At 42.3% G+C, this 487,587-nt stretch overlaps 2 protein-coding genes across 7 annotated transcripts; both read right to left on the bottom strand.

Annotated features, from left to right (window-relative positions):
- Positions 1 to 15,074: 15,074 nt before the first annotated feature.
- On the bottom strand, positions 15,075 to 332,001 carry smyd3 (SET and MYND domain containing 3). Of its 2 annotated transcripts, none has more exons than XM_034187931.1 (12): positions 331,789 to 332,001; positions 209,687 to 209,750; positions 209,407 to 209,514; positions 206,368 to 206,425; positions 201,384 to 201,538; positions 85,609 to 85,676; positions 71,543 to 71,645; positions 62,713 to 62,823; positions 54,391 to 54,478; positions 47,424 to 47,598; positions 16,021 to 16,132; positions 15,075 to 15,296 (listed from the first exon to the last, which is right to left on the bottom strand). In XM_034187931.1, exons 1-12 carry the CDS (start codon positions 331,947 to 331,949, stop codon positions 15,180 to 15,182), a joined length of 1,320 nt encoding a protein of 439 aa, XP_034043822.1. In that variant the 5' UTR covers positions 331,950 to 332,001; the 3' UTR covers positions 15,075 to 15,179. The 2 variants fall into 2 exon arrangements, with proteins under 2 accessions (XP_034043822.1, XP_034043830.1); XM_034187939.1 differs by having other exon boundaries at positions 16,021 to 16,129.
- A 69,114-nt stretch (positions 332,002 to 401,115) lies between these two features.
- cnsta (consortin, connexin sorting protein a) lies at positions 401,116 to 486,179 on the bottom strand. 5 transcript variants are annotated; one of them, XM_034187919.1, is made up of 14 exons: positions 484,215 to 484,274; positions 472,724 to 472,794; positions 472,011 to 472,385; positions 461,679 to 461,832; positions 461,177 to 461,636; positions 442,910 to 442,940; positions 426,632 to 426,718; positions 425,801 to 425,879; positions 416,445 to 416,466; positions 416,228 to 416,294; positions 408,524 to 409,014; positions 407,851 to 408,015; positions 405,439 to 405,592; positions 401,116 to 404,659 (listed from the first exon to the last, which is right to left on the bottom strand). In XM_034187919.1, exons 2-14 carry the CDS (start codon positions 472,734 to 472,736, stop codon positions 404,451 to 404,453), a joined length of 2,307 nt encoding a protein of 768 aa, XP_034043810.1. In that variant the 5' UTR covers positions 472,737 to 472,794; positions 484,215 to 484,274; the 3' UTR covers positions 401,116 to 404,450. The 5 variants fall into 5 exon arrangements, with proteins under 5 accessions (XP_034043810.1, XP_034043782.1, XP_034043772.1 ...); XM_034187891.1 differs by lacking the exon at positions 484,215 to 484,274 and adding an exon at positions 486,168 to 486,179 and having other exon boundaries at positions 461,177 to 461,832; positions 472,724 to 472,791; XM_034187881.1 differs by having other exon boundaries at positions 461,177 to 461,832.
- Positions 486,180 to 487,587: the final 1,408 nt, after the last annotated feature.

Below are 487,587 nucleotides of genomic sequence, written 5' to 3'. Positions count from 1 at the left end.
TAGGGGTTTTAAATGTTATTGTTAATGTTGTTATGTTAATGTATGTTATTAATGTTATCCAAGTCTCGGCTGTCGTCTGTTGTGATTGTTTTTTTGTTATGACTGTTTTTCTGTGCTTATGGGATTTTTTCCTCTCCAGTGGTGCTTGCGTGAGTTCAACACAGCACCAATGGAGGTTTTTCTTTTCCCAATTCTTTCCTTGTGTGTGCTTTATATGTGTTCATGTATCGGACCAGCTTATGTGTGTTGTTTGTTTAAGTGTGTCATGAGGCCGGTCAAGGTTTGCTCAGCCCTGCTCGTGACCTAGGGCAGGGATATACATCTGGAGCTGGTTCCCGGGCGCCAAAAAAGGCGACCTCTGCTCCTAACTGGCAATTAGGATGGGTAAAAATGCAGTAAACGCATTTCATTGTGCAGGGAACATGTTCCTATGTGCATATGACAATAAACTCCTTTTGAGTCCTTTGAATCCTATTGTTGTGGTTCATGTTAGTTTAACAGTGTTGTGAGTGTTATTGATTTACATGCTTTTGTAGTTCAGTTGGTTTACTCAGTTTAGTTAAATGTCATGTTGCTGTTACTATGACTGAGCTAAGTGCCATGTTGCTAGTACCATGAGTATGTACTGTGTTTGATTTGTTCTGCCACATCTCTGTTTATGTCTAAAAGTAGAAGCACCTGCTTGCAGCAGTAGAACTCCTCTGTGCGTGTGTGTGTGTATACAACTTCGATCATGGACAAACTGAGGACAGTTGATATCTGCTGTTTGGTATGCTTATGTATTTTGGGTCAAGGATGAATGCTGACAAAACAGAATGTTGATAGGCGTAATATTTTTGGAGAAACTACAGCTTTTAGCTAACATTGCTAATGACATTTTGGACTAACACGCCATTCCAGCAGGGGGTGGTAATTCATGTTTATATTAAAAGTGTGAGTCTGTGTGTGCATGATGTTATTTAGTAAGCTCAGTGTAAGTACATAATATAATTGCAAATACGTTAAAAATACATGGATGACACAAGACTGTAAAAACAATTATTTCCATTGTGGTCAACTTAAAAACTGAACGACAAAACAGAAGTAAAAATAAAATAATAGTGTGTATATATGATAAGAACCTCAATAATTTATACATACATTAAGACAGCAAATTAACATAAAAAATTACATAATTAACAGGAAAAAAAATGATGAGTTGTTCTAAATACATTCTGTACTCACACACCATTCGAACTCATCATGGAAACGTTGCACAATTTGTTACCACTCTTGAAATATGTCAGCTACCTATTTCATAAACACTACCAAATCTAGAGCATGTGGATCCCCACGAGCAACACACTCGTATAAACTTATTTTTACATTTTATTTCTTCTCACAAACATTTAATGGTAACCTTTCTGTCCATCCATTTTCTCTACCCACTTACTCCAATTAAGGGTCATGGGGGTGCTGGAGCCTATCCCAGCACCCCTGTCCCTACAGGATGCCAGTCTATTGTAGGGCCACATACATATAGACAGACAAACTTATGCACACCTGCACACACATTTACAGTCAATTTTAAATTTTCCATTTCTCCTAACCTGCATGTGTGAATGTGGGAGGAAGCCGGAGCACCCAGAGGAAACCCCCCGCAAACACAGGGAGAACATGCAAACTCCACACAGAAAAGCCCCAGGCAGGATGTGATCCCACAACCTTCTTGCTATGAGGCAACAGTGCTGAGATGAAAAACAGTAAACTAAATATCATGACAAAAATATGTTTGAAGTGAAGTTTGACACATCTGAGCCTTTAGCTGCAGATGCAGTGGAGATGATGTTTGGTCCTTTTGTTTTTTATAGTCCGCTGAAACTCTGATTAAAGAGGCACAAGGCAAGGATATGACAGAGAGCCAGGTTGGCTCAGAATTCTGTGAGATTACTCATGAATATATGTTAATGTCAGAAACCTCATGGTCAACTTACCCAAAAAAGTTCTCTCCAGGTGCTCCGGCTTCCTCCCACAGCCAAAGACATGTAGGTTAGCTGAATAGGAACCTTTAAATGGTCTATAGTGTGTGTTCAGGTGTGAATGTGTCTATATGTGGCCCTGCGACAGACTGGCGTCCTGTCCAGGGTGTACCCTGCCTCATGCCCTCTGACTGCTGGGATAGGCTCCAGACCCCCTATGACCCTTAATTTGAGTAAGCAGGTATAGAAAATGGATGGATGGACGGACCAGCTCAAACTATTATTGAACTACCAGTATTAGAGTTTCGAAAGCTTACTGGCAACCCTGTCCTCGTATTTTCAATATACCACCATTAGCTGTTATGAGTTTTCTGTTGTTTTGTGCAGTAGCTCCGAGTTGAAAAAGCAGTCTGTGTCATCTCTCTGTGTCTAACAGCATGATGACAACACAAAAAACAGCAGCACATCCATGGTGAGTTTTACATATTTGCGCTTTGTTTTCTTTTAAACTGTGTGCACATACTCTGGCTGTGTTAGCATGACTAAAACAACAGCTAAAAATAGCAGCACATGCACAGCAAGTTGAAAAAAAAACTGACACTTTGCTTTTATACTCAGTCTCTTTCTGAGGACGACTCAAAATAAAGGCAAGGATAAAACCTGTCCTGTCAATCAGGTCATGCTTTCCGCATAAATGCACGTTTTCCCATGTTCCTGTGTTAACACTGTAGAGGTTCATGGCTCAAGTCGTGGAGCACCAGTGTGGAGCTTTGGACCCAGGCTCCTGGTGACCAGCAGCATGCAGTTGAGCAAGACCTCTACATATCTGTGCCGTGGAAGGCGAGCATGAGAGAAAAACACACTGAGTGAGCTTAGAAGTGAATAGACCTTCTTTATTTTCAGATTTACAGCATAAATACAAGTTGGTAAACAATGAAGCAGGAGCCTTTGTTTCATTGAACAAAGAGACAGTGCGACTCCGGCGACAGTCTTTGATCTCTGCCATTGATCATTTGTATCTGACTGAGAAACAGGCTGTTGCTGCACCCAGTTGTGGGGGGTACATGAAAGAGACCTTTATGTCTGGATCGATATGTATCATCGGTGTGGTGACACCCAGGTTCGGATATGCAAAGGCATTAACATACATAAGCAGGAGTTCTGTCGGCAGACCATTATTTTGCATTGGCAAGGTTGCAAGGCTGAACAAACAATGAAAGCACATAGGATTTTGTGTTTAGTGACTGATAAGTATTATTTATTGTCATGGTTTTCTGGAAGCTGGCACAGCGGAAGGTAGGAGGCAAAATGCAGACTCACAAGCAGGTGGTAGGATATACTTTTTTGAAAATTCTGGCAGTGGGTCTGGCAGAACAAAAAGGGCAGTCAGCGAGGTGTACGATACAGGCAGGTGTAACACAATGGTGTCGTCAAAAAATACAGGCTGAGGTCAAGAGCATGGCAAACAGAGTTTACAAGGGCTGAGAGAAAGGCGAGATCAAGAAAAACAGGCCTACGGTCAGCAACAAGCAACTATGGGTAGGAACTAAGGTACGAGAGCTGGAACGGGAGACAGAACATCAAGGAACAAAAGAAGAACACAAAACTCAAAGGGCTTAAATACGCAGAGGATAATTAGGCAGTGATGTGAAACAGGTGTGGTGATCTGGCAGGAGGAGGGTTGTGGGACAACAAGATGAGAGACACTGTGTGAGGCAAGAGACGCAGTGACAAGTGGGTTGAGGAGATGACAGACAAACTGTGCGTGGCCAACAGAGATGAGGAAGTGCAGGTGCAGGACAAGAGAGTGCAGTGATCAAAGGGAGATGATATACACATGAAACTGGGCATGAATGCATGAGAACAGAGATGAGGAGGGTAGACAAGGGAGTGCAGAGACAACATGGACATGACTAATAACCATAAACTAACAATAATAAAATATCAAGACCGAGAATAACTACATTCAACAAAAATATAAACGCAACACTTTTGGTTTTGCTCCCATTTTGTATGAGATGAACTCTAAGATCTAAAACTTTTTCCACATACACAATATCACCATTTCCCTCAAATATTGTTCACAAACCAGTCTAAATCTGTGTAGTGAGCACTTCTCCTTTGCTGAGATAATCCATACCACCCACGGTGTGCCATATCAAGATGCTGATTAGACACCATGATTACTGCACAGGTGTGCCTTAGACTGCCCACAATAAAGGCCACTCTGAAAGGTGCAGTTTTGTTTTAATTGGGGGGGGGATACCAGTCAGTATCTGGTGTGACAACCATTTGCCTCATGCAGTGCAACACTCTCCTTCGCATAGAGTTGATCAGGTTGTCAATTGTGGCCTGTGGAATGTTGGTCCACTCCTCTTCAATGGCTGGTGCAAAGTTGCTGATATTGGCAGGAACTGGTACACGCTATCGTATACGCCGGTCCAGAGCATCCCAAACATGCTCAATGGGTGACATGTCCGGGAGTATGCCGGCCATTGCAAGAACTGGGGACATTTTCAGCTTCCAAGAATTGTGTACAGATCCTTGCAACATGGGGGCCGTGCATTATCCTGCTGCAACATGAGGTGATGTTTACTTGGATGTATGGCACAACAATGGGCCTCCAGGATCTCATCACGGTATCTCTGTGCATTCAAAATGCCATCAATAAAATGCACCTGTGTTCTTCGTCCATAACAGACGCCTGCCCATACCATACCCCACCCCGCCACCCATGGGCCACTCGATCCACAACATTGACATCAGAAAAACCGCTCACCCACATGACGCCACACACGCTGTCTGCCATCTGCCCTGAACAGTGTGAACCGGATTCATCCGTGAAGAGAACACCTCTCCACGTGCCAAACGGCCAATGAAATGTGAGCATTTGGCCACTCAAAGTTGGTTACGACGACAAACTGGAGTCAGGTCGAGACCCCGATGAGGATGACGAGCATGCAGATGAGCTTCCCTGAGACGGTTTCTGACAGTTTGTGCAGAAATTCTTTGGTTATGCAAACCGATTGTTTCAGCAGCTGTCGATGTGGCTGGTCTCAGACGATCTTGGAGGTGAACATGCTGGACGTGGAGGTCCTGGGCTGGTGTGGTTACACGTGGTCTGCGGTTGTGAGGCTGGTTGGATTACTAGCCAAATTCTCTGAACGACTTTGGAGACGGCTTATGGTAGAGAAATGACATTCAATACACAAGCAACAGCTCTGTTGACATTCCTGCTGTCAGCATGCCAATTGCACGCTCCCTCAAATCTTGCGACATCTGTGGCATTGTGCTGTGTGATAAAACTGCACCTCTCAGAGTGGCCTTTTATTGTGGACAGTCTAAGGCACACCTGTGCACTAATCATGGTGTCTAATCAGCATCTTGATATGGCACACCTGTGAGGTGGGATGGATTATCTCAGCAAAGGAGAAGTGCTCACTATCACAGATTTAGACTAGTTTGTGAACAATATTTGAGGGAAATGGTGATATTGTGTATGTGGAAAAAGTTTTAGATCTTTGAGTTCATCTCATACAAAATGGGAGCAAAACCAAAAGTGTTGCGTTTATATTTTTGTTGAGTGTAAGAAACAAAGAATGCATGGGATCTCAACAGGAAAAGATTAATACTAGAGAATAAAACAGAAAAGACAGAGAAGAACTAATCAAACCACAGGCTGCATGGAATATCAACAAGAACAGATTAATACTTAAACATAAATAGAAAAGAAAGCAACACGAAAATCAAAAGATGAAACTAGAATGGAACTCAACATGTGACAATAGTGAGTGGAGAACAGAAACAAGTTGTGACAAAAGCAAAATAAACAGATGATCAAAAAAGTAGATAAAAAGAAATCAATAAAAACAGCTGACAGAAAAACATAAATCACGGACTGAGCAGGGGCACAGCAAGACATTTATGGTGAATTTGTGTGTTAAGGTGAGGCTTGCCGCTACAACACACAGAAGTGCAGTGTGTATATCCAGGCAAACAAAGGTACCTGCGCGAGGCTATCAACATGCTCATTCATGTCTCTGACGAACGATTACCTGTACTGTTATATGGAAATAATGCTGGAAATACACAAAGCTGTCTCAGTGACACCACTTAAGCCTGGTCCCACTGAATAATGAAGGATGATAATGAACCACGCATGGGCATGTCAGCAATTATTCGAAGAACGACCCACGTTTCATCTATCACGTATCCGCTATGAAGGTGCCTCTATGTGCCTCTCTGTACCCCGCATGTGCCACGTAGCAGCCTCTAGTGAGTCACGACCGACTTGTCATTAGAGCCTCGAATGGCTCACATCAGCCACACTTTTTTTTTTTTTTTTGCCAGCTTGCACTCGGGCCAGAACGACGCAACTTTTCTCTTCTCGATCCCATCCTTATCTTTCCTGCTTCTGTGGCGTGTTTGTCTGTGAGGCTGCAGCTTTGCTCTTCTGGAAAATGACAAAAATGGATCTGTTAAAGTGGTCTCTGAACGCAATTGACACTGTTTTTTCTACAAGACATTCGGGTGCGGAGGACCCGACCTGTCCTGCCGGGACGCATGTGATGGGTTACGTGATGGACTCGTGGAGGAGATGGCAGGTCATGTGCCTTTACATGCTTTCTGTGGAGGACGTCGAAGATGTGTATATATTCGGCTTGGTGGTGACTGGCTTTCTGCTGTGTGGAGCGGGCATGGCGCTGGTTTACTGGAAAATCAAGAAAGTGGAAGCAGCTTTGATTGGGCCTTCCAGGCTGCCCTACATGATTGAATTAGATTGGGAAGGCAATGGTTCTGCGCAGTCGGCGGTGTTAAACCGCACGCTGGAAAACATCTCGGGTAGGATTGCAGCTCTGGAAACCCGCTTTGACCGTCTGTGAAGACCACATTCTACATTCAGATGCATTGAGAGCCACTCTGTTCTCAGAACTGTGGAATCTTTCAGGCGTCTGCTAATCTGGTTATTCATTTGGCCTCCCCAACACAGCTGCACTTCAAGGTCGCTGTGATAAAAAACCGCCTCAGAAGATCAACACTTAAGCCGCGCTCCCGATGGTCACCCCCCCTCCCCTCAGCTTCTCCAGCTCTGACGTTGACTGTGCACAGTGGACTGCTCAGGGCTGAGCCCTCCCCCTCCAGGATTGTCGGACAAGGCCGTTGACGGCGCCAAATAGGCTGCCTCCGGAGTGTTCTGATAAACTGGACCTTCAAATCTCGGTTGTCGTCCTGCGTCTTTGTTTGTCTGTGTGATTATTGTTTTTCTGTGCTGATGGGGAATTTTTTCCTCATTGCTGCTGTGTAACACAGCGGCTATGAGGGTTTTTTTTTTCTCCTTTTCCCTCGTGTTTTGGTTTTCAATATATGTTTATGTACCGGGCTGGACTATGTGTGTTGTGTGTTATGTGTGTGTCGTTTGTTATGGGTCGGTCTTGGTTTGCTCAGCCCTGCTGTTGACCAAGGCAGGGATGTACATCTGGAGCTGGTCCCCGGGCGCCTAATGGCGACTTCTGCTCCTACTGGCAATTAGGATGGGTTAAATGCAGTAGACACGTTTCATTGTGCAGGGAACATGTTCTTCTGTGCATATGACAATAAAATTCTCTCTTTTTTTTTTAAAGCCACGTAGTGCCGTGATAGCGCCATGATAATGCCATGTTGGCGCATGTTTAGACATGGTTTGGTCCAAACCTCCAGCCCTCCCACACCTGGTCCCTTTAAAATATGGGTTTTCAATTCACAGATTCATAGCAGCATTTAAAGATGTCACATTTTTTTTAAATGCAGTCCAAAAATAGATGCTCTAGTACAGTCCCACGATTGTGTGCTGTGCGCCAGGCTGCTGTCCACCTGTAATGCACCAGACCAGCTAGAACCGAACCACGGGTTCCCGGAGAGCCGCCTCTGTGGTCCTCGCTGGCTCCGTGGCTCGCTGGCTTTATTTCTTCTGCGGCTTAAACACACATCATAATCCCACTACAAACTTTGTGTTCGACTATTTATTTCTGCAAAATCGCTCTTTTGCGCGCAAGCCGCTGTTCCATTCCTGGACAGCCGCCTCTGTGCTCAGTCTCACTGACTTAAAATCCATCCATGCCTTGCTGGCTTTATTTTTTCCCTGACTTTAAACACAGTCATTTTTACAGAGTGATCACTTTTAACTTTGTGTTCTTCCGTTTATTTCTGCAAAATCGCTCTTTTGCCCGAGCGCCGCTGTTGTCCATTCCTGGACAGCTGCCTCTGTGCTCAGTCTTACTGGCTTAAAATCCATCCATGGCTTGCTGGCTTTACTTTTTCCCTGGCTTTAAACACAGGCATTTTTAAAGCCGTGATCACTTTAACTTGTGTGTCATCCATTTGTTTTCTGCAAAATCGCTCTTTTGTTGCGCGGTGCCGTTCTGCATACAGAATGAGGTTGGCCGCTTATTAATGGATCACTTTCAAATATATATATAGATTATATATAATATATAGTAGTGTTCAGAATATAGTGCTATGTGACTAAAAAGTTAATCCAGGTTTTGAGTATAGAGGTCCGTGAGAAAAGTATCGGACCTTTTTTATTTTTTTCAAAAACCATATGGATTTGAATCACGTGTGATTGCATCAGCCAGCGTGAACCTTCATGCGCATTCGTGAGTTTTTTCACGGCCTGTCGGTTGCGTCATTCGCCGTGTGGCAGGCTTTGTGTGAGCACTGGTCGACCCCTCTCGTCGTTTTTTTTCATCGTCAAAGAATGTCTGAAGGACTGCCGTTTTGTTGCATTAAAATTTTTTCAGAACACTCTGCCAGACAAACCAGCTGGAAACCATTTGTAAGATTCGTTGGCTTTCGGTGAACGTTTATGGGTTTCAGAGAGATTATGATTGTTACTAGCCGCTTTAAAGGACGGCCCACAGCGCTGCAGGGTGCGCCGCGCCCCGAGCGGGCCATCGACAGGCTGAAAGGAGCTGATCACTTCCAAATTTAAGGCTCTGTTGATGCAGGACATCGTGTAACTAGCAGAGACGTTTCATAAGAGGTTGGGATCAGCACTTTATCGGCACATTCCACTGTTAAAGGAGATTTTGCAATGAAAGACGTGCGGACGGATTCGCGCGTCAGGACGCAGCCGCTCATGGCGCTCGACAAACAACACCTCCGTGTTGGAAGCCTTACAGGACAAGTTGGAACATGCCCAGCTATTAAACAATTTCTCTGATACTCACTCGACTGAAAAGCGATTGAAAGCCGCCTGAATCTTACAAATGGTTTCCAACACAGAGGTGTTTTTTGTCCTGCCTCGCCATGACTGGCTGCGTCCTGACGCGCGAATCCGTCCGCACGTCTTTCATTACAAAATCTCCTTTAACAGTGGAATGTGCCGATCCCGACCTCTTATGAAACTTCTCTGCTAGTTACACGACGTCCTGCATCAACAGAGCTTTAAATTTGGAAGTGATCAGCTCCTTTCAGCAGGAAATGGGACGTTCAAGACATTGTTCAGAAGAACAGCGTAGCTTGATTAAAAAGTTGACTGGAGAGGGGAAACTTATACGCAGGTGCAAAAAATTATAGGCTGTTCATCTACAATGATCTCCAATGCTTTAAAATGGACAAAAAACAAAACAAAACAAAAAACAGAGACGCATGGAAGAAAACGGAAAACAATCATCAAAATGGATAGAAGAATAACCAGAATGGCAAAGGCTCACCCATTGATCAACTCCAGGATGATCAAAGACAGTCTGGAGTTACCTGTAAGTGCTGTGACAGTTAGAAGACGCCTGTGTGAAGCTAATTTATTTGCAAGAATCCCCTGCAAAGTAAATGGTAAATGGACTGCATTTATATAGTGCTTTTCCACAGGGCCGCTGCTAAGGTTTTGGAGGCCCTAAGCATAACTGGTCAGGGAGGCCCCCCCCCCCACACACACACACAAACGTTCTACTCAAACCGTTACTATTTATTAAAATTCATTAAATACACATATAGCAATGAACATTTACAATGTTATAATAAGTAAAGCCAATAACAGTAAAGAACAGCAGCACCATTTATAATGTATAAATAATAAATAACTTTCTTAACAGCAGCATTAGAATTAAATTAAATAAAAAAACACTGTAGATTCCAAACAAACAATGAGCAATGAACAAATATAATTATGCAAATAAATAAAGACGGCTTTACAATAAAAAAAAAAAAATAAAAAAAATCAACTGCAGGTTCCAAACAAACAATGGCCGATGAACAAAAATAATTCTGCTCATAAATAAAGAAGAAGGCTTTACAAAAGTGCACGGCGAGCTTTCCTGGCAGCAAAATCACTGATCAGGTCATCCAAAGACAGGAACAAACTATCAGGAACAAACACCCAATCTGGCAACCCTGCGAGGTTGCCAGATTGGGTGTTTTCCCATCCAATTGGTTTGTTTAGGGTAAAAATATGGCACTGGGCGAGTTTTTTGTTAGAATTGCCACACACATTTTAAAAATCAGTTCAAATTGCGCAGGATTTAGTGCCTCCATGCATTTTTGAGCATTTACTGGACTGGAAATCGTCACATCTGGCAACCCTGGTTAGGCGACACAGCGAACAGAAAAAGACGCAAACAGGGCTGTACCATTTCAGGGAATTGGGGTAGGGGTGGATGGGGGCTTTATATTAGGCAAAAAAACTGTTAATTTGCCCCAATTAAATAATGGGGTAGGGGCCTACACAATGTTTAAAGATAAAAACGATTGCTTCTCTCACCTGCTCGCTAAATTTCACACAACAGTCTTCCTCCTTCAGCTTCCACCATCTGATCCTTTGTTGAGCTCTCACTCTCTTCTTCTTTACCTCTAAATTCATCCTACAAACAACCATCCTATGCTGTCTAACGACACTCTCTCCTGCCACCACCTTACAGTCTCTGATTTCTTTTAGCTTGCACCTCCTATAAAGAATGTAGTCCACCTGTGTGCACCTTCCTCCACTCTTATATGTTACCCTGTGCTCCTCCCTTTTCTTAAAGTAGGTATTCACCACAGCCATTTCCATCCTTTTTGCAAAATCAACTACCATCTGTCCTTCCCCATTCCTATCCTTGATACCATATCTACCCATTACTTCCTCATCACCTCTGTTCCCTTCACCAACATGCCCATTGAAGTCCTCTCCTATCACCACTCTTTCATGCTTGGGCACACTCTCCACCACCTCATCTAACACACTCCAGAAATCTTCTTTCTGCTTCATCTCACAACCTACCTGTGGGGCATATGCACTGATGATATTCATCATCACCCCTTCAATTTCCAACTTCACACTCATCACCCTGTCAGACACTCGCTTAACCTCCAACACACTTTTAACATACTCTTCCTTTAAAATGACCCCTACACCATTTCTCTTCCTGTCCTCACCATGGTACAACTTATACCCACCGCCGATGCTCCTGCTCTTAACTTCCCTTCCACTTGGTCTCTTGCACACACAATATGTCTACCTTTCTCCTCTCCATCATATCAGCCAGCTCTCTCCCTTTACCAGTCATACTACCAAACATTCAAAGTCCTCCTCTCATTTCCACCTTTTCTTCTTTCTCTCCCGCTGTTTGTGGAAACGTTCGCCTCCTCTTCTTCGTCGTCTTCGCCCAGCAGTGGCTCAATGACCACCGCACCCTGTTGGGCAAACAGCACCGGTGGCGGACGTTCTTAACCCGGGCTGCGACCGAATCCTGTATGTAAATTCGATTCTTAGTCTGCATAGTTGGGTTGGCTTGTTTTACGCCGGATGCCCTTCCTGACGCAACCCTCCTCATTTATCCGGACTTGGGACCGGCACTCAGAATGTACTGGCTGCACACCCCATGTGGCTGAGTTATATATATAAGATATATATATATAATATATTATATATATATATATATATATATATAATATATATATATATATATATATATATACACGAGGTCTGGTAGAAAAGTATCTGACCCTTTTATTTTTTTGCAAAAAAAAAACAAAAAAACAAAATAAAAAACCTGATGGATTTGAATCACGTGTGCTTGCATGAGCCAACCTTGAACCTTCGTGCGCATGTGTGAATTTTTTTCACGCCTGTCGATTGCGTCATTTGCTTGTAAGCAGCCTTTGTGTGCAGATGGGTGAAGTCTCTCGTCGGATTTTCTTTGCAAGGAAAATAGCGGAACGACTGCAGCAGCGGGACTGCATCAAATTTTGCCAGAAACTGGACGACAGCCAGTGGAAACCATTCGGATTATTAAGACGGCTTTCGGTGATGATCCACCACGCTCCGGTCAGTCATCAACACGCTGAAATGACCAGATCAATTCCAAAGTGAACGCTGTGGTGATGTGGGGCCGTCGTGTGACTATCTGAGAAATTGCGGAAGAGGTGGACATCAGCACTTTTTTCGGCACATTCCACTGTGACAGAAGACTTGGCCATGAAAAGAGTTGCAGCAAAAATCATGCCGATGGCTTCGGCATGAAGCTGCCGATGGAGCAAAAGCGCCTCCGTGTTGAAGTCTCACAGGACATGCTGGACTGCGAAAAATGATACTTTTCTAACAGACCTCGTGTATATATATATATATATCTTTATTTCTTCTGCAGCTTACAAGTCACCATGATACAACTTTTAACTTTGTGTTATGTCTTTAAAATCGGTCTTTTGTGCGCTTCTCCTTCTGTGTTGTCACACAGCTCCCGCGCTGTTTTTAGCAGCTTATTTCTTCCGCGGCTTTAAACACACATCCACTTCACGCAGTCATCCAAATTTTAACTGTGTGTTCGTCCAATATTGACTGAAAAATCACTCTTTTGTGAGCTGGTGTTCTGCCTAAATGCTCGTTGGATCAGTGCGCAGTGCACACACAGCGGAGCTCATGTGATCCATTAACAAGATATTAAATCAAGCATAGACATACTTTTACAGGTAGGAACTGTTTCATCAAGCTATAAAAACATTAAAAATAGTTACCTTAAGCTGTTTCAAAATACATTCCACATGGAGCAGGAAAGAGAGGAAAAAAAGAGTCCAGATGAAACAGTCCTCTCTGATTAGAGAAGCAATTAAAGGTGTTTTCAGCATCCAATGTTTGGCAGAAAATGATTAATTCGCTACAAAAAATTATTTTATATACAGCATCCAGCGCACAGAGCAGGTGGAATTGTGTGTGCAAGAGGAGAGCCGCTCAAAAAATAGCCTCTCAGGTCCTGCGTAACTGCCAGGCGCACGGATAAGAGGAGAGGAGCCTCCTAACTGAAGATAATGCCTCTAAGAGCCACTCAGAGCCATGAAACTCCCACAACAGTTGAAGAAACCTTCTCGTAGCAAAGAAAACATGCTCATTATTCATCCTTCATTATTCGGTGGGACCCAGGCTTTACTCTAATCTGACCGCTTTTTCCAGTAACGAATAATCTAACTTGTTAATCTTCCAAATCAGTAATCAGATTAAAGTTACTTCTCTGAGTCACTGTGCGTTACTATTATTTTTGTATTGTGGGTCGATCGCAGCTTTAAAACAGGTGTCCTGACGAGATGCAGAAAAGATCAGAACTGCCCACTTTCAGTGAGCTGCTGCACAGAGCCGCATCCACTGTGCAGCTCAGCTCCGACTTGAAGGACAGTTGTCTCTCAAAGTGCGGTGATGCTCAGAGCTATGGTTTTACAAAGACATTTTTATGCTTTTTTTTTCTTTAAAACTCTGCCGCTCTGTGCGTGTCCTTGTTAAAAACAGCTGATCCGCGACAAGCAAATACTAACGCTTTTTTTCCACCAAAATGCAAGGATGACATGACCTAAAACACACTGATAAAACTTGCTTATCTGTCAATCTGGTCGTGTTTTCTGAATAAATAAACGTTATCCATTCTTCCTGCTCAAATAGCAAGTCAGGGGCGAATCCATGTGGGAAAGGAGCGTGGGCGGGGGGAGAGATGCGGCTCCCCACAACAGCTGAAGATTAAAGGTTCACTTTTGAAGACATTTTTTCATACTATTACTAATTCTCCTTAATAATAATAATAATAATAATAATAGTTTCAACAACTTAAATGTTTAGAAAGAATTTAAATGTTAGAAAGAATTTAATGGACTGCATTTATATAGCGCTTTTCCATCTGCATCAGACGCTCACAGCGCTTTACAATTATGCCTCACATTCACCCCGATGTCAAGGTGCTGCCATACAAGGCGCTCACTACACACCGGGAGCAATAGGGGATTAAAGGCCTTGCCCAAGGGCCCTTAGTGATTTTTCAGTCAGGCAGGGAGTTGAACCCATGATCTTCTGGACTCAAGCCCAACACCTTAACCACTAGACCATCACCTCCCCTCCCCAGCTGCTGAAAGTAACTAGTAATCTAACTTAGTTACTTTTAAAAATTGAGTAATTAGTAAAGTAACTAAGTTACTTTTTCAAGGAGTAATCAGTAATTGGATTACTTTTTCAAAGTAACTGTGGCAACACTCGTACTCACAGACATAAGTAAAGTTAGTGATGGACAGTTTTAGTTCAGTTATTGGTGTTGTATATTTTGTAGTGTTGAAGCATTTCAGTGAGATGTCTGGCGGTGCCATGTTTGTTAAGAAACACACGGTTAATGCTAAAGGACAATATGTTGTTGACAAAAAGTGAAGTTACATGTTTGTAAATAAAAACAAAGCTAATAATATTGGTATCAGATGCAGTCAAAAAGTAAGGAACAACTTGATGAATAAAACATTTTCAAAGTCATCATGAAATTGTAATGGTTGCATTAAGTATTCATATTGGTACTCAGTATCGACAAGTACCCAAATGTAAGTACTCGTACTTGTACTCAGTGTGGGGAAAAAGTGGTATTGGTGCATCCCTAATGTATGTGTGTGTGTGTATTATGCTTCTTTAATTTATAATGATGGCCTTGTTTTACCAATTATCCTCCAGTGTACAGTAAAACAAGGTGCCGGTTCATTATAGCAAAGATAAAGATGAGAAAAGCCAAACTTTTAAATTTCTTTACTTTTCTTCACACAACAATACAAGAGGTCACAGATAATAAAATTTTCTTACTGATAAAGAATTTGAAATTAAGTGAATCCAGCCTTTGTGGATGTGAATTTTAATTCAACATTTATAGATTAAATGGAGGGGGCATGCTGTTCATGTTTTAGAAGTCAGCATTTATAAAATCCACCTCTGCATCACATCTAAGTTTCCTGTAGCAGAATTGTTGTTGCTGTAGGTTAGTCATTTCTCATTGTTTGATGATCCATTTCAATTTGGCATTCTTTCATCCTCCTCAGCAGGTCAGAGGTCAGGGGGTGATCATCACCATGGGAGAGGGTTATGATTCGATAGGCCTGGGAAAGGAATAAACAAACATGAGGATGATCTAAGCTGCACTACCGCTACATTCTGAAAACACCTTTGCACAAATACACAGCTGTCATTTTCATGTCCACTTTGTGCAAGTACCAATTGTACTAGTGCTCATCCATGCACCAACTGGCGAGTTGGTCTTAAAATTAAGCGTGTTAGGTGCAATGAAGATGCAATACTGTTGTGGACCACCAAAAAACCTGGTCTAAAGTCAAGCACAGAGTTTTTCTGCTATTTAAATGGCGTGATATTCATAAAACCTACATAAGCAGGTTTGTGACACACGTGCACTCAGCTTGTAGTCACAGGGATGTGCATTAGCACCCCCACCATTCAAAGGTAATGACGGATGACAGACTGATTGGTTTAATTCATGTTCTCAAAACACACCCATGATTAATTCATTCATTCATTCACTGTACCTGCTTACACCAATTAAGGGTCAGAGGGGGGCTGGTGCCTATCCCAGCAGTCATAGGGCGAGAGACGGGGTACACCCTGGACAGGATGCCTGTCTATCTCAGGGCCCCATGATTAAGAGAATAAATACACTTTTCATTGTGTACACTCAGTTTGTGCTCAGATTCCGTGTCTTCTAAATAGCAAAGTGACGTTGGATGCCCCCTAACTGGAATGGATACTCGTGCAATGCCCTTTAGACTGTGCAGTACAGACCACGAAGGCAGAGCCCACACACTCACCTACCTTTTTGAAGGTTTCTAAAGCATCCTTGATGCGGTCCAGATAATGCTGCAACTTTCCAACTCTCATCAGCTGGATCCCATGGACTGGATGGGGATCAGGGTAGTACAGTCTGCTTAAAAAAAGAAAAACGAAAGGGAATCTTGACGAAACATGACTGTAATCCATTCAACCTAAAGTGAGATACACTCATTTATGACACCCAGATCAAAGATGGTGAGCATCCGATAAATTTTGTTCATTACCGTGGGCAGAAGAAAGTGTGCCTGACATACCGATGGACACAAGACTGAGTGTACTTGTATATCCTCCTTCTGACCAGAGAGGATAATAATGGTTATACTGGATTATTTTCAGTGGCACTTCCTATAGCTGTGGGTATCAACTTGGTTAAATTGGAGACGTGACTAGCATCATGAGATCACCCAAAGGAAAAACATAAAACTTTATTTGCATTATCATGTTCAACATCCTCCTCACAGCATTAATAGTCCTTATCTTCCCTCTCTGTGACTTACTCTGCAGAATCATTAATTAATACAAATAGATAAACAACTGACTTCTTCACTGTAAGTGAATGTACGAATAATTGAATTGTACAGATTTGTGCAAATACATACTGCTAATCTTTTGTAAAAAATAAAAAAGTAAACACTAATTTCACAAAATAAGACTGTCGCTCCTTTCACAAAATAAAGATGAGAAATGTAGTTCTCACCAAAAACAAACACCAAAAAAACTATTGAGTTTATCACTCCAAAGGAAAACAGATTATATGTATTGTGTGCGTGTGCATGTGTGTGTGTAAAAGCCACACTTCTCCAGTGTGGTATGTAAGTGACGATAAGCTTCTCAAAGCATCTTGGAGAGTTGAAAAGGTTTGTGCCTGTGTGGTTAACATTTATCCAGTTGGCAGATGTTTTCATCCAAAGCGACACACAAGTTAAAAGCTAAAAGCTTGAAAGAGACGCAGAACGAACATGAGAATTTAAACTGCAGTTTCAGTGAACACAAGTGCAGAAACAGAAGCGGGAAAAACTTTAAAAGTGCTGTCTCTTGAGAAACCGCTTCCTGCAGTAAAACAACATAACTGTGTGACAAAGTAGAAAAAACAGGATATGTGGGATGTTCAGCTGTGATGTGTTGTAGCAGTTTCCCTAATAGTTCAATCAGGGATAGGTCCTAATATTTTTAGCACTAGCCACACAGGTCACCCAACACATAAATTTGGTGGCACAAATGTGAACCTTTTTTAAAAACTATTCCGAAAAGAAAAAAAAAAATACAGACATTCTTTCATTCTTTAGCTGAAATATTTCAATAAATGACAAGATGTCAGCAGTCACTACACAGAACTGTTTGCTAACAGTAACGCTTGTGTATGGGTCACTTTTTGTAGAAGGATCGGGGTGTTTGTGGAATTGGACGTTTGTGTAACTGTTTAGTAAGGTGACATTTGTGAATACTTGCGGCATTGTAGCCGCAGCAGAGCACAAAATTTTTTTTGTGGCACCTTTCAACCCCAGGTACGCAATCTTAAAAATCCAAGAGATCCACTTTTAAGAACAAGGTATCTTAATAATAAAGAACAAGAGCAATCAGAGATTTCTGACTCCAATTTTAAAGCATTTTTGTATCATTTTACTTTGCAGTATAGTAAAAAAAAAAAAAAAAGGTTTAATTTAAAATAACTCAAATAAATAAACATACACACCGGACATTTTAAAGTCCTACAACAACAAATACACAACAGGGACTCCCAGGAAATAGGTTTAGTGTTCATAAACACAACAATTCTCAAAACATTTATTTACGCTGCTTGGCTTGTCTTTTATACTCTCTTCCTTATCCATTCCTCTCTTCTAATCTCTTTTCTTGCTTTTCCTTCCAGTCTATTGTCGTACTTTTAACCCTGCGAGCTGCCGGGATTAAAGCTGCTAACAATGAATCTGTGTCCTTCAATTTTACCATCTCTATTCTAGCCAAATTTTATGGATGACTATGCACAGAAATGGTTTTATTTTATACGAGGTCTATTAGAAAACTAACCGGCAGTTTTATAAAAAAAAAAAAAAAACTATATGGATTTGAAACACGTGCGATTACACCAGACATGCTTGAACCCTTGTGCGCATGCGTGAGTTTTTCACGCGTGTCGGTGATGTCATTCGCCTGTGGGCAGGCTTTGAGTGAGCACTGGTCCAGCTCTCTCGGCTGAAATCCTTTGTCTGAGACGCTGCTGGAGACGGCGCGCGTTGCTTTATCAAAATTTTTTCAGGACCTGTGAGGGAATCTGAGTGGACACTATTCGAGAAATTCAGCTGGTTCTCGGTGAAAAGTTTAACGGCTGATGAGAGATTGTGGAGTTTCTTTCGCTTTAAGGACAGCTCACAAAGCGGATCGGCACGGCGCGGTCGGAGGTGGCGTCCGTCTGGCTGTTTCAAGCTGAAAACTTCCACATTTCAGGCTCTGTTCACCCAGGTTGTCGTCAGAGAACAGAGAAGTTTCAGAAGAAGTCAGCATGAGGAGTTTATGCGGACATTCCACTGTTAAAGATTTTGTAATGAAAGAACGTGCGGGCAAATTCGCAGAGTCGGTTCCGTGACGACGACGCAAATCCGTCTGCGCCGTGACAGGAAAAACACCTCCGTGTTGAAAACCATTTGTAAAATTCAGGCGGCTTTTGATGGCTTTCAACAAGTGAGTATCTGAGAAATTGTTTAACAGCTGGGCATGTTCCAACTTGTCCGTTAAGGTTTCCAATGGAGGTGTTTTTCCTGTCACGACCCTCCGCGGCCGGGTCTGGCCCGACATGCGAATCTGCCCGCACGTTCTTTCATTACAAAATCTCCTTTAACAGTGGAATGTCCGCATAAACTCCTCATGCCGACCTCTTCTGAAACGTCTCTGTTCTCTGACGACGACCTGGGTGAACAGAGCCTGAAATTAGGAAGTTTTCAGCTTGAAACAGCGAGACGACACCGCGTCGGCGCGCAGATCGCCGTCAGGCGCGGTGGGCTGTCCTTAAAGCGACACTTACAGACCAAAATCTCTCATCAGCCGTTAAAATTTTTACCGAAAACCAGCTGAATTTATCGAATGGTGTCCACTCAGTTGTGCCTTACAGTTTTTGAAAAAATTTTGATCAAACAAAGCAGCAGTCTCTGAGCCATTCCTAAACAATGAAAAAAACGATGAGAGGGTGGGCCACTCCTCACTCAAAGACTGCCCACAGGCGAATGACGTAACCGACAGGAGTGAAAAAACTCTTGCATGCCCACGAGGGTTCAAGCATGTCTGATGTAATCACACGTGATTCAAATCCATATGGTTTTTGAAAAAAATAATAAGGTCGGATACTTTTCTAACAGACCTCGTATTAACCACAATAAAAAGGAACTAAAAACTATTCCAAAACACATGAAAAAATGGACTGAGTAAATTAAATTGTTTCAAATTGTGTATTATACTGAAACCAACCATTTTTAATTTCATGAAAGACACTGTAAATAAAATGAGGGCATCTGCTATTAAAAACAAAGATTATATTTGCAGAAAAACTCTGGAATATCTGATTTCTTGATTGTTTAATCAACGCTTGTACTAAATTACAAGCTCACAGGCCTGCTGACTGCAGAGGCGGTCCCTGATACTGTGGTTAAATTTTTATTAAGTACAAAGTTCAAAGGATAAACCCACAACAATAGGCGCCCATGAGCTACAATATTGGCTTAATTACAGAGCCACTGATTCAAGCAGCCACAACAAGCAAATACCAACAAATCACCAAGACGAGACTCCAATTATAACTTATCTTTACATACAGAACCACACAGCAATTAAAAAAAACATCACTAAATTACCCTGTCCTGAATTTTCTCATCTGTCGCTGACCCCCCCCACCCCCGAACCCAGGAGAGTAAATTGAAATGAGTTCTTGTTGTACACAGCTAGTTAGAAAGCCATAGCTCTCGGCTATGAGTATGAGAAACAGAAATTAATAGTGGCGGAAATGTGCGGCATTTTTAAGTAAATGCGGTGGAACTAATGAGGTTCTTGTTTGGAACAAAAGATCCACTGCCTGCCGTTTGGAAGAGGAAAGCTCAGATTATCTCACTACGTAAAAAAGCTAACAAAATGGTGGCGGAAAAGCTTAGCCGAGAGTATTCTGCTTAATTAGATTTTGTTTTTTGTCCAATGCCACAGTAATTTCATTTCAATTTCTCCAAGGCAAAGAACATTTTAATCACCATTTTAAACATTATGCAAACTCTTCTACAGAGAAAAACAGACATACACTCAACAAAAATATAAACGCAACACTTTTGGTTTTGCTCCCATTTGTATGAGATGAACTCAAAGATCTAAAACTTTTTCCACATACACAATATCACCATTTCCCTCAAATATTGTTCACAAACCAGTCTAAATCTGTGATAGTGAGCACTTCTCCTTTGCTGAGATAATCCATACCACCTCACAGGTGTGCCATATCAAGATGCTGATTAGACACCATGATTAGTGCACGTGTGCCTTAGACTGTCCACAATAAAAGGCCACTCTGAAAGGTGCAGTTTTGTTTTATTGGGGGGGGATACCAGTCAGTATCTGGTGTGACCACCATTTGCCTCATGCAGTGCAACACATCTCCTTCGCATAGAGTTGATCAGGTTGTCAATTGTGGCCTGTGGAATGTTGGTCCACTCCTCTTCAATGGCTGTGCGAAGTTGCTGGATATTGGCAGGAATTGGTACACGCTGTCATATACGCCGGTCCAGAGCATCCCAAACATGCTCAATGGGTGACATGTCCGGTGAGTATGCCGGCCATGCAAGAACTGGGACATTTTCAGCTTCCAAGAATTGTGTACAGATCCTTGCAACATGGGGCCGTGCATTATCCTGCTGCAACATGAGGAGATGTTCTTGGATGTATGGCACAACAATGGGCCTCAGGATCACATCACGGTATCAATAAAATGCACCTGTGTTCTTCGTCCATAACAGACGCCTGCCCATACCATAACCCCACCGCCACCATGGGCCACTCGATCCACAACACTGGCATCAGAAAACCGCTCACCCACACGACGCCACACACGCTGTCTGCCATCTGCCCTGAACAGTGTGAACCGGGATTCATCCGTGAAGAGAACACCTCTCCAATGTGCCAAACGCCAGCGAATGTGAGCATTTGCCCACTCAAGTCAGTTACGATGACAAACTGGAGTCAGGTCGAGACCCCGATGAGGACGACGAGCTTGCAGATGAGCTTCCCTGAGACGGTTTCTGACAGTTTGTGCAGAAATTCTTTGGTTATGCAAACCGATTGTTTCAGCAGCTGTCCGAGTGGCTGGTCTCAGACGATCTTGGAGGTGAACATGCTGGATGTGGAGGTCCTGGGCTGGTGTGGTTACACGTGGTCTGTGGTTGTGAGGCTGGTTGGATGTACTGCCAAATTCTCTGAAACGCCTTTGGAGACGGCTTATGGTAGAGAAATGAACATTCAATACACGAGCAACAGCTCTGGTTGACATTCCTGCTGTCAGCATGCCAACTGCATGCTCCCTCAAATCTTGCGACATCTGTGGCATTGTGCTGTGTGATAAAACTGCACCTTTCAGAGTGGCCTTTTATTGTGGGCAGTCTAAGGCACACCTGTGCACTAATCATGGTGTCTAATCAGCATCTTGATATGGCACAACTGTGAGGTGGGATGGATTATCTCAGCAAAGGAGAAGTGCTCACTATCACAGATTTAGACTGGTTTGTGAACAATATTTGAGGGAAATGGTGATATTGTGTACGAGGGCTGTCCGTAAAGTATAGGTCCTTTTTATTTTTTTCAAAAACTATATGGATTTCATTCATATGTTTTTACGTCAGACATGCTTGCACCCTCGTGCGCATGCGTGAGTTTTTCCATGCCTGTCGGTGACGTCATTCGCCTGTGAGCACTCCTTGTGGGAGGAGTCGTCCAGCCCCTCGTCGGAATTCCTTTGTCTGAGAAGTTGCTGAGAGACTGGCGCTTTGTTTGATCAAAATTTTTTCTAAACCTGTGAGACACATCGAAGTGGACATGGTTCGAAAATTAAGCTGGTTTTCAGTGAAAATTTTAACAGCTGATGAGAGATTTTGAGGTGATTCTGTCGCTTTAAGGACTTTTCACGGTGCGAGACGTCGCGCTGCGCTCTCAGGCAGCGTCATCAGCCTGTTTCAAGCTTAAAACCTCCACATTTCAGGCTCTATTGATCCAGGACGTTGTGAGAGAACAGAGAAGTTTCAGAAGAAGTCGGTTTCAGCATTTTATCCGGATATTCCACTGTTAAAGGAGATTTTTTTAATGAAAGACGTGCGGACGGGTCCGCCTGACGCGGCGGCACAGGAAAAACACCTCCGTGTTGATAACCATTTGTAAAATCCAGGCGGCTTTTGATGGCTTTCAGTGGAGTATATGAGAAATTGTTTATCAGCTGGACATGTTCCAACTTGTCCTCAAGGCTTCCAACAGAGGTGTTTTTCCTGTGGCGGAGCGTCGCGGCGGCTGCGAGCCGACGCTGCAATCCGCCTGCACGTCTTTCATTAAAAAAATCTCCTTTAACAGTGGAATATCCGGATAAAATGCTGAAACCGACTTCTTCTGAAACTTCTCTGTTCTCTCACGACGTCCTGGATCAATAAAGCCTGAAATGTGGAGGTTTTAAGCTTGAAACAGGCTGATGACGCTGCCTGAGAGCGCTGAGCGACGTCTCGCACCGTGAAAAGTCCTTAAAGCGACAGAATCACCTCAAAATCTCTCATCAGCTGTTAAAATTTTCACTGAAGACCAGCTTAATTTTTCTAACCATGTCCACTTCGATGTGTCTCACAGGTTTAGAAAAAATTTTGATCAAACAAAGCGCCAGTCTCTCAGCAACTTCTCAGACAAAGGAATTCCGACGAGGGGCTGGACGACTCCTCCCACAAGGAGTGCTCACAGGCGAATGACGTAACCAACAGGCGTGGAAAAACTCACGCATGCGCACGAGGGTTCAAGCATGTCTGACGTAAAAACATATGAATGAAATCCATATAGTTTTAGAAAAAAATAAAAAGGACCTATACTTTACGGACAGCCCTCGTATGTGGAAAAAGTTTTAGATCTTTGAGTTCATCTCATACAAAATGGGAGCAAAACCAAAAGTGTTGCGTTTATATTTTTGTTGAGTGTATTAACTGTAGCAAAATTACAACAGAGTGTGAGATCAACAGACGAATCGGTGCTGCATCTGAGGTCTTGTGGACACTGTACTGGAGCATCGTGGTGAAAAAGGAGCTGAACCCGAAGGCAAGAGTTTCAATTTATAAGTCGATTTACATTCCTGTCCTCAACTATGGTCATGAGCTTTAGGTAATGACCGAAAGAACAAGGTTGCAGATACAAGATGCAGAAATGAGGTTCTGCTGTAGGTTGTCTGGGCTTAAACTCAGGGACAGGGTGAGAAGCTCAACTATCCAGGAGGAAATCAGAGTAGACCTGCTGCTCTTTCGCATCAAATGAAGCCAGCTGACTCAGTTTAGGTATCTGGTGAGGATGCCCCCTGGTCATCTCCCTCAGGAGGTCTTCCACTCATGTCCCACTTGGAGGAGTCCCAGGGAAGACCCAGGACATGCTGGTGGGATTATATTTCCCAGGGGGCTTTGTAACATCTAGGGATTCTCATTGGCTGACCATCTCTCTTTCTCTGTTTGTGTTTCATAGCTAAATTCTTGTAAAGCCCTTTCTGCAGGCATTGTGTGGAGGTACGACTTTAAGTTTTAGAATGTAAATACAGTGAAACAGTTAAGAAGTCATGGCTTTGTGCTGTCCTCTGTATACTTGTTCTATGTACTCTGACAGCCAGTTTAACTCTTTCCTAACATCAAAACTCTGAAGACAGTCTTGTGTCCACAGGTTTATTGATGTTTCAAGGAAAATGTGAAACTGAAACATACGAGGGCTGTCAATAAAGTAACGGTCCTTTTTATTTTTTTCAAAAACTATATGGATTTCATTCATATGTTTTTACGTCAGACATGCTTGAACCCTCGTGCGCATGCGTGAGTTTTTCCACGCCTGTCGGTGACGTCATTCGCCTGTGAGCACTCCTTGTGGGAGGAGTCGTCCAGCCCCTCGTCGGAATTCCTTTGTCTGAGAAGTTGCTGAGAGACTGGCGCGTTGTTTGATCAAAATTTTTTCTAAACCTGTGAGACACATCGAAGTGGACACGGTTCGAAAAATTAAGCTGGTTTTCAGTGAAAATTTTAACAGCTGATGAGAGATTTTGAGGTGATTCTGTCGCTTTAAGGACTTTTCACGGTGTGAGACGTCGCGCAGCGCTCTCAGGCGGCGTCATCAGCCTGTTCAAGCTGAAAACCTCCACATTTCAGGCTCTATTGATCCAGGACGTCATGAGAGAACAGAGAAGTTTCAGAAGAAGTCGGTTTCAGCATTTTATCCGGATATTCCACTGTTAAAGGAGATTTTTTTAATGAAAGACGTGCGGACGGATCCGCGCGTCGGGACGCAGCCGACGCGGTGCGGCGGCACAGGAAAAACACCTCCGTGTTGATAACCATTTGTAAAATCCAGGCGGCTTTTGATGGCTTTCAGTGGAGTGAGTATATGAGAAATTGTTTAACAGGCAGGACATGTTCCAACTTGTCCTTAAGGCTTTCAACAGAGGTGTTTTTCCTGTGGCGGAGCGTCGCGGCGGCTGCGTCCCGACGCGCGGACCCGTCCGCATGTCTTTCATTAAAAAAATCTCCTTTAACAGTGGAATATCCGGATAAAATGCTGAAACCGACTTCTTCTGAAACTTCTCTGTTCTCTCACGACGTCCTGGATCAATAGAGCCTGAAATGTGGAGGTTTTCAGCTTGAACAGGCTGACGATGCCGCCTGAGAGCGCTGCGCGACGTCTCGCACCGTGAAAAGTCCTTAAAGCGACAGAATCACCTCAAAATCTCTCATCAGCCGTTAAAATTTTCACTGAAAACCAGCTTAATTTTTCGAACCGTGTCCACTTCGATGTGTCTCACAGGTTTAGAAAAAATTTTGATCAAACAACGCGCCAGTCTCTCAGCAACTTCTCAGACAAAGGAATTCCGACGAGGGGCTGGACGACTCCTCCCACAAGGAGTGCTCACAGGCGAATGACGTCACCGACAGGCGTGGAAAAACTCACGCATGCGCACGAGGGTTCAAGCATGTCTGACATAAAAACATATGAATGAAATCCATATAGTTTTTGAAAAAAATAAAAAGGACCGTAACTTTATTGACAGCCCTCGTACAAAAAAACAAAAAAACAAAACAAACTAATTAACATGTATTCAACTTAAAACTACTGTCTACTACTACTGGTGATTTTTTACATGTAACCAATTTTACATTTGTTCATTTATGTTTATCTTTTTTTTCATATGACTTTTAAATATCAACAACATTGTACTTATAGCAGAAGCAACTTCAAGCATTTCTTTTTAAAAATAAATAAATCATCACATCACTGATGTCAAAATAATGATGTGAAGCAGTGGATACATACCCACAATGCTATCTTCAGCAAAGATGAAGAAAAATGTAGTTGTTGTTAGCACCGACATGACAAAACTGAACTAACTGAACCAAACTACCACTTTTTAATCTCCCAACTATGGGTCACACAATGTGGTGGTTAACATCTGAGACTCAAAATGACCACATCACGATACAGAACATATTATGATTTTCTTTTGGTGAATAATTAATGAAACACCTAACACTTGATATACTAACTCATTCCTTCGATTCTCCTGTAACTTAAATTCTTAGCTCACTTGCGTATAACAAAACAAGTCTACGTCTATGATTTAGTACATTTCTGTCTGGAAAGGTTTTGCCTGTCTGTCTCTCTGAGAACCACATCTGGTCCAAATCCACCATCAACCCAGCATCTGCAAATGATCCAGTAGGTGGCATATATGTCTATGTGATATTACACAGGCAAAACAAAGTTGCTTATTAGATTGTTCTGGTGCATAAAAGTTCACAAAATGTGAACGCATTTGTTCATTGTATGTCCTTTTAATTTGGCAAGTTACACAATGATAGAATTTATTGTTTGTAAGTCTGTTTTTCTCTCTGAGGTGCGGCTCCATTCACAGATGGGTGTGGTATCTGTTCCAGAAACCGTCTTGTGCACTGGCAACATTTCCTGTATGTTCGTTTTGTGAATAGTTTTGTAATTTTGTGTCTGTAGCATGGCCCAAGCAGAGGGTCACCCCTTTGAGTATGGTCTGCTTGAGGTTTCTTCCTCAGAGGGAGTTTTTCCTTACCACTGTTGCTCTGGGGGTTGGTAAGGTTAGACCTTACTTGTGTGAAACACCTTGAGGCAACCTTGTTATGATTTGGCGCTATACGAGGTCTGTCCATAAAGTATCGTACCTTTTTATTTTATGGATTTAGTCAGACAAGCTTGAACCCTCGTGCGCATGCGTGAGTTTTTCCACGCCTGTCAGTGACGTCATTCGCCTGTGAGTACGCCCTGTGGAAGGAGTGGTCCCGCCCCGTCATCGGATTTTCATTGTCTGGAAATGGCGGAATGATTTGGGGTTTTTTTTCCATCAGAATTTTTTCAGAAGCTGTTAGAGACTGGCACCTGGAAACCATTCGAAAAATCTATCTGGCATTCGGTGAAAATTTTATGGGCTTCACAGAGAATAAGGACTATTACTACAGCTTTAAGGACGGCCCACAATGGCGCTCGGTGTGCCGCGCTCTGAGCCGCGACGACAGGCACGAACCACCGGATTATTTCTAAACGGATGGCTGTGTGGAGCTGGGACCATCGTGTGCACTTTCTCTGGTTATCACAAGAGCTGGACATCAACCATTTTCCGGCAGATTTCACTTTTAACAAGAGATTTTGTTGTGGAAAGCCGTGCGGAGGCTTTGTGCGTCATGACCGATTCGCTGTTCGAGTGAGACAAAGAACGCCTCCGTTTCGGCATGTCAGAGGACAAGTTCGGACATGCCCAGCTCTCCACAATTTCTCTTATAACTCACTCGACTGGTAAGCACTGAAAGCCGAGGTAGGCATGTCGCAACTTGTCCTCTAACACGCCGAAACGGAGGCGTTCTTTGTCTCACTTGAACAGCGAATCGGTCGTGCAGTCCTTATCCTCTGTGAAGAATGTAAAATTTTCAACGAAAGCCAGATAAATTTTTCGAATGGTTTCCAGGTGCCAGTCTCTAACAGCTTCTGAAAAAATTCTGATGGAAAAAACTCCCAAATCATTCCGCCATTTCCAGACAATGAAAATCCGACGACGGGGCGGGACCACTCCTTCCACAAGGTGTGCTCACAGGTGAATGACGTCACCGACAGGCGTGGAAAAACTCACGCATGCGCACGAGGGTTCAAGCTTGTCTGACGTGAAAACACATGAATCAAATCCATATAGTTAAAAAAAAAATAAAAAGGTACGATACTTTATGGACAGACCTCGTATAACATGCAAACTATCCTGCGGGCTATGTTCTCGATTCCTGGAGTTCCTGGCGTGTGGCATGCTTGGCGCCTTTCTCCGTTGAGGACGTCGAGGATTTATTCATTTTTGGTCTTATGGTAGCAGGGCTGGTACTTTTTGGCTTATGTGCTGCCCTGATCTACTGGAAAATTTGGAAGACGGCGGCATCAAGAACCACGGCCCGTCATGATTAACGAGGTTGGCAAGTCAGTGCATTCTCAGACTGCGATGACTCTTGAACTCAGACGCAAATTGGATGAAATCTTGGAGCAGATGCGTGCCTTGCAGTTGAAGCTGAAGATTTCAGACCGGTGAATATTCTTAATTCATAATTGGGAAAATTGTTAATTCATAATTGGGATTTGGTTGTGCAAGTGGAACTGTTAAAAAGTGTTTTTCACTGCTTAAACCATAACATTACAGGCTTATCAAGCCTGAAGGTCAAATTGCCCGACTGTTTTTCCTCCTGAAGGCTTTGTTTCGGCCTGGGGAACGGTGGCTGTTTCATATCTCATCTCACAAAGACAATAAACTGCTTTTCACAGGACTGAAGCATGCTCCATTCCCTCCTCCCACCCCCTCCTTCCCCCATCAACACACCCCCCTTTCCGGCACCTGCTAAATGTCACTCCTTCCCCCTTCGGCGGGGGCGGTGCAGTTTTAGCTGCAGCCCCCGTCACTCCCCCCCAAGCTGATGGCGGCGCATCTCAGGGTTGCTGCGTGGCCTTCACCCACTTGCCTCAATTCGGATAACGGACTTCTTCAAACTTACTGCACATAAACAATGTCAAATGTGTATGTGTTGCCTTTAATTCTGATGTGTGCCATTATTACGGTAAACAAGTAATAACTGTGGACTAATTGCTTTCTGAGGTAACTGGAGTGTAAACATAATTTCTCCACTGTGAGATCAATAAAGTGTATCTAATCTAATCTAATCTAAGTGAAAATAAATTGAAATTGAATTGAAATGAAGTTATCCTGTTAACAAACTGAATAGGACAGACTTGTATCTATTCCTTCACTGCATTTTACAGGATACATGACTCGGCTTTTGAAGCACCTATGTTGTGGGGTCATCTGTTCATGGGGTTTCTGTCATGTTTGTCCTCTGTGGATCTGCTTCCCGAGTCCTGTGTGTTTGTCTGCACCTGCTGTTGTCTATGTACAGTGAGTAAAATAAGTATTTGAACACACTGCGATTTTGCAAGTTCTTTCACTTACAAATCATGGAGGGGTCTGAAATTTTCATCTTAGGTGCACGTCCACTGTGAGAGACATAATCTAAACTAGGACTGCAAGCAGTCATATACGGGCCCTCGTTCCGCACAACCGCCTACCCAGGCTAGTGGGTGCCCTTGTGACCACATGTGTGCATGTGCATGCAGGGGCAACCACTCATCACACAGTTAAAATTTTAAACAAATCACACAATGCATCAAGGAGTTACGATATGATGATTGTTCATCCACTAGGGGGTGCTCAGTGTACAAACAGAGGGGCTGGGTGTGTTCAGGGGCCAACTATCATCATACATGTGAAGTTTCAAGTCAATCAGGCAAAGCATGAAGGAGTTATCATGACTTGATGTTCCATGGTAAAGGGTCAAAATGGCGGCACCATAGCGGCCACACCCTTCAACATAGAGAAAAGGTTTTGATAACTTTTGGTCAGTATCATCTTTGGATGTTGTCAAAGAAATTTGAAGTGCATTGGACAAAATCCCTAAGAGGAGTTCGTTCAAATACAACATGTGGAAATCATTTCAAAATGAGAAGAAAATTCAAAATGGCCAACTTCCTGTTTGGAGTAGACTCATGGTGCAAGAGACTTTTTTGTACGTCTATGCAAGTCACACATGTGTACCAATTTTCATCTCCCTACTCCAAAAAAAACCCCTATGGGGAGGGTTTTTTGAAATTTTCAAGGGGGCGCTATTGAGGCACTTTGACCCGCCCATGGGTGAGGCCCCTATGAATTGTAGGAGGTTGTCATGCTGGACCTGTGTATCAATTTTCATGATGATATGACAAAATTACAGCCGTCAAAAGGAAGAACGTAATTTCATGGCGAATGGTCAATATTCAGCACGCCGCCACACGGACGCCGTTACTCGTAGCTTCACGGCGTTCATCGCCTACATTCAACAACTTGTTCTGCATGTTTTAGAAGTGGAAGGAAGTTGATGGGGTTAACTATGTGACTTCAGTACCTGTTTAAGTATAATGTTCCATGGCGAAGGGTCAAAATGGCACAGCCATAGCGGCCACACCTTTCAACATAAAGAAAAGCTTTCAATAACGTTTGGTCAGTATCATCTCTGGGTGATCTGGAAGAAATTTGAAGTGCATTGGACAAAATCCCTAGGAGGAGTTCGTTCAAATACAACGTGGAAATCACGCCAAAATGACCAGAAAATTCAAAATGGCCGACTTCCTGTTTGGAGTAGACCCATGGTGCAAGAGACTTTTTTGTACGTCTATGCAAGTCACACGTGTACCAATTTTCATGTCCCTACTCCAAAAAAAAAAACCCTATGGGGAGGGGTTTTTGAAAGTGTCAAGGGGGCGCTATTGAGGCATTTTGCCCCGCCCATGGGCGACGCCCCTATGAATTGTAAGAGGTTGTCGTGCTCGACCTGTGTATCAATTTTCATGATGATGTGACAAATGGGCAATATTCGGCACGCCGCCACACGGACGCCGTTACTTGTAACTTCAGGGCGCTCATCGCCTACGTTCACCAATTTGTTCTGCATGTTTTAGAAGTGGAATGAAGTTGATTGGGTTAAGTATGTGACATCAGGACCTCTTAAAGTAAAAATAGAACATTTCCCGCCACCACCGGGGGGCGCTATGGCGGAGGTGGGAACGTAAGATATGCAGACGTTCAGGGCGGAGCCCTCATCATATCCAGCAAGTTTGAAGGATCTACAATGAAGTATGTGGGCGTGACAGCGGTTCGAAGTGAAATGGCATGCTCCGAAAAGCTCACCAAAGTTTGACGACCCCTAGCAGCCACGCCTTTTGACTTAATTAGAATCTTTTGATAACTTTTGATCACCATTGTGTTGTGATGATTTTGACCAAATTTGAAGACGATCGGATGAAATCCCTAGGACGAGTTCGTTCAAATGTAAGTAGTGCTTATTGTGGTGGAGGGTGGACTTTTTTCTGGTTCCGGAGCACAGCGGTGTTCTGCTGTATCTGTTAGCTGTTTGAACTGAGCTGTTTGAGTTCTTTGAATTAACAGTCTTTTTCAAGACTTTTTTACTTTTTTTTACTTTTTCACCGTGCTCCAACGCCTAAAGAAGACCTCTAACGGTCGAAGCATCGCGACGGAGCTCTTTTATCAGCTAACCTTCATCAGCGTTGGCAAGCTAACTAGCTTGCTAACGCTTTCGTTTTTATTTTTATTTTATTTTTTAGCACTGTTGTCGTGCTGCTCCACAGCCTGCCTAGTGGATTTTTATTTTATTTTAGCACTGTTGTCGTGCGTTACCTGTGCTGCTCCACAGCCTGTTCAGTGGATTTTTATTTTATTTTTTGGCGCTGTTGTCGTGTGTTACCTGTGCTGCTCCACAGCCTGTTCAGTGGATTTTTATTTTATTTTTTGGCGCTGTTGTCGTGCGTTGCCTGTGCTGCTCCACAGCCTGTCCAGTGGATTTTTATTTTATTTTTTACCACTGTTGTCGTGTGTTACCTGTGCTGCTCCACAGCCTGTCCAGTGGATTTTTATTTTATTTTTAGCACTGTTGTCGTGTGTTACCTGTGCTGCTCCACAGCCTGTTCAGTGGATTTTTATTTTATTTTTTAGCACTGTTGTCGTGCGTTACCTGTGCTGTTCCACAGCCTGTCCAGTGGATTTTTATTTTATTTTTAGCACTGTTGTCGTGTGTTACCTGTGCTGCTCCACAGCCTGTCCAGTGGATTTTTATTTTATTTTTAGCACTGTTGTCGTGTGTTACCTGTGCTGCTCCACAGCCTGTCCAGTGGATTTTTATTTTATTTTTAGCACTGTTGTCGTGTGTTACCTGTGCTGCTCCACAGCCTGTTCAGTGGATTTTTATTTTATTTTTTAGCACTGTTGTCGTGTGTTACCTGTGCTGTTCCACAGCCTGTCCAGTGGATTTTTATTTTATTTTTTACCACTGTTGTCGTGTGTTACCTGTGCTGCTCCACAGCCTGTTCAGTGGATTTTTGTTTTGTTTTTTGGCACTGTTGTCGTGTGTTACCTGTGCTGCTCCACAGCCTGTCCAGTGGATTTTTATTTTATTTTTTACCACTGTTGTCGTGTGTTACCTGTGCTGCTCCGCAGCCTGTCCAGTGGATTTTTATTTTATTTTATTTTTTTTATTTTTTTTTTTAGCACTGTTGTCGTGCGTTACCTGTGCTGCTCCACAGCCTGTCCAGTGGATTTTTATTTTATTTTTTAGCACTGTTGTCGTGCGTTACCTGTGCTGCTCCACAGCCTGTCCAGTGGATTTTGATTTTTATTTTATTTTTTTGGGCGCTGTTGTCGTGCGTTACCTGTGCTGCTCCACAGCCTGTCCAGTGGATTTTTATTTAGCGCTGTTGTCGTGCGTTACCTGTGCTGCTCCACAGCCTGTCTAGTGGATTTTTATTTTGTTTTAGCACTGTTGTCGTGCGTTGCCTGTGCTGCTCCACAGCCTGTCCAGTGGATTTTTATTTTTATTTTATTTTTTAGCACTGTTGTTGTGCGTTACCTGTGCTGCTCCACAGCCTGTCCAGTGGATTTTTATTTTATTTTAGCACTGTTGTCGTGCGTTGCCTGTGCTGCTCCACAGCCTGTCTAGTGTCGGATTCCCTGTTTGGGAATCCGCTAGCTTAGCGTAGCTACTAGCTCTTAGCCGTTTTAGCATGGCGGCTTCTCCTGTCTCTCCCGTACTTTTCTGCTCTGGGTGTGAAATGTTTAGTTATTCCTCGGCCTCTTTTAGCAGTAACGGTACATGTAATAAGTGCAGCTTATTCGTAGCTTTGGAGGCCAGGCTGGGCGAATTGGAGGCTCGGCTCCGCACCGTGGAAAATTCTACAGCTAGCCAGGCCCCTGTAGTCGGTGTGGACCAAGGTAGCTTAGCCGCCGTTAGTTCCCCCCTGGCAGACCCCGTGCAGTCGGGAAGGCAGGCTGACTGGGTGACTGTGAGGAGGAAGCGTAGCCCTAAACAGAAGCCCCGTGTACACCGTCAACCCGTTCACATCTCTAACCGTTTTTCCCCACTCGACGATACACTCGCCGAGGATCAAACTCTGGTTATTGGCGACTCTGTTTTGAGAAATGTGAAGTTAGCGACACCAGCAACCATTGTCAATTGTCTTCCGGGGGCCAGAGCAGGCGACATCGAAGGACATTTGAAATTGCTGGCTAAGGCTAAGCGTAAATTTGGTAAGATTGTAATTCACGTCGGCAGTAATGACACTCGGTTACGCCAATCGGAGGTCACTAAAATTAACATTGAATCGGTGTGTAACTTTGCAAAAACAATGTCGGACTCTGTTGTTTTCTCTGGGCCCCTCCCCAATCAGACCGGGAGTGACATGTTTAGCCGCATGTTCTCCTTGAATTGCTGGCTGTCTGAGTGGTGTCCAAAAAATGAGGTGGGCTTCATTGATAATTGGCAAAGCTTCTGGGGAAAACCTGGTCTTGTTAGGAGAGACGGCATCCATCCCACTTTAGAGGGAGCAGCTCTCATTTCTAGAAATCTGGCCAATTTTTTGGGATCCTCCAAACTGTGACTGTCTAGCGTTGGGACCAGGAGGCAGAGCTGTGGTCTTATACACCTCTCTGCAGCTTCTCTCCCCCTGCCATCCCCCTATTACCCCATCCCCGTAGAGACGGTGCCTGCTCCCAGACCACCAATAACTAGCAAAAATCTATTTAAGCATAAAAATTCAAAAAGAAAAAATAATATAGCACCTTCAATTGCACCACAGACTAAAACAGTTAAATGTGGTCTATTAAACATTAGGTCTCTTTCTTCTAAGTCCCTGTTGGTAAATGATATAATAATTGATCAACGTATTGATTTATTCTGCCTAACAGAAACTTGGTTACAGCAGGATGAATATGTTAGTTTAAATGAGTCAACACCCCCGAGTCACACTAACTGTCAGAATGCTCGTAGCACGGGCCGGGGCGGAGGATTAGCAGCAATCTTCCATTCCAGCTTATTAATTAATCAAAAACCTAGACAGAGCTTTAATTCATTTGAAAGCTTGTCTCTTAGTCTTGTCCATCCAAATTGGAAGTCCCAAAAACCAGTTTTATTTGTTATTATCTATCGTCCACCTGGTCATTACTGTGAGTTTCTCTGTGAATTTTCAGACCTTTTGTCTGACTTAGTGCTTAGCTCAGATAAGATAATTATAGTGGGCGATTTTAACATCCACACAGATGCTGAGAATGACAGCCTCAACACTGCATTTAATCTATTATTAGACTCTATCGGCTTTGCTCAAAAAGTAAATGAGTCCACCCACCACTTTAATCATATTTTAAATCTTGTTCTGACTTATGGTATGGAAATAGAAGACTTAACAGTATTCCCTGAAAACTCCCTTTTGTCTGATCATTTTTTAATAACATTTACATTTACCCTGATGGACTACCCTGCAGTGGGGAATAAGTTTCATTACACTAGAAGTCTTTCAGAAAGCGCTGTAACTAGGTTTAAGGATATGATTCCTTCTTTATGTTCTCTAATGTCATATACCAACACAGAGCAGAGTAGCTACCTAAACTCTGTAAGGGAGTTAGAGTATCTTGTCAATAGTTTTACATCCTCATTGAAGACAACTTTGGATGCTGTAGCTCCTCTGAAAAAGAGAGCTTTAAATCAGAAGTGTCTGACTCCGTGGTATAACTCACAAACTCGTAGCTTAAAGCAGATAACCCGTAAGTTGGAGAGGAAATGGCGTCTCACTAATTTAGAAGATCTTCACTTAGCCTGGAAAAAGAGTTTGTTGCTCTATAAGAAAGCCCTTCGTGAAGCTAGGACATCTTTCTACTCATCACTAATTGAAGAAAATAAGAACAACCCCAGGTTTCTTTTCAGCACTGTAGCCAGGCTGACAAAGAGTCAGAGCTCTATTGAGCTGAGTATTCCATTAACTTTAACTAGTAATGACTTCATGACTTTCTTTGCTAACAAAATTTTGACTATTAGAGAAAAAATTACTCATAACCATCCCAAAGATGTATCGTTATCTTTGGCTGCTTTCAGTGATGCCGGTATTTGGTTAGACTCTTTCTCTCCGATTGTTCTGTCTGAGTTATTTTCATTAGTTACTTCATCCAAACCATCAACATGCTTATTAGACCCCATTCCTGCCAGGCTGCTCAAGGAAGTCCTACCATTATTTAATGCTTCAATCTTAAATATGATCAATCTATCTTTGTTAGTTGGTTATGTACCACAGGCCTTTAAGGTGGCAGTAATTAAACCATTACTTAAAAAGCCATCACTTGACCCAGCTATCTTAGCTAATTATAGGCCAATCTCCAACCTTCCTTTTCTCTCAAAGATTCTTGAGAGGGTAGTTGTAAAACAGCTAACTGATCACCTGCAGAGGAATGGTCTATTTGAAGAGTTTCAGTCAGGTTTTAGAATTCATCATAGTACAGAAACAGCATTAGTGAAGGTTACAAATGATCTTCTTATGGCTTCGGACAGTGGACTTATCTCTGTGCTTGTTCTGTTGGACCTCAGTGCTGCTTTTGATACTGTTGACCATAAAATTTTATTACAGAGATTAGAGCATGTCATAGGTATTAAAGGCATTGCGCTGCGGTGGTTTGAATCATATTTGTCTAATAGATTACAGTTTGTTCATGTAAATGGGGAATCTTCTTCACAGACTAAAGTTAATTATGGAGTTCCACAAGGTTCTGTGCTAGGACCAATTTTATTCACTTTATACATGCTTCCCTTGGGCAGTATTATTAGACGGTATTGCTTAAATTTTCATTGTTACGCAGATGATACCCAGCTTTATCTATCCATGAAGCCAGAGGATACGCACCAATTAGCTAAACTGCAGGATTGTCTTACAGACATAAAGACATGGATGACCTCTAATTTCCTGCTTTTAAACTCAGATAAAACTGAAGTTATTGTACTTGGCCCCACAAATCTTAGAAGCATGGTGTCTAACCAGATCGTTACTCTGGATGGCATTTCCCTGATCTCTAGTAATACTGTGAGAAATCTTGGAGTTATTTTTGATCAGGATATGTCATTCAAAGCGCATATTAAACAAATATGTAGGACTGCCTTTTTGCATTTACGCAATATCTCTAAAATCAGAAAGGTCTTGTCTCAGAGTGATGCTGAAAAACTAATTCATGCATTTGTTTCCTCTAGGCTGGACTATTGTAATTCATTATTATCAGGTTGTCCTAAAAGTTCCCTAAAAAGCCTTCAGTTGGTTCAGAATGCTGCAGCTAGAGTACTGACGGGGACTAGCAGGAGAGAGCATATCTCACCCGTGTTGGCCTCCCTTCATTGGCTTCCTGTTAATGCTAGAATAGAATTTAAAATTCTTCTTCTTACTTATAAGGTTTTGAATAATCAGGTCCCATCTTATCTTAGGGACCTCATAGTACCATATTACCCCATTAGAGCGCTTCGCTCTCAGACTGCGGGCTTACTTGTAGTTCCTAGGGTTTGTAAGAGTAGAATGGGAGGCAGAGCCTTCAGCTTTCAGGCTCCTCTCCTGTGGAACCAGCTCCCAATTCAGATCAGGGAGACAGATACCCTCTCTACTTTTAAGATTAGGCTTAAAACTTTCCTTTTCGCTAAGGCTTATAGTTAGGGCTGGATCGGGTGACCCTGGACCATCCCTTGGTTATGTTGCTTTAGACGTAGACTGTGTTTCATAATTATTGTATGGCCTTGCCTTGCAATGTGGAGCGCCTTGGGGCAACTGTTTGTTGTGATTTGGCGCTATACAAGAAAAAAGTTGATTGATTGAAGTTGATAGTGGAAATGGCCAAAAATGTCAAAAATTTGCTCAAAATCTAAACTTAAAATCAAAATGGCTGACTTCCTGTCGCTATTTCACCATGACAGTAAGAGACTTTTTCGTGCGTCCTGGCATGGTAAATATGTGTACCGAATTTCGTGAGGCTACGACGAAAAAAGACCAATGCGGAGGGTTTTTTGAAAATTTCTAGGGGGCGCTATTTCGCGGTTTTTCTGCGACCATGTGCAAGGCCCCCACAATATCGAATTTCGGATCCGGCCGGACGACTTTGGAAAGTTTGCTGAGTTTTTGAGCATGGGAAGAGGCCGAAATTTCAATTTCAAGAGTGAGAATAATAATAATAATAATAATAAACTAGGACTGCAAGCAGTCATACATGGGCCCTCGTTCCGCGCGACCGCCTACCCAGGCCAGTGGGTGCCCTTGTGACCACATGTGGGCATGTGCATGCAGGGGTAACCACTCATCACACAGTTAAAATTTTTAACAAATCACACAATGCATCAAGGAGTTATGACATGTTGATTGTTCATCCAGTAGGGGGCGCTCAGTGTACAAACAGAGGGGCTGGGTGTGTTCAGGGACCAGCCGTCATCATACATGTGAAGTTTCAAGTCAATCAGGCAAAGCATGAAGGAGTTATCATGACTTGATGTTCTATGGCAAAGGGTCAAAATGGCGGCACCATAGCGGCCAGACCCTTCAACATAGAGAAAAGCTTTCGATAACTTTTGTTCAGTATCATCTTTAGATGCTGTCAAAGAAATGTGAAGTGCATTGGACAAAATCCCTGGGAGGAGTTCGTTCAAATACAACATGTGGAAATCACGCCAAAATGAGAAGAAAATTCAAAATGGGTGACTTCCTGTTTGGAGTAGACTCATGGTGCAAGAGACATTTTTGTACGACTATGAAAGTCACACATGTGTACCAATTTTCATCTCCCTACTCCAAAAAAACCTCTATGTGGAGGGGTTTTTGAAAGTTTCAAGGGGCGCTATTGAGGCATTTTGCCTCGCCCATGGGCGACGCCCCTATGAATTGTAAGAGGTTGTCATGCTCGACCTGTGTATCAATTTTCATGATGATGTGACAAAATAAAAGCCGTCAAAATGAAGAACGTAATTTCATGGCAAATGGGCAATATTCGGCACGCCGCCACACGGACGCCGTTACTCGTAACTTCACGGCGTTCATCGCCTACATTCACCAATTTGTTCTGCATGTTTAGAAGTGGAATGAAGTTGATTGGGTTAAGTATGTGACATCAGGACCTCTTAAAGTAAAAATAGGATATTTCCCGCCACCACCGGGGGGTGCTATGGCGCAGGTGGGAACGTAAGATATGTAGACGTTCAGGGCGGAGTCCTCATCATGTCCAGCAAGTTTGAAGGATCTACGATGAAGTATGTGGGCGTGACAGCCGTTCGCAGTGAAATGTCGTGCTCCGAAAAGCTCGCCAAAGTTTGACGACCCCTAGCAGCCACGCCTTTTGACTTAATTAGAATCTTTTGATAACTTTGATCACCATTTTGTTGTGATGATTTTGACCAAATATGAAGACGATCGGATAAAATCCCTAGGACGAGTTCGTTCAAATGTAAGTAGTGGAAATGGCCAAAAATGGCAAAAATTTGCTCAAAATCGAAACTTAAAATCAAAATGGCCGACTTCCTGTCGATATATCACCATGACAGTAAGAGATTTTTTCGTCCGTCCTGGCATGGTAAATATGTGTACCGAATTTCGTGAGGCTACGACGAAAAAAGCCCAATGCGGAGGGGTATTTGAAAATTTCTAGGGGGCGCTATGTGCGACGCCCCCAAAATATCGAATTTCGGATCCGGCCGAACGACTTTGGAAAGTTTGGTGAGTTTTTGAGCATGGGAAGAGGCTGAAATTTCGATTTCAAGAGTGAGAATAATAATAAAAAATAATAATAATAATAATAAACAGCGCAATTACAATAGGGTCCTCGTAGGACGTTGCCTACTCAGGCCCCAATAATAATAAACAGCGCAATTACAATAGGGTCCTCGTAGGACGCTGCCTACTCGGGCCCCAATAATAATAAACAGCGCAATTACAATAGGGTCCTCGTACGACGCTGCCTACTCGGGCCCCAATAATAATAAACAGCGCAATTACAATAGGGTCCTCGTAGGACGCTGCCTACTCGGGCCCCAATAATAATAAACAGCGCAATTACAATAGGGTCCTCGTAGGACGTTGCCTACTCGGGCCCTAATAATAATAATAATAATAATAATAATAAACAGCGCAATTTCAATAGGGTCCTCGTAGGACGTTGCCTACTCGGGCCCTAATAATAATAAACAGCGCAATTACAATAGGGTCCTCGTAGGATGTTGCCTACTCGGGCCCTAATAATAATAATAATAATAATAATAATAATAATAATAAACAGCGCAATTACAATAGGGTCCTCGTAGGACGTTGCCTACTCAGGCCCTAATAATAAACAGCGCAATTACAATAGGGTCCTCGTAGGACGTTGCCTACTCGGGCCCTAATAATAATAATAATAATAAATAATAAACAGCGCAATTACAATAGGGTCCTCGTAGGACGTTGCCTACTCGGGCCCTAATAATAATAATAATAAACAGCGCAATTACAATAGGGTCCTCGCAGAACGTTGCCTACTCGGGCCCTAATAATAATAATAAATAAATAAATAAATAATAATAATAATAATAAACAGCGCAATTACAATAGGGTCCTCGTAGGACGTTGCCTACTCGGGCTCTAAAAAAAGAAAAAAAAAACTGGAAATCACAATGTATGACTTTTTAAATAATTTATTTGTATGTTACTGCTGCAAATAAGTATCTGAACACCTGTGAAAATCAATGTTAATATTTGGTACAGTAGCCTTTGTTTGCAATTACAGAGGTCAAATGTTTCCTGTAGTTCTTGGCCAAATTTTCACACACTGCAGCAGGGATTTTGGTCCACTCCTCCATACAGATCTTCTCCAAATCTTTCAGGTTTGGAGTTTCCTCTAAAGATTTTCTATTGAGTTCAGGTCTGGAGACTGGCGAGGCCACTCCAGGACCTTGAAATGCTTTTTACGGAGCCCCTCCTTAGTTGCCCTGGCTGTGTGTTTGGGGTCATTGTCATGTTGGAAGACCCAGCCATGACCCATCTTCAATGCTTTTAGTGAGGGAAGGAGGTTGTTTGCCAAAATCTCGCAATACATGACCCCATCCATCCTCCCTTCAATATGGTGCAGTCGTCCTGTTCCCTTTGCAGAAGAGTACCGCCAGAGTATGATGTTTCCACTCCCATGCTTCACAGTTGGGATGGTTTTCTTGGGGTTGTTCTCATCCTTTAAACATGGTAAGTGGAGTTGATTCCAAAATGCTCTATTCTGCTCTCATCTGACCACATGACCTTCTCCCATGCCTCCTCTGGATCATCCAGATGGTTCTGGTGAACTTCAAACGGGCCTGGACATGTGCTGGCTTGAGCAGGGGGACCTTGCTGCCCTGCAGGATTTTAAACCATGACAGCATCATGTGTTACTAATGTAATCTTTGTGACTGTGGTCCCAGCTCTCTTCAGGTCATTGACCAGGTCGTCCTGTGTAGTTCTGAGCTTTCTCAGAATCATCCATACCCCACAAAGTGAGATCTTGCATGGAATCCCAGACCGAGGGAGATTGACAGTCATCTTACACCTGGGACTGCAGATGTAAATTAGCCTAAGGCTAACTCTGGTGCAATGCATCAAATGGTGACATTTATGTTGTAATTGCACATGGTCCCTTTCAAATAAATTGAAATTGAAATCTTGTGTTTCTTCCACTTTCTAATAAATAATCATAACAGTTGTTGTCTTCTACCAAGCTGCTTGCCTCTTGTCCTGTAGTCCATCCCAGCCATGTGCAGGTCTACCGTTTTGTCCCTGGTGTCCTTAGATAGCTCTTTGATCTTGGCTATGGTGGACAGGTTGGAGTGTGATTGACTGAATGTGTGAACAGGTGCCTTTTATACAGGTGACAAGTTCAAACAGGTGCAATTAATACAGGTAAAGAGTGCAGAATAAGAGGGCTTCTTAAAGAAAAATTAACAGAGAGCCAGAATTCTTGCTGGTTGGTAGGTGTTCAAATACTTATTTGCAGCAGTAACATACAAATAAATTATTTAAAAAAAATCATATATTGTGATTTCCGGATTTTTTTTTTTTTTTTTTTAGATTATGTCTCTCACAGTGGATATGCACCTAAGATGAAAATTTCAGACCCCTCCATGATTTCTAAGTGGGAGAACTTGCAAAATCGCAGGGTGTTCAAATACTTATTTTCCTCACTGTATGTGTGGGTGTGTCCCGTCTGTCAGATGTGTGTATGTGTGATCATGTTTGCCTTTTTGCTTTGTGTCCGTGTCTGGTGTGAGTTCGTGTGTGTGGGCGTGCGCGCTCCTGGCCGTACCGCTCTGTTGTTTGTCATGTGGGTCCTGTCTATGTCTGTGTCACTCGTGTGGGTCTGGGTATGTGTGTGTCCTGTCTGGATCTTATGTCTGTGTTTGGGTTGAGGTCCTTATTCATTGTTTGCATTTGTTCACAGTTTGCCAGTAATTGCAGTTGAGTTAATTAGCTACCATGCTGTCTGTTGCTCCATGTGTTATGTTGCAGTTTTGTGCACTGCATGTTTTGGTTTTATGATTTGGTTTTCACATACCTTGTGTTGTCCATTTTCTCTTTATTCAATTTGTATGTGTTTGTACCCTGCTGTGTTTTTTGTCAGTTGTTTTTGGTTAGTCCCTTGTTTGGTTTCTCACTTAGTTTTTTGTTGTGTTGGAGTTACTGCCACGTTGGATCATCCTGTTCACCATAGTCATGTCATTGTAACACTGAGAGATTAAACACCGTGGATTATTGAATTAAACCCTTTGTGTCCTGGCTGTCCTGCATATTGGTGTCCTATCTTGACTCAGTGAAGCAGTAACCATAACAGCCGAGGCATAGTCATATGCATGACTGGGAATTTTTCTCTTCTATTTTTTCTTTTTTTTTTGGGGGGGGGGGGGGGGGGGGCAACTGCTGTTTACTGCTGCTGCCTTACGTATTGCTACATGGATGTGCATGCTGTCATGATTACATTAATGTGCATGCATTCAACCACACAATGTCTGATGTGCATGTTGTCATGAATACGTTAATGTGTGTGTCTGATGTGCATGTTTGTCTGTGCAAGGAACACAGTATGGACGTTCAGTAAGATCAGTGTGCACAGCCTGCAGCTGATGGGTATTATTTTGTATACAAGCATGGGGGTAAAATCTCTGTAGCACATCATGAAATGAAAAACGGAACTGAGAAAAGACCTGTAGAGAGAAAAGAAGAAAGGAATACAGAATGAGGGAAAGATTGGAGAATGATAAGGCCTCCTGCAGCAATATTTCTTTCCTGCAATCTGAAGAGCCAAGAGGAAGATAGGAGATGAATATAGAATATCACACTCTCTCCCCTGCATCATACTCTTATTTCTCCTCAACACTCGTCTTTCTTGTTCTTTCATTCTTTCTTTTAACATCGCCTCTGCACTTTCCCAAGCTGATGCTCTGCGCATTTATCTCCTCATTTTGTACTGTTCTCTCAATTAACTCTGTTTCCTTCTTTCCTTTGCCTACTTTTTCCTCCATCAGGGAATACTATTCTCCATTTATCCTACACTTCACTCCATCTCTCTGTTCATCTGCCCCCTGCTTTTTTCCTTTGTCCTCACCTAACTCCAAAAAGCACCACCCATTTCCTGCTTCATGTTCTTTGAACATCTAGTTCAGTTTCTTTTAGATGACACCAATTCCTCCATGCCTTCTCCTCATCACAGAGTGTCAGTTTTCAAAAATGTTTTTTTAAGCGGTGCATGCACGCTTGCAGTTAATTTGCAAGTGCTGTACTTACTAGACAGGGCCACCAATATTTGTGAACAGGACCGAGTGTTAAGGGCCTGTCACAGTGGCGTATTCGTAGAGCTGCTCACTGCAGCGTTGTGTTTCATTTAAATATGCCCGAAATACGCGCGTACTCAGCCTTTAACAGTGTTCGTTCATACTTTCAGCTGCATGTGTTCGCGTTTTAATGTGTGCACACGGTTGTGTGTGCCACGCTGCACCAGTTTCAGTGCTATTTTCTGCCTCTGTGGAAGTGTGCTCTGTTCTCTACTGCATGGTGTGGTGCGGCTCAAAAACAGTCATTTAACATTCTTCTTCTTATTTTTTTTTTATGCAGCGAGTGCACATTTATTTAGAGTCACAGCTCTTTTCAGCTTTGATCAGACTGATCGATCAGGGCGTTTGATGAGCGCACCGACATGCAGCAAGTGCGCATTTATTTTAAAGAGTCACAGCTCTGATTAGACACAGAGAGAGAGAGAGCGAGCGAGAGAGAGAGAGAGAGAGAGAGAGAGAGGAGAGAGAGAGAGAGTGAGCGAGAGAGAGAGTGAGAGAGGGAGAGTGCGCGCGCGTGAGAGAGGGCTTTTATTTTATTTTATTTTAAGGAGTCTGATAGAGGAGAGAGAGCGGTTTTATTTTAAGGAGACAGACTCCTCAAAATAAAACCGCTCGCTTTCTCTCTCTCTCTCTGTCACATAGAGAGAGAGAGAGAGAGAGAGAGAGCGCTTTTATGAAACGATGCGACACAGTGAAACAGTCCTCATATAATTAGTCCAGTATGATAAAGTGAAGCAATGATCTTGCAGTATTTATAGCTCCAGAAGAACAACAGGGAGATGTGAAGTGGCGTACAGTACCGTGTTGAAGTGTGGGCGGGCTCACAATAGCGGACAGTAGCATGGCGCTGCATGTACTCGCGTGAAGGCTCCATGCTGTGCTGTACCCCGAAGAAAATTAAACAGGTTTAATTTCTTCCGTCCTACGCGAGTAGCCCTCAACATACTGCTACGTATTGAGAAAAAACTCCACGTGAAGTGGGCGGAGAGCTGCTCATTACAGTGTAGATGCTACGCTGTAATGAGTAGCTCTACGAATATGCCACTGTGACAGGCCCTTTACTTGCAATACTGTGGGAGTTAAAAGATAAACAAAAAACAGAACAGGGAACATAATAACCATAATACTGTCTGTGAATGACATTCTGCTTCATGTGATCTGACTCTGTCAGCTCTCAGAAATGAAGCAGAGAAGGTCTCGATTAGTATTTGGCTGGGAGACTGCTTCGGATGTCCAGGGACTGTGTGTGTGTTTCTCCATGAATAATTATAGTTGTGTTAGGACGAGCATCCGGCATAAAATGTTCGTCAAATCCCAATACGGATCTGTATTGGATCTGCTGAACAAATGAGGGCAGCTGAAAGACAAACAACACATATACAGTATATATTTACTGGAAAATGGGGTTCTGTTGGATCCAATAAGGGGCCAAAAGTGAAAAGATTTCTGTTGCATAAACAGATTAGTACCAAACTGTGAGAGTGCACAGCAAACAGTTGTCACCAATCCTCCCTGAGGTGATGCAACAAGGTGACACCTTATAGTTTACCATAATGGGCCTTGCACACTGCATACTTCAGGCCAATCCGTCATCGCTTTCCAATCCGTCAAGATGCATTTTTAACGCATTCGACGCATGACGTCAGACGCGTCGCTTCGGCAAGCGGCAAGGGGGCAGAGATTGCCACGTCACACGCTGGCAGTTTCCACAATCTGAAAAAAGTTCAGCGATCGCGATCTTGGATTTGGGTCGCCTGAACCACAAAAAAGCTTTAAAAAACAGCAGTAGAACAATTCTCTCATCACCCTGCTGGGAGAAGCTTTTTTTCAGCTACTTTTCGGAGTGACGCCGACCGAGGGAGGACTGACGACTTGGTGGGATATCGATCAAACCGCGACAGCGGGCCGACCCACACGGACAAGCCGGCCTTCAGGCATCATCACTGGGCAGAGCGAGACAGGCAGCCGGTGTGATGGAGCAAACCCACTTAGTCCAAAATCTCCTAGTTTTTGGATATATGCGAAGTCCCAGTTTGCCCAACGGAGTTTAGCTCTGCAGCTTTATTGAGGTGAGAATAATGTAAAAATAAAACGTGACATTTACTGAACTGCTGTGAAGGTTTGATGATCGCTAACGTTAGCATAGCCTTTTAGCACAGTTGAACTGAGTGAACGCTTTAATTTCTAAATGGTTCAGTCTTTTTTATTTTTACCAAATAAAGCTACAGCTTTTTTCAGACACCACAAAAGCTCAACTTTAAATAACTTATTTTTTCGGGTGTTTTTTCCTGTTTTTTTTTTTCCTTTTTTATATATAAACTGTTTAGTGTTTCTTTCTATTTAAAGAAATATTTTTATTTGTCCCAATCAGAAACATTTGCTGTGCAGACAACCAAACTTCCATTGATGAGCTGAACACCACGAAGTCCAGTCGAAAGAAAACATCTCTGCTCTTCAAAATAGGACAAAAGTGTCTTCAGCAACACCACCAGAGTTCAAAGCTGCAGAAGAGACCTTTATCTGGTCCTGAGAATCCAGCATAACATCACTTCTAAATAAAAGGCTCTTTCAACAGCAACTATTTTATTATTTTTAAAAAGGCTGTTTTATTTTATATTTTAACAATAAATGAACAGATCATTAAAACTGTCCACGAAATCAAAGTCAAAAGACATTTGCACAGGTAGAAGCTCTCCACTTATTGCGCTCAAATTCATATTTTAGAAATGACTGTCCTGATAATAACATTAAAGGCAATGACATATTTTAGCGAAATTACAAGTTGAAATGACTATATATAAAAAAAAAAATCATCATGAGGTTTATGTCACAGAAATCCTACTTTACAATCACACTGAAGTCATTGTTAAATTATTTCCTGTTGCATTTATAATAAACATTTGTATTTATTTTCAGTGTCTTTCTGGTTGAAATGAAATATAAATAATCTACCAGACTTAAAAAAAATGTACAAATTTCCATGTTATTTTGTCTAAAAATAAATGTCCTTATGTTAAACAAGAATCTAATCTGAAATAACAGGTGGTTTTAATTTACAGATGAAAGGTTTCTAAAGAACATTTATTGATTTATTTAGCTATTTTAATTACAAGTGTTCTAAAGATAATTTTAACCAGTAATCAGAAATTCTGAGGTAACAAACAACAACAAAAAACATTTCAAAGGATTTTTCTTCAGAAAACTGCTCCATAAATGAGCAGTCCCGTGACACGTATGTTTTGCACAGATCAGTGGTTTCTGCACCAATCCATTTTGTAGAGATCAGTGGTGTCTGTACCAATCCGTTTTGTAGAGATCAGTGGTTTCTACACCGATCCGTTTTGTAGAGATCAGTGGTTTTTGCCACTAGTCTTCCATGTTTTGGCCCGACGCGTCGTTCCTATTGGACAACGCAAAGGTACGTCACAGCTCAAAGCATCAAAAGTTGGATTGGATTGAACTTTGACCACGTCAGCCAGCCAACAAGCGGCAATGCGCGCTCCCGTCAGAAGCGTTGGTTTAGCTCGGCTTTTGACGTGACGCATCTGACGCATCTAAAAAGCAACGCGTCTCATTGAAAATAATGCTTTTTAGACCGATTTTTGAGGCATTTGACGCATCTGACGTATTCAGTGTGAAAGGCCCATAAGCGTTTACATTTATTTAATTTCATGGATGTTTCAAATCATTTCGTTGTGTATTTCATGCATGTCTCCTATCTTTGAGAGAAAGAGAAATTAGTGTTTTGTTCCTCCCCCTACTCCCCCAGTAACCCCCCCACCCCAATTCTCCTACAGTGGCCATAACTACAGATGGAGGTGACTCATGACCACAGAGTTACATATATGAAAGCTAGAGTGAGGACTCAAACCTGGCGGTGTGCCGTACCAAAGAGGGCAAACAGCTGTGTGTGTCTCAGATTTTTATTTCTTTGTTCTTTTTGTTTTCTTTCTGGCCCCCACATTCACTCAACACACTGCTATATTGCACATCCAGATAGTACGTGTCCTTTTTTCCTTTGGTAATGGTGGCCATGCCCCCATGTAGGCATGGCAGTGTTACATTAGCTGTATAGGGAGTCCTCACTCCAGCTTTCATATGTGTAACTCGATGTTCATGACCATGTGTGCAGACAGTTAGAATGTGTTTATTGTGAACCTGCTTGTGTAAGGTGCATCTGTCAGTTGCACTCTTTGTACAGCACTGCACAGTACTGAATATCTGGACTAGCTTTTTGGTACTTTAAGGTGACAAACAAAATCAAAGCACGAGTTCTGTGCCTGACCACACCTCATTTTTAAAGTAACACACCCATGTGAGCATACGTTGTGTCACAATCTAGAGGACGCAATCTCCTCAGTGGCTGTAAAATATCTATTTCACATTTTTGAGCAGATTACTATGACTCACCAAAACCATTCCTCCTCATTACATTCTACAAACTGCACACACTGGATCTTTTTTATAGGTACTCCCCGTGAGATGTCACTTTTCTCTTTTAGATGGTTAAAATCATGGCGTATGGTGTAATGTAACAAAATGGAGTACGGAAACCTCATATTGACTATGAAAGCATCAGATTGTGTAGTCCTTCAAAGCTTTGATGAAACAACTTTCAGGTAGTATTTCTAAGTGATAAATTGAAAAATCTCAGGGAGTTTATCTTTGGCTCCTGGGGTGAGTAAGATGTAGACCGGGGTTGAGCATGAAGGGCCAAGACGGTGCAGGTTTTTCTTGATACCAATCACTTCAACAAGTGACTCACCGATGATTTCACAGACTTTTAGTAGAGAGGAGGAACTTATCAGTAAAATCACTTGCTGTGGCCATCGTCATATCATGTTGTAACAAACTTGTGGTTAAGGGCAAAGCTGGCTAAGAGACAGATTGACTCACTTGTATACTGGCAGTGTTCTTTCCCCATATCGCACAGCTTCCTCCCACTGTTCCAGGTGAATGCAGGCATCTAAAGCCATGTCTGTCGTTTTCAGTTTGTACAGATTTTCATCAGGGACGGCACTGCCGACAGTTGAAAACAGGTCCCTGCAGCTCTCTAAAAGTGACTGCCAATCTGGAAGTGTACTTAAGGAAGAGAAATTTGTATTGCACACCCAGAAAGTTGAAACAGTGGAGCATCATTTTCATACAGGTGAATCATATATTTCTTTTAAAATCTGCCATTATCCTTTTAGATATAGTTTTTTCCCCCAAATCTGTCACTTTTTCTGTGCATCACGGTAATAATGTTTACAATATTGGAAAATCCCCGCGATCCGATCCCGGATAAGCAACTGAAGATGAGTGAGATGTTGGAAATTTGTACTGTCCCTGTCATTAATTCTGCTTATACGAGGTCTATTAGAAAAGTATCCGACCTCATTATTTTTTTCAAAAATCATATGGATTTGAATCATGTGTGATTACATCAGACATGCTTGAACCCTCGTGGGCATGCGAGAGTTTTTTTCACGCCTGTCGGTTACGTCATTCGCCTGTGGGCAGTCTTTGAGTGAGGAGTGGCCCACCCTCTATCGTCGATTTTTTCATTGTTTAGGAATGGCTCAGAGACTGCTGCTTTGTTTGATAAAAATTTTTTCAAAACTGTAAGGCACAACTGAGTGGACACCATTCGATAAATTCAGCTGGTTTTCGGTAAAAATTTTAACGGCTGATGAGAGATTTTGGTCTGGTAGTGTCGCCGTAAGGACAGCCCACGGTGCCTGACGGCGATCTGCGCTTCGAGGCTGCGGCATCTCGCCGTTTCAGGTTGAAAACTTCCACATTTCAGGCTCTGTTGACCCAGAGAACAGAGAATTTTCAGAAGAAGTCGGCATGAGGAGTTTATTCGGACATTCCATTGTTAACAGACATTTTGTAATGAAAGAACGTGCGGGCAGAGTCGCATGTCGGGCCGGACCCGACCGCGGGGGGTCGCGACAGGAAAAACACCTCCGTTGGAAACCTTAACGGGCAAGTTGGAACATGCCCAAGCTATTAAAAAATTTCTCAGTTACTCACTTGTTGAAAGCCATCAAAAGGTGGTGTTTTTCCTGTCGCGGCGCACACAGATTTGCCGAGTCGTCACGGAAACGACTCGGCGAATTTGCGCGCACGTCTTTCATTACAAAATGTCCTTAAACAGTGGAATGTCCGCATAAAGTCCTCATGCCGGCCTCTTCTGAATCTTCTCTGTTCTCTCACGACGTCCTGGGTGAATTAAGCCTTAATTAGGATGTTTTCAGGTCGAAACAGGCCGACGACGGCGCCTGAAAGCGCTGTGCGACGTCCCGCTCCGTGGGAAGTTCTTACACCAACAGAAACACCCCATAATCTCTTATCAGCCGTTAAACTTTTCACCGAAAACCAGCTTAATTTCTTGAATAGTGTCCACTCGGATATTCCTCACAGGTCCAGAAAAAATTTTGATAAAGCAATGCGGGCCATCTGGAGCAGTGTGTGAAACAAAGGAATTCAGCCGAGAGGGCGGGACCACATCTCACTCAAGGCCTGCCCACAGGGAAATGACGTCACCGACATGCGTGAAAAAACTCACGCATGCGCACGAGGGTTCAAGCATGATTGGTGTAATCGCATGTCATTCAAATCCATATAGTTTTTAAAAAAAATAAAAAGGTAGGATACTTTTCTGATAGACCTCGTACTTAGGGCATGATTTACTTCTTCAGGTCTCAATTCTCAAATAGGATCAAATATCTGACCTAGCAGTTAAGTTTTTGGCATTTAACACTAATTTTGGTTAAGTTTCTCATTGCAGCACTACTCTATAGTCAAGTGGATTAGCAGCAATTGCACACTTAACATTACTGAGTGGCTAAAAGTACCATTTCTTGGGTCTATCATGTAATCTGTGCCCTCGAAAATGTTTGTGTAAAATGTGAAATTGCAAGCCTATGAATATCAATAAAATGTGCAATGTAATGAAATCTGTTGCTATATATGCTGTCATTTTGTTTAAAATTTTCTAATATTTTAAACTTGTAATCCATGTTATTTAATTCATGTTAATTCATGTTATTTAATCTTTTACATTTTTTATACTGGACAACACTTTGCAGTTTTTGTCTTCAAACTGCTTTCTAAATAAAAAAAAAATCGTATAGATTACAGAAAGTCTGGGCTTATTTCTCAGGAAGCATGTCTTAAAGTGGATATGACACTTAAAGACAACATAGTGTTATTACCAGTGGTGGGCACACTTCCGATAATCTGATAACAGATAATTATCGAAGATAATGTTTTCATTATCAGATTATCTTTTTAGATGAATTTAAAAACCATCATCGGACTAATTATCTTCCGATGAATTACCGTCCGATAACTTTTAGACCAATAACGTACTAAACTAAGCTGAAGAGTGAAAAACATTTTTAAAACTGTTAAAGCTGTTAAGACCTACCTGTTAAAAGTTTCCTAATAGACATGTTGTTCTACTCTCTGCAAACAGAAACCACTCTATCGTCTGTAAGCAAAGGAGAACTGGTGACCAAAAAAAAAAGTCATTTCCTTTAACACCATACTAATATAATCACAATGTCACCAAGTCATCCAGAGGCATACATGTTTAACTTATGGTTCAAATTTTAACCACTCATTTTAGACAAGTTATTTAAAATTATTGTCATGTCTGAAGTTTATAAAGTGAAAATATCAGATATATGTTTTCGTTTTAAAGTAATGTGCTAATTTTTAAGGTTTTGTGAGCACATGCTGTGCCAGGCAGCAATGCATTATGGGTAGCATAAGGTAATCTCAGACGTTCAGGACAGGACAAATGCATTGCAGACACTCTGTTCAGGGTCCACAGATAACAGCATTAAACTCTAGTGCCTCAAAACTCTTGTGAATATATTCTCTGGGTTTATAGACGTTAGTGTTTTTGCGTTTGTTAAATTCCATGCATCTTAAATGTAGCAGACACGGATTATCTGGAATTTTGTTTGACATTTTTTTCAAGGCCGCTACTGCCATATACTGGCCAGGAGTGTTCATGGCTGTATTAAACGTCTGGGTACATGGCTGCTCTCAAAGTGTTGGTATTGTTCATTGTCCAGGCGCTTTTTGTGTGCATATATTTGTTAACTTTGTATTCTAAAACTACGGTTAGAAGTAATTCCGACTCCTTATCGGTCCACACGAACGAGGTTGGTGCCATGTTTTTAGTTTTTGTGGAAGTGACGACAAGAGAATAAGGCTCCTGATTGGATAGAATTTTAATCAGTACCGCCACCCAAAGGTTTGGCAGACTAATTACAACACATTTATACGGTTCGATGTGGATGGATTTTTTTTTTTAAACGACGTAGTGTGGATGAAGTTTTTTCCCCAAACTGAAAGGGTAAGATATTCGGTTTTACAAATACCCGACAACGTGTGTACATGGCCTTATGTCTGTGAAAGGCACTATATAAATAAATTTACTTACTTACTTACTAATATTGAGTGCACGTTTTACAACATCATAAAAGTTTTAAAACATGCAATTGCGATGACACTTCCAGGGCTCCGTAAAAATGCCTGTTTTTACAAATAAAAATGGAATATTTTACAAAAGCACATTTATCTTTAAACCAACACACGACACATTAACGTGTTGAACGTGTTGGTTTACATAATGGATTACTGAACCGATCACTGTTTAGCACTTTTACCCAGAATGCTTTGCGGTCTGTGTTTGTTACAAAACCTCAGAATTAGTGCCTTATTCAACATTAAAAGATATATGTTATATTTTAACTTTGTACAAATGACAGAATTGACATTAATGGAGTTATTCTATCAGTATTTTTAAAAAACCATAAGTTAGTATGACTTTATTTTTCAAGACCTCCGTCTGACCTGATAGGGAGCTGGCCTTATGGCTGCTCTTGGTGTGCCTCTGTGGTGGGAGCGCTGTTGTAAACAAGAGCTTCCAGCAGGGGCAGAATGTTGAAAGAAAAATGATTATGATTAGTAAAGAGTTGATTTCGTGGGTGCTCTCAGGATTTGTCTGTGCTGTTTCCTCCAGGGGGCAGCATGGTCAAACATTCTTGCTTATTCGTTAGATCTTTTACCGCTTTTGATGCTTTCAAAAGCGATCGTGTTAAAAATCAATTTTAGCTCTTTAGTAACTGCAAATGTCCCATAGACAACACCGGAATTTATCGGTTATCGATTATCTGTAACTTCCGATACATTTTTGGGTGGTTTATCGGTTTATCTTTATCAAAGATAACTTTTCAGTTATCTTATTATCTGTTATCGAAGTTAATTTTTTGGTTATCTGTGCCCACCACTGCTTATTACATGTAACAAAGGTTATATAATTCGGTCAACCTAAGTGTTTTGGGAAAATGGAAGCGGTTCTTCTGTTATATGCAACATTTGAACGTCCCTCCGCTGAAAAATCTGCACACCCCGTCACCAGCTTCCCGCTAAGCACCAAACCTGAAATATGTCACTGTCTGTAGACCATATCGGCTAAGCGCGCTTGGTGGCCGTTGTTTACACTTTTTTTTAGCGGCAGAAACGTTGATTAAACACAGCTCTCAGGGACTTGTTTGTCGATATGCCTGACCAGTGTGTCGCAGCATAATGCACAAACACAAGGGCGAAAGGTTTTAGCCTTTTCAAGTTTCCACAGGACGAAAATCTCCGCGAAAAGTGGGTTCAAAAAGTTTGTTGTACAAGATCAGGTCTGATGAAGGGGATGCTATGGAGGCCGACCACGTATTCTTTGTTGTGCTGTGCACATTTTGAAGATGGGTGTTTTGACGCCATCCCAGATTTGAAGGAGCAGCTTGGGATAAATGTACGTCACAAGAAGGTTTTGTTGCTGGGGGCTGTTCCAAGCATCTTTCCCCGCGGCACATCGACATCCACGGCAAAGCCTATGAAGTGTAGAAAATCTGCTACATTAGAGAAATGGCGGAGACTGGAGGTGGGTTTCTAGAATTTTGTATGTTTTCGGCGATCTTTTTCAAAACTTTCGCTGTTTATTTCCCATTCTTTTTGTTGTGAAAGTGTAGGAACACGGACCCACAACAGGGGGCGCAAATGAACGGACAATGGAGAAAGTCAAATAACAAAGCTTTACTGTTGTGAATACGCACAACAAACACAACAGATTACAATTGTGGTTATAACCAATTCCAATGGTGTCGTGTGGGCAGGCTCGACGATAGGAGACGTCTGTCCGAGTCGAACCGGAACCACCCGATTTCCTCTGCCACCGAACCCCGGGAATACTGGAGCCGCCAAGTCCCGAACTCCCAGGTGGCCACTGCCTCCGCTCGTCGGATCCGGTACTGCTGGCGAGGAACAGAAACAGTCAGATGTGGGTGCGGCTGCACCCAGCAACACGTAGGGTGGAAACACCACCTCCACCTCTAATCAACAACAACACTGTAGTGCAGGAATGCGAGTACTTATCCCAAAATACAGTCACCTGCTGTTCTTCTCTCTTTCTGTGCAAAGGCAAAAGTATTCAATAGTCAGAAGACAATTCGTTGGGCTGGATACGTTACCTCCTTGGTAGAGCGATATCTCGGCAATGAGGTGGAGATGCCGTCCAGCTGATATACCCCTCTGCTGATGGATGTCAGCTGTCTCGGTTGATAGGTGACAGCTGTCACCTTGGCTGCTCCTGTGAGGCGGCAGCGCCCTCTGGTGCCTGGAGCCCGCACTCCAGGCAGGGCGCCCTCTGGTGGTGGTGGGCCAGCAGTACCTCCTCTTCAGCGGCCCACACAACACTTTTGTGAAAATAACGTAACTAAACATGGATGAATGCAATGCCTGGCACTCGAAAACGGCAAAAACTCGAAGGTAATGATGGTGGTCCACAAGTAGTAGCTACACTATCGCGGGTCCAGAAAAATAACAGTAAACAAGGCGGTAAACAGACGCTAGAATCGAAATGGTATAATTATAGTGTTATAAACAGCAGCAACAAAAATAAAAGCCTCCCTTACCATTCTGTATTCTGCAGCCTTTCAAAATCCATCGGAATTGGCACGTCTCTTGCCTCTGCGTTGGCTCCGCCATAAGCACTGTCGGCATTATTTTTGCTGTCAGAATGCTCTTGATTTGAATGTTCGTCCGAAAGATACGGCTCGAATCTGTAGGGTCTAATCATTGCTGCGACATCCTCAGGATTCGAGTCAGTCTCGATTTCCTCACAGAAACAATCCACACTTGAAGAAGAGTCAGAAAAGTTCTCGATCTCGTCACTGTTCATGCTGAGGTTTATCTGTTCCTGTTGTCAATCAAACAGACAAAGATGGGACTCTACAGGCTGTGATGTCATGGCATCACATGACCGTTGATGGAACGCTGCCAGCACGCTTTCCAAGAAACACACTTTTGAGAAGCTGTACAAACTTTATTTCTCAGTGATAATGATTAAATGATTAAAACCACTTTCAACTTACTATACTTTGATATTTATATCAGTTTTACCTAATTGTTTAGGTGTCATATCCACTTTAACTAGTAACTTGATTTTTGGCTGTCAGTCCATCTTATTTTCACCAAAAGTTATCAAATGAATAGCCAATCGAGACCTTGCTGCACATTTCAGCAGTTTTTGTCACCATCTAGCGGGTGATGTGATGTCAGTGCTTCTGCTACATTCCTACTTGAAACAAATGTCAGAAAATCATGATTTTTTTTTTTTTGGTATGCAGACCTTTGACCACCCAGTGTTAATGTATGAAATTTTCAACTTGCATTTTAAGATACCAAAGTTTGCTGGAAGGGTTGTACATAAGGATGGAATTTCTCCTGACAAGCACAACTTACAGTTGTACATAAATTGTGATTAATGGAGTATCCACAGGCTACAGTTGACCTTAGCGCTAAAGGATATTCTGCTCTGCGTTCAGTCCTTCCAGCCTGGGTAATGTTTCCTTCAGCAAGCACCACGAGGCTTCTTCCCCTGACAGCATGATTTTGTCCTACACAGAGAGCAGAGAGAGGACACCTTGAAGATCCGCACTGACTAATATTAACTCAATATACTGTAAATGTCAACATCAACATAAGCAAACAACTGCACGTACAGTACAGTCTCAGCCTTTGGAGTGCACCTATCCCCCCAAAATCTGACAGCATAACGATGACTCTAGGTTATTTATACTCTTCATCTGACTGAGTTCCCCCGTTCATCTTGACAAACACACTGTCACCTTCCTTTCCTACAGTCGGAGGAGGATGAGATAAAGAATATTCCCAGAGTTGAGCATGTTTGAAAGAATTCACCCAGTCATGCTCATTAGAGGACTCCTGCCCTCTGCATTTTACTTTTAGCCACCTGCCCTAAACAGTTCTTTTCGGGCAATGAACTCCAGCTTGACACCTGCTAGTCTCTGGGTAATTAGGTGAGGGTAGTACAGAGGAGATGTTCATTTTAGAACACTGCAATGTTTCCCCTTTTACTTAGATTCAACAATGTTAAACTTTTCATAGAGTATGCTGTTTTATCTCCTTCCAGTAATAAATCCCAAAGCTCTCGCAGGAGGACCTTTACACTGGTTAGCTGTTCATTTTAGAATCATTTTTAAAATTTTGCTAGTAACCTTTAAAACACTGCACAACTTGGCACCCAATTCCAATTACACAGTAGTTAAACTAACACGAACATGGACGCTGTCTGAAATCCTGAGGTAAGCAGGATTCATCGCTCCATGGTCTGTTCTCAGCTTATTTCCTTTTTGTTTCACGTTTTGTTCTTTTCGCCACTGTTTTAGTTTCTCATTTTCACAAATCTTTCTAATGTAGGGACGACTGTTGCATATTAGAGTCAGCTATAAACTCAATGAGACATGCATCAGACAACTGTTTTCAGTTAGTCTATGTAAACTGACTGCATCTGTCCCCATCAAACACACCATAAATAAATACTGTCACATAACCCTTAAAACTAAATGTGGGCACACATTTACAGTCAGAACAGCTCAGCTTCAGAACTTCTTACCAAATAGCATAAATGTAAAACACCAGTAGCTAAAGTTTACTTTAAAAACATATTGATATCTTCTAGGTCTCATGGGCTAGTACTTTTATTTTACCAATTACTTATTTGTAGCTTTATTTATTGTTATTATTATATTATTATTATTATGCTGTTTTATTTGCACTTTTAATCACAGCTCTGTTTTATTATTTGTGATTATCTTTTATTATTTGTGATCATGCTGTAAGGCAAGTTGCAAAATTTGTTTAGAAATATGCCACACAAATAAAATGTATTATTAAAATATAGCAGGTGGGGGGGAGGGGTGTGTGTCATGACCAGGTTAAGGATTCACTGACCATCATCAATTTTATTTAAATTTGTGGTTGGACATTTACATGCACTCATCATGTGTATGAATATAATGGTAATTTTGAACTTTTAATAAGGTCTCTGAACTGTTGTTTTGCCAGGCTGGAATGACTGTATTGCATATATCATGAATGACTTTAATTAAAAGAATTGTGTGCACAAGTTTGAATTTATTTTGGATGATCTCAAATCCACACAGGGTCAAAAGTATACATACAAAATATATACATACATTCACTTGAGTAAATCTTTTAATAAGTGGTGCTGAATGTCACAATTTGGGCCTGATTGGGGCTTTGATTCTATTTTTGCCTCTTTCTTTTCATCGCCATCTGCCCCAGCTGTGATTTATTAGCTGTTTTATTTTCATTATGTGTTTATTCTCTGTTCTGTTTTGCTTTGCCACTTTGGTTCTTTGTTACTTTTCATACTTTAGCCATTGTTCAATTCCATTCTAGTTTTGTTCAGCCGATTTGTGTTTTCATTGCTCATCTCATTTGTGTTATCAGTTATGCAGAAGTATCAGGTTTTGTTTTCTGTTAATTATTAGTCTTTGTTTGTTTTGTCATCTGGTTATCTCTTACTGTATTCTTCAGTTATAAGTCAGTTCCAGCTTAGTTTTGTCTTAGTATTTATTTTCCTATTTTTCTCTGATCAGTTATGTAGTTTATCTTGTACAACCCCAATTCCAATGAAGTTGGGATGTTGTGTAAAATTTAAATAAAAACAGAATACAATGATTTGCAAATCCTCTTCAAACTATATTCAACTGAATACACCACAAAGACAATATATTTAATGTTCAAACTGATAGACTTTTTTGTTTTTGTGCAAATATTTGCTCATTTTGAAATGGATGCCTGCAACACATTTCAAAAAAGTTGGCACAGGGGCAATAAAAGACTGGGAAAGTTGATGAATGCTCAAAGAACACCTAATTGGAAACTGGCGAGTATCATGATTGGGTATAAAAGGAGCATCCCCAAAAGGCTCAGCGGTTAACAAGCAAAGATGACGTGAGGATCACCCCTTTCTGAACAACTGCATGAAAAAAAAGTCCAACAGTGTAAGAACAATGTTTCTCAATGTTCAAATGCAAGGAATTTATGGATTCCATCATCTACAGTCCATAATATAATCAGAAGATTCAGAGAATCTGGAGAACTTTCTACACATAAGCGGCAATGCCCGTGACCTTCTATCCCTCAGGCAGCACTGCATTAAAAACCGACATCATTGTGTAAAGGATCTTACTGCGTGGGCTCAGGAACACTTCAGAAAACCATTGTCAGTTAACACTAGGGATGGGTATTAATAAGATTTTATCGATATCGATGCCATTATCGATTCTGCTTATCGATCCGATTCCTTATCGATTCCCTTATCGATACCTCGTGAATTTTGTACTAAAAGTAGGCTTTACAGGTTTTCTATGTATTTCCTTGAGTCTTAAAGTAAATAAATATGAAATTAGTCACTGTATCCTTGATCTCTGGACATAAATAAAAATAAACAAAACTGTGTTTCGCTTTGAAGTTATTAATTCAGACTGGATTCTATCGTTCTATCTTGACTTGTCAGAGAGCCGCGCAACGTTTGGAGCTGTGTGAACAGAACGGAGGACGATTCTCGTTTCTTTCTCGCAACGAGACAGGAGTCCCAGTTAGTAACTTTAATCCGCATAAAAGTGAATCACAACTCATATTCAGGAATGAAAGTGGTGAAAAACAAAAAAAGCTGAAACCCAAAATTACCCCCAACACCACCTGCACGAAAATTCTAGAAGCTCTGAAATGCAATCTGGGACTATAAACTGGAGTGAGTGCAGCATCCATTTAGGTGAGAAGAAAAAAAAAATACAACTTTCCTTATTCAGATTCATTCCAGTAGTATTCTGCTCTTACAAGGACGCAGCAGTTTTCTAGTTTAGCCGATAGTTCTGGAGGAAATCACTGAAGAAATTAACAAACTGAAAATATGGTTTGACCGAAACAAACTGTCATTAAACTTAAATAAGACAGGGATGAAATGGAGGTGTAAGAGTCACTAGGTTTTCACAGGAAACATATATTTCTGTATGTATTTATTTATGTATTTATTTATGTTCATTGTTAGTTGCTATTATATATTTTCTGTTGTGTTTCTATTCAGGTTCTTTTTGTCTCTTTCTCTAAAACTGTATATAATAATCATTAGATTATTAATATATAAGCAAAAATAAATTTAAGGAATATTACAATTTGAAAACAAATGCACCCGAACGTGATGATGGCTACAATTGCTAAATGCTAACTTTTAACATTGAAAATGCCATAGACATGCTAACGCGTTAGCATCGCTCCCGTTTTTAAGTTATAAAATACATCTATCAACTGTTTCAGAAGACCATAACAGGTCGGTTTAACATAGAAAAGGTAAATAATACTCACAGACGTATGCTCTTTAGGGTTTTAGCGGGGGAAAATTAAGCGAAAGAAAGAAATAAACGAAGCAATCGATCGAAGCATTGCTTCAATCTGCGAATCACTGCTTCGATTGGTTCAAGGTTCAAAGCAAAGCCAGGCTGCAGAAAAGTTGATTAAGGACCTGCTGCAGGGTCTGTAATCAATGTAGAGAAATGACCATTTTCCTGACAAACACCCGCCAAAACAACGGCCACTCTGAAGGACCGATAACAGAATCGTTAAGCACAAAGCTTATTGATTTCGGTGGATCGAATCATTTCTTAACGATACCCGAAAGGAACCGGTTCTCGATACCCATCCCTAGTTAACACAGTTCATCGCTACATCTACAAGTGCAAGTTAAAACTCTACCATGCAAACTGAAAGCCATACATCAACAACATCCAGAAATGCCGCCGCCTTCTCTGAGCTCATTTGAAATGGACAGACGCAAAGTGGAAAAGTGTGCTGTGGTCTGATGAGTCCACATTTCAAATTGTTTTGAAATCATGGATGTTGTGTCCTCCGGATAAAAGAGGAAAAAGACCATCCAGGTTGTTACCAGTGCAAAGTTAAAAAGCCAGCATCTGTGATGGTATGGGTGTGTGTTAGTACCCATGGCATGGGCAACTTACACATCTGTGATGGGACCATAAATGCTGAAAGGTACATCCAGGTTTTGGAGCAACACATACTGCCATCCAAGCAACGTCTTTTTCAGGGACATCCCTGCTTATGTCAGCAAGTGCAATGCTGTGAATATAAGTGCAACGCTGTGAATATTTCTGGATGTACTGTATATATGCTCAGCATCTGGGACAGCACCTCCCACCCCCTGCATGCCACACTGGCATCCTGTCAGAGCACTTTCAGCCAGCTTTCCTACCTGTGGAAATCAGGCTGTATAATTCCTCCCCCCCTCGGCAGAATGAGTACATAATGAACAAAGTTATTCAGTTACTCAGAGTTATGTGCAATACTGTCTAACATCTTGTGCAAATGTCTTAAAAAAATTAACATTTACTGATAACTGTCACTGTGTTGGTACTCTGGCAAAATAGCTTCCTTTGGGATAAATAAAGTTGATCTTGTGCTCGAACATGGTGTTCGTGATGAACAAACTAGCACAGAGGTCCAACAACTGAACACCACTCAGGTTCAGATCGGGAAGGCCGTGCTTCCCGATCACCCCCCTCCAGGTCTCACTGTCGCCGCCCACGTGGGCGTTGAAATCCCCCAGGAGAACAATGGAGTCCCCAGTCGGAGCGCTATCTAGTACTCCTCCCAGGAACTCCAGGAAGGTCGGGTACTCTGCACTGCTGCTCGGCCCGTAGGCCGAGACAATGGTGAGAGACCTGTCCCCAACCCGAAGGCGTAGGGACACGACCCTCTCGTTCACCGGAGTGAACTCCAACACATGGCGACTGAGCTGGGGAGCAATAAGCAATGCGACTCCAGCTCTCCGCCTCTCCCCGTGGGCAACGCCAGAAAAATGAAGCATCCAGCCCCTCTCCAGAAGTTGGGTACCTGCTCCAGTCGTTCTGCCATTTCCTTGCAAAGAAAAAACAACGAGACTACACCCATCCTCACACAAAGGCTGCTTACAAGCAAATGACGCAATTGACAGGCGTGAAAAAATTCACGCATGTGCATGAAGGTTCAAGCTTGGCTCATGCAAGCACACGTGATTCAAATCCATCAGGTTTTTGAAAAAATAAAAAGGTCAGATACTTTTCTAACAGACCTCGTATGTTTATTTTTACATTTAAAACAACAGATTACAATAAAAAAAAAACTTTTCAAGCTTTAGCATCATTGTTTAGTCCTGTGAGGCTTCCCCATGCTTTTCACATGATGCATAGAGGAAAAACCACCCAAAATATCCCTGGATGAAGACCGTCACTTGGGGAAAGTTCCTTAAAGACTGCAAAAGGAAAATGAGTTGTAACAAGTTGCTGCACCATGAGGATGAAATTGTGTTGACCAAGAACTTGCATTTGTGTTCAAAACATTTCAGTTAAATGTGGATGGAACTGCTGCTGGTGAACTAAAATATTTCTTCTGGAATGGATTAGGAGGAGTGAAATGTAAATCAACGCTATTCGCTAGTTCGGAGCACACACCAGAGACACCCGTGCAGGCAAAAGCAGAGCCGGTCCCTGCCAGACCCGTGGAACCAATTCTTGGTCGTAAGGTTCTCATTTTACTACCCATAGTGTTGAGTCCTATTCCTGAAATTGTAGTGCTCCTCCATGATGACAGACTTTGAGCCATCACATGTGAAAGTAACAGTAAACAACACACACACACACACACACACACACACACACACACACACACACACACACACACACACACACACACACACACACACACACACACACAAAACTAAAGCTCATTAGCACAGCTACAGTCGGGAAAATAAGTATTTGACCCCGTCAGTTTTTCAGGTTTTCCCACCTACAAAGAATGGAGAGGTCTGTAATTTGTATCATAGGTACACTTCAACTGTGAGACAGAATCTAAAAAAATCCAGAAAATCACACTGTACGTATGATTTTTAAATGATTTATTTGCATTTTATTGCATGAAATAAGTATTTGACCCCCTAGAAAAACAGAGCTTAACAACTTGTACAGAAACATTTGTCTGCCATTACAGAGGTCAGACGTTTCCTGTAGTTCTTGACCAAGTTTTCACAAACTGCAGCAGGGATTTTGGTCCACTCCTCCATACAGATCTCCTCCAAATCTTTTAGGTTTGGAGTTTCAGCTCCCTCCAAAGATTTTCTCTTGAGTTCAGGTCTGGAGACTGGCCAGGCCACTCCAGGACCTTGAAATGCTTCTTACGGAGCCCCCCCTTAGTTGCCCTGGCTGTGTGTTTGGGGTCATTGTCATGCTGGAAGACCCAGCCATGACCCATCTTCAATGCTCTTAGTGAGGGAAGGAGGTGGTTTGCCAAAATCTCACAATACATGACCCCATCCATCCTCCCTTCAATACGGTGCAGTCGTCCTGTCCCCTTTACAGAAGAGCACCCCCAGAGTATGATGTTTCCACCCCCATGCTTCATTGTTGGGATGGTTTTCTTGGGGTTGTTCTCATCCTCTAAACATGGTAAGTGGAGTTGATTCCAAAAAGCTCTATTTTGGTCTCATCTGACCCCATGACCTTCTCCCATGCCTCCTCTGGATCATCCAGATGGTCACTGGTGAACTTCAAACGGGCCTGGACATGTGCTGGCTTGAGCAGGGAGACCTTGCTGCCCTGCAGGATTTTAAACCATGACAGCATCATGTGTTACTAATGTAATCTTTGTGACTGTGGTCCCAGCTCTCTTCAGGTCATTGACCAGGTCCTCCTGTGTAGTTCTGAGCCTTATCAGAATCATCCTTACCCCACAAAGTGAGATCTTGCATGGAATCCCAGACCGAGGGAGATTGACAGTCATCTTGTGTTTCTTCCACTTTCTAATAAATAATCATAACAGTTGTTGTCTTCTACCAAGCTGTTTGCCTGTTGTCCTGTAGTCCATCCCAGCCTTGTGCAGGTCTACAGTGTTGTCCCTGGTGTCCTTAGACAGCTCTTTGGTCTTGGTGGACAGGTTGGAGTGTGATTGATTGAGTGTGTGGACAGGTGTCTTTTATACAGGTAACAAGTTCAAACAGGTGCAATTAATACAGGAAAAGAGTGCAGAATAAGAGGGCTTCTTAAAGAAAAATTAACAGGTCTGCGAGAGCCAGAATTCTTGCTGGTTGGTAGGGGGTCAAATACTTATTTTATGCAATAAAATGCAAATTAATTATTTAAAAATCATACAATGTGATTTTCTGGAAAAAAAAATTTAAATTCTGTCTCTCACAGTTGATGTGTACCTACGATAAAAATTACAGACCTCTCCATTCTTTGTAGGTGGGAAAACCTGCAAAACTGACAGGGGATCAAATATTTATTTTCCCCACTATAAGTGAAAATTGTCACCGTTGTAATACTACAGGAAGTGCTTTTGTTGGCTAAAAAAAAACCTGGATGTTGACAACATAATGCATATAGAACCAGAATAAAAAAACAGAACAAAACCCTGACCAGGTCTGAAACAGAGTTTCATTAATGCTACAAAAATAACCTGCATGAATATCAGATCATATGAATGCACTCAACCCATAAAAATATGGTTTATTAAAAAAAGAAAATTCAGCAGAAAAACACCATTACTTAGCTTGTTTGGCTCACTTCTTTTTTACCTCTCTCTCTAATACACACACAACCTGGAACATTAATTTTAAACACTGGCCATTATTTGTGCTGTTCACATACAGCAGACGTCTGTAAACATAGCCGGCATTACACATGTCCAAATTATTTTTCAACAAACAAATAAGCAGTAATCACAGGTAATCTAATTTGCGTGGCTTTCTTACTTTGTCTGCAGAGTCACATTGCTGGCAGTGACAGGTAAAATGGTACTGGTCCTCCAGCTGTCTTTGCCGATCTTCAGTCAATGCTGACGTCTCTATGTAACTTATAGTTAGCTGGAAGAAAAGAACAAATTAGTTTGGGCATCATTTTACTGTACATACTAGACCATACCTGTCCTTGTAAAAATTGTATTTAACTTAATTACAATTAAAATTATAAATGTAAATAGTATGAAAAACGGATATGAAAAAGACTTTCTGATCTTTTCTCAGTCTCACAGGGGTCAGTTCATTTTTAACTGCAAGTTATGTTTCCTGATTGATGCACTGCTGCAGGAAAAATGACAAATTCAATCTTTCATTCAGTGTACACACACACACACGCTCGCCAGCCACTTTATTACACTCAACAAAAATATAAACGCAACACTTTTGGTTTTGCTCCCATTTTGTATGAGATGAACTCAAAGATCTAAAACTTTTTCCACATACACAATATCACCATTTCCCTCAAATATTGTACACAAACCAGTCTAAATCTGTGATAGTGAGCACTTCTCCTTTGCTGAGATAATCCATCCCACCTCACAGGTGTGCCATATCAAGATGCTGATTAGACACCATGATTAGTGCACAGGTGTGCCTTAGACTGCCCACAATAAAAGGCCACTCTGAAAGGTGCAGTTTTGTTTTATTGGGGGGGATACCAGTCAGTATCTGGTGTGACCACCATTTCCCAAAATTACCTGAACCCAGTCAGACTGAGAAAAGGCAGGAAAACATTTCAGATTCCGTTACATTCTTTGTAAAACGTTTGCCAATGATGTAATGACGTATGCTATATATATATATATATATATATATATATATATATATATATATATATATATATATATATATATATATATACGAGGTCTCTTAGATAATAAACCGACCCTTTTATTTTTTTTTTTAACTATATGGATTTGAATGACATGCGATTACACCAGTCATGCTTGAACCCTCGTGCGCATGCGTGAGTTTTTTCACGCGTGTCGGTGACGTCATTTCCCTGTGGGCAGGCCTTGAGTGAGATGTGGTCCCGCCCTCTCGGCTGAATTCCTTTGTTTCACACGCTGCTCCAGACGGTGCGCGTTGCTTTATCAAAATTTTTTCTGGACCTGTGAGGAATATCCGAGTGGACACTATTCGAGAAATTAAGATGGTTTTCTGTGAAAAGTTTAACGGCTGATGAGAGATTATGGGGTGTTTCTGTCGGTGTAAGGACTTCCCACGGAGCGGGACGTCCTGCAGCGCTTCCAGGCGCTGTCGTCGGCCTGTTTCGAGCTTAAAACATCCTAATTTAAGGCTTAATTCACCCAGGACATCGTGAGAGAACAGAGAAGATTCAGAAGAGACCGGCATGAGGAATTTATGCGGACATTCCACTGTTTAAGGACATTTTTTTAATGAAAGACGTACGCGCAAATTCGCCGAGTCGTTTCTGTGACGACTCGGCAAATCTGTGTGCGCCGCGACAGGAAAAACACCTCCGTGTTGAAAACCATTTGTAGAATTCAGGCGGCTTTTAATGGCTTTCAACAAGTGAGTAACTGAGAAATTGTTTAACAGCTTGGGCATGTTCCAACTTGCCCGTTAAGATTTCCAACGGAGGTGTTTTTCCTGCCGCGACCCCCCGCGGTCGGGTCCAGCCCGACATGCGACTCTGCCCGCACGTTCTTTCATTACAAAATGACCGTTAACAATGGAATGTCCGAATAAACTCCTCATGCCGACTTCTTCTGAAAGTTCTCTGTTCTCTGACGACTTACTGCGTCAACAGAGCCTGAAATGTGGAAGTTTTCAACTTGAAACGGCGAGACGCTGCCGCCTCGAAGCGCAGATCGCCGTCAGGCGCCGTGGACCGTCCTTAAAGCGACACTACCAGACCAAAATCTCTCATCAGCCGTTAAAATTTTTACCGAAAACCAGCTGAATTTATTGAATGGTGTCCACTCAGTTGTGCCTTACAGTTTTGAAAAAATTTTTATCAAACAAAGCAACAGTCTCTGAGCCATTCCTAAACAATGAAAAAAATCGACGAGCGGGTGGACGACTCCTCACTCAAAGACTGCCCACAGGCGAATGACGTAACCGACAGGCGTGAAAAAACTCTTGCATGCCCACGAGGGTTCAAGCATGTCTGATGTAATCACACGTGATTCAAATCCATATGGTTTTTGAAAAAATAATAAGGTCGGATACTTTTCTAATAGACCTCGTATATATATATATATATATATATACACACACACACACACACACATACATATATAGCCTCAAAATGACACATACACAGAATCCTTTACATGCCATTCAGTGCAAGAGATGAAACATTAAGAATGTAAGTGACTGGTTATGAAGTGAAGCACCTACAATTATGAAACTGTTCGGAAAACAAACTGTTTAAAAACTCATGTTTCAGGCTTGTATTACCCGCTGTGGCTCAAGTAAAACGACACTGGCAGCCATGGTTACATTTGGTCCAGCGTGGTTACACATGGCACTGGTAACCATAGTTACACTAATATAATGTTCAAAAGCATAAATTATTTAGATGTTTTTAGATGACTTTCACCTGACTTCACCAGTTATGTGGCATTCTGAGGAAATGTCCTTACATAGACATGGTAAAGGTTATGACTGGTCTCTAAGGAAACGGTGTAAGTCACAACAATGTCCTCTGAAGGAACAAATGCAAATGTGTTTGCTTCTTTATCCAGATGGCAAGGATGCATCTCATTACATACTTAATAGGAGTGATGGCACAAGGAAAATTACACTGTAAATAACTGCCATTATGCTTGTGTTGCAATAATATTTCATTCTTCTATAAATTTCTTATAGTTAGGTCCATAACTAGGATCCTCTTGCTTGCCTCTACTGGTGGTTGGCTCTCACTGCGGTATTGTATCACTTCCTGTTCCGGAGCACAGCAGTGTTTTTCTGTATCTGTTAGCTGTTTAATCTGCGCAGTTAGATTGATCTAGTTATCTAGATTACGATTTGTTTCCCAGTGTAATCTTTACGTGCCTTAACTAAAGCACTCCTTCTGCTGAATCACCTCTAAATTATTTACACATTATTCACTTTGCGTGTTTTTAGGAATCCGCTAGCTTAGCGTAGCTACTAGCTCTTAGCCGATTTAGCATGGCGGCTTCTCCTGTCTCTCCCGCACTTCTCTGCTCTGGGTGTGAAATGTTTAGTTATTCCTCTGCCTCCTTTAGCAGTAACGGTACTTGTAATAAGTGTAGCTTATTCGTAGCTTTGGAGGCCAGGCTGGGCGAATTGGAGACTCGGCTCCGCACTGTGGAAAATTCTACAGCTAGCCAGGCCCCTGTAGTCGGTGCGGACCAAGGTAGCTTAGCCGCCGTTAGTTCCCCCCTGGCAGATCCCGAGCAGCCGGGAAAGCAGGCCGACTGGGTGACTGTGAGGAGGAAGCGTAGCCCTAAACAGAAGCCCCGTGTACACCGCCAACCCGTTCACATTTCTAACCGTTTTTCCCCACTCGACGACACACCCACTGAGGATCAAACTCTGGTTATTGGCGACTCTGTTTTGAGAAATGTGAAGTTAGCGACACCAGCAACCATAGTCAATTGTCTTCCGGGGGCCAGAGCAGGCGACATTGAAGGAAATTTGAAACTGCTGGCTAAGGCTAAGCGTAAATTTGGTAAGATTGTAATTCACGTCGGCAGTAATGACACCCGGTTACGCCAATCGGAGGTCACTAAAATTAACATTAAATCGGTGTGTAACTTTGCAAAAACAATGTCGGACTCTGTAGTTTTCTCTGGGCCCCTCCCCAATCGGACCGGGAGTGACATGTTTAGCCGCATGTTCTCCTTGAATTGCTGGCTGTCTGAGTGGTGTCCAAAAAATGAGGTGGGCTTCATAGATAATTGGCAAAGCTTCTGGGGAAAACCTGGTCTTGTTAGGAGAGACGGCATCCATCCCACTTTGGATGGAGCAGCTCTCATTTCTAGAAATCTGGCCAATTTTCTTAAATCCTCCAAACCGTGACTATCCAGGGTTGGGACCAGGAAGCAGAGTTGTAGTCTTACACACCTCTCTGCAGCTTCTCTCCCCCTGCCATCCCCTCATTACCCCATCCCCGTAGAGACGGTGCCTGCTCCCAGACCACCAATAACCAGCAAAAATCTATTTAAGCATAAAAATTCTAAAAGAAAAAATAATATAGCACCTTCAACTGCACCACAGACTAAAACAGTTAAATGTGGTCTATTAAACATTAGGTCTCTCTCTTCTAAGTCCCTGTTGGTAAATTATATAATAATTGATCAACATATTGATTTATTCTGCCTAACAGAAACCTGGTTACAGCAGGATGAATATGTTAGTTTAAATGAGTCAACACCCCCGAGTCACACTAACTGTCAGAATGCTCGTAGCACGGGCCGGGTCGGAGGATTAGCAGCAATCTTCCATTCCAGCTTATTAATTAATCAAAAACCCAGACAGAGCTTTAATTCATTTGAAAGCTTGTCTCTTAGTCTTGTCCATCCAAATTGGAAGTCCCAAAAACCAGTTTTATTTGTTATTATCTATCGTCCACCTGGTCGTTACTGTGAGTTTCTCTGTGAATTTTCAGACCTTTTGTCTGACTTAGTGCTTAGCTCAGATAAGATAATTATAGTGGGCGATTTTAACATCCACACAGATGCTGAGAATGACAGCCTCAACACTGCATTTAATCTATTATTAGACTCTATTGGCTTTGCTCAAAAAGTAAATGAGTCCACCCACCACTTTAATCATATCTTAGATCTTGTTCTGACTTATGGTATGGAAATAGAAGACTTAACAGTATTCCCTGAAAACTCCCTTCTGTCTGATCATTTCTTAATAACATTTACATTTACTCTGATGGACTACCCAGCAGTGGGGAATAAGTTTCATTACACTAGAAGTCTTTCAGAAAGCGCTGTAACTAGGTTTAAGGATATGATTCCTTCTTTATGTTCTCTAATGCCATATACCAACACAGTGCAGAGTAGCTACCTAAACTCTGTAAGGGAGATAGAGTATCTCGTCAATAGTTTTACATCCTCATTGAAGACAACTTTGGATGCTGTAGCTCCTCTGAAAAAGAGAGCTTTAAATCAGAAGTGTCTGACTCCGTGGTATAACTCACAAACTCGTAGCTTAAAGCAGATAACCCGTAAGTTGGAGAGGAAATGGCGTCTCACTAATTTAGAAGATCTTCACTTAGCCTGGAAAAAGAGTCTGTTGCTCTATAAAAAAGCCCTCCGTAAAGCTAGGACATCTTTCTACTCATCACTAATTGAAGAAAATAAGAACAACCCCAGGTTTCTTTTCAGCACTGTAGCCAGGCTGACAAAGAGTCAGAGCTCTATTGAGCTGAGTATTCCATTAACTTTAACTAGTAATGACTTCATGACTTTCTTTGCTAACAAAATTTTAACTATTAGAGAAAAAATTACTCATAACCATCCCAAAGACGTATCGTTATCTTTGGCTGCTTTCAGTGATGCCGGTATTTGGTTAGACTCTTTCTCTCCGATTGTTCTGTCTCAGTTATTTTCATTAGTTACTCCATCCAAACCATCATGTTTATTAGACCCCATTCCTACCAGGCTGCTCAAGGAAGCCCTACCATTATTTAATGCTTCGATCTTAAATATGATCAATCTATCTTTGTTAGTTGGCTATGTACCACAGGCTTTTAAGGTGGCAGTAATTAAACCATTACTTAAAAAGCCATCACTTGACCCAGCTATCTTAGCTAATTATAGGCCAATCTCCAACCTTCCTTTTCTCTCAAAAATTCTTGAAAGGGTAGTTGTAAAACAGCTAACTGATCATCTGCAGAGGAATGGTCTATTTGAAGAGTTTCAGTCAGGTTTTAGAATTCATCATAGTACAGAAACAGCATTAGTGAAGGTTACAAATGATCTTCTTATGGCCTCGGACAGTGGACTCATCTCTGTGCTTGTTCTGTTAGACCTCAGTGCTGCTTTTGATACTGCTGACCATAAAATTTTATTACAGAGATTAGAGCATGCCATAGGTATTAAAGGCACTGCGCTGCGGTGGTTTGAATCATATTTGTCTAATAGATTACAATTTGTTCATGTAAATGGGGAATCTTCTTCACAGACTAAAGTTAATTATGGAGTTCCACAAGGTTCTGTGCTAGGACCAATTTTATTCACTTTATACATGCTTCCCTTAGGCAGTATTATTAGACGGTATTGCTTAAATTTTCATTGTTACGCAGATGATACCCAGCTTTATCTATCCATGAAGCCAGAGGACACACACCAATTAGCTAAACTGCAGGATTGTCTTACAGACATAAAGATATGGATGACCTCTAATTTCCTGCTTTTAAACTCAGATAAAACTGAAGTTATTGTACTTGGCCCCACAAATCTTAGAAACATGGTGTCTAACCAGATCCTTACTCTGGATGGCATTACCCTGACCTCTAGTAATACTGTGAGAAATCTTGGAGTCATTTTTGATCAGGATATGTCATTCAAAGCGCATATTAAACAAATATGTAGGACTGCTTTTTTGCATTTACGCAATATCTCTAAAATCAGAAAGGTCTTGTCTCAGAGTGATGCTGAAAAACTAATTCATGCATTTATTTCCTCTAGGCTGGACTATTGTAATTCATTATTATCAGGTTGTCCTAAAAGTTCCCTAAAAAGCCTTCAGTTAATTCAAAATGCTGCAGCTAGAGTACTGACAGGGACTAGAAGGAGAGAGCATATCTCACCCATATTGGCCTCTCTTCATTGGCTTCCTGTTAATTCTAGAATAGAATTTAAAATTCTTCTTCTTACTTATAAGGTTTTGAATAATCAGGTCCCATCTTATCTTAGGGACCTCGTAGTACCATATCACCCCAATAGAGCGCTTCGCTCTCAGACTGCAGGCTTACTTGTAGTTCCTAGGGTTTGTAAGAGTAGAATGGGAGGCAGAGCCTTCAGCTTTCAGGCTCCTCTCCTGTGGAACCAGCTCCCAATTCAGATCAGGGAGACAGACACCCTCTCTACTTTTAAGATTAGGCTTAAAACTTTCCTTTTTGCTAAAGCTTATAGTTAGGGCTGGATCAGGTGACCCTGAACCATCCCTTAGTTATGCTGCTATAGACGTAGACTGCTGGGGGGTTCCCATGATGCAATGTTTCTTTCTCTTTTTGCTCTGTATGCACCACTCTGCATTTAATCATTAGTGATCGATCTCTGCTCCCCTCCACAGCATGTCTTTTTCCTGGTTCTCTCCCTCAGCCCCAACCAGTCCCAGCAGAAGACTGCCCCTCCCTGAGCCTGGTTCTGCTGGAGGTTTCTTCCTGTTAAAAGGGAGTTTTTCCTTCCCACTGTAGCCAAGTGCTTGCTCACAGGGGGTCGTTTTGACCCTTGGGGTTTTACATAATTATTGTATGGCCTTGCCTTACAATATAAAGCGCCTTGGGGCAACTGTTTGTTGTGATTTGGCGCTATATAAAAAAATTGATTGATTGATTGATAAGTAGTTGAACAGTGACAGTTTTTGCATTTGTTTTTTACTCTGTACACCACAATAACGGAATGGAACAAAAGCAAACTAGCCTTGTTGTATAGATTGTCCACTTTAATTCAAGCCATTTAATAAAAATATCACATTAAACATTTAGGAATTACAGACTTTTGTATACAGTCTCTCCATTTTCACAGCCCATAAGTAACTGGACAATCAAAACACAAGGTTTATTTTTAATGCAATCATCACTTTTCTTTAAACAAGTCAGGGGGTGGATACATGAACAATTCAAAGTCATTGAATGGGCCTCATTGACTGTGACTGGAGAAACTGTACATAGTCATCACAGGTAACAGCTTCATGGCGGAGGGGGAACAGAAAAGGATTGCCATAAAGGGAAACAGATCGAATCTAGGCTGGAGTCTCTCATAGGGCTCCTGGAAAACTGTAAGTGAAATGTTACAGTACTTCTTTTAAAATCCATCTCTCTGCCACTGCAGCATGAAGCTGTACAACTGGTGATGTAACAGACAAACATTACACTACATGCACAGTTTCTCCAACCACAACCACAGAAGCCCATATCTCCTTCAGAGTCTTCTGCATGCCTGGGTGGCTTTCTTTGCTAATCATCTTCTTGCACTATCACTGCCTAGTCCAGACAGATTTACCATACACTATCATACAGTCTGGATTTCATAATAACTGATCTAAATTAAGGCCAAGACACAATAATTGGCTTTAAAATGTTCATGTATCCGTCATCTGACTTGTCTGAAGAAAACGAACTGTAAAAGTGATGATTTGTATTTTTGTTATACCCTTCAATTAAAGCTGACAATGTATAATACTGCAAGCACATCTTGATTGTTTCTTTTTTTTTTCACTGCAGTGGTGCACAGAAGCACAACTGCAGAAAATAATTCTGAACCTGACTGCATGTTTAGAAGAACGTTTTTAATAACAGTCACAACCTTCAGCATTTTTCTTTTATAATGAAGTGCAGAGAAAAGTGGGGATGATGTCGCCACTATGTTAATGTGCTGCTCAAATTCAGATTCCTACGTATCAGTAAAAAAACAAAAATAAAAAATGTCTTTGGGTTTTGGTCCTCAGGTGATAACAATAAAGTTAATAGATGGTTTAATCATTACCGTTCACAGAGATGATTGACATAAAAAGGCAATCTGGTGTAGAAAAACTTTCTGCTTTATACTTCATATCATCAAGCTGCTGTGTGGATGTTTTTTTTAGGGGGTGCGGTGGGGGGAGCTTATACCTCCTCTTCTGCAGCGATATCCTGAACAGCCCTCAGCTGGAGTTTTGTTCCCTCAAACACCATCACACAGTTTGGCCTACAGTCATGGTTTAAGAGAGATAAACTGAGAGACAGAGTAAGAGATGATGAGGGAGACGGGCCCAGAGGTGAGAGGGAGAAGTGGGGGAGGAAGAACAGAACCAACAATATCAGGAGAAGAAAACAAAGAATGAATGGCAATGAATGGAGAACTACAGTCACCATGACAGCAACTGAGACACACTTTAACTCGCACTGTTGTGAAATATTGGAAGTAACAAATATTATCAAACTGACAAATGTCCAACAGGGACCAGTATGAGCTGAAATGGCAATTTCATTTGACATCAGGCCCGTTTCCACCACAAAAACCTGTGGGCTATTTTAAGGGTCCAACACCTCTGTGTGTGTCTGTAGATCAGTGACTGGCCCTGAAAGGTTGTTTTGGGGGGGGGGGGGGGGGGGAGAAAATGCATCTCTGCTGCAGGGTATGTACTTCTGACAGACGCTGGTACTTCTGAGAGATGCTGGTGCTTGCTGTCACTGCACACTTAGCTGCATGAAGGGTCTTCACAATGGAGACACAATGACTGAAAAGACCAATTACAGGCCATTCCTGTGAATGTTTGTAACATCTGGTGAGTAGGTTGAGTTTGTGTGGTGAAAATAGGACTATTTCGCCAGGTCAGGTCTAGTCAGGGAACAGGTGCTGGTGACACCACTATATGGAACTGGAAGGAAACAAAAAACATGCTGAATGACACACAATAGGAAGAGTAACATCCTCCTACCATCTGATTTACAATGAACCCCCTATCCTTATCCTGGATGCGGTTTGGAGCTTAAATACCAGTTGGAAATGTGACTTATTCTTATGTCCTGGAAAAGTGATCAGTGCTCTGCTGGGATTCCTGATACTTCTTCCCAACGACCCCCGATGATGTGAGACAGGTCATTTTAACTAAACATTCTACACTATATTAGAATTAAACTGTTTTATTACTACTTTGCACAAAATCACTGCAGAGCTTGAGCATTTGATCTGTTTTCTTGTATGTATTAATACACTACATACACACTATACACTAACTTTTTCTGTGCATGTTGCTTTAAGTAGAAAGCAGCTGTTGACTTCAGCAGGTCCCTCATAGAGCCAGAAAAATACATTTATGTTACATACGCCATACGAGAAGAAGTCTAAAATAAGCTGTCTCAAGCTTTGCTTATTGCAGCAGAATTACAGAATTATTGGACTTTGAGGATGTTATGTGAAAACACAACTATCTGCAACTGTCAAAAATAGCTAACTGATTTTACACAATACAATTTCAATTTATTTTCATTTATATAGCGCCAAATCACAACAAAGTTGCCTCAAGGCGCTTCACACAAGTAAGGTCTAATCTTACCAACCCCTAGAGCAAGCACACAGGTGACAGTGGTAAGGAAAAACTCCCTCTAATGATTTGAGGAATAAACCTCAAGCAGACCAGACTCAAAGGGGTGACCCTCTGCTTGGGCCATGCTACTGACACAAGAGACAATACAGGAAATTATACAGGAAATTTTGCGAGATTTTGGGAGTCCATGCTGGCGCACAAAACGGGAGGCCTGTAAAAGACAAAATCACCCACTCCCATCTCTGGATGGAGCAGCACCTTAACCTTCTGGGGTCTGAGGGCATTTTTTGGACAGTTCACTTGCCTGGCATAAATGTTTTATTATTGCTGTTAACAGCTCTCCCTGCATCCCACAATCAAGTTTTATGTCTTTTTTTTCAGGACAACCTGTGCTTTCAGAATATATATGTTTTTGTTGTGTTTTATAAGTGTAATAAAGGTTTACAAACAAAAATAAGAAAGAAAAAGTAAAGCGGCAAATAACTTTCCACACACATTTATTCAAAACACACAGCAAACTATAATAAACAACTGTTTTGACACTTTATAAAGGTAACTTGAGGTCTTGTGTGAAAGACTGTACAACAAAAAGGTTCAAACAATAAACACAAATGCATATTTTGAACAATATATAAAAAATGGTCTATGCGTTTTTTTTGTCTTCATCTCAAAGCAATTTCTGTCTGCCATTACACAAAGGTTACAACACAAACTTCTACTTCTACTCTGTTTTGGACTGTTCTGTGCTGCTCATAAAGCAGCTTACACGTGAGTTGTCATTAGAGGCTCTCCGTCTGTTTTCACTGATTGCTGTGCATAATGGCGCAGGGCGCACTGAGTATGTACTAATAGTATGTACTCATTGGAGCACTCAGGGGGCTATTCAAATGGGCCAACTAGTAACATATCACTCCTGAAAACGATCTTTGGCTTTTCACATGAGGTAAATCTGCCCTACGACTGGATTTTGTAAAATCATGTGATGGTCAACCACTTCCGATTGGACACTCACATTGCGCACGTCATCACACAGCTTCTATGAGGAGTACAAAGATGGCCGATGGCTGGCTCGAACGTCCGCGGAGTTACCTTTTCAGCAAAAAAAAAGTATGTTTCTATCTCATATCATTAAAAAGTTATTTATAATTTAGTAAAGCTTGGTCTTAGCTGTCATATACGACGGCGTCGGCCCCAGAGGGTTAAACAGAGAAGAAAAAACAGAATAAGGCGGCAGAAAGACAACAAATACAGTGTAATTTAGCAAAAAGAAAAACAGAAGAATTAATAAGGTAATACCATACTATGCCAGTATGCTAGCCAAACCAAAGGGAAAATAAGTGCTTCTTAAGTCTGGACTTGAAAGTCTCCACAGAATCTGACTGTTTTATTGAGGCAGGGAGATCATTCCACAAAGCAGGTGCACGATAAGATAAAGCTCTGTGACCTGCAGACCTTTTATTCACCCTAGGGACACAAAGTAGTCCTGCACCCTGAGAGCGCAGAGCCCGCGCCGGTACGTAGTGTTTACGTAGGTCAGCTAAGCAGGGAGGGGCCAGTCCATGAATAATTTTATAGGTTAGTGACAGAACCTTAAAATCTGATATCACAGGGACAGGAAGCCAGTGAAGAGACACCAAAATGGGTGTAATGTGGTCAAACTTTCTGCTTCCTGTCAAAATTCTGGCAGCAGCATTTTGAACCAATTGAAGATCCTTAATGCTGGACCGCAGTAAACCAGAAAACAGAAGACTGCAGTAGTCCAATCTAGAAGAAGCATTAATCAGGGTCTCAGCATCAGCTATAGACAGATTGGGACGAATCTTCGCTATATTTCGCAGGTGGAAGAAAGCAGTCCTCGTAATATCTCTAATGTGGAGGTCAAAGAACAACGCGTGATACAGTGTGATATATGATACACAAGCCTAGACTAAGCGTTAGCTGGTCAAATTGATGCAGATGTCTCACTGGCCCAAGAACAATCATTTCAGTCTTGTCAGTTTCACTGATGCAAGAAAATCTTCTAAGGATTTTATGTGGATGAGATTACCAGCAGTTATCAGCATGTATAACTGAGTATCATCAGCATAGCAGTGAAAGGTAAACCCAAAATGCCGTAATATGTGCCCAAGGGGTGCTATATAAAGGGAGAAAAGCAGGGGGCCAAAGACAGATCCTTGCGGAACCCCAAATTTCATGCCAATAAGGTTAGAGGTAGTGTTACTGTACAAAACACAGTGAGAATGACTGGTCAGGTATGATGTCAACCATGCAAGGGCATTCCTAGTAATCCCAAAATGATTCTCCAGCCTATCGAGTAGCATATGGTGAACCACAGTATCAAATGCAGCACTAAGATCTAACAGGACCAGAACCATAGTGGTGTCCGAATCAATTGCAAGCAGAAGATCATTCACCACTTTAGTGAGAGCTGTCTCTGTGGAATGATATTTTCTAAAAGCGGACTACAGTGGCTCAAAAAAATTATTCTCAGTAAGGTGGTCCACAGGCTGCAGAATTTTAGAGGAAAATGATAGATTTGATATTGGCCTATAGTTTTTCAATACACAAGGGTCAAGATTAGATTTCTTAAGTAATGGTCCTAATGTTACCCTCCCTGTAGAACTCTATGTTCGCAGACAAGCTGAAGGCCGTGCGGCATCAGTAAGCCATGCCGGCCCCAAAATGAAGGCCAAAATTAAACCTATAAAAATACTAATTCAACTTTTCCAGCACACATTCATATCAACTCCTTTTTTCACTGGCTTTCTTTCACATACAGGCTCTCACATCACACCATTATGGATGTGCAAGCATGTGTGCTAATCACAACAAGAATATCAGTCTCCACAGCCTCATTTTATTATCTTTAATGCAGACTACCATAAACATATGCAGCTTAAAAAAATGTTTGATATGCACTTCAATCGTAAATAAAACTCCTCAGGCACCCCCCCCAAGATGTGAAAATTATGTGCTTCTTTGTCACGTATGTGATCAATAAAGTGAAGCCCTCCCTGACCACCTTGTAATAAATGATTACACGGTGGCTTAGTGGTTGGCACTGTTGCCTCACAAAAAGAAGGTTGTGGGATCGCTTCCTGCCCTTTCTGTGTGGAGTTTGCATGTTCTCCCCGTGTCTGCGTGGTATTCCTCCGGGTGTGTCGGTTTCCTCCCTCTCAAAACATACTTATTTAGGATCTGTTCATTTCTCTGCCCCTAACCAAGGCAGCGCTGCCACATCTGGATTTGGTCCCCGGGCACCAGATTGTGGCTGCCCACTGCTTGCTGGATTGTGTCTAACTGTAATGAAGATGGGTTAAATGCAGAGGACCAATTTCATTGTATGTATGTATATGTACAATGACAATAAAGGATCTATTAGTATTATAAAAGACGGAATCTGTCAGTTTACACTTGACAGGAAAAAATATACTGGAGATTGTGTGTGGGTGTGTGTGTGTCCCTTTGTTCCTGCTGCTCTCATTTGTCAAATTCATAAAGCAAAACAATGGGTGCAGGAGATAAAGAATGAGTGTTTGTAAAATCATCAGTAAGCTTCGGCTTTGTTCTTGAGCTGAGAGGCTGCAGGTTGAATATCAACTAGAAGTCAAGTCCTCAAACACTTCTTTTATCTGATGGTGAGAACAATAATTAGAGGAATTAATGGCTCACATCAACAATATTTCTCACATAAGCTGAAACTAAGTGTTGTGTACGGGACGAAAATATCAGGTGTGCATGTGCATGGGTAGAACAGCACTATATGTATACATACATATCTGTGTGTGTGTGCCTGTGTATATATATATATATATATATATATATATATATATATATATAGGAGTGAATGTGGTGCAGTGCACACTTCCTTGTGCAGAACTGGTTCAGAACTGCGTTGTATTAGACTGCAATTATGAGACATTGAAAATTAAAAAGAGTGTGAGCAGGAGTAAAACAAATACAAATGTAAACTACAAAAAACGCAAATGCTGAAAACAATTTTTAACATTAAAACATGGCATGCACTATGGTGCAATAAATGCAACAGGAAAAAAAAAACACAAAACTGCATAATGCAACATGAACATCAGCTTAGTAGAGAAGCTTGAATCTTCGACTGGACTGGGTTGCTTGATGCGAGGATGTTTCGCTTCAAACCGCAGAAGCTTCCTCAGCTAAAATTCTTGCTCTGGAAGCCTGACTTCTGTTTGACTCTTGTAGAGAAGAATAAAACAGAAGCCAACAAAAGCTGGAGTTTTAAACCTAACCAGACCCCTCCTACTGAGAGGCAGACTGCTATAGGCTAGTGACTAAACAATAGCTCTAATTAGCAACTGTTGTGCTCTAGTTAGCACACCTAATGACAGGACAGCTGTCCCTCTAATGATGGGATGGATGCCTTTCTGATGGCTCCCTTGATGACGTGAATGACTCATTACCATGAACAAAAGACTGAAACTCCTTTGACCTGAGTACCCCATTGTAAACAGGGGATAAAGTGTGTCTCAGACCCCCTCCCCGGTTAAGGCTGGGTTTCAAACGTTTCACAAAGAATGCCTCCTTGACCCCTCTCTCAAACCATTTCTTCTCTCTGGCTAATATTTTAACTTCCTTGTCCTCAAACGTGTGTTTACTGTCTTTAAGGTGGAGATGAACTGCAGACTGGGGTCCACTGGCGCCCTCTCTGCAGTGCTGGTATAGCCTTTTGTGTAAAGGTTGCTTCGTTTCACCTATGTAGTGTTCGTTACAGTTTTCCTGACATCTGATAGAATACACTACATTGCTCTATTTGTAACTAGGGATCATGTCCTTAGGGTGAACTAATTTCTGTCTCAAGGTGTTAACCGGTTTAAAGTAAACTGGGATTTTGTGCTGTCTGAAGATCCTTTGTAGTTTTTCCCCTACTCCTGCTAAATAAGGGAGAGACACTCTTCTTCTTCTCTCCGTCTCCTGTCTATCTGGTCTCTTTGTTCTCTGGGACTTCTGCACTTTGTCCAGGGACCATCGTGGGTACCCACATACTGTGAGGGCTTTCCGGACACGTTGTTGTTCTTTAGCCCTTCCCTCTGCAGTTGTGGGCACCTGTAGGGCTCTGTGTTGAAGCGTCCTGATCACCCCGAGCTTGTGTTCAAGGGGGTGGTTTGAGCCAAAGAGCAGATATTGGTCAGTGTGAGTTGGTTGCTGTCTGGAGCTGCCTGTTCTCTCCAATCGTAACATCACAGTCCAAGAAGGCTAAATGATTGTTTCTGGCATCCTCACGTGTGAACTTGATATTGGCGTCCACCGAGTTGATGTGTTCTGTAAAGTCCTCAACTTGCTGTTGCTTGATTTTAACCCATGTGTCATCAACATATCTGAACCAGTGACTGGGAGAGATGCCCGTGAAAGATGTCAAGACTGTCCACTCGCTCCATGTACAAATTGGCCACAATGGGGGATACCGGAGACCCCATCGCACAACCATGAATCTGTCTGTAGTAATTCCCCCTAAACAGGAAATACGTGGTGTTGAGGCAGATCTCCAAGAGTTGGCACATGTGGTCTGGTGTGAGTTTGGTCCTTTCAAGTAGAGACCCCATAGAGACCCTGAGACACACTTTATCCCATGTTTACAATGGGGTACTCAGGTCAAAGGAGTTTCAGTCTTTTGTTGATGGTAATGAGTCATTCACATCATCAAGGGAGCCATCAGAAAGGCATCCATCCCATCATTAGAGGGACAGCTGTCCTGTCATTAGGTGTGCTAACTAGACCACAATAGTTGCTAATTAGAGCTATTGTTTAGTCACTAGCCTATAGCAGTCTGCATCTCAGTAGGAGGGGTCTGGTTAGGTTTAAAACTCCAGCTTTTGTTGGCTTCTGTTTTATTCTTCTCTACAAGAGTCAGACAGAAGTCAAACTTCCAGAGCAAGAATTTCAACTGAGGAAGCTTCTGCGATTTGAAGCGAAACGTCCTCGCGTCAAGCAACCCAGTCCAGTCGAAGATTCAAGCTTCTCTACTATGGAAACCACCTGGACAACTGAGAGCCTACACAGAAACATGAACATCAGCTGCATTTTTTGATGTGTATGTGAACGTGAGCCATTTCAGATACAGGTCTGTTCAAACGTCGTATGCACCCATCGTTCCTGTAGATGTGGATTTTTTATTATTATTATTATTCAGTAATATATAGTATAAAAACAAAATTGAAATTTACAAATATTCATTTATATAACAACAATTTCAACAATAATGATGTAATTATAATTACATCATTATTGTTGAAATTATTATTACTATTATTCTTATTATTGGTGCAAACCTAATGTTAGAGAATTCTGCCTAATGGATTAAAGGACGCAACACATTTTCTGGGATTAATAAAAACTGTATACTTGGTAGGTGTGTGATTCCACACAGACAACAAATGGGATAATATTGAATAAATAATGAATTGATAAACATGAGATGGGAGTATAAAGGATATCATAGATCACCAAAAAAAATTCACATTCTTACAGAAGCTTTGTTTCATGTCTATTTTTCTTTAGTAAATTCTATTTTATTCAGGTCTGAGATTTAAGTACAGTGTGGAATAGAAAAACAAATGTGACTTATTAACCATTTTCCTTGAATAAATTTCAAAGAATTTTTCCCAGAATTTACAGGTTTAGAAATCATAATTAAGAGGAAAGAAGTTAAATGAGACTGAAGGTCAAAACTGCTAATTGAAACCATTTATAACAAACATTCATGATAGTGACATTAGCATGTATAAATATGCATCCCCTAGTCCCCTAGACACAAAAAACAAATAACCTTTCCAGAGTATTTATTTTATCACCATGAAAAAAAATCATTAAAACAGCTTTTACCGTAGACACATTTTCAAATGACAACGGAGATTAATGAAACAGTTATATCTGAACAGAAAATACTCCTGCTGTATAACACCTTAAATCCCACAAACACTGGGTTTTGTAACATGGTGTCAAATGTTTTGCCCGTTTTCATTCCAGTGCACCTCTGTGAGGATTTAAATGTCCCTGCAGATGGCTTTTAGTTCCTTCCAGTAATGCAGCTGAGGCGGATTACAGCATGTAAACAAAGGTTTATGATAGCCATCCAGAATGAAACCATTTTTCTCCATATACAAGGAGTTATGAGAACAGGAAATACTTGTATCATCCCTCATATTCTCCTGTGAGGTCTCAAAGGCCAATTAGCAGATAAGGAAATGTAGAGAGCGGAAGAGCTTGGCGCTAAGAGAAAATGAGAAAAACTGACAAATCAGTATGTGACATACTGCGGACGTACAGGCATGAACAGAGACGTGACGGGGCGAACGGATGCGTTGGCTCAACAGATAATCCCCCTCTACTCAGCAAACCCACCATGGTTGTTAGGCAACCCCAAAAAAAATGAATAGACAGGGGACCATCCTGTGAACAGACCCATCATTTATGGATGGGTTACGACACAAATTGCACACAGTGACACAGACACACATGGTTTGGCAGAACGTTCGCGTTAAGCCACCATCTGACATCTCGGCACCGGTCAGATGCACCGGCTGTGATACCTGTGGTGAGTGTGAGCGTTAGTGTAGCAACACTAACAATATGTGCAGCAACAGCCAAATTCCACCCCATCCACCTGGGACTCACAGTAATACAGGGATTACAGCGTGCACAGCCTAGGTGCCATACAAGAACCACATATCTCCAAGATTCAAAATTCTTACCTCTCAGGGTTTCCTCAACCCATCCCCAACCAAAAAACAGCATTACAATTTCCAGTCAGCTGTCAAAACTTTAAGGTTCTATCTGACATTGAAAATTCATTTTCTATCTCCTTCAAAGAACTAGTGGGGAAAAATGATGGGGGGAGCACAGAGAGCTCTGAACATGAAAGGAGTGCGAAGCTGGTTGCTCGGGGTGTGGTAAACTGGCAGGTAACTGCAGACCTACTGTTAACCCTCAAACAACAGACGTAGGGGAAACACCACATTCAGATTCTGTCAAATTTGACTCAATTTCTTACAACTACTTGTCAAAGAGACATAAACAACCCTCCACCCGACCCCACCCCCAATGTATAAATACTCTGAAGCCCACTGTCACTCTTATTTTTTTTCTCCAACCTAACAACCAGAGGGTGGTACTAATGACATGGGAAGCAGATGAGTGACAACCTCAAGGAAATCCACCTATATTGCAAATAGGATGACATCCAAAGGTTCCAGCAAGCAGATCCAATCCTGCTTGTGCCTTCTGAACATCCAACCAAAGCCACGCTGGACTCTGATCCCCATTGGTTGCCTAGAAATATCCAAGAGCGGCCCCCCTGCACCTGCTGGCTCAATATCTTTACATGTAACATCAGGCTGGACCAAACTCAACAGCTGGCACAGGACAGTAAAATATGGAAGGTGCTGGTAAACTTGGCTGACTCTGTGCACCAAGCGCAAGAGGATTATAATAACCTTGTAGCACGTTCTACACATACCATTTTTATCTGCGTAAGATGCAATGAAGGTTGTCCACACAAGGACAACTGAGGACAACCCAAATAATAAGGACAACCCAATAATAAATCAATAAAACAACAGCTCACACTGCTTCAAGAAACCCCACATACATAAATGTGGGGAAAAGATACAGATAAAGAACTGCTTGGCAGTAATAACCTTAACAGTTCAAAAGTGCATCCCTCAGGTGCAGAAAGCCTTGCAAGCTTGGATGTCAACAGCAAGCGCACTCTTCCAACGCTTTCCCATGAATGGTACCACCTCAACATGATTCTACTCACTTTTGGTATCAGGTATTTCCTTTGCCACTGCCAATTACAGAACCGCTAACCTGTCACAGTGACATTGCATGAAACTGTAGTGATGTCAACTCCAGCGCAATATGCAAATGAAAATGAACTTGACACACACTTGTCATTGAATACTTTAGTGTTACAGTACAGTAAAGACAGCACTACTTTCGTAATGATATTTTTTTAAATGGTGGGTTTGTACAAGACATCTTTAGTGTCCAGTCTCGCACAGCGATAACGATAATTCTCTGCTGACTGATCAGTAATACTCGCTATTTTCACAAAACCCTTTAGTATCGCATGGAACTGTGATGGAGACAATACTAACAACAGGACCCAGGTAACAGGTTTGGCCAATGGAAAACTGAATAAAAGCAGGTGGAGTCGATTTGAGTCATGCAATGGAAAGGTGCCATTATTTAAATTGTAGAACTGTATGCAATTGTGTTAGCTGACATGTATACAAAAGGTGTAATGTTCAACAGACCTCAAGCCTGACAGCATGAGACTCAAGCCTGACAGCATGAGACTTAATCAAGTTACATGAGGTGGATGAATAAGAATCGGCACCTGCACCTCCCTTGTGTCCACCTTGATAATGATGTCAATCAAACATTTGTGGAGATTTCAGGTGAAATTTTTGGATCTGCATGGAGTTATTACATCTAAAGCAGATGTTTTGTAACCATTTAATTTCAGTTTTTAACAATCATGGTAAAATAAACAACAGAACACCAAGCACAAAAGAAATTTTTCATTTTTGCTATGAGCACCATTATGATTTAATGGACAGATTTTGGGACATAAAGCATTTCTTGTTAGGTGTGTGCGTGTGGGTGAGAGAGAGAGATGAACTGTTGTGGCTGGCGTGCCTGGCTGGCTTTTGTGTGTCTTTTGTTTCTGTCTTTTGGTTTTCCTTCCAGGTGGTGCGCATTTGGGACTGAGTGGCTGTGTAGCTGAGTTTATCAGGACCTCACCCTGATCACCTGAGGCTGATCACCTGCGGCTCGTCAGGACTCACAGCTGTGGTGCATCTACATGGATTGGAACATGGTGGCATTTAAGACTGGAGTACACAGTGTGTATTTGCCAGAGACTCGACCTTGTGACCAGACGGGTGAGATCGTTGTCTCTAGAGCCATCTCCCATCAGTGGATGCAGAGAACGTCCAGGTTTGATGCATGGTCTGTGAAAGAGGAGGGGGTGAGGTCTCACGCTCGTCAGCACACTTCCTGAGGTACGTTTGGTTTTGTGACTAACATTTATACAGTCAGTAAATGTGGTGTCCCTCACACCTTATTATATTGAGCTGTATGTTAGTCGTTTAAATCAGCTTCCACTGCAGTGGAGTTTTGTGAACGGGGTGTTCTATGCCTGCAGGGTGGGAAGCTGATTTGTAATTAAGCCAGGAAGTGTTTGCTGTTTGTACACCTTTGAGTGGTCTCTCTGTGTGTTGAGTGTGGACTCACATAATGATTTCTTCTTTCACAGACTCGGTTTGTCGCGGCCACCTGGGGAGTGTTGGCGGGGTCCTTGGGTCCGAACAGTTTTCTGGCTCCGGACCGTTAGCGCTGCTGGGAGCGCACCGCAATCCACCACGCCAGACCGCGCACTCTTTTGTTGTTTTCGTATCACTTCACTGTTATGTTTATTAAAATCTGTTATCCTTTGTACCGTGTTCTGCTTATTTCATACTGGGTCCTTCAAACGCTGGTCGGTTCTCCGGGCTGCGTCCGACACATAACAGTAGTCTCTGGCCAAACATGGGGTATTTTCTTTTTGTTCCCTCTCTTCTCCTCTGGCTCCAGCCGTGTGAGCCGTAGTGTCGGCGTTGCTGGAGTGGTGCTGGTTGGTTATGCTGGGCGTTTCCCAGGTAACCTCTGCACCTGGAGGGGGGGTTCGGGGTGTTGTTGTTTTTTTTTGTTTGTTGATTCCCTTTTCCACCTCCGGCTTCAGCGCGCCTTTGAGCCGTCTGCCATCGGCGTGGCTGAGGTTTGGGGCAGTGGGATATACCCGCAGCTGGTGGCTGGTTTGGAAGTCGGAGGAGTGGCGCCGTTTTGTGCCGTCTGCCATAACCGCTGTTCCACTCCTCCCGGTTGACTTCTGGGATATAGTCACGGTTGGTGACGCTGGACGTGCTTCCAGTTCCCACTGCGCCAAGGGGGTGGGGTTGGGGTTGTTTTGTTTGTATGTTTTTTTTTTCTTTCCTTTTGTTTTTCCCCCCAGTTTCCGCCCTCAGGGTTTGACTGTGGTGTCCTCTGGGGGGGAAAGGGCTGTGGGTCCATCTAGCCATAGACGGCCGGGGCTGGGTCCGTTGGTCATGAGGGGAGGCGTCTCCTGGGGTTGATGGAATGGTCCTCTGGGAGGCGCTGGGAGTCCCCGTGGGTGACGTTGGATCCCAGAGGGACCTCGGCTGTGGTTATTACTCCTGGAGCTGGCGGGCTGTCCTCTGGGGGGTGTTGGTCCCTACATGTCGTTGGGGGAGGGGGGTGTTTGCATTTTTATTTGCAAGCTTAAGTTTGGGTTTTTTCTTTTCTCCCCTTCCCCGGGGTTTGATGGAACGGTCCTCTGGGAGGGGGGCGTGGTTTGGTTGTTTGTGTTTGTCTTTTTTGTTTTATGACTAATCAGACTGAACATGGTTGGACAAAGGCTGACCGCACAGGTTTAAGAACTCCTGGCCACACCTGTGCTAAGTGACTGACAGAAACAAAGGCAAAGATGCAGCCAGAGGAGAAGACATCAACCGTTCTGTTAAATGAAGATTCTGTTGGAAGACGAATGCAGATACGGTTTCCAGCCATGGTCCCTGGAGGGGGGTGTTTCTCCTGGGCCAGGTTTGTGTGGTCGCCCGGAGGCTTCCCGTGAGGGTGGGGTGCTGTTGTGGCTGGCGTGCCTGGCTGGCTTTTGTGTGTCTTTTGTTTCTGTCTTTTGGTTTTCCTTCCAGGTGGTGCGCATTTGGGACTGAGTGGCTGTGTAGCTGAGTTTATCAGGACCTCACCCTGATCACCTGAGGCTGATCACCTGCGGCTCGTCAGGACTCACAGCTGTGGTGCATCTACATGGATTGGAACATGGTGGCATTTAAGACTGGAGTACACAGTGTGTATTTGCCAGAGACTCGACCTTGTGACCAGACGGGTGAGATCGTCGTCTCTAGAGCCATCTCCCATCAGTGGATGCAGAGAACGTCCAGGTTTGATGCATGGTCTGTGAAAGAGGAGGGGGTGAGGTCTCACACTCGTCAGCACACTTCCTGAGGTACGTTTGGTTTTGTGACTAACATTTATACAGTCAGTAAATGTGGTGTCCCTCACACCTTATTATATTGAGCTGTATGTTAGTCGTTTAAAACAGCTTCCACTGCAGTGGAGTTTTGTGAACGGGGTGTTCTATGCCTGCAGGGTGGGAAGCTGATTTGTAATTAAGCCAGGAAGTGTTTGCTGTTTGTACACCTTTGAGTGGTCTCTCTGTCTGTTGAGTGTGGACTCACATAATGATTTCTTCTTTCACAGACTCGGTTTGTCGCGGCCACCTGGGGGGTGTTGGCGGGGTCCTTGGGTCCGAACAGTTTTCTGGCTCCGGACCGTTAGCGCTGCTGGGAGCGCACCGCAATCCACCACGCCAGACCGCGCACTCTTTTGTTGTTTTCGTATCACTTCACTGTTATGTTTATTAAACTCTGTTATCCTTTGTACCGTGCTCTGCTTATTTCATACTGGGTCCTTCAAACGCTGGTCGGTTCTCCGGGCTGCGTCCGACACATAACATGAACCATGCAAAATGATAAAAGGTTTAACTGAAAATGATGTTAGTTTCTGTATATATGTATCTGTGTGAGTTACCTTGGATACAGTCCAACTCCAATCTCTTGCAGTTCACCGTCACTAATCGTGAAACAATTGCATGTCACCTAAAGGGCCAAAAACAAGAGAGGAGATTGAGAAAAAAGACAGACAGACAGAGGTCCATTTTTAAATAAGTTTACTCACAGTTTCATTATGGCCTGCAGACATTTTTAGAAACATGAATTGCTTTAAAATGCAGGTGCCTTTTATTTATTAATGTACTTATTTGGTATTTTGTGTGTGTGCGTTGGCGCATGCGTGTGTGCCTACATGCACACACGCACAGGGTGCAATTGGCCTTTGATGAATTTAGAGTAAATCATCACTTTTACAGTCAATTTTCTTTCGTCAAGTCAGGGCGTGGCTACATCAACATTTTCAAGTCAATGAATATGTCTTTGACGTCATTTCCATCAATCTTTAAAAATATAAATAATGTGGTACAGTATGGCTGATCAGGGTGCCAATAACTGTGTCCAGCATAGATTTTGTCTGGATTATTAGTTTCACTTTATGAAAGCATTTTGTATTGTTTTTGTTGCCAAATAACTTTAGACATTTTTAAAATGACCATTTAAAATATTTTGATTAAACAAAACTGCTTTGTTTACATTTGTTTCGAACCATATACTAAAGTGCATGCATAAAGTATAGGGATAAATGGTAAATGGACTGCATTTATATAGCACTTTTCCATCTGCATCAGATGCTCAAAGCACTTTACAAATAATGCCTCACATTCACGCCGATGTCAGGGTGCTGCGAGCAACTAGGTGATTAAGAACCTTTCACAAGGGCCCTTAGTGATTTTCCGGTCATGCTGGGATTTGAACTGAGGATCCTCTGGTCACAAACCCAACGCTTTAACCACTACACCATCACCTCCCCAACTGTTGGTACCCACCTGGGGTACCAACAATTTTGTCCAATTGTGTAACTAGTTTTTTGTTGCTCACTGCGTTCAAATGCATAGTCACCGGCATGGGAGGAAGATGCTGGAACCATGAGACTAAAACCAAAGCACCTCTAGTGTGACCCCCACCTGCTGGCCATGTTACACAAATACACATACACAGGCAATTAACATCAAAAATAATGTAGGTTTAGAACAAATTAAACTGAATGAAAAATAAGATAAAATGTAGTTAAAGACAGTTTTAAACAAAGACTTATTGTGGTAAACAACAGTTTAATTCATAGCATTAAGTTTGGTATACTTCTTTCAGCTGCTCCCGCAGGGGTCGCCACAGCAGATCAATTTTTTCCATCTCACCCTGTCTTCTGTATCTTCCTTTATCACACCAACCACCAGCATGTCCTCCCTCAGCACATCCATATACCTCCTCTTTGGCCTCCCTCTTCTCCTGCCTGGTGGCGCCATCCTAAGCATCCTTCTCCCTATATACCCTGGATCCCTCCTCTGCACCTGTCCAAGCCATCTCAATCTCACCTGACTATGTCTCCAAACCGTCCCACCTGAGTTGTCCCTCTGTTTATTCCTAATGCTGTCCATCCTTGTCACTCCCTAAGAGAATCGCAACATCTTCAGTTGTACCTCCTGTCTTTCTGTTAGTGCCACCATCTCTAAGACGTACAACATAGCTGGTCTCACCACTGTCTTGTAGACTTCCCCTTCACTCTTGCTGATATTCTTTGGTCACAAATCACTCCTGCCACCTTTCTCCAGCCAATCCACCCTGCCTGCACTCTCTTCTTCAACTTTCTACCACACTCTCCATTACTTGGTATACAACATTTTAAAATCTCTCAAAACATAAATGATAGCAATTTTACTTTTCAATGGGTAATCAGTTCATTCATGTATAGTTTGGCATTGAATTTTTGGCAATGAAACTTGAATTTCAATAAAGAACTCCGTTGAGCTTGTCTTAGTGGGGGACCTAAGTCTGGCTTCAGACTCAGACAGCCTAAAAATCTATCTGTGACACACTGAATCTAAGTCAGTTGACAGACAGTCCAACTCGGCCTAATATCAAACATCCCTCTCAATCGTCGCTCTTCGATTTAATAATAACAACTGCCCCCCACAAGTATTCTGATGTCTGGGGTTTTTGGGAATTAACTGAGTGACCATTGTGCGATTGCAGTAGTCAGAAATGCCAAACTCCCCAAAACTAAATGACGCATTTTATTTAAAAGAGATTTTAAACATTTTTATGTGCAGAGTTTCTTGTATGATTTGTCTATTTTCAGGTGGAACCGAGTATCTCTCTTTGTTGATGTTGAGGTGGCCTGGCAAGATTTTTATGATGAAATCTTGAGGCTAATTAAGAAATATGCCCCCTTATGTAAATTTAGAATAACGGGGAAGAATAATCCTTGGTTTTCTTTCTGTTGATTGCTCATTTCATTTTAAACCTGTGTGTGTCTCTGAGGTCTGTAGGGCATTGAAGATGTTGGATTCCAAAAAATTAGCTGGTTCTGATGGTTTGGATCCATTTTTTTTTAAGTTGGCTGCTGAGCTGATTGCAGAGCCGCTAACTTGTATTTTTTATTTGAGCCTACGCACAAACAAACTCCCTAAAGTTTGGAAATCTGCTTTTGGACTCCCACTGCTAAAAGAAGGTGAACCTTCAAATGAATAATTATAGACCTACAACCACATTTCCAGTGACGTTGGGACGTTGTGTGAAATGTTAATAAAAACAGAATACAATAATTTACAGATCCTCTTCAACTTATATTCAATTGAATACACCACAAAGACAAGATATTCAATGTTCAAACTGATAAACGTTATTGTTTTTGTGCAAATATTTGCTCATTTTGAAATAGATGCCTGCAACACGTTTCAAAAAAGCTGAGTTAGTGGTATGTTTACCACTTTGTTACATCACCTTTTCCTCTAACAACACTCAATAAGCTTTTGGGAACTGAGGACACTAATTGAGTGTCATGATTGGGTATAAAAGGAGCATCCCCAAATGTCTCAGCTGTTCACAACCAAAGATGGGGTGAGGATCACCATTTTGTGAACAACTGCGTGAAAAAATAGTCCAACAGTTAAAGAACAATGTTTCTCAGTGTTCAATTGCAAGGAATTTAGGGATTCCATCATCTACAGTCCATAATATAATCAGAAGATTCAGAGAATCTGGAAAAGTTTCTACACATAAGCGGCAAAGCTAAAAACCAACATTGAATGCCCGTAACCATCGATCCCTCAGGCGGCACTGCATTAAAAACCGGCATCATTGTGTAAAGGATCTTACCACGTCGGCTCAGGAACACTTTAGAAAACCATTGTCAGTTAACACAGTTCGTTGCTACATCTACAAGTGCAAGTTAAAACTCTACTATGCAAAGCGAAAACCATACAACAACATCCAGAAATGCCGCTGCCTTCTCTGGGCCCAAACTCATTTGAAATGGACAGACACAAAGTGGAAAAGTGTGCTGTGGTCTGATGAGTCCACATTTCAAATTGTTTTTGGAAATCATGGACGCCGTTTCCTCTTGACAAAAGAGGAAAAAGACCATCCAGAGTGTTACCAGCACAAAGTTCAAAAGCCAGCATCTGTGATGGTATGGGGGTGTGTTAGTGCCCATGGCATGGGCAACTTATACATCTCTGATGGCACCATCAATGCTGAAAGGTACATCCAGGTTTTGGAGCAACACATGCTGCCATCCAAGCAACGTCTTTTTCAGGGACGTCCCTGCTTATTTCAGCAATACAATGCCAAGCCACATTCTGCACGTGTTACAACAGCGTAGCTTCGTAGTTAAAGAGTGCGGGTACTAGACTGGCCTGCCTGCAGTCCAAACCTGTTGCCCACTGAAAATGTGTGGCGCATTATGAAGCACAAAATACGACAACGGACACCCCGGACTGTTGAACAACTGAAGTCGTACATCAAGCAAAAATGGGAAAGAATTCCACATACAAAGCTTCAACAATTAGTGTCCTCAGTTCCCAAATGCTTTACTGAGTGTTGTTCAAAGGAAAGGTGATGTAACACAGTGGTAAACATACCACTGTCCCAGCATTTTTGAAACGTGTTGCAGGCATCCATTTCAAAATGAGCAAATATTTGCACAAAAACAATAAAGTTTATCAGTTTGAACATTAAATAACTTGTCTTTGTGGCGTATTCAATTGAATACAGGTTGAAGAGGATTTTCAAATCATTCTATTCTGTTTTTATTTACATTTTACACAACATCCCAACTTCATTGGAATTGGGGTTGTATTTCAAAATTATGCATTTTGGCAAAAGTATTTGAAAAATTGATCTGTGATCAACTGAAGAAATTTTTAGAATCAAACAATATTTTAAACCCTCTTCAGTCTGATTTAAGGAAGCAACATAGCACTGTTACTGCTATTTTAAAAGTTTTAAACATTTGAAAAGTTTGAGACATTGGATTCTAAAAAGTTTTGTGTTGCACTGTTTCTTAATCTTTCAAAGACATTTGATCTGTGGATGACAGTCTCTTGTTAGAAATTCTCTACAAAAATATAGTGTCTCCACAAACGCTGTCTCTTGGTTTGCAGATTACTTGTCAAGTAGGATGCCGTGAATTCAGATGGCTGGTGTTAGTTCTACCTTCTTGAGATCACATAAGGTGTTCCTCAAGGTTCAGTTTTAAGACCTATCCTCCTCACAATTTATATTACTGATCTGTGTGAAATCAAATGCCTATCAAATGCCTTCGATCATCTTTATGCAGATGACACTGTAATCTATTGTTGTTCAAACTCAATTACACAGGCATTTGAATTTTTGCAGTCCGCCTGTGATATCGTGCAGAGCCGCCTGGAGAAATTCAAACTGGTCTTGAATGCTGAAAAATACAAAATATTTTTTTCCAAAGTCACCTGTTTCCTCTGAGAATACACCAATAATTAAAACTGCCTGAGATAAAACTCTTGAGCTACTCATCTTAAACACTTGATCTCCAAATTAAGGGTGAAGCTAGGTTTCTTTTATCAAAACAAGTCATGTCTTTCCCTAGAAGCTCCTGATAAACTGCTACTTTCTTGCCTGTAGTGGATTATGGTGACATTGTGTATATGTGTGCTTTAATCAGTTGTTTACAGTCCTCGACTCCGGTGTACCATTGTGCTCTGAAATTCATCACTGGTTGTAGGTACCTCACCCACCACTGTAATTGTATGCCAATGCTGGCAAGCCTTCTTTGAATGTAAGGCAATATACACACTGGATGGCTCTGGTTTATAAGAATCTTACTGAGTTGGTTCAGACTTATTTATCCAGTTTACTTCAGAGATCTGAAAGCCGTTATGCTTTGTGCTCAAATGACATGTTGTGCTTTCGTGTACCACGTGTTTGCACTGGCACGGGAAAGAAAGCTTTTAGTTTTTCTGCTCCCTCTGCTTGGAATGTCCTCCGATCTAAACGGAAACGGGGTTGATTTCTCTGAAAGGTTTCCGCTCTATTTTAAGAGACCGAGAAGGGAAATCTTTTGAACTGTGCCTGTGTTTTTAATTTTTTTAACATATATTGTTTATATGACCAAAATAACTGTTATATTTGTAAATTGTTTTTTTTTTTTCTATTTTAATGGTTATCTTGATGTTGCTAATTTGTTTCTTATGCTGTGTACTGCTGCCTTTCTTGGCCAGGCCACCCTTGCAAAAGAGGTTTAGATCTCAATGGGTTTTTTTTATTTATCTGGTTAAATAAAGGTTTAAAGAATTACAGTTTATGTGTGTGTCTCATGTTTCGAAGCAGAACCTTGGAATTATAACCTTATTAGGAAAAGACAGCACGAGTTTCTGAGAACAGGATGAAGGGATGACCAGGAGGGTGAGGAAATCGGAACAAACAGCAGTCAGGTATTCGGGGTACAGTATCTGCGTTTCACAAACACACACAATCTTCTCTCTCAGGGGACGAGAATCAATCTAGCAGAACAGCCACATCTGCAGAGCCGGCTGACGGATGCCGTTTGCATCCCAAATAGCAGCGCATACACACGCACACGCATGCAATCTGGCCTCATGAATTTACACATAAAGCTGCACAAAACCCCTTTCAGCCTGCCACGGCTGCTTCTTCTGTCGGCCTGCTTCTCTGCATGCCTCCCTGTTCAAATGAAAGTCAAATATCACAACACTTCCACAAAAGCATAAACTCACCAGCAAACACTGGATACAATCTGTTTCAGACGGTGGTACAGCTACAAAACTTGCTTCATAAATTGTTAACATACAATTAAAAGTGCACTTTAATCTCAATACTGCAGCTCTGGGAGGAAACAAGTGCTCATCCAAACCCTTCCACCAGGATTGTGCAAAACACTGACAGCAGCCACACATTCTATCCATTCTTCATCCAAGCTAAATTCATATAAAAAAGATTAGCAGTGTATTCAGCAAAATATTTTAGCACTTCATAGGTTTTGCGTTATCACAGTGAACTTTTCACTTAGCTGATGAATGGTTACCAAAACTAGCTTTTAGGTTTGCTGTGCCCACCACTGCTAACCATCCAGCAGTTGGCAGATGTGTCTATGGGACATTATACGAGGTCTATTAGAAAAGTATCCGACCTTATTATTTTTTCAAAAACCATATGGATTTGAATCACGTGTGATTACATCAGACATGCTTGAACCCTCGTGGGCATGCGAGAGTTTTTTCACGCCTGTCGGTTACGTCATTCGCCTGTGGGCAGGCTTTGAGTGAGGAGTCGTCCACCCGCTCGTCGATTTTTTTCATTGTTTAGGAATGGCTCAGAGACTGTTGCTTTGTTTGATAAAAATTTTTTCAAAACTGTAAGGCACAACTGAGTGGACACCATTCAATAAATTCAGCTGATTTTCGGTAAAACGTTTAACGGCTGATAAGAGATTTTGGTCTGGTAGTGTCGCTTTAAGGACGGTCCACGGCGCCTGACGGCAATCTGCGCTTCGAGGCGGCAGCGTCTCGCCGTTTCAAGTTGAAAACTTCCACATTTCAGGCTCTGTTGACGCAGTAAGTCGTCAGAGAACAGAGAACTTTCAGAAGAAGTCGGCATGAGGAGTTTATTCGGACATTCCATTGTTAACGGTCATTTTGTAATGAAAGAATGTGCGGGCAGAGTCGCATGTCGGGCTGGACCCGACCGCGGGGGGTCGCGGCAGGAAAAACACCTCCGTTGGAAATCTTAACGGGCAAGTTGGAACATGCCCAAGCTGTTAAACAATTTCTCAGTTACTCAGTTATTGAAAGCCATTAAAAGCCGCCTGAATTCTACAAATGGTTTTCAACACGGAGGTGTTTTTCCTGTCGCGGCGCACACAGATTTGCCGAGTCGTCACGGAAACGACTCGGCGAATTTGCGCGTACGTCTTTCATTAAAAAAATGTCCTTAAACAGTGGAATGTCCGCATAAATTCCTCATGCCGGCCTCTTCTGAATCTTCTCTGTTCTCTCACGATGTCCTGGGTGAATTAAGCCTTAAATTAGGATGTTTTAAGCTTGAAACAGGCCGACGACAGCGCCTGGAAGCGCTGCAGGACGTCCCGCTCCGTGGGAAGTCCTTACACCGACAGAAACACCCCATAATCTCTCATCAGCCGTTAAACTTTTCACAGAAAACCATCTTAATTTCTCGAATAGTGTCCACTCGGATATTCCTCACAGGTCCAGAAAAAATTTTGATAAAGCAACGCGCGCCGTCTCGAGCAGCGTGTGAAACAAAGGAATTCAGCCGAGAGGGCGGGACCACATCTCACTCAAGGCCTGCCCACAGGGAAATGACGTCACCGACACGCGTGAAAAAACTCACGCATGCGCACGAGGGTTCAAGCATGATTGGTGTAATCGCATGTCATTCAAATCCATATAGTTAAAAAAAAAAATAAAAGGGTCGGTTTATTATCTAAGAGACCTCGTATAGGGATGAAAAATTTGTCTGCTTGGGTGGGGGCTAAATTGGACCCAAGGTGGTTATGTAGGGTGTTGATAGGGTGATGCCTGATACCAGTGCATACTCTATCAGTCCTAAATTGAAAAGAATCTACCCTCCCCAAACTGTCATTGCGTTTAATTTTTGAGTTAATATATGCAAAGTTAAAGAAACACACAGGAGCAATTTCACATTCACTGGCTTCCTTGAGAAATAATAAAGAATATCATGAAGATTTTAAGAATCTGACTAAAACTTTCCTATCCAATGCTACTATTAAGGCACGAATATGAAAAAGCTGAGATGGTATCCACATACACCCCCCCCCCCCCCCCCAATCCCCAACCCATTTGGTTATAGTTAAACCCCACCACCACCTCCTCACCCCCCAAATGTCATTCTGTCTGTGCTGACATAAAATATTCATTGATGGGCAAATGCATTAAATGATTTTAGTGCCATTTTGCAAACTCTTCATAGACAGATGCAGGTTTGGAATCATGGGCAAGTGGGAAGTCCTGTCCTCCCATTGGCTCCTTTTCTTTGCCCTGTCAAACGAGTTCAAAAACACTTATGATTGAATGGTTTATCGCTTTAATGTTGTTGGAATCAGTTCAATTACTGTCACTCTGAGAAGAACTACAAAGGCCATCAGGCACAATGAAAGCTCCATCATCTGTGTGTGTGTGCGCACCCATGCGTGCATGTGTGTGCCTCCTCACAATATTAATGCTTAGATAAAGAATTTATGACCCAATCATGCATCTTTCATCGTTCAACAAACAGCGTTACTGAGAAAATTTTGGAGGGGAGGGAACTATACAATGTACAGTGTTCAGTGCGCATGTAGAGTGAACAAAATTTTAAGCTTTAATCATACTTACTACATACCTCATTTTGTTTCATGTACAATATGATTCCTGTGTAAACCTTTTGCCATCATTATTATAAATAAGCACACACACGAACAAGCTGAAAGACAGACAGAAACCTATAAACCTCTGTGGAGTTCCTGTGCTATGTACAGGGTCACAGTACAGTTGTGTCACAAGAAGCAGAAAATTTTGACATTATTTTAAGGCCTCAGGTCTGAGCTGGAACCCAGTGTTGTGTCCAGCTGCACAGTCTGCACAGCTGACAGTGCAGCCTGCCGTATTATTACCTAAGCAATCTGTCTTTCACCTTTGCAAACTGAACATGCTGTAAGCACCAATACTTACCTGTTAAGATTTTGTTTTCCTTGACCTGTCTTTGGTTGCTAATCTATTAAAAAAAGAATTCATAAAATAAAGATTGTGATTAAAAAAATATGTTTTTTTAATGAAATGATCAATTTCCAAAATGTTTCCACAAATAATCAGCAAGTCCTTATGGACAGATGAAATACAGTTGTATGTAAAGGTTTGGGCAGCCCTGATGATTTTCATGATTTTCCTTTATAAATTCCTTTATAAAGACTTAACAGTATTCCCTGAAAACCCCCTTCTGTCTGATCATTTCTTAATAACATTTACATTTACTCTGATGGACTACCCAGCAGTGGGGAATAAGTTTCACTACAGTAGAAGTCTTTCAGAAAGCGCTGTAACTAGGTTTAAGGATATGATTCCTTCTTTATGTTCTCCAATGCCATATACCAACACAGGGCAGAGTAGCTACCTAAACTCTGTGAGTGAGATAGATTATCTCGTCAATAGTTTTATATCCTCTTTGAGGACAACTTTGGATGCTGTAGCTCTTCTGAAAAAGAGAGCCTTAAATCAGAAGTGCCTGACTCCGTGGTATAACTCACAAACTCGCAGCTTAAAGCAGATAACCCGTAAATTGGAGAGGAAATGGTGTTTCACTAATTTAGAAGATCTTCACTTAGCCTGGAAAAAGAGTCTGTTGCTCTATAAAAAAGCCCTCCGTAAAGCTAGAACATCTTACTACTCATCACTAATTGAAGAAAATAAGAACCCCAGGTTTCTTTTCAGCACTGTAGCCAGGCTGACAGAGTCAGAGCTCTATTGAGCCGAGTATTCCTTTAACTTTAACTAGTAATGACTTCATGACTTTCTTTGCTAATAAAATTTTAACTATTAGAGAAAAAATTACTCATAACCATCCCAAAGACATATTGTTCTCTTTGGCTGCTTTCAGTGATGCCGGTATTTGGTTAGACTCTTTCTCTCCGATTAGTAGTTACTTCCTCCAAACCATCAACATGTCTATTAGACCCCATTCCTACCAGGCTGCTCAAGGAAACCCTATCATTAATTAATGCTTCGATCTTAAATATGATCAATCTATCTTTATTAGTTGGCTATGTACCACAGGCTTTTAAGGTGGCAGTAATTAAACCATTACTTAAAAAGCCATCACTTGACCCAGCTATCTTAGCTAATTATAGGCCAATCTCCAACCTTCCTTTTCTCTCAAAAATTCTTGAAAGGGTAGTTGTAAAACAGCTAACTGATCATCTGCAGAGGAATGGTCTATTTGAAGAGTTTCAGTCAGGGTTTAGAATTCATCATAGTACAGAAACAGCATTAGTGAAGGTTACAAATGATCTTCTTATGGCCTCAGACAGTGGACTCATCTCTGTGCTTGTTCTGTTAGACCTCAGTGCTGCTTTTGATACTGTTGACCATAAAATATTATTACAGAGATTAGAGCATGCCATAGGTATTAAAGGCACTGCGCTGCGGTGGTTTGAATCATATTTATCTAATAGATTACAATTTGTTCATGTAAATGGGGAATCTTCTTCACAGACTAAGGTTAATTATGGAGTTCCACAAGGTTCTGTGCTAGGACCAATTTTATTCACTTTATACATGCTTCCCTTAGGCAGTATTATTAGACAGCATTGCTTAAATTTTCATTGTTACGCAGATGATACCCAGCTTTATCTATCCATGAAGCCAAAGGACACACACCAATTAGCTAAACTGCAGGATTGTCTTACAGACATAAAGACATGGATGACCTCTAATTTCCTGCTTTTAAAGTCAGATAAAACTGAAGTTATTGTACTTGGCCCCACAAATCTTAGAAACATGGTGTCTAACCAGATCCTTACTCTGGATGGCATTACCCTGACCTCTAGTAATACTGTGATCAGGATATGTCATTCAATGCGCATATTAAACAAATATGTAGGACTGCTTTTTTGCATTTGCGCAATATCTCTAAAATTAGAAAGGTCTTGTCTCAGAGTGATGCTGAAAAACTAATTCATGCATTTATTTCCTCTAGGCTGGACTATTGTAATTCATTATTATCAGGTTGTCCTAAAAGTTCCCTGAAAACCCTTCAGTTAATTCAAAATGCTGCAGCTAGAGTACTGACAGGGACTAGAAGGAGAGAGCATATTTCACCCATATTGGCTTCTCTTTAATGGCTTCCTGTTAATTCTAGAATAGAATTTAAAATTCTTCTTCTTACTTATAAGGTTTTGAATAATCAGGTCCCATCTTATCTTAGGGACCTCATAGTACCATATCACCCCAATAGAGCGCTTCGCTCTCAGACTGCAGGCTTACTTGTAGTTCCTAGGGTTTGTAAGAGTAGAATGGAAGGCAGAGCCTTCAGCTTTCAGGCTCCTCTCCTCTGGAACCAGCTCCCAATTCGGATCAGGGAGACAGACACCCTCTCTACTTTTAAGATTAGGCTTTCCTTTTTGCTAAAGCTTATAGTTAGGGCTGGATTAGGTGACCCTGAACCATCCCTTAGTTATGCTGCTATAGACTTAGACTGCTGGGGAGTTCCCATGATGCACTGAGTGTTTCTTTCTCTTTTCGCTCTGTATGCACCACTCTGCATTTAATCATTAGTGATTGATCTCTGCTCCCCTCCACAGTATGTCTTTTTCCTGGTTCTGTTGTGTGGGCCGCCAGAAGAGGAGGTACTGCTGGCCCACCACCAGACGGCGCCCTGCCTGAAGTGCGGGCTTCAGGCACGAGGGGGCGCTGCTGCCTTACAGGAACAGCCGAGGTGACAGCTGTCACTCATCAACTATGACAGCTGTCACCGATCATCTGCACTTCACCCTGGATAAAAGCAGGATGAGACCTCCACCACGTCGCCGAGATATCGACTTCTTTGAGAGGTAACTTTCTCTGCCTGCGTTGATTGATTCCAAGAGCTATTGTGTTGCAGCTGTCTACTCAGAGGACCGGCGTGGGTCGCGACTGTTTCGTCCTACTTCCCACCAGATAAGTGGTACTCAGACGCTGCACGAGTGTGTGTTAGAGGTGGAGGTGGAATTCCCACCGTTATTGTTACGGGGTGTATACACACCCACACTTGACTGTCTTTGTTCTCCGCCAGCAGTACCAGATCCGACACGCTGAGACGGTGGCCACCTGGGGACTTCGGGACTTGGCGGCTCCAGTATCCTTCGGGTTCGGTGGCGGTGGAAATCGTGTGGTTCCGGTTCATCTCCAGACGGACGTCTCCTATTGTCGAGCCTACCCACACGACACCTTCATTCATTGACTTGTATCTATTCTATAATCTGCTGTGTGTGGTTGTGACATTCACAACAGTAAAGTGTTCACATTTAACTTCCTCTATTGTCCGTTCATTTACGCCCCCTGTTGTGGGTCCGTGTCACTACACTTTCCCAACAGGTTCTCTCCCTCAGCCCCAACCAGTCCCAGCAGAAGACTGCCACTCCCTGAGCCTGGTTCTGCTGGAGGTTTCTTCCTGTTAAAAGGGAGTTTTTCCTTCCCACTGTCGCCAAGTGCTTGCTCACAGGGGGTCGTTTTGACCGTTGGGGTTTTTCTGTAATTATTGTATGGCTTTGCCTTACAATATAAAGCGCCTTGGGGCAACTGTTTATTGTGATTTGGCACTATATAAATAAAACTGATTTGATTTGATTTAAATCATTGGTTGTTTGGATCAGCAATTTCAGTTAAATATATCATATAGCAGACAAACAGTGATATTTGAGAAGTGAAATGAAGTTTATAGGATTTACAGAAAGTGTGCGATAATTCTTTAAACAAAATTAGGCAGGTGCATAAATTTGGGCACCCCAAATAAAAAATACATCATTATTTTGTAGATCCTCCGTTTGCAGAAATAACAGCCTCTAAATGTTTCCTATAGCTTCCAATAAGAGTCTGGATTCTGGTTGAAGGTATTTTGGACCATTCTTCTTTACAAAACATCTCAGGTTTGTTGGTTTCTGAGCATGAACAGTCCACTTAAAATCACATCACAAATTTTCAATAATATTCAGGTCTGGGGACTGAGATGGCCATTCCAGAATGTTGGACTTGTTCCTCTGCATGAATGCCTTAGTAGATTTTGAGCAGTGATTAGGGTCGTCGTCTTGTTGAAAGATCCAGCCCCAGTGCAACTTAAACATTGTCACTGACTCATGAACATTGTTCTCAAGAATCTGCTGATATTGACTGGAATCCATGTGACCCTCAACTTTAACAATATTCCCAGTACCTGCATTGGCCACACAGCCCCAAAGCATGATGGAACCACCTCTAAATTTTATTGTATGTAGCAAGCGTTTTTCTTGGAATGCTGTGTTCTTTTTCTGCCATGCATACCGCCCTTTGTTATGTCCAAATAACTCAATTTTAGTTTCATCAGCCCAAAGCACCTTATTCCAAAATGAAGCTGGCTTGTCCAAATGTGCTTTAGCGTACCTCAAGAGACTCTGTTTGTGGCATGTACGCAGAAAAGGCTTCCTCTGCATTACAGCATCACACAGCATCTCTTTGTGCAAAGTGTGCTGTATAGTTGAACAATGCACAGAGACACTATCTGCAGCAAGATCATGTTGTAGGTCTTCCAAGCAAGTCTGTGGGCTGACTATGACTGTTCTCACCATCCTTTGCTTCAGCTTATCTGAGATTTTTCTTGGCCTGCCACTTCGGGCCTTAACTAGTACTGTGCCTGCGGTCTTCCATTAACTCACTATGTTCCTCACAGTGGAAACTGACAGCTGAAATCTCTGAGAATTATTTGCCTGTGTAAATGTTTGCATGGTGTTCAACCATAGTGTGACGTTTCATTGAACTCCACCATTTTGGGAGGCGTAACAGTTGCAAGAATCATAGACAGTTATATGGACGGTGTATTTGAGGGGGCCGGGGGTTATAAAAACAGCAGACTTTGATTACATACCCAGTTTCTTTTCAATGTTAACATTGGTCTGGAGTTGATTCTCAGGTTCAGTAACTGTGTTTATTTCTTTGTTTGGTGAACTTTTAACATTCTTTGTGCTCGTCTCATTTGAGTTTAAAATAAAAGTTCACTTTAATAATTGAAAATTAAACGTTTTTATTTTGGTAAAAAAAAAAAAAATCAGATTTAGGTTTTCTGTTCTACACTGATTGTCCATAATTCTTTATATCCACTTTTAAACTGGTTCAATCTTGTGGTATTACTTTTTAAAAGTCAAAAATATAATGCAATGCTAAAATACTCTGACATATGAGCATTAAAAACAGGAAACAGAATGTGACCTTTTGACCTCTTAAAATAGGTCAAGATTAGCCAAAAGCAACAAGATACAGTAAGTTTTAAAATACAGTTTGTCATTTTTATTCAGTCAGTTAAGGGAAGAGAAACTGAACCCATTTTTTTTTTTATTAATGTGAATTTTAGTTCAAATGTTTAGCCTATCTTTTAGTCCATTGTTTTTCTAGTCCTCATTTTGGTGCTAGACTAGTTGTTGTGTGTACATACAGTTGCAATTTACATTATTTTTTAAGATATTATTGTCTTCTTTCTAATTTGCACTTGTTTAATTGGTAACCCAATGCAAACTATATATATATATATATATATATATATATATATATATATATATATATATATATATATATATATATATATATATATATCAATCAATTTTTTTATATAGCGCCAAATCACAACAAACAGTTGCCCCAAGGAGCTTTATATGAATGAATGAATGAATGAAAACTGTTTATTTCGAACATTTGATACAACAACAATTACAAGATAGATCAGTAAAGACAACAACAAAAAAGTTCCTACTGTGTACCCAACATGTCCGAAAAGGGGTAGGGTGAAGCATCAGCTTATTTATCCCTACCCCTTCTTCCCCACAACCAGTAATACCCTTTGCCACATATACACATAGATTCGTACACACCTAAACCGATATCAATATATATATATATACATATATATACACATACACATACATATATACATACACACATCAACATACATACACATATATATACACAAACATAAATATACACCTACACATACCTACTTACATACAAAATACTATATATTTACAAGCCGAAGCAAAAAACAAAAACACCCTAACCCTCATTACCCTTCCTCCTCCCTATACCCAGAAAAAAACATATTTTTGTACCGCTGTTTGAACTGGTTCATGCTTGGACATTGCTTGAGCCCCACTCCCAATCTGTTCCACATCCTCACCCCACAGACAGAAATACAGAAACCTTTTAATGTTGTTCGTGCCCACTGATGCTTTAAATTAAATTTCCCCCTCAGACTGTAATCCCCTGATCTGTTAAAAAACATATTTTTAATATTCGCTGGAAGTAAATTGTTTATTGCTTTATACACAATTTGTACTGTTTGAAAATGAACCAAGTCTGTGAATTTTAAGAATTTGGATTGTAAAAATAGTGGATTTGTATGATCTCTATAGCCAGTATTATGAATAATTCTTATAGCTCTTTTCTGCATTACTGATAGTGATTGTGTTGTACCTTTATAAGTATTACCCCATACCTCTGCACAGTACTGTAAATATGGTAAAACCAGTGAGCAGTAAAGAATGCGGAGTGAGTTGTGGTCCAGAATATGTTTCGCTTTGTTTAGAACTGAAATGCTTCTTGACAGTTTACTTTGTATATGTTTTATATGAGTCTTCCAGTTTATCTTATCATCTATTATCACCCCCAGAAACTTATTTTCATGTACCCTTTCAATATCTACCCCCTCGACTTGTAACTGAACCTGTATGTCTGTATTACAATAGCCAAATAACATGTATTTTGTTTTACTTAAGTTTAATGATAATTTGTTTCTGTCAAACCATATTTTCAATTTTCCCATTTCTATACTGATCCTCCTCAGTAACTCCTGCAAATCCCCCCCTGAACAAAAAATGCTTGTGTCATCTGCAAATAATACTAATTTTAATATTTTGGAAACATTGACAATATCATTTATATAAATTAGAAACAGTTTTGGACCCAATAATACTGACCCCTGTGGGACGCCACAAGCATTGTCCAAGCATGATGATGTATATTCCCCCAACTTCACAAACTGTTTTCTGTTACTTAAGTAGCTTCTCACCCAGTGCAACACCAACCCCCTAATACCATACTGTTCAAGTTTATTGATTAATATGTCATGATTAATTGTATCAAAAGCCTTTTTAAGGTCTATAAATATTCCAACTGAATGTAATTTGTGGTCTATGGCGTTTGTAATCTCCTCAACTGATTCTATTAATGCAAGTGATGTTGAACTATGTGCTCTGAATCCATATTGACTATCAGTAAGTAATTTATGTTTATTTATGAATTTGTCTAATCTATTATTGAATAACTTTTCTAATAATTTGGAAAATTGTGGAAGCAAAGAAACAGGTCTATAATTTGTGAAGTGGTGTCTATCCCCAGTCTTATACAGCGGCACAACCTTAGCTATTTTCATTTGATTGGGAAATTTACCGGTTTGAAATGATAAGTTACAGATGTATGTTAATGGTTCTACAATCCATTCAATGACCTGTTTTACCACCACCATATCAATTTCATTTAAATCGGTAGATGTTTTATATTTACAATTATTCACAATGTCTATAATTTCATTTCCATCCACTGCTGTGAGGAACATTGAACAGGGATTTCTTTCTATGAGATTATTATCCCAATCCTCAGGTTGGGAATCGGGAATTTTTTCTGCCAAGCTTGGTCCAATATTTACAAAAAATTATTAAAACCGTTGACTACCTCATCCTTATTTTCCTTCTTGACATTATTATCAATGAAATACTGAGGGTAACTCTGTTTTTTATTACCATTTTTGATAATGCTATTTAATATATCCCATATTCCTTTAATATTGTTTTTGTTATTATATATGTTACTATAATATTCCTTCCTACATACCCGTATAATATTAGTTAATCTATTTTGTATTTCTTATATCTATTTTCTGCCTCTTTAGTCTTTAGTTTTATGAATTCTCTATACAGTGTATTTTTCTTATTACATGCATTTTGTAACCCTTTCGTCATCCATGGTCGAGCTTGGATTTTTTGTTTTCTGTAGTCTTGTTTAATTGGACAATTTTTTATCATATAATGATGTAAATATTTGTAAAAAAGTTTCATATGCACTATCAACATCACTTTCACTGTATACCTTTTCCCAGTTTTGCTCCTGTAAATCCTTCTTAGTGTGTTCATGTTTTCCTCTGTCCGCACTCGCCTGTATTTTATTTTCTCCTCTGGCTGATTCCGCCGATGGTTTCTATTATAAACGATGAAAACTGGTAGATGATCACTAATGTCATTGATTAATAATCCACTCACAGTGTTATTCTCAATATCATTGCTGAATATATTATCAATTAAGGTAGCACTATGGGATGTAATTCTGCTTGGCCTGGTGATTTTTGGATATAAACTCATACTGTACATTATACTGATAATTCATCTGTTATTTTATGCTTATTTGGATTGAGCAGATCAATATTTAAGTCACCACAAATGAACACAGTTTTTTGATTAGTTTTTGAGAACATTTTTCCCATACAGTCAGTGAATGTTTCAATACTAGATCCTGGTGCTCTATATATACAGCTGACTAATACATTTTTGCTTTTTTCTTCACATATTTCAATAGTTATACATTCTAATAAGGTATCAATCACAGTTGTCATATTGTCTACTATTTTATAATCCATGTTCTTATCCACATACACAGCCACTCCTCCTCCACTCTTATTTTTTCTGTTTACACAATTAAATTCATATCCATCCAGTTCAAAATCCATTCCTTTATCTTCATTGATCCATGTTTCTGATATAGCAATTATGTTAAATATTTTTTTAAACTGACTTAAATATTCTTTAATGTTGTTAAAGTTTGCATATAGACTTCTGCTGTTGAAATGGATTATTGATAATTTGTTATCCGTTTTAATGATCCGATTAAACTGTTCATCTGTATAATAGCAACAACTGTCATTGATATTTGAGAAGAAATTATTGTCCGGGTCTATATCGTGCTCCAAGTCCAGTACATTGTGGTCTGTGTATTTAAATGTCCTCAGTTCTACTTTTCCATGATCAGCAATCCTTTGAGTTATATCCTTCTTGTCTCCAGATGTAGATGAATAGGTAGTAGATGAATAGGTTCCTCTGGTCTGTGTCATGGTGTTGTGATGTGTTTGTGTCCTCATACCTTATTGGTCATATTTGTCCAGATCCTCGCTTTAAGAAACACTATTGTTCATATTTGTCCAGCTCCTCGATGTTCCTTATTGCCATGACTTTTGCTTGTTCTGGTGATCCGTTCAGTTTGATGAATATTTTACAGTTTGAAGTCCATGTGTGCTGGATTTTTCCCTGTTTCTTCAAGAAGCGTGCTTTCCTGGCGATGTCGGCATTCCGTTTGGTGAGATGTTCATTGATGAATACGTTTGTCCCTTTCAGTTTTCTTCCTTGTTTTAACAGTGCTGTTTTGTGTTTTCTGTTGATGAATCTCATGATGACGGTTCGTTTATCACCGTCATTTCTCCGGGGCAGAGGGTGGCACGCTTCAATGTTATTTAAATCCATTTCTATACCTTTAGATAGGAGGAAATCAACAACCTGTTTTTCCACAAAGCTGACCTCCTGTTCACTGGGCTCCCCTCCGCTCTCATCTGTTACCGCCCGTGCGTAGGACCGTGGTTTGATGTGAAGACCTGTGATGATGACGTTGTTAATTCTGGTGTACTGCTCCAATTCAGCCACTCTATTTTCCAGCTGCACCAGATGCCGGTCTTTCTCTGCATTCTGGAGCCGTAATGCCTTCACCTCCTCCACCAGATCCATGATTGATTTCTGTTGCTGCTTCACAACAGAAATCTCCTCTGATAGAAAGTCCAGAGATTTTTTAATATCGTCACCTTCCTCCGCTGTCAGAACCTTCTTAGGCCCCATGGTCGGCTTATGAGCAGCTTGTCGATCGCCGATGTTAACAGCCTGCGTTGTTTGTCACCGGGATGGATCTGCACTGCGCTGGTGCCGCGCGGCCTCGGTGTTTCCGCGCTGATGGATCCGCGGTGGCTGCACGAGGCCTCGGGGAAGTGGCACTCGTGACGCGCGGCTCTAATGACGCAGCGCGCGGCCTCAGTGAATTCACCACGTTGGGCGGGCCTCGGACGTTGTTGCTGTCCAGTCGCGGGGCTAAGTTGCCGGTTGAGGTGGTATTCCCACTGTCCGGGTTGGCAAACACCGGCGTGGCAGATGGCAACTACAAACACCACCTCTGAAAACTCAGGTACAAACTTTTTGCAGCTCGCTCTGACGACGACACGCAGCTCTGACTGACAGACAAAAGACAAAAAAAATATTGTAAGGCAAGGCCATACAATAATTATGTAAAACCCCAACGGTCAAAACGACCCCCTGTGAGCAAGCACTTGGCTACAGTGGGAAGGAAAAACTCCCTTTTAACAGGAAGAAACCTCCAGCAGAACCAGGCTCAGGGAGGGGCAGTCTTCTGCTGGGACTGGTTGGGGCTGAGGGAGAGAACCAGGAAAAAGACATGCTGTGGAGGGGAGCAGAGATCGATCACTAATGATTAAATGCAGAGTGGTGCATACAGAGCAAAAGGAGAAAGAAACAGTGCATCATGGGAACCCCCCAGCAGTCTACGTCTATAGCAGCATAACTAAGGGATGGTTTAGGGTCACCTGATCCAGCCCTAACTATAAGCTTTAGCAAAAAGGAAAGTTTTAAGCCTAATCTTAAAAGTAGAGAGGGTGTCTGTCTCCCTGATCTGAATTGGGAGCTGGTTCCACAGGAGAGGAGCCTGAAAGCTGAAGGCTCTGCCTCCCATTCTACTCTTACAAACCCTAGGAACTACAAGTAAGCCTGCTTGTATGTATATATATATATAAAATTATACATTTATTATTTACATTAATAATTAAGATCCTATTGTCTTATTTACAATTTGTACATGTTCAATCAAGCCCCTCTATTTCGTCACATGATAATTTCACAAGGACAACAATGGAAACGAGCATTTATGCTTTATTCTGTTATCCACGTATCATTGATAGAGTCACCTCGGTATGTTTATGTTGATGTTGCAGAATAAACTCAATCAATCAATCATAAACAATATTTTATTTACCTTGTAGCAGCATCTGCAGGAGGGCATGCGTGTGCACATACATGAGCTATTGAAAAGAACGGAAGTTACCTTTGACCGTGTGTGATGCGCGTGCATGCTGATGTCCGCGAGATGTCTTGTAAATCACTCCAGAGGTCTTATCAGGTTACAAAAACCATGTTTTACATTTTACAAGTGTTTATTTCTCACTAGCTTTTACATAAAATATGAGAAACATGTAAGATTTATATAGAAACGGTGTTTGGTAGAGGATTCCGCCATGTTGAATTAATAGCCAGTTAGAGACCAGCCAGTGACGTCACAGTGCCTCTCTACCCTGATTGGCTGTCACCGTGTCCTTCCCAGAATTCATGCTGTCAGCCACATAAGCATAACAATAGGGAACAGAATGTGACCTTTTGACCTCTTAAAATAGGTCAAGGTTAGCCATCTTTGAACTTGTCCAAGGTCTATGTCCCGAGAATGCTCCCTGTGAATTTGAAGACCCTGGCAGCAACAGGACTGGACTTATGGTGAGCACAGACAGACGGACAGACCAACAGACAGATGGACGGACAGACACAAGGCCTTCACAATACCGATGGCCATATTTGGGCGTCAGGTAAAAACGAAACAGAAATCCGATTTGTAAACCACGTGACTTGACAATGTATAAGTAAGTAGAGAAAATGCAACATTATTCCCTGTGGGCTCGTAACATGGGAACGCGTACAGATTCTGGCCACCATAGTGGAGAAAATGAAGTACCTTGAAACATGTAATGTAATACACCATTTTAAAGGGTACTGTCTGGAATATGAACCTGTGAAGTTTCAGAGCTTAATACCTGTTCAGAGTGGAGACACAGCTGAGTCAACATTCAGATCACCTTGCTGCGGACAAATAAATAAATAAATAAAAATCAATTTTTGAAGATTCTTGGACCATACTTTGATGAGTCTACTTCGTAAAAACTAATACTCTTCCAATGGCATGTCCGTATTTCTGGTCCAATACGAGATACAAAAAAAGGTGTCATACATAAAAATGTGACCTACAGCAACTGAGAGATTTGTTGGAACTGTTAACTACTGCTTGAAGTGTTCAAAACAAGATGTATTGTGAGTACCAAACAACAGTGCACTCTAACTCATGGCATAGCTCCAATTTCAATTTATTTTCATTTATATAGCACGAAATCACAACAAAGTTGCCTCAAGGCACTTCACACAAGTAAGGTCTAACCTTACCAACCACCAGGGAAAGCACACAGGTGACAGTGGTAAGGAAAAACTCCCTCTGATGATTTGAGGAAGAAACCTTAAGCAAACCAGAGTCAAAGGGGTGACCCTCTGCCTGGGCCATGCTATCGACACAATTGACAAAACAATTTACAAAAATATATAAATATATAAAATATATAAAATATACAAATATACAGGAATTTTGGTGGTGCACAGAACGGGAGGATCACAGAAACAGACACCACACCCAAGTCTGGATGGAGCTGCACCTCAAACAAAGAGAAAAAAATAAAACAGAATCAGGCATCAGAAAGACAACAAATACAGCATAATTTGTCAGCATTACGCAACAAGAAAAAAAAGAAATAGTAAGGTGATCGCTGGCCACTAGCCCTAAGCTTTACTAAAAGACCCATACTTTAGATAAAGTTGAGGCCGCGGCCCGCTCTGTTTACTAATAAAATGAATTTAAAAGGGTAAAAAGCATAGTTCCATACTATGTCAGTATGTGAGCCATACGAAAGGGAAAATAAGTGCATCTTAAGTCTGGACATGAAAGTCTCTACAGAATCTGACTTACTGATGCAGGGAGATCATTCCACAGAACAGGTGTACGATAAACGAAAACTCTGTGACCCGCAGACTTTTTATTCACTCTAAGGACACAAAGCAGTCCTGCACCCTGAGAACGCAAGGCCCGGGCCGGTATGTAGGGTTTAATTAGGTCCGCTAAGTAGGGAGGTGCCATTCCGTGAACAATTTTATAGACTAGTAGCAGAACAGGGACGGGAAGCCAGTGAAGAGATGCCAAAATTGATGTTTCAAATTGGTTCTGTTACAACAGGAATGCTATAGAGTGTGACGTACACAGAGCGTAACGTACCACCAGGGGCGTAGCACCAAATTCTGGGCCCTAGGTACTAGCCATATTGAAGACCCCCCCCCCCCCCCCCCCCCCCCTTCCACACACACACACACACACACACACTGTTATATTCTTTTTTTATTAATGCAAACACCAAATTTCTAATGTGTAGTCAAACCAGGTCTAAAACATGTATACCTTAGATCACATCTGGGAGTCAGAACATGTTTTAAAGTTGGGGGAGCAATACTGAGTTGGGGGTCTGGGGGATGAAATTGCACCATTTTCTAGAAAAATGGTGCATTCCTGTGCATTTTAACAGACGGGAATGCACCATTTTTCTAGAAAATGGTGCAAGTTGGTCCCCCAGACCCCCCAACTCAATATAGCTAGCTTTCAAGCTCACCTCTCTTTTCAAAGAATTTGGTTAGCAGCTGCTTTCCCTCATTTAGTTTTCTTTCCCTGTCCTTTTTTCTCTTCTTTTTTGAAATCCGGACTTTGATTTTTTAGGAAAGACATATTAAATTTTAGCCTAAACACTAGGGCTGCAACTAACAATTATTTTAGTAATCAATTCATCGGTTGATTATTTTTTTTAGATTCATTGTTTTGTTTTGTTTTTTACTTACATGTGAGTTTTGCCATTATTTCTTTAAGTGAGTTATTATTAAAAGGCCTTTATCACGCAACATCAAAGTTTGAGCTTGTAACAAAGTTATGTTATATTGTCGTCAAAAACATACCTGGAGTAGTGTTTTGTTTTATTTTGCACATACATACATCACTGACACACCACAAAGAGATTTCTATCAGGTTTCACCCGATTATGAGCATTTTTAGATGCCTACAGCAACTATCTCAACCACTGACAACATATTACAGCAAGAGTCCACAAAAGACCTTTTTTAAAGACCTGACTAAAGTGTTATATGTGATCTTTAAAAACATATTTTCATGAAAAAAGACACTAATATGCAGTTAACTGTATTTTATTTTTTCTTGTGTAAAAACACAGCTTAGATGTGGTTTGACCGACACAAATGGTCATTAAACTTAAATAAAACAGGGGTGAAGTGTTGGGAAAGTTTAGGAACACGGACCCACAACAGGGGGCGCAAATGAACGGACAATGGAATAGGTCAAATAACAACACTTTACTGTTGCGAACGTGCACAACAAAACAACAAATTACAACAATGGACAAAGTTCAATTCACAAAGGTGTCGTGTGGGCAGGCTCGAAGATAGGAGACGCCTCTCCAAAGTAGAACCGGAACCACACGGTTTCCTCCGCCACAGGACCCCGGGAATACTGGAGCCGCCAAGTTCCGAACTCCCAGGTGGCCACTGCCTCCGCGTGTCGGACCTGGTACTGCTGGCGAGGAACAAGAACACAATTAAACGTGGGCGCGTTTGCACCCAGCAACCTGCACGGCAGGGAAGCTACCTCCACCTCTCGTTGGAGAAAAAAAGTCTGCAATCACTCACAAAAATCACAAAGGTTACTGTCAAGCAGTCAGCTGAGATTATTACCTTCCAGGTAGAACGATATCTCGGCGATGAGGTGGAGATGCCGTCCTGCTGATATACCCCAGTGATAATTGCCGTCAGCTGTCTCAGGTGATGGGTGACAGCTGTTACCGAGGCAGCTCCTGTGGGGCGGCGGCGCCCTCTGGTGCCTGGAGCCCGCACTCCAGGCAGGGCGCCCTCTGGTGGTGGTGGGCCAGCAGTACCTCCTCTTCAGCGGCCCACACAACATGGAGGTTTAAGAGTCACTAGGTGTTCACAGGAAACATTTATTTCTATATTTATTTATGTTCATTGTTAGTTGGATTTATCTTTTCTGTTGTATTTAATCAGGTTCTTTTGTTTCTTTCTCTAAAATTATATTGTAGCATTACTGGTTATTATTACTATTATTGTTGTTGCTATTATTGCTAATATAAAAATAAAAAAATAATTAAAAATATTACAATTTGTAATACATTTGACTCTTTTAGCACACAAATGTGCTGACAGCTGCAACAGCTTAATGCTAACTTTAACATTGAAAACGTCATAGACATGCTAATGCGTTAGCATCGGTCACGTTTTTAAATTATAAAATACATCTATCAACTGTTTCAGAAGACCATAACAGGTCAGATTAACATAAAAAGGTAAATATTACTCACAGACATATGCTCTTTAGGTTTTAGTGGGGAAAAATTAAGATAAAGTAGAAAAAAAATGAATTAATCAACAAAGCAGCAGATTGAAGCACTGCTTCGATCTGCGAATCATTGCTTCGACTGGTTCAAGGTTCAAAGCAAAGCCGCGCTGTAGAAATGGTTGATTTATATGGAAGAAACGAAACATTTGCAGTAAAACAAAGTTATTTAACAACTAATCGATGACTAAATTAGTTGACAACTATTTTAATAATCGATTAAATCGATTAGTTGTTTCAGCACTACTAAACACCTCCTCTTTCTGTGAGATATTGTTTGAGATGTGTGTGTGTGTGTGGGGCAGAGTGCCGCCTGTGCGCCTGGACTAAACCATTGTACAACAGTATAGGGGTGGGAATATTATTGTTAGAGCAGAATTATGTTTCGCAACATTTATACATTCATTCTAATTATATTCTTTTACAACATGAATTGTATGAACATTAATGACATGCAACACAAAAATATATTTAATGCCAATTTTTTGTGGGCCCCCCCACGCTCTGGCCCTTTACGTCCCAGTCCGACGCCCCTGCATACCATGTCTGTGTATCATTAATGGACCTGGTATCAAATACATTTGAAGAAATAGTTGACCAAATAATAACTCAATCAATCAATCAATTTTTTTTTATATAGCGCCAAATCACAACAAACAGTTGCCCCAAGGCGCTTTGTATTGTAAGGCAAGGCCATACAATAATTATATAAAACCCCAACGGTAAAACGACCCCCTGTGAGCAAGCACTTGGCTACAGTGGGAAGGAAAAACTCCCTTTTAACAGGAAGAAACCTCCAGCAGAACCAGGCTCAGGGAGGGGCAGTCTTCTGCTGGGACTGGTTGGGGCTGAGGGAGAGAACCAGGAAAAACACATGCTGTGGAGGGGAGCAGAGATCGATCACTAATGATTAATGCAGAGCGGGTGCATACAGAGCCAAAAAGAGAAAGAAACAGTGCATCATGGGAACCCCCCAGCAGTCTACGTCTATAGCAGCATAACTAAGGGATGGTTCAGGGTCACCCGATCCAGCCCTAACTATAAGCTTTAGCAAAAAGGAAAGTTTTAAGCCTAATCTTAAAAGTAGAGAGGGTGTCTGTCTCCCTGATCCGAATTGGGAGCTGGTTCCACAGGAGAGGAGCCTGAAAGCTGAAGGCTCTGCCTCCTAATCTACTCTTACAAACCCTAGGAACTACAAGTAAGCCTGCAGTCTGAGAGCGAAGCGCTCTATTGGGGTGATATGGTACTACGAGGTCCCTAAGATAAGATGGGACCTGATTATTCAAAACCTTATAAGTAAGAAGAAGAATTTTAAATTATATTCTAGAATTAACAGGAAGCCAATGAAGAGAGGCCAATATGGGTGAGATATGCTCTTTCCTTCTAGTCCCCGTCAGTACTCTAGCTGCAGCATTTTGAATTAACTGAAGGCTTTTTAGGGAACTTTTAGGACAACCTGATAATAATGAATTACAATAGTCAGAAGCACACAAAACAAAAATCAGCTCAAGCATTAGCAAAAGATTTGAGAAATGGAGCTCAGAATCCAAAAGGGATTTGGAACTTAATCTTTTTGGAAAACACACAAAAATGTGGAAACAATAGTATATTAACTGACCCGATCCTGTATACTGATGCAAACACAGACACTAAAATCTGTCCACAGTGGATGAGTAGATCTCATATTTTGCTCTTGTTGCTCTCATATCTTCGGGTGTGCTGCATTGAGCACACCCGATTCTGTCAGACCTCAGGAGTGAAGCACAGCAGGTCCTGATTAGTACTTAGCTGGGAGACCTCTGAGGAAATCAAGAGCTCTGCACACTAGGTACAACTGGAGTTACATCAGGAAAGAGATCCATCATAAAAATTTGTGTGCAAAACCCAATGTACAACCCCTGGCAAAAATTATGGAATCACCGGCCTCGGAGGATGTTCATTCAGTTGTTTAATTTTGTAGAAAAAAAGCAGACACAAAACTAAAGTCATTTCAAGTGGCAACTTTCTGGCTTTAAGAAACACTATAAGGAATCAGGAAAAAAAATTGTGGCAGTCAGTAACGGTTACTTTTTTAGACCAAGCAGAGGGAAAAAAATATGGAATCACTCAATTCTGAGGAAAAAATTATGGAATCATGAAAACAAAAGAACGCTCCAACACATCACTAGTATTTTGTTGCACCACCTCTGGCTTTTATAACAGCTTGCAGTCTCTGAGGCATGGACTTAATGAATATTAATATGATATATTAACTGGGTTTTTAGACGTTGTTACTGCGTTTGTTTTATGTAAAAATGTCAGACGCTCAGGTTGTTTCTCCATTGTTTTCAATGGGAGTTGCTGCGAGCTGTGATCGCTTCCTGTTCATGTCGTTCGGGGAGAAAGTGAAGTTTGCACTTTAACGTCCTGTTTATTGTAATAAATAATTTTTTATTAACAAACAGACATGTATATTTTACCTGTGCATAATAAAACATGTAAAGTAAAAGAAAAAAAAGTTTTATTAAGTGTTCTGACCATAGAACCAGAGGAATGCGGTTAACGGAGGTGGAGGAGGAGAAGGGAGGGACGGAGGTTTGCGCACAACATAAACACAAACTAAACTTAAACTGTAAATCCTTAAAAGGATCAAACAGATGAAACTTTAATTGTAAATTGGAGGTCTTTGGACACGGAAACAGATTTATCACGTGATGCGTTATGTCAGAGCGCTTAATAACCGGATTTAGCAATGAATCACAACACTGTGAGTGACATCATGCAAATCTGTGTACAGTGTTTTAAAGTGTGTGCCAAGCCGAAAAATGCTGTGTATGAAACCCGTACATATGAATGTTTATATGGTATGTGTGCTTACCATGAGTGTGTGGAATATGACGATTCATGTTTCAAGAAATTGTGTTAGCACTTGATCAAATGATATGAGTTCTCTTCCCAGTACAGACACAAGCACAGGAATTGGATTTACAGTATTGTTCATGAAAACTCAATTTTTCTCAAAGGAAATATAAACTCCTGTAAATGATTTTGCGCTTAACAAAGAGTAATGAGAATTCTGTGACTAAGCTCACAAACTGATACCCTCAACTCCGCCATAGTCGCCATTTGCATGTATTATGTATTGGTGGCACTCATGAATCTGAATTAATACAGTAGTCAGCCTCTCAACGTGTATGCTGACACATGTACACAATAAGTACGATGCATAAAATAAACAACAAAAATCCAGTCAACTCCATTAAAGATGTCTGTATCACTATGATGTGGTTTCTCCTTTTGTGAGCCTGCACTCTGTCTCATGTATTCGTCACCACACCTTTTTTTTTCCCGTCTGCATATATAGTAATGGTAAATGCCACACTGGCAGAACCATTTATGAACATTAATACCCATATATACAATTTATTCTTGCAAGACAGAAGGTATGTAGTGCGTGAGTGAATGTGGTGTGTGTGTGACCCCCCAATCGCCCTTTCCGATCAGCCTACAACATCCTGCTCAAAGCCAACTGACAACTTCTATCAGGAAGGGCAGACCACCAAAACAACATAAAGACAGACAAGAACGAGAGACAAGTGGTGAAGACAATAACTGTGACGTGAGACATCGAGGAGATGGGACCCCAACCATACGACATACCAGGACAAACAACCATACATGAACAAACAGTGACAGCAACAGTCTGTTGTCTAATTAGTGAGCATCCATATCTTAATCTAGAACACCGTAGTGTTAATCCCATTAAGAGAACCCAAAAACCGAATTGTGGTGACAGCCACAAACACGCATCCATCCACACAGAGAGACCCAGATCACAGCTAAATATCCGATCACAACTGTGGCTGGTGTGTTGGGCCAAGACAAGAGTACAGAACCTTACCATATGACATGGACCACTCCGACACGTCAGAAGCCGCACAGACGGAAGTGGGTCCAGGACGCAGGGCCCCGGGAGAACCAGGAGTAAAGGGGCAGCGGAAGGGCACAGGGGCCAGGAAAGGCAGCCCCCAGCAGCACAGCAAACCAACAGGGGAGCGGCCCGATTGCACCGGAATGCACCCCCGACACCACCCCTCCGCACGGAGACACAGGGAGCAGCCCCATACCCAAGGGAAGCGCACAGGGTGCCGGCATAGGCCCACCAATAGGGGGAGCCCCAGAACCACACCACTAGGGCCATGGCCCCCGAGGGCAGGAGCGAGCAGCGGCAAGGATGGGGGGCAAAGCAGCCACCGCAAACAAATCCAAAGCACAAGGTAGGGACCACCCAGCCACATGAGGGCGGGGCCCGGCCCCCAGACAAGAGGCAAGGCCCAACCCCGGGGCCAGGAAGGGCACAAGGCCCCCCAACAGCAAGGCCCCCCAGCGCAGCCAGCAGGGCCCACCACCCCCCACCCGGATCCCACCCCAAACACCAAAGCCCATGACCAGGAGACCACCCGAGCGAGAGCGGGGCCCATCCTGCGGAGACCACGGCCCCCATCCCCCCAGCAGCCGCCAGCCCCCCAGTGCCAAAACCCGTGCCCAACCGGCACCACCCACCCCCACAACAGGCTGCGGGACCCCAGCCCCCACAGGCCCAGAGCAGGGCCACGGGACCACGGCAGAACCGGCGAGGCAGACCCCCCACCCCAGACATCCACAGCCACCCGGGGCCACCCCACATGCCACACTCATCCTACCTACCAACCCCACCATAGTTGTTACAATTAATCTCCCTTGCTGTGTACGACCCCCTAAGTGTGCAAAGATAAAGTGTTGCATTAAAAGCAGGGCAAGAAACGGCAGGTGGTAGACTGCCGTGGGTGGCCACGGCACACCGCTGTGCCACAGCCTGCCCTGCAAACCCACCACCGCCTAGTGACCCCGACTCTAAATTGGTGAAGGTGTTTACTAAACGTGTAGAAGTAAGGTGTGTGCATTAAAATTGCAAGGCAGGAGTGGTGGATGGAGATTGCAGTGGAAGGCTGCAGCACTGATTTTCCACTGCAGCCTAAGACTGCTTTTCATGAAACCTTCATGACTGAACTTACTCTGTGTCCTGGACATGTCTCAGTTAATGACAAACATTTGGTTACTTAATTCTATTTGAATTTGAGGTCAAGTTGTTGCTGGTTCTCCTGCCACGTCACATCGGTGAAGTGGCCAATCCGAAGGCGAGAATTTTTTATTTCCTTGACTGGCCGCTTGGAGAAAACTTGCTTGGGTTGTATTACTTGTGTATTGAAATCAGCCGGTTTGCTTTTGTCTCTAACTTGCTTCTATCAGCCAGCTGACAACTATCATTGCCGGAACGGTGACATTTATACATCAAGCTGACCTGAAATGAACCGCTGTACATTAAACTGACTTTATTGATGAGTCTGACCGCTGTGAAAAGTGACCAAATTATATGTATTTGTATTGAGTTCAGCAATGATTTCACCGTCAAAACCCGCCCCACAAGGTTAAATGCCCAGATGAGCGACCTTGAGAATTACAAGCGACAACCTAAGTTATTAATTATGTCCGATGTTCTGATTATTCTGTGATTAATGAAACTTCTAAATTATTAAGTATCATTCCTGATTTGGTGACATTTATTATCCTTGGAACTTCTGGTTTCGGCATTCATTCTGTGTTGTGTGAACTTAATTACTAAAATGTTTCAGTGTTCAATATCCTGTAGTTTACATATACCAGAGTTACTGAGTTCATTCTGAATTCTTGTACTGCCAAACCCAGGAAAATACATTGACTATTGATTGGTCCAGTGTCCGATTTTGTCCTCTCAGACATACTGAAATACAGTGCCAAGAAAGACAAGAATTGTAACACTTGATATTTCACACATTTTAATTTGTTTATGCTATTTCAAACACAAATAAATAGAAAAATTCAAAAATAAATACAAAAAATAAATACAAAAATACAAAATTCTAAAAATCAACTTCCTTAAATTCAAACTGAAAGCAAATCTCTACACCTTGATATAAATTAATTAAAAATATAAAAGCCAAGATGTGGTGCATATATAATGGAATAATAATAGGTTTTATTGCCAGTTTTCTTCAGACAAGTGAGGGGATGGATACATGAACATTTCCAAGTCACTGAATATGTCTTGGACTTTATTTACATCAGTTATGAAGAAATACAAACAGTATGGCACTCTATGGTAAATCTGTGTGGAGTAGACAGTTCTCTAAAACTGACTGTGCAAGAATGAGAACAGTGTGGAAAACCACCAAGACAACCCAGAAGAAGTTAAAGGCTTCTGTGGCTGTCACTGGAGAAATTGTGCATAGGGCATGTTTTGCATTTCGTATCCCCAGTTATACAGCTTCATGATAAAGTGCTTTAGAGGAGGATTTTCTGATGAGGAAGACCTGAAAGTTCAGCTACAATTTGTCAGAAGGCCCATCTGAAATGCAAGCCTAGATTTGATGTTTAAATGTATATTAAATTAAGTTGACTAAACATCAAATATCTTTTCTTCATACTGTCTTAAATGAATTAGAAGTCAAAGCAAATGTCAGGATCCCATTTTTTCCATGTATATTTTCCCAACGTTTTCTGATTTGGGGTTGTACTTCACCTCAGGGAGCTGTGGTGGATGACTGCTGTTCCTGTAAATGATCAGCTCCTGGACATTAACACCATGTGCTAAAAAGCTTTCCTTGACAGAAAACCTCTCACTTTCATGTGTAAATAGCAATACACCAGAGGCAGTTGTAACTGTATAGTAAAAAGAATGGCAGATGATTATCATATACTTTGCACGTGGAAAGTATTCACAGGCCTTTACTTTTCTCCATTTTGTTATGTTACAGCCTTATTTCAAAATGGATGAAATTCATCTCCTCCCCACCAACAAAAAAAATTTTTTTTACACATATTAATGACAATGTGAAAAAGGATTTTTTTTTTTTTTTAAAGATTTTGGCAAATTTATTTGCCAAAATATCAGCTACACTTTGCCAGAATGTGTATCTAAGATGAAAGCCTAGATTTGATGTTTTGGTGAAAGAATTAAGTACTTTTATTTTTTATAGACTTTTATGGCCTTATTTTTAAAGACTTAAAGAGAAAAAACACCACTCTATCTGTCTGTCTGTTTCTTTCTCTGTCTCTCCTTCTCAATTTCAGTGGAGCTTTATTGACATGGGAGACATATGTTTACGTTGTCAAAGCAAGTGTTTAGAGTAGAGATGTACTAATATCGGCAGCACAGTGGCTTAGTGGTTAGCACTGTTGCCTCACGGCGAGAAGGTTGTGGGTTCTGCCTTTCTGTGTGGAGTTTGCATGTTCTCCCCGTGTTTGCATGGGTTTCCTCCGGGTGCTCCGGTCTGTTTGTGGCCCTGCGACAGACTGGCGTCCTGTCCTGGGTGTACCCCACCTTGCGCCCTATGACTGCTGGGATAGGCTCCAGCCCCCCGTGACCCTTAATCAGACTAAGCGGTAGAAGATGAATGAATGAATGAATGTACTGATATCACTGTTTTCCAGACTGAGTACAAGTACATACATTTTGGTACTCATCAATACCGAAAACCGATATGAATACTTAACGATACCATTATAGTTTTATGATGACTTTGAAAACATGTTTTATTCATCAGATGTTCCTTACTTTTTGGCTGTAATTGCTACCAATATCATTAGCTTTGTTTTAATTTACAGACATTTCATTTAAATCATGTAACATCACTTTTTGACTACAACAAATTGTCCTTTAACATTAATTGTGTGTTTCTTAACAAACATGACACTGACAGACATCTCACTGAAATGTAACCTGTGGACTTCAGCACTACAAAATATACAACAGGAAAAGAACTGAAACTGTCCATCACTAACTTTATTTATGTCTGTGAGGACTAAAAGCCTTTTTTGAAAATGTGAGGGGCAGTTTTGCTTTGATGAAAAGAAGCTTCTCTGTGATGATGAGCAATGCAGTGAATGGGGTACTGCATGTCTGGACATGTTCAAAGCTGCTGCTGTCAGTCTGGTTGGAGTAAGAATGGCTGCACATCTTCTTCCTCCTTGTTCTTTTTGGTCTGATGAAAGTGAAGGTGAATATTTTGATGATCTACATTTCAAATTTCTTTAAACAGACCAATAAACACTGAATGCAGTTTTTCCACTGGTATTGATCAGTCTTGTCAGAGTCATGTAATGCTTTGGAATAACACTTTTCAATTTCATGATTTCTTGTAGGAAACAAGGGGTCAAGCCCATCACAGACTTAGATGATGCAATAAGAGAACTTCTGCTTTGTAGAACAGGCACATCACACAACATCAGACTCATGCTGCAGGTGGCTATATGCCTAGTAACCGTCGAAACCTTGGGGAATCCCCCTGGCAGATCTATGTGCAAGCATTCTGGGGTGTGCCATGAATCATATGAATGTAGTGTGTGCACACAATTAAAACAAAATTGTCATTTTCAGCACTAGAAATATTCGCGAGTGCACAAATTAGCCATAATTGTATGCTTAAATTAACCCAGGAAGGAGTTTCATAAAGAAGGCCATATTTATAACACATAAAGTTAGGGATGTCCCGATCCGATCACGTGGTTTCAGACTTGATCGAAATCAGACGTTGCATCCCGATCAGGAATCCGATATAGATTTTATCCTCATTATTTTGATCAGCGCTATTTCAAGCTCATTATTGCAGATTAATGGGTCTTTCACGCGTCGGAAGCGTCAGAGGCGTGAGACGCGCTGCTTTTTAGAAGAGTCAGAAGCGTCGCTTGGAGCGAGCATTGCCACTTGTCGGTAGGCTGACGCGGTCAAAGTTCAACCCAATCTTTTTGGGTTTTTTTTAATTGAACAAAAGAAAAAACATAAATTCAACCGGACATTCTTGCACATGCGTGTGGTTGAAACCGATTCCAGAGGAGCAAAGGAAACAAGAGTTGCACAGTGAATTTGGGAAGAAGAGATGGAATTGTAACCTGGACAGAGGTGGGGGGAGTTACGCGCGCAAAGTTTCTTTCGCAGAACTGCTGTTTGTGTGTTTACGCGCTCAGCCTGATGCCTCGATGGAATGACAAGAGGATGACGGACACTTTCCCACAGAATATAATATACACAAATATAAGTTGTTTTTTTTTTTTTTTACTTTTACTTTTCAAGTTGACTTTTGAACTTTCGACGCTCTGGGCTGTGACGTAGCTTCGTGCTGTCCAATAGGAACAATGCGTCGGGCCAAAACACGGAAGACTAATAGCAGAAACCACTGATCTGTACAAATGGTAAATGGACTGCATTTATATAGTGCTTTTCCATCTGCATCAGACGCTCAAAGCACTTTACAATTATGCCTCACATTCACTCCGATGTCAGGGTGCTGCCATACAAGGAGCTCACTACACACCGGGAACAATAGGGGATTAAAGACCTTGCCCAAGGGCCCTTAGTGATTTTCCAGTCAGGTGGGGATTTGAACCACAGATCAGTGCAGAAACCACGTGTCTGAAGAAAAATCCTTGGAAGTGTTTTTGTTGTTGTTGTTGTTTGTTACCTCAAAATTTCTGATTACTATTTTAAAAAGTTTAGAACACTTGTAATTAAAATAGCTAAATCAATAAATGGTTCTTTAGAAACCTTTCATCTATAAAATAAAACCACCTGTTATTTCAGATGAGATAATTTCTTGTTTAAACATAAGGAACCTTGGACATTTACTTTTAGAAAAATAAAATAACATGGAAATTTGTAAAAAAAATTTTAAGTCTGGTAGATTATTACTTGATTGTTCAAGCTACCTCAAGGAGAAGTGCACTGTGTAAGTGATAAATAATAAAATAAGGTGATTAAAATGAAATTATTATACGAGGTCTGTTAGAAAACTATCCGACCTTTTTATTAAAAAAAAAAACTATATGGATTTGAATCATGTGCGCTTGCATCAGCCAAGCTTGAACCTTCGTGCGCATGCGTGAGTTTTTTCACGCCTGTCGGTTGCGTCATTCACCTGTGGGCAGGCTTTGAGTGAGCACTGGTCCACCCCCCTCGTTGGATTTTCATTGTCAGGGAAATGGCTGAGCGATTGGAGCAGTGCTGAATCAAATTTTTCCAGAAACTGTGAGAGACAGCCAGGTGGAAACCATTCGGAAGATTCAGACGGCTTTCAGTGAGGATACTCTGGGCGTCACAGAGATTAAGGACCATTACAACCGGATTAAAGATGGCCGACAGCGGCGGAGGGCGCGCCGCGCTCCGAGAGGCCATCGACAGGCTGAAACGACCAGATCATTTCCAAAGTGAAGGTTGTGTTGATCCGGGACGTCGTCTGACTACCAGAGAAACTGCAGAAGAGGTGTACATCAGCACTTTTGCGGCACATTCCACTGTTACAGGAGATTTTGTAATGAAAGACGTGCGGAGGAATTCGCGCATCGGGACGGAGCCGCAATGGCGCACAACAAAAAGCACGTCTGTGTTGGAAGTCTCACAGGACAAGTTGTGACATGCCCAGCTGTTACACAATTTCTCGGATACTCACCCGACTGAAAAGCCACCGAAAGCCGTCTGAATCTTCCAAATGGTTTCCAACGGCTATCGGCTTCACATACACACATACATACACATGTACGTATATACACATATATACATTCACATACGCAGATATATACACGTACACATACCTACATGTACATACATACATACACACGCACACACGATGACAATACCAAAAAGAAAAAAAAAACGTGCAAACTTAGACAATGAACTCAAATTTACAAAATATAACCAGACAATACTGGCACACAACACACAAACCCGAAAGTAATAACAAGACCTACGTTTTCAACTACAGCATACAATTTTGTTATTCTTGTAATGTCTTTTAAAGCCTACTAACGTACCAAGTACTTTAATGTTGTCGGGACAGTTGTTCCAGATGTTAACACCTTTGACAGATACACAATGACTTTTTGCAGTAGTTCGGATCCTTGATTTTTCAAACAATAAAATTCCTCTCAAATTATAACTGGAGTCCCTCAATTTAAACAGATCCTGGACATGTTGTGGCAGCAGTTTATTTTTAACTTTATACATAATTTGTATTTTAAAGTAATCAATCAATCAATTTACAGGTATTATACCAAATGGGCTCATTGCTTATGCAACCCATCATCTTGGCTTTTATAATTTTAATTCATTTATATCAAGTTGTAGAGATTCACTTTGAGTTTGAGTCTAAGGAAGATAATTTTAGAAATTTTTATATTGACAAACCTGATTTATTTTTTTGTATGTGAAATGCCATAAACAAAATGCGTGAAATACCAAGGAGCTGAATACTTTTGCAAGCCACTGTAATTGTGAATTGTGATGCCCCTGTGTCTAGATCCACTAAACATCTGCAAGTGCATGTATGTGTTACATATAAAAGTCTGTCATTTTGTCTATGTATGTGCATGGCTGATTGCATTATGTCGAGGTACAATGCAAGGTGTTTTTTTGCTTATTGTAATAAAGTAGTGCCTCAGGCGATTGTATGTACGTGCAGCCTGTGTGTGTGTGTGTGTGTGTGTGAGTGCGCAATGCAGTGATAAAGTGCCTGCACAAAGGAAAATTACCCTCATCCATTTCCTATAGCTTACATATGTGTTTCACATCCATACACAGGCAGTGTATGCATACACACGAACACACACTGCAGAACTGGAATATATTGTTTTTCATTTCTACTTGTTTAAAGATAATCACCAAGTAAGCCAGGCCCATAAGTATTTGGACAGTGACCATTTTAGAATGGTGGCCAAGTGGCTAGTGTACTTGGTTTCAGTGCAGAAGGTTCCCGGTTCAAACCCCACCCCTACCACATTTCTCCATGTAATGATGAGTTCAATCAGGACATCCAGCATAAAACTTGTGCCAATTCAAGATGCAGCTCCACCTCAAATTTGCTGTGGTGACCCCGAGTGCAAAACAAGGGAGCAGCCAAAGGGACTTACTTAGAATATATTCAAGGCAGTGATGTGGAAATGGTCTAAAGAAAACTGGCTGTAATAGTGGTGATCTGTGATCTGTTAGTTCAAAATTAGAAGTATTAGACCTCACATAATGCTATCTTAGACTATAAGCATGCACTACTGGCTACAAAGCGGGCCTATTACTCTGATCTGATCAACAAAAACAAGCATAACTCAAAGTTCTTGTTCGACACTTATTCATGGACAACCACCTGTTAGTCACTCTCCTTTTACAGCACAAGATTTCTTGGATTACTTCGAGAAGAAAATAGACAACATTAGGTTAAACATATCCCATCATCCCTTACCCCAGCCACTACACCCTGCTATTGAGGTGGGTGCCATACTGAGGCATTACCTAGATTTACAGAATTTGACAGTATCTCACTGGGCGTGCTGTTGAAACTCATAACATCTACGAAAAGCACAACCTCCTTATTTGATCCTATACCAACAAAACTGTTTAAGGACCTGTGGCCCACTCTTGGGCCGACTGTGCTGGAATTTATTAATCTGTCATTAACTTCTGGATCTGTTACTAAATGTTTGAAATCTGCAGTGATTAAACCATTACTTAAGAAATCTAATTTTGACCCCAGTGTATTGAAAAACTATGGGCCGATATCAAATCTATCACTGTGCTCTAAAATTCTGGAAAAGGTGGTTTCACGGCAGCTTGTGAACCACCTTACTAAGAATAATCTTTTTGAGCCACTGCTGTCTGCTTTTAGACAATATCATTCCACAGAGACAGCTCTCAGTAAAGTGGTGAACGATCTTCTGCTTGCAATGGATTTGGACACCATTACGGTTCTGGTGCTGTTAGCTCTTAGTGCTGCGTTTGATGCCAAATTATAGTGATTTATTGGAAAAAAATAAAACAAACATTAAGGGTACTTGGAAGCTTTTAAATGAAATCATTAATAAGAGAAAAGGTGTTAAAGAATATCCTGCCCTTTTTTACCCAAATACTGGTATATAGCTGTTAAGGAAAACAAAGCTAAAGGCAATTCACTTTAATGATTATTCTGTAAATGTGGGTAAAAATTTAGCAGATTCAACTGTATCTTCTGGAGTGTGCTCTTTGGATAACAGTAAAACAATTAATAGAATTCAGGATTCAATGTTCAGTAAAGAAACTGATGAATACGAAATAACTGACATTGCTCGTGAACTCAAGGGAAAAAAAACTGATAGCCACAATTTTGATATGTTTTTGATTAAAAACACTATTGATTGCAATGTTAAACTTTTCACACACACTTGTAACTTGTCACAAATGACTGGGAAATTTCCTTCAGAATGAGATAAGCTAAAGTGATACCGCTGAAAATCTGGTAACAAACGTCTTTTCAAATTATAGGCCAATCTCACTCCTAACACAATTTTCTAAAATTTTGGAAAAGGTATTTTTAAGGAGGTTAAATGATTTCATAACTAAACATCACATACTTAGCGAACTGCAATATGGTTTCAGAAAAAAAATCGCACTACCTCACTGACTGTAACTCATTTTGTTGAACAGATAAACTGAACAACTGAAAATAAGCAATATATTGTAGGTGCTTTTTTTAATTCACAGAAAGCATTTGATATTATAGACCATACTGTGCTATTGGACAAACTACAGAGGTATGGCATCAGGGGATGTGGGGTGCCCCAGGGTTCATTTCTGGGGCCGTTGTTGTTTCTTCATTATATTAATGACATATGTTTGGTTTCCAAGTTCATTGGGTACATTTTGTTTGCTGATGATACGACGGTGTTGTGTAGTGTAGTCATTTGGGACAGACCTTGGACATGATGGAGAAGGAGATACAGAAGTTTAACCCTCTGGGGCCGACACCATTGTATACGACGGCTGAGGCCACGTTTTACTAAATTATAAATAACTTTTTAATGATATGAGATAGAAACTTACTTTTTTGCTGAAAGGTTAACTCCACGGACTTTCAAGCTAGCTGTCCACCATCTTTGTACTCCTCACAGAAGCTGTGTGATGACGTGCGCAATGTGAGTGTCCAATCGGAATTGGCTCACCGTCACATGGTTTTCCAAAATCCAATAGTAGGGCAGACTGACCTCACGTAATAAACCAAAGATTGTTTTTAGCAATAATGTGTTACTAGTTGGCCCGTCTGAATAACCCCCTGGCTGCTGGTTCCAATGCGCCCTGTGCCATTACGCACAGCGGTCAGTGAAAGTCATCAGAGGGAGCAGACGGAGAGCCTCTCATACAATCTTACATGCTCAAACACAGAGTGTGTGAGAGTTTCAGCGATGCTCCACTAGTCATTGCCTGTGAATGTTATTGAATAAGCCTGTGGCAAACTCCCTCGCTCCAGCGTAAAGCACTGTTTACTATATCAATGGAGCAAGGGGGGAGGGCCGCTCCTCAGAGTGTAAGGAGCCAAAGTGGGCCAAAGTGTGAAAGCTGCTTTCAGAGCAGGACAGAACACTCCAAAACACAGAAGTAGAAGTTTGTGATGTGACCTTTGTGTAATAGCAGACAGAAATTGCTTTGAGATGAAGACAAGCAAAACGCATAGACCATTTTTTATACATTGTTCAAAATGCGCATTTGTGTTTATTGTTAGAAACTTTTTGTTGTACAGTCTTTTACACAAGACTCCAAATTACCTTTATAAAGTGTCAGTGTAAACAGTGAAGTGTAAAATTACCAGGACACCTCAGAAAGAAGGAGAGCCATGGACAGAGTTTAGGTGCAGATTTGAGAATGTGTTTAGGGTCCATAGTGGCATATTGCCAGAAACACCTGTGTATGAACAACAATTGAAAAACGCTCTGATCCAACATTCCAATAAGGATATAAAAGCTTGGATACAGAAACCTTGGATTGGATTGCCTACAGGCACATTGGAAGACACACATACACACTGCTGTCATGCAGAAGAAGTCTTAAAACAGAAAAAGACAAGACACAGCGACAAAGGAGTGTATGTAGCACATGGAGATGATGAAATATATTACCAGCAGGGCAACTTAAGACAGCAGAAGCAGTGCAAACGCCCCAAAAAGCCATGGCAAAATAGACAAGGTGGACAGCCACAACGTCAAGGACCATGGCAACCACAACAGCAGGGAGGGCCACCACGTGGTCCCCTGATTTGTTGGAACTGTGGAAGAGAGGGACATATGTATAGAAATTGTCCAAATCCACCTACTGAGGGAGCAGCAGGGAGAATTCCACAACGGAATAATCCTCCGCAGCCACAGTATCCACAATGACTAGAATCCATAATCCATGATTCCATATCAGATAGGCAGTCTGAATCTGTATGTATGGATCTGTGTGCCTTGCTGGGAAATCCGGTACCAAAACCAGAAGTGACTTTGTTGGTAAATGGACGACCAGTGACATTCCTTTGTGATACAGGAGCATGTAGAACCACATGTAATGACAACATACCTGTCCATCAATTAAGCAACGAACTCTTTAGGGTTCGCTCTGCAAATGGACAAACATCAGACGTCCCTATCACCAAACCCATAACGTTGACAGATCCATTTGGCCTGACGTGTACTATGTCAGTGTTGAGCATGCCACAATGTCCAGTTAACCTCCTAGGACGAGACGGATTGACTGCATTGGGCTTGTCCATAATTGTGGAACAAGGGAAATTAGTTGTTGAACGCACAGGAGGCGTTAACATGGTAAGAGAAGAAAGCGCTGACCCCACATTCCACTATTACTATACATTTGACATCTCAGAAGAAGATGCTGCAGGATGGGGTAAAGATGTCGTCTTGCAAGCGACAGCCCTACTAAAAAATCCTGAACAACAGATGTCACCACCTGACCTGCATGTCACAATGTGGCATAAAGATCCTCCAGGTCCGGATGGTGACTATGAAACTAAATTGAAAAATGTTTCACCTGTGAAACTGACAATGACCGATTTGATTCATGATGGCAACTCAATAGCCGTCATAACAGTAACAGGCGCCACTGAAGATGTATCAAAATTGAAATTCACAGGTATGCCATTACATATGTCACTTTGTAAGCCATATTTGACAGAATGGCAAGAATTGGGACTGACAGTCATAACAGCTTTGTCAGCCTCTGATTGGAGTAGAGTTGGCCCACGAACGGAGTTCAGTCCATCAACCAAGTTGTATAAGTGCCAGTTAATGTCTCATTGGTGCTGACAGCTGGAACACACATTGATGCGTCCACTTCACAATCCTGAGTGTTTCAGTTGAGTCCTGAAGAGGATGCTCTTCTCTCTTCAGTACCGTCAGGATTGTGGACAACAGGTCCTTCAGACGTAGGACTGATTAAAAATGCACAACCTGTAGTTATAAGGCCAAAAACAGAATACAGACCATGTGTAAGACAGTATCCATTGAAACCTGATGCAATTGACGGAATCAGGCCAGTAATAGAGGATTTATTAACAGCAGGAGTAATAGTGCCATGTCCAGATTCACCATGTAACACACCCATATTTCCTGTGAAAAAGGCTCCGCCCTCAGTGGGGTGGAGAATGATTCAAGATCTGCAGGCAGTAAATGCTGCTGTGATTAAAAGAGCACCATGTGTCCCAGATCCACATACCTTGTTAAATTCGCTGAGACCAAATTCTAATAGTTTCTCAGTAATTGACATAAGTAATGCATTTTTCTCTGTGCCAGTGCATCCAGATAGTCAATTCTGGTTTGCTTTTACCTTTAAAGGACAACGATATACATTCACCAGATTACCGCAGGGTTACGCAGAGAGCCCAACTATTTATTCTCAAGTCATGTCAGCATGTTTAGCCAATTTCGTTCCACCGGCAGATAGCCAACTGTTAGTGTATGTTGATGACATTTTGATTGCCTCTGACACACGAGAAAACTGCATAACTGACACAGTAGCATTATTATGTTTCTTATTTGACAATGGCCACAGAGTGAGTAGAAACAAAGTTCAGTTGTGTAGGGATAAAGTAAAATATTTAGGACGTGAGTTATCAGCCACAGGGCGCACGATCCTGTCTGACAGGAAGGAAGCAATTTTGCACGCTCCAAAACCACAAACCAAAAAGCAGATGATGTCATTTCTTGGATTGACAAATTACTGCAGGGCATGGATTCCTTGCTATGCAGAGTTGACTAGTCCACTTTCTGATTTGATGTACAAAGATGATATTTCAATGTCAACCGTGTTGGAATGGAACAAAGATGCTGAGGAAGCCTTTGTAAAAGTAAAACAAACATTAGTGTCATCCACAGTTTTGGCACTACCAGATTATAGTAAACCATTCATTCAAACAGTTGATTGTAAGAATAAGTTCATGACTAGTGTTTTGGTTCAAGTGTATGGCTCAAAATTGAGGCCAGTTGCCTACTACTCATCTAAATTGGATGCAGTAGCAAGTGCTTTACCACCATGCGTACAGGCTGTTGTTGCGGCCTCTATGGCTGTTCAAAGTAGCAGTAATGTTGTTCTATTCCATCAGTTGACATTGAAAGTTCCACATGCAGTCTCTGCACTTTTGTTGCAGACAAACATGAGCCTTTTGTCCCCAGCAAGACATCTTTCGTGCATGTCCTTGCTATTATCACAGCCACACCTTACGATAGAGCGATGTACAACATTGAATCCCTCCACATTGATACCTTTACCTGAGGATGGTGAGCCGCACAATTGTCTTGATGTAGCAACAGTTTGTACAAAAGCACGCCCAGACCTCCGGGACACATCCATCCCAAACAGTACAATCGTGTATGTGGATGGTTCTTCCACCAAAAATGCTTATGGACAAACGCAATCTGGATATGCTGTCGTCACAAATTCAGAAGTATTAGATTCTGCTTCATTGCCATCGTCATTTTCAGCACAAGCAGCTGAATTAGTTGCTTTAACTGCAGCTTGCTATCTGTTTAAAGGTACGGCTGTAACGATTTATACAGACAGCCAGTACGCTTTTAGCACAGTGCATGTGTTTGCAAAACTGTGGGAGGAGCGTGGAATGGTGACATCGTCTGGAAAGCCAGTGACTCATGCCACTCTCCTAACTGCCCTACTGCAAGCTGTGAAGTTGCCTCAACAAATTGCTATATGCAAATGTGCGGCTCACACCAATGGCTCTGACAGTGTTTCAAAAGGAAATGATTTTGCTGACAGAGCAGCAAAAGAGGCAGCAGCAGCTTCTTCTATTTGTGTTGTACAGGAAACTACTCCAGATTTGCATTTAGGTCATACACTGCTTGCTGACATGCAACAGCAGGCAACTGACAGAGAGAAACAAATGTGGATAGCTAAAGGCGCTACGTATGCAAATGACTTGTACGTATGACCACAAAAGAAACCCATATTGCCAAAGAATATGTTTAAATGGGCAGCTATTATGAGCCATGGCGTGACGCATGTCTCATCAGGGGGTATGATATCGCAATTGCAATCTATTTTTTGTCTTTATGGGTTCGAAGCATATGCAAAACAGCATTGTAGAGCATGCATGATATGTGCAAAACACAACTCACAAGGCAATTTGAGACCCCAAAGAGGTAAATTTCCAACACCACAATATCCCTTTCAAGTGATTCATATGGATTATATACAGCTGAGTAAACATGAAGGGAAGGAATTTTGTTTAGTCATAATTGATGCCTTCTCAAAATGGGTAGAATTGTTCCCTACAAAACATGCAGATTCACTTACAGTGGCTAAAGCATTATGCAAAGACATCATCCCACGATTTGGAATACCAGAAACAGTCTATTCAGATAACGGAGCGCATTTTGTTAATGCAATAGTGCAATACGAGGGAGAAGCACTACAGGTTAATCTAAAAAATCATTGTTCTTATCATCCACAAAGTGCCGGATTAGTGGAAAGGATGAATGGAACAGTAAAAAACAGACTTAGAAAGACAATGGAGGAAACAGGCAGACCATGGACGCATTGTGTAGATTTGGTAAAAATGTATATAAACATAACTAGTACCATGGGGTTGACACCGTATGAAACATTGTTTGGCAGAAAATATCGACTGCCATATTATGGACAAATTTGGAATGTACCTGAGGAAGCCAATTTGGCGGATTACATGAGAAAAATGTTAGAAGGACAACGAGGGAGAGTTCCAAACACTGATGATCCCATTTCTCCACAGGAGGACCCTAAAGTGGTACCTGGAGACTGGGTGTTGATAAGAAGCATCAAGAGAAAACACTGGCATTCACCTAAATGGGAAGGGCCCTATCAAGTACTACTCACAACACCCACAGCTTTGAAAATTGGGGAAAGAAGTACATGGATTCATTTAACTCACTGTAAGAAAGTCATTTCTGCAGACACAGACAAACAGTAAGAACAGTAGGACAAGACTAGTAATAGTGTGTGAGCTTGGTGTTAAGATCCAGGTTAGACACGAAAGCTAGCAGAAGACATTAAGAAGCCACTGTTCTGAACATAGGTGTGCTGTAGTGTGCAGAAATGGCGAAAGAAAAAAATAAAAAGAACGGGGGTTTCTGGACCCCACGGACAGTCCTTGTTATGCTACTTTTCTTTTTTGAATTGGGAGTATTATTAAAAGCCATGAGCACGGGACATGATAATAAGGATCACATCCGCAGATTGCAGAGACCAAAAAGAAGTAACAAAGACCCCGGTCCGATAATCAATGCCACAGTACATAGCTGTGATGGGAATAATGCATACCGATTTGGTGTACAGGCCTGCATTCCTAGAAATACTTCTGTGATCATCTCTGTACCATATAGTGCTCTTACCCATGGAATGCCGGATGGTGACAGAGGGACTAATTACGGAAATAGTTTCTCATGGTATATGACCAACGATCAACAAGATAGGAGATGGGAAACGTTGGTAGCCGATGAATGGAGTAGATGGACACCAAGATGGGCACAAACCGAGTGGGCTAAGTACCAGAGTCAAAGTCTCAAAATGTATCAAACAGATGATAAGCTGTCTATAGTGGTGAATACCACAGAAAAAGGAACCATATTCCCACCTGATATAGAGGGAGACTGTTGGTTGTTCCTCCTTTGGGTATACAAACAAGGAAAAGACCCGTATTTCCATTTCTTCCTCTGTGAGACAGATAGAGTACAGCAACCAATATTGACCGAATTAAGTACGTCAAAGGGGGTGTCCATACAAGCAAAGGGGGTGTCTGTACAAGGCACAAAAGACATGAAGGCAGATGACTGGTTCCTAGTAACTACAGGAATTAGTGGACAAAATAACAATTGGCTTTTAATGGCAGAACAAGCAGGACTAGCAGCAAAGGACTGTGTTGTGTGTATGGGACCCAGACCTGTATTACAGGTAATACCAGCAGCATTACCCAAAGACTGTCTACTGACTGCTATGACACAGACATACATTGCGGTAAACAACAAATGTTTTAAGATCAAACCTTTATTCTCAAGCAAAGTTGGGCATGCTAACCATACATGTGTACACTTGACAGGGACAAGTAAGACTTTGGGTAGCTTAAACCACACCGCCTGGTGTAAGAATGTGGTCCATAGTACTCCCACATTCAAACCTGTCGGGAGGAGTGACGTATGGTGGTGGTGTGGGGATAACAGAATCTTTGACAGACTGCCACAAAATGTGTCAGGTTATTGTGCATTAATATCATTATTGTTACCAGTTGAAGCCATACCCATGACCCCTGAAGACGTTACGACATATGCAGCCTCTCTTATTCCTGAAGATTGGCAGAAAGGCGTAGCCAGACATAGAGTGAAAAGAGATTGGAAAGGAGTGGGAAATCCAACATATATTGACGCAATAGGAGTCCCCAGGGGAGTGCCTGACGAGTATAAACTGGTTAATCAAATAGCAGCTGGATTCGAATCTTCCATCTGTTGGTGGTGCTCAATTAATAAAAACGTGGACAGAATAAACTACATCCACTACAATGTACAGAAATTAGGAAATTGGACTGAGGAAGGATTTAAGGCTGTCCATTCACAGTTAGAAGCCACGTCCCCGAAGAGACTGGAGGTGTTTGTGCCATGTTCGGAGAACAATGCTGCACATTCATTCCCAACAACACAGCTGCAGACGGCAGTCTCACTCAAGCCATTGACGGGCTGAGGACATTGAACAGGAAGATGAAAGAGCACAGTGGAGTAAACACCGAAGGCTGGGATTGGTGGCTGGAAGGGATGGGAAAATGGAGGTCTTTGATTTCTTCACTATTAGTGTCTATAGCAGTATTTGCTGCAATTCTAACATTGTGTGGATGTTGTTGTATTCCATGTCTCCGAGGCCTTGTAAATAGAATGATAACCACAGCAATAAGTCCAGGACCAGGAGGGGGTCCAGCATCATATCCACTTCTGGGGACAGATGACGACAAGGAGGACGATGGCTCTCCTGACCTGTACCCAGACCAATGGAAGTATGATGACCCAGACACCGATGATGGTGACAATGATGACATCACCTCTGGGGTGTAAGCCTAGAGAAAACATACCATGATGAACCTCTTAGTGAAAATCTCAAAAAGAAGTGCTAAGCTGAGTGATGCCTACTGTATGTTTTAACAGGCGATAAACAGGAGGGGAATGTTAAAGATTTTGTATATATGTTATCACTGTTAAACGTTTGTACATTTGCCTTCTTTCTCATGAGAACGGTGTTGTGCTGTTTTGCACTTCACCCTGAGAACGTACGTGTTATTCTACCTTGTTTAGCTTTGTCTTCTTTCTCATGAGAACGGTGTTGTGCTGTTTTGCACTTCACCCTGAGAACGTACGTGTTATTCTACCTTTTAGCTTTGTCTTCTTTCTCATGAGAACGGAGATGTGCTGTTTTGCACCTGTCTTAATGCAATCCTGAGAATTCAATTTTTGTTTTGACGTTTGTGATGTGGTGTTTAGTGTGAAGGAGTGTGGAAGACAGGACACTTCAGGCAGATGCAGAACAGCTGATACCTGCAACAGACGAACGAGATGTGCTGACCTGAAGTGTTCTTCCTTACAGCTGCACTTATTGACGTATGCGTTTATGTTATGGGAAGAAACTTGTCTTACGTCATTACCCCCACCCTTAGGACAAGTTTCTTGTTTATGTGATGAGGGCGTCTCTTAATAAAAAGAGTGGAAAAGCAGGCCAGACTTTAGTGTAGCCTTGGTGTACAGCCTGGCCGCACTCCGCGCGTAATATTTGACTTTCTGTCTCACTGGTGTTTCTTGACTCTGTTTGTCTTGTTAAAGGTTTTAAGAATGTTTGGAGGAGAAAATACCCAACAAGTTGTTTATTATAGTTTATAATATTGTATATATCTATATGTGTAGATATGTGTTTATGAAATTGTGTTTATGTGTGCATGCATGTATCTACATGTATATATTTATTTTATAGTATAAGGAGTGGGTATTTATAAGCTTTGCTTCTCCCCTCACCCTTTTGGCCACACGGGATCACTGTAGAGTTGTTTTATTATGAGTTTTTTGTTATTGTTGAACTGTGTGCCAAATAAATTCACTCATTCATCATATTCTACTCAATGGGCTGGAGAATCATTTTGGGATTACCGGGAATGCCCTTACATGGTTGACATCATACTCGACGAGTCGTTCTCACCGTGGTTTGTACAATAACACTACCTCTAACCTTAGTGACATGAAATTTGGGGTTGCACAGGGGTCCATGTTAGGCTCCCTGCTTTCCTACCTTTATATAGCACCCCTTGGGCACATATTGTGGTATTTTGGGATTACCTTTCATTGCTATGCTAACGATACTCAGTTATACAGGCTGATAACTGCTGGTAATCTCATCCACATAAAATCCTTAGAAGATTGCCTTGCATCAGTGAAAAGCTGGATGCTTAGCAATTTCCTACTTTTAAACTCTGATAAGACTGAAATGATGGTTTTTGGTTCAGTGAGTCATCGGTATCAATTTCACCAGCTAATGCTTAGCCTAGACTTGTGTATTATACATCACACTGACAAAGTGAGGAACCTTGGGAGAATTTTTGATCCTACATTCTCCTTTGACCTCCACATTAGAAATATTACGAGGACTGCTTTATTCCATCTGCAAAAAATAGCGACGATTCGTCCCATCCTATCTATGGCTGATGCTGAGACAGTGATTTGTGCGTTTGTCTCTTCTAGATTGGACTACTGCAATGTTCAGTTTTTTGGTTTACTGCAATCTAGCATTAGGGGTCTTGACAAGAGGCAGAACATTTGATCACATCATACCCATTTTGGAATCTCTTCACTGGCTTCCTGTCCCTGTGAGATCAGATTTTAAGGTTCTGTTACTAACCTATAAAATTGTTCACGGACTAGCACCTCCCTACTTAGCTGACCTAATCAAACCTATGTACCAGCCCGGGCTTTGCGTTCTCAGGTTGCAGGACTACTTTGTGTCCCTAGGGGGAATAAAAAGTCTGCAGGTCACAGAGCTTTCTCTTATCATGCCCCTTTTCTGTGGAATGATCTCACTGCATCAATAAAACAGTCAGATTCTGTGAAGACTTTCGAGACCGGAATTAAGACGCACTTATTTTCCCTTTTGTATGGCTAGCATACTGGCATAGTATGTTACTATGCTTTTTACACTTTTAAATTCATTGTATTAGGAAACAGAGCGGGCCACGGCCTCAACTTTATCTAAAGTCTGGGTCTTTTTTAGTGAAGCTTCGGGCTAGTGGCCGGCGATCACCTTAGTATTTCTTCTGTGTTTCTTGTTGCTTAATGCTGACAAATTATACTGCATTTGTTGTCCTTCCGATGCCTGATTCTCCTTTTTCCTCTTTGTTTGAGGTGCGGCTCCATCCAGAGATGGGTGTGGTGTCCGTTTTTGTAACCCTCCCGTCCTGTGTACCGCCAAAATTTCCTGTATATTCGTTTTATAAATTGTTTTGTCAATTGTGTCGGTAGCATGGCCCAGGCAGAGGGTCACCCATTTGAGTCTGGTCTGGTTGAGGTTTCTTCCTCAAATCATCAGAGGGTGTTTTTCCTTACCACTGTCACCTGTGTGCTTGCTCTGGGGGTTGGTAAAATTTGACCTTATAGTGCAACAAATAACTGAACCAATACTTCACATGGTGATACAAGCACCAAATCCAGCACAAATTCTCCTTAGACATTGCTCTTTTGAAAAAAAAAAAACAAAAAACGACGGGCCACTTGAATTTTCAATAGGCAGCCACGTAGGGGTCAATTAAAGAATTACACAGGGGTTAAAATATAAAACTGCTCCAATCATATTGAAAACTATACCACATTATTAGTCTGATCATAAAGATTCCAAAAAGGTATAGTTTGGACTATCTATTACTGAATGTTATGGAGTTATGCGGTAAAAACCTTAAGAATGGTGACAAAGGTCAATTTCTGTTTGTACAGGGGTCAAAAGTTAAAGTTGCTCCAATTTTAGTAAAAAATGGTGCAAATTATTGATTGAGCTACTTGGATTAATAAATGGAATAGTTCTGACTGTGTTGAATGCTTGGTCTCTAAATAAAGGTCAAATAATGTTGACGTCCATTGAATTCTATGACATGTGATATATGGTACCCTGTAACGTGATAACTAAGCATGATACATGGTGCAATCTATTCCTTTTGGAAACCCTATTAACTCAACCAATAATCTGCATCACCTCTGAACAAAATTGGAGCAACTGTAACTTTTGACCCCTGTACAAACTGAAACTGAACTTTGTCACCATTCTTGTTGTTTTGACCCCATAACTCTATAGAATTCAGTCATAGATAGTCTAAACTATACCTTTTTGGAATCTTTACAATCAGACAAATAATGTGGTATAATTTTCAATATGACTGGAGCATTTTTATATTTTGACCCCTATGTAATTCTTCAATTGACCCCTATGTGGCTGCCTATTGAAAACTCAAGTGGCCCGTCATTTTTTTTTTTCAAAAGAGTAATATCTAAGGTGTACTTTTGCCAAATTTGGTGCTTGTATCGCCATTTAAAGGATTCCTCTGTAAATATTCTGTTATCTGCCGCACTATTACTTGTGTGAAGCGTCTTGAGGCAACTTTGTTGTGATTTGGCCCTATATGAATGAAAATAAAGGAAACATTGAAACTGAAATCTGTATTACCAATAATCCTTATATATGGTTTGCCAAGTTACTTATGGCTTTGATGGTCAAACATTCAGGTAAACAAGTAATTTAAATAATTAATTTCAATAATTTCAATTTAGAAAAACAATTATATTTCAGGAAATAATGAAGGGCATCAGAGGGCTGATACCCTGTACACATTACACACCTTAGTATAAATGTACAAGTAAATGTACATATGTTTGTAATGTGTTGTTTGACTATGTATGACTTCATCAAATGACTTCTGTGTGACTACATTCTGAAGTCACTCATACCAATCAATCACAAATATTTTGCTGACCAACATAAGGACAGTTGGATGTTGAGATGTACAAAAAAAGTTGTTTTTCAGGCCATGTTTTCATTGACCTGACCTTCAAGCAAACTACTCCAAAATCTAATAAAATAAGTCCCTTCGGCTTCTCCCTTGTTTTTCACTTGGGGTCGCCACAGCAGATCCAGTGTGGATCTGCACGTTGAATTGGCAGACGTTTTACGCGGGATGCCCTTCCTGACACAACTCCACATTACACTGAGGAACCAGCAAGGGTGGGGTTCGAACCGGCAACCTTCTGCACTGAAACCATGTGCCCTAACCACTTGGTCACCACCCCTGTTCCCACCGAGTTTGAAGAGAAAATATCCACACATTTATTTTGTTTGCATTTTTGCACATTTATCACAGAAACACAACACACACACACACACACACACACACACACACACACACACACACACACACACACACACACACACACACACACACACACACACACACACACACACACACACACACACACACACAGAGCAGTGAAAACAATATCCTGCTTGACACTGCACCAACGTGCATGAAAGCAATACAATTTGGAATTAGGCAGTTGCTTGCTTTATGCTGTACGAGCCAACAGGAGAAACCAGCATCTTGCAAACAAGCTGCAGGAGGAAACACAACCCAGGCTTGCAACCATTTCTTCTTTCATTTACTTGACATTAATAGTATGAATAACAGGAATATTCCTCGTCTTGTCCCTCTTTTTTGTTGTACATATTATCATGTTATTGCTATATGGATTGGTGAGGACCCTAACTACTGAAAAATTCCAGTAGCTGACAAGATATTAGGACACTAAAAAAATTGTACCTGGTGGTGGCATTAAAGAAGTAGTCTGGGGCTCACCAAATCCAGTCAGATTTAGTGCTTGGGGACAATAATAGTCTGTACTAAATGTCATGGCAATCAATCCAATTGATTCATTTGAATAAAAGAAGAAACTTCCACACGTGTTCCTCTCCTGCATGTGCTCCACAAACAAAAATATCAAACCGACACACAAAATACGAGGGCTGTCAATAAAGTATAGATCCTTTTTATTTTTTTCAAAAACTATATGGATTTCAGTCATAAGTTTTTACGTCAGACATGCTTGAACCCTCGTGCGCATGCGTGAGTTTTTCCACGCCTGTCGGTGACGTCATTCGCCTGTGAGCACTCCTTGTGGGAGGAGTCATCCAGCCCCTCGTCGGAATTCCTTTGTCTGAGAAGTTGCTGAGAGACTGGCGCTTTGTTTGATCAAAATTTTTTCTAAACCTGTGAGGCACATCGAAGTGGACACGGTTCGAAAAATTTAGCTGGTTTTCAGTGAAAGTTTTAACGGCTGATGAGATATTTTGAGGTGATACTGTCGCTTTAAGGACTTCCCACGGTGTGAGACGTCGCGCAGCGCTCTCAGGCGCCGTCGTCAGCCTGTTTCAAGCTGAAAACCTCCACATTTCAGGCTCTATTGATCCAGGACATCGTGAGAGAACAGAGAAGTTTCAGAAGAAGTCGGTTTCAGCATTTTATCCGGATATTCCACTGTTAAAGGAGATTTTTTTAATGAAAGACGTGCGGACGGCACAGGAAAAACACCTCCGTGTTGAAAACCATTTGTAAAATTCAGGCGGCTTTTGATGGCTTTCAACAAGTGAGTATCTGAGAAATTGTTTAACAGCTGAGCATGTTCCAACTTGTCCATTAAGGTTTCCAATGGAGGTGTTTTTCCTGTCGCGACCCTCCATGGCCGGGTCCGGCCCGACATGCGAATCTGCCCGCACGTTCTTTCATTACAAAATCTCCTTTAACAGTGGAATGTCCGCATAAACTCCTCATGCTGACCTCTTCTGAAACTTCTCTGTTCTCTGATGGCGACCTGGGTGAACAGAGCCTGAAATGTGGAAGTTTTCAGCTTGAAACAGCGAGACGACGACGCCTCGGAGCGCAGATCACCGTCAGGCACCATGGGCCGTCCTTAAAGTGACACTTACACAGAATAACCGTAAACACTGTTAACCAATAAAAGAAGAAGGGGAAAAAAGGAAAAAGAAGTGTAAAAAAGTGTGTAAATCTACCAGTAAGAAGACAGTTTGGGGCAACCAAAAAAAGAAAAAAAGTAGAGGACAATCTTCACTTGCTCCTCTCCACAGTGCATCTCCACATCAGTCACCTCTGCACATCAAACACCCAGACTCACTGCTTGCACTAAAGAAGTGAGACTAGATGAGAGACTAAATATGTATAAAGGTTTAATTAATATTATTTACATTAAAATGTGTTAGCTACATTAAAGACGTTTAAAAATGTTTATTACAGATATGTTTAAATGTTAAAAAACAATGGTTAAAATATGACAAAAGGTAAAAACATAAGAACAGAAAGTTTTAAAAACGTGTTGTGTGGGCCGCCAGAAGAGGAGGTACTGCTGGCCCACCACCAGAGGGCGCCCTGCCTGAAGTGCAGGCTTCAGGCACGAGAGGGCGCTGCCGCCACGGACACAGCCGGGGGTGACAGCTGTCACTCATTATCTCATGCCAGCTGTCATCCATCTTCACTACATCATTCCACTCCATAAAAACCGGACGTCATCTCCACCTCGTTGCCAAGATATCATCTACCTGTGAAGGTAATATTCTCTGCCATAATCTAAACTGTGTCTTAGTCTGAACTCTTTTTGCAGCCGCTTTTCTGTGGTGTGCCTTATCTGTGAGATTGGCATTTGGTGTAATCAGCGACGGCTTTGCTTCACACCCCAACCAGATAAGTGGTTAGACAGGAGCTGCACGAGTGTGTGTTAGAGGTGGAGGTGGAATCCCCACCATTGTTGTTACTGGGTGTGCACGCACCCACGTCTTACTGTTTTTGCTCCTCGCCAGCAGTACCAGATCCGACATTCGGAGACGGTGGCCACCTGGGGACTCGGGACTTGGCGGCTCCAGTATTCTCCAGGTTCGGTGGCGGAGGAAATCGTGTGGTTCTGGTTCTTCTCAGGACAGACGTCTTCTATCCTCGAGCCTGCCCACACGTCACCTTTGTGGATTGACTGTTTTCATAAATTCTGTAATCCTCTGTGTTTTGGTTGTGCTCTTTCACAACAGTAAAGTGTTCATATTCGACTCTTTCATTGTCCGTTCATTTACGCCCCCTGTTGTGGGTCCGTGTCACTGCACTTTCCCAACATGTTGAACATGTTTGAAAAGGGTGTAAAATGAGTGAACGAATAGAAAGTTCTTTAAAAATGTTTAAAATATTTACAAAGGCTGTAAAATGTGTAAATGCATAGACAGTTCCTTAAAAACACATAAATATATTTAAAATGTGTTTAACGTGTAAAAGAATAAAAAGAAACACACAAAGATGTTGAAATTGTGTGTATGTGTGTCGGGGAGGGGGGCGCAGCTATTCATTTGTTGCTCACTCTCCCACACTTTGAAAACCCCTGCTGTAGCTGTCTCCACATAGAGGGTTTTCATGTAACGTATCGGTCACATCATTTTATGCCCCGTGGCCATTCTGGATTACGACGCGTTGGCGCTGTGATACGCTACGTGCATTTCGCAAACACATGCAGAAGCTTCAACAATGATCAACGTTTGTGTTGTCATCGGTTGTTCATAACAGAGGTGATAAAAATGAAGCAGGTCGCTCATTTTACAGGCTGCCAGCAGTTATTGTGCATCAAGAAGTGGAGTGTTATGAGCTTTCTAAGTGACACAGAGAGACCTGGCAGAGCAGATCTGAAGGAAGCTATAATATGGCCAGAACCAAGCAGACCGCCTGTAAATCCAAAGCCGCCCGGAAGAGCATTCCAGCTACCGTCGGTGTGAAGAAGCCTCACCGTTACAGGCCCAGCACCGTGGCGCTGAGAGAGATCCCCCGCTACCAGAAATCCACCGAGTTGCTGATCCGCAAGTTGCCCTTCCAGCGCCTGATGAGAGAAATCGCTCAGGACTTCAAGACCGACCTCCACTTTCAGAGCTCCGCTCTGCAGGAGGCCAGTGAGGCTTACCTGGTTGGCAGCATGCCGATCAGCAGCTCGGTGGATTTCTGGTAGCAGCAGATCTCTCTCAGCACCACGGTGCCAGGCCTGTAACGGTGAGACTTCTTCACACCGCTGGTAGCTGGAGTGCTCTTCCGGGCAGCTTTAGTAGCGAGCTGCTTTCTCTGAGTTTTTCCTCCGGTGGATTTATGGACGTCTGCTTGGTTCTGGCCATATTAAGCTTACGCTGTGAAACTGCTGGACACTTCATTAAATCGTTATTAAATTCACTATCCGGTACAACATACGGATCCACTGAACCAACTGTTACACATCGATCACATAAACAGCTTTATCCCAAGGCTTTAAAACCTCGTAATAAGCTTTCATTCTCTCTATTTTCTTTCACGCGCCAGCTGCGTAGTAATCCAAGATGGAGACGAGAGCAAATTGGTCACGTGATGGAAAACCCTCTATAGGCTCCATCACTAAAACTGTTACAAAGGGGAAAGGACAAACCAACTGAAAAAAGCTGTGATTTTTTTCTTGTTGTTTTTGTAAGTAATTGCTCATGGACTCACACCAACACACACCTCACAGCAATCACATTTCAGACTCAGAGGGTTAGCGGTAGTAGACAATTAAAGGAGCTTACCATTGTAATTACACTGCGTTAGGTATACCGGCCCACAAGGATTTGGATGTTTTGTTTATCTTGGTTTGGTTTTTTTTTTCTCCTCCTTCACGTCCTTCCTCACCCAAGCTTTTCTGATCTTTTTATCACCACCTGGGGCCATTTCCAGGGAGGGGCTCATTAAACTTGAATCTGTTTTTTGGTCTCTTCAACTGAGGGGTGAAATGCAACTGAATGCTCTATCGCTTGGTTTAAGCGAGGTGGAACATCAAATTAATAAACACAGAACAAAAATGCGAAAACATTTGAGACAACAGATCAACCATAGTGTGCATGTAGTTAGAAACACTAATTACGCCGAAAGAAAGAAGTTCACACTCAAAGCATGTGGCTTGTCTTCATCCATCAGTCATCTTTTGTCTCTTCTTCTTTCTGCTTGCTGTGGGCCAGAAAACTGTTGACATGCTGACACCTGTGCAGTCAGATTAAATCAGTGCAAAGTCGATTTAGCACCCGAAAACACACAGTCACACACATGGACAGTCACTCACAAAACCATCGACCGACATGTAAATACTTATGCTTACACATCAACATAAAACAGCCCATTCTAATTTGAAAACACACATCTCATTTGTCTCAGCCTGTAACCATGGCAACAAACCTTTTGGATAATAGCTGGGTTTTGCTTTTTTTATTCAGATTCACAGAACCCAGCAGGTACCAAGTGCAAAAATATCAAATATGCAATTTAGTAATCACAGCTGCAAAATATTAATTCTTGAGCAGATACTTTTATTTCCCGCCCTTGTTGCACAATAACGAGCAGCAGTACAGAACTACACTTTGGAAATTAAAGAAACTAACAAACAAGCTCATTTCAAGCTACATTTACCAGCAAACTCATACATATGGAGAGAGAGAGAGAGAGAGAGAGAGAAATGTCTGCTTCGGCTATATTCATACAAGATACTTTCCCCAGGGTTGTATGGAGTTATGATCATGATATTTATGTTTTACCACATAATCAGGCATGACACAACCCAAATGGAATGGGTTACCTCTCTCTCACTCTCTCTGTACTTTCTTTTGCAGCTAAATTCATACCAAGTTCCTTCTGCTGCATTATGTGCAGTTATGGCGGCAGGATTTTAGAATGCATCTGCTGTTAACGTAACCATTCACTACTCTGATTTAGAACACTGACAACCACACCTGTTCCTAAATCCATCAATCCAGCATCGACTAACCATTCACCAGGTGGCACACACATCTATTGCATAAGCAAAAGACACTTGCTTTTTTGATTGATGTGGTCCATCAAAGCTCTCTAGATCTGAAGGAGTCTATCCTAGGGGAAGGAGGGGAGGTGATGGTCTAGTGGTTAAGGTGTTGGGCTTGAGTCCAGAAGATCATGGGTTCAAATCCCCGCCTAACTGGAAAATCACTAAGGGCCCTTGGGCAAGGCCTTTAATCCCCTATTGCTCTCGGTGTGTAGTGAGCGCCTTGTATGGCAGCACCCTGACATCGGGGTGAATGTGAGGCATAATTATAAAGCGCTTTGAGCGTCTGATACAGATGGAAAAGCGCTATATAAATGCAGTCCATTTACCATTTATCCTCATAATCAGCATCTTTTAATTTGGCAAGTAAATTCCTTTCCCCCCCCCTCAAAATTCGACTCACAACACCTCATAATGACATGACAATTTTTTTTTTTTTTTTTTTTTTTGCTCAAGCTCCATCAGGTCAGATGGGGAGCATCGGTGCACAGCCATTCTCAGATTTCTCAAGAGATGTTCAACTGGATTCAGGTCTGGGCTCTGGCTGGGCCACTCAAGGATATTCACAGAGTTGTCCTGAAGCCACTCCTTTGACATCTTGGCTGTGTGCTTATGGTGCGTTTGCAGATAGGCAAGACATGTTACGAATGTCATATTTGCATCATTCTTGGCACATTCCTGATATTCTTAACGTGACTTAACACATCTGAATAGGTTTCTTAATAATGTGTGTTGGTGCGTGATATTCGTAGAGCATGTTTTTGGCTGTCAAAAAATCTTCCACGAATGTCACGCACCACCCTCATTTCATCTCATGTCGTGGAGGTCGCAACTGAGCGTGTTGATCCATCTTGATCAGTGGTGATCCTTAACAGAGGGTGACAGGGTTCTTCTTTGATGCGTGCAGAATTAAACCTTGCTGCACCGCATTCAGTTTCATTGCTGCAGTATGCTGAAGGAGGACAGTGATGCCAAGTCGACTAAAAGCCTTGTTCCAGTGCACATCAGCGTGCTCCTGCAGGTTTTCCACCTGAGATGCTGCGCCTGATGTTTGGGAAAACGAGCGAGACGAGAGCCGCATGGAGCCACACATCTGGCTCTCTCAGTCTACTCCTCCTTTCTGCGCCACTCCATGGCATGGAGCCCAACTAAGCATGCAATCACAAAGTTCTTCTGATTCTGCTGCTGAAGGCGCAATGGGGTCTGAACTGTTCAGCAACTGACGGTTGGATGAATATCATCAATTTCATCATCATCAATTTTATTTATATAGCGCCAAATCACAACAAACAGTTGCCCCAAGGCGCTTTATATTGTAAGGCAAGGCCATACAATAATTATGTAAAAACCCCAACGGTCAAAACGACCCCCTGTGAGCAAGCACTTGGCGACAGTGGGAAGGAAAAACTCCCTTTTAACAGGAAGAAACCTCCAGCAGAACCAGGCTCAGGGAGGGGCAGTCTTCTGCTGGGACTGGTTGGGGCTGAGGGAGAGAACCAAGAAAAAGACATGCTGTGGAGGGGAGCAGAGATCAATCACTAATGATTAAATGCAGAGTGGTGCATACAGAGCAAAAAGAGAAAGAAACACTCAGTGCATCATGGGAACCCCCCAGCAGTCTAAGTCTATAGCAGCATAACTAAGGGATGGTTCAGGGTCACCTGATCCAGCCCTAACTATAAGCTTTAGCAAAAAGGAAAGTTTTAAGCCTAATCTTAAAAGTAGAGAGGGTGTCTGTCTCCCTGATCCGAATTGGGAGCTGGTTCCACAGGAGAGGAGCCTGAAAGCTGAAGGCTCTGCCTCCCATTCTACTCTTACAAACCCTAGGAACTACAAGTAAGTCTGCAGTCTGAGAGCGAAGCGCTCTATTGGGGTGATATGGTACTACGAGGTCCCTAAGATAAGATGGGACCTGATTATTCAAAACCTTATAAGTAAGAAGAAGAATTTTAAATTCTATTCTAGAATTAACAGGAAGCCAATGAAGAGAGGCCAATATGGGTGAGATATGCTCTCTCCTTCTAGTCCCCGTTAGTACTCTAGCTGCAGCATTTTGAATTAACTGAAGGCTTTTCAGGGAACTTTTAGGACAACCTGATAATAATGAATTACAATAGTCCAGCCTAGAGGAAATAAATGCATGAATTAGTTTTTCAGCATCACTCTGAGACAAGACCTTTCTAATTTTAGAGATATTGCGTAAATGCAAAAAAGCAGTCCTACATATTTGTTTAATATGCGCTTTGAATGACATATCCTGATCAAAAATGACTCCAAGATTGCTCACAGTATTACTAGAGGTCAGGGTAATGCCATCCAGAGTAAGGATCTGGTTAGACACCATGTTTCTAAGATTTGTGGGGCCAAGTACAATAACTTCAGTTTTATCTGAGTTTAAAAGCAGGAAATTAGAGGTCATCCATGTCTTTGTCTGTAAGACAATCCTGCAGTTTAGCTAATTGGTGTGTGTCCTCTGGCTTCATGGATAGATAAAGCTGGGTATCATCTGCGTAACAATGAAAATTTAAGCAATGCCGTCTAATAATACTGCCTAAGGGAAGCATGTATAAAGTGAATAAAATTGGTCCTAGCACAGAACCTTGTGGAACTCCATAATTAACCTTAGTCTGTGAAGAAGATTCCCCATTTGTTGTGGGCTGGGGTGTTTGACTGGTTTGGTTTTTGTTTTCTGTTTCTCCCACCAGGTGGTATGCATTCAGGACTGAGTGGCTGAGCATCAGGACCTCACCCTGAACACCTGAGGCTTGTTATCATGTGCAGGTCATCAGGACTCACAGCTGTGGTGTATTTTGTCATAATCAGAGATTGCTGCATTTAAACCTTGAATGCACAGTGTGTGATTGCCAGAGACTCGACCTTGTGAGCAGACGTGTGAGATCGACGTCAGGAGAACAATCTCACCATCACGGACGTAGAGACCGCTCCAGGTTTGACGCCACAGTCTGTGAAGGAGGATTGGGTGAGGTCTCACGCTCTTCAGCACACTTCCTGAGGTAATTTGGTTTTGGTGACTTTTATGAAGTAATGACAGTGGATTAGGTGTCCCTCACACCTTGTGTTATTGAGCTGTCACGTTATGCTAATTGTCTAATCAGCTTCTGCTGCAGTGGAGATTTGAACTGAGTTGTTCCGTGCCTGCAGGGTGAGAAGCTGATGTATAGCTTTAAGCCAGGAAGTGTTTGCTGATTGCGTGCACCTTTGAGTTGTGTCTCTCTGTGTGGAGTTGGACTCACCTCATGTTTCCTTTCTTCACAGACTCGGTTTGTCGCGGCCACCTGGGGGGTGTCGGCGGGGTCCCTGGGTCCGAACTGCTGTGGCTCCGGACCGTTTGCGCTGTTAAGAGCGTGCCGTGTTTCCACCTCACCAGACCGCGGACTGTTTAGTTGTTTAGCACTTCTCACTGTTATGTTTATTAAGTTCTGTTATCCTTTGAACCGTGCTCTGCTTATTTTATGCTGGCTCCTTCAAACGCTGGGTCGGTGCTCCGACCGCGTCCGAAACATAACACCATTTACATGAACAAATTGTAATCTATTAGATAAATATGATTCAAACCACCGCAGCGCAGTGCCTTTAATACCTATGGCATGCTCTAATCTCTGTAATAAAATTTTATGGTCAACAGTATCAAAAGCAGCACTGAGGTCTAACAGAACAAGCACAGAGATGAGTCCACTGTCTGAGGCCATAAGAAGATCATTTGTAACCTTCATTAATGCTGTTTCTGTACTATGATGAATTCTAAAACCTGACTGAAACTCTTCAAATAGACCATTCCTCTGCAGATGATCAGTTAGCTGTTTTACAACTACCCTTTCAAGAATTTTTGAGAGAAAAGGAAGGTTGGAGATTGGCCTATAATTAGCTGGGTCAAGTGATGGCTTTTTAAGTAATGGTTTAATTACTGCCACCTTAAAAGCCTGTGGTACATAGCCAACTAATAAAGATAGATTGATCATATTTAAGATCGAAGCATTAAATAATGGTAGGGCTTCCTTGAGCAGCCTGGTAGGAATGGGGTCTAATAGACATGTTGATGGTTTGGATGAAGTAACTAATGAAAATAACTCAGACAGAACAATCTGAGAGAAAGAGTCTAACCAAATACCGGCATCACTGAAAGCAGCCAAAGATAACAATACGTCTTTGGGATGGTTATGAGTAATTTTTTTCTCTAATAGTTAAAATTTTATTAGCAAAGAAAGTCATGAAGTCATTACTAGTTAAAGTTAAAGGAATACTCGGCTCAATAGAGCTCTGACTCTTTGTCAGCCTGGCTACAGTGCTGAAAAGAAACCTGGGGTTGTTCTTATTTTCTTCAATTAGTGATGAGTAGTAAGATGTCCTAGCTTTACGGAGGGCTTTTTTATAGAGCAACAGACTCTTTTTCCAGGCTAAGTGAAGATCTTCTAAATTAGTGAGACGCCATTTCCTCTCCAACTTGCGGGTTATCTGCTTTAAGCTGCGAGTTTGTGAGTTATACCACGGAGTCAGGCACTTCTGATTTAAAGCTCTCTTTTTCAGAGGAGCTACAGCATCCAAAGTTGTCTTCAATGAGGATGTAAAACTATTGACGAGATACTCTATCTCACTTACAGAGTTTAGGTAGCTACTCTGCACTGTGTTGGTATATGGCATTAGAGAACATAAAGAAGGAATCATATCCTTAAACCTAGTTACAGCGCTTTCTGAAAGACTTCTAGTGTAATGAAACTTATTCCCCACTGCTGGGTAGTACATAAGAGTAAATGTAAATGTTATTAAGAAATGATCAGACAGAAGGGAGTTTTCAGAGAATACTGTTAAGTCTTCAATTTCCATACCATAAGTCAGAACAAGATCTAAGATATGATTAAAGTGGTGGGTGGACTCATTTACATTTTGAGCAAAGCCAATTGAGTCTAATAATAGATTAAATGCAGTGTTGCGGCTGTCATTCTCAGCATCTGTGTGGATGTTAAAATCGCCCACTATAATTATCTTATCTGAGCTAAGCACTAAGTCAGACAAAAGGTCTGAAAATTCACAGAGAAACTCACAGTAACGACCAGGAGGACGATAGATAACAACAAATAAAACTGGTTTTTGGGACATCCAATTTGGATGGACAAGGCTAAGAGTCAAGCTTTCAAATGAATTAAAGCTCTGTCTGGGTTTTTGATTAATTAATAAGCTGCAATGGAAGATTGCTGCTAATCCTCCGCCTCGGCCCGTGCTACGAGCATTCTGGCAGTTAGTGTGACTCGGGGATGTTGACTCATTTAAACTAACATATTCATCCTGCTGTAACCAGGTTTCTGTAAGGCAGAATAAATCAATATGTTGATCAATTATTATATCATTTACTAACAGGGACTTAGAAGAGAGAGACCTAATGTTTAATAGACCACATTTAACTGTTTTAGTCTGTGGTGCAGTTGAAGGTGCTATATTATTTTTTCTTTTGAATTTTTATGCTTAAATAGATTTTTGCTGGTTATTGGTGGTCTGGGAGCAGGCACCGTCTCTACGGGGATGGGGTAATGAGGGGATGGCAGGGGGAGAGAAGCTGCAGAGAGGTGTGTAAGACTACAACTCTGCTTCCTGGTCCCAACCCTGGATAGTCACGGTTTGGAGGATTTAAGAAAATTGTCCAGATTTCTAGAAATGAGAGCTGCTCCATCCAAAGTGGGATGGATGCCGTCTCTCCTAACAAGACCAGGTTTTCCCCAGAAGCTTTGCCAATTATCTATGAAGCCCACCTCATTTTTTGGACACCACTCAGACAGCCAGCAATTCAAGGAGAACATGCGGCTAAACATGTCACTCCCGGTCCGATTGGGGAGGGGCCCAGAGAAAACTACAGAGTCCGACATTGTTTTGCAAAGTTACACACCGATTCAATGTTAATTTTAGTGACGTCCGATTGGCGTAACCGGGTGTCATTACTGCCGACGTGAATTACAATCTTACCAAATTTACGCTTAGCCTTAAGCAGCAGTTTCAAATTTCCTTCAATGTCGCCTGCTCTGGCCCCTGGAAGACAATTGACTATGGTTGCTGGTGTCGCTAACTTCACATTTCTCAAAACAGAGTCGCCAATAACCAGAGTTTGATCCTCGGCGGGTGTGTCGCCGAGTGGGGAAAAACGGTTAGAAATGTGAACGGGTTGGCGGTGTACAAGGGGCTTCTGTTTAGGGCTACGCTTCCTCCTCACAGTCACCCAGTCGGCCTGCTTTCCCGGCTGCTCGGGATCTGCCAGAGGGAAACTAACGGCGGCTAAGCTACCTTGGTCCGCACCGACTATGATAATATGGGTGTGTGGAGACAATATGCCTAATTCACAATCTGACAGAACATGATGCGCTGTTCTGCGCACAACAACGTGGAACGTTATTATTGACCATGCGTAATGGTTCCTGATAATTCTCCAGCAACACGTGCCATTAATCGTAATGTGTGGCAACAGGTTGCAGCAGTTCCTGAGGACACTTGACGCCTCTGCCTCAAATCATCACATTCATAATCAGCGGCCAAGAATGTAGTCATGGCATTTGTGACTTGTCATTATGTGTATGTCACAGTGATCTTTTTTAGTTGGGGTTTTTTTCTTTATGGTCTCTCAATTATTTGAGTTTTTTTTTTATTTGGGTGTTGTGTCTGTTTGAACAGGTTTTTTGTATGTACTTGCTTGTAGTGTTTTATTGGGTTGTTATTAGTGGTAGGTGTTTAATTGGATTGGAGTTGGGAAAAACTGGACTAACTGAATGGCTCCTCCCTCACTGAACTTTACTGGCTGATTTCAAAGCTGGAGGCTGGTAAAAGAGGGGCGGAGGGTGCAGGAGGGGGGACCCGGTCAAAGGGAACCAGGAAGCGGCTGTACAGGAGGAAGGTGTGAAGACAGAGATGCGAGGAGACGGCGCAACTGGGGAAATCTCACGCTTGATGAGCTAAGTGAAAAGAGACGTCGTGTAGCAGCGCACAGATTTGGTTGTGTGGTCTAACGTTGTTTGAGTTGGGCCGCTAAAAGCTGTCTCGTTTTGTAGCGTGCGTCTTCGCTGGCTTCCTGGATATCGGGCCGGAGTGTTTTTTTCCACGATTCATCCGCGGTGCAGGCAAGGACATCCACACTTGGAGGCGGGGCCCCGGAGAGCGATCCAGACTCGACGTGGAGAGAGGATTTGACGCTCCATAAACTAAGTAAAAAAGGGACGTTGCCCTGCAAGAGCCAATTGTGTGCGTGTGTGTGGGTGTGGTTAACGTTGGGCCAGGACACAGAACGCCCCCTTCTTTTTTTTTCCTCCCTCTCCCTCTCAGTGTGCTGGAGGTTGAACCCGTGGCGACGTAAGAAGGCTTCCTCCTTTCCTCCCATCTACAAAGAGGACAATGCAACTGGTGTTTTAAGTGCATTGGACACTTTTGGGACTTTGTTAGTTGTTGTTTGGTTTTATCATTAGTCCTTTTTTTTCCCCTCTTTCTTTTCTCCAAGTACAGACTATTTATCTAACTTTATTGTTGGGAGTTATTTTCTTTTATTGGGATTCTTTATAACTGTGTTTTATATCTATTTGTACTTTTTTGATTCTATTAAAATTTGTTTAGTATTTGATATTGTTGACATCAAACATTTGGTATCCATGAACTTGACATGTAAACGCAGCATTAGGGTCACTGCCCTGCTGAAACATGAACCGTCGCCCCAGTCTGAGGTCAAGAGCACTCTGGAGCAGGTTTTCATCCAGGATGTCTCTGCACATTTCTTCATTCATCTCGCCCTTAATCCTGACTAGTCGCAGGGTTCCTGCTGCTGAAAAACATCCTCACAGCATGATGCTGCCACCACCATGCTTCACTGTAGGGATAGTGCCTGGTTTCCTCCAAACATGACACCTGGCATTCACGTCAAAGAGTTCAATCTTTGTCTCATCAGACCAGATTAAGCCCCGTTTACACATAGACGGTAAGAGCTCCCGGAAGCGTCCCGGAAGAGTTTTTGGCCGTCTTAAGGATCACACGCCGTTGTTAATGCCGGCACTAGGGGGCGTGGCTTAGTTCCGGCTTTACTGGGAATCGTTGAAAAAATTATTGAACATGTTGAATAATTCCGGGAGCGCTCCCGGAGAATTTGCGTGACGACGGAGACAATGCGAACAACAGCGTTTGATACTTTTTAATTGCCATTTCATCCTGCCCCTTCCTGTAGTGCTGCAGTTTACACCACCATAATTGGCAGCCGGCGCTGTATCCCTAACCAACGGCGTGTAAAACGGCGATAGAGCCCACATCGGCGTCCTCAAGGGCGTTTTAACCGGCGACAGAGGCAGACAAAACGGCGGCGCTAGCGGACAGTACACCGTTCTAAACGCCACCTCCCGGTTAACAGCGTTCCAAACGGCCGATAGGCGGCGGTCAATATAAAAACGCTAGCGCGCTGCATGCAGGCATCTCACTCGCGGCCAGCTCAAGATATTTTTGCAGAGAAGCTCCAGTATGCCTCCTAAAAAAAAAATTGGCAGCGGCAAGGACTTACCAAGAGGTCTGGTTCAGAAGCAGAGGGTAGCCCTGTGGTGGAGACGAGCAACACGCTGAGGAGGGGAAAAGGAAAGAGAAGAAAAGGCTGAGTATGATCTCCGTCCCTCTGCAGTGACAGGCATGTATTCCTGCTGCTTCAGCCTATTATACTCTGGGGGCGGTGCCTATATGCAAAAGTTCCTGGAGTAACGCAGGATTTTCCTGGATAAATCCAACGGTACACAGGGCATTATTGGCGGCGGCAGAACACTGCCGTTCTCACGCGCGTCTTAACCTGCGATTGTAAAGGACAGAACTGGGTATTAACCCCCGTTGCCTGAAGTGTGCCGGATGCTACGGCATCAAAACGACACTTTATTCGGTGGATTTAGCGGCATTTTATCCGCATATTTGCGGCTAGTACGGTGGTTAAAACGGCGGCGAAATGCTCCGCCCCTTTCCACCGCGAAAACAGCCGGAACTACAGCGAACTTCGGTCTACGTACTACCCGCCGACAAAACAGTCTATGTGTAAACCATGCTTTATGGTCTGAGAGTCCTTCAGGTGCCTTTTGGCAAACTCTAGGTGGGCTGCCATGTGCCTTTTACGAAGGAGTGGCTTCCATCTGGCCACTCTACCATACAGGCCTGATTGGTGGATTGCTGCAGAGATGGTTGTACAAAATAAAATAGAATAGAGTCTTTATTGTCATTGTACATATATACAATGAAATTTGTCCTCTGCATTTAACCCATCCTAATTATAGTTAGGCACAATTCAACCACTAGAATCAGTGAGCAGCCACAGTCCAGTGGCTGGGGACCAACTCTAGACGCAGAGATGTTGCATTGGTCAGGGGCAGAGAAAGGAGCAGACCCTAAATAAGCATTTTTTTTTTTTTTTTTTTTTGATTGTGGGAGGAAAGCCACACAGACACATGGAGAAGATGTAAACTCCACACAGAAAGGGTGGGAAGCGATCTCACGACCTTCTTGCCGCAAGACACCAGTGTAAACCACTAATCGACCGTTGTCCTTCTGGAAGGTTCTCCTCTTTCTTGGTTCTTGGTCACCTCCCTAACTTAGGCCCTTCTCCCCTGATTGCTCAGTATAGATAGGTGGCCAGCTCTAGGGAGAGTCCTGGTGGATCAGAACTACTTCCATTTACAGATGATGGAGCCCACTGTGCTCATTGGGACCAGCAGAAATAAAGCAGCAGAAATATTTCTGTACTCTTCCCCAGATTTGTGCCTCGAGACAATCCTGTCTCAAAGGCCTACAGACAATTCCAGGGTTCTAGCTAGCACAAACTTGCGTTATGGCCCGTTATGCTATAATTTTAGACCGTTACACTTATTTTGGACCGTTACGATTTTCAATACAGCATCTGTAATCAACCGTTTCTGCAGCGCGACTCCAGTCTGAAGCGTGAATCGAAGCAATGCTTCAATTCAATGGCTCGTGGCTCTTTGATTCGCTGCTCTTCAGAAGCAGTAAGTCCGCTTCTTAACCCCTCTGAAAGCCATTAAAATATCATGAGTCACTTTTGTGTGGATTAAAGTCACTAACTGGGACTCATCTTGTTGCAGTCGAGAAACGAGAATCGTCCTCTGTTCCGTTGTCACAGCTTCAAACGTTGCGCGGCTCTCTGCTGAGACAGAGTCCGGTCGGAATTAATACCTTCAAAACGAATCGCCACTTTAAATAAAATGACACCTCTTACAAACGTTGCAATACAGACAATAAACTACAATCGAGTAAAATGTTTTTTCCTCCCAAAATGAGACGCCCTGCATTCTTTATAAACCTGACCTGCAGCGCAGCTGCAAGAGCTCAGCTTATAGGTATGGAAAGACATTCATGCCAATAATAATGTCTGAAAAGAAATGCTTCTGACAAAAACTAACAAATTTTATTTCTCTTTATGTCCAGAGATCAAGGATCCACCATGTAGAGTTTAGTATGTCCAGAGTTTAAGGATCCAGTAACCAATTTCATATTTATTTACTTTAAGACTCGATAAAATGTTGTTAAATTTCAATTTAATCAGCTTATAAAGCACCAAATTACAATACAAGCCGTCTCAAGGTGCCTCACACAGAACAGTTCAACATAAAAAAAAAATCAAATACCTAAAACAGAAGTAAAAGAACATAAAAAAACTACTCATCAGAAAGAGAATAAAAATAGGTTTTAAGTCTTGACTTAAAAATGTCCAAAGACTCCGACTGCCTCACTTAGGGCCATGTACCGGCTAACCCAGAATGAGATTGCCCACTCAACAAACTTCCCCAGCCTTCTGGATATGATGACTTGGACTGTCGTACTTGGCTTTTCCCCTTTGGGTACCCCTAGAATGGCCAATTTTTAGCTTAAATTTTCAAAAGCTTCCCCCCTTCTGCACCATTCCCCCCTCGGTCGCTTCGCTCCCTCGACATTACCACTACACCAAAAATTTATCCTCGCTAGAACCCTGCAATTCCTTTGACTTCATGCTTGGTTTCTGTATTGACATGCACTGTCAACTGTGGGACCTTATATGTAGACAGGTGTGTGCCTTTCCAAATCATGTCTAATCAACTGAATTTACACTAGGAGGACTCCCATGAAGCTGTAGAAACATCTCAAGAATGATCAGTGGAAACAGGAAATACCTGAGCTCAATTTTGAGCTTCCTGGCAAAAACTGCGAATACTTACATGTACATGTGATTTCTTCATACACACACACACACACACACACACACACACACACACACACACACATATATATATAAATTTGCAAAAATCTCACATTGTCATTATGGGATGTTGTGGAAGCGCTGTGTGAATATTTTCTGAATGCACTGTGTGGTTTCTGCACTGAAACATAGAGACAACAACAAGAATTTGTACTTCAGACAGTTTAAAACATGTCACAATCACACCACTAGTGAGCACAAAGTGGTTCATACAAACTCTGCTGTGTATTTCTGCGGATGTTCGCTCGAGCCTGACTGATACAAATTTTTTGGAAGCTGATTCAACAGCAATATTAAGTTCCTTTGGCTTCTCCCTTGTTTTCACTCAGGGTTACCATAGCAAATCCAAGGTGGATCCGCATGTTGATTTGGCACGTTTTTCACCAGTGGCCCTTCCTGAGGCAACTCCACATTACATGGAGAATGGGCAGGGGTGGGGTTTGAACGGGGAAACTTCCGCTCTGAAATAAACAGTGATGCCAGTAACGCGTTACTCTAATCTAACCACTTTTTTTAGTAATGAGTAATCTAACGCGTTAATCTTTCCAAATCAGTAATCAGATTAAAGTTACTTCTCCAAGTCACTGTGAGTTACTATTATTTTTGCATTGTGGGTCGATAGCAGCATTAAACTTGGTCCGTGGGCAGGGGGTCGGGGTTCGACTGAACTGCCCACTTTAAGCGAGCTGTGAGCTTTGCATCCGCGGTTTTCTGCAGCAGCTACGACTCGTCCTCACCTCTTAAAGCGCGGTGACAACAGCACACCTGCACTGAGCTTTACAAAGACATTTTTATGCTTTTTTTCTCCTTTATTTAGAATTCTGAGCTGAGTCGCACCGTATCTGCGCGCTAAAAACAGCTGATCCTCTGCAACGCGTCAACAACTAACACTATTTTCCACTCAAATGCACCTAAACTCTCTTTCTGCGGACCACATAATGTGAAAACGCAATAAAACGTTCTTACCTGTAAATCTGGTCATGTTTTCTGCATAAATAAATGTTATCCATTCTTTGTGCTCAAACGCCAAAGCAGGGGCGAATCCAGATGGAATGGGGGTGTGGGGCAAGGATGTGCACCCCCCCAACAATACCCCTAGCGTAAAGGTCCAGTTTTGAAGCCTTTTCTTACTACAACTACTAATACTACTTATAATAATAATAATTTCGACAAGTAAAATGTTTAGAGAGAATTTAAATGTTACAAAAATGTTAGAAAAAATTTAATAGTTACATTTATAAACAATGTAGGTTAGAAATTGCAAGTTTTACTGTTACAGGGCTGTCAACAGTTAAATATGAGGTCAAGAAAGAGGTCTTTATTTTCCTTTTTAGAAAACAAGTATTTATTTTCACTGAAGTCAAGAAAGGGTGACTATAAAGTGAGTTTTGGCAAAACAAGTACTGTCATATTGAGGTGGCAGAGGGCTGTTGTCGGCAGCTGTGGAAAGTAACTAAAACGTAACTACCGTAGTAATCTAACTTAGTTACTTTTAAAACTGAGTAATCAGCAAAGTCACTAAATTACTTTTTCAAGGAGTAATCAGTAATTGGATTACTTTTTCAAAGTAACTGTGGCAACACTGGAAATAAAATGCACTAACCACTTGGCCACTACCACTTGCCAGTATATATCTGCCAATATGTACATAAAATGGCAATGTTTCCTAACAATTCATTATCAAACTCTTATGGGAAAGAAATGTAATTGAGGCTTGATATTTTACAAATTAACATAAACTTTATTATAATTACCTATAAGAATAAGATCAACTTTATTTATCCCAAAGGAAATTATTTTGCAGAGTACCGAAACAGTGACAGTACACAGTGAAGAATTTTTTTCTTTTCTTTTTATATAAATATAACCAACAAACGTACTTCACACAGCCTTTACTTAGACTGGCAGTCACTATCACATTGCTCATCATTTGCCTAAAATAGACTTTTCATCTATTTTGGCCCTGCCTAGCTGGCATAGCGACTACTTATCGCTTACTATAAAACACCCACTCTGACTGAAAATGAATGGCAGCTGGTCACGTTAACTTTTTCTCTTGTAGCTAATGTGACCAAGCGGTGATGGACTCTCAACCACGCTTGATAGCATTGTTTACAATGCTGTCAGAGCGCCCTCTACAGGACAAACTGCAGAATGACACCATTTTCAACAGACAAGATGTTTTCTGCATTGTTTATTGGGTAAAATAAACATTTTGATAGTAAGTCCCTTCGGCTGCTCCCTTGTTTGCACTTGGGGTCGCCACAGCAAATCCAAGGTGGATCTGCATGTTGAATTGGCACAAGTTTTACGCCGGATGCCCTTCCTGACACAACTCCACATTACATGGAGAAATGTAGCAGGGGTGGGATTTGAACCCGGAACCTTCTGAACTGAAACCAAGCGCATTAACCACTTGGCCAACACCCCTGCTCAAAAAATAAACATTTTGATATGGCCAAAAATAATGCTGACACCATTATGTTTGCGAACCAATACGTAATATCAGCTGGCAATATTATCAAGAGATATATCAGTTGGGCTCTAATTTACACCAACTGAATTCTCTGCTCCTAAATTAAAACGATAATTTGTTTAAAATCCAGTAACATTGTTAAGGGCCCTTTCACACATAGTATGAATGTGGTTGAATTGCACATTAAGTGTGCATGAAGTAGGAATCGTATGCAATATGTAAAACTGTAGCTGCCTCCAAGGCCTCGTACACCTGCTGCTACAACTATTTGTGCACACCAGCAGCTGAAACACAGAGTGTGCCCTGTGAGAGCCCATTCGATCCCTCTCGCAGCAGGTGTCAGCCACATTCCAGGTGACACGCATGCACATCTAACACTGCTCGCTTGGCACTTAGAAAATGTGTGGCCATTTGTGCTATTAGCATGAAAACAGTCTGCAGATGATCAGTGAGCTGGATGTGAAATTTGTCTAAGTGCCCCATGAGTGTGGCTTTGCAAACAGCAACACAGGTGGTCTGCATGTGTATCACACGTGTGTCTCACTGACAGCTCACATAACACAGACACAGTGACACGCTGGTGTGTGCGCTTAACTGACAGTGTGGTTCCACCCACAGGAGCGGTTGTGGAGATCTCTGGTTCTGGACGTCCCAGCTGAAGAACACGTACCGTGTTTGGACAGACATGAACTAACAACAGCCCACTGTGACGCGCGTGTGTCTGCTTGCTGTCCTCATGTTGACATACATAAAAACATATATCGCTGTTGCAATGGGCTGCAGCAAGGGAGCGCACCCCATGCACACTGACAAGCTACCCCAGGTGAAACGCACCATCAGATCATAACACGCAGCGGGTGATCTTAATGTCACACCACCCACATGAGCTCTGTTCCACTTGATGTGGTGTCTGTCCTGCAGCGCCATCCACAAGACACATGTGTTGGGCCAGACATGCGCCCGGAGCCGGCTGGACACGTCGCCAGCAGATGTGGACATGATAAGAGTGCCCTGCTTCATCATTCATGTCATTTCATTACTATACGTCTGTGACCATGAGTCATGTACAGAGGAACAGACAAATCATATTTGTATTGCCCGCTTGAAATGCGGTGTTTTTATATGGTGTGTGGTTTTATTTTTTTCTTAAATACAGCCATGTCCTACTTGGTATCAGGCATTTTCCTGTACCTTTTACAGGACAGTGATGGTAGCTCAGTGGCAAAGTTTCTCGCTGGCAATCAGAGCTTTTTGAAATTGCAGGTTTGAATCTCGTGGGTGGCATGTATTTTTTATTTATTTTTTTATTTTCACAGCTTGCACTGTGTTCCAGCGTGCATGAAACCGTTGCAGCGGCATCGTTCACGCCTACACATCAGCTAAATTTTTTCGTGGTTCACTCATACAAGCTGTTCCGCCATGATTCGCCCTGATTTGTGAAGGGGCCCTAAGCACTGTAGTTGTCACTCACTGCTGATAATACAATTTCTTTTCAGAGTACCATCTTGAGATTGCTCAACTGTGAACAATGTGGTTAAAGTCTAATGTAAATTCAATATGAAAAAGAAGAAAAGATGAAGACAAAGAAGACAAGCTACAATCCCAGTAAATTAAACAGAAGTTGTAGATTATTAGAAATGTATTCATCTGAAGTTCTTGTTCTTATCATACAGCCACAAAGACTTATAACTGTGCAGTTTCATGATGGCAACCAACCAGGCATACAACCAGTCCACTGCCACCTTTCAAAAGTAACCATCTATCTGCTGCAGCCAGATGAAATATGGGCACCTTCTTAACCTTCTCAAGGCACTGTGATCCTTAACCCTGAGGCACACATGTGCTGGATTATCCCCCAAAAAATGCGGCACATGGCCAACATGTCATAGCTGATGTTTCCTCCTGATACAAGGGAAATGCCTCATCTGAATCATGAATAACTATTTGACACAAAGTCATTATAGCAGTGCCCATGGATCTTCCAAAACACACCTGGGCATTTATGGCCCGCAGGCCGCATCCAGCCCTTTGGCTGACTCGGACCAGACCGCAAATACCTGGAAATTAGAGAATAAAATATTTACTATTGTATCAGGTTAGTGTTGCGGGTGACCATCGTCCACCTCCCAAACTGTTTGTGGCTGTGTGTGTGTGTCCTGGGGAGTATAGCAGAGCCTGGCACGGAGCCATCGCCCCACACCACAGAGCCTGGCACTGCGCCATTGTGAAATACATGCCACACGGCGCCATTGCGTAATGCATGCCACACAGCCTGGCATGGCGCATTCGTGTTATCCATGGGAAACTATGAATAAACCTTTATGACTGAACTAAAACTGCATTAGTTTTATTTTGAAGCGTGTTTTTTATTTGTTTATTTATTATTTATTCATTTTTAGCTGTTTTATTTTTTGTTGTTGTTCTTGGAAATGATGAATCCAATCACACGTATCGCTCCTCAAAAATGTCGGCTCATGCCAAAAAGAGAGAGGTGGATGCTGAATGTTGAATTGTAATGAAGTTTAATAAATCCAGGTGCAGGTCCTCTCTCACTGATGATCTGTTGGCTGTGCTTTGCATCTCCACCTGACTTGGATACACTTGTTAAAGATCAACAGAGACTAGATTTCTCTCACTGAACAAGAAAAAAGAACTGAGAAACGGTCAAATGTGGAAAGTGGTGTAAAATACAAATGTAGTCATGCAAAGACATGATAAGAACTAGTGTACTGGGACACTTTTCTCTTTTTTCTGCACAGTTCAGTGACAATGATATTGACTGGGACTTGTCTTTAATATCTGGTTTACAATGACAATTGTGATGTCTTTAGAAAGCTAAGAACCTCCTTGTTCCAACAGTAAGTTTCAGTTTCAACAGTATATTAAACTCAAAAGGCGTTTTTGGGGTCAGCGTGACTGAAAATGATCACAAATGTAATGAGTCAGAAATCTTTCACATTTTGTTCACTATTGTCTTGGAAAATTTGATTGAATAAATTACATTTTTGTAAGGTAACCTCTTTTTTTCATTGCCTAATTAGAAGAACTAACAGTTTGTCAAAACAATGCTATTTACTGCTTTTTATACAGGAATAATATTATTATTGTGCAGACTTGAGTTTAGCCTTTTGACCTTGTGCCGCAGACCGAACAGCCCCCCCTAAAAATCAGTCCACCCTGCCTTCACTGCGCATGCGTCATTAGCCACGGTTCCCAGATTAACACCTTGTTTATGCTTAAAACTGCACTCCAGTCTTCATCTATCTCAGTGACAGATGGTTACTTGAATGTCTGACAGGGTGATGAGTGTGAAGCTAGAAATTGAAGGGGTGATAATGAATATCATCAGTGCATATGCCCCACAGGTAGGTTGAGAGATGAAGGAGAAAGAAGATTTCTGGAGTGAGTTAGATGAGGTAATGGAGAGTGTGCCCAAGTATTAAAGAGTGGTGATAGGAGCAGACGTCAATGGGCATATTGGCAAAGGAAGCAGAGGTGATGAGGAAGTAATAGCTAGATATGGTATCAAGGACAGGAAAGTGGAAGGGCAGATGGTAGTTGATTTTGCACAACGGATGGAAATGGCTGTGGTGAATACCTACTTTTGGAAAAAGGAGGAGCACAGGGTAACATATAAGTGTAGAGGAAGATGCACACAGGTGAACTACATTCTTTGTAGGAGATCCAAGCTGACAGAAGCTGGAGACTGTAAAGTGGTGAGAGGAGAGAGTGTAGCTAGACAGAATATGATGTGGTTTGTAGGATGACTTTATAGGTAAAGAAGAAGAGAGTGAGAGGTCAACAAAGGATCAGATGGTGGAAGTTGAAGGAGGAAAACTGTTGTGTGAAATTCAGTGAGCAGGTGAGAGAGGCAGGAGATGGAGGGGAAGCAGTTTTGGACAACTGGAAAAGTACTACAGATGTGGTGAAGGAGACAGCTAGGAAGGTAGTGGGTGACATCTGGACATAGGAAGGAAGACGAGGAGAAAAGTCCTGGATCAATAGAGCCTGAAATGTGGAGGTTTTCAGCTTGAAACAGGCTGACGACGGCGCCTGGGACCACTGCGCGACGTCTCGCTCCGTGGGAAGTCCTTAAAGCGACAGTATCACCTCAAAATCTCTCATCAGCCGTTAAAATTTTCACCGAAAACCATCTTAATTTTTCGAACCGTGTCCAGTTCGATGTGTCTCACAGGTTTAGAAAAAATTTTGATCAAACAAAGCGCCAGTCTCTCAGCAACTTCTCAGACAAAGGAATTCCTACGACTCCTGGATGACTCCTCCCACAAGGAGTGCTCACAGGTGAATGACGTCACCGACAGGCGTGGAAAAACTCACGCATGCGCACGAGGGTTCAAGCATGTCTGACGTAAAAACATATGAATGAAATCCATATAGTTTTTGAAAAAAATAAAAAGGACCTATACTTTATTGACAGCCCTCGTATATACACACACACACACACACACACACACACACACACACACACACACACACACACACACACACACACACACACACACACACACACACACACACACATATATATATATATGAAATACAAGGGGAAAAAACATGTCTTCCTTGACCCACCGCTGGACTGATAGTATTGCACACCGGGCATCTGCCCGCTGGCCTGATGGCCTACTGGCCTCCGGATTTAGTTTTTTTTTTTTTACGTCCTATTGGTGCATAAACTGGTAGATGGGCCCTTTAGTCATGATTGACTGTGGCCTGGACCAATGAGGTGAGGGGCAGGCCAATTACCCCTCCATCTCGGGCCTCGGTTGGGCTACACAGTGCGCCAGTGCCAGACAGAGTTATAACGAGTGATATGGATGGTGGCCAGAAGAGGAAAGGTGGTGCTGAAAGAGCAAGGGATCAGAAGAGAGTAGCCCTTCAGGCAGATGCTGCAAAATGTCTTAAAATAACAGACGTTTGCTTTGTGTGGACGTGGAGCATCCACATTTGCAGCAGCCTCAGCAAGTGGCGGAGAAGAAGTTCAACAGGTGGACGAGGCGGGTACCACTACGGCCATGACGCTAAGTGAAGGTTAACTTCAGCTATTAATTGATGAACAGCAACCTAACTCAGACATCTGTGTGTGAGAGAGACACTCTGATCTTCTGGTCCGAAGTAAAGTGCTAACAGTTGAACTTCTATTATTATGTGAATCATCCCTTTTTATTTCATACTCTAAATTAAATGGATGAAACAAATCCTATTCTTTCCAAGTCCTGGCATAATTTCACATACCTAACATTTTACTTTAAATTGACAGTCATTCTCTAAGTTGATGAGCAACACAAATTGGTAATAAAAGAAATCCTTGATGTAGCTTGTAGTGAGATAGACAACTGTCTCCATCTTGTGGCCTTTTTGTGTATTGCAGTGTCAAAAGTTCAACCTTTGTATCCAGTCATTGGTCCAGTTATCCAGTCATTTCTTGCTTTATATGATGAATTGTATCACACAAGTAATGATATATTATTTATAGTATAGCCTACAGTATTTATATAACAAATGTTTTTATATAATTTCTATTTCTAAATTTAAGTAACAAGGCTGAATGAAATGACGGCTTATTATGTCTAAAAAGTAATGTGACCTACTGTCAATAGATCGTACTTTTGATAAGCCTATGATAACTGTATTTTGGGAGAACTTTTCATAATGCTTCTTATAGCGTTAAAATGTATGTGTCTCCTGGTGCACACTGATCGGTTAAGGGACCAAAAAAAAAAACCACGCTGTCACAGCAGGCTTAATTTTTTCCCCTTCGATACCTGGTGGTGGCCTGGTCTTTGTTAAAAATGCCCGGCCTGAAAAATTTCCCCAGTCCAGCCCTACCTTGACCTTGATCTTTGACCAAACTACTCCATAATTTAATCACCTCCAGATATCTATCCAAATATTATCTTCCCACCACATTTGATCCATCTAGGTTTCTTGGTTGTTGAGATTTACAAAAAAGGAGTTTTTCAGACCATGTTTTTCCTCGACCATTGTCCAAACTACTCCAAAATCTAACTGCAACTAGATATCTACCCAAGTACTATTCCTAACAACTTTGAAAGAAATTCAGCCACTTTTCAGTTATCTCGTCCACAGAGGAACAGACGCACGCACGCACACACACACACACACATACACACAACCAGTGAAAACAATGGTTAAAACAATACCCTACTGTTTCCACATTGCAAGGTAAAATTTGTATCGATTATATAAGGTTACTCTTACTTCAAACAACTCCAGAATACAGAATGTTCCCTACAGCAGTTTCTGTCAAATCAAGCTGTGAAGGATAATGCATACTGTCAAAAGGAGGGCACTGTGGGGCATTGGCAGTGTTTCTCCCCCACAACAAAAAAAGACATGACTGGATCCCTGGAGATGACAGAGCCCAGGTAGGTGAATCGCTCCACCACTTCCGGGGTGTGATCAGCGATGAAGATGTAGTGATCACTGCTAATGTCCTGGCTCATGACCTAAATGTTCTTTAGGCTTATGGTAAGCCCAAACCCGCTGCAGGCATCCGCAAAGCGAGTGATCAATCTCTGCAGCGCTTTCTCAGTGTGGGTGGTGAAGGCAGCACCGTCTGCTAACAGCATCTCCCTGATGAGCACCTTTCACACATTCGCCTTTGCTTGGATGCGTGCAAGGTTTAAGAGGCCGCTGTCGCTTCTGCTGTAGAGGAAGATGTCATCTTCGGACTGTTGGAAGGTGTAATGCAGCAGCAGGGAGAAGAACACACCGAAGAGGGTTGGGGCGAGGACAGACCCCTGCTTCACACCGCTCCTAATTGGGAAGGCGTCCAAGAACGATCCGTCATAAGGAACAGTGCCACTCATGTTGTTGTAGAAGGATGTGATCTTCCGGGGACATTCAATCGGGTGCAGAAAAGCATAGAGTCCTTCTCAACTGACCAGGTTGAACACTTTGGTCAGGTTGTTGAAGGCCATGAACAGGGGTCTTCTCTGCTCCCGGCACTTTTCCTGCAGCTGCCTCAGGGAGAACACCATGTCGGTGTTCTTCCTGGTGGCTCTGAAGCCGCACTGTAACTCCGGGTACACAGGTTCAGTGAGGAGCTGCAGTCTGTTGAGGATGATGCAGGCGAAAGCTTTGCCGACGATGCTGGGAAGCGAGATGCTGTGATAATTGTTACAGTCACTGCGGCCCCTTTGTTCTTATACAGCGTGATGATCTTGGCATCACACATATGCTGGGGTACTGTCCCTTCCTCCCAGCATTGTAACAGTAGCTCATACAGGTTGTATTTAGGCTGTCCTTGTCCTAAATACAAAACAAATAATTCACCTCTAAAGACTTAAGTGATGCTTCATCTGTGTTTGAGAACAAAACAATGTCTCATTCATTGACAAGTAGTACCTTAATCATGTGTGCATGCCCTGTGTCAGGGAAGTGATGAATGGATTCCAAGAGCAGGAGCTGAAAACAAATAGCACTAACTTATGATAAGCCACAGGTTACTAAGGTAGGGAGGATACCAAACAATTCAAACAAAAATACCAGCATGTGATTATATTCTTCTTGTTACAGAAACAAATCTTAGACTTAGATGAGAAATTCTACAGAGTACCTCCATGTAGGAGAGTCAACAAAGTGGGCCATTGAGAAAAAGTACAGATTTTTCCCTTTTATTTGTGCATCCTTTGGAAATCCCTCTAATGATACAAGAACCAAGGTACCCCTTTAATGCTGGACCTGTGCTGATTCCAGTGATCTAACGCATCAACTGAATGTCTTTGGTACTAAGTCTCTTCAGAAGATCCTTAGACTTGACTGAAATGGCTTTGTCTCAAATGAATAGCTACTGCCACCTCCATGACATGAGGTGAAATGAGGGTGGTGCGTGACATTCGTGGAAGATTTTTCGACAGCCAAAAACATGCTCCACGAAAATCACGAATATCACGCACCAACATGCACTATTAAGAAATCTATTCAGATGCGTTAAGTCACGTTAAGAATGTCAGGAATGTGTCAAGAATGACACAAATATGACATTGGTAACACATCCTGCCTATGTGTAAACACAGAATTAACAGATCAGTCTACCAATAGCTGATAAAAGTGGTAATTCCATTAGCATATAACAATAAATAATACTATGTGAATAATAATGTGAATAATATGTGAATTTCACTCAGCGCAAATATTGCACCAGGGATGTCTTAGATGATCGGTTAGCACATTTCACTACACAACAAGCATATTATTCCAGGTATTTGGAATAAAATGCTTAAAACGAGACTACAGCTAGCAGCTGCTGCCAGTGGTCACTGGTTTGTGGACGTTATTAGAGATGGAGAGGCGCAGACGCTGGACACTATTGTCACTCAGAGTGATGACACTCCTAATCGTGAATAACTACATGGCTTAAAATATCTCAAACTAAAAAGTTAGAAAAAATAAAATTCATTCATATAGTCATATTTAGTTATATATAGTCATATTGTCATGGAAGGGAAGATTATCTATAAAGACCAAAACTGGGTTTTCTATCAGGCTATAAACATTTTTATCCCTAAGGGCCCCTTCATAGTGCGAAGTTTGGACGAAGTGCACACGTAGTGCACACGACACAGGAATCGTGTGCATCCGTGTAATGTTGTCCCCTGCCTCCAACGCCTCGTACACCTGTTGCTATTTGTGCACACAAGCGCCTGAAAGGCAAAGTGTGCTCTGTAGGAAACCATCGCACCCTCCTGCGGCAGGTGCCGGACAAATTCCAGGTGACAAGCACGAACATATAACACCATTCGCATGGCACTGAGAAAATGTGTGGTCAGTCGCACTCTTGGCATGATAACAGACTGCAGACAATCACTTTTGTACTCACAGAGAAATTTGTCTAAGTCCCACATGAGTGTGGATTTGGTGCGTGCTCTGAGATGCCAGGAGGTGTGTCCTCCCACTGAAGCGGCTGTGGAAATCTGTGGATCTGGACATCCCAGCTGGACAACACGTACTGTGTTTGGACGGACACGGACAAACAACTGCCCACTGTAACGTGCGTGTGTCTGTTTGTTGTTATCAAGTGGCCAGAAATAAAAAACATATATTACTGTAGTGACGTTTCTGTGTAGGCTCTCAGTTGTCCAGGTGGTTTCCATAGTAGAGAAGCTTGAATCTTCGACTGGACTGGGTTGCTTGACGTGAGGACGTTTCGCTTCAAATCGCAGAAGCTTCCTCAGCTAAAATTCTTGCTCTGGTAGTCTGACTTCTGTCTTGACTCTTGTAGAAAAGAATAAAACAGAAGCCAACAAAAGCTGGAGTTTTTAACCTAACCAGACCCCTCCTACCGAGAGGCCGACTGCTACAGGCTAGTGACTAAACAATAGCTCTAATTAGCACCCTCCTAATGATGGGATGGAGGAAGACGGCCTGGAAGATGGCTTCCAGGGAGCCATCAGGAGGTAAGTAACAGCTTACAGAGAGACAAGATGGCGCCGTTGTATGTGGCCTGCCATCTCCACTCGCTTCTTTTGCTGTCATTTTTATTGTTTTTGCATTTTGTTGCATGGAATGTGTCACCGCTCCTTGTGTATGATTGCCAGACTCTTATCAGCGTTCGGACTTCGCTGGAGAATTCCTGGCTCGGGCGGATGGCCAGGGACGCGGCTGCCCCCACTGCCTGTCTTAGCGTCCGTACCGGACTTTCTACGCCGGCCGCTTGGCGTGTTGCCTCGGAGTCTGCGCCGCAGATGACACAGGAAGAGAGGAGGAGTCCGTGTTTGGCTCAGAGTGTGCCTGGCTGTTTCCTGCAAACATGCTCCACGACAATTCATAGCCGGATTCTTCACACCATATGACTGCTATGACGTGCGGCATTCCCTGACTTTTCGCTATCGGTGGCTCCGGCCGGTTGTGCGGGGTGCCGGGTCTCCACTTCCGCATCGCCGTCCTGTGAGGAGCTGCAGTCGTGGCTGCATGCAGGAGAACCTGCGCCCGCTCAGTCGTGTCTCCCAGCAGACTGACGTGCGCTCAGTCTGTGTGGCGCTCGTCAACACAAGGTCACTCACAAGTAAGACTTTCATTCTGAATGACTTTTTCACCAGTCATGCTCTGAACTTTCTCCTGTTAATGGAGACCTGGCTGAAACCAGGTGAAAATAGCGCCTTCTCTGAGCTCCTCCCCCCCCGGCTGCTCGTTTTTCAGCTCCCCGCGAGCATCAGGTCGAGGCAGGGGTGTGGCCACGGTTTTTAAAGACAGCTTTAAATGCCGATTTTTATCTTCTAATGTCTACTCTACTTTTGAACTTCAGTTGTTTGTGATGGAGTTTGACTGTCCTGTGCTCTGTGCTGTTTAATAAGGATTTTATTCAGGAGTTTCTGGCAGACTTTATCCCAAAATATGACAAATGTTTGGTCTGTGGTGATTTTAATATTCATATCTGTTGTCCTTCTAATCAGCTGGCTGATGATTTTAAAAGCCTCCTGAACTCTTTTGGTCTAACACTAGTTGTGGATGGACCAACACATAATCTTGGACACACCTTGGACCTGGTCATTTCTTATGGGCTTTCAGTTTCACTTAAGGACATATCTGACATTGCTATTTCAGATCACTTTCCTGTTATTTTTTAATTTACTGCTCCTCCATCCGCTGGTAAGCCACTTGTTCCTGTCTCTCGCTACCGTTTGGTCACCTCCTCGACAGCGGGGGACTTTGCTACTGCCTTCATGGACTCTCAGTTTTATGCCATGAATGGACTGGTTTCTCCATTACTCCCAGATAACATCCTCTCTTCTTTCCACTCCACATGCACAGTAATTTTGGACTCTGTTGCACCGATGCGCTACAAATCCAGGAAATCAAAATCCGACCCCTGGTTAAATGCCACAACCCGTGTCCTCAGGCAACGCTGCAGACGGGCGGAGAGAAAATGGAAAAAGGACAAACTACAGGTGTCTCTGGGTTTTCTGAGGGACAGTCTAACTGACTATCAGAAGGCTGTGAAGGAGGCAAAAGCACAATATTTGTCTCATATTATTTCGAGCAGTTGTCATTGTCCCAGTGTGTTATTTCAGACTATAAACTCAGTTGTAAATCCACACACCTCTGTTTTGATGGACGCTACAGCCACAACCTGTGAGGAGTTTCTTCAGTTTTTTACTGACAAGGTTTCATCAGTCAGACAGAACGCTGATCAGAACTGTAATGTTGAGTTGTCTGCTCCTCGTGCATATTCTGCTGTGCTCAAGCAGTTTGAGCCCATTTCTTTTGCATCTCTTGCTGATGTTATAAAACACAAAATCTACAAGTTGTCCTTCAGATGTTGTTCCAGCTAAGGTGCTGAAGAAGGTTTTTAATACTGTTGCAGCGGGTCTCCTAACTTTTATCAATGCTTGTCTTAGATTACGGTCTGTTCCAGCTGCTTTTAAACATGCTGTGGTTCAACCTCTTCTTAAAAAAACCTCACCTGGACTCATCAGTTTTATCTAATTTTAGACCTGTGTCTCATCTGCCATTTCTGTCTAAGGTTTTAGAAAAGGTTGTCTTTTTACAGTTAAAATCATTTTTAGAAGACAATCTCATCCTTGAAAAATTCCAATCTGGGTTTAGATCACAACACAGCACTGAGTCGGCACTTTTAAAAGTTCATAATGATATTACTCTGTCGGTGGATGCAGGGAATCCCGCTGTGCTGGTTCTGTTGGACCTCACAGCAGCCTTTGATACTGTGGATCACACAGTACTTCTCTCCCGGTTATAACATTTTATTGGCATTCAGGGTGCTGCACTTAAGTGGTTTAGATCATATTTGACTGAAAGGAGCTTTTCTGTCATGATTGGGGACCTCTCCTCATCAACTGCTCATCTGTCTTGTGGAGTGCCGCAGGGTTTTGTCCTTGGGCTGATTCTATTTTCTTTGTACATTCTGCCATTGGGGTCAATTATAACCCAGCACAACCTGTCCTTTCATTGTTATGCAGATGATCTGCAAATCTATCTGCCTGTGATGACTAATGGGAGTGATGCTTTGTCATCATTATTTAATTGTATTTGTGATGTAAAGCAGTGGCTGTCCCAAAACTTCCTTTACCTGAATGATGGTAAAACTGAGATCATGGTGTTTGAGCACTCTGGCATACCAAATGTGGTAACACCAAATTTTGGTGCTTTGGCTAACTATGTAAAACCAGCTGTCAAGAATTTGGGAGTGATATTTGACAGCTGTTTGAGGTTTGATCAACAGATAAACTCTGTTGTCAAAGCTAGTTTTTTCCAACTTCGCCTTTTGGCTAAAATAAAGGACTTTCTCAGTAGACATGATCTTGAGACAGCCATTCATGCTTTCATCAGCTCCAGACTTGATTATTGTAATGCACTTTATTTGGGCATTAATCAGTCGTCTCTTGCACATCTCCAGTTGGTGCAGAATGCTGCTGCTCGTCTTAACACTTTTAGACGTGAGCATATTACGTCCGTCCTGTACTCACTCCACTGGCTTCCAGTTCGTTTTAGAATTGATTTTAAAATTTTAATGTTTGTTTTTAAAGCTATTTATGGCCTTGCACCTCCCTACTTGTCTGAAATTTTAACTTTGCGCACCTACAGTAGGACATTAAGGGCGTCTGGTCAGCTTTACTTAGATGTTCCAAGGTCAAGATATAAACGCTGGGGTGATCATGCTTTCGCGGTAGCTGGCCCAAGACTGCGGAATGAGATACCTCTTGAGTTACGTACTATTCCTGACCTAGCACTTTTTAAATCTAAGTTAAAGACTTATTTATTTAAACTGGCTTTTAACACTTAGTGGGGAGGTGACATGTTCTGTTATTCTTATGTTCTTTTTATGTGTTGTTTTAAAATTTTATTCTATATGTGGTTTATTTTTGTGAATTTGTGTTTTTAATGTTAAGCACTTTGGACACCAGTCGGTGCTGTAAGGTGCTTTATAAATAAATGTTGATTGATTGATTGATCAGGAGAGGCTTCCGTCCCATCATTAGGAAGAACAGCTGCCCTGTCATTAGGAGGGTGCTAACTAGAGCACAATAGGTGCTAATTAGAGCTATTGTTTAGTCAGTAGCCTGTAGCAGTCGGCCTCTCGGTATGAGGGGTCTGGTTAGGTTAAAAACTCCAGCTTTTGTTGGCTTCTGTTTTATTCTTCTCTACAAGAGTCAAGACAGAAGTCAGACTACCAGAGCAAGAATTTTAGCTGAGGAAGCTTCTGCGATTTGAAGCGAAACGTCCTCGCATCAAGCAACCCAGTCCAGTTGAAGATTCAAGCTTCTCTACTACTGTGGTGATGTGCAGTAGCAAGCAAGCGTGTGCACAGCGTGCACATGGACAGGCTGCTCCCAGGTTGAAACGGACCGTCAGATCAGAACACCCAGCAGGCTATCTCACCATCACATCACCCACGTGACCTCTGTTCCACATGACGCAGTGTCCTACGGCGCGTCGCCCACAAGACACGATTGCGCAGCCTGTTGGAGACGCACCAGCAGATGTAGACATGAACGAGACGAGTGAACTGCTTCTCATTCATGTCATTTCATGACTGTGACCATGGGTAATTTACAGAGGAACAGACTGATCATACTTGTATTGCTCGCTTGATAAATGTGGTGTTTTTATATGGTCTGAGATTTTTTTTTGTAATACCTCCATGTCCTTCCTGATATGAGGCAGATTCCCGCAGTTTTCAAAGAACAGCTCCGTAGCTCAGTGGTAAAGCCTCTTGACTGGCAATCAAAGCTTTTGGATGGCGCAGGTTCGCGTCCAATGGGTTGCATGTTTTTTTTCCTCCCTTTTTTCTTCCACATAAGCAGCGTGATGTGGTCCCACAGGTACCGGCTGTTTTATAAATTCATTCCACATAAGAGGTGCAATGTGGTTCCACAGGGACCGTCTGGTTTTCATAATAATAATAATAATAATAATAATAATGATAATAACAATAAAACATTTTATTCATAACGCATAACGCAATCTCAAAGTGCTACAGCATAAAAATGAACAGAAACACATTAAAATGACACATTAAAAGCCTTTCTCAATAAAAATGTTTTTTAGCTGCTTTTTAAAAGATTCCACAGACTGTGGCACTCTCAGATGTTGGGGCAGGGCGTTCCAGAGTCGTGGGGCAGCTGCCTGAAAAGATCTGTCCCCCATGGTGCAGATCTTGGTCCGAGGTTGGCAGAGGCAATTTGAGTCAGTGGTGTCGGGTGGTGGCATCAGGTGGTGGTGTATGGAGTGAGGAGCTCTGTCAGGTAGTCCGGGGCACGGCCACAGAGGCACTGGGAGGTCAGCAGGCAGATCTTGTAATCAATTCTCTGCTGGACCGGGAGTCAATGGAGGGACTGATGTATGGGGGTGATGTGGTCATATTTGTGCCTCCTCATCAGGACCCGGGCAGCGCAGTTCTGGATGTGCTGGAGCTTCTGCATGTTCCTGCCTGAGATCCCGACGAGGAGGGCATTACAATAGTCTAGCCTGGAGGAGACAAAGGTGCGAATCAGCCTTTCAGCATCACTGAAGGAGAGGGAGGGGCAGAGCTTAGAAATGTTTCGAAGGTGGAAGAATGAGATTTTACAGAGGTGGTGGATATGATGGTCAAAGGAGAGGGTGGGGTCAAACCTGACTCCGAGGTTTGTTAAAGAGGAGGAGAAGGGGATGGAGTGGGCTGAAAATGAGAGCGCTGTAATGTGGGAGGAATGGCGCTGATGTGGTGTGCCAACAGGGATGGCTTCTGTTTTGGTGCCATTTAGCTGTAGGAAATTTCCTGTCATCCACACCCTTATCTCCTCCAGGCAGGCTCTTAGTGTAGACAGAACGGTTGTTCGGGATGTGGGGTCAGTTCGCAAGCAGAGTTGAGTATCATCGGCATAGCAGTGGAAGGAAATTCCATGCTTGCTGATGATGTGACTCAGTGGGCGCTTATAGATTGTGAATAAGGTGGGGCCAAGAACGGCTCCCTGAGGAACCCCACAGGTGATAGTGTGGGGCCTCGACCTTGGGTCCCCCAGGGCCACATACTCAGCCCTACATGCGAGAAAGGACTGGAACCACTAAAGGACAGCTCCAGTCAGACCAACTGTGTGCTGCAAGCGGTGGAGGAGGATCTGGTGGTCCACAGTGTCGAAAGCGGCAGTCAGGTCTAACAGCACCAGGACAGATGGAAAGCCCTGGTCAGCCACCACCAGCAGGTCATTAGTGACTCTGACCAGGGCTGTCTCAGTGCTGTGCGCTGCACGAAAGCCAGACTGAAATTTTTGATAAAGTCCACAGTTTTGCAGATGTTGCTCCAGCTGGCTAGCCACAACCTTTTCCAAAACCTTTGAAATAAAAAGCAGGTTAGAAATCAGCCTGTAGTTTGCCAGGGTGTTTGGGTCCAGACCAGGTTTTTTCAGGAGTGGCTTAATGAGGGCTGATTTTAGAGGTAATGGGATGAGACCAGAGTGAAGTGATGAGTTTATTACTGAAATTATAAGAGAACTGGTGGCAGAATGGTTTTGTTTTAACAGAGCAGTGGGGAGAGGTTCCAGTGGGCAAGTGGAGGAACACATCTTGTGGACAGTGCGCTCCACCTGCTCCACCAAGACTTCCTCAAACTCTACAAGATTGTTTACAGGCTTGGGAGTGTCAGCAGGGAGATTTGGGGTGAAATGGGCCAGAGAAGTGCAGATATTATTGACTTTGGTAGCAAAAAATTCACTGAATTTACTGCAGTGTGAGTCTAATGTGCTGGAATGCACATTTGATTTCAGGACGTGGTTTATTGTCAAAAAAGACATTTTGAGTCCCCAGGAGTTTTATTGAGAAGATTTAAGTAGTATTGGGCTCGAGCTGTTTTTAGTGATTTTGCGTAGTTTTTGATGGTCACAGTATGCAATTTTATGAGCAAACAGAGCAGATGCTACAGAGCGCCACTCAAGAGCACAGCCAGCTGTTTTCAGCCTCTGTAGATCCTCCGTGTATCGGGGGTGGACCATGAGAAGGTTCTGGTCTTCACAGGGGCCTGCTTATCCAGAATACCACAAAGTGTAATACTGTAGTATTCTTCACCATCATCTGTAAATCTTCCATCAAGGAAACAGGATCGGTTTTGTTTATATTGCGAAAATTGTTTTTACGTTTTGGTTTAGAGTATGGGACAGAGAATGGTATATCCAGTGCAATGACCTTATGATCTGACACACCCATCTCATATACCTGCAGACTGTGCATGGAAATGGAGTCTGTAATGACTAATGGGCCTTTCACACTGCATACTTTAGGCCAATCCGTCAACGCTTTCCGATCCATCAAGATGCGTTTTTAACGCATCCGACGCATGACGTCAGACGCGTCGCTTCGGAAGCGGCAAGGGGGCGGAGATTGTCACGTCACACTCTGGCTGTTTCCACAATCTGAAAAAAGTTCAGCGATCGCCATCTAGAATTTGGGTCGCCTGAACCACAAAAAAGCTTTTAAAAACAGCAGTAGAGCGATTCTCCCATCACCCTGCTGGGAGAAGCTTTTTTTCAGCTACTTTTCGGAGTGACGCCGACCAAGGGAGGACTAACGACTTGGTGGGATATCGATCGAACCGCGACAGCGGGCCGACCCACACAGAGAAGCCGGCCTTCAGGCATCATCACTGGGCAGAGCGAGGCAGGCAGCCGGGGTGATGGATATATGCGAAGTCCCAGTTTGCCCAACAGAGTTTAGTTCTGCAGCTTTATCGAGGTGAGAATAATGTAAAAATAAAACGTGACGTTTACTGAACTGCTGTGAAGGTTTAATGATTGGCTAACGTTAGCATAGCCTTTTAGCACAGTTGATCTGAGTGAACGCTTTAATTTCTAAATGTTCAGTCTTTTTATTTTTACCAAATAAAGCTACAGCTTTTTTCAGACATCACAAAAGCTCAACTTTAAATAACTTATTTTTTCGGGTGTTTTTTTCCCATCGTTTTTTTCCCGTTTTTTTTCCCTTTTTTTTATATATAAACTGTTTAGTGTTTCTTTATTTTTAAAGAAATACTTTTATTTGTCCTGATCAGGAACATTTGCTGTGCAGACAACCAAACTTCCATTGATGAGCTGAACACCACGAAGTCCAGTCGAAAGAAAACATCTCTGCTCTTCAAAATAGGACAAAAGTGTCTTCAGCAACACCACCAGAGTTCAAAGCTGCAGAAGAGACCTTCATCTGGTCCCGAGAATCCAGCATAACATCACCTGCTTCTAAATAAAAGGCTCTTTCAACAGCAACTATTTTATTATTTTTAAAAAAGCTGTTTCATTTTATATTTTAACAATAAATGAACGGATCATTAAAAATGTCCATGAAATCAAAGTCAAAAGACATCTGCACAGGTAGAAGCTCTCCACTTATTGTGCTCAAATTCATATTTTAGAAATGACTCTGTCCTGATAACAACATTAAAGGCAATAACATATTTTGGAAAAATTACAAGTTGAAATGACCATTAAAAAATTCATCATGAGGTTTATGTCACAGAAATCCTACTTTACAATCACACTGCAGTCATTGTTAAATTATTTCCTGTTGCATTTATAATAAACATTTGTATTTATTTACAGTGTCTGTTTTTCTGGTTGAAATGAGATATAAATAATCTACCAGACTTAAAAAAAAATGTACAGATTTCCATGTTATTTTATTTGTCTAAAAATAAATGTCCGAGGTTCCTTATGTTAAACAAGAAATGATCTAATCTGAAATAACAGGTGGTTTTAATTTACAGATGAAAGGTTTCTAAAGAACCATTTATTGATTTATTTAGCTATTTTAATTACAAGTGTTCTAAACTTTTTTTTAACAGTAATCAGAAATTCTGAGGTAACAAACAACAACAAAAAACATTTTGAAGGATTTTTCTTCAGAAAACTGCTCCATAAATGAGCAGTCCTGTGACACGTATGTTTTGCACAGATCAGTGGTTTCTGTATTGTCCATTTTGTAGAGATCAGTGGTTTCTGCCACCTGTCTTCCATGTTTTGGCCCGACGTGTCGTTCCTATTGGACAACGCAAAGGTACGTCACAGCTCAGAACATGAAAGTTGGATTGGATTGAACTTTGACTCCGTCAGCCCGCTGACAAGCGACAATGCGCGCTCCCGTCAGAAGCGTCGCTTTAGCTCGGCTTTTGACGCGACGCATCTGACCCATCTAAAAAGCAACGCGTCTCATTGAAAATAATGCTTTTTAGACCAATTTTTGACGCATTTGACGCATCTGACGTATTCAGTGTGAAAGGCCCTTAAGACTAATGTGTGTCCCTTTATATGTGTGGGAACTCTGATGTGCTGCTTCAGACCAAGACAGTGTAACATTTGGAGGAATTCAATTCCCAGGGGCGAAGAAGGGGAATCCACATGTATGTTAAAGTCTCCCAAAACAATAACATTTAAAAAAGTCATACAGAGAAACATGAGCATGTCATATATTTCTGTGATGAAACTGGGGTGCGGTTTGGGTGGTCTGTATACAAGGAGAATTGCTGTTACTATTGGATGACCACATCTAAGTGCCAGGCATTCAAAAGTGGACACTGTAGGCACAGGAACAGGAGCCAATTGAAGATTGGTGCGGTGAATGGTAGCCACACACCCCCGCGTCCTGAAGTGCGTGCCTACCATATTTGCATATAACCATATTTGCAGCAGATTGCTGCAATTACTGGTTGTCATCCCAGTATTTTTTAAAATTTATTTCACATAAGCGGCACTTGATAAATGAGGTGTTTTTATACGGTGTGTGATTTAAATTTTTTTGTAATACTTCCATGTCCTTCCTGATATGAGGCAGATTCTCGCAACTTTCAAAGAACAGCTCTGTAGCTCAGTGGTAAAGTTTGTTGACTGGCAATCAAAGCTTTTGGATGGCGTGGGTTCGCGTCCAATGGGTTGTATGTTTTTTTTTTATCCCTTCCACATAAACGGTGTGGTGTGGTCCCACAGGTACCGGCGTTTTTTGTTTTTTTTTTGTATTCCACATAAGCGGCACGATGTGGTCCCACAGGTACCAGCTGGTTTTTTATATTTCCTCCACATAAGCGGCACGATGTGACGCACCTGGCACTGTGCGTTCCTGCCCGAAAGACACTGGCACGTGCACAAACTCTCGCACCAGGTTCGTGCATGCATGACCATCGGTGCGATGTTTTGTGGTGCCCTAATTTCGAACCGTTCATGCTGTTTTGCCATTTTCCAAACGCCATCCAAAATTCACACTATGTGTGAAGGGGCCCTAAAGTAGGACATTGTAATATGGAATTCAATAGAAACTTCTCGCTTTTGGGCTAGCCAATCAAGAAACTGCAACCTTAATTTCTTCTGGATAGGCTTCATCTGAGCCCATCAAAGCTTACACCAAACACGGGTCAGTCCCTGGATATGACTCTGACTCACACACATGCCTATGAAACAACAAAGACGTGCAATTTATGATAAACACTGCAGCAAGAGAAGAGAGAAAGAGCAGAGAATGCAGGAGATGAAAGAGATGTGTTTGTCATAGCTGAGACCAAAAGCACTTCATTAAGGGGGAAACTGCCCCAAATCACACAGCACTAAAACAGATATCAGAAGATCCATACATCACAAACACACACATGCTTATTTTCTACAATGTTTGAGTAATTCTACTCAAATTACTCTGCAGAAGGAAATGACAAGTTTACATTTAAAATGATAGAAAATTTCAGACACTCAATCCCCATCTCAGACACTCCATCCCCATCTCTTCTTAACGCTTCATTTTCACTTTCTATGTTTCATCTCCTTTATTCCTATCTTGACTTTATGTCCAAATCTTTTGAATTACTTCATCTTCCTCTCCTCTCTTCACATTCACTCTCCCACAAGGCCACATGAGTGACCAATCTAGTTGAATTAAACAAATGGGTTTTTTGTGTCTCTTCCTATTCTGCTGTCTGTGACTTAATTTACAATCGCCTTTAAACTCATTACACTAAACCATATGTGTGTCAGCGAGAGAGAGAGATTAGGTAAAGCCTAAGCTAATAAGGTATTGCCCATGGCACCACCAGTTACAATAGAAGAACAGTTTTAAACAGATAAGGCGGAACATATTAACAGCTACATGTGTTTTTATTATGAATTCACATAATGCAGAAAACGCACACACACAAAAATAGAGCCATCTATTTAGGCCAATGGACTGCAAAATTTATACTTTACATTGTCTGATTGTTTGAGTTAATTTATTCAGGCTGGTTAGTATTTAGCCAGTGACAGTTTTAGAAATCTTACCTCTGAACACCATCGCAATGCAGTTAAAATGAAACAAGCAAGATGCCCTTATAGTGCAGACTTCCAGCTGTAATTCAAAGGGTGTCATAAAAGTTTGGAATAAACTGGAAAAATCATTAGTGACAGGAAATGAGGAAATGCTCACTCAAACTCAGTGGTGGGCACAGTTCCGATAATCCGATAAGCGATAATTATCAAAGATAAAGTTTTCATTATCGGATTATCCTTTCAGATAACTTTGAAAACCATTATCAGACTAATTATCTTCCAATAAATTTTTGTCCGATAATTTTTAGACTGTTAATGTGGTAAACAAAGGTGAACAGATGTGTAGTTCTACCCTCTGCAAACAGAGGAGAACTGCTTCTAGAAGAAACCGCTCTATCCTCTGCAGGCAAAGGAGAACTGGACACCCGAAGAAAAGAAAAAAAAAACTAATTTCTTTTAACCCCATACTGACACGCAGCCAATATCACCCAAGTCATCCAAAGGCATACATTTTTAACTTATGGTTCAAATTTTAACCAAACTTATTTCGGACAAGTTATTTCACATCTGAAATTTTATAAAGTGAAAATATCAGATATATGTTTTAGTTTTAAAGTAATGCGCCAATTTTTAAGGTTTTAGTGTGGACATGCTGTGTCCATTATGGGTGATAGGGTAGTCTCAGTATGTTCACAACAGGAGAAATGCATTTTTGAGACACTCTGATCAGGCTCCACAGACAACAGCATTAAACTCTAGTGCCTAAAACTCTTGTGAATATATTCTCTGGGTTTATAGATGTTGTTATTGTGTTTCCAGTTCAAACTGTACCACAGAACCACACGGTGTAAAAGTTCAGAGCGCACGATTTATGTTCTCCACACATTGTGCGTTCAAAAACCACACATCGGACTCGTGTTTCCAGAAGCAAAATGTAAACAGAAGCTGTGTGACTGCAGCAGGAGCTTGGTTCACATTGCCAGTAGTAAGTCAAGCCTGTTTCCAGTACACGTTGGCCTCCGCCAGGGCTGCCCTTCGTCACCGGTTGTGTTCATTACCTTTATGGAAAGAATTTCTAGGCGCAGTGAGGGTGTAGAGGGGTTCCAGGTTGGGAACCACAGAGTCTTGTCTCTGCTGTTTGTGGATGATGTGGTTCTGTTGGCTTCGCCAAATCAGGACCTTCAGCGTGCACTGGAGCGGTTTGCAGCCAAGTGTGAATCATCCGGGATGAAGATCAGCACCTCCAAATCCAAGGCCATGGTTCGCGACCGGAAAAAGGTGCTTTGCCCTCTTCAGGCTGGTGGGGTGTCCTCGCCTCAAGTGGAGGAGTTTAAGTATCTCTGGGTCTTGTTCACGAGAAAGGGGCGGATAGAGTATGAGATCGACAGACGGATCGTGCAGAGTCTGCAGTGATTTGGTCGCTGTATCGGACTGTCGTGGTGAAGAGAGAGCTGAGTAGGGGGGCAAAACTCTCAATTTACTGATCAATCTACGTTCCGACCCTCACCTATGGTCATGAGATTTGGCTCATGACCAAAAGAACAAGATCGCGAGTACAAGCGGCCGAGATGAGTTTTCTCTGCAGGGTGGCTGGGCACTCCCTTAGAGATAGGATGAGGAGCTCGGAGTCAAGCCGCTGCTCCTCCACTTCGAAAGGAGCCAGCTGAGGTGGCTTGGGCATCTTTTCGGATGCCTCCTGGATGCCTCGCTGGAGAGGTGTTCCGGGCACGTCCCATCGGGAGGAGGCCCCGGGGAAGACCCAGGACATGCTGGAGGGACTACGTCTCGCAGCTGGCTTGGGAACGCCTCGGGTTCCCCCGGAGGAGTTGGGGAAGGTGTGTGTGTGTGTGTGTGTATCGGGAGGTCTGGGTAGCTTTGCTTGAGCTGCTGCCCCCGCAACCCAACCTTGGATGAAGCGGAAGAAAATGGATGGATGGATGGAAGGATAGATTGTGAGGGAACATCAGCACCAACATTTTGGCCAAGTGGTACGTTTCTCTGACTGCGCAGGTTCCTCAGCATTGAGGACCCCAGTAGTTGGAGATGGCCAAGGACACGCGTCCTAAGCATAAGGATAAAAATTTTGTCGCAGTCTAACTACATGTGGACTTCACTGTAACCGCTGGAATTATCTTCCTGACTCTTACCCATTTTAGAAAGACGTAATTTGAGGGAAAACATAGCTGCACTTCTGCATATTTTCTCCCACACAACTTTACAGAGTGATAAGAGATATCTAACTGAGTCAGCAAATGCAACTCATTTAGCTGCTCAACAGATGGCCAATAAATACAAAGCAGAATAAATTACACCTACACACAAACAAAGTTACACACTGCCATTAACAACTACAACATGCATATGCAAAACAAATTATTCCTACACACACAGAGATATGCAGGATATATTACAATAATTCCCAACTCACAGAACTGATAACACCCCTCAAAAAAAAAAAAGAAAAGATATTTAATACACAAAACCTTACACCTACACCTTGTGTAATTGAAGTCGGGCTGTGGATGTGCTGGTTTCACACTCACACATCACATCAAGTGTGTGCAGCTCTGTGTGATAAATCATTTCCCTACGTTGCTAATAAGGAACAGAAAATACTTTTCCATAGGGAGGCAAGATTCCAGCGTGGTCAAAAGAAAAGTGAGCGTGCATTTCCCAAGAGTGCCAATTCCAGCCTCATACACACAGAATCATAAATACAGCTAATTCACACTGTTTTATCAAGCACTGAATACTCCCTTCCCATAATACTCCCTTCCCATCCTTTATCCATTTGTCACCTCCTCATTTTCTATCTTTTTCTTGTTCCCCTTCTGACGCTATTCACCAATTTTTATGTTGCCATATTCCTTTCAAGATATTTAATTCTTTACCAAACCATCTTTTCCTTTTTAAACTTTTCCCCACTTTCTGCCCTTCTGCCATCAACCTATCCAGTTTTCTGTAACTTCATTATCTCCATCAGTTCCTCACACAACACTCTGCAACTGTGTGAAGCAATTCTTACTTGGATAACATGCCAAAGTGCCTAGAATACATGAGATTAGGAGTGTGTATCTCCCTTACAAAATGATCCAATACATATTTAGATACATCGGCTACCATACGATTCAGGGACGGTACATGCTTGTGCACATACAGATCCTTTGCTGAGTGCAGCCTTTATGTACAAAAACAGAAAACAGCCAGTGATATACTGAGGACCCATTTATCGCAGCACATAATGTCTTCCTTTAGCGACACAAAGTTTTGAAACATTCTGGTGCAGTGTTTTTAGTTAGCCATCACTAATTTGCAGTGCTGATGAAAAATTCTGGCACCATCTCCAGCCATACATTCTATCCATTCTTTAATTCCACCTTTACTTTTCCATTCTGTTGCACATTTTATCCCATATTTGCCCACATAGTGGGTGCCACATTTTTTCCCCGTGATTACTAGATTGTTAGTTGGGTGGAGAGCAACATGTTTCTCCCTACAGTTGCTGGCTTGTTAGCCAGGAGGAGCACATGTATTTGTCCCTGCAGTTGCTATCTTGTAAGTTGAGTGGGACACATCATGTTTCTCTCTGTGGTTGCTTACCAGGTGGAATGCAGCAAAGAGTATATGATGTGTCCAGTGGTCAGAAGGTATACAAACTCTAAATGTAATTTTGTTGTTACCTTGACAATGACAATAAATTAAATTATTAATTATTATTATTACTATTATTATTAGACTACAGGTGTGTTCAACCACAGCTGTTTGTAATTTACAGCCACTTAGGCGGGATTACCACAGACTACATTTATCTTCCATCTACGGAGTGTTGTGTCTGTGATACATGTACAAAGATGAGAGACACCACTCAAATGGATGCTTATCCTTTTCCATAAACTCTACAGCAGTACGTTTCAGCTGCAGCAAAATGTACCACTATGCAGCAAATAAGAAACTTTAATATGAATGAATATGAACATGAACGACTCATCTCATTTACCCACTGTAGATCTAACAACCAAAAAAATGAAAACGTCACCCTGAGAGTGACTGGTATCTTGCCAAAAGATGAACAACAGAGACTACCGTGAGGAAAGACCAGGATGAAGAGGGACTGACGGGCAAGGGAACATATTACATTCATGCAAAATTTGGAGGCAAAAAAGCACAAATTGCGAGCAGCAAAGTTTTTTGGTGATTTTACTGGTTGACCTTCCTGTGACCTTTACCTTTGACCTTGAGTTTGGTCTTTTTGTGTGCTGAAAGGTATGGTGATAGGACTGCTATATGTGAACTTACAAGAGTCTGCAATAATGATTTACATGCTTAAAAATCTACATTTTGCACCTTTTTTTCATGCTGATGTCATCAAATGCATCATAACCTGTTTGTTTGGGTGACATTTGACCTTAAGCATTAACCCTTAAGGTCAAGGTCAATTGCTTATCCCAGGTAATGGCTTAAGTGCAAGGCCAATCACTGTCTCCATGTCATATTTGGAGGCAAAATTTCAAAAATTGCAACCAGGAAAGTTGTTTTGTTGAATTTAATATTTGACCTTGACCTTTGACCTTGATTCTTTTGTTTGCTGAAAGGTACCTTGCTAGGGCTGCTATATGTGAAGTTGCAAAAGTCTGTGAGGTAAACTGTGCTGCACAGCGAGTTAAATGAAACCCTCAAAAATCAAAATTTTGCATGTATTTTCATGATGATGTCATCAAATGACGTCATCATGAAAATATGATATGGTTTTAAGTTATGATGTCATCAAATTACATCATAACTTAAAACCTTTACTATATTCTGGATCCCCTCATCAAGCTCTTTAATTTGTTGCATGACATGATATGTTTTACTGACAAGTTTTACCATATTTGGGTGACATTTGACCTCAAGCGAAACCCTGAAGGTCAAGGTCAATCATTTATCCCAGGTAATGGCTTATGGGCAAGGCCTATCACTATATCCATGCCAAATTTGGACAGAAAATTTCAAAAACTGTAACCAGGAAAACTGTTTCATTGAATTTAGTGTTTGACCTTGCTGTGACCTTGACCTTTAACCTTCTGCTTGATTCTTCTGTGTGCTGAAATGTATCTTGTTATGGCTGCTATATGTGAAGTTGCAAAAGTCTGCGATGTAAACTGTGTGCTGCACAGCGAGTTAACGAAACCCTCAAAAATCAACATTTTGCATGTTTTTTGCATGATGGCATCATCAAATGACATCATAACGTAAAACATTTGCTATATTCTGGATTCTCTCATCAAGCCCGTTAATTCGGTGTATTACACAACATGTTTTACTATAATCTGAAGTTTGACCTAAATTAGGTGAAATTTTGACCTCAAGCAAAACCCTGAAGGTCAAGGTCAATCGCTTATCCCAGGTAATGGCTTACGGGAAAGCCATTACCTGGGATAATTCCTCCAAAGTTGTCATGGACAACTTTGGAGGAAAATTTTCAAAAAATTGCGACCAAGAAAGTTGTTTCATTGAATTTAGTGTTTGACCTTGCTGTGACCTTTGACCTTGAGCTTGGTCACTTTGTGTTCTGAAAGGTATCTTGCCAGGGCTGCTATATGTGAAGTTGCAAAAGTCTGCGATGTTAACTGTGTGCTGCACCGCGAGTTAAAGGTGAAAAATGCTATGATTACAAACAAACAACCCCCCCCCAAAAAACCTAACAAACATACTAACTTCGTTTTGCAAGATAACAATCATGGAAAAAATAACAGGCACAACACAACGCAAGTTTAAACTAGACATCGAATAGCTGCTTCTTTGATTGATAAAAACCTTTTCTGCTTAATCCTAATCACACTCTTTCTTAAAAAACATCTGTCTCACTCCTCACACACATTCTCTTTTCCCCCCAACAATTCCCCACACACACTGCCACAAACATGTGTAAGATGGACTAAAAACACAACAAAGACATGACCGGTACATGGAGCAATGCCAAATGTAGTATGTGGAAATCAGGCAGATTGCAGACACTTGTATGGGATATTCCATAGGTAAAACAATGTTGCTGTTTTGATCAATGTGTAGGGGTTAATTTTACCAGATGCAATAGGGTTTGCTGTCATTATCTTCTTTTAATGGGGAGAGTTACAACAAAACAGAATTTATTGTTTTTTAGTTATTGTCTACAGCTAACTCATTCATCCTTCCACTCATCTCCATTTTTCCTGTCCAAGGCCTACAAGTGTAGGCAAACAGTGAATCATATATTTTGTAACTTAACAGCCAAAATTTGCTCTCGCTCATGTGAGACAATGACAGACAAAATATTCTGTGCACCCCATCTAGTCCTCAAACACCACAGCAGAAGGAACTTGGCTTGAAAACAAATAAGAGAGAAAAGCACAGTGAAGAAGGCAAGTGATAGGCAGCAGTAAAATGGGTGAATGAAAGTGAAAGGAAAAATAAGAGAGGACGCAAACAGACAGAGGTGTGATTTATGAGGTAACATGTCTGACATGAGAGGCGTGCATGTGAAAAAATAAATACACACGGACACAATATGTAGTATTCATGTCAGGTTAAACGACACCCGTGAAATGTATGAATATAAAGAGGTACACATGAATATATAAGTATACAACTGGACATAAACGTACACACACACACACACACACACACACACACAGAGAAGCTGCTCGGGGGAAGCAATAAAAAGCGCTGGGACCAGATCTCATCTGTCACCGCTTATTGCACTGGTGCAATCTCACCAACACACACACACACACACACACACACACACACCAAAGAAAATCCGCTGTAATTCAAAGCAATGCACAATAGATCAGAACCTGGAGCCAACATGGAGACGAGGATGTGTGCACGCACAACAATCCCACTGCAGCTTCTCTGCAGCACACTGCTGCATGCATGCTGTGCAACAGACACACAGCACATGAAACACAGACACTCCCTCTCTTGTTGCTCCTCTAGGGTGTATTAAGAGCAGTAATGATGCTGTTCCATTACTTCATTTTTTGTGTGTGTGTGTAACACTAATAGTGTGCTGTAGAGGGAACAGCTATTAGTATGAAGAATGGTTTTATAGCACAAAACACTCCCCCTCTGTAAAACACTAGACCCCAAAACACACAAATACACAAACACACAGGCAGTAATGAGCCATTTTGTTAAGCACACTGAGCTTTCAGAGTACACAGTAATAAACTCCTCAATTATACTTGAACCATTAAAGACAGAGAGAGCACGAGCATGGGAAAGAGAGAACAGGGTGACACAGCTGCATGTACAGAGAGAGATAATGAGGAGAGACAGATGGAAAGATACGCAAGGACAGACTGTTTCATAAACAGAATGGGCAGGCGAACATGGACACTGAGAGGACAGGGAATGATTTCGAGAACAGAAGATGAGTGAAACAAAAACAAAGTCTCAAGAGAGAAAAGAAAGAGAAAAAACTATGGACAGTGAATTTAGAAATAAAGGACTTCCAATTGATTCACACTCCCATTACCGACCATGTGATGACAGTGCCCCCTATTGACAAGGTCTAAACAATCACTATGGGCCAGAGCCAGTGCAAAACCTATTTTGGGATTAAAAAAACTATTCCTGTCAGGATTTACTAAAGAGGCACGGTGATGGGTGAGTGCTGTTTTTTGCACCTGGCTTCATTGCACATGTGTTTATCGGAGTTTACCTTTCAGGCTGCAAACGTTGGGGGAGGAGAGTGTTTAAATGAATCATGCAATGTGATTTAATGATTTGACAGTCATTTTATGGCTAACTGTTTCCATATTTACTCTATTGCTGCCCAACATGACTACGATATTTGCCGATAAGAGGCGGAACCACTAGCACAGACAGCATATGGTACATGAGACGAGAGACAATGTTTTCACCCAGGTTAATTTTCAGTCCTGGTCAAAATGACTGGCTTCCTTGTCTGTCAAGTACAGACATCACAATCTCAGAATATCTTCAGAAATAAAAGCAAAAAACAATACAAAAAACTATTTTGTGTAGGGATGTGGCTACAGATGTATCCAAAGTGGTAGTAACTACTAGATATTTCCACATATCCAGCAGTGGGACTGAGTGTATCCAGCAACAACATTCTGACCTGCTAGGACAAAAATCACGTCAGCCAGGTGATGCGTGTGTGACCCATTTGGCTTCTACAGCTGCTGGGGTCCTCATCATGCACAGAGAAACGTACAACATGCATCGTAGCTGATGTTCACTCACTCTGCAAGTGATACTCCTTATCTGAGTCTCGCTAAGTGACCGCTTGTTTGATGCAAAGCCCTACCCGTGGCACCCAAGGAAACTCTTAAAGAGACAGAGTACAAAAGACATCCAGACGGTACCTTAGGTCACTGGCTAGCATCCAAGTGTCAGAACCATACTGTAAGACAGAAAGCACCAGAACCCTAGACGTGAACCTTCATTCTCCTGCAAAGATACAATCATTGGCAAACAACTCTATCTAGGGATCTCCTGACTCCAAAAGCTCTTCCCTGGTGTCTCCCAATGTTAAAGGATGAGGCCTCAGAGACAATAACGCCATTACAGGAATAAGATAATATCTCTACTACAAGTTTGACACTTTTGCATTGGTATCGATAAATTCAAATTTGATTAATTTGTACAGTGCCAACTGACGAAGTGGACGCCTCAAGGTGCTTCACACAACATAAAACAACAACACTTCTAATGACCGAGTACAGCAAATCATTTAAAGCCTGACCATTTGTCTTGATACAGGACAGCAGAGGTGGGATGAAGTCACCATCAAGTCATTCTCAAGACATGAATCTGCAAGTCATCTCAAGTCAAAATGACCACTAATTATTTGCAAGCTGACTTGAGACTTGGCTTGGGACTTGCTGATTCATGACTTGAAAGTGACTTGATGGTGACTTTGTCCCACCTCTGCAGGACAATCACAGCAAATCCATTGATTCCAAAAAGATCACAGCATTGCCCTCAAAGTCAAAGTCAGTAAACTTGTCCTTGCCAGCAAAGGCATATAAAATATATATTTTTTCTTCTGGGTTCTGTCAGAGTTGCTCAGAGTATCGGAGCACCACGTACTCTGCACTACTGCAGTGCATGCACAGAAATGTCTCCTACCTGTAACCATGACAACCACTAGCAATAGGAATTTCATGCCTGTACCCACATCCTTTGTATAATGATTTCATAAATTATCTAAAGTTACTAAACAACAACAAAAACAAATGTTTTCATCCAGTTAGATAACAAAGATCAGCATAAAAAAGGAATGCAGGACACATTAATTGGCATCCGTTTGATGAATTAAAACTGGCTCATAGAATAAAAAGTTCTCAATACTTCACATGACCTGAACCAATGACTGGTTTTACTGCATAAATTCACAATAGTGAAGAGAGGAAAGCCATCTGATGGCATGCAGTTGTGCTTATTTTTATTAATTGCCATTTGGTGCTCTGTATATCAGCTCTGTGCTGCAGAAAAGCAGACAACCAGAGATGGTACAACTCCCTCTGACAACCCAACTGACTTCTTATTTAATACGATATGTCATATTACTTATTGATCTGCCACAAAAATCACAGTGTGCACAGACCCACAGAACATAATCACATAATTCCAGGACCTGCCTTGTGTGTAAACAGTGTGATTATATAGGTTCCACAAAAACATAAATGTGTATATCTGCTTTTACTAGGTTGAAAGATTTTCATAAATATGTACCAAGCTGTGTGAACGAAGGTGTTGAAAATTGTCAAATACCTGGGCTTTCATCAGGTGTTTGTTTGCAACTTTACAAAAAGTTAAGGTGAACTTGGCAGACTGCTCAGATCATTATAAAAATGAACTGCCTGTATCTGCATTCATAAATTGGATAAATTGGTGCACTCTTAGCAGATCTTCAGTAGAACTGCCTGCTCCCATCTGTACCTTGTCTTTTTTTTATTGTGTTCTTACACAAATGTGCCTGAATTTGTACTCATGCAATCCAGATTTTCCTCCCTTTGCACTTTGTTCTTTCAAATATCAAAATCAGAATTTGAAACAAATCTGGATTTAACAAACAGCTTTTCTGTCGTTTTCATTTTAATCCATTGCCAGCTCTGTTGGTTCTGTTTTGCTCTAATTCCTGCCCAGTGAGTGTTGCTGACAGTTGCTGTTCTGACACAGGTGTCCAGACTGAACCTAAAGAGTCAAAGTGGCTCCTCAGAGGAACTCATAAAGTGTCTCATGAATTGTTGATGGAAGCTTCAATGAAAGCAGCATCAGGACCATAACATGAATCCAGTAAAGGCAAAATTCAAATAATCAACCCCCCATTGCTCTGGGCTTCTCAAACTACTGTGTCTAGAATGATTTAAGTAATTTCAAGACTCAACAAAGTTAATTAACATTCATATGAACCAATGAATGCGACTGCATGGAATTTTGGTCTCCCTGATGGAGTGTTTTTATTGGTCACTTGAGGCCATCACACAGGAAGTGGATAAAAAAGTGGTATGTAATGGGAAAACAGCCGCGGCATTTGCTACAGATGGAGGAGGAAGGGAGAGGTAACATATAGGTCAATTCCATGGAAAATGTTACCTCAGGGGTGATTTTCCTTTTTAAGAATTAACAATTATTGCCTACTTAGAACTACTGTAATTTCTGGACTATAGAGCACACCTGAATATTAGCCGCACCCACCAATTTTAAAACGAAAAAGGAAATTGTACATAAATAGGCCACACTTGTCTATAAGCCGTGGGTCTCCACGTTGTAACATGAGATATTTACACAGAAAGATGTTAGAAAGAAAGATTTTTAACTTTTAATTACAACTCCAATTCCAATGAAGTTGGGACATTATGTGAAATGTAAAAAAACAGAATACAATGATTTGTAAATCCCCTTCAACCTATATTAAATTGAATACACCACAAAGACAAGATATTTAATGTTTAAACTGATAGACTTTTTGTTTTAGTGCAAATATTTGCTCATTTTGAAATGTATGCCTGCAACACATTTCAAAAAAGCTGGGGCAGGGGCAACAAAAGACTGGGAACGTTGATGAATGCTCAAAGAACACCTGTTTGGAACATTCCACAGGTGAACAGGTTAATTGGAAACAGGTGAGTGTCATGTTTGGGTATAAAAGAAGCATCCCCAAAAGGCTCAGCCAAGAACAAGCAAAGATGGGGCGAGGATTACCACTTTGTGAACAATTGCATGAAAAAATAGTCCAAGAGTTTAAGAACAATGTTTCTCAATGTTCAGTTGCAAGGAATTTAGGGAGTCCATCATCTACAGTCCATAATATAATCAGATCAAATTCAGAGAATCTGGAGAATTTTCTACATGTAAGCAGCAAGGCCGAAAACCAACACTGAATGCTGGTGACCTTCGATCCCTCAGGGGCACTGCATTAAAAACCAACATCATTGTGTAAAGGATCTGACCGTGTGGGCTCAGGAACACTTCAGAAAAGCACTGTCAGTTAACACAGTTCGGTGCTACATCTACAAGTGCAAGTGAAAGCCATACATCAACAACACCCAGAAACGCCGCCGCCTTCTCTGGGCCCGAGCTCATTTGAAATGGACAGATGCAAAGTGGAAAAATGTGCTGTGGTCTGATGAGTGCACATTTCAAATTGTTTTTGGAAATCATGGACGTCGTGTCCTCCGGACAAAAGAGGAAAAAGACCATCCAGATTGTTGCCAGAGCAAAGTTCAAAAGCCAGCATCTGTGATGGTATGGGGGTGTGTTAGTGCCCATGGCATGGGCAACTTACACATCTGTAATGGAACCATAAATGCTGAAAGGCACATCCAGGTTTTGGAGCAACACATGTGACATCTTTTCAGGAAGTCCCTGCTTATTTCTGCAAGACACTGCCAAGTCACATTCTGCACATGTTACAAGAGTGTGGCTTCAGAGTAAAAGACTGGCCTGCCTGCAGGCCAGACCTGTCGCCCATTGAAAATGTGTGGTGCATTATGAAGCGCAAAATACGACAACGGAGATCCTGGACTGTTGAACAAATGAAGTCGTACATCAAGCAAGAATGGGAAAGAATTCCACCTACAAAGCTTCAACAATTAGTGTCCTCAGTTCCCAAACGCTTATTGAGTGTTGTTAGAAGGAAAGGTGATGTAACACAGTGGTAAACATACCACTGTCCCAGCTTTTTTGAAACGTGCTACAGGCATCCATTTCAAAATGAGGAAATATTTGCACAAAAACAATAAGGTTTATCAGTTTGAATATTAAATATCTTGTATTTGAGGTGTATTCAGTTGAATATAGGTTGAAGAGGATTTGCAAATCATTGTATTCTGTTTTTATTTACATTTTACACAACGTCCCAACTTCATTGGAATTGGGGTTGTAAATATGTACTGTAAATGCTTTTTTCCCCCTGAAGTGTTTCACGTAAATATTGACGCGCATGTCATCCAGCGCGCGCACGGTGTCTCTGCTCCACATGGAGAACTGAGTAATTTTAACGTTTTCTTAAGATTTCATCGCGTGCAGCCAAGGTTGGATGGAGTCTGTGGTTAATGATGCACTGTGAGTTTTTTTGACTTCTTGCGCCAAGACAGATAACCAATTTGGAAGGGTGGGGGGAGAAGGCTCCGCTCTGCTAACTGATCTGAAGATGCAACTTTGAGAGGGACTTTTCTTGACTAAAATGAACAGGTAAGACCTTATATTTACATTGTGTGAATTTACACTGCATGAGGGTTAGGGTTAGCCTGTAAGGGTTAGGGTTGCGTATAAGTTTTCCCCTCTCCAATCAACTTTTTAATCAAACTACGCTGTTCTTCTGAACAATGTCTTGAACATCCCATTTTCCTCAGGCTTTCAAAGAGGAAAGCATGTTCAACAGGTGCTGGCTTCATCCTTACATAGGGGACACCTGATTCACACCTGTTTGTTCCACAAAATCGACGAACTCACAGACCGAATGCCACACTACTATTATTGTGAACACCCCCTTTTCTACTTTTTTTTTACTAATAGTCCAAATTTCATAGCCTTAAGAGTGCACATATCATGAATGCTTGGTCTTGTCGGATTTGTGAGAATCTACTGGTACCTTGTTTCCCATGTAACAATAAGAAATATACTCAAAACCTGGATTAATCTTTTTAGTCACACACTACAATTATTCTGAACACTACTGTATGGGTGATTCTTAGACTACGGGCACTTATTATGTCCTTTGATCATCATAGTTATCTTTACAATGAAAGTGTGTTAAGAAATTTGTTCTAGTAGTCTATGATGACTTTTTCACCTTTTTTCAGCATCATTATATGCAAATATTGCCATTTGTGCTTGTCCCACACCCAGACTTTTGATCTTCAATGATAAAAATGAATGGTAAAAAAACATTTTTTCTAATGTTTTAAAATATCTCTGAATAAGATATCAGTAGATGTCACACAACTGTTGTGATTTTTTTTAAACAAAATGTAGTTGTCCCACACTATTGCTGTAATTTCCACCACAACAATGTAATGTCCCTTTAAACAGTTTGTATGAAAGATTGTTTGGGTAGTTTCTATGGAGATAAACAGTGACATCAGAGCACATGTATATAGCGCCAAATCACAACAAACAGCTGCCCCAAGGCGCTTTATATTGTAAGGCAATGGTGTGATGGAAATTACATTTACAAGGCCAATAGTGCCCGTAGTTAAAGAATCACCCATATATGAAATTGCCTGGAAGTGCCTGGAATAAAATGTGCCTCATGAGTGATCATCCGCAAAAGAATTGGTAATTGGATTTTTGCTTTAACTTCTGAAGTGCCTATACCAAGTGTTGCCACAGTTACTTTGAAAAAATAATCCAGTTACTAATTACTCCTTGAAAAAGTAACTTAGTTACTTTGGGGGAGGTGATGGTCTAGTGCAGGGGTGAGCAATCATGTGCCAAGAAGGGCCGAGACACTGCAGGTTTTCCTTGCTACCAATCACCTCAGCAGGTGATTTCATTGATGATCAGGTGTTTATGTTCAGGGGAGAAGCTCATCAGCTGAGATGATTGGTTGCAAAGAAAACCTGCAGTGTCTCGGCCCTCGTTGCCCACCCCTGGTCTAGTGGTTAAGGCGTTGGGCTTGAGACCAGAAGATCCTCGCTTCAAATCCCTGCCTGACTGGAAAATCACTAAGGGCCCTTGGGCAAGGTCTTTAATCCCCTATTGCTCCGGTGTGTAGTGAGCGCCTTGTATGGCAGCACCCTGACATCAGGGTGAATGTGAGGCATTATTGTAAAGTGCTTTGAGCGTCTGATGCAGATGGAAAAGCACTATATAAATGCAGTCCATTTACAATTTTGCAGTCCATTTAGTTACTTTACTGATTAGACAATTTTAAAAGTAAAAGTTAGATTATGAGTTACTTTATTAGTTACTTTCAGCAGCTGCCGACAACACCCCCTGCCACTTCAACATGAAAATGACAACGCGTTTTGCCAGTACTGACTTCATAGTCACTCTTTCCAGACTTCACATGTAACTGTTGACGGCAATGTAACGGCAAAACTTACAATTTGTAACCTACATTGTTTAGAAATGTAACTATTAAATTCTAACATTTTTCTAACATTTAAATTCTTTCTAATTTTAGTTGTTGAAATTATTATTATTATTATTATTATTATTATTAAGAAGTATTAGCAGTAGTAATAGTATGAAAAATGTCTTCAAAATTGGGGTTTTAATCTAGGGCTGTTGTTGTGCGTTACCCAAACTGAGGATTTAGAAACCACCTGGAATGGAATTTTACTCAAAGCTGAATTAATTGAGTATGATACAAAAATGGATTTACCATGTGAAATTAATTAATGGGGCCTCTGTGCGCAGTCTGGATTGCGTGTATCGTGATATTGTGCTTTGCTATGTCTGCAGAATTTGAAAGTTGGAACAGATCGCCTCCGTGTAAACTTTCAACAATAATATTTCAGAATGTGTGGGTGTCAGGGTAAGTTTAATACTTTCCTTACATAATTTAATTTTACTGGCTCAATATCCAGGCAAGAACGGTATTTTAACACGTATTTTGTAAGCTTTTCCCTGTGTGTTCACTTGCGTATTTACTTCCACTTTGAAAATGCACATGAAAACATTTCACATGCAAGTACTTCGTCAATATTTTGCCCAGTTTGAAAATGGTGGATCGCTCTCCATGCCCAAAATTTTATGTTAAGTAGGCAGCATTGCAACTGCGATCTCTAATTCTTATCTACAGGTCTGTGAGTACAACACACTGTTTTCTGTATTTGGAACTCACTTTTTAACACTGTATTTCTGTGGGGACATGTTCAGTGTTGGGCATGTTACTTTAAAAAAGTAATTAGTTATAGTTACTTCTCTCAAAAAGTAAATGAGTTAATAACTGAGTTACAGCATTATAAAAGTAATTACTTACTAGGAAAAGTAACTATTGCATTACTTTTTTATATGTCCAAGTATCTCAATGAATTTCACCCCCCCCCCCCCCCCCCCCCCCCCCCCCCCCCCCGCGCTTAATGGAATTTTAGATTCAGCTGCCTGTTAATAAAACTGAATATTAGATATGCTTAATGAATAAAAACACTTAATAGAACAAATTATTAACACTATTTTAATGTTGCTGTGGGACAATGTGAGACAAGACACTGTAGATATTATCTGTGTTTATATAGCAGAACAATAAAACATAATAGCTATTTTAGAACCTTTGATATTTAATGAAACTGAACAGCACAACACATCAAATAAATCTAAAATTTAATTATGCTGGTTCACATACACATTCTTGCCTTTTATCTCAATGAGGGAAAAGCAATGTCTCTAGTTCCAGCTGGAAAATGCTAATGCTGCATGTGTGGGGTCTCTGCCATTTGTGTGTGAGTGAGTGTGTTTGTATTTCTGTGTGAGATCCCACCCACCTTTGCCTCTGGTTGGCTTACCATGAAATTTTACTCTTCCTTAGCCAATCACCATCACCTATGTGGTTGCCGCCCCACACCACAGAAAAGAAAGAAAACAAATGTTTGCAGCTCAACTACAGAGCCTGCAGAAGAAAAGGGTTTCAATTAACTTAATTATAGTAATGTGCCGCATGTGCAGTAAGTTAACATAAGTACTTTGAACCCTTAGATCATCATATACAACTGGATAGACTTGAGAACCACTTTGGCATTGCTAGAAATGACCTTGCATGGTTGACATCCTATTTAACCAGTCGTTTTCATTGTTTTCAGTATAACAACATCACTTCAAATCTTGTTCCTATGAAATATGAGGTTCCACAAAGGTCTGTCTTAGGCTCCTTACTTTTCTTCCTCTATATAGCACCCCTTGGCAGATACTGCATTGCTATGGGATTTACTATTCACGGTTACACTGATAATATTGGGGAGGTCATGGTCTAGTGCAGGGCTATTTAACTGGTGGCCCGCGGGCCAGAACCGACCCTTTAATAAGTTTGGACCAGCCTGCGGCTCATTTACCCATAAATATTAATAAACACACAATCAAAAGCCGCTACAAAGCGCATTCGCCAATGTTCGGCAATTTTCGTGCCGTAAAGGATTCAACGTGCCGCAAAGCGCCACGTTGAATCCTTTACAGCACGTCAGCACTGTTTCCAAACAGCCCCACCTCACGTGAAGGCATTGCGGGCACTCGAACAGTTGGTGGCGGTAATGTACCGTATTGGTTTGCAAACCGTCAGTAAACTCGAACGAAGAAGAAGACGACAACCGGGCGCATTCAAAGGAGAAGAGATGTAAAGCTGACAACAAAAATAGAAGATTTAATAATGATTGGCCTGGTAAATATGTGCACGTAGAAAATGCCGAACGCAATCCTATGTGCCTGCTGTGTTATGACTGTTGCTCGGTGAATAAGGAATATAACGTGCGGAGGCACTTCATTACGACTCACTCCCATTTTGACAATGAATATTCACCGGGTTCTGATGCTCGTTAAATAAAAATAAAAGGACTTAATATGAACTACAAGCGAAGCACTGCAATCTTCTCCCATAGCTGCACTCTGCAGCAGAAGACAACGACAGCATCCCTGCATGTTGCGAGTTCTTGCTAAAAAGAAAATGCCGTTCACTGACTCCGAAACGAGCTGGTAGCGCACAAGCTAAAACAGCAGGTAATGTCTTCAATCAAGTCAATCCCTCTGTCAGATACAACAGCTGCAAGACGAGTGGATGTTTTAGCCACAGACGTTTTCAAGACTCTTCTAACTCAGATGAAGAAAAGAAAATTGAATTCATGTCGCTGGCTGTGGATGAGTCAACTGACAGCTCCGATATAGCACAACTTTGTTTGTATCTGCAGTTTTTCAACGGTGACTGTTTCAAGGAGGATCTGTTGGAACTAATTCCACTGGAAGGACAAACAACAGGGGAAATAGTTTTCCAAAAGATTATTACTTTTTAAAGAAAATGGACTGGACCTGGAGCATATTAACCTGCTGGTTACAGATGGAGCTCCCTCAATGGCAGGAAGGGTCAAAGGACTGTCTGCACGACTGTCTGCTGTGGCACCAAAACTACAGTGTCTCCACTGTCTCGTTCACCAGAGTGTCCTCTGCTCTCAGCTTAGTGGTAAGTTGAAAAGTACCGTGGAGTCTGTGACTGCTGCAGTGAAGTTTATCAGAGCAACATCCAGTCTTCAGCACAGGTTGTTTCGCAGACTACTTGCTGATATGTCAGCTGAGCACTCTGACCTACTGTTACACAACAATGTCAGATGGTTAAGCCAGGGCAATGCACTTCAGAGAGTCTGTGAACTGGGGGAGGAAATTATCATCTTTCTATGTGAATGCAAGCACAAGAAGGCTGAAAAATTTCTGACAAAAATGCTGGATGAGAAATATGTCTCGGAAATGTGCTTTTTAAGTGATATCATGCATCATTTGAATGGTCTTAATCTGAGTCTTCAGGGGAGGGATAAACCAGTGGCTGATGTGCTTGAAAAGATGACTGCTTTTATAATAAAAAAAAAAAAAACCTAGACATTTTCACATGTGATCTTAATGACTTAATGACAGCCTGCTGCACTTTCCCACACTCAGTGACTTCATTAGTATAAATGGTAAATGGACTGCATTTATATAGCACTTTTCCATCTGCATCAGACGCTCAAAGCGCTTTACAATAATGCCTCACATTCACCCCGATGTCAGGGTGCTGCCATACAAGGTGCTCACTACACACCAGTATATACTCAGGTCTGACACTGTTAATGTGAGATACGGCGCATCCAGAAAGTATTAACAGCGCTTCACTTTTTCCACATTTTGCTATGGTACAGCCTAATTCCAAAATGGAGTAAATTAATTTTTTCCTTCAAAATTCTATTCACAACGCCCCATAAATTTTGCAAATTTATTACAAATAAAACCCTAAGAAATCACATATGCAAAAGTATTCACAGCCTTTGCTCAATATTTTGTTGATGCACCTTTGGGAGAAATGACAGCCTTAAGTCTTCTTGAATATGATGCTAGAACCTTGGAAGACCTATAATTGGGTAATTTTGCCCATTCCTCTTTGCAGCACCTCTCAAGCTCCATCAGGCTGGATGGAGAGTGTCGGTGCATAGCCATTTTCAGTGGCCACTGGACCACTCAAGGACATTCACAGAGCTGTCCTGAAGCCACTCCTTTGATATCTTGGCTGTGTGCTTAGGGTCAATGTTCTGCTGAAAGATTATCCATCGCCTCAGTCTGAGGTCAAGAGCACTCTGGAGCAGGTTTTATTCCAGGATGTCTCTGTACATTGCTGCATTCATCTTTCCCTCAATCCTGACTAGTCTCCCAGTTCTTACCACTAAAAAACATCCCCACAGCATAATGCTACCACTACCATGCTTCACTGGTTTCACTGGTACACACACTGTGCACCCTTGCGGCTCGGGGGGGGGGGGGGGGGGGGGGGGGGGGGGGGGGGGGGATAAGGGCCTGGGGGAAATGACCAGGGGGAAAATACCCTGATACCGTAACATGGCCATATAAACATACAGTTGGATATCACATGTTGATCTGGAGCAGGAGTGTGTTATTAAAGACTGAGACCTTGCAGGTTTTTCTTGCAATTGATCAAGTTAGCAAGTGATTTTACTGATGTGCTCCTCTCCAAAATTTTAATTCCTAATCATCTGTGAAATCACATGCTGAGGAAAGCAGTAAGAAATAAACCCTGTACCATCCTAGGTCTTTATGCCCATCCAATTCTGGAAGTTGGTACAGAGGCCAATTCAGATTTTTTTTTTTTTAAAACAACCTGGATCAGTTTCATAAAAAAATAAATCCTGCAGGTTCTGCTATAATTTACTTCCAAGCTACAGAAGATGTGTCAGAGTTTATGTGTTTGAGTTTTTTGATTATCTGGTTTTTTCTTCTCTGGTCTGTTTGATATTTTTCTTATTCATTGTTTTTTTTTTTTGTATGTTTATTCTCTTGCTGGGTTTTTCTGCTTGGGCCTGTCTTTCTGTATCTCTCTCGTCTGTCTCTTGGTTCTTGGTTGTGGGTGCTTCCCTCTCTCTGGCCACCCCCTTGTTCTGGTGCTTTCCATGCACACCTGTTCTTGATTTGCTGATCATCACCTGGGGTTATATAAGATCATTCAGTGTGTTAGTCCTTGTTGTGCTTTGTGCCACGTTCCAGCTCTGTACCTGCGTTCCATAGTCCTGCCTGCATCATTGTGTGTTCCTGACCTCCAGCCTTTTGCAACGACCACGCCTTAAGCCTGATGATTTTTGTACTGCTGCTTTTTCTGGACTGCCTACTTATGTACCGACCTCTGCTATCCACCCGAGTAAAGCCTTTTTACAACCAGAGCTGTTTGTTTGAGCTGTGCATTTGTGTCGAACGATTCCTGACCATCCAGCCTGATAGATCCACAGTAGGCAGCTCGCGCAGCAATAAGACCAGCTCACTGCTCTATCTTCCGGGTTTAGCAATCTTGCTAAACACCAGAACATCTTTATGGTGTTTTGGTGAGCGCCCAGATGGGACAATTACTGTCAACACTCAATCTTCAGTCTTCTCCTGTTACAGCCACCGGCAGTACCAGTGCACATCCACTGGGGCCGTCAGGAGCCTCACCGGATTCTGTACCTGAACCTGTCTACTGCAATCAGCTGTCTCGCCCTGAACACTTCCCAGGCGAGTCCGGTGACGTCAGACCATTTATAACTCAGCGTGAGCTGCATTTCGAGCTCATGTCATCAATATTCCTGTGCGATAGGATGAAGACAGCATTTATGATAACTCACCTGACTGGTCGTGTTGCGGCGTGAGCAACAGCAGAATGGGGTGGTCAATCAGCCACCTGTGCCTCTCTTCCAGCATTCACCGCAGCTCTACAAGAGGTGTTTCAATACACGTGAAGCTGTACGTACCCTGATGAGGCTGAAGCAGGGTAGCCGCGGAGTCACAGATGACGCCATCGACTTCCGCATTCTGGCGGCCAAAAGCAAAGGGAATCAAGCAGCGCTCTGTGATGTCTTCTTCCACGGACTGGCTGAAAGTATCCAGGACCAGCTCATAGCCATAGACCTTCCCGAGGACCTTGACAAGCTCATCGCACTCACCATCCACTGCACCCTGGACCTCGTCCCTCCTCCCCCCGCGACTGTAGCACCAACCTACCTCAGCTCACACCTCAGCCCCCCCCACTGTAACTCCAACCGAGGTGAGAGGCCAGCTCCTGCTGCTGAAGCAGAGGAAAGCAGCAGGACCTGATGGGACCCCCCCCGAGGCTGATGAGGATCTGTGCAGATGAGCTCTGTGAGGTCCTCAGCCACATCTTCAACATGAGCCTCAGCCTGGGGGTGGTCCCCACCCTGTGGAAGACCTCCTGTGTGGTCCCGGTTCCCAAAACACCACACGCCAAGGAACCGGCCCACTACAGACCAGTTGCCCTGACCTCCCACCTCATGAAGACCATGGAACAGATCGTCCTGTCTCACCTCCGCACCGTGGTGAGCGACACCATGGACCCACTGCAGTTCGCCTATAGGTCCAACATCAGGGTAGATGATGCTGTTATCTACCTACTGCAGCAAGTGCTCACCCACCTGGAGACCACCGGGAGCGCTGTGAGAGTCATGTTCTTTGATTTCTCCAGCGCTTTCAACACCATCAGACCGGCACTGCTGCGGGGGAAGCTGGAGGATGCAGGTGTGGATGGACACCTCGCCGCCTGGACCATCGACTACCTCACTGACCGCCCACAGTACGTGCGGCTGCGCGGCTGTCAGTCTGAGGCGGTAAGGTGCAGCACCGGGGTCCCCCAGGGCACCGTCCTCTCGCCTTTCCTCTTCACCCTCTACACCTAGAACTTCACCTACAACACAGACAGCTGCCACCTCCAGAAGTTCTCTGATGACTCTGCCATTGTGGGTCGCGTGTCTGAGGGAAACGAGCTGGAGTACCGATCGGTCATCACATTTTTGCATAACAAAAAAGATAAGACGCTGCACCCGTGTATTGATTATTGTGGGCTTAACGGCATTACAGTTAAGAACCGCTATCCCCTGCCACTCATTTTTTTCCGCATTCAAGTTGTTAGAGGGGCCAAAATCTTCACCAAACTCGATCTGCGTAATGCTTACCATCTCATCAGAACAAAGCAAGGTGATGAATGGAAAACCGCTTTTAAAATCCCATCTGGCCACTACAAATATTTAGTCATGTCTTTTGGCCTCACCAATGCTCCCGCTGTTTTCCAGAACTTAGTTGAATAAATTTGTTTTCATGTATTTAAATGATATTCTCATTTTCTCTCTCAACCCAGAAATCCACACCTGTCACGTGCGCACCATATTACAGACTTCGCTGTGCCATAATCTCTTTGTCAAAGCTGAAAAATGTGAATTTCTTAGATCAACTGTTTCATTTCTGGGATTCGTCATAGCAGAGGGAGAGATTAACAACAAAGGCAACAGTGCTAACCACAAAGTCACCGTGCTGCCCCTGAATATATCAATGCTTGCCAAATATGTGTGATTCACAAATCCTCTAATTGTCCTCCTGCAGGACATTTACAGCAGTTCCCTGTGCCTACTCATCCCTGGTTTCACATAACTGTAGAATTTGTAACTGGACTTCCGCCCTCAAAGGGCAATACTGTTGTTATAACTGTTGTAGATAGGTGGTCAAAAATGGCTCATTTTATTTCTCTATTCCTCTTATGCTCTCTCATGTATTCAAACTTCATGGATTTGCCGAGGATATCGTGTCCAACTGGAGTCCCCAGTTTGTGTTCAATTTCTGGATGGAGTTCTGCCGTCTACTCGGGGTCAATGCCAGTCTTACTTCAGGCTACCATCCACAGGCCAATGGACAATTTGAAAGACTCAACCAGGACCTGGAAAAAGGACATTCTCACCTCGCAACACCCAGTCCCATGGTCATCACAACTCCCATGGATTGAACTTGTACACAACCACTTACCGTCTGCTGCCACTGGTTATGCTCACTTTCATGTTGTTTTTGGTCATCGACCCTCTCTGTTTCCTCCCACAGTGTCCACCTCTCCTGTTCCATCAGCACTCAGTCTTATTCTCCGCTACTGACAAACCTGGGAGCAGGCAAGAAGAACTCTGCTGCAATTTTCACTGGCCTACAAATTTGATGTGGACCGTAAACGTACTCCTGCACTGCTGTACACACCTGGTCAGAAGGTTTGGCTCTCGACTCGCCATCTCCCGCAAAAAGGACTGCCCAAGAAACTTGCTCCCAGGTTCGTTGGTCCATTCCTGGTTTCCAAGATTGTTAACCCAGTGTCTGTTCATCTCCGTCTCCCAAGGTCCATGCACATCCATCCACCTTTCCATGTCAGCCATGTGAACCTGTCAGATCCAGCCCGTTGTGCTCTTCGGATGTTGCCCCGCCTTCCGCCCAGTTTGTGGACGGTGGCCCAGTTTTTTCTGTGTGGCAGCTCCTGGACTGACGTTGCCATGGATTTCAGTATCTCGTGGACTGGGAGGGCTATGGCCCTGAGGAGCGGTCGTGGATTCCCTCCCACTTCTGTTTTGGACCCTGCTCTGATTCGTGAGTTTCATGCTTCTCATCCTGATTCGCACTGTCAGGGTTTGAGTTTGTTTGGTTATCTGTTTTTATTTTTCTCTGGTCTGTTTGTTATTTTTCTTATTCATTGGTTTTTTATGTTTATTCTCTTGCTGGGTTTTTCTGCATAGGTCTGTCTTTATCTCTCTTGTCTGTCTCTTGGTTCTCGGTGGTGGGTGTTTCCCTTGTTCTGGTGCTTTCCACGCACACTATGGCCCTGAGGAGCGGTCGTGGATTCCCTCCCACTTCTGTTTTGGACCCTGCTCTGATTCGTGAGTTTCATGCTTCTCATCCTGATTCGCACTGTCAGGGTTTGAGTTTGTTTGGTTATCTGTTTTTATTTTTCTCTGGTCTGTTTGTTATTTTTCTTATTCATTGGTTTTTTATGTTTATTCTCTTGCTGGGTTTTTCTGCATAGGTCTGTCTTTATCTCTCTTGTCTGTCTCTTGGTTCTCGGTGGTGGGTGTTTCCCTTGTTCTGGTGCTTTCCACGCACACCTGTTCTTGAATTGCTGCTCATCACCATCATCATATAAGCTCACTGGGTGTGTTAAGCCTGGGTCCCACCGAATAATGAAGGATGAAGAAGGAGCCACGCATGGGTGTAGAGTGATTATTCAAAGAATGACCCACGTTTTCATCCAACATGTATCCACTACTAAGGTGCCTCTCTATACCCCGCACGTGCCACGTAGAAGCCACAACCGACAGGTCATTAGAGCCTCGAATGGCTCGTATCAGCCATGCTAAGCCATGCTAAGCCACGTATGAGCCACGCAGTGCTGTGTAGCATGATGTTATCAAGCTATAAAAACATTAAAAATAGTTACCTTAAGCTGTTCAAAATATATTCCACATTGAGCAGGAAAGAGGGAAAAAAGCATCCAGATGAAACAGTCCTCTGTGATTCCAGAAGTGATTGGAGGTGTTTTCAGCATCCAAGGTTTGGCAGAAAATGATTACATTATTTATATAGAGCTCAGCGCACAGAGCAGGTGGAATTGTGTGCAAGAGGAGAGCCGCTCCAAAAATAGCCTCTCAGGTCCTGCGTAACTGCCAGGCGCACGGATAATGGGCTTTTAGCAGACTCGTAATCACCACGCAAATGCCTCTAAGCCGTTGCAGTAACTCGAACACAAACTGTGCCACGCTGTTGTTGCTAAATTTTGAACATCTTGAAATTAGCGCCACGCTCAGAGAGGAGCCTCGTTAACTGAAGATAATGCCTCTAAGAGCCACTCTGAGCCACTATACTGCCACGATAGCTCACGAAACAAAAAAAACAGGGTGCGTGGCTCCTTCTTCACTCGGTGGGACCGAGGCTTTAGTCCTTCGCCAGATTGTTGTGCATTGGGCCACTTTCCAGCTCTGCACCTGCATTCCATAGTCCTTCCTACCTCCTTGTGTTCCTGACCTCCAGCCTGTTGCAACGACCACGCCTTAAGTCTGATGATTTTGTACTGCTTCTATTTCTGGACTGCCTACTTGTGTACCTCTGCTATCCACCCGAGTAAAGCCATTTTACAACCAGAGCTGTTTGTTTGAGCCGTGCATTTGTGTCCAACAATTCCTGACCATCCAGCCTGATAATATTTGACAGTCACAAAACATAAGATCATGTCGAGGTAGCTACAGAACAATTTAAACATTATTTTCTACTCTCTGAGTGACAGACATAGTGTTGCTAACATAAGAAGGGCATTATATATAATTTTTGCTCAACTGTCATGTGATATTTTGTATATTCACAGTTCTGGTTCTCTCCAAGTCTTATTTTTTCTCCACATCTGGTTTTATCAGCTACTTTCTCACACCCGCATCTTCTGTTGTTCCTCTCTTCCTCTCCTTTTTCTTTTAATCCACTATGTTTTCATCTCCCTCAGAATGGAGTGGAATTCCCATTGGAATCTTGAACCATATTTAAATCAGCAGCTTTATAGTTTCGCAACTCCACAATCCAATCACACACACACACGAGCACGCATGTAGATACTTTCACAGCCCATCAAGTGCAGATATTGCGCTCATTCCTTCACACCCTCATTAAAATTCCACCTACATAATTCTGAATAAATCATGCAAACTCAGAAATGTATTCAAATGTGCAAAAACAACTGTGAAATTAAATGTACCTTTGCCTAAGAAGTCATGCTTAACACAAAACATATTTTCTATATATTAATATGAGGGAGTTGTTCCTGACAGAATATCAGGCTGGAAAATCCACCAATAAAATCTGATATGTCAAATCCAAATGACACTTTGGATTTTAAAAAGTTAGGAGATGAAAGAAGAAGGTAATTTAGTGCTTCGACTGTGGAACACGGGTTTGTACTCCCCATTTGCAACTTTCAAGTTTGTTTGTTTGTTTGTTTGTTTTTTAATGGAGCTGCTCAGCTCGATCATCTGGCTGCTTCCAAACAGTTCTTACACATACACTCACAGTTATGAGACAAAAACCACACTGACACATTTGTTGAAATCCACCACAGTGCACCACTAAATCTCAGAGAGGACAGAGCTAGAGTGAAATCCAAACATGCACATGTAAAGATTTGCCGCTGAATTCTTGTGAGAGCAGCTGGTGTGTTTTAAGAGAATCCGACCTCCGGTTGTTCTGAGAATATGCGCATATACACACAGTGGGGCCTAATCATGGATGCTGGGAAGATCTTAGACATGTGTCAGGCATGTATCCAAACACAGCAGGGCATATTCATGGAAATAAACAGTTGCTTGTGTCCATCTGTCTGTGGAAGGACGTAAAGGCATCATTTTATTTATCTATGTATTGTCACATGATCATCCCCATGTAAATGTGGGCATCTACTCACTTGTATACAAATTAAAATGTGTGCACACTGTGTGTTAAGCCCACCTTGGCGATAAGGCTGAGGGGTTCTCTGCAGGCAGTTGGAATCCCTGATGTTCTCTCTTGCATGAAGTCAGGCATTTCCTCTTGGAGGTACAACTGTAACATGGTCACCAGCTGAGACAAACCCTCTTTCTTCTGCTCAGACATGGAAGGGAGGTCTTGGGTGGGGCAGGAAGAGGATATGTCACATACTTTTTTTTTTTGCAAACCTGCCAGGCGCTGCATATGGGATATGCATTTGACACTACATTATTTTCTTTTTCACTGTTGCAGGCAGCTGTAAGCAGAATGTTTAAAGACAGTGGTCCCCAACCTTTTAATCACCACAGACCGGTCAACGCTTGACATGGACCGGGGTGGGGGGGGGGGGGGTATGTAGATTGTTTATACTGCGAATATAATAAGCGTGAATCCACTGTGTATTCGTATGCAACATAACATCAAAGTCTCTGTTCACATCCTCAGCCCCCTAAATAAATTATTAAAAATACACGTGGAAAAATAAAGAACAAGAACCAGCTATTCCACATTTCTTCTATTATCTAAATATACCTACACAACATTTTAATTTTTTATTATTAAACACTCCATGAATGTTAATTTTCAACAGCTGAAATAAAGTTGTCAGTTTGAACCGTCTCCTCTCCCCTCTCCCTCACCCCCCTCTGTTGGCGACCACCGCCCTAACACTCTCTGACTCTGGTCACTATGGTAACGTTTAAATAAGATACAGACACAAAAATGAATATAAAGTGCATGAATTTTAACTCACATCAATGGGAGCCCTGAGCTTGTTTCTCTGCAACGACATGGTCCCATCTGGGGGTAATGGGAGACAATGACACCCGAAGTGTGTTGCTTATGTTCAGTCTACTCCGTTTTTTTGTTTTGGTAGCTGTCACTGCAGAAAACCCCGCTTCACACAGATAGGATGTCGGAAATGGCAACAGGGTTTTCAGTGCTGTGGTGGCGATCTCAGGGTATTCTGCCATGACTTTAATCCCGTACACCGACAGAGTTGTTGTTTCGAAAATACTTTTAAAGCCGCCGTCCTTTGCGATCTCCAGTAGCTGAGCTTCTTCTTGCACAGGCATGCTGGATTCACCTGGTTTGTTGATAAATGGGTCGCGGATCCATTCCTTGGCAGTTCGTGGGTCCTTTTTGGTTGGGAAGTAGCGCTCAAACTCTTTTAAAAGCAAAGACAGGTGATCGTGCACCAGCTGGGAGAATGAAGGCTCAGGCTCAGTCACACACAAAATTCCCGCTAATGTTTGAAACATGTCCAATATGCCTCTGTTCACGCGCCGTCCCCACAAATCCAGTTTGGCTTTAAATGCAGCTACTTTATCTGCCAACTTGAAGACTGTTGTCATTTTCCCCTGAAGTGACAGATTGAGTTCATTGAGCAGCGTGAATATGTCGCACAAGTAAGCCAGTTTTGCGACCCATTCCTCGTCACTGAAATGTGCTGCCAGTGGTGACTTGTTTTCTGAGAGAAATCTTTGCAGTGGCTCTCGTAATTCAAACACTCTGGCCAGCGATTTCTCTCGGGATAACCATCTTATTTCTGTGTATAAGAGAAGCCGTCTGTGCTCCACGTCCATCTCCTCACAAAGCTGCTCAAAAAGGCGCGAGTTAAGGGCGTGCGCTTTGATGTGGTTAATAACTTTAACGACATCATTCAATACGCTGTTCAATTCCGGTGGCATTTTTCAGCTTGCCAGCATTTCCCTGTGAATAATACAATGCGTGGATTCACACTCAGGTGCAACCTCCTTAATCCGAGCAGTTAAACCAGACAGCCGTCCGGTCATGGCAGCAGCTCCGTCTGTGCATATGCCAACACAAAAGGACCATTTCAGTTTTCCTAATATATAACCATCCAGCGACTTGAACAGTTCTGTGGCTGTGGTGTTGGTTGGCAAAGATAGTGCACATAACATATCCTCATGTACATCCTCCCGATAAAGATATCGCACATAAACAAGTAGTATTGCCTTGTTGTCAACATCTGTAGATTCATCAACCTGGATTGTGTATCACGGTGATGTATTAATCCTCTCCAACAATTGTTTCTCAATATCTTCGGCTATTTCCTCAATGCCCTGAGTCACGGTGCTAGCCGACAGGCACCTGTGCTATCTTTTTAACAGCAGCCTCTCCTAGAAGTTCACGGCAAATGTCTTTAGTGGAGGGCAATATCAATTCTTCACCAACAGTGAATGGTTTTTTAGCCTTAGCAATATGGTTAGCCACCAAGTATGCACTCAGTGCATTCGCATTTATTGATGTGGTGGCAGCCAGTAATTTTTCTGTCCTTCGTGTTCCTGTTTTTTTTCTTTCAAAATACTCCGGGGGCTTGTCTTTTAATCCAGGGTGCTTGGTCTCCAAGTGGCAAAGCAGTTTTGAAGGCTTCACTGCCTCATTAGCGAGCCGGTCACCGCATATTATGCAGAGCGGGCTTGGTCTGTGGGCATCACCTGTCGTGATAAATCCATATTTCAAGTAGAACTCCTGGTATTGTCTGTTAAAAGCTTTCTTTTTCTTGGAAGTTGTAGGCTCTTGTTCCGTCTCTTCACTGGGCCTTTTCCCCGTCAAAAAAAACTTTCCAAAGACGTCCGGTTTTTACTCATTTTGCTAAGTTGTGGGTTAAATTTTTGGTGCTCAAGTGATAGAGATGTAACCGAGAGAATCCGGTCATTTTTTAAAATAAAAGATTTTTCAAAACAAAAGATTATTCAGACTCAGATAATAAATACGACGGAAATAATAATTTCTTGGGCGGCCGGTGGCCCGGTACTAATCGATCCACAGACCGGTACCGGTCCGCGGCCCGGGGGTTGGGGACCACTGTTTAAAGATACTAGGGGAACGATACACCACGTATGGTGATAATCGTATCGCGGAGCATATACTCAAATTGTATTGCTTTTTCAAAATGAGTATCATGGTACTGCTGAAAGTCACCTACTCCACAGAAGAAAGATACACCTCTTTAAGAAGCATAAATGATTCACAAAATATGCAAATAAGAAACAGAAGACTTAATAATGATTACAACTCCTACTTCAAAATAATGTCTTTATCTAATGCTAAATTTTCAACACTGCTTACATTTCTGCATATTTAGCATGAACTGGGATGAAATTATGTTTTGCGATATGTAAAGAATTGTGATAGGTGTATCGTAATGTATGTCATATTGTGTATCATTCCACCCCGAAATTTGTTTCCCAACAAAAAGCATTTATAACATCAAAGCAGTGCAGACTGCAAAGTAAATACTTTTATTGTGCAAGACTGAAAGGTAGTACTCCATCTTAGATTAGCAGGTGTTCCCTTCAACCAGATACAAAGGAAATATCAAGCATTACTAGCCTTAAGACAGACTAAAGCTCCTTTTCACATTCATGGATACACATCCTAGATGTCCATGGTTGGAAACCTTGTCCTTAACTTGGAAATCGTCAGAGGGTCTGGAAAGATGAACGTGGTGAACCAGGATATTTAATAGTCAATTAATCATTGCAGCTTTGTTTGTGGATGACTGAGATCTTTACACACCACTTTGTCAGTTTTAGACCGCAACCTTCTGGGATGCATATCTGTGAGAACAGGGCATTAAAAATAGATATACTTATATGTTGTCAGTCCTTGTCCATGTACATCTTGTTCCAGTAGCCCATTTCCTATCAGTGCATCCTGGTTGCTCAACAACTGATGCAGATATTGTTAACCCGGTGTCGCAGACCGAACGGCCCCCCCTAAAATTGGTCCGCTTGCCTTCACTGTGCTTGCGTCATTTGGAACTCTACACCCAAAGAGATCAAAGGGATTAATGGGTTTATTAACCATCAGATGACAAAGTAAAACCTCTTAAATCATTCTAAAGTCAGTTTTAAGCAGAAATGAGGCAGTTTTAAGCAGAAAACAATCGGTGAGTCGTTACTGACGCTCTGAAATGACGTAGGCACCGCAGCTGTGGCACTCTGATCGGTCCGCCGTCCTCATTCCAAAATAATGCTGAAGTTATGTGGAAATGGTTGTTGTACAAAAGCTTCAGATATCTGTTGTTGAGACAGATAGTGACTGGAAGTGCAGTTTAAAGCAGAAACAAGGTGATAATCAGTGAATTGCTACTGATGCTCAGAAATGACGCTGCTGAGCCCCAAAATAACGCATGCGCAGTGAAGGCAGGGCAGACCAATTTTTAGGGGGACCATTCGGTTGGCGACACCGGGTGACGTCTGAGCCGATATAGCTTTATTTATTTGTCTCTTGCTATGGAAGAGATAGATGCCACTGATATCAAGACTTGAAAACTCCTGCATGCAGGTTTCCATCCAAATTCCAGTACCGTGAGGCTCTATAAGCAATGTAATGAGGGAGAGTAAGGACTGGGGAGTGTCAGAGCCACAATCCAGGATGAGACAAGGAGCATCCATGAAAACATCGGAAAGATGGCCCTCCTGAGATAAGCTGCTACAAGAACGCCTCAGGTAGCTGAAGACAGATGGTGATAAGGAACAGCAGGAGGAGATATCATGGAAGACCAAGCCCCTCCATAGGATGTGATATCTACAGATAGAGGAAGTCTGCTGACCTATCAGTGGCTAGAAAAGGCCGGCCTAAAGGACGGTACAGATGCTCTGATCAACGTAGCCCTAAGCACCAGGGCCCATATTCACAATGCATCCTTAGGTTAAAAGTAGCTCTTAGTGGTGACTCTAAGAAAAATCTTAGAATTCCTTTGTAAAGCAGGTGAACCAACTACGTTTTCTGTATTTTTGTGCAGGCTTGCAGTCTTCTGTCTAGAATACATTTTGCATATGGTGTCCATTCAGCCATTCACTCACGTACATGAACAAATAACTCTGCAGGCAGTAATGTTTTAGCAAAGACAGCAAGATTTTTTTGTTGAGCACTTGGATCACCTTCACACAAACCACACAGAAAACATACAAACACTGACAAAGGGCAGGCTTACGGGATTCATGCTCCTCTAAGGTGTAGAGTTCCTCACTTGTGTTGTTAGATGGACTCAACTGCAAAAAAAACAAACAAACAAAGAGAGAGACAAGACATTACTTTTACAAAATGACTAAATGATGCAATTATTACAAATTATTATTACAAATTATTGAGTGAAAAACATTAAATATAATGTTAAGTTCCCTTCAACATGAGCATTCTACTGACGTCAGCATGCTTTACATTATATGGCCCTCCCACATATGCAACAAAACTTCTGCATTTGTTTGGGATAAATGGTGTGCTGCAGGAAACTGTCAAGATCACAAATGAATCACAAAACAGGGCAGGGTTATCAAAAAGTTTTGGAAATGGAAAAAAAAGGAAGAAAAAGAAGGAAAATGAAAAAATAAAGTGACAAACAGCAAATGTTCCCATGTTCACTGCCGTGACTAGGTTTGGGTATCGAGAACCGGTTCTTCTCGGGTATCGTTAAGAAATGAGTCGATCCACCGACATCGATAGCCTTTTTGCTTAACGAGCCCCTTATCTGTCCATCGGAACGGCCATTGTTTTTGAGGGTGTTTGTCAGGAAAATGATAATTTCTCATTTCTCTATCGTTTCTGCAGTGCGGCTCTGCTTTGAACTCTGAACCAACGAAGCAGTGCTTTGATCCGCTGCTTCCTTGGTTCATTGCTTTGCTCCTCTTCAGAAGCGGCAACTCCGCTTCTTAACCCCTTTCAAAGCCATTAAAATTTGTCCATCATGGGTCACTTTTGTGCAGATTAAAGTGACTAACTGGGACTCGAGAAACAAATGAGAATCGTCCTCCGTTCCATTGCTCCAAACACTGCGCCGCTCTCTACTGAGTCAAGTTCGAAAGATAGAGTCCGCTCGGAATTATTAACATCAAAGCGAATCGCTGTTTAAAATCAAATGACCTCTTTCCAAACGTTGTGATACAAACAATAAACTGCACTCGATCAAAATGTTTTTTCCTCCCAAAATGAGACGTCCTGGCTGACGTGCAGCAGCCCAAGACTGTCTGGCTGCAGACCTGCAGACTCCAGCAGCTGTCTGAGTTCAGCTCAGATGTATGGAAAGACATTCATGCCATTAATGTCTGAAAGGAAATGCTTTTGACAAAAACTACAGATTTTGTTTATTTCTATTTATGTCCAGAGATCAAGGATCCACCATGTAGAGATTATCTATGTCCAGAGATGTATATCCAGATATACGGGGTCTGTTAGAAAAGTATCTGACCTTTATATTTTTTTCAAAAACTATATGGATTAGAATCATGTGCGCTTGCATCACACAAGATTGAACCTTCGTGCGCATGCGTGAGTTTTTTCACGCCTGTCAGTTGCGTCATTCGCCTGTGGGCAGGCTTTGAGTGAGCACTGGTCCACCACCCTCGTCTGATTTTTATTGTTTAGGAATGGTGGAGCGACTGCCGCTTTGTTCCATGAAAATTTTTTCAGAAACTCTGCCAGACAACCAGATGGAAACCATTTGGAAGATTCAGATGGCTTTCGGTGAAGATTCTATCGGTATCACACGGATTAAGGACCATTAAAACTGGATTAAAAATCTAGCAGGGAAGTTTCAGAAGTTGTCGGGATCAGCACTTTATCGACACATTCCACTGTTAAAGGAGATTCTGTAATGAAACACGTGCGGACGGATTCGCGCGTCAGGACGCGGCCGCTCATGGCGCGGGACAAACAACACCTCCGTGTTGGAAGTCTCACAGGACAAGTTGGAACATGCCCAGCTGTTAAACAATTTCTCGGATACTCACTCGACTGAAAAGCCACCGAAAGCCGCCTGAATCTTACGAATGGTTTCCAACACGGAGGTGTTGTTTGTCCCGCGCCATGAGCGGCTGCGTCCCGACGCGCGAATCTGTCCGCACATCGTTCATTACAAAATCTCCTTTAACAGTGGAATGTGCCGATAAAGTGCTGATCCCGACCTCTTCTGAAACTTATCTGCTAGTCACACAACATCCTGCATCAACAGAGCCTTAAATTTGGAAGTGATCTGCTCGTTCCAGCCTGTCGATGGCCACTTGGGCTACGGTGCGCCCTCCGCCGCTGTGGACCATTTTTAATCCAGTTTTAATGGTCCTTAATTCGTGTGATACCGATAGAATCTTCACCGAAAGCCATCTGAATCTTCCAAATGGTTTCCATCTGGCTGTCTGGCAGAGTTTCTGAAAAAAAATTTTCATGGAACAAAGCGGCAGTCGCTCCGCCATTCCTAAACAATAAAAATCCGACGAGGGGGGTGGACCAGTGCTCACTCAAAGCCTGCCCACAGGCGAATGATGCAACCGACAGGCGTGAAAGAACTCACGCATGCGCATGAAGGTTCAAGCTTGTCTGATGCAAGCACACATGATTCAAATACATATAGTTTTTGAAAAAAATTAAAAGGTCAGATAGTTTTCTCACAGACCTCGTATATCCAGTGACTAATTTCATATTTATTTACTTTAACACTTAATAAAATATTGCTGACATAGAAACCCTGTAAAGCCTACTTGTAGTACACAGAAAATTCACAGGATGTTCTGATAAGGAATCAGATCCATAAGCGCAATTGATAGATAAAATCTTATCAATACCCATCCCTAGCCGTGACTGTCATTAATAGAGGTGGACAAGAAACAGAACAAAATGATGGATACAAGTACTCACAAACTGCTGTATCCTTAACTATGTTTTTTTAAAATACAACCATCACCTCTTTTTATCACATCATGTGAGGGAAGCATTCAAGGTGAATCTTTCAGAAACTGAGGAAAAACAACAGTTTTTTTTCCCAATCTGCTGACAGTTTAAATTAAAGTATCCAGTATTTTTTCTCCAAACAAATTTGGATTTCTCTCAGCCAAACTATGGTTGATCTGTCCTTTAGCAGGAGAGAAAATATGCAAGCTAGGTCTTACAGGTTTGTACACTACAGGGATGTACCAAAACCCAACACTTAGCTATTCTATGTTTCTAGTACAGCCTATGATGACAGAAGAGTGCAGAAAAATACCAAAGCAAAAATGAGTCTTGCAGCCAGGCGCACGGAATCGGTGGGAATTCTTGGCAGGATGCTCTGTAAACATTTACACTCTCTTTTATGACCACACCAAGCTTGTTTCTGTGGAAGAGGAACATTTCAGTGAGTTAAACTCTGCAGTCTCTCTCTCTCACACACACACACATGCACGCACGCACGCACGCACGCACACACACACACACACACACACACACACACACACACACACACACACACACACACACACACACACACACACACACACACACATTACCTGACAAGTGACGTCACAGTAGCGGGCGATCTTACACTGGGAGCACCTCAACAATGTGCTGCGTCTACAAAGGAAGAGAGTTCAAGTAATTCTATACAATTTCTCAAATAAACTTCAACAAATGATGTTGCCTCTTAGCTTGTGCATAAAAATAATAAAAACCATTTATTAATGCTGCATTCTCATTACTCAATGACACTGCGCTCGTGCCTTATCAACGTAACGGTTCAGTGTGTTCCTTAATGGCAGCAGCTGGTGGCGTTGCCAGTTATGACACGTAAAGCCACAGGCTATAACAGCCAACATCTAAAATAAATAAAAATAATAATAATAATTCATTGTGATTTTGTACTATGTGTGTGTGTGTGTGCGCGCGCACGCATGCTCCAGTGTCTGAATTCATGGCCTCCGTTGCCCTCACTCTAGTCATAATGCCCTGAAAAAAAAAATACTGTAACCCTGTGTAACAGTTTTTGTCTCATTTTGTCTGAGTACGTTGCAAATGTCACACAGCTTCACACAATTCGAAGCAAAGACTGTACCACGAAGCACTCTTTGAAATCTTCAATAGACTAAATAAGCTACAATACTACCTAGTTATCAACTGATAATGTCAATATTTTCAAGGTAATGCACTGTGCTTTACATTGTGGTTTTTCCAGAACTGTAGCTTTGATTTGAAGCGACTTTCACTGGCTGAATTCAAAACAAGAAGCTGTCTATGGAGAAATACTAAGCTACAATACCTAATTGCCTCCGCCAACCCGTTTGTTTGTCCATCTGTGAACAGCCTGTAACTCACATTTTTCATATATCCTTATGAATTTTTTGACAGAGGAATCATATCCTGATAGGCAAGAACTGATTCAATTTTCATGGTCATAGGTCAAAGGTCAAACTCAGGAAAAATCTGGGGAAAATGAATAAAAATCCCTATCCTTTAGCATTGAACGAATTTTCTAAAATTCATAACTGACAAAAAAGGATCAAATTTCTTTCATATTTGAGAGTGTTATGTAGGATGGTAATCTTTATCGCCTGACAAAGTTTGATTGGATCTGATCCGTATTACAGATTTTGTGGCCATTTAACATTTAAAACCTCATTTAATGTATATTTTACATTAGATCTTAAACAATTGTGCCCCAACCACTCATACTTGAAAGTGAGGTGCAGATTAGCACTCACTATCACCTGACAAAGTTTGATCTTGATCTGAACAAGATTGTGGACTTTGTGGATATCTGAATTTAGTATCGAAAAGCCCATTTGGTGTACGTTTTGCATTATATCTCAATCAAAAGTGCCTCAATCACTCTCATTTTTCTGTTATGGATTTAACTACACAACCAAAACTGGATGGAGGTTCCAATTTTATGTCTGTCTGTCTTCCAGTTATCAGTTGGAAACCAAGTGCCAAAAAGCAATGACAAATTGTGCATAGCAGAGATAACCAATGTTCTGTGAAAATTATCTGGGAAAAAAAAAAAAAAAGAAATCAGAAACTGAAAAGGTTGGAAAACAAAACTGACAACACCACAAAAAAAGAAAAAAAAAAAACTTTGATTCAAGTGGATGACCTAAATACATACCCCTGACATTTTATCTAATCTAATTTAGCTTATGAAAAGGCACTTTTAACAGGACTTCGACCATAAAAAATTTTTTCAAAGTAAAAACATGTGGGCAAAAATGACAAATTATTATATGGCATGAAATTAAAAAAATGACAAAAAAAAAAATCTAATTTTTATATAGTTTTTTTAAATTGTCTATAATAATCTTGAAGTGAAACTATCTCTATGTACATTAAATAAAAAATAATGCACATGTGTAGACACCCTTCAATACGTGCTCATCCACCTTAATGACAGAGAGAACCATCTATCATCAAAGTGGTCATTTTCAGATCCAGAAATGGGTTCATGGCTGGCTAATCAGCCCAATTTGAGTTTGAAGTGACACTGCATGGTGTTTGATGGTGATGGTGGCCGGCATCTGATCTTAACCATCTTCATACACTGTGACTCAAACATTTGTGTACCCTCAGTTATGGTGTTCTTCACTTGTTTGAGTGAAGTTAAAATTGGGGATTGTTTAGCAAAGTATTATTTAATTTGGATCAAGTTGTAGAGAATAATTATTACTAAATTCTATGTATTAAAATTGATTTTTTTTTTTGACATCATAAAACATTATTTCCTCAACCATTTGAATACAACTCTGTTAGTCCAGCAGATTTACTCATTAATAATTCATACTTTACTATAACAAGATTGTTGTAGCATGCATGTCTGCACAGACTGGTTATATAATTTTACACACTGTTTTTTAGTAGTCAGTGACACTCAATTTCACAACATGAACTGTATTTTAAACACACATTCACATTGAAAGTCTGCAGTTAAAATGCGCAAGTATTCATAAAAATTGATGACCCAGTTTGCTTAGTTGATGGCACACATTTGTGGGCCACAAAAAGGGAATGGCAATAAAACAGGAGAAACAAAGATAAGCCTTGTAGCCAAATGTGTTCTGTTGGGGGCAATTTGGAGTAGGAGGCTGAATTGGTTTGTATTCTCTTTTATGGCCTTAAATGCACAGTTTTCTATGTGCAAATGAGCATTTAAGGATTCCATTCAAAAAGCAGAAGAGCCACTCAGAATGCAACACCTACAGCTTAGTACATGTTTGAAACCAATTCATGCAATTTGATTGTTTGTGATTCAGTGATACCATAATATTCTTTGTGCATTTATCATACCTACCTGTTTTATTACAAGAACAGAGCTGCTATTACCCATCACCCTTTCAGTTCATCATAACTAACCAAGTTTCATTTTATGACACATTTAAATATGTATTTGGTAAGCTGCAAATTAACCCTTTATCTACGGCGATGGCGCCCACGCCATATTTTCCATAAGCGTATTTTTTTTTACCGTAACTCCGCCATAGTCTGTCCAATCCGAATGATTCATGGTGCATTGTTAAGCTAACATCAAGGGCTTTCTAATGATATATGGTGTATTACATTAAACGTAAGCCTGTGACGTCATAATGCAGAGGAAAAACACGGACATTTCACACTAGTGCACCGCTGATTCTCATTACCGTAAGTTCTCATGTAAGCCCTCAATCTGAAAAATTTCAACACTGACAGCAAGCCAAGAACCCGTGCTTTCCAACAGTATGCTATATATTGCATATATTACGGTAAAGTGCGTTCGGTGACTTTTGAAAGGAGGGAAATGTATGAAAAAGCGCAAAAGTGACAGAAAAGTACAGAGACAGACAGCAAACATAAATGTAGTAATTTTTGAGGGAAAGGCAGGGTGTTAGTGTCATTTGTGAAGGTGTGTGTGCGTGTTTGTGTGGGTGTGATGGCTCCATCAGCCACAAGCCATTGCCCGGTGCCAACAAGCAGAAACCCAACTTGCCAGCGATCCACAAAGGGGCAGCGTTCTTGCAAGGTGTGCAAGAGGTCAACCTGCTGGATGTGCAAACTTTGTAAAATTGGCCTCTGTCTTCAGCCAGATAGAAACTGTTACAAACAGTACCACACTGACAATGGACTGATGTAGTTTAGATCTAATTTTGATTCTTGGTTATATATTTGTATATAGTTTGACACTTTATTGTTTTATTCATATTGTATAATTTTGCACAAAATGAGTGATCAAATGAGTGATTTATTACACATTTTAATAATACAGATAATAACTGATATATTTATATATAGTTTTGCACTTTGTTGTTATTCATATTGTTTGGTTCTGCACTTTAAAACTGGTTTCTTTTTGCATATTTTCGCCTTGCAAAATGTTTACTTTTGCATGGTTTCTGTGCTGTTTCTGAGTTCTAGACACACAAAATTAATTATTTTGATTGTAAACACTTACAGCTTCCTGTTAAAAATAAGAAATCCAAACTTCCTTTACATAATCATTTTTCACTAAAAAACTGAAAAAAAAATCAAGTTTGTTTTTGTGTTTTTTCTCATTTTAAATGCTAAAACTTACAAATAATGTGTATAAATAGTTAATCAGGTGTAATATAATTGAAATTCAGGTACTCTTAGAAAAGGGTACCAAAGCACACAAACATACAACATTATTTCTTAATTTTATTGCTATAATAAAAAATTATAACCAATCGTCCACTTATAGCCTCAGTAGGTAAAGGGTTAAGGATCAGTTCTGCAGGTGAAATGCAACTATGTGTCAGAAGCAGGCTTGACTTTGACTTTCATATGATACACTGGATGCCCAATACTCAATACGTTTCACAATATCAATACCTTTATGTGCTTAATACTGCTAATATTAATTTTATTCAAATGCATTCATAAATTATAGTGTATGATGTTGGTGTATAACCCAGCTTTTTAATACTTTAGTTATTTGGGGAGGTGATGGTCTAGAGCAGAGGTCCCAAACTGATTCCAGAAAGGGCCAAGATGGTGCAGGTTTTCTTTCCAACCATCCACTCCACCATCTGATTTCACTGATTAACTGATTCCACCTGCTCAAAGTGATGTTAATCAGTGAAATCACCTGGTGGAGTGGGTGGTTGTAAAGAAAACCTGCACCATCTTGGCCCTCTGGGGGAGGGAACCAGACTGGCACGGGCTCTGCTGTGATCGGTCATTTCTGAATCGCTTCTGGAATCAGAGGATATTTGGAGCTTTTTTCCTCTCTCTGTCTCATGCACTGAGGTGGAGAACATATTTGGAACAACCTAAAAGCTAATTATTTGTAATGTTTATATTGTAACAGCTTGGTAAAACAGTTGCATGTTCATTCCTTCTTTATAAGCAGCTGTAAAAGTATGTTTATGATCGATTTAATATCTTGCTATAATGGATCAGATGAGGTGCGCTCTGTGTGAGCCGACGCAATGACTCGCGCTCAAGATGAGCATTTTACACAGAACGCGAGCTCGTAAAAGAGCCATTTTGCAGACATTAACAGACGAACACAAAGTTAAAAGTTGGATCACTGTGTTAAAATGACTGTAAAGCCTTGGAAGAAATAAAGTCAGCAAGAAGAAGCGCATAGCCGACTGTCCAAGAACCCGTGGTTCGGTTCTAGCTTGTCTGTTGCATTTAATGACTCTGGAACAAAGGTGAACAGCAGCCTGGTGCATGGTGCATACCAGCCTGGACTGTGTGACATCTTGAATGGATGATGTGAATTGATAAACCACACTTTAAAGGAACTAAGTATGGGAGGGCTGGAGGTTTAGACCAAACCCATGCCTAAACATGCACCAACGTCACATTACATGGTGCTACATGGATCATATGCGGTGACACGAGCCATTCGAGGCTGGACGGGGCTCAAATGACAGGTCTGTCGTGGCTCACTAGAGGCTGATGCGTGGCACGTGAGGTACAGACAGGCACATAGAGGCGCCTTAGCAGATTCGTGGTAGCTTAAAATGTGGATCATTCTTCGAATACTCACTGACACACCCATGCATGGCTCATTCCGTAGCCCTAAAGCCCTGGTCCCACCAAATAATGAAGGATGAATAATGAGCCACGTAGCATGTTTTTTTTTCTCTTTTTTTTGCTACGAGAGGATTTATTCAACTATCGTGGGGAAAACAGTGGCTATGAGAGGCTCTTAGAGGCAGTATCTTTGGTTAAGGAGGCTCATCTCTGAGTTTGGCGCTAACTTTAAGATGGTCAAAATTTAGCAAGAACAGCGTGGAGCAGTTTGTGTACGAGTTACTACGGTGACTAATGAGGATTATAGAGGCGTGTGTGGTGCAGACAAGGCATTATCCCAGCGCCTGGCAGCTACGAGGGACCTGAGAGGCTATTTTTGGAGCGGCTGCCCTCTTGCACACACAATTCCTCCTGCTTTGTGCGGCAGACGCTGTATATAAAATAATTATTTTGTAGCGAGTTAATCATTTTCTGGCAAACCTTGGATGTTGAAAATACCTCTAATCATTTCTGGAATCACAGAGGACTGTTTCATCTGGATGCTTTTTTCCACTCTCTCCTGCACAATGAGGAATGTATTTTGGAACAACTTAAAGGTAACTATTTTTAATGTTTTTATAGCTTGTTAAAACAGTTGCATGTTCATTCCGAACTGTAAAAGTATGTCTATGATAGATGTAATATCTTGTTAATGGATCAGATGAACTCCGCTGTGTGTGCGTGCACTGATTGAATGACTGGCACCCAAGATGAGCATTTACGCAAAACGCGAGCTCGCAAAAGAGTGATTTTGGAGTGAATAATGGATGAACACAAAGTTAAAAGTTGGATTATGGTGTAAAAGTGGCTGTGTTTAAAGCCGTGGAAGAAATAACGCCAGCGAAGCCGCGAGAAGGCGCTCCGAGCTGCCCAGGAACACAAAACGAGAGCGTGCAAAAGAGCGATTTTTCAGACATAACACAAAGTTAGAATAGAATAGAATAGAATGCCTTTTATTGTCATTATACGATGTACAACAAGATTAAAAGCCAACTCCAAAATGAGTGCAGGCAAGTAAGAAGAAAAGCAGCGATATCAAATAATATGTATCAGAAAAAATATATGTACAATGCAAACATTAGAAGGTAAGGTGCACGGTCCTGGATGGTATGTACATTGCAGAATAAGTATGTTATTATATACATTATTAAAAATAATAAATATTGCATATTATGGGATGGAATGTTGCACATTATCGTCGATGTATGCCGGAATTCAGGATGGTTACCGCTTTGGGAAAGAAACTGTTTTTGAGTCTGTTTGTTCTGGTCTTAATACACCTGTAGCGCTTCCCTGAGGGCATCAGGTCAAACAGTTCAAAGTCAGGGTGGGAGCTGTCTTTAGTGATGTTTAGGGCTCTGCTAAGGCACCAGGAGATGTAAATGTCCATCAGGGAGGGGAGAGGGCAGCCAATGATCTTTTGAGCTGTCTTTATGACTCTCTGGAGCCTCTCCCTGTCTGCAGCAGTACAGCTGTTGTACCATACTGTGATGCAGTATGTCAGCAGGCTCTGAATGGATGCTCAATAGAAGGTCAGCAGCAGGTTGGAGTCTAGCTTGTGCTTCCTGAGGACTCTCAGGAAGTGTAACCGCTGCTGAGCCTTCTTGCTGACTGCTGTGATGTTCACAGACCAGGAGATATCACTGGAGATGAGGACGCCGAGAAACTTGAATCAATTAAAAGTTGTATCACGGTGACTGTAAGCCATGGAAGAAATAAAGATTTTTTTTTTTTTTTGGTCACAGAGAGCTGGATGAATACACAGAATGGCTGCATTTGACTCTGGAGCAAAGGTGAACTGCAGCTCGGTGTACACCGGCCAGTGTCGTGCCAAAGTAGTTATCCCCGTCAGAATTGGTATCCGGGAGTGCGCACTCACTCAGTGTAGCGTCTTTTTTTGGACTGCATTTAAAAAAATGTGACAACATCTTGAATCGACGCTGTGAATTTAAAAACCCACACTTTAAAGGGACCAGGTGTGGGAGGGCTGGAGGTTTGGACCAAACCCATGCCTAAACGTGCACCAATGTCACGTTATCATGGCACTACATACGAGAGTAGGCTGAAAAGTTCTAAGGCTCACCAAGAAGGAGAAATGCCATTTCAATAAAACTTGGCATGCATTAAGTTCAACTCTTCTGATGACTGTTATTTTCTTCCAGGTTGTGAGGTAGTTTGTGGTTCATAGCCAAGTTTGAAAGTTTGTGGTAGAGGGAAATGGCAAAAATGGACAAAAATTGGCATTGCGTTGTGATTAAGTACCTGCATAAGAAGGGGTTAAAGCCCAAGGACATTCATGCGGGTATGGTTGCTACATTAGGGGATGAAGCTCCCTCCATATCTACAGTGCAGAAGTGGGCAGCTAATTTAAGAGGGGCAGAGAGAGCGTTGTAGACGACCCAAGGTCTGGGCGGCCTGCAACAGCCACAACCCAGAAAAACATTGACCTTGTTCATGAAATGGTGATGGACGACAGACGATCGACAATTAATCAGCTAGCAGATGCTGTGGGAAATCCCGTGAGAGAATTGAACACATTCTGCATGAAGAACTTGGAATGTCAAAGGTGTTAGCTCGGTGGGTGCCACGTCTTCTGACGCCTGATCAGAAACGCACCAGGCTAGTCATGTCGAAGGCAAACTTGGCGCAATTTGAAGAGGATCCAGCCAATCACATGGAACGTTTTCTTACCCAAGATGAGTGTTGGGTTCACCACTTTGAACCAGAGACAAAAAACAATCAATGCAGTGGAAACACCCAAGGTCACCACCTCCAAAGAAGGCGAAGGTTGTTTCGTCTGCGGGGAAGGTCATGGTTTCAGTTTTCTGGGATACCAAGGGCATTGTGTTCGTGGACTATCTTGAAAAGGGACAAACCATAAATGGACAGTACTATTCTAACCTACTGAGACAGTTACGCGAGGCTATCAAAAAGAAGCGACCAGGAAAGCTGACGAAAAGGGTGCTGTTCCATCAAGACAATGCCCCAGCTCACAAGTCAACAGTGGCTATGGCCACTATCCATGAGTGTGGATTCGAACTGGTAGATCACCCACCATACTCCCCTGACTTGGCACCCTTGGACTTTCATCTGTTCCCAAACCTGAAAAAAAACTTGGCTGGGAAGCACTATCGGAGCAATGATGAGGTGATGGCTGCCGTTGAGGACTATTTTGACTCTCAAAATGAAAGCTTCTATGCCAAGGGAATCGAAGCACTCAAGCACCGCTGGAAGACGTGTTTGGAGTTACAGGGAGACTACGTAGAAAAATAACCCTGAATTTGTTCAATTCGAGAACTGCATCATAGTCAGCCTTAGAACTTTTAGCCTACCCTCGCAGATCATATGTGGCTTGACGTGGATCATATGCGGCGACATGAACCACTCCAGACTAGACGGGGCTCAAATGACAGGTCAGGTCATGGCTCACTACAGGCTGATACCTGGCACAGGCGAGGTACAGAGAGGCACATAGAAGCACCTTAGTAGCAGATACGTAACAGCTTAAAACGTGGCTCATTCTTCAAATAATCGCGGAAAAACCCATGCACGGCTCATTATTCGGTGGGACCGAGGCTTAACTGACCTGATTTTAAAGCTAGAATCCCAAACAGACACAGTTATGCCCTCGCTTAGACATTGCTTGGACGAAAAATTAAAAAAAGATGCTTTATATGTCACTTTAGTTATGCAGAAAATTTTAATTAAGAAAACATTTTTTTGATGGGTTTATACCTTATCACTATATTATCGAAGTACCAGTATAACACATTCGGTATGCATCCTGGTAACCTTGCCCCCATATCTATATATTAATAGACAAGTGGCCTCTGTGTGCATGCGTGCATATGACTTCGATCATGGAGAAACTGGGGTGAGCTGACATTTGCCATTTGGCTTGCTTATATATTTTGGGTCAAGGATGAAAGCCACAAAAACAGAAAATAGATAGCACTAATATTTTTGGAGAAATTAGCGATATTAGCTAACAATAGTGAACAATGGACATCGATAATTAAATTCTAGACTCGCACGCCATTCCAGCAAGGACAGTAAATCATCTATAGATTAAAAGTCAAGTGGCCTCTAGGTACATGTATGCGTGCGTGCATGTGTATAACTTCAATCATGGACAAACTGGGCAGAGCTGACATTTTCCATTTGGTAAGCTTATGTATTTTAGGTCAAGAATGAACGTCGCCAAAATAAAACTCTGATAGGACTAATATTTTTGGAGAAACTTTTTGGAGAATGGACGTTGATAATCACATTCTAGACTCACACGCCATTCCAGCAGGGGGCGGTAAATCGTCTATATATTAAAAGTGAAGAGGTGTCTGTGTACGTGTATGTATGCATGTGTGTGTGATTTTATTTCGTAGCTTCAATGTAAGTACATAAAATAACTGTAAATACATTAAAAATACATGGATGACACAAGAAAGTTAAACACTTATTTCCATTGTGGTCCATTAAAAATCAAATGACAAAATAGAAGTAATAATAAAATAAAACAATAATAATAAGAAGAATAGTATGTAACTTTGGTGAGTGTTTCCTGCTTTTTTCCTGCTATTTGTGTTTGTGAAATTCACCAATAGACACATCCACTCATGAACCGGATTAATGCAGTGGCATGTGTGCAAATTGCATTAGCAAGTAGCTAGCAATGTGTGAGAAATAATTTGATCCACCAACATGAATAGCATTTTTTGCTTAATGATTACCTTATCGGTCCTTTTGTTCACATTACATAGGAGCAGCTGTTGTTTTTGAGGGTGTTTATTGCGAAAATGGTCGTTTCTCTACGTTGATTTCAGAGCCGCTGCTTCAAAGTGGTTGAAGCTTGAAGCATTGCTTCGACCCATTGCTTTGTTGCTTCTCCAACTAGCGCTAACAATGTGTGACAAATAGCCCAGCGGCTAAGGGACAAATTTTAGGGGAATCATGCACTTTTATACAAAAGCGCCAAAACTTTATCAGAGGTACTTTATAGTGTCCTGAAGTATATAAGATCGGGAGACATTGAATCCATAAACGTCTACACTCTAAAAACTTGGGTTTAAGAGAATAACCATTTTCAGCCTTCTACAGCATATAATTCAAACTCTTATCCAAATGTCTTTTTAAGTTCATAATATAAACTTGAAGGTTATGAAAAATGTATTAAGGCTAAGTAGGGATGCTTCGAATGTACTTCAGTGTGCTTACACTCTTAGAAAAAGCATTAATCTAGGGAAAGTGACTAAATATTGTCTAACTCATTGTGAATATCAATATACCTATGCAATATAGCTGTTTGCGAGCATAGGGCAAAGGAAAGATGCTATTCATGCACTCTAACATATTTACACTCTAAAATAACAGTGTTTGAATGGAAAGAAATGCTTCTTTATTAATTACAAGAAATCAATTTTGTTTTTATGGCCATAACGATTATTATTATTATTGTTGTTGTTGTTATTATTATTTTATGTTATTGGTATTAAGACGATTATCACCATATTTTTTAACTGAAAACGTTGTAAATACCTGGTTGGCAAACTTCCTAGATATGCACAAATGTTTCATGAATATTTTTAATGACCTACTCTCTACAGCTTTCATGCTAGGAAGTTCACAGTGACCTAATTTTATGTCTCAGAGGTAGAGGCCTGTTAAAGATCTCTACAGGCCTGAAATGAGTCCTGTACCTCTTTCCAATTTGAAACATACCACCCTGCTAATGTATAAGGAGGTATGACGCCGTATGACGCCGCACGACGGACGATACATGATCACATAAGCTCAGTATAGCTTTGCTCTAGTTGCAGCAGCCATTCTCTACAGCTTAACAATGTCCAATCTTGATCACTGAACCCCTGGCTTGTCTTGTTGCGCGCAAGAAACAAGAATTGTCTGTCTGCAAATGCTCTGCAGCTGTCTGCCGAGATTGAAGATAGAGATTGAAAGATAGACTTCAGTCTGAATTAATAACTTCAAAGCAAATCACCGTTTTAAATCAAATGACACCTGTGTCCAAACGCTGTAGTACAAATCACAAACTACAACTGACCAAAGCCTTTTGTTGTTTTTTTTTGTCCCCTCCACCAAAAATAGATGTCTTCTTTTCTTTTTGAATTACATCCTGATGTGCACGCAGCTGGCTGCAAGAGCTCCGTGGCAATGGAGTCATATTTGTGTCATTAAAACCTGAAAGGAAATGTTTTTGACAAAAACTACAGATTTTGTTTATTTCTATTTTTGTCCAGAGATCGAGGATCCATCATGTCGAGATTTTATTTTATTTTATTTTATTTATTTATTTATTTTATGTCCAGAGATCTTGGATCCAGGGACAAATTTCATATTTATTTAAGACTCAATAAAATGTTGTTGACATAGAAAACCTGTAAAGACTACTTTTAGTACACAGAAAATTCACAAGAGGTATTGATAAGGAAATCAATAAAGAATTGGATCGATAAGCGGAATCGATAATGGCATCAATATCAATAAGATCTTATCAGTACCCACCCTTAGTGAGCATACGCAAACCCAAAGCATTGAGTATGATGACTGAAGGCACATTAAACCGTGACAGTGTTAAAGGCCTTTTACACTGCATGCGTTCAGGGTGTTAAACAAGATGCGGATTGCTCTAAAAAAAAACAAACACTCTTTACAATGAAAAGTGTCGCATTTTTGACACGTCATGGAGCGACGGTCGCGTTTCTTGTCATCAAGCAGCAACAGTCAAAATTCAACCCAATCCAACTTTCACCGCTTTGCACTGACGTAGCTTCGTGCTGTCCAATAGAAATGAGGCATCAAGCCAAAACACAGAAGACTTTAAGGCAGAAATGTGTCCCAGAACTGCTAATTTATATACACTTTTCTGAAGAAAATCCTTACAATGTTTTTTTAACCGTAAGATTTTCTGATTACTGTACATTCTGAAGTTAAGAAAAAACAATTCTTACATTATAAAACTTGTAATTAAAATAGTTTTGAGTTAGAATTGTTTTTTGTTTTTTTTGAGAAACGTTTATCTGTAAATTAAAACTAACTTGTTTCAGATAAGATGACTTCTTGATTAACATTACAAGGAACCTTGGATATTTATTTTTAGACAAAATGGCATGAGGAGTTATGTTTTGGTGACAAATGCACATTGTTAAGTTTTTAAAATAATGTGACAAAATTAAAATGCTTCACTTTTTCCCAATTTGTGCCCACATTAACAAAAGCTTCCAGTAAATTGCATTCCAGTAAGTGCCTCATAGGTTTAATTGCATTTGTGTTGCAGATCATGTATCTTGGAGCAGCCTCCAACAACCTTGCATCAACCACCCTGGCATTCTTCCATGAATCTGTTGAGAAGTTTGGCTGTCCTCTCAGGTGAATGATTATTAAACCAGGACTTTATAACTGTAACAGTTCTAGCAGTGGTGAAAAGTAACATTTATTAAATTATTATATCTAAAAGATCCCCATTCAGGGGAAAAAAACGAACATCAACAAAACTTTACTTGGAAAACTAAAAATCTGAATTCCTCTCCCTCTTAAAGCAATACAACTTTTTTTTTCCTTTTGGGGTCTTCCCTCACAGCTGACTCCATGATAAGCAGATAGAAACAATTCTTTCCGCTGTGCATCCAGAAACAGTAATGTGGCCAAAGCTTGCCCACCGCTGTTTAGCTTAGTTCATATACTAGGAGTCAATGGGTATAGCTGGTGGATCATGTCGGTGGATCAAACCATTTGTCACACATTGTTAGCGCTAGCTGGAGAAGCAACAAAGCAATGGGTCGAAGCACTGCTTCAAGCTTCAACCACTTTGAAGCAGCAGCTCTGAAATCAACGTAGACAAACAACCATTTTCGTGATAAACACCCTCAAAAACAACAGCTGCTCCTATGTAATGTGAACAAAAGGACCGATAAGGTAATCATTAAGCAAAAAATACTATTCTTGTTGGTGGATCAAATCATTTCTCACACACTGCTAGCTACTTGCTAATGCAATTTGCACACATGCCACTGCATTAATCCGGTTCATGAGTGGATGTGTCTATTGGTGAATTTCACAAACACAAATAGCAGGAAAAAGTAAACACTTACCAAAGCTCCATCACACCCATTTTGTCTTCCTCCAGTGTCCATCATTCCTTCTCCTTCTCCCTCCGATTTGGTGTCAGTGTCACATGACCAATGGAGCAAAATGTGATTGGCTGAATGTTGGATGCTTGAGTCAGGGATCAATTGCTTCTCTCTGTTTCTCTAATTTTTTTTTTTTTGAGGTTAAATTTTTGAGGTTGAATTTTTTTTTTTAAGTTGAATCTTTTTTTTTTTTAGGTTGAATTTTTGAGGTTGAATTTTTTTTAGGTTGATTTTTTTTTAGGTTGAATTTTTTGAAGCTGAATATTTTGATGCTAAACAAATTCAACCTGACAAAATTCAACTTCAAACTCTGATTTTGATGCTAAAAAAATTCATCCTTAAAAATTTTGATACTAAAAAATTTCAATCTTAAAAATTCAATTTCAAACTCTGATGGCACAGATTTACTTCCATATACAGTAGCTCTGAGTTGAAAAAACATTTTGCGTCATCTCTCTGTGTCTCACAGTGCGGTGACAACACAGTGAGCAAGAACAACATACGCATGGTGAATTTAACAAACATGTTTACACTTTGCTTTCTTTCAAACTCTGTGTGCTTCCTCCTGCTGTGTTAGCATGGCTATAAAGAAGCTAAAAACAGAGCAACACCCATGTCGCAACTTAAAAAAAAACTAACACTTTGCTTTTTTCTGCAAGTACGGCCTCTTGTGAGTCTCTTTTTGAAGATGGCACAACATAAAAGCACTGCTAAAACATTTATACCTGTCAATCAGGTTGCCCTTTCCACATACGAGGTCTGTCCAAAAAGTAACGGACCTTTAAATTTTTTTCAAAAACTATATGGATTTGGGTTCAAGCTTGGCTGATGCAATCACATGTGATTCAAATCCATATAGGTTTTGAAAAAAATAAAAAGGTCCGTTACTTTTTGGACAGACCTCGTATATACACACAAGGTTTTCATTGTTCCTACTCAGAGACTGTGCAAACCATGAGCTTATCAAGACGGAAAGAGGATGCACTCACACACACCCCCCCCCCCCCCCACTACTACTACTACTACAATAATAATAATATTTTTAACAACTAAAAAGTGTCATCTATATTACTCTGTGCCTAAGTTTTACTACAGTTCTGCACTAAGTATGTTACGATAAGCGCAGAGTCAAAAACAAACCCCAGGATGCAGGCAGCAAATAGACAAGAGATTAGTTGCAAAAACAGTTGCAAAAGTTGTTTTAATAATCAAAAGGTAACCAAACAATAAGAACAAAGGAACAAACAGAAGAACAAACTGTAGGGGACTAACCACGTATCGATGTTAAACAACCGGCAAAGGAACAGTGAACATGGTGTGGCTTATAAACAAACTGAACTAATGAACAAACAGGTGGCAGGTGAGAGACAGAGACAGGCACGTGACGAATAAAACAAACTGAAGGTGACTACTGACTTAACAGAGATCCAGGAGTAATAAAGAACAAAACATAACAATAACCAAACATAGCCTAAGAGAGAGGACAATCACCAAACCAAAATACAGATCCAAACACATGAGGCCAAAACAAACATGGAATTCAATGGTGTGCAAGGTGTAAAGACAAGGAGAACTAACATAAGGAACTACGAACAAATAAGGACACAAACAATGATCAACCAACAACCGGAAATGTGAAATAACCAAAAACTAAATCAAAGAACACACACAGAAAATAAGCATGTAACTCAAAATAGAACAGACTGTAACCTGGAGACAAAACATGATAAACCTAAGAAATACAGAAAGAAAATGACAAGCAAAATAAACACAAAGACATGGTGAACTCTGAACAGGGAAAACATGATGACAAGACAGGAGCAAAAACACAAAGAAGCGATGAACTTGAGACCAGGGAACATAAGGATAACACAGACAGCAGACTGATCACATAGCCCAGGGGCGGGCAATCATGTGCCTTGAAGGGCCGAGACACTGCAGGTTTCCCTTTCTAACAATCACCTCAGCAGGTGATTCCATTAATGATCAGGTGTCTCAACAGGTGATTTCATTGACTTCAGGTGTTTATGTTCAGGGGAGAAGCTCATCAGCAACCCACCTGCAGAGGTGATTGTTTGCAAGGAAAACCTGCAGTGTCAGGGCCTTGTTGCCCACCCCTGACATAGACACAGGGGAGTCACAACAATGGAGTACAAACAAACACACACACACAAGGTGCAGACAAGAACCACAGGTCCACCAGTTCACGCACACGCACACACACACACAAGGTGCAGACAAGAACCACAGGTCCACCAGTTCACGCTCACACACACACACACACACACACACACACACACACACACACACACACACACACACACACACAAGGTGCAGACAAGAACCACAGGTCCACCAGTTCACGCTCACACACACACACACACACACACACACACACACACACACACACACACACACACACACACACAAAACAAGGACCCACACAAATGACAGCTGAGGAAGGACACACACAGTGAAAACGAAGAAGGGCAGGGCAAGAGATAACAACACATAAACCATACATACAGAAAAAGTCCGGACTGAACACAAGGGTCATTCCATATGAAATCATCGAAGGTCCCAGTTTTATTGTTTTAGAATTTCCTGGTTTTGATATATTTTGTCACCAGTGTTGAGAGAAGAAGAATGGTCTTGGCAGCAGCTCAATATCTTGTTTCGTTTAGATTCTATGGAGGTTTTAAAAAGGGGGCGTGTCCGTGTTAATCCTCTGTGTTCCGTTTGTGACCATCTTTACTTGGCCATAAATCAAAAACTGGAAAAGATGTTAAATTGATATTTTCAGAATTTGTTTATTCTGTCTTAAAGTTCATGTAAAATGTACAGGTGAAGAAATTAACCCCCTGGGGGGCCACGCCATTAATTACCAAAAAATAGAATTTGGACAAAATGTACCGAAAGTGTGCTGACTTTGATGTGCATTTAACCTTATTTGCCTTGTCATGAGAAAAATGCTCTTTGGCATGTTGGTAGTACTAATCTTAGGCTTCCTTCAGATGCAAAGAACAACACCACAATGTCTTTAGATTTTGCCTCAAATTAACCCTTTTCCGGCTATTTTTACCAAATATGTTCCTTTGGCACCCCCTTTTGGGCATGTAGGCATCTTTTGATTTTTGTTTTGTTGGTCTCAAATGAAAGGTCTTCATTGGAATTTCAAATTAAACCTGGTACCATCTAACGAAGAGGCCTGATGGGAAAACAAGTGCCCTCTTTATTGATAATCTTCAGTTTTCAGATTAATCAAAATATACATGAAAATGTACATAAATGTACAGGAAATATATGACAGTCTATACGATAGCCATTCTGAAATCCATCCAGCATGTATACACATACATTGCTACATTATAAACAATGTCTGTATCAGGTTTTTAAGAATGATCCCTGTCACAAGCAAACTTATACAAGGTAAGTCTGAAGTCAACATTAAGGAAAAATTCCATTCATATGATTAATAACCACCTTTGCATGAACTTAAGGTAGTCCATGCATGGGCATAGGTTATGTACACCTAGCTACACGTTAGTTACTGTGCTTTGTTCATTCAGTGATACAGACATTGTTTAAAAAATAAAGCGGAAAATAATTTTCACACACATTTATTCAAAACACACAGCAAACTATAATAAACAACTAGTTTAACATTTTATAAAGGTTGTTTGGGGTCTTGTTTAAAAAAAAAGTACAAAAAAAAAAGTTTAAAATAAACACAAATGCACAGTTTGAACAATATATACAAAATGGTCTATGCATTTTATCTGTCTTTATGCCACATCTCAAAGCAACTTCTGTCTGCTATTACACAAAGGCTTAAGCCCTCCCCAGTTGCTTCCTGTGGTGTCATGACGACGCAGGAATTTCTGCGTCAGGTGTGCGCAGCAGGGGTCAGAGAGAAGGTGAGAACGCAGCCTGCAGGTTCTCTGCACAGAGAAGTCAGAGTGCACAGTTTGGTTGCAGCAGACTGTGCACTCTGACTTCTCTTCTACTTGTTGTTGTGCCGAGCTGCAGGGCTGCGCTCTGAGTTCTGTTATAGTTTATCTTTCCTCCCTTGACCGCGAGATGCACGTGCGCACGAACCGTCCTTGAGCAAATGTGGAGATGTTTGGAGTTCTACTTGATGTTGACATGTGCTGGACTTATGTCTTTTAACTGTGATGAGAGTCTGAGGAGAGAAAGGAACTAACTGCCTGCAGTCAATTTTTTTTCTTTTCTTTCCTCCTTTGACCGCAAGATACGCGCGCACGAACAAACCGTCAAGCAAATGTGGAGATGTCTGGAGTTCTACTTGATGTTGACATGTCCTGTCTCAGGAGCTATGTCCTTTTTTGTCCTTTTTTTTTTAACTGTGACGTGAGAGTTTGAGCAGAGAACAAGGAACTAATGCCTGCAGCCAGACTCGGCACTGAGTTGCTTCCAAGCGGCGTCAGCATAATGACGCACGGCACAACTGGGAGCAACCGGGAGCACCCCCAGTGTGAAAGGGGCTTTACAACACAAACTTTTTTTATTTCCATGGAGTTTGACTCTGTCTTTTCTAGAATAGAATTCTAGAATAGAATTTAAAATTCTTCTTCTTACTTATAAGGTTTTGAATAATCAGGTCCCATCTTATCTTAGGGACCTCGTAGTACCATATCACCCCAATAGAGCGCTTCGCTCTCAGACTGCAGGCTTACTTGTAGTTCCTAGGGTTTGTAAGAGTAGAATGGGAGGCACAGCCTTCAGCTTTCAGGCTCCTCTCCTGTGGAACCAGCTCCCAATTCAGATCAGGGAGACAGACACCCTCTCTACTTTTAAGATTAGGCTTAAAACTTTCCTTTTTGCTAAAGCTTATAGATAGGGTTGGATCAGGTGACCCTGAACCATCCCTTAGTTATGCTGCTATAGACTTAGACTGCTGGGGGGTTCCCATGATGCACTGTTTCTTTTTATTCACCTCTTTTTGCTCTGTATGCACCACTCTGCATTTAATCATTAGTTATTGATCTCTGCTCCCCTCCACAGCATGTCTTTTTCCTGGTTCTCTCCCTCAGCCCCAACCAGTCCCAGCAGAAGACTGCCCCTCCCTGAGCCTGGTTCTGCTGGAGGTTTCTTCCTGTTAAAAGGGAGTTTTTCCTTCCCACTGTCGCCAAGTGCTTGCTCATAGGGGGTCGTTTTGACCGTTGGGGTTTTTCTGTGATTATTGTATGGCTTTTGCCTTGCAATATGAAGCGCCTTGGGGAAACTGTTTGTTGTGATTTGGCGCTATATAAATTAAATTGATTTGATTTGTCTTGGAATGTGTTCCTGCAGTGTAAACAGCATCTCCTCAGACTCTGAGGTTCTCTTCACACCCCTCCCCCCACATTCAATTCATATGAGTAAACGGCACTTTACGAGTGAGAGCGAAAGAGGCTTATTCAACAATTCCTGGCCAAGTAGTGAGTTATTTCTCCTAGTGGCAATTTTTGGTGGACCACATGAGGTTGTATGAGGCCTTCTTACGCTGATCACCTTCATTCATATGCGCAACTCTGCGCTTTTACGCAGGGAGCCAAACAGCATTCACATGCCAGAGAGTAACACAATCCTTCTACAAACGATCTTTGGGATACCATGTGAGACTGCTCTGCCCTATACAAAGATGTTGGACGGCTGGCTCGAAAGTCCGCGGACTTAACTTTTCAGCAAAAAAAAGTAAGTTTCTATCTCATATCATTAAAAGGTTATTTATAATTTAGTAAAACTTAGTCTCAGCCGTCGCATACGACGGTGATGGCCCCAGAGGGTTAAAAAGCTAGGTTACACACATACCCTATAAATTATGAATGCATTTAAATAAAATTTATATGAGCAGTATTAATCATATGAATGCATCAATATTGTGATACATATCCAGTATTGGACATCCAGTGTTGTGTGGGCCGCTGAAGAGGAGGTACTGCTGGCCCACCACCACCAGAAGGCGCCCTGCTTGGAGTGCGGGCTCCAAGCACGAGAGGGCGCCAGACCCAGAGGAAGTGACAGCTGTCACTCATCACACCAGCTGTCACTCATCTACACCAGTACTTAAGCCGGACTGCAACTCCACCTCCCCTCCGAGAAATCGACTACCGAGAGGTAACTTCTCTGCTGACTCATATCGTTGAGTATTTCTGAACTTCTGTTGCAGCCGGTATCCTGTGGTGTTCGCCCTTATCTGGGGAATTGGCGTGTGGCGTGACGACGACGACTGCGCTACAGATAAGTGGTTACACAAGGAGCTGCACGAGTGTGTGATTCAGAGGTGGAGGTCCTCCTCCTGACTGTGTACAGACTGTAGACCACTGAGTGTAAGGACTTACACTCATTCATCTTGTCTCTGCTTTTTGCCAGCAGTACCAGGTTCGACAGCCGAAGACAGAGGTCACCTGGGGACTCGGGACTTGGCGGCTCCGGTGTTCTTCAGACCGTTGGTGGTGGAGGCCGTGTGGGACGCGGCCTCTCTCTCGTCGGGGTCTTCTATCTTCGAGCCTGCCCACACGTCACCTGGTGTTAATTGACTTTGCAATTTCTGTATATTCAGTTGTGTATTGTCACAACATTAAATTGTTACCTTTTGGCTTACTCATTGTCCGTTCATTTGCGCCCCCTGTTGTGGGTCCGTGCTACGACACCTTCCCAACAGGATTTCTCGGCCAATCGTCATGGATTCCGAGGGGCGTCAGCTCGAGCGTGAACGGCCAATGGAAGAGCCGGGGGTGCAGGCGTCAGCGGGAGGCGTGTTGAGTGAGCTGCAGCAGATCTTAACCGCCTTCACGGCTCGGTTGGATTTAGTGACCGAGCAGAATGTCCTCCTTAATCGGAGAGTGGAGGCTCTCGCCGCCAGGGTGGAAGCGCACGATCAGGGCGCTGCTGCAGCTCCTCCTCTGGCTGGTCCTGGGCCTGAATCAGACGTACCACTGGTCGTTCAACGAACCCCCCCACCATCCCCTGAAGCATACATAAGCCCTCCGGAACCGTACGGGGGCTGTGTCGAGACGTGCGCGGACTTCCTCATGCAGTGTTCGCTCGTCTTTTCACAGCGCCCTGTCATGTACGCATCAGACGCTAGCCGGGTAGCTTATGTTATTAATCTGCTTCGAGGAGAGGCACGCGCATAGGCTACGGCGCTTTGGGAGCAGAACTCACGGCTCCTAACGTCTTATACTGGGTTTGTACGGGAGTTCAAACAAGTGTTTGATCATCCCAACAGAGGCGAGACCGCTTCAAACGTGCTGCTATCGATGAGACAGGGGCGCTGTAGCGCAGCCGAGTATGCAGTCGACTTCCGCATCGCGGCAGCGAGGTCCGGCTGGAATAACGTTGCGCTCCGCACCGCCTTTGTAAATGGACTGTCACCGGTCCTCAAGGAGCACCTACTGGCTAAGGAGGAACCGCGGGATTTTGACGGGCTTGTCGATTTGGTTATACGCTTAGACAACCGTTTGAATGAGCATCGTCGGGAGCAGGCCGGGGGGCGTGACCGGGCACGAGCCGTCCCTCCCCCTTCCGGTTCAGACAAGGTGACGTCGTCCCCACGCTTCACTGCCAGAGAGCCCCGTGTGGCTACAGCTCCCCCTGCTGAGGAGGCTATGGACACGAGCAGGGCCAAAGTAAGATTAAATGTCAGACAAAGGAGACTGGCCCGGGGGGAGTGTTTTGTCTGCGGCTCTTGTGAGCACATGCAGAGGGACTGCCCTGAACGGTCAAACTACAACGCCCGTCCTTAGAAACTGGGCTAAGGGTGGGCCATAACACACACGCGGAAAGACCCCGCAGATCGGCACGAATCCCAGTAACAATCCTTTGTGAGGAGTTAACCCTTCACGCCCCAGCACTGATAGACACGGGGTCAGAAGGGAATCTGCTGGACAGCAGATGGGCAAAGGAAGTAGGGCTCCCTCTGGTGGCTCTGCCGGCACCAGTGCAGGTGCGAGCGCTAGATGGCACCCTGCTTCCATTAATCACACATCAGACACAACCAGTGACCTTGGTTGTGTCTGGGAATCACAGGGAGGAGATAGTGTTCCATGTAACACCATCTACCTCCCGAGTGATCTTGGGTTTTCCATGGATGGTGAAGCACAATCCCCGGGTCGATTGGCCGTCTGGGGTTGTGACGCAGTGGAGCAAAACCTGCCACCGGGAGTGTTTAGGATCCTCGGTTCCCCCCGGCACTACAGCTAATGAGGAGGTCAAAGTCCCCCCCAATCTATCGGCGGTGCCAGAGGAGTACCATGATCTTGCTGACGTTTTCAGCAAAGATCTGGCGCTCACTCTTCCTCCGCACCGACCGTATGATTGTGCCATCAATTTAGTCCCGGGCGTTGAGTACCCGTCCAGTAGGTTGTACAACCTCTCACGTCCGGAACGCGAATCAATGGAGACCTACATCCGGGACTCCTTAGCTGCCGGGCTGATCCGGAACTCCACCTCCCAGATGGGTGCTGGTTTCTTTTTTGTGGGCAAGAAGGACGGCGGACTCCGTCCATGCATTGATTACAGAGGGCTGAACGAGATCACGGTTCGCAACCGATACCCGTTACCTCTGTTGGATTCAGTGTTCACACCCCTGCATGGAGCCCAAATCTTTACGAAATTGGATCTTAGAAATGCGTACCACCTGGTTCGGATCCGGAAGGGAGACGAATGGAAGACGGCATTCAACACCCCGTTAGGTCATTTCGAGTACCTGGTCATGCCGTTCGGCCTCACTAACGCCCCCGCGACATTCCAAGCTTTGGTAAATGACGTCTTGCGGGACTTCCTGCATCGGTTCGTCTTCGTATATCTGGACGATATACTCATCTTTTCCCCGGACCCTGAGACCCATGTCCAGCATGTACGTCAGGTCCTACAGCGGTTGTTGGAGAACCAGCTGTTTGTGAAGGGCGAGAAGTGCGAGTTCCACCGCACTTCTTTGTCCTTCCTGGGGTTCATCATCTCCTCCAACTCCGTCGCCCCTGATCCGGCTAAGGTTGCGGCGGTGAGAGATTGGCCCCAACCAACAAGCCGCAGGAAACTACAGCAGTTCCTCGGCTTTGCAAATTTTTACAGGAGGTTCATCAAAGGTTACAGTCAGGTAGTTAGCCCCCTGACTGCCCAAACCTCCACCAAGGTCCCCTTCACCTGGTCGGATCGGTGCAAAGCCGCGTTCCAGGAGTTGAAACGCCGGTTCTCGACTGCACCAGTTCTGGTGCAGCCTGATCCTGATCGCCAGTACGTAGTAGAAGTGGACGCCTCTGACTCAGGGATAGGAGCCGTGCTGTCCCAGAGCGTGGAGGCTGATAAAGTTCTCCATCCTTGTGCCTTTTATTCCCGCAGGTTGACCCCAGCTGAACGGAACTATGACGTTGGCAACCGGGAACTTCTTGCGGTGAAGGAGGCTCTTGAAGAGTGGAGACACCTGCTGGAGGGGGCGTCGTTGCCCTTCACGGTTTTCACTGACCATCGGAACCTGGAGTACATCCGGACCGCCAAGCAGCTGAACCCCAGGCAAGCCCGCTGGTCTCTGTTCTTCGGGCGCTTTGACTTCCGGATTACATATCGCCCCGGGACCAAGAACCAAAAATCAGATGCATTGTCCCGGGTGCACGAAGAAGAAGCCAAAGCGGGGCTGTCGAACCCCACCGAGACCATCATCCCCGAGTCCACTGTCGTGGCCACCCTTACCTGGGACGTGGAGAAGACCGTCCGGGAGGCCCTGACCAGGAGCCCGGACCCGGGGACTGGCCCCAAGGACAGACTGTACGTCCCACCAGAGGCAAGAGCTGCCGTATTGGACTTCTGTCACGGGTCCAAGCTCTCCTGTCATCCCGGAGTGCGTAGGACCGTGGCAGTAGTCCAGCAGCGCTTCTGGTGGGCGTCCCTGGAAACCGACGTCCGGGACTACATCCAGGCCTGTACCATCTGCGCCAGGGGCAAGGCAGACCATCGGAGGACGACGGGCCTCCTCCAACCCCTGCCAGTGCCTCATCGCCCCTGGTCTCACATCGGCCTGGATTTCATCACGGGCCTCCTGCCGTTCCCCGGCCCCCACGTACCAGCCCGGGCAGGAGGTGTGGCTGTCAACAAAGGATATCCCCCTCTGTGTGGACTCAACCAAGTTGAAGGACAGATACATCAGACCATTCCCTATCCTCAAGATCATCAACCCGGCCGCAGTGAAGCTCCATCTCCTGGCTTCGCTGCGGATCCACCCTGTCTTCCACGTGTCCCGTCTCAAACCGCACCACACCTCGCCCCTCTGTACACCTGGACCCACGCCGCCTCCTGCCCGGCTCATCGACGGGGAGCCTGCTTGGACGGTCTGCAGGCTCCTGGACGTCCGTTGTAAGGGCCGGGGGTTCCAATATCTGGTGGACTGGGAGGGGTATGGACCTGAAGAACGCTCCTGGGTGAAGAGGAGCTTCATCCTGGACCCGGCCCTCCTGGCCGATTTCTACAGATGCCACCCGGCCAGGAGGCGCCCGTTGAGGGGGGGGGTCCTGTTGTGTGGGCCGCTGAAGAGGAGGTACTGCTGGCCCACCACCACCAGAGGGCGCCCTGCTTGGAGTGCGGGCTCCAAGCACGAGAGGGCGCCAGACCCAGAGGAAGTGACAGCTGTCACTCATCACACCAGCTGTCACTCATCTACACCAGTACTTAAGCCGGACTGCAACTCCACCTCCCCGCCGAGAAATCGACTACCGAGAGGTAACTTCTCTGCTGACTCATATCGTTGAGTATTTCTGAACTTCTGTTGCAGCCGGAATCCTGTGGTGTTCGCCCTTATCTGGGGAATTGGCGTGTGGCGTGACGACGACGACTGCGCTACAGATAAGTGGTTACACAAGGAGCTGCACGAGTGTGTGATTCGGAGGTGGAGGTCCTCCTCCTGACTGTGTACAGACTGTAGACCACTGAGTGTAAGGACTTACACTCATTCATCTTGTCTCTGCTTTTTGCCAGCAGTACCAGGTTCGACAGCCGAAGACAGAGGTCACCTGGGGACTCGGGACTTGGCGGCTCCGGTGTTCTTCAGACCGTTGGTGGTGGAGGCCGTGTGGGACGCGGCCTCTCTCTCGTCGGGGTCTTCTATCTTCGAGCCTGCCCACACGTCACCTGGTGTTAATTGACTTTGCAATTTCTGTATATTCAGTTGTGTATTGTCACAACATTAAATTGTTACCTTTTGGCTTACTCATTGTCCGTTCATTTGCGCCCCCTGTTGTGGGTCCGTGCTACGACACCTTCCCAACATCCAGTGTATAATGTCATATCAAGTTTTGAGAAACAATATAGAGCTCTAATATTTTATATGGCTCATCAATTCCTTAGTGCAGAAATGTATTAAAACCTAGGCAAAGCATAATACTGATTGTACACATGAGTTGTTAAAAATATTAATATTATAATATTATTATTATTATTATTATCATTAGTAGTAGCAGTAGTAGTAGTACTAGTAGTATGAAAAGTTTCTTCAAAAGTGGACTTTTACTCTAAGGGTGTTGTGGGTGGCCGTCGATTCATCTTTCCGTCTGAATTAAGCCCTGGCCAGCACAGTCTGAGTAGGCCAGACCTTGCATATGTATACAGTAGTGTTCAGAATAATAGTAATGCTATGTGACTAAAAAGAGTAATCCAAGCTTTGAGTATATTTCTTATTGTTACAAAAAACAAAGTACCAGTAGATTCAGTAGATTCTCACAAATCCAACAAGACCAAGCATTCATGATATGCACACTCTTAAGGCTATGAATTTGGGCTATTAGTAAAAAAAAGTAGAAAAGGGGGTGTTCACAATAATAGTAGTGTGGCATTCAGTCAGTGAGTTTGTCAATTTTGTGGAACAAACAGGTGTGAATCAGGTGTCCCCTATTTAAGGATGAAGCCAGCACCTGTTGAACATGCTTTTCTCTTTGAAAGCCTGAGGAAAATGAGACGTTCAAGACATTGTTCAGAAAAACAGCGTAGTTTGATTAAAGGGGAAAACCTATACGCAGGTGCAAAAAATTACAGGCTGTTCATCTACAATGATCTACAATGCTTTAAAATGGGGAAAAAAAAAAACTAGAGACGCGTGGAAGAAAATGGAAAACAACCATCAAAATGGATAGAAGAATAACCAGAATGGCAAAGGCTCACCCATTGATCAGCTCCAGGATGATCAAAGACAGTCTGGCGTTACCTGTAAGTGCTGTGACAGTTAGAAGACACCTGTGTGAAGCTAATTTATTTGCAAGAATCCCCGCAAAGTCCCTCTGTTAAATAAAAGACGTGCAGAAGAGGTTACAATTTGCCAAAGAACACATCAACTGGCCTAAAGAGAAATGGAGGAATATTTTGTGGACAGATCAGAGTAAAGTTGTTCTTTTTGGGTCCAAGGGCCGCAGACAGTTTGTGAGATGACCCCCAAACTCTGAATTCAAGCCACAGTTCACAGTGAAGATAGTGAAGCATGGTGGTGCAAGCATCAAGATATGGGCATGTTTCTCCTACTATGGTGTTGGGCCTATATATCGCATACCAGGTATCATGGATCATATATGATATATACGATCATATATGATCAGATATGTCAAAATACTTGAAGAGGTCATGTTGCCTTATGCTGAAGAGGACATGCCCTTGAAATGGGTGTTTCAACAAGACAATGACCCCAAGCACACTAGTAAACAAGCAAAATCTTGGTACCAAACCAACAAAATTAATGCCTCGCAAATGTGAAGAAATCATGAAAAACTGTGGTTATACAACTAAATACTAGTTTAGTGATTCACAGGATTGCTAAAAAGCAGTTTGAACATAATAGTTCTGAGTTTGTAGCGTCAACAGCAGATGCTACTATTATTGTGAACATCCCCTTTTCTACTTTTTTTTTTACTAATAGCCCAATTTCATAGCCTTAAGAGTGTGCACATCATGAATGCTTGGACTTGTTGGATTTGTGAGAATCTACTAAATCTACTGGTACCTTGTTTCCCATGTAACAAAAACCTGGATTAATCTTTTTAGTCACATAGCACTGCTATTATTCTGAACACTACTGTATGTCAAGTACTACCTGACTGACAGGTAAGAACGTTTTATCAAATTTTAATACCTGCATTTATCTTGTGCCCTCCTAAGAAACAGACTGCATGTTTGTGGGGAAAAAGCAAAGTGTTTTTTCTTGTTGTTTTTGTTTTTTTTTTCTTAAATTCGCAATGGGTGTGGTGGTGTCCTGCAGTTGTTACTTCTGTTGAAGCAATTCTAACACAGCCAGAGGATGGCCACAGACTTTGAAAACAAAGCAAAGCGAAAAGCATGTTTGTAAAACTCACCACAGATGTGCTGTTCTTGTTTACCAAATCACCACCATGCTGTGAGACACAGCAAGACAACACAAAGTGTTTTTTTTTTTCCTTTTTCAGCTCTGAGCTGCACCACAAACAGCAGTCTAACAGCTCACAACATCAAGCGCTGATACAGCAAAAATATGGGGACGGGATTATCGGTACAATTACTGGTAGCATGATAATACATGATCTAGTATAGACCCCCACTTGTAAATGCTACAGATGACATTTTTTCAGTCTAGTCAACCACAGATGCAGACATCCACAGATGTGCACAGAGAGGGGAGTAACAGAGAGACATTGGACAGTTGGCTTTCCTTCTGAAGCAATTAATTTTTCAGAAATACCATGCTTTATTCCATAAAGATTAAAAAACAATCTTGCACTTCATGTATTCAGAGCGGGTGGCTCTGAATACATGAAGTGCTTTCAGGACGTCACTTACTCATTTACAAAACTCAACACGAAACCACTAAAACATTTTATACAAAACACTAAATTTACTCATGCTTGAAGTCAGTCTGGGTAAAATGACGTTACCTGGCTTATTTTGTATTTCTAATCTGGTGTAAAAAAAAACTTTGCGCTATTTAACAAGGCGCTTTCTCAAATGTTTGATTCAGGTTGCGACGGAGCCGCGGCCTTCCCCCAGTGCACTGGCTGAAATAAATAAACAACGGCTTTGCAAATATCAGCGACAGAACATGCGTCTCACAAACTTATATGAACAGCAGTGAGAGTCAGTCACCTCAGCTCAGAACACCCCTCACCGCCAGAGCAAACTGGTTCACACACACACACACACACACACACACACACACACACACACACACACACACACACACACACACACACACACACACACACACACACACACACACACACAGCTGCTTCACACAGGAGTTTTCCTGGATCGAAAAACTCTGCGGCCGTTATCACAATTAGTTGGTGGAGTCCAAAACTCTACCATCGGCCAAAATGATACCGTGTACCGGATAAACCAGCTAAACCGCGCAGGCCTACAGGAGTTGTTTCCTGTGACTAATTGTGGGCAACCAGACAGATCTGTTGTGTATGGCTGAAAGCCTCTGAAGGCTTACGCAAGGTTAAAAAAAAAAATGCTCCTTTGATCTGCTCTTCAACAACTTATGTACTTTCCCACCATTTTCCCATCTGTCCATCTCACCTCTTTTCCCATTTCCTCCTATGGTTTGGTTGCTTGTTTTGTTTTTTTAGACGACGATCCCTGCCTGGATCCCAGTGGTTATGTTCATAGTCTGTCCCTGCGACAGAGTTCATGGAAGCAAAGGTATTCTTGTCATGTTGAGATCCACCAGAAACAAGGAAGCCCCCCACAGTTAAAGAACAGCATGCCTGCAGAGCGAGGCACAAAGCGATAACCACAGAGAGGACAGCTCAAACCTAAACACAGCCAGGTTCTGCGGAGCTTCAACATACAAAGTGAGACCATAACTCAAGCACTAAAAGTACCGTCACGTCAAAGGCTGCCAGCCACAGGAAGTCCATCCATCTCCCATAAACACTGATAGGAAGCACGGCGCCAAAACCAGCTGTGCGTTATGTGCTTGCTTTTTGATTTTATCGTGAATTGTTAATGTTAATATCTGAAGGGCTGTATGAAGCGTTTATTTACACTGGGGGAAAAAGTCTGATAAAAAAGGGATATACGACTTTTTGAATAAATAAAGTGTTCACATGTGTAAATGAATAGTGTTTCTACGATATGACTGATGTCTGATAATTAGGTATTTGCTTTAATGTGCATTTGGAAAGGTGTGCCACGTTGGAAAGACAAAGCAAAAAATGACAGAAGCAAGAAATGGAAATATCACATCAAAAATTTAATGCTGCGTTTACACATAACAACGACAAGTCACGAATGCCACAAAGTACACATTCTTGGCCGCTGATCACGAATGTGATTATTCAGGGCAGAGGCGTCAGGTGTCTTCAGGAACTGCTGCAACCTGTTACCACGTTATGATTAATGGCACGTGTTGCTGGAGAATTATCAGGAACCATTACGCACAGTCAAGAATAGTGTTTCGCGTTGTTGCGCGCTATTGAGCGTAACAGCGCATCGTTAAGTTCTGTCATGTTGTGAACGAGGTGAATTGTCTCCACACACACACCCATATTTATCCAACCAAATTCATATCGCTCCAGTTTTTCAGAAGAACTTTGTGACTGCATGCGTAGTTGGGCTCTGTGCCATGGAGTGGCGCAGAGAGGAGGAGGACAGAGCCAGATGTGTGGCTTCATGCGGCTCTGGTCTCGTGCATTTTCCCAAACATCAGGCACATGCAGCAGGTGAAACACCTGCAGGAGCGCGCTGAAGACCACTGAAATTAGTCTTTTAGCCGATTTGGTGTCAGCAATCAAACTGAATGCGGTGCAGCAGGGTTTAATTGTGCGCACGCTTCTTCCTCCGCCGGGACTGGAGGAGGTGCAGAGATGTCTGGCTGCACGTGAGTCTCCTCTCGCTCCTCTGGTTGCTCAGACTCCTTCTCCCACTCATCGGTTACAACAGCAGATGGAACACCTGCAGGAGCGTCCTGAGGAGCTTCAGCAGGAACCGTGGAACGACATTTGAAGCCGAGTTTAATTGTGCGCACGTGACAGAAAACTGATTCGTCGTGGGACGCAGTGAAATGTGATGCCGCTTTACAAGTCGTGTCAAAACTTGACAGTTTCCGTGTCACTTCGTAATAACGCATGACAGTTTGGGCTCCAAGAACCATCACAGGAACCACTACAAACGTTGTCACATTCTATTAAGGATCACTACTCATCAAGACAGATCAATATGCTCAGTTGCGACCTCCATGACGTGAGATGAAATCAGGGTGGTGTGTGAAATTCGTGGAAGATTTTTTGACAGGCAAAAACATGCTCCACGAATATCACAAATATCAGGCACCAACACACACCCAGATGCATTAAGTCACATTAAGAATGTCAGGAATGTGTCATGAATGACAGAAAAATGACATTCGTAACACGTCTTGGTTATGTGTAAACGTACCTTAAAGCTAGAGGCAAAATGTTTGAGCAGAGTAACTGTGATTACAACTAGAGGATTTAATGGTCCGATTTCTGTTCACAGTTCCAGTTTTATTTCAATAGTGTTTTTCCTTATCCATTTTTGATTTATTTACTTCCCCTTTAGGACACATCCATTTATTTTCTGTGATTAGTTCTCGTGTTGAAAACTCTCTCTCATCTTTCTATGCCAGTACATCTTACTGTATCGACTTATGTTCAATTTCCCAGTGATCCCTCGTTGCTATCCAGTGGTTTGTCTGTTTCCTCATTGTCATCACCTTCTTCCTTACGGATTTGACTGCTCAGTTTGTGTATTGAGCTCTGCCACCTGACTATCAGTTATTCTGCTGCCTAGTCAGTCATGCTTACCTTCGGCCTGTTGACCTTACCTTCGGCCTGTGTATCGCCAGCTGTACTCATTCTTCATAGAGAGCAACCAGAAAGTGCAGCTCGCGGCCAACACTATCATACTGTAAACATTTTTTATTTCACAATCAGAGTCAAAGCTGTTTATGCCATCCTCATTGAGATTCTTGCACCCCCACGGAAATTGAGGAAAACCTTGAAAAACATCTTACCTTGTACTGTTAAAAAAGTTTAAAAGAAAAACCACAGATCTACACTCCACAGCTATACCAAATTTCATCAACATTGGTTCAGTAGTTTGTGATGAGTCGTGCCAAGAAACAAACAAACTCCAAAAACGTTACCTCCTTGGTGTCGTTGAGAAAAGGTGGATGAATGAGCTTTCACTTTTCCCATCACCAAATAGCCTGCGAATCAAGAGCGCAGAAGGAATGAAAGAGGAACAAAACAAAACCGAAGCTAACGTTGACCTCGATGCTTTAAATGAAACATGCCTGGAGCCACTGCTGGAAAAGTGTGTGTCTGCATCCTGCTCTGTGTTCCAGGACTCTGTAGCACAACAAAAGTCACTTCAAACTGTTAAGTAAAAACACAATATTGATTATGGGGGGTCTGGGGGTGCTCCCTCAGAAATTTTTTAAAAGAGCAAGTCAAATTTTGTATATTCTGGCAAATTTTAATGGGTATGAAGCCCTCTGAAAGAAATGTCACTTCAAACTGTGAAGTAACATAGTATTGATTATGGGGGGGGGTCTGAGGTCTCTCCCCCAGAAATTTTTTAAAAGAGCAAGTCAAATTTTGTGTATTATGGTGATTTTTAATGGGTATGAAGCCCTCTGAAAGAAATGTCACTTCAAACTGTGAAGTAACAACATAGTATTGATTATTGGGGGGGGGCTGAGGTCTCTCCCCCATAAATTTTTTAAAAGAGCAAGTCAAATTTTGTGTATTCTGGTGATATTTAATGGGTATGAAGCCCTCTGAAAGAAATGTCACTTCAAACTGTGAAGTAAAAACATAGTATTGATTATGGGGGGGAGGGGGGTCTGAGGTCTCTCCCCCAGAAATTTTTTAAAAGAGCAAGTCAAATTTTGTATATTCTGGTGAATTGTAATGGTCAAGAAGCCCTCTGAAACAAAGAAAACTCTTTTCAAACTGTGAAGGAAAAACACAGTATTGATTACGGGGGGTCTGGCGGATCTCCCCCACAAATTTTTTTAAAGAGCAAGTCAAATTTTGTATATTCTGGTGCATTTTAATGGGTATGAACTCATTTCAAACTGTGAAGTAAAAACACAGTATTGATTTGAGTTGGGGGGGGGGGGGTTGGGGGGTCTTAGGGCTCTCCCCCAGAATTTTTTTTAAAAGAGCAAGTCAAATTTTGTGTATTCTGGTGAATTTTAATGGGTATGAAGCCCTCTGAAAGAAATGTCACTTCAAACTGTGAAGTAACAACATAGTATTGATTATTGGGGGGGGGGGTCTGAGGTCTCTCCCCCAGAAATTTTTTAAAAGAGCAAGTCAAATTTTGTATATTCTGGTGAATTTTAATGGTCAAGAAGCCCTCTGAAACAAAGAAAACTAATTTCAAACTGTGAAGGAAAAACACAGTATTGATTATGGGGGGTCTGGCGGATCTCCCCCACAAATTTTTTTAAAGAGCAAGTCAAATTTTGTATATTCTTGTGCATTTTAATGGGTATGAACTCACTTCAAACTGTGAAGTAAAAACACAGTATTGATTTGGGTGGGGGTGGGGGGTCTGGGGGGTCTGAGGGCTCTCCCCCAGAAATTTTTTTAAAAGAGCAAGTCAAATTTTGTGTATTCTGGTGAATTTTAATGGGTATGAAGTCCTCTGAAACAAAAGTCACTTCAATCTGTGAAGTAAAAACATAGTATTGATTATGGGGGGTCTGGCGGATCTCCCCCATAAAGTTTTTTAAAGAGCAAGGCAAATTTTGTATATTATTGTGAATTTTAATGGGTATGAAGCCCCCCTGAAACAAAAGTCACTTCAAACTGTGAAGTAAAAACACAAGTATTGATTATGCGGAGTCAAATTTTGCATGCGCACTGAAAAACTCGAAACTGGCTTATTCACATTTAATCAGTAAAATACTTTCACTCATAAAACAAACGTAGCGTACCACAAGTTAAACTTCGTCAGACATTTAAAGATATCAATCGTGACTCACCTTTTTGTGGATTAAAGTCACTAACAAGAACTCTTGGTGCGATCAAGAAATGAGGCTTGCCCACCGTGTCCCACTGGAGTTTTTATTCGTTCCTCATTAACATGGCTTTTACAAGGGGCAGCCAACTCTCAGACCCAGACTGGATCATATCTGCCACTTTGCCAGTTCATCAACTGAAGTTAAAAATAATGTCCTCCGTTATGTGAGACGTGAGTCGTTCCTTCAAATCCACGCGGTGTTACCGGTGTCATGTAGGCTCACCGACAAGCTGAAGTTACGGCCCCTTGTGTAAAAAAGAAAAAAATATATATCCTTCATATATATCTATATATATATATAGAGATATATATACACTCAACAAAAATATAAACGCAACACTTTTGGTTTTGCTCCCATTTTGTATAAGATGAACTCAAAGATCTAAAACTTTTTCCACATACACAATATCACCATTTCCCTCAAATATTGTTCACAAACCAGTCTAAATCTGTAATAGTGAGCACTTCTCCTTTGCTGAGATAATCCATCCCACCTCACAGGTGTGCCATATCAAGATGCTGATTAGACACCATGATTAGTGCACAGGTGTGCCTTAGACTGCCCACAATAAAAGGCCACTCTGAAAGGTGCAGTTTTGTTTTATTGGGGGGGGATACCAGTCAGTATCTGGTGTGACCACCATTTGCCTCATGCAGTGCAACACATCTCCTTCGCATAGAGTTGATCAGGTTGTCAGTTGTGGCCTGTGGAATGTTGGTCCACTCCTCTTCAATGGCTGTGCGAAGTTGCTGGATATTGGCAGGAACTGGTACACGCTGTCGTATACGCCGGTCCAGAGCATTCCAAACATGCTCAATGGGTGAGATGTCCGTTGAGTATGCCGGCCATGCAAGAACTGGGACATTTTCAGCTTCCAAGAATTGTGTACAGATCCTTGCAACATGGGGCCGTGCATTATCCTGCTGCAACATGAGGTGATGTTCTTGGATGTATGGCACAACAATGGGCCTCAGGATCTCGTCACGGCATCTCTGTGCATTCAAAATGCCATCAATAAAATGTACCTGTGTTCTTCGTCCATAACAGACGCCTTCCCATACCATAACCCCACCGCCACCATGGGCCACTCGATCCACAACATTGACATCAGAAAGCCGCTCACCCACACGACGCCACACACGCTGTCTGCCATCTGCCCTGAACAGTGTGAACCGGGATTCATCCATGAAGAGAACACCTCTCCAACGTTCCAAACGCCAGCGAATGTGAGCATTTGCCCACTCAAGTCGGTTACGACGACGAACTGGAGTCAGGTCGAGACCCCGATGAGGACGACGAGCATGCAGATGAGCTTCCCTGAGATGGTTTCTGACAGTTTGTGCAGAAATTCTTTGGTTATGCAAACCGATTGTTTCAGCAGCTGTCCGAGTGGCTGGTCTCAGATGATCTTGGAGGTGAACATGCTGGATGTGGAGGTCCTGGGCTGGTGTGGTTACACGTGGTCTGCGGTTGTGAGGCTGGTTGGATGTACCGCCAAATTCTCTGAAACGCCTTTGGAGACGGCTTATGGTAGAGAAATGAACATTCAATACACGAGCAACAGCTCTGGTTGACATTCCTGCTGTCAGCATGCCAATTGCACGCTCCCTCAAATCTTCGACATCTGTGGCATTGTGCTGTGTGATAAAACTGCACCTTCAGAGTGGCCTTTTATTGTGGGCAGTCTAAGGCACACCTGTGCACTAATCATGGTGTCTAATCAGCATCTTGATATGGCACACCTGTGAGGTGGGATGGATTATCTCAACAAAGGAGAAGTGCTCACTATCACAGATTTAGACTGGTTTGTGAACAATATTTGAGGGAAATGGTGATATTGTGTATGTGGAAAAAGTTCTAGATCTTTGAGTTCATCTCATACAAAATGGGAGCAAAACCAAAAGTGTTGCGTTTATATTTTTGTTGAGTGTATATATATATATATATATATATATATATATATATATATATATATATATAGATAGATATATATATAGATATATATACGAGGTCTCTTAGATAATAAACCGACCCTTTTATTTTTTTTTTTAACTATATGAATTTGAATGACATGCGATTACACCAATCATGCTTGAACCCTCGTGCGCATGCGTGAGTTTTTTCACGCGTGTCGGTGACGTCATTTCCCTGTGGGCAGGCCTTGAGTGAGATGTGGTCCCGCCCTCTCGGCTGAATTCCTTTGTTTCACACGCTGCTCGAGACGGCGCACGTTGCTTTATCAAAAATTTTTCTGGACCTGTGAGGAATATCCGAGTGGACACTATTCGAGAAATTAAGCTGGTTTTCTGTGAAAAGTTTAACGGCTGATGAGAGATTATGGGGTGTTTCTGTCGGTGTAAGGACTTCCCACGGAGCGGGACGTCCTGCAGCGCTTCCAGGCGCCGCGGTCGGGTCCAGCCCGACATGCGACTCTGCCCGCACGTTCTTTCATTACAAAATGACCGTTAACAATGGAATGTCCGAATAAACTCCTCATGCCGACTTCTTCTGAAAGTTCTCTGTTCTCTGACGACTTACTGCGTCAACAGAGCCTGAAATGTGGAAGTTTTCAACTTGAAACGGCGAGACGCTGCCGCCTCGAAGCGCAGATCGCCGTCAGGCGCCGTGGACCGTCCTTAAAGCGACACTACCAGACCAAAATCTCTCATCAGCCGTTAAAATTTTTACCGAAAACCAGCTGAATTTATTGAATGGTGTCCACTCAGTTGTGCCTTACAGTTTTGAAAAAATTTTTATCAAACAAAGCAACAGTCTCTGAGCCATTCCTAAACAATGAAAAAAATCGACGAGCGGGTGGACGACTCCTCACTCAAAGACTGCCCACAGGCGAATGACGTAACCGACAGGCGTGAAAAAACTCTCGCATGCCCACGAGGGTTCAAGCATGTCTGATGTAATCACGTGATTCAAATCCATATGGTTTTTGAAAAAAATAATAAGGTCGGATACTTTTCTAATAGACCTCGTATATATCCTTTTTGTGGAACTTCAATGATTAACCGCTTTTCTTCCAAGTGACTTGTTCTCTGCTGCTGCCACCATCTGTTACCGGCTGGGCGTCGGTCCTCCGGGACGCAGGTCCGACTAATAAAAACCTCTCTCCCCCTCTCCGATGGACTCGTTCCTGCTGCTCTTTTGGCTTGCTTTCCAAATGTCCATGCCATGGCAATTATATAACAATGACATCATGCCAACTTAGTGGATTAGTTTGAATCAGATTCACCATCGCCAAAACACAACAATAAAAAGAGTCACCTGCTCTACTTGGGGAAGGTCTGCCAATGTTACCACAAAGACAGGGAGAAGGACCATGGCTCATGGCAATCAGTAAACAGAGCGGAGAGGAGTGAAAATTCACATGGTCCCATCCTCCTGGGTGCGGCGCCGTCCATGCTGACATTGCTGCTACTTTGATTAGCCCAGAATGAGATGTTGCTTTGACATTGAGATTATCATATTTTGGCCCCAAAACATGCGTGGCACAATGTGTGCGCGCGTATGTGTGGTTAAATTTTCCAAATGACGGAAATCTATCGTGGTGACGGAGAGCTTTAACCCATGAGCTAACCAAAAGGTTAGCTTCGATAACCATTAATCCGCTAACTGAAAAGTTAACTTTTACAAAGCTAAACCGATAAATCCCTAAAAACAAAATTTAACGGAAGTAACAGATAAAAGCTAAACTGATCATTTTCAGTATTGATTTCAGTCCACTGCAGCTACTGACACAACAACGAGTCAGCGCTTCGGCCTCAGATTGGCCTTCTCTCAGCAAAAGAGACCTGGTGATCAGAGAGAGCAGGGAGGAGAGAGGAGGAAAAAAAAAAGATGATTTCTCTTCACACCATACAGACCTGCCGGTCATTTCACTGGAGTCTTGCACAGGCAGACAGTTTTGACTTATGGATATAAGCCAGTGGCAGTAGATGGCAGTGTGAGCAGCCACACATTCCCTAAAATTGATGGACTTAAACAGAATTTTCAGTTTTCAAATTGCCTGACATACAGTGGTCCCTCGTTTATCGCGGGAGTTACGTTCAAAAAATAGCCCGCAAAGGTGAAATCCGCGAAGTAGTCAGCGTTATTTTTTACAATTATTATAGATGTTTTAAGGCTGTAAAACCCCTTACTACACACATTTTCTCACTTTTCTCTCCTGTGTAAAAACTCTCAAAGTTCAAACCTTAGTAGAAAAATAAGACCAGTATTATAGAATGAAACCAAAGATCAAAACCTGTTTTCAGGCCCAAACATTTGTTTGAGAAATAAAAATAGAACGTTTTCCTATAAATAATTATGATGGCTTTTAGAACTAACAAATTTAATTTTAACAATCAACCTACGAGGTTGGACACATAAGAAATTATTAATAGTGAATGACCAGTATTTCAGTTCCTCTGATCGCGCCTCTTCGTCGTGGCGCCGCTGCGCAGCGTGTTTTTCCACTGAGAGACACCTCGCTGCAGGTGTCTTTTTCTGAGTGAAGAACACAGTTATGGGTAGTTGTTGGCGCTCTTTTTTTCTTCTGGGCGAGAAGATTCTTATAAACAGACACACGCAGAACACAATGCGCATGCTCTCCCTTCACTCACTGCCTCCGGTGGTACCGTTGCGGGACGGATGCGGGACCCGCAAAGAATCCAAGTCATTAAAAAGATATAAACCTCTCTCAGTGGCCACAGAGCTCTGCGGCTGCAGTTACCGAGACCATGCAGTGCTGCTGAATTCTATCCTTGTGGGCTGCTGGAGCGCTCTGCATCAAAACAGGGAGCGTAGTCTCTGGACCTGTTGCCAGATTTTGGCTGCGACTCAGCACAGCAGACAGTGGGGCAGTGTGAATGGCCCGCTGCAGCGGTAAGAGCATTGGAGGCAGTGAGCAATCGCGGTGATGCCAACCAGCCCGCCTGATGAGGACGCAGAACACAATGCGCTGTTAAAAAAACAAGAAGCATGCAAAATTGCACTAAAAAAAATCCGCGAAACTGTGAGGCCGCGAAAGGTGAACTGTGATATGGCGAGGGACCACTGTATTTACAAATACAGATTTATTTGCAAAACCCACCACACGTTTCAGTAACTTTGTGGTGGGCACAGATAACCAAAAAATTAACTTCGATAACAGATAACTGAAAAGTTATCTTTGATAAAATTAAAACAATAAACCACCCAAAAATGTATCAGAAGTTGCAGATAACCGATAAATTCCAGTATTGTCTCCAGTACACTTGCAACTACTAACAAGCTGATTATGAGTTTAACACCATGATCACTTCTGGTAGCATCAAAAGCGATGACAGACCCAATCAATCAGTCAGCACTTGTGTCTTTGAGCGTCCTGCTCCCTGCTGGAAGCTCCAGATTACTATAAGGCTTCCAGCACAAACGCAGATGAGAGGAGCCACAAAGCTCAACTCTCCACTCAATCACAATGCTGCCGTCAGGTGGAGGTCTTGGAAAATAAAGCAATGCTGACTTATGGTTTGGTGTAAATAAAATGAATACTGATAGAATAACTCATTTGTGCAAAGTTAAGATATAACATATATCTTTTAATGTTGAACAATGCACTAATTCTGAAGTTTTGTAACAAACACAGACAGATGGCATTCTGGGTAAAATGTGTCTCCAGGGTGAATACTGCCATGAACACTTCTGGCCAGTAGATGACAGTAGAGACCTTGAAAACTTGCCAAAACAAAATTCCAGATAATCTGTGTCTGCTAGTCTACTACGTTTAAGATGCGTGGAATTTAATAAACGCAAACACAACAGCAACGTCTATAAACCCAGAGAATATATTCACGAGAGTTTTAGGCACTAGAGTTTAATGCTGTTGTCCGTGGAGCCTGATCAGAGTGCTCAAATGCATTTCTCATGTCCACAGCATGTCCACACTAAAACCTTAAAAATTAGCGCATTATTTTAAAACTAAAACATATATCTGAACTTCAGACGTGATGTTAATTTAAATAACTTGTCCGAAATTAGTTTGGTTAAAATTTGAACCATAAGTTAAAAATGTATGCCTCTGGATGACTTGGGTGATATTGCCATAGTATCAGTATGGGGTTAAAAGAAATGAGGGTTTTAGTTGTGACCAGTTCTACTTTGGCTGCAGATTATAGAGCGGTTTCTTCCAGAAGCAGCTCTCCTCTGTTTACAGAGGGTAGAACTACACATCTGCTACAAAACATTTAACAGATGCTCAACTAATTTAAAATTTTCTAAGAGTTTTTTTGGTCATGAGCCAAATTTCATGCCCATAGGTGAGGATCGGAATGTAGATCGATCGGTAAATCGAGAGCTTTGCCCCCCTACTCAGCTCTCTCTTCACCGTCGTGGTGAAGAGAGATTTTAATCACCCAGAGACCACCGGGCCTTAGCCCCGCCTGGTGGTCAGGCCTAAGCCCATGGGGCCAGCTGGGCTCAGCCCGAAAGAGCGACGTGGGCCCGCCCTCCTGTGGGTTCACCACCTGCAGAGGGGGCCATGGGGGTTGGGTGCAGAGAGGATTGGGTGACGGTCGAGGGCGGGTGGCCCGGCGGCCTGGTCCGAGCTTACAGCCCCTGGCTGTTGGGACGTGGAATGTCACCTCGCTGGGGGGGAAGGAGCCTGAGCTTGTGCGGGAGGTTGAGAGATACCGACTAGAGATAGTCGGGCTCACCTCCACGCACAGCTTGGGCTCTGGTACCCAACTTCTGGAGAGGGGCTAGACAGTCCACTTTTCTGTTGTTGCCCACGGGGGGAGAGAGAGAGCAGGGGTCGCATTGCTTATTGCTCCACAGCTCAATCGCCATGTGTTGGAGTTCACTCCGGTGAACGAGAGGGTCGCGTCCCTATGCTTTTGGGTCGGGGACAGGTCTCTCACTGTTGTCTCGGCCTATGGGCCGAGCGGCAGTGCAGAGTACCCGACCTTCTTGGAGTCCCTGGGAGGGGTACTAGATAGCGCTCCGACTGGGGACTCCATTGTTCTCCTGGGGGATTTCAACGCCCACGTGGGTGGCAACAGTGAGACCAGGAGGGTGGTGATCGGGAAGCACAGCCTCCCCAATCTGAACCCGAGTGGTGTTCAGTTGTTGGACTTCTGTGCTAGTCACAGTTTGTCCATCACAAACAACATGTTCGAGCACAAGGGTGTCCATAAGTGCACGTGGCACCAGGACACCCTGAGCTGGAGGTCGATGATCGACTTTGTAGTCGTATCATCTGACCTTCGGCCACGTGTCTTGGACACTCGAGTAAAGAGAGGGGCAGAGCTGTCGACCGATCACCACCTAGTGGTGAGTTGGATCCGCTGGGAGGGGATGAAGCCGGTCAGACCTGGCAGGCTCAAACGTATCGTGAGGGTCTGCTGGAAACGACTGGTGGAACCTTCTGTCAGCGAGGCCTTCAACTCCCACCTACGGGAGAGCTTTTCCCAGATCCCGGGGGAGATTGGAGACATGGACCAAGACTCGGACCATGTTCTCCACCTCTATTGTCGATGTGGCCACTCGTAGCTGTGGTCACAAGGTCTCTGTTACCTGTCATGGCGCAATCCCCGAACCCGGTGGTGGACACCGGAAGTAAGGGATGCCGTCAAGCTGAAGAAGGAGTCCTACTTGTCTTTGTTGGTAGGTGGGACCCCGGAGGCAGCTGACAGGTACCGGCAGGCCAAGCGTGCCGCAGCCCGTGCGGTCGCAGAGGCACAAACCCGGGTCTGGGGGGAGTTCGGGGAGGCCACGGAGGAAGACTATCGGTCGGCCTCGAAGAACTTCTGGCAAACCGTCCAACGCCTCAGGAGGCGGAAGCAGCTCTCCACCAGCACTGTCTACGGTGCAGGTGGGGAGCTGCTGACCCTGACTGGGGATGTTGTCGGGTGGTGGAAGGAATACTTCGAGGATCTCCTCAATCCCATCGTCACGTCTTCCGAAGAGGACGCAGAGACTGGGGACTCAGAGGCAGACTCATCCATTATCCAGGCCAAAGTCACCGAGGTGGTTAGAAAGTTCCTCGGTAGCAAGGCTCCTGGGGTGGATGACATTTCTAGGCGCAGCCAGGGTGTAGAGGGGGTCTGGTTTGGGAACCACAGAATCTCGTCTCTGCTGTTTGCGGGCGATGTGGTTCATCAAATCAGGACCTTCAGCGTGCGCTGGGGCGGTTTGCAGCTGAGTGTGAAGTGTCCGAGATGAAAATCAGCACCTCCAAATCTGAGGTCATGGTTCTCGACCGGAAAAAGGTGCTTTGCCCTCATCAGGTCGGTGGAGTGTCCTTGCCTCAAGTGGAGGAGTTTAAGTATCTCGGGGTCTTGTTCACGAGTGAGGGATGGATGGAGTGTGAGATCAACAGACGCATCGGTGCAGCATCTGCAGTGATGCAGTCGCTGTATCAGGCCGTCGTGGTGAAGAGAGAGCTGAGCAGGGGGGCAAAGATCTCGATTTACCGATCGATCTACGTTCTGATCCTCACCTATGATCATGAGATTTAACTCATGACCGAAAGAACGAGATCGCAAGTACAAGCGGCCGAGATGAGTTTCCTCCGCAGAGTAGCTGGGCACTCCCTTAGAGACAGGGTGAGGAGCTCAGTCACTCGGGAGGAGCTTGGAGTCAAGCCGCTGCTCCTCCACGAAAGGAGCCAGTTGAGGTGGCTCGGGCATCTTTTACGGATGCCCCCTGGAGAAGTGTTCTGGGAACGTCCCATCGGAAGGATGCCCCGGGGAAGACCCCGGACACACTAGAGGGACTACTTCTCTCGGCTGGCTTGGGAATGCCTTGGGGTTCCCCCGGAGGAGCTGGGGGAGGTGTGTGTGGATTGGGAGGTCTGGGCGGCTTTGCTTGAGCTGCTGCCTTGTGACCCGACTCCAGATGAAGCGGAAGAAAATGGATGGATGGATGGATATAAGAGTTTGTAGCTGTTCAGCTTTGTTTACCACGTTAACGGTCTAAACATTATCGGCCAAAAATTTATTAGAAGATAATTAGTCCGATAATGGTTTTCAAAGTTATCTGAAAAGATAATCCAATAATGAAAACAATATCTTCAATAATTATCGGTTATCGGATTACCTGAACTGTGCCCACCACTGGTTATACCGACCAGGCAACCACTGACGTCAGGAAACTAAATGTACCCATAATGCAATGTGGCATGTGTGTCTAAATGCTAAAACCTTCAATTAGTGCATTACTTTAAAACTAAAACATATAGCTGATATTTTCACTTTGTAAAACAACAGACGTGATTTTAATTTCAACAACTTATCTGCAATTAGTTTGTTTAAAATTCTAACCATAAGTCAAAACTGCCTGTGCAAGACTCCAGTGAAATGACGGGCAGGTCTGTAGGGTGTGAAGAGAAACTGTTTGTTTCCTTTCCTCCCTCTTACTTTCTCTGTGGTAGTCAGCTCTCCTCTGCCTGCAGAAGATAGATCTCTACCATTCATGGCTGTCTGCTACAAAACATGTAACAGACAGGCACTAAAATCTTTGATTTCACACTTTAGGTTTTTTCTAATGTTTTTAACTGTTAAGCTTTATTCTAAAAGTTATCGGAACTAAATTTATCGGAAGCTAATTGGTCCGCTGATGGTTTTCAAAGTTATCTGGAAAGCTAACCTGCTAACAAAAACGTTCAATAATTAGCGGTTACTGGATTACCAGAACTGTGCCCACCACTGCATATTTGTCATACCGTTGGGATGTCCTGGTCCTGCGACGCACCGCTCACAGCCCTCACGGCCCGACACGCGTGTCCTTTCAGATGAGACATTCAGATCAGCTGCTGCATGTCCACATGAACTGATGGTCCATTTCTCCAGCCAGTCGAAAAAGTGATATATGTTTTTATGTATTTCCACACAAGAACAACACGTGCATGTCTGTTAAAACATGGGACGTGTGCTGCAGCTGTGATTTCCAGAACCGGAGATGTCTCAACGGCTGTGGGCAGCCAGCCACTCCCCCTGTCCTGTCAGTGCACAGACCAAGATGTCACTCTGAGATTAGAGGAGAAATGCCTTGCCTGTGGGGGGCAAGCCACACGTACACTTGTTGGGGAGGAGCTGGGGGAGAGCGAAACACATGCACACGTGTTGTGGTGGGAGCCGACACTCTGGCATGCCACGTGCACTCAGCAACTTCACAGTCGTAGGGCAATTAGATAAATTTTACTGCCAGCTCAACGTTGATTAACTGCTGACTGTTGTCGTGTTAATAGTGCAAATTTCTACACATTTTCTAAGTGCCAAACAAGTGGTGTTACATGTTCGTGTATGTCACCTGGAATTTGGCTGACACCTGTTGCGAGAGGGTTCGATAGGCTCGCACAGCGCACACTCTGTCTTTCAGCTGCTGGTGTGCGCAAATAGCTGTAGCACCAGGTGTACGAGGCAGCTAAGATTTTACATGTTTTGCACAGGATTCCTGCTTCATGAGCACTTTATGCGCAAATCGACCAAATTCGCACTATGTGTGAAGGGGCCCTAAGGTAAATATATTAAGATGTAAATAATAAAAGAAAAGAGTAAACACATTAAAAGAAAACAGAACACAGACTAAATTTCCTTGATTCTGTCTGACCACTTGAACTGTAAGACAGCATTCACACACACACACACACACACACACACATATACGAGGTCTATTAGAAAAGTATCCGACCTTATTATTTTTTTCAAAAACCATATGGATTTGAATCACGTGTGATTGTGTCAGACAAGCTTGAACCCTCGTGCGCATGCGTGAGTTTTCCATGCCTGTCGGTTGTGTCATTTGCCTGTGAGCAAGCTTTGAGTGAAGAGTCCAGCCCCTCATCGGATTTTCATTGTCAGGAAATGGCGGAATGATTTGGGCTTTTTTTCCATCAGAATTTTTTCAGAAACTGTTAGAGACTGGCAGCTGGAAACCATTAGAAAAATGTATCTGGCTTTCGGTGAAAATGTTACGGGCTTGGTAGAGAATAAGGAGTGTTACTGTCGCTTTAAGGACTGCCCCCAGCGGCTGTGGGGCGTGCCGCGCTAAGAAGCCGCCATCGACAGGCTGAACGAACATTTCATTTCTAAACGGATGGCTGTCTGGATCCGTGACCATCGTGCGCCATTTCTCTGGTTATCACAAGAGCTGGACATCAACCATTTTCCAGCAGATTTCACTTTTAACAAGAGATTTTGTCATGGAAAGCCGAGCGGAGGCTTTGTGCGTCACGATGGATTCGCTACTGGAGCTAGACAAAACCACCTCCGTTTTGGTCTCAAAGGACGGCTTTGAGATGGCGTTCAGACAGCTGTCAGTGGTTTTTCCATCGAGTGATTATCCAAGAAATTGTGGATGTGCCTGGACCTGCCAGAACATGTCCCGTGAGGCTTCATCACGGCATTGCTGTGCGCCATGTGGCATCGCCGCGACGCACGGAATTCCTCAGCACGTCTGTCTCAATGTGCTGAAAAAGTGCTGATGTCCACATCTTTTCACAATTCCTGTGCTAGTCAGACGACGTCCCGGATAAAACACAGCGTCCAGTTTGGAAATGAACAGCACATTCCACTGTTACAGGAGTTTTTGTCATGGAAAGAGGAGCGGAGGCTTCGCGCATCGCGGCGGTGCCGCATGGCGCACAGCAACGCTGGACCACTCCTCACTCAAAGCCTGCTCACAGGCAAATGACGCAACCGACAGGCGTGGAAAAACTCACGCATGCGCACGAGGGTTCAAGCTTGTCTGAGGCAATCACACGTGATTCAAATCCATATTGTATATATCCAGATCCATATCCAGAGTTGTAGTCTTACACACCTCTCTGCAGCTTCTGTCCCCCTGCCATCCCGTCATTACCCCATCCCCGTAGAGACGGTGCCTGCTCCCAGACCACCAATAACCAGCAAAAATCTATTTAAGCATAAAAATTAAAAAGAAAAAATAATATAGCACCTTCAACTGCACCACAGACTAAAACAGTTAAATATGGTCTATTAAACATTAGATCTCTCTCTTCTAAGTCCCTGTTAGTAAATGATATAATAATTGATCAACATATTGATTTATTCTGCCTTACAGAAACCTGGTTACAGCAGGATGAATATGTTAGTTTAAATGAGTCAACACCCCCGAGTCACACGAACTGCCAGAACGCTCGTAGCACGGACCGAGGCGGAGGATTAGCAGCAATCTTCCACTCCAGCTTATTAATTAATCAAAAACCCAGACAGAGCTTTAATTCATTTGAAAGCTTGACTCTTAGTCTTGTCCATCCAAACTGGAAGTCCCAAAAACCAGTTTTATTTGTTGTTATCTATCGTCCACCTGGTCGTTAATGTGAGTTTCTCTGTGAATTTTCGGACCTTTTGTCTGACTTAGTGCTTAGCTCAGATAAGATAATTATAGTGGGCGATTTTAACATCCACACAGATGCTGACAATGACAGTCTCAACACTGCATTTAATCTATTGTTAGACTCAATTGGCTTTGCTTAAAATGTAAATGAGTCCACCCACCACTTTAATCATACCTTAGATCTTGTTCTGACTTATGGTATGGAAATTGAAGACTTAGCAGTATTCCCTGAAAACCCCCTTCTGTCTGATCATTTCTTAATAACATTTACATTTACTCTGATGGACTACCCAGCAGTGGGGAATAAGTTTCATTACAGTAGAAGTCGTTCAGAAAGCGCTATAACTAGGTTTAAGGATATGATTCCTTCTTTATGTTCTCCAATGCCATATACCAACATAGGGCAGAGTAGCTATCTAAACTCTGTGAGTGAGATAGATTATCTCGTCGATAGTTTTACATCCTCATTGTGGACAACTTTGGATGCTGTAGCTCCTCTGAAAAAGAGAGCCTTAAATCAGAAGTGCCTGACTCCGTGGTATAACTCACAAACTTGTAGCTTAAAGCAGATAACCCGTAAGTTGGAGAGGAAATGGAGTCTCACTAATTTAGAAGATCTTCACTTAGCCTGGAAAAAGAGTCTGTTGCTCTATAAAAAAGCCCTCCGTAAAGCTTAAGTAAATCTTACTAATCATCACTTATTGAAGAAAATAAGAACAACCCCAGGTTTCTTTTCAGCACTGTAGCCAGGCTGACAGAGTCAGAGCTCTACTGAGCCAAGTATTCCTTTAACTTTAACTAGTAATGACTTCATGACTTTCTTTGCTAATAAAATTTTAACTATTAGAGAAAAAATTACTCATAACCATCCCAAAGACATATCGTTATCTCTGGCTGCTTTCAGTGATGCCGGTATTTGGTTAGACTCTTTCTCTCCGATTGTTCTGTCGGAGTTATTTTCATTAGTTACTTCCTCCAAACCATCAACATGTCTATTAGACCCCATTCCTACCAGGCTGCTCAAGGAAGCCCTACCATTAATTAATGCTTTGATCTTAAATATGATCAATCTATCTTTATTAGTTGGCTATGTGCCACAGGCTTTTAAGGTGGCAGTAATTAACCATTACTTAAAAAGCCATCACTTGACCCAGCTATCTTAGCTAATTATAGGCCAATCTCCAACCTTCCTTTTCTCTCAACAATTCTTGAAAGGGATGCTGCAAAACAGCTAACTGATCATCTGCAGAGGAATGGTCTATTTGAAGAGTTTCAGTCAGGTTTTAGAATCCATCATAGTACAGAAACAGCATTACTGAAGGTTACAAATGATCTTCTTTTGGCCTCAGACAGTGGACCCATCTCTGTGCTTGTCCTGTTAGACCTCAGTGCTGCTTTTGATACTGTTGACCATAAAATTTTATTACAGAGATTAGAGCATGCCATAGGTATTAAAGGCACTGCGCTGCGGCAGTTTGAATCATATTTATCTAATAGATTACAATCTGTTCATGTAAATGGGGAATCTTCTTCACAGACTAAGGTTAATTATGGAGTTCCACAAGGTTCTGTGGTAGGACCAATTTTATTCACTTTATACATGCTTCCCTTAGGCAGTATTATTAGACAGCATTGCTTAAATTTTCATTGTTACGCAGATGATACCCAGCTTTATCTATCCATGAAGCCAGAGGACACACACCAATTAGCTAAACTGCAGGATTGTTTTACAGACATAAAGACATGGATGACCTCTAATTTCCTGCTTTTAAACTCAGATAAAACTGAAGTTATTGTATTTGGTCCCACAAATCTTAGAAACATGATGTCTAACCAGATCCTTACTCTGGATGGCATTACCCTGACCTCTAGTAATACTGTGAGAAATCTTGGAGTCATTTTTGATCAGGATATGTCCTTCAATGCGCATATTAAACAAATATGTAGGACTGCTTTTTTGTATTTTCGCAATATCTCTAAAATTAGAAAGGTCTTGTCTCAGAGTGATGCTGAAAAAGTAATTCATACATTTATTTCCTCTAGGCTGGACTATTGTAATTCATTATTATCAGGTTGTCCTAAAAGTTCCCTGAAAAGTCTTCAGTTAATTCAAAATACTGCAGCTAGAGTACTGACAGGGACTAGAAGGAGAGAGCATATTTCACCCATATTGGCCTCTCTTCATTGGCTTCCTGTTAATTCTAGAATAGAATTTAAAATTCTTCTTCTTACTTATAAGGTTTTGAATAATCAGGTCAGGGGAGGGAGTCATACCTGGCTCTCACCAGAAAGCTGAGCCTAGCCTGCGGGATCTTCCATAGGTCGTCCGCATTAATGGTTTTGCCAACCATACCCTCCAATGTAGTCCATTCCCCCTGGCGTCCCTGAGCAACGGCCTTGATCTTGAGACGCTTGCTCTCCATACTCATCATCTCAGCCACAATCAGCTCCTTCCTCTCTTTCCTAGTTGCCTTTGACCAGAACTTTGAGGCTTCTCCATATCCAAGGCCAGCTCTCCCTACTTGCACTCGGCCAATGATTTCTTTGTGCTGCAGCTTGCTTATTGCCTTGGCAACTTCAGCCTGGGGCATCCCACTTATGGCCGGTGCGGACCCGGACGTTGGCGGCTTTCACTAGATAACTAGGTTTAAGGATATGATTAAAACTTAAATGAGTAAACTTATGAGTAAAACTTTCCTTTTTGCTAAAGCTTATAGTTAGGGCTGGATCAGGTGACCCTGAACCATCCCTTAGTTATGCTGCTATAGACTTAGACTGCTGGGGGGTTCCCATGATGCACTGAGTGTTTCTTTCTCTTTTTGCTCTGTATGTATACACCACTCTGCATTTAATCATTAGTGATTGATCTCTGCTCCCCTCCACAGCATGTCTTTTTCCTGGTTCTCTCCCTCAGCCCCAACCAGTCCCAGCAGAAGACTACCCCTCCCTGAGCCTGGTTCTGCTGGAGGTTTCTTCCTGTTAAAAGGGAGTTTTTCCTTCCCACTGTCGCCAAGTGCTTGCTCACTGGGGGTCGTTGTGACTGTTGGGGTTTTTCCGTAATTATTGTATGGCTTTGCCTTACAATATAAAGCGCCTTGGGGCAACTGTTTGTTGTGATTTGGTGCTATATAAATAAAATTGATTTGATTTGGTTTTTGAAAAAAAAATAATAAGATCGGATACTTTTCTAATAGACCTTGTGTATATATATATATATATATATATATATATATATATATATATATATATATATATAATACATATACATATATACATACATACAACCTCTGGCAAAAATTATGGAATCACTAGCCTCGGAGGATGTTAATACAGTTGTTTAATTTTGTAGAAAAAAAGCAGATCACAGACATGACACAAAACTAAAGTCATTTCAAATGGCAACTTTCTGGCTTTAAGAAACACTATAAGAAATCAGGAAAAAAAAATTGTGGCAGTCAGTAATGGTCACTTTTTTAGACCAAGCAGAGGGAAAAAAAATATGGAATCACTCAATTCTGAGGAAAAAATTATGGAATCATGAAAAACAAAAGAACACTCCAACACATCACTAGTATTTTGTTGCACCACCTCTGGCTTTTATAACAGCTTGCAGTCTCTGAGGCATGGACTTAATGAGTGACAAACAGTACTCTTCTTCAATGTGGCTCCAACTTTCTCTGATTGCTGTTGCCAGATCAGCTTTGCAGGTTGGAGCCTTGTCATGGACCATTTTCTTCAACTTCCACCAAAGATTTTCAACTGGATTAAAATCCGGACTATTTGCAGGCCATGACATTGACCCTATGTCTTTTTGCAAGGAATGTTTTCACAGTTTTTGCTCTATGGCAAGATGCATTATCATCTTGAAAAATGATTTCATCATCCCCAAACATCCTTTCAATTGACGGGATAAGAAAAGTGTCCAAAATATCAACGTAAACTTGTGCATTTATTGATGATGTAATGACAGCCATCTCCCCAGTGACTTTACCTGACATGCAGCCCCATATCATCAATGACTGTGAAAATTTACATGTTCTCTTCAGGCAGTCATCTTTATAAATCTCACTGGAATGGCACCAAACAAAAGTTCCAGCATCATCACCTTGCCCAATGCAGATTCGAGATTCATCACTGAATATGACTTTCATCCAGTCATCCACAGTCCACGATTGCTTTTCCTTAGCCCACTGTAAGCTTGTTATTTTTCTGTTTAGGTGTTAATGATGGCTTTCGTTTAGCTTTTCTGTATGTAAATCCCATTTCCTTTAGGCGGTTTCTTACAGTTCGGTCACAGATGTTGACTCCAATTTCCTCCCATTCGTTCCTCATTTCTTTTGTTGTGCATTTTCGATTTTTGAGATATATTGCTTTAAGTTTTCTGTCTTGACGCTTTGATGTCTTCCTTGGTCTACTAGTATGTTTGCCTTTAACAACCTTCCCATGTTGTTTGTATTTGGTCCAGAGTTTTGACACAGCTGACTGTGAACAACCAACATCTTTTGCAACATTGCGTGATAATTTACCCTCTTTTAAGAGTTTGATAATCCTCTCCTTTGTTTCAATTGACATCTCTCGTGTTGGAGCCATGATTCATGTCAGTCCACTTGGTGCAACAGCTCTCCAAGGTGTGATCACTCCTTTTTAGATGCAGACAAATGAGCAGATCTGATTTGATGCAGGTGTTAGCTTTGGGGATAAAAATTTACAGGGTGATTCCATAATTTATTCCTCAGAATTGAGTGAGTCCATATTTTTTTCCCTCTGCTTGGTCTAAAAAAGTAACCGTTACTGACTGACACAATTTTTTTTCTTGATTTCTTATAGTGTTTCTTAAAGCCAGAAAGTTGCCATTTGAAATGACTTTAGTTTTGTGTCATGTCTGTGATCTGCTTTTTTTCTACAAAATTAAACAACTGAATGAACATCTTCCGAGGCCGGTGATTCCATAATTTTTGCCAGGGGTTGTACACACACAGTGAGGCAAATATTTGATCCACTGTTGATTTTACAAGTTTTCCCACCTACAAAGAATGGAGAGGTCTGTAATTTTTATCGTAGGTACACTTCAAGTGTGAGACTGAATCTTTAAAAAAAAAAAATTCCAGAAATTATTTATGATTTTTAAATAATTCATTTGCATTTCATTGCATGAAATAAGTATTTGATACAATAGAAAAACAGACCTTAATATTTGGTACAGAAACCTTCGCTTGCAATTACAGAGATCAGACGTTTCTGGTAGTTCTTGACCAAGTTTACACACTGCTGAAAGATCCAAGTCATTCAACACCTCAACTGACAGATATAATTTTATTGTAATGTATCAGGATACAAAATTATTTGGACAAAGTCTGAAGCACCGTCACTATCTGGGATTAGTAGTAGAACTATAATGAAAAAAAATTGGTTTTAAGTGGATACTAAAAGGAATGAAATATTTAGTAATTAAAATATGCAGGGAGGTGGAAGAGATGTCACATCTAAACTTTGATCCAATTTTACAAAAGATAAAAATTATTGTGAACAAGTGGAATAAAATAAAACTGACATTGTGGGGAAGAGTGAATGTAATTAAATGGTGGTCTCACCACAGGTGAGACCTTCTTATGGTACTGCTAGTTATAGTGCCCCCTCCATTTTATAATCAATATGACACACCGGTTAAGGAGTTTTTCTGGGAAGGGAAAAGGCCCAAAATGAAGCAAACTAAATTATGTTTACCCATGGACAAGAGAGGGTTGGGCTTACCTGACCAAAGATTGTACTATATCTCCTTTGAGATGGTGAAACTTGCCATATATTGAACTGGACAACACAACTTAGACTGTGCCATTATAGAAAAATCTTTGTCCTTCCCTTTTACACCCATAGAGCTCCTTCCTCAAAATTCAGGCAGAATCTCTAATCCTATTATTGCATTCTAAAGACGTTTGGATGAAGATGCATAAAATGCTTAAATTATCTCATTATATTTGTCCTTGTGGCAAAAGCCTGCAATCTGTGTTGGTAAAATACCAGTCAACTGGAAGAGGTGGAGCAAACATGGAATATGTACACTGGACAATTTGTATGATGCTGAATAGGGGTGCCGGAAAAATCGATTCATGTCCGAATCGCGATTCTTATTTATTAAGATTCTGAATCAATCCAGAATGTCCAAGAATCGATTTTTAAAAAGCATTTTTTTTTAAACATTTTCTTGCTTACTCGCTGTGTGTTTGTCAGGCAACGGCCTCCGTACTACAGCGTCCCCGCGAGGGGAGGGTCCGACGTGCTTCAAACAATCGTGAGCTGCAGCTTAGCATGGCGGACGAAGAGCTAATTCAGCCAGCACCGTCTTTGCTGAAGGCAAATGTTTTGGCGCATTTTGGATTTTATTATTTGCTGCGTAAGAAGGAGCTTATGCAGTGTGCAAAAATCTGCAAAATTAAAGTCAAGTACTTCGGAAACACTTCAAATCCACAAGCCCACATGCTACACTATCACCCGGAGCTAAAAGAAGTGGAGCAGCGTTATCTGCCAACTACTGACCAGTGCTTAGCTAAACTCCCAGCAAACTCTGAATGAGCAAAGCAGATAAGTAAATTTACATCGAGAATCACTTGATTAATCTTGTAAAGCTGCATTTTCTTAAACATGAACATTTTTTAAGTAATATAACTACTTCTCAGAACTCTTTCAATCAAAAATCTATTCTGAATCGAATCGTCACCCCAAGAGTCGGAATCAAATTGAATCGTGAGTTGTTGTATGATTCACATCCCTAATGCTGAAGTCTGAGGACCATTTTTGGAAATATCTTCAGATAAATTACTGTGTTTGAAGGTTTTATGGGAAAATGACTTTGGCGTCATTTCTGGGAAGGAGGAATGGATGAAAATAATTTCACAATGTGGAAAACTTTTAAGGGAATGTAAAGGCAAATTTATACAACATATAAAGCTATGTATGGACCCCCGTGAGACTGAATAGATTAGGCCTTATGAAGAACTCATTGTGTTAGAAATGGCAAAATGATAATGGTACCCTGATACACTGTCTGTGGGAATGTGATATACAAATAATGAATGTTTATGAGTTCAATGGTACAAATATTTCATGAGGTGAAAGCTGGAACTTATCATTCAATGAGGTGAAGCCGAGCTGAATGGTTTGTTCCAGCTTTCACCAAATTAAATATTCATTCCATTGAAAGAATGTAAAAACATTCATTATTTGTTTTATATAATGGCTAAAATAGATCCTTGTCATTTGATATTTTATTAATTTATAAACAACAGAAAAGGGACTTACATTTTGGTGTTCCACTGCAACGTGTAGTCCAGTGATGCTGTGCACTGACTTCGAAATTCCACAAAAAAAAAAAAAACACTGTGTTGTTCCTCAGTCTAGCCAAACATCACGTCAGCGTTTCATGTGAACAGGTCTTCATGCATCCAGACGGCTTACAGCGGAGTGGATTTTGTGAGTGTGTGTGTTTGTGTGTATGTTACAAGAATTAGCAGCGTCAGTTAGCTCAATCAAATCATCATGTCGTTGTCCCCCATGTGCACATGCCACACACACACACACGCAACCGGGTCAGTCACCTGTGTACATCCTCAGTGCAGCAAAAAAAAAAAAAAAATCACGTCAGAAATGAGTCCAGCTTTTCTTTCCAACTTCCTGCCAACAGCCTACAGACAGCAGAGTGGATTTGTTTTGTGTGTGCATGCGTGTGTTATGCGCATGCCCTGCATGTCAAAACTAAAGAGCACTGTATGTTTGTCATGTATCAAGTAAAAACTAAAAAAACAAAAAAACAAACTTGAATTAAAAAAATAAAAAATAAACAAAAAAGGGAAAAAAATATCCCAAATGTTTTGTATCTTTTTTGTTTATTATTCCACTAGGGTTTTAGTTTTTTGGAAAATTGCTCAAATGGAACTGAGTACAAAAATTTCAAAGTCAGTCATGGATGATAGTCCAGTCAAAATGGGCAAAAGGTTGAGAAAAAATTGTAAAAAAAATGAAAATTGGTGTATGCTTTCCAGTCAGTAGCCTTGATAACATACAGAAAGTCCCCATGCATCCTCATTGAGCATTCACCAATATGATATCATAGCTTATATTTCCATGGGAAATGGCCTCACTTTTGCATACAGTCGTATGCAAAAGTTTGTGCACCCCTGATGATGATTTTCCTTTATGAATCATTGGTTGTCTGGATCAGAAATTTCAGTTAAATGTATCACATAGCAGACAAACAAACTGATATTTGAGAAGTGAAATGAACTTTCTAGTATTTACAGAAAGTGTGCAATACTTATTTAAACAAAATTGGGCAGGTGCATAAATTTGGGCACCCTTGTCATTTTATTGATTTGGATACATTCAGCAGTAATTATTGGAACACAAAATTGGTTTGATAAGCTCACTGACCCTTGACCTCCTTACACAGGTGAATCCAATCATGAGAAAGGGTATTTAAGGTGGCCATTTACAAATGTTTCTTCTCTTTGCATCTGTTCTAATGAGTGGCAACATGGGACCCTTTAAACACCACTCAAATGACCTAAAAACAAAGATTGTTCAACATCATGGTTTAGGGGAAGGATACAAAAAGCTATCTCAGAGATTTCAGCTGTCAGTTTCCACTGTGAGGAACATAATGAGGAAATGGAAGACCACAGGAACAGTACTAGTTAAAGGCCAAAGTGGCAGGCCAAGAAAAATCTCAGATAAGCTGAAGCGAAGGATGGTGAGAACAGTCTTAGTCAACCCACAGACCTGCTCCAAAGACCTACAACATGATCTTTCTGCAGATAGTGTCTCTGTGCATCGTTGAACTATACAGTGCATTTTGCACAAGGAGAAGCTGGATGAGAGAATAATGCAGAGAAAGCCGTTTCTGCATACATGCCACAGTCACTTGAGATATGCTAAATCACATTTGGACAAGCCAGCTTCATTTTTGGAATAAGGTGCTGTGGACTGATAAGATAAACTTTATTGGTGAATTCACTGATTCCATCTACTCAAAGTGATATTAATCAGCGAAATCACCTGGTGGAGTCAGTGGCTGCAAAGAAAATCTACAACCTCTTGGCCCTTTCTGGAACAACTTGCCCACCCATGATGTAGAGGAACAAGTACAATGTTCTGGAATGGCCATTTCAGTCCCCAGATCTGAAAATTATTGAAAATTTGTGGTGTGATTTTAAGCGGGCTGTCCTGAGATGTTTTGTAAAGAAGAATGGTCCAAAATACCTTCAACCAGAATCTCTCAATGGAAGCTATAGGAAGCGTTTAGAGGCTGTTATGTCTGCAGAAGGAGGCTCTACTAAATGTATTTTTTTTTCTGTTGGGGTGCCCAAATTTATGCACCTGCCTAATTTTGTAGAATTATTGCACACTTTCTGTAAATCCTATAAACTTCATTTCACTTCTCAAATATCACTGTGTTTGTCTGCTATATATTTAACTGAAATTGCTGATCAACAACCAATGATTTATAAAGAAAAATGATGGAAATCATCAGGGGTGCCAAAACTTTTACACACCACTGTAAATGAACAAAAGAGCATGAGATCATAATGTCATGATCTCATTTATGACCGGTGTGAAAATAAGATTAGATTCTTGCAGGAATTATGCTACTCAACAAAAAAGAAATTTGCTCAGGTGCTTTGCATGCTTGCATCATATTAAAGATATTAAAGACTGCTCTTTTGTGACTTTGAGATTCTTAAATTCTGTGTATAACTTTGAGTGCATGCTCTATGGTGTTAGACACATAACATAATTTATACAAAAACATTTATTTTCAGGTAAAGTGCAAACATCATTTTGTGGAAAATACCATCAGAACAACAACAGAACTTCAACATCATTAAACAATGCAACAATCTGTTCTTGTTATCTGAAAATAACAGAGAAAGGAAAAATGCAGTGCCACCTACTGGTGGCACAGAGTAATGCTAGTGCAGGCTTTTTGATTGCTTCTAGGTTGATGCTGATAGTTTTTATTTGAACATATAAACAATAAGGTTTGTCCAGCACACTAAAATCTACTTCAACATGTAGCGGGTGGCACATTCTGTTGATGATTTTCATGTGTTTGGCAAATTTACATATATTTAGGAGAAATTTGCTTGAAAATTGAAAGGGCTTGGGTTGTGTGCAGGGGTGAAAGTTGCTCTTCTGAGGCATACCTCTGCGTACTGGCTGTAGAGCAGTGGCGGATGCTGGTCTTTCAAGGAGGAGAAGCTCAATTTCAGCCTACATCATAAAATGTGTCGGTTTATTTATACGTAAATTCTACCCTCCGTTCCTTTTCAAGAAAATGATCTGTGACCCTGCCGTACTAACAAAGCGTCTTTTCCAGGGACTTGACTAGTGTCCTCTCAATGGCCAGCAGAGCTAGGCTGCTTAAACGGCCTTCGCCCATGGTGTTGCGGGTGTAAGACTTGAGCCGCTTTAAACAGGAGAAGCTCCTCTCTACACCTGCAGATGTAGCTCCAATTGTTGCCACTAATGACAGTAGTTTGTACACCTGAGGCATTGCACTGTCCAACTCCATGTCTTTCAGAAACAGCAAGAAATCACATAGCTTTCCCCTGGTGCCCTGCAAGTCCTGGTTTGAATATAGGACTTGAAGTTCAGACCTCAGTCTCCCTGAATCAAAGAACTGGCCAAAACTTTTCAGGACACTCTGAAATGCCTCCTCTGGAAACACTTGTCTCATCTCATCAAATTTCCCTGGATTGAGCAATTCCAAGAAGCGCAGACTTTCCAAATTTGCAAAACGCCGAGGTAGCTGCTCTGTGAGATTGTCTAGGATGGCCATGTACAGATTTCTGTAGCGCTCCTTGGGATCCTGTAGTTGTGACAGATGGTGTTTTCTCATGGGCTCAGTTTGTGGGTCTGATGTGAGATCTGCTGCTTTGGCATAAACAGCTTGGAAAGCCCCCTCTGACCTCTTGTCTTTGACAAAAGCAAGAAGAGACTCAATTCTTTTATTGCAGTACAGAACATCCATAGCTCTCTGCTGGACAATGTCAAACACCACATCAGTCTCAGAGAAGATTTGTTCATCTGTGTACAACATGAGCACAAACTCAAAATCCTCCAGTTTCATCCGAAGGCCTTTGGCACAGTCTAATGTGTCATCATCCGTGGACTTATCTGCAATGATCATCTCAAAAGTTTGCAGGGAGGCATCATAATTGTTTGCCACAGTGCTCACTATCCGTGATGTGAAATTCCATCGAGTAGGAGCACTTCTGGGCAACCTTGAGCAGCCTGCAGACTCAAGAAAAGACATCCTCTTTGTGGATTTTGAGAAAAATGTGGCAAACTCAGAGAGTGATGCAAAAAATATTCTGCACTCAGATAAGCATTTAGTGCTGGGGAAAGTGTAGTGACACGGACCCACAACAGGGGGCGCAAATGAACGGTCAACAGATGAGCCAAAAGGTGACAATTTAATGTTGTGAATGTGCACAACGATGATACAGACAATCACAGAATCTGACAGCAGTCAATACACCAAGGTGACGTGTGGGCAGGCTCGAGGATAGAAGACGTCTGTCCTGAGAAGAGCCGGAACCACACAATTTCCACCGCCACAGAACCCGGAGAATACTGGAGCCGCCAAGTCCCGAATTCCCAGGTGATCACCGTCCCCGACTGTCGGATCTGGTACTGCTGGCGAGGAGCACAAACAGTGAGATGTGGGTGTGTGCACACCCAGTAACAAAAACAGTCAGAAGGTGGAAAGTCACCTCCACCTCTAATCGCACACACGTGCAGCTCCTGTCTAACCACTTATCTGGTTGGGGTGTGAAGCGAAGCCGTTGCTGTTCACACCAAACGCCAATCCAGCAGATAAGGCAACACCACAGGAAAGCGGCTGCAAAAAGAGTTCAGACTATGACAGTTTTAGATACAGCAGAGAATATTACCTTCACAGGTAGATGATATCTCGGCAGCGAGGTGGAGATGACGTCCGGCTTTTATGGAGTGATGAAATGAAGATGGGTGACAGCTGTCATGAGTTGATGTGTGACAGCTGTCACTCCCGGTTGTGTCCGTGGCGGCAGCGCCCTCTCGTGCCTGAAGCCCGCACTTCAGGCAGGGCGCCCTCTGGTGGTGGGCCAGCAGTACCTCCTCTTCTGGCAGCCCACACAACATTTAGCCCCCTGAGACAGAACCAGATTCAGTCTGTGTGCATAGCAATGCACAAACATTGCACTGGGAGTTATTGTTTTAACTTTGGCCTGCAAACCATTGAGAGCTGAAGTCATGACAGCAGCCCCATCATAGGTTTGCGCCACAAGTTTCTCCCTGAAATTGTAGCCCTGCATGTTCTCATTCAAGACTTCAAAAACAGACTGAGCATCTCTTCCCCCAGAAACATCAAAAAATCCAATAAAGTGCTCCTGAATTTTACCTGCCCTATCCACACAGCGAACAATGACAGAGAGTTGAGCATGGCAAGCTATATCAGTTGTTTCATCCCCACCTGCCATGCAAAAAAGGGAGCAGCCTGGATTTCATCCTTGATCTCATCAGAAATAGTGGCTGAAAGAGCAGAGATCAAGTCATTTTGGATTGCATGGGACATACCAGAAAACACAGCTGATGACTGGAATTGTGTGGCCAGGACAGAGTCATATTTAGCTAATGTTTCATTAAACTCCCTGTAATTCCCCTTGTTGGATGATTCAACACTCTCATCATGCACCCTAAATGACAGCTCCTGACGGCCAAGCAAGGAAGTCACATCAATAAGGCGGTTTAGGAAAGCTCTGTTTTGTTTAACTGCTTCATTATGTTTTGCCACTTGAATGCGAGCGCCTTCATTGATTGCATGCTCAACCCTGACTCTGCCCAGGCAACTTAACCTTGCACATGCACTCACATGTTCATTGCTTTTTTCATGCCTTTTGTATGCCCTGTCAAAGTTAGACAGATCCCCAAAACCCACTTTTGACCAGACAGCACATCCCTGAGATGGTTTCATCAAGAGGCATGGCCAACAGTACATTTTATTTGTTACAGCACTTCCAGTCAGCCAGCTCACTTTGTCATACCAGGACAGCTAAAAAAAGACCTGTTACTTTTCCCCACCTTTTGCACCAAATTAATCTGAGGAGTTGATCTGCCCTGCTGTTTAACTCTAAGTTTTTCTTCGTAAGGAAGACTATCAAATGGCTTCGCCAAAATCCGGTCCACAACATTCAAATTGTCTGCCATTATGTGCAGCTTGCTACCTAGCTAGCTCGCTAGCTGGGACTGGCGCGAGGCTAGTGTGAAGTGTGTCCGCCTGTGAGTGCTTTGTGACGGTGGAGGAGCTCAGCAGCACCCGCTGCTCGGTAGGGACAGAAACTGTAATAGAAATCAGAAAGAGTGATAGAAGTCAGTCTCCAAACACAAGCAGCTACAAAAAAAACCTCACCAGAAATAGAAGCTCGATTTGTCGCTAGTCATTTTTAACAAAGAAAATGCCGCTAAGAGGATTAGGAAAGTCTCCGGTTCAACTCAGAACAGAATGAAAATTAAAAAATGCTCACACAGATGTTTACACCAAAAGATCGCTGATTCGCTCATTTCGCTGTCAATCAAAAAGGGATTCAGCCTCAGACAGATCATGCAATCATCATGCAGAAGCTGAGCGTCCGGGCCAGCCAAGGCCAGCCCACTGCCCCATAGACCCCCAGAGACGCTGAACGCCCGATGGGCGGGACAAAGCCCAGCATTTATCCAATGACTCTTCTCGTTTCACTGCACTCTTTGCTTCACTATTGAACTCTGTGGACGCTCAGCGTCCACACTGTTTAAAGCACTGTGAAGCTGCGGGAATGAGTGAGAGGAAAGCCGCGTCGTTACCAGTGATAAGAAGCTGATTCTGAACAAAAGTTGAGTGCGTTGTAGCACATATTTAGTCAATGACATGTACACACAACAGTATACATTTGATCACTTATTTTTTGACATTTTAGGGGAAGCTGAGCTTCCCTTGCAGTCTCAGAGCAATCGCCTCTGCTGTAGAGGACTTTACATCTCTTCCCAGCATGGCGTACCACTGTGGTCCGTCTTATTTTCACCCCTGTTTATGATGCCATATTATGATGTCATCATGTTGAATTACTTCATAGTCGGTGATGGGGAATTTTCAAGATACTAATCAATTATTAATGTCTTTGACTATGTCTTTGATCCCCATATATATATATATATATATATATATATATATAGAGAGAGAGAGAGAGAGAGAGAGAGAGAGAGAGAGAGAGAGAGAGAGAGAGAGAGAGAGAGAGAGGGGTATATATATATATAGGTTCAACTCAACTCGGGGCCGGATGCCAATAGACCGGAGAGTCATCAGCCCGTGATGGAGGACCCTGTGACAGACAGCGGTCGCGGCCGGGACCAGATCCCGCAGACCCTTTTCCGGGAGACGGACTCCTCCCTGACGGGTCAGCGCTTACCGGGGTTAAGGCATTCGAATTTCAGCAGCAGAGTTTGATTGCATGTGAGACCTGTTTTTCTTACGTGCACATGTGTGGGGTGTGGCTGGGAGTCACCGTGAGAAAAAACCCCGTAATGTCTTTTAGGTTTGTCTCTTGACTAAAACGTTGCAAGGTGTGAGTTAAAAGTCAGACTGTAAACCCTTCAATTTTCTGAGAGAGAAAGGGAAAAATCAGGTGGCACAGCGGTTAGAGACCATCTGTCACGGAGCCATGCGCTCGCTCCATCCCTGCTGTGTCAGACACCTGATGCGGGCTGTCAGCCCCATGTTGAGCGGTTTACGATTGGGAACAAAAACAAGCAAGAGACAACTAAGACCACTTTTGGGTCCGGTAAAAGTGTGTAAAAACTACAGTGTCAGGTCGGTGAAACCTCTGGTGGGCAGGCCGTAAAATTCTGGGATAAATCATTCCTTTAATATTATCCACGGGAAATACTAAAAATGCGGTTGGCACAGAAATGTGATAACAGCGGAGTTAAAACGTGATAAGAGCTGAAGTGCAGCGGTGTGAATGTGTTTGTGTGAATGTATGTCTGAGAGCGTGCACAACTGAATCGCGAGTTGGCCTGACATCTGTCTAACCAACAGACCTAAACAAAACCATACTGTCTGCGAAGTTGTAAACACTCTATATGCACCACACCTGTTTGCAAGCCTACGAGTCTGGAAAGTCCTTAACCAAGGTCACCCACCTTTCAGAGGTCGAAGTGGTGACACTTTTCAGGCTGATCGGCGACCAAACAGTGAAAAAAATAACAACAACACGTTCGTTAGATCTCCCTATGAGATAACCCCCCGAACGGCTAAAATGGGCAATTGTTGTTGTTCTCACAGCAAACATGACACACAGCCACAATCAAATGATTTTAGGGCACATAGAGACAAAATATCCAGCATCACCTGAACACTTAAAAATGTGGTGAGAAACAGTTAACTTCTCAGGTAAATTACAGTTAAACTCCACAACAAAATCATTTGATACCATAAAAGAGAACATCAGTGATTTTACAAAAAGACAAGAGAGATGTGGAGTGGTAAATTCATCAGATTATGCTTCTGTACCAAACACTGCAGTTTTTAAACCTGCCAGAGCAGTCATAATGATGTGTGAGGAAGAAGTGTATTTTGCAGGAAAGGGCAAAGGTCAGCGCCGCAGAGCGACCAGAGGCAAAGCCAGTGGGCATGAAATAAAGAGGAAATAGACATGTTGTAAGTGTGGGAAAAATGGACATTTTGTGCATGAATGTACACACTCGCAAAGATAAGTTGTTTTCAGCATGAACTTTGTTAGGTTGCAGTTCTTTCTTTTCTAGAAGATTATACCTGTTTTAATCAATTTTTGTTTTAGATAATACTGTTTTAGATAATACAGTTGCTGGCACTCCAAAATTTTAAGGTGTAGAGTTAAGATACTGAGAAATAAATGCACATTAATCAATTTTGTGTGTGTTTATTAGACGGCATTGCTTAAATTTTCATTGTTACGCAGATGATACCCAGCTTTATCTATCCATGAAGCCAGAGGACACACACCAATTAGCTAAACTGCAAGATTGTCTTATAGACATAAGGACATGGATGACCTCTAATTTCCTGCTTTTAAACTCAGATAAAACTGAAGTTATTGTACTTGGCCCCACAAATCTTAGAAACATGGTGTCTAACCAGATCCTTACTCTGGATGGCATTACCCTGACATCGAGTAATACTGTGAGAAATCTTGGAGTCATTTTTGATCAGGATATGTCATTCAAAGCGCATATTAAACAAATATGTAAGACTGCTTTTTTGCATTTACGCAATATCTCTAAAATTAGAAAGGTCTTGTCTCAGAGTGATGCTGAAAAACTAATTCATGCATTTATTTCCTCTAGGCTGGACTATTGTAATTCATTATTATCAGGTTGTCCTAAAAGTTCCCTGAAAAGCCTTCAGTTAATTCAAAATGCTGCAGCTAGAGTACTGACGGGGACTAGAAGGAGAGAGCATATCTCACCCATATTGGCCTCTCTTCATTGGCTTCCTGTTAATTCTAGAATAGAATTTAAAATTCTTCTTCTTACTTATAGGGTTTTGAATAATCAGGTCCCTTCTTATCTTAGGGACCTCATAGTACCATATCACCCCAATAGAGCGCTTCGCTCTCAGACTGCAGGCTTACTTGTAGTTCCTAGGGTTTGTAAGAGTAGAATGGGAGGCAGAGCCTCAGCTTCAGGCTCCTCTCCTGTGGAACCAGCTCCCAATTCGGATCAGGGAGACAGACACCCTCTCTACTTTTAAGATTAGGCTTAAAACTTTCCTTTTTGCTAAAGCTTATAGTTAGGGCTGGATCAGGTGACCCTGAACCATCCCTTAGTTATGCTGTTATAGACTTAGACTGCTGGGGGGTTCCCATAATGCAGTGAGTGTTTCTTTCTCTTTTTGCTCTGTATGCACCACTCTGCATTTAATCATTAGTGACTGATCTCTGCTCCCCTCCACAGCATGTCTTTTTCCTGGTTCTCTCCCTCAGCCCCAACCAGTCCCAGCAGAAGACTGCCCCTCCCTGAGCCTGGTTCTGCTGGAGGTTTCTTCCTGTTAAAAGGGAGTTTTTCCTTCCCACTGTCACCAAGTGCTTGCTCACAGGGGGTCGTTTTGACCATTGGGGTTTTTACATAATTATTGTATGGCCTTGCCTTACAATATAAAGTGCCTTGGGGCAATTGTTTGTTGTGATTTGGCGCTACATAAATAAAATTGATTGAATTGATTGATTGATTGTATATGTGTGTGAGTTAGTGTCCAGGGTATTTTTTCAGCTTCTTAAGATGATAACTCAAAAACAATAAGCACTATCGCCTTCCTACTTTCCATATCGAATGATCCTATAACTGGGATGAAGTGGTTAAAATATGGTTGATTTTTGCATACTGGATAAAGTGTAAAAGTTGGTTAGTTTCGCCTACTTAACAGATTTCAAGCAAAGATAATCAACATTATACACCGTTAGACTAGTTAATGATTGGATTTATTGTTGTGAATATTGTTGTGTGGTGTTAGTTTGAAATTTGTGTGGTTTGGTTCTTTTCTGTCTGGAGAAAAAGGAAGAATTTTCAGATTGACTGCTTCAATTGCTCATTGCAGTATTTGGCCAATCTTGCGTCACTAATCATGAATGAGCTACTGTGGAACTGCCCAATTAGATCAATGAGTTCCAGCGGGTATTCATAAACTCGTTTGGAAACAGGCTCATCTAGGCAATAAAGACTTTGGGTTATAAAACATTTCTATGAGTCAGTTCCCCAGTACACATATCAAATACTGCTAAAAGGTAAAAAAAATTGTTGATTGACTGGTTAACTCATTATTTTTTGATGTGTATACATGTATACGTGTATACATGTGTGTATAATATGTTGAGTGTAATGGGACACCGGTCATTTCTGGACCTGTGGACGTTTTTTTTTTTTTTTTTTTTTGGTTTTATTTGAGAAGAGTTGGTTTATTTTTGCTTGTTTGTTATGCTTGTAGCAGTTGTGGGGTTCTGTTCTTGGTCTTGGGTGCTGGAGGAGAAGCGTGTATACACAAAAATGCTGGGGAAGCTCTAAATGTTCACCTCCTTCCTCCTCCTCCTCCTCTCCCTGCCACTCCACAACCCCACAACTGCTTGAGAAACTGAGAAACACTGCAGCAAAATTTTGTTGTGCTTTAACACATGAAACACAGGGGTTTTACACGTAATTGATACTATTATTTTAAAAGTGTTTGTTACTGTTATATTTAGAGAGATATTGTTTATTTGATGTAATCAATTCCAGCAACAATGTTGTTTTGCATTACGTTACATTACCTTTACCAAGTAAATTCAACATTTATTTTTTGGACCGTGGTTTGTTTTGGAAACAAAGTGTGATTAAAACACTCCAGCTGGAGAGCAAAGCAGAAGGTTGTATGATATGTGGACAGTAAAACAGGGTTGACAATTGTACCATGTTTATAGTGCTCCTGTTGGAAGCATTAATATTGGTGAGGGTGAAATGACAGCAATGTAGAGGCAACAAATAATAATAACTCAATATTTTTGATCCTCCTGTGTTTTGATTGCGACAATAAGAACTTTTATGAGATGCTATTAACCCCTGCTGAACATCAAACAAGCAGCTGCAGGCTTTTGTAAAGAACCAATGAAGCCATCATTAAACATTTGATGTATGCCTTGTTCAATTTTTCATTTATGTCTATTTTATTATTGGTGTTTCAGTGAACAGATCTATTCAGAGCTAAATTACTGAAGAATCGACATTAATCAATTCTTCTCACTCATTCAATCAATCACTTTTTGTGATTCTTGTAAAAACCATCCTGAAGGTACCAACGTTTCAGGCTATGCTGTCGTCTTGGCCGACAACACTTTTTATTGCTCAATCTTTACCAAATTATGTTGGCCCAGACTGCAGAGCTCATTGCCTTGACCGAGGCCTGCACATTGATGAAGGGGAAATGAGTGACTATATACATTGATAGTCTGTGTGCCTTTTCGACGGGCCATGTTTTTGCCCAATATTGGAGAAAAAGAGGGATGAAAGATCTTTTGCTGTCTTTGCTGAAAGCAGTTCAGCTTCCCGCAGCCGTTACAGTTTATAAGTGCGCTGCGCATACTACCAGTCAGGACCCTGTCTCCTGTGGGAATCGTTTTGCTGATGGACCTGCTAAAGCTGTAGCTCAGGGTACACTGACGGTCCTGCTTTCTGCAACTGACAGCATAGATTTACAAATTCTTAAAGATATGCAGAATCATGCCCCGGCGTCTGAAGAAGCTCTTTGGGAGCGTCACAATGTCCACCAAAATGCTGATGGTGTATATGCCTGATCCTCAAATAAACCGATCCTGCCCCGCAGTCTTTTCAGGTGGGCTGCTGTTTTGAGTCATGGGCTGCGCCATGTCTCAACGGTAGGGATGGTTGGACTGTTTAATAATCATTTTTTAACATTTGGGTTTCAGGCATATGCAAAAAAAATACTGCAGAGCATGCTTAATTTGTGCAAAACATAACCCGCAGGGAAATGAGAGGCTAAAACAAGGGAAATTTCCAACACCTCAATACCTGTTTCAAATAATCCACATGGATTTTATTGAATTAAACCAATGTGAAGGGAAAAAATACTAATACAATAACATGCTTTTGGAGGGCGGTATGCATTTTCAGAGGCCGACGTCCTGCCCAGTCGCCCAAAATGACAGCTATTCGCCCAAGTTAGACGAAGGCGAATAGCTGTCATTGCGGGCGACTGCATGGACGATGGGACTCAGAAAAATGCATACCGCATGACAACAGCATGTTATTTGCATTATTATCACTTTACTGAAATACACAACATGTAACGCGTACATAAAAAGTTGGCTCACTTTAACTTTTGTCCTGTCGGCTGGCGCGCGCTGCTCTCCAAATTCGGCAGTGTGTCCTGTTCAAGCTGGCTGCTTTGTCTGCTGGTCATTGTCGTATTATCCATGAGAAAATCATCCGGAATATCCATACTGGGACCAACACACTTCTCGCCTTTTTATCTTTTCCTCTGCGGACAGTTTTTTTTTTCCTCTGTGGACAGTTCTTGGGCTGCGCGCTATGACGTCATTTGTTTACGCACAGCAGGCAGGTATAGCCAGATAGCGTTGACGTAAATCTACGATACCAGCCCAGCAACGCCCCGGTAAAGTGATAATAATGCCTAGCATTGATTGATGCATATAGCAAATGGGTGGAGGTATTCCCTGTTAAACATGCAGATGCTCTTACAGCTGCAAACATTCTTTGTAGAGATATAATCCCAAGACATGGGATACCGGAAACATTGTACAGTGATAATGGCGCACACTTTGTAAATAAACTCATCCAGCACTTAACAGATCACCTGAAATTAAATGCAACAACGCACTGTGCTTACATCCTCAAAGTGCAGGTTTAGTGGAGAGAATGAATGGGACAACTGAAAGTAGGCTCAGGAAATGCATGGAAGAAACAGGGGAGAAATTGGGTTTATTGTTTGGATTTGGTGAAATTGTACATGCATATAACACCCAATTTACAGAAAATAGCTGGGCCTGATAGTGAAGATGAGGGATTAGTTGATTATATGGCACGTGTGCTGTCCCATAAGAATGTTATAAATGCTAACACGATACCAGACTCTCCTGTTTCTGTGCAGGACCCTGAGAATCAGATCCAGATTGGTGAGAGAAAGAACTGGTCATCTCCGAGGTGGGAGGGTCCATTCCAAGTGCTGCTAACCACCCCCACTGCAGTGAAAATTGCAGAGAGGTCATCTTGGGTGCATCTATCTCACTGCAAAGGACAAAGATATCTGAAAGATCCTGACTCGGACAAGGAGAACGACATGTAACTGTCTCGGTTGATGGCCTACGGGTCCAGCAATGGCTAGAGGCGCATCTAACACCAAAGATAAAGACCAAAAGCTGAACCACATATGACACCCAAGCTCATCCAGGGTCCTGAAGCAGATGAGAAACCAGCTACAGTCAAGGAGAATCCTGTCAACACAAACCAGGATTAGAAGCAGACGGACTATAAGCTTGAAACAGAGCACTAAAGGTAGACGTGACCAGACCAGGACAAAGAAACAGACTAATCCAATTCTTTGAGAACAGGCCACGAGAAAAATCCTGTTCTATTCCTGCGTACCTGCGTTAAAGAAACTCAAGAACAGGACGAGCACATGACATATTTTTACTTCCAATTGCAGCATGCTTAACACACATGATAGTACAGATTTATGCATTACAGCTGAAGAAACAACATAAAAGAGTTCCTGATTCCCTCAGTCCCCTTGCTGACTGAGACTTTGAACTGTCACCTTCAGCCCCTAAGCCCAGATCTGTCAAAGTGAACGTTTGAACTGTCACCAAAGAAAGAGACATCTTCAAGACCAAACTGTTGTCTCGCTCCCTAGAATAAAAAAATAAAAAAACACACAAAAGAGAGACAAATCAGCAGGTGTTCGAAGACTGTTTTAGCTATGGAAAGAGTTGCTGCTAGAGCAGGTGCAAAAGTGCGCACTCTGCTGTGATTTTTGGCAATAATTGCCTGTATGTGGAATTTCCTGTGTGTGGTATGAAAAAATATATGAACAGCGTTACAATGCAGACCAGAAGCAAGGTGAAACCACGATCAAGTTTTGAGTGGAGGTTTGATAACGCCACGTAACCCATATCAGATGAACATGTGGTACAGATATGCTCAGTTTTTGGCTAATGAGGGAATGTGAACAATTGTTATGTGTGTTCTTGATGCCTGTTTCTACAACACACCCACGTTAAAACCCTACCGCTCTTAAATGTCCAGTCTTTTGTTTCCACATGCAGTAGCATCGATCCCATGGTGCTTAATCAATCAGTTCACCGACATACAGGTTCTTATACAACCCCCTGGCAAAAATTATGGAATCACCGCCTCGGAGGATGTTCATTCAGTTGTTTAATTTTGTAGAAAAAAAAGCAGATCACAGACATGACACAAAACTAAGTCATTTCAAATGGCAACTTTCTGGCTTTAAGGAAACACTATAGAATCAGGAAAAAAATTGTGGCAGTTAGTAACGGTTACTTTTTAGACCAAGCAGAGGGAAAAAAAAATATGGATCACTCAATTCTGAGGAAAAAAGTATGGAATCATGAAAACAAAAGAACACTCCAACACATCACTAGTATTGTGTTGCACCACCTCTGGTTTTATAACAGCTGGCAGTCTCTGTGGCATGGACTTAATGAGTAACAAACAGTACTCTTCATCAATCTGGCTCCAACTTTCTCTGATTGCTGTTGCCAGATCAGCTTTGCAAGTTGGAGCCTTGTCATGGACCATTTTCTTCAACTTCCACCAAAGATTTTCAATTGGATTAAGATCCGGACTATTTGCAGGCCATGACATTGAACCTATGTGTCTTTTTGCACTGAATGTTTTCACAGTTTTTGCTCTATGGCAAGATGCATTATCATCTTGAAAAATGATTTCATCATCCCCAAACATCCTTTCAATTGATGGGATAAGAAAAGTGTCCAAAATATAAACGTAAACTTGTGCATTTATTGATGATGTAATGACAGCCATCTCCCCAGTGCCTTTACCTGACATGCAGCCCCATATCATCAATGACTGTGGAAATTTACATGTTCTCTTCAGGCAGTCATCTTTATAAATCTCATTGGAACGGCACCAAACAAATGTTCCAGCATCATCACCTTGCCCAATGCAGATTCAAGATTCATCACTGAATATGACTTTCATCCAGTCATCCACAGTCCACGATTGCTTTTCCTTAGCCCCATTGTAACCTTGTTTTTTCTGTTAGGTGTTTAATGATGGCTTTCGTTTAGCTTTTCTGTATGTAAATCCCATTTCCTTTAGGCGGTTTCTTACAGTTCGGTCACAGACGTTGACTCCAGTTTCCTCCCATTCATTCCTCATTTGTTTTGTTGTGCATTTTCAATTTTTGAGACATATTGCTTTAAGTTTTCTGTCTTGACGCTTTGATGGCTTCCTTGGTCTACCAGTATGTTTGCCTTTAACAACCTTCCCATGTTGTTTGTATTTGGTCCAGAGTTTAGACACAGCTGACTGTGAACAACCAACATCTTTCGCAACATTGCGTGATGATTTACCCTCTTAAGAGTTTGATAATCCTCTCCTTTGTTTCAATTGATATCTCTCGTGTTGGAGCCATGATTCATGTCAGTCCACTTGGTGCAACAGCTCTCCAAGGTGTGATCACTCCTTTTTAGATGCAGACTAACTGTTATGTGGGCCGCTGAAGAGGAGGTACTGCTGGCCCACCACCACCAGAGGGCGCCCTGCTTGGAGTGCGGGCTCCAAGCACGAGAGGGCGCCAGACCCAGAAGAAGTGACAGCTGTCATTCATCCTCTGCACCAGCTGTCACTCGTTCATCATCATCATCATCACCATAAAGGCCGGACTGCAACTCCACCTCCTCGCCGAGAAATCGACTACCGAAGAGGTAATTTTCTCTGCTGACTCATACGTTGAGTAATAATCTGAACTTCTGTTGCAGCCGTTTTCCTGGTGCTTTCCTTATCTGTGGGATTGGCGTTTGGTGTGACAGCGACAGCTTCGCCTCACACCCCAAACCAGATAAGTGGATTAAACAGGAGCTGCACGAGTGTGTGATTGGAGGTGGAGGTGCTCCCTCCTAACTGTGTGCAGACTGTGGATTACTGAGTGTGCGGACTCACACTCATTCATCTTGTCTTTGCTTTCTGCCAGCAGTACCAGGGTCGACAGACGAAGACAGAGGCCACCTGGGGACTCGGGACTTGGCGGCTCCGGTGTTCTTCAGACCGTTGGTGGTGGAAGCCGTGTGGGATGCGGCTTCTCTCTCGTCGGGGGTCTTCTATCTTCGAGCCTGCCCACACGTCACCTGGTGTTATTTGACTTTACAAATTTTGTGTATTTAGTTGTGTGTTGTCACAACATTAAATTGTTACTTTTTGGCTTATTCATTGTCCGTTCTTTAGCGCCCCCTGTTGTGGGTCCGTGCTACGACACCTTCCCAACACTAACGAGCAGATCTATTTGATGCAGGTGTTAGTTTTAGGGATGAAAATTTACAGGGTGATTCCATAATTTATTCCTCAGAATTGAGTGAGTCCATATTTTTTTTCCTCTGCTTGGTCTAAAAAAGTAACTGTTATTGACTGCCACAATTTTTTTTCCCGATTTCTTATAGTGTTTCTTAAAGCCAGAAAGTTGCCATTTGAAATGACTTTAGTTTTGTGTCATGTCTGTGATCTGCTTTTTTTCTACAAAATTAAACAACTGAATGAACATCCTCTGAGGCCGGTGATTCCATAATTTTGCCAGGGGTTGATTAACTACTAAGGCACCAAAAAACATATCGTTTAAAAATGTTTTAGCTGCGGAAGGGTCACTTGAAACACCTGTGCACACTAATCTTTTCCTTGATCCCGGAACTCGACTCATCTGTTAGGCAAACAACCAGCCTTTGTTTTCTGGTCCAATTACCAATTTGGGTAAGGTAGCTAAGCCGTTGTGTGAAGTCATTTTGGGGCCGTGTACTCGCCTGTCGGATGGAAGCTTTAATCATACTCAAGCTCCCTATGGGGTAAATGTATACATTACTTCCAAGTGCCGGACCCGATGGGGACTTATGCTCAGGTGAACATGTATTGGCTGTGTGGCCACAACGCCTTCATAGCCCTCCCTGCGGGATAGACAGGTAGATGTGCTCCAATAACCACGGCTCAGCACTCCTATGTCGTAGGAGTTCCTACTTGATGTCCATCACGCTTGCATCGTTCTGCCACGTTTTTTCTACTTCATATACACCAGTTTTCACAGAGAATGCCACGATCGTGTGTTGCAGTTGTCTATACCAACCACGAGTCCACGACAAGTTAAAAGATCGAAACATGAATCAAACGTTTTTAATAGGTTTTAAGCCTGTTCGAGTTCAGTGACGACGTTAATTCACTCATTCATTAAACGGAACAGACATTTTGTGCATGAATGTCAGTAAATGCACAAACTCCCACATTTGAGATTTAACAATAAGTTACCAAAGCAAGTTACTTTGGTATAAAAAGTACTGACATCTAACCCAGTTATTGCTCTCATTAACGAGTCTTCAATTACAGACCAAGTCACTAACGTATAAACAAAACAGAGAAAAGTGTGACTGAAGGCGTGAAAGGTGCTGTAACTAATTAATCTAAATTAACGCTTTATTTTGACAGCCACAATTTTAATACTTAATAGCGACAGCCTGCAGTTATTTACAAGCTACTTAGGAAGCTAACGGTTAGCTTACTGTTATGCTTCGTCTCTTTAGCAGCTTTTATCTTCTCGTCTTCATACTGATGTATGACTTCCCAATCTGTTCTGTACTTTTCAAGCGTGTTTCGTCTCGCCGCCAGCAGCTTTCTCTTAAAACTCACAGAGCAGTCAGAACACGGAGTCCTCCATTGTTTATGTTTGTGTCGCGTATTTGGATTTTCGAGATGTAGCGATCCCTTGCACACAAGGCTCTCCACATACTCATATGCCATTTGGCATGACCAAATCGGCAGGCCTTTGCGGATAAACAGTGGTAAAGACAACTATATCAACAATGATTGTGAATGCGTGTACAGTTTGTTTTCAGCGGCGATCCAAAATGGCGGCCGTAACTAGGAGGAAGTGACGTAGCCCCGACCATACCTATAACAGACTGATACAGCAGGTGGCAGCAGTGCAACAGTAAAGACGCCGCCTGCCATCAAATGCCATAGAAAAAGAGAGGGGTAAGTTTGATGTACCCATAGGGACACCTGTTTTGAGAGGAACACGTTTCGTGTCAAAATAAAGCCAGAAAATATAGATTTTTTTTTTAAGTTAGCAGTTTTATATGATGATATAACTGGAACATGGAAACAAATTTTGACAGAAATCCGTATACAAACGGAGGTTTTGCACACATGTACTCCATAAATAAGACCAGATGGTATTCATGAAGACCAACATTTTCCTCTGGTTACACCATTCACACTATGACATGTATTGGCTGACACTGGCCAGGGATCCAAATTTCCTGTATTCAACACAGGCCGATGTAGCTCAGCGGAGGGAGACGCTGTAAAGCCGCGGTACCACCAAATAATGAAGGATGAAGAAGGAGCCATGCACCCTGTTTTTTTTTTTGTTTCGTGAGCTATCGTGGCAGTATAGTGGCTCAGAGTGGCTCTTAGAGGCATTATCTTCAGTTAACGAGGCTCCTCTCTGAGCGTGGCGCTAATTTCAAGATGTTCAAAATTTAGCAACAACAGCGTGGCGCAGTTTGTGTTCGAGTTACTGCGATGGCTTAGAGGCATTTGCGTGGTGCTTACGAGTCTGCAAAACGTCCATTATCTGTGCGGCTGGCACCTTTGCAGGACCTGAGAGGCTATTTTTGGAACAGCTCTCCTCTTGCGCACACAATTCCACCTGCTCTGTGAGAGGGACTCTATATAAAATAATTATTTTGTAGTGGATTAATCATTTTCTGCCAAACCTTGGATGCTGAAAACACCTCTTCTAGAATCAGAAGACTGTTTCATCTGTACGCTTTTTTTTCCCTCTCTTTCCTGCTCCATGTGGAATGTATTTTGAACAGCTTAAGGTAATTATTTTTAATGTTTTTTATAGCTTGATAGCTTGACAGTTCCTTGCTGTAAAAGTATGTCTGTATGTTGATGTCTGTTGTATGTAAAAGTATGTTGATTTAATATCTTGTTAATGGATCACATGAGCTCCGCTGTGTGTACGCACTGACGCAGTGACTCATCATCACGCTTCAAACAAGCATTTAGGCAGAACGCCAGCTCAAAAAAGAGTGACATTTCAGTCAATATTGGACGAACACAAAGTTCAAATTTGGGTGACTGCATGAAAGTGGATGTGTGTTTAAAGCCATGGAAGATAATAACTCCAGTGGAGCAGCTAAGAGCAGGAGCTGTGCGGCAACACAGGTGGAGAGCGGGCAAAAGACAGATTTTGAGGACATAACACAAAGTTAAAAGTTGTATCATGATAACTTGTAAGCTGCGGAAGAAATAAAAAATATATATTTTTTTTTTTTTGAAAATGATCCACAGGTGTATATAATAAAACGGCCACCTCATTCTGTATGCAGAACGGCACAGCGCGCAAAAGAGCGCTTTTGCAGAAATAAACGGACAAACACAAAGTTAAAACTGGATTCACGTTGTAAAAATGATTGTGTTTAAAGCCAAGGAAAAAATAAAGCCAGCAAGCCACGGATGGAAAGGAAGCCACTTAGAAAGCGCACAGAGGCGGCTGTCCATGAAAGGTCAACAGCAGCGCGCGCGCAAAAGAGTGATTTTGCAGAAATAAACAGACAAAGTTTTGTGTGTTTAAAGCGCATAAGAAAAGCCAGAGAGGTGCGAAGCCAGTGAGGAGCACAGAGGCGGCTCTCCAGGAACCCATGGTTCGGGTCTAGCTGGTCTGGTGCATTACAGGTGGACAGCAGCCTGGCGCACAGCGCACAACTGCGGAACTGTGCTGGAGTGTCTATTTTTGGACTGCGTAAAAAAAAAAAAAAAAAAAGAAAAAAAAAAAGAAGGGACATCTTTAAATGCTGCTTTGAATCTGTGAATTGAAAACCCACACTTTAAAGGGACCAGGTGTGGGAGACCTGGAGGTTTGGACCAAACTCATGCCTAAACGTGCGCCAACATGGCGTTATCATGGCGCTATCATGGCACTACGTGGATTAGTGTGGCTGATGCGAGCCATTCGAGGCTGTAATGACAGGTCGGTCGTGGCTCACTAGAGGCTGCTACGCAGCACATGCGGGGTACAGAGAGGCACATAGTGGCACCTTCATAGTGGATATGTGATAGATCAAAACGTGGATCATTCTTCGAATAATCACCCCACACCCATGCGTGGCTCCTTCTTCATCCTTCATTATTCGGTGGGACCGAGGCTTAATTGTGGAACTCAAATTCTGATGATCCACTAACTCACTACGGGACGTAGTTCAACTTTCGCTGTCGGTAGCACACTCTGCAGAGCAGTAGCATAGCAGAGTTTATAGTCAACTCAACATTTGAGATGTCACGTGACGTAGTCTACAGAAAAACTCACCGTAACTCTGCAAATGCATTACTTGCTACTGGTGCATCATCAAGACAGGTTCTACATTAGGGCTGAAACGATTAGTCCAGTAACTTGAATAATTAATTACAAAAAATGTTCAAGGCAAATTCTGTGCCTCAAAGCTTCGTTTAATGTTGTAGTACATATGCCAGGCCTGTGTGTGGCGCTGTAACATCCCCAGAAAAACAAACAGAAGAAGACTAGAGCATGCATAAGCCATGTAAGCGCTAATCAAATTTGCACAATAGCTACAGCTTTCCAACGTGACACAGAGTGAAAGAAAGTCTTTTAGGAGAAAAACGGTCCACAATGATCATCTGAAATGGCTTACTGCACATTTAAAGCGAAGCAGAGTGTTTGTCTGGGTTTTTTTTTTTTTTTTTAGAAACACTGTCGCGTCCGCTGCCTGCTCTCCGCTCTATGTGTGGAGTGGCTATTCGTGTGGCGGCCGGTGGCTGCATCTCTCTGCCGGGTGTGAGCGGCTCAGCACTGCCCTCACACCGGGCGAGTCACTGCTCCACCCCCTGGCCACAAACAGTCTCTGGCAGAAGTCCACTCTTCCTTCTGTGTTTTGCTCAGACTCGCACTGAGTGTTTCGCTTTTTAATTTTCGCTTTTTTGGGCAACACACAATGCTTCACAAACACGGTAACTCAAATTAAATAATAATAATAATAATAATAATTTAAAAACTGACTGCGAGGCTTGCATGTTCAACCTCCAGCTGAAATACATTGGCTGAATCGCAGAGAAAGAGGAATAAAAAAAATAAATAAAAAAAATCACGCAGGGACCCAGTTCACCAACCTTAAAAAAAAAATAAATAAAAATTTAAACTTGAAATGGTTAAATTTTTACAAGTTGGGGAAAACAAAAAACAGAAAGCCACATCCCATCGTCATTTCAGCAAAATGTCAAGAATTTGGCTGAGCTCCTGACACCAGGAAATAGGGCTGCAGCTATCGATTATTTTTGTAATTATTTTTGTAATCCAGTATTCTATCAATTATTCTGGCGATTAATTGGATAAAAAGTACTTTTGCATTTTTAAACAACATCAATAGTCCAGAGCTCTCCCTAAGCAATGGCACAATGTCCCCGTGCCAAAGTCTTGACATTTTGCTGAAATGGTGATGGGATGTGGCCTTCTGTGCTGTTTTTTCCCCAACTTGTAAAATGTAACCATTTTGAGTTTTTTTTTTTTTTTTAAGGTTGGTAGACTGGATCCCTACATGATTTAAAAAAAAAATTTTTATCCCTGTTTCTCTGCGATTCAGCAGATGCATTTCAGCATTTTTTAAGTTACCGTGTTTGTGAAGCATTGTGTGTTGCCCAGAAAAGGCGAAACACTTAGTGCGAGTCTGAACAGCAGCCGGCTTCGACTGTGGGTAACCGGCCATCGGGTCAATAGTCACTCACCATGTCGAGCAGACCGTGTGTTTTTTAATAATAGACAAACACACTGCTTCGCTTTAAATGCGCAGTAAATCTATTTCAGATGATCAGTGTGGACCCTCTTTCTCTTAAAAGGCTTTATTTTACTCAGTGTCGCATTGGAAAGCGGTAGTTTTATGAGCTAAATAATTAGCTGTTAGACGGCCTGAGTCTTCTTGTTGTTTTTCTGGGGACATTACAGCGCCACACACAGGCCCGGCATATGTACTACAACGTTTAAACGAAGCTTCGAGGCACAGAATATGTCTCGATCATTTTCTGTAATCGAATTATTCGAGTTATTCGAGTAATTGTTTCAGCCCTACCAGGAAAGATCCAAAACTTGTAAAGACGTGAAAAAATAAATAATTACCCAGGAAAACAGTAAAGGATACACTAAATTTGACAATCTCCGTGATGACGCAGCAACATTGTGCCATTGCTTAGGGACAGCCCTGGATTGTTGATGTTGTTAAAAAAAACACAAAAGTACTTTTTATCCAATTACTCGATTAATTGTCAGAATAATTGATAGAATACTCAACTACTAAAATAATTGATAGCTGCAGCCCTATTCTACATAATCCTTTACATTTCTTCAAAGTTTTCCAAAAGGTACCTGAAGGACTCTCAGACAATGAGAAACAAAATTCTCTAGTCTGATGATACAAAGACTCGGACATCTTTCCGGATACCCCATGGACGCCTTGCTGGAGAGGTGTTCTGAGCACATCCCGTCGGGAGGAGGCCCCGGGGACACGCTGGAGGGACTATGTCTCGCAGCTGGCTTGGGAATGCCTCGGGGTTCCCCCGGAGGAGCTGGGGGAGGTGTGTGTGGAGCGGGAGGTCTGGGCGGCTTTGCTTGAGCTGCTGCCCCCGCGACCCGACCTCGGATGAAGCGGAAGAAAATGGATGGATGGAAGGAAAAATTAATGTACTCCATTTTAGAATAAAGCTGTAATATAACAAAATGTGGAAAAAGTGAAGCGCTGTGAATACTTTCTGGATGGACTGTATGCCTGTGGCATTCCTTATCTTACAATTGTAAAGCATTAAACTGCATTTAGTAACAAGCTCCACAACACTGCACGCCTGTATCAGCAACATGTGTTCAAAACACTCCTGCAGTAAACGGTCTTGGTGCTTTTCCTCATTGTTAGGATATCCTTTAACTGCCCAGACTGAAGTTCAGTGATGATTTTGTTTGGCTCAGAGGCAGCAGCAGCAGCAACAACAACAGCAACAGCAGCAGCCAGGCAAGAATTTAATGAATCTGTTCATTATATGACAGGACATTAATCAGCACATATTGCAATTGATTAATAATTTAAGAAAGTCACTTTTCAAGCAAAGATGTCAAAATGGGTAGGGTTATTTTTGTTATTTCATGTGTCACAACAACAAATGTCTTTGGGTTCTGGACAGTTAGATTAAACACGCAACTTGAGTTCATCTTAAATGATAAAATCAGAGAATGAATAAAAAAATGAAGTAAAAAATTTGCTTTTATTCACATAGCAAAGCCAACTTCACCACAAATCTGTTCTTTGCCTGCATTTAATTTGCTACGGCCCTGTATCACAAACTGAATGAGATCAAATGGATTAATTTGGGGTACAGAAAAAAGTGTGCTAGTAACCCCTGAAGGGACAACACTGCCCTCTAGTGACAAACCAGTAAAGGTTACCTACAATTAAACTACTCTGTATGCTGCAAGCATCCAGTCCTGCTTCAGTGAAACACAAAGACTGAACATGCAGACGGATGAGCAGCACATAAACTGCTGTGTGTGTGTGTGTGTGTGTGTGTGTGTGTGTGTGTGTGTGTGTGTGTGTGTGTGTGTGTGTGTGTGTGTGTGTGTGTGTGTGTGTGTGTGTGTGTGTGTGTGTGTGTGTGTGTGTGTGTGTTTTGCCAGCAGCACTGTATCTAGAGCAGTCTTTGAACTCTTGCTGAGTTCTTAATGACTGTTTAGAGGATGATGCACTGACACCCGAGGGAAGCTGTATGGGATGAATCTCTGTGTTTTCATTGTCATGATAACAGGACTATGCACACATGCACAACCACAGGCATGCTCTCTAACCCACACACAAAGTGAGCACAGCAGTGGCACCGTCCAAAACATAATCCAAATAAAACCTTTACCAGAATCAGTGAGGTTGTTTCAAAGGTAATGTTTTTATTTACACAGAAATTGTGCGTAAAACCATAAAATATGAAAATGAACATGGCAAACAGTAACATTCCAACAAAAATAGAATGATATATAAACCTAAGGAATACATAAAAGTAGACAACAGATAAAGAATGATTCCATGAGACTCATGTTCATTACTGCTTTCAATGGTGTTGTTGTGATCTAGCATCATAGAGAATTATGGTTTGTTCATGTTTTTCTTCATGTTGTAGATGTATGACTGCTCAAGAGCCTGGATGTATAGTTCCATCATCTCTGTCTAGCATGTTTGACATTTTTATGTTGTTAAGATTATCTGACCATTTGATTTTTTACCTCCGCCAAGGAGGTTATGTTTTCGGTTGCGTCTGACTGTCTGTCTGTCTGTCTGTCAGCAGGATAACTCATAAAGTTTTGAACGGATTTTGACGAAATTTTGTGGAGTGGTTGGAAATGACAAGCGGAACAAGTGATTAAATTTTTGTGGTGATCCGGATCACGATCCGGATCCCGATGCTAACGCGTTAGCATGTCTATGGCATTGTCAACGTTAAAAGTTAGCATTAAGCAGTTGCAGCTGTCATCACGTTCGGGTACATTTGTTTTCAAATTGTAATATTTCTTAAATTTATTTTTGTTTATATATTAATAATCTAATGATTATTATATACAATTTTAGAGAAAGAGACAAAAAGAAATAGATCACTGTGCCATGGAGGGAATCTCTTTAGGGTCAGTGACCCTATAGCCTTGTTTAGAGAAGTGTTTTATAAATGTTAAAAAATTCATATATTTGCAGTTTAGTTGAATAATAAATTTAATTTTGTCTCTTATTTGTTTTTGTCTATAAGCACATGCAATATCAATATCAGTGCTCAGATGATAGTAGCTTCTGGGAAAGGTGCAAGTTGCAATAAACTGTGATGCCAAGTGCTAAGGATACATGCTATCCAGTCACAGCAGATGAAACTTTTTTTTACTACTGAGCAAACATCATTGTTAGACTTTTTTTAGGTTCAATAATTCCACGGCGTGTAGATGTTATGGCGTCAGTGACCCCATGGCCTTGGCGGAGGTTTGCACTCTCTGAGTGCTTCTAGTTTTTTAATTTGATTTTTTTTTTTTTTTTTTTTGCCAATTTGTAGTATGGCCAGAGCAAACAGTGCCCCCCTGAGTCTCTTCTGCCTGAAGTTTCTTCCTACAATCAAAAAAAAAAAAAGATTAGACGTTGCCCTTGTAAAGTGCCTTGGGGAGACTTGTGTTGTGATTTGGAACAATATAAAAATGAATTTAACTGAATTCAATCATACTGAGGATAAGAAGTGGAGTCCGGGATGATCATAGCAAGTGTCTCTTGGATATGTTTCTGTGTAGGCTCTCAGTTGTCCAGGTGGTTTCCATAGTAGAGAAGCTTGAATCTTCGACTAGACTGGGTTGCTTGACGCGAGGACGTTTCGCTTCAAATCGCAGAAACTTCCTCAACCAAAATTCTTGCTCTGGTAGTCTGACTTCTGTCTCGACTCTTGTAGAGAAGAATAAACAGAAACCAAAAAAGCTGGAGTTTTAAACCTAACCAGAAAGCTCCTACCGAGAAGCAGACTGCTATAGGCTAGTGACTAAACAATAGCTCTAATTAGCACCTATTGTGCTCTAGTTAGCACCCTCCTAATGACAGGGCAGCTGTCCCTCCTAATGATGGGATGAACACCTCTCCTGCCGGCTCCCTTGACGACTCTTGTGATGACGTGAATGACTCATTACCATGAACAAAAGACTGAAACTGCTTTGACCTGAGTACCCCATTGTAAACAGGGGACAAAGCGTGTCTCAGACCCCCTCCCCGGTTAAGGCTGGGTTTCAGCCAGAGAGAAGAAATGGTTTGAGAGAGGGGTCAAGGAGGCATTCTATGTGAAACAGTTGAAACCCAGCCTTAACCGGGGAGGGGGTCTGAGACATGCTTTGTCCCCTGTTTACAATGGAAGAATTTTAGCTGAGGAAGCTTCTGCGATTTGAAGCGGAATGTCCTCACGTCAAGCAACCCAGTCTAGTCGAAGATTCAAGCTTCTCTACTCTCTTGGATATGCTTTTAAAAGTGGCCTCCTAATAAGATCCAGTGATTTGTGAAGCAGTATTTAATGTTACAGACTCAGTTGCTCAAGCTTGCCACAGTGGAACTGATAAATATCAGCACTGAGATTTGCCACAAATTTTACCCTTTCTGATGCAACTTCAACTGTACACAGAAAAACGTGTAGAGATCCTAATTAGTCTCAGCCAAATACTAATTCAGGACCTACCCTGCTTCATTTCTGAGATCTGATGAGATCAGGTTTGCAGAGAAACATGGGTGCTCAGGTCTGGCACTGTTAATGTGACATTCAGCGCATCCAGAAAGCATTCACAACGCTTGAATTTTACAGCCTAATACTAACATGGAGTAAATTAATTTTTTCAACCATTAGCAGCAGAGGGAGTGAAAGTGAGCAGCAGCAGAGCGAGCAGTCGGCATCCGTGCAGACAGCCGTACCGTTTGTTACAGCCCGCTGCCTCGATCAAAGTCCACGGCCTGTCCAAGGGCCCAGCCAGGACCATGGCACGTCGGTGGACGCCAACAGCCCGCAGCTCACCGGAGGCCCCAGCCGGGACCGCAGCTCGAGGGAGGCCCCCATCAGCCCGTGGCTTGCCGGAGGCCCCCATCAGGCCACGGCTCACTGGAGGGCCCCATCAGCCCACGGCTCGCCAGAGGCCCCAGCCAGGATCACAGCTCGAGTGAAGTTGCCATCAGTCCGCGGCTCACTGGAGGACACAGCCGGGATCGTGGCTCGAGGGAGGTCGCCATCAGCCCGCGGCTCGCCAGAGGCCCCAGACAGGATCGCGGATCGTGGGAGGTTGCCATCAGCCCACAGCTCGCCGGAGACCCCAGCCGGGATCACGGCTCGTTGGAGGCCTCAACAGCCCTGCAGCTCATCGGAGGTTGTCACCAGCCCTCAGCTGCCGGAGACACCACCGCAGGGAAGCGGTACATCGCAGTCTAGGCTAAGCAAGCCCGGTTTTGGCTAACAGCTAAACGCTAACAGCTCTTGGGCAATAAACAGCTGTTAAATAAGACCAGTGAGAATCGAGCCAAGGAAAGCACCCGTGAAGGAGGATTTGGAGGACATTAAGAAGGTTCTGGATATTCTCACGAAGGAGGTTTGTGCCGTAAAACCTCAGTACAATGAGATAATGGCACTAGTAAAAGTAGTTAAGGACCTGAGAGGCCTTATCGAGGACAAGGACAAACGTATCCCATCTTTGGAAAGGAGGGTGACTGAGATGGAGCAGTACACGCGAATGAACGATATTGTTGTATCTGGGCTCTACATCAGACCCAGATCATATGCTCAGGCAGCAGCCTCTGGTAACAGGAATGAGGCCGATGAACAAGACGAATGCTCCACGGAGCAACAAGTTGCTGCTTTTTTGCAAACAAAGGGGATTGATCTGGATATTAACACTATTGATGCGTGTCACCCGTTACCCAGGAAGAATTCATCAGACAAACCTACAGTCATCATGACATTTGTCAACAGGAAAGACAAAACAGCTCTGCTCAAACAAGGATATAAATTTAAAGGATCCAATGTTTACTTAAATGAACATCTCATTAAACACAACGCAGATCTAGCAAAGAAAGCAAGATACATGAGAAAACAACAAAAAATTCAAAACACATGGACTACAAACTGTAAAGTATTCATCAAATTGAACGGGTCCGCAGAAGAAGCCAAAGTGTTGCTGATCAGAAGCATGGAGGAATTGGCAAAATATGAATAAAACATAGTAAGTGAAGGCAACCAACTTTTACAATGACTGACAAACATACAGACCATTCATCAGTGCTTCTGAACAGTAATAGTAAAATCTGATGATACATGTTTATGAGAACCTGGAATTACAACCTTTTAAGTATACTGAGGATCATATACAGGATATGGAATATGAGATAGATCCGGACAATCATTTCTTTTCCTTCACAAATAGTAACTGTCAGTATTATACAGAGGAAGAATACAATAACTGCATTACAAGTGATGGGAAATTATCAATAATCCACTTTAATAGTAAGAGTCTGTACAAAAATTTTGGGAGTATCAAAGACTATTTAAAACAATTTTGTCAACCATTCAGTATAACTGCCATAACGGAAACTTGGCTTGCAGAGGGTGATGATGCAAACTATGAGTTGGAGGGTTATAAATTCAATCATCTGAATAGACAAAATAGAGGAAGAGAGGTGGCTTTGTATGTTGACAAAAGGCTTAACTACAAAATTAAAGATCAAATGACTATGGCTGTGGAAAATCTTTTGGAAGCCATCACAATTGAAATAGGTATGGAAAAGGGTAAAAATATAATTGTTAGCTGCATATATAGAGCTCCTGGCTCTAAAATTGAAGAGTTTCAAAATTTGACAGAAATTTTTTCACAGATGTATAATAAGCAAGTATTTGTCTGTATATATATACATACATACACACGAGGTCTGTTAGAAAAGTATCCGACCTATTTATTTTTTTCAAAAACCTGATGGATTTGAATCATGTCCCCTTGCATGAGCCAACCTTGAACCTTCGTGCGCATGCGTGAATTTTTTCATGCCTGTCGATTGCATCATTTCCTGGTAAGCAGCCTTTGTGTGAGGTTTGTGTCGTGCGCTCAGCGTTTTTTCATTCCAAAGAAAAAGACGGCAACAACTGGAGCAGCGCGACTGCATCAATTTTGCCAGAAACTGGGCGACAGCCTGGTGGAAACCATTCGGATTATTCAGACGGCTTTCGGTGACGATCCTATGGGCATCACACAGATTAAGGAGATACCAAATGTAGATACCAAACCAGATACCATGATAGATACCAAAACATTAAGTGGCTTATTAATTAATTATATTAGTGACCATTTACCAATTTTTATAGTATCCATCCATCCATCATCCATTTCTTCCGCTTTATCCGGAGTCGGGTCGCGGGGGGCAGCAGCTCAAGCAAAGCCGCCCAGACCTCCCAATCCACACACACCTCGCCCAGCTCCTCCGGGGGAACCCAAAGGCGTTCCCAAGCCAGCCGAGAGATGTAATCCTTCCAGCGTGTCCTGGGTCTTCCCCGGGGCCTCCTTCCAATGGGACGTGCCCAGAACACCTCTCCAGCGAGGCGTCCAGGGGGCATCCGGAAAAGATGCCCGAGCCACCTCAACTGACGCCTTTCGACGTGGAGGAGCAGCGGCTCGACTCCGAGCTCCTCCCGAGTGACCAAGCTCCTCACCCTATCTCTAAGGGAGCGCCCAGCCACCCTGCGGAGGAAACTCATCTCGGCTGCTTGTACCCGCGATCTCGTTCTTTCGGTCATGAGCCAAATCTCATGACCATAGGTGAGGATCGGTAAATCGAGAGCTTTGCCCCCCTACTCAGCTCTCTCTTCACCACGACGGCCCGATACAGCGACCGCATCACTGCAGACGCTGCACCGATCCGTCTATCGATCTCACGCTCCATCCGTCCCTCACTCGTGAACAAGACCCCGATATACTTAAACTCCTCCACTCGAGGCAAGGACACTCCACTGACTTGAAGAGGGCAAAGCACCTTTTTCCGGGCGAGAACCATGGCCTCGGATTTGGAGGTGCAGATTTTCATCCCGGACGCCTCACACTCGGCTGCAAACCGCCCCAGTGGACGCTGAAGGTCCTGATTTGACGAAGCCAACAGAACCACATTGTCCGCAAACAGCAGAGACGAGATTCTGTGGTTCCCAAACCAGACCCCCTCTACAGCCTGGCTGCGCCTAGAAATTCTGTCCATAAAAATAATGAACAGAACCGGTGACAAAGGGCAGCCCTGGCTGAGGCCAACGTGCACTGGAAACAGGTTTGACTTACTACCGGCAATGCGAACCAAGCTCCTGCTGCGGTCGTACAGGGACCGGATAGCAAAGGACCCCGGACTCCGTACTCCCGGAGCACTCCCCACAGGGTGCCCTGAGGGACACGGTCGAACGCCTTCTCCAGATCCACAAAACACATGTGGTCTGGTTGGCCGAACTCCCATGAACCCTCGAGCACCCAATGGAGCGTGTAGAGCTGGTCCAGTGTGCTGCAACCAGGACGAAAACCACACTGCTCCTCCTGAATCCGAGGTTCGACCATCGGTCGAATTCTCCTCTCCAGTACTCTGGAATAGACATTACCGGGGAGGCTGAGGAGTGTAATCCCCCTATAGTTGGAACACACCCTCCGGTCCCCCTTCTTAAACAGAGGGACCACCACCCCGGTCTGCCAATCCAGAGGCACTGTCCCCGATCGCCACGCGATGTTGCAGAGGCGTGTCAGCCAAGACAGTCCCACAACATCCAGAGACTTAAGGTACTCAGGACAGATTTCATCCACCCCAGGAGCCTTGCCACCGAGGAGCTTTCTAACCACCTCGGTGACTTCTGCCTGGGTAATGGATGAGTCCGTCTCTGGGTCCCATCTCTGCCTCCTCTATGGAAGACGTGATGATGGGATTGAGGAGATCCTCGAAGTACTCCTTCCACCGCCCAACAACATCCCCAGTCAGGGTCAACAGCTCCCCACCCGCACCGTAAACAGTGCCGGTGGAGAGCTGCTTTCGCCTCCTGAGGCGTCAGACGGTTTGCCAGAATCTCTTCGAGGCCGACCGATAGTCCTCCTCCATAGCCTCCCCGAACTCCTCCCAGACCCGAGTTTTTGCCTCTGCGACCGCACGGGCTGTGGCACGCTTGGCCTGCCGGTACCTGTCAGCTGCCTCTGGGGCCCACCTACCAACAAAGATAAGTAGGACTCCTTCTTCAGCTTGACGGCATCCCTTACTTCCCGTGTCCACCACTGGGTTCGGGAATTGCTGCCGCGACAGGCACCAGAGACCTTGCAACCACAGCTACGAGCGGCCGCATCAACAATAGAGGTGGAGAACAAGGTCCACTCGGACTCCATGTCTCCAACCTCCCCCGGGATCTGGGAGAAGCTCTCCCGGAGGTGGGAGTTGAAGACCTCCCTGACAGAGGGTTCCGCCAGTCGTTCCCAGCAGACCCTCATGATACGTTTGGGCCTGCCAGGTCTGACTGGCTTTCTCCCCTCCCAGTGGATCCAACTCACCACCAGGTGGTGATCGGTCAACAGCTCTGCCCCTCTCTTTACTCGAGTGTCCGAGACACGTGGCTGAAGGTCAGATGATACGACTACAAAGTCGATCATCGACCTCCAGCTCAGGGTGTCCTGGTGCCACGTGCACTTATGGATACCCTTGTGCTCGAACACTGTGTTCGTGATGGACAAACTGTGACTAGCACAGAAGTCCAACAACTGAACACCACTCGGGTTCAGATCGGGGAGGCCGTGCTTCCCGATCACCCCCCTCCAGGTCTCACTGTCGCCGCCCACGTGGGTGTTGAAATCCCCCAGGAGAACAATGGAGTCCCCAGTCGGAGCGCTATCTAGTACCCCTCCCAGGGAATCCAGGAAGGTCGGGTACTCTGCACTGCTGCTCAGCCCGTAGGCCGAGACAACGGTGAGAGACCGTCCCCCTCTAGCTGCCACCTTATCGTGGTGGGGGAGTTTGTGTACCCGGATGATCCTAGGAGCTATGTTGTCGGGGGCTTTGTGCTCCATGTAGGGTCTCCCAAGGCAAAGAGGTCCTAGGTGACAGGTCAGACTAAGGGCAGCTCAGAACCTCCATGACCAGTGAAAGATCAAGGACCGAGATGTCGCCCAGTATGGCGGAGCCGGGGTCCCACCCTGGAGCCAGGCCTGGGGTTGGGGCTCGCGCACGAGCGCCTGGTGGTCGGGCCTTAGCCCATGGGGCCCGGCCGGGCTCAGCCCGAAGGAGCAACGTGGGCCCGCCCTCCTGTGGGTTCACCACCTGCAGAGGGGGCCATGGGGGTCGGGTGCAGAGAGGATTGGGTGGCGGTCGAGGGTGGGTGGCCCAGCGGCCCGGTCCATGCTCACAGCCCCTGGCTGTTGGGGCGTGGAATGTCACCTCGCTGGGGGGCAAGAAGCCTGAGCTTGTGCGGGAGGTTGAGAGATACCGACTAGAGATAGTCGGGCTCACCTCCACGCACAGCATGGGCTCTGGTACCCAACTCCTGGAGAGGGGCTGGATGCTTCATTTTTCTGGCGTTGCCCACGGGGAGAGGCGGAGAGCTGGGGTTGCATTGCTTATTGCTCCCCAGCTCAGTCGCCATGTGTTGGAGTTCACTCCGGTGAACGAGAGGGTCGCGTCCCTACGCCTTCGGGTCGGGGATTTTTATAGTAACTGATCTAAATTTCAATAAAAAAATGTACTGAGAAAATACAATATTGCAGGCGCCTGCAATATGAAGAAGCTATCACTGCTTTAAAAAATGATTTACTTTTACAGAATTGGAATCCCATTTATGAGAAGCAAGATGCGAATTTAGCATATTCCGAATTTGAAAACATATTTCTCAATATATACAACAAAAATTGTACAATTATAAAGTATAATAAAAATAATAATAATAACAATAATAACAAAAGGTCTTCAAAAGGCTTGTAAGAAGAAAAATATGCTACACAGAGAATTCATTAAAAGTAAATCAAGAGAGGCGGAGATTAATTATAAGGACTATAAAAATAAACTAACAACTACTATGTAGAACTGTAAAAAAAAAAAAAAAAAATCATACTTTGAAAAATACTAAAAGATAATAAAAAACAACATAAAGGAAACATGGAAAATACTGACTAGTATTATTGCAAATAAACCAAAATCAAATAACTACCCAACATATTTTACTTATTCATTCATTCATTCATCTTCTACCGCTTAGTCCAATTAAGGGTCGCGGGGGGCTGGAGCCTATCCCAGCAGCCATAGAGCGCAAGGCGGGGTACACCCAGGACAGGACGCCAGTCTGTCGTAGGGCCACAAACAGACAAACAAACACAGACACACCCACATACACACCTACGGACAATTATAAAGATTCCAATCCACCTAAACTGCATGTCTTTGGATGTGGGAGGAAACCGGAGCACCCGGAGGAAACCCACGCACACACGGGGAGAACATGCAAACTCCACACAGAAAGGCCACGGGAAGAGAACCCACGACCTTCTCACTGTGAGGCAACAGTGCTAACCACTAAGCCACCATGCTGCCTTACTTATAACAATAAAGATGAATATAACGAGCCAAGTAGTGAATAGTTTCAATAAATTTTTTTACTAATGTTGGGCCAGATCTGGCAGCTGAAATCCCACACAGCCCATGGGAAAATCAGCAATTAATCGTCAGGAATCCGCACACAATGTTTCTTGGACCAGTAGATGAAAGGGAAATTATTAATGTAGTTACCACATGTAAAAGTAAAAAGTCAACCGATCATAATGAGGTACATATGTCCTTAATAAAGCAAATAATTACTGAAATTGCTAAACCATTATCATATATTTTTAATAAATCATTTCAAACTGGAATTGTTCCTAATTGCATAAAAGTGGCAAAAGTGATACCTTTATTTAAATCTGGTAGCAAGCATCTTTCTACTAACTACAGGCCTGCATCTCTATTGTCACAATTTTGAAAAAATATTGGAAAAAATATTGGAAAAACGCTACACAGCAGACTGGATAAATTTGTAGAACGACATAACTTGCTTGATGAAAGTCAATATGGTTTTAGAGCGAAAAGGTCCACTACACTGGCATTGCTTGATTCAATAGAAGAGATCAATAAACATGTGGACCAAACGGAAATAGTATTAGGTTTATTTATTGACCTAAGAAAGGCTTTTGACACAATTGATCACATTATATTATTTCATAAGATGGAACTGTATGGGATCAGAGGGGTGGCTCTGAGTTGGGTTAAAAGTTACTTACAAAACCGGAAGCAGTTTGTTAAATTCGGGGACTACTGTTCTTCATGTCTGGACATCGTTTGTGGGCTTCCACAGAGTTCTGTATTGGGACCAAAATTATTTATTTTATACATTAACGAGTTATGTAAAGTTTCAGATCTGTTTAAAGCAGTTCTCTTTGCAGATGACACAAACCTGTTTTGTTCAGGAGAAAATCTGCAACAATTGTTATCTGATTTAGGAAGTGAAATGATAAAGTTAAAGAGATGGTTTGATATTAACAAATTATCATTAAATTTGTCAAAAACTAAATTAATGTTATTTGGAAATTATAGAAAAGACATACAAATACAGTTAAATATACAAGGGGTAAACATAGAACGTGTCAAAGAAAATAAGTTTTAGGTGTCATTATTGATAAAAAAAATTAATTGGAAAGCTCATATTCAACATGTTCAAAAGAAGGTATCAAAGAGTATTGCAGTATTAAATAAAGCAAAGCATGTTTTTGATTGCAGAGGACTACATACTTTGTATTGTTCATTGGTTGCACCCTACCTGACTTACTGTGCTGACGTCTGGCGCAACAATTTAAAACTACAGTGCAACCATTATTCATTCTTCAAAAAAGAGCTTTAAGAACAATTCATAATGCAGGTTATCGAGACCACACCAACCCATTGTTCATTAAATCTCAAATATTAAAACTACACGATATAATTTTGTTCAAGACTGTTCAATTAATGTACAAAGTGAAAAATTAACAAGTGCCCTTTAGAATTCAAGAATTTTTTACTGAGAGAGAGGGAAAATATAATTTACGGGACTTGTATCATTTTAAAACTGCTGGCGCTCGGACGACCAGGAAAGGTTTCTGTGTTTTCATGTGTGGCCCTAGAACATGGAATAACCTGACGGAGGAACTCAAACGATGTCCAAATATCAATCAGGTTAAAAAGCAATATAAAGATATGATGTTTTCAAGATATGTATCTGCTGAAGGAGGATAGGTTTTGTGTGTTGCCAACTGCAAATGTAAATTTGTAAATGTAACTTTGTAAATGTAAATTTGCTTGATAGCATTTGGATTGTGTCCTTTAAGATGAAGAGTTTGAAGTGGTTTAAAATGAAAGTGGGAATAGATGGGTCCCCCCCCCCCCCCTTCTTTGGACTAGATCATTTTACTTTTGATTAAATGGGTAGGCATTAATAAGCTTTGCTTCTGCCTATACCCTTTCAGGCACATGGATGCAATAATGAGCGTCATACACTAACAATTCTTTTTATCAATGCCACCATGTTTTCTAACAGTTCAGTGTTGCACTCGTGTCATGACATTAGATGTGACATCATGACACCAAACTATGTATCTAGCAGCTAGGAAAACAGCTCTATTGACACTGAAAAACTGCACAGATCTACATTATTCCACAGAAGATTTATCAGGAATCAAAGAATCTTCCCGACAAGTAAAAACGATACTAACATCGACAGACAACATCTCATTAACTTCTGTCCCCACTCAGCAGGATATCGTTTGGACTGCGAGGGAGCATAAGCTATGACATTTTGTCCACATGGTGTGTTTCTCTGGGAATGATCCAGCACACAGATACCTCAGTGACACCCATGTTACACCAGGTCACAGCAGATAAATTGTTACTTCCAAGAGGTTGGGGTGGACTGAATGTGGTCTTGGGTGTTTATCATCCAGGCCCCCAAGCCGATTCCATATTGTGGTGGATGCAGCAACGCATGGCACCAGCGCATGGTCTCAAACCTGACCCTTTTTTTTCCCCCAAAACGTTGACTTCTGGGTTCTGATTTCACATTGGATAAAACAGCTTCATTAAAATACTTGAAACCACTTAACTGGTATGTTTATCTCACACAGTGATCAAAACACACACAAAAAAACAGCATCTCATCCCCTACAATTCTCAAAATTACACTGGCAGGCCTAAATAAATATTATTTTTTTTCACAGGACGATTATTTATCAGATGCCATATATAATTATGGCTTCATGTTGTCACCAGCTCCCTCTAAAATACTTTTCCATCCATCTTAAATGATAATCCTTTCAAGTTGCTCAGATGTCAACACAATTCTGTTCTTTGAAATAATGAAAACCCCTAATAAACTGTTTTAGCTAACTGTCCATCAAAAGTTTCTCACTATGAATAACATGTTTTAGATGTTGTGCTCTGTTTTGGGTCCAGTGGGGCGGCAAGTGAGAGACTGTTGTCAAATATAAAGACGTCTTATGACAGGGAAAATGCTTCCCAGCCCCACTTGCCAAACACGCACAAACATGGAGAGAACACAACAAAGATCTGTCAAAACCAGCCAGAAAACCATCAAAGTGTGTGTGTGTTAGCTGTTATCTATCCAGCAGTGACAGCATGCATCATCTCTTCTACCTCCAGTGTTTCTCTGCAACATCCTCCACAAACTTCCAAGACAAAAATCACTAACTGTACGCAAAAATTGGGACTTCTAAGCGATATTCAGAGAGAAGCAAGTCCCTTCAGCTTCTCCCTTGTTTAACTGGGGTCACCAAAGCAGATATGAAGTTTTATGCCGAATGCCCTTCCTGATGTAACTCCACATTACATGGAGAATGGGCAGAGGTGGTCTTGAACCAGGTGTAGTATGGAATATGGACCCCCTTGAAAATGGACCTAGGGTCTATATTCCACAGCAGAATGTTGAGACAGACGCGCGGAATTCCTCCGCACATCTGTCTCAATGTGCCGAAAAAGTGCTGATGTCCACATCTTTTCACAATTCCTGTGCTAGCCAGATGACATCCCGGATAAAACACAGCGTCTGGTTTGGAAATGAACGGCACATTCCACTGTTACAGGAGTTTTTGTCATGGAAAGAGGAGCAGAGGCTTCGCGCGTCGCGGCGGTGCCGCATGGCACAAAGCAACGCCGTGATGAAGTCTCACAGGACATGTTCTGGCATGTCCAGGCACATCCACAATTTCTCGGATAATCACTCAATGGAAAAACCACCGACAGCTGTCTGAATGCCATCTCAATGCCGTCCTGAGAGACCAAAATGGAGGTAGATTTGTCTCGCTCCAGAAGCGAATCCATCGTGACGCGCGAAGCCCCCGCTCGGCTTTCCATGACAAAATCTCTTGTTAAAAGTGAAATCTGCCGGAAAATGGTTGATGTCCAGCTCTTGTGATAACCAGAGAACACAATGGTCACGGATCCATACAGCCATCCATTTAGAAATGAAATGGTCGCTCAGCCTGTCGATGGCGGCTTCGGAGCGCGGCGCACCACCAGTCGCTCTGGGCTGTCCTTAAAGCGACAGTAACACTCCGTAATCTCTTTGAAGCCCATAAAATTTTCACCAAAAACCATCTGAATTTCTCGAATGGTGTCCACTTTGATGTCCCTCACAGTTTCTGAAAAAATTTTGATCAAGCAAAGCGGCAGTCTCTGAGCCATTCCTAAACAATGAAAAAAACAACGAGAGGGGTGGACCACTCCTCACTCAAAGCCTGCTCATAGGCGAATGACGCAACCGACAGGCGTGAAAAAACTCACGCATGCGCACGAAGGTTCAAGCTTGGCTGACGCAATCACACGTGATTCAAATCCATCTGGTTTTTGAAAAAAATAATAAGGTCGGATAATTTTCTAATAGACCTCGTATATCATATAGCAGACAAACACAGTGATATTTGAGAACTGAAATGAAGTTTACAGGATTTACAGAAAGTGTGCAATAATTCTTTAAACAAAATTAGGGAGGTGCATAAATTTGGGCATCCGAACAGAAAAATACATCAATATTTAGTAGATCCTCCTTTTGCAGAAATAACAACAGCCTCTAAACGAATTCTTATAGCTTCCAATGAGAGTCAGGATTCTGGTTGAAGGTATTCTGGACCATTCTTCTTTCCAAAACATGTCCAGTTCGGACAGGTTTGTTGGTTTCCGAGCACGGACAGCCTGCTTAAAATGCTTAAAATCACACCACACATTTTCAATAATATTCAGGTCTGGGGACTGAGATGGCCATTCCAGAACATCATAGTTGCTCCTCTGCATGAATGCATTAGTAGATTTAGGGTCATTGTCTTGTTGAAAGATCTAGCCCCAGCGCAACTTCAACTTTGTCACTGATTCTTGAACATTGTTGTCAAGAATCTGCTGATATTGACTGGAATCCATGTGACCCTCAACTTTAACAAGATTCCCAGTACCTGCACTGGCCACACAGCCCCACAGCATGATGGAACTACCTCCAAATTTTACTGTAGGTAGCAAGTGTTTTATTGGAATGCTGTGTTCTTTTTCCACCATGCAATGTTATGTCCAAATAACTCAATTTTAGTTTCATCAGTCCACAGCACCTTATTCCTTCGCTTCCATCCTTCACTGCAGCTTATCTGAGATTTTTCTTGGCCTGCCACTCAGTGCCTTAACTAGAACTGTGCCTGTGGTCTTCCATTTCCTCACTATGTTCCTCACAGTGGAAACTGACAGCTGAAATCTCTTAGATAGCTTTTTGTATCCTTCCTCTAAACCATGATGTGTTGAACAATCTTTGTACAGTAACACTACCTCTAACCTTAGTGAGATGAAAGTTGAGGTTCCACAGGGGTCCGTGTTAGGCCCCCTGCTTTCCTCCCTTTATATAGCACCCCTTGGGCACATATTCCAACGCTTTGGGATTACCGTTCACTGCTATGCTAAAGATATTCAGTTACACATGGCGATAACTGCTGGTAATCTCATCCACATAAAATCCTTAGAAGATTGCCTTGCATCAGTGAGAAGTTGGATGTCTAAAAACTTCCTACTTTTAAACTCTGAAAAGACTGAAATGATGGTTCTTGGTCCAGTGAGACATCTGCATCAATTTGACCAGTTAACACTTAGCCGAGGCTTGTGTGTCATACATCACACTGACAAAGTGAGGAACCTTGGGTTAATTTTTCATCCTATATTGTCCTTTGACCTCCATATTAGAAATATTACGAGGATTGCTTTCTTCCACCTGCGAAATATAGCGAAGATTCGTTCCATCCTGTCTATGGCTGATGCTGAGACCCTGATTAATGCATTTGTTTCTTCTAAATTGGACTACTGCAATGTTCTATTTTCTGGTTTACCGCAGGCCAGCATTAGGGCTCTCCAATTGGTTCAAAATGCTGCAGCCATACTTTTGACGCGAAGCAGAAATTTCGACCACATTACATCCATTTTAGCGTCCCTTCACTGGCTTCCTGTCCCAGTGAGATCAGATTTTAAGGTTCTGCTACTAGTCTATAAAATTGTTCATGGACTGGCACCTCCCTACCTAGCTGACCTAATTAAACCTTAGGTACCAGCCTGGGCTTTGCATTCTCAGGGTGCAGGACTACTTTGTGTCCCTAGGGTGAATAAGAAGTCTGTGGATCATAGAGCTTTCTCTTATCGTGCTCCTGTTCTGTGGAATGATCTCCCTGCGTCAATAAAACAGTCAGATTCTGTGGAGACTTTCAAGTCCAGACTTAAGATGCACTTATTTTCCCTTTCATATGGCTAGCATACTGGCATAGTATAGTTCTACGCTTTTTACTCTTTTAATTCATTTTATTAGGAAACGGAGCATGCCGCGGCCTCAGCTTTACCTAAATTCTTGGTCTTTTAGTGAAGCTTAGGGCTAGTGGCTGGCGATCACCTTAGTACTTCCTGTTTTTAATGCTGACAAATTATGCTGTATTTCTTGTCTTTCTGATGCCTGATTCTGTTTTTTTTTTTTTCTCCAGCTCCACCCAAAGACAGGTGTGGTATTTGTGCTGGAGACCCTCCTGTCCTGTGCACCAACAGCATTTCCTGTATATTCGTTTTGTGAATTGTTCTGTAATTTATGTCTGTAGCATGGCCTAAGCAGGGGGTCACCCCTTTGAGTCTGGTCTGCTTGAGGTTTCTTCCTCAGAGGGAGTTTTTCCTTACCACTGCTGCTCTGGTTGCTAGTAAGGTTAGCCCTTACTTATGTAAAGCGCCTAACTCTGTAGTGATTTGGTGCTATATAAATGAAAATAAATTGAAAATTGAATCTTTGTTTTCAGGTCATTTGAGAGTTGTTTCGAGGCTCCCATGTTGCCACTCATTAGAAGAGACGCAAGGAGGAGAAACATTTGCAAATGGCCACCTTAAATACCCTTTCTCATGACTGGATTCACCTGTGTAAGGAGGTCAAGGGTCAATGAGCTTACCAAACCAATTTTGTGTTCCAATTAGTGCCAAATGTATTCAAATCAATAAAATGACAAAGGTGCTGTTGGGAAAGTGTAGTGACAGGGACCCACAACAAGGGGCGTAAATGAACGGACAATGGAAGGAGTCAAATTATAACACTTTACTGTTGTGAATGACACAACCAAACACAGCAGATTACAGAATGTGCACAAGTCAATCAATAAAGGTGTCGTGTGGGCAGGCTCGACGATAGGAGACGCCCGTCTGGAAACGAACCGGAACCACACGATTTCCACTGCCACCGAACCCGAGGAATACTGGAGCCGCCAAGTCCCGAAGTCCCCAGGTGGCCACCGTCACGGCGTGTCGGATCTGGTACTGCTGGCAGAAAGCAAAGACAATCAAGGGTGGGTGTGTGAACACCCAGTAACAATCCTGGTGGGAATTCCACCTCCACCTCTCACTCAATAACTGCAGAGTACTGTAGATTCCTCAGGGGAAAAGAGTGCCTTCAGCGCTCTCACAGCTTTCACCGACGGAGGTACTGGTACTCCTGCAAACACTCACAATATACAAATAATATTGTAACACGAACGGCTGAGGATATTACCTCTTGTAGAAGATGATATCTCGGCAATGTGGTGGAGGTGTCTTCCTGCTTTTATGCCAGATGAGAGTAGATGATTAGTGACAGCTGTCATGGATGATGAGTGACAGCTGTCACCACGGCTTGTTCCTGGAGGCGGCAGCGCCCTCTCGTGCCTGAAGCCCGCACTTCAGGCAGGGCGCCCTCTGGTGGTGGGCCAGCAGTACCTCCTCTTCTGGCGGCCCACACAACAGGTGCCTAAATTTATGCACCCACCCAATTTTGTTTAAATAATTATTGCACACTTTCTGTAAATACTAGACACTTCATTTCACTTCTCAAATATACGTGTGTTCGTCTGCTATATGATATATTTAACTGAAATTTCTGATCAAGACAACCAATGATTTATAAAGGAAAATCATGAAAATTATCAGGGGTGCACAAAATTTAACATACAACTGTACATTTCTATCACAGATTTGATTTAAGAATGCTCAGGCAGTAAGATCAATTCTTTTATTCATCTTGGCCCAGTTGTTGCAAGGTGACTCAAAGCTGAATGTTTCTGCCTTATCTCGGAGGGGGGGGTTTGACCCTCTTCATAGTGGAAAAGCCCCTTTCACAGTCTGAAAATATAAGCCTCATTAACTCGCGCACGGATAAGTTGTGATTTGGCTTTACTTGCAGTTGATTTGTGGACCCCGAAAATTTAGAAGACTGTATAAAAGTCAATTCTGATTTGACCGTTTTTGGGAGGGGTAGGCGCGAGTACAAATTTGCACCTGCCACAGGTACAAGGGGCGGGTGCATGTATAAATTTCGTTCCAATCTGAACCTGTGGGAAGGATCTAAAAAGTAAGGTCACATCCAGATCCATAAACAAAAAACTTTGAATCATCCAGAATTGTCCGCACCAATAAAGGCCTCATTGCTGAAATGTAGCATCCTGAGGAGGAAGAAACAGACTCCGAACCCACTCCAGATGAAGAAATCATCAACATCCAAGAAGGAATCAAGCTTCAAATGGTCAAAACTATTGCAATATGGCAAGGTAAGCTGATTTAAAATTTTTATGATCAACCTTATTAATTCGTGGTCCAATTTTGTGGACCCCGACTTGCACAAGTTAACAGGGCTCACCTGTACTTGAAACCTCAGCCTTAGGCTCAATGTCTCATTACAGTGCATGTGTATGGGGCAGCGCAGTCTCATGTGAACCCCTGAGTGATACTGCGGGATCTGACCCCTTCCAGGGACAGCCTGGCTGAAGCAACACAAACACAGCATCACTTCACACAGAAAGATGGTCTACTGTGTACTGTTTTGTTTTCAGCTGCAATCACTGAAGCAATCGCGAAAATTGCAGTATTTTTCGGTTACCAGTGGAGAATGGGAGAGGTTCTGTCTTTACGTTTTAGCGGGATTTAAGGTGAATAATGATAATGGGGCTGTCCGTGAAAGTACAATTTTTGCATCATATTAGGGGTGCCGGAAAAAACTGATTCACGTCCGAATCGCGATTCTTATTTATTACGATTCTGAATCGATCCAAAATGTCCAAGAATCAATTTTTAAAATGCATTTTTTTAAACATTTTCTTGCCCAGCCCTTGTTTCGTTAACTGCCTTTATTAACCTTTACGGACACAAATTGCGGGACAAGGTGCTTAGCTATTTAGCACAGCAGCTCTTCTTCACTGGCAAGCCTTGTGCATACCATGCTGTTCAGTAACAGTGACGCCCGATGGGTAATGTAATGTCACAAACACATCAAAGATCAATGTTTTTCTCACCGGATTTGAAATGATCGACAGGTGAGTAAATGAATCCCAAAAGTTGGGAAACCGTCGATCCGTGGGTGATTCTCATCCCTTAGAGTTCAAGGATCCAGTGACCAATTTCATATTTATTTAAGACTCAATAAAATGTTGTTGACATAGAAAACCTGTAAAGCCTACTTTTACACACACTCACACGCTCATCTTCAACCGCTTAGTCCAATTAAGGGTCACGGGGGGGGACTGGAGCCTATCCAAGCAATCATAGAGCGCGAAGCGGGGTACACCCAGGACAGGATGCCAGTCTGTCACATGGCCATAAACAGACAAACAAACACAGCCACACCCTAGGGCTGTCACGATTAGGAATTTTTGGAGACGATTAATTGTCAGGCAAATAATTGCGATTTACGATTATATTGTCTATTTTTTTTCTTTTTTTTTCCCTTCTTTATATTCTACTATCATAGAATGATTACATAACTCTGGAAGAACATTTGGCTTCTGTGAGTGGAGAAACTGGGAATAGTGCAACATTTTATTTTTATCTTCATTTTACATATAGTCACAATGTTTTATGATTTGTGGTTGTTTCTGTTGAATTTTTTGTGTTTTAAAACTTTGTGGCGCAAACACCAAACTCTTATAAAGAAGGAAAAACACCTGGACATGTTCAGGAAAACTGATATAAACTTAACAGAACAATGCAGGTTGATTAGACTCTGCATGTTTTTTTTTTTTTTTGTATAAATAAATCAGAATATAATAAGAGGCAACTCACTCTGAAATAATTAAAACATACAGCTACAGCTTAATAACTTTGAAAAACAACAGAAATCAGCATCTTGTATTTTTATTCTGACTCCAGTTCATTTTAGTGTGATGAAGTCATCCTTTTTTTTCTCATCAGTCACGTTTTGTGCTTGAACACTACATTAAGCTCAAGATTGAACAAATACATACCTTTGGAAAATAAACCGCTGTTAAAGTTCAGCTTTTTGTGATCTGTGCCTCTACACAGCTTCTCCACAGCAGGGTTTTTTTTTTTTAAACCCGTGTGTGTAATTTTTACTCAGTTCATTTATATATTCTCATTTTTAAGGATATTTGACCGTTTATTTCATCTCGTGATCTCATAAATTCAGTATACAACGCGGACATGGTGTGAACAGGTCGGGGCCATCAGAACCACACGTGTAGAGAAAGTACAGAGAGTAAAGGCAGCCCCAAGGTTTGTTTTTTTTTTTTTTAACATGTTCACTCGGGTTAAAATCCTCTCTGCTCCGCGCTCGCTGTCTTAAGTGCACTGATGGTTCACAGCAGAACGTAACGTCTCGTGCCTCCATTCAGGAATCTCACTCCCTCACCTGCTCCCTCCCTCGCAGTCTGTAGCGAGTTGACTCTGTGCGCGTGCATACACGCACGCACGCACGCACGCACACACACACACACACACACACACACACACACACACACACAGAGCTCCTTCGGTAAACTACCCATTTTAAACAGCTTTGAATAAGACGGCCACTGTTTTAATCGGCCGTCTCATTCAAAATTTGAACGTCCAAAGACTATGAATTGAAAGGAAAAACAAAGACTTAAATAAAATAAATGACTCGTCAACTACTAAATTAGTTGTTAATGATTTCAATCATCAACGTACTTGTGACTAGTCGACTAGTCGTGGCAGCCCTACTTAAAACCAAAATGCATCCACAGCGGTGCCGTGGTACGTGGCTTTGGAACCAGAACCTCCTCAAGCTCCGTGTTATTATCCGAGCCTCACTAACCATCCGACCAAGACGAGAGGAAACAGAGTGAGTGAGGCAGCGAGGCTGCGTGCGGCTGCTGCTGCTGCACGATGACGTCAGGTTCTGAGTCGTTTTATGCAACTTTGTGGATAAAATAAGTAATTCACGGTAATCGCGATTATGAAAAATATTCGCGAATATAAAAAATAATCGCGATTGGCGAATACTGTAATAATTGTGACTGCCCTACCACACCCACTTGCACCCCTATGGACAATTTAAAGATTCCAATCCACCTAACCCACGTCTTTGGATGTGGAAGGAAACCGGAGCACCCAGAGGAAACCCACGCAAGCATGGGGAGAACATGCAAACTCCACACAGAAAGGCCACAGGCGGGATTGAACCCATGACCTTCTCACGGTGAGGCAACAGCACTAACCACTAAGCCACTGTGATACCTAGCATACTTTTAATACACAGAAAATTCAAAGGAGGTATTGATAAGCGAACTGATAAAGATTCAGATCGATAAGTGTAATCGATAGATAAATCTTATTAAAACCCATCCCTAGTCCCTGATTGACATCTTTAAATAGCTTTGACGAAAGCTGATGAATAAATCGTGGACCCGCTGCATCTTCTTCAGTGAGAATAATTAGACGAATGCCTTGTTTTTGAAGAGGATGTTACTGTGGGAGCAGGTCCACTGACAGCATGAAGATTGCTGAATGACCCCTGCCTATGGTATAACCGTCTGCATGGACTTCTCATCAAATATATATTCTTTTGTTATCATGTCATGTTGTTTTGAATTCCTGTTTTCTGTTTCTTCACCTTTGTAAAGCTTTGTAAAAACCTTCTAACTGTTGAAATGGCCTAAGCAGTGGGGTCACCCCTTTGAGTCTGGTCTGTGTGAGGTTTTTTCCTCAATATCATCAGAGTTTTTTTCTTCACCACTGGCACCTGTGTGCTTGCTCTAGAGGTTGATGAGCTTAGACCTTGCTTGTGTGAAGCGCCTTGAGGCAGCTTTGTCGTGATTTGGTGCTATACAAGGTCTGTGAGAAAACTATCCAACCTTTTTATTTTTTTAAAAAACTATATGGATTTGAATCATGTGCGCTTGCATCAGACAAGCTTGAACCTTCGTGCACATGCGTGCCTGTTGGTTGCATCATTCGCCTGTGGGCAGGCTTTGAGTGAGCACTGGTCCACCCCCCTCGTCGGATTTTTATTGTTTAGGAATGGCGGAGCAACTGCCGCTTTGTTCCATTTGCCGCTTTGTTCCACTCTGCCAGAGAGCCAGATGGAAACCATTTAGAAGATTCAGATGGCTTTCGGTGAAGATTCTATCGGTATCACACGGATTAAGCTTCTGGGGAAAACCTGGTCTTGTTAGGAGAGACGGCATCCATCCCACTTTGGATGGAGCAGCTCTCATTTCTAGAAATCTGGCTAATTTTATTAAACCCTCCAAATCGTGACTATCCAGGGTTGGGACCAGGAAGCAGAGTTGTAGTCTTACACACCTCTCTGCAGCTTCTCTCCCCCTGCCATCCCCCAATACCCCATCCCCGTAGAGACGGTGACGGCTCCCAGACCACCAACAACCAGCAAAAATCTATTTAAGCATAAAAATTCAAAAAGAAAAAATAATATAGCACCTTCAACTGCAGCACAGACTAAAACAGTTAAATGTGGTCTATTAAACATTAGGTCTCTCTCTTCTAAGTCCCTGTTAGTAAATGATATAATAATTGATCAACATATTGATTTATTCTGCCTTACAGAAACCTGGTTACAGCAGGATGAATATGTTAGTTTAAATGAGTCAACACACCCGAGTCACACTAACTGTCAGAATGCTCGTAGCACAGGCCGAGGGGGAGGATTAGCAGCAATCTTCCACTCCAGCTTATTAATTAATCAAAGACCCAGACAGAGCTTTAATTCATTTGAAAGCTTGACTCTTAGTCTTGTCCATCCAAATTGGAAGTCCCAAAAACCAGTTTTATTTGTTGTTATCTATCGTCCACCTGGTCGTTACTGTGAGTTTCTCTGTGAATTTTCAGACCTTTTGTCTGACTTAGTGCTTAGCTCAGATAATTACAGTGGGCGATTTTAACAACCACATAGATGCTGAGAATGACAGCCTCAACACTGCATTTAATCTATTATTAGACTCAATTGGCTTCGCTCAAAATGTAAATGAGTCCACCCACCACTTTAATCGTACTTTAGATCTTGTTTTGACTTATGGTATGGAAATTGAAGACTTAACAGTATTCCCTGAAAACCCCCTTCTATCTGACCATTTCTTAATAACATTTACATTCACTTTAATGGACTACCCAGCAGTGGGGAATAAGTTTCATTACAGTAGAAGTCTTTCGGAAAGTGCTGTAACTAGGTTTAAGGATATGATTCCTTCTTTGTTATGTTGTCCAATATCATATACCAACACAGTGCAGAGTAGCTACCTAAACTCTGTGAGTGAGATAGATTATCTCGTCAATAGTTTTACATCCTCACTGAGCACAACTTTGGATGCTGTAGCTCCTCTGAAAAAGAGAGCCTTAAATCAGAAGTGCCTGACTCCGTGGTATAACTTACAAACTCGCAGCTTAAAGCAGATAACCCGTAGGTTGGAGAGGAAATGGCGTCTCATTAATTTAGAAGATCTTCACTTAGCCTGGAAAAAGAGTCTGTTGCTCTATAAAAAAGCCCTCCGTAAAGCTAGGACATCTTACTACTCATCACTAATTGAAGAAAATAAGAACAACCCCAGGTTTCTTTTCAGCACTGTAGCCAGGCTGACAAAGAGTCAGAGCTCTATTGAGCCGAGTATTCCTTTAAAAGGGATAGAGAATCAAAATCATCTTTTTCATGTTTTTGGTGTTAGTTCAGAGTCTCCCCGCTGTGGGGAATACACACGAAGTGCCAGCAAGTTTCAGAACCTCTGTTTCAAGTATTTTTGAATTGCCCCTAGAAAACAGGCCAATCCGTTTTTGAGAGAAAACTTACGTCACTTTTTCACCAATAGCCCCCCCCCCACACACACACCCACCCCCTTCGAAATTAATTATTCATAAGGTTGTGCCCACCCATTCGTAACACTCGAAGAGAAGCAATGGCAAGCTACAGGTGTGCTTTCCCAGGCTGTTTTAGTGGACTACAATCTTCCCACGGAAAGCAATGTACGCGATCACTGGCTTTTATTCATTTTTAACCGCATCCCCAGTACATACAACCGCCGACTATTTCTTTGCTCTGCACATTTCACGGAGGACTGTTTCACAAACCTTGCACGATTTCAAGCTGGCTTCAGTCAGCATTTAATTCTCAGTAGAGGGTCAGTTCCGACTCTGCGACAAAATCAACCCCAGCAATCAGCACAGCCTGTGAGTAACACATTTTCTTTTGTTTTAAATTTGTGCTGCGCCATATTCCAGTTGTAAGAATTGCACGTTAGAATGGCACGTTAGCTCTGGTTTGTTCCTCTAAAGGGAATGAGCTAACCCCTTAGCAGCTAGGGATGTGTATCGAGAACCAGTTCCTTCTGGGTATCGTTAAGAAATGACTCGATCCACCGACATCAATAAGCTTTGTGCTTAACGATTATGTTATCGGTCCTTCAGAGTGGCCGTTGTTTTGGGGGGTGTTTGTCAGGAAAATGAAAATTTCTGTATTGATTAAAGACCCTGCAGCGGGTCCGTAAACAACTTTTCTGCAGCGCAGCTTTGCTTTGAACCTTGAACCAATCAAAGCAGTGCTTCGCAGATTGAAGCAATGCTTCGATTATTCTTTCTTTCTTTTGCTTAATTTTCTACTGCTAAAACTCTAAAGAGCATACGTCTGTGAGTATTATTTACCTTTTCTATGTTAAACCGACCTGTTATGTTCTTCTGAAACAGTTGATAGATGTATTTTATAACTTAAAAACGGGAGCGATGCTAACGCGTTAGCATGTCTATGGCATTTTCAATGTTAAAAGTTAGCATTGCAGCTGTCATCACGTTCGGGTGCATTTGTTTTCAAATTGTAATATTTCTTAAATTTATTTTTATTTATATATTAATAATCTAATGATTATTATATACAATTTTAGAGAAAGAGGCAAAAAAAAACCTGAATAGAAACACAACAGAAAATATAAAAGCAATGAAAATAAATAATAATGCTTTCTTTTCAGTGAGAGCAAGGGCAGCCAATCAAACAACGGCAACCCATCAGCGCCACCTACTTGCATTTCATAATGAGGTTGCCATATAAGCTCCGAAACAACGCCATTAAAGGCAAACGAGGCATTCTAAACCCAGCATAGTAACATTGCTGTTTCAGAGAGCCTTTTGGGAAGGTTCTGAGCCATTACAGACCCAACCAATTTTTTTTGGGCTACATATCACATCACAGAACAAGGATTAATGCCCCATTCAACCTCTCTCTATCACCTTTAACTTTAACTAGTAATGACTTCATGACTTTCTTTGCTAATAAAATTTTAACTATTAGAGAAAAAATTACTCATAACCATCCCAAAGACATATCTTTATCTTTGGCTGCTTTCAGTAATGCTGGTATTTGGTTAGACTCTTTCTCTCCGATTGTTATTTTCATTAGTTACTTCCTCCAAACCATCAACATGTCTATTAGACCCCATTCCTACCAGGCTGCTCAAGGAAGCCCTACCATTAGTTAATGCTTCGATCTTAAATATGATCAATCTATCATTATTAGTTGGCTATGTACCACAGGCTTTTAAGGTGGCAGTAATTAAACCATTACTTAAAAAGCCATCACTTGACCCAGCTATCTTAGCTAATTATAGGCCAATCTCCAACCTTCCTTTTCTCTAAAAATTCTTGAAAGGGTAGTTGTAAAACAGCTAACTGATCATCTGCAGAGGAATGGTCTATTTGAAGAGTTTCAGTCAGGTTTCAGAATTCATCATAGTACAGAAACAGCATTAGTGAAGGTTACAAATGATCTTCTTATGGCCTCAGACAGTGGACTCATCTCTGTGCTTGTCCTGTTAGACCTCAGTGCTGCTTTTGATACTGTTGACCATAAAATTTTATTACAGAGATTAGAGCATGTCATAGGTATTAAAGGCACTGCGCTGCGGTGGTTTGAATCATATTTATCTAATAGATTACAATTTGTTCATGTAAATGGGGAATCTTCTTCACAGACTAAGGTTAATTATGGAGTTCCACAAGGTTCTGTGCTAGGACCAATTTTATTCACTTTATACATGCTTCCCTTAGGCAGTATTATTAGAAAGCATTGCTTAAATTTTCATTGTTACGCAGATGATACCCAGCTTTATCTATCCATGAAGCCAGAGGACACACACCAATTAGTTAAACTGCAGGAATGTCTTACAGACAAAGACATGGATGACTTCTAATTTCCTGCTTTTAAATTCAGATAAAACTGAAGTTATTGTACTTGGCCCCACAAATGTTGTGAAAGTGTAGGTACACGGACCCACAACAGGGGGCGCAATGAACGGACAATGGAGAAAGGTAAAGAACAAGTTTTACTGTTGTGAGATGAGCACAACTAATACAACAATTAACAATTTGGAGGTGTAAGCCGAAATCTGCTGGTGTCGTGTGGGCAGGCCCGAAGGTAGGAGACGTCCGTCCTAGTCGAACCGGAACCACCCAGATCTCCTCTGCCACCGAAACCCAGAAGTACTGGAACCGCCAAGTCCCGAATTCCCAGGTGGCCACTGCCTTCGCTCGTCGGATCCGGTACTGCTGGCGGAAAAGAGCACAAACACACAGGTAGGGATGCGACCGCACCCAGTAGATGGAGAGGGGCGAAGCCGCCTCCACCTCTTGTTACACTGAAGCAGGAAAGGGGAGTACTTATCCAAACACTTGGTCTCCAATAGTCCGCTGTCCTGAAAGGTTTATCAAGTATTGTCAAAAACACAGAATATGCTGCAGAGGTGATTACCTTAAACTCAAGGCGATATCTCGGCACTGAGGTGGAGACGCTGTCCTGCTGATATACCTCCGTGCTGAGTGCAGTCAGCTGTGTCCAGTAATGGGTGACAGCTGTCACCCTGGCTGCTCTCGTCGGCGGCAGCGCCCTATGGTGCCTGGAGCCCGCACTCCAGGCAGGGCGCCCTCTGGTGGTGGTGGGCCAGCAGTACCTCCTCTTCAGCGGCCCACACAACAACAAATCTTAGAAACATGGTGTCTAACCAGATCCTTATTCTGGATGGCATTACCCTGACCTCTAGTAATACTGTGAGAAATCTTGGAGTCATTTTTGATCAGGATATGTCCTTCAATGCGCATATTAAGCAAATATGTAGGACTGCTTTTTTATATTTGCGCAATATCTCTAAAATTAGAAAGGTCTTGTCTCAGAGTGATGCTGAAAAGCTAATTCATGCATTTATTTCCTCTAGGCTGCACTATTGTAATTCATTATTATCAGGTTGTCCTAAAAGTTCCCTGAAAAGCCTTCCGTTAATTCAAAATGCTGCAGCTAGAGTACTGACGGGGACTAGAAGGAGAGAGCATATTTCACCCATATTGGCCTCTCTTCATTGGCTTCCTGTTAATTCTAGAACAGAATTCAAAATTATTCTTCTTACTTATAAGGTTTTGACTATTCAGGTCCCTTCTTATCTTAGGGACCTCTTAGTACCATATCACCCCAATAGAGCGCTTCGCTCTCAGACTGCAGGCTTACTTGTAGTTCCTAGGGTTTTTAAGAGTAGAATGGGAGGCAGAGCCTTCAGCTTTCAGGCTCCTCTCCTGTGGAACCAGCTCCAATTCGGATCAGGGAGACAGACACCCTCTCTACTTTTAAGATTAGGCTTAAAACTTTCCTTTTTGCTAAAGCTTATAGTTAGGGCTGGATCAGGTGACCCTGAACCATCCCTTAGTTATGCTGCTATAGACTTAGACTGCTGGGGGGGTTCCCATGATGTACTGAGTGTTTCTTTCTCTTTTTGCTCTGTATGGACCACTCTGCATTTAATCATTAGTGATTGATCTCTGCTGTCTTCCACAGCATGTCTTTTTCCTGATTCTCTCCCCTCAGCCCCAACCAGTCCCAGCAGAAGACTGCCCCTCCCTGAGCCTGGTTCTGCTGGAGGTTTCTTCCTGTTAAAAGGGAGTTTTTCCTTCCCACTGTCGCCAAGTGCTTGCTCACAGGGGGTCGTTTTGACCATTGGGGTTTTTCTGTAATTATTATATGGCTTTTGCCTTGCAATATAAAGTGCCTTGGGGCAACTGTTGTTGTGATTTGGCGCTATATAAATAAAATTGATTTGATTTGATTTGATTAAGGACCATTAAAACTGGATTAAAAACGGCCCACGGCGGCGGAGGGTGCACCACACCCTGAGCGGCCATCAATAGGCTGGAATGAGCAGATCACTTCCAAATTTAAGGCTCTGTTGATGCAGGACGTCGTGTGACTAGCAGAGAAGTTTCAGAAGAGGTCGGGATCAGCACTTTATCGGCACATTCCACTGTTAAAGGAGATTTTGTAATGAAAGACGTGTGGACGGATTCGCGCATCGTGACGCAGCCGCTCATGGCGCGGGACAAACAACATCTCCGTGTTGGAAACCATTCGTAAGATTCAGACGGCTTTCGGTGACTTTTCAGTCGAGTGAGTATCCGAGAAATTGTTGAACAGCTGGGCATGTTCCAACTTGTCCTGTGAGACTTCCAACACGGAGGTGTTGTTTGTCCTGCACCATGAGCAGCCACGTCACAACGCGCAAATCCGTCCGCACGTCTTTCATTACAAAATCTCCTTTAACAGTGGAATGTGCCGATAAAGTGCTGATCCCGACCTCTTCTGAAACTTCTCTGCTAGTCACACGACGTCCTGCATCAACAGAGCCTTAAATTTGGAAGTGATCTGCTCGTTCCAGCCTGTCGATGGCCGCTCGGGGCGCGGGGCGCCCTCCGCTGCCATGGGCCGTTTCACTGTTCACCAATCACTGTTCTTTATTTAATGTCCAGATTCAGTAAATCACCAAAGCAAGGTTAAAACTGTCTTTTCTGTTTCAACAGTGAATTATTGCTTTGTAAAGCACCACTCACACAGACAACGGTTTTTTGTGGCATTGATAGGTGTATGCAGAGCTCGCCACATAATGCCACATGGTTGCCAGCACACATCAAGGTGTGGCGAGTGTTTTAGTCATGTTTAACTCTCTGGGGTCCGAGGGCATTTTTTGGACAGTTCACTCGCCTGGCATAAATGTTTTATTATTGCTGTTAACAGCTCTCCCTGCATCCCACAATCAAGTTTTATGTCTCTTTTCTTTTTCAGGACAATCTGTGCTTTCAAAATATATATGCTATAGTTGTGTTTTATAAGTGTAATAAAGATTTACAATCAGAAATAAGAAAGGAAAAAGTAAAGCGGAAATTATTTTCCACACGCATTTATTCAAAACACACAGTAAACTATAATAAACAACTGTTTTGACACTTTATAAAGCTAATTTGAGGTCTTGTGTGAAAGACTGTACAACAAAAAGGTTCAAACAATAAACACAAATGCACATTTTGAACAATATATACAAAATGGTCTATATGTTTTGTCTTCATCTCAAAGCAATTTCTGTCTGCTATTACACAAAGGTTACATTATTCAAACGGGCCGACTAGTAACATATCACTCCTGAAAATGATCTTTGGCTTTTCACGTGAGGTAAATCTGCCCTACGATTGGATTTTGGAAAACCATGTGACGGTGAACCAATTCCGATTGGACACTCACAGTGCGCACGTCATCACACAGCTTCTATGAGGAATACAAAGATGTCCGATGGCTGGCTCGAAAGTCCGCAGAGTTAACTTTTCAGCCAAAAAAGTAAGTTTCTATCCCATATCATTAAAAAGTTATTTATAATTTAGTAAAGCTTGGTCTCAGCCGTCATATACGACGGCGTCAGCCCCAGAGGGTTAAAACACTTGCCACTCAACTTCACACATCATATGGTTAGGTCACCTCTTACACATCACTAACATGCCACACACACACACACACACACACACACACCTCTGTGTGGCAGGATAGAAACCACCAGAGGTAGTTCAGAAGCTCCAAATCCATGACAAAAAGGGAAAAAAACAATTTAAAAATAACACAGACGAAGTTGAGAAACAACTGGCCAGGAAACAGCAGATGATGCCCAGGGCAACTGCTATGTTAAAAACCACACACACACACACACACACACACCGGTACTGGTGGCAAGTATAGCATGACAAGGGTTGCCACTAACACGCCACACAGATGCCTTCTATGTGAGAGGGGCTAAACTCAAAAATCTGGATCCTGAAATGAGGAGGAGAGCAACGAGTGTCAGTTTAGGCTTGTGATGACACAGAAATCTAAAGTCACTACAAAAAAAAAATACCCTGCCAATTTTGTTCTTACTCCTATTATCTCTCTTCAGCCCACTTCTTCCTCTTTCTGACTGTTAGCCTCAAATATTTGTTTGTTGACCTCTGACAATTTGAACCCGACTGGGAAGAGTGCGTGTATCTTCCCTGAGCGCTGATCACTCATTACATACGTACATACAGGCTTCATGGTCTGTAATTAACTTCTGCTTTGATACACCCACCAGCATCATCACCAACATCTCAGACACACACACACACACACACACACCTCCACACTGAGTCCTCTTGTGAGACTAACTGTATTTTAGTTCAAACAGGAAGAAAACACTTCAAATCTCAGCACTCTATCTCTGTTCTGACCTTCAGTCATGTGTGTACAAGCCTTGTGTTCTACAGCTGTTTTTTGTGACAAACACAATATCGTATCTCCTATCATTGCAAATCAATAGTGTGCAACACACAAGGTGACACACTCAGGTTGACATATGCAGCCACACACAATGCAGATGTAGGTATAACACTTATTCAATATCTCAAAAACATGACAGCAGTCTGTGCACACATGCAGAAACACACACAGCATTCAGAGCCCCACATCTGCCCCAAGCACAGAACAAAATAACAGAATTGAATGGAGGCACAAATGCTATTTTATTATTGATTTCTGTTGTTGGAACTCTATCTTCCTGTTTGAGGGAGTGGGTATGTTTTTTAAATACTGAATAAATGCCATATTATCATTACACTGTGAGAGTTTGTTGCCAGTAAGGTTACAACAATAAAAAAGTGTGGCTGAAGCAAATATTCTTATTATCACGATATCTCAAAGAGGAATCTCATGAAGATATGAAACTGTATTAGACAAAGTCATAATTAAAGGCCACAATGGTCATTTTTGATATGTCACCTGCAGACATTTTAAACATAAAAGAAACAATGAAACTCATGGCCAATAATGAATAAATTATGAACGCACTGCTTCTACATCAGAACCAGTGGCTCCACAATCAACATAGAGAGATTATTATTCTCCCATTACACACCCTCAAAAACAACGTAATGGCCCAACTGCAGTGCAATTTTTTTTTTTTTATTATAACAGTTATAATGCTGGTAAGAACCCTGCCATATGAATACAGCTGTAAGCAGCAGTGGGTGAGCGATGCAGCACCCCTAGAGTTTAACACCAAATTCTTTTGTGCATCCTCACAATGGTGCTCCAAACCCACATACCAAGCTTATGTTTGATATGTTGAAGCACTTCTGAGATATGACCTCAAAGCCACCTTCTTGGTTATTGATTTGTTGAGGTTTGGTCTCAAGGTAAAGTGTGCTAATTTTCACAAAAATCAGACAAAATTTGTGGGTGGTGGAAAAATTTATGCTTTTCCATAAAATCTAAAGCGGTGGAAAATCTGTTGTGGTGGAAATTTATGTCATAGGATGTTCTGACCTTGGCTTGTTGCAAGGATTTTAACAGGACTTAATTTTTGACAACTGTGTATATAGTTCAAATGTTACATGTATAAACACACCTCCAAATTTGACCAATTGGTGGTGCAGATATGAAAGTTGGTGAAAAAGAATGACAGGACTGACCCCAGTAAGTGCACCAGGTTTGATAACATTCTACCATGTGGGTATAGAGATGAAATGAAGCATGAAAGAAAGAGGGACAGTGATTCAGTATCTTCCATCCTGGTCAACTGTATAATGGGGATAATTCTAGATAAACAGGCACTTGGGGCTACACGATATTGGAAAAAATTGTCATTGTGATTTTTTTTTATTTTTTTTTGCCCATAGCAATATATTTTTTTCTCAGAAATATCTCTATCCACACAAATCCACTGAAAACGCTGTAGTACATATGCTAAGCTTATATGTGGTGCTGTACCATTTCCACAAAAAATGGAGAAGAAATTGGGAACATGCGCATAACTGGTGTAAGGAGGTAATGTAGCAGCAAAAGGCCAAAACATAAGAAAGCGGCAAACTGAGTAAATAAAGTCTTTTAATCTGATCTATTTCATCCTTTCAGCCAGATTCATCATGACAGACCGCAACAAACTGTTATCCAGAGAAGACACCATTAGGGAATATTTAATTCCTTATCATGGAAACTGCTTTTGAATGAACACCGTTTTTAAAAAAAAATGTCCCTCAGTGTTACAATATGGTGCTCCAGGTGCGTTTCTCAGCCTGAGCTGAAGAAAGACGCCACGTTCTCCTGCAACCAAGAAGAAAAATAACTTAATTTAAAACCTGAAACTTCTTTCTACAATTATTTGCGCTCCATTTATTCACAACAGAATAAAATTAAAAATTAAACAAGAAGTGGAAAAAAAAATATAGGAGAAGAAGAAATTATGGACCCACAGTTGTTTCTGCTGGACATGTTTCCCAATAACATGTACAACCCCAATACCAATGAAGTTGTGGCGTTGTGTAAAATGTAAATAAAACAAAATACAATGATTTTCAAATTCTCTTCAACCTACATTCAATGGAATACACCACAAAGACAAGATATTTAATGTTCAAACTGATAAACTTCATTGTTTTGTGCAAATATTTGCTTATTTTGAAATGGATGCCTGCAACACATTTCAAAAAAGTTGGGACGGGGCAACAAAAGACTTGGAAAGTTGATGAATGCTCAAAGAACACCTGTTTGGAAACAGGTGAGTGTTATGATTGGGTATAAAAGGAGCATCCCCAAAAGGCTCAGCCGTTCACAAGCAAAGACTGGGTGAGGATCACCACTTTGTGAACAACTGCTTGAAAAAAATAGTCCAACAGTTTAAGAACAATGTTTCTCAATGTTCATTTGCAAGGAATTTAGGGATTCCATCATCTACAGTCCATAACATAATCAAAAGATTCAGAGAATCTGGAGAACTTTCTACATGTAAGCGGCAAGGCTGAAAGCCAACATTGAATGCCCATGACCTTCGATCCCTCAGGCAGCACTGCATAAAAACCAACATCATTGTGTAAAGGATCTTACCACGTGGGCTCAGGAACACTTCAGAAAACCATTGTCAGTTAACAAAGTTTGTCGCTACATCTACAGGTGCAAGTTAAAACTCTAACATCAACAACATCCAGAAACGCCACTACCTTCTCTGGGCCCGATGTCATTTGAAATGGACAAACGCAAAGTGGAAAAGTGTGATGTGGTCTGATGAGTCCACATTTCAATTTGTTTTTGGAAATCATGGACGTTGTGTCCTCCGGACAAAAGAGGAAAAAGACATCCAGATTGTCACCAGCACAAAGTTCAAAAGCCAGCATCTGTGATGTTATGGGGGTGTGTTAGTGCCCATGGCATGGGCAACTTACACATATGTGATGGCACCATCAATGCTGAAAGGTACATCCAGGTTTTGGAGCAACACATGCTACCATCCAAGCAACGTCTTTTTCAGGGACGTTCCTGCTTATTTCAGCAAGACAATGCCAAGCCACATTCTGCAGGTGTTACAACAGTGTGACTTTGTAGTAAAAGAGTGCAGGTACTAGACTGGCCTGCCTGCAGTTCAGACCTGTCACCCATTGAAAATGTGTGGCCCATTATGAAGCACAAAATATGACAAGGGAGACCCCAGACTGTTTAACAACTAAAGTCATACATCGAGCAAGAATGGAAAAGAATTCCACCTACAAAGCTTCAACAATTATTGTCCTCAGTTCCCAAATGTTTACTGAGTGTTGTTAGAAGGAAAGGTGATGTAACGCAGTGGTAAACATACCACTGTCCCAGCTTTTTTGAAATGTGTTGCAGGCATCCATTTCAAAATGAGCAAATATTTGCACAAAATCAATAAAGTTTATCAGTTTGAACATTAAATATCTTGTCTGAATATAGGTTGAAGAGGATTTGCAAATCATTGTATTCTGTTTTTATTTACATTTTACACAACGTCCCAACTTCAATGGAATTGGGGTTGTACACCACAGATCAGTGTTACATACTAAGAAAAATAAGAAAAATGATTACTCTTAACTGAATGAAACCAGACCCTCCGACCTTTGACATGTGGCTACAGAAGCTGAAACAAGTTCATTTTCCGTAATTATTGTATGGCTTTGCCTTACAATATAAAGCGCCTTGGGGCAACTGTTTGTTGCGATTTGGCGCTATATAAATAAAATTGATTTGATTTGATATGATGTAATAATACATGACTGCCATGCTGCAATTTAAAATGCATATCTTTAAGAGGCGATGGACATGAGTTACTGAATATCTGGCTAAGGACACCTGTATCCTCACCACCTGAACTTTTAAGATTGTGCTATCTCCTTTTTTTTTTTAACCTATGGAATCTACAAACATCTGAATAACTTACGTACCCTTCTCACCTAAGAATTTGAGTATGATGAACGGAGCCCAATGTGTGCTGTGATGTCAAATGCCTGTTTGTTTCTAAATTGAGGCAATGTAATTATATATATATATATATATATATATATATATATATATATATACACACATACATACACTCAACAAAAATATAAACGCAACACTTTTGGTTTTGCTCCCATTTTGTATGAGATGAACTCAAAGATCTAAAACTTTTTCCACATACACAATATCACCATTTCCCTCAAATATTGTTCACAAACCAGTCTAAATCTGTGATAGTGAGCACTTCTCCTTTGCTGAGATAATCCATCCCACCTCACAGGTGTGCCATATCAAGATGCTGATTAGACACCATGATTACTGCACAGGTGTGCCTTAGACTGCCCACAATAAAAGGCCACTCTGAAAGGTGCAGTTTTGTTTTATTGGGGGGGATACCAGTCAGTATCTGATGTGACCACCATTTGCCTCATGCAGTGCAACACATCTCCTTCACATAGAGTTGATCAGGTTGTCAGTTGTGGCCTGTGGAATGTTGGTCCACTCGTCTTCAATGGCTGTGCGAAGTTGCTGGATATTGGCAGGAACTGGTACACGCTGTCGTATATGCCGGTCCAGTGCATCCCAAACATGCTCAGTGGGTGACATGTCCGGTGAGTATGCCGGCCATGCAAGAACTGGGACATTTTCAGCTTCCAAGAATTGTGTACAGATCCTTGCAACATTGGGCCGTGCATTATCCTGCTGCAACATGAGGTGATGTTCTTGGATGTATGGCACAACAATGGGCCTCAGGATCTCGTCACGGTATCTCTGTGCATTCAAAATGCCATCATTAAAATGCAACTGTGTTCTTCGTCCATAACAGACGCCTGCCCATACCATAACCCCACCGCCACCATGGGCCACTCGATCCACAACACTGACATCAGAAAACCACTCACCCACACGACGCCACACACGCTGTCTGCCATCTGCCCTGAACAGTGTGAACCGGGATTCATCCGTGAAGAGAACACCTCTCCAATGTGCCAAACGCCAGCGAATGTGAGCATTTGCCCACTCAAGTCGGTTATGACGACGAACTGGAGTCAGGTCGAGACCCCGATGAGGACGACGAGCATGCAGATTAGCTTCCCTGAGACGGTTTCTGACAGTTTGTGCAGAAATTCTTTGGTTATGCAAACCGATTGTTTCAGCAGCTGTCCGAGTGGCTGGTCTCAGACGATCTAGGAGGTGAACATGCTGGATGTGGAGGTCCTGGGCTGGTGTGGTTACACGTGGTCTGTGGTTGTGAGGCTGGTTGGATGTACTGCCAAATTCTCTGAAACGCCTTTGGAGACGGCTTATGGTAGAGAAATGAACATTCAATACACGAGCAACAGCTCTGGTTGACATTCCTGCTGTCAGCATGCCAATTGCACGCTCCCTCAAATCTTACGACATCTGTGGCATTGTGCTGTGTGATAAAACTGCACCTTTCAGAGTGGCCTTTTATTGTGGGCAGTCTAAGGCACACCTGTGCACTAATCATGGTGTCTAATCAGCATCTTGATATGGCACACCTGTGAGGTGGGATGGATTATCTCAGCAAAGGAGAAGTGCTCACTATCACAGATTTAGACTGGTTTGTGAACAATATTTGAGGGAAATGGTGATATTGTGTATGTGGAAAAAGTTTTAGATCTTTGAGTTCATCTCATACAAAATGGGAGCAAAACCAAAAGTGTTGCGTTTATATTTTTGTTGAGTGTATATACATACATACATACATACATACACACACACATATATATATATAGACAACCCACAGACCCTCCGAGAGGCGGGGTGAAAGATGGGCCTAATCGGACGGACAACACAGCAACAACAGGAACGGAAAAGGACATCGAGAAGACTCTAAGGATATGTGGGTGTGGTTGGGAGAAGGTTATATCAGTAAAAGGCCTTCGAATCCACCAGGGGAGAACGAAGTGTGGAGGGAACACCCCACAGCAACCTTGCGCTGTGAAAGCATTTCAGACAAGATGGACCAATGGCCAGGAGGCAAACCACAGTGCCGTCGGTCCCATCGTTGCTGGGGAAGGACAGGCAGAGGAAAGCCCAGTGGAAGAGGAAGGTCAGTACTGCAGGCACCAGGAAGACCCATGTAACCCCAGCAAAAAGGCAAAGCCAAGAGGCACAGAGGAAAATGCTCCAGCCAGGACGGATAAGATCAAGTGGCCGAAACCCAATGAGTCAGAAGTATGGCAGATACTGGACATGGACCTCAGCCAGGTGCTACGTTCCCTGCAGGGTAGTGTGGAATCCAGGCTCAACATGTTTGGAGAAATTCTCTACCATGAATGCAGTAAGAAGCCCACCTTACCAAGGCAGAAGGGGAGATGAGAGAGAGAGAGATAGAGCAGCTCAATCAGGAGCGGCGGCAGCTCTGAAAGTGCTGGAGGAAGGCAGACCAGACTGAGAGAGAGAGTCTAAAAGGCCTATGGAGTGACATCAGACAGAGACTAGCCCACCTGCGGAGGGCAGAGCGGATCCGAAGGAGGAGAAAAAGGAAGAAGGAGCGAGCAAACTTCTTCAAGAACCCTTTCAAGTTTGCTAGGCAACCGCTGGAGGAGGCAAAGTCCAGGACATTGGAGGTCTCTAGAGAGGAGCTGGAGAAGTACATCAGGAGTCAGTATAGCAACCCAGAGAGGAATGAGCCCCTAGGCCCACCAGGCTACCTGCCCCACCCAGACCCACCATCATTCAAGTTCAACATCCTCACCCCGAAGCTGAGCGAGGTCCAAGAGGCAGTAAGAAAGGTTAGGTCAGCATCAGGCCCTGGTCCCAATGGGGTACCCTACAAACTGTTTAAGAAATGCCTGACAGTGTTGAAACAGTTATGAAGTCTCATGCGAGCCACATGGAACAAGCTGACCATCCCTGAGACATGGCGGAGAGCCCTTGCAGTCTTCATCCCTAAGGAGAAGGACTCAAGAGACATTGGCCAGTTCCGAAGTATTGCTTTGCTCAATGTCGAAGGAAAGATATTCTTCTCCATCTTAGCACGTCAAATGACCAACTACCTGCTCGAGAATGGATACGTCGACACCAGCTGCCAGAAGGCGGGCATCCCCGGCTACCCAGGGTGCGTGGAGCACTCTTCTGTAATCTGGGAGCAAATCCAACGACCCAAGCGTGAAAGAACTGGCCTGCATGTTGTATGGCTAGATGTAGCAAACGCATATGGCTCAGTTCCCCACCAGCTCACTGACTATGGCACTGAGTTTTTCCACATGCCAGACAGCATAAGGACCATCATTAAAAGCTACTTCAACGATCTGCAGGTGGCCTTCTCCCTCCACATTTTTACAACTGGGTGGCAGCAACTGGAAGTAGGCATCGCAATGGGGTGCTCAGTATCTCCCATCCTCTTCGTGGATGCGTTTGAAGTCTTTCTCACTGGAGCAAGGCAGATGGTAGGAGGATCCAGATTGCCATCAGGTCAGGAACTTCCTCCTCTGAGAGCCTTCATGGATGACATCGCCAGCCTCCTGCCAACAGCACCATGTACATCAAGGCTGCTGAAGAGAGTGGACAAGATGATGTCCAGGGCCAGAATGAAAATCAAACCTGCTAAATCCCGAAGCCTCTCTCTCCAAAAGGGGGTGAGAAACGATCGTACCATCTTTTCCATCAGTGGGGAGAAGAATCCCATGCTTGCTGACCATCCCATATAAAGCCTGGGGAGATACTATACATCAGAGCTCTCGGACAAGACAGCGGGGAAAGCTGTGATGAAGCAGTTGTTAGATGGCCTCCTAAATATTGACCAAAGCCAGCTCCCGGGAAAACTCAAGATCTGGTGTTATCATACCACACTGTACAACAGGATTATGTGGCCACTAAAGCTATGCAAGATCCCACTATCCACAGTAAGCAAGTTGGATGGAAAAGCAAACACATTTATCCGGAAATGGCTGGGGTTGCCGCGTTGCCTGTCAGAGACTGGTCTTTTTGGGAGAAACATCCTCCAGCTGCCATTGAAATCTATCATCCTGGCTATATGCAGAAGACCAGGCTGGTGCTGGAGTTGAAGGAGTCAAATGACCAGGCAGTGAATCAAATCAAATCAAGTCAATTTTATTTATATATCACCAAATCACAACAAACAGTTGCCCCAAGGCGCTTTATATTGTAAGGCAAAAGCCATACAATAATTACAGAGAAACCCCAACGGTCAAAACGACCCCCTGTGAGCAAGCACTTGGGGGTCGGTGGAAAGGAAAAACTCCCTTTTAACAGGAAGAAACCTCCAGCAGAACCAGGCTCAGGGAGGGGCAGTCTTCTGCTGGGACTGGTTGGGGCTGAGGGGAGAGAATCTGGAAAAAGACATGCTGTGGAAGAGAGCAAAGATCAATCACTAATGATTAAATGCAGAATGGTGCATACAGAGCAAAAAGAGAAACACTCAGTGCATCATGGGAACCCCCCAGCATTCTAAGTCTATAGCAGCATAACTAAGGGATGGTTCAGGGTCACCTGATCCAGCCCTAACTATAAGCTTTAGCAAAAAAGGAAAGTTTTACTCATAAGTTTACTCATTTAAGTTTTAATCATATCCTTAAACCTAGTTATCTAGTGAAAGCCGCCAACGTCCGGGTCCACACCGGCCATAAGTGGGATGCCCCAGGCTGAAGTTGCCAAGGCAATAAGCAAGCTGCAGCACAAAGAAATCATTGGCCGAGTGCAAGTAGGGAGAGCTGGCCTTGGATATGGAGAAGCCTCAAAGTTCTGGTCAAAGGCAACTAGGAAAGAGAGGAAGGAGCTGATTGTGGCTGAGATGATGAGTATGGAGAGCAAGCGTCTCAAGATCAAGGCCGTTGCTCAGGGACGCCAGGGGGAATGGACTACATTGGAGGGTATGGTTGGCAAAACCATTAATGCGGACGACCTATGGAAGATCCCGCAGGCTAGGCTCAGCTTTCTGGTGAGAGCCAGGTATGACTCCCTCCCCTGCCCACGGAATCTAGAACTCTGGCTGGGCAAAGAAGAATGCTGCCCTCTCTGTAGCACCAGGAGTGCAAGCCTCAACCACATCCTGTCAGGCTGCAAGACTGGACTCTCCCAAGGATGCTGATCAGGTCCTTAGAAAGCTGGTGGAGGACCTAGAAGGGCAGAAGCAGGAGGCAAGCAAAAGGCACCCTTCACCAAGGGACCGGTACACTGACTTTGTTCATGAAGGGGAGACAGGAGCAAAGACCACTCTGCAAGCTCCTCGGAGGCTTCCTCAGTCATCACCGCTTGCGACCCAGGACTGCAATATGAGAGTCCACCTGGGCAGGAGGCTGCAGTTTCCTGCCGAGATCATTACCACAAGCCTGTGTCCAGATATTGTGCTGTGGTCCAGCAGCACCAACACAGTGCTTCTCATAGAGCTAACTGTCCCGTGGGAAGCAGGCGTGGAGGCGGCATGGGAGCATGGGAGAAAAGTGCAGGAAGGTGGGCTGAAGGACCACTATTTACCCCATGGAGGTTGGCTGCCGTGGCTTCATGGGAACATCAGCCATCCACCTCCTGAGGGAGGTGGGTGTGTGCGGGGCAGGTCTCTGAAAAGCAACGAAAGACCTGGCAGAGGAGCCAAAGAGAAGTAGCTTCTGGCTTTGGCTCAAAAGGAGGGATACATGCTGGGGCACAACCTAGCTCAAGGGCAGGCTGCAGGGGGCGACTGGGAGACATCCCAGTGGCTGCCCCGCGACCAGGAGACGCGGGTTCAAAGGGGCGAAACATCAAGCATTGCTGGTACCCGGCTGATGACCCTGCAGCAGGCCAACCTGTAGGCACCGGAGGAGGTGTGTTAGGGAGCAAATACCATAGCAGGCGAACACCTACCTGTGATCATATATATGAGGTCTGTCACCGAAAAAAGTCACCGAAAGCCGTCTGAATCTTCCGAATGGTTTCCACCTGGCTGTCGCCCAGTTTCTGGCAAAATTTGATGTGGCGCTGCTCCAGTCACTCCGTCTTTTTCCTTGCAATGTAAGGCTGCTTACCAGAAAATGATCCAATCGACAGGTGTGAAAAAGTTCATGCATGCGAACGAAGGTTCAAGGTTTGCTCATGCAAGCACACGTGATTCAAATCCATCAGGTTTTTGCAAAAAATAAAAAGGTCCGATACTTTTCTAACAGACCTCGTGTGTGTGTTAGATATATAGATATATATAGAGAGATATATAGATATAGATATATATATATATATAGATATATATATAGATAGATAGATAGATACACACAGTGAGGAAAGTAAGTATTTGAACACCCTGCAGTTTTGCAAGTTGTCCCACTTAGAAATCATGGAAGGGTCTGAAATTTTAGGTGCATGTCCACTATGAGAGACATAATCTAAAAAAAAAAAAGAAAATCTGGAAATCACACTATGATTTTTTAATAATTTATTTGTATGTTACTGCTGCAAATAAGTATTTCAACCCCTGCCAACCAGCAAGAATTCTGGCTCTCACAGACCTGTTAATTTTTCCTTAAGAAGTCCTCTTATTCTGCACTCTTTACCTGTATTAATTGCACCTGTTTGAACTTGTTACCTGTGTAAAACACACCTGTTCACACACTCAATCAATCACACTCCAACCTGTCCACCATAGCCAAGACCAAAGAGCTGTCTAAGGACACCAGGGACAAAACTGTAGACCTGCACAAGGCTGGGATGGACTACAGGACAACAGGCAAGCAGCTTGGTAGAAGACAACAACTGTTTATTTATTTTTTTAATATTATTTATTAGAAAGTGGAAGAAACACAAAATGACTGTCAATGTCCCTCGGTCTGGGATTCCATGCAAGATCTCACTTTGTGGGGTAAGGATGATTCTGAGAAAGCTCAGAACTACCACAGGAGGACCTGGTCAATGACCTGAAGAGAGCTGGGACCACAGTCACAAAGATTACATTAGTAACACATGATGCTGTCATGGTTTAAAATCCTGCAGGGCAGCAAGGTCCCCCTGCTCAAGCCAGCACATGTCCAAGCCCATTTGAAGTTCACCAGTGACCATCTGGATGAACCAGAGGAGGCATGGGAGAAGGTCATGTGGTCAGATGAGACCAAAATAGAGCTTTTTGGAATCAACTCCACTTACCATGTTTAGAGGGTGAGAACAACCCCAAGAAAACCATCTCAACCATGAGGCATGGGGGTGGAAACATCATACTCTGGGGGTGCTCTTCTGCAAAGGGTACAGGATGACTGCACCGTATTGAAGGGAGGATGGATGGGGTCATGTATTGCGAGATTTTGGCAGACAAACTTCTTCCCTCAGTAAGAGCATTGAAGATGGGTCATGGCTGGGTCTTCCAGCATGACAATGACCCCAAACACACAGCCAGGGCAACTAAGGAGGGGCTCCATAAGAAGCATTTCAAGGTCCTGGAGTGGCCTGGGCAGTCTCCAGACCTGAACTCAATAGAAAATCTTTGGAGGGAGCTGAAACTCCAAACCTGAAAGATCTAGAGAAGATCTGTATGGAGGAGTGAACCAAAATCCCTGCTGCAGCGTGTGCAGACCTGGTGAAAAACTACAGGAACTGTTTGACCTCTGTAACTGCAAACAAAGGCTACTGTACCAAATATTAACATTGATTATTACAGGTGTTCAAATACTTATTTGCAGCAGTAACATACAAATAAATTATTAAAAAGATCATACGTACATTGTGATTTCCGAATTTTTTTTTTAGATTATGTCTCTCACAGTGGACATGCACCCAAGATGAAAATTTCAGACCCCTCCAAGATTTCTAAGTGGGAGAACTTGATGGTCGGTGAGAATTCCGTGTCTAACTGGCGTGCATTATTTTCGTGTATACGCACACGTAGTTCGGCGAGTTAAGTCACTGTTATAATCACTCCGCTCTGGTCGTCACCATAGCAACGCGCAAATCAGTTGGCGCAGATCAGCTGTGTTTTGACAGGTGAATGACAGAAACGCGATAAAACATGGATTTCCAAGTGAATTTTAATATTTTTGGCCAAAATAAAACATTTGAGGAATGGAAAGAGGAGGAGAGCAAACTAGAAGAACAGCAAAAGTAACGGTGTAAAGATTTAACATCGGACGAACTGGACACGATTGAAGACAGGAAAGAAGAAGAGAACGGTTCTATCCTTGCGGGCTGCCGAGCGCTCCACATCAAAACAGCGAGCGTAGTTTCTGGACCTGTTGCCAGAGTTTGCCACAGCTCCACACAGCAGAGAGGGGGGCAGTGTGAGTGGCCCGCTGCGGCACAAGCCCGCAGACACGGTAAGCGCATCGGAGATAAAACATAAAATAGTCCCAAATACTCAGACATTTTTATCAAGTTCTGTTAACTTAAATAAATATTTGTGTGTTAGCTCACTGTGTGGGACCATGATATAAGCGGATTAAACAACCTGAAGCTGTGCATTATACGGTTTGAATGCGAATTCAAGATGTTTAATCCTTACATAAACCTTACCACTGAAAAAACAATGGGCTCGAGGCCTCCCTTTTTTACGAGAATACTATTGTGCTTCCCAGATGAGATCATCAATATGTTTGTGTACTAAAGACAACATCACAGGATGGAAAGATTTGGAGTGGACAACTATTAAAGCAATACCAGTTAAAGCCTTATTAGCTGACATCAAAATGCAGAATAAAATTCACTTAACAGGTGAACCCATATCACATGTAATGATATCTGCCTGGAATTAAGAAATTAAGATGTGTGGTTTGGTGGACACCTCAAAAATCTTTAGATGGTGTGCATATGATTCAGATTTTACCCCTAATCAACATGATGACAGGTTCAAGAGTTGGATTATAAAAGGTCTGACAGATTATTATTAAAATGTCCAAGTGGAGGCACGCCAATGTTTTGAAACCTTGCAAAGAACACATGAATTGGGCTCCGATTTTCGGATCAGTCACTATTTTAATCAGGACTTAAAAGTGAATTTGAACAATCTAGGATTGGTGGAAACATTTAAATCATTAACTGAACCTCAAGCACACAACAAAATCATATCAAGATTATACAACAGAATCCTGTGGTGTAAAAAAGATAACACTCTATGTCAAAGGGAAGTGGGAAAAAGAAGGTAACATGATCATTTTGGTGGAATGTTGGAAACATACCTGTAAGATACAATGGAGATAAAACTGGCTCAAATGTTTGGCATGAATTCTGTTGGAAACTATAAGATTTTTCATTACCCCCGCTCAGAAAATGTATTGGGGCAGGGGTGATACTTGTTAGAGATGTGGGGAGAATGGTGCCAATCACTTTCCTATTTTTTGGGGACTGCTAAGTCATTTGTCAGTATTGACAAATGACTTAGCAGTCATACTGCCTTACTGTGACTATGTATGTGACTATGTACAGTATGCTAAGTCATACTGCCGCAGGGCTCAGTGCTGGGTCCTTTGTTGTTTATAATCTATATAAATGATATAAGTTGGGTGTCGAGGTCACTGAGATGTGTCCTTTTTGCGGATGATACAACTTTGTTCTGTAGCGGTGAAAATCTTGAACAGCTTCTGGACATAGTGGAGAAAGAACTGGAAAAATTTAAGGTTTGGTTTGACGCTAATAAGTTGTCACTCAACCTTGGGAAAATCAAATGTATTATATTTGGAAATAAACAGGCACCCAAATGTAAAAATTTAACTATAAACAATAAGGTAATTGAGTTAGTAAGAGAGAATAAATTTTTAGGTGTTATAATTGATAATAAACTTAGCTGGAAACCATATATAAATTATGTGAAATCAAAATTGTCAAAAACTATAGCCATTTTGTATAAAGCCAAAGACATACTGCCACAAGAAGGGTTACTTACTTTATATCATTCTCTGATGGTACCAAATATGACATATTGTGTTGAGTCATGGGGAAACACTTACAAATCAAACACCAATCCAATATTCCTTTTGCAAAAACGAGCCATACGAATCATCTGCAATAAACATTATCGTGAACCAACTCATTCTCTATTTGTGTCTTTAAATTTATTAAAATTCATAGATTTGGTCGATTACATTACAATTCAAACTTTGTTTCGAGCGAAAAACCAAGCCTTACCGAGACATGTCCAGAGTCTGTTCAGATTGAGGGAATCCAGATATAGTTTAAGAGGTTGTGCAGTTTTTATGAAACCACCAGTAAGAACAAATGTAAAGGGTTTTTGTGTGTCTGTGGTTGGGGTGAGGAAATGGAACGAATGTTCAACAGAAGTTAGAATGAGTGGTACGTTAGTAAGGTTTAAGAAACTACTCAAAAAGAACATCATGTCTAAGTATCATAAAGAAGCAAATATAATTTGATTTATAGGGAATGTTCAATTTATAAGTGGGATTTATTGTATATTTGAATGTGTGGGTATGTATATGCATATGTAGATATATAGATATATAAGTGACCATGTATATGTATGTATATATTTATGTATGTAAAGTATATACGTATGTATATAGGTATATATGGCACAGCCTAAGCAGAGGGTCACCCCCAAGAGCCTGGTCTGCTTGAGGTTTCTTCGTTATACGGAGTTTTTCGTCACCACAGTTGCCTAGTGCTTGCTCTGGGGGATGGCTGGTAAGGTTAGTCCTTACTTGCGTAAAGTGCCTTGATTTGACTTTCTTGTGACCTGGTACTATATAAATATAATTATAAGTGAATAGTATATTGATGTGTATGTCTGTGTGTCAACATGTAGTAGTGAATTTGTATTTATGTAAATATGACTGATTAGAACTGATGGACTTGTACTAGCAGGGGTGGGCGCTAATAAGCTTTGCTTCAGCCCACAGCCTTTCGGACTCACTAGTTTTGTTTATGCGTTTGTGGAATTGTTGATTTCTGAAAATCTGTTAACTGCAAACACATAAGAATGGTTTGTTCATGCAGATCGAAAACATTCCCACCTGTGTATGTGCAAAAGTGTCTCTGCGCATGACAGCAAGCGCCTTAAATTGCCCCAGCTGTGCAGTTTGGCACCTAACACTAGGATTTAAATGTGACTGTAATTACAAGTTGGAAAAAAATCATTCCCAGATACATGAATACTTAAGTAACATTAATGCTGACTTCTAGCAGAAATGCCACAGCAGAGTTTTGACTCTCAAGACTGTTCTGGGCTTCGTTTTAACGCAATACTGCCATCTTGTGGCAATCTGACTAAAACGCATCATTTTATTCACGATTCATTAAACAAATCTGTACAGTTAAAAAAACCCATGACCCACAGCTAAAATCGATTTGTTTACCTATTTATTGACTAATTAGTCGTTACAGGGTGTGTGTGTTTTTGACCGCAGAGTGTGGACACACTCACCGTGAGAAGCACTGATGACAGATTTCTCTCAGCAGTTTTTTGGACACGCAGCACGCCAGCGGCTCTGCAGAATACACCAGTTCTCCTCTATTGATCCCGGCTGTGGCCCGGAGCCCGTTTCCTTTCCCCGGACTCACAAAACGCTCCAGTTTCGCTGCCATTACTGTTTTTTCCCTCCACGTGAAACAAGTGTTTACTTCTACTACTTCTTCTTCTTCTGTAGAGTTTATTGGCGGTTTGCAAACCGACACGGTGCTTTACCGCCACCAACTGTTTGGGTGTGGAGCATTAAGGAGGAAATATGGAGATAAGGGACGGGGAAGGGGGGTGGAGAAAATTACACTGTACTATGTTCTTTTGGATAACCCTGTTTCCTTGAAATATGCCAACACATGCCTCCACGCCGATGGTGTAAGTGTAGAGAAAAGAAAATAATCCCTGTAATAGTGCAGCAGATAACAGAATTTTGACAGAGGAATCATTCAAATGGTAAAGCAAGCACCAAATTCGTCACAAATACTCCATAGACATTACTCTTTTGAGGAAAAAAAAAAAGGACTGGCCAGTTGGATTTTCAATAGGCGGGCAGGTAGGGGTCAGTTGAGGAATTACACAGGGGTCAAAAATTAAAGATGCTCCAATCATATTGAAAACAATAGCCTACAACATTATTTGACTGATCATACAGATTCCAAAAAGGTACAGTTTGGACAATCTACGACTGAATGTTCTGTTGTTATGGGGTAAAAACAGCAAGAATGGTGACAAAGGTTGATTTCAGTTTGTACAGGAGTCAAAAGTTAAAGTTACTCCAATTTTGGTAAAAAGTGGAGCATATTATTGGTTGAGTTAATAGGGTTTCAAAAAGAAATAGTAATTAAGGATGGCACCTTGTGTCATCCTTAATTATCATGTTATGGGGTAACATATGTCACATGTCACAGAATCCAATGGACGTTGTCATTGTTTGAACTTTACTTTGGAGACCAAGCATTGAAGACAGTCAAAATATTCCATTTATTAATCCTATTAGAATTGTAAAGTCTTCATTAAACTGAATGGGTCTCCTGAAGTAGCTAAGGTGCTGGTTATTAAGGACATAAAAGAGCTGCCCGGGATGGTATGCAGGGGCCGGGGAACGCAGGCGGTCTGCATGGGCCTTGGCCCTCGTCCGGGCTTTGAGCAGGGCAGAGCGAGCGGTACGCCACACCAGACGGCACCTCCTCAGATGGGCCTGGACTGAAGGCACCCGACCTCTCCCTCCACTAGCGGGAACAATGGGGGCTGGTACCCCAAACACACCTCAAACGGGGAGAGGCCGGTAGCAGATGATACTTGACTATTGTGAGCGTACTCGATCCAGGCCAGATGGTTGCTCCAGGCCGTCGGGTGCGCGGAGGTCACGCAGCGGAGGGCCTGCTCCAAATCCTGGTTCGCCCACTCTGCCTGTCTGTTCATCTGAGGATGGTACCCGGACGAGAGACTTACGGTGGCCCCCAGTTCCCTGCAGAAACTCCTCCAGACCTGAGAGGAGAACTGAGGACCACAATCCGAGACGATGTCCGATGGAATCCCATGCAGACGCACAACGTGGTGGACCAGGAGGTCTGCAGTCTCCTGGGCCATCGGGAGCTTCGGGAGGGCCACGAAGTGGGCCGCCTTGGAGAACCGGTCCACTATTGTGAGGATGGTGGTCATGCCCTGGGACGGCGGGAGGCCCGTGACGAAGTCCAGGCCGATGTGAGACCAGGGGCGATGAGGCACGGGCAAAGGCTGGAGGAGGTCTGGGGCCTTATGATGGTCTGCTTTACCCATGGCGCAGGTGGTGCAGGCCTGGACGTATTCCCGGACGTCGGCTTCCAGAGACACCCACTAGAAGCGCTGCCGGACCACTGCCACGGTTCTTCGCACCCCTGGATGGCAGAAGAGCTTGGAACCGTGACAGAAGTCCAGGACTGCAGCCCTGGCCTCTGGTGGGACGTACAACTTGTTCTTGTCCATGGTTAACAAAAGGTCTACAAAATGCTTGTAAAAAGAAGAATGTTGGGAGGGTGTAGTGACACGGACCCACAACAGGGGGCGTTAATGAACGGACAATGGATGAGCCAAAAAGTAACAATTTAATGTTGTGAATTGCACAACGGAATACAGACAATGACAATAGAGGAGTACAGTCAATCGTATACAAGGTGACGTGTGGGCAGGCTCGAGGATAGAAGACGTCTTTTCAGAGAAGAGCCGGATCCCACACGGCCTCCACCGGCAGCGGATCTGAAGAACACCGGAGCCGCCAAGTCCCGAGTCCCAGGTGGCCACCGTCTCCAGCTGTCAGACCAGGTACTGCTGGCAGAAACAGAAACAGTCAATGGTGGGTGTGTGAAGACACACCCAGTAATCGCCCCTTGATTAGTTCCTCCGGGAGGGAAAACCTCCACCTCCAGAAACAATTTCACCCGTGCAACTCCTGTTAGTCTCTTTCCTGGATGGAGTGAGAGGCGAAGAACGTCGCCCTCTCAGTGTCCGCCAATCCAGCCTCCGACAGAGCCCACAGGAACACGGCTGCACACAGAACAATATTTTTAGTCAACAATAATCACAGCAGAGAAGATTACCTCGATTGGTAGCTGATTTCTCGGCAGTTGCAGTCCGGCCTTTATTGTGATGGTGATGTGTGATGAGTGACAGCTGGTGCTGATGAAGAGTGACAGCTGTCACTCCCGGTTGCTATGACGCCCTCTCGTGCTTGAAGCCCGCACTTCAAGCAGGGCGCCATCTGGTGGTGGTGGGCCAGCAGTACCTCCTTTTCAGCGGCCCACACATCAAAGAATACGTTATACAGACAATTTGTTAGACTAAGGACAAAAGAATCTGAACATAGATATAAATTATGTAAAAACAAACTAACTAATATAATCAGAGCCAGCAAGAAATTATATTATACCAATCTATTAAATAATAATTAAAATGACACCAAGAGAATCTGGGAAATTCTTAATACTATAATCAAAAATAAGGTAAGAGGTAATTCTTATCCAAATTATTTTATTGATAAGAACAAGGACATCTATAATATGTATAACATAGTTAATGGTTTTAATAACTTCTTTGTTAATGTTGGACCCGACTTGGCAGCAAAAATTCCCGATGGTTGTAACAAGGAGCAGGAATCACTCATAAAAATCAATCCAAACACAATGTTTATCTCCAGTGTTAGTGAAGCCGAAATAATAGATATTGTTAATAAATGTAAAAATAAAAAATCAACTGACTGTTATGACATAGATATGAAGCTAGTAAAAACAATAATCAAAAGCATATCAAAACCCCTGACTCATATACGTAACTTGTCATTTCAAACTGGGACATTCTCGAACAAAATGAAGATGGCAAAAATTATTCCACTATACAAAAATGGAAATAAACATATCTTCACAAACTACAGACCGGTCTCTCTACTTCCACAATTTTCCAACATTTTAGAAAAGCTTTTTAACAACAGGTTAGGATCCTTTATAGAAAAATATAACATAATTAACGAATGTCAATATGGGTTTAGGTCTGGTAGGTCAACTTCACTTGCAATAATTGAAGCAATAGAAGAGATTACAAACACCTTAGATAGTAAAAACTATATAGTTGGAATATTCATTGATTTAAAGAAAGCGTTTGACACACTTAATCACTCAATTCTATGAAGCCCACCTCAAAAATGAGGTGGGCTTCATAGATAATTGGCAAAGCTTCTGGGGAAAACCTGGTCTTGTTAGGAGAGACGGCATCCATCCCACTTTGGATGGAGCAGCTGTCATTTCTAGAAATCTGGCCAATTTTCTTAAATACTCCAAACCGTGACTATCCAGGGTTGGGACCAGGAAGCAGAGTTGTAGTCTTATACACCTCTCTGCAGCTTCTCTCCCCCTGCCATCCCCTCATTACTCCATCCCCGTAGAGACGGTGCCTGCTCCCAGACCACCAATAACCAGCAAAAATCTATTTAAGCATAAAAATTCAAAAAGAAAAAATAATATAGCACCTTCAACTGCACCACAGACTAAAACAGTTAAATGTGGTCTATTAAACATTAGGTCTCTCTCTTCTAAGTCCCTGTTAGTAAATGATATAATAATTGATCAACATATTGATTTATTCTGCCTTACAGAAACCTGGTTACAGCAGGATGAATATGTTAGTTTAAATGAGTCAACACCCCCGAGTCACACTAACTGCCAGAACGCTCGTAGCACGGGCCGAGGCGGAGGATTAGCAGCAATCTTCCATTCCAGCTTATTAATTAATCAAAAACCCAGACAGAGCTTTAATTCATTTGAAAGCTTGACTCTTAGTCTTGTCCATCCAAATTGGAAGTCCCAAAAACCAGTTTTATTTGTTGTTATCTATCGTCCTCCTGGTCGTTACTGTGAGTTTCTCTGTGAATTTTCAGAACTTTTGTCTGACTTAGTGCTTAGCTCAGTTAAGATAATTATAGTGGGTGATTTTAACATCCACACAGATGCTGAGAATGACAGCCTCAACACTGCATTTAATCTATTATTAGACTCAATTGGCTTTGCTCAAAATGTAAATGAGTCCACCCACCACTTTAATCATATCTTAGATCTTGTTCTGACTTATGGTATGGAAATTGAAGATTTAACAGTATTCCCTGAAAACTCCCTTCTGTCTGATCATTTCTTAATAACATTTACATTTACTCTGATGGACTACCCAGCAGTGGGGAATAAGTTTCATTACACTAGAAGTCTTTCAGAAAGCGCTGTAACTAGGTTTAAGGATATGTTTCTTCCTTTATGTTCCCTAATGCCATATACCAACACAGTGCAGAGTAGCTACCTAAACTCTGTAAGTGAGATAGAGTATCTCGTCAATAGTTTTACATCCTCATTGAAGACAACTTTGGATGCTGTAGCTCCTCTGAAAAAGAGAGCTTTAAATCAGAAGTACCTGACTCCGTGGTATAACTCACAAACTTGCAGCTTAAAGCAGATAACCCGTAAGTTGGAGAGGAAATGGCGTCTCACTAATTTAGAAGATCTTCACTTAGCCTGGAAAAAGAGTCTGTTGCTCTATAAAAAAGCCCTCCGTAAAGCTAGGACATCTTACTACTCATCACTAATTGAAGAAAATAAGAACAACCCCAGGTTTCTTTTCAGCACTGTAGCCAGGCTGACAAAGAGTCAGAGCTCTATTGAGCCGAGTATTCCTTTAACTTTAACTAGTAATGACTTCATGACTTTCTTTGCTAATAAAATTTTAACTATTAGAGAAAAAATTACTCATAACCATCCCAAAGACGTATCGTTATCTTTGGCTGCTTTCAGTGATGCCGGTATTTGGTTAGACTCTTTCTCTCCGATTGTTCTGTCTGAGTTATTTTCATTAGTTACTTCATCCAAGCCATCAACATGTCTATTGGACCCCATTCCTACCAGGCTGCTCAAGGAAGCCCTACCATTATTTAATGCTTCGATCTTAAATATGATCAATCTATGTTTATTAGTTGGCTATGTACCACATGTTGTGTGTTGGGGGGGCGTGGCTGGATGTTTTGGTGTTCTTTTCTTTTCTTTGCTCTCCAGGTGGCATGAGGGCTGATTTGTCTGTGAAGAAGGTGCTGGCTGAAGAGTCTTCACCCTCATCAACATCATGGAAAGCACCTGTGATTGGTGCTCACGTGCAACCTGGACGACTTGCAGCTGAAGCACATAATTGGACGGCGTTCTGCATTTAAGTCATGTGTGATTTGAGCAGAACTGCCGGGAACTCGACCTTGTGACGTTCGTTTGTGAGACGCTGAGGACCGCGCCTGGGTTTTGACACATCAAGCCCGTGAAGCAGGGAGGGGTGAGGACACATGCTGTCAGCACACACTAAAGGTAATTAAGTGTTTAAGTAATTGTTGATAGTAACTTGGTGTTTTGTTACACAGTATACTGGAATTGTGAAGAGAATTGTGCAGTTTGCTTCTCACTGCTGTGGCGTGAAGGATAAGTGATCCTCCACTTGTTGTGAGAAGCTGCTCATTTGCATAAAGTAAAAAAAGGACACTGACCTGAGTGTGTTGCTGATAGCGTGTGTTTATTGGAAGATATAGTTGTATCTGTTGACTTACCTCACCATCTCTTTGCTTCACAGAGAATCAGTTTGTCGTGTCCACCTGAGGGGTGTTTGGCGGTGGTAGGAAGTCCAGGAGCGCCGGCTTTAATCCTTGCGGGCGCTGGAGAGCGAGCCACGAATCACTCCACCAGAGGGACATTGTTTTTATGTTTTTACACTTTTAAGCACAGGTGAATAATAAATAGTTTCTGTTTGGAACCGCTTTCTGGTTATTTTTAGCGCTGGGTCCTGTCTGACGCAGGTCCGCTCCTCAACCCGCGTCGACACATAACACCACAGGCTTTTAAGGTGGCAGTAATTAAACCATTACTTAAAAAGCCATCACTTGACCCAGCTATCTTAGCTAATTATAGGCCAATCTCCAACCTTCCTTTTCTCTCAAAAATTCTTGAAAGGGTAGTTGTAAAACAGCTAACTGATCATCTGCAGAGGAATGGTCTATTTGAAGAGTTTCAGTCAGGTTTTAGAATTCATCATAGTACAGAAACAGCATTAGTGAAGGTTACAAATGATCTCCTTATGGCCTCAGACAGTGGACTCATCTCTGTGCTTGTTCTGTTAGACCTCAGTGCTGCTTTTGATACTGTTGACCATAAAATTTTATTACAGAGATTAGAGCATGCCATAGGTATTAAAGGCACTGTGCTGCGGTGGTTTGAATCATATTTATCTAATAGATTACAATTTGTTCATATAAATGGGGAATCTTCTTCACAGACTAAGGTTAATTATGGAGTTCCACAAGGTTCTGTGCTAGGACCAATTTTATTCACTTTATACATGCTTCCCTTAGGCAGTATTATTAGACGGCATTGCTTAAATTTTCATTGTTACGCAGATGATACCCAGCTTTATCTATCCATGAAGCCAGAGGACACACACCAATTAGCTAAACTGCAGGATTGTCTTACAGACATAAGGACATGGATGACCTCTAATTTCCTGCTTTTAAACTCAGATAAAACTGAAGTTATTGTACTTGGCCCCACAAATCTTAGAAACATGGTGTCTAACCAGATCCTTACTCTGGATGGCATTACCCTGACCTCTAGTAATACTGTGAGAAATCTTGGAGTCATTTTTGATCAGGATATGTCATTCAAAGCGCATATTAAACAAATATGTAAGACTGCTTTTTTGCATTTACGCAATATCTCTAAAATTAGAAAGGTCTTGTCTCAAAGTGATGCTGAAAAACTAATTCATGCATTTATTTCCTCTAGGCTGGACTATTGTAATTCATTATTATCAGGTTGTCCTAAAAGTTCCCTGAAAAGCCTTCAGTTAATTCAAAATGCTGCAGCTAGAGTACTGACGGGGACTAGAAGGAGAGAGCATATCTCACCCATATTGGCCTCTCTTCATTGGCTTCCTGTTAATTCTAGAATAGAATTTAAAATTCTTCTTCTTACTTATAAGGTTTTGAATAATCAGGTCCCTTCTTATCTTAGGGACCTCATAGTACCATATCACCCCAATAGAGCGCTTCGCTCTCAGACTGCAGGCTTACTTGTAGTTCCTAGGGTTTGTAAGAGTAGAATGGGAGGCAGAGCCTTCAGCTTTCAGGCTCCTCTCCTGTGGAACCAGCTCCCAATTCGGATCAGGGAGACAGACACCCTCTCTACTTTTAAGATTAGGCTTAAAACTTTCCTTTTTGCTAAAGCTTATAGTTAGGGCTGGATCAGGTGACCCTGAACCATCCCTTAGTTATGCTGCTATAGACTTAGACTGCTGGGGGGTTTCCATAATGCACTGAGTGTTTCTTTCTCTTTTTGCTCTGTATGCACCACTCTGCATTTAATCATTAGTGATTGATCTCTGCTCCCCTCCACAGCATGTCTTTTTCCTGGTTCTCTCCCTCACCCCCAACCAGTCCCAGCAGAAGACTGCCCCTCCCTGAGCCTGGTTCTGCTGGAGGTTTCTTCCTGTTAAAAGGGAGTTTTTCCTTCCCACTGTCGCCAAGTGCTTGCTCACAGGGGGTCGTTTTGACCTTTGGGGTTTTTACATAATTATTGTATGGCCTTGCCTTACAATATAAAGCGCCTTGGGGCAACTGTTTGTTGTGATTTGGCGCTATATAAATAAATTGAATTGAATTGAATTCTACTCAATAAATTGGAAAGATATGGTATCAGGGGAGTGGCTTGGAACTGGATTCAAAGCTATTTAACGGAGAGACATCAGTTTGTGCAGATGGGTGCATTTAAATCTGAGTGTTTGGGCATCCCTTGTGGGGTCCCACAGGGATCCATACTGGGTCCACATTTTTTTAAATCTTTATATAAATGACATATTTAATGTGTCACAATTATTAAAATTATTATTATTTGCAGATTATACCAATATATTCTATTCCAGTGATAACTATAGCAAACTTATTAATCTGGTAAATAGTGAATTAATTAAGCTGAAAACTTGGTTGAATATTAATAAATTATCCCTAAATATAAATAAGACTAAAGTCATGTTTTTTGGAAATCATAATGTCAATTCTAATTTACCAATAAATATAGACGGTGTCGAAATAGATAAAGTGTCAGAAGTCAAAATTTTAGGGATAACCATCGATAGTAAATTAAGCTGGAAATCTCCTATCAGCCACATACATAAAAAAGTTTCCAAGAATGTCTCTATTATGTACAAAGCAAAATATTTTCTGGATCATAATGCATTATATTTATTGTATTGTTCTTTAATCTCTCCTTACTTAACATACTGTATAGAAATCTGGGGTAACAATTACAAAAGTTTGCTACATCCCCTCTGTATAATCCAAAAGCGGGCAATAAGAATCATCTATAAGGTAGGATATCTTGATCACACAAATAGTCTATTTTTGCAATCCAAATTGTTGAAAATGCCAGATCTTGTTAATTTTCACACTGCATAATTATTATATAAAGCCAGTAAAAACTCATTACCCAGTAATATTCTGAGTCTCTTCACCTAGAGAGAAGGAAGCTATAACTTGAGGGGATGTGGTAACTTTAAAGTCAAGGCAGTGAGAACTACCAGGAAAAGTTTCTGTGTGTCCGTGTGTGGCATTAAGCTGTGGAATAGTTTGGCACCTCAGCTCAAGCGATGTCCTAACATCCATCAATTCAAAAAAGATACAAAGAAATGGTTCTGTTGAAATACATGAATGAGGAGAGAGGTGCGTGATCGTCATGTCTTTTTAATTTATTTCTAGTTAATTTACCTTTGCTTTTTTGCCTTGTCAGCAATAGAAGGGGTCTCGCTAGGACACACAAACTTTCATAAAATACCTGGAATTATCCTGTACATCAATTTAATTATATATATCATAGCCATAATTGTAAACTATATTATAAAAAAAAATGATAATAATGATAATAAAATCTTACTATATGTTTGTTAATATAATAGATGTTAACATATTTGCATAATACCTGTTATTGCTGGTGTCGTAACCATGGTCAAAAGTATTATTTTCTACATCATGATCCTGTAGTTGAAATGCTAGTCAAATAGAAGTATGGTGATGATGGTAATAACTTAAAGAGAGGGGGAAACATGTATATGTATGTATGTATATATGTATGCGTATATATATGTGTATGTGTGTGTATGCGTGTGTGTATGTATGTACGTATGTATGTATGTACATATATATATATGTGTATGTGTGTATGTATATATGTGTATGTATAATATGTATGTATATGTGGGTGTGTATGTATGTATATATACATATATGTATATTTATGTTTACATTTATATAAATATGTACATATGTAAGTTTATTGATACATAAAAAGACTTTTCCTTTTCTTTCCTCCTTGTTTCTCCCTCTTACATCACTTACATCATTATCACCAGATCAGGGTTGGCAAGTGGGGGTCTGTTGCTCAAAGGTCTCCCCCTTCTGCCAGCAGACTCCAAAACCTTGTCTTTTAATGCAGAGCCTAGGACATTCAGCAAAGGGTGGACCTGTGTCAGGGGGCGACCCCTCTCTGGCAGCAGGTTTACAAAATACTTTGCATCTTTTAATGCACCACACACATGACAAATGGGGAAGGAGGGGAAGGGGAAAAAAAAAGAAAAAAAAAGAAAAAAAAAAAATAATAATAATAATAATGATGATAATGATAAATTAATAAAAAGTTAAGGTAATTAAATTAATAAAATAATAAAATGAATGTAGCATAATTGTATATATGTATATGTACACTCAACAAAAATATAAACGCAACACTTTTGGTTTTGCTCCCATTTTGTATGAGATGAACTCAGAGATCTAAAACTTTTTCCACATACACAATATCACCATTTCCCTCAAATATTGTTCACAAACCAGTCTAAATCTGTGATAGTGAGCACTTCTCCTTTGCTGAGATAATCCATCCCACCTCACAGGTGTGCCATATCAAGATGCTGATTAGACACCATGATTAGTGCACAGGTGTGCCTTAGACTGCCCACAATAAAAGGCCACTCTGAAAGGTGCAGTTTTGTTTTATTGGGGGGGGGGGGGGGGATACCAGTCAGTATCTGGTGTGACCACCATTTGCCTCATGCAGTGCAACACATCTCCTTCGCATAGAGTTGATCAGGTTGTCAATTGTGGCCTGTGGAATGTTGGTCCACTCCTCTTCAATCAATCAATCAATTTTTTTATATAGCGCCAAATCACAACAAACAGTTGCCCCAAGGCGCTTTATATTGTAAGGCAAGGCCATACAATAAGTATGTAAAACCCCAACGGTCAAAACGACCCCCTGTGAGCAAGCACTTGGCTACAGTGGGAAGGAAAAACTCCCTTTTAATAGGAAGAAACCTCCAGCAGAACCAGGCTCAGGGAGGGGCAGTCTTCTGCTGGGACTGGTTGGGGCTGAGGGAGAGAACCAGGAAAAAGACATGCTGTGGAGGGGAGCAGAGATCGATCACTAATGATTAAATGCAGAGTGGTGCATACAGAGCAAAAAGAGAAAGAAACAGTGCATCATGGGAACCCCCCTGCAGTCTACGTCTATAGCAGCATAACTAAGGGATGGTTCAGGGTCACCTGATCCAGCCCTAACTATAAGCTTTAGCAAAAAGGAAAGTTTTAAGCCTAATCTTAAAAGTAGAGAGGGTGTCTGTCTCCCTGATCCGAATTGGGAGCTGGTTCCACAGGAGAGGAGCCTGAAAGCTGAAGGCTCTGCCTCCCATTCTACTCTTACAAACCCTAGGAACTACAAGTAAGCCTGCAGTCTGAGAGCGAAGCGCTCTATTGGGGTGATATGGTACTACGAGGTCCCTAAGATAAGATGGGACCTGATTATTCAAAACCTTATAAGTAAGAAGAAGAATTTTAAATTCTATTCTAGAATTAACAGGAAGCCAATGAAGAGAGGCCAATATGGGTGAGATATGCTCTCTCCTTCTAGTCCCCGTCAGTACTCTAGCTGCAGCATTTTGAATTAACTGAAGGCTTTTTAGGGAACTTTTAGGACAACCTGATAATAATGAATTACAATAGTCCAGCCTAGAGGAAATAAATGCATGAATTAGTTTTTCAGCATCACTCTGAGACAAGACCTTTCTGATTTTAGAGATATTGCGTAAATGCAAAAAAGCAGTCCTACATATTTGTTTAATATGCGCTTTGAATGACATATCCTGATCAAAAATGACTCCAAGATTTCTCACAGTATTACTAGAGGTCAGGGTAATGCCATCCAGAGTAAGGATCTGGTTAGACACCATGTTTCTAAGATTTGTGGGGCCAAGTACAATAACTTCAGTTTTATCTGAGTTTAAAAGCAGGAAATTAGAGGTCATCCATGTCTTTATGTCTGTAAGACAATCCTGCAGTTTAGCTAATTGGTGTGTGTCCTCTGGCTTCATGGATAGATAAAGCTGGGTATCATCTGCGTAACAATGAAAATTTAAGCAATACCGTCTAATAATACTGCCTAAGGGAAGCATGTATAAAGTGAATAAAATTGGTCCTAGCACAGAACCTTGTGGAACTCCATAATTAACTTTAGTCTGTGAAGAAGATTCCCCATTTACATGAACAAATTGTAATCTATTAGACAAATATGATTCAAACCACCGCAGCGCAGTGCCTTTAATACCTATGGCATGCTCTAATCTCTGTAATAAAATTTTATGGTCAACAGTATCAAAAGCAGCACTGAGGTCTAACAGAACAAGCACAGAGATGAGTCCACTGTCTGAGGCCATAAGAAGATCATTTGTAACCTTCACTAATGCTGTTTCTGTACTATGATGAATTCTAAAACCTGACTGAAACTCTTCAAATAGACCATTCCTCTGCAGATGATCAGTTAGCTGTTTTACAACTACCCTTTCAAGAATTTTTGAGAGAAAAGGAAGGTTGGAGATTGGCCTATAATTAGCTAAGATAGCTGGGTCAAGTGATGGCTTTTTAATGGCTGTGCGAAGTTGCTGGATATTGGCAGGAACTGGTACACGCTGTCGTATACGCCGGTCCAGAGCATCCCAAACATGCTCAATGAGTGACATGTCCGGTGAGTATGCCGGCCATGCAAGAACTGGGACATTTTCAGCTTCCAAGAATTGTGTACAGATCCTTGCAACATGGGGCCGTGCATTATCCTGCTGCAACATGAGGTGATGTTCTTGGATGTATGGCACAACAATGGGCCTCAGGATCTCGTCACGGTATCTCTGTGCATTCAAAATGCCATCAATAAAATGCACCTGTGTTCTTCGTCCATAACAGACGCCTGCCCATACCATAACCCCACCGCCACCATGGGCCACTCGATCCACAACATTGACATCAGAAAACCGCTCACCCACACGACACCACACACGCTGTCTGCCATCTGCCCTGAACAGTGTGAACTGGGATTCATCCGTGAAGAGAACACCTCTCCAACATGCCAAACGCCAGCGAACGTGAGCGTTTGCCCACTCAAGTCGGTTACGACAAGGAACTGGAGTCAGGTCGAGACCCCGATGAGGACGACGAGCATGCAGATGAGCTTCCCTGAGACGGTTTCTGACAGTTTGTGCAGAAATTCTTTGGTTATGCAAACCGATTGTTTCAGCAGCTGTCCGAGTGGCTGGTCTCAGACGATCTTGGAGGTGAACATGCTGGACGTGGAGGTCCTGGGCTGGTGTGGTTACACGTGGTCTGCGGTTGTGAGGCTGGTTGGATGTACTGCCAAATTCTCTGAAACGCCTTTGGAGATGGCTTATGGTAGAGAAATGAACATTCAATACACGAGCAACAGCTCTGGTTGACATTCCTGCTGTCAGCATGCCAATTGCACGCTCCCTCAAATCTTGCGACATCTGTGGCATTGTGCTGTGTGATAAAACTGCACCTTCAGAGTGGCCTTTTATTGTGGGCAGTCTAAGGCACACCTGTGCACTAATCATGGTGTCTAATCAGCATCTTGATATGGCACACCTGCGAGGTGGGATGGATTATCTCAGCAAAGGAGAAGTGCTCACTATCACAGATTTAGACTGGTTTGTGAACAATATTTGAGGGAAATGGTGATATTGTGTATGTGGAAAAAGTTTTAGATCTTTGAGTTCATCTCATACAAAATGGGAGCAAAACCAAAAGTGTTGCGTTTATATTTTTGTTGAGTGTATCATTATTATTATTATAGATACTCATCACTAATATATGATATCAATTACATAGTAATAAAAAAGGAATATTGATCACACTCGGTAGTCGTAATAACGTATGGGTATTTGGGGGTGGGATTAAATAAGTTCGTCTTCATCCCACCCCTTTTCGGGTTAAGTGCGCGGGTATGTATGCATGTATGTTTGTATCTCCTGTTCTTTTCAACCCAATGTGGGTAAATGTAGATGTCAAAGAAATGCTTATTTTGTAAAACTCAAAATAAATGATCAATCAGTCAATATGTATGTATATGTACGTATATATGTGTGTGTATATATGTATATGCATATATGTAGTATGTATGTGTATATATGTATACATGTGTGTGTGTATGTATGTATATGTGTGCGTGTATATATATGTGTATATGTGTAGGGGTATGTATATGTACGAGGTCTGTCAATAAAGTATAGGTCCTTTTTATTTTTTTCAAAAACTATATGGATTTCATTCATATGTTTTTACGTCAGACATGCTTGAACCCTCGTGCGCATGCGTGAGTTTTTCCACGCCTGTCGGTGACGTCATTCGCCTGTGAGCACTCCTTGTGGGAGGAGTCGTCCAGCCCCTCGTCGGAATTCCTTTGTCTGAGAAGTTGCTGAGAGACTGGCGCTTTGTTTGATCAAAATGTTTTCTAAACCTGTGAGACACATCGAAGTGGACACGGTTCGAAAAATTAAGCTGGTTTTCAGTGAAAAAAACGGCTGATGAGAGATTTTGAGGTGATACTGTCGCTTTAAGGACTTCCCACGGAGCGAGACATCGTGCAGCGCTCTCAGGCGCCGTCGTCAGCCTGTTTCAAGCTGAAAACCTCCACATTTCAGGCTCTATTGATCCAGGACGTCGTGAGAGAACAGAGAAGTTTCAGAAGAAGTCGGTTTCAGCATTTTATCCGGATATTCCACTGTTAAAGGAGATTTTTTTTAATGAAAGACGTGCGGACGGATTGCAGCGTCGGCTCGCAGCCGCAGCGACGCTCCGCACAGGAAAAACACCTCTGTTGGAAGCCTTAAGGACAAGTTGGAACATGTCCAGCTGTTAAACAATTTCTCATATACTCACTCCACTGAAAGCCATCAAAAGCCGCCTGGATTTTAACAAATGGTTATCAACACGGAAGTGTTTTTCCTGTGCCGCCGCACCGCGCTGGCTGCGTCCCGACGCGTGGACCCGTCCGCACATCTTTCATTAAAAAAATCTCCTTTAACAGTGGAATATCCGGATAAAATGCTGAAACCGACTTCTTCTGAAACTTCTCTGTTCTCTCACGACATCCTGGATCAATAGAGCCTGAAATGTGGAGGTTTTCAGCTTGAAACAGGCTGACGACGACGCCTGAGAGCGCTGCGCGACGTCTCGCACCGTGGGAAGTCCTTAAAGCGACAGTATCACCTCAAAATCTCTCATCAGCCGTTAAAATTTTCACTGAAAACCAGCTTAATTTTTCGAACCGTGTCCACTTCGATGTGTCTCACAGGTTTAGAAAAAATTTTGATCAAACAAAGCGCCAGTCTCTCAGCAACTTCTCAGACAAAGGAATTCCGACGAGGGGCTGGACGACTCCTCCCACAAGGAGTGCTCACAGGCGAATGACGTCACCGACAGGCGTGGAAAAACTCACGCATGCGCACGAGGGTTCAAGCATGTCTGACGTAAAAACATATGAATGAAATCCATATAGTTTTTGAAAAAAATAAAAAGGACCGTTACTTTATTGACAGCCCTCGTATGTGTAGGTATAAATGTATGTATGTGTATATATATGTATTGTATATTTATTTATGTGTTAGTGGGTATGTATATAGGTATATATGTGAGTGTGTATATGTGTGTGTATAAGTGTATATATGTATATATATATATATAATGTGTGTGCATGTATGTACGTATACAGGTATATATGCACGGCCCAAGCAGAGGGTCACCCCCTACAGCCTGGTCTGCTTGAGGTTTCTTCCTAAGAGGGAGTTTTTCCTCACCACAGTTGCCTAGTGCTTGCTCTGGGGGTCGGCAGGGTTAATATGGAGTGACTTGGGCCAAGTTTGTTGTGATTTGACGCTTTATACATAACATACTTATACATGAATTGAAATGTAATTGAATATTGAAGTGTATGTCTGTGTTGATATGTAGTGTGTTGTGAATTTGTGTATATGTTGTTATGACTGTTATAATTGTTGGACTCATACTAGCAGGGGTGGGCATTGATAAGCTTTGCTTCTGCCCACACCCTTTCGGACTCACAGGCTTGTTTATATAACATTCATATTATTGGTATGTTTCTGTTCTTTCGGATTTGTGTGTGTGCCGAATAAATCCATTCATTCATTCAAATCTCCTTGATACACCCTGTCCCTGAATTTTCTGTAAAAAGTGACCCTTAGATTCTCTGTCCTATTGCTTTTGCCATGCTTTGTTAATTTCTGTCTTGATGATTGTTTTGATTTAGATTTACTAAGTGGAATGTTGATCTGCATGTCTAATTTCACAGCTGTTTTTACCAGCTGATCTGCTGTTTCGTTGGCCTCAATTCCAGAATGAGATGGAACCCACATGAGACATGAGACTGAAATATTCTGTTGTTAGAGCTTAAATAAGCTTTGAAGGATTTCATTGATCAGGTCTGACCTGCAAACAGATTTTCCATTTGAAATGCAGAGTAATGCTGCCACTGAATCTGAACTGATGACTCAGTGACTGAACTTCACCTCCTCTCACATTGCAAGCAGAATTACTAGCTGTTCCACAGAAAAGACAGCTAAATGATACGACAGTCTTTCCACACTTCATCTGTTTGTTAGTGAAGTTCGAATCAATTCGAACATGTGATGGACAAGTTCAAAGCAAGATGTTTAAAACAGCAAACAAAAGAAGAAACGGATGTACACACTTGCAAGAAGGCCTTCTGGACAGGATCTCCCTATCTTTCTCAGAGTCCATCACACTGTCCACAGACTCCTGAGAGTCCTCACTCTCAGCAACAGTTGCCATCTAAACACTTTGTAAAGACTGTCCTGAACTTTATCTGGTGCACTATGGTGTTTACCTCTCGCTTTTAAATAATGTTGGTGTTATTAATTATCATAATGCCTTAGTGATTGCCATCCAGGACAAAAAGCAGATACAGCAACACAAGGCACCAACCAGCACATGCTACCACATCTGATACAGAACAGAATGTTGACACATTCACTCCACACTTTTCTGTGGAAAATTCAGATGTTGTGTTATTGTAAAGAGCAGACTGAAAACAGCCTGACAAGTAATAAATATAGAAATAATAATAAAAAATAGACTTCTAAACAGTCTGACAAGTAATAAATACATAAATAATAATGAGGAGCAGACTGGAAACAGCCTGACAAGTAATTAATAAAATGTAATCATCAAGAACAGACTGCAAACAATCTGACAAGTAATAAATATATAAATAATAATGAAGAACAGACTACAAACAGTCTGACAATAAATACATAAATAATGGAGGAGCAGACTGCAACAGACAAGTAATGAATATATAAATAACAATGAAGAACAGGCTGTAAACAGCCTGACAAGTAATAAATAAAATGTAACAATGAAGAACAGACTGTGCAAACAGCCTGACAAGCAATAAATAAATAATGAAGACCACACTGCAAACAGCATGACAGGTAAGATCTCAAAGTACCTGACATCAACATCACCTAACATTCCAGCCCCCAAGTCGCCTCATCAGGTACAACCATGGCATCTTTCTTTGAGGTTTTTTTTTTTGTTTTTTTTTTTGGCAAAAATAAACATAATACTGAAAATTACATGTGAAAAAATACAGCCTAATGAAGAACAGACCACAAACACTGTGACAAATAAGATTTCAAAGTACTGTGCCTGACACCCGGAGAGGGTGGACCCACAATACAAACTCCCAGACCAGGCTTTGGCGTACAAGTAGTTGTCATGTTTATTTCAGGTTGAGGTTCGGTACACAGGTTGTCAGGCAGCAGAGCAGAGGTACAGACAGGGTAAGGCAGAAATGCAGTCATATCCAGGCAGGGGTTGGAGGCACGAGCAAACACTGACATCAGGGCAGAGGCAAAAGGTGCGGTCGAGAAACACGGAGCAAGACACTGGTACACGGCAGACAAATCAGGACTGAATACAGGAAGGCTGGAATGTGTGCTAAGAGCAACAACAAACTGGCAAATGTGCGGTGGCTGGGAGGAGATTAAATAGGCAGCTGTTAACAAGGTGCACAAGAGAAGGATCTAGAAAGGGGGAGTGGCTGGTGAACAAAGAGTATGGGTGGGGCAAGATGGTGAGGAAGGGAGTATGCAAAGTGGAGTGATGTAATAGACAAAGATATGTGAACAGGTGCCAAGAGTGTGAGTGAATGAAAACACAAAGCAGACAGAAACAAAGAGAAAGACAAAGACATGGGACAGGTGCAGTGAAGTGAACATAATCATATATAAGTGAGGAACGAAGACATGATGGCAGGTGCAGGACGTGGAGTGAACATAATCAGATGGACGTGAGGAAACTGAACAGGGCAAATCAGAAACCAAGGAATAGCAGAATAATGAACAGAGGTAACACAGAATATAATATAACTAGGACAATAACCAGAATCAGGCATGAACATGAGAACAAAAGAAACTACATGAGAACTGACCAGAAACATAGGAAATCAATACTAAAGCAAAACTAAACAGGAAATGACTAATACACAGAAAGCAAAACCCAATATAAAAGTACAACAGAAATGAAAACAATCAAAATAAACATATAAAAGCTAAATGATAAACAATGAAACCATAAACCGGCTGCACAGAACTAGACAATGTCTAACAGGTTTTACCAAATCTGGATGTCATTGTTGCATCTGGGTCATATTCTTTGGTGCGTTGAAGAGCCAGACAGCCGTTAAAGTGGCACAGACAGGACTGGGACTGCTTTCTCTGCACAGTATAAACAAGGCCGAACAGACGCTGGTACCGGCACTTGAGTGGCTCTGATCGTCGAAAACAAAACCGCACACGTCGACAGTTTCACTGCGACACCGCTTAAAGCTTCTTATACCGGAATCGGACAATATTTTTACATTAAATCGCAGCCGATTGTCTCCACCGGACTGCGACGAAGGCTTCCATTGGACTCCCCCTAAGCTCCAGACTTGATTATTGTAATGCACTTTATTCGGGCATTAATCAGTCGTCTCTTGCACATCTCAAGTTGGTGCAGAATGCTGCTGCTCATCTTTTAACAAACACTTTTAGACGTGAGTGTTGTGTGGGCTGCTGAAGAGGAGGTACTGCTGGCCCACCACCACCAGATGGCGCCCTGCTTGAAGTGCGGGCTTCAAGCACGAGAGGGCGTCATAGCAACCGGGAGTGACAGCTGTCACTCGTCATCAGCTAAGGAGGAGGTTTTAGTCCCCCCCCAATCTGGCGGCGGTGCCAGCCGAGTACCATGACCTTGCTGACGTCTTCAGCAAGGATCTGGCACTCACGCTGCCCCCACACCGTCCGTACGATTGTGCCATAGATTTGATACCGGGCGCTGAGTACCCGTCCAGCAGGCTGTACAACCGCTCACGTCCGGAACGCGAATCAATGGAGACCTACATCCGGGACCCGTTAGCTGCCGGGTTGATCTGGAACTCCACCTCCCCGATGGGTGCTGGTTTCTTTTTTGTGGGCAAGAAGGACGGCGGACTCCGTCCATGCATTGATTACAGAGGGCTGAACGAGATCACGGTTCGCAACCGATACCCATTACCTCTGTTGGATTCAGTGTTCACGCCCTTGCATGGAGCCCAAATTTTCACTAAACTGGATCTTAGGAATGCTTATCACCTGGTTCGGATCCGGTAGGGAGACGAGTGGAAGACAGCATTTAACACCCCGTTAGGTCACTTTGAGTACCTGGTCATGCCGTTCGGCCTCACCAATGCGCCCGCGACGTTACAAGCGTTGGTCAATGACGTCTTGCGGGACTTCCTGCATCGGTTTGTCTTCGTATATCTGGACGATATACTCATCTTTTCTCCGGATCCTGAGACCCATGTCAAGCATGTACGTCAGGTCCTGCAGCGGTTGTTGGAGAACCGGCTGTTTGTGAAGGGCGAGAAGTGCGAGTTCCACCGCACTTCTCGCCGCACTTCTTTGTCCTTCCTGGAGTTCATAATCTCCTCCAACTCCGTCGCCCCTGATCCGGCCAAGGTTGCGGCGGTGAGAGATTGGCCCCAACCAACAAACCGTAGGAAACTGCAACAGTTCCTCGGTTTTGCACATTTCTACCGGAGGTTCATCAAGGGCTACAGTCCTCCACTAAAGTCCCCTTCACCTGGTCGGATCGGTGCGAAGCTGCGTTTAGGGAGTTAAATGCCTGTTCTCGACTGCACCAGTTCTGGTGCAGCCCGATCCCAATCGCCAGTTTATAGTTGAAGTGGGCACCTCTGACTCAGGGATAGGAGCCGTGCTATCCCAGAGCGGGGAGTCCAACAAGGTTCTCCATCCATGTGCCTACTTTTCCCGCAGGTTGACCCCGGCTGAACGGAACTATGACGTCGGCAATCGAGAACTTCTAGCGGTGAAAGAGGCTCTGGAGGAGTGGAGACACCTGTTGGAGGGAGCATCGGTACCATTTATGGTTTTCACAGACCATCGGAACCTGGAGTAGATTCAGACCGCCAGGCGTCTGAACCCCAGGCAAGCCCGCTGGTCACCGTTCTTCGGGCGTTTTGACTTTCGGATCACCTACCGCCCCAGGAGGAAGAACCAACGATCTGACGCCCTGTCCCGGGTGCACGAAGAAGAGGTCAAGACCGAGCTGTCAGACCCAACGGAAACCATCATCCCCGAGTCCACTGTCGTGGCCACCCTCACCTGGGACGTGGAGAAGACCGTCCGGGAGGCCCTGACACGGAGCCCGGACCCGGGGACAGGTCCAAAGGACAAGTTGTACGTCCCACCAGAGGCCAGGGCTGCAGTCCTAGACTTCTGTCATGGTTCTAAGCTCTCCTGTCATACAGGCCTGCGAAGGGCCGTGGCAGTGGTCCGGCAGCGCTTCTGGTGGGCGTCTATGGAAGCCGACGTCCGGGAGTATGTCCAGGCCTGCACCACCTGCGCCAGGGGCAAAGGCGACCACCACAAGGCCCAAGGCCTCCTCCAGCCTCTGCCCATGCCTCATCGCCCCTGGTCTCACATCGGCTTGGACTTTGTCACGGGCCTCCCGCCGTCCCAGGGCATGACTACCATCCTCATCATAGTGGACCGGTTCTCCAAGGCGGCCCACTTCGTGGCCCTCCCGAAGCTCCCGATGGTCCACCACGTCGTGCGTCTGCATGGGATTCCATCGGATATCATCTCAGACCATGGTCCTCAGTTCTCCTCTCAGGTCTGGAGGAGTTTCTGCAGGGAACTGGGGGCCACCGTGAGTCTTTCGTCCGGGTACCATCCTCAGATGAACGGACAGGCACAGTGGGCGAACCAGAAATTGGAGCAGGCCCTCCGCTGCATAACCTCCGTGCACCCGACGGCCTGGAGCAACCATTTGGCCTGGATCAAGTACACCCACAACAGCCAAGTATCATCTGCTACCAGCCTCTCCCCGTTTGAGGTGTGTTTGGGGTACCAGCCCCCATTGTTCCCGCTAGTGGAGGGAGAGGTTGGGGTGCCCTCGGTCCAGGCCCATCTGAGGAGGTGCCGTCGGGTGTGGCGTACCGCCCGCTCTGCCCTGCTCAAAGCCCGGACGAGGGCCAAGAATCATGCAGACCACCGGCGTTCTCCGGCCCCTACGTATCAGCCTGGGCAGGAGTTTTAGCTTTCCACAAAAGACATTCCCCTGCAAGTGGAATCCCAGAAGTTGAAGGACAGATACATTGGACCTTTCACCATACTCAAAATCCTCAGTCCAGCCGCAGTGAAGCTGAAGCTGCCAGCTTTGCTGTGGATCCACCCGGTTTTCCATGTGTCACGCATCAAACCTCACCACGTTTCACCCCTCTGTACCCCCGGACCGGCACCACCTCCTGCCCGGATCATTGATGGGGAGCAGGCTTGGACCGTGCGCCGGCTCCTGGACGTCCGTCGAAAGGGCCGGGGGTTCCAGTATTTGGTGGACTGGGAGGGGTATGGACCCGAAGAACGCTCCTGGGTGAAGAGGAGCTTCATCCTGGACCCGGCCCTCCCTGCCGACTTCTACCGGCGGCACCCGGACAAGCCTGGTCGTGTGCCAGGAGGCGCCCGTTGAGGGGGGGGGGGTCCTGTTGTGTGGGCCGCTGAAGAGGAGGTACTGCTGGCCCACCACCACCAGATGGCGCCCTGCTTGAAGTGAGGGCTTCAAGCACGAGAGGGCGTCATAGCAACCGGGAGTGACAGCTGTCACTCGTCATCAGCACCAGCTGTCACTCATCCACATCACATCACCATCACCATAAAGGCCGGACTGCAACTCCACCTCCCCGCCGAGAAATCAGCTACCTTAGAAGTAATTCTCTGCTGTACTGAAAACTGTGTCATAGTCTGAACTCTTTTTGCAGCCGCTTTCCTGTGGTGTGCCTTATCTGCTGGATTGGCGTTTGGTGTGAACAGTGACGGCTTCGCTTCACACCCCAACCAGATAAGTGGTTAGTGTTGTGTGGGCCGCTGAAGAGGAGGTACTGCTGGCCCACCACCACCAGAGGGCACCCTGCCTGGAGTGCGGGCTCCAGGCACCAGAGGGCGCTGCCGCCTCACAGGAGCAGCCAGGGTGACAGCTGACACTCATCACCTATGACAGCTGTCACCACTCATCTGATCAGCATTGGTATATCAGCAAGACGTCATCTCCACCTCTTTGCCGAGATATCGCTTTACCAGGAAGGTAACGTTCTCAGCTGATTGTGAGATTTTTTCGACAGTAACCTTTTGTGTATTGTATAGCAGACTCTTTTTCCAACGAGAGGTGGAGGTGGTTTTCCTGCCTTGTGGATTGCTGGGTGCATACGCGCCCACATTTAATTGTTTTTTTCTTCCTCGCCAGCAGTACCAGGTCCGACACGCGGAGGCAGTGGCCACCTGGGAGTTCGGGACTTGGCGGCTCCAGTATTCCCGGGGTCTGGTGGCGGAGGAAATCGTGTGGTTCCGGTTCTGCTTTGGACAGACGTCTTCTATCTTCGAGCCTGCCCACACGACACCTTTTGTGATTTGACTTTTTGTCTATTGTTGTAATCTGTTGTGTTTGTTGTGCCCTTTCACAACAGTAAAGTGTTGTTATTTGACTTCCTCCATTGTCCGTTCATTTGCGCCCCCTGTTGTGGGTCCGTGTACCTACACTCTACACTTTCCCAACAGGATATCTCGGCCATCGTCATGGATCCCGAGGGGCGTCAACCGGCTGTTGAACGGCCAATGGAAGAACAGGGCGCACAGGCGTCCGCAGGAGGAATGATCGGTGGGTTGCAGCGGATCCTCACCGCTTTCACGGCTCGGTTGGATTTAATGACCGAGCAGAACGTCCTCCTTAACCGCAGGGTGGAGGCTCTCGCCGCGCAGGTGGAAGCGCGCCCTCAGGGCGCCGCTGCAGCTCTCCCTCCTGTCGACCCTGTGCGTAACAGTGACGTTCCACAGGTCGTTCAACGACCCCTCCCACCTTCCCCGGAAGCATACATAAGCCCTCCAGAGCCGTACTGAGGTTGTGTGGAGACGTGCGCGGACTTCCTTATGCAGTGTTCGCTCGTCTTCGCACAACGTCCTGTCATGTACGCGACTGATGCCAGCAAGATAGCTTATGTAATAAACCTGCTTCGCGGTGAGGCACGCGCTTGGGCTACAGCGCTCTGGGAGCAGAATTCACGGCTCCTTCAGACATATAATGGGTTTGTGAGGGAGTTCAGAACAGTGTTCGATCACCCAAATAGAGGAGAGACCGCTTCAGCCGTGCTGCTGTCAATGAGACAGGGGCGCCGGAGCGCAGCTGCCTATGCAGTCGACTTCCGCATCGCGGCTGCGAGGTCCAGCTGGAATAGCACTGCCCTCCGCGCCGCCTTTGTAAACGGACTGTCATTGGTTCTAAAGGAGCACCTGGTGGCTAAGGACGAACCGCGGGATTTAGATGGGCTTATTGATCTCGTAATACGATTAGACAATTGGTTAGAAGAACGCCGTCAGGAACGAGACGAAGGGCGTGGCCGGGCACGCGCCGTCCCTCTCCCTTCCGGTTCCGACCGCGTTCCGCCCTCCCCACGGTCCACGGCCCCTACGCTCCGTGTGGTCACAGCTCCCCCTGCTGACGAAGCTATGGACACGAGCAGGGCCACATTTAGGGCACCAGATAGACAGAGGAGGCTGGCCCGTGAAGCGTGTTTTGTTTGTGGCTCGATAGAGCATCATTTAAGAGACTGCCCCGAGCGGTTAAACACCAACGCCCGCCCCTAGAAACTGGGCTAGGGGTGGGCCGAGACATTCATGTGGGACACACCCACATTGCCACACGACTCCCAGTTACAATCCTTTATGAGGATTTAACCCTGAAGGCCCCAGCACTGGTGGACACGGGCTCTGAAGGGAATCTGTTAGACAGCAGATGGGCCAGGGAGATAGGGCTCCCTCTGGTGGCGCTTACCTCGCCTGTGCAGGTACGGGCACTAGATGGCTCCCTACTCCCTCCAATCACACATAAGACACCACCAGTAACTCTGGTGGTGTCAGGAAATCACCGGGAGGAGATCGAGTTTTTTGTGACTCCTGCTACCTCCCGTGTGATTTTAGGGTTCCCCTGGATGTTAAAACACATTCCCCGGATCGATTGGCCGTCTGGGGTAGTGGTTCAGTGGAGCGAGACCTGCCATCGGGTATGTTTAGGTTCCTCGGTTCCTCCCGGTTCCCAGGCTAAGGAGGAGGTCAGAGTCCCGCCCAATCTAGGGATGGTGCCGGTGGAGTACCACGACCTTGTAGATGTGTTCAGTAAGGATCTGGCGCTCACCCTTCCCCCCCACCGTCCGTACGATTGTGCCATTGATTTGGTTCCAGGCGGTGTGTTCCCGTCCAGCAGGCTGTACAACCTCTCACGACCTGAGCGCGAATCAATGGAGACCTACATCAGAGACTCTTTAGCTGCCGGGTTGATCCGGAATTCCACCTCCCCAATGGGTGCAGGTTTCTTTTTTGTGGGTAAAAAAGACGGCGGACTTCGTCCATGCATTGATTATAGGGGACTGAACGAAATCACGGTTCGTAATCGATACCCGTTGCCCCTGTTGGATTCAGTGTTCACGCCCCTGCATGGAGCCCAAATATTCACTAAGCTAGATCTTAGAAATGCGTATCACCTGGTTCGGATCCGGAAGGGAGACAAGTGGAAGACGGCATTTAACACCCCCTTAGGTCACTTTGAGTACCTGGTCATGCTGTTCGGCCTCACAAACGCCCCCGCGACGTTCCAAGCTTTAGTTAATGATGTCTTGCGGGATTTCCTGCACCGATTCGTCTTCGTATATCTAGACGATATACTCATCTTTTCTCCGGATCCTGAGACTCATGTCCGGCATGTACGTCAGGTCCTGCAGCGGTTGTTGGAGAACCGGCTGTTTGTGAAGGGCGAGAAGTGTGAGTTTCACCGCACATCTTTGTCCTTCCTGGGGTTTATCATCTCCCCCAACTCCGTCGCTCCTGATCCGGCCAAGGTTGCGGCGGTGAGAGACTGGCCCCAACCCACTAGCCGTAGGAAGCTGCAACAGTTCCTCGGCTTTGCAAATTTCTACAGGAGGTTCATTAAGGGCTACAGTCAGGTAGTTAGCCCCCTGACAGCCCTGACCTCACCAAAAGTCCCCTTCACCTGGTCGGATCATTGCGATGCCGCGTTCAAGGAGTTGAAACGGCGCTTCTCGTCTGCACCCGTTCTGGTGCAGCCCGATCCTAGTCGCCAGTTAGTGGTTGAAGTGGACGCCTCGGACTCAGGGATAGGAGCTGTGCTTTCCCAGAGCGGGAAGACCGATAAGGTCCTTCACCCGTGTGCCTATTTTTCCCGCAGGTTGACCCCGGCCGAACGGAACTATGACGTCGGCAATTGAGAACTCCTTGCGGTGAAAGAGGCTCTTGAAGAGTGGAGACATCTGTTGGAGGGAACGTCCGTGCCATTCACGGTTTTCACTGACCACCGGAACCTGGAGTATATCAGGACCGCCAAGCGGCTGAACCCCAGGCAAGCCCGCTGGTCACTGTTCTTCGGCCGTTTTGACTTCCGGATCACCTACCGTCCCGGGACCAAAAACCAGAGATCGGATGCCTTGTCCCGGGTACATGAAGATGAAGTCAAAACGGAGTTGTCGGATCCACCGGAACCCATCATCCCGGAGTCCACTATCGTGGCCACCCTTACCTGGGACGTAGAGAGAACCGTCCGGGAGGCCCTGGCACGAAGCCCGGACCCCGGAACTGGGCCGAAGAACAGACTCTACGTCCCACCAGAAGCTAGGGCTGCAGTTCTGGACTTCTGTCATGGCTCTAAGCTCTCCTGTCATCCAGGGGTGCGAAGAACCGTGGCAGTTGTCCGGCAGCGCTTCTGGTGGGCGTCCCTAGAGGCCGACGTCCGGGATTATATCCAGGCCTGCACCACCTGTGCCAGGGGCAAGGCTGACCATTGCAGGGCTTCGGGACTGCTCCAGCCGCTGCCCGTGCCCCATCGCCCCTGGTCCCACATCGGCCTGGATTTTGTCACGGGCCTCCCGCCGTCCCAGGGCAACACCACCATCCTCACGATAGTGGACCGATTCTCCAAGGCGGCCCACTTCGTGGCCCTCCCGAAGCTCCCGACGGCCCAGGAGACAGCGGACCTACTGGTCCACCACGTCGTCCGGTTGCATGGGATCCCAACAGACATCGTCTCCGATCGCGGTCCCCAGTTCTCCTTGCACGTCTGGAGGAGCTTCTGCCGGGAACTGGGGGCCACGGTGAGTCTCTCATCCGGGTATCATCCCCAGACCAACGGGCAAGCAGAACGGGCCAATCAGGAGATGGAGCAGGCCCTGCGTTGCGTGACAGCCGCGCACCCGGCGGCCTGGAGTACCCATCTGGCCTGGATCGAGTATGCCCATAACAGCCAGGTGTCGTCAGCCACCGGCCTCTCCCCTTTCGAGGTATGTCTGGGGTACCAACCTCCTCTGTTTCCGGTGGTTGAGGGAGAGGTCGGTGTGCCCTCAGTCCAGGCCCACCTACGGAAGTGCCGTCAGGTGTGGCGTGCCGCCCGTTCTGCCTTGCTGAGGGCCCGGATGAGGACGAAGGCCCATGCAGACCGTCGGCGGACCCCGGCCCCTACGTACCGGCCAGGGCAGGCAGTGTGGTTGTCTACTAAGGACATTCCCCTTCAAGTGGACTCCCCTAAGCTGCAGGACCAGTATATCGGTCCGTTTAAAATCATCAAGGTACTCAGTCCAGCCGCAGTGAGGCTTCAGCTTCCGGCCTCACTGCGGATCCATCCCGTTTTCCACGTGTCCCGGATCAAGCCCCATCACACCTCACCCCTCTGTACTCCGGGTCCGGCACCACCTCCTGCCCGGATCATCGATGGCGAGCCGGCTTGGACTGTGCGCCGGCTCTTAGATGTCCGTAGGATGGGCCGGGGCTTCCAGTATTTGGTGGACTGGGAGGGGTACGGACCTGAAGAACGCTCCTGGGTGAAGAGGAGCTTCATCCTGGACCCGGCCCTCCTGGCCGATTTCTACCGCCGCCACCCGGACAAGCCTGGTCGGGCACCAGGAGGTGCCCGTTGAGGGGGGGGTCCTGTTGTGTGGGCCGCTGAAGAGGAGGTACTGCTGGCCCACCACCACCAGAGGGCACCCTGCCTGGAGTGCGGGCTCCAGGCACCAGAGGGCGCTGCCGCCTCACAAGAGCAGCCGGGGTGACAGCTGACACTCATCACCTATGACAGCTGTGACGTCTGGTCTTTATGGAGTGAGAGGACATTGAGTAGATGGGTGACAGCTGTCAAGAGGTAATGAGTGACAGCTGTCACCCCCGGCTGTGTCCATGGCAGCAGCGCCCTCTCGTGCCTGAAGCCCACACTTCAGGCAGGGTGCCCTCTGATGGTGGGCCAGCAGTACCTCCTCTTCTGGCGGCCCACACACAACACTTAAGCCTGCCCACACGTCACTCAACGTATAGTTGACTGTAGTTCCAAACCTGTTATTGTCTGTATTCCGTTGTGCACAATTTACAACATTAAATTGTTACTGTTTGGCTTATCCATTGCCCGTTCATTTGCGCCCCCTGTTGTGGGTCCGTGTTCCTACACTTTCACAACAGTGAGCATATTACACCCGTCCTGTACTCACTCCACTGGCTTCCGGTTCATTTTAGAATTGATTTTAAAATTTTAATGTTTGTTTTTAAAGCTATTTATGGCCTTGCACCTCCCTACTTGTCTGAAATTTTAACTTTGCACACCTACAGTAGGACATTAAGGGCATCTGGCCACCTTTACTTAGATGTTCCAAGGTCAAGATATAAACGCTGGGGTGATCATGCTTTCGCGGTAGCTGGCCCCAGACTGTGGAATGAGCTACCTCTTGAGTTACGTACTATTCCTGACCTAGCACTTTTTAAATCTAAGTTAAAGACTTATTTATTTAAACTGGCTTTTAACACTTAGTGGGGAGGTGACATGTTCTGTTATTTTTATGTTCTTTTTTATGTGTTGTTTTAAAATTTTATTTTATATGTGTTTTGTGTTTTTAATGTTAAGCACTTTGGACACCAGTCGGTGCTGTATAGTGCTTTATAAATAAATGATTGACTGACTGATAACATAAAAAGTAATAAAGAAAAGTGGCAACGAAAAGCACAAGAGAATAAACCATGATGAAAATAAACAATTAATAAATCAAAACTGGGGCAGAAAGAAAACAACAGAAAGGGGGAAAAAGGGGCTCAGCGCCCTGATCAGGCCAAAATCATGAGAGTACATCAAAAAGAACCAACATTCCAACATTCCAGCTCCCCATTTCATCTCATCAGGTACCACCCATCACATCCTTCTTTCATGTTTTTCTTTTTTTTGAAAAATAAACAATGCTGAGAATCCCATGTGAGAAATACAGCCACATCATATGCTAAAAAAATATTTTACTATTCATATGCTGTAATTAAGAACTGAATTAAATACAAACTGATGAAAAGACAGCCCATTTCCCTTGATCATCAGATTTTTACAGGTGACATGTCTCTTGGCATGACAGAATGTACCTGACCAAACCTGACAGGATTCATAAATACAGGGTTCACAGATCAGTCATTAATGATCTGGTAATAATACTGCTTTTTTAATCAACTTACAGAAGCACAGTGACTTAGTGGTAACCACTGTTGCCTCACAGCAAGAAGGTCATGAATGGTAAATGGACTGCATATATCTAAAGCGCTTTTCCATCTACATAAGACACTCAAAGTGTTGGGAAGGTGTCGTAGCACGGACCCACAACAGGGGGCGCAAATGAACGGACAATAAGTAAGCCAAAAGGTAACAATTTAATGTTGTGATATTACACAACGAAACGTGTCTTAATGTTCACAGTCAATAAACACCAGGTGACGTGTGGGCAGGCTCGAAGATAGAAGACGCCCGACGAGAGAGAAGCCGCGTCCCACACGGCCTCCACCACCAACGGCCTGAAGAACACCGGAGCCGCCAAGTCCCGAGTCCCCAGGTGGCCTCTGTCTTCGGCTGTCGACCCTGGTACTGCTGGCAGAAAACAGAAAGATGATGTGTGAGTGTGAGTCCGCACACTCAGTAATTAACAGTCCAGACACCGTTAGGAGGGAGCACCTCCACCTCCAAATCACACACACTCGTGCAGCTCCTGATCAACCACTTATCTGGGACGGGGTGCGAGGTGAAGCCGTCACTGTCACACCAAACGCCAATCCTCCAGACAAGGAAAGCACCAGGAAAACGGCTGCAACAGAAGTTCAGATTACTATTCAACGTATAAGTCAGCAGAGAAAATTACCTTAGTACTGGTAGTCGATTTCTCGGCGGGGAGGTGGAGTTGCAGTCCGGCTTATATGGTGGTGTAGATGAGTGACAGCTGGAGTAATGAGTGACAGCTGTCACCTCCTCTGGGTCTGGCGCCCTCTCGTGCTTGGAGCCCGCACTCCAAGCAGGGCGCCCTCTGGTGGTAGTGGGCCAGCAGTACCTCCTCTTCAGCGGCCCACACAACACAAAGTGGTTTATACATCAATGCCTCACATTCACCCCGATGTGAGGCATTGATTTATAAAGCATTATTATTAGTAGTAGTATAATAAAGTGCTGATGCTCCCTTGAAGCATTTACTCAAAAATAGTCTGAAGGACCTAAATGATATGGTGAGATGCTGAAGAGCTTCGCTCATTCATGTCCGTGACATATACATATTAATATGAGCTGTGTGAAGCTCGCTCTATGGTAGACGAAGGTACAAATCGGAAATGGCGCAAAACAATCAGGAAAAGACACAAAAAATCAACAATCCGGAAATTGTACAAAAAAGTGGAGAAAAAGCCACAAACAAGACTACATTGCCATAAAAAGCTGTAAAAAGCCACAAACTGATGGTAGAGAAAGCCACAAACTGGAAATGGCACAAAAAATCTGCCTACGGTAGACGAAGCCACAAAAAAACCACAAACCCGATGGTAGATTCTGCAACAATTATTCAATTTTAAATTATTGTTTGATAATATACACAGATAGTGAAGAGCTTCGCACATTAATGTATGAAATACCAAGTGTTCCAATACTTTTGGAGGGCACAGTATCCTAACCTTATGAGTGCAAAATGAGTCTGGTATTATTACTGTTTTGTTTAAGAATGATTAATTTTCACTCTTGCTGCACTTTGTGTTAAATCATAGTCATATTGTATATCATATTGATATGACAATATTATATGTGATAATTTGGCCATCTGTACAGCCCTACTGTCAAGCTGAAAGGCAAAAATAAATAAATAAGTAAATAAATAAAAGGAGAGAGGTGGGGGGTGGGGTGGGGTGGTGGAGCTCCCGCAGAAGCTGAAAGGCAAAAATATATATTTAAAAGGTGGGGGAGCTCCCAGAAGCTGAAAGGTTTTAGCCATGCTAATGCTCCCCTGAATCATTTACTCAAAACAAAAATCTGAAGAACCTAAATGACATGGTCAGATGTTGAAGAGCTTCACTCATTCATGTCTGCGATATACATATTAAGCCTTTGATAAATGTGTAAATACCACAAAGCAATATTCTCCAAGTTGATTTCAACCTGTTTTTTTTTTGTTTTGTTTGTTTGCTTATTTAGTTTGTTTTTTAGCTTAAAATAACCACATTGTTTTTCTTCACAAACCAAAAAACTGAGCAGACACCGTTATATTATGAAGATGAATTTAATATACAACCCCTGGCAAAAATTATGGAATCACCGGCCTCAGAGGATGTTCATTCAGTTCTTTAATTTTGTAGAAAAAAAGCAGATCACAGACATGACACAAAACTAAAGTCATTTCAAATGGCAACTTTCTGGCTTTAAGAAACACTATAAGAAATCAGGAAAAATAATTGTGGCAGTCAGTAACGGTTACTTTTTTAGACCAAGCAGAGGGAAAAAAATATGGAATCACTCAATTCTGAGGAAAAAATTATGGAATCATGAAAAACAAAAGAACGCTCCAACACATCACTAGTATTTTGTTGCACCACCTCTGGCTTTTATAACAGCTTGCAGTCTCTGAGGCATGGACTTAATGAGTGACAAACAGTACTCTTCATCAATCTGGCTCCAACTTTCTCTGATTGCTGTTGCCAGATCAGCTTTGCAGGTTGGAGCCTTGTCATGGACCATTTTCTTCAACTTCCATCAAAGATTTTCAATTCTATTAAGATCCGGACTATTTGCAGACCATGACATTGACCCTATTTGTCTTTTTGCAAGGAATGTTTTCTGTTATGTGTCGGACGCGGTCGGAGCACCGACCCAGCGTTTGAAAGGACCCAGCATAAAATAAGCAGAGCACGGTTCAAAAAGTAACAGAATTTAATAAACATAACAGTGAATGAAGTGCTAAACAACTAAAAAGTCTGCGGTCTGGTGAGGTGGAAACACGGCGCGCTCTCAACAGCGCAAACGGTCCGGAGCCACAGCAGTTCGGACCCAGGGACCCCGCCGACACCCCCCATGTGGCCGCGACAAACCAAGTCTGTGAAGAAAGAAAACATGGAGGTGAGTCCAACTCCACACAGAGAGACACAACTCAAAGGTGCACGCAATCAGCAAACACTTCCTGGCTTAAATCTATACATCAGCTTCTCACCCTGCAGGCACGGAACAACTCAGTTCAAATCTCCACTGCAGCAGAAGCTGATTAGACAATTAGCATAACGTGACAGCTCGATACAACAAGGTGTGAGGGACACCCAATCGACTGTCATTACTTCATAAAAGTCACCAAAACCAAATTACCTCAGGATGTGTGCTGAAGAGCGTGAGACCTCACCCAATCCTCCTTCACAGACTGTGGCGTCAAACCTGGAGCGGTCTCTGCGTCCGTGATGGTGAGATTGTTCTCCTGACGTCGATCTCACACGTCTGCTCACAAGGTCGAGTCTCTGGCAATCACACACTGTGCATTCAAGGTTTAAATGCAGCAATCTCTGATAAAGACAGAATACACCACAGCTGTGAGTCCTGATGACCTGCACGTGAAAACAAGCCTCAGGTGTTCAGGGTGAGGTCCTAATGCTCAGCCACTCAGTCCTGAATGCATACCACCTGATGGGAGAAACAGAAAACAAAAAACCAAGCCAGCCAAACACCCCAGCCCACAACAGTTTTAACATTATCATCTTGAAAAATTATTTCATCATCCCCAAACATCCTTTCAATTGATGGGATAAGAAAAGTGTCCAAAATATCAACGTAAACTTGTGCATTTATTGATGATGTAATGACAGCCATCTCCCCAGTGCCTTTACTGACATGCAGCCCCATATCATCAATGACTGTGGAAATTTACATGTTCTCTTCAGGCAGTCATCTTTATAAAACTCATTGGAACGGCACCAAACAAAAGTTCCAGCAATATCACCTTGCCCAATGCAGATTCTAGATTCATCACCAGTGATGCCGGTAACGCGTTACTTAACGCGTTACTCTAATCGGACCACTTTTTTTAGTAACGAGTAATCTAACGAGTTAATCTTTCCAAATCAGTAATCAGATTAAAATTACTTCTCCATGTCACTGTGCGTTACTATTATTTTTCATTGTGGGTCGATAGCAGCATTAAACTTGGTCTGTGGGCAGGGGTTCATCCGCGTTTTTTGCAGCTGCTCGACTCGTCCTCACCTCTTAAAGCGCGGTGATCAGCACACCTGCACTGAGCTTTACAAAGACATTTTTATACTTTTTTTCCTCCTTTATTTAGAGCTGAGCCGCTCCGTATCTGCACGTTAAAAACAGCTGATCCTCCGCGACGTGTCAACAACTAACACTATTTTCCACTCAAATGCACCTAAACTCTCTTTCTGAGGACCACATGATGTGAAAACACAATAAAATTTTCTAACCTGTAAATCTGGTCATGTTTTCTGCATAAATAAATGTACATTCTTTGTGCTCAAACGCCAAAGCAGGGGCGAATCCAGATAGAATGGGGGCGTGGGGCAAGGATGTGCCCCCCTCACAACACCCCTAGATTAAAGGTCCAGTTTTGAAGCCGTTTTTTACTACAACTACTAATATTGCTTAAAATAATAATAATTTCGACAAGTAAAATGTTTAGAGAGAATTTAAATGTTAGAAAAATGTTAGAATTTAAGAGTTACATTTATAAAAAAAATGCAGGTTCGAAATTGCAAGTTTTACTGTTACAGTGCTGTCAACAGTTAAATATGAGGTCAAGAAAGAGGTCTTTATTTTACTTTTTATAAAACAAGTATTTATTTTCATTGAAGTCAAGAAAGGGTGACTATAAAGTGAATTTTGGCAAAACAGGTATCATTGTCATGTTGAGGTGGCAGAGGGTTGTTGTCGACAGCTGGGAAAAGTAACTAAAAAAGTAACTAGTAATCTAACTTAGTTACTTTTACAATTGAGTAATCAGTAAAGTAACTAAGTTACTTTTTCAAGGAGTAATCAGTAATCAGTAATTGGATTACTTTTTCAAAGTAACTGTGGCAACACTGTTCATCACTGAATATGACTTTCATCCAGTCATCCACAGTCCACGATTGCTTTTCCTTAGCCCATTGTAACCTTGTTTTTTTCTGTTTAGGTGTTAATGATGGCTTTCGTTTAGCTTTTCTGTATGTAAATCCCATTTCCTTTAGGCGGTTTCTTACAGTTCGGTCACAGACGTTGACTCCAGTTTCCTCCCATTCGTTCCTCATTTGTTTTGTTGTGCATTTTCGATTTTTGAGACATATTGCTTTAAGTTTTCTGTCTTGACGCTTTGATGTCTTCCTTGGTTTACCAGTATGTTTGCCTTTAACAACCTTCCCATGATGTTTGTATTTGGTCCAGAGTTTAGACACAGCTGACTGTGAACAACCAACATCTTTTGCAACATTGCGTGATGATTTACCCACTTTTAAGAGTTTGATAATCCTCTCCTTTGTTTCAATTGACATCTCTCGTGTTGGAGCCATGATTCATGTCAGTCCACTTGGTGCAACAGCTCTCCAAGGTGTGATCACTCCTTTTTAGATGCAGACTAACGAGCAGATCTGATTTGATGCAGGTGTTAGTTTTGGGGATGAAAATTTACAGGGTGATTCCATAATTTTTTCCTCAGAATTGAGTGATTCCATATTTTTTTTTTTCCCTCTGCTTGGTCTAAAAAAGTAACCGTTACTGACTGCCACAATTTTTTTTTTCTTGATTTCTTATAGTGTTTCTTAAAGCCAGAAAGTTGCCATTTGAAATGACTTTAGTTTTGTGTCATGTCCGTGATCTGCTTTTTCTCTACAAAATTAAACAACTGAATGAACATCCTCCGAGGCCGGTGATTCCATAATTTTTGCCAGGGGTTGTAGGTCCTCATTTGTCAAACATATCTAACCCAAAATAGCCAGTTAGTTATAAGTTTTCGTATGCAATGACCAATTTCACCCAGCAGAGGGCAGAAGCGACGCTGCGGAGAGGGAAAAACTACCACGTCGCTCTCACAAGAGTAAAATAACAGCGAGGGGGTTGACAGATATGTGGGGGAAATCAGCAGCGAACAGCAACAAGAAAGAAGCGTGTTTAATGTCATCGAGTTATATTATGGTTCAACATACGTGATCCATGGTGTCTAAGAGCAAGTTCCCCTGCAAAAGGTGCATTTTCCGGTGAGTTCATGCTGTGTAAATTGGCAATTTGTTCAAGCTAAATCCATTTAGCTTTGATTTGTGACGTGTATTTTTCTAATGTGGTAATATCTTGAGAAAGTATATGTTACTGATGCAACTGGTGTTGCAGCCATCCATTTCAAAATGAGCAAATATTTGCACAAAAACAAAGTTTATCAGTTTGAACATTAAAGATCTTGGCTTTCTGGTGTATTCAATTGAATATAGGTTGAAGAGGATTTGCAAATCGTATTCTGTTTTTATTTACATTTCACACAACATCCCAGCTTCATTGGAAATGGGGTTGTACAGTTTTTCACATTAACGATAATATCACAATAATTTATAATTGCACAAGTTTAAAAGGACTTTAAAATGCTGTAATCACAAGAGTATATGTTATTGGTTAAGAATGCTTACGATGCTCGTATCTTTTATGAGCGAGTACATTTTACACATTACTGTGTTCGGATGAACAATTTATACATTTACTAGCAAAGTACCTGTTCTTTGTACGGCGAAGAAAGAGTGTACTAATGGTGAGCCACTGACCCGGGAAAGTGTGCAGCAGTATACTGAGACAACGTGTTAGCTTCCAAAAGAAAGCTTTCAAAGCATTTTGAAGTAGCAGCTATAACAAACACACTGAGCCCTTATTTAAGAAGGTTGAACTTCGTCTTGGTTTCTTATGCAAACCTGGCATATATAAATTGTCACAAAGCAATATTTCAATACATTGTACAATGCACAATGTAAAGTCAGTAAGTGACAAAATTACAATTGCAAACTTCATACATTAAGGATGAATGGCACCACCTAGTGTACGAGGTCTGTCAATAAAGTAACGGTCCTTTTAACTATATGGATTTCATTCATATGTTTTTACGTGAGACAAGCTCGAACCCTCGTGTGCATGCGTGAGTTTTTCCACGCCTGTCGGTGACGTCATTCGCCTGTGAGCACGCCTTGTGGAAGGAGTGGTCCCGCCCCCTCATCGGATTTTCATTGTCTGGAAATGGCGGAATGATTTGGGTTTTTTTTCCATCAGAATTTTTTCAGAAGCTGTTAGAGACTGGCACCTGGCAACCATTTGAAAAAATGTATCTGGCTTTCGGTGAAAATTTTACGGGCTTCACAGAGAATAAGGACTGTCACTACAGCTTTAAGGACGGCTTTAAGGACGCTCGGCGCGCCGCGCTCCGAGCTGCGACGATGAGGCAGAAAATGCCAGATCATTTCTCAGCTGATGGCTCTGTGGATACGAGACCTGTTGTGTGCACTTTCTCTGGTTATCACAAGAGCTAGACATCAGCCATTTTCCGGCAGATTTCACTTTTAACAAGAGATTTTGTCATGGAAAGCTGCACGGAGGCTTCGTGCGTAATGACCAATTTGCTGTTTGAGCGAGACAAAGAACACCTCCGTTTCGGCGTGTCATGGGACAAGTTGGGACATGCCTATCTCGGCTTTCAATGCTTACCAGTCCAGTAAGTATCAGAGAAATTGTGGAGAGCTGGGCTTGTCCTAACTTGTCCCATGACCAGTGGCGGTCCTAGAGTGATTTACTCCAGGGGTGAAACCCCCTGCATGCCCCCCCCGCGCACACTAACATGGCCACCACCTCCGCCCCACCACCCATGAAAACACTAACTTCGTCCAGAACACCCACAATCCCACAAATTAACTCACAACAGCTATTTTCAAGAACAAATTTCCGGTTTTAATGACTACTGCAATAACAAACACAAAGAAATTGGCACAGTCTAATGTGTCATCATCCGTGGACTTATCTGCAATGATCATCTCAAAGGTTTGCAGGAGGGCATCATAATTGTTTGCCACAGTGCTCACTATCCGTGATGTGAAATCCCATCGAGTAGGAGCATTTCTGGGCAACCTTCAGACTCAAGAAAAGACATCCTCTTTGTGGATTTTGAGAAAAATGTGGCAAACCCAGAGAGTGATGCAAAAAACATTCTGCACTCAGATAAGCATTTAGCCCCCTGAGACAGAACCAGATTCAGTGTGTGTGCATAGCAATGCACAAACATTGCACTGGGGGCTATTGCTTTTAACTTTGGCCTGCAAACCATTGAGAGCTGAAGCCATGACAGCAGCCACGGCTTCTTCGTAAGGAAGACTATCAAATGGCTTCGCCAAAATCCGGTCCACAACATTCAAATTGTCTGCCATTATGTGCAGCTTGCTACCTAGCTAGCTCGCTAGCTGGGACTGGCGCGAGGCTAGTGTGAAGTTTGTCCACCTTTGAGTGCTTTGTGACGGTGGAGAAGCTCAGCACCCGCTGCTCGGTAGGGACAGAAACTGCGATAGAAGTCAGAAAGAGTGATAGAAGTCAGTCTCCAAACACAAGCAGCTACAAAAAAAACAAACACCAGAAATAGAAGCTCGATTTGTCGCTAGTCGTTTTTAAGAACGACAATGCCGCTAAGAGGATTAGGAAAGTCTCCGGTTCAACTCAGAACAGAATGAAAATGCTCCCACGGATGTTTACACCAAAAGATCACTGATTCGCTCATTTCGCTGTCCATCAAAAAGGGATTCAGCCTCAGACAGATCATCCAATCATCATGCAGAAGCTGAGCGTCCGGGCCAGCCGAGGCCAGCCCACTGCTCCGATGGGCGGGACAAAGCCCAGCATTTATCCAATGACTCGTCTCGTTTCGCTGCATGCTTTGTGTCGCTTTTGAACTCTGTGGACCGTTTAAAGCACTGTGAAGCTGCGGGAATGAGTGAGGGGAAAGCCGCGTCGTTACCAGTGATAAGAAGCTGATTCTGAACAGAAGTTGAGCGCGTTGTAACCACGAACCACCCCCCCTCTGGTCGCCTGCCCAGTCGGCCCGCCTCCAGGACCGCCCCTGCCCATGACACGCCGAAATGGAGGTGTTCTTTGTCTCGCTCAAACAGCGAATCGGTCGTTATGCACGAAGCCTCCGCGCGGCTTTCCATGACAAAATCTCTTGTTAAAAGTGAAATCTGCCGGAAAATGGCTGATGTGCAGCTCTTGTGATAACCAGAGAAAGTGCACACGACGGTCTTGTATCCACAGAGCCATCAGCTTAGAAATGATCTGGCGTTTTCTGCCTTGTCTTCGCAGCTCGGAGCGCGGCGCGCCGAGCGTCCTTAAAGCTGTAGTAACACTCCTTATTCTCTGTGAAGCCCGTAAAATTTTCACCGAAAGCCAGATAAATTTGTCAAATGGTTTCCAGGTGCCAGTCTCTAACAGCTTCTGAAAACATTCTGATGGAAAAAAAAGTCCAAATCATTCCGCCATTTCCAGACAATGAAAATCCGACGAGGGGGCGGGACCACTCCTTCCACAAGGCGTGCTCACAGGCGAATGACGTCACCGACAGGCGTGGAAAAACTCACGCATGCGCACGAGGGTTCAAGCTTGTCTGATGTAAAAACATATGAATCAAATCCATATAGTTTAAAAAAAAATTAAAAAGGGCCATTACTTTATTGACAGACCTCATATACTGAAGTATGATGGGAATGACATAATAATAAATTATGAGAATGCACAAAATTCAAGGCAAGACTGGAAAGAAAGTGCAATATAAACATGCTGACATTTGTTTGCAATCATTAAGAAGCAATGGTTTCACAAGAATTTACTGTTTTATGCATTTTTGGGGGGGCCTTCCCGAGCGCTATATTCGGCGTCAAAATGGGGCCCATAGCACCCGAACTATAATAGCTGGTGCAAAAATAATGGCAGATTTGGAATATGTGGTTGTTTTTGCCCTAGAAAACATCTTCAGATAATCTTCAATGACCTACCTTAATGAAATATGGACAAAAAAGTAGTGCTCAGTGAAAATTGCATTGAATGTCAGACATGGAAGCTGGATGGATTCATACTCGCTAAAACACCATCTGGAGGAAATTGGTGGTAATTGGTGGTATATCACAGATCGGTGGCTGTAATTAACCGCAAAATGTGGGCAATTAAGGGGATTTGTGAAAGAGACATGATGTGTGTCCGTAATTACAGACGATATGGGAAGATCAAGAGCATAGAGATGATGTGTGAGGTGAGCAGATCCAGAGAACATTAAGGACAAAAAAATGGGACTTCCACGCTTAGTATATAAATTTGCCCGTCAACATAAGATAACTTGGTCAAGAATCATTCAGTGAATGAAAGTGAAAGTGAAGCACAACAGGGTGCACAACTCCGCGGGGTTAGGTTATCCTGACCCACGGAACTGTCGCTTTATGCAACAAGGCGCACAATTCGACAAGACCGCACATCTCGACAGAACACCGGATCAAACTTTTTCAGGCAGTAGTGAGTGCCAGTCTGCACCTCACTTTCAAATAAGAGAGATTGGGGCACATTTGTTTAAGGTATAATATACGAGGTCTGTCCAAAAAGTAACGGACCTTTTTATTTTTTTCAAAAACTATATGGATTTGAATCACGTGTGATTGCGTCAGCCAAACTTGAACCTTCGTGCGCATGTGTGAGTTTTTTCACGCCTATCGGTTGCGTCATTCGCCTGTGAGCACGCTTTGAGTGAGCAGTGGTCCACCCCCCTTGATGGATTTTTATTGTCAGGGAAATGTCTGAATGATTTGGAACTTTGCTGCATCAAATTTTTCCAGAAACTGTGAGAGACAGCCAGGTGGACACCATTCGCTAAATTCAGATGGCTTTCAGGGACGATTTTTATGGGGATCACACAGATTGAGGAGTGTTACAGCCAGTTTAAAGACCGCCCACAGCGGCTCAGAGTGCGCCGCGTTCCGAGCGGCAATCGACAGGCTCAAACGACCAGATCATTTCCAAACTGAACGCTGTGTTGATCCGGGACGTCGTCTGACTACCACAGAAATGGCAGAAGACGTAGACATCAAGACTTTTTCGGCACATTCCACTGTTACAGGAGTTTTTGTCATGGAAAGAGGAGCGGAGGAATGCGCCACCGTGCCGCGAATGGCGTGGCACAAAACCACCTCCGTGTTGGTCTCACAGGACGGCTTTCAGATGGCTTTCAGACTGCTTTCGGTGGCTTTTCAGTCGTGTGACTATCCGAGAAATTGTGGATTAGCTGGACATGCCAGAACATGTCCTGTGAGGCTTCATCACGCGTTGCTTTGCGCCATGCGGCTCCGTCCCGACATGCGAATTCCTGTGGTTTAGTCCCGCGCCATTCGCAGCACGGTGGCGGATTCCTCCGCTCCTCTTTCCATGACAAAAACTCCTGTAACAGTGGAATGTGCTGAAAAAGTCTTGATGTCTAGGTCTTCTGCCATTTCTGTGGTAGTCAGACGACGTCCCGGATCAACACAGCGTTCAGTTTATCAGTTTGAACATTAAAGATCTTGGCTTTCTGGTGTATTCAATTGAATATAGGTTGAAGAGGATTTGCAAATCATTGTATTCTGTTTCTATTTACATTTCACACAACATCCCAGCTTCATTGGAAATGGGGTTGTACAGTTTTTCACATCAACGATAATATCACAATAATTTATAATTGCACAAGTTTAAAAGGACTTTAAAATGCTGTAATCACAAGAGTATATGTTATTGGTTAAGAATGCTTACGATGCTCGTATCTTTTATGAGCGAGTACATTTTACACATTACTGTGTTCGGATGAACAATTTATACATTTACTAGCAAAGTACCTGTTCTTTGGACGGCGAAGAAAGAGTGTACTAATGGTGAGCCACTGACCCGGGAAAGTGTGCAGCAGTATACTGAGACAACGTGTTAGCTTCCAAAAGAAAGCTTTCAAAGCATTTTGAAGTAGCAGCTATAACAAACACACTGAGCCCTTATTTAAGAAGGTTGAACTTCGTCTTGGTTTCTTATGCAAACCTGGCATATATAAATTGTCACAAAGCAATATTTCAATACATTGTACAATGCACAATGTAAAGTCAGTAAGTGACAAAATTACAATTGCAAACTTCATACATTAAGGATGAATGGCACCACCTAGTGTACGAGGTCTGTCAATAAAGTAACGGTCCTTTTAACTATATGGATTTCATTCATATGTTTTTACGTGAGACAAGCTCGAACCCTCGTGCGCATGCGTGAGTTTTTCCACGCCTGTCGGTGACGTCATTCGCCTGTGAGCACGCCTTGTGGAAGGAGTGGTCCCGCCCCCTCATCGGATTTTCATTGTCTGGAAATGGCGGAATGATTTGGGTTTTTTTTCCATCAGAATTTTTTCAGAAGCTGTTAGAGACTGGCACCTGGCAACCATTTGAAAAAATGTATGTGGCTTTCGGTGAAAATTTTACGGGCTTCACAGAGAATAAGGACTGTTACTACAGCTTTAAGGACGGCTTTAAGGACGCTCGGCGCGCCGCGCTCCGAGCTGCGACGACGAGGCAGAAAATGCCAGATCATTTCTCAGCTGATGGCTCTGTGGATACGAGACCGTTGTGTGCACTTTCTCTGGTTATCACAAGAGCTAGACATCAGCCATTTTCCGGCAGATTTCACTTTTAACAAGAGATTTTGTCATGGAAAGCTGCACGGAGGCTTCGTGCGTAATGACCAATTTGCTGTTTGAGCGAGACAAAGAACACCTCCGTTTCGGCGTGTCATGGGACAAGTTGGGACATGCCTATCTCGGCTTTCAATGCTTACCAGTCCAGTAAGTATCAGAGAAATTGTGGAGAGCTGGGCTTGTCCTAACTTGTCCCATGACCAGTGGCGGTCCTAGAGTGATTTACTCCAGGGGTGAAACCCCCTGCATGCCCCCCCCGCGCACACTAACATGGCCACCACCTCCGCCCCACCACCCATGAAAACACTAACTTCGTCCAGAACACCCACAATCCCACAAATTAACTCACAACAGCTATTTTCAAGAACAAATTTCCGGTTTTAATGACTACTGCAATAACAAACACAAAGAAATTGGCACAGTCTAATGTGTCATCATCCGTGGACTTATCTGCAATGATCATCTCAAAGGTTTGCAGGAGGGCATCATAATTGTTTGCCACAGTGCTCACTATCCGTGATGTGAAATCCCATCGAGTAGGAGCATTTCTGGGCAACCTTCAGACTCAAGAAAAGACATCCTCTTTGTGGATTTTGAGAAAAATGTGGCAAACCCAGAGAGTGATGCAAAAAACATTCTGCACTCAGATAAGCATTTAGCCCCCTGAGACAGAACCAGATTCAGTGTGTGTGCATAGCAATGCACAAACATTGCACTGGGGGCTATTGCTTTTAACTTTGGCCTGCAAACCATTGAGAGCTGAAGCCATGACAGCAGCCACGGCTTCTTCGTAAGGAAGACTATCAAATGGCTTCGCCAAAATCCGGTCCACAACATTCAAATTGTCTGCCATTATGTGCAGCTTGCTACCTAGCTAGCTCGCTAGCTGGGACTGGCGCGAGGCTAGTGTGAAGTTTGTCCACCTTTGAGTGCTTTGTGACGGTGGAGAAGCTCAGCACCCGCTGCTCGGTAGGGACAGAAACTGCGATAGAAGTCAGAAAGAGTGATAGAAGTCAGTCTCCAAACACAAGCAGCTACAAAAAAAACAAACACCAGAAATAGAAGCTCGATTTGTCGCTAGTCGTTTTTAAGAACGACAATGCCGCTAAGAGGATTAGGAAAGTCTCCGGTTCAACTCAGAACAGAATGAAAATGCTCCCACGGATGTTTACACCAAAAGATTACTGATTCGCTCATTTCGCTGTCCATCAAAAAGGGATTCAGTCTCAGACAGATCATCCAATCATCATGCAGAAGCTGAGCGTCCGGGCCAGCCGAGGCCAGCCCACTGCTCCGATGGGCGGGACAAAGCCCAGCATTTATCCAATGACTCGTCTCGTTTCGCTGCATGCTTTGTGTCGCTTTTGAACTCGGTGGACCGTTTAAAGCACTGTGAAGCTGCGGGAATGAGTGAGGGGAAAGCCGCGTCGTTACCAGTGATAAGAAGCTGATTCTGAACAGAAGTTGAGCGCGTTGTAACCACGAACCACCCCCCCTCTGGTCGGCTGCCCGGTCGGCCCGCCTCCAGGACCGCCCCTGCCCATGACACGCCGAAATGGAGGTGTTCTTTGTCTCGCTCAAACAGCGAATCGGTCGTTATGCATGAAGCCTCCGCGCGGCTTTCCATGACAAAATCTCTTGTTAAAAGTGAAATCTGCCGGAAAATGGCTGATGTGCAGCTCTTGTGATAACCAGAGAAAGTGCACACGACGGTCTTGTATCCACAGAGCCATCAGCTTAGAAATGATCTGGCGTTTTCTGCCTTGTCTTCGCAGCTCGGAGCGCGGCGCGCCGAGCGTCCTTAAAGCTGTAGTAACACTCCTTATTCTCTGTGAAGCCCGTAAAATTTTCACCGAAAGCCAGATAAATTTGTCAAATGGTTTCCAGGTGCCAGTCTCTAACAGCTTCTGAAAACATTCTGATGGAAAAAAAAGTCCAAATCATTCCGCCATTTCCAGACAATGAAAATCCGACGAGGGGGCGGGACCACTCCTTCCACAAGGCGTGCTCACAGGCGAATGACGTCACCGACAGGCGTGGAAAAACTCACGCATGCGCACGAGGGTTCAAGCTTGTCTGATGTAAAAACATATGAATCAAATCCATATAGTTTAAAAAAAAATTAAAAAGGGCCATTACTTTATTGACAGACCTCATATACTGAAGTATGATGGGAATGACATAATAATAAATTATGAGAATGCACAAAATTCAAGGCAAGACTGGAAAGAAAGTGCAATATAAACATGCTGACATTTGTTTGCAATCATTAAGAAGCAATGGTTTCACAAGAATTTACTGTTTTATGCATTTTTGGGGGGGCCTTCCCGAGCGCTATATTCGGCGTCAAAATGGGGCCCATAGCACCCGAACTATAATAGCTGGTGCAAAAATAATGGCAGATTTGGAATATGTGGTTGTTTTTGCCCTAGAAAACATCTTCAGATAATCTTCAATGACCTACCTTAATGAAATATGGACAAAAAAGTAGTGCTCAGTGAAAATTGCATTGAATGTCAGACATGGAAGCTGGATGGATTCATACTCGCTAAAACACCATCTGGAGGAAATTGGTGGTAATTGGTGGTATATCACAGATCGGTGGCTGTAATTAACCGCAAAATGTGGGCAATTAAGGGGATTTGTGAAAGAGACATGATGTGTGTCCGTAATTACAGACGATATGGGAAGATCAAGAGCATAGAGATGATGTGTGAGGTGAGCAGATCCAGAGAACATTAAGGACAAAAAAATGGGACTTCCACGCTTAGTATATAAATTTGCCCGTCAACATAAGATAACTTGGTCAAGAATCATTCAGTGAATGAAAGTGAAAGTGAAGCACAACAGGGTGCACAACTCCGCGGGGTTAGGTTATCCTGACCCACGGAACTGTCGCTTTATGCAACAAGGCGCACAATTCGACAAGACCGCACATCTCGACAGAACACCGGATCAAACTTTTTCAGGCAGTAGTGAGTGCCAGTCTGCACCTCACTTTCAAATAAGAGAGATTGGGGCACATTTGTTTAAGGTATAATATACGAGGTCTGTCCAAAAAGTAACGGACCTTTTTATTTTTTTCAAAAACTATATGGATTTGAATCACGTGTGATTGCGTCAGCCAAACTTGAACCTTCGTGCGCATGTGTGAGTTTTTTCACGCCTATCGGTTGCGTCATTCGCCTGTGAGCACGCTTTGAGTGAGCAGTGGTCCACCCCCCTTGATGGATTTTTATTGTCAGGGAAATGTCTGAATGATTTGGAACTTTGCTGCATCAAATTTTTCCAGAAACTGTGAGAGACAGCCAGGTGGACACCATTCGCTAAATTCAGATGGCTTTCAGGGACGATTTTTATGGGGATCACACAGATTGAGGAGTGTTACAGCCAGTTTAAAGACCGCCCACAGCGGCTCAGAGTGCGCCGCGTTCCGAGCGGCAATCGACAGGCTCAAACGACCAGATCATTTCCAAACTGAACGCTGTGTTGATCCGGGACGTCGTCTGACTACCACAGAAATGGCAGAAGACGTAGACATCAAGACTTTTTCGGCACATTCCACTGTTACAGGAGTTTTTGTCATGGAAAGAGGAGCGGAGGAATGCGCCACCGTGCCGCGAATGGCGTGGCACAAAACCACCTCCGTGTTGGTCTCACAGGACGGCTTTCAGACTGCTTTCGGTGGCTTTTCAGTCGTGTGACTATCCGAGAAATTGTGGATTAGCTGGACATGCCAGAACATGTCCTGTGAGGCTTCATCACGCGTTGCTTTGCGCCATGCGGCTCCGTCCCGACATGCGAATTCCTGTGGTTTAGTCCCGCGTCATTCGCAGCACGGTGGCGGATTCCTCCGCTCCTCTTTCCATGACAAAAACTCCTGTAACAGTGGAATGTGCTGAAAAAGTCTTGATGTCTACGTCTTCTGCCATTTCTGTGGTAGTCAGACGACGTCCCGGATCAACACAGCGTTCAGTTTGGAAATGATCTGGTCGTTTGAGCCTGTCGATTGCCGCTCAGAACGCGGCGCGCTCTGAACCGCTGTGGGCGGTCTTTAAACCGGCTGTAACACTCCTCAGTCTGTGTGATCCCCATAAAATCATCCCTGAAAACCATCTGAATTTAGTGAATGGTGTCCACCTGGCTGTCTCTCATAGTTTCTGGAAAAATTTGATGTAGCAAAGCTCCAAATCATTCAGACATTTTCCCCATAATAAAAATCCGACGAGGGGGGTGGACCAGTGCTCACTCAAAGCCTGCCCACAGGCGAATGACGCAACCGACAGGCGTGAAAAAACTCACGCATGTGCACGAAGGTTCAAGCTTGGCTGATGCAATCACACGTGATTCAAATCCATATAGTTTTTGAAAAAAATAAAAAGGTCCGTTACTTTTTGGACAGACCTCGTAACATATACATTAAATGGGGTTTTCAATGTTAAATTTAAATGGCCACAAAATCTGTAATCCGGATCAGATCCGGATAAAACTTTGTCCATCAGTAAAGGATATCATCCTACATAACGCTTCAAATATGAAAGAAATTTGAACTTTTTGGACAGTTATTAATTTTTTTAATGAATTCAATGTTAAAACATAGTGATTTTTCCAAGATTTTTCCTGACTTTGACCTTTGACCTTGAAAATTGAATCCTCTGTAAAAATTCCACAATGATATATCAAAAAATCTGGGCTATAGGGTGAAAACATAACCTCCGCGTGAGGTAAATATACATTAAATGGGGTTTTCAATGTTAAATTTAAATGGCTACAAAATCTGTAATCTGAATCAGATCCAGAACAAACTTTGTCAGTCGATAAAGGATACCTACATGGCATTATTACTATCTGGAAATTTGGTAGACATTATGAATGACTTAACATTTATTTATTATTAGTATTATTTATTTATTGAATCAGTTCTTGCCTATCAGGATATGAATTTTCTGTAAAAATATCATAACAATATATGAAAAATTGTGGGTTACAGACTTCACAAACAGACAGACAAACAAACAAACGGGGTAAAAACAGAACCTTTGTCCAACTTTGTTGGCGAGGTAATGAGACTGTTGTGGTGACATTCATTGGTTGTCTTAACGACACTTTGCGTAGAACCAGCTGTAAGGGACTGTGACATCTGTTGACAACGATGGCCTTATGTCACTTTCACTTCCCGATGCTGGGGCTGTATTACGATTTGGGTAAACAATAGGAAAAGCAGTACATACACTGAACAAAAATATAAATGCAACACTTTTGTGCCTTAGGTTGCCCACAATAAAAGGCCACTCTAAAATGTTCAGAGGTATCACACAGCACAATGCCACAGATGTAAGGTACACTTGTGCAATAATCACGCTGTCTAATCAGCATTTTGATATGCCATACCTGTGAGGTGGGATGGATTATCTTGTCAAAGGAGAAGTGCTCACTTATACAGATTTAGACAGATTTGTGAACAATATTTGAGAGAAATAGGTATTTTGTGTATATAGAAAATGTTTTAGATCTTTGAGTTCAGCTCATGAAAAATGGGAGCAAAAATAAAAGTGTTGCATTTATATTTTTGTTCAGTGTAGTAACAACAGGAGAGATACAGTGGGATTATTATTTTCACAAAAGTGTTTAAGTTTGAGCAGATTATGTTCTACGATTGCAGTGCTAAAGTCCCAGAGGAGAAGGTGGCTTTGAATGGGCTCCAAGGATGTGTGCAACCAAATGGAGATAAATAAGATGGCGTCTGAGGAAAAAGCAGGTATGTCGGTTCCAAAGCCAGACACCTTTTTTATTTATTTATTTGAGTGTTAAAGAAGTTAAAGATAAACTCACAGCAACAGCCAAGTCAAAGTCTGTACAGCTCAGCAGGATGTTCTTGTTAGGAGAACATCCTCAAACAGGAGAAAATGTTTAAAGGGGAATTTTTTCCCACTTATGACAAGTTTTATTTGTCAACAAAATTTGTTGTTTAAAGTATAATTTGACTTACCTGAGATGAAATGTAGAGAGGATAGTGGTGGCAGGTTTATTCCTGCCCTTGTTTACTGCTCTGTTGCGTCTATTAATTAAGCAAAATTACAGGTGAAACTGATATGCCTCCTTCAAGGTTCCTACGCAGTATGGAAAAATATGGAATTTTAGTTTAGTAATTTCCAGGTCTGGATAAGTGTGGAAAAAGGAAATTAGGGTACGGAGAAATATTTGTGTTTTCAGACTTTAACCACTACATTATACAACCCCAATTCCAGTGAAGTTGGGATGTTGTGTAAAATGTAAATAAAAGCAGAATACAATGATTTGCAAATCCTCTTCAACCTATATTCAGCTGAATTTATGGATGTTTTGTATTCTCAAGGTCAGCATCACATCACTTCGGCAAAGTGGCCAATCCGAAGAATATATATATATATATATATATATATATATATATATATATATATATATATATATGGCATATTTGGAGTGTGTATTATTTTGATGGAGTATTTTGGGTGTGTGGTTAGTGTGGTGGTGTTTCTTTTTTGTTTGTTTTGTAAAAATGAGGCGTCTTATGAATGTTGAGGAAGCACTTCAGTTTTTTTTTAATTGGAGCAAGACGGAGCGCACAGCATGTCATCAGAGTCTGAACAAGACAGTGAGGACTTTGATGATGGAGATGATCCCTCTTTTGGTCTGGATGAGCAACCAGAGCAGGTGGATCCACCGACGTGCGCATAGATCTCCACAGTGGGTCGGATCACTCTTTGCAGCTTCTCCAAGACTCAGGCGCTACAGCGCTCCATCACAGCGCTGATTCCTGGAACGCAGAGCAGGATGCAGACCCTCACTCCAGGTGCGTTTTGTTTAAAGCATCGAGATCAACGTTAGCTTCGGTTTCGTTTTGTTCCTCTTTCATTCCTTTTGCACTCTTGATTCGCAGGCTGTTCAGTAATGGGAAAAGTAGAAAGCTCATTTGTCCACTTTTTCTCGACGATTTGTGACTTTTTACTTTTTTCCTTCATTCAGGAAGTGTCGTATGCCGTGTGACTGGGCCATAAGGTTCAATCATTTGCCATTCATGCAATGTGGAAGTTGCCATCCAATATGGCTGCGTAAGCACATATCACGTGATCCATGGCGTCACGTGATATGACTGAAATGTGACTTCATGGACATGTTTAATGACTCATGCTTTTAATGTTAAAATATAAAAGGAAACAGCTTTTTCAAATAATAAAATAGTTGCTCTTTAAAGAGCCATGGTTTTACAGTGAGGAAATAAGTATTTGAACCTTATTTGAACCTTACGTTTACCTTTTTTTTAGTGGCGCATTGTGTTCTGCCTCCTTATCAGGCGGGCTGGTCACGGCACTGGTCAGCATCACCGCGATTGCTCTCACTACCTCCGATGCGCTTTCTGCGGGCTCGGTAAGCGCAGCAGTGGGCCACTCACACCGCCCTCCTGTCTGCTGTGCGGAATTGCACCAAATCTGGCAATAGGTCCAGAGACTACGCTCGCTGTTTTGATGCGGATGTTGACCACAGCCGCAGGGCTCCGTGGCCACCGAGAGAGGACTTGGATTCTTTGCGGGTCCCTCATGTTGGTGTCCGTTCTGATGGTTTTTAATTTGGCCGCCGAGCCATGGTTTCCATTGTTTATCAATTTCATAATTTGGCCGCCAAGCCAACCTCTTTTCATGTTGCGGATATATTTTGAATTTTTACTTTAAAGGACTTTACATGACTAAGCGTTGCGTTGCTGCTTGCATTGTCCATGGGGTGCTTGTGTCTGACACTTTGCGTCTGTGTAACTGTGCACACAGCGTCTGTGCAGTTGGCTGAGATGTGTTCATCATTAAACTTGGAATTCATTTTTGAAACAATGCCTTATTTAAATACCTGTTGACGTTTTGGGTTTAGGCCGAGCCAAGTAGGCTACCAGACTTGCACTGAATGTGTGTGTGTGCGGCGCTGCACTGCAGCTTGCATTATCCATGAAGAGTACTTGTGTCTGACGTGTCGCGTGTGTGTGCTCACTTTGCCAGTGCTGTAGGCTAAATGATAACGTTGCTTGCGATGTCCAAACGAGGCATACTTTTTCAAACGGTGTATTATAATACCTACACCTTACCTACAACCCCAAAGGTTGGGCCCGTCTGATTTTTTTTCTGGGCCCACCGGTTTTATGACTTCTGACTACGCCCCTGAACACCCTGCGATTTTGCAAGTTCTCCCGCTTAGAAATCATGGGGGGGGTCTGAAATTTTCATCTTAGGTGCATGTCCACTGTGAGGGACATAATCCAAAAACAAAAAAAAAAAATCCGGAAATCACAATGTATGATTTTTTTAATAATTTATTTTCATGTTACTGCTGCAAATAAGTATTTCAACACCTGCCAATCAGCAGAAATTCTGGCGCTCAAAGACCTGTTTGTCCACCTCTAAAAAGTCCACCTCCACTCCACTTATTATTCCAAATTAGAAGCACCTATTTGAGGTCGTCAGACTGCACTCTACTGGTGGTTGGCTCTCACTGCGGTATTGTATCACTTTCTGTCTGCACAGCGGTGTTTTGCTGTATCTGTTAGCTGTTTATTCTGCATAGTTAGATTGATCTAGATAACTAGGTAACGATTTATTTCACAGTGCAATCTTCACGTGCCTTAACTAAAGCACCCTCTCTGCTGAATCACCTCTAAATTATTTTCACATTCTTCACTTTGTGTGTTTTTAGGAATCCGCTAGCTTAGCGCAGCTATTAGCTCTTAGCCGGTTTAGCATGGTGGCTTCTCCTGTCTCTCCCGCACTTTTCTGCGCTGGGTGTGAAATGTTTAGTTATTCCTCGGCCTCCTTTAGCAGTAACGGTACTTGTAATAAGTGTAGCTTGTTCGTAGCTTTGGAGGCCAGGCTGGGCGAATTGGAGACTCGGCTCCGCACCTTGGAAAATCCTACAGCTAGCCAGGCCCCTGTAGTTGGTGCGGACCAAGGTAGCTTAGCCGCCGTTAGCTGTCCCCCAGCAGATCCCGAGCAGCCGGGAAAGCAGGCCGGTTGGGTGACTGTGAGGAAGAAGCATAGTTCTAAACCGAAGCCCCCTGTACACCACCAACCCGTTCACATCTCTAACTGTTTTTCCCCACTCGGCGACACACCCGCCAAGGAACAAACTCTGGTTATTGGCGACTCTGTTTTGAGAAATGTGAAGTTAGCGACACCAGCAACCATAGTCAAATGTCTTCCGGGGGCCAGAGCAGGTGACATTGAAGGAAATTTGAAACTGCTGGCTAAGGCTAAGCGTAAATTTGGTAAGATTGTAATTCACGTTGGCAGTAATGACACCCGGCTACGCCAATTGGAGGTCACTAAAATTAATATTGAATCGGTGTGTAACTTTGCAAAAACAATGTCGGACTCTGTAGTTTTCTCTGGGCCCCTCCCCAATCGGACCGGGAGTAACATGTTTAGCCGCATGTTGTCCTTGAATTGCTGGCTGTCTGAGTGGTGTCCAAAAAATGAGGTGGGCTTCAGAGATAATTGGCAAAGCTTCGGGAGAAAACCTGGTCTTGTTAGGAGAGACGGCATCCATCCCACTTTGGATGGAGCAGCTCTCATCTCTAGAAATCTGGCCAATTTTATTAAACCCTCCAAATCGTGACTATCCAGGGTTGGGACCAGGAAGCAGAGTTGTAGTCTTACACACCTCTCTGCAGCTTCTCTCCCCCTGCCATCTCCCCAATACCCCATCCCCGTAGAGACGGTGCCTGCTCCCAGACCACCAATAACCAGCAAAAATCTATTTAAGCATAAAAATTCAAAAAGAAAAAATAATATAGCACCTTCAACTGCACCACAGACTAAAACAGTTAAATGTGGTCTATTAAACATTAGGTCTCTCTCTTCTAAGTCTCTGTTAGTAAATGATATAATAATTGATCAACATATTGATTTATTTTGCCTTATAGAAACCTGGTTACAGCAGGATGAATATGTTAGTTTAAATTAGTCAACACCCCCGAGTCACACTAACTGTCAGAATGCTCAAAGCACGGGTTGAGGAGGAGGAGTAGCAGCAATCTTCCACTCCAGCTTATTAATTAATCAAAGACCCAGACAGAGCTTTAATTCATTTGAAAGCTTGACTCTTAGTCTTGTCCATCCAAATTGGAAGTCTCAAAAACCAGTTTTATTTGTTATTATCTATCGTCCACCTGGTCGTTACTGTGAGTTTCTTTGTGATTTTTCAGACCTTTTGTCTTACTTAGTGCTTAGCTCAGATAAGATAATTATAGTGGGTGATTTTAACATCCACATAGATGCTGAGAATGACAGCCTCAACACTGCAGTTAATCTATTATTAGACTCAGTTGGCTTCGCTCAAAATGTAAATGAGCCCACCCACCACCTTAGCCACACTTTAGATCTTGTTCTGACATATGGCATAGAAATTGAAGACTTAACAGTATTGCCTGAAAACCCTTTTGTCTGATCATTTCTTAATAACATTTACTTTAATGGACTACCCAGCAGTGGGGAATAAGTTTCATTACAGTAGACGTCTTTCTGAAAGCGCTGTAACTAGGTTTAAGGAAATGATTCCTTCTTTGTTATGTTCTTCAATGCCATATACCAACACAGTGCAGAGTTGCTACCTAAACTCTGTGAGTGAGATAGATTATCTCATCAATAGCTTTACATCCTCATTGAGCACAACTCTGGATGCTGTAGCTCCTCTGAAAAAGAGAGCCTTAAATCAGAAGTGCCTGACTCCGTGGTATAACCCACAGACTCGCAGTTTAAAGTGGATAACCCGTAAGCTGGAGAGGAGATGGCGTCTCACTAATTTAGAAGATCTTCATTTAGCCTGGAAAAAGAGTCTGTTGCTCTATAAAAAAGCCCTAAGTAAAGCTAGGACATCTTACTATTCATCACTAATTGAAGAAAATAAGAACAACCCCAGGTTTCTTTTCAGCACTGTAGCCAGGCTGACAAAGAGTCAGAGCTCTATTGAGCCGAGTATTCCTTTAACTTTAACTAGTAATGACTTCATGACTTTCTTTGCAAATAAAATTTTAACTATTAGAGAAAAAAATTATTCATAACCATCCCAAAGACATATCTTTATGTTCGACTGCTTTCAGTAATGCTGGTATTTGGTTAGACTCTTTCTCTCCGATTGTTCTGAGTTACTTTCATTAGTCACTTCCTCCAAACCATCAGCATGTCTATTAGACCCCATTCCTACCAGGCTGCTCAAGGAAGCCCTACCATTAATTAATGCTTCGATCTTAAATATGATCAATCTATCTTTGTTAGTTGGCTATGTACCACAGGCTTTTAAGGTGGCAGTAATTAAACCATTACTTACAAAGCCATCACTTGACCCAGCTATCTTAGCTAATTATAGGCCAATCTCCAACCTTCCTTTTCTCTCAAAAATTCTTGAAAGGGTAGTTGTAAAACAGCTAACTGATCATCTGCAGAGGAATGGTCTATTTGAAGAGTTTCAGTCAGGTTTCAGAATTCATCATAGTACAGAAACAGCATTAGTGAAGGTTACAAATGATCTTCTTATGGCCTCAGACAGTGGACTCATCTCTGTGCTTGTCCTGTTAGACCTCAGTTCTGCTTTTGATACTGTTGACCATAAAATTTTATTACAGAGATTAGAGCATGTCATAGGTATTAAAGGCACTGCGCTGCGGTGGTTTGAATCATATTTATCTAATAGATTACAATTTGTTCATGTAAATGGGGAGTCTTCTTCACAGACTAAGGTTAATTATGGAGTTCCACAAGGTTCTGTGCTAGGACCAATTTTATTCACTTTATACATGCTTCCCTTAGGCAGTATTATTAGAAAGCATTGCTTAAATTTTCATTGTTACGCAGATGATACCCAGCTTTATCTATCCATGAAGCCAGAGGACACACATTTTGTCTTTCAGACATAAAGACATGGATGACCTCTAATTTCCTGCTTTTAAATTCAGATAAAACTGAAGTTATTGTACTTGGCCCCACAAATCTTAGAAACATGGTGTCTAACCAGATCCTTACTCTGGATGGCATTACCCTGACCTCCAGTAATACTGTGAGAAATCTTGGAATCATTTTTGATCAGGATATGTCCTTCAATGCGCATATTAAGCAAATATGTCGGACTGCTTTTTTGCATTTGTGCAGTATCTCTAAAATTAGAAAGGTCTTGTCTCAGAGTGATGCTGAAAAGCTAATTCATGCATTTATTTCTTCTAGGCTAGACTATTGTAATTCATTATTATCAGGTTGTCCTAAAAGTTCCCTGAAAAGCCTTCAGTTAATTCAAAATGCTGCAGCTAGAGTACTGACAGGGACTAGAAGGAGAAAGCATATTTCACCCATATTGGCTTCTCTTCATTGGCTCCCTGTTAATTCCAGAATAGAATTTAAAATTCTTCTTCTTACTTATAAGGTTTTGAATATTCAGGTCCCATCTTATCTTAGAGACCTCATAGTACCATATCACCCCAATAGAGCGCTTTGCTCTCAGACTGCAGGCTTACTTGTAGTTCCTGGGGTTTGTAAGAGTAGAATGGGAGGCAGAGCCTTCAGCTTTCAGGCTCCTCTCCTCTGGAACCAGCTCCCAATTCGGATTAGGGAGAGACACCCTCTCTACTTTTAAGATTAAGCTTAAAACTTTCCTTTTTGAAAAAGCTTATAGTTAGGGCTGGATCAGGTGACCCTGAACCATCCCTTAGTTATGCTGCTATAGACTTAGACTGCTGGGGGGTTTCCCATGATGCACCCAGTGTTTCTTTTTATTCACCTCTTTTTGCTCTGTATGCACCACTCTGCTTTTAATCATTGGTGATTGATCTCTGCTCTCTTCCACAGCATGTCTTTTTCCTGATTCTCTCCCCTCAGCCCCAACCAGTCCCAGCAGAAGACTGCCCTTCCCTGAGCCTGGTTCTGCCGGAGGTTTCTTCCTGTTAAAAGGGAGTTTTCCTTCCCACTGTCGCCAAGTGCTTGCTCATAGGGGGTCGTTTTGACCGTTGGGGTTTTTCTGTAATTATTGTATGGCTTTTGCCTTGCATTATAAAGCGCCTTGGGGCAACTGTTTGTTGTGATTTGGCGCTATATAAATAAAATTGATTTGATTTGATAAAGACACCTGTCTTCCCCACACAATCAATAAGACTCCAACTACTAACATGGCTAAGACCAAAGAGCTGTCCCAAGACACCAGAGACAAAATTGCAGACCTCCACGAGGCTGGAAAGCTAAACATGACTGTCCTGTCATGACTGACCTTGTGGCGTATCAATGATCCTAAGAAAGGTAAAGAATCAGCTCAGAACCACACGGGAGGAGCTGGTCAATGACCTGAAGAGAGCTGGCACCACTGTTTCCAAGGTTACTGTGGGTAATACACTAAGACGTCATGGGTTACAATCATGCATGGCACAGAAGGTTCCCCTGCTTAAATCAGCACACGTCCAGGCCCGTCTTAAGTTTGCCCATGACCATTTGGATGATCCAGAGGAGTCATGGGAGAAAGTTATGTGGTCAGATGAGACCAAAATGGGGCTTTTTCGTCTTAATTCCACTCCCCGTGTTTGGAGGAAGAAGAATGCTGAGTACCATCCCAAAAACACCATCCCTACTGTGAAGCATGGGGGTGGAAGCATCATGCTTTGGGGGTGTTTTTCTGCACATGGGACAGGACGACTGCACTGTATTAAGGAGAGGATGACCGGGGCCATGTATTGCAAAATTTTGGGGAACACCCTCCTTCCCTCAGTTAGAGCATTGAAGATGGGTCGTGGATGGGTCTTCCAACATTACAATGACCCGAAGCACACAGCCAGGATAACCAAGGAGTGGCTCCATAAGAAGCATATCAAGGTTCTGGAGTGGTCAAGCCAGTCTTCAGACCTAAACCCAATAGAAAATCTTTGGAGGGAGCTGAAACTCCGTGTTTCTCAGCGACAGTCCAGTAACCTGGCTGATCTAGAGAAGATCTGTGTGGAGGAATGGGCCAAAATCCTTGCTGCAATGTGTGCAAACCTTGTGAAAAACTACAGGAAACGTTTGACCTCTGTAATTGCAAACAAAGGCTACTGTACCAAATATTAACATTTTCACAGGTGTTCAAATACTTATTTGCAGCAGTAACATACAAATAAATTATTAAAAAATCATACATTGTGATTTCCGGATTTTTTTTTTTCTTTAGATTATGTCTCTCACAGTGGACATGTACCTAAGATGAAAATTTCAGACCCCCTCTATGATTTCTCAGTGGGAGAACTTGCAAAATCACAGGGTGTTCAAATACTTATTTTCCTCATTGTATTTCGAAAAGTAGCAGCAAGTGTTGGGTTTCAGAGACGACAGGTGAGCTGGACGCTCTTAATCCTCAAAACGTGAATCAGCTGCAAATTGTGAATTATCCACAAACCCTTAATTGCAAAACGCGAATACTGAAAAAATATCTCCCAAAACATCATATATATATATATATATATATATATATATATATATATATATATATATATATATATATATATATATATATATATATATATATATATATATATATATGAAGGTCTCCTCTGCAGCGGACCTGCGTCTGACGGAACCCAGCGCTAAAACAACCAGAAAGCGGTTCCAATAACAAAACAATTTATTTTCCCCCTTTGGTGCATAACAAAGTGTACAAACAAAAACTGCGTCGGTCTGGCGGAGTGAAGGACGGCACGCTCTCCAGCGCCCAAAAGGATCGAAGCCCGGCGCCTCTGGACCCACGTTCACCGCCAAACACCCCCAGGTGGACACGACAAACCGACTCTCTGATGTGTGCTGACAGCATGTGTCCCTCACCCTTCCTCCTTCACAGGCACGATGTGTCAAACCCAGGCGCGGTCCTCAGCGTCTCACAAACGAACATCACAAGGTCGAGTTCCCGGCAATTCTGCTTGAATCACACATGACTTAAATGCAGAACGCCATCTCATTATCTGCTTCAGCTGAAAGTCTTTAAGGTTGCACATGAGCACCATCCACAGGTGCTGCACATCATGTTGATGAGGGTGAAGGACTCTTCTGCCAGCACCTTCTCCACAGACAATAAATCAGTTTGCATACCACCTGGAGAGCAAAGAAAAGAAAAGAACACCAAAATGTCCAGCCACACCCCCCAACACACATGTTCTTTTCTATGGCTGAAATGATTAATCAAGTAAGTTGAATAATTGGATGACAAAAAATGTTCTAGGCAAAACCTTGAGGCAAAGAATTTGGCTTCTTTTAACGCTGTAGTACATACATCAGGCCTGTATTTAGCCGTGTAACACTCCAACAAAAAAACAGAACAAGACAATAGAGCATGCGCATCACTCATGTAAGAGCAAATCAATGTAGCAGCCGACGCTACAACTTTATAAAGTTACACGCTGAGTAAAATGAAGCCTTAAAGAGAAAGAGGCTACACGCTGATCATCTGAAATGGTCTTATTGCAGATTTAAAGTGAAACAGTGTGTTTGTATATTTTTTTTAAGACATGGTTTGGTCCACTGGCTGCTCACTATGGAGCTAAATCCAGTCCAAAATTTTTGTAATCTGAAAATAAAAAAGCTTGAAAAAATTAATTTTGAAACTGAAAATTCAATGTTTGTTCTTGAATTTCATAATCATTTAAAAAGTATTATTAAAATAAAAGTAAGGGTAAGATAGTAGTGTTTCTTAAAGCCAGAAAGTTGCCATTTGAAATGACTTTAGTTTTGTGTCATGTCTGTGATCTGCTTTTTTTCTACAAAATTAAACAACTGAATGAACATCCTCCGAGGCCGGTGATTCCATAATTTTTGCCAGAGGTTGTATATTTTTTAGTTTAAATAAATTTTTGATTCAGCTCTGATTCAGCTCCACAAGCTGCAGACTAGGTCAGCCTTACTGGGCTCCTGCAGAGCATCACAGCGGAGCTCTGAAAGCGGAGGTTGGTCTTGAAGTCCTGAGCGATTTCTCTCACCAGGTGCTGGAAGGGCAGCTTGTGGATCAGCAGCTCGGTGGATTTCTGGTAGCGGCGGATCTCTCTCAGCGCCTCAATGCCGGGCCTGTAACGGTGAGGCTTCTTCACACCGCCGGTAGCCGGAGCGCTCTTCCGGCCGGCTTTGGATTTTGATTTACGGGCAGTTTGCTTGGTTCTGGCCATATTAAAGCTTCCTTCAGATCTGCTGAGCCAGGTCTCTCTGTGTGTCACTTAGAAAGCTCGTAACACTCCACTGCAGCCTGTAAAATGAGCGACCTGCCTCATTTTTATGCGGCGATGCTGCGATGCATTCACGGTCTTGTGTGAATTTGGGACACATAGGTCTTTTTTTTAAGTGTAGGTGTTAAACTTTACAATCTTGCATTTTTCCCAGTTTTTAAACATCAAAAATGACCAAGAGTGGTCTAGAATTACTTGTAATTGACATCTTTGTCCTTAGCAACACTTTATTTACAGGTATCAAGACAATACAGTAGAGAGAAAGTGTTAAGTCATTACCTATCAAAGTACCCACGTTTCCTGAAAGCAACATCATGAGAAGACTGATTGCTCTCCTGTCACTCAAAATTCCACGCCCTCCCACGCCAGAACGGGGCCAAAAGTTTGAAACTGAAAAAATAAGATCTGAAAGTGAAAAAAGATCTGAAGGTGAAAAAAGAAATATGAATGAAAATAAATTATTTGATCAAAATAATTACAGAGCTGAATCAAAAATTTATTTAAACTGAAAAATATATATCTTACACTTATTTTTATTTTGATAATACATTTTAAATGATTATAAAGTTTAAGAACAAACATTGAATTTTCAGTTTCAAAATTTATTTTTTCAATCTTTTTTATTTTCAGATTACAAAACCTTTGGCCTGGATTTAGCTCCATACTCTCCACCTCCACAGATGAAGCGAATGGATGCGCACTTTAAGTGAATCATGTTTAACTATTCAAAAAAAAAAAAAAAAAAAAAAAATGCCTTTATTCAGATTGAGTTTTTTTTTATCAACAGGCTGCACAGTTGATTTATCAGTGCAGCTTTTGTTGGAAACGCTGCACTCCACAGCTGTTTTCCACAGGCTGTGTTCACCTTCACATACAACCTGTCCACAGACTGAAGATTTCATAGACTGCCTGCGCTTACGGCCCGGTGTCACAGGCCGAACGTATTTAACCAGGGTTATTTAACCACGGGGTTCTGTATTGCGTCCCCTTTAATTTATTATTTATATCAACCCAGTGATATTCACTAATTATACAGCTGGTTTTTATTTTATTTTTCTCCACATCAGCGGCACGATGTGGTGCAACATGTCCCAGCTGCTTGCACTGTGTTCATGCACGTGCACGATGGTCATGGTTCCCCATTTCGTGTTTGGTTCGCGGATTTTCTTCCGGTTTCTGTGTCTTTCTGTGTTGTTGTGAGGCGGCCCTTAGGGAGACCCCTGTCACTATTGATGTTGTTTAAAAGCGCAAAAGTAGTTTTTATTCGATTACTACATTAATCGATAAAATAATCAATAGGATACTCTATTTCAGTAATATTCAATAGCTGCAGCCCTATTCACTTTTTCCATTTGGACCTTTGGTGTTCAGCAGATGACGCAGATCAAGAGACAAATGTCTGACCAATGACCTGATTATAAAGGGGTATCAAATCAATATACAACCCCAATTCCAATGAAGTTGGGACATTGTGTGAAATAAATAAATAACAGAATACAATAGTAAGTAAGTCCCTTCGGCTGCTCCCTTGTTTGCACTCGGGGTCGCCACAGCAAATCCAAGGTGGATCTGCATGTTGAATTGGCACAAGTTTTACGCCGGATGCCCTTCCTGACGCAACTCCACATTACATGGAGAAATGTGGCAGGGGTGGGATTTGAACCCGGAACCTTCTGAACTGAAACCAAGCGCATTTTGAAAATCCTCTTCAACCTATATTAAATTGAATACACCAAAAAGACAAAATATTTAATGTTCAAATTGATAGATTTTTTTTTTTGTTTTCATGCAAATATCTGCTCATTTTAAAATGGATGCCTGCAACACATTTCAAAAAAGCTGGGACAGGGGCAACAAAAGACTGGGAAAGTTGATGAATGCTCAAAGAACACCTGTTTGGAACATTCCACAGGTGAACAGGTTAATTGGAAACAGGTGAGTGTCATGATTGGGTATAAAAGGAGCATCCCCAAAAGGCTCAGCCATTCACAAGCAAAGATTGGGCGAGGATCAACACTTTGTGAACAACTGCGTGAAAAAATAGTCCAACAGTTTAAGAATGTTTCTCAACGTTCAATTGCAAGGAATTTAGGGATTCCATCTATCTACAGTCCATAATATAATCAGAAGATTATAAAATTCAGAGAATCTGGAGAACTTTCTACACGTAAGCGGCAAGGCCGAAAACCAACATTGAATGCCCGTGACCTTCAATCCCTCATGCAGCACTGCATTAAAAACTGACATCATTGTGTAAAGGATCTTACCGTGTGGGCTCAGGAACACTTCAGAAAACCATTGTCAGTTAACACAGTTCGTCACTACATCTACAAGTGCAAGCTAAAACTCTACCATGCAAAGCGAAAGCATGCTTCAGTCTTTGTCCATGTGTGAGTCTGTCTGTCCTTGTGTACTGGAGTATGAGAGATAAGAAGGCAGCCAATCTTCACAAGGCCATAGAAATTCTTCTGGAGGAGAAACAATGTGCATTTATCCTTGAGAGGCTGATAAGCCTGCCGTGTTTGTGGTTGAGCAGTGAAAAACACTTTTCCAGCTTCACATGAACAAACCCAATCCCAATTATGAAAAATTCCCAGCCTCTGAAATCTTCACCTTCTCCTGCAAGGCACACATTTGCTCCGAGATGTTATCCAATTTGCGTCTGAGTTCAAGGGTTAACGCAGTCTGAGAATGCATTGCCTTGCCCAACTCAAGTGAGGGGTCATGGTTTTGGTGGCAGCCATCTTGCCAATCTTCCGGTAGGTCAGGGCAGCACATAAGCCAATAAGTACCAGCCCTCCTACTATGAATCCAAATATGAATAAATCCTCGACGTCCTCCACAGAGAAAGGCGCAAAGCATGTGACCCGCCAAGTCTCCCAGGCGTCGAGAACATAGCCCGCAGGGTGAGTTCCATCTGGGCACACAGGGTCCCCCGGCCCTGATCTTCTTGTAGAAAAAATGGTGTCAATAGCGTTCAGAGACCAGCTGATCAATTCCATGATTAATCCAATATAGTTTGAAGAATTTACAGCCTCGTGAAATAGGGACTTTGAAGGTTGGAGCAGAGATAGAGGAGAGGGGAGGAGATGCGACCGCCCTCGCCGGAGTCCCAAGCTGAATTGTTTTTGGAAATCAAGGATGTCGTATGCTCCGGACAAAAGAGGAAAAAGATCATCCAGATTTTTACTAGCGCAAAGTTCAAAAGCCAGCATCTGTGATGGTATGGGGGTGTGTTAGTGCCCATGGCATGGACAACTTACACATCTGTGATGGCACCATCAATGCTGAAAAGTACATCCAGGTTTTGGAGCAACACATGCTGCCATCCAAGCAACATTTTTTTTCAGGGACGTCCCTGCTTATTTCAGCAAGACAATGCCAAGCCACATTCTGCACGTGTTACAACAGCATGGCTTCGTAGCAAAAGAGTGCGGGTACTAGACTGGCCTGCCTGCAGTCCAGACCTGTCTCCCATTGAAAATATGTGGTGCATTATGAAGCGTAAAATATGACAACGGAGACCCCGGACTGTTGAACAACTAAAGACATACATCGAGCAAGAATGGGAAAGAATTCCACCTACGGAGCTTCAACAATTAGTGTCCTCAGTTCCCAAATTTTACTGTGTTGTTAGAAGGAAAGGTGATGTAACACAGTGGTAAACATACCACTGTCCCAGCTTTTTTGAAATGTGTTGCAGGCATCCATTTCAAAATGAGCAAATATTTGCACAAAAACAACAGAGTTTATCAGTTTGAACATTAAATATCTTGTCTTTGTGGTGTATTCAATTGAATATAGGTTGAAGGAATTGCAAATCATTGTATTCTGTTTTTATTTACATTTTACACAACGTCCCAACTTCATTGGAATTGGGTTTGTAAGATCCCTCAACCAAATATGTATATAAGATGAAAGAGTTTGCCTCCTTATGTCATTTGATAGTTAAAACTAGCTTGGGGATTTGATGGCGCTGAATGTTACACCACTTGAAAGATGGGAATTGAATGAAGTATCAGTTTTTGCATATTTTTGCTTTGAACTTTGATGACCCTTGGCAAGGTTACTGTTTGGTTTTCGGTCGAGAAATTTTGGGAAAGTTCATTTCTTGGTAGGTTCTATCTCTGAGCCAAGTTTCGTTGAAATACGAGTCGGCTTGACTCACACCCTAATGTCAACCTGCCTGAACTTTAAACATATTGGCTCTTAAAAACCATTGTGTAGATTGATTTGGTAAAAATAAAAGTAGATCAAACAATTTACAAATATAAAACATTCAGTCAGCTTGACTGAGTGATTTGGCACACTGCCATAAAGGCTAAGCTAACGCTGGCTGATAAAACTTCAGTGTTCAGTGGTGCACTAACATCTTTTATTTTCAGATTACTCACGCACCTCAGACAAATTTGCAGAATCTCCGTTGCTCAAACTGGGTGTGCGTTTATGATATGTTAAGATTTTTGAACTGATTGTGTCTGCTCGATCACACGGGCTGCTTAGTCTCTGCCCGGACTCACTGACAAACAGTCACTGAAAAAAGGCTCCTCCCAGCACGGTGATGTCAGTCACTCGTTCTTCTGTTTTTCGCTGCTAATCTTGTGGTTGTGACTCACAGATTGAGTGCTTCGCTTTTTATTTAATTTTTTTTTTTCGGGAACACAAGTCTTCATAAACATGGCGACTTTCATTGTTCAACATGGGCCCACAGAAGCACAGTGATGTAGAGAATTCTGCCCCTATGTGCACCCTGCGCATGCGGACACATTCATGTTTAAATCAGCCCTTGGCATTTTTCCACAGTTTAAACCGCAGATTAATTGCAAAGATTACAAAAATGTGATTTTGCGTCACATTGACTTGATTTTAAAGTCGGCAAAAAATCAGTCTGTTCAGAGGTAACGCTGCAGCTCCACTCAAATGGCCTCTTAAAATAATAATAATAAAGAAATGGTTTAACCTCTTAAAATAGGTCAAGGTTAGCCATCTTTGAAATTGTCCATGGTCTATGTCCCAAGAATGTTCCCTGTGAAATTGAAGACTGGCAGTAACAGGACTTATGCTTAGCACAGACAGACACAAAGTCTTTGCAATACACGATGGCTGTATTTGATAGCCTTGGGTAAAAAACAATCAGGACAATGTGCACCCTATGCTGGAATACAGGCACATTGGCTATTGTTTACCCTCAACCATGGTTGAGAGTGGCTCAGATGTTCAGAAAGTTCCCAGATAAATGTCTTCCTCAATTTATGTTTGGAAATTGAATTCTGTTTCTTTTTCAGGATTTTTTAAAGCATCTGTTTTGAGAAAGAGAGTGTTCTGCATAAATTACTGTTGCACACAGTCCTGAGGAAAACATCTATCAGAGTGACAGAGGACACATCACAGGTGTGAAGAGGAACATCACAGCCGAAAAGAGAAAAAAAAATCTGCTCCACAACTTTTCCTCTTTTCACATCATACAGATAAGCAACCCATCACCTCTTCAAAACACACTACCCAGAAGACAACTTATGGGAACAAAACAAAGACCAAAATTGTTAATAATTGAATGTCTGTGTTTGCACAAAGAAACACCGTGGTTTATATTGTGAGTGTTTAAAAAGAAAAAAATTCACAAAATTCAAAAAGGAAATTAGAAAAAAGATGCTCTGATATTTTAATTATACCTCCCCACCCCCGAAAAGTACCACGATTGTATTTGAGTGCCTAGTGCTCCTTAATGTGTTACAAAGGTGGTTACAGCTAAACTTTGGTGAGCCATCCAGGAAGAGTAGGTGAAAATAAGTAAGAAACGAGAGCATTTATTTCAGATATTGCCCGTTCAATCTGTTAAGTCATTTTTTTTTTAATTTTTTTTGTTTGTTTTTTTTTTTTTGTTTTTTGTGAGCCAGTTAGCCAGCCTTCTGGAACATCTCTTGCAGTAAGATGGTGCAAATGTGGAAAAAAAAAACCTGTATGTTGACACTGGTGAACAGATAGGTAAATGGACTGCATTTATATAGCGCTTTTCCATCTGCACCAGACACTCAAAGCGCTTTACAAATGATGCCTCACATTCACCCCAGTGTGAGGGTGCTGCCATACAAGGTATTCACTACACACTTGGAGCAACAGGGGAATTTAGGACCTTGCCCAAGGGCCCTTAGTGATTTTCCAGTCAGGCTGGGATTTGAACCGAGAATCCTCTGGTCTCAAGCCCAATGCTTTAACCACTCGACCATCATCTCCCTCCTCCTAGATGAATCTGATTACTTTTGCGTCCTGTGAATAAAGTGCTTAGGGTGAAACAGACAGTGCAAAGTAGTCATGTTAAAACTGGGTTTGAAACTGAAGAATGTACTACAGAGCTAGCATCTAGCCTTCCGTAATTACCTAGTATTGGGAATCCCAATACTAAAGACAGCCTAGGAGAGGAGGAGATGGCTCTTCATCTTCCTCCAGAGTTGGCAGAATTGTTTAGAAGTGACACAGAAGATGAAGAATTCAGTGGATTCAGTGATGCAGAGTGAGATTAGGAACTTTTCAAATGTGTCTTATTACCATAAGATATTTATAAGATATTTATTTCTAGGGATGCATGATCCACATTTTTTCACTTCCGATCCTGATACCTAAATTTGGCTATCTGCCAATACCAATACTATTCCGATACCAGAGCTCTGTTTGCTTTACTATTATTATTATTATTATCAACATTATTATATTATCATTATTCTATGAGGATATTTTGTATCCCCTGTTATGCAACTTCATGATGAAGTGGTATAGGGGACGATTTTCTTAAGAAGACCTGAAAGTTCAGCTACAATTTGCCAGAAGGTATATCTAAGATGCAATCCTAGATTTGTTTTTGTGAAAGATTTAAATACTTTTCTCTCTTTTTGGTGGTTTCTTGTGGCATTTTGTAAATGCGGAAATGCACTCCATAAAAACGGTACATGTACTTGCACACAATTTTTTGGCATTGCCCCTGTGAACAAAAATCAATCAAATCTTGATTGATGAGAAATGGCAGGTCTTGAAAAAGATCACGTCCACCTCTTGGCAACGGCTTTGCAAAGCTTGCATATTGCTGCCTTGCTTTTCTGTGTTTTTTGTATTAAATATTTCCAACCAGCGGGCATGTTGAGTTGAAAAGTTTGTCATTTTAATGCTCACCTGTTGTAATGGCTGCATGCTGCGACCCCCCCCCCCCAGCCAGCCACAGCAGCCAGTAAGCTGTTTAAAGCAGAAACACAGACATTGCTCGAGATCAGGTTGTATAGGAAATGTCCGATCTGTGAATTACATTGATATCAGAACCCAATACCGATAGTGGATCAGATTGACCTCATCGCTAATTTAATCTCTGTTCTTCAGGCTAGTGTGTCACTGAATAGTCTTTCTAGGTTGTTAAATAAATGCAACTTATATTCCAGAAACCTCAGATAAGAAGCAAAAGGCTGGACAAACATAATACAGCCAGCAACTCCACACAGGAGGAGCTTCAGATTGTGACATTTTTAAGCCCGTCAGAGGTCCAGAGGATTGTTGAACACATGCTCCTGAACACCACAAACAGGCACCCCAGCAGGGTGTGATTGAATGACTGAATTTGTTGACAAATAAAAAGGGTTAAATCGTAAAACCTTATAAAATACTTTATACTGTAATTGATTTTACTTTCAGAGCACAAAACTCCGAAAAAGTTGACTTATGTTGTGTAGGCTGTGTTTCCGTTCATGAAGAAAAACAGCTCTTTCTTATTAAAAACTTTATTACTAGAGTTGCACTTATTTTTCTGTTGTGATGTTTATTTTTTTTCACATATATATTTTTTTATTTAAATGATAAAACCTGCATTGAAAAATGATGTATATGTTTCATGATATGATAAAAACTGTCAAGTCTTGCAAGTCTTAATAGATTTAAAATAGTGTTGGAATTGTGTAAAAGCAATAGTAAAAACAATAGAAAAGCTGTCCCTTTAACATTGTTGGTCTGGGGTATTTAAGTAAACTATAGGTCAAAGCCTTGCTACAATATAATGGTTGTATTAAAAAGCTGCGATGGTTTGTAGTGGAGTGGTAGGCCTGCTCAAATATACTAATAGTATACTAATAATACTAATACTAATACCTAATACTGCTCAAATATACTCTATATACTTTTTTCTTCAGCTGTTTCCAAATTCTGTTACTTTAAAACCTACAGGAAGTTACCGCAGTGGACCAGAGCTTATGACTCGTTAAGGGGGTTTTGTTTTTGTTTTATGTATTGTTTAACTATAACCCCTGTATCCCTTGCTGTATATTGAAAATGTATTTCCCGATGCATTTTCCTGGACGGACTGCCTCCTTACTGTCTGGTTTGAATGGTGATCTAATTAATACAAGGTTGTGATTGTTTCTTTTATTTTTGTTACCTGTCTAATACTTCTGTTAGCTTTTAATTGCAACTGCTGCGAATTCTAGCTCATTATTTTACCCCTGTATGAATCGTAGGAGTGGTTAGCGTTTTCATTAGCGGTTAGCTTGCGCTAGCTTGGCTGCACGCTTTGATTCATCCTTAAAGAAAAATGCAGACATTGCTATTTTATTGAACAGCCTAATATTACTTTTTCATCACTTTCTGTAACATAATAACAAATTTAATACATTTTTCTTCATGTTTTGATTAGGAATAGAATGTGCAGTGTTCCCAATGCATTTGTGTGTGTGGACATAAAAGGTATTACAAGGATTTTGAGCTTTACTCACTTTTTAAAACACATTATTTTGAACACAACTGTAGTTTTCAAGACATTGTGACATCAGTGTGTGTGTGTGTGAGTCTTCAACTGCAGTCACACTTTCATAATCAGATACATGGTTTAATTTGCTTTATGACAAAGTGAATTCTGTTACTCATTATGCAGTGAGGTCATAATGTCCACAGTGTGGAGTTTTGATCAAAGGTGAAGGTCTGGGTTTAAAGGTCACCTGATACAAAGTCGTGGTATATACAACCCCTGGCAAAAATTATGGAATCACCGGCCTCAGAGGATGTTCATTCAGTTGTTTAATTTTGTAGAAAAAAAGCAGATCACAGACATGACACAAAACTAAAGTCATTTCAAATGGCAACTTTCTGGCTTTAAGAAACACTGTAAGAAATCAAGAAAAAAAGATTGTGGCAGTCAGTAACGGTTACTTTTTTAGACCAAGCAGAGGAAAAAAATGTGGACTCACTCAATTCTGAGGAAAAAATTATGGAATCACCCTGTAAATTTTCATCCCCCAAATTAACACCTGCATCAAATCAGATCTGCTCATTGACATTGACCCTATGTGTCTTTTTGCAAGGAATGTTTTTGCTCTATGGCAAGATGCATTATCATCTTGAAAAATGATTTCATCATCCCCAAACATCCTTTCAATTGTCCAAAATATCAACATAAACTTGTGCATTTATTGATGATGTAATGACAGCCATCTCCCCAGTGCCTTTACCTGACATGCAGCCCCATATCATCATTGACTGTGGAAATTTACATGTTCTCTTCAGGCAGTCATCTTTATAAATCTCATTGGAAAGGCACCAAACACAAGTTCCAGCATCATCACCTTGCCCAATGCAAATTCGAGATTCATCACTGAATATGACTTTCATCCACAGTCCACAATTGCTTTTCCTTAGCCCATTGTAACCTTGTTTTTTTCTGTTTAGGTGTTAATGATGCCTTTCGTTTAGCTTTTCTGTATGTAAATCCCATTTCCTTTAGGCAGTTTCTTACAGTTCGGTCACAGACGTTGACTCCAGTTTCCTCCCATTCGTTCCTCATTTGTTTTGTTGTACATTTTTCGATTTTTGAGACATATTGCTTTAAGTTTTCTGTCTTGACGCTTTGTCTTCCTTGGTCTACCAGTATGTTTGCCTTTAACAACCTTCCCATGTTGTTTGTATTTGGTCCAGAGTTTAGACACAGCTGACTGTGAACAACCAACATCTTTTGCAACAGTGCATGATGATTTACTCTCTTAAGAGTTTGATAATCCTCTCCTTTGTTTCAATTGACATCTCTCGTGTTGGAGCCATGATTCATGTCAGTCCACTTGGTGCAACAGCTCTCCAAGGTGTGTTCACTCCTTTTTAGATGCAGACTAACGAGCAGATCTGATATGATGCAGGTGTTAGTTTTGGGGATGAAAATTTACAGGGTGATTCCATAATTTTTTCCTCAGAATTGAGTGATTCCATATTTTTTTCCTCTGCTTGGTCTAAAAAAGTAACCGTTACTGACTGCCACAATCTTTTTTTCTTGATTTCTTATAGTGTTTCTTAAAGCCAGAAAGTTGCCATTTGAAATGACTTTAGTTTTGTGTCATGTCTGTGATCTGCTTTTTTTCTACAAAATTAAACAACTGAACGAACATCCTCCGAGGCCGGTGATTCCATAATTTTTGCCAGGGGTTGTAGTTACTGACACCAGTACCTGATCAGCATGTAGAACTAAAACCTTCACTGGGATCAATCTCACACGTTAATTCACAATATCTGTAATTTCCCACATTTTGCATATTATTTGAAATTTCTCAACTTTAACAAAATAAAGATTTATTATTAGCACAACAACAAACTGGTGCAAATAGAATATGTGCCGTTTTTAATTTATCAACCACTCAGGATTTTGCATTAAGGGTTCCATTTTCCATTCCTTATGACATTTTACTACTCAGATCATTAACAGGGTCCAGCCATCCTGTTGTGTGGGCCGCTGAAGAGGAGGTACTGCTGGCCCACCACCACCAGAGGGCGCCCTGCTTGGAGTGCGGGCTCCAAGCACGAGAGGGCGCCAGACCCAGAAGAAGTGACAGCTGTCACTCATCCTCTGCACCAGCTGTCACTCGTTATCATCACTACCATAAAAGCCGGACTGCAACTCCACCTCCCCGCCGAGAAATCGACTACCAGAACCAAGGTAATTTCTCTGCTGACTAATACGCTGTCTAACTTTGTTCTGTGTGCAGTCGCATTCCTGTGAAGACCCAGAAGAGGGACAAACAGGAGCTGCACGAGTGTGATTTGGAGGTGGAGGTGCTCCCTCCTAACGGTATCTGGACTATAGATTACTGAGTGTGCAGACTCACACTCACACATCATATTTCTGCTTTCTGCCAGCAGTACCAGGGTCGACAGTCGAAGACAGAGGCCACCTGGGGACTCGGGACTTGGCGGCTCCGGTGTTCTTCAGACCGTTGGTGGTGGAAGCCGTGTGGGACGCGGCTTCTCTCTCGTCGGGCGTCTTCTATCTTCGAGCCTGCCCACACTTCACCTGGTGTTTATTGACTGTGAAATTAAGACACGTTTCGTTGTGTAATATCACAACATTAAATTGTTACCTTTTGGCTTACTCATTGTCCGTTCATTTGCGCCCCCTGTTGTGGGTCCGTGCTACGACACCTTCCCAACACATCCAGTCCTTGAACACCTGATCCTGTATGATCTCAGCAGCAGAGCAGGTCCTGTTTAGTTATAAAGCACTTTGAATTGTAGAGATCAATTACTTTTTTATTATAATTATTATTGCTACAATAATGAAAAACCATAGACTTCCCGTATCAGCACTTTTCACACTGAACCACAGATTAACATTTGTAATTACCAATACTTCTCCCAGAACTCAAGTCAGCATTATAGAACACACACACACACACACACACACACACACAGTGGAAACTCTGGATGCCAGCCACCTTTCAATGGTTTTAACAAAGACATAAAGTGTTCACATCAAAAAAAAAAAAAAAAAAAATTTAAAAACCTCATCTCCGTTAACAAAGAATAAAATAAAATTCAACAAGACATAATTACCCATGACAGAATGAAAACAGTGGTACATGATACAGTCACACACGTAAAACATCATTCAGTTCATTTCTAATGACTGTCATAACAATGGCTTAAAAGCGGTAACATACCATTATAACCTGGATGGTTTTAAACCAAAGATGTGACATTAGTGAAACAAAGTGACCAGTTTTACATCATCTGAAGTAAAACGAATGTCATTAGAAATGAACGTCAACGACCATGATGATGGCGTTCACTGGGGTTAGTCGATAACATAAAGCAACACAATCTTCTTTCAGAGGTGATAATAAGATTCCTGAAACTGATTGCAACAATTATTCTTCAACATCAACAAATAAAAGATGAAAATTAAAGGTGCATTTACTTTTCAACTATGTACACTTGACATTGCTTATATTATAAATAAAATCTACAACAGTAAATACAGCATCTTCTGAGTAGCAGGGATCTGAACCAGTCAGAAGATACTAGGAAATTTAAAACTGTGATTCTTCCCTTCTGTAACACATATATTTCAAAACAAATCTGCAGGTTCTTGTCAGAGGTACACATTAAAAAAAACTGATGATGCTGTTTTATCTTAAACTTAAAAAATGCATAGATAAAACATTAGCGTGTGTCTGATGAGACATTTTACTTTGACAGTTCTGGTCTTTTCATTATGTTGTTTTTTTTGTTTGTTTTTTTCTTATTCTGCCACCACACTTTCTGTGACATCCACTAGTTCACCAAACAAGAGGAAGCCCTAATTATGACTAAGTAGCCAAAATGTGCATTTAAACATTAAGATAATGCAAGTAAAACATCTAAAATTGCTCAAAACCATTTAAAAGTAAGTGATAAATCACTGGCAATTTATTTAAAGTTAGTTTCATGGATAAAGAGCAATTCCGCCTCTTTTCAAAATGAGCTTTTGTTTTTATCTAAATTAAACAAGAGTCAAATTCTGAAAATTCAACACAGATTAAGTGTATTAAATGTGTTGAACAAAAATGGCTGTTATAAAAGGTGACACAATAAGGACAAAGTAAAAAAATAATAATTTTTGATTTGAGCTGACAATCACATAATGAGACAACAGACCCAGCTGGACCGACAGTGCATCAAATGTCTCTACCAACACAGATGGATCTGCTCCTCAAGTACAATGAACAACTGTCTCTAAATTAACTGTACATGATTCATTCATTTACAAGTGAAAGTGTCAGCAGCTACTCGGACTCAGTTCACTTCTAGTGCAACTGATCAGTGCATAACTATTGTATATTTCCTGATAATGTGATTTATGTTTGTTTATATTTCCCTCATTAAATCATATAAAGCTGAATGCCTGATGTTTTGCAAGATCTCAATAAAGAAATACAAAAACAAAACCAACCGTCGTACCAATTTTGTGTGCAACATATTAAACATTCTTTTGATATTTACAGGGACGCACTTTGTTCCTTTAAATGCTTATGTTTCATAACGCAGTGCTAAATGTAAGTCACTGAAGCCCAGAGACAGAGGAGGGCTAACTGTGTGCCACAGAGCACCAACAGTTAGCAGGTCTGCACTCCAATCAGTCACAATGATGAATTCCACCCCTCCGCTTTAAGGAGTGCTAATTAAACCCTTGTGACTGGAATGAAAAGCTGCCCTCTATGACATACGATTAGTCGCTCCTGACACAGACGGGAGCTGTAGCACCCAGTGGTAGCCACCTTAGCTACACAATACAGCCAATTGTTGGCAGTTGTACAGAAAGCACAGCAACAAAACACTTGTGTTATTTGTGAGCAGAGATGAAGAGCTCTTCAGTAATGGCTAGTGTAAAAGTAATATACAAAGTATGCTCACAGTTTCTTTTTTTGGGGAGGGCTGGAAATTTTGGATGTGTCATCGCGTCTCCGCAGTGTCTCAGCCTTTCCATCTCCACGCATCAATTTCCCACAGATGATGACACAAAGCAAATGTAAACATTAAACTCTAAACATTCATTCATTAATAATTAATAAGCTTGAAGACATGATTAAGACATAATTATGACATTCCAAGTAGTACACCATAGATTTGTTTGTTCATTGCAAGATTTCATTTGTCATGAAGAGGAAAAAAAAAGTTGCAGCAGTTTGTAAAAATGCCACTGGGTCACATCCAGGTTGTGCAGTGTTTTGAGAGCAGCTCTGTGCCCTCTGTTTCATGAGCCGTACATCAGTTAGACATTACCGGCAAGTTATGTCTTTGAACCCAGCGTGAGCCACTGATGGATTTCATCCACTTACCACAGAGTAAATCACAACTTTTTGAATTACTGGCTGAGAATGTGTTTGAGGATTTGGCGCTCACCTCAGTCTCTATTTAAGACCAAGTTAAAGTGGATGGAGTTCTCCCTTTAACATCACAGTTATTAAAGGGGAACTCTGGCATTTTTCAACCTGGGATCTATTTTTAGATTATTTGATTTCATCTTTTCACTCGGGGCAATTATTTTAATTGGTGTGGTATTGATTTGGAATCCAAATAGCTATAGAATATAATGGCATGGGGCAAGAAAAAAATAAAATAAACTGAACTGCTTCTTGTCGCTGCTGAAGAGATTTACTGTGAGCGTTTTTAGCTTGCCTCAAACAATTACATGACATAGTTGCTTCCTTTGATGTATTTGTGTTCTAAATCAACACTGCGCTGATTAAAATATTTTTTGTCTGGATTGTAAAGATGAACCCAACAGCACCTAAAAATAGAGCTGAGGTTGAAATATGTTCTAGTTCCCCTTTAAGGATGATCTTGTAAAGCCTGAACTGGACTGTGCCTCAGTCTGAATAAGCTTTGTGATTATGTTCAAAGAGCCTAAAAATATCTCTAAAATGTTTAAGATCTCAAAAGGATCTTAAATAATGCAATAACCAATTAGCAATATTAAAAAAAGATCTCCTACGTGGCTGGAACTGCTTCCTGGTAGGAAAATCATTTCCCAGGGAACTGCTAAAACCATCAATTAAACCCTGAAAGTCTGTTGCACCACAATGTGGAGGCTATGACCAGGGTGTAAACCAGTGTTGGACCTGAGATATCCCGCGCTGTATCTGGTCAAAGTAAAAGTCGGCATTTCTGGAGAAGTCCTGACAGACTGAGGAGTGGGCATCACCCAGAGCGCAGTAAAGGGCAGTGCCTCCCAGACTAATCACTACGGTAACCAGACAAAGCAGGAAGAGGAGCAGGCAGGAGTCACTACCTCCAACATCTACAGACAGACACACAAGGGGAAATTACATCATAGCAGGTTAACAAGACTTAACGTTATGTTTCTAAAATTCACTTAATCCATCACTGTTGTCATGGTGATGGCCTACTGGCCATCATACCACTATGGATTGCGTAATATGAGATGAGGCCGCTTCCAGTTACAAAAGTCATTAATATACAAATAATGAATGTTTATGAGTGCAATGGAACGAATATTTCATGAGGTGAGAGATGGTACGTACCATCTCTCACCTCATGAAATATTCGTTCCATTGAAAGAATGAAAAACATTATTTGTTTTATATAATGGCGAAAATAGATCCTTGTCATTTGATATTTTATTAATTTACAAACAACAGAAAAGAGACTTACATTTTGTTGTTCCACTGGTCCTTAATAGTCCAACACGAACTTTAAATAAGAGTCCTAAATTGTTCTCAGTCAACTTGTGTGTGTGTGTGTGTGTGTGTGTCTGTGTGTCAGAAGAATTAGCACCGTCAATTAGCTCCTTCAATTCATCGTCCACCAGCAAAACAAACTCCGCCATGTTTAGCTAAACACCGACCCCAGTCGTGTGAGCATGCGTGGTGGATTTTATATAGCACCAAAATTGCATGCTAAAAACAACTATTGCACGGGCAATGAAACACACTGGCAAATGGTACAAATAATCCATCAATCAAATGACAAGGATCCACACAGCCATTATATAATAACATCTGTGAGGAGAAATTATCCCTCCATACAGTGGCATTATCTTCAAACTGACAAACGTACCTTGCTCAGAGCCGTCATCAGGGACTTGGAATCGTACACGTCTTTTGGCAGTGGATCTGTCAGCCCTGGACTCTGAACTTGTACGTACATCCACATCTTCCACACACACACTCTGCTTTTTCAGTATGGAGACCAAACCAGAGGCAGGAGACACCTACTCTCCATAATGACATAATGACACAAACAGCAGCATCATGACTGTTTACAAGCTAACAAACACAAAGGTGCACAATGATGTTTACAATATTTACACAGGTTCATGTTGATCAAAGAGTAAATGTTTGATGTGGTTATCTTCACAAATCAGGTTAAACATTATGTTTAACATTATAATGGGCTGAGCTTTGAAATGGCACAAATGTGCACCTGTATTTATCTGGGCAGTTCAAAGTCAAAACCATGTGAATTCAGATATCAGATTTTAAACTAGAGACATTCGTCAAGAAATGCCCCGCGCACAGTACTATTTTCCATGTAAAGTGTAGTAATATGTACATGTGTGGGGTAGGTATTTGGTTGAACCCTCATGCGTTTGATGTAAACTGGCATACACAGTGGAAAAATTGGAGCTTGACATTATATTTATTTAGAGGATGTGGCCAACAGTGACCATAAAAAGTTAGTAGCCTTCGAGCAAATGCAACTATTGGTAATTTTTTAAAAGTAGGTCAAAGTCACCGGCCTTCAAACCCATGCGACGTACTCCTCCAAATATGAAGTTTTTGCAAGCAATAGGTGCCGAGGTACATTGCTGTGAACAAATTTCAGGAGAAGGATTTGACAGTTGTGACCACTGGTGACCTTGAAAAGTAGGTCAAGGCCACCGACCTTCTAACCCATGTGAAGTACTCCTCCAAGGCATGTACCCATCAAATATGAAGTTTCTGTGAGCAACAGGTGCTGAGCTACATTGCGGCAAAGGATTTGGCAGTTGTGACCATTGGTGACCTTGGAAAGTAGGTCAAGGTCACCGGCCTTCAAACCCATGTGAAGTACTCCTCCAAAGCATGTACCCATCAAATATGAAGTTTCTGTGAGCAACAGGTGCTGAGCTACATTGCGGCAAAGGATTTGGCAGTTGTGACCATTGGTGACCTTGGAAAGTAGGTCAAGGTCACCGGCCTTCAAACCCATGTGAAGTACTCCTCCAAAGCATGTACCCACCAAATATGAAGTTTCTGTGAGCAATGGGTGCCGAGCAATGTGGCGAAGAATTTGAAAGTTGTGACCATTGGTGACCTTGAAAAGTAGGTCAAGGTCACTGGCCTTCGAAACCCATGCAAAGTTCTCCTCCAAGGCAAATACCCACAAAATATGAAGTTTCTGTGAGCAAAAGGTGCCGAGCTACGTTGCGGCGAACGAATTGCGGCCGGAGAGACCGACGGACGGACGGACAACCCGGATGTTATTATATACCCCCGCCTCGCAGCGCAAGCGCCGTGCGGGGCATAAAAAGAAATCAAATCAGAAATGAGCATCTAGACCTGTAGGATAAAAGTTGCTCAAGTCTACCTGCTCTGCCCAAAGCTAATACGGCAAGTCTGACATTTCCCAACTCATGATTGGCTGAGCACATGTGACTGAGTAAATCAGATGTGGGTGGAGTACTGAGAGTTAGACAACATCCAGGAGCAGGCTGTTCCTCAGCAAACTGAACGTAATGTACAATAGGTCTGGTACAATCATCTAAAGTTCATTCAAACTGTATTATTACAACCACTACTACTACTACAAACGAACATTTGTTGAGTAGTAAACTGAATCAAACAGCACAAAATCGGTCTGAAAGTTATTTTCTGGAATTACTGCGGTAACTAAAAATAAATTTGTGACTCATGAAGTTTGATGCCATTGCTAACAGGTCAGCTTCACATCTTCACTGAAATGCACCTTCACCTCATCTTTTGCCAGTATACAATTCAGGGAATCTAATTTACAACACAGTTCCAAGTAGCAGTACTTAAAGGGCTCCACGTCTATCCAACATCCTGTGTTTGATAAAAACAGTCCATTTATCTGGGCACCGTTAACCGCTTCCATTTCTGCTCACTGGACAACACGTCTCTCTGGAGCTACAGCTCTTCTTGAGCTCTCTGTGACTGTTGATAAAATTTTCTTTCTCTACATACCTGCTGCAGATTTGAAAAGTAAATCAAGCTAAAATCCACACTGCAGCAATAATAGCAACTCTTGCCAGATGGATGCTGAAATTCTCTGTATGATATTCATTTCCTGTACTCTTATTCCAATCAAGGGTCATGGAAAGCTGGAGCTTATCCTAGCAGTCATAGGGCATGAGGCAGGGTGCACCCTGGACAGGACGCCAGTCTATCGTAGGGCTCTCTGTATGATATAATTGGTGCATAATAGTCACTCACTCTCTCACACCCACAGAACAGATTACACACACACCTCTTCGACTGTGATGAGTTTAGCCAGGTCATCCAGTAAGGCAGCTTCTCTGATGAGGTCAGCTTGCTCTAACTCATAGTAGTCCTCCTCCTCACACACACCACGCAGCTCCATGTAACACTCCTGAGAAAGGTGGACCTCCTGCAGGCCAGTTTCATCACTCTCCTCAAGAATAAACAACACAGGAATCAATATAAATCAAATGAAGCATCACTGTTTATTTATTATTATTATACTTTACTAAATACTTGTAAATGTTGAAACTTAAAAGATTAAAGCCTTCACAAGGTCTGCAAGCAAGACAATTAATAATTCCAGCAATTATAGCAATAATTTATAAAGCTTCAAATGAGGAACTAGGCAGGTCACATGACCATCAATCCTGAGAAAACAAAAAGAAGGCAGCATCGACAGCAACTCCGACTTCATCAAATGAATAAAAACACATTTGAAACCATTGGTGCTCGAAAGGTGTTACATAAATGTATGGTCCTACATAACTGCAGTAAGCATCTTCTGTCAAAGCATACGTATAACCCAGACACTCACAAAGTAGTTTTAAATTGGGTTTTGTTTTACTTTTAGCTGTTGTAATGCTGCGAATGATCACACTCATTTTGTGGTATATAATATCTTCCACTCATCCTGGATCGGCAGCCTGATATTGTAGTACCTGGCTCTTGTGAGAAGTCCGGGTCTCCTCCTGAACCTTCTCCTCAGACAGAACTTCTTGTTGCAGTTGTAGTGAGAACATCTCTGCCCCACTGAGCACAGGCTCCTCTGGGAGAGCTCTGTGAAAAAGACGAGTCTCCCCTTCCTTTTGCTCCTCTTCATCTCCCTCATTCTCCATCCTTGAAGGTTCTGCTGCCTCCTCTACATCTTTCTCCTTGTCTTCCTGTTTTGCCTCCTTTTTCTGTGCCGGGCTTAACGCTTCTCCCTGCTGATCTGCGGGCTTGGACTGAACCATTTCCCCAACTGTAGAGGGGTGTAGTCCCCTCCCTGTGACTGAAATGGTGTCAGTGACCCCTCCTACAACCTCATTCCCCTCTTCATCCATGTCCTCTTTACAGTCTTCTGAATGAAGAGGGGGTGTTGCTAGTCGCCTAATCTGAGAAAGAGAGGAGTCGTCAGCTCTCTCCTCCATCCCTGTTTCCACCTGATGGGCTAGATGAAAAAAACAGAGAAGAAGAGTGGGATTGATTTGGATGTTAAACTCATAACCTGCAGGGTTGAAAATGGTTAAGTTGTTCACTGTTTCAGTATTCTGGCAAAATAATTTCCAGGATAAAGTTGCTCTCATTTTAAAACAAAAAAAAAACTGGAACCCAAAATTACTAGGGGGGAGGGGGGTCTGTGGACATGCCACCTGTTAACCCCCAAGAATTATCCACAAACCGTTAATTGCAAAACGTGAATACTGGAAAAATATCTCCCAAAACGTGAATATCATTCATTTTATGTATATATATATATATGTATATATATATATATATATGTATATATATGTATATATATATACACTCAACAAAAATATAAAAGCAACACTTTTGGTTTTGCTCCCATTTTGTATGAGATGAACTCAAAGATCTAAAACTTTTTCCACATACACATCACCATTTCTCTCAAATATTGTTCACAAACCAGTCTAAATCTGTGATAGTGAGCACTTCTCCTTTGCTGAGATAATCCATCACACCTCACAGGTGTGCCATATCAAGATGCTGATTAGACACCATGATTAGTGCACAGGTGTGCCTTAGACTGCCCACAATAAAAGGCCACTCTGAAAGGTGCAGTTTTATCACACAGCACAATGCCACAGATGTCGCAAGATTTGAGGGAGCATGCAGTTGGCATGCTGACAGCAGGAATGTCAACCAGAGCTGTTGCTCGTGTATTGAATGTTCATGTCTCTACCATAAGCCGTCTCCAAAGTCGTTTCAGAGAATTTGGCAGTACATCCAACCGGCCTCACAACCGCAGACCACGTGTAACCACACCAGCCCAGGACCTCCACATCCAGCATGTTTACCTCCAAGATCGTCTGAGACCAGCCACTCGGACAGCTGCTGAAACAATCGGTTTGCATAACCAAAGAATTTCTGCACAAACTGTCAGAAACCGTCTCAGGGAAGCTCATCTGCATGCTCGTCGTCCTCATCGGGGTCTTGACCTGACTCCAGTTCGTCGTCGTAACCGACTTGAGTGGGCAAATGCTCACATTCGCTGGCGTTTGGCACGTTGGAGAGGTGTTCTCTTCACGGATGATGCGAAGGAGATGTGTTGCACTGCATGAGGCAAATGGTGGTCACACCAGATACTGACTGGTATCCCCCCCAATAAAACAAAACTGCACCTTTCAGAGTGGCCTTTCATTGTGGGCAGTCTAAGGCACACCTGTGCACTAATCATGGTGTCTAATCAGCATCTTGATATGGCACACCTGTGAGGTGGGATGGATTATCTCAGCAAAGGAGAAGTGCTCACTATCACAGATTTAGACTGGTTTGTGAACAATATTTGAGGGAAATGGTGATATTGTGTATGTGGAAAAAGTTTTAGATCTTTGAGTTCATCTCATACAAAATGGGAGCAAAACCAAAAGTGTTGCGTTTATATTTTTGTTGAGTATATATATATATATATATATATATATATATATATATATATATATATATATATATATAATCAGCCATATATATATGGCTGAGTGGATTCTTGTCATTTGATTCATCCCATTTGTATTGCATTACATTCAGAGTGTGGCTTGGTTCCATTTAGAGTGCAAATGTGGTTCCATACGTTTGGTACCATTGCACTGTCATGCGCACATGCAAAGCGCTTTGAGCATCTGAATCAGATGGAAAAGCGTTATATAAATGCAGTCCATTTACCATTTAAGTGTGCACGTCCTCGTGCATGTGCACACATGGGATCGCGCGCGCGCACATCACGCACACATGCTCGTGCACACACACAAAACCAATCCACTGTGCTGCCTGGAGGTTGCTAGAAGGAAGAAGGAACAAAAGCTGGACTCATTTCTGATGTGACTTTTTTTTTTGCTGCACTGAGGACGTATAAAGTCTTATTTTGCTGTTCACACGCACAAGCGCCAACCAGGTTGCATGTGTGCGCGCGCGCGGGGGACACGACTCTCTTGAGACATAATTTGATCTGACACTGCTAATTCTTTGTGTGTGACTGCTAACACACACACACAAAACAAATCCACTGTGCTGTCTGTTAGCAGGAAGAGAAAGAAAACCTGGACTCATTTCTGACGTGATTTTTTTTTTCGCTGCACTGAGGAGGTACACGGCTGGACCCAGCCGGCTGCGCGTGTGCGCGTGGGACAGCGACGTGATGACTTGATTGAAACGCTGATGTGATTTTTTGCTGGACTGAGGAAATACACAGTCTTTTTTTTTTTTTTTTTAAAGTAGTCCAAAGTCAGTGCACAGCATCACCGGACTACACGTCATAGTGGCACAACAAAATGTAAGTCCCTTTTCTGTTGTTTATAAAAATATCAAATGACAATGATCTATTTTAGCCGTTATCTAAAACAAATAATGAATGTTTTTACATTCTTTCAATGATACGAATATTTAATTTGGTGAAAGGTGGAACATACCATTCAACGAGGCGAAGCAAAGTTGAATGGTATGTTCCAGCTTTCACCTCATGAAATATTCATACCATTGAACTCAAACATTCATTATTTGTATAAATAATGAATGTTTATTATATATATATATAAAATGAATGTTATTCAGTTTGTGAGACCTGCATTCACATTTTGGTAGATACTGTTTCAATATTCACGTTTTACAATTAACGGTTTGTGGATAAGTCATGATTTGCAGCTGATTCACGTTTTGGGGGTTAACACCCCTCATGACATTTTTGAATTCTAGAAACTCTGAGATGCAATCTGGGGCTGTTCCAGACAGTAAACTTCTGTGAGCGCAGCACTCATTTTGGTGAAAAAAAAAACAAAAACAATTTTCCTTCTTCAAAACCACTCCTCTAGTAGCATTCTCACAATAATTTACTAATATATGTTTTCAACATAAAGTAACAGAAACTACTCATACCTGTAATGTAATGCACGGCCACTGTCCTTCACCTGTACTACATAAATATACTTCAGTCTACTTACTTCTAAATTTTGCAACCTGTCGTCTACAGATACAATCGGTTTAGCCACCTCTGGTTTTGTCTTTACATCTTTCAAAAGCAGATGGACAGCATACAAAGTTGTCAAGGATTTGCTAGAACCGGGCAGTATGTAGTTCGTCCGTCTGGTCTTTATAACTTTACAATGTTTACTGCTACTGCAATGATTTTCCAATACTTTAATGCCACATGAAGCGTAACTAATGAAATCCTGGCAGAAAATGCACAACACTTTTCCAGACACATCGATCTTGAGAAAACATTCGCCGAGGATACAGTCGACAGTCTCCTTGCTTCCCGCTAACTTGGTTTGCACAACACGATGGAGCCAATCCCACCTGAAACAATTCTTCATTGTAAAGTTGATTTCTCTAACTCGCAAGTCGTCTTTATGGTCCAAAATCCTGTTAGCCATTTTTCTATATTGCTATTTGGCATAAAAACAACAGAGACGAGATATTTACGGCTGGTCGTTAACAGCCCGTGGCGCAGTGGCGCTTGCAACAACACCGTTAATTCGCAGTACAAAAAACAAGTGTGTGATGGACCCCATGGCCGCTGCAGGCTGGACATGGGCTTCAGTCATAGACACTATATCACCTGGGCCAGTCCCTTTCATAAAAATAAAAAAACCCACGAACCAATGCATACACTGCTGACAGAGGAGGAGCTTAAGAACACTTCATTTCCAATAACACAGAGTGGGCTTTATGCATACATTACCCACAAGGCCAACCTCTTAAGGTATCAGGCTAACCCTAATATGGCAAATAATCTGACAGGCTAATATGAGGGTGCTTAAAAAGTTCTTGGCCTGACCCCGAAACTGGAGCCTCAAGATGTGACCTTCTTGTTGCTTGTACAACAGTGGGCCAAGTACACTGAAGTTAAAGTGCATATCTCACTCCAATCAATCATTTTGGGAGAAGAAACACGCTTTAAGAATTTTCTCCTGGCCACACAAAAGGAAAAGATCAAATCTGTGGTTAGATCCATGTTTTGAAGACCATTCTCACTCAGTGCTGGGCTTCACTTCTGCTGTTTGTCTGAGATGCACTATAAAAAACAAAAACCTCTCACTTTCCTCCTCAAAATTTTATCTTTGGAAAATCTGTCCACCTAAGTCCACAAAATAAGAAACACTAGTCATGTGACTACATCCTCACAAAACACACAATGTAACCATTTTAACATATTCACTGTCAAAGTCCACAAAAAACACTGATTTCACACTGAAAAAAAAAATCAATTTTTCCCATTCATCTCAATAGAGGGCCTGGAGGGGGAGTTATCCTATATGATGTCACCAAAGTACACATTCCTCACAACTTGGTGTTTCTGAGTGTTTATCAGCAGCAGGTGAAATCAGGCAAATTGTCCTATGTTTATGACTTAATTTCTCACAACACATGGCACCAAAAATAAAACACAATATATTAATATTTTCATAATTCTTTATTTATTTAGAATAGTCAGCTCATTTGGCATTTTATTTACTAGTGATACGCACTTTAAGCGAGACTGTGTTGAAAAATAATGCAAGAATAATCATTATCGTGTGGCATTTTGCTACGTGAGGCTGAGAACTTTTTGAAGTACCCTCATAGGTCAGACAAATTACTAGGCTACTTCTGATTACCTTTTAAAAGTAATCAAACATATTTAGGTAATTTTAAAAATGTATTACAAAACTGAAAATCCAAGACATTTTTATTTTTATGACCTCTCGATCACTGTCCTAAACAAACTGGACTGACACACAGACCAATGTCATATGGAATAAACCTATTTTCAGTATCAAAGACAATAAACCAGCCACTTGCACACAAGCAGCCCCTTTTATTAAAACCACCATGTCCACAAAAATAAACACCTGAATCAAAGTTAGCCTGTTAGCGATAGTGTTGCTTGTTTAGGAACTTGAGTTTGGGGACCTGTTCAGTCTTCATTTACACGACCCAGGTCACACTGGTCTCGCCTACACTACACCTCTTTGCCTACTTGCCTCTTTGCACTGCCAGCATGGTGACCTACAGAGCCACAATAACTGACCCTCAAAACTGCTCTGCGAGAAAGATATGGATCACATGGAGGGTTTGTCTGGTATACAGACTATGACCAGAGCAGAGCAATTGAGCATAAAGTACTGCAAATGTGAATAATGTGTAGTTGAAGAAATTTGACATTAAATACATTCCAGCTGCATTCCAAATGTATGTGCCAAAAGCTGGACATTGTGATACAGAGTGAAGTAGGTTAAACTAACACCCGCCTTCTTTAAACTCACAAATGTGCACAGGTATTTACCTACTCTGACAATTCCAGTTTAGCTTAATTTCCCTTGTTCATTTGTTGAAAAAACTGACTTTTTAAAACAAATTTTCTTATTGAATGTCAGACTGAGTGAATGCGAAGCACAGACAGAGGCTGTACACAAATGCAGGCTCTCAAACTGGACGTATGAGTAAAAATACTGGTCTTTATTACAGGCAGGGGTTCGGTAACAGGAAGGCAGTCCACGGAGCAAAAGTACCAGGCAAGGGCGAGACAGAGGGCGTGGTCAAAAAACAAGCAGGGTCAGTACACGAGCAAACTGGGTTTTCAGAGCTGAGGCACAAACAGGATCTGGTAAACAGAGCAGTATCAAAACATGGCTAGGGCAAAAACTGGACGAGAGGAAGTGCAGGAAAGCGATGAACATCATCGACAAGCAAGCAGTGAGGGAGTGAACTGACAGTTTAAATAAGGAAGATGGTGACAGGAAAACAAGGTGCACGTGAGGACGAAGGATATGGAAAGGGGGGCGTGGCTGACAGATGAGGAACAGGTGCAAGAGAGTGAGGGAGGAAAACGCAAGGCAGACGAATCAAAAGAACTAAGTGACTGGAAAATTAGCGGAGAAAAACGAGATGTGCTTAAGGCAGACAATAATAAAAGTGAGCAAAACAAAAGGGGAAAAAACTAGGAGATAATGTGACTAATCAAAGTGGAGAACCAGGAGATCAATAATAATAAACACAACTGGAACAGAACTGACACTGAATAAAGTTTAGAAATAAATACAATGACAATACAAAATAACTAAAACTAAGAATACAATAAATCACAAACAGAACCTAATCAGATATGAAACACTGAAGATAAACAATAAGCAAAACCTGAGACTAAAGTATAATGTAAAGAATGTGAAAAGCTAAACCAATACGTACACGACTAATAAACTAAAAGATAACCAAGAATGAAACTAGTGACAGAAAGAAAAGCAACAAATGACTAAACTGAACATTGCAATACATGAGAGAACCAAGACCAGGAACACAGAATAATACATAAACATGAATAATCAGAAACAGACAAGAATGAGAATAATCAAGCAGCAAAAAATAAAAACAAAATCAAGACCGCACTAAACTGAGGGAAAAGTAAAGGGGACAAATAAGACCGGAACCCAAACAGGACAGAAACATGACATTGAAGAGCTATCCCATAGTACATGAAAAATAGAATATGAGAACATTCATTCATTTTCAGCCACTGATCCGGGTCCGGGTTGCAGTGGCAGCAGAGCAAGCAGCTCATCCCATGCTTCCCTATCCTCGGCCAAGTCATGTAACTCTTCTCGGAGGATCTCAAGGCATTCCCAAGCCAGCTGGGAAATATAATCTCTCCATGATTACTTAAAAAATGTATCATTGCTGGAATAAATAATGGCTCTGTGCTTTATTTAATACTGCCAACAACTTCTCAAAGCCTTCTACAAGTTTCATTTTCCATGAAATTAGTGGTTTATATCCATTTTACTGTTTGTTTTAACCCCTTAACGCCTGAATTTATATAGCTGTATATAAAAAAATGTTTTGTGTGTTTTTGCCTTTAAGTAGATGGTAAATAATGTTGAGATTATTAATTTCACTTTTGCACAAAAAATAAATAGTAATTTTGGTATTTTGGTAATAATTTATGTTATAATGTTATAAAAATAATACTGGTATGTTGCAAATATGCGACAACAGGCATACTGGTCAATTTGGTATGTTGCATATTTGAGTCAAATATTGTAGCATATATGCAACAATAGGTGTTAAGGGGTTAATACCAGGCAAAGCAAAGTTCAGTCTGAATTTTAAAAACTTTTTTACTGCATTATAAGGGAATACAACAAAATAAAAATCTCTAGCAGTGCACACAAACTCACCAGAACTACATGAAGAAACTACACCCCCTTCCTCTGAAGTAGGCCTCAAAAAATCCAGAGATGCACACTGCAGACATGCACAAACATATATGAATTCTAATTATACTCCTGGCAACACATGTACCAAAGATCTGTGCTGATGTTTTGAATAAATAATCATAATGTTTACATGCAATACATTCTGATTAGCACACAGTAAAACTGAAAGTTATCTTACCATAGCATTTCCGGCTCTTGGTCTAACACAAAAACAGAGATAAAAGACAGAAACATGAAGAAAAAGAAAGAAGAAAGAGTCAAAGAGATAATCAACAAGATGGTGACGAGTGCTCCTCCTCTACGTTGACAAACTATTATTAGCCCAGACACATTTCCCTGGCTATTACAGTGTGCGTGTGTGTGTGTATGAGAAACCTAATCAGTGTAATGGCTCGAATGTCTAAAAGTGCAGCAGCAGCAATATACCGTGTGTTAAAACGATCACTGTGAAACTCCTGTAGTGCAAACAGTCGCACAAACACACACTTTCATCTATGTGGATACGTTGATTATGTGAAGGTGGCTATGACACAATAGTGTTTACATCTGGCAGGTAGAGTACTCTGAGGACTACTAAATAAATATTGAAAAATGCAACGATGGCTTCAGAGACAGGTCCATAGGTCATTATTACACAGTGACAGATTTTCATTTTTATTTTTAAACTGTCTGTGCAGCAACACAATGTAGCTGGAATGAAACAGTCAATGTAGTGTAGACCTTCAGCTTTAATTAAAGGGGTTTCACAGCAGTATTGTATGATTTGTTTAAAAATACAGCCATTTACACAGTCCCTCCGTGTTGGTCTCACAGGACGGCTTTCAGACGGCTTTCGGTGGCTTTTCAGTCGTGTGACTATCCAAGAAATTGTGCATGAGCTGGACATGCCACAACATGTCCTGTGAGGCTTCATCACGGCGTTGCTTTGCGCCATGCGGCTCCACCGCGACGCGCGGAATTCTTCCGCTCCTCTTTCCATGACAAAAACTCCTGTAACAGTGAAATGTGCCTTTCATTTCCACACTGGACGCTGTGTTGATCCGGGACGTCGTCTGACTTCCACAGGAATTGCAGAAGATGTGGACATCTGCACTTTTTCGGCACATTGAGACAGACGTGCAGAGGAATTCCGCACGTTGCGGTGGAGCCGCATGGCGCAAAGCAACGCCGTGATGAAGCCTCACAGGACATGTTCTGGCATGTCCAGCTCATGCACAATTTCTCGGATAGTCACACGACTGAAAAGCCACCAAAAGCCGTCTGTAAGCCATCTGAAAGCCGTCCTGTGAGACCAACACAGAGGTGCTTTTGTCCCGCGCCATGAGTGGCACAGTGGCTCATCCCTCCACTTCTCTTTCCATGAAAAAACTCCTGTAACAGTGGAATGTGCCGAAAAAGTCTTGATGTCCACGTCTTCTGCCATTTTTGTGGAAGTTAGACGACGTCCCGGATCAACAAAGCCTTCACGTTGGAAATGATCTGGTTGTTTCAGCGGGGTGTCAGCCTGTCGATCGCCGCTCGGAGTGTGCCACGCTCTCAGATGCTGTGGGCGGTCTTTAAACCGGCCGGAGCACTCCTTAATCTGTGTAATCCCCATAAAATCGTCCCTGAAAGCCATGTGAATTTTCCGAATGGTGTCCACCTGGAGGTCTCTCACAGTTTCTGGAAAAATTTGATGCAGCAAAGCTCCAAATCGCTCAGACATTTATTCGCAATAAAAATCCGACGAGAGGGGCGGACCACTGCTCACACAAAGCCTGCTCACAGGTGAATGACGCAACCGACAGGCGTGAAAAAACTCATGCATGCGCACGAAGGTTCAAGCTTGGCTGATGCAATCACACGTGATTCAAATCCATATGGTTTTTGCAAAAAATAAAAAGGTCGGATAGTTTTATAACAGACCACGTATATCCCTGCCCTAGGTCACGAGCAGGGCTGAGCAAACCTTGACTGGCCTCATGACACACTTAACAAACAACAACACACATAAGCCGGTCCGGTACATGAACACATATAAAAGCACACACAAGGAAAGAATTGGGAAAAGAAAAACCTCCATTGCTGCTGCGTTGAACTCCCGCAGCACCACTGGAGAGCAAAAAAACCCATAGCACAGAAAAACAGTCATAACAAAAACAAAAAACAATCACAACAGACGACAGACAACAGGCCGCCCTTGAGGCGCCATCGACAGACCTTATCTGTCCATCCTGGGGAGGGATCCCAGTCCTGAATCAGTCCACCAGAGTCTCAAGGTCCCACAGTCAACATCTCAGGACTGGGAAGGGAGGGAGGGAGGGGAAGACAAAGAGGCGGGGGAGACGAGGAGCGAGGCTATCAGGAGTGTTCTTCGGGGGGAGGATTTTATCCCAGCGGCCTTGAAGGACAGCTGGTGTTTGGAAACCAAATAGATATCCAGATTAACAGACGCTTGGCAAATTCCACAGTCTGAAACTTCAGAGTGGCTCCCAAATACATCTGAATAGAGGAGATGTAGTCTTACTGACGATCAAAGTGGTTTTCCAGTGCAGCCATTCTCCCCAAGATGGATTCCAACGTGCGGTTGACACCCGCCAACTGAGCTGACACTGCCCTTCCAATCGAATCAATCATGTGGGGCAGCCTGGACGGGCCAATTAATGCCACCTCCACCTTCTTAATTTTCCGGTAAACCAGTGCTATGGCCGCTCCACACAGTTGCACTATCCATCACATTTTTTTAAAGTAGCCACTAGAAGAGAACTTTTCTGTTCTGCGTACCAAACACTCGAAGTACAGAACCCACACTGTCTGACGACATGCTGCACGCTCCGTCTTGCTCCAATTTAAAAAAAAAACAAAAAAAACCTCTGGTGTGACGTGGTGACTGCTCTATCACCGTATTACGTTAATAAGCCATATATATTGATTTATAACAGAAACTGTCAAAAGGGGGAATAAATATAAGTGTAAAGATGATTGAATATATCAGAGCAGTAAATTGATCAGTGTGTGTGTGAACGCACATTGACTCACGTGCAGTTATTTCAACCAGCTGCAGCTGATCCACAACATGAATTCTGCCTTCAGAACAGCTCTTTATATAATCATTTTGATTCATCTACCTGTTGCCACATGTACAGATGGACTGGATTATCATTCCTACACTCATATTATTATATTTAATAAAAAATAATAAGCGCACGCAGGAGCTGCTGCTCTCGCTACCGCTGCGTTCTAGTACCGTTGGAAAATAAACTTTTTTGTTGTTTCAAATTTAGCAGTTGCTTGTGGCAAAATAATTAATTGTATCCACACAAAAGATTAATTATTGCTTATATAAGGTGCCTGAGCCCATTGAACCTGAATCCCCACCCAGATAAAAAAAATCCAAGCAAACAGGCTGAGTTTGCCTTGTAATTTCTGACAGTACATGAATGCAGAAGCAGCCTCAGCGCTCACAAACCGGCTTCTGCACTGTATGAAAACATTCAGCTGGTCGAACAAAGTCAAATTAAACAATAACATTACAAAAACTAAACAAATGATTAAAAAAACGTCAAGAACGAGAGCAAAACGAAACACGGATGAATTGATGTTTTCGTTGCCCTTCGTTCAAATTTTTCAATAGTTTAAAAATCCTGACGAAGCGCCAGCTGCAGAAATGAAGCTGTGTGAAGGTTAAACGATGCAAACAAAAGTCAACAAAAGCTCAGATTTCTTGTTTCGTTGGGGCTTCGTTCCCCTTCGTTAAGTGCCGTGTGACTGGGCCATTATTTAAGCCGTGCCCTCCTCACTGTTTGTTTGCCAGTCGATTACACTCAGTTTGTTGCTCCTGTCAAATCTCTGGTATCTTGTGTCTTTATGCTGCTGTATGTTTTGCTTAGTGTTTTGTTTTTTTTTACCCCATGTTAGTCTTTTTTTCACCCAGTCTATTTTGGAGTCGAGTCACTTTGGATTATATGGTCACAACTGTATTCTCTCTGTCACCTTGGAGACATAAAGCACTCATTTTTGTGAACTCAACCCTTTGTGTCCTGGCTTTCTTGTACCTGGGCCCTATCTTGACTGTTTGAAATGCAAACCGTAACATTATTACTGGTTTTGCTTCTTACTATACAAGACCCCTTTAATCTTATTTAAACAAAAGTTTAACCTGGACTATTTTCATTTTCAAATCTGCACCTTCAAAGTTAAAATCTGGATGGAAAAACTTCAGGAATCAAAGATTTTGTTTCACATTTTTATGTTTAAAAAGTCAGTGGCTGTGTTTAATTAACAACCGTTAAGGGTTAAATGAGTCTGCAGCTCAGAACAGGAGGAAAAACTGATTAACGCTCACAGAGCCCACCTCTGTCTCCAGTTCTGCTCATCAGACTCAGTCTCACAGTGTTAATCAGAGGTGCACCGAACTGATCACTGTCTTCCACTTATTGGATATTTGGCATTATTATCACTTTACCAGGGCGTTGCTAGGCCGGTATCGTAGATTTACGTTGACGGTATCTGGCTATACCTGCCCGCTGTGCGTAAACAAATGACGTCATAGCGCGCAGAACTGTCCACAGAGGGGGAAAAAAAAAACTGTCCGCAGAGGAAAAGATTAAAAGGCGAGAAGTGTGTTTTGGTCCCAATATGGATATTCCGGATGATTTTCTCATGGATAGGTCGACAATGAACAGCAGCTAAAGCAGCCAGTTTGATGAGGACGCACTGCTGAATTTCAACAGCAGCGCGCGCGCCAGGCGGCAGAAGTTAAGTGAGCCAACTTTTTATGTACGCGTTACGTGTTGTGTATCTCAGTAAAAACTGATAATAATGCAAATAACATGCTGTTGTCGTGCAGCATGCATTTTCTGCGTCCCTCCGTTCACTGCCAGTCGCCCGCAATGACAGCTATTCACCCGAGTTATAGCTGTCATTTTGGGCGACTGGGCGTGAACGTCGGGCCTCTGAAAATGCATACTGCCCTACAAAAGCATGTTATTGTATTATTATTTTTCATTGACATCAATAAAAAATATTCCAGGCCTGGTGCGGGTTCGGTATTACTATAAGGAAAAACTGATTTAGCACACTGTAGACAGTACTGGGCTATCTATAGCATGGCACACTGTCACACTGGTGATGACTGAGACACTGGTGTACCACCTATACCTACAACAGTCCACTGCAAATTACTTCCTCAGCCAAAGCTGGTACCCATTTACCGCTAGTGGGCCGAGACAATGCAGGTGAATTTTACATCATATTTTCATGAATCATTAAGAAATACAGTGTGTCTCAAAACATTAGAATATCATGAAAAAGCTTAGTAATTTTTGTCAGTTATTTCAGACTTATTAAATGTAAACTAAAGTTTCAAGCATTTTTGTAATTTTATTTTTATTACATTTTGAGATCCTTTTATAAAGCTGTAGGCAATATTTTGATAACTGCCTACAGATAAAAAAAAAAAAGTATCTCAAAATATTACAGCATTTCATTATACAGAATAAATACCATGAATGTCTTAGTGTGGTTCAGCAGACACCAGCGCAATCATGTGGAACACTGCTATTTTGACAGTTGTCCAGAAGACACTCAGACACCCTCCACAATGAGAGTAACGCACAGGTCATTGCTGAAAGGGGTGGCTGTTCACAGAGTGCCACACCAAAGCATATTCATGGAACGCTGACTGGAAGGGAAAAGTGTGGTTGGAAAAGATGCACAAGCAACAGGGATGACCACAGCCTTGAGACAATTGTCAAGCAAAGCCAATTCAAGAACCTGGGGGAGCTTCAGAAGGAGTGGACTGAGGCTGGAGTCAGTGCATCAGGAGCCACCACAAACAGACGTGTTCAGGAAATGGGCTACAAATGTTGCATTTTTAGTGTCAAGCCACTCCTGAACCAGGAACGATGTCAAAAGTATCATACCTGGGTTAAGGAGAAAAAGAACTGAACCGTTGCTCAGTGGTTCAAAGTCCTATTTTTAGATTAAAGTAAATTTTGCATTTCATTTGTAAATCAAGGTCAAAATCACAGCAACCTGGGCTTTCATACCACGTCGACACTGCCAGAGGCTGATTGCCTCTATGTCAGGCCACAATGATGCAGTAATTTTTTACAAAGGTAATGGCACGCAGACTCAGTGGTGAGCACTGGTACCTCACTGCAAGACGGTTGTAGGATCAATTCCCGGCCTTTCTGTGTGAAGTTTGCTTGTTCTCCCCGTGTCTGTGTGGGTTTCCTCCGGCACTCCGGTTTCCTCCCACAATCGAAAAACATGCTTATTTAGGGTCTGCTCCTTATCTGCCCCTGACCAAGGTAGTATCTACATGTGGAGTTGGTCCCCGGGCGCTGGACTGTGGCTGCCCACAGAGGACAAGTTTTGTTGTATGTATATATGTGCAATGACAAAGTTTCTATTCTACGAGTATTTTAAGAACTGAGTGCATAAATGAACATACTTTTCAGAAGTCTGACATTTCTGTTATAAATCCTTTTTTAGATTGATCTGAAGAAATACAGTGAGGAAAATAAGTATTTGAACACCCTGCGATTTTGCAAGTTCTCCCACTTAGAAATCATGGAGGGGTCTGAAATTTTCATCTTAGGTGCATGTTCACTGTGAGAGACATAATCTAAAAAAAAAATATCTGGAAATCACAATGTATGATTTTTTTTAATAATTTATTTGTATGTTACTGCTGCAAATAAGTATTTGAACACCTACCAACGAGCAAGAATTCTGGCTCTCGCAGATCTGTTAATTTTTCTTTAAGAAGCCCTCTTATTCTGCACTCTTTACCTGTATTAATTGCACCTGTTTGAACTTGTTACCTGTATAAAAGACACCTGTTCACACACTCAATCAATCACACTCCAGCCTGTCCACCATTGCCAAGACCAAAGAGCTGTCTAAGGACACCAGGGACAAAACTGTAGACCTGCACAAGGCTCGGATGGGGCCAACACGACAACAGGCAAGCAGCTTGGTAGATGACAACAACTGTTATGATTATTTACTAGAAAGTGGAAGAAAGACAAGATGACTGTCAATCTCTCTCGGTCTGGGATTCCATGCAAGATCTCACCTGGTCAATGACCTGAAGAGAGCTGGGACCACAGTCACAAAGATTACATTAGATTTGGAGAAGATCTGTATGGATGAGTGGACCAAAATCCCTGCTGCAGTGTGTGCAAACCTGGTGAAAAACTACAGGAAATGTTTGACCTCTGTAACTGCAAACAAAGGCTACTGTACCAAATATTAACACTGATTTTCACAGGTGTTCAAATACTTATTTGCAGCAGTAACATACAAATAAATTATTTAAAAAAATCATACATTGTGATTTCCAGATTTTTTTTTTTAGTTTATGTCTCTTACAGTGGACATGCACCTAAGATGAAAATTTCAGACCCCTCCATGATTTCTAAGTGGGAGAACTTGCAAAATTGCAGGGTGTTCAAATCCTTATTTTCCTCACTGTATTCTAATATTTTGAGATATGATTTTTTTTTCTTTTTTTTTTGCGTTTTAAGCCATAATTATGAAAATTTAAATAAAAAAAAAATGCTTAAAACATGTCTGCGTTTATGTTTAAAGGGGCAGTACAGTGTCTTCGTGGTTAGCACTACTGTCTCACAATGAGTAGGTTCTGGGTTCACTTCCGACCTGGTCCTTTCTGTGTGGAGTTTGCATGTTCTCCCCTGTGTTTGTGTGGGTTTCCTCCAAGACCCTTAACTGAACTAAGTTGTTCAGAAAATAGACAGATGGATGAGTCTCAAACATACAAATTTTTCACTTTCTGAAATAAGTGACCAAAAACCAGTGATGTGCGGTCAGGGGAGGAAGGTGAGGCTGTGCCTTATCTGTCATCATGGAAGGAAAAATGTAAAATGAAAACATATACTAAATGGTTATATTTATCCAGTGATTTATACTATAAAGGTCAAATGTATGAACTTAAATTCCATAGCTGGTGTACATAATGTACAATGTTTTTGTCAAGAACTGTATGTGTGTAACATGTTTCGTGTGCTGAGCGAGAATAAAACAGCTGCAAAAAGACACTAGGTGAGGCATGCAGTTTTCCTGCCCCATGGCAGGGGGCACTAGTGATCCCAGGGATTCTTCTTGCAGCAACTCCTCAGCTGCAGAATAAGTGACAGCAAACTGCAAATCAAGAGCCACGGTTATTTATTTTACTTTAAGAATGGAGTGTTACATATCCAAACTAAAACAATTTTCTAAACTGGGCTTTCAATCAAAGCAGAAGGTAATAATTAAAGGAAGACCAATACCAGAGCAAAAAGGTTTGCTTCAGATTGCAGTACAGAAGACCCACTCTTTTCAGACGGAGTGGGGCACGCGTAAAGGCTGGCTGTGTGGATGTCCAGCAAGAAACTGCCTTTTCTGCTTTTACTGCCTTCTTTTTTCAACTTGTGACAGTCACTGGACTCAGGTGGGATATTGTGACCTGAAGAATTTTGTCATCATACACGAGCGGTCGACTACTCACTCAAAGCCAGAAAAGGCTCCAAACATAGTTGGAACAGGACTGATGAAGGACGACTTTCGTCCCTGGCAGTGATCTCCACTGAGACAGAGAGACTTTTAAAACTGAAGGAAGATAAGGAAGACTTCTACAAGCAAGTCATCGATACTTTTGTTCAGAAGGAGCTTCATTTATAAGTAAAGGTAAGACCATAAATAATGTTTTTTTTTTTTTTTATTAAATGTGCTTTTTTGTGTGCTATAGGTTGTATGTGTAAAGAATGCTGATATGAGATTTTAAATATAACCTGTTAACTGCTGCCAATCAAAGCTGAATAAGCTACTCTGTGGGCTTTATATGTTTGTGAATCTGATTGTGATGAAGTCAGTGTCTCACCTGCCATCAACCTCACCACACATCACTGCAAAAAACATTGAACTACTATCCATGCTATTCTAATTTGTTGAGATGCACCTGTGTGGTACTGGATAATAAAAGATTAGGTGGGACTCAAAAACGGAGGTAAATCTGACGAAGTGAGACTTATGTGGCTATGACTGGACAAACTGTACATTATACAACTTGTCTGTTGCATTACAAGTCATAACTTCAGGGTGGAGTGGAACAGAGACATTCTACAGCAAAGAAATCTTGTGTGCCTTTTAGCAACCTGCAGCTGAAATTTAATGTCTTCTATTTTAACAAATCCTTAATTTCTGCAAATATATTACTATAGGCATATTTACCTATTTACTGTTCAAATCACAAGGTGTTTTTTGGTGTAAAATCTATGACCATTCATTCATTTTCTATACTTGCTTATGGGTCACAGGAGCTGGAGCCTATCCAAGTAGACATAGGGCCAGAGGCAAGGTACACCCTGGATAGAACTCCAGTCTACCACATGGCATCTATGGCCAGTAAAACTCAAGTTCATATTCAGTATGTCCTTCCTGTTTCTGAGACAAATTTGGGGTGATGTGAAGCCTTTAAGTACACACTTGACAAAATACTAGTTCCGTCCACAACAAGCAGACAGTAAAAACCTACACATACAGACTGACCGATTATGGGTCCGGCAGATGTGTGTAAGATTGTCCAGATGTTGAGATGTCAGTTCGGAAGACATCCTGCAGTGACTCTCTAACAATGATCAAGATAGAATGACAAAAACACAGATAATCAAGACAATACTACAACTGACAGAACACAAGATGAACTCTCCCATAAACCAAGGCTTTGAACCGGTTCATGGAAGGAAAACAAAAAACAGAAACTTTTGGTATTTTGCTAGGATTATTTTGGTTGTTGTTGGGACAAAATGCTGCCGTCCTGTGTTTTCCCCCTAGGAAACACACCCAGACAAACATCAACGGACTTCTTTAAAAACACACCCTCTTTCTCTTAAAAGGCTTCATTTTAGTCAATGTCTTATTTTGAAAAGTTCTAGCTTCTGCTGCCTGCTCCAGTATGCACTATTGTCTTCTGCATTTTGTGGGGGCTTTACAGTGCCACATACAGATCCAGGAATGATTTTTTTGTCCCCCTAACCAGTTTGGGAACATCAATTTTGGGGTGGAACCCAAAACCGGAAACGTTAAAATACCATTTTTGTTCTGAACAAAGAGTTTGTAAAAAAAATTCCGGTTCAAAGCCCTGCTGTAAACAACACATACAGTATAAATACATTCTAAGACAGTTTTCTTGAAGGTTATTGACAAAACGTACAATCTGATTAATTAAAAACAATTCAATATTGTATTGGGGCCCAATAGTTGCTAAGACACAGTCCTATTGTTGCTTATTTTACAATAATTACTATAACAATGAATTACAGTACTGCTGCTGTATCATCAATGCAAGAGAGAGAAGGAACAAAAATATACAATATTTACCCCACTGTTCTTGTAGTGCATTCAAGTTGTCTAATATTCTCTGGTGGTAGATCCTTTCCAGCTGGATACATAATAATGCTCGCTGGTCTGAACACCAAGTTAAGAAAAACAAGTGCTCACATCTCACATACACAAGACCAGAATCATTTACATGATGATGGGTTTTTGTTCTCCACAAATAGTGTGCCAACAGAGACCGAGAACAAAAAACAGAAATGCCCAAGGATCCAGTCTCATGTTTATGGACATGAACAGCCACAACACAGTCCTCCTTTGACATGGCTCAATGCTTTCTTTCATCAACTAAGCCTGTATATGTATGACACAGCTGAACCAGCTCTTTATCTACCACATTCGTCCTTCTATGCATCTCCCACCACAGGCTGGAAACCCTGTCATGTTCTAGCAAGTGTTGTCCTATCTTCACAAAGGTAATACTGATGAATACGAACCCCAGAAATCTCATGTCTAAAGCTTCAGAGATGAACGCCACAAATCTGAAAAGTTTGTATCTCAAAATCGGCTGAAGAGAATTGCACAAAAATTTGACATGCATAATCTTGGGACAGCTCTTGCGTGATTTCCATGGGTACGGTATGGCCTATTTGCTTTTACAATAGAAAAGTGGCTGTGGCTCACACTCTTCAACTTATAAAAGTGAAATTTTGAGGGATGATACACACCTGCTCGTCACTCATATAACAACAATTATGTATTTGCCTGCAGGTGGAGCTACGAAAATGCTTATTAGCCTAAATTGCCTTAATCTTACATCACTCCACTTTCACCCCAAAGAAAACAAAAATGTAATTTTTCCATCATATCCACGGAATGACAAAAATGTGAACCACTGACTATGGTCCAGGTCAACGAAATATCACCAAAATTTGCATAAACGTTTCTGTTGTAGATTTTACATTAAATATTTCACTCAAATCATTCAAACTGTGAGTTTGAAGGAGTATTATTTTCTATATACATTTCTGTGATGTGTGAAATATACAAGAGAACTGTGGAAATCCATAAATTGGCAATGATTAAGGATAAGGAAGCATCATCTGGATGAAAACGGGAATGTTACTTAAATGACAGAGCTGGCATTGATCACTAACTTGCCATTTGCAGCCCATTTACTCAGTCTGCTCTTCACCATTTTGATGTCCTTTGAGCCATTGGTCATTGCAAGCACTGGAATCTATGGCTTCTTTGGTACCCCATTTCTGTTTCTGCTTGTTGTGCTTTGTATTTTGTCGCTGATAGTATTGCCGCATCAGATGGTCACCCCACTGTGTCTGGTCTGCTTGGGGATTGTTCTAAATCAAATTTCTTTGGGAGTTTTTCCATTGTCGCCAATGTTCTTTCTCAGGAGGTGGGTAAGGTTAGACCTCATTCATGTGAAGGGCCTTGGAGCGACTTATATTGTGATTTGGCATTGTACAAACAAATGGACTTGAACTGAATATTTTCCCAAATATGATAATCTCCTCTGCCTTATGTACCACAAAAAGAATCATTCTGCCAGTACGGTTGACATTTGATTGAACACTTGGTTAAACATATATGAATCTGAATTTTAATATTTTGACAGAGTGCAGATAACCATTTAATATTTCCTCTCTCTCTCTGAGTGGACACGAACAGTGAGGAAATATGACAGCAAAAAACTCAAAATCCAGCATATACAGTAGTGTTCAGAATAATAGTAGTGCTATGTGACTAAAATGATTAATCCAGGTTTTGAGTATGTTTCTTATTGTTACATGGGAAACAAGGTACCAGTAGATTCAGTAGATTCTCACAAATCCAATAAGACCAAGCATTCATGATATGCACACTCTTACGGCTATGAAATTGGGCTATTAGTAAAAAAAAAAAAGAAGTAGAAAAGGGGGTGTTCACAATAATAGTAGTATGGCTGAGGAAAATGGGACGTTCAAGACATTGTTCAGAAGAACAGCGTAGTTTGATTAAAAAGTTGATTGGAGAGGGGAAAACGTATACGCAGGTGCAAAAAATTCTAGGCTGTTCATCTACAATGATCTCCAATGCTTTAATATGGACAAAAAACCAGAGACGCATGGAAGAAAATGGAAAACAACCATCAAAATGGATAGAGGAATAACAAGAATGGCAAAGGCTCACCCATTGATCAGCTCTAGAATGATCAAAGACAGTCTGGAGTTACTTGTAAGTGCTGTGACAGTTAGAAAACACCTGTGTGAAGCTAATTTATTTGCAAGAATCCCCCGCAAAGTCCCTCTGTTAAATAAAAGACGTGCAGAAGAGGTTACAATTTGCCAAAGAACACATCAACTGGCCTAAAGAGAAATGGAGGAATATTTTATGGACTGATGAGAGTAAAACTGTTCTTTTTGGGTCCAAGGGCCGCAGACAGTTTGTGAGACGACCCCCAAATTCTGAATTCAAGCCACAGTTCACAGTGAAGACAGTGAAGCATGGTGGTGCAAGCATCATGATATGGGCATGTTTCTCCTACTATGGTGTTGGGCCTATATATCGCATACCAGGTATCATGGATCAGTTTGGATATGTCACAATACTTGAAGAGGTCATGTTGCCTTATGCTGAAGAGGACATGCCCTTGAAATGGGTGTTTCAACAAGACAATGACCCCAAGCACACTAATAGACGAGCAAAATCTTGGTTCCAAACCAACAAAATTAATGTTTTGGAGTGGCCTGCCCAATCCCCGGACCTAAATCCAATTGAGAACTTGTGGGGTGACATCAAAAAAGCTGTTTCTGAAGCAAAACCAAGAAATGTGAATGAATTGTGGAATGTTGTTAAAGAATCTTAGAGTGGAATAACAGCTGAAAGGTGCCACAAGTTGGTTGACTCCATGCCTCACAGATGTGAAGGAATCACGAAAAACTGTGGTTATACAACTAAATACTAGTTTAGTGATTCACAGGATTGCTAAAAAAGCAGTTTGAACATCATAGTTTTGAGTTTGTAGCGTCAACAGCAGATGCTACTGTTATTGTGAACACGCCCTTTTCTACTATTTCCCAATTTCATAGCCGTAAGAGTGTGCATATCATGAATGCTTGGTTTTGTTGGATTTGTGAGAATCTATTGAATCTACTGGTACCTTGTTTCCCATGTAACAATAAGAAATATACTCAAAACCTGGATTAATCTTTTTAGTCACATAGCACTACTATTATTCTGAACACTACTGTATGTCAAAAAAGAGGTAGATTTCCATGGAAATGTCACGTCACCTGTAGCACATCAACTCCACAAGAGACAACATCGCACAAGGGCTGCTGAAGTGGTTACTCAGAAAGGTGTTTTCGTGGCCCCTCTGTAAATTGGCCATTTTAAGCCATACAATTAGACGCACAACAGGCACCGTCCTGTGTAACAGACCTCTAACCTGTACACGGTGGGTGATGTGCGTGGTGGGAGCAGTTTCTGATTCAGTGGATGTGATGAAAAACTCCAGCAGTTTCAACTAAAATTACTTCTCTTAACACCAAACTTGGTGTTAAGCTCTCACTGTGTGGCCGGGTCACGTCCCTACATGTCACATTGCCCTGAGTTATATCGCCCTGATGGGGTCCAAAGGCAATCTGCGTAGGACTTGGACCCCGTGTATCTGTGCTCGCTGATCTAGTTCATTCTAATGACTGCAAAGCTATAAGATTAAAAAGTCAGAGAGGCGATATTGAGGTGTTTTGGAGAAGTGCAAAGGAAGGACCAGGTTACACAAGGAGGAGGACGCTGAGCATGGAGACACCAAGCAGAAGGAGAAGAGGGAGGCCGAAAAGGAGGTTTATGGATGTGGTAAGGGAGAACATGCGGGTGGTTGGCGTGACAGCACAAGCTGCAGAGGACAGGGTGAGATAGAGACAGATGATCTGTTGTGGTGACTGCTAACAGGAATGGCTGAAAGAGGAAAAAGAAATGGTATATTTATTGGAGACAAAGTCCTTCTCAGAATTTCAAGACAGAACAATGGATTCATTGGTAAACAATGGTCTTATTGGTAAACTGCATGACTCCAAGAAATTATATCTGACTCAGCTGAGTCTTAACAGATGATGCTTCCACTCTTCTAAGGCCACTCTTCTAAGGCCTGATTTAGTGCGTGCAACTCTCTGCTTTCATAATTTTGTTCAACTAGAGTGACTCGACATGAGAAAATGGCACGAGTGTGGTTCTTGATCAGAGGAGTGTTGAGACAAGACAGCACCAATTCTGGTATTTGAGGCATCCACTTCTATAATGAACTGTCAAGCATGGTCTGGCTGCAGACGTGCAGGGGCTGTCGTGAAAAGGCATTTTAGTTCCATGAAAGCCTGGTTGGCCTCCAGATTCCAGGAGAAGGGAATGGAGATGTAGCAGCCCCAAGTGATTTTTGAGCAATCGGCCATATAAAGAAATGGTTGCTGATCGAAAATTCAGGAACACTGGAACATAAAGGCTCTACACCCTCTCAGATTACCACTGTAAGGCTCTGTGAGAGGTGTGGTTCCCAGGATGGAGAAGCTGGTGTCAGAGGAGACGTGTCTATGGTTGGTTGGTAATGGATGATTCTCTGGGGCGGGGCGAGCAAAAATAGTAGAAATATCATACACCTGCCTTCCAAGCCTGACAACATGCTTGGTCAGAGTTCAGAGGGTTCCCATAACCTCTCTAATACCCTGCTCATGTTGGCCCACCAGGGCTCCTTGGCAAGCTAAACCTGTCTGTATGTAGTCAGTGTCTGCGGGGTTTATTATGGCCAAACTATATTGTTGTGAGTAGCCAGAAGACAACAACACACTGACAACAGTTTGAAAGTGAGAAAAGGATTTATTTATTCTCTGTGCTACTGGGTTGAGGGAATGGACAGGCTGGATGCTTCTGTGTAGCAAGGAGAGGGGACTGGGCCTCAACCACAGAGAACTGGTGTTCAGTTGACTACTGTGTGTAGGGATGGATACTGATAAGATTTTATCAATATCAATGCCATTATCGATTCCGCTAATCTATCCGATTCCCTTATCGATAACTCATCGATAACAGGTTTTCTATCAGGTATGGGTGATGGTTCAGGCAGGACGCAAATGCAGGACTCAGACAACTGGCTCTGTATGTAAAAGCAGTTTACTGAAACAGTAAACGGGGTCCGGTGTCACGTACAATTCTTTCCGCCGTACAATTCTTTCCACCTCGCTTAGAAAACAGCGCTTGGAACCTGAGGTGGATGGATGATGAAAGAAGCAAAACACCTTTGCAATTTACGTCGATATTTTGATGAATTTCTTCATTTACAGCTATTGTCAGTTATTTAATCGTGTCCGTCTGGACGACTCTGAAATACTCTGTGGATATTTGTTCGTTCGGAAATATTCCACGAGGGCAGTCATCTGCTCACTAAACACTTGCATTTTCATTGAGTCCATGATTAACCAGTTAACAATTAAAATAGATCGAGTTTACTTCTGCCCTGGTGCCAGTTGACAAGTAGAGATGCAGACAACGAATAAACAGATCTACACATACGTAACATTCCGCGCTGTTTTCTAAGCAAGGCGGAAAGAATTGTACGGTGGAAAGAATTGTACGTGACACCGGTACACAGTAAGGCAGTCCAACAGGAATAACAAAACTAGTAACATCAGGTAAAGGCGTGGTCAAGGATACAGGCAGGTGGTCAAAAAACACATGAAGCAGGCAGAACGAGATAAGATACAGAGCTGGAGAGAAGGCACTAGGCGCATCAATCTGGCAATGGAGTAAAGCAAAATGAGGATCTTAAATACACCCAGGTGATGAGGGGCAGATTGAGAGCAGGTGTACGTCGAATACACCAGAATGAGGTTGTGGCCAGAGAGAGGGAAACACCCACCACCAAGAGCCAGCAGAGACAGACTAGAGAAAAAGTGACAGACAGACCCAAAGAGGAAAAACTCCAACAAGAGAATAAACAAAACAGAAAGTAACTGAAAAAAAGAAAAAAAAAGAAAAACACATCAAAGCCAAGAAATAAAAGCACACAAAACTCAATTGCTGACATTTTCTATGTCAACAACATTTTATTGAGTCTTAAAGTAAATAAATATGAAATTGGTCACTGGATCCTTGATCAGTGGATTTAAATAGAAATAAACAAAATCTGTAGTTTTGTCAAAAGCATTTCCTTTCAGACATTTTGGCATGGATGTCACTCCATACCTCTGAGCTGAGCTCAGCCAGCTGTGAAGCACATCAGCGCAGGACGTCTCATTTTGGGAGGAAAAAAACATTTTGATCAATTGCAGTTTATTGTCTGTATTACAGCGTTTGGGAAGAGGTGTCATTTGAATTAAATGGCAATTCGCTTTGAAGTTATTAATTCCGACCGGACTCTATCTTTCTAAGTTGACTCGGCAAAGAGCCATGCAGTATTTGGAGCTGTGCGAACGGAACAGAGGACGATTTTCATTTCTTTCTTGCAACAAAACAAGAGTCGCGGTTAGTGACTTTAAGCTGCACAAAAGTGACTCACGATTGACATCTTTAAATGGCTTTGAGAGAGGATAAGAAGCGGATTTGCCGCTTCTGAAAAGCAGCGAAGCATAGAACCAACGAAGCAACGGGTCACAGCACTGCTTCATTGCTTCAGAGATGAGATGAGATTTATTGTCAGTCATTATACGAGTGCAACAACAACCAAATTACGTGTAAACTCCAATTACCTCAGACAAGATACAGCAATTAATCCACAATTATTACTTGTTTACCGTAATAATGGCACACATCAGAATTAAAGACAACACATATACATTTGACATTGTTTATGTGCACTAAACTTGAAGCAGTCCGTCCTCCGAATTGAGGTAAAGTGGGTGAAGGCCGCAGCAGGCGGGCCTGTGCCGTTTGCTGAGCAGAGCCGCACTCCAAAAGCAGTTGATTACAGACCCGCTGCAGGGTCTGTAATCAACGTAGAGAAAGTTCCCTACAACCACCCTCAAAAAAAAAAAAAAAAAAAAAAAAGGCTGTTCTGAAGGACCGATAAGGGAAATCGTTAAGCAAAAAGACTATTGATGTCGGTGGGTTGAATCATTTCTTAACGATTCTCAAAAAGAACTGGTTCCCGATACTCAACCCTAACTGTGTGTAGAGGAAGCATAATCCACAGAACTTAATGCAGAGCAGACAATTGACACAGGCCATATGGACAATAAATCCTCTTCGCCAACATGCAAACTGTAATTAGCAAGTTCCCAATAATCATAGATCCCATCACAATCCTCTTCACTGCAGTTGGACCTATTCAGTCTGATCTCAATGTCAAGAAGAACAGGCTCAGAAGTCAAGGGCCGGCAGCAGACAGATCAAAATACACAGACAGGGTTCAAAACCAGGGAAGCAGAAACAAACAAATGCTGGGGAGTACACCACAATGGAATGATAGTCTGGCTCTCACTCTCAGTATCGACCTCCTTAAAAAGCTGTGCACTAATTCTTCCTATTATATATATTGGCACTTGCGTACCATCATGGGGGGGGGGGGGGCACACTATCTTTCTTGCCTAAATTTGTCGAGGTTCACTGACAAGCTTATTTCCAGCTCCTGCTCCTTTGTAGCTGATGAATAAATACGTATCCTGAAACAACCGCATCCCGCTGAGTTTACTTCTATGTTGGCACACAGCAGCAACACAGAATATTTAGAGGGGAATCCTGCAAATGGTGATAAAAGCATCAAATTCAGCATAAATACTCCTCCACTTGAATTTTCAATCGGTGGTCAGGTAGGGGTCAATTGAAGAATTACACAAAGGTCAAAATTAAAAAATGCTCCAATCATATAGAAAAATATTGCACATTATTTGCCTGATCACAAAGATTCCAAAAAGGTATAGTTTGGACTATCTGTGACTGAATTCCATGGAGTTACGGGATAAAAACAGCAAGAATGGTGACAAAGGTCAGTTTCATTTTGTACAGGAGTCAAAAGTTAAAGTTGCTCCAATTTTGGTAAAACGTGATGCAAATTACTAGTTGAGTTAACACGGTTCTAAAAAGGAATAGTTTGGACCGTGTATCATCCTTACTTATCACGTTACGGGGTAACATATGTCACATGCCATAGAATCCAATAGACGTAGACCTTGTTTGACCTTTACTTTGGAGACCAAGCATTCAACACTGTCAAAACTATTCCATTTATTAGACCATGGGCAAGGTCTTTAATCCCCTATTGCTCCCGGTGTGTAGTGAGCGCCTTGTGTGGCAGCACCCTGACATCAGGGTGAATGTGAGGCATTACTGTAAAGCGCTTTGAGCGTCTGATGAAGATGGAAAAGCGCTATATGAATGCAGTCCATTTACCATTTATTAATCCTATTAGCGCAACCAATAATTTGTATCACTTTTTACCAAAATTGGAGCAACTTTAACTTTTGACCCCTGTACAAAATGACACTGACCTTTGTCACCATTCTTGCTGTTTTTATCCTGTAACTCCATAGAATTCAGTCACAGATAGTCCAAACTATACCTTTTTGGAATCTTTATGATCAGGCAAATAATGTGGAATATTTTTCAATATGATTGGAGCATCTTTTAATTTTGACCTCTGTGTAATTCTTCAATTGACCCCTACCTGACCACTGACTGAAAAGTGGCCAATCATTTTTTTCAAAACAGGAATGTCTAAGGAGTATTTCGGCCGAATTTGATGCTTTTATTACCATTTGCATGATTGTTTCACTTATCTGCTGTGCTAATTGTTCTGCTGTCTGGCACTGCTCCAGTTTCACACCGCTTCATATGTAAACAGTCATTGTTCCCTTCAGTGAGGAGGGTCTCTACAGGGAGGAGGTACAGTATCTGACCTCCCACCTGATGAAGGCACAGCAAAGGCTCTTCTTCCTCAGGAAGCCGAAGCGGGCTGGTCTCTCCCCTCAGCTCCTGGTGAACCTCTACAGGAGCACTGTGGAGAGCATTCTCTGTCAGGGCATGACTGTATGATATGCCAGTTGCACAGCAGAAAAGACTTTGCTTGGGTTGTGAGGTCAGGCCAGAAGATTGTTGGAGCTGAGCTTCCTGTCCTGGATGCTGTGTATGCTGGACGTCTGCAAAGGAGAGCCACCAGGATCTCCACTGACCAAACTCACCCCGGATACCATCTGTTTGCCCCGCTCCCATCAGGGAAAAGATTCCGCAACATAACAACCCGGACTAGTAGACTGAGGAACAGCTTTTTCCCCAAAGCTGTAGCCTCCATCACCCCTCCTCTTCCCCGCCCCCCACTCCCATACTCACCAGCTTCAGCTACAGACTGAGGCTGAGCTACAGATTATTGCTCCTCCTTTTTACAACTTAGTTTACACTGTAAATAACATGTCTATTGTTGTCTCTTGCACCTTATAGCACTTAAATTTATTTTTATGGATCTTTTATATTTAATCTTTGCTGCTACTGACTGGTTCACCAACAGTGTTGCCACAGTTACTTTGAAAAAGTAATCCAATTACTGATTACTCCTTGAAAAAGTAACTTAGTTACTTTACTGATTACTCAATTGGAAAAGTAACTAAGTTAGATTACTAGTTACTTTTTTAGTTACTTTTCCCAGCTGCTGACAACAACCCTCTGCCACCTCAACATGACAATGATACCTGTTTTGCCAAAACTCACTTTATAGTCACCCTTTCTTGACTTCAATGAAAATAAATACTTGTTTTATAAAACGTAAAATAAAGACGTCTTTCTTGACCTCATATTTAACTGTTGACAGCACTGTAACAGTAAAACTTGCCATTTCTAACCTACATTGTTTATAAATGTAACTATTGAATTTTTTTCTAACATTTTTCTAACATTTAAATTCTCTCTAAACATTTTACTTGTCCAAATTATTATTATAAGTAGTATTAGTAGTTGTAGTAAACAAAAAAGGCTACAAAACTGGACCTTTAATCTAGGGGTGTTGTGGGGGGGGGGGGGGGGGCACATCCTTGCCCCACACCCCCATTCAATCTGGATTCGCCCCTGCTTTGGCGTCTGAGCACAAAGAATGGATAACATTTATTTATGCAGAAAACATGACCCGATTTACAGGTAAGAAAGTTTTATTGCGTTTTCACATCATGTGGTCCTCAGAAAGAGAGTTTAGGTGCATTTGAGTGGAAAATAGTGTTAGTTGTTGACGTGTCGCAGAGGATCAGCTGTTTTTAGCAGCAGATACGGAGCAGCTCAGCTCAGAATTCTAAATAAAGGAGGAAAAAAAAGTATAAAAATGTCTTTGTAAATCTCAGTGCAGGTGTGCTGTTATCACTGCGCTTTAAGAGGTGAGGACGAGTTGTAGCTGCTGTAGAAAACCGCGGATGAAAAGCTCACAGCTCGTTTAAAGTGTGTAGTTCAGTCGAACCCCGACCTCCTGCCCACAGACCAAGTTTAATGCTGCTATCGACCCACAATGCAAAAATAATAGTAACGCACAGTGACTTGGAGAAGTAACTTTAATCTGATTACTGATTTGGAAAGATTAACGCGTTAGATTACTCGTTACTAAAAAAGTGGTCAGATTAGACTAACGCGTTACTAAGTAACGCGTTACCGGCATCACTGTTCACCAACAAAGTTTTGTTGTTTATTACAATGACAATAAAGTCTCTCACTCTCTCTCTCTTATCCGGCAGGGGTGGTGACCAAGTGGTTAATGCGCTTGGTTTCAGTTCAGAAGGTTCCGGGTTCAAATCCCACCCCTGCCACATTTCTCCATGTAATGTGGAGTTGCGTCAGGAAGGGCATCCGGCGTAAAACTTGTGCCAATTCAACATGCAGATCCATCTTGGATTTGCTGTGGCGACCCCGAGTGCAAACAAGGGAGCAGCTGAAGGGACTTACTTACTCTCTCTCTTATCCCCTCCAGTTCTAAGAGTTCCAAATGACAGTCAGTAAACATCCAATAACCATTGTCACATTTGTGTTGCTTGAATCTTTGATTTGTCCATCCACAGTGAACAGGTAAGCATAAACATTGCTAACTTGAATGACTGGTAGCTATTTCAAGTCCAATGTCCAAGTCGCACCTCTCCAGGTGTGATCACAAACAGAGCAGTCAGCCGTCAGCGCCTGCTGTTGCTTTCTCTCTGACTGTTCGTAGTCACTTTTCACCAAATTGGGATAAACTTGTGCAGCTTTCTCCGTAAGACTCACCAGCTCCCGGTGTAATTTGCCACTACACAGAACACCCCTTACAGCTAGAATTTTTTTTTTCAGCTGTGGGACTGTTATATTTTTGAAATTACACATCACAAAAGACTTGGAGATAATGCATGTGAAAGTAACAGTAAACAAACACTAAAAATAATTACAAAATAAAGCACATTAGCCGGGTGCTGATAATGCCTGGTTCATACGTCAATTTAATTATGACGATTTCTGACCTGATCTTCCCCTTCCGACAATCTTAAGGAAGCCCAGACTATCATGATGGCTCTAAAGATAATCTTATCACATATTCCTGTGTGGTGTGTTGAGTGCTTTAATCTGCCGGGGAGGACACCAGGACCATTCAGACCTCAACTCATGAATATTCAACATCAGTGCTGTGAAATGAAAATTGTGAAATCTGAGGAAAATTTGCAGAAACAGAAACCAAATTAATTTTGTATCTAATGATTTTAATTTTCAGCATCTCCTGGAAGAAAAAAAAATGTCAAATGAAGTGCATATTTAAATGATCCTAGATTCAACCTTTCATTTGACCTGTCAATGATCATGTTGAAATAACAGAATATGACATGGAAGTAGGACCTGGAATGATTTTCCTTTTAATTGTAAACCAAATTATACATTAACTCAGAACAATTAAACTACACGAAATTCATGAAGTCTGAAAAGACTTGTTACAGCATTTCAAAAACCACAGCTGAAGCTTGTAGAATATTTGGAAAATCATGGTAAAATATCAATAACATACCTTATAGTAAAAAAGTCACTTATATTCTTGTGTAAATTCCTGTAAATCCATTCACAGCCACAATGTTTTTTTTCCAATGAAAGAAAGTCTACATTAATAAATAGTCAACTCGTATTCTTGTGTAAATTCATGTAAATCCATTGTTACAACCCTGCTCAAGAGGTCGCAACAAAAGAGGGGAGACCACGGACCAGACCAAACGTTTTAACAATATTAGAAAAAAGGATTAAAAAGATAAGAAGTATGGCATCGGCTGCAGGGCCCGCTGGAACAGCCCTCGTGCTCACGGCAACAACAGAGGAGGAGCGCGGAAGTGGAGATACCGGCGTCCTGGAATCTCCGAGAGACTTTCACTTGCACACCTGTGCACAGCTTTGATAATCACCACCATAATCAATGTCTTAAAAGGGAGCACCTGTGCAAAGAACAAAGAGGAGGAGGAACGGCACAAAAGCCCCCCACATAACCCCCACATGGGTTGGTCCTGTGACACCATTCAAAGCCACAATGTCTTTTTTCCAATGAAAGAAAGTCTATATTAACTAAAAGTCACATAACCTTGTCTGAAATCCTGTTTGAATAGCACAATGTTTATTTTCCAGAGTAAAAAAAAAATTCTTACCATGTTCTTGATGGCAGAAGATGCAGTTCGCTTTTCCTGTTTCTTTTACATCACAGATGTGTTCATGAAGACAAACTTTAAATTCAAGCCAGCGTCAAGTCCATGGATTCTTGTCCCTATTAATCTTTTTCAAATTGTCTTTCTCGACATCTTGCCTCTGTCCGACGTCGCTCCATGACACAGACATGCCATAAGATTTTTTTTTTTTTTAAACTTGATGGCTCTTAATGTATGCAATGTCCACATGCTACGTTTAACTTAAAGAACAGCGTCTTGCATCAGGCATATAGCGTTGCTGTAGCAACCAACCAGTCCCACTTTATGACAACTGTCGTAACAGCCACGCTTTGAGTGAGGTATTTTTCTCCGTGGAACTCCGCGGATCCACGGACACTGATCTGTATCTGTTATAGAGTTCAGTGTCCATGGATTTATGAAACTTGAACGATGTCACAAAAAAATTATGATCTGCGATAGGCATTTTCAGCTGAGACATCAACAGCGATTTGAACCGCCGTCATAAGTCGCAGCATAACAACTGAGAGCATCCCCAATAACCAACAAAACCGGGCGGGCTAACCGGCAGAGTCTCTTTGTCAAGGTCCCTGAAGCAGCTGTGTGACGGACGGAGCATCGGCTGAAAGGAGACGACTCCAGCACCTGACCAACGGAGACCAATCTGCACAGCGCCTCCAAAGTAAGACCGGGCTACGATGTCAGATAAACAGAGTGGCTTTATTTAACTCTATCCAACATCATTAATCTTCTCTCACGTTAATAAATACCAAAGTAAATTCCCTGGTGATTAGGACAAATTTAACTCCTAAAACTCCCGCTACGAAACTAAATTATCTGAACGTCATATAATCATTGCTCATTGAATTTCATCATCATTAAATTGCTTACTGTGATATGTCCTGTTATTGAACTCCTGCCAGAGTTAAATAAATATCTTAAACGTGTGAAGTTGTCTGTGATTTTTGTATGGTTTTACAGAGGTCGTCGGATCTGTTCTGCAGAACTTACTCCTGAAGTTTTGAGATTGATTTTAATATTTCCTATCGACTGACCCTAAAATCAGTGATATTATAACCTTGCTATAATATCAGGCAGTGATAGGTGGTGCCCTTTTTCGAGGTAAAATTATCCACAAGTGATAATTTTAAACATCCTAAAACACATTTTATATTCTTCCTGGTTCTGCTACGGTCAATAGACACATTCAAAGATACTAGGTGCATTGCTGTAGGTTGCCTGTGCGCACACAAACCTTTTGTGATACCCAGATGTAAAAGATGAGACCCAAGCAGTTTTTGGCTATCCAGAGCTCAAAAATCCAGTTCATCGCTACAGGACATTTCTGCCACAGAAATTACAGATTACGCTTAAATCTGATAAATCTTTCGAAATAATTAGATTGTAGACATGCCTGGGTATAACTGTTGGAAAATCGGACACAAGGAAACAAAAAATGATCAACAAGAAAACAGGCCTCCCGAAACACAGATGGCTTCAAGGTGTCACACTTCACCCATTTCCACACAAAACTCATCAAGCTAAATTAAGATCTCAAAGAGTCATAACATGCTGGAACAGATAATGCAAGTACTACAAACAACTCACCATTGTGGACAACAGTTTTATGTCATTGGTATTCCCATTCTTGACCATCGTCTTCTTTCACCGGCAGGCCAAACTTGTCTGCTCTCCGCCAAATCTAACAGCTCCTGCTTTCTGTAATACCCTGGTTGAAGCGTTCCTATCTTTTAAATATTCTCTGATGCTTTTAATCGTTCATTTCTCAGCCATGGCATTACTTCGACTATCTAAACACAGATTCAAAATGCCGTTGCGACTTGTTGTGGACCGGCCAGGTGCATTGCTAGATTGGTGGTAGGGATGGGGCCAATCTGATCCAGTATCAGTATCAGGTTCCGATACCAATGCAATTTACAGAGCTGAAATTTCCAATTCAACCTGGAGAGATTTCTGATGCAGGAGCCACATCTGTGTGTGTGTGTTTTCTGCTGAAACGTCCTGCTGGCTGTTCTTCTAGCTGGCTTTAAAATGCGGAATGGATTTCCTGTGAAGTGCGTCTTAATGAGACGTGGAGTAATGAGACACGCCTCCGTTCAGGAAATCCATTCCACTTTTTAAAGCCAGCTAGCAAGTGAGCATTGAGGAACACTATCGCTGACCAATTTTTCATCACGTTTGCTGTATGGAAATATTTGACACTAGAAACTTAAACATTTGAAAAAGCAACACATTAAAGAGCACAAGGATTTTTTTTTCTTTTCGGGGCAAATAGACGAAAGTAGCCGGCAGGAACCACACCTGGCGTCATCCCAAAAACAAGGTAAACTTCCACCAGACAACGTGAAAGCTAAAGGGATAACTGAGAAGTTGCTCAACTTCATCATACTTGATGACCAACCATCAGAGGTATCAAATCCGGCTTTAGAAAGTAAAAACCCTCCCATGTGTTGTTTCTACCTGTGCACCTAAAACAGGTGATCTCAATAATTAGCTCATCCACCTGCCTGAAGAGCTGAACTAATTACAATCAGCTGGTTTATTGGGAAGATGGAACAAATATGTGGCTGGACTTTTACTTTCTGAAGCTGGATTTGGCACCTCTGTCAAACATGATCAGTCGTAGAAAACGAATGATTCCGCAGCCTGACTGAACACTTGCAGGCAAGATATACAGTGTCCTGCAAAAGTATTGGAACACTTGTTATTTCACACACTTTAGTTTGTTTATGCCATTTCAAATACAAAAAACCCACAAAAAAATTCTAAACTTATCTTCCTTAAACTCAAACTGAAAGCAAACCTCTACAACTTGATATAACTTAATTAAAAATATAAAAGCCAACATGATGGGTTGCATAAGCAATGGAACGCCTTGGTATAATACCCGTAAATAATCAGTTTTATTCCCAGTTTTCTTCAGACAAGTCAGGGGATAGATACATGAATATTTCTAGGTCACTGAATATGTCTTGGATTTTATTTACATGAATTATGAAGAAATACAAACAGTATGACACTCTATGGTAAATCTGCATTGACTAGATAGTTCTCAAAAACTGAGTGACTGCGCAAGAAGAAGAAGAGTGAGGAAAGACACCAAGACACCCAGACAACCCAGAAAAAGTTATAGGCTTCTCTGGCTGTGATTGGAGAAATTTTCCGTTTTGCATCACCAGTTATACAGCTTAATGATGGACTGAGTAGAGGAGGATTTTATTTCACCAAAACATCACATCTAGACATGCATCTCAGATGTACCTTCTGGCAAATTGTAGCTGAACTTTCAGATATTCTTTTTAAGAAAATCCTCCTCTATAGCACTTCATCATGAAGCTGTATAACTGGTGATACAAAATATCCTCATATAAAATCAACAATAATGATATTAATAATATGAAACCAAACAGAGCTCTGGTATAGTATCGGTATCGGCAGATATCCAAATTCAGGGACTGGATTGAAAGTGAAAAAAATGTGGATCGGTGTATCCCTAGTTGCACATAAGCGACCTACCGCAGCACCCCTAGCATCTTAGAATGCGGCTATTTGGGAAGCATGCACTACTGAGTCGTTTTGCTAAATCCATAATACCACAGAATTGTCTTGGGTCCTGGATGGCAAAGAAAAAAAAAAAAAAAAGAAAAAAAAAAAGAAGATTAAACCCACTCCAAAAGGCTGTTAAGGATACAGTCTTCGCGATGAACGAAGGCCTCTGCAATCTGCAAACAGAAAAAAGAAGACAATGAGAGGGAGCTTGAGAGCAAGAGTGAAAAGAGGAGAGCAAAAAATGGATTATACTTTTACAAATATTTTTGTACCTATGCAGAATAAGGGCAATACTGATCAAAACCTACATATCTGAGGCCAATTGTACAAGGTCTTGGCAATTTTGATTTATTGAACCTTCTAATTCATGGAGAAAAAAAATAAAATATATAAAATCAACAATAGACAAACACAAGAATATTAAAATGGTGACAATAAATCATTTACAATTGAGTTCTCAAAGCCGCCAGCGGCAGATAAAAATAAAGCGAACACTGTCAGCGACAGTGCAATGTGCAATCTACAATAAATACCTTCATCTGTTTCTCAGCACATTTTTCTCTATGAAAGAGTACAGTGCCACAGGGTTCAATTTAACACTGTCCCTCTATAGAAAATACAACAATGAATATAAAAACGGCATGCATTTTACATACCTCTAGCATACTGGGATGTGGAATCACTCCCGACATATGTGCGGGTTATCAACAATTCAATTCATTTTACTTATATAGCACCAAATCACAACACAGCTACCCCAAGGCACTTCACATGGGGTAAGGTCTAGCGTTACCAACCCCCTGAGCAACAGCCAACAGTGGTAAGGAAAAACTCCCTCTGGCATTTTTGAGGAAGAAACCTCAAGCAGACCAGACTCAAAGGAGTGACCCACTGCTTAGGCCATTCTAACAGTAACAAAGTTACACGCAGTTACAATAAAGCATGATAGTCAAGCCTGTTCAAGAGTAGTCCCATATCCCTGCAACCAACAGTGGCACTCCTGCCAACAAAGCCAATACACATGCATTGACACAAATATAGACTTTGATCTTCTACAAACAGTGTTTGAAGTTTGCATTTAGTAAGTCCAACTGTGTCATGAAGCAAAACTTCATATCACCTCACCAGCACAATGCAATCTTCAGTGGTACTAAAAATGATAGCTGGAAAGGAAAAAGGACAAAATGTCACATGACGACATTAAGCTCTTTCATTTGTGTCGAAAGTTGGGCTGCCACAAACGATTACTCTGATAATCAACTAGTCACCGATTATTTTTGCGATTAATCGACAAATCTGATCATACGTAAATTGTGTCTTAAAGCACCAGCATGCAGCTGCTGTTATATAACTATCATTAGCTTCAAGGTTGAAGTGTTTAAGGTACATGCCAACTAAAAATAAAGACAATTAAGATGATAGTTCATTCAACGTTTTCTTGGTAACAAAGTTGTCCATTGAAAAGGAACATTTTTTTTAGCACTGTAACATAGCATTATAAAACCTTAGCATTAGCACATTTGCTATTCAAACATGACATCGCTGATATAACATTACAGCAAACACATATGTGTGCTATGGCTAATTAAATTATCATTGTTGTTAACATTCACAGCTAAGTAAGTAGCTCACTATAGATGCTAATGTTAGAGGCTAACTACACAATTGGCTTAACGAGATGGCTCTCGCTTCATCAGAGTCAGCCACAACATGCTTCCTTCTCAGATGCTCCTACATTGTCGTCGTACTGCAGTGGAAGGCAAGTTCTGCCTTGCAGATTTTGCGCTGCACATTTTTCTCCTTAATTTGGTTCAAATGCTCCCAAAATTCTGAGCTTCATTGCCGGCAAGCCATGATACTGTTTGGGCATAACTATTTTCCGGTGACATAACAGCTGACCCAGATTACCGCTACTGTGCATGTGCATCAAGGACAGAAAGACAGCGGAAGAGACAGCAGCAGTTTTGAGAGAAAAACAAAGTTTTAAAAAATAAAATATTACATCAATTATTAAATTAGTTGGTGACTATTTTGATAGTCGACATAATTGTGACTAGTCGACTAATCGTGGCAGCCATAAAGGAAAGCCATTCAGTGGAAGCTTCGATAGTTGTGCTATACTAATGCGTTTGTCTTCTGGTAGCTCCAGGAGCTCATCATCATACTGACATCTACTGGTCAAATAATTTGTAGAACAATCCTATAATATTATGATTAAAACTAATTTCTTTTGGCTTCTCCAGCAAGTAATCATTATTGATTAGATATAGCACAACTCCAAGTCAACTGAGACTTAGTTTAATTAACTGCTGCAGTTTTTTCTCTGTATCTAATGAACGGGGCACTTTACATTTTTAAATAAAATACTTTGTGATGATTTTTCAATTGTTTTCATCTTCCTTAAGTAATCCGTAAAACAATGATGATAAATGTGTATGTACATGTGCCATTATCCAGATGCCTCTCAATGCCCCCTGGTCCTGTGTTGGGCTACCACCTCAGCCTAATTTCAAAGCAGGAAAAACCCTGGGCGATGCAGGTAAAAATTATATGATCTTTTGTTAATTCCAGGATAAGTACAGCTGGGGTTTAGTCACATCTGCATTTCAATATGTTCATTACAAAAACAAATTTATTTCCTGTCCATCACATCAGGAATACTGCATTGCATGGTGACTGCAGAAAATGGTGATACCACTTAAGGGCCTTTCACATTGAACGCTTCATAAGCTTCAGGCAACGCCTACCAACGCTTTAATGGATCCGACATGTGACGTCAGACACTTTGCTTCGGAAGCGGTAAGGGGGGGTGGAGATTGCTACGTCACACTCTGGCTGTTACCACAACCTGAAAAAGTTCAGCAATCGTCATCTTGAATTTGCGTTGCCTGAACCACAAAAAAGCTTTAAAAAACAGCAGTAGAACGATTCTCCCATTACCCTGCTGGGAGAAGCTTTTTTTCAGCTACTTTTTGGAGTGACGCTGACCGAGGGAGGAGTGATGACTTGGTGGGATATCGATCGAACCGTGACAGAGGGCCGACCCGCACAAAGAAGCCGGCCTCAGGCATCATCCCTGGGCAGACCGAGGCAGGCAGCTGGGGGGATGGAGCAAACCCACTCAGTCCGAAATCTCCCACTTTTTGGATATATGCGAAGTCCCAGTTTGCCCAACGGAGTTTAGTTCTGCAGCTTTATCGAGGTGAGAATAATGTAAAAATAAAACGTGACATTTACTGCACTGCTGTGAAAGTTTAATGATCGGCTAACGTTAGCTTAGCCTTTTAGCACAGTTGATCTGAGTGAACGCTTTCATTTGTAAATGGTTCAGTCTTTTTTTTATTTTTGCTAAATAAAGCTACAGCTTTTTTCAGACACCACAAAAGCTCAACTTTTTGGGGGGGGGGGGGGGGGTTTCCCCATCTCAACAAAAATATAAACGCAACACTTTTGGTTTTGCTCCCATTTTGTATGAGATGAACTCAAAGATCTAAAACTTTTTCCACATACACAATATCACCATTTCCCTCAAATATTGTTCACAAACCAGTCTAAATCTGTGATAGTGAGCACTTCTCCTTTGCTGAGATAATCCACCCCACCTCACAGGTGTACCATATCAAGATGCTGATTAGACACCATGATTAGTGCACAGGTGTGCCTTAGACTACCCACAATAAAAGGCCACTCTGAAAGGTGCAGTTTTATCACACAGCACAATGCCACAGATGTCACAAGATTTGAGGGAGCGTGCAATTGGCATGCTGACAGCAGGAATGTCAACCAGAGATGTTGCTCGTGTATTGAATGTTCATTTCTCTACCATAAGCCGTCTCCAAAGGCGTTTCAGAGAATTTGGCAGTACATCCAACCAGCCTCACAACCGCAGACCACGTGTAACCACACCAGCCCAGGACCTCCACATCCAGCATGTTCACCTCCAAGATCGTCTGAGACCAGCCACTCGGACAGCTGCTGAAACAATCGGTTTGCATAACCAAAGAATTTCTGCACAAACTGTCAGAAACCGTCTCAGGGAAGCTCATCTGCATGCTCGTCGTCCTCATCGGGGTCTCGACCTGACTCCAGTTCGTCGTCGCAACTTCACACAGCCATTGAAGAGGAGTGGACCAACATTCCACAGGCCACAATTGACAACCTGATCAACTCTATGCGAAGGAGATGTGTTGCACTGCATGAGGCAAATGGTGGTCACACCAGATACTGACTGGTATCCCCCCCCCCCCCCCCCCCCAATAAAACAAAACTGCACCTTTCAGAGTGGCCTTTTATTGTGGGCAGTCTAAGGCACACCTGTGCACTAATCATGGTGTCCTAATCAGCATCTTGATATGGCACACCTGTGAGGTGGGATGGATTATCTCAGCAAAGGAGAAGTGCTCACTATCACAGATTTAGACTGGTTTGTGAACAATATTTGAGGGAAATGGTGATATTGTGTATGTGGAAAAAGTTTTAGATCTTTGAGTTCATCTCATACAAAATGGGAGCAAAACCAAAAGTGTTGCGTTTATATTTTTGTTGAGTATATATATATATATATATATATATATATATATATATATATATATATATATATATATATAAACTGTTTAGTGTTTCTTTATAATTAAAGAAATATTTTTATTTGTCCCAATCAGGAACATTTGCTGTGCAGACAACCAAATTGATGAGCTGAACACCATGAAGTCCAGTCAAAAGAAAACATCTTTGTTCTTCAAAATAGGACAAAAGTGTCTTCAGCAACACCACCAGAGTTCAAAGTTGCAAAAGAGACCTTCATCTGGTCCCTCATATGCCTGCCATCAGGAACTGCAGTAGCTTTTCACTGGCTATACCGAATAGCAACCACTCTTCTAACAACACAACTTTGCCCTAACTGGCTCAAGGCTTCACTGATAATCATGATGTATGGTTTGTTGTTAGGGATGGAGCCGGTCCGATCCAATATTGGTATTGGGTTGCAATATCAAAGTAATTCACAGATCGGAAATTTACAATACAACCTGCGGAGTTTTCCCAATCCAGAGCCACGTCTGTGTGTTTCTGCTGAAACGTCTTGATGGCTACTGGCTATGGGGGGAAGGGGGTGGAGAAGGAGGAAGAGGTCCCTTCCGCACCTTCCAACCAGTACAATATGCAAGCATTAAGCTGACCAACTTTTCAACACAACATGTCCGCTAGTTGGAAATATTTTATACTAAGAACACTGCAAAGTAAGAAAACGTACAATATTTGCAAAGCTGCTGTACTAAGAGGCGGAAGCAACACACAATACAGCAAACTTAATCAGCACAAGGATTTTTTTTTAACCAGGACCAGAAACACAAAATAAGACAGGAGGAAGGCTATGACGATTTACCAGACTGCCAAAAAATATGAGTAAATTAAGTACGTTTTTTGGGGGGGGTTTTGTTGTGCCATTTTGGAAACGTGGGAATGCACTTTGTCCTAAAAATGGTTCAAAAGGACTCTAATGTACTCGGGACGGGTCTGTCATCTGGTGTTCAAGAGATGAAACTTCAGCCACTGACCCAACAATGACCCCGTTTTACATGTTTACACAAACATGTATAATTTATTTAGTTTTACATTTGCCCATGTTTCAGCATTTTAAAGAGCTAATTTCTTGGAGAGACAGTGAGTCAGACAGAGAGAGGGGGAGAGAGAGAGAGAGAGCGCTGTCTTTTCTTATTAAAGTCTCTGCTTTTTTCAAGACATTCCATTTCTCATCAATCACGATTTCAAATCTCGGCTTGCATCTTAGGTGTACATTCTGGCAAATTGCAGCTGAACTTTCAGATCTTTTTAAGAAAATCTTCCTCTATACCACTTCATCATGAAGCTGTATAACTGGGGATACACAATATCCTCAGAAAATCAACAATAATAATAATAATAATAATATTAACGCAAACAGAGCTCTGGTATCGGATCAGCACATATCCAAATTCAAGTATCAGGATTGGATTGGAAGGGAAAAAATGTGGATCAGTGCATCCCTACTTGGGCTATTTTACAATCAGGGTACATAACACATACATACATTTAGTTTGCCATACATGGATAACAACTACTGGTCTATCACCAGCAAAGGCCATTTGGTTTGATATCCCCATTTATTTACCAGCACAACTCTAATTATACCAGCTTTTACCAAAATATCTGTCATTTCCATGATGTCTAATTTTGATGGGCTGCCAGAACTATTATTTATTTAGTAGGTAACCACTAAATGGATTAATTTCCCTATCAAAGCCTTCTGTATAACAATCTAACTCCCAGGATTATTACTCAGTGGGGAAACAAATTGTAACAGGCATTCAAAAATAAAATGTCTGTCAAAAATGTCCTCTCCGGAAATAAGAGTGCAGTTCACACTCAAACATCAGTTATGTGAATAATTTTTTGTTTGAAAGATTTAAACACTATCTGTGATGCCACAAAAGGGTGTGTACCTAAGTCACTCAAATGTCTTTAATATTAGGGTGTAACTCTAATAGTAACTCGTACACAAACTGCCCCATGCTGTTGTTGCTAAATTTTGAACTTCTTGAAATTAGCGCCACACTCAGAGATGAGCCTTGTTAGCCGAATATTCTACCTCTAAGAGCCTCTCAGAGCCACTATTCTCTCACAATTGTTGAATACCTCCTCTGTACAAAATAAAATAAAATAAAAACATGCCGCGTGGCTCATTATTCATTTTTCATTATTTGGTGGAACCAGGGCTTTTCTGTGGTGAAGGGTGGAGTGAGGAGCCGGACAATCGCATAAGTGATGGTGATTGGCTAAACACAAATACAACCCCTGGCAAAAATTATGGAATCACCGGCCTCGGAGGATGTTCATTCAGTTGTTTAATTTTGTAGAAAAAAAGCAGATCACAGACATGACACAAAACTAAAGTCATTTCAAATGGCAACTTTCTGGCTTTAAGAAACACTATAAGAAATAAAGAAAAAAAATTGTGGCAGTCAGTAACGGTTACTTTTTTAGACCAAGCAGAGGGAAAAAAAAAATATGGACTCACTCATTCTGAGGAATAAATTATGGAATCACCCTGTAAATTTTCATCCCCAAAACTAACACCTGCATCAAATCAGATCTGCTCGTTAGTCTGCATCTAAAAAGGAGTGATCACACCTTGGAGAGCTGTTGCACCAAGTGGACTGACATGAATCATGGCTCCAACACGAGAGATGTCAATTGAAACAAAGGAGAGGATTATCAAACTCTTAAAAGAGGGTAAATCATCACGCAATGTTGCAAAAGATGGTGGTTGTTCACAGTCAGCTGTGTCTAAACTCTGGACCAAATACAAACAACATGGGAAGGTTGTTAAAGGCAAACATACTGGTAGACCAAGGAAGACGTCAAAGTGTCAAGACAGAAAACTTAAAGCATAAAAAAAACGCACAACAAAACAAATGAGGAACGAATGGGAGGAAACTGGAGTCAACGTCTGTGACCGAACTGCAAGAAACCGCCTAAAGGAAATGGGATTTACATACAGAAAAGCTAAACAAAAGCCATCATTAACACCTAAACAGAAAAAAACAAGGTTACAATGGGCTAAGGAAAAGCAATCGTGGACTGTGAATGACTGGCTGAAAGTCATATTCAGTGATGAATCTCGAATCTGCACTGGGCAAGGTGATGATGCTGGAACTTTTGTTTGGTGCCGTTCCAATGAGATTTATAAAGATGACTGCCTGAAGAGAACATGTAAATTTCCACAGTCATTGATGATATAGGGCTGCATGTCAGGTAAAGGCACTGGGGAGATGGCTGTCATTACATCATCAATAAATGCACAAGTTTACATTGATATTTTGGACACTTTTCTTATCCCATCAATTGAAAGGATGTTTAGGGATGATGAAATCATTTTTCAAGATGATAATGCATCTTGCCATAGAGCAAAAACTGTGAAAACATTCCTTGCAAAAAGACACACAGGGTCAATGTCATGGCCTGCAAATAGTCCGGATCTTAATCCAATTGAAAATCTTTGGTGGAAGTTGAAGAAAATGGTCCATGACAAGGCTCCAACCTGCAAAGCTGATCTGGCAACAGCAATCAGAGAAAGTTGGAGCCAGATTGATGAAGAGTACTCTTTGTCACTCATTAAGTCCATGCCTCAGAGACTGCAAGCTGTTATAAAAGCCAGAGATGGTGCAACAAAATACTAGTTATGTGTTGGACCGTTCTTTTGTTTTTCATGATTCCATAATTTTTTCCTCAGAATTGAGTGAGTCCATATTTTTTCCCTCTGCTTGGTCTAAAAAAGTAACCGTTACTGACTGCCACAATTTTTTTTTTCCTGATTTCTTATAGTGTTTCTTAAAGCCATAAAGTTGCCATTTGAAATGACTTTAGTTTTGTGTCATGTCTGTGATCTGCTTTTTTTCTACAAAATTAAACAACTGAATGAACATCCTCCGAGGCCAGTGATTCCATAATTTTTGCCAGGGGTTGTATACACACAGCAGAGACACCAGACACATATGCAGCATTAGCATTTTTCAGCTTGGAACTAGAGACATTACTTTTCCCTCATTGAGATAAACGGCAAGAATGTGTTTGTGAACCGGCATAATTTAATTTTAGATTTATTTGATAGCCACTTGTGGCCTTTTGAGGGTGCAATAAATATCAAAAGTTCTAAAGCATCTATTGTGTTTGATTGTTCTACAAACACAGATAATATCGAGTGTCTTGTCTCACATTGTCCCACAGCAAGAAAATAGTGCAGATTAGTGTCCAACATTTACTCTTCTATTAAGTCTGCATTTCATTCATTAAGCATATTTAATATTCAGTTTTATTATAAATAATTGAACATACAATGGAATTTACAGTTCTATTAAATGGAGGGGGGGGGGGGGGGGGTCGAAATTCAATGACATATTTACAGACGAGACCATAAGAACATCAGGTAACTTAACTTCTGAACGGATCAGACACCTCTGTTACAGTGAAACTCTGGTTGGATTTAATGTTGTATGATAACAGCATTAGCACTTTTAGCTGTCGGTAGCTTCACCCATTAGCTCCACTTCATGTACGATTACTGGAATATATATATATATATATATATATATATATATATAAAATATGCAGCACATAACGTATAATGTCCCAGGGGTCAAAATACATTTTTTTAACCTACTTGCACTGGTGCTAGTAACAAAAAACTACTTGCACCAAAAAAAAGTTACTTGCACAACCAAAAGTCAGTCTTATAACAACCTTAAAACTCCTCTGATGTGTCAGACTCTTCCTCTCTGGGGAGAGTTTGAGGGGAGAGCAGCAGCAGCAGACACTTTTTTTTCACGTGCACGCGCAAACGAATCGTATGTGAAGATTATTTTATCTATTAACTACACAGATATATAATAAAACAAATGGTGACTGGTTTATAACACAATTACGACAGAATCTGAGGTGAGAGAGAGCGAGGAACTACGGAGCCCTGGAAGTGTCATTGCAAAATGTTTTGCATGTAGAGATAATGTGCGCACGTTTTATTATTTTGTGCGCACATTTTATGATATTGTGTGCTCGCAGGGTTCTAGCTAGCGCAAACTTGCGTTACGGCCCGTTACCCTATAATTTTGGACCGTTACGCTTATTTTGGACCGTTACGATTTTCAATACAGCATCTGTAATCAACAGTTTCTGCAGCGCGACTCCAGTTTGAACCGTGAATCGAAGCAATGCTTCGATTCAATGGCTCGTGGCTCTTTCATTCGCTGCTCTTCAGAAGCGGTAAGTCCGCTTCTTAACCCCTCTGAAAGCCATTAAAATATCACGAGTCACTTTTGTGTGGATTAAAGTTACTAACTGGGACTCTTGTCTTGTTGCAGTCGAGAAACGAGAATCGTTGCCATTTTGTCACAGCTTCAAACGCTGCGCGGCTCTGTTGAGACACAGTCTGCTTGGAATTAATAACTTCAAAACGAATCGCCGCTTTAAATAAAATGACACCTCTTACAAACATTGCAATACAGACAATAAACTACAATAGACTAAAACATTTTTTCCTCCCAAAATGAGACGTCCGGCATTCTTTATAAACCTAACCTGCAGCACAGCTGCAAGAGCTCAGCTCATAGGTCTGGAAATACATTCATGCCAATAATAATGTCTGAAAGGAAATGCTTTTGACAAAAACTAACAGATATTATTTCTGTTTATGTCCAGAGTTCAAGGATCCACCATTTAGAGTTTATTTTGTCCAGAGTTTAAGGATCCAGTAACCAATTTCATATTTATTTACTTTAAGACTCAATAAAATGTTGTTCAATTTCAATTTAATCAGCTTATAAAGCGCCAAATTACAATAAAGCAGTCTCAAGGTGCCTCACACAGAACAGTTCAACATAAAAAATTAAAATAAATTAAAAAATTCAAATACCTAATTAAAAACAGAAGCAAAAGAATAAAACGTAACAAAATAAAAACTACTCATAAGAAAAAGCATAAAAATAGGTTTTAAGTCTTGACTTAAAAATGTCCACGGACTCCGACTGCCTCACTGAGGGCCATGTACTGGCTAACCCAGAATGAGACTGCCCACTCAACAAACTTCCCCAGCCTTCTGGACATGATGAAGGGACTTGGGCTGTCATACCTCGCTTTTCCCCTTTGGGTACCAATAGAATGGCCAATTTCTAACCTGAATTTTCAAAAGCTTCCCCCCTTCTGCACCATCCCCCCGGTCACTTCGCTCCCTCGACATTACCACTACGCTAAAATTTTATCCTAGCTAGAACCCTGGTTCGTTTTATTATATTGTGCACTCGTTTTATGATACTGTGTGCACATTTTAAGCATAATTTGAGTAAAACAAGAGCACGATCTACTTAAATGTGGCCACAATTTTTAAAACATGCACTCAATACTGTCTTGACACATAAATGTTGACTATTAGCCAACAAACCAGGAGACAGTGTAATACATTTCCCCATTAGAAATGGATCTGGTCAGGGTAAATCATCATGGTTTGGGCGCACAAGGACATACAGAGAACTCCAGCTGCCCTGCATGGCATCATCTGGAGTTTAAGCACATTAAAAAGGATGCTGAGGGCGAAGCGTCTCCCCGTCGTGAGGATGACAATTTAGGTCATATTATGGAGTTCATTTTGAACGAAAGGAAAATGTGTGCACGTTTTATTAATTCAAGGGCTCAATTAAAGGAAAACGTGCGCACGAATTATCACGTCCAGGAAAACGTGCGCATGGTTTATTAATTTGAGAGCAAGTTTTATTAATTCGTGGGCTCAATTAAAGGAAAACATGCTCACAAATTATCATGGGCAGAAAAAAAAAAATCACTTTAAGTGACCTCTCCCGGGTTCCGCAAAGGAACCACAGCCGCAGCCAGTTTTTTTTTTTCACGTGCGCGCAAGAAGTAATCGTCCGTGAAGATAATTTTATTAACTACACAGATGTATAATAAAACAAATGGTGACTGGTTTATAACACAATGATGACAGAATTTGAGGGCAGAGAGAGAGAGGAACCGCAGCGGCAGCCAGTTTTTTCTCTTTTGTTTGTTTACATGTGCACGCGCGAACACAACAAATAGAGCATAGCAACTCGCTCCATGTGTGAGAGTCATAAAACGCAGGGAAGACAAAGACAACACATTGGAAATTGTTTTTTTTCCTTATTTATTCCTTTATTGGTTCATTCAACTGGTGCTTATAGTTGACAAAACTTGGATAAATTTACTTGCACCAGTGCTAGTGCAGTATAAAATTATGTACACCGCTTGAATAATACATGCACAAACTAGCACATGCATGTACTATTTTGACCCGTGTCCACAAAAAAGTAAACCGTTAGGAGCACCACCATGCAGTCCTCAAAAATATGCTTTAATAAATATCCAAACACGGACTTTCTTGCTTCTTCTTCTTCTTCTTTCAAGTTTATTGGCTGATTGCAACAAAACACGGTGTATTACCACCACCTACTGTGGGAGAGGTGTTTATGAACCAAGACTTGCTTATGCTTATGCATTTTGGGTCAAGGATGAACACTGTGAAAACAGAAAGTTGATAGGACTAATATTTTTGGAGAAATCAGCAATATTAGCTAACAGTGAACAATGGACATTGTGCTGCAATGCACCATGGGAGTTTGGGGTTTAAAATGTTATTGTGGTTCATGACAGTTTAACAGTGTTGTTACTGTTATTGATTTATTGAGTTTTTGTCGTTCAACTGGTTTAGTCACTTTAGTTAAGTGTCATGTTGATGTTACCATGAGCGAAAAGTGCAGTGTGTTTGATGTCTTCCGCCACCGTCTGTTTGTGGGTGTGTAAAAAATAAAAGTTTGGTATGCTTATGTATTTTGGGTCGAGGATGAATGCCACCAACCCTAACCTGGATAAATAACACAATAAAAGAGGATTCCTTTATTAATTTAGTGATTCTACAAGTCAATATCCAACAAGATTTGTTCAAAGTAGGAGCCCATGTTGTATAACTTTGCAAAACACAGAGACTGTCACATTTATTTTGGGAATAAAACTGAAACTAAGACTGTCACAAATCTATTTTGGGACTGCACCTTCTCTAGAAAACGTTGTTTATTATGTACAGAATTTATGGGAAAATGTACTGTTTGTTTCCTTGACCTAAATAATGAGGGTCACCATAAATTTTGTGTACAAAATGACAAATCTTGTGTTTTCCCCCAATATTTCACATCCACAACATTTTAAATAATTAGCCTTTATTTCCTGTTCTGGTCTAGGAATTTGAAAAATAAATTTTCACCATGCTCAAAAATACAAATGAAAAGCAATCAACACTTGTTCATTTTACAATATTTTATTTAATATACCTTACACCATAAATATATCCCCTGGCAAGGTTTTTTCTTCCTTCACTGATAATTGTATATACTTCTTTCAGATAGACAAAACTGTTCATTTGTACACCATTTTTGTATGGTGTTTTTCAACAAAAATTAAAAAATACACAAAGTTTGTGTGTGTCGGGGGGGAGTTCGGGTCTGAGGGATAGTTCACGTGCTCTCCTTCTGGCAGCAAGTTATGGTTCTGATGGCTGCTTAAAAAAGTCAACTAAAGCTGCACCTTAACTTCTTTTTGTAATATCACCTGATATAAAGGCAGTTACCTGAACTTAGTCCATGTCTCACTATCAGTCTTTCCCCATTATTTAAACAACATTCAGTTTGTTTGAAATGGAAAAGTTAAGTTTTGGCAAGTGCCATCGCAGTGCACTGTTGTCATGATCACAGACAGCGGTGGCAGAATTTTCCGACGTCCTCTCACTGAACACAACATCCAGTTTACCATCTGCCACTTACAGCCAACATATGAATGCAGCATAAGGGTTGCAACAACGTTCCTTAATATTAACAGAACCTAATCATGTGTGGACAGAGTAGCGATAGAAAATTTATCAGACACATGAGAGGAACCACTGAACAATAAACTCTGGTTCATAGGAGGTTAATGTACACTGAAATTACTCATTATGGAAAAAAACACATTTGAACAATGGCACGTTTGGTCAAAAACAAGGGACTAGACAAAGTAAAATGAAACAAAACACAAAGGACACCAAAAGGGACAAAAAATAAATCCTCCAAAAGAAGAAGAACAACAAAAACAGCACGCGCACACACACACACACACACACACACACACACACACGCAACAAAATGAGCCAAAATACAAATGGCCACCCCTGCAGTCAATCTAACACCATTAACAATGCCAAACAATAATCTGATCTGAGAAAGCTAATCCAAAATTTACCTGATCAGGTCATTGGGTAAAAGTGAAAAGCAGTGTGTGTGAGGAAGGAGAGTGTGTTTGAGAGGGAGAGAGAGAAAGAGAGATAATGACAGACACTCTACCTCTACAGCAAGTGTCACTTTCATGCTGCTCAGCTGAACACAGAACAAGAGAAGTGTGTGAGAAGAGGATAAGAGGAGGGAGATGAGGAGGAGGAGGAGGAGGAGCACAAAAAGGAGCTCACATTTTTAATGAAGCGGGGCTCTGTGACAAATGACTGCTCAACAACACTTGTGAAACAAACAAGCTGCAGCAACACGGGCAACATCTTCCCGGTTAAGATGGCGGCATTCTGATTTTCAAGTATGCGTCCTCTTCATGTCAAAGTTCTTTCACAGCTGTGGTCAAACATGACCAACACAGAAAGCTCATGACTGACCACCTGACTATCAGGGAGCTGATACTCGTCAAAAGCAGAGAGATGTATGCAACACACAAGCTGTCTGACAACAGCTTGTGTGTTGCATACAGTACTCAACCATTTTGGTATGTTGCATATGGGTTGAATTCCCCTCAGGGAAGCTCTGTAGTCTCCCACCTCCTGTTGCTTAATTGATTTCTGTAATAAAGGTGTCCTCTGAAAAGCTTAATTTCATGCTATTCTATGATTGGCTCTAGAAAACAATGCGACACACTCCTGCACAGAGGATTCCCTGCTAGCAATTTGTACTTTGGCAGTCACTCAGCTCAGTGCTGACTAGATCACTGAGGTAGATAAATTAGGACATAGTCAGTGACGTCTGTCCTTTGTGTTCTGATATTGTAATACCATTTGGGGGAAAAAAAAACCAACCAGCTGTGTTGCTGACCCACACTACCACATTAGGTAAATAGAACATTAGCAGTTCGGCCTTCAAATCCTAAAGCTGGAAAGGTTATAATTTACTGCATGTGGAGCAACTCTTTGTTTTATGGATGACTGAATCGAGCAGTGACATGAAAAAGAGAGCAGATGCTGACAAATAAATCTAGTGCTGTTAGAGGATATAAATAACATTCAAAGTGGGCGGTCCTTAATCCTCTGGGGCCGAGGCCGTCATATACGATGGCTAAGACCAAGCTTTACTAAATTATAAATAACTTTTTAATGATATGAGATAGAAATTTACTTTTTTTTTGCTAAAAAGTTAACTGCGCGGACTTTCGAGCCAGCCATCGGCCATTTTTGTACTCCTCATAGAAACTGTGTGATGACGTGCGCAATGTGAGTGTCCAAAAGGAATTGGTTCACCGTCACATGGTTTTCCAAAATCCAATCGTAGGGCAGATTTACCTCACGTGAAAAACCAAAGATCGTTTTCAGGAGTGATGTGTTACTAGTTGGCCCGTTTGAATAGCCCCTGGGTGCTCCAATGAGTACATACTATTAGTACATACTCAGTGTGCCCTGCTCCATTACGCACACCGATCAGTGAAAGCAGGAGCAGACGGAGAGGCTCTGATGACAGTCTCACGTGCTCAAACAAAGAGTAAACTATCAGGGTTGCTTCACTAGTTTGTATGTGAATCTTACTGGATAACTCTGTTGCTTTCTCTGCATAATGCACTGTTTACCATATCAATGGACAACAAAACGCATAGACCATTTTGTATATATTGTTCAAAATGTGCATTTGTGTTTAATGTTTGAGCCTTTTTGTTGTACAGTCTTTCAAACAAGACCTCAAATTACCTTTATGAAGTGTCAAAACAGTTGTTTATTATACACTCAACAAAAATATAAACGCAACACTTTTGGTTTTGCTCCCATTTTGTATGAGATGAACTCAAAGATCTAAAACTTTTTCCACATACACAATATCACCATTTCCCTCAAATATTGTTCACAAACCAGTCTAAATCTGTGATAGTGAGCACTTCTCCTTTGCTGAGATAATCCATCCCACCTCACAGGTGTGCCATATCAAGATGCTGATTAGAAGCCATGATTAGTGCACAGGTGTGCCTTAGACTGCCCACAATAAAAGGCCACTCTGAAAGGTGCAGTTTTATCACACAGCACAATGCCACAGATGTCGCAAGATTTGAGGGAGCGTGCAATTGGCATGCTGACAGCAGGAATGTCAACCAGAGCTGTTGCTTGTGTATTGAATGTTCATTTCTCTACCATAAGCCGTCTCCAAAGGCGTTTCAGAGAATTTGGCAGTACATCCAACCAGCCTCACAACCGCAGACCACGTGTAACCACACCAGCCCAGGACCTCCACATCCAGCATGTTCACCTCCAAGATCGTCTGAGACCAGCCACTCGGACAGCTGCTGGAACATTCGGTTTGCATAACCAAAGAATTTCTTCACAAACTGTCAGAAACCATCTCAGGGAAGCTCATCTGCATGCTCGTCGTCCTCATCGGGGTCTCGACCTGACTCCAGTTCGTCGTTGTAACCGACCTGAGTGGGCAAATGCTCACATTCGCTGGCGTTTGGCACGTTGGAGAGGTGTTCTCTTCACGGATGATGCGAAGGAGATGTGTTGCACTGCATAAGGCAAATGGTGGTCACACCAGATACTGACTGGTATCCCCCCCAATAAAACAAAACTGCACCTTTCAGAGTGGCCTTTTATTGTGGGCAGTCTAAGGCACACCTGTGCACTAATCATGGTGTCTAATCAGCATCTTGAGATGGCACACCTGTGAGGTGGGATGGATTATCTCAGCAAAGGAGAAGTGCTCACTATCACAGATTTAGACTGGTTTGTGAACAATATTTGAGGGAAATGGTGATATTGTGTATGTGGAAAAAGTTTTAGATCTTTGAGTTCATCTCATACAAAATGGGAGCAAAACCAAAAGTGTTGCGTTTATATTTTTGTTGAGTATAGTTTGCTGTGTTTTGAATAAATGTGTGTGGAAAATTATTTTTTGCTTTATTTTTTCGTTGCCTATTTTTGATTGTAAACCTTTATTACACTTATAAAACACAACAAAAACATATATATTCTGAAAACACAGGTTGTCCTGAAACAAAGACATAAAACTTGATTGTGGGATGCAGGGAGAGCTGTTAACAGCAATAATAAAACATTTATGCCAGGCAAGTGAACTGTCCAAAAAATGCCCTCGGACCCCAGAGGGTTAAAGAGAAGGAGAAATTCGGCTGTCCAGCAGCAACACATCCATGCATAAACACATAAAAACACATTTTAAAAAATACATACACAGTTAACTTAAAAATCACTAACAAATAAAATGCAAATGTTCAGACCAAGCTGTTATGAAGTCTTATAGCAGAGGGGACAAAAGACCTCTTATAATATTCTGTTCTGCAGCGCAGGGAAAGCAGCCTGTTGCTGCTGTTGCTCCTCTGAGCAGACAGACTGTTATGCAAAGGATTCCTGGTGTTACACAGGATGCTCTGCATTACAGTCCTCATCCTCCTCTCCAGCACAGCACCCACAGAGTCTGTCCTCCTCCCCATCACTGACCCACACTTCCTTATCAGCTTATCCAGCCGATTATGGTCTCTCAGGGTCATACCACCCCCACCAGCAGACAACCCCAAAAAACACAGCACTGGCTACAACAGATTGATAAAAAATGTACAACATTTCACTGCTGACATTAAACGATCTGAGCCTCCTCAGGAAGTAGAGCCTACTCTTAGTGGTGGTAGCTTAGTGATTTGCACTGTTGCCTCACAGCAAAAAGGTTGTGGGATCACTTCTCACTTGGGGTCTTTCTGTGTGTAGTTAGCATGTTCTCCCTGTGTTTGCGTGGGTTCCCGCCGGGAACATGCAGGTTAGGTGGATTGGAAACTTAATTGACCGTAGGTGTACATTCAAGTGTGAATGTGTTTGTTTGTCTATATGTGGCCCTGCAATAGACTGACATCCTGTCCAAGGTGCACCCTGCCTCTCGCCTTATGACTGCTTGGATAGGCTCCAGCCCACCAGCACCCCCGCCCCCTTCAACCGACCATTAATTGGTGTAAACAGGTACCACAAATGAATGAATGCCTACTCTGAACAGTTCAATGGATTCTAAAATCATGCTTTCTGACGTGTTGGTCATGTGCCAATTTTCAGAATGACAGTGCAGTAGTTGACGCTGTACAAATGACAGTTAACAAACAAATTTCCAAAATACCAGCTGCAACAACACAGAAAAATTTGTACTTGTGAGAATACAGACAGCTACTACGAGTACATATTGTGGGTCACGGATGACAAAGTAAAACTCAGGTGGCGCACCCTGAGAGGCATATAATATTCAGAATAACAGAAAAATGAGCACACCCGTCCTGTCATGTACGTCTCTGTGGGAAAGAAAAAGCCGCAAAAGACAATGATTTTCATATAACGTGCATTTGACTTGTGTGTGAGCTTGCACCTTCACTGCTATGTACAGACATGAAATACACCCGTGCCTTAGGGTCCAAAGTGTCATTTTGATTACAAGCTTGAGTGGCTAGCAGTGATTTAAATAACAACACACTTAAGAGAAGCCTGGTGACAACACTAAAGTAATGTGACAAATAATCTGTGGTAACACTGAGTTTGGAGTTGTATGTGTGCCAGTATGGATGGAGAAAAACAGGTTACCTGGTGAAGGTAGTGTGGAAAGTGAGTATCGTCTCCTCTTTGTGCCAACTGCTCCAGAGACGCCAGTAGAGTAGGACTTGGAATAGGCCGTGTGAAGCTGGGTGCTGAGATACAGGTAGATCCCACGTGTTTAATATTTGAGGTTAAAGGTACTATGGTAGAGGAGGAGTCTGTTGCGGTAGCTGTGGTTTCTACTGCAGTGGAAGTACTGAGTCCTGTGGTGCAGACAGTTATTGTCGATTTCCCCACTGGTGAATTTATAGGTTGTGCATATGAATATGCCTGCCCTTTATTGCACATCAGCCCATTGGTATAGTCTGCAGATGAGGTATAATGTTCTGGGGTTAAGACGGCGTTGTTATTAATAGTAGGTTCTGTGATACTTGCAGGCCCAACTATGATAGCAGGTCGCATGTCTGAGGGTACAGCTGATTCAACAAAATCTACAGATGCTGTGGTAAAAGTGGGTTCCACTGTGACAGAAGCAACCGATCCAGTGTTGGATCGGTTATGAGAGGCCATCGCAGCGTCACTCTGACCCATTTCTACTGGACTACTGGGATATGCAGTTTCCGGACTGACCACTGGAATGACAGGAGAGTTTAGCTCTGTACTAGTCCCAGGGCTGAAAGGATAAAGTGTTTCCAAAAGACTGCCTGCAGAGAGAAAGACAGACAGAAGTACAGCAAAAATAAATAGATGCGGGACAAGTCAAGGTGTTCATGGTTGTGCCTCGTTCACTAAGAATGGAGACATCTAAAAACACAATCTTTGAATAAAAGCATGAACGACAGTGCCTAAATACTGGTATACACATTCAAGTAAAAGTAAAGGAATAAAATTTAGTTTACATTTGATAGCTTTTAAAGTTACATTGAAATAACAGGAAACGTACCTATTCAATGTAAAAATTTGAAGTGTTTACAAGAACACCATGTTGGTGTAGTGGGCACATAATCATCACATATAGAGAAATGCTATGCTGAGAAATGCCGTGTTTTTTCTTTTGTCTGTGATAATGCGCACGCACGTACGCACGCACACACACACTTTAAGATATTTTTGACTTACTACTGACTGCCATCTGACCTGAAAGTGCAAATCTACTAAATCCAAAAATGCAAGTATTGTTGTGTGGGCCACTGAAGAGGAGGTTCTGCTGGCCCACCACCAGAGGGCGCCCTGCCTGAAGTGCGGGCTTCAGGCACGACAGGGCGCAGCCGCCTCACGGGAGCAGCCGGGAGTGACAGCTGTCTCTCATCACCACCTCATCATCATCTTCTCCATAAAAGCCGGGCAGCGACTCCACCTCCCTGCCGAGATATCTTCAAGCCAAGAAGGTAATCAGCTCAGCCGTTATGAGTCATACGCATACAGTTTTTGCTTCTGTACTTTTTGCAGTCGCTCCTGTGAGTGCTTGCAGCTGGAGGCTGGGTTTGTGGTACGTGGAGGGCTGACGTCTTCGCTCCCCACGCCAAACTTGATAAGTACTCACAAATACTACACATGAGTTTCTGGATTGGAGGTGGAGGTTTTCCCTCCGTGTGAAACTAAAGACTGTTTTTGCTGACTGTTTGCTGGGTGTGTGCTCACACCCACCCTTGATTGTTTCTGCTTCCTGCCAGCAGTACCAGATCCGACAGCCGGAGACGGTGACCACCTGGGGACTCGGGACTTGGCGGCTCCAGTATTCGCCGGGTTCGGTGGCGGTGGAAATTGTGTGGGTTCCGGCTCCTCTCTGGACAGACGTCTTCTATCCTCGAGCCTGCCCACACGTCACCTTTGTAGATTGACTACATACGAAATTCTGTAATTGTCTGTATTTCATTGTGCACATTCACAACAATAAAGTGTTCTATTTTCGGCTCATTCATTGTCCATTCATTTACGCCCCCTGTTGTGGGTCCGTGTCATTACACTTTCCCAACAGGATATCTCGGCCAACGTCATGGATCCCGAGGGGCGTCAACCATCTGTTGGACAACCAATGGAAGAGCAGGGTGCACAGGCGCCTGCAGGAGGTGTGATTGGTGAGCTGCAGCAAATCCTCACCGCCTTTACTGCTCGGTTGGATCTGATGACCGAGCAGAATGTCATCCTCAACCGCAGGATGGAGGCTCTCACCGCGCAGGTGGAAGCGCACGCTCAGGGTGCTGCTGCAGCTCCTCCTCTTGCTGACCCGGTGCCGAATATAGACGTTCCACTGGTCATTCAACGACCCCCCCCCACCATTCCCTGAAGCATACATAAGTCCCCCAGAGCCGTACGGAGGTTGTGTGGAGATGTGCGCTGACTTCTTGATGCAGTGTTCGCTCGTCTTTGCACAGCGTCCCGTGATGTACGCATCAGACTCCAGTAGGGTGGCTTATGTGATTAATTTGCTTCGAGGTGAGGCACGTGCTTGGGCTACGGCGCTTTGGGAGCAGAATTCACGGCTCCTTACCTCTTATACTGGGTTTGTGAGGGAGTTCAGAACAGTGTTTGATCACCCTAACAGAGGCGAGACCACGTCAACCGTGCTGCTGTCTATGAGACAGGGGCGTCGGAGAGCAGCTGAATATGCAGTCGACTTCCGCATCGCGGCTGCGAGGTCCGGCTGGAATACGACTGCGCTCCGCGCCGCCTTCATAAACGGACTGTCGTCGGTCCTGAAGGAGCAGCTGGTGGCTAAGGATGAGCCGCGGGATTTAGACGGGCTTATTGATCTAGTTATACGATTAGACAATCGGTTAGAAGAACGCCGTCGGGAGCGAGACGAAGGACGTGGCCGGGCACGCACCGTCCCTCTACCTTCCGGGTCCGAAAAGGTTCCGCCCTCCCCACGCTCCACAGCCTCGGCGCTCTGTGTGGCAACAGCTCCCCCTGCTGACGATACTATGGACACGAGCAGGGCCAAATTAAGATCATCTAACAGACAGAGGAGACTGGCCCGTGGGGAGTGCTTTTTCTGTGGCTCAAGTGAGCATCTGCAGAGAGACTGCCCCAAGCGGTTAAACACAAACGCCCGCCCTTAAAAACTGGGATAAGGGTGGGCCAAGACATTCACGTGGGACATACATGTATTTCTACACGTCTCCCAGTTACGATCATGAGTGGGGATTTAACCTTTCAAGCCCCAGCACTGGTGGACGCGGGGTCAGAAGGGAATCTGCTGGACAGCAGATGGGCTAGGGAGGTAGGGCTCCCTCTGGTGGCTCTTCCTTCGCCACTGAAGGTGCGGGCACTAGATGGCACCCTTCTCCCTTTAATCACACACAAGACACAACCAGTAACTCTGGTGGTGTCCGGGAATCATCAGGAGGAGACTGAGTTTTTTGTTACTCCTACCTCCCGCGTGATTTTGGGCTTCCCGTGGATGGTAAAACACAATCCCCGGATTGATTGGCCGTCTGGGGTTGTGGTTCAGTGGAGCGAAACCTGCCACCGGGAGTGTTTAGGATCCTCAGTTCCCCCCGGTTTAATTGCTAATGAGGAGGTTAAAGTCCCCCCCAATCTGACGGCGGTGCCGATCGAGTACCACGATCTTGCTGACGTTTACAGCAAAGATCTGGCGCTAACCCTTCCCCGCACCGTCCATACGATTGTGCCATTGATTTGATCCCGGGCATTGAGTACCCGTCCAGCAGGCTGTACAACCTCTCACGTCCTGAGTGCGAATCAATGGAGACCTACATCCTGGACTCGTTAGCTGCCGGGCTGATCCACAACTCCACCTCCCCGATGGGTGCTGGTTTCTTTTTGTAGGCAAGAAAGATGGCGGACTCCGGCCATGCATTGATTACAGAGGGCTGAACGAGATTACAGTTCGCAACCGATACCCTTTGCCCCTGTTGGATTCTGTGTTCACGCCCCTGCATGGAGCCCAAATCTTCACCAAATTAGATCTTAGGAATGCATATCACCTGGTTCGGATCCGGAAAGGAGACGAGTGGAAGACAGCATTTAACACCCCGTTAGGTCACTTTGAGTACCTGGTCATGCCGTTCGGCCTCACTAACGCCCCCGCGATGTTCCAAGCTTTGGTAAATGACGTCTTGCGGGACTTCCTGCACCAATTTGTCTTCGTGTATCTGGACGATATACTCATTTTTTCCCCGGATCCTGAGACCCATGTCCAGCATGTACGTCAGGTCCTGCAGCAGTTGTTGGAGAATCGGCTGTTTGTGAAAGAAGAGAAGTGTGAGTTCCACCGCACTTCTTTGTCCTTCCTGGGGTTCATCATCTCCTCCAACTCCGTCGCCCCTGATCCGGCCAAGGTTGCGGCGGTGAGAGATTGGCCCCAACCCACAAGCCGTAGGAAACTGCAACAGTTCCTCGGCTTTGCAAATTTCTACAGGAGGTTCATTAAGGGCTACAGTCAGGTTAGTAGTCCCCTAACAGCCCTGACCTCCCCAAAAGTCCCCTTCACCTGGTCGGATCGGTGCGAAGCCGTGTTTAGGGAGTTGAAACGTTGGTTTTCGACTGCACCAGTTCTGGTGCAGCCCGATCCTTGCCGCCAGTTTGTGGTTGAAGTGGATGCCTCTGACTCAGGGATAGGAGCCGTGCTGTCCCAGAGTGGGGAGTCCGATAAGGTTCTTCACCCTTGTGCCTATTTTTCTCGCAGGTTGACCCCGGCTGAACGGAACTATGACGTGGGCAATCGAGAACTTCTTGTGGTGAAAGAGGCTCTTGAGGAGTGGAGACACCTGTTGGAGGGAGCACGGTTTTCACAGACCATCGGAACCTGGAGTATATCAGGACCGCCAAGCGGCTGAACCCCAGGCAAGCCAGCTGGTCACTGTTCTTCGGACGTTTGACTTCCGGATCACCTATCGCCCTGGGACCAAGAACCAGAGATCGGATGCCTTGTCCCGGGTACACGAAGACGAAGTCAAAACAGGGCTGTCGGATCCACCGGAGCCCATCATTCCTGAGTCCACTATCGTGGCCACCCTCACCTGGGACGTGGAGAAGACCGTCCAGGAGGCCCTGGCACGGAGCCCGGACCCAGGAACCGGTCCGAAGAACCGTTTGTACGTCTCACCAGAGGCCAGGGCTGCGGTCTTGGACTTCTGTCACGGTTCCAAGCTCTCCTGCCACCCAGGGGTGCGAAGAACCGTGGCAGTGGTCCGGCAGCGCTTCTGGTGGGCGTCTATGGAAGCCGACGTCCGGGAATATATCCAGGCCTGTACCGCCTGTGCCAGGGACAAGGCAGACCACACTAAGACTCAAGGACTCCTTCAACCGCTTCCGGTGCCTCGTCGCCCCTGGTCCCACATCGGCCTGGATTTTGTCACGGGCCTCCCGCCGTCCCAGGGCATGACGACCGTCCTCACGATAGCGGACCGATTCTCCAAGGCGGCCCACTTCGTGGCCCTCCCGAAGCTCCCAACGGCCCAGTAGACCGCAGACCTCCTGGTCCACCACGTCGTCCGTCTGCATGGGATACCAACTGACATCGTCTCAGATCGTGGTCCTCAGTTCTCCTCGCAGGTCTGGAGGAGTTTCTGCAGAAAACTGGGGGCCACCGTGAGCCTCTCGTCCGGGTATCACCCACAGACGAATGGACAGGCAGAGCGGGCCAACCAGGAACTAGAACAGACCCTCCGCTGTGTGACATCCGCGCACCCGACGGCCTGGATCGAGTACGCTCATAACAGCCAGGTGTCTTCTGCCACCGGCCTCTCCCCGTTTGAGGTGTGTCTCGGGTACCAGCCCCCATTGTTTCCCGTGGTGGAGGGAGGGGTCGGTGTGCCCTCAGTCCAGGCCCACCTGCGAAGATGCCGTCGGGCGTGGCGCACCGCCCGTTCTGCCTTGTTGAAGGCCCGGACGAAGGCTAAGGCCCATGCAGACCGCCGGCGTTCCCCGGCCCCTGCATACCAGCCCGGGCAGGAGGTGTGGTTATCTACAAAGGACATTCCTCCCCAGGTGGACTCCCCGAAACTTAAGGACAGATTCATCGGCCCATTTAAAATCCTCAAGGTCCTCAGTCCGGCCGCAGTGAAGCTCCAACTCCCAACTTCACTGCGGATCCACCCGGTATTTCACGTCTCCAGGCTCAAACCACACCTCACCCCTCTGTGCTCCCGGACCGGCGCAGCCTCCTGCCCGGATCATCAACGGGGAGCCGGCTTGGACGGTCCGCCGGCTCCTGGACGTCTGTCGGATGGGCCGGGGGTTCCAGTACTTGGTGTACTGGGAGGGGTATGGACCTGAGGAACGCTCCTGGGTGAAGAGGAGCTTCATCCTGGACCCGGCCCTCCTGGCCGACTTCTACACCCGTCATCCCGAGAAGCCTGGTCTCCCGGCGCCCGTTGAGGGGGGCGTCCTGTTGTGTTGGCCGCTGAAGAGGAGGTACTGCTGGCCCACCACCAGAGGGCGCCCTGCCTGAAGTGCGGGCTTCAGGCACGAGAGGGCGCAGCCGCCTCACGGGAGCAGCCGGGAGTGACAGCTGTCTCTCATCACCACCTGACAGCTGTCACTCATCACCACCTCATCATCATCTTCTCCATAAAAGCCGGGCAGCGACTCCACCTCCCTGCCGAGATATCTTCAAGCCAAGAAGGTAATCAGCTCAGCCGTTTATGAGTCATACGCATACAGTTTTTGCTTCTGTACTTTTTGCAGTCGTTCCTGTGAGTGCTTGCAGCTGGAGGCTGGGTTTGTGGTACGTGGAGGGCTGACGTCTTCGCTCCCCACTCCAAACTTGATAAGTATTCACAAATACTGCACGTGCCGAGTTTCTGGATTGGAGGTGGAGGTTTTCCCTCCATGTGAAACTAAAGACTGTTTTTGCTGACTGTTTGCTGGGTGTGTGCTCACACCCACCCTTGATTGTTTCTGCTTCCTGCCAGCAGTACCAGATCCGACAGCCGGAGACGGTGACCACCTGGGGACTCGGGACTTGGCGGCTCCAGTATTCTCCGGGTTCGGTGGCGGTGGAAATTGTGTGGGTTCCGGCTCCTCTCTGGACAGACGTCTTCTATCCTCGAGCCTGCCCACACGTCACCTTTGTAGATTGACTACATACAAAATTCTGTAATTGTCTGTATTTCGTTGTGCACATTCACAACAGTAAAGTGTTCTATTTTCGGCTCATTCATTGTCCATTCATTTACGCCCCCTGTTGTGGGTCCGTGTCATTACACTTTCCCAACAAGTATAGTCAATACTTACATAAAACAACTTTTCCTCCCAAATACAATATAGTGCACAACCAGGCAATACCATTACTAAGACATGGTATAGGTACTAAGGACTATCTTCCAATAGGCGCAAAGTGGCACACATCACAACGCAGGTGTTACTGATGCAACTGTCATTTTTACAGTCAGCGAACCATCTTCTTAATCAGACCATTTCTGCTCATTTGTGCGTGCTAATCGACAACTGAGATGTGGTCCAGCACAGAGTCGGTGTCGCCCACCGAACGGGCCACCCTAAAAATTGGTCCACCCTGCCTTCACTGCATACGCATCATTTGGGACCACAGCAGCACGTCTGAGTCTGACTCTCTACACCCAAAGTGATCAAAGGGAATAATGTGATTATTAACCATTAGATGACAAAGTAAAACCTCTTATCTAATTCTAAAGTCAGTTTTAAGCAGAAACAAGGGTGTTTTAAGCAGCATCAATAAGCTACTAAGCGCTGTAGCCACTAGTGTGCGCACATGGTGGTCAGGGCGTGCAATAGTACAAATCATATGGAACCAAATTTGCACGCTGAATGGAACCAAAATTGCACACTGAATGACAAGGATCTATTCAGCCATTATATAATATACAAATAATGAATGTTTAGGAGTGTAATGGTAAGAATCTTTCACCTAATAGTGCTAATAGGACCATGAAACTGAAGTGAAAACACAAAATAACTGACAAAAAGTAAGTAATGGAAAAAAACCATTTCAATAACTCTGCTTTCTCCCTCATGCTGGCTGGAGTTGTGTGTGATCAGGTAAAAAATAATAATAATTTGTTTTATTGCTGTAAAACATTAACAATAGCCAGTGAAACTAAACAGTAAAAATAACAGACCTCATTGTGAAGTAGTCACGTTCATGACTCTCCCTTTATCAAAATCATTGTCAATTAGACAAAGGTGTTCAATGAAGCCAACATCTTTGCAGAAACACAAAGGTTAATGTCTTTAACATCCTGCTGCTTCCTATCTTAGTATGTGTTTGTGAGACTCGGATGTTAACCAGTGATCGAAGGCGAAGGTTAAACGTCTGGTGGTGGGCACAGCTAACCAACAAGTTAGCTTCGATAACCACTAATCCGCTAACTGAAAAGTTAACTTTTATAACGATAAACTGATAAAAAATTTAGCGGAAGCTAAAGCTAACCGCGACCTTTTAATATTGACTGTTGTACACTGTCAGCTACATAAATTTGTAAAAATTTGAAAAATTTTGTCATTATGGGGTCTTGAGAGTAGAATATTGAGGAAAAATGATTTTACTCCAATTTGTAATAAGGCTGTAACATAAAATGTGGAAAAAGTGAAGTGCTGTGCACCGTATATATCGATCCTCTGCGGATAACTCTTTGCTGCTCCCCTTAAGGACATGGTTACATGTCAGACTATTTTTCCCCATGCACCAGACCTTTACCTGTTCAACTGACCGACTGCCTCACCTACTTCTACCAGGGCAACATTGTAGTACAGATTCTTCCGTTTGTATATTTTCACAAAACTAGTTGCACCACTGTATAACAAACTAGCTTTTTACCATCCTCTGTTGCTGTTCTCCATATTGGGGTCCTATATCAAATCATTACACCTGGGTGTTTGCATAAACCCTTCATCTGCTCCCCTGTAGTGGATCAATACTGCGTGAGGTCACCCACAGGTTTTCTATACAGACCAAGAACAGCCAACATGAAGCCCATGTCTGGCCATCACTCAAAGCTACCGCACCCCCAATTATACATAACTTTATGACTTTAAATGTGTTAAACCACGGGTTTTCAGTGTGGGATAGTGAGCCCCCCTCAGAGGACAAATGAATAGCTGCGAGCCCCTCCCCCCGACACACATACACACAATTTCAACATCTTTGTGTGTTTCTTTTTATTCTTTTACACATCTTTAACACATTTTAAAAGTATTTGTGCATTTTTAAGGAACTGTCTATGCATTTACACATTTTACAGCCTTCGTAAACATTTTAACGTGTTTTTATAGAACTTTCTATTCTTTCACACATTTACACCCTTTTCAAACATTTAAACATGTTTTAAAGAAATTTCTATTCTTCAATTTTTACCTTTTGTCATATTTTAAACACCTTTTTTTTTTAACAAACATTTAAACATTTCTGTGTGTTTTTAAATGCCTTTGTCATAAATAACATATTTTAACATAAATAATATTAATTCAAATAGGGATGGTATTGATAAAATTTTAATCAATAACGATGCCATTATCAATTCCGCTTATTGATCCAATTCCTTATCGATTCCCTTATCAATACCTCCTGTGAATTTTCTGTGTACTAAAAGTAGGCTTTACAGATTTTCTATGTCAGTAACATTTTATTGAGTCTGAAAGTAAATAAATATGAAATTGGTCACTGGATCATTGATCTCTGGACATAAATAAAAATAACAAAATCTGTAGTTTTTCTCAAAAAGCATTTCCTTTCAAACATTAACGGCATGAACGTCACTCCATACCTCTGAGCTGAGCTCTTGCAACCGGCTGTGCTGCAAGTCAACATCAATGTAATTCATAAGGAATGCAGGACGTCTCATTTTAGGAGGAAAAAAACATTTTAGTCTGTTGTAGTTTGCTGACTGTGTTACGTTTGGAAAGAGGTGTCATTTGATTTAAAATGGTGATTCGCTTTGAAATTATTAATTCCGGCCAGACTCTAATTTGACTTGGCAGAGAGTGGCACAGCATTTGGAGCTGTGCAAACAGAACGGAGGACGATTCTCGTTTCTTGCCTGCAACAAGACAAGAGTCCCAGTTAATGACTTTAATCCGCACAAAAGTGACTCACGATTGACATTTTTAAATGGCTTTGAGAGGGGTTAAGAAGCGGACCTGCCGTTTCTGAAAAGCAGCAAAGCAATAAACCAATGAAGCAGTGGGTCAGAGCACTGATTTGTTGCTTCAAGCTTCAGGAACAGCTGCTGCAGAAGCAGTTGATTACAGACCTGCTGCAGGTCTGCAATCAACGTAAAGAAATGATCATTTTCCCGATAAAACACCCTCAAAAACAACGGTCGCTCTGAAGCACCGATAAGGCAATCGTTAAGCAAAAGGCTATTGATGTCCGTGGATCGAATCATTTCTTAACAATTCTCGAAAAGAAAAGTACCCATCCCTTGCCCCCCCCCCCCAAGAACAGTTTGAAGACCACTCACTGTCTTAAACTAAAAGGTTAGAACCCCCCCTCCACACACACACACACAAAGTTGTCATGGAGGGGGAAGCTATCAAAATTAAACATGTTTAATTTTGCTCTAGCATTGGACAATTTAACATGAAGTTGAATTGGAACTAGCTCGCTTTTGGAGCCAGCCTCAAACGGCCATTCAAGGAGCTGCAACTTTTTCTTCTTCTGTAGGGCCTCATATGAAGCCATGGAAACTTACTGCTTGAATGTTTGGCATCTAGGACCCAAGGCAAAGCTCAATACCAACGCTATTCACATCCAGACTGGATGTGAATAGATATACCTTTTGGTATCGGGGGAGACTTACATGCAACTTAAATGTCAAAAACTTGTAATAACCATTACTGACAGTTTTTCCCCCATGTTTTGTATTTAATATATTACAGCAACACCATGAAATGTCACTGTGTCCACAATGTGTAGTTAATTCTGAATGTGTCCTACCAGTTTCTGAAAAAGAGGAATCGGTCATTGGAGTATCTGGAGACTGGCAGCGGATAAAACAGCTGGAATCTTCAGATTCTTCCTCCTCCCTCATTATGTCATCTTTGTCTTCCTCTTCATCCTCCCCTTGTCTCTTTCCTCTGTATCCCACCTCCTCCTTCCCATTGTTATTGAGAGAAGCTATTTGGAGAAGTCCAGATCCTACTCTCTCCTCATTTTGTGTGAGAGAGTGTTGTTGGGTCTGCGTAAGAGCGTTTGTCTCATTGAGGTTTTGAGTTTGGGGAGTAAAACCTTCACGGCTGATTACATTATCACAGAGGCCAACCGCATTCTCCTGACATTTTGACATTATTCGGCTGTCCCTCTCAAACTGACCTGCAGATTTAAAAAAAGAAAATGTTAGTTAATATACAATTTTGTCCAATTTGCAAGAACAAGATTTAATGACATTTAAATTAGTTTAGCTAAATAAGTAAATAAAAATATCTGAAACTAGACAAACCAACCACAGCAAATTAAAAAAAGAGAGGGGGTGTTCCTTGTTTACACATGCACAGTTCCAGTCATTTATTTATTTATAATAGTTTAATTGGAACTGCTGAATTCACTGCAACAAATATTCTAAAAGCTGTCTGCACCTTTGGACTGCAGTATGTTAAATCTTTGCCCAAGATTTTTGGATTGTTATTTTTTTGTATTTTATGAGTACTCACCACCATGATCCATCAGACGCCACCCTCACACACTTTCACCATTCAACGTGACAGTCAATTCCTCAAAACTGCTGAGATGAAGAGTAAAAATACAGGAAGATAAAGTCAGAGAGACATTCAAAAAAAAAAAAATAAAAAGACACCTACGAAGTCAGAGGCGATGACAGGGTAAGTAATAGAGAGAAACAGAACAAGTTGAGCACCATTCCTGACTTTCCATGCAAAGGACAGGGCGTAGAGATTAAAAACATATCTTCATAACAACCTCACTTGTGGAGTATTCCAAAGTAGTTAAGATTACAACTCCTCTCTGAAAAAACTGATTTATCTGCTACCATCACCACATACACCACTTCCCACAAGAAAACAGATATTTATCAAGTCAGAAAATGAGATAAAAATATGCACACCTCCTGCAAACTTCAGACAAGGTCAACACAAGATCGTCAAGAGTGATCCGAGTTTGATATAACAAGGTAAAAAGGAAAAATAAGGGCAGTACCCACATTTAGCGTAGAACGCTTATTGATTTTTACTTAGTCTACAGCACACACTCACCTAATTACTCACAATCAGATTTCAAACAAATTAACGGATATTTACAGTTTTAATTTTAATTCATTCTGATCTGACACTATCATTTACAGTTGTATGCAAATGTTTGGGCGCCTGCAAAAGGAGGCTGCAAAAGGAGGATCTAATAAATATTGATGTATTTTTTCTGTTTGGGGTGCCCAAATTTATGCACCTACCTAATTGTGTTGAAAGAATTATTGCACACTTTCTGTAAATACTAGAAACTTCATTTCACTTCTCAAATATCAGTGTGTTCATCTGCTATATGATATATTTAACTGAAATTGCTGATATAAACAACCAATGAATTATAAAGGAAAATCATGGAAATCATCAGGGGTGCCCAAACTTTTGCATACAACTGTAATTGTGCTGCACTTTATAACAACAGAGACACTTCTGATACTCGATAGTTACTGAACTGTGGCAACATTGTGGATAATGTACACAACTTCAGTTTTGACTAAATATTCCATAAAAAGGATAGAACTGCTGTTGGCAATCACATGTATCCTTTATTACTTTAAGCATATGATGATGCATATGATGTAGTTTACATGTCCCTTTTTGACTAATTAGTTAACTAATACTAGTTAGGGCTTCAACTGAGATTACTCTAAAATAATTGATTAATTAATTACTGCCGCTCTACACTCAGGTAGAAAAGGCTCATGCCCTGCCAGTGCTGACAACTCAGTGGATAAACCACCTCAGCCTGAGGAAAAATCACTGTGGCCTTACTTCAGCAAAGTCATCAAGCTGGATAACCCAATTGACAAACGTCTATGGCAAAGATTCTGAGCACAAATCACTCAAATGTAGCAAGCTGAAGATTGTTTTGTTTTTTACAGCACATTTGGCAATAAACTCAACTGAGTAGCATATTTTGCTGATGTGGCTTTACCTTTGTGTTTTATACGTGTATTCTTTTGTTTCATTTTCACATCAAATATACATGGTAAATTTGACCTCCCCCCACCCACAGTATTCTGTACTATATTTTAAGAAGCCTTAAATTTCTCCCTACAGCGCCTTTGCTGTAGTTCAGGTTCTTTGTGTGTAAATTAACTGCTAACTTGCCTTCAGAGTAGCTTTGCTAACACTGAAACCCACACAGGGATCCACACTGTGGCTATTAGATAACTCTGCTTGGTGTAGTGAATTGCAGCAGTGCTCTACATCACAAGAGCAGCGACACAGATGGCCAAGTACAGTTTCTCTACTCTACGAGGTCTATTAGAAAAGTATCCGACCTTATTATTTTTTTCAAAAACCATATGGATTTGAATCACGTGTGATTACATCAGACATGCTTGAACCCTCGTGGGCATGCGAGAGTTTTTTCACGCCTGTCGGTTACGTCATTCGCCTGTGGGCAGTCTTTCAGTGAGGAGTCGTCCACACCGCCTCGTCGATTTTTTTCATTGTTTAGGAATGGCTCAGAGACTGTTGCTTTGTTTGATAAAATTTTTTCAAAACTGTAAGGCACAACTGAGTGGACACCATTCAATAAATTCAGCTGGTTTTCGGTAAAAATTTTAACGGCTGATGAGAGATTTTGGTCTGGTAGTGTCGCTTTAAGGACGGTCCACGGCGCCTGACTGCGATCTGCGCTTCGAGGCGGCAGCGTCTCGCCGTTTCAAGTTGAAAACTTCCACATTTCAGGCTCTGTTGACGCAGTAAGTCGTCAGAGAACAGAGAACTTTCAGAAGAAGTCGGCATGAGGAGTTTATTCGGACATTCCATTGTTAACGGTCATTTTGTAATGAAAGAACGTGCGGGCAGAGTCGCATGTCGGGCTGGACCCGACCGCGGGGGGTCGCGGCAGGAAAAACACCTCCGTTGGAAATCTTAACGGGCAAGTTGGAACATGCCCAAGCTGTTAAACAATTTCTCAGTTACTCACTTGTTGAAAGCCATTAAAAGCCGCCTGAATTCTACAAATGGTTTTCAACACGGAGGTGTTTTTCCTGTCGCGGCGCACACAGATTTGCCGAGTCGTCACGGGAAACGACTCGGCGAATTTGCGCGTAACGTCTTTCATTAAAAAATGTCCTTAAACAGTGGAATGTCCGCATAAATTCCTCATGCCGGCCTCTTCTGAATCTTCTCTGTTCTCTCACGATGTCCTGGGTGAATTAAGCCTTAAATTAGGATGTTTTCAGCTCGAAACAGGCCGACGACACCGCCTGGAAGCGCTGCAGGACGTCCCGCTCCGTGGGAAGTCCTTACACCGACAGAAACACCCCATAATCTCTCATCAGCCGTTAAACTTTTCACAGAAAACCAGCTTAATTTCTCGAATAGTGTCCACTCGGATATTCCTCACAGGTCCAGAAAAAATTTTGATAAAGCAACGCGCGCCGTCTCGAGCAGCGTGTGAAACAAAGGAATTCAGCCGAGAGGGCGGGACCACATCTCACTCAAGGCCTGCCCACAGGGAAATGACGTCACCGACACTCGTGAAAAAACTCACGCATGCGCACGAGGGTTCAAGCATGATTGGTGTAATCGCATGTCATTCAAATCCATATAGTTAAAAAAAAAATAAAAGGGTCGGTTTATTATCTAAGAGACCTCGTATATGGTTCATCCGGAAAGTATTCACAGCGCTTCACTTTTCCACATTTTGTTATATTACAGCCATATTCCAAAATGGATGAAATTCGATTTTATTTTCCCCTCAACATTCTACACACAGTACTCCATAATGACATTGGGCCTCATGTATCAAAGTTGCGCACTTGTGGCGTAAATTTACGGTGTAAATTTGAAGTACACCAAAGTTGCCGTGACATGTATCAAGCAGTGCGCACCTGCCCAGTTCCAGCGTACGCCTGACGTGACCTTGATAAATGCGGCGGGTGAAAACAATCGTAATTATAATAAACACGCCCATAAATATTCAGACTCCACTTCAGACACACCCTCATTTTACGACATGGAAGCCAGGAAGACGGCAAACAAAAAGAACTCCACCAATCACGATGCGTGCCAATAGAGCGTCAAAAGCGACCGTCGTCATATTAATTGTTTTGTAGTATAATCAAAAAAGTGTTACAGTGGTCCCTCGTTTATCGCGGGAGTTACGTTCTAAAAATAGCCCGTAATACGCGAAACCGCGACGTCGTCAGCGTTATTTTTTACAATTATTATAGACATTTTAAGGCTGTAAAACCCCTCACTACACAGTTTATACACTTTCTCAATCAGGCATGAACATTTTCTCACTTTTCTCTTGTGTGTAAACACTCTCAAAGTTCAAACCTTAGTAGAAAAATAAGACCAAACTGTTTTCAGGCCCAAACATTTGTTTGAGAAATAAAAATAGAACGTTTTCCTATAAATAATTATGATGGCTTTTAGAACTAACGAATTCAATTTTTAACGAATTTAATTTTAAGGATCAACGTACGAGGTTGGACGCATAAGAAATTATTAATAGTGACTGACCAGTATTTCACAGATTGTGCCTCTGCGTCCTGACGCCGCGCCTTTTCCACTCACACCTGGCTGCAGGTGTCTTGTTTCCGAGTGACAAACACAGTTATGAGTAGTTGTTGGCGCTCTTTTTTCTTCTGGGCGAGAAGATTCTTATAAACAGACACGCAGAACACAGAACACTGTAAAAAAAAAAAAGGCATGCAAAATTGGACTAAAAACTCCGCGAAACGGCGAGGCCGCGAAAGGTGAACCGCGTTATAGCGAGGGACCACTGTATTCTCTTTTCACATGTCAATAATTCTTGACATGTGGATATTTGCTCACTCAATTAATAAGACACGCCTAATTTTTCAGATTTCTTTATTCTTAAAATGTATTTCTTTATTTATTTTTATTGTGACAAACGAATGGAGATGACACAACCTGATTGCAGCACGGGCGAAGGGAATGACAACACTACAGTTGTAATTATCAATTTCATTGTCTAAAACGATCACACCACATAAAGTTAAGCTCAGCGCTGATCTGGCTCCAGGCTCGAAGTCTGGAGAAAAAGGCGAGCAGCGCTTTCTTTGCAGTCAGCGCTGTGGCCACAGATCGTGCTCGATAGACCAGCAATCCCGCAAAAGCGGGATTTGTATTGATTATTATGTAGTATAATCAGGAAAGTGTTATTTATGTAACATATGCATTGATTTGTATAATGGCACTGTTTATCATGTTGATCATTTTCATTTTTATGTGGATTCCAGCTCTGGTTCATTTTGGTGTATAATTTACACCACCTCTCGACCTGGTATATATTTTTAGCGCAGCGTACGCCAACGACCACATTGATAAATGCCAAGTAGTGCAGCCGTTTTGGCGTACACCCCATATACGCTCAAATATCGCCGTACGCACGTTGATACATGAGGCCCATTGTGATTATTTATTTATTTATTTATTTATTAGATTTTTGCATATTATATTAAAAATGTAAAAAAAACTAAGACAACACATGTATTCACAGCCTTTGTCATGAAGCTCAAAATTGAGCTCAGGTGCATCCTGTTTCCACTGATCATTTTTGAGATGTTTCTACATTTTATCTGGAGTCCACCTGGGGAAATTTCAGTTGATTGGACATGATTTGGAAAGGCAAGAGTGGTCTTTGGCCAACTGCTAGTGCTCCATGAGTGTATCTGTAAAATATCATGTTTTAAATTCATATAATCTAACTTAAAAGTGTTTCTCAGACTCCTTAAAAGTGACTCCAAAGTCTAACAGATAGTAGCATACGAGGGTTGTCAATAAAGTATAGGTCCTTTTTATTTTTTTCAAAAACTATATGGTTTTCATTCATATGTTTTTACGTGAGACATGCTTGAACCCTCGTGTGCATTTGTGAGTTTTTCCACGTCTGTCGGTGACGTCATCCGCCTGTGAGCACTCCTTGTGGGAGGAGTCGTCCAGCCCCTCGTCGAAATTCCTTTGTCTGAGAAGTTGCTGAGAGACTGGCGCTTTGTTTGATCAAAATTTTTTCTAAACCTGTGAGGCACATCGAAGTGGACACGTTTCGAAAAATTAAGCTGGTTTTCGGTGAAAATTTTAACGGCTGATGAGAGATTTTGAGGTGATACTGTTGCTTTAAGGACTTCCCACGCAGTGGGACGTCGCGCAGCACTCCTAGGTGCCGTCGTCAGCCTGTTTCAAGCTGAAAACCTCCACATTTCAGGCTCTATTGATCCAGGACGTCGTGAGAGAACAGAGAAGTTTCAGAAGAAGTCGGTTTCAGCATTTTATCCGGATATTCCACTGTTAAAGGAGATTTTTTTAATGAAAGACGTGCGGACGGGTCCGCGCGTCGGGACGCAGCCGGCGCGGTGCGGCGGCAGAGGAAAAACACCTCCGTGTTGATAACATTTGTAAAATCCAGGCGGCTTTTGATGGCTTTCAGTGGAGTGAGTATCCGAGAAATTGTTTACCAGTTTGGCATGTTCCAACTTGTCCTTAAGGCTTCCAACAGAGGTGTTTTTCCTGTGGCGGAGCGTCGCGGCGGCTGCGAGCCGACGCTGCAATCCGTCCGCACGTCTTTCATTAAAAAAAATCTCCTTTAACAGTGGAATATCCGGATAAAATGCTGAAACCGACTTCTTCTGAAACTTCGCTGTTCTCTCACGACGTCCTGGATCAATAGAGCCTGAAATGTGGAGGTTTTCAGCTTGAAACAGGCTGACGACGGCGCCTGGGAGCACTGCGCGACGTCCCACCGCGTGGGAAGTCCTTAAAGCGACAGTATCACCTCAAAATCTCTCATCAGCCGTTAAAATTTTCACCAAAAACCAGCTTAATTTTTCGAACCGTGTCCACTTCGATGTGTCTCACAGGTTTAGAAAAAATTTTGATCAAACAAAGCGCCAGTCTCTCAGCAACTTCTCAGACAAAGGAATTCCGACGAGGGGCTGGACGACTCCTCCCACAAGGAGTGCTCACAGGCGAATGACGTCACCGACAGGCGTGGAAAAACTCACGCATGCGCACGAGGGTTCAAGCATGTCTGACGTAAAAACATATGAATGAAATCCATATAGTTTTTGAAAAAAAATAAAAAGGACCTATACTTTATTGACAGACCTCGTATATGTGACTGAGTAAACAAAGTTACTTCTAAAGCTGTCAGTATTACATTGTAATTTGTAATGTACTGTTGGTTGGATATTTGAGAAGTGACGTAGTCCGTGAAATTTTTGTTATTGGTTAAATGATCCTTGGTCTGATAAAGTTTGAGAAACACTGCCCTAAAGAGGCACTCTCTAACATTATGCAAATGCAAATCAGGACTTCTACATTTTATTTCTTAGACCCACACAATGGTTGTGAAATGATGGCAACAAAAATAGTGTTTTTAAGCTGAGGGGAAAAAAAAAGGTCCCGGTGTCGCCGACCAAACAGTCCCCTCTAAAAATTGGTCCGCCCTGCCTTCAGTGCACGTGCGTCATTTCGGAGCGTCACAGCAATTCACCAATTACTGCATCGTTTCTGCTTAAAACTGCACTGTAGTCATTATCTATCTCCACTACAGGTATCTGAAGCTTTTGCACAACAATCATTTCCACGTAAGTGCTGCATTATTTCATAATAAAAGACAGGAAAGCGATCAGAGCGCAGTGCTCAGCAGCACATCTACAACTACTATATATATATATATATATATATATATATATATATATATATATATATATATATACACACACACACACACATATACTCGGCCCACGCGTCTCTCTCTCTCTCTCTCTCTCTATCTATCGAGAGAGAGAGAGAGAGAGAGAGAGAGAGAGAGAGACATGCGTGGGCCGAGTCGTGCACGATTGTGTGCACATGCACGAGTGCCGGACAAATGAGGGTCAATCACCGCCTGTCTTTTTTTTTTTTTTTTATAAGGAGTTTTGTTTTAGGCTGACTAAATTCATTCATCAATTCATCCACTCATGTCATTCGCTGGGGGACCTCCCACCCCCACCCACTCACTGGCTCACCCCTCCCTCCCTCGCACGCGCTGTGACCGCTCTGTGCCTTTTCGGTGTGATAGCATAATGTCCACATGTAGTTCACAGGATGTAACTTTTTTCTTATATCCCCTTAACGCCTATTGTTGCATATATGCTACAATATTTGACTCAAATATGCAACATACCAAATTGACCAGTATGCCTGTTGTCACAAATTTGCAACATACCATTATTATTATTATTATAACATTATAACATAAATTATTACCATAATACCAAAATTACTATTTATTTTTTGTGCAAAAGTGAAATTAATAATCTCAACATTATTTACCATCTACGTAAAGGCAAAAACACACACAAAACATTTTTTTATATACAGCTATATAAATTCAGGCGTTAAGGGGATATTTCTTTCGGACCGTGTGAACTGTCTTTTTTTTTTGGACACCACCTCTCCTTTGTTTTTTTTCAGACTGTGTGGATTATTTCTTTTTTCTTATTTGTCTTTTGAACCATATGGGCTGTCTCTCAATTTGTTGGGACTGTGTGGACCTTCTCTCCTTTGTTTTTTTTTTGTTTTTTTTTTAAATTGTGTGGATTAATCTCTTTTTCCTCAGTTTTTTCAGACTGTGTTTGTATAATGTATTTACGATCGTGTGCTACATGCTGTGATGCACACCTTGAGCCGTTCCAAAGGTGAGTTTTTATTTTTATGTACAGTGGAAAGTGAACAGTGAAAAGTAATCTCTACATTATAATTGAAAAGAAATAAAAATCTAAAAGCCAAAATAATGATGTGTGTGAATAAGTAAGCGCCCCTTTAGTATAACACATACAAACCATCACTTTTACAGCCAATGTTCTTGTGACAGCTCGGAATGGATACATCAACATTTCCAATGCAATGTATATGTCTTGGACTTTATTTACATCGATTACGTAGAAATACAAACAGTATGGCACTCTATGGTAAATCTGCATGGGGTAGACAGTTCTCAAAAACTCAGAGACTGTGCAAAAATAAGATGAGTGAGGAAAGTCACCAACACACCCAGACAACCCTGAGAAAGATATAGGATTCTGTAGCTGTGACTGGAGAAATTACGTATAGTGCAGGTTTTGAATTTTGCATCACCAGATACAGCTTCATGATGAAGTGGTACAGAGAAAGATTTTTTTTTTTTAAAGAAAACTTTAAAGTTCAGCTACAGTTTGCCAGAAGGCACATCAGAGATGCAAGCCTAGATTTGATCTGCTGTGTTGAAAGAAAATTCTTCTCTGCTCTGCTCCACTATGAAGCTATGATTAGTGATGCAAAATTCAAAATTTGCACTATGTGTATTTTCTCCAGTCGCAGCCAGACTGGGCATGTGATTGTGCCCGGCTGTTGGGACTGCAGTCAGACTGCTGTCCAAGGACTTTGGAGTGTGCTTCGACTTTGGCAGTGTGTGGTTTGAACAGCCAACATTCGGGTGCCATTCGCCCCCATTCGGCCTCTAGCGTGAAGGCTGGCTCAATCGGGACATTCGGCAAGGATTCGACGTGGCTGCACATTTCGTACAGCCCCTCAACTGCAGTCCAAATGGTTCAACTTGCATATGACTTGCCATACGAATATTGCGACTGCAGTCAGACTGTGGTACGACTGCAACTCGACCGCTGTTCGACTGTTTTCCAGCGAAAGCGCAACGCGAATGCAAAGTGCATGCGCTCTGGCCGCACAAATGTGCCGACTGCTGTGAGACTGCTATACGAGGTGTTCGAATGCGGCTCCTCCTTCGTGCGCCATTCGGCCTCATTCCTGCTATGTGTGAAGGGGCCTTAAAAATTGAAATTTTATTTCTCATATGATTTGAAGATGTTTGCTTCAGATGTGCACAACAAAGATAAATTATAACCAGTAAGAAATAGTTCTTTTTCCTGACAGTCTGAATGTAACACTTCAGGATGCCATTAATTACATTAGCAAAGCTTTTTAAAATTACAGTCCATTCGAGCTGGATTTCGTGGTGAATTCCAAATGTGTGCTAATTATTTTTTCCAACACTAGAGGCATTGAATGTCACAAAGTTGGACACGTTCAGCAATGGGATTTTTCAGAGACTCTATTGTGTAAAATGCCTTCAGCAGAAAAACCATTAAATTGCCTCTACTTGCTTTTAATGTGGTGAGCTCCAATTTGTTATATCATCTTTAGGATTACACTCAGTATCTTGAAATTGCCAAGGACACATTTGAATGTGTGCCCTCTGCCTCCTTTTTCATAGAATGACCCTCATACACTGTCCTATGTGCAACATAGTGAGTTCACGAAGGAGAGAAAAAAGAGTCAGGGAAACCACACCTGGAACATCAATGGCTTCCTGTATCATTCAATCCCAACCCTAACCCTTAACAGGCCTCATCATGCACGAAAATCCTTTGGAAAATAGGTGCATGAAAACAGTAGCAACACCAGCAATCTTCTGACAAAATAGGATGCGATTAATTAACTATACAGCACTCTATCACAGCAGAGCACCTGTTGAATATGTATTGTGCATCTAAATGAGGATAATATTGTCTTTGTGAATTATAAACAAGGTTTACAAAGGCGCAGACTGCACCCAATCATCTCCTACCGCACCCAGTAGGAGATGATGACACATTCCCAAACATCAACCACAATAGATGCCAGTCTATCACCGAGTATAGCCCTATCCATTTTTTTTTTTTAAATATACAGTATCTGAGTGTACGTCACGTACACTAGTGTGTCAACCACCAATCATCTCATTGTTGTGCTTCTAAGTCCACAGGGGACATTAAATGATGAAAGATGGGACAAATAGGAATTCACCAAGAAAGACAAAACAACATGAAGGTGGAAGATTACACCCTGGGAGGGGACACTAAGACATGATGCAGACATGAAAAGAAATCGGACGTAATTAGGGAATAACCATGTTGTGTCTGACGATTTGCGGACGTTCATGCTGGTTATACAGTTGCAAATTGAGCTTTACCGGCATAGCTCTGATAGCGGTCAGGGCGCGGACTAATCCATCAAATGTGAAAATCCATCAAATGTGAAACGGTAATTCTGTATAACAATTTACATCAATACTTTCGTATGGTAGCTTAAATTCACGCATTTCTGCGGTGGCAAGCGACTTTCTCTCGCTCTCAGCGCCATTATGACATCTGTGTAGTAGCGTGCACAGCTGGTGTTCTGTCAAATTGTGCGTCTTGTCGGATTATAATGGACAGTTTCACATCCCAATACATACAAACAATATTGCGCATGCGCAGCTGCGTGGGCTGGCCTGTCGACAGGAATGACATCTCGTAAGAACACCGGTCAAGGTACGGAGTAATACATCCAAATGTGAAACCCTGATATTATACAGTCTGAAATCTCACACGATAAACCAATCAGATTTGTGGAAAAAATGTAACTGGATTAGAATCTGAAATATACTGTCACAGAGAAATATTGAGAGAAAAAAAAACCATCATGAAATGCAATATTAAAGTAGTCTGGACTAAAACCTGTGCAATTAACAATACAAATGCATTAGATGACTAAATTGTGCAAATGTTGACGTGAAACACGTATCCATGTTCCGTATTTGTCCTGAATAATAAAGTTATGTTATTGTGTAAAATGTTACAGATAGCATGCTAACTGATTAGCTTGGACACACTTATGCAGTGTTTTAATGGTTTTGGCAGGGCAAGAGTGTTTCACCAAGATGCTATAAAATGCAGACTAATGACAAACTGTGGACAATAAACACAATATCGTTAACATCACAACAAATCAAGGTTTACGTCGCAGTATAGCTAATGTTGGCTAACTGAGTGAAGAATGCGCATCTGGTGACCGCAGAGCCACTTTTCTTGAAAACATATTTTTCCTTCTTTTTTGGTTTAGCTTAATAACGACGCTGAGATTTAGTATTAGACTGTTTGACTAAATACACGGTACTTACAGCTGAACAGTTTAAAGCGTCGCCTCGTTGTGGATGTTATTGTAGTAGTGACAGGAAAATGACAGCAGGTCGTTGTGTTGTAAAAAGCTACATTGTCGCCACCTACTGGTTTCATCGTGTAACGCCAGATGTTTCGTTTTCCAACATTCTCGACAATCAAGTTTTCTCCAAAGCTCAGGGCCGTGGCAGCAGGTGATTCAGCACTGCACACTAAATACTAACAAGCTCGGATTTCTTTTAATAAATGGCGTCAGATCTGTTGTCTGTGAGCGAGGTGGGAAATTTAAAACTGATAGCTGTAATTTGTTCAATAAAATGATTTTATTATTATTAAAATGAAAACTATTCATTAGGGCAGGATGGTGACTTAGTGGTGAACCTGGTCCTTCCTGTGAGGAGTTTGCATGTACGCGCTCGTGTGGGATTCACTCAGGGTGCTCTGGCTTCCACGTATTCCCAAAGACACGCAGGTTAGGTGAAACTGTAAACTTTAAATTGCCCATAGGTGTGAGTGACTGTGTTTCCCTGTATATGAAAGTAATACCACATTATTTGTTTGATCATAAAAAGTCCAAATAGCTACAGTTTGGGCAATCTATGACAGAATGTTATGGAGTTATGCAGTAAAAGGGCAATTTCAGTTTGTACAGGGGTCAAAAGTTAAAGTTTCTCCCATTTGGGGAAAAAGCAATGCAAATTATTGGTTGAACTAATAGGATTAATAAATGGAATAGTTTTGACCATGATGAATGCTCGATCTCTAGAGAAACGGGCAAACGAGGCCAAAGTCCATTGGATTTTGACACGTGACCCTTTAACATGACAAATAAGCATAACAGATAGTAGAGGATATTCCTTTTTAAAACCCTATTTGGGTTTTAAAATAACATCAGGAAATCCTCCAGAATCTCAGTGGTCAAATGTCTGCTGTTTAACACCAATAAATCCTTGCTCGAGGGGTTGGTAAGGTTAGACAGATCTTACCCATGTGAGGCACCTTGAGGTGACTTTGTTGTGATCTGGTAGTATATAAATAAACTGAATTGAAGAACATTCACTTTGGGAATAAAAACAAACACCCTTGCTGCTGCCTTCCATCAGACGTCAGGGTGCATTATGAAGGGAGCACAACGGGAAAAGGCCATTTTACTTTTCTTCTTCTCTGGAAAAGAGGGAAAAAAAAAACAGATCGGACCAAGGGTCTCATGTCTGGAGTGTGGCCACTGGTGTGGTGCTGAAGGGTCATCCACTGTATGCTGACACCCAGGTCCAAAAAGGTTTAGAGATCCCTTTTCGCAGCACTGAAACAATCATAACTTTTGCTGAATGCACTTTTTGCTAAATGTCTTTGCCAATGTAGCACAATGTACTCACCACACCCCAGCCAAAAACAAATAAAAAATCCTGACTATGCCGATGTGAGTAGGCATATATCATTATTCAACAAAATCTATGAAATGAATGGTCAAAATAGGTGATCATGATACAAAACTTTTAAATCATGTGATTTTCAATACTAGAGAAACAAAAGTGGCTCATTGTGCAAGGATGTGCTGAAATATTTTTCAGTTCCAATTTATTAATTTAAAAACAGATTACACTCACAACATGACATCAGACATGCATATATTTAAAAACAAAAGTTTTATTATTATTACTGCTACATGTTGTATTACAACAAAATATGCTTAGGGGGTCATTCCATGCCAAATGGGTCAAATTTCCCCACATGACCCCTTCCAAAAAAAAAAAAGAAAAAAAAAGAAAAAATGTACTTGTTCCCCTGCCAGAGAAATGGAAATACCCCACATTTTAATGAGCCAGCTCTAATACTTTAAGCACAGGAGCAGTTTCAAAATTACAGCATTTTTGTTCTTATTTGAAAAAAAGCACTTTCTGGCCAACTTTGGAGAGGCAAACCCCTCAAACTTACCATTTTAGGTAAAATCATACTGGGAAAGCCATATCTGGCATCAAAACAATGATATCTGACTTCATTTTTTATCCAACTGTTCTGGAAAAAAATGCCAAAAATGGTATTTTTTTCTAAACGAGGTCTGACTTTGAGCATGCACTGTCAAAATAGATTAATGCCCACACTTCTCCTTACAGGCATAGACTCTCATGAATCAGTTACAACACCAGAATGTTTCATTTTTCCATTTCAGCTAAAAATATCCTCTAATTTCAATTTCAATTTATTTCCTTTATATAGCGCCAAATCACAACAGAGTTGCCTCAAGGCGCTTCACACAGGTAAGGTCTAACCTTACCAACCCCCAGAGCAACAGTGGTAAGGTGACCACCTTACCACTGTTATCAACAATGGTAACTGACCACAAAAATCACCAGGTGAGCAATTGATTACAAAATTGAAATTTCAACCATGCAATTATATGGATATAAAGATGATATATACTAAATTTCAAGTTTGGGCAAGAAATATTTCTATTTTAATTATTTTTTTACAATAGGCAATATTGTGTGAAATCGCACATTGACTATATGGTGTTAAGTCTTAATCAATGGGCTAGAAATGTGAATATATAGTTATTACACAATAACTATAATAATTATACAATTTTAACTTGGTAAAAAAACTGTATTGCTGATGGATGCAACAGCACAAGGTACCCAAATTAATGATAATTTTGACAATTTCCCAGAAAAAGGTCAGGCTATATTTAGAATTTCCCAGAAGGTGGGATTAATTGAACAACCCAATTGCAACCTGGTTTCCCAGAAATAGGTCAAAGAATTTCTGGGAATTCTGACCATTGCCTAATCATATTCTCATCAATCATGGAGGCAAAATGTGATCTAGGGTTGACTTTGCAAGATGTCATCGAAAGACATTGTGTAAGACTGTTGGCTTTCACAATTTTGTTGATTTGAGTGATGCTGGTGCTTGCAAGTACAGTCTGAATGACAGTGATCAGAACAAAGTTGAGTCACTTCTCTCAGGGTTTTTGCACACTGCTGTGTCTGCAGAAAACACGTTTTCCTGTTCATAACCCTAGAACATAGATTTCGGACATGATGGCTTTGTTTGGTATACATAGTATACCAAGATTAAGAGCACTTTGTTTGCAAATGTGTGCATTTTAAAGATTATGTAGGAAATATTACTTGTTCACTGTGTATTTAACTATTAAATAAATATAAGAAATGAATCATTCAGGTAAACCTTGAATGTATTTTTAGATTAAATGACATTGTATATCGTGTTGTTGGGTCTGTATTCATAAAAATTATGACTTTTCAGAAAAATTAAAAATATATAAATATTTCTTGCCCAAACTTGAAATTTAGTATATATAATCTTTACATCCATATAATTGCATGGTTGAAATTTCAATATTTTATCATTTGC

Source organism: Thalassophryne amazonica, chromosome 2, assembly GCF_902500255.1.
Source record: "Thalassophryne amazonica chromosome 2, fThaAma1.1, whole genome shotgun sequence".
Taxonomy (NCBI): Eukaryota; Metazoa; Chordata; class Actinopteri; order Batrachoidiformes; family Batrachoididae; genus Thalassophryne; species Thalassophryne amazonica.
Note: the sequence above shows the minus strand (reverse complement) of the source record. Positions and strands in the feature narration are given on the sequence as shown.

Bases quoted from the DNA above. Each gene is read 5' to 3' on its own strand.
- smyd3 (XM_034187931.1), bottom strand. From the start codon at position 331,949: ATGGCAGCGAAACTGGAGCGTTTTGTGAGTCCGGGGAAAGGAAACGGG. The intron at 62,824-71,542 runs GTATAAGCTCCC...CTTTTCTTCCAG, and splicing joins ATATCGCTGCAGAAGAGGAG to CTAACTATAAGTTACATAGA. The intron at 47,599-54,390 runs ATATCCTTTAGC...GTACACTTCCAG, and splicing joins AGGACTGAACGCAGAGCAGA to ATTGGCAGTCACTTTTAGAG.
- cnsta (XM_034187891.1), bottom strand. The intron at 442,941-461,176 runs GTAACCTGTTTT...TTCTGTTTGCAG, and splicing joins TTCCACACTACCTTCACCAG to ATTGCAGAGGCCTTCGTTCA. The intron at 416,295-416,444 runs GTAAGATAACTT...GCATGTCTGCAG, and splicing joins CAAGAGCCGGAAATGCTATG to TGTGCATCTCTGGATTTTTT.